Source organism: Bos indicus x Bos taurus, chromosome 4 (genome assembly GCF_003369695.1).
Source record: "Bos indicus x Bos taurus breed Angus x Brahman F1 hybrid chromosome 4, Bos_hybrid_MaternalHap_v2.0, whole genome shotgun sequence".
NCBI classification, from domain to species: domain Eukaryota; kingdom Metazoa; phylum Chordata; class Mammalia; order Artiodactyla; family Bovidae; genus Bos; species Bos indicus x Bos taurus.
The window spans coordinates 68,087,712-68,619,598 of NC_040079.1; the positions used below are offsets into that span (position 1 = coordinate 68,087,712).

The window sequence follows — 531,887 nt, forward strand, 5'->3', positions numbered from 1 at the left end:
TGAAGTTGCTCAGTCGTGTCCGACTTAGCAACCCCATGGACTGCAGCCTACCAGGCTCCTACTGAAGTGGGTTGCCATTGCCTTCTCCACAAGTTAATGCATCCTTACCTAAAAGAATTTGCATCCCTGAGTTTCAGGAAGTCTCTGCCTTTCTAAACCATGTTTCCCCTGACCTGCTGCATTTCCTAGCATTTCCCTAACAGTCTTTCAGCTGCCAGAGCACCTGGCCCCTACTTCAGCTCGATGCTCTTCTCCAGTAAGGTGCATCCTTGTACCAGAAGATAACGACAATGGAGCTGCAACCTGCAGTTGGCACAAAGATACCCAGTTGGGTGTTGGAGGAGAGACAACTTCTTACCACCTGAAAACCTCACTTTTCATGGAGAGTTCCCACTCTTCAGGTGTCCCCAGGGATTAGCGAAACTATCTTCAGGTTATATCTGTGAGTATTGTTGTAATGGTAAAGGAATTCAGAGGTGAAATTTCAGTCATCTAAGTCTTGGGGCAATCTGATTTTTTTTTTTTAAAAAAAAGGTCCAGGTTTAAACCAATGCCTACAAAGTGTGGTGGGGGCTGATTCTTTAGTGAGAGAATTTAATGCCCGTACCCAGTCAGACTCTTTCTCTGCCAAGAGATGCATTTCCATAGGACGTTGTCAGACCATATACCCCCGAAAGATAACTTGTCATCCTTACATCCCAAGTATCTGGCACGTAGCAGATCTTCAAACAATTGCTCAACTGAAACAGGATTTTCTTGTCTTCAGTCAGTCACTTTAAGCCATCATAGATAACAGAGTTGCGTATGCAAGTCCCATGATATTTAGTGAATCACCGACATGGCGGTTGGAAAGGAACCTTTCTAGGGAGAGAGGGATAAAAAGATGTCCCTTTGCAGATTTTTGCTGGGTACTCTGAATTTTTAATTATCACAAGATTTTTTTATTCCACAGTGTAGGCATCAATTATGTTTTTGCTCTCTGAACTACACAAGAGATTGCCTCCTTAGAGAAATATGTTGAAGAGATAGAAAACCTGTACAAGCACATTAAATGTTTAATTGCTGGCATCTTGCTTTGTTAATTTACCCAGTTTAATTAAGGAAAAAAAGTAACATGTAAAAGAAATTAATTTTTAATTCATTTAAATATTTAGTGAACATCTACATATGTCAGGCATTATACTAGGTAATGGGAATACAAATAAACACTTTCCCACCCCAAGAAATTTAATCGAAGAGACAATATTACACAGTTAGTGAATATTAGAATTGAATTTTCTTAGATCTGTAAACCATCTTGAAGAGGCTTCATAGTCTATAACTGGGAGTTTGTAGCTTTTGACCCCTTGGCCTGTTTTTCTCACTGTCTTATCCCCTCTGGCTATCACCAATCTGTTTTCTGTATCTATGAGCAATTTTTGTAGGGTTATCTTGTGATTTGGTTTTGGGTGTTTTGATGGTTTGTTCCTTTTAGATTCCACATATAAGAGAGTCTGACTTATTTTACTTAGCACAATGTCATCAAGGTCCATACAGGTTGTAGCAAATGCCAAGATTTCCTTCTTTTTATGGCTAAATTTTATATGGGCTTCCCTGGTAACTCAAATGGTAAAGAATCTGCCTGCAATGCAGGAGACCCAGGTTCAATCCCTGGGTCTTGAAGATTCCCTGGAGAAGGAAATGGCAACCCACTCCAGTATTCTTGCCTAGAGAATTCCATGGACAGAGGAGCCTGGCAGGCTACAGTTCATAAGTCACAAAGCATCTAACACGACTGAATGACTAACATGTAACACTATATATATATACTTTTCTTTGTCTGTTCATCCACCAATAGATATTTAGATTGTTTCCATGTCTTGGCTATTATAAATAATGCTGCAGTGAACATGAGAGTGCATGTATCTTTTTTGAGTTAGAATTTTCATTTTCTTCAGATAAATGTCCAAAAGTGGACTTGTTGGGTTGTATGCAAGTTTTCTCTTTAATTTTTTTTAGGAACTCCCATACTATTCTCCATAGTGGCTGCATTAATTTACATTCCCAGTAGGGCACAAGGGTTCCTTGTTCTCAACATCCTCATCAGCATTTGTTTTCTCTTGCCTTTTACCCCTCTTGTCTTTTTGATAAATAGCCATCCTAACAGGTGTGAGCTGACATGTCACTGGGATTTTGATTTGCATTTCCCTAATGTTTGGTGATGTTGAGCACAATTTCATGTACATGTTGACCATCTATATATCATCTTTGGAAAAATGTCTATTCAGATATTCTGCCTAATTTTTAATTGGATTGTTATTTTGCTGAGTTGTGTGAGTTCTTTAGGTATTTTGGATTTGTGGATATTTTCCCCCATTCAGTAGTTTGACTTTCCCTTTTGTTGATGGTATCCTTTGCTGTGCAGAAACTTTTAAATTTTATATAGTCCCACTTGTTTGTTTTTGCTTTTGTTGCCTTCCCTTTTGCTGTCAGACTCAAACAGTTATTGCCAAGATTTACGTCAAGGAGCTTACTACCTGTGTTTTCTTCTAGGGGTTTTATGTTTTCAGGTCTTACATTCAAGTCTTTAATCCATTTTGAGTTGATTTTTGTGAATGGTATAACATAGTGGTCCAGTTTCATTCTTTTGTATATGTCTGCCCAGTTTTCCCAACACCATTTATTGAGAGGATTGTCCCTTCTCCACGAATATTCTGGTGCCTTTGTTGAAAATTAACCAAACACCTATGTGTGGGTTTATTTCTGGGATTTCTTGTTCAGTTCCATTGGTCTATGTGTCTAGTTTTAATGCCAATACCATATTGCTTTGATTACTATAGCTTTGTAAAACAGTTTGAAATCAAGGAGGGCATCACAGATTAAACATACCAAGTGAAGCTTCTTCATAAAGCAAAAAGATCAAGCTCTGACTTATTTTGAAAAAATACTGAACCTCTGTCAATCTAAGCTTCATCTGTCACATAGGTCAATCCTACTTACTGTGCAAGTTGTATAAAGACTAAAAATAGTGTGTAAAGTTCACCTAGATACCATAGTTGCTCGGTAATTGTGATATTATTATTATTATCTTCAATAAAAGCCCATGTAAATGTAGCCTGTAGTTGATGAAAGAGAAATTAAGCCTGAAAGAACCTTATAGATGCTTAAATACAAATTCTTACCCCATCCATCACCTCGTACCAGTTTCATATAGTAGAAATAAAGCTGCTGTTTATTGGACGAGGCTCTCTGCCTCGTCCTTGAGTATTGATGCTGCAGTACAGGTGGGGGTTGAAAAGCATGACAAAACAGTGACAAGATGGTGGCATCTTTCCTCTTGTGCGGTTCACCCAAAGACTACCTCTGTTCCTTCTTGTTTCTCCAGATTCTCTACTATTTCTTTAATTACTTCTTCAATGACTAGTTTCCTTTTTTCTTGTTTAGCCTTCAGACCTAGAATTAACAACAGACATGGGAAAAAACAACCTGTCTAAATTACAGGAAGGTTGCAGGAAGGCACAAATTTCAGGAATCCCAATTCTCAGTATTCATGTCTAGGGTATGACTGTTCCTTACTTTGCTCAAATGGATGGTTAATGATTATTCAGACTCAGGAAAAGTAGACTACGTGCAGTATTGTTATATGGTGTTTTATGTTATGTGGGGTGTGTTTGGAAGATAAGGAATACTTCATTAATATTCCAGTCCATCTGGATGACTAGACATACATGGCTGACTACACAGACACAGTAGGTTACACTCCTGTGGTGCTTTAGACAGTTTCAGGAGATAGGTATGCAGACACTATGCCCCAAAGGAAGAAATGCTTATTGCTTTTAATTCCATAAAGTGTTTTTCCATTTCATACTTGACATTTTTCTTCAAGACTATCTCAATTCCCTATCTATCAAAAATTGGAAATAACTTCAGTCATAAACCAGTGAAATATTTCAGTTGGTGAATTGAAGGTAATAAAACAGAGGCTTGCCCAAACTGTCCTTTGTTGTAAATTACACCAGAGGTCTAGATTACGTCAGCCAAAGGTATTGATCACAATGCTGAGAGGTTTATAACTACTATTGACTTACCATGTGACCCTGGAACAGAAATCCAGGAAAATTGCAAAAGCATATCTATGATAATGAAAAGTCCATCATTAATAGAACTTACTATCCTGTCATCCAACTAGTACTGTGTTGGCTTCAAGGCAAATATTTAACTAATGCTAAAAACAGAAAGTACTTTTGTGTTCACACTTATTTCCATTGCTTGCTTCTGAGCTATTCTGATAAACATGTTTTCCTTCTTATCAATGAAATTATAGATTTATTTAAAAACTTACATGAATTAGTTTGTTCATTAGTTCCATATAAAATTAGCATCAGATATCCAAATAGCTTCTAATCCTTTTTAAATTTTTTTTTTTAAATGAAGAGCTAGTTCCCCATATAGATCAATTTAGAATAGGGCTCAAGTCCCACTCTTCTGGGCAGTTAAACCCTACCTGGTTAAGCATTCTGAAAGCTAGTTAGCATTAAAAAAAAATCAACTGAGATGAAAATGGCCATATTTAGGATATATAAATGGAAAATTTTAAGTACAGTGCTAATTTAACATTATTTTGAAGCACTGGTCCCAGATTACAGTGATAATTAATTTTTTTCCTTTTCTTGAAAAGAAGCCCTTTTGTCTTTATGTATTCACCCTTTCACTGTCACAGGCATACGTTCTTTTCACCACATGAGTTCCAGGCTGGCAGAAACATCCACTAATCCTTAGACCTCTGGACTGGAACGACAAAAATGCATAAAATCTTACCAGGCCAAAAGAGATCAACTTTAAAAATCTTTGGCATCCAAACATGTCAGAACTGTTTTTCACTGACTCCCCAAATCATTTGTGTTCCCCACTATGGTCCATGATATCTAATGTCTGTTCCTACTTTTATTGGGCAGCCTAGAATTTTTAAACACTCTATTTCATCTCATTTTCCTTTACCTTTCTTGGTTGTTTATACTTCCCCAGTTGTTTTATGAGTTGTCTTTCTGTCCCTAATTCTGGAAGTGCTGGAAAGTGGTAACGGACAGACTACTGTCTGCCAGCCCAAGCAGTCACTTTGACGTTTGCCACTGTGTTCCGGTGGCTGCTCTTTCCATTACAGTCAAGCTGCGCCACCCCCCCCACCCACTCCATGGAACTGTGGCTCAGTAACCACCATATGCATCAGTGGCAACAATTCTTGTGAACAAGAAATTCAAATTCAGAACCCTTGTGAAATCTTGCTTCGCACTTCTAATATCAGGCACATGATCACCTTTAGAGATTCTTTCAGAAGTTACCAATAAAGAAAAATTACAGAGGAACCAAAATATCTTGTTGGGATACTTTTGAAAAGCTGTTTCTGATTTTTTGTTAGACTATGAGAATTAAACATAAGAATTTTGAACTAGCTTCAATGGTAGCCAAAAGATCTATGGAAATACATGGGTAAAGCAAAAAATCACTATCAAAAAGATACTATAAAAACATGTTTCAGCATATATACAATGGAATATTACTCAGCTATTAAAAAGAATGCATTTGAATCAGTTCTAATGATGTAGATGAAACTGGATCCTATTATACAGAGTGAAGTAAGTCAGAAAGAAAAACACCAATACAGTATATTAACACATATATGTGGAATTTAGAAAGATGGTAACGATGACCCTATATGCAAGACAGCAAAAGAGACACAAATATAAAGAACAGACTTTTGGATTCTGTGGGAGAAGGCGAGGGTGGGATGATTTGAGAGAATAGCTTTGAAACATTCATATTACCACATGTGAAACAGATTGCCAGTCCAGGTTCGATGCATGAGACAGGGTCCTCAGAGTGGGTGCACTGGGATGACCCTGAGGGATGGGATGGGGAGGGAGGTGGCAGGGGGGTTCAGGATCAGGAACACATGTACACCCATGGCTGATTCATGTCGATGTATGGCAAAAACCACTACAATATTGTAATTAGCCTCCAATATTAATTTTAAAAAATAAAATATTTTTTTTTAAAAACATGTTTCAGAAGGAAAATACCCACTGTTGAAACTACATAGATACTTTTTTCTGCAAATGAACTTAATTGATAAAAACAATAATGATAATAATAATGATCTCATCCCAAGACATGTCAGAGGAATTAATGACTGTCTGGAAGCTAATGGGCTAAGGTAATGCTCTCAGGAATTAGTCTTGCTTAATGAAATGCTGTTAGTTTAGTAAACGGATGCTTATAATGACAGAAAGTAAAAAACCAGAGCTGCCACCATCGAGCCTGCCTGATACACAGGGGAAAAAAAAGTTAATGTGTCATGTGCTGCTCTTACTCATTTTTTCTATTCATTTGTAATGTATCCTTTGTTTTTTTTTTCTTTCATACATCTATCTCCTACTTTTACTCTGAGGATATGTTTACTTAAGGATTGTTATACTGACAGAGATTTAAGCTGTTAATAAAAATGTAACTCCCTCTAGTGCAGACATATCAAACTTTAAATTATGATTACTTTGAACCATTTTAAGTATTCTGATGTGAAGAAAATGGATGCTCCATGTGGGCTTTAGAATATTGCTTCCAAAGTATAGTTGGCTTAGGAGTTATTACTGAATATCTGATTCCAAGATTGTTCTAACAACTGACCTCCTGATTCTGCTGTCTCTATATTGGCTCGTATGAAAGTGAAAGAAAGTGAAGTCTCTCAGTCGTGTCTGACTCTTTGCAACCCTGTGGACTGTAGCCTACCAGGCTCCTCCATCCATGGGATTTTCCAAGCAAGAGTACTGGAGTGGATTGCCATTTCCTTCTCCAGGGGATCTTCCCAACCCAGGGATCGAACCCAGGTCTCTCACATTGTAGGCAGATGCTTTACTGTCTGAGCCACTAGTCTAAAACCATCTCCCAAAATTATATATCTGACTTGGTCATCTTCCTGCTTGAAAACCTCTGCCCATTCCTAGACGGTCTCTGCATTAATATTTTTTGTTGTTTTGTTTTGTTTTTAATTACAAAATATATTCTCGTGGAAAAATATTTTACTTAGACTAAAAAATACACAGTACAGGAAATATCCTCTGACCACCTTCCCAATTCTCCATTCTCACTCCCTAAGAGTAATCAATATTAACACTTTCTTGTATATTCTTCCAGAAATTTCCACCCTGCATTAGTTCTCAACTAAGCCAAACACTTCAGAACATCATTCAGAAGTCCCCATCTTATTGGGGCTTGCCTGCTGACTCAGATAGTGAAGAATCTGCCTGCAATGTAGGAGACCCGGGTTCAGTCTTGGGTCAGGAAGATCCCCTGAAGGAGGACACAGCAACCCACTCCAGTTTTCTTGCCTGGAGGATCCCCATGGACAGAGGAGCCTGGTGGGCTACAGTCTATGGGGTCGCAAAGAGTCAGACACGACTGATGACTGAGCAACTAACACTTATTGACCAAACTACTACTCAGCATAATCTCCTCAGTCAAGGTGGCTGTCTCTCAACCTCTGTGACTGAAGTTCTACTAACTGTATCCTCTTTCTGATGCAAAGAGGGCCTACACTGTGCTCTTGGGGACACCTTCCCCCTACTCCGTAGCTGGCTTCTAATTTGGTGTCCCTTCAAACTGATATTCTTTAAATGTTTTCTCAATTTTTATTTAAATAGAGAAGAGATTTAAATGATTTTCTCATAATAAAAAAAATCTAAAGAACAAATTTACTTATTTCCATTTAACAAAGCAGAATCAATGCACTAAAAAGATCAACAAAATACTGTATTTTTCTAAAATTCTAGTTCTCCCAGTATTCCAAACTAAATTGCTTGGAAATTAAAAGAGTTTTAAACTTAGGTAATAAAAACAAATATCCCCCAAAACTAAAAAAAAAACCAAACCACCCATTCCTGATAAGAAGCATTCTGCGGGGGATTATTTCAGAATTTCAGGGCACAACTTTTAACTGACTCGACCTCTGTTTACGTGTGGTAAACATACACCACAGAGATGGGTTGTTTACTGTAGCAAGTTACTTTACTTCACTGCAACTGTCCTTTTGGCATAAGCTTACCAAACCTAATTTTGTCCATTACATAAGGAGCCACATGTGGAAACCTGAATCAGCTGACATCATATTACTGACTTAATCCAGTCATAATTCAGGGTCCAGTGACCTGGCAGGCACAGCCTCCCCCATCTTATTCTGCATAGAAGTACTATGGTATAAAGCTTGGATGGACACACTTTGGAATCAGATACTCTAGGTTTTAATCATTTCTACCACTTAACAGTGGTGAGATTTTGGACTAGTTGTTTAACTCTCCTAAGCCTCATTTTACACATTTGTAAAATGAAAATATGAATAGTGGCTTTCTTATAAGACTGTGTGAGGATTAAATGAAATGATGCATATAAAACTCTCAATAATAAGTGGCAGTAATATTTCTGGGGACCTTGATTTTTACTATAATTAACTGTTAATTACCTACCTGTCCCACAAAAACATTCTATGTGGAAAATGCTAGGATAAAATTACTACCAAACAGGTAAAAAGTTTAGCACAATCTAGAAATATGTGCGGAGAAGGCAATGGCAACCCACTCCAGTACTCTTGCCTGGAAAATCCCATGGATGGAGAAGCATGGTGGGCTGCAGTCCATGGGGTCGCTAAGAGTTGGACACGACTGAGCGACTTCACTTTCACTTTTCACTTTCATGCATTGGAGAAGGAAATGGCAACCCACTCCAGTGTTCTTGCCTGGAGAATCCCAGGGACGGCGGGGCCTGGTGGGCTGCCGTCTATGGGGTCGCACAGAGTCAGACACGACTGAAGCGACTTAGCAGCAGCAGCAGCAGAAATATGTGAAGGAAAAATTCATGAAAACTGACACTGGTTTTCTTCATCTTTTTAGTAATACCAGAACAGGGTCCTAACCTAGTCCTGGCTGACTTTACTACCTGTGTGACTCTCAATGTCGCTTAATTTTTCAAGTTGTACTTTTCCTGTCTATAAAGAATGAGAATAATTATACCTCACAATGCTGGTTGTAAATATTAAATAATGTTTTTATATAAATATTAAATGACTTAATATGTTTTATAAGGTATTATTATGGTTGTTAGACACATCAAAATATATTTTTAATTTTAAATATATCTTGGAATTCATCTGATTCGTAAAATTCTCTCTAACCTACTCTAGTTCTTCATTTGCTCCAACGGAATGTCTGGGGTTGTTTGCAGACATCTATACTTAGAATCAAAGTGCTCAAGACTGGAAAAGTCTGCAAATCTGGCCCCAGCCTCCAGACAGAAGTTCTGGGTGCTAATTGCTTGCTGACCCTTAAACAACTCCGCGTCCTATTCAGTGTTTAAAGTTTAGGGGTGAAATCACTGCCCCTTCTCAAAGATAATACAAATGCAGATCTAAAGTGGTGTCCTGAGCTAACAGACACAGTGAGTTTGAATCTCATCACAGCAGTATTTTTCCAACATAATAAATTACTCTTTGTTCAAGTCAGAAACTGAATTCACTTTATTTTCCAAAATCGGCTCTGCCAGGTTTCCTTGATTTAATTGTATCTTTTTTGTCTGCTGACAATGGAAAGCAGAAGAAAATAGTCTTGCTAAGGAAATGAAATATGACCAAGAAAAACAGGCATTCTCACACTATATGAGGTGGATTTTTTTTTCACATTCAATTTTTTATAAGAAAAAAGTCTTTACCCTTTGAAACAACAGCATTATTGTGGTGACTGTTTGGTCATATCTACACAGCCCAAAAGAAAATGTTGGAAAGAAAATTAACCAGTTCACAAGGGTATGGACAACATTATTTTTAAAAGGAAATGGTTCTTCATACATAGAAAGAATAATAAATGATAGCCAAAAAAAGTGAGAGATGAGGCAATTATTTAAATAATTCAAATAAAATATGTGTGATTAAAGCACCAGTGGAATTTAGGTAGACTCATTTAGAGGGAACACAAGTCAACCAAACTATTACTGCATTTCTTCGGTATATTTAGTTAAAATAGTCCTTGCTTTAATAAAATTGTCTTGCTCAGAGAAGAACTCTTTAAGTCCTACTTAGGGAGATCTTATAATGAATGAATAAGTGTTTAAAGCAAGAAAGGGTCAGGTTTTTGTCCCATCTCTGCCATCTACTCACTATTTGCCTATAAATAAATATGATTGTCCATTTATTCCATGTTAAAATGTTACTAAGAGCCTTCTACATAACACACACTGTTATAAGAAGGGAAAATACAGCAACAAATATACTAGACAGGACTGTTGCCCCCACAGGGCATTAATCCCAAAGTAGAGAGAAAGATGATCAGTTCAGTTCAGTTGCTCAGTCATGTCTGACTCTTTGCAACCCCATGAATCACAGCACGCCAGGCCTCCCTGTCCATCACCAACTCCCGGAGTTCCCAAACTCATGTCCATCGAGTCAGTGATGCCATCCAGCCATCTCATCCTCTGTTGTCCCCTTCTCCTCCTGCCCCCAATCCCTCCCAGCATCAGAGTCTTTTCCAATGAGTCAACTCTTTGCATGAGGTGGCCAAAGTACTGGATGCTTTAGCATCAGTCCTTCCAATGAACACCCAGGACTGATGTCCTTTAGAATGGACTGGTTGGATCTCCTTGCACTCCAAGGGACTCTCAAGAGTCTTCTTCAACACCACAGTTCAAAAACATCAATTCTTCAGCGCTTAGCTTTCTTCACAGTCCAACTCTCACATCCATACATGACCACTAGAAAAGCCATAGCCTTGACTAGACGGACCTTTATTGGCAAAGTAATGTCTCTGCTTTTGAATATGCTATCTATGTTGGGCATAACTGTCCTTCCAAGGAGTAAGCATCTTTTAATTTCATGGCTGCAATCACCATCTGCAGTGATTTTGGAGCCCCAAAATATAAAGTCTGACACTGCTTCCACTGTTTACCCATCTACTTCCCATGAAGTGATGGGACCAGATGCCATGATCTTAGTTTTCTGAATGTTGAGCTTTAAGCCAACTTTTTCACTCTCCTCTTTCACTTTCATCAAGAGGCTCTTTAGCTCCTCTTCACTTTCTGCCGTAAGGGTGGTGTCATCTGCAGAAAAATGATAGATACAGATAAACAAATGATGGATGGGTGTGTAGCTGATAGATACACAGAAGAGCTAGCTATATAAAAGTTAATTTCAAATTGTTATAAATACTACAAAAGAAACAAATAGGATAATAACGATTAAGGTTAAATGACTGTTTGGACAGAGTGATCAGGAAAGGCTTCTGTAAGAAAGCAAAACATGAACTAAGACCTGAAGATGAGGAGGACCCCACAGTGTGAAGAGCTGGTATGGAGCAGTCAAGGCAGGGAGAACACAAAGTGCAAAGCCTGCTTCTGGAGGGAGAGATGGGCTTTGTCTTTTGAGACCCAGTAAAACAGCCTTCACAGTAGTAATATGTTAAAGGAGAAGCAAGGTGTGAGGCAAAGTTAGAAATGAAAGCAAGAGCCAGTTAGACTTCTATTCTGACAGCAGTGGGAAGTTACTGAAGGGAGTTAAGTAAGAGAGGACCTGATTTATTTTTAATAGTTTAGTCTGGCTGCAAAGTGAAAATATAGCAATGCAAGAGGAGAAGCAGGGAGGCTATTGAGTAACTCCAGGCATGAAATCAAGGCAGGTTTGAAGCTGCATAGAGGGACTGGAAGTAGAGCTAAGTGGATAGATTTGAGATGAGTTTTAAGGGAAAATTAATGCACCATGGTCCTGAGTTGTATGTGGGTAAGAAGGGGAAGGGAAGGATCAAAAAATGATTCCTGGGTTTTTGGCTTAGACGACTAGATGGATAGTGTCCCTACTTACTAAGAGAGAAAGCTGGGAAAGTCACAGGTCAGATCAGGAGTCCTACTTTGGACATGTCAATTTTAGGTGAGTTTTAGACAAAAAAAGTGGAAATGCCAAGTAGACATTTGAATATGTAAGTCTAAATCATGGAGAGGCAAAAGCATCAATCTTTGGTGGTATAAAGCTGTGGAACCAGATGAGATCATCTAGGCATGGAAGCTAGAGAGGGCCAGGGATGGAACCTCAGGGCACCACAGTGTTTAAAGGTGAGGAAGCTGAGATTGAGAAAGAGTTACTTACTTCATTATAAAATGCAAAGTTATCTAGAAAGATTAAGTAAAAATATGTATGTTTTGTAACTACCTGATAAAGACACTCAGTAGTTGTAATTTCTCCCGTTTTTTTAATCCTCTCCCCATTCAATGACTCCCACCATCCAGATATAATTAACAAATTATATCCAAGCTTCTCTTCTTTCATTTTGAAATGGGAAATTATACATCCTGCACCTACCTGTTCATCTTGAGCACCTCAACTCCTGCTCTTCCTTAGATGACAAGTTTATACGATCATTATCATACATAGAGAAAATCCCCAGAAACAAAAAGAAAAAAAAGTAATGGTCCACAATTAATCTAGATTCTGTACATCAGAATTAGGTTCAGAAAAGCACAAAACAATGTGGCTTAAATGAGAAAAGAATTTCCTTCTTTTACACAAAACAGGTTGAAAGACAGGTAGTGTGGGGCCTGGGATGGAGGCTGCAAGATGTTGTCAGGGACCCAGACTCCCATCTTTCTGCTCTGCCATCCCAATGCACAGCTTCTCTCCTCAAGGTCACCTTTGTGGTTCAGATGGCTTCCTGAGTTTCAGGAAGAAGGAGGAAAAGCTGAATCAGCATTTTTTAAATTGACATACAGTATTGTGTTAATTATTGCTATACAGCAAAGTAATCAGTTATAGATATATCTAATTTTTTATATTATTTTTCATTATGGTTTAGCATAGGATACTGAATATACTTCTTTGTGCTATGTAGTAGGACCTTGTTGCTTTTCCATTCTATATATAAAAGCTTACCTCTGCTAACCCCAACCTCCCACTCCCCCTTGGCAACTACCAGTCTGTTCTCTATGTCCCTGTGAATCAACATTCTTTAAGAACCTTCCTTAAAGGCCTGCAAACCTGTTCACCTGCTAAATTCAGTCATTATGTAGTCTTAGAGTCACAGCTAGATGCAAGGAGTGACTGGAAAATGTAGTCTTTAATTTTTTGTCCCCAGTATACCCAGCTAAAAGCCAGGGTTCTGTTAAGGAATAAGGAGAGAATGGATGTTGATAGGCCACTAATAGTCTCTACACAATGTGTTTATAAGACCAGTATCAACTAGTGTTTTTTATGGAATAAACCATTTCATCTTTCTCTTTTAATGATTAATCCAATAAAAAGATCTATCCCTGACACAGCCATACTTTGATATACACAGCCAACTTTGATCAAGTTTTATTCTACCAATTTCAGTAAATTCAACATTTATGCACCATCAGTGTTGTATGAGGCATTGCTTAAGGAAAGTAAGAGATACAAAGATTTACAAATCCTCACCTAATTTACAATTTTATTAGAAAAGAAAAATAAGGACAGAAATCCTAACTGCAATAGGTTGCTATAATAGGCATATAAATTAAGAAATCTGGGAGTTCAGCACATAATGAGATTCATTATTCTAGAAGGCTTTAAAGAAGGTTTAGTAAAAGAAGATACATATGAATTGGGCCCAGATGGATGGACAAGAAAAGGATATTTCAAACGGAGACAGTCATGTCAGTAAAGTACAAGAATGCTTAAGGAACAAGAGAGATTAATTTGAACATAATAGTATTTGTACAAGACATAGTACTATGTCTATTAATAATAAGCCTTGATGTGTGATCTACTGTGAGCCTCCTTGCCTTCAACATAATGAACTTTCTTATTCTCTCATGATTCTGGGAAGTGTTTGGAAATTGCAAGATGGGGTTGGGTGATGGGAGGATACAATCAGGATAAAAGAGGAGTGGGGCATCCTTTGTCCTTTTTGGCTTCCAGCCCCTCACCTCTGGCCATGCTCCCTTCCCCAACTCGTGTCCTGGGAATGAGCCCATCCAGAACCCTCCATGCCCATAGATGTGATGCAATACAGAAGCTGCAGACGCTGCACTCGGTGGTTCTCTCTCGGAAGAACACAGTACACAGTCAGGCACATAGGATTGCAAACACATTGTGAATAAAGACTCGCGTGACTCTCGTGAAGCTAAGGTGCCTCCTCCAGAGAGGACTCAAATCATCAAAGGCCTTTAATGACACCTTAAGTTAGGAAATGGGGAGTGACAAAAGGCTTTCAAAACAGAGGGGCAACAAAATCAGGACCATTACTTGTAATAATAATTCCAACAGCATTGACTCGAAAAGGAAATGTATTCACTCTGTTAAGAGACTCCATTTTGTCTAGTTAACTAAAGCAGAAGCTACAGCTGTACTGAAGGAGAGTGACAACAGGTCAGCAGCCCATGATCACATTGCACTGTTGCTTTATGACGGTGTTTGATGGCACAATTGTTTACAACCCGCTGCTTTCTTCCCTGCCTTATCATTAGTGTTACTTTAGAATAATGAAGCCTGTTCAATCCATTAACTCCACTAACATTTGATCTCCCCATGGACTGAGGTTAAAAATTAATTACTCTTCCAACATATTGATTACATGACTATAAATATAAAAACAGAACTACAGAGCAACTAGAGGGACCTTTGTTTAAATAGCATGTTTGCTCTATTTAAAGGAGAGAATTAATGTTGAAGCACCTTCCTGCTAGTGGAAGAGGAAAAGCGACCCTAGAGTGCCATCTAGTGTTCACAATATATTTAAATACAGTGAATCCAAGAAAGGTCTGGTTTCAGGTACTGTGTGCAGCTTCTTTCTGTTAGAAGCTAGGCAACATCTGACTTTTTTTTAATTGAAGGATAATTGCTTTACAATATTGTGTTGGTTTCTGCCAAACAGCAACAAATGTCTGACTATTAAAAGAGCAAATTCTTCCACTGCCTTTACTGCTTGTCGTCTGAATATAGTTCTCAATTTTAAACAAATACTCATTTTGGAACTTCATCGTGACAAAGGCCTCAGTTCAGCTTCCAGGGAGTGGTGTGTTAATAGAACTGGAGGGCACAGTTTGCAGTTTTGTATCATCCCTCATACAACTCTCTGTTTTTATCTTTCTAGGAAAAAGTTGGCCCTAAGATAGAGCTAGATTTTCACTCTTCATCTCTTTAGCCAGTTTCAAACTAGTTTAAGACCATTTATCTTTAACTAGTTTCAGACTATTTCACCTAATTAAAAGTGAACTCATAATATTTCATGAATTAGAGGATGAATAGTACGGAAGAGGTTAAGAACTGGTGTTAAAGTCTCCTGCTGTGGAAATTCATTGTTACTGAGGTGGCTCATATATCAGAGCACTGCCTTTTGCAGACATTAAAATTCACTTTGTTTCGTGTCCCTAATACTGCCCAGCCCTTGGGAAGCACGAATCTGACATTATATTAGGCAATTCACACTGACCTAGTAACTCAAAGCAATCATCACTGGTAACTTAAAGTGACTACACTCCAAGTGAAATAGAGCCCAAGGTCACAGTTGTAAATCTTGCCACAGAAAGGCCAAAGATTATAATCTTTATGCCAAGTGCTGCAGATTCCTTTCTGCTGAGCAGAGTCATATTTCAAAGCCTTTACTAATTTGAAACCTATAGGCGGTTGTGACAATAGCAGATATGGCTTAGATGACATCAAACACAAATTTTAAAGAATACCGGTAAATCAGTGGAAAAAGGGCAATTACATTTATTATAGCTGAGGTTGAGATTTTACAGTGCTAGCTTCACTTTATACTGAAATTGATTATCATAACATTTATGAATTGAGAGGCTAACAAATAATTGAATCGTGCTTAATTAAGAAGATGTGTGATCCTGTTTCAGTGTGTATTTATACAATTTGCAAGCAGACTCTGAGTTTGCTATGATTATTTGTAGACTGGGAGTTTTAATTCATTTGGAGCTTTTTGCTCTTGCAACCAAAGTCAGAAGTTTGATTTCTAAACAAAATAGACAGCTTCAATGATGGGTCCCTCTAGGCATCTTATCAATGTTTCCTCAGTGGGCTTTGGGACAGTGATTGTGTTAGTTGGCCACTGCTAAAGAAAAACTTTTTAATTTGTTGTTGTTCAACATTTATTACATAAGTAATGTATGCTTTCTGTGTGTAAAATAATCTCAAGATGTAATTTTTTAAAAGGTAGCATTCTTGCAGATTCTAGCAATCCTCTCCAGTGCTACCCTGTTAAAATAGATGCTCTCACTTCCATATTTTCATGCCTTTCATAGAAATATAAACATTTATGTTGATTTTAGAGCTTTTAAACAAAAATAGGATTATGCTATGTACATAATCTGCAGCATGACTTTTTTTTTCACTTAGCAGTATAACACAGGTATTCTTCTGGCATATAGCTCAGTCTTTTTCATTGCCTGATATTTTTTAGAATGGGTATTTCCAAATTCACTTAATCATACGCTTCTTCCTAAGCATTCAGGTGGTTTCCAGGTTTTTTGTTTTATTTAGCATTACAAACTAATGCAAAAAAATTCTCACACATATATACCAGCTTTTTATCCTTCTAGGATACAGCCCTAATTGGGCAGCCTCTAATATCATGTAAAATATTTGCAGTTGAAAGAGAAGTTTTCTCTTTTGACACACAATAAATCTGTGCATGTTTCATAACAAAAAGACATGACACATTTGCTCTAGATCTGAAGTTCTGGAGAAAACGTTTAAAATGGAAAAGAACAAATCTTTATGTTGATATTAGGATCCTCAATGTACTCTCTCCCAAAATTACATTCTATGAAGTGGTTTCAGAAGATACAACAACATTAAGTTCTTATCACTGCTCTGTAATCCCGTTATGAGTTAAGTAAAAATCTAAACAAAATGTTCTTGGCTCAGCTACTCCTGAAAAGAGCATTTCAAAAAAAAGTTATTTCAACTTGTTTTTCTGAGAAGAGGACTAACTTGAATGATAGGAAGACCGCTAGACTTGGAGTCAGAGAATTAGGTCAAAGGCCTGGCTGGGTCACTTTTTAATAGCCAGTGTTTATTGAGAACTTACTATGTGCCAGACATAACACATAACGCTTTACATGGATTAGCAGATGCACTCTTCACAGTAACTTGATGAGGTACATACTATCATTATCCTCACTTTACAGATGAGGAAACTGGAGCACAGAGAGTTAAAGAACTTGCCCAGGATTGCATAGCTAATAAATAGTTAAACTAGGAATCAAACACAGGCAGTGTTACTCCAAGAATCCATGCTTTTAATCAATGTTCTATAAGTGGGTAACCTTCAGCCCTTTCCTTCCTAGGATTTAGATAACTTATCTGAAGCATGAGGATAATAAACCTATTCTACCTATTTCCCTAGGTCATTTTGAGGAGTGAGATCATTATATGCAAAAGTCTCAGTAAGTTATAAATCATTACAGTTTTCAATTTCTTTTCTGGTTTTCAGAAATGAGAAAGATGCTGCTGCTGCTGCTTAGCAATGTCCACCTCTTTCGTAACCCCATCGACCGAAGCTCACCAGACTCCTCTATTCATGGAATTCTCCAGGCAAGAATACTGCAGTGGGTTAACATTTCCTTCTCCAGGGGATCTTCCCAACCCATGCATCAAACCCATGTCTCGTGCATTGACAGGTGGGTTCTTTACCACTGAGCCACCAGGGAAGCCTGAGTAAGATGCATCCTAGGTTAAATTCCAAAGTAGATGTATCTTTTCAACAGAAGTGTTTATAGTTAGATAAAATCACCTGGCATTGACCTTATAAGACAACTGTACTTTAAAAGTGGGGATGATGACCTTTAGATACAGAATATAAGTATAGCATGTGGAATGCATAGGAAATCTCGAATCAGAGATTCACACCCAACACTGGTTTGACCTCTTACCAACTTTGTGACATACGCTCTTATTCTTCAAACTTCCCATCTGTAAAACATAGTTCCTATCTCACAGGTAATGAAAGTAGCATACCTGCATGTGCTTTGTAGAAGTGAAAGTGAAAGTGAAGCCGCTCAGTCGTGTCCAGCTCTTTGTGACCCCTTGGACTGTAGCCTACCAGGCTCCTCCCTCCATAGGATTCTCCAGGCAAGAGTACTGGAGTGGGGTGCCATTTCCTTATCCAGGGGATCTTCCCGACCAGGGATCGTATCCGGGTCTCCCGCATTGGAGGCAGACGCTTTAACCTCTGAGCCACCAGGGAAGCCTTCCAAACAATAAGCTGTTGTTTGTATTACTGCCATGTCAAGGAAGACTAATATACATGTAGCTCACTCAGAACAAGAAGAAGGAAAGGGTGCCACTAGTGGGGAGTCAACCCCAATTGCCTCAGTGGCTCAAAAACACTGGAGACACAGCAGGGGAAGGAGAGGGTGGGGGGAATGGGGAAAATAGCGTGGAAACATGTACATTACCATATGTAAAATAGGTAGCCAGTGAGTATTTGTTGTGTGACACAGGGAGAGCCTGAGTTTGATGACTGTGGCTTTTGTTATATTTTATTTTGCCAGCCACAGTTGGCTGAGGCTATTGCCTTGATTCTCTGCCAATCACATGGAAATTATTTTTTCATTCCTTTTTTTCATTCAAGTACCAATATATTTGTTGAGCATCTGCCATATGCCCAGCATTGTGGCATTCATAATAAACAGTGGGAATACAATATAATCTAAATAAAGTCCCTGTTCTGATGGAATTTACATTCCAGTTGTTTAGTCCCTTAGTTGTATGCAACTCTTTGCAATGCCATGGACTGCAGCCCACCAGGCTCCTCTGTCCATGGGATTTCCCAGGCAAGAAGAATGGAGTGGGTTGCCATTCGCTCCTCCAGGGTTCTTCCCAACCCAGGTATCGAATCTGCATCTCCTGCAAGTCTCCTGCATTGCAGGTGGAGTCTTCACTGCTGAGCCACTGGGAAGCCCTTACATTCTAGAGGAGATATATGAACAAAAGATAAACAAATACACAAAAAATTAAACCAAGTGATAAGAGCATGGCCTACGTGCTAGAAGGAAATTAACACTATAGGTAAGAAGATGGATTGGAAGAGACCCACTTTGGATGGGGTAGTAGAAATAAGGATGGCATCATGAAGATGGACAAGGGAAGACAGATTTAAATTCTAAAGAAAGTGAAAGTGAAGTCGCTCAGTCATGTCCGACTCTTTGCAACCCCATGGACTGTAGCCTACCAGGCTCCTCTGTCTAAGGGATTTTCAAGGCAATAGTACTGGAGTGGATTGCCATTTCCTTCTCCAGGAGATCTTCCTGACCAAGGGGTCGAACCCGGGTCTCCTGCATTGTAGACAGACGCTTTACCGTCTGAGCCACCACCTGCAATTCAGGAGACCCAGGTTTGATTCCTGGGTTGGGAAGATCTCCTGGAGAAGGGAATGTCAACCCACTCCAATATTCTTGCCTGGAGAATTCCATGGATAGAGGAGCCTGGCAGGCTACAGTCCATGGGATTGCAGACTCGGACATGATTGAACAACTAACACTTTAAAGGCAGAACAGGTGTAACTTGATGGATCTGTTGACAGGTAAAAGGAAAGAGAATTAGAAGATGACTATGAGTCTTCTGCAATAGACAATTGAAAGAACTGTGTCACTATTTACTTGTTCATACGTAAGATATTGGAAGAGTGGTTGTGGAAATCAGGAGTACCATTTAGGATATGGTGATTTTTTTTTAAATTTTATTTTTAAACTTTACATAATTGTATTAGTTTTGTCAAATATCAAAATGAATCCACCACAGGTATGCATGTGTTCCCCATCCTGAACCCTCCTCCCTCCTCCCTCCCCATACCATCCCTCTGGGTCGTCCCAGTGCTCTAGCCCCAAGCATCCAGTATCGTGCATTGAACCTGGACTGGCGTTTCGTTTCATACATGATATTTTACATGTTTCAATGCCATTCTCCCAAATCTTCCCACCCTCTCCCTCTCCCACAGAGTCCAAAAGACTGTTCTATACATCAGTGTCTCTTTTGCTGTCTCGTACACAGGGTTATTGTTACCATCTTTCTAAATTCCATATATATGCGTTAGTATACTGTATTGGTGTTTTTCCTTCAGGCTTACTTCACTCTGTATAATAGGCTTCAGTTTCATCCACCTCATTAGAACTGATTCAAATGTATTCTTTTTAATGGCTGAGTAATACTCCATTGTGTATATGTACCACAGCTTTCTTATCCATTCATCTGCTGATGGACATCTAGGTTGCTTCCATGTCCTGGCTATTATAAACAGTGCTGCGATGAACATTGGGGTACACGTGTCTCTTTCCCTTCTGGTTTCCTCAGTGTGTATGCCCAGCAGTGGGATTGCTGGATCATAAGGCAGTTCTATTTCCAGTTTTTTAAGGAATCTCCACACTGGTCTCCATAGTGGCTGTACTAGTTTGCATTCCCACCAACAGTGTAAGAGGGTTCCCTTTTCTCCACACCTCTCCAGCATTTATTGCTTGTAGACTTTTGGATCGCAGCCATTCTGACTGGCGTGAAATGGTACCTCATAGTGGTTTTGATTTGCATTTCTCTGATAATGAGTGATGTTGAGCATCTTTTCAAGTGTTTGTTAACCATCTGTATGTCTTCTTTGGAGAAGAACACATAACAAAGCCACAGTTATCAAGACAGTATGGTACTGGCACAAAGACAGAAATATAGATCAATGGAACAAAATAGAAAGCCCAGAGATAAATCCACGCACATATGGACACGTTATCTTTGACAAAGGAGGCAAGAATATACAATGGATTAAAGACAATCTCTTTAACAAGTGGTGCTGGGAAATCTGGTCAACCACTTGTAAAAGAATGAAACTAGAGCACTTCTAACACCATACACAAAAATAAACTCAAAATGGATTAAAGATCTCAACATAAGACCAGAAACTATAAAACTCCTAGAGGAGAACATAGGCAAAACACTCTCCGACATACATCACAGCAGGATCCTCTATGACCCACCTCCCAGAATATTGGAAATAAAAGCAAAAATAAACAAATGGGACCTAATTAAACTTAAAAGCTTCTGCACAACAAAGGAAACTATTAGCAAGGTGAAAAGACAGCCTTCAGAATGGGAGAAAATAATAGCAAATGAAGCAACTGACAAACAACTAATCTCAAAAATATACAAGCAAGTCCTACAGCTCAACTCCAGAAAAATAAATGATCCAATCAAAAAATGGGCCAAAGAACTAAATAGACATTTCTCCAAAGAAGGATATGGTGATTTTTAAAAGTCTTTAAGCCAATCAAATGTCAAGTTGAAAGTGTTAACCCAGAGCACAAAGGCAAGTTCTAGACTGAAGGGGAAAATCTTGGATGTCTTTTTTCAGGGGAGGGATGTCTTGACAGTACTGAAAACCATAGGGATCTATATTAAGCTGTTGAATATTACTTTTGCCTTGGTTATTGATGTATTAATAACAGAAGTCTGGAAACTATCAAGAATGGAGTTTTTAAATCCCTATTAGTGAAATTTCAGGAACACTATAATCCTCAGGAAAAATATTTTGGCCAGAAATTGAAACAGATTTCTTAGACTCTGGAAAGTTATGCCTATGGAGTGATCTGCCATTCTGGTTGGGATGTGACGAACTGGAATGAGATTGAACTTGGACCAAGATGGACCTGGGTTTGAATTCCAGTTATCTCATCGTGAAGTTATGTGGCTTTAAGAAAGTTTCTTGTCCTTTTCATCTTCTGTTTAATTACCTAAACAACAAAAATTAAAATGCCTACATTGTAGTTCACTTCAGTTCAGTCGCTCAGTCGTGTCAGACTCTTTGCGACCCCATGAACTGCAGCACGCCAGGCCTCCCTGTCCATCACCAACTCCCAGAGTTCACCCAGACTCATGTCCATTGAGTCGGTGATGCCATCCAGCCATCTCATCCTCTGTTGTCCCCTTCTCCTCCTGCCCCCAATCCCTCCCAGCATCAGAGTCTTTTCCAATGAGTCAACTCTTCGCATGAGGTGGCCAAAGTACTGGAGTTTCAGCTTCAGTATCAGTCCTTCCAAAGAACACCCAGGACTGATCTCCTTTAGAATGGACTGGTTGGATCTCCTTGCACTCCAAGGGATTCTCAAGAGTCTTCTCCAACACCACAGTTCAAAAGCATCAATTCTTCGGTGCTCAGCTTTCTTTATAGTCCAACTTTCACATCCATACATGACCACTGGAAAAACCATAGCCTTGACTAGATGGACCTTTGTTGGCAAAGTAATATCTCTGCTTTTGAACATGCTATCTAGGTTGGTCATAACTTTCCTTCCAAGGAGTAAGCGTCTTTTAATTTCATGGCTGCAGTTACCATCTGCCGTGATTTTGGAGCCCAAAAAATAAAGTCTGAAAATTACAAATAATATATGCAAAAAATGCCTAGCTCAGGATGGTGTTCAGCAAATAGTGAAGTGAAGTAAAGTCACTCAGTCGTGTCCAGCGTTTTGTGACCCCATGGACTGTAGCCTACCAGGCTCCTCCATCCATGGAATTTCCCAGGAAAGAATACTGGAGTGGGTTGCCATTTCCTTCTCCAGGGGATCTTCCCGACCCAGGGATCAAACCTGGGTCTCAAACATTGCAGGCAGATGCTTTAACCTCTGAGCCACCAAATAGTAGCAACATTAAATTCCATTTCTTCCGTACATCATAAGATGTCTTGAAAGACACCACCTCTAATTTCATACCTCATTCTCCCCTTTACTCCAGTCAAGTTTCCCATGCCTCCAATTCCATAGGATCTCTTCTGGTCAGATCACCAGTGGTGTTTAATTTGTCCTCAGTTTTGCACCCCTTCTCCACAGCATTTTGACTCAGGTGATCACTTCTCCCTTGTTGATTACCTTTCTTCTCTTGGCTTCAATGACACTATACCATTCTCGTTTTCTGCCTGTAACACAGAAAACTCCTTCTCAGTCTCCTTTGCTGGTTCATTTCCCAACTCAGACTCAGTGTCTCAGGTTCAGTGCTAGGGATCCTTTTCTTTTGTGGCCTCACTCTCTCCAAAGTAATATTATCCAGTCCTGTCATTTTTAAATACTTCTATACACTCCCAAATTTCCTTCTTCCCCTGAACTCCAAATTCATACATTCAGCACCTCCTTAGCATCTTCGTGTAATAAGCCCATCAAGTTTAACAGATGAAAAACCAGAATTCTTGACCTACCCCACTCAAGTCTTCTGCCATCTTAATAAGATGGTGTCATAATCCACCTAGTGGTACTCTACCAAAATCCTACCCGTCAGCACACATTCTCAACTCTACTTCCAGAGTATATCCACAGACTGTTTCATCCATGCTGCCAACCCCCAAGACCCTGTCCTCAGAGTTTCTTACCTAAATTATTGCTCAAATGGTCTCCAAGATTCCACTACAACCCATTCTTCCATAAAAGCTAGAATGAACTTTTGAAGATATAAATCAGGTCATATCACTTTCACATCTTAAATCTTTAGTTGGATTTCTTAAAATGAAGTCCAAGTTGTTTATCCTGGTTTGTGAAAGCTTACATGATTGAGCCTCAGCTTCCTTTCCAATCCCTCTCATTCACCTTACCCTCCTACCTCACTGGCCTTCTTTCTTTCCTCTAAGCCTATTTTCCCATCAGGGTCTTGCCCTACTTGTTTTCTCTGGCTATAACTCTCTGCTCCAGATCTTGTCATGTTGGGTCCTTTCTCATCATTCTCAAAGAGGCCTTCCTGATTATCCAGTCTAAAATAGCACCCACTCCCCTCAGTCATGCTCTGCATAACCCTGCCTTATTTTCATTTTTTTATAGCTATTTGAAATTTTCTTGTTTATCTCTGTGTTTACTTCTGTATTATCTGTCTCCCCTCCACTAGATTATAGACTCCAAGAAAGCAGAGCCAGATCTCTCTTTTTCATCTCTGTACCCTTGAGAACCTCGATGGAAGCTGACACACAACAGACTCCCAAATATGGGTATCAAATGAATGAATGAATGAGTGAACATTAGTTGTTATTGCTCTACCCTTGTACACCCGAGACTCAAATGCTGTGGAATGTCATCCTCTACGCAGCCCAATTTTTGTCACTTGACCCATTTTTTCTGCTTTACCCAAATGCTTTTTCTTCTCTTCCCCAAGGCCCAACTAGTTTTTAAATTCTGTCAACCATCTGTTTCTGTCTTGTCCTCTCCCACCCATGTCTACTGGTTAACCTCAGGGTCTCGTCATCATTTACCTTAACATTACAGTCTCTTAATTGTTCTATCACCCTCCAGCTTCATTATTCTTAAATCTAATATTGAATTTTTCTAATATACTAATTTCAATTAGTAGCCTTTAGAATCCCCACTTTTTCTTAGATTCCTAGGTAGGTTCTCTGTAATTGGGCCCCTGCCTTCAGTGAACATCACAGTTCACAAATTCCCCTATGCTCCAGCCATTCCAAAATGACATTCAAATGGCTTCTAAATTTCACCTTTTTGCTATTCCTCCTTTTATTCCTCCTTCTGGAAATGCCCTTCTACCAGCCTATACCCTTCCCATCTGTATGTTAAACTCATAATCTGCCTTTACTAACCAATTTAAGGACCTCCCCTTTATGCAGAATCTTTCCAATCTACCAAATCCATGTTAGTCTTTTTTGCCTGTGTGGCCTCTTTAACATACTCTTGTTGTTTTACTTTTCTAGCTATATGGCAATTATTTACTAGCTTGGTATCATGTAGTGAGCTCTGTGATAACAGACACTATGTTTTAGCATCTCTAGCACTCATCCTGGGATATTATAAAATGTCATTGATAAATATTTGCTTATAGAGAAAAACAAAGAATCTAAAGACAAATGCATTCAGCAACCCAACAAACATGAATTATGAAAAATAAGTTGTGTTTCTAAATCACCATTTAGAAAGTATCAGTGAAAGATGTCATATATTATTACTCTTCAGTATTTACCAGTAAGGAATGATGGGAAAATAGAAATTATATTTTCTGAAAACCTGCTTAATGATCAAAGCTCAAAGACGGGAATCACACAGTTTTGAGAACCGTTTGTCATTGCAATGCCTCTCCTCTCCCTTTGCCGTTTTGCAAAAAACCAGGTAACAAAATCTTTATTTTGCATGCATCTTATAGTTGCTTTGATTAAAAAGAATAGCCAGTAGTCTGCTTATTATGAACCGTCTAGGTTGTTTTGGAATTCCTGAATTAAATACACTGATCAGTTCTTCTAATAGTCCTTGGAAATACAGAGCAGCCTAGCAACTGCTAAAAGGAAGGGAGATGCTTGATGTTCTTTTGGTGGAGCCTGAAAATACTAGGAACACTAAAAAATGCTGGAACCACTGCACTGCAGAGTCAGTGTTAACTGGAGAACTGCATTAAAAATATAAAGCTCTTTTTTTTTTTCCCACTGTTATTCCCTAAAAATATCTGAAAAATCTACAATAGGATGTACATCTCAACTATACCATGAGATCTCTCCTGCACAAAACAGAAAACAATCTTCCCCACTTCTCACAGTCTGTCCTTCTTACTACTAAAGTTACGATATTATATTTTTTAAAATCCCTGTTAAAAAGCACCTATTGAAGATGGCGGAGGAGTAGGTGGACATCTCTCCACTAATACATCAGGAATACACCCTCAGACACAGAAATGCATGCAGAATACCAGCTGAGAGTGGACAGGAGTACCTGACCAGTGGAAAAGAACATACTGACCCACATAAAACTCAGTAGGACGAAGGAACTAGGGGGAAAAGGGGGAGTGTTAGAAGGTCTCGACCTGCCCTCAGCAGGTGGGGGAACTGAAGCAGGGTTCTGAGGCCAACATCTGGGCAGTTGTCTGAGTCAGAGGAAAAACATTTAAGGCTGAGAGGGAAATAGCTGATCTGTGGCAGCCTAAATGGAATGAGAATCAGACAGTCCTTGCCTCAGCCATACATACCACACAGTGCAGTGGCTAGGAGCTGGAGTTTAGGGATTGTGGAGCAATCCCAGGGCAAGGGCTGCTGTTGACTACAGAAAGACGGATGGAGGGGATGTAAGGGAGGAGACTATGGTGGGAAAAGTCTGTGGAGGAAAGCCTGGCAGCCATGGAATCAAGGAGATAGTGCTGAGTCACGCGTAGGAGGTGGAGCCATCACCATAGCCTCTCCCCCGCACCACACGCAAGCCAGCATTGGCTGCTGAACAATAGAGAGGCTGGCCCATCAAATGCCTGAGGCACTGAACTACAGAGTAGGACCCCAGGCAGGGGGCCCCTCTATGTGCCTGATGCACAGAACAACAAAGAAGGATCCCAAGCTAGGAAGCCCTCTAAGTGCCTGAATGGGCAGAGCCATGGAGAAAGACTGGCCAAAGAGGCCTTCTGATTGCCTGCTACAAGAGCCTCGTAAAAAGACTCTGATAGGGTCATAACTCCTGCAGCAGAGGCAGTCCGTGTCCCTGAATACTTGGTGCTGCCAGGGTCCCCACAAGCGAAGCAGCAGCACTACCTTCATGCTCAACTCTTGCTGGGGCAGAGCTGCCACAGGCAAAAAAAAGTCTTGCACCTGTATGCAGGGTCTTGGGTAATGTCTGACTCTTTGTGGCCCTGTGGACTGTGTTCTGCCAGGCTTCTCTGTCAGGGAGGGGGTTCTCCAGGCAAGAGTACTGGAGCATATGGGCCAATACTGGTTGACATACTCTTCTAGAGCACTATATTTCCTGCTGCCTTAGCCACCAACTCCCCTGAGTACCTGGTGCTGCCAGAACCCCTGCAACTCAAACAGCTGCACTACCTCCACACAGGGGCAAACCCAAGTCCTCCAGGGCAGCCTCAGGAGCAAACCCCAGTAGACAACCCATATCCGGAGGTGGAAATAAACCCGCAATTGAAACCCAGGGGCAGTGTGACTAAGGAAGAAGACCCAAAACCCTCCACCAGGTGTACAAGCTGAAGATTAAATCCACGCGATCAACTAGGCAGACTCTGTTTCCGTGGAATATATAAAACGTCACTGAGAGCTCCCGCAAAAGAAAACCCACTAGTTCTGATAACTGTGGACGTTGGAGGCAAGAACACAGAGGAGTAGGAGCAGATTAGAATCTGAGCTGCCCCCACAGCAGGTCCAGAGATCAGCACATTGTTATAGAGGGCATCCTAGGGAGGTAAAGTGGACTGTGACTCCCAGCAAGGGAGAGGACTCTAACAGCCGTGACTCAAGAAAAACATTTACTATTCTTATGTTTTGACTCGTTCTGTAGATTCGTTTGGATTTTTTTTCTCTTTTTCTCTTATTTTCCCCCTCTATTGTAGTTGTCGATTTTATTGGCACTATGAAATCTAACTAAGCTTTTGAGCTTTTTTTTTCTTTCTTTTTTTTTCTCAGTCACATTTTTTATTGTTGTTATAAACCTCTGCCTCTCTGTTGAGATTTTGCAGTTCTGGAGAGTGGTTTTTTTTTCCTTTTTTTTTAATTTTAATTTTTTAAACCCATTATTATTATCTTTTCTATATTTATTCCTTTGTTTGCTTTTCCTACTGTTCTTTTCCCTTTGTAGTTAATCTTTAATATATATAAAATCTTCTTTATCTACCTCTATTTAACTTTGCGTATCTATCTTTCTTTTCTTTCTTTCCTTTAGTCTCAACATATTTGTTAGTTTTATTTTCATTACATTATACCCCAATTGGCACCTTGCTTTAGTTTTGTTTTCCAGTTTGTGCTTTAGTTAATTTTGCTCTGGTAGAGATAATTTTTGGTTCCCTTTGTTTGCCAGGTCAATCTATTGTATTTTATTTTTGTTGGACTGTTTTGATTTTGCTTATGGGTGTATACATATATGTGTATATTCAGTCACATTTTTTATTGTTGTTATAAACCTCTGCCTCTATGTTGGGCCTTCGCAGTTCTGTGGAGTTTTCCTTTTTTTCCTTTTCTCTTTCTTCTTCCATTTTTTTTTCTTTCCTCTTTTTTATAAGTTTAATTTAAAATTTTCTTAAACCTGTTATATTTTTCCTACATTTATTCCTTTGTTTGCCTTTCCTACTGTTCTTTTCCCCTTGCAGTTAATCTTTAATGTATATAAATCTTCTTCATCTACCTCTATTTAACTTTGCATAGCTATTCTTTCTCTCCTTTCCTCTCAACATATTTGTTAGTTTTATTTTCATTGCTTTATTCCCTAGTTGGCACTTTGCTTTAGTTTTGTTTTCAAGTTTGTGCTTTAGTTAGTTTCATTCTAGTACATATAATGTTGGGTTTCCTTTGTTCACCAGGTCAATCTATTGTACTTTATTTTCGCTGGACTGTTTTGATTTTGCTTATGAGTATATCTATACATGTGTATATTCAGTCACACTTTTTATTGTTGTTATAAACCAACATTCGAATTATAGGGTTCCCAGAAGAAGAAGAGAAAAAGAAAGGGCATAAGAAAATTTTTGAAGAGATTATAGTTGAAAATTTCCCCAACATGGAAAAGAAAATAGTCAATCAAGTACAAGAGGCACAGAGTCCCATACAGGATAAACTGAAGGAGAAACATGCCAAGACACATACTAATCAAACTAACAAAGAATATTAAAACCAGCAAGGGACAAGCAACAAGTAACAAACAAGGGTAACCGCATATGCTTAACAGCTGATCTTTCAGCAGAAATTCTGCAGACCAGAGGGAATGGCAGGATATATTTAACGTACTGAAAGGGAAAAATCTACAACCAAGATTACTGTACCTGGCAAGGACCTCATTCAAAATTGATGGAGAAATAAAAAGCTTTACAGACTACCAAAGTTAAGAGAATCAGTACCACCAAATCAGCTTTATAACAAATGTTAAATGGACTTATATAGTCAATAAATAAAGAGAAGAGGGAAAAAAAGGTATACAAAATCAACCCCAAACAATTAAGAAAATTGCACTGGAATATATATATCAATAATTACTTTAAATGTAAATGGATTAAATGCTCCAACCAAAAGACAAAGACTGGCTGAATGGATACAAAAACAAGACCCATATATATACTGTCTACAAGAAACCCACTTCAGACTTCAAGACACATATAGACTGAAAGTGAGAGGACAGAAAAATATATTCCATGCAAATGGGAAGCAAAAGAAAGCTGGAGTAGCAATCCTTATATCAGACAAAATAGACCTTAAAATAAAGAAGATTACAAGAGATAAAGAAGGACACTACATGATGATCAAGGGATCAATCCAAGAGGAAGACGTAACAGTTGTAAATACCTATGCACCCAACATAGGAGCACCTCAATACATAATACAAACACTAACAGACATAAAAGAAGAAACTGACAGTAACACAAAAATAGCAGGAGACTTTAACACCCCACTCACACCAATGCGCAGATCATCAAAACAGAAAATTAATAAGGAAATGCAAGTCTTAAATGATACATTAGATGAGCTGGATCTCAATATCTTCAGGACATTCCATCCAAATGCAGAAAAATATACCTTCTTCTTGAGTGCATATGGAACATTCTTTAGGATAGACCACATCTTGGGTCACAAATCAAACCTCAGTTAAACTTAAGAAAATTGACAAAGGAGGCAAGAAAATACAATGGATCAAAGACAATCTCTTTAACAAGTGGTGCTGGGAAAACTGGTCAACCACTTGTAAAAGAATGAAACTAGAGTACTTTCTAACACCATACACAAAAATAAACTCAAAATGGATTAAAGATCTCAACGTAAGACCAGAAACTATAAAACTCCTAGAGGAGAACATAGGCAAAACACTCTCCAACATACATCACAGCAGGATCCTCTATGACCCACCTCCCAGAATATTGGAAATAAAAGCAAAAATAAACAAATGGGACCTAATTAAATTTAAAAGCTTCTGCACAAGAAAGGAAACTATAAGCAAAGTGAAAAGACAGCCTTCAGAATAGGAGAAAATAATAGCAAATGAAGCAACTAACAAACAACTAATCCCAAAAATATACAAGCAAGTCCTACAGCTCAATTCCAGAAAAATAAATGACCCAATCAAAAAATGGGCAAAGAACTAAATAGACATTTCTCCAAAGAAGACATACAGATGGCTAACAAACACATGAAAAGATGCTCAACATCACTCATTATCAGAGAAATGCAAATCAAAACCACTATGAGGTACCATTTCACGCCAGTCAGAATGGCTGCGATCCAAAAGTCTACAAATAATAAATGCTGGAGAGGGTGTGGAGAAAAGGGAACCCTCTTACACTGTTGGTGGGAATGCAAACTAGTACAGCCACTATGGAGACCAGTGTGGAGATTCCTTAAAAAACTGGAAATAGAACTGCCTTATGATCCAGCAATCCCACTGCTGGGCATACACACCGAGGAAACCAGAAGGGAAAGAGACACGTGTACCCCAATGTTCATCGCAGCACTGTTTATAATAGCCAGGACATGGAAGCAACCTAGATGTCCATCAGCAGATGAATGGATAAGAAAGCTGTGGTACATATACACAATGGAGTATTACTCAGCCATTAAAAAGAATACATTTGAATCAGTTCTAATGAGGTGGATGAAACTGGAGCCTTTTATACAGAGTGAAGTAAGCCAGAAAGAAAAACACCAATACAGTATACTAACACATATATATGGAATTTAGAAAGATGGTAACAATAACCCTGTATATGAGACAGCAAAAGAGACACTAATGTACAGAACAGTCTTTTGGACTCTGTGGGAGAGGGAGAGGGTGGGATGATTTGGGAGAATGGCATTGAAATATGTATAATATCATATATGAAATGAGTCGCCAGTCCAGGTTTGATGCACAATACTGGATGCTTGGGGCTGGTGCACTGGGACGACCCAGAGGGATGGTATGGGGAGGGAGGAGGGAGGAGGGTTCAAGATGGGGAACCCATGTATACCTGTGGCAGATTCATTTCGATATATGGCAAAACCAATACAATATTGTAAAGTTAAAAAATAAAATTAAATTTTTAAAAAAAGGAAAAAAAAAAAAGAAAATTGAAATTTTCTTCTCTGAAAATTGAAAGCATCTTCTCTGACCACAACACTATGAGACTAGATATCAATTACAAGAAAAAAACTGTAAGAAACACAAACACATGGAGATTAAACAACATGTTTCTAAATAACCAACAGTTTACTGAAGAAATCAAATGGGAAATCAGAAAAATTCTAGAAACAAATGACAATGAAAACATGACAACTCAAAACCTATGGGATGCAGCAAAAGCAGTCCTAAGAGGGAAGTTTATAGCAATACAATCCTACATCGAGAAACAAGAAAAACATCAAATAGACAGCCTAACTTTGCACCTAAAACAACTGGAAAAAGAAGAACAAAAATCCCCCCAAAATTAGTAGAAGGAAAGAAATCATAAAGATCTGAGCAGAAATAAATGAAAAGGAAATGAAAAAATAGTAAAGATTAATAAAACTAAAAGCTGGTTCTTTGAGAAGATAAAATTGACAAGCCTTTAGCCAGACTCATCAAGAAAAAAAGAGAAGAATCAAATCAACAAAATTAGAAATGAAAAAGGAGAGTTTACAACAGACAACGCAGAAATACAAAGGATGGGGACTATTATGAACAACTATGTGGCAATAAAATTGTTAACTGGAAGAAATGGACAGACTCTTAGAAAAGTTCAATCTTCCAAGACTGAACCAGGAAGAAATAGAAATTATGAACAACCCAATTACAAGCACTGAAATTGAAGCTGTAATCAAAACTTTCCCATAAAACAAAAGCCCAGGACCAGATTGCTTCACAGGAGAATTCTATCAAACATTTAGAGAAGAGTAATGCCTATCCTTCTAAAACTCTTTCAAAAAAATTGCAGAGGAAGGAACACTTCCAAACTCATTCTACAAGGCTACCATCACCTTGATACCAAAAACAGACAAAGACAACACAAAAAAAGAAAACTACAGTCCAATATCACTGGTGAACATAGATGCAAAAATCCTCAACAAAATTTTAGCAAACAGAATTCAGCAACACATCAAAAAGCTCATACACCATGATTAAGTTTTGTTTATTCCAGGGATGCAAGGGTTCTTCAATATATGCAAATCAATCAATGTAATAGACCATATTAACAAATTGAAAGCTAAAAACCATATGATAATCTCAATACATGCAGAAAAAGCCTTTGACAAAATTCAGCAGCCATTTATGATTAAAACTCTTCAAAAAATGGGCATAGAAGGAACCTACCTCAACACAGCAAAGGCCATATATGATAAACCTACAGCAAACATTACTCTTAATGGCGAAACACTGAAATCATTCCCCCTGAGATCAGGAACAAGACAAGGGTATCCACTTTCACAACTATTATTCAACATAGTTCTGGAAGTCCTAGCTACAGCAATCAGAGAAGAAAAAGAAATAGAAGGAATCCGGATTGGAAAAGAAGAAGTAAAGCTCTCACTGTTTGTAGATGACATGATACTGTACATGGAAAACCCTAAGGACAGTGTCAGAAAATTACTAGAGCTCATCAGTGAATTTAGCAAAGTTGCAGGATATAAAATTAATACACAGAAATCACTTGCATTTCTATATACTAACAATGAAAAATCAGAAAGAAAAAATTAAAGAATCAATCACATTCACCATTGCAACAAAAAGAATTAAGTATCTAGGAATAAACATACCTAAGGAGACAAAAGAACTGTACACAGAAAATTATAAGACATTGATGAAAGAAATCAAAGATGACATAAACAGATAGATATTCTATGTTCCTGGGTAGAAGAATCAATATTGTGAAAATGGCTATACTACCAAATGCAATCTGCAGATTCATTGTGATCCCTATCAAATTACCAATGGCATTTTTCACAGAACTAGAACAAAAAATTTCACCATTCATATGGAAACACAAAAGACCCCGAATAGCCAAAGCAGTCTTGAGAAAGAAGAATGGAGCTGGAGGAATCAACCTTCCTGATTTCAGATTATACTACAAAGTTACAGTTATCAAGACAGTACGGTACTGGCACAAAAACAGAAATAAAAACCAATGGAACAAGATAAAAAGCCCAGAAATTATCAAAAAATGGGCATAGAAGGAACCTACCTCAACATGGTAAAGGCCATATATGATAAGCCTACAGCAAACATTACTGTATAATGAAATAACACCATGCACCTATGGGTACCTTATTTTTGACAAAGGAGGCAAGAATATACAATGGGGCAAAGACAGCCTCTTCAATAAATGGTGCTGGGAAAACTGGACAGCTACATGTAAAAGAATGAAATTAGAACACTTCCTAAGTGTTCTAATAAGATAAACTCAAAATGCATTAAAGACCTAAATGTAAGACCAGAAACTATAAAATTCTTAGAGGAAAACATAGACAGAACACTCAATGACATGAATCAAAGAAAGATCCTCTATGACCCAGCTCCTAGAGTAACGGAAATAAACACAAAAGTAAACAAGTGGGACCTGATTAAACTTAAAAGCTTTTGCACAACAAAGGAAATGATAAACAAGGTGAAAAGACAACCCTCCAAATGGGAGAAAATAATAGCAAATGAAACAATTGACAAAGGATTAATTTCCAAAATATACAAGCAGCTCATACAACTCAATGCCAGAAAAACAAACAAGCTAATCAAAAAGTGGGGAAAAAAACCTAAACAGACATTTCTCCAAAGAAGTCATACAGGTGGCTAACAAACACATGAAAGATGCTCAATATCACTCCTTATTAGAGAAATGCGTATCAAAACCACAATGAGATATCACCTCACACCAGTCAGAATGGCCATCATCAAAAAGTCTACAAAACAATAAATGCTAGAGAGGGTGTGGAGAAAAGGGGACGCTCTTGCACTGTTGGTGGGAATGTAAATTGAGACAGCCACTATGGAAGATGGTATGGCAATTCCTTTAAAAACTAGGAATAAAACCACTAGATGACCCAGCAATCCCACTCCTAGGGATATTCCCTTACGAAACCAAAATTGAAAAAGACACATGTATCCCATTGTTCACTGCAGCACTATTTACAACAGCTAGAACATGGAAGCAACTTAGATGCCCATCGAAAGATGAAGGATAAAGAAGTTGTGGTACATACACAAAATGGAATATTACTCAGCCATAAAAAGGAACACATTTTAGTCAGTTCTAATGAGGTGGATGAACCTAGAACTTATCATACAGAGTGAAGTGAGTCAGAAAGAGAATTATAAATATCATATTCTAATGCACATATATGCAATCTAGAAAAATGATTCTGAAGAATTTATTTACAGAGCAGCAGTGGAGAAACAGACATAGAGAATACTTATGGACCTGGGGAGAGGGGAGGAGAGGGTGAGTTGTACAGAAAGAGTAACATGAAGACTTATATTACCATATGTAAAATAGATAGCCAACGGGAATTTGCTGTTTGGCTCAGGAAACTCAAACAGGGGCTGTGTATCAACCTAGAGGGGTGGGATTGGGAGGGAGATGGGAGGGAGATTCAAAAGGGAGGGAATATATGTATACCTATGTCTGATTCATGTTGAGATTTGACAGAAAACAACAAGATTCTGTAAAGCAATTATCCTTCAATAAAAAAAAATTAAAAAATAAAAATTAAAAAAGTTTTAAAAGCACCTGTTAAGGTTTCTTCTGTGCAGAAATTCTCATTACTCTGTTGACTGTATTAGTCTGTCAGATTTTCAAAGAGAAAGCAGTTCCCAAGAGGTAAAAAGAGTAAGAAATAGGAAGCTATTGACAGAAAAGGAATTGTGAAAAGGGAGGAACAGAACTGGATGCAAAATTCAATCTACTTTTGACTAAAGCAGGCCTCAACTTTTACATAACAGATGTGGTGATGAAAACCTGCATATAAAGGAACCAGAGCAGTGGCTTTCCAATGTGATAAGAGTTAGGATCCATTGACCTGAAACAGACTGCCAGATATTTCTCAGCAAAGAGGAGTTTATTTGGCATCAGTTGTTTAGTTGCTCATCTCTGACTCCTCGCAACCCCATGGACTGCAGCAAGCCAGGCTTCCCTGTCCTTCACTATTTCCCAGAGTTTGCTCAAACTCATGTCTATTGAATTGGTGATGCCATCCAACCATCTCATCCTCTGTCACCCCCTTCTCCTCCTGCCTTCAATATTTCCCAGCATCAGGGTCTTTTCCAGGGAGTTGGCTCTTAGCATCAGGTGGCCAAAGTATTGGAGCTTCAGCTTCAGTATCAGTCCTTCCAATGGCATCAGTAGAGAATTACAATTCTGCAACCATGGAGAGCCACAGGGCAAGGGAAAAAGAAATCTTTTATAGAGGGAAAAGGCATTAGGGAGGTGTGTAGTAAACAAAGAGTCCATGGTTTTTCATTGACTGAGTCCTTGCCAGAAGAGAAGTCTTTCTTCTTGGGGCTTGCTGGGCCCTGCTGTTGTTGCAGGGCATGGAACTCCCCCTTCTGGTTGCCCAACTGTATTTAACTGAGGCTTCTCTTAATTCTTTTTTACAGATTAAGCCTCAAGAGTCTCTGGGGCTCAAGATGATTCTCAGTCTCCAAAGAAAATCATTCTTCGTGTTGTGCTAATCTTGCAGTGACAAAGACAGAACTCCTAAGTTGTAATGACTTGCATAAGCATCAGAGATTAAAAGCAAATATAGAGTTCCTAGCTTGGAGTGGGCTTCATTTATAATGCCTTACATGGGACCTGACTGAATAAGATCACTTTACATTTGCATTTTCATTAAAAGTGTGAGAAAACCTTAAAAAAACAAGAACTCCGCCTAAAATGTCAGAACCAGAAGGGAAACCCACAATAATGAAATGTTTTGCTTGTGGGAGTTTAAGAAACAATATGATATACAAAACTGCCTGTACTTAGTATACCAGGGTCAATAAACCCCACATGTAACAGATTACAGATTTAAAATGGTAGGTACATTAGAAGGGATACCAAAACTGAATATCAAACATCCCTGAGGTAGAAATGAGTGGCAGTGTAGAAGCTGGAAGTGGAGAGATTATAGGCGGACCGGTGAAAAATTACTGTAGTAAATAAAGTCTCTTTACAGACACAGAATAGAGCAACTATTAACTTGGTTATCAAAATCAGCTGTTAACTGAAAATGTATTTATAAGGGCACATTCAAGGTTTTAAAAATGACTTTCGAAAGCTATAGCTAGCCTCCTAAATAGAACAGTAATAGTAAATCTTTAATAGTGAATTAATGGTGACAATACTTATTGCCTGAGGATATTCATTTTCTAAGGCTGCCATAACAAAATACCACAAACTAGATGGCTTAAAACAACAGAAATTTATTCTCTCACAGTCAGGCAGCTAGAAGTCCAAAATCATGTGTAGCCAGGGCTATGCTCTAAGGCTGAGTAGAAGCCTTTCTCACCTCTCTCTGTCTTCCAGTGGTGGCCATAAATCCCTGGTGTTCCTTGGCTTACAGCTACATCACTATAATCTCTGCCTCTATCATCACACGGCATTCACCCTATGTGTCTCTTCACATGATGTTTTCCTTCTCTTCCAAACACAGCAATCATATTGGATTAGTACCTACCCTAATTGCTTTATCTTAACTTGATTACATCTACAAAGACCTTATTTCCAAACAGAGTCACAGTTACAGATGCTGGGGGTAGAACTTCCACATATCTTTTTGAGGGACACAATTCATCCCACAAGACCCAGGATCCTTTCCCTTGATCCAGCTTCCGGTGATAATCTAAAGTAGGCTAAGTCCTAAAACAAAATTGTCCCAACCTCTAAAATAAATATTCCAAGCTCACTAATTCCAAATGAGACCTGATATCTGTCTTTCACCATAACCAATATTCTTTTGGTAATCTTATGAAACTAATCTAAAATACCTTTACCTTTGATTTACATATCATGTAAATAGATTAGTACTTTATACATTCATGTGTCTTTTGCTCCGCCTATGGTTCCCTTACATGTGTCTATTCTTGTTTTTTAGCTCCCAGAAGGCAGTGACTAATCAATGCTTTCTTCTCTCTTTCCTGTTAAGCTCTTTAGAGGGAGTCCTACAGCAGAGTTCTTTAGACCCCTAAAGATAAAATTCATACTTAGCAGCCTGGTGGGATTGTTTCTACGTCAGGTAGGTTCATGTGCAGCCACACACTGTATTTGGAATCTTCTTTTACCTTCTAACTCAGACTTTGACCTAAGTGACCTAAGTATAAGAACCCTCTACTCCCTTGTAAAGATTTTTATTTCAAAAATCCCATTGCCCTCCTTTTAATCTGATTTCCCTAAGCCTGTTCTCCCATGAGTACATCAAGCATTTCTCTGTATGACTGAACACCAAATATGGCCAAGTTCTCTCCACTGATACTCCTGTGGCCCAGACAAATTAAGAGATACAGTTGAAAATCTGCTTAAGTGGTCCAGGAATATTTTCTTCATTGTCATCGTTATCATACTCATTCCTGTCGTCATTTACAAAGTGCTTAACAAGTATTTTCTCACCAAAAGCCCTGTAAGACAGGTACTTTATCATCCTAATTTAATTTACAGACAAGGAAAACTAAAGTTCAAGGATTTTAAGTAACTCACCCAAAATCACACAGCAGTAAGTGGCGGAACACCAGATGTCACGGCATCCAAGGAAGCTCATCTGCTTGAGGACACAGAGGACTCCAGGAGACTCTTACCTTACTTCACCCACAAGTGGCTGGTAGCTAGGACCCAGATAATATGTTGTGTTATAAAGAAACGTCGTATGTATAGGAAGAAAAAATAAGTAGTATTGTATTGGCTGTAGGTTATAGAGTAGTTGACAACCTCCTGGTTAAGCAGGAAAGCTGTGCTTGTGCAAAATTAAGTTGAGAGAGGAAGAAAAATGAGGGACCTCTGAGGTCATGCTTCTCTTCCAGACAACTCTAATTTGCTCTTTTCCCAATTAGATGAACTGTTTCCTATTTGGTTTTGTTGTTGTTCTTTAATTGCTCAGTCATATCTGACTCTTTGCAACCCCATGGACTGTAGCCTGCCAGGCTCTTCTGTCCATGGGATTTCCCAGGCAAGGATACTGGAGTGGGTGGCCATTCCCTTCTCCAGGGTATCTTCCCAACCTAGGGATCAAAACCCTGTCTCCTGCATTAGCAGTTCACTTTTATTTCTGAGGATTAATTTAGAAACTAATTTCCCTAAAAATGTCATGAGTGAGCCAATACATAATAATGAGGAGAGAGGTGGGGAAAGAATGAAAATAAAAATGCTAAGTTTAAAATAATGTTAGTGCTATAGAAAATGGAAAGGAGAGAGGAGGAGTGAAACTCACTCAGTCGTGTCTGACTCTTTGCAACCCCGTGGACTATACAGTTCATGGAATTCCCCAGGCCAAAATACTGGAGTGGGTAGCTGTTCCTTCTCCAGGGGATCTTCCCAACCCACAGATCAAACCCAGGTCTCCCACAGTGCAGGTGGATTCTTTACCAGATGAGCCACCAGGGAAGCCCAGAAAGGAGAGGGAATGAGGTAAAATGAAAATCTTTATAAAATCCCTATTAAAAGAACCTAGAAAGGTTTCTCCCATGTAAAAATTTACTGTCATCATTCTGCTGGCTGTGTTTGTCAGATTTCCAGAAAGTAAACAATGACATGTAAATTCCAAGCATGTAAACCAAACAGTTTTCTGTTTCAAGCATAAGGCTATAGATTGTATGTACTGCCCTGCATTCTCTTTGGAAGAGAAAAATATTTATTAGTGTTTGTTTTTTTGTTATCAAAAACACAGCAGATCCTGATGGTAATTTTTGTAAATCATTTAAAGTATATATCAGTCTGCCCTCATTCTGGTCAGTAAGACTACTTTTACTTTCTGTTTGAATACAAAAAATATATATATATGCCATTTACTGATATATGGCTTCCTTTTCAGAATCACTTTACATATAATAATGTTAAAAACACTATTAACATTTGCTGTATAAAGTCAAGAGGGATGGAATCAAATACCACTCTGTAAACCTTACTAAAAATTTCATTTCAGGTGTAATTTTTTGTTTTGCTTTCTGTTTGTCTGTTCTTCTTTTATTCCTTTCTTTTACAAGAAATTTATTTATACAATGAATTCAAAATATGTTAAGACAGAAGAGCTTCTGAGACTCTTTCTGCCAAGAGCTGGCTTGATGCAATCTTGACAAGTGAGAAGTTCACTTTGGTCTTTCACTCTTCTCATTTTTACCTCACTCTTTCTGTTTTTTTTAAATGAATTTCTCACCAAATCTCTTGTTGTGTATATATGTTAATGTAATTAAGATATTTGAATTGTTTAAGTGGACTCTGGTAGATGCAGTGCTAAGCCTAGAAGAATAAATGTTGAGGATATTTAAGTGGTTGAGATGATTAAGGAGATCTTTTTAGTGAGTGCAATTTTTGGTATTCCTCCAATCCTGCCATGAAGCATTGTGCTATTCTACCTCCATTCCAGGCCTTGACTTGATGATTGTTCTCTTGACTTTAGGCAGGACGAAGTCAAACTTATCATATATATGCCTAGCAAGAAGTGGGCCTACTATCCATGTGTCTAATCATGATAACAGTAGTATATGGTTTTTTTTTTAAAGGAAAGACATCTACTAATCTACTGATTCTGCTCTTTGGAATCTACTAATCAGTAGATTAGTAGAAGTCTCTTCAGTTTTCCTTTGCCCTTCTAGTCTGGGGATCTGGGGAACATGCAACCCAAATACTCTTTTCTAAATTGAATTCACAAAATCAGAATAGTGCCTCTAACAGTGGGGTTTTGATTGCTTGGAACTGTAATCCTTTCAGCTAGGCTTTTCTTTGCCTCAAATAAAAAGTGCTCTTATGAGTTTAAAAAAAAAAATAAATAAAGGAAAGACAGATCCTGATCTGAGTTTGTTTCTTGGTTTTTTTAAATTTTTAAAAAATTTATCTATTTTGGCTATGCTGGGTCTTCATTGCTGCACAGGCTTTTTGCTAGTGGCAGCAAGCAGGGAATGCGCTCTACGTGCAGTGCGGGGGCTTCTCTTTGCGTTGGCTTCTCTTGCTGCAGAGCATGAGCTCTAGGGCAGGTGGGCCTCAGTAGTTGTGGCACGTGGGCTCAGTAGTCACAGCTTCCAGGCTCTAGAGCACAGGCTGAGTAGCTGTGGCTCATGAGCTTAGTTGCCCTGCAGCAGGTGGGATCTTCCCTGACAGTGATCGATGCTATGTGTCCTGCATTGGCAGGTGAATTCTTTACCACTCAGCCAGGAGGAAAGCAATATTGTTTTTGAATTGTTATATTACATGTTCAAGACTTGAAGAGAATAAAATAGTATCTATTCATCATGGTTGGTTGGTATATATTGTTGGTGTATATTGAAACTTAAGTATCAAGAATGTTCCAAGCATTTGACTGTTATATCTCAGGTAATTCTCTCAAGAACCTTTTGAAGTAGGAATTAAGTTTACCATTGGAAATTGCTGATATTTGACTGCCTATAACCTATAAAAATGACAATTTCATTTTTTAGACTAATACTATTATCCCATTTTACAGATGAGTAGACTGAGGCTTGTGAAGATTAAGGAATTTGCCTGAAATAAGTGATGGAGCCAAATATCTGAATTGATGCAGTGTGAATTCAAAGCCCACAGTCTTAAAGATGTTTGAATGACATAGTATATAACAGAATGCATTTGGACAAATATACACATTTTTACTTGTGTAAAAACACTCTGAAAACTGTTACATGTTCTTCATGCTCTTCATCAAGGATAGTTTCTCTTTTTGAATTAGTAATGCTTTTCCTTTTGATACACAAATACTTAGAGCCAACATTTTGAAGAAAACATCACTATAATGAAATGTCCATTACTTTCCGAAAGATTCTACTCACCTAGTAATTAACCATTAGTCACTTTTCTGGTCTTTGTCATAGTAATTTTGAGGATTATCACAGGGCTCCACCAGCCTGGAAATGATTCATCCAGTCTGTGCAATTTGTTGGGTGATTTGATTTGTAGGGAGTAGGGGTGGCAACCCACTCCAGTACTGTTGCCTGGAGAATCCCATGGATGGAGGAGCCTGGTAGGCTGCAGTCCATGGGGTCGCAAAGAGTCAGACACGACTGAGCGACTTCACTTTCACTTTTCACTTTCATGCATTGGAGAAGGAAATGGCAACCCACTCCAGTATTCTTGCCTGGAGAATTCCAGGGACGGCAGAGCCTGGTGGGCTGCCGTCTATGGGGTCACACAGAGTTGGACACGACTGAAGTGACTTAACAGCAGCAACAACAGCAGCAGGGGTTAAGTAGATCAAACTTTAAGCCATAACCAAGATAGGGGAGACTTGCATTACTGGTTACCACCTATGCAGGCAGCCTAGGAAGATTTTTGGCTTTGGGGCTTTTGTTTTTCTTTTTAATATGTATTTATGTATTTGCCTGCAGCAGGTCTTAGTTGCAGCATGCAGGATCTTGAGTGTGGCATACAAACACTTAGTTGTGGCATGTGGGATCTAGTTCCCTTACCAGTAATAGAACCCAGGCCCTTGCTTTGGGAGCGCAGAGTCTTAGCCATTGGACCACTGGGGAAGTCCCTGGCTTTGTTTTTTTGTTTTTTTTCCTTTTTTTCAGGTGAATATGAGATGATCAGTGTCCCTGTTACCACTAAAATATACTCCTAATTCAGTGAAAAAACAAAAACCAAACAAGACGTTCTATGTGTGTTAGTTGCTCAGTCATGTCTGACTCTTAGCGACCCCATGAACCGTAGCCCGCCAGGCTCCTGTGTCCATGGGATTCTCCAGGTAAGAGTACTGGAGTGGGTTGCCATTCCCTTCTCCAGGGGACCTTCCCCACCCAGGGATTGAACCCGGGTCTCCTGCCTTGCAGGAAGATTCTCTACCATCTGAGCCATGAAGGAAGCCCCAAGACATCCTAAATATGAATAATTTGCTCTATCTTGAACATATTATTATTGAACATAGAATGTTAAAAAATAGAGCAAGCTATAGAATAAAAGAGATGAACTGAAAGACTATCAGTCTGAACAAAGGAAGAGCACATAGACCCACTGAGGAAATGACTGATTCATTTTCAGGATTTTTGGATGAGGCAACTTCTTAGTGAAGAAAAGCAACTGAGAAAAGACATGTCTTATTACATGCCTTATTATTTTCATTGCTGTTATGTATGCTTTCTTGATCTCAGTTTATCTTTATAAACATATAATAATCATTAAAAATAAAGCCACTTTATGCTAAATAAAATCATAATCATTTTGACATAAATAATTGGCACATGATGTACAACAGTGGTTTTCAGTTCGGTCTGCACACTGAACATTTAAAAATTACTTATTTCCCCTAAAATCAAATAATTCAGAATTTCTGAGAGTAGGGATAGGTATTTCTTCCCAAGTTATTGTATTGTGCAACCAACACTGAAGACCACTGGTCAACAAGAATATTTATTTCTATGGAAAGAAGAGAAACTGCAAAATTAAAAACTGTTTACAGTTTCACTTATTTTCTGTTCCATCCTACATTCCAATAGAAGCACAACCAATCAATATGATACCCCAATAGTTACATTGTTTCACAGGATTCATTTTCTTGTGATGAACAAGTTTAGCTTAACTGCTAGCTAGGAAAAGCCAGCACCGACTGTAGGATTCAGCCAACATAAAATAGAGAAAGCAGTAATCAAAAAAAAAAATCTATCTGCTCATCCAGCCCCCAGATCTTGTTTCCCAATACCATTCTTCAATTTTAAAAAAAGAACTAGATCTCTAAGAGAAATGGCTGAGTCTGGGACTGGGGCAGGAAATACACAAGATGAAGCTGGAGCATGTTCTAGTGATAGAAAGCAAGAAACACCAAAACATGCACACACGCACACCCCAGAACACAGTAAGGAGGAATAAGGGAGTGAACTGAAAGAGTTCCCAATGAACAAAGCGGAAACAATCTGAGCAATAAAATAAAGTGGTATTGATTATAATCCAGAGTATTTTCTAATCTATAGATTAGTACTAACATAAATAATTGATTTAATCAATAAAGAAACTGGAGGAGAAAAGACAAATCTCTCATGCAGAAGAATTCCAAATAGTTATATAACTACTCCTCCCTTGACGAGGTGGAAAATAACTCCCCACTCCCTGTGTGTGTTCAGAGCATCATGACTTCCTTCCAAAGGGTACAGTTTGGAAAGTGACACATGTACAATGCTTTATAAATGTGTATAAATCACTGCACATATGTCACAAATTGGGATCCCTGGGAAATAGCCTCTGAGATGGAGATTATCATGCCAGAGATTTATTTGGCAGTGTCCTTGGAAAAAACAACTGTGGAAGGGAATTGAAGGAAGCAGGGTGGACAGGGGAAGAAGTTGATCTGCAGTGCAGTCTTAGTGGAGGTCTCAGCCAACCATCAGAGAGTTTTGAAACAGAAATGTCCCTCCAGAGTTGTCCTGACTTGGGGGGAGGGTGCAGGTCTTTCTGTAACTACACTGAGTAGTCACTGGATGCTAGCCACCCTTGGGAGAAGGTCTTGACCTTGAGAACAAAGCAGCTGTCTTCTGCTGAGGCCATCCACGGGAGGTGGGGGAGTGGGGCAGCAAAATCTAAGGGCTTTTTACTGACCATGCTCCTAGCACCTGGGACTAGATCCTTTATTCCTGAAAGGGACCAGGCAGCACATAACAGTGTCTCCCACAACATGGTTTATGTGTGGTACTTTTCATAGTAAAAAAAAAATCTTAAGGAAAAGAAAATGGGCAAAGCAGGAAGGCCAGGCTGTAAAAGGGAATCATTTAGGAGTGTTGCAAAATCTTGGACAAGACAGGACAAAGTCAGGAACCTAATGTGATGAGGCAGGATGTGGAAGAAAACTGAACACTGAGTTAAGAATGTCCATCCCTAGAGTAATAAGTGAGTTTTCCACTGTTAGAGGCAAAACAAGTGAATCGGATATGACTGGGTAACATTGCCCAGACTACCATGATTAACAAACAGTGGAGTGAGCAGAGTGAGTTAGGTTGACAACTCCCAGGAAGCTAATGTTGCAAATTTGGCTTCTGCTTTGTCCCCATGAACTGTAAGGGACAAATGTGGATGAGAACTTTTATTCTGTGTCCAAGAATATCTGTATTCCTTTGATTATACAACAGAAAGGGATCCAATGTGGTAGTGATAGATATGTCAAGGATTATAGTTTTGAAAAATGCTCATATGATAACAAGAAATCACTTTGTCTTCTACTGCCAATCATCTTGTCACAATAGATGCTATTTATTAGTCCCGTCGCTATGAACCAGATACCATTTTAAAATGCTTTATGAACATTGCATCATTCATTCCACACAACAGCTAAGTGGGTAGGTGCTACAATTATTTTCATTTGACTGATAAGAAAACTAATCACTTACTCAGTGTCTCCAAGGGTGTAATAGGATGATTATTAAATTTAAGCAGCTTGGCCCCAGAGACTGTCCTCTGTCTGAACATGCAACTGCTTCCCAGAGATGGGAAGACATCAACATAGGTGGTGCTGTTTGTTGTTCAGTTGCTAAGTCATGTCTGACTGTTGGCAACCCCATGGACTACAGCATGCCAGGCTCCTGTGTCCTCCACTATCTCCTAGAGTTTACTCAAATTCATGTCCATTGAGTTGGTGCTGCTACCTAACTCATCTCTGCCACTCCCTTCTCCTTTTGCCTTCAGTCTTTCCCAGGATCAGGGTCTTTTCCAATGAGTCCACTCTTCGAATCACTGGCCAAAGTATTGGAGCTTCAACCTCATTATCAGTACTTCCAATGAATATTCAAGACTGATTTCCTTTAGGATTGACTGGTTTGATCTCCTTGCTGTCCAAGGGACTCTCAAGAGTCTTCTCTGAGAAGCACCACAATTCAAAAGCATCAATTCTTTGGTGCTCAGCCTTCTTTATGGTCCAAATCTCACATCTGTACATAACTACTGGAAAAACCATAGCTTTGACTATACAGACCTTTGCCAGCTAAGTGATGTCTCTGCTTTTTAATATGCTGTCTAGATTTGTCATACATTTCTGAGTGTCTTTTAATTTTATGGCTGCAGTCACCGTCCACAGTGATTTTGGAGCCCAAGAAAATAAAATCCATCACTTCTTCCACTATTTCTCCTATTTGCCGTGAAGTGATGGGACCAGATGCTATGATCTTTGTTTAATGTTGAGTTTTAAACCAGCTTTTCACTCTCTTCTTTCGCCCTCATCAAGAGGCTCTTTAGTTCCTCTTCAGTTTCTGCCAATAGAGTGGGAACATCTGCATATCTGATGTTGATATTTCTTCCATCAGTCTTGATTCCAGCTTGTGATTCATCCAGCTCAGCATTTTGCATGATATACTCTGCACATAAGAGGACTCAGTACTGATAAACCTTTTTGCAGGGCAGGAATAGAGACTCAAACATAGGGAACAGACTTAGGGACACAACAGGGGAAAGAGAGGGTGGGATGAATTGAGAGTAGCTTTGAAGTATATACATTACCATGTGTAAAACAGATAGCTAATGGGAAGTTGCTGTATAGTGTAGGGAGCTCAGCCTGGTTCTCTGTGATAACCTAGAGGGGTGGGATGGGGTAGGAGGTGGGCGAGAGGTTCAAGAGGGAGAGGACATGTGTATACTATGACTGATTTATGTTGATGTGTGGTAGAAACCAACACAACATTGTAAAACAATTATCCTCAAATTAAAAAAAAAAAAAAAAAGAGTACTCAGGATTCCCAGGTGATGCAATGGTAAAGAATCTACCTGCCAATGCAGGAGACAAAAGAGACATGGGTTTGACCCCTGGGTTGAGGAGATCCCTAGAGTAGGAAATGGCAACCCACTCCAGTATTCTTGCCTGGAAAATTACATGGACAGAGAAGCCTGGCAGGTTACAGTCCATAGAGTCACAGAGTCAGACACGACTATGGCAAGGACTCTGAGGACCAGAGACAGCCTAACCCTGGCTCTCACTGTGATGCCGCAGAAGTCTCCGGGAGCTCCACCCTAAGCCACAAACCCTGTTCTGTTCTGCTCCCATGAGCACAAAAATAAGAAATAATTAGGATCATGACCTGAAGTTCTTATTTGAAAATGGATTTTGAGAGACTAAGTCATATAGTATCAGTAGACAGGGAAGAATGTTTTGAAGATTTCTCAGTTTCTTGGAGAGGCAGCAGAAACTGAGTGAAAAAGAAAGGGGAAGAAAATCTGTTCTCTGAGTCAGAAAATGTCAATACTGGAATAGGAACTTTTTGAGCTATCCCCATAACAGAGGGTTTAAGAACCAGACTCTAGAGGCAGACTGGCTGGGTCCATGGCCTGACTCCACAACTGAGTAACCAGGAATCCTGAGCAAGATCCTGAAACTCTCTGTGCTTGAAGCATGGAAAAGATGGCACCCACCTCACAGCACCACCATGAAAAGCTTATAGAGTTAACCCGGGTCGAGTGTTTAGAACTAGGCCTGAGCCCAGTTGTTCTAAGTGCCTATGTGCTATTATTATCTCTTCCTGGGTAGCAGGGCATTGTTTGCCTTGACAATTCCATTCCGGTCTTTTTTTCTGCAGGAAATCAGGGTGTGGTTCTGGGATCAAAACCATTCAGAGTAACAAAGTGAGTAACCATTCTGTCTGAAAGGAAGGCAAGTATCCAAGGTAAAAGGCAGGCTATTTCTATTCTAATTCTAGAATAATCAGGCTAGTTCTAATGCCTGGAAACACATCAAAGTTTATAATTTAAAAAACAGAAGACACAATCGTATTCTTTGGCCCTCTGGTTCCTTATATGTGAAGTGCGGTGGGGCTTGTGGACTAAATTGGTGGCTCCCACACTGGCTTCTGCAGAGTCGTCATGGTATTCCTCAGAGGTGTCAGGGGCCTCTAGGGTGGTGTGAGCTGTGCAGATGAGACCCCAGTTCCTACATCAGCGAGAGCAACTCCACTTGCATCTGTTTTACAGATGATTGTAACTGTAAGAACAAAACACCTGTAGAACCACAGTCCCTTGACTAAAAATATAATCAAGTTCTTCCCAGAATAAGAGCTTCAAACCTGTTTTTTTTTTTTGTAATTAAGGGATCAGCCATTAAAATATACTCTTTTCTTTAATTCATAACAAATCCAAATGAGCATGATTTGGAAAGCAGCAGGGAGGGGAATGAAATTGAATTAATTCCTGTGCTGAATATTCACGTTGTTGTTGTTCAGTCACCCAGTCATGTACGACTCTTTGCGACCCCATGCACTGCAGCAGGCCAGGCATCCCTGTCCCTCACCATCTCCCAGAGTTTGCCCAAATTCATGTTCATTACATCAGTGATGTCCAGCCATCTCATCCTCTGATGTCCTCTTCTTCTGCCCTTGATCTTTCCCAGCATCAAGGACTTTTCCAATGAGTTGTCTCTTCTAATCAGATGACCAAAATACTGGAGTTTCAACTTCAGCATCAGTCCTTCCAGTGAAATATTCAGGGTTGATCTCCCTTTAGATTGTCTGGTTTGATCTCCTTGCTGTTCAAGGAAGAGTATTAATGTAGTGCTGCAGAAAGGGAGATGCTTTACAAATTTAAGGCAGTTGGAAAATATTTTTATCCTTCTTAGGAATTTTGACAGCTCCATGTCTGAGAAGTACTTTTCTCATGGCAGATGTGTGTGGTTGGTCAAACAGGCAGGCCCACAGGGATGACTTACACATTAGACACAGTAGGCATGATGCCTAGGGCCCATAGCACTTTTAGGGCCTCACCGAAATGTTTTCATTTTCATCTCTCTTTTTTTAAAAAAAATATTTATGTTTGGCTGTGATGGGTCTTCTTTGCTGTGTGAGGGCTTTCCCTAGTTGTGGCAAGCGGAGAATACTTTCTAGCTGCGGTGCTCAGGCTTCTCATGGCAGTGGCTTCTCTTGTCGTGGAGCATAGGCTCTAGAGGGGGCAGACTTCAGTAGTTGCAGCTTGCAGGCTCTGTAGTTGTAGCGCTCAGGCTTAGTTACCCTGTGGCATGTGGAATCTTCAAGTACCAGGGATTGAACTGGGTCCTCTGCATTGGCAGGCAGATTCTTAACCACTGGACCATCAGGAAAGTCCTCATTTTCATTTCTTTTAAAATCAATAGAAAAATGTATGTACAATATTATTGTTGATCTTACACAAGTAGACTGCCAGGCATTTCTCCAGTAAAGATGGGTTTATTCAGAATCAGCAGAGAATTGCAGTTTGGTGAGTCACATGCCGGTTTCCAAAAGGCAAGGGAAAGAAAGTGCTTTGTAGACAGGAAAAGGGAGCTGGGAAGGCTAGAGGAAACAAAGGGTTCCCAGCTTTTCATTGGCTGAGTCCTTCCCAGAAACAAAGAGGGGGTATTTCTTCTTCCTGTTGGACTCAGCTATGTCAAGGGTGTGAGAGCTCCCCCTTCTGGTTTCTCAACAGTATTTGAGGTTTCCGGCTTACTCATTTTACATTATGTATTGTAAATTTAGCCTAGACAATATTCATCTTTGCACCAATCATAAAATGTCGACATTTTTATGGAGGAAGGTGTCCACAAAGCAAACATGCGTGCAGCCCATTAATATCATAATGCAGCCCTGATGCCTATAGCTCAGAGTAACAGGTCACAAGGAGGACAAGATCTGCAGAGCCTCAGGCAGCCCAGAGTCCCCATGAAGGGCTAGATCCCCTTGTCAATGGAACTTGATCATGGTGGCAGTCTTCCCTGTTTGTTCTGATGAATCCCTTGCCTAGCATGTTATGAGAACCTTCCTATGCAAACAGGAGTGGGAAATCAACAGGAATACCATCACCTGGGGACTTGTGGGAAACGAAAGCTCTCCAGTCCATACCAAGACCGAGTGCATCAGAACCTGCATCTTCACAACATTCTGAGTGAGTTATAAACATTTAATTTTTGAAGAATAGGACAAGGCCAGATGATTCAATTATAGGGAACAGAGGAATTCAGAGAGAAAAGTCTCACCCTGGAGCGAGATGAGTGTCTGAGAATCACTGGAGATTTCCTTAGTAGGAAAGGCACGGCACAGGTAGAGGTAATTCTGAGGGCATGGGAGCCAGGAAGGAAGGGGAGTGGAATTCAAGGGCATCTTTCAGAGGGGTTTTGCCTTTATGGTGCTTTCCCCACTGGACTCCGGAAAAGGCTCTTTAACTCCTGTCTGTGTGGAAAGTCAGAACACCTGATCACCCAGCATGTCGGAGCTTCAGAGGTTGAAGGCAAAGCACGGTAGAATCAACAGTTAACTTCACCGCATTCTCCCTGTTGACCTGGGCCCAGGAGAGGGCACCACATCTCACCAGGGCCTGTGCCTAGAGCTCCCTAAAGGTGACTGGTAGCAAAGGGAGCTGTGATTCAGGTGGAGTCAGAATTGAGACAAAAGATCAAGAGGCACCAAAGAACAGCTTCCCGCTAACCATCTTAACAGGGATGGCTGTCTGGGGAGGCCTTACAAATAGCTGTGAAAAGAAGAGAAGTGAAAAGCAAAGGAGAAAAGGAAAGATATAAGCATCTGAATGCAGAGTTCCAAAGAATAGCAAGGAGAGAGATAAGAAGCCTTCCTCAGCAATCAATGCAAAGAAATAGAGGAAAACAACAGAATGGGAAAGACTAGAGATCTCTTCAAGAAAATTAGAGATACCAAGGGAACATGTTATGCAAAGATGGGCTTGATAAAAGACAGAAATGGTATGGACCTAACAGAAGCAAAAGATATTAAGAAGAGGTGGCAAGAATACACAGAAGAACTGTACAAAAAAGATCTTCACGACCCAAATAATCACGATGGTGTGATCACTCACCTAGAGCCAGACATCCTGGAATGTGAAGTCAAGTGGGCCTTAGAAAGCATCACTACAAACAAAGCTAGTGGAGGTGATGGAATTCCAGTTGAGCTATTTCAAATCCTAAAAGATGATGCTGTAAAAGTGCTGCCTTCAATATGCCAGCAAATTTGGAAAACTCAGCAGTGGCCACAGGACTGGAAAAGGTCAGTTTTCATTCCAATCCCAAAGAAAGGCAATGCCAAAGAATGCTCAAACTACCGCACAATTGCACTCATCTCACACGCTAGTAAAGTAATGCTCAAAATTCTCCAAGCCAGGCTTCGGCACTATGTGAACCGTGAACTTCCTGATGTTCAAGCTGGTTTTAGAAAAGGCAGAGGAACCAGAGATCAAATTGCCAACATCCGCTGGATCATCAAAAAAGCAAGAGAGTTCCAAAAAACATCTATTTCTGCTTTATTGACTATGCCAAAGTCTTTGACTGTGTGGATCACAATAAACTCTGGAAAATTCTGAAAGAGATGGGAATACCAGACCACCTGACCTGCCTCTTGAGAAACCTATATGCAGGTCAGGAAGCAACAGTTAGAACTGGACATGGAACGACAGACTGGTTCCAAATAGGAAAAGGAGTACATCAAGGCTGTATATTGTCACCCTGCTTATTTAACTTCTATGCAGAGTACATCATGAGAAACGCTGGGCTGGAAGAAGCACAAGCTGGAATCAAGATTGCCAGGAGAAATATCAATAACCTTAGACATGCAGATGACATCACCCTTACGGCAGAAAGTGAAGAGGAACTAAAAAGCCTCTTGATGAAAGTGAAAAAGGAGAGTGAAAAAGTTGGCTTCAAGTTCAACATTCAGAAAACTAAGATCATGGCATCTGGTCCCATCACTTCATGGGAAATAGATGGGGAAACAGTGGAAGCAGTGTCAGACTTTATTTTTTGGGGCTCCAAAATCACTGCAGATGGTGACTGCAGCCATGAAATTAAAAGACGCTTACTCCTTGGAAGGAAAGTTATGACCAACCTAGATAGCATATTCAAAAGCAGAGACATTACTTTGCCAACAAAGATCTTCTAGTCAAGGCTATGGTTTTTCCAGGGGTCATGTATGGAGTGAGAGTTGGACTGTGAAGAAAGCTAAGTGTCGAAGAATTGATGCTTTTGAACTGTGGTGTTGGAGAAGACTCTTGAGAGTCCCTTGGACTGCAAGGAGACCCAACCAGTCCATTCTAAAGAAGATAAGTCCTGGGATTTCTTTGGAAGGAATGATGCTAAAGCTGAAACTCCAGTACTTTGGCCACCTGATGTGAGGAGTTGACTCATTGGAAAAGACTCTGATGCTGGGAAGAATTGGGGGCGGAGGAGGAGAAGGAGATGACAGAGGATGAGATGGCTGGATGGCATCACTGACTCGATGGACGTGAGTCTGAGTGAACTCCGGGAGTTGGTGATGGACAGAGAGGCCTGATGTGCTGCAATTCATGGGGTCGCAAATAGTCAGACACGACTGAGTGACTGAACTGAACTGAAGACCAAAATGTCTGTTTTCCCACTGCAACCTAGACAAAGGGGAGGTAGACACTAGCCCATAGGTTATATTAGATTTCATCTAAGTTTTCTTCTTGAAGAAGTGGTTGCATTCTCTAGGCCAGAATACTAAGTGGGTAGCCTTTCCCTTCTCCAGGGGATCTTCCCAACCCTGATCTCCCGCATTGCAGGCAGATTCTTTGCCAGCTGACCAGTTGAAAAAATGTACATAGGGAGCCTGAAGATAATAAAAGGACAATACAGATTTTATCATTGGTAATGCTGAATAGGGAAATAAAAATAAATTTCCATACCCCTATAAGTGGCTTTCCAATGCTGCTTGAAACCTATTCAAGCCATCAACTCACCTCCATTAATAACTTTTAGAAACCAGCCAATCGGTTTTAATCCCTTTATCAAAAGTCAGCCAATCACAGACTCACCTCAGTAAATACACCATAGCAGTAGCCAATTAACAGCCACAACCAAGTAACCAGACTTCCACAGACAATGTCTTCACTCTAAACTTCTGCAAAGCCATCAGTCCCCGAACTCTGCACTTACTGTGTAAAACATCAGCAGTCTGCTTGGAAAGACTGTCCCTCCTTTACTATTAGCAATCAATTCACTTTTATTATTTTATTACAATTATTGAAGGAGAGTCACATCAGCCTTTGACACCTTGAACGTAAGAATTTGTAAGAATGCAACGTCCCCAACCAGTTGCAGATAGAGAAGTTTAGTCAGCTAACTATATAGGCAGAAAAGCTGTAGCAGAGCCTAACATTCTTACCAGTGTGTGTATCAGCTAGACGAAGAGAATGAAAACTTGGTTCTCACTGTCCAGCTGTCCACAGAGTGAGCTGTCCTCTGTACTGTTTCTATTTCACCCAAACTTAGTTACTTCTCAGGTGAATGAGCACAGAAAGAGGGAAAATGAGAGGATGAAGAGAGGAGGCAGAAATAGTACAGTAGGTCCCATAGATTGGAGCAAGTTCCATTCTGAGAGCCTTCTCATAAGTCCAGATTGTTCATAAGGCCAACAAAGTTAGTCTCGGTACCCAACTAACACAATCGGCTATATAGTACTGGACTATAATAGACTCATAATACTTTTCACACAAATAATACATAAAAGACAAACACAAAAATAAAAATGTTTTTAATCTTACTGTACAGTACCTTGAAAAGTACAGTAGTACAGTACAATGGTTGGCAAACAGGGGCTGGCACTGAGTGAACAGACAAGAAGAGTTACTGATTGGGAGAGGAGGTGGGAGATGGTACAGCTGAAGGATCATCCACAATGGGAGGTGGATGACGAGCTGCAATTTCACTCATGCTTTATGTTGATGGCACAGGCTCTGATTTCTTCCTGGATTCATTTCTATCTACCCTCTTGCTTCCGGACATCCTGGGCTTGAAATAAAGATACTGTACTACTGTAATCTAGAGCACTGTACAGTGAAGTATACAAAAGCCCAGCCTCGTGTAGAGGATTCACACATGTGACAATGTATGCCAGGCGCATCAACTAATGTGACGTGGGACATGTATCTATGGGACATGCAAATACACATTTGCATTTTTGAAAGTTCACAATTTGAAGATTCCTATTTAAAGGACTTACTGTACTCCAAAACTATTTCTTCCTGAGATTGGAGGCTAATCTCTTCACAGAAACAGGAAGAAGAATAAAACTTCCCCCTAAACATTCTCTGTATTAACAGCTTTGCAAACTGTTTATGGTCAGACGATATAAATAAAATGATTGAGAAACACTTATAGGACAAAATAGTCTGAGAAAGACAATGCTATTGGGAATAAGATGGTGAGAAAAGATTTCATAGAGAAAATAGAATTTGAAATGATCTGGGAAAGATGGATTAAATTCATCAAATGTGATCAGGTGTTTATCAAGCACAGCCTGTGTCGGGAAGTGGGTGCTGGGGTGTATAAACAAAGATAAGTAAGTCACTATCCCTTGAAAACTTACCATAAAAGAAAAAATAATTGGGCTTCATTAAAATTAAGATTTTCTAATCATTAAAAGATAATATCATGAGAATAAAAGGACAAGCCACAGACTGATGGAGATATTCGCAATGACTATATCTAACAACTACAAATGTACCTCCATAAAGAATGAGTAAATAAATCGTGGTATGTTGATAAAATGGAATTTGTTGTTGTTGCTAAGTTCTGTCTGACTCTTTTGTGACCCCATGGACTATAACCCGCCAGGCTCCTCTCTCCATGGGATTTTCCAGGCAAGAATACTGGAGTGGATTGCCATTTCTTCCTCCAGGGGAGATTCTGACCCTGGGATTGAACCTGAGTCTCCTACATCTCCTACATTGCAGGCAGATTATTTAGCACTGAGCCACCGGGGAAGCCAAAAAGCACAATCATTAACAGTAAAAATGGGAAGGAAGAAATGACACTGGGGGACTCAAGGATGATGGGCAACAGAATTTGAATTTCCAACAGAGTAAAGAAACAAAGGCTACTACTGTACATCGGTTTCAAGATTTACATCTTTAGGACAGTAGCAGTCACCGCCACCACTGGGAACTTTGAAACAAGAAACCTTACTGAGCAACTGGGAAGGAACTTTTTTTTTTTCTGTTTTGGAGCATGTGATTTCGTAATTTATAATTGTTGTTGTTTAGTCACTAAGTCGGATCTGACTCTTTGCAACCCCATGGACTACACCATGCCAGCCTTCCCTGTCCACTGTCTCCCAGAGTTTGCTTAAACTCATGTCCATTGAGTCAATGATACCATCCAGCCATCTCATCCTCTGTTGCTCCCTTCTCCTCTTGCCCTCAATCTTCCCCAGCATCAAGGTCTTTTCCAGTGATTCAGCTCTTTGCATCAGGTGGCCAAAGTATTGGAGCTTTAGCTTCAGCAACAGTCTTCCAATAAACATTCAGGGTTGATTTCCTTTAGGATTGATTGGTTTGACCTCCTTGCAGTCCAAGGGACTCTCAAGAGTCTTCTCCAGCACCACAATTTGAAAGTATCAGTTCTTCAGCTCTCAGCCTTCTTTGTGGTCCAACTCTCACATTCGTACATGACTACTGGAAAAACCATAGCTTTGGCTACACAGACCTTTGTCGGCAAAGTTGTGTCTCTGCTTTTAGTATGCTGTCTTGGGTTTGTCATAGCTTTTCTTCCAAGGAGCAAGCATCTTTTAATTTCATGGCTGCAGTCACCATCCTCAGTGATTTTGGAGCCCAAGAAAATATAGTCTGTCACCGTTTCCATTTTTTCCCCATTTTTCCATGAAGTGATGGGACCAGATACCATGATCTTAGTTTTTTGAATGTTGAGTTTTAAGTCAGTTTTTCACTCTCCTCTTTCACTTTCATCAAGAGGCTGTTTAGTTCTTTGCTTTCTGCCACTATGGTGTTATCATCGGCATATCTGAGGTTATTGATATTTCTCCCAGCAATCTTGATTCAAGCTTGAGCTTCATCCAGCCCAGCATTTTTCTTGATTAAAGTTAAATAAGCAGGGTGACAATACACAGCCTTGATGTACTCCTTTCCCAATTTTGAACCAGTCTGTTATTCCATGTCCAGTTCTAACTGTTGCTTCTTGACCTGCATGCAGGTTTCTCAGTGACTAAACCACAATTGGCTACCAGGGTAATGAACCTTGTGACTTGGGAGTTGGAACTTTCAACCCTACCTCTGGCAGGGCTGGAGATTGAGTTTGGTCACTGTTGACCAATGATTTAATGAGTTACACCTAAGTATTGAGGCCTCCATTAAAAATCCAAAATAATGTCCGGGTTTGGAGAGCTTGTCGTTCTAGTGCACCAGAATACAAGCACAGGCCTTGATGCCAGGCCCCAGACCCCACAGGGACAGAGCTCCTTTGTTGGGACCTCAGCCTGGCTGTTGATTTGTATTCTTTAATACCCTTTGTAATGAATCAGTAATCTAATGAGTACGCTGGTTTCCTGAGTTATTCTACAAATTAGTCGAACCCCAGGAGAGGGTCATGGGAACCTCTAATTTGTAGCCAGTGAGTTAGAACCACAAATAAAAACCTCAAGTTGTGATTGGCATCTGAGGTGCAGGGTAGACTGAGTCCTTAACCTGTGGAATCTGATGCAGTCTCTGAGTAGGTAGTGTCAGAACTGAGTTAAATGGTAGGACACCCAGCCATTGAAGAATTTACCGGTAGTGTGGAGAAATAACTCACTCTTTGGAATTGGTTGTCAGAATCATGGAGAGTAAGCCTAGGATATCCAGGAGGAAGTGCTTTACAAACAGGTGGAAATATAAATTTGAGAGACAGCATAGGAGTTTTAGACAGAGCCTGGAAAAAGGACTAGACCAGAGGTATGGGGAAGGCATTCAGGACTGGCTAAGGCGATTCATGGGGTCACAAAGAGTCGAACACGACTGAGCGACTGAACTGAACTGAACTGAAATGAAGGAAATGGTTTTACCTGCAACTGGGACTAGATGCCTTCCTTGGGACTGCTTTCCTAAATGAAGGAACATTTTCCCAGTTACACTTAATAAAATTCATAATATAACAAATACACATACATTTATTTGTGGAAATCAAGTAAGATTTTTTCTAGATCAATCGGTTTCACACTTTTGTTTACAAAGAACTATTCTGGGTGAAATTAAGAAAAAATATCTAATATGATTCTATTGTTTATTTGCTTGACACTTCGGTGTGTTCCAGAGCCTTTGTCCTAGGGTGGTTTGTAAGCGCTAAAAGAAGAATCTAAGTTTCTCAAGTTTATCTGATGAGAGAACTCTTGAGTCTTGGAGCACTGATAACATCTCCTGGAACCAAGGTTTTGCTGAATCACTTGGAAATCACTGATCGAGATTAGGGTACTAGACCTGCATCAGAGTCAGTGAGGTGCTTCTGAAGGCAGATGCCTGCACTCTACCCAGGACCTGAAGAATCTGTCTTTAGCAGGCTCCCTCAGGTAATTCTAAATTGAAGTCAGCTTTGGAAACAGCTGGTCTAGATCATTTCTAAGGCTTCTTATAAGACAAAATAAAATGTTTGGGAAAGGAGAATTTGGAAGAATAAAAAGTTGTCAGAAATATGTTTGGTACCAAACAAGCAAGATGAGGGATATCATTGAAAGTGGACTAAGACAAAGTCGAAATTACTTTATTGCATGTTCATGGATTGCAATTACTTTATTGCATGAACCATTACATGGTTCATGTAAACTGAATTCTACCCATTTCTCCAATAGTTTTGTTTCTCCAACACTCTTATATCTGTTCACCCTTCCTCTTATACAGAAAGCTATGAGAGAAAGTCGCTTAAAACTACTAAAGAATAAGCCAGAAGTGACCCATTTCTTCCCTTTGTATTTCTTTCTCTCTTCCTGCTCCCCATCCACTTGGCTGGCTCCTTTTCAACCGTCAGACCTCAGCTCAAATGCCATTCCCCAGAGAAGTTAAGGAGTGAGTCACCTGTGTGGACTCTTCTAGTTACATCTTGTTCCACCGTTTATTTTCCTTTATGGCACTCTTAGAGAAAATTATTTTTTTTAAATAGACTCCAAAATACAACTGGGTATTCTCTTAAATGCTTGACAAATCCTTCATTTTAGCCATCATCTTGCTGCCAATGCCCCACTACCACCCTTCACTCTGCATCTTGGATTTGTGTACAGACACCTTTTCCAAGACTTGGGCATGGATTTCTGGGTCTCTGGGGTTTGTGTCAAGCTAGGGTTAAAGACCTTTCAGGCTTCTGGTGCTTTGACTGCACTAGTTTCCTATATCTACAGAGATTATGGTTTGCCTTCAGTCTCCCTTTTCTGTGAGACACAGAGGGGGAAAAAACCTCTGCCTTTTCCTCTTTCTGTTCGATTTTCTTTCCCCTCTGTAGCCACAGTGTCTCATACCCCAGGCTCCAGCCTCCTCATACCCAGTCAAGGAAAGCCTCAGAAGGCCTTTCTTGTCTCCCAGGAGGCTCTGGACTCTAGTGAAAACAATTCTGAATTTGTAATTATATATATATATATATAGAGAGAGAGAGAGAGAGAGAGGGAAGATCTGAGAACACAGAATCCGAGCTTCCTCAACCTTCTCTGTTTACCTCACAATCAGATTTTATATATAAGGATAAGCACCTTATATAAAAAATATAATAAAATATATATTTTATATATATATACATAATATAATATATATATAATGCAGAATAATTCTTATGAAATATAACCTCATTTGTGATTTGTAAGGGTAGAAACACAATCTTTTGTTCCCATCTCAGATCCACTGAGTTTTCCTGCTTGATTTGCATACAAAATTGAGTTGCAGTAAGTTCTTCCAAGTCTGTCCAGGCAAACCATTGGCTTGGTCCCCGGATCAGTACCCACTACACATCCAAACTGCAAGATACTTCACCTCAGTGGAGCTATTGCCTTGATTTACAATGTTTAGTCTGGCATCAGTATGAGTTTCATAACTTTTTAATATGGTCTTACTTCACTCAGTTCAGTTCAGTCACTCAGTTGTGTCTGACTCTTTGCAACCCCTCGAACTGCAGCACGCCTGGTCTCCCTGTCGTTCATCACCAACTCCCAGAGTTTACTCAAACTCATGTCCATTGAGTCAGTGATGCCATTCAACCATCTCATCCTCTGTCATCCCCTTCTCCTCCCCCTTCAATCTTTCCCAGCATCAGGGTCTTTTCAAATGAGTCAGCTCTTCGCATCAGGTGGCCACAGTATTGGAGTTTCAGCTTCAACATCAGTCCTTCCAATGAACACCCAGGACTGATCTCCTTTAGGATAAACTGATTGGATCTCCTTGTAGTCCAAGGGACTCTCAAGAGTCTTCTCCAACACCACAGTTCAAAAGCATCAATTCTTCACCATTCAGCTTTCTTTGTAGTCCAACTCTCACATCCATGCATGACTACTGTAAAAACCATAGCCTTGATTAGACGGACCTTTGTTGGCAAAGTCTTACTTCACTAAAAATTAACTAATAAATTGAGTATTTTGCGTAAGTAAAAGATTGGAACATTCCAGGGTTTACACATCTGTAGTTATGTAAGTACTCACGTATGTTTTTCTTTCTTTTGCAGTCATCATCATCTCCTCAAGAGACGTAAATGTGAACCTCAAGGGCTCTCTTTAGTTCTAGGATAGGATGGCTAGGGGTAAGAGAAGATTAACTTGATTAAAATGTGCCTTGCAATTTTGTACATTCTTTGGGCAGTCTTTACCTCCCACGAGTACTAATTTAATCAGGAAACTCATCGTATGAATTACTTTAACAGAATGGTACTATGAAATAAAAGACATACTACTACATTTTGAAGAATAGGCCTTGTCTGTAACTTTAAAAAGCCACCACTAACCAGAAAGGGACTGTGTAGTTGATTATTATCCAAGATAAAAATCATTGTTATCATTTATCAGTGAAAGGAAATTTTTAGATGTGATCATAATAGGGTTCCTAGGTTCCTAAAATATATATTATATAATTAAATATAATATATATAATATATTTATTCCATTTATTTTATTTATCATACCAGTTGGTTTCTGTGGTTTTGGAGGCCGGGAAGTCTCACAATCTGCTGATCTGCTGGGTATAAGCCAGAGAACCATGAAAGCCGATGGTGTAGTTGTTTAGCCTGCATGCCTGAGAAGGGAAAGAGAGGCAATGATTAAGTCTCTTGAGTCTGAATGCCCAAAGATCAAGAGCACCAATGTCTAAGGGCAGAAAAAAATAGATGTCTTGGCTTAATCAGAGACAATGAATTTGCCCTTTTTCTACCTTTTTGTTCTGTTCAATTCCTCAGTGAATTAGGTGATGTCTGCTTGCATTGGAAAGGGGGATTCTTACTCATTCTACTGATTCAAATGCTAATGTCTTCCAAAGATACTTCACAGACACACCCAGAAATAATGTTTATCAGCTATCTGGCCAGAAAAAGCGTCCTGAGAGTAGACAGTGAGGCCACATGGAATGAGATCTTTTCCCCAGAAGAGATGACAGGTACTCCTTGCAAGCTTGAACTGGAGACACAAGAGAGTATTAACCAATGGAATTGTGTGAGGGAGCAAAATCTTTGTGTAACCAGAAACCCCTCAGGGAAGTGGAGAGCGGTAAGTGGCACTTACCTTCTAACCACATCCCCTCTGGCTTTTTTTTTTACTTTTTGCTTTTTCAGACACCTAGGGTGGGAAGGCATATGGCTAAATAATCTTTCCCATCTTAATGAATAGTACCTGTGTTCACCTAGTTGATCAGACCAGAAACCTCAGTGTCACTTTTGACAATTCTCTTTCTTCACTCCCCAACTTTAATCCATCATCAAATGTTGTGTCCTCTAAAATATCATTTGATGTATATCTCTCCATCTTTACTACCTTTTCCCCTTTTCCCCCTAAGACTTTAGGTCTTTCTTGGACTTGGACAATAACCTTTTAACTGGCTTCCCCTCATCCACTTTTGCCATTTCCAACCCATGCTCCACATAGTATCTGGAGTAGGTAACTCCCCTCCTAAAATTTTCATAGCCCTTAGAGAAAGTCCACAAGATTTTTTCATTGCTTAAAAGGCCCTCTGTGATCTGGCCCTTGTTCATCCCTCCAGCTTCATTCAGCACCATTTCCCCTAGTTTACATGGTTCTAGACACACAGCCCTTGTCTTTGAGCTCCTCAAACCCACCAAAGGTATCCAACATGTGTTTTCTTGGCCTGGATATTCTTTCCTCAGTTCTTATCATTCCTCTTTACTCCTAAGGTATCAGTTTTATTGAATCAATAGTTCAATAAATCAAATTATCTACTCTGACCCCTGTTCTGTGCTAGGCATTGTGAATGCAATAGAAGGCAAGACAGACCTGGATCCTATTCCACAATCTTATAATTTTGGTGAGAAAAGTGGGCACCAACGAATAGCATCCAGAGAAATGTAAAATAGCTCCATGGTGCTAGGAGATCCCATAATGGGGGATTTGACCTCGTCAGAAAAGTCAGAAGACAGAAAAAACAACTGAGTAGAAATCTGAAGAAGAATATCATTAAAGAAAAAAAGGGGGGTTACAAGAAGAGCAAGTTATACATGCAGAGAGGCCTAGTAGAAGAGTAATTGTGGGACTTACGAGGAACCAAAAGAGAGCCAGTGTGGTGAAGCTGAGAGGAGGGAACTGTGGTAAGACATGAGCTAGAGACGTCAAAGCATGCAAGGCAGAGGCAGATGACTCTGCCACTCAGGGACTGGGCAGATAATGTGAAATTGCAAGAGGGAGGAGCGGAACCTATGAGAAAATGAAGACTATGAACCTTGCTTCTAACAGATTTGTATTTTGCAAAATGCAGTGCTTTGCAAAACTAAGAAAGAAATCAAAAACAAAACTGGATAATATTCTCATGTGGTAAGATAATACACCCCTGCAACCAAAACAAGATGTTCTTTCCAGCTGCAGTGTAGTAAGTAGACTGGAAGTTCTAGGTATGTTGGTAAAGTTCACACATTTATCTAGTTCTTCCTCCCTGACAAAACCTCACTAAAAGAAGATTTTTAATTAATAAACATACAGCAATGTGGAGGAAAAAAAGGAAAGGATATAAAAGGCCAGGAATTTTGAGGCTGGAAAGCACCGGGACAATTGCAGCAGATTTAAGGACCTCAAAAAGCCAAATCCTAAACTAGTGATGGCAAAAACCAAGAACGAACCTCATTTGTACCCACAAAATCCTCAAGGGTCTGTGACTTTGATAGCTCCAAGCCCTTCTGAAAATCAGAAGGACTAGCTGAAGACTATATAAGAATCAGGTAGATCCTTGGGTCCCCTCTCCTACTCTACATTGCTCAGCCACTGCCCCTTCCCCACCCTGGCAGAAGTCTGAAAGTTTATTCTCTGGAGAGGGTAAATTAAAGGGATTCTGGACTGGTGAATACCAAACATAGTTAAAGGTTAAGATATTATGCCAAATTAGGAATTAAAGGAACTTTCCGATGGCAAAACACCCAGCCTTTTTCCTCTACTTGGCTTCTGGAATACTATAAGCCAGGCCTTTCCTCTCTGGCAGAAGATTAGAAGAGTCTGTTCTGGGGATTCTGACCAAAACAAGACGATCATTACAGAACAGCTCAATCAGATGTTCCTAAAATAAAACTAAACTAGTTAACATGAGCTGATAACAAATGAAAGAGAAACCTGGTAGTCAGGTTAGTCAGGGCTGTTACTTGAAAAAGTAGGCTGAAAAAGAAAAGATATGACTAAACAAAAACAGAACACCAATCCAGGAAGTAGACTATTCAAATAACTAGAGTTGCAGGAAAGTGGAAGAATGAAAATCATCAATGAAATGATTTTAATAGTTTCTCAGAACTGAAGGACATGACTTTCCAGATTGAAAGGACCCACAAAGCCAGAATAAAACAGATGAAAATAGATCCACAAAAGTCACTTTGTTGTGAAATTTCAGAACACTGAGCACAAAGAAAAGATCATAAACTGAAAAAGGAATCTAGAGACAACAGAGCAATGCTTCCAAAAATCTGAATGAAAATGAACTCCAATCTAGAATTCTGTATAGAATTAAACTGTCACTCAAACATGAGGGTCAGGATAATGATGTTTTCAGGTGTAAAATTTTACTTCACATGTGGTCTATACTTCTATATCCCTTTGCTTAGGAAGCTTCTGGACTATATGTTCTACAAATATGAAAATAAATCAAAAATTATTGTATAGAGAAAATAAGAAAGCTGACACAGATGTCTAACAGATTCAACACACAGTAATAAGGAGTCTCAGGAGAAGGAAAAAGGGAGACACCAAAATGTTACCTAAGCACTTGAAAAAGAGGGGCATATGTCCAGATTGGAGCACAGTGTGCCTCAAGAAATGGGACATGCTGAGAGAGCCATCAAGGTAAAAATGCCTACTGTAACCTGAGGGCTGAGTGTGGAGGTGATCCTCTCAATAAGTTCTATAAAAAGAAATTACTCTCCCAAGATGTAGACATCCCTTTCTTCAATACTACTCAAAGCAGTATTGAGTCATTTACTTATTCTAATATACTCTGCTATACATTAACCTCTTACTTTGGCTACTCTGTCAAATATTGTGAAATTAGGAAACTTTTCTAAGATAAGTCAACTCATCTAAGAAGTGGTTAGTATAAACTCATAGAAGCAATCACATGTATATATCTTTAGAGTATAGATTTTCTCTGGAAGCACTAAGATTTAGATTAAAAATAAATATTAATAGCTTAACATTGTAATATGCCTTATACTCACACTTTAGCCATGAGATAGGCAGTGTAGCAGATTAAGAAATACGAAGAGTAGAGTAGTATTCTCTATTTCCTCCTTTCATCCATTGCTTTAATGTTTTACATCCAATCTTATACATATAGGAAAACATTTCTCATTCATGCCAGTTATTTTGCACTCATCATATTGCATTGTAGGCTCATATTTTTATGTCTAGCTTTCAAAACCAGAATGTAAGTTACTTTAGGATATGGATTATGTTCTATAATATAAAATTCTCTCTTGACTCCACCCCTTTGTTTTGCACAGTGTCTGACCCAAGTCAGGTGAGTTCCTGCCTTTGCTCTATTTCTCTCCATATTTAAAGTCACCTGCAAAATTAGCTCTACTCTATTACCGGGGCTAATCTTACTGAGGCAAGAATCAATTAAAGTCTTTCCAAATCAATATTTGGGGTTCATATTCATTTCCAACCTTGGTGAGGTACTCTAAGTTTGATAACTGGCCTCCCACCCCTCAGTCTTGAGCTCTAAAGTGCCCTTGTATGCAAAACCTACCTTCTATTCTATTGCTGTTCTCCTATTCCTAATCAGAAAGCTTTCCATAATACCTCCGTCACTCCCAGGAAAGGCAGCAAAGGCAAGTTGAGATGGGTTTTCTCCCTCGGGAGGAATCTGGATTGTAAATTATATCTCAAAGAAGTTCTGACCTGAGGCTTGGGAGCTGGGTTTTCATACGCCATCATCTGACAGCCATTGGTTGAGGACTGCTTCACGGCAGCCATGGTAGCCCAAGAGCCGTCCTCCAGAGAATGTTAGGTTCCGTGAAGAGGTGAAAAAACACTGGAGCATAGAAATAGTCAAAGTGATCCAAGGGGTACTTCCAATGTCTGCCACAGCTCTAGCCATCAGAAGCAAATCACCAGAGAAAAGTGCAGAAAGCTGAGTGCCCCACAGCCTGTAGCAGTGGCTGGGGTGATCCCACACCCAGTGGCTGGGGATCATCTCACACCCACGTGCAATGGATGCAGCTAAAGTCACAGGAGAAGAAAGCCAGGTGGCATGAACACTGGCCATCTGTCCCATGAGGGAGCATCAGGAAAGATGCCAGAGCTGCAGCAATTGGAGAGTTCTGATGAGATAGAGAGCAGCAGAGGTGATAACAGCCAATGTCAAAAGACAGAGGAAGACCTCAGTGCAAATATTTCTGAGTAGACATGAACCACTGTGGCACTTCCAAAGAACCAGGAGTTTGGGCTAGTACTCCTGCAGTTCTTTGGAGGCTTCCCTGGTGGCTCAGTTCGTAAAGAATCTACTGCAATGCAGGAGACACGAGTTTGTCCCTGGGTTGGAAAGATCCCCTAGAGAAGGAAATGGCAACCTACTCTAGTAATCGTGCCTGGGAAATCCCATGGACAGAGGAGCTTGCTGGGCTACAGTCCTTGGGGTCACAAGAGTTGGACATGACTAAACCACCACTACCACAGAGTACAATGTTATTGTAGGTTGGTGTGGCTTAAGGAAACACAAATGATGAACTTTTTTCTCTGCTAAACTGTTACTCTGCTATTACTGAGTCCACATAAGGGTTTAAAATATTATCAGACATTAAGGGGAAAAAATCAAACATGTTGGACCTATCCTTTTACTTCCTACTGGCAAATGGCAATGGCACCCCACTCCAGTACTTTTGCCTGGAAAATCCCATGGATGGAGGAGCCTGGTAGGCTGCAGTCCATGGGGTCGCCAGAGTTGGACACGACCAAGCGACTTCCCTTTCACTTTCATGCACTGGAGAAGGAAATGGCAACCCACTCCAGTGTTCTTGCCTGGAGAATCCCAGGGACGGCAGAGCCTGGTGGGCTGCCGTCTATGGGGTTGCACAGAGTCGGACACGACTAAAGCGACTTAGCAGCAGTAGCAGCAGCAGCAAATCTATTCATTGTGTTGCTTCATTTTCCAGGTCAAGAGTCTGACTTAATTTTCACTTATGGCCCATAATTTACACTTGCCAAATCGGAGAAATTTTTAAAGTGAGAAATTAGTCTAATATTCTTTATTCATGTTGTTTTCAAAATCATGCAAGAAATCAGACTTATTAATTTGATCCATAAATACTGTTTGAATTAGCTACTATATTAAGTGGATTAAAAAGATAAAAAAGAAACAGTCCTGTGTTGGGAAAAAAAAAAGGCATGGGAATGATGAACACTAGATTCAGGTTAGTGGTTACCCATGGGAAGAAGAAATAGAATGGGATCTAGAAGGGGTAAAATATGTTTTTTTTTCCATATATCTGACATCTTAGTAATAATTAAGTAAATGTAAATAAATAAAAGCTTTAGTATTTTCTAAATACTAAAGTTGACTTCCCTGATGCCTCAGACTGGAAAGAATCTGCCTGCAAAGCAGGAGACCTGGGTTCAATACCTGGGTTGGGAAGATCCCTTGGAGTAGGAAATGCCAACCCACTTCAGTATTCTTGCCTGGGGAATCCCATGGACAGAGGAGCCTGGGGGGCTACAGTCCATGAGATCACAAACAGTCAGACACAACTGACACTTCCCCTTTCAAATATTAAAGTAACCAACAGTTTAGACAACTAAACTACAAGTAACCAATAGTTTAGACAACTATATGACTTAGAAAGTAATTACTTTGAAAATATACATGATTTCTAACATTTTTCTACTGCCACAAAGGATATTATTTAAGACCGCTTGTGTTGATCATGAGAGACTAACAACCAAATAACACTAACACTGGCAGTTTTTCTCAGAAGTGAGGTAAGCCATATTCTTAAACTATGGATATTAGTTTTTCAGTGCAGAGATCAACTAAGAATACTGGTGAGTAGCCATTCCCTTTTCCAGGGGAAATTCCTGATCCAGGGATCGAACTCAGGTCTTTTGCATTGCTGGCAGATTCTTTACCATCTGAGCCACGAGGGAAGCCCCAGTATGGTGTTGCATCAGTCTGTATCTGGTGCAAGTATTTAGCAGTTCGTAATTAATACTTACTGGATGTTTATCTTATTTTGATATCCTATCATATTTATGTGAGTATATATATATATATAAAATATATAATTGTATATATAATATAATGTATATATAATATAATATATATATAATATAATATATTATATATAATATTATCTCCTCTGTCCAAGGGATTTCTGGTCCCATCACTTCATGACAAATAGATGGGGAATCAATGGAAACAGAGGCAGAGTTTATTTTCTTCGGCTCCAAAATCACTGTGGACAGTGACTGCAGCCATGAAATTAAAAGACATTTGCTCCTTGGAAGAAAAGCTATGACCAACCTAGACAGCATATTAAATAGCAGAGACATTACTTTGCTAACAAAGATCTGTCTAGTCAAACCTATGGTTTTTCCAGTAGTCATGTATGGATGTCAGAGTTGGACGATAAAGAAAGCTGAGTGCTGAAGAATTGATGATTTTGAACTGTGGTGTTGGAGAAAACTCTTGTGAGTCTCTTGGACTGCAAGGAGATCCAATCAGTCCATCCTAAAGGAAATCAGTCCTGAATGTTCATTGGAAGGCCTGATGCTGAAGCTGAAGCTCCAATACTTTGGCCACCTGATTCAAAGAGTGGACTCATTGAAAAAGACCCTGATGCTGGGAAAGATTGAAGGCAGGAGGAGAAGGGGACAACCAGAAGATGAGATGGTTGGATGGTATCACCAACTCGATGGACATGAGTTTGAGCAAGGTCCGGAAGTTGGTGATGTACAGGAAAGCCTGGCATGCTGCAGTCCATGGGATCACAAAGAGTCAGACGTGACTGAGCAACTGAACTGACAATATTATGGGCTTCCTTGGTCACTCAGATGGTAAAGAATCTGCCTGCAATGCCAGAAACCAGGTTCGATCCCTGGGTTGGAAAGATTCCCTGGAGAAGAGGATGGCAAGTGACTCCATTATTCTTGCTTGGAGAATTCCATGGACAGAGGAGCCTGGTGAGCTATAGCACATGGAGTCACAAAGAGTCAGACACAACTGAGTAAGTCGCACACACACACACATCATATTAAGCTGAGAACAATAGCTTGACCATCAGGACACTTGGATTCTGAAATAATATCAGCTAGATTGCAATCCTCATCAATTCATTTAATTTATCTAAAGCTCAACTTAACGTAAAATGAAAGATTTGCATGAGATGTATCCTAAGGCTGATTCTATGAAATTAAGTAACTTCTGACCTTGACAAGCTTAAAATTAGTTGAGGATGTAGAGCACATCCACAGGAAAATAGATTAAGAAGCATACAAGTAATTTAAAAACAAACACTAAAAACAGAGGAAATTTTTTAAAAATCAGTTTCTGGTGCAGTTAATTGGGAAGGTGAAGATTACACCACTAACAAGTAGAAGAAATGTGAGTTTAGAAATTAAATGGGAGAAGCGTGTATGGGAAGAATATTTTTTTTCTTTTCTGTTCATCATAAAATAACTGATTATCAAGAATATCAGAGCATTTCTACTTGCAGCCATGTAATGGTCATTCCGTATATACACCTATTTTGTGTGATGCCTTGAAATCTTCTCAGAATTACTAGAGTGTATGAATTTTATAATTACTTTTAATTGTATCAAGTGGGTGATAAAGGGAGGTTTTTGAAAGGATTATCAGAAACTACATAATTGCTGGTTGTGTCACTCTAGGGAACCGCATTTAAAGTATCACTGAGGTTACGATTATCAACATGCGTGTGTGTGTGTATGTGCTGAGTCGCTTCAGTCATGTCTGACTCTTTGTGACCCTGTGGACTATAGCCCACCAGGCCCCTCTGTCCATAGTATTCTCCAGCCAAGAACACTGGAGTGGGTTGCCATGCCCTACTCCAGGGTGATTATAAACATAGTCTGACTCAAATTATTACAAAACATCACCAGATTTGGGAAAGGTTTCCAGAAGAAGAGAGCAGCCACTTAGTCAAACAACACACTTACTGAGTACCTGACAAATTATTGATGTTAGGTGTTGCTGAATGAACAGAAACCAAAAAAAGAAGAAGAAGAAAACAGAAATACTGTTGATGAAGCAGGTTGTGGTGAATACAGGGGTGGTAGAGTAATCAACCTTCAGTAAGTTTTATATGATGGAGAGTGCCTCAGCTTTAGAGAGGGAGAAGGATCTCAAGGTGGAAAGAACCGGGGAGACATACTATGGTGTTAGAATCTAATCTCAATTTAGTCACTTAGGTGCAACCTTGGGCGAGTATTTTTTCTGTTTTTTTTCTCCTGTAAAATGGGGTGTAATGCTGATACATGCCTTCCTTCAGGGGGCTGCAGTGAGAAATGGTGAAGAAATGATTTGTAAATTGTAAGAAGTAAACATATTATTTATTTCCATCCAGTAAGTCCTTGACCAAACTGTGTGGTATATTCTTTACCATGTCTTCTCTTCACCATTTACCCTCAACAGGGCACCTGCTTTTCCCTGCATGTGTCAGCAAGGTTTCCCTTCCTCTTCTCTCCCCAAATGAACTATGAGCTTTTTAGTAGCATACCTTCTGTTTGCTCTCCATCCACAAGAAACGATGATTGGCACACCATGACCATTCAGTAAATTGTGTGTGCATGCATGCTCAGTTGCTCCATGTCTGACTTTTTGCAACCCTATGGACTGTAGCCCACCAGGCTCCTCAGTCCATGGGATTCTCCAGGCAAGAATACTGGAGTGGGTTGTCATGCCCTCCTCCAAGGGATCTTCCCCACTCAGGGGTCGAACCTACGTCTTCTACGACTCCTGCATTGCAGGCAGATTCTTTACCTGCTGAGCCACCAGGGAAGCCCCCAGTAAATTACTTAATAATTAAGCTTTACATAGGAAAAATTATTTGAGCTCTTTAAGGTATTCTCACATGTCATTTACATGCAGCTGTCAGATTCATCTTGCTAGACATATTTCTGATGATGTCACGTCACTTCAAAAGTTGCCAAGTGTCTCATTTTCTACTCAGTAATGTCTTTTTTTAAAATATACTTTTAAAAATTGAAGTATAGTTGATTTACTACGTTGTGTTAGTTTCTGGTGTATTGTGAAGTGATTCAGTTACACACACATACACATACATATATGTGTGTATGTATATATTCTTTTCCATTATGGTTTATTATAGGATATTGAATATAGTTCCTGTGCTATTCAGTAAGACCTTGTTGCTTATTTATTTTGTATATAGTGGTTTGTATCTATCTACTAATCCCAAACTCCTAATTTATTCCTCCCCCACGACTTTCCCTTTGGTAACCGTAAATTTTTTTTTTTTTAATTGAAGCATAGTTGATTTACAATATTGCATAAGTTCCAGGTATACAGCAAGGTTAATCAATTATGTATATATCCAGTTTTTTTTTTTTTTTTTAGATTCTTTCTGATAGAGGCCATTACAGAGTACTAAGTAGAGTTCCCTGTGCTATACAGCAGCTATTATTAGTTATCTATTTTATATATGCTGCTGCTAAGTCACTTTAGTCGTGTCCGACTCTGTGCAACCCCATAGACAGCAGCCCACCAGGCTCTGCCGTCCCTGGGATTCTCCAGGCAAGAACACTGGAGTGGGTTGCCATTTCCTTCTCCAATGATGAAAGTGAAAAGTGAAATCGAAGCCGCTCAGTCGTGTCCAACTCGCAGCGACCCCAGGGACTGCAGCACCAGGCTCCTCCATCCGTGGGATTTTCCAGGCAAGAGTACTGGAGTGGGGTGCCATTGCCTTCTCCAATTTTATATATAGTAGTGTGTATATGTCAATCCCAATTGCCCAGTTTATCCCTTCCCTCCTTTTCCCCTGGTAACCATAAGTTTGTTCTCTATGTCTGTGAGTTTGTTTCTGTTTTGTTAATAAGTTCATTTGTGTCATAGTTTAGATTCCACATATTGTTGTTGTTCAGTCATTCAGTCATGTCTGACTCTTTGTGACCCCATGGACTGTGGCACACCAGACTTCCCAGTCCTTCACTATCTACCGGAGTTTGTTGAAACTCATATCCATTAAGTCAATGATGCCATCCAACCGTTACATCCTCTGTCACCCTCTTCTGCCCTCAGTCTTTCTCAGCATCAGGGTCTTTCCCAATGAGTCCAGACTTCACATCAGGTGGCCAAAATATTGGAGCTTCAACTTCAGTCAGTCCTTCCAATGAATATTCAAGGATGATTTCCTTTAGGATTGACTGGTTTGATCTCCTTGCTGTCCAAGGGACTCTCAAGAGTCTTTCCAGTACTACAGTTTGAAAGAATCAATTCCAGCCTTCTTTATGGTCCAACTCTTACATCCATGGGTGACAAATGGAAAAACCATAGCTTTGACTCTATGGATCTTTGTCGACAAAGTGATGTCTCTGCTTTTTAATATGTTGTCTTAGGTTTGCCATAGCTTTTCTTTCATGGAGCAGGTGTCTTTTAACTTCATGACTGCAGTCACCATCCACAGTGATTTTGGAGCCCGAGAAAATAAAGGCTGTCACTGTTTCCATTTTTTTCCCCATCTATTTGCCACGTAGTGATGGGACCAGATGCCATGATCTTAGTTTTTTGAATGTTGAGTTTTAAGCCAGCTTTTCAATTTCCTCTTTCACTTTTATCAAGAGGCTCTTTAGTTCCTCTTCGCTTTCTGCCATTAGGGTGTATCATCAGCATATCTGAGATTATTGATATTTCTCATAGAAATCTTGATTCCAGATTGTGCTTCATCCAGCCCAGCATTTCTCATGATATACTCTGCATATTAATTAAATAAGCAGGGTGACAATATACAGCTTTGACATACTCGTTTCCCAATTTTGAACCAGTGTGTTGTTCCATGTCCAGTTCTAACTGTTGCTACTTGATCTGCATACAGGTTTCTCAGGAGCAAGTTCAAGTGGTCTGGTATTCCCATCTCTTTGAGAATTTTCCACAGTTTGTTGTGATCCATACAGTCAAAGGCTTTAGCGTAGTAAACGAAGCAAAAGTAAATGGTTTTCTGGAATTCTCTTGCTTTTTCTGTGATCAAATGGATGTTGGCAATTTGATCTCTGTTCTTCCCCTTTTCTAAATCCAACTTGTACATCTGGAATTTCTCTGTTCACGTACTGTTGAAGCCTAGCTTGAAGGATTTTGAGCATTACCTTGCTAGCATATGAAATAAGCTCAATTGTGCGATAGTTTGATCATTCTTTGGCATTGTCTTTCTTTGGGATTGGAATGAAAACTGACCTTTTCCAGTCCTGTGGCCACTGCTGAGTTTCCCAAATTTGCTGGCATATTGAGTGCAGTACTTTAACAGCATCATCTTTTAGGATTTGAAATAACACAGCTAGAATTCCATTAGCTCTACTACCTTTGTTCGTAGTAATACTTCCTAAGGCCCACTTGACTTCACACTCCAGAACGTCTGGCTCTAGGTGAGTGACCACACCACTGGGGTTATCTGGGTTATTAAGACCTTTTTTGTACAGTTCTTCTGTGTATTCTTGCCGTCTCTTGTTAACATCTTTTGCTTATGTTAGGTCCATACCGTTTCTGTCCTTTATCGTGTCCATCTTTGCATGAAATGTTCCCTTGGCATCCTCTAATTTCTTGAAGAGATCTCTTGTCTTTTCCATTCTATTTTTTCCCTCTATTTCTTTGCATTGTTCACTTAGGAAAGCTTTCTTATCTCTCCTTGCTATTCTTAGGAATTCTGCATTTGGATGAATATATCTTTCCTTTCTCCTTTTTCTTTCTCTTCTCTTCTTTTCTCAGCTATTTGTAAGGCCTCCTCAGACAACTATTTTGCCTTGTTCCATTTCTTTTCCTTGGGAATGGATTTAGTCACCACCTCCTGTACAATGTTATGAACCTCCATCCAGAGTTCTTCAGGCACTCTATCCGATCTAATCTCTTGACTCTATTTGTCACTTCCACTGTATAATCATAAGGGATTTGATTAGGTCATACCTGAATGGCCTACTGGTCTTCTGTACTTTCTTCAATGTAAGTCTGAATTTTGCAATAAGGAGCTCATGATCTGAGCCACAGTTAGCTCCAGGTCTTGTTTTTTCTGACTTTATAGAGCTTCTCCATCTTCGGCTACAGAGAATATAATCCATCTGATTTCAGCATTGACTGTCTGGTGATGTCCATGTGTAGAGTTGTCTCTTGTGTTGTTGAAAGTGGATTTTTGCTATGACCAGTGAGTTCTTTTGACAAAACTCCATTAGTCTTTGCCCTGCTTCCTTTTGTACTCCAAGGCCAAACTTGCCTGTTACTCCAGGTATCTCTTGACTTCCTACTTTTGCATTCCAGATTCCACATATGATTGAAATTATATGTTATTTGTCTTTCTCTTTCTGACTTCCTTTACTTGGTATGATAATCTCTAGGTCCATCTATGTTGCTGCAGATGGCACTGTTTCATTCTCTTTTATGTTTGCATAATATTCCATTGTATACATGTACCACATCTGGTTTATCCATTTATATGTCAATGGACATATAGTTTTCTTCCATTTCTTGGCTATTGTAAATAATTCTGCTATGAACATTGGAGTACATGCATCTTTTTGAATTAAAGGTTTCTCTGGATATATGCCTGGGAGTGGTATTGCTGGGTCTTATGGCAACTCTGTTTTTAATTTTTTGAGGGACCTCCATACTGTTTTCCATAGTTGCTGCACCAATTTCCATTCCTTTTAACAGTGTAGGGATTTCCCTGTTATTTGTAGACTTTCAAGTGATCGCCATTCTGACCAGTGTGAGTTATACCTCATTGTAGTTTTGATTTGCATTTGTCTAATAATTACTTTGGCCACCTCATGCGAAGAGTTGACTCATTGGAAAAGACTCTGATGCTGGGAGGGATTGGGGGCAGGAGGAGAAGGGGACGACAGAGGATGAGATGGCTGGATGGCATCACTGACTCGATGGACGTGAGTCTGAGTGAACTCCGGGAGTTGGTAATGGACAGGGAGGCCTGGCGTGCTGCGATTCATGGGGCTGCAAAGAGTCGGACACGACTGAGCGACTGAACTGAACTGAACTGAATAATTACTTATGTTGAGCATCTTTTTATGTGCCTATTGGCCATGTGTATGTCTTCATTGCAGAAATGACATACATTTCATTTTTTGATTGTGTTGTTTGGTTTCTTGTTATTGAATTGTATGCCCTGTTTGTATATTTTGTAAATTAAGCCCTTGTCAGTTGCATAGTTTGCAAGTATTTTCTCCCAGTCTGTATTGAATAGACTTTTTTATTGAGATATAATGGACTTGTAACATTGTGTTAGTTTTAGGTGTACAACATAATGATTAAAGTATTAATTCTTATCTAAACTCTAAGGTCTTTCTACTCAATCTGTGGTCTCCAGATGGGTAGCATTGACATTACCGGGGAGCTTGTTAGGAGTACAGAGCCTGCAGCCCTATCCCAGACCTACTGAATCAGCAACTGCACTTTATAAAATTCCTAGCCAGTTTATATACACAGCTTTGACTACATCTTCATCTCTTTCCAAACTTGAAGATTCAGAAGTAGCTAATAAATTGACAGACATCCAATAAAATTTGAAAACATAAGTAATTTTTTTATGTTGCTCAAATGTTTCACTGGAGAATACTTAAATTATATGTAATACTATAAATTATATTCATCGTTTATCTGAAATTCAATTTTTTACTGGGCTTTTCCATATTTAACCAGGCATTCCCTATTCAGAAGGGTAGGATCTATGTTTAACATAACTGTGTATTACATTCGTTTAACGAAGAGACAACAAATTTCTTCAGAACCGAGGTTTCTTTGGGTTTTGCTTAACATTGTACATCTCCAGAGACCGCAGTACCCGCCATCCACCTCCGCCCCAATGCGCGCGCGTGCGCTCACACACACACACACACACACACACACACACACACACACAATAAAATACCAACAGTTATTTCTTTAATGAATATATCCGAACATCTTCCAATTATGTACTGGGTTGTAAGTGCATATTTTAACTAACGTCGAATATTTTTCCCGTCACTAAAAAAAAAGTGTTTAAAAGCTATTTGTGCACTTGTTCACATTTTAGCTGGCAGAGTTCAGGACTTGATGGGAACATAATCAAGGGCTCAAAATGTACTCGTCGCAGACTGGGTCCATATGGTCAACAGCGGGGAAATAATTCTAAACTCGGGATGCTGACAAGCGCGTAGCAGACGGCGGTAGGCAACGCCTCCCCATTCCCTGGCCGCGGAGATACCCGCGCACGCGCACAGCCATCTTTCGGGGGTGGGCCGGGTAGAGGGAGGCGGGGCTCCCAGGGCGCGTGCGCGGGCGGCCTGGGCTGTGAGCCCCTCCCTTGGCGGGGGCGCGCAGCGAGAAGGACCGCACGGAAAGGGGGAAGTCAGGTGCCCGCTACCGCCGCCGCCGCTACCGCGGTTTGTCGCCAGAAGAAAAATGGCGGATCTGGAGGAGCAGTTGTCTGATGAAGAGAAGGTAAGAGCCTCGGGGCCGGCGGAGCTAGTCGTTCGGGGGGCCAGTAGAGCCCCGCTGTATCGGCCCGCAGTCTGGTCGCCGGAGAAGAGGCATTGGTCGGTGCCCTCGGCTGCCCTTCCTTCCCTTCTCGCGGCGCCCTAGTGCCTGCCCCTGTCAGTCACCCGAGGCCGCGCGGGGGCAGGTCTCCGCCGGGCCTGCTCGCTCCGATCCTTGTAGGGTGTGTGCTCCGAAAATAGGAAGCGCGAGCTGGGCGGCGGCGCTTGGCGCGACGGGCGGGGGCGGGGGGCGCGGAGGGCGGCGGCCGCCGGGGCCCCTCTCCTGGCGCCTTGGCCGCGAGGCCCTGTGTCCGGGTCGGGAACTGCAGAAGGGTCTGGGTCCCGGCCTGGAAGCGGCCCAAGGACAGTACGCAGCCCGAAGGCCTGGCCGGGGTGAGCGCTAAGGGAGAAAAATCGCTTAGGAAGCAGACCTTCACTTCTCTCTTCTACTCCCTCCTCCCACCAGCAAAATGCTTCCTTTTCTAGGTTCTCTGATTCTTTTTTTTCCCTTTACCCGTGGAAGTCTTTTTTTTTTTTTCCTTTTCTTTTTCGGCTTTAGCTGTAGGCTCTGCAGTTCCCATGTTCCCCTGGAGGCAATGAAGTTGCTCACAAAAAGACACCCCCTCCCCCAGTTGTTTGCTACCCCTGTTGGCAGCAGCCCTCCTGGGGGCCGATTTGGTGGCGCCCCATTGTACTGCTAGACTTCTTCGGAAAACGGGAGATTGTGCAACTCCTTTTACTGTATCTTAGATGCTGTGACAGCATTGGAACCAGATGAACTACTTAAGTTCTCAGGCATTTGAGGAAATCTGATCATTGCACTGGTTCTCTCGCGGTTTCATTTGGCCCCTGTGAGGTCCCACTCCCCAGTCTGTGTATTGAGGGACAGAAGTACCCTACTAATTTTGAGTATTTCCTGGGAAGATCCTTAATGTTTCTCAAACTCAGAAGTAACTGACATAACTTTGAATAAGATAGTTACAGTTTTCGAAGTGTCCACTCTTAATTTAGTAGGGCTCATTTTCTTAAACTTCAAAGCAGTTCTGTCATATATGAAGCACACACACATACTGGTGTTTAAGAAATCTTGGTGTAAGCCTAAGGATATTTTCGGTTGGAACGTTCTGCTCCAAGTGTTTTTATATCCTGTGTTCTTGTACCGAAATGTCATGTTCTGTCTTCTTCCCATTGTAAACGTGCAGCAGTCAGCCTCATCTTTAGTTTCGGGGAAAAAGTTGTTTTTTTTTAATAACCTCTGTGCTCTTTGGTGAAAGTGATAATAAAACTACAAAGTGGGGAGAGCAACAAGGTTCTCCATAATTCACAGGCCTGTTAGGCAGATCCTTATGTACATAAAAGTTGCTGCACAGGATTCACATGTGTAATATTGGTAAATAACCATAAATTGATAACTGAAAATGTAAGCAGATATGCATACACATTTAATATTAAGTAGTGCTAAAAAGTTTTTTGCAAAGGGATTGTCATGTTTTTCGTTCTGCTGTTGGTAAGTGGTGATTAGTAGCTCAAGTGACTAGAAATCTAGCTGAGGAGAGAGTACTTAGTGTGGGAGTTAATATAGACCTGCCATGTGTTGTAAACGCCTAAAATAGCCAAGTTTTTTTCAAAATGAGATGACACGATTTCTTATTATCCGGCGCTAAACTCCATAAAGTTGCAGGAATGAGGTGGGGGAGTCTTCTTCTTTATGGATGCCCAATACCATGTTTTAAGAGTAAATGAATGAAAACTCATTTGAAGGAATTTCATGGGTTTGTTTTTACTTAGAGTTTTGTAAGACTATTCTGAAAATATTTTACCTATAAATTTCTGATTACTTTTTTTCGTGATTTAAGAAAAATATTAACTGGGATTAGATTCAAGTAACTGGTTAAGTGAAATTCTAACAGTCTTGTTACTTTATTTGTTTAAATGTTCTTTTTAATCTGTTGGAGAAGGACCTTTCACATAGAATCGGAAATAGATTTAAAGGTGATTTTTAAAAACTAATATTTGAATTTTACTTTTTTGCCACCTTGTTTGTAATTTTCAAGAATAAGTTTTTAGTACTTCAGTGCTCTTGGAATTTCCATTACTGATTGCAGATATAAGGAAGGGAAACTGTTAAGACGTGCAGTACCAGGCTTTGTATATGCCTAACTCAGAAGATACTTTTAATTTGTTGTAAGTTTGAACTAGATTTTATTATTACTATTTCACAAAATAATTAAAATAAGTTTTGAAAACCTTTAAGTTATTCACAGAAGGACACTTAAGTAGGCAGTACTAAGGCGCTATTTAAACCTTAGTTTGTCTGAATCAGAAGTTGATACACTTGCGACATTAGGCTTCCTTAACAATTGATGATAGAATCTGGACTTATAAGTTTGTTTTTAGTTTGACAGCTTAATTTGAAAGAGGAGAAACAGTAGTTCTGTTTGGTTTTAATAGAAATTGTAAATAACTAAATGTTAAATAGTGTTGGGTTTTAATTTGTGTTTTGATCATTTTAGAACAAAGTTTATTTTTCTTTGACACATTTAAAAGTTTTATGCCGCTGGTATAGTTTCATATAAACCTTGTGGTAGGAAGCATTTTAGGAATTAATCTAGAATAATATCTTGGCTTTTTCAATCATGTACAGTTGTTTCTTGATACTATGAAATTAACAACTTTTTCTCCTTTGGCCACTAGGTTAATAGGGAAGAAAATTATTTGAAGAAGCACAGTGAAGTTCTTTAAAGTTATTTGCTGTGGTGTGTCCTATAGACCTTTTTACATAGTTAGAGAAGCCCTAGGCCAGAACAATTCCATGTTTCCATTCCTTGGTCAGCCGCATTGTACAGAAAAAAGCATTCTTTGTGATTGAAATTATGTGAAATTGTGGGATAAGGCTGAAATGAAAAGAACTACTTCCAAACTGCTCTCTAAATGAGAAATCTTGAAAGTCACTCCAGGCTTTGGAAGACACCTTAGTTATTGACTCGAAAGGATCTGCGGCCCCTAACCTCTCCCACCCCAGTGAGTAGAGTGATCCACTCTCATAGCTTCAACTTTTGTAACTTTGTAGATGTGTCTCACTACATAGCTCAGCCCTGCTTCTCTCCTTAGCACTGGTCACACATTTTTATCTGCTGGTCCTACTCACAGTAGAAGTGCTCACAGTTAAGGAGATGCTCAGATGGAACCTGTCTAAAAATAAATTTATAAACTCCCCTCTCTCACCCCTTACCCAAAGCAGGGCAGATACCCATCTCTTCCTGCTCATTTTTCTCTTTATGACTGTTCTTGATTATTCAAGTCCCAGGTTTTTGACTTCAGGGTTTTTTTAACTTTTTTCCTCGTGCTCTCTGAACCTAATAATCAGTTTCCAAACCTTGTCTTTTCCATCAGAATATGTTTTATTCTAATTATTTCTTGCTTGAAAAAATTAATTGACTTATATTAATATTTTATTTATAACCTCAGTTGACCAGACCATTAACAATTTATGAACTACTGTTGTTTAGTAACAAATTTTTATGTATGAACAAAATGAAAATTGATTGTTCTGTGACTACACAGTTGAAGAAATAAATCTAAGGGAAGAAAAAGAGAAGACTGTCTCATGTCTGTTTTATTTGCCACTGCTGAACTTTTATTATAAACTTTCTAGACAGATCCCTCTATCTTCCTGCCATTTTTCTATTCCCTAACTTTTAGTTGCTAGATTCCTCCATTGCTTTTACAAGGAGGCCCAACTCTTGAAAATGGTGTTCGTGCTCTTGTATTCCATTCTAACCTAAATAGTTCTGACACTTTTAATATATACTGTTATTTAATCATGCTGTGACTTCAAAGAGACCTGCATGCTAATCCGCATGTAGCACCTTGAGTAAATTATTTCATCCCTTAGTAGCCTCTGTTTACTCTAAAATGTGGGAATATAATAGAAGGTATATTCTCCATTAACTTCCTGTAAGTGTGACTGTTGCCTTGCATGTAAACACAATACATTTCAGTTCTTTTTCTCTGCTCCTGACTTACCTGCCTTGAAAATTGGTACTGCTCCCCAATTTCTCCCCTTTTTTGAAAAAATGAAAATGTTACTCATCCTTCAAGATTTAGCTCAGCTCACTTGACTAGTTTTCTTTCTCCTGAAAGCTGTTTTCTCTTTCTTCTGAACCCTGTAACACGTCATTAGTCTTAAATATAGTTTTGCATAGTTATTTGTCTACTTGGTTTTTTCCCTTGTATTCTATTGGAATTCCTTAGTGCAGAAATGTCATCTTTAGCATCTGTACAGTATATGTGATGAGTACAGGGGTTCAGTGAGTGAATGAAGAAAGGAGTCACGAATTCACAGAATTAAGGAAAAAAACATTATGAAAAGTAGCAGCATATAAAGTCAGATTTTAGAGGGAAAATCTAGTACACCCGCATTTTTCACTTCTAAATAATGTTGGAGAAGACTCTTGAGAGTCCCTTGGACTGCAAGGAGATCCAACCAGTCCATTCTGAAGGAGATCAGCCCTGGGATTTCTTTGGAAGGAATGATGCTGAAGCTGAAACTCCAGTACTTGGCCACCTCATGTGAAGAGTTGACTCATTGGAAAAGACTGTGATGCTGGGAGGGATTGGGGGCAGGAGGAGAAGGGGATGACAGAGGATGAGATGGCTGGATGGCATCACTGACTCGATGGACGTGAGTCTGAGTGAACTCCAGGAGTTGGTGATGGACAGGGAGGCCTGGCGTGCTGCGATTCATGGGGTCGCAGAGTTGGACACGACTGAGCGACTGATCTGATCTGATAGATTTTAAAGATTCAGGTAGTTAAATGAAATTCCTGGTGCTCTTTGAGGTGCAGGTGGTGATATTGGCTACAGTTCAGATCACTTCTGCATGCTAAATATTAATATGCAGTTTGTATACTTCTCCCTCATACACAATCAATCATAATTTGGCTTCAGAAGTTTTGTTTGTATGTAAAAACAAGGTAAGCTGACAGTATATCTCATCATGCTGGACTCGGTCTCTCAGTCGTCTCTGACTCTTTGCGACCCCATGGGCTGTAGCCCACCAGGCTGCTCTGTCCATGGAATTCTCCAGGCAAGAATACTGGAGTGCGTTGCCATGCGCTTCTCCAGGGAATCTTCCCCACCCAGAGGTCCAACCTGCGTCTCCTGTGTTGCAAGTGAATTCTTTACTGCTGATCCACCGCGGAAGCCCCATATTTCGTCATAATTCATGTAAAGTCAGTATTGTTCTTATTAACTAAAAAAGTAAATCAACCAGTAAGCTATTAATGTAGAAATTATACATTCTTAATTCCATTCTGTAGGTGAATGAATCCTGTTATTGCACCAATAAAATGTAAAAATTCCTACAGCAAGCAGAAATTTGATAGTTGCTATAACATTCATGGAGTTTTTCAGACTTTGCACACTAACGAAATTTGTAGTACTTTTCCATATATTGGGGAATCATTCCTACATAAATGTAGAGGTAGGAGAGTCATATACATAGGGGGTAGTCATATAAGACTAGTCATATATAGACAGCGTTTTATAAGGATTTTTGAAAAAATTTTAGTGTTTCTTATTTACTTTTTGGCTGCACTGTGTGGCATACAGGATCTTGGTTCCTCAACCGAAGATCGAATCCAAGCCCCTTGCAGTGGACGCGTGGGGTTTTAACAACTGGACCACAGGGGAAGCCCTGTGCATTGAGTTTTAGTGTAAGAACACAGTACATAAAAACACTCGGAGACTACCGAGTAGATTTTAAGGTTGAAAAGTATGATGGGAAAACTTGAGTTGTGGTTCTGTGTTCTGACCTAAAAGCTTAATTGCCTGGAGCAGTAATTTATTGCAAGAGATTCATATATAAAAAAAGGGATTTCATAGAACCACTTATAGTTGTCAAAAAAATAATTTCATAAATTTTATTTTGAAGGATAGAGCTACAGTTTTCATATACTTTCCTTAAAGACACATGTTCTACTGTGAACCTATGGATGAGAACTTTTCTTGCTGGTTTTAGTTCACAGATGTTGTACAATGTTTCTACTGAGAGTGAATGGAAATAATTTTTGTAAACTATCTCCATGTTCATTCATTTATCAAATATAGTAATACCGTATTTTATTGGTTTCACAGCTCATCATTTTCCATATTTTAAAATCTCTGAAATCAGGCTGCATTGTACAATCATGGCTTGTGAGACTGGAGGCATTTTTCCTTTTTTAGTGATCCATGAAATTATGCATCTTAACATTGATTGTGAATCAGTGAAGCAAGGATATAATGCTATAAGAAACACACTGAAATCTAAACATGAAGGCGGTGGTGGTGGAGGCTTTGCTTGGCCTCACTCATTCTTTGTATGTGTAGTGTGGGTCAGCAGCAGAAGAGCCATGATCAGTGAAGTCATATAGTTTCAGGCTCTTGGAGAATTTCGATCTAAATGTAGGCTTTCTGATATGGTTCCTACACACAATGGAATATTGTTTAGCCATGAGAAAGGAGGATGACCTACCATCTGTGACAACAGGGATGGACCTTAAGCACCTTGTGCTAAGTGAAATAAGTGTAGATACAAACAAGTACTGTACATTATCACTTACATGTGGAATCTAAAAAAAGTCAAACCTGTTAAAACAGTAAAAGGTGGTTATCAGGGAATGTAGGGTTGGGGAGTAAGATAAGGGTACAAACTTATGAGTAGTAAATAAACCATAGTGACTTGATCCTCAATATAATGAATATAGACAGTATTGTACTAAAATGATGTGAATGAATATTGCCTCAGTGGAAATCAAGGTACAGTATATAAATATATCCAAGTAACAGGCTGTACACCTTAAATCTACAACAGCTTGTGAAATTTACCCCTCCCCTCAAAAAAAAGTCTTAGACTTTTTTTAACCACTGTCCCCATAGCAGTGGGAAAGAAATGCAGTGAATACCTTACTGGCTTTTAAAGGTCTCTTCCCCTACTCCTATCCCCGCTTCTTTTAAGAGACTCACTGCACTTCTGCTCAGATTTCCATTTTCTGAAGCAAGTTATATCTATAAACCTAATTTCAGAGGGAGCAGGGAAGAAGAGGAGAAATGCAGTATTTGTGAATAAATTAAACCATAGATTAAGTCTTATATTCACTGAAGGCTGGTGATGTGGTTACCTGTTTGGTAGACACAATGTAAGACTATAGATAGATTCAGAGGTGAATCAGACATATATAACATACATACTGCACAGAGTCAGAAACCAGTACGTTCTTGGAAATTCAGAAGATGGAAAAGTTATTTCTGCCTTGAAGGATGGTAGGCATCAGTTAGGGTACAAGCTCATGCCAGAGAGCACAACATAGGAAGGAAAATGGAAAAGTAGGGATGAGCAGGAAGTATGACTTATATCTTAAGTACATTTTTAAGTAAGAGATGAAAAGACGAACTAACTGTCCTGTTAAACAGCACGGATTTTCTCAACCTCAGCACTATTCACTTTTGGGCCAGGTGACTCTTTGTTATGGGACTGTCCTGTGCATTTTAGGATGTTTGGGCATCCTTGGCCCCTGTGGCCACAAATGTTTGCTGTAGTATGAAATCACCCCTGGTTGAGAACCATGGGTCTAGAGAGATTGGAGCTAGCTATTGAGACCAGTTGGGAAACTGACTTAAGTGTTAGGATGTGATTTAAAGTTGTTTTCACAAGGCACAGAGGGAAAAAAAGAAAATGATTGCTAACATTTCAGGATTGGGATCAACAAGACATGGTGAGTGTAGAGAAAGGGAAAAAGCAGTGGTAACTGTGAACATTAAAATCTGGTTGACTGAGAAGTGAAACCACCACTAACAGCTAAAGAAAACAGGAGAGAAGATGCACAGCTTGGGGGAATAATAGTGAATTTTGTTTGGGTTCTGCTGAGTTTGAGGTGCTAGCAGAATGTCTCTGTAAACATACCTAGCAGATATGGAAATGTACAAGTGGAGTTTGGACAGGAGATGAAGCCCAGAGATTCTATGTAGATTTGGAGATCCTCACTTTGTGGGTTCAAGAGAGATGAGTGTAAACCTTTTAGGAGAACAAGTTCAGACATAGCAGAAGAGAGGACAGAAAGCATGTACTTCTGAATACTTTGATGTTAAGTCATAAAGAGGAGAGAAACTAGAAGGTGAGGAGTGACCTTTGAAGTAGCACAGGATAGGTGCTCATCTCACAGAACCTGAGGGGAATTTCTAGAAGGCGCAGTGCAGTATTGCAAAGGGATTAAAAAGGAATACGGGATGGAGAAGAGCCTTTGGCTTTAAGAGAAAGGGATGAGACACAATATCTGTTATGTCCCAGTATCTACTGTATTAATTACTCGATTAATCGTCAAGAGCAGCCTTGTTATTATCCCTGTCTTGCATATGGTAAAGCTGCTGCAGATGAGGTGGACTGTTTTAAGTGGTAGGCGTGAGATCATTAGTGACCTTTAAGAAATCAGTTTAATAGCGTTCTTTTCTTGTCTACATTGTACTTCAATAATCGGACTCAAAGACATCCCTCCTCTTTGCATACCCTGGCCTATCTCTGTTCCTTTAGCACTTTGTACTTACCTTTGTTGTAACATTTACCAATTTAATAAGTGTCCTGATATTCTTATTTGCTGTTCTTCAGGTGCAGGCTTTGTGTCTTATGCATCTTGGTAGTGGCAGTAAGTGTATGGCATATAGTAGATCAGTGATGTCAACTCTGGCTGCACATTAGAATCATCTGGAGAATTTATAAACGAAGATGAATGCACAGACTTCACTCATAGGTGAGACCTGAGCATCTGTATTTTTTTCAAAAAGAGCTTCCCAGATGATTTGAAAATGTCACCAGGATTGAATTTCACTGTATTAGGTGCTCAGCAAATGTTGACTAAAGGATGAGAAGTGGAGACAGTAAGTATAAATTACTCTTTTTTTTCCTCCTGTGTTTGTCTTTGGATTAATTTTTAAGCTTTAAAAAATTGACATATAGTTTATAATATTTTATTAATTTGGGGTATACCATGTAGTGATGCAGTATTTTTGTCACCATGATAAGTCTTGTAACCACATACAGTTATTACAGTATTATTCACAATATTTCCTATGCTGCATATTCTATCCCTGTAACTCACTTACTTTACAACTGGAAGTTTATACATCTTTAATCTCCTTCTCCACTTAATTATATATCATTTTTGAAAAAAATTCAGTAGAGAAACCCAAAAGAAAGAAGAAAGAATAGATAGTACTTTATTTTTTCTATTTCATTTTAGGGATACTTTTTTTTTTTTTTTTAAGATAGAAAAGATTTAAGAGTGTTTGTGGGCTGAGAGGAATGATTTAGAAGAGAGAAAGAAATTGAAGGTATAAGATAAATAATAGTTTGTATAACTTTCTTAGTTCATGGTAATACCTAATTTGGATTCACAGGTTTCTTAATATTTTAAGTAAGTGGTAAAACATATGAAAAGAACTAGATGTTGAATTCAGTGGATGACCTAGTTGTAAATTAAGTGATATGGGCCCTTTTTTTAATTACCACTCAAAATGATTAATTATAAACGAAAAGGACTCAAAAGGAAAATTTATCAAAACAAATTACCTGTTATGTATACTCAGTAAATGAGTCTATAACATGGACGTGCAGTTGATGTTCACTTGATCATAAACTATTTAAATAAATAATGATAGAGTTTTTTAAAAGCTATGTTTTTTTACTTTTATTTTACTTTTAACTCTCAAAAAGGCATAGGAAGTTTTTAGAGAGTTATGGGATATAATGTCAAGTAATTCTTATAGTTGAAGAAGAAAAATTCATAATAGCTTTTTAAAACTTTACTGCTGGTCTCTAAGGCAGTGACCCTTTGGGGGATCACATTCCTTGAGAATCAGGTGAAACCTATGATTCTTTTCTTCAGAAGACTGAAGGCCTCAAATTTTGCATATACAGTCCCCTACAGGTCAGTGGGTACAACATCTGGCAGCCAGTCACAGTCACTTGGGGAGATTTTCAGAAATAAGATTTCTAGGTCTCAGTCCTCTTGGAGATTGATTCTCAGTAGGTCTGGAATGGAATGTTAGAGCTCTCTCGCTCGGTCATGTACAACTCTTTGCCATCCCATGGACTTTGGCCCACCAGGCTCCTCTGTCCTTGGAATTTTCCAGGCAAGAATACTGGAGCTCGTTGCCATTTCCTTCTCCAGGGGATCTTCCCAACCCAGGGATTCAACCCTCATCTCTTACCGTCTCCTGCATTGGCAGGCGGATTCTTTACCACTGTGCTACCTGGGAATGGAACATGGAAATCTGTATTTTTTCAAAAACTCTGCCAGCAGCTCTACTAGGCATCTAGATTTGGGAAATCTTTACCCTAGTGTCTCTTGCCTTGATTAAGGAGGAAATGAGTATATGGGAAATGTCCACCATACAGAACTTAGAGGGGTTGTAGGTAGGGTTCTCAGACAAAATACAGGATGCCTAGTTAAGTTGAATTTAAGGTAATTTTTTCGTATAAGTATTTCCTATGTGGTTTACTTTGGAGCTCCTGTAGAGTGCAGGGCTGTTTGCCTCTAAATTTAATGGTTCTAGATAGCTATATTGGTGTGCATATGCTTTCATGCACATGCACAGTCTGCTTTTTATACTTTTTATCTCCTTTTTCTCAATTGCTTAAATCTTTAAAAAATTTTTTCAGCTTAATATATTTATATTTGCTTTGGAAACAAATATAAATGGAAGAAGACCCCATTTCTTACTTAAGAATTAGTGTTTTCCTCAGACAGTCAAAAGTCTCCAGGATTTTACCTTAGTGTTTGTAAAAATTTTGCCAATTCACAGTGCCCAGCAGAAGCATCAGAAAAATCTGGAGAACTCATAGACACAAGTTAACATTAATTTTGCCAACAGCTTTTATAAATTGTAACAATAGTTGATTGAAAACCCCTGGTAAATTCCCCACTCTATTGTACTTTCCTGTTCTAGCTGGTAATCACAGAGTTGCAGTAGCACTGCCAGATGCTCACCTCTTCCAGTAACAGATGTATCTTAAAGAGGCAGTGTAGGCCTAGGGAGTCTAATCACTTCTGTCCATAGCTGCTGCTGCTGCTAAGTCGCTTCAGTAGTGTCCAGCTCTTCGAAACCCCATAGACTGCAGCCTACCAGGCTCCTCTGTCCATGGGCTTTTCCAGGCAAGAGAACTGGAGTGGGGTGCCATTGCCTTCTCTTCTATCTATGGCATTTCACCATGAAGCTTGGCTTCACTTGAGAAGGGTGCTTTCTGTACACTAATAGACTGACAGAGTCAAGGACTGCAAAGCAGAAAGCTATATATGGAATTTATCATCCCACTTACCCTTTCTTCTCCTTCCCTGAGAATTTTTTCAGGTTTATTCAGCAGTGTAGATAAGATGGTAGGTTTTAAGAGTATAGTCCTAAAACTAGTCCAGGTAACACTTAATGTGTTGTACTGTACTCATTGTACTATACTCAGTGTGTTCTTAGAGATCACCCAGGAGCAATTCAGTATTCTGTTGATATTTGTCTAGATCATTAATCTGTGCCCTACTGTTGCCAAGGGTTTTGATCACAGCTTCCTATACCAAATGTGCTTATCTTCCATTTGTATCTGTTGCAGCATTGAAAGTACCAAGGAATTAGGAATTCCTTTAGAAAAGTACGCCATCCTTGCTCCATGGGTTTAACCAGAAGTAGTCCTCTTTCTAGGTGTTGTGACTGATCTCTTTCCATCACTGTGGCAGTTGGGCTTCTACACATACTGGTCCAGCATAATGTGCAGGTGCCGCATAATTCATCAGTATTATTTGTTTTGCTCATAACATAGTCTCTCAGTCAAATTGAAAAATGTTCAGAAAAACTGATTTCTGTCTGTGGGCTCAAGCTGTGGAATGCACTGCACAATACGAGGGGCTTCAGCTTCTCTCTCTTGCCTGTAGCACATGAGGAACGATTTGTGCAGGCAGCTTCCCAGCATTAACATAGCACTTCTTTCACCGTGAGACCCTTCTGGTCCTAGGTGACTATCTACTAACATTCACAAAAAGAAAGTAATGGGTGGTGGAGAGTAGGAGACAATTTCCTGTAAGATTTATCAGAATGAATAGTATTTTTACTCAATGGAAAAGATAACATTCCCTCCTTTCTAGGAAGAGGCTTTGGTAAATTCTAAGAATAGTGGAATCAACTTGATTTGATATGATTTTGAAAGATGAATATCTTTACCTTCCCTTGTCTGAGTGATTTAATGCTTTACAACCAGACTCCGTCCATTTTCTTCAGATATTTGTGAGGATTATGGTCCGAAGAAGTTGGAGCAGATGGTACAGTGTTCATTTTTGAGGAAGTTCATTTTACTTTCAGGCCTTCTAATTTGCTCTGTCAAAGACAGTTTCTCACTCTTCGTTTATCTTGGACTGTGCTGTGTCTGCATTGCTGCCTGGGCTTTTCTCTAGTTGTGGCAAGTGGAGGCTACTCTCTAGTTGCAGTGTGCAGGGTCCTCATTGTGGTGGCTTCTCTTGCTGCGGAGCATGGACTCTAGGGTGCCCTGGCTTCAGTAGTTGTGGAACACAGGCTTAGTTGCCCCATGGCACGTGTGATCTTCCCAGACCAGGGATAGAACCCGTGTCACCTCCATTGGCAGGAGGATTCTTTACCACCAAGCTACCAGGGAAGCCCCATTTCTCATTATTTAATAAACTAACTTTATCTTCTTATTTCTGAACTAGCAAATAGTTTTTTGTAGGTCAAGGAGTAGAGAAGACTGAACAAGGTTGCCTAAAATTGTGAAAGAGCCTGTAATCATCTTGCACTCCATTGGCCACACACGCAAGACTTTCCCCAGTTACTCAGTCACCCAGTAGGGTTACAGTAATTCTGGAGATTTTGAAATGTTTAATCTATATCATCCAATAATGGAAAATTCTGATCTTTATTTTTATCTGAGAAGCCATGCAGCCATGAAATTGAAAGATGCTTGCTCCTTGGAAGAAAAGCTATGACCAACCTAGACAGCATATTAAAAAGCAGAGCCATTACTTTGCCAACAAAGGTCCATCTAGTCAAAGATATGCTTTTTCCAGTAATCATGTATGAATGTGAGAGTTGGACTGTAAAGAAAGCTGAGGGCCAAAGAATTGATGCTTTTGAACTGTGATGTTGGAGAAGACTCTTAAGAGTCCCTTGGACTGCAAGGAGATCCAACCAGTCCATCCTAAAGGAAATCAGTCCTGAATGTTCATTGGAAGGACTGATGCTTAAGCTGAAACTCCAGTACTTTTGCCACCTGATGCAAAGAACTGACTCATTGGAAAAGACCCTGATGCTGGGAAAGAATGAAGGCGGGAGGAGAAGGGGACAACAGAGGATGATGGTTGGATGGCATCACCGACTCAATGGACCTGAGTTTGAGCAAACTCCGGGAGTTGCTGATGGACAGGGAGACCTGGCGTCCTCCAGTCCATGGGGTCGCAAGAGTTGGACACGACTGAGCAACTGAACTAAACTGAGAAGTTTATTGATGTAAGCTTGTAGTTATTCTTAAATAAAAATTCATGTCCTAGGAATTTTAGAGCTCTTTTTTCAAGAGATTTGATTTGTATTTTTTTTTTATTTCTATAAAGAAATTTGTTTTCTGCAGCCATTGTCAGCCTGTTTTTAATGTTTTAAGTATAACTGTCAAACTTACCCTTCCTTCAGATCCATGGAGGATGGAAAACTAGATAAACATGCTTGTGAATTTATATCTCAAATAAAAATAGAGAAGCTATATGAAGAATCTCATGCGCTTCTAATGTTGGAACTATATGTCAGCTTGTTTGTTTAAAATATTGGGTTGACCAAAAAGTTCGTTTGGGTTTTTCCTTATGGCGTTACAGAAAAACCTGAATAAACTGTTGGGCTAGTCCAGTATATTTTAAATAACTGAATTCCTTGCTTCTCAGTCTCCAATTAACATCTGAAATTCAGGCTTCCTAGAGAAGTGAGATCCTGTTTATCAGCCTCGTCTTCACTGTGTTGATGAGGGAGGGGTTCCTGCTATAGGCCTATAGGGATGGCTGAACACACAACCCCTGATGTTGGAGAGATGAGATGGGTAGCAGTCTATTAATACATATACTCAACAGCCCAGGAGATGGGGACATAGTTGAGGGAATAGAGTGAATAAGCAGAGGCCATGGAGGCAAACTTTGAAGTATTAAGAGGCTAGAGTGATCCCTGGTTCCAGCAGAAGGGTGTGATTGACTAGTTTGAATAATTCCACAGGCTGGCAGGGAACTGAAGCCCACTACTCAGGGATAAGCAGGAACTGTGTCTGTTCCCTGTGATAGAGGGTCTTCTGGCTAGAAACTTTATCTGCAGGAGTAGATTGAGCATGGGAACTTGGGGTCAGGCTATTCAAGGTTCTCCCGTTTTTCCCCTAATGTCATGGTGCACATAAAACGGGGCTTTAATTTTAGCCTTTATATTGCAGTTCTCAGTAGTAGTACTAATGCTTTAGCAAAAGTATATGCTAATGAGTGCTGTGCTAAATACGTCAAGATGTTTTAAAAGCATAATTTGATCTTTGAGTTTTTCTTTCTACGTGACCTTTTCTTCTGATAATTTGCAAGGTTTAAGATATTCTGCTGCTGTGTACAATTTAATCATAGTAGATAAAAGGTGACCAAAACATATATGCAGTGATGTGGAGGCATGAGAGACGAGAGTTCTCATCTGAAAGAATGGAGTAGTGAGACTTCAGTACTGTGTATATGTGGGATGTTGTAGAAGCTAGAAGTAGCATAAAAAGGTAATAGCTGTTAATTGAGTGCATACTCTGTGCCAAGTGCTTTTCTAAATGCATTATCTCACTGTAAGTGAGGAAACTGAGTTTAATATGTTTTTGGTCATGTAAGTAAGAGTCAGTGGAGCTGTAGTCTGCGTACATACAGTCTTATTTAGGGTTTATGCTGTTAACAGTACATTTTACAGCCTTCAGATTTAGAAAGGCCTTATATGTCATGTTGAAGACTTTAGACTTTACCTTGTTGGTAATGGGCAGCCATTAGATGATTTAAACAGAAAAAAAAAAAAAAAAAATAGGACTTTTCATTGAAAAATACCAATCTGGTGGCAGAGTGGAAAATGACTTTTGGAGATAAGACTGGAGGCAGGGCAGTTGTAACAATCCAGAAAGTGACTGGGTCCGAATGAAATGGAATCAAAGAAAAGAAGATTAGATTTGAGAGAGAGAGACACTCAATCATGTGGCTGACTGTGGGAGAAAGGGAAAAGTATGGCATGGTATATGGGTGGTGCCAGTAATTTTTATGACGAACAGAGGGAGTAGCTTTGGGTGAGACAAGTCTGAGATATTTTTGAGGCACTTAGTGGAGATTTCTAATAACTGAGTTATATTTAGAAAAGTGGATCTTGATCTTGAAAGAGGTTGTAATAGGTATATAGGTTTTACAGCTGTTGTTATGTGTGATAATCGAAATGGTGGAAGTAGAAGATATTGTCCAGATATTTGGGGTGTTTCTTCTGAACCATCATAGGAAGATTATGCTGTTTTGGGAGGCAGCTCCTAAAAGCCTTAGACTTCCTCTGAAGAATTCATTTAGATCCCAGTTCTGAATCTCTCTCTCTTTTTTTTTTTTTTTTTCATGAATTAAAGGTAGTAGCAGTTTTCTCAGAAGGTAACTGTAGATAATATTTAATTTTATCTTACAGACACAAGGGTTTTAAAAGGTTAAGAAATAACAATGTATGTTATCTCCCTTAATTTGCCTATGAGAAATGGAGATTTACAGAAGTTAAAACCTGGGTGCAGACAAAAATCATTTGTCTTAGCTTTTAGATGAAAACCCACAGGTTAACTGTACATTGCTGTCACAGAACTAGGAACTAGCTTTTCTTCCTGTTGCACTGCTTTTTGAGGTGAGCAGAGTAGAAAGGGAAGGGATGAATGCCAGGGGAAGAGAAAGAATGTTGGTGTGCGGAAGTGAATGTACTGCAGAAAATACAGAAATGCATAAGCATAAGCCACCCACTTTGGGCACAGAGAAGCATTTCACATGTAATGTGAAAATGCCTGTATTCCAGAGCTAATTTTAAGACTACTGAACTATGCTAATGCAAATGTATTTACTCTCTACATTGCTAATACTAATATTATTATTTATTCACCCAAGTTTACGTAGCTAATGAGTAGTAGAAATGAAAATCCAACTCATTCAGTCTGACTCCATAGATGATGTACTCTACTACTTCTTGTATTAGTGTAAGTTTTTATGGTTTTGAATATATGTTATTTGAAAATTAACTGTCCACATTACAGAACTGCATTAGCAATAACTCATAGAATGCTCATGAGAGTTTATTCTTGCTTATAAATTTATTCATCATGTAGTAACTACCTACGAAGTTTAGAATATAGGGTTGCCTGCTGATATTTTTAAATATTGAGATGTTCTTGAGGAAGTTACATTTTTGCAGTTACTACCTGAATGCTGACTACTAAATTTATTAGACACTTTTCAGAAGGATCTTTGGAATTTATTAAAAATTATGATGTGTTTTTCGTATCCCAGATTGGAAAAAAAAAAAGTAACTCACATTGAAAAAAGTAGTACTGAAAAGAGTTACTTTTCTTCTTTCTTTTATTTATTTGGTCCAGTAGAGAAGTCCATTAAAAAAAATAGCAGTAGGATGGTTTATTTATCCTTATGACAGGATAATAAAAAATGAATCTCTATCCCACATCATACACAAAAGTCAATCTCAGGTGAATTAATGGCCTAAATGTAAAGAGCAAAACTTTAAAGCTACAAAAAATATCAGAGAAAATCCCTGCAATTTTAGAGAAGGAATTTCCTGCCCCGCCCCCCCCCCAACTCTCTAAATACTTCACTGTATTTAGGGCTGTGCAATGATCAAAATCAAGAAATTTCATATTGATACAGTATTAAACTGTCTCATCTGAAGACTGTATGCAGATTTCACCAATCCCTGGTCCAGGATCCCAGGATCATGTTGAATTTTGTTGTAGTGTCTCTCTGGTCTTTAATTTGTAACAGTTTCTCAGCATTTTTTGTCCTTCATGAACTTACCACTTTGGAAGAGTGCAAAATCGTTACTTTGGGGACTCTACCTCGATTTCAGTTTGACATTTCCTCCTGATTAGATCTGCCATGAATTTCTGGCAGGAACATAACAGAAGTGACCCTGTGTCCTCAGTACATCTTTCTGGGAGGCACATAGCATCAGTCTTTACTCTTAAGATAACTTAGGGCGTTTGGTAAAGGTGGTGTGTAGCGAGTTTATTCAGTGCAGAGTTACTGTTTATCCCTTCTTGGTTAAGTATTGTGTAGAAAGATTCCCTCACATTTTATAAATTATTCTTTTAGACTGTTACCAACTAATTTTAGCATCTGTGGATGGTAGTAAGGTAATTTTCTAATTCAGTCATTATTTCTGCATTTATTAATTGAAATTCTGCTATAATGAAGAGCTTCCGTCCATTTGTTTATCCATTTCTTAATGTCAGTATGGACACAAGAATTCTTATTTTATTCTGTGGGTTTCTGTCATTATTTAATTTGTTCCTTGAATTGTAGCCCATAAGAAAAGCAAAGTACAAAAAAGTTTAATAGTACTTTTGTGTTTAACAGTTGATGGGCAGAAATTATTTTTTTTCACAAGTAACGTGTACTAACATTTTGGGTGCTGTTTTGAATGTACTACTCTGTCTTCTGCTTACCCTGGTGGCTCACTGGTAAAAAATCTGCCTGCCAATGCAGGAGACACAGTTTTGATCCCTCTGTTAGGAAGATTCCCTGGAGAAGGAAATAGCAGCTCACTCCAGTATTCTTGCCTGGGAAATCTCATGGACAGAGGAGCCTGGGGTGCTACAGTCCCTGGTGTCTCAGAGTCGGACATGACTCAGCAACTAAACAACAATAAGTAGCATTATAGTATCTGCTTTTTTTCCAAGAAGCACAAGAGTGGAACATACCATTTATGTTACGTTTATCTTTTTGTATATTTTATACAAAATAATGTTTGGATCCTGCTGCTGCATCACTTCAGTCGTGTCCGACGCTGTGTGATCCTATGGACGGCAGCCCACCAGGCTCCGCCGTCCTTGGGATTCTCCAGGCAAGAACACTGGAGTGGGTTGCCATTTCCTTCTCCAATGCATGAAAGTGAAAAGTGAAAGTGAAGTTGCTCAGTCGTGTCCGACTCTTAGTGACCCCATGGACTGCAGCCTACCAGGCTCCTCCATCCATGGGATTTTCCAGAAAGCAAAGAAAAATATAGTTCTTCTAGCTTTTAACTCTGTATTAACTTTTTAAAACTGTTCTCGATGTGATTGTTAGGAGGTAGGCCTGTCAGCTGCCAGTCACTAACATAGATAAGAGTCTCCCATCCAGCCAAATCTTCCCAACAAAACCGAGGCATTCTCCCTTCCCCAACCTAGAATTACAGTTTAAAAATATAGTAAAAGTACTAACTCTTTCCTGAATCCTACACCAGTTTAGAAGAACTTGAACCAGAGATCAAATTGCCAACATCTGTTGGATCATCAAAAAAGCAAGAGAGTTCCAGAAAAACATCTACTTCTGCTTTATTGACTACACCAAAGCCTTTGACTGTGTTCATCACAACAAACTGAAAATTTTTAAAGAGATGGGAATACCAGACCACCTGACCTGCCTCCTGAGAAATCTGTATGCAGGGCAAGAAGCAACAGTTAGAACTGGACATGGAACAACAGTCTGGTTCCAAATCAGGAAAGAAGTACGTCAAGCCTGTATAACGTCACCCTGTTTAGTTAACTTACATGCAGAGTACATCATGCGAAATGCTGGGCTGGATGAAGCACAAGCTGGAATCAAGATTGCCAGGAGAAATATCAGTAACCTCAGATATGCAGATGACACCACCCTTATGGCAGAAAGCGAAGAACTAAAGAGCCTCTGGGTGAAAGTGAAAGAAGAGAGTGAAAAAGCTGACTTAAAACTCATCATTCAGAAAACTAAGATCATGGCATCCGGTCCCATCACTTTATGGCAAATAGATGGGGAAACAATGGAAACAGTGACAGACTTTATTTTGGGGGGGGCCTCCAAAATCACTGCAGGTGGTGACTGCAGCCATGAAATTAAAGACACTTGTTCCTTGGAAGAAAAACTGCGACCAACCTAGACAGCATATTAAAAAACAGAGACATTACTTTGCCAACACTAAGCAGTCATGTATGGTTGTGAGAGTTGGACCATAAATTATCCTAAGCGCCGAAGAACTGATGCTTTTGAATTGTGGTGTTGGAGAAGACTCTTGAGAGTCCCTTGGACTGCAAGGAGATCCAACCAGTCCATCCTAAAGGAGATCAGTCCTGTGTGTTCATTGGAAGGACTGATGCTGAAGCTGAAGCTCTTGAAGCTCCAATACTTTGGCCACCTGATGCAAAATACTGACTCATTGGAAAAGACTGATGCTGGGAAAGATTGAGGGCAGGAGAAGGGGACAACAGAGGATGAGATGGTTGGATGGCATATCACACTTGATGGACATGAATTTGAGCAAGGTCCGGGAGTTGATGATGGACAGGGAAGCCTCGTGCTGCAGTCCATGGGGTCGCAAAGAGTCGGACATGACTGAATGACTGAACTGAACTTACTTTGAATAATATCATGTGGAAGAAGATGATGGTTAATGTAGGAGGTTTTGCTGTGGGTCTAGGAGTGTACTAGGGCTTGTCCAGAAAAACTGTAATATTCTCAGGTGTAGATTGAGTATAGCTCCATGTGTGTTAGAGAGACTTTGAGGAAGTTTGTGTTTGATTATTTTCAGACTTTAATTCTACTCTTGAGACCTCTTCTTGTTAACTTGTATGACTTTTTTTTCTTTCTTGGATTTGGAAGTGGGCTAGAATAAATAATTTTTTTCTTTTTTAAGTTAGCTAGGAAGGATGGGTATAGGGGAATGTTTAGTCTGTAGCAGTGTTTAAAAAATACCCTGATGATAGAACAGTTTCTCAGGAAGATAAGTAATCCTTTACTGTGGTGGGCACACTTTATTTTCTTTAGCAGCTGAGAAATCCAAAAATCAGATTTGTCTTATCTTTTGAAATTCACAAAGACCAGATGGAGATACTTCAGTTATAGCTGGTAAAGTCCAAGTTGTGTTTTGGATTCTCAGTTAGCTCCCATGACTTCTAAATACTCAATGGCACTTCTTTTGACCCACCACTCACTTTGGTTATTGTGAGCCGTCTGTTAACTCTTTGGTTTACTGTATGCATTTTGTGCAATGACATGGGCAAGTAAGTCTAAGATGAGAAAGTATAGAGCAGTTTTGCTTTCTCGGTAAAAAAGCAAAATAGAACTGAATAAAAGTCTAAATGATATGTATTTTTTATTGAAACAACTAAAAAGATAAAACTCAACAGTTAATCATTTCCCTAAATACGCTTATTGTGTAATACATATATATATATATATATATATATATATATATAAAATATACTGCTTGCTATCAGTACTTTAATTTTGTCAGCTTATTGGTAGTGTGTAAGTCTTTAGGGCTAGTAAAAACAGTTTCTTCAAAATTCTAAAAGTCCAAAAGAAATATTTGATAAATTCATGAGCTGCTGCTGCTGCTGCTAAGTCACTTCAGTCGTGTTCGACTCTGTGCGACCCCATAGTCGGCAGCTCGCCAGGCTCCCCCGTCCCTGGGATTCTCCAGGCAAGAACACTGGAGTGGGTTGCCATTTCCTTCTCCAGTGCATGAAAGTGAAAAGTCAAAGTGAAGTCGCTCAGTCATGTCCGACTCTTCGCGACCCCATGGACTGCAGCCTACCAGGCTCCTCTGTCCATGGGATTTTCCAGGCAAGAGTACTGGAGTGGGGTGCCATTGCCTTCTCCGAAATTCATGAGCAGGTTACCACAATTTTTATTTGTTGCCTGTGGTAGTGATTAAGACTTTGTTTTTAATGCTTTCTTCCATTTACCCCAACAGAAGAAAGAGAGGAATAAGGGAACAAAGGAAGTTATGACATTTGTATAGACGTAGTAGATTCCAGTGTATGTTTAGCATATGCTATCTTCCATTCCCTGCACCACCCACCCTTGCCTATTTAAAATCACTTATTTTTTATATTTTGCCTTTTGATTGTAATAATACTTTTAAACAGTTTAGAAGAAAATAATTTGAAAACACATGAAATATGTATTTTTAATTAGCATATAGTCTCTTTTATGACTATCAATGTGTATAGATGCATGTACCTATTACCAAAATCAAGATATAAAGTGATTCCATCACCCTCCCAAAACTACCTTATTTTCTTCTTTGCCTTTGCTTCTCCCATTGTGTTCACACCCACTTCTCCCAGACCCTAACAGCCATTAATCTGTTCTCCCTTGCTATAAAATATTATTTATTTGAAAATATCATATAAATGGAAACTTATATCATTGCTATGTAGCCTTCTGAGACTGGTTTGTTTCATTTAGCACAAGGCTTTTGAGATTCATCCAAGTTGTTGCATGTATTGGTAACTCGTTCCTTTTCATTGCTGGGTAGTATTCCATTGCATAGATTCGTTATCACTTAGCCATTCACCCATATGTGGACATTTCCATTGTGGATTGTTCCTGGTTTTGAGCAATTTTGAATAGATTTTTGTGGAAACACAGAGTTAGATACCTGGAAGTGGGATTGTTGTGTCATATAATGTGTGTTTATAAGAAATTGCTAACCTGTTATCTCTACCAACTGTACCATTTTGCATTGCCAAAGCAGTGTTTTACAGCTCTAGTCGTTCTGTATCCTCACCAGCACTTGGTATTATCAGTCTTCTTTATTTTAGCCATTCTATTAGGTATATAATGGTGTTTCATGATTTTAATACTCATTTCCTTAATAATTAATGATATTGTACATCCTTTTTTGTGTTTATCTATCTTCTGTTTATCTTCTTTGATAAAGTGTGTTCACATCTTTTGTTTACTGTTTTCTTACTGTTGTATTTTGATAGTGTGTGTTCCAGATACAAATTGTTCATTGGATATGTGATTTGCTGATATTTTCTCCAGTTTATGGTGACTCAGATGGTAAAGAGTACTGTTGCCTGGAAAATCCCATGGATGAAGGAGCCTGGTAGGCTGCAGTCCATGGGGTCGCTAAGAGTCGGACACGACTGAGCAACTTCACTTTGACTTTTCACTTTCATGCATTGGAGAAGGAAATGGCAACCCACTCCAGTGTTCTTGCCTGGAGAATCCCAGGGACAGGGGAGCCTGGTGGGCTGCCGTCTCTGGGGTCGCACAGAGTCAGACACGACTGAAGCAACTTAGCAGCAGCAGTAGCAGCAGATGGTAAAGAATCTACTTGTAATGCAGGAGACCAGGGTTCGATCCCTAGGTCAGGAAGATCCCCTGGAGAAGGGAATGGCAACCCACTCCAGTATTCTTGCATGGAGCATTCCATGAACAGAGGAGCCTGGCAGGGTACAATCCATGGGGTGGCAAAGAGTCGGATATGACTGAGCTACTAACACACACTCCAATTTATAGCTTGTCTTTTCATTCTTTTGTTGTTATTGTTCAGTAGCTCAGTTGTGTCCGACTCTTTGCAACCCCATGTATTGCAGCACGCTAGGCTTCTCTGTCGTTCACCATCTCCCAGAGTTAGCTCAAACTCATGTCCATTGAGTCAGTCATGCCATCCAATCATCTTGTCCTCTCATTCCCTTCTCCTCCTGCCTTCAGTCTTTCCCACCATCAGGGTGTTTTCCAGTGAGTCTGCTCTTTGCACCAGGTGGCCAAAGTATTGGAACTTCAGCTTCAACATCAAGTTGCTTCAATTAATATCCAGGATTGTTTTCCTTTAGGATTGACTGCTTTGATCTCCTTGCAGTCCAAGGGACTCTCAAGTCTTCTCCAAAACCACAGTTTGAAAGCATCAATTCTTCTTCCGTTTTTTTAGCATTGATAACAGAGCATAAGTTGTTAATTTCAGTAAAGTCCAGCTTTTTTAATGTAAAGTCCAGCTTTTTTTTTTTTGTCAGCTTTTTTAATGGATAGTGGTTTTAGTGTCACGTCTAGTAACTTTTTGCCTAACCCCAGGTCATGAAGGTTTTTCTTCTGTTTCCTTTTAATTTTTGTTAATTTCTATATTTTTCATTTAGAGCTATGATCCATTTTGAGGTAATTTTTTTTGGTAAGGAGTCAGGTTTACATTGCAGTGTATTTTTTGCTCATGCATATCTAATTGTTTGGATATCATTTGTTGAACAGTTATTTTTCAACATTGAATTGCCTTTGTACCTTTGTCAAAAATCATTTGGCTATGTACATGTGAGATATATTTTTTGGCTGTCCAGCTCTATTCCATTCATTATCTATCCCTTTGCCAATACCATGCTATCTTAAAGACTGTAACTTTTTTTAATACTTTTTATTATTATATTTTTATTTTTCATTGTGGTTTATTACAGGATATTGTATATAGTTAGTTCCTTGTGTTCTGCAGTAGGACCTTGCTGTTTGTGCATCTTATATATAGTAGTTTGCAACTCCTAATCCCAAACTCCCAATCCGTCCTTGCCTGGTGCCCCCAAAACCACAAATCTGCTCTGTATTTGGAGTCTGTTTTTGTTTGTAGGTATGTTCACTGGTGTCATATTTTAGATTCTACATATAAGTGATATTCTATGGTATTTGTCTTTCTGACTTCCTTTCCTTAGTATGGTAGTCTCTGGGTCCGTCTGTGTTGCTACAAATGACATTATTTCAGTCTTTTTTTATGGCTGAATAGTACTTGTGGTACACACATCTTTATCCATTCAGCTGTTGATGGACGTTTAGGCTGCTTCCATGTATTGGCTATTGTGAGTAGTGCTGCTATGAACTCGGGGGTGTATGTATCATTTTCAGTTATAGTTTTGTTCAGATACATACCCAGGAGTAGGACTGAGGTTCTTTGACAGCTCTATTTTTAGTTTTTTTTAAGGAACTTCTGTGCTGTTTTCCATAGTGGCTGCATCAATTTACAGTCCCACCAGCAGTGTAGGAGGGTTCCCTTTTCTGCACACCCTCTCCTCAGCATCTATTATTTGTAGATTTTTTAACAGTGGCCATTCTGACGTGTGAGGTGGTTGTTACCTCACTGTAATTTTGATTTGCATTTCTCTAATAATTAGCGATGTTGAGAATCTTTTCATGTGTCTGTTGGTCATCTGTATGTCTTTCTTGGAGAAATGTCTGTTTAGGTTTTCTGCCCATTTTTTGATTCAGTTGTGTTGTTGTTGTATGAGATGTTTATATTATATTTTGGAAACGAAGCCCTTATTGGTCACATCATTTGCAAATATTTTCTCCCAAATAGGATGTTTTTTCGTTTTATTTATGGTTTCCTTTGCTGTGCAAAAGCATAAAAGTTTGATTGGGTCCCATTTTTTATTTTTGCTTTTATTTCTTTTGTCTTGGGAGACTGATCCAGGAAAACATTGGTAAGATTTAGGTTAGAGAATGTTTTGCCTATATTCTCTTCTAGGAGTTTTATGGTATCATGTCTTATACTTAAATCTGTAAGCCATTTTGAGTTTATATGTGTTTTAAGCCATTTTGTGTTTTGATGTGAGCCAGTGTTCTAACTTCATTGATTTATATGTGCCTTTCCTGATACCACTTGCTGAAGAGACTGTCTTTTCTCCATTGTATATTCTTGCCTCCTTTGTCAAAGATTAATTGACTGAGGTATATGGGTTTATTTTGGGGCTTTGTATTCTATTCCATTATGATCTGTATATGACTGTAGCTTAGGTGATGTGAACTTTTCAACTTTGTTCTTTTTCAAAATTGCTTTGGCTATTCTATTCCATTTGCCATTACTCCTTGGTGTTTACTACTGAGAGTGAAAGTTGCTCAGTGGTGTCCAATTCTTTGCAACCCCATGGACTATACAGTCCATGTACTAAACAATCCATGGAATTCTCCAGGCCAGAATACTGGAATGGGTAGCCTTTTCCTTCTGCAGGGGATCTTCCCAACCCAGGGATCAAACCCAGGTCTCTCACATTGCAGGCAGATTCTTTATCAGCTGAGCCACAAGGGAAGCCCATTTGCTACTGAGGGTGTGAATAATATTTATTCCTTCTAATTTTCTAGGCAAAAAAATTTTTTTTTAATACTTTGGTGGTGTTTATGGCTGTTCTGGGCATCAAAGTGATTTCTTGATCTTGTTTGCATTTAAGGGAGGGCGTATTAATACATAGCCAAAATAATCTGCATTCATTGGATTCTTCAAACATAGAAAAATAATAGTATAGGAAGCATTGGTGTTAGAATCAGCTTATTGATATGTATCAAAGAAATTCTTTTTGGATCTTGATTGGGCATTCATTGAATTTGTAGAATAGTTTGGGGAAAATTGTTATTTTTACAATAAGGAGACTTCCAATCCTTGAACCCAGCATATCTGTTTATTTAGAGCTTCTTTGATTTCTTTCATCAGTTTTGTGTAGAATATTAGTCTTGCACATATTTTGTTAGATTTTTACCTAAGTTATAGGTTCTTGCTTGCTCCTCTTGCTTAGTCTTGTCTAACTCTTTGCAACCCCATGGACTGTAGTCTGCCAGGCTCCTCTGTCCATGGAATTTTCAAGGCAAGAATACTGAAGTGGGTTGCCATTTCCTACTCCAAGAAAGTTTTTTAGGTTTTTGAGTAGTTTTCCTTTATTTGTTTAAGACTCCTGGGATTTTTCATTGGAAAGAATCATGTTTGCAAGTAGAAAGTTTTATTTATGAAATTGCCTTTCATTCCTTTTTCTTACCTTATTGAGCTCTCAGTGTGATGTTAAATAGGAGGGATGAGAACAGACATCCTTGTCTTGTTCCTAATTTTAGGTGGGAGCTTTCAGTCTTTGACCACTAAGGATGATGTTAGCTATAGGCTTTTTTGAAAATATCTTTTATCAGATTAAAGACACTGTCTTTTTAGTTTGCTAAGAATTTTTATCATTATTGGTTGTTGAATGTTATTAAATAATTTTCTGCTTCTGTTGAGGTAGTTGTGGCTTTTCATCTTAATCAGTTGATATCATGAATTACAACATTTATTTTCAAATATTGAAACAGCCCTACATTTCCGGGATAAACTCCACTTGGTTGTGATGTGTTATCCTTTCTATATATAATTGGATTAAATTTGCTAATATTTTATTGAGAGGATTTTTGCATCTACCTTCAGGAGGATTTTGGTCTTTGAGTTGTGTTTCTTATAGTATTTTAGTCTTTGGTATAAGATAATGCTGTTCTTTTTTAAAAAGTTGTAAGTTGTTTTCACTTCTGTTTTCTGAAATAATTAGTATAGAATTGGTATTTCTTCCTTAAATACCTGTTAGAAGAAAACCTGAAGTTTTTGTTTGTTGAAATGCTTTTAACAATAAATTTGATTTCTTTATAGATCTAGGACTATTTCCTTTTCCATTGTTTTTAGTTTCCACATCAGAACAGTGACAGTGGACAATATGAAATAAGGCTTTTGTTTTTGCCAAGTGTGGTCCCTTAATTCAGTGACTACTTAGAGTGTGTATTTTAAAAATCACCTGGAAAGCTTCTCTCAGTAGTATGTTCTGGGCCTCATTTCCAGAATCTAATTCAGTTGGTTGGGTAGGACTCATGAATGTACATCGGAGAAGGCGATGGCACCCCACTCACTCCAGTACTCTTGCCTGGAAAATCCCATGGATGGAGGAACCTGATAGGCTGCAGTCCATGGGGTTGCGAAGAGTCGGACACGACTGAGCGACTTCACTTTGACTTTTCACTTTCACGCACTGGAGAAGGAAATGGCAACCCACTCCAGTGTTCTTGCCTGGAGAATCCCAGGGACGGGGAGCCTGGTAGGCTGCCGTCTATGGGGTCTCACAGAGTTGGACACGACTGAAGCGACTTAGCAGCAGCAGCAGCAGCAGCAGCATGAATGTACATATCTGACAAGATCACTGATCAGCTTAGTTGAAGGTTATTGTATAGTGATTGGGAAATTATTATAATTACTCATAATTTCTTCACTAAATAATAATACTTTGCTTGTCATCTAACCTTTCAAAAATATATATATATATATGTATGTATTCATTAGTGTTAATCACTGTAATATAGCCCTTATTTTCTTGAAATATGTCTGTCAGTATACCTGTTGATGGTGCGTGCTTGGTGGCTGAGACAGAAAAGAATCTGCCTGCAATGCAGGAGACCTGGGTTCAGTCCCCTGGAGAAGGGAATGACAGCCCACTCCAGCATTCTTGCGTGGAGAAGGCCACAGACAGAGGAGCCTGGCAGGCTATAGTCCATGGGGTCACAAAGAGTCGGACACAACTGAGTGACTAACAGTTTCAGATTTCAGTTTCATACCTATTGATATTTGTCTCTCACTTATTTTTGAGCTAAAATTTCCCAAGATTCAGTCAGGTGTCATGTTCAGAGCATTTTGAATTTATGCTTTCTTCCTCTCTACATTCTTCTTTTTACTAATTTATAGATAGATAAATTTATAGACTGTCTTTATAGATAGTCTAAAAATAAATAGACTAGTCTATTTATAGATATAAAATCTATCTATAGTCTATCTTTATAGATAGACTTTATAGATAAACACATCTGTATATATACATGTATAGACACATGCATATATTTTTTTTTGTTGTACCTAAATGTTTCTTAATTCTTCATACATATAAATTTTCTTGGTGGGTCATTTTTTTCCATTTTAGTTTAAAAGAAAAATTTGCTTATAAGAAAATCTTTCTATGTAGGCAGCTTTGAATCCTTAAATGCGTTCGTTATATGTATAGTTTATCTGCATTCAGCTTATGCATTGTGATTATATTAAATAATTAAAAGAGTAATAACTTTAGGGTGTTTGAGTGAAAAAAAAGTCAGTCTTTAAAATCTTAAAGCCATTTTCAATAGAATTTTGAAGCAGTATAATTCCACATGGTTCTTTGGTTGTTTTAGCAGAGGCTTATGCTATAGAACATTTATATCTTCATTTCTGTTTCAGGTGCGCATAGCAGCCAAGTTCATCATTCATGCTCCTCCTGGAGAATTTAATGAAGTGTTTAATGGTGAGTGTTTAATTCATAACAGTAAGGCTTGATGTATCCAGTACTCATTCTTTAAAGAATAAATTACATAACCAGTATCTAAGCTAAAGAGAATGGGTAGAAAAATCTGTATTTTCTGAATTGCAATGAAAATGTTTGTCAGTCTGCATTATGTAAGGTCTACAATATAATATATTTATGACATACGATTATTGTACCTGATAAATTTTAATCCTCTAAAAGAATAACATTAAATCATTTAAAAAGACAAGAAGATTTTAATTTAACTATTCTTTGGAATTGTGAGATGCATTTTTTGTATTTCTTTTAAAGAAAAGCTTAGTAGATAAATAAGAACAGCCAAGAAAGGGAGAAACACTGTTTCACCATGCCTGTTTCACCTGCTTAGAAAATGACATCACATGTAAAAAAATTTGTTGTTTAAGTTATAGCTCATAAATCAGTTACCAGTATGCCTTTCTGTAAACCTCACACTATATGGCAAACAGTTTTATAATTGTTCACCCATAGATGAGAAATTTAAATATAACATAGTCTCCTGGTTGCTGTAAAAACTCTAAAATACTTCCTTTTTAACAGTAAGAACAATGTGGTTGAAACATTGAAACGGTCATGCAGAAAATGGCTTGTAGTGATCTTTATACAAAACTTTTTAAAAACAGTTTTGAGAATAAGCTGCCATAAGTACTTTAAAAAATGTGTTACTTCTACTTCAAATATTTGGCCTTTACTATGGTCTTAAATGGGTTATTCAGTTTCATTTTTTAGCCATTCTACTCCACAGTAAGCTATTTAAACCTGTTTTTTTTAAGAAGTTTAATCATTCATTTTCATTCATAGTATAAAATATAATGGAATCTCACCTCAGAAAAGATCAGTTTTGAAAGTCAAAAAATTAGGCAAAAATTGTTGCTGTTGTGCAGTCAATCAGTTGTGTTCAACTCTTTGCAACCCCATGGACTACAGCACAGCCAGGCTTCCATTTTCCTTCACCATCTCCCGGAGATTGCTCAAACTCATGTCCTTTGAGTTGGTGATGCCATCCAACCATCTCATCCTCTGTCATCCCCTTCTCTTGCCTTCAATCTTTCCTAGCATCAGGGTGTTTTCCAGTGAGTCAGGTCTTCACATCAGTGACCAAAGTATTGGAGCTTCAACTTCAGCATCAGTCCCTCCAGTGAATATTCAGGATTGATTTCCTTTAGGATTGACTGCTTTGATCTTGCAGTTCAAGGGACTCTCAAGAGTCTTATCAAACACCACAATTCGAAAGCATCAACACCACCTTCTTTATGTCTAACTCTCACATCCATACATGTCTGCTGGAAAAACCATAGCTTTGACTATATAGACCTTTGTCAGCAAAGTGATGTCTCTGCTTTTTAACATGCTCTCAGGTTTTTCATAGGTTTTCTTCCATGAAGCCAGGCGTCTTTTAATTTCATGGCTGCAGTCACCATGTGTGGTGATTTTGGAGCCCAAGAAAATAAAGTCTGTCACTGTTTCCATTGTTTGCCCATCTGTTTGCCATGAAGCGATGGGACCAGATGCCATGATCTTCATTTTTTGAATGTTCAGTTTTAAGTCAGCTTTTTCACTCTCCTCTTTCACCTTCATCAAGAGGCTCTTTAGTTCCTCTTTGCTTTCTGCCGTAAGGGTGGTGGTTTTTGCATGTCTGAGATTATTGATACTTCTCTTGGCAATCTTGATTCCAGCTTGTGCTTCATCCAACGCGGCCTTTCGCATGATGTACTCTGCAAACAGGGTGACAATATACAGCCATTATATACTCCTTTCCCAATTTTGAACCAGTGCATTATTCATGTCCGGTTCTAACTTTTGCCTCTTGTCCTGCATACAGGCTTCTCAGGAGACAGATATGATGATCTGGTACTCTCATGTCTTTAAGAATTTTTCACAGTTTGTTGTGATCCACACAGTCAAAGGCGTTAGCTTAGTCAGTGAAACAGAAGTAGATGGATGTTTCTCTGGAATTTCCTTGCTTTTTCTGTGAACCAGCAGGTGTTGACAATTTGTTCTCTGGTTCCTCTGCTTTTTCTAAATCCAGCTCGTATATCCGGAAGTTCTCAGTTCACGTACTGTTGAAGCCTTGCTTGGAGGATTTTGAGCATGACCTTGCTGGCATGTGAAATGAGTGCAATTGTGTGGTAGTTAGAGCATTTTTTGGCATTGTCCTTCTTTGAGATTGGAATGAAAACTGACCTTTTCGAGTCTTGTGGCCACTGCTAAGTTTTCAAATTTGCTGTCATATTGAATGCAGCCCTTTAACAACATCATCTTTTAGAATTTGAAATAGCTCAACCATTTCAAATCCTAAAATACCCTAGAAAAAGCCCCTAAATTATCCACAAACTGTATTAATGTATGATTTAGTACATAGAGTTACATATGGCAGTTGTTACGCATTTAAAAATTTAACCACTGAGCTACACTCAGGAAGAATGGTAGTCTATATTGTGAAAAATCTGAAAGTTAAAATATTCTCCCTTTCAAGATAACTATAAAATCTGAAGCAATAAGTTGGGAAGCTGGGGAGAATTCAAAAATACTTGTTTCCTGTAGGGCTTAAATTCTGTTTTAATATTCAGCCTTTTTAATCTAAATACCCATTAATATGTTTGATGGTTGGGACATTAAAGAAGACAGAGTCTCTTTTCCCTTGGGTCAAAATTGGCATTTAGCTTGATACGGGGGAAATTGCACTAAAGTCAGTGGCTCCCAAACTCCTGTACAATTTACAGAGCCAAGAAAAATTATAATTCTGAGAGAAGTTTTTCACGTACTGTTTTGAGTTAAATGCCTTACAAATGTATTCATCAGAAAGACCCTTGAAGAATATATGAGTCCTAGAAATTGCTTTTGTAAGTCTCATTGGAAATTAATGTTGAGTTAATACATTCTGTGTTGAGGTCCAGTAGATTTTGGCATTCAGGATAAGCCATTCAGTAGGCCTAGGCTGGGGCTGTGGAATGGAAGTGGGAGATACAAGATATGTAGGTTTTAACTGAAAGAGTATATTAGTGTTAAAAAGGAATTAAATGCATGATACTGGATGCTTGGGGCTGGTGCACTGGGACCCAGAGGGAGGGTATGGGGAGGGAGGAGGGTTCAGGTTGGGGAACACAGGTATACCTGTGGCGGATTCATTTCGATATTTGGCAAAACTAATACAATATTGTAAAGTTTAAAAAAAATAAAATTAATAAAAAATAAATAAAATTTATTACCCAAAAAAAAAAAGATTGTGTTAACAAATGGCCAATGATTTAATCAAGTGTACCTATTTAGTAGAAGGTTTGTAATAAACCCCTAACCAATGGAAAAAAAACCAAAAGGAATTAAATATTTGAAGGGAAAAAAAATCTCATATGCATTTGATTATTTTTATGCTATTTTTGTTGATAACATTAACATCAGAATAATTTCATGGACTCCACAAAGATTAGAAATGCAGAGTCATAATCTTGTCAAATTAGTGCTTCCCAAATGCTGTTTCCCCACATAGATTTTTGGTCTTAGTTTTCTGGAACTGATGTGTTATCTGGGCAGGAGCTCTGAAATGTATACTGTTCTTTGTTTTTTTAGACTCCCACCAAACCACATCCCTTAAGAGTAGTTTTTATTTTATTCAAATTCTTCTCTGTTTCTTTCATTGTATTCTACATATGATAAAAGTTTGAACTTTTTTTTTCCAGAGTAAAGATAACAGGGTCAATAGATTCTGCTTTTAAATTATTTTCCGATTTAAATGGGAGAAGAGACACTACTGTGCAAAACCACTGTTAATGCTTGTGCTTTAAATACTGAAGATACAGGAATCATATGTGTCAAGTAGAATTGCCAGTTTACTTTGTGAATATCTTTGTTTTAGTTTTTTAGGCAGAAGCTTCCATTGTTTAAAATCAGTTAATTTAGAAATTAAATTGGATTTATATTAGTGGTTAGTCAAAGAGATTTTTTTTTTTTAATTGTGACCTACTGCTGAAAAGAGGTATGTGAATAGGCAGTATTTTTTCCTTTGGAATAACTTTATATTTTTATTGATTTGTAGTCATTCTAAAATTTCTAAAGTGCAGAAGAGAATCTAGAATCACACAGAATTCTACCCTCTCTTCTTCACTGTTTGAATAAAATACTTAAAACGTTTCTCAGTTCATACTCATGTATATAACATTACATAAGGGTAGTACTATACATGATGAGTTTTCTCTTTCCTGTTTATTGTATATTTATTTCCATGTTGATGAATGCATATCTACATTATATCTACTAGAAGCCCAATTTTACACTATTTATAAGAACTATTGTCTGTGTTGTATTTAACACTTAATTTCTTAAGTTATTTGTGTTATTTTCATTTAATGAAAAAATTAGGATACTTTGTTATATGTATATTTTATGATAGCAATTATGTACAATAGCCAAGTGTGTAGGGAAAATAATGAAAGAAAATATACCAAGACTAGAATAGAATTTTGTTTGGTTTCTGGTGAAATTTTGTGATTTTTTTTTTTTTTTCCCAACTAAAAGTTTTAGTTTTAGTTTTGTTTTAACGATTAATAGATACATGTCTGCATAGTTGAGTCTAAAATTAGGACAAAGTTAAGAACCAACAAACAAAATGAGATTACTCAAGTAAAGTAGTTATCCGTATCCCACTAAACACATTCATCTGTTGTTGAATATGAGAATGTTTGAGAAACAGAAAGCCTACATCTGTACTGTGTTCACAAGCTGTTTCTTGTTTTAATCACTTTTTCCATAAAGCAGATTCCTTTGAGATTCATGATAGTATTGTCACACTAAGAGGCATAGTCCTCAATCTTTTGCAGATCTGTTCACATCATCTTTTTGGTGTAGCTTATCTTCACTTTATTCTTTGGAGACACAAAGAAGAAAGTTACAGGTATAGCTGGTTACAGTCTCAGTCTGCCTGCATTTGAAATAACACATTTTTATTCATTCCATCTCCTATTTCCTTTCCAAAATCTTTTCTTTTCTTATTAACACCATGATGTGTTTCCGTGGTTATTTTGGTCATCACAGTAATATTTTGATCTTCTGTACATATTTTGAGGGGTGTTTAGGAGGCTAATACATGACTAAAATAAATTCAGTCCATAGAAATTTCAAGTATAGGAAAATAGTAATACTGAAAACATAATGTTTGTTTTGCAGATGTTCGGTTACTACTTAATAATGATAATCTTCTCAGGGAAGGAGCAGCCCAGTAAGTATTATGTATTATATTAACATAATTAAAGTGACATGGGAAAAACTTTTAAAGGGATTTTTAGGTACTAATCCATGAAACAGATACATGTACATCAAGTTCATATATATGTACTAGATTAGAAGAGAAATATTTTGACCACAGAGGAATATAGAGACACGACTTATACATGAAACTCTGTATTCATTGTGTGTGACTTATATACTTAATACCAATACTTAATACTACATTTTGACATTTGCACAGTTGGATAAAATTATTTTAGAAACTTTGATTTTTGAAATCGTGATACTTTCAATTTTATGCAAGCTTAACTTTTTATTAAATGCTTGATCCTAATAGATATTTGAGAAGGACCGACTACCATATAACACAGGGATCTATAGTCAATATCTTATCATAACCTGTAGTGGGAAAGAATCTGAAAAAGAATGTATATGTTTGTATTACTGAATCACTTTGCTGTACACCTGAAATATTACAGATCAACTGTACTCCAATTTAAAAACTAGATTTTTGAGGGTTAGGAACTTATTTGTCCATAAATACCTAACACAGTATCTGACAAATGCTTACTTAATAAGTATTTACTAGATTTGTGAGTGATTCAAAGAATCACTGCTGCTGCTGCTGGTAAATCGCTTCAGTTGTATCCGACTCTGTGCGACCCCACTGACGGCAGCCCACCAGGCTGCCCCGACCCTAGGATTCTCCAGGCAAGAACAGTGGAGTGGGTTGCCATTTCCTTCTCCAGTGCATGAAAGTGAAAAGTCAAAGTGAAGACGCTCAGTCGTGTCTGACTCTTCGCAGCCCCGTGGACTGTAGCCCACCAGGCTCCTCCATCCATGGGATTTTCCAGGCAAGAGTACTGGAATGGGGTGCCATCGCCTTCTCCAAAGAATCACTAAGCAGTTCTAAATCTTAGTATGTCATCTTTGGACCAGTGACCACAATCATGACGTCACAACTATCTTAAGATTTCAGAGAGATAATTTGTTTTATTTTCTTCTCTCACTTTCTTGAATAAGGCCTGTGGACCCATATTTTAACTAACTTCTTTACTCATTGGAAAATGATGAAATTAAACTTTAAGATGCCTTACAAAGTGTTCAGTATCCATACAGCCACCTACTTTCATCTTAGAATACTACCAGAATGTGTAATCTTGACTAATGGGGAAATTTTGTTCTAATTTTTTTTTTTGTAATGTTTGAAGGCTTTATCAAATAAATTTGCTTTTTAGAGTTAATTCTAATGAAGGTGGAGGTTCAACAGACTTCTAGACATTTCTGATTTAAATTCCTATTATCTTTTCCCCACTTTTTAAATTGAAGTATAGTTGATATATAATATTACATATGTTATAGGTGTACAGCATAATAATTCACAGCTTTTTAAAACTATAGTCCATGAGTGATTACTACAAAATGCTGACTATATTCCCTGTTGTACAATACATCCTTGTAGCTTATTTATTTTATACATAATAGTTTGTGCTTCTTAATCCCCTGCCCTTTTCTTGGCCTACCCCCTTTCACTCTCCCCACTGATAACCACTAGTTTGTTCTCCATATCTGTGAGTCTGTTTCTTTTTTGTTATATTCACTAGTTTGTCCTATTTTTAGATTATACATATAAGTGATACCATACAATACTTGTTTCCCTCTGACTTATTTCACTTAGCATAAATGCTCTCCATGTCCACCGATGTTGGAAGTGGCAAAAATTCAGTATTTTTTATGGCTGTGTAGTATCCCATAGTACATATTTACCTACTTCTTCTTTATCCATTCATCTGTTGGTGGACACTTAGATTGCTTCCATATCTTGGCAATTGTAAATAATTCTGCTATGAACATTGAGGTGCAAGTATCCTTTTGAAGTAGTTTTTTCGTTTTCTTCCAATATAAACGAAGGACTGGAATTGCTGGGTCATAAAGCAGTTCTGTTTTTAGTTTTTTGAGAAAGCTCCATATTGTTCTTCACTGTGGTTACACCGATTTACACTCCCACCAACAGTGTAGGGGGGTTCCCTTTTCTCCACATCCTTTCTAGCATTTGTTATTTATGTTCTTTTGGATACTAGCGGTTCTGACAGGTGTGAAGTGATATCTCACTTTGGTTTTGATTTACATTTCCCTAATGATTAGTAATGTTGAACATTTTTTCATTTGCCTGTTGATCTTCTGTATGTCCTCTTTGGAAGAAGGTCTGTTCAGTTCTTCTGCCTATTTTTTAATCAGGTGGTTTGTTTTTTTTAATTGTGATTTGTATCAACTTTTTATATATTCTGGATATTAATTCCTTATCAGTTATATATCATTTGCAAATATTTTTTCCTGTTCATTATTTTGTCTTTTTGTTTTGTTGATGGTTTCCTGTGCTGTGCAAAATGTTTTAAGTTTAATTAGGTTCCTTTTATTTACTTTGCTTTAGGAGATGGATTGAAAACTAGTTGCGATGTATATCAAAGAGTGTTGTCTATGTTTTCCTCTAGGCGTTTTATGATTTCCAGTCTTACAGTTGGGGCTGGTAGAGTTTATTTTCATATATGGTATTAGAGAATGTTCAGATTTTATTGTTTTCCATGTCGCTGTCCAGTTTTCCCACACCACTTTCTGAAGAGACTGTCTTTTCTCCATTGAATTTCTTGCCTTTTTTTGTCATAGATTAATTGAACATAAGTATGTGGATTTATTTCTGGGTTCTCTCCTCTGTTCCATTGATCTGTATGTCTGTTTTGTGTCAGCACCATACTGTTTTGATTACTGTAGCTTTGAATTAGATTGGCCCAAAGGTTCATTTGTGTTTTTCCTTAACATCTTATGGAAAAACCCAAACAAACCTTTTGATCAACCCAGTTGTATAACTCTGGAATATGAAAGCATGATTCTTCCAGCTCTATTCCTCATTCTCAAGATTGTACTAGCTGTTAGGGGTCTTTTATGCCCTGTTATCTTTTAATAGCAATGTTTATATATTATTTTTTATTGTGGGAAAAATATACCTAATATAAAGTTTAACTTTTTAATGTTTTTTAAGCACACAGTTCTTTGACATTAAGTACATACACATTTTGTATAACCATCACCACCATCCATTTCCAGAACTTTTTTTAAATTTTCTCAAATTGAAACTACAATTTCCCATTCTCCCCTCCTCTTAGCTCCTGGGAATTATATTCTATTTTCTGTATGAATTTGACTTCCCCAGATACCTCTTATAACTGGAATCATACAGTATTTGTCCTTTTGTAACTGGTTTATTCTAGTTAACAGAATGTCTTCAAAGTTCTCCTGTGTTGGAGCATGTTAAAACATCCTTCCTTTTTAACACTTGCTGTGTGTGTGTTTTGTGGATAAAAAAATGGATAAACATTTTGTTTTTCCATTCACCTGTCAGTGGACATTTGGGTTGCTTCCACCCCTGTTAATGATTGACGTGCTTAATAGAAATCAGTTTACTTGATATCTTTGACTTCAGTTATTAGTTTCTGAGTGAATGGCCTCTCTTATTCCTAAGTTCTTTAAACCTTTTAAATTATATATCCAAGTAAAATTTATTTTCTTTCTTATAGCATATAGCATGTTGACAAAAGTCTTAAAAAAGTAAAGGAAATGTACATTGTTCATGACCTGTTAACAATAGTACTTCTCAGAGTAATTGTTTCCTCTTGAGTTTTCTGTGGTAAATAAATGTGGGTTGTTTAATGTAGGTGCAAAAATTAGTGAATTTTTTTTAAGTTAAGGAAATAAGAAACTTGATTTGTTGAAAGAAGTTTTTCCTGTGCAGAATAAAGTTTAATGAAGGTCACAAAAATATTCATAATTATATAAGTGGTATGAAATAGTCATACATTTGAATAAAGTATGATGAAAGCATTGAAATTTTATTTATCCAAAGGAGTATTTATGTGATGTTTGTTACTTTTAAATAAATTGAATTTCCTTGGAATGTGAGCTATATTTCTCTTCTGTTATAAACCAAATTTCAGGGACAGGATGTCCTGGTCCATGTTTTAAGAGGTATATACATTAAATGCCTGATATTCTAATTTTTTAAGATTAGTCTTTGAGGAAATCAGTACCTAGTGATAAAAACAAGATGTTTATGACTTCAAAAACATCAAAACTTTGAGTAGAAACGTCAGTTTTTCTTGTGTGTGGTTATAGTTGCAGTAAATGATTGCTAACTAGATGAATAAGGAGAGAAAGTATTGATTCTTTTTGTTGACTTCATTTGTAATCTTTGTACAGAATTTCTCAAAGGTGTTTATTCAAATTCATTTTGCAGATTTCTGAGGTTATCTGTAAAGTACAGAAATACACTTTAAATCATTGATTGACTTTAGAACTATATTACTCTGATTTATACTGTCCTATGAAAAAATTTTCAAACAAATATCATGTTACCCCCACCTCATTGTTCCCTTGATTCTGAATTACTTTTGAAGTATCTCCAAACCTGGTTTCATCCTCAAAAGTTAATGTATCACCTGTCCTTGAGACTGTCCAGAGCTATATAACATAAGTTTGGAAAGCATTATAAAAACATTTAGAATGTAGCCTAGCGGCAGTTTCATCAGAGTAAGTGCATAGCCATAGTCCTGTTGCTGCTTCAATTTCATTTTTTGATATTGAATTTCTTTAATATAAGCAATCTCTTTCTCTGTACTTCTTTCCCACCTTCTGCCTTTTTCCTATTGCTTTAACTCTTAATTTTTTTTAAATTTAGTTTTGAGAAATTTCTGTCTTTTTGTAAGGGGGAAGAAACATGGGTTTTCTTAAAAAGTGGTTTTAATTGGACATCTTTGCTAAAAGGCATAAATTCAGTATATTTCATAGTAAAATTAGGCATACTTAAGACTTGGTACTCCTAAATCTAGAAAACTTTGAAATATCCAGAAATAGCCTTTTAACTAACAGATGTGTGAATACCAGACTTTACTGTGATGATGAGACAAATAAACCTCTTAGGGATTTCTCAGTGGGGAGTCAGACATGTTCAGTTTCTAGCCAACTGAAGAAAGTATAGAGGCATATTGGAGCCCAATATCAAAGGCCTTTGGAGCCCAAAGGAAGAAATTTAAAATTTCTATTTAGAGAGATGGTTTTGAGCTGCATTTAAATAATGAACAGAATTTGAATAATAGATAAAAGAAATTAGTGAAAATACATGGTGAAAAGTAAAAGATATGAGTGACTCAGAGTAAAGGGCATAAAAATATCTTAACTACAGGAACAGGTGACTTAGAAATGGGTGATTGGGCTGTAGGGGCAGAGAAATTACTGGTTTCAGTGTGTCTAATAGAGTGCTTAACACCTAAATATTTGCATGGATGATGAGTGGGTAAATGGAGTGTTTTCTGAACTAGAAGGAACTTTGGAATTCATCTAGTTCAAACCCGTCTTTTTGTGGATGTGATAAGTGAGCCTATACTAGCTAAATATTGAAAGCTGGATGTCATTCATCAGTTTTTATAAAGCCGTATCTATATAATATATACCTAATATAAGATCAATAGTGGAGAATTACAGTTTTATTTAACTTGTCATGTGCAGTGCAGGAGACTTTTATTGACAAGTGAATTGCTTGTGATTTTTTTAAGAGCATTAAATACATAATTTTAAATAACCGACTTTTTTCTTTTTTAGTGCATTTGCACAATATAACTTGGACCAGTTTACCCCAGTAAAAATTGAAGGTTATGAAGATCAGGTATGTACGTTTCATATAAACACAGGATCCGCTATTCTTTATTTCACTTATAATGGTTAATGTATCCTGCAAGAATTGTAAGGTGGTATGTTTAAAAAAAATTTTTAAGTGTTTATTTTAACCATAGCCAATTAGGGGCAAAATAATTGAAAATGTAGTTTCTTTTGTTGAGACCAATAATGCTGTTAGCAAAAAGTCCCTTTTAAAAATACTCAAATGTAATTATTTTAAGCTTTTGTAAGATAATTGCTTTAAATCTACCTTATTGTTTTTTATAGGGAAAATATCAATCCTATGTTAATCCAAAATCTAGAATATATATTAGTAAGATTTATGTCATAATTTGGTTACTTTGGAATTCTGCAGTTGTTCATGTGAGTAACTTAGTATTTAGCAATTATTAAATCCTTTCTTTCCAAAGTGCAAGTTGGAATCGCTAAGCAAAGAAGAGCCACAAAAAGTCACTAGCATTCTTATTTTTCATTTTTTGGTTTAAAGTTACTAATAATTGAACAGTGAAAGTGAGGCTGCTCAGTCGTGTCCGACTCTTTGTGACCCCATGGACTGTAGCCTACCAGGCTCCTCTGTTCATGGGATTTCCAGGCAATAGTACTGGAGTGGATTGCCATTTCCTTCTCCAGGGGATCTTCCCGACCCAGGGATCAAACCCAGGTCTCCTGCATTGTAGACAAACGCTTTACTGTCTGAGCCACCAGGGAAGTCAATTGAACAGTAGTTGTATTCATATTATGCTTATATGAGGCACAATTTATATAAAAGATAAGAAGAAGGAGCTCATAGATAAAACACAACAGAAAGTAGTAACAGTCTCAGTGGCTAATTAAAGCTTGCATTTGGCATTATGTAATATGTGGTCCCCTGGTTATGTAGTTACAGGGAAAAAAGAGAGACTAAACAGAAGATGACTTATAACTGAAGGGAAAAAGTAAATCTGGATAGGTAGATAGGAAGACAAATAGATTTATGCATATGTGTAAATGCACACATGTGTATAAGAGGCTTATAGTGGGTTTCATTTTATAAAGCTGTTAATTTTTTTCCCCCTTGGGAGATTTTGGGTTCACTTTTTTTTTAACTGTTATAAACAGTACTGTGCTGAACCTCATTATACCTCTGAGCACACGGACCATCATTTTGTTAAGGTAAATCCCTAAAAGATTTGCTAGATCCAGGGAGTGCATATTTTTAAAATGTTGGGTAGCTCTCAAATTCATTTTATGAACCTATCATAATTTTAATACTTAAACCTAATAAATATAAAACAAAAAAGCACACTACACTAATCTCTCATATGACATATGACTGTAGATTTCAGAACTTTTTAAATATTGACAAATAGAATCCAGAAGTATATCAGAAGAATGATATGCCAAGACGAAATGGAATTTATTATGAAAAGTAGGAGTGGTTCCAAGACAATATATGGCTCTATCAATTAGCCAACAAGTCTTATGATATATCAAAGGACGGTGAAAAGGGGTTTGAAAAATCCAGCAGCTAATCCTCATTACAAAAACCCTATGTAAAACAGAGGTAGAAGAGAACCTCTTAAATATAATAGACTGTTTAACAAAAAACAGTAGTAAATTACAAACACTAATGTGATTTTAGTTAAAATAGAAAACTATCTAGATATGTCAACTTGTTACCATTATTATGTATCATAAATGGGAGGGTCGCAAATAAGACAAGAGAATGAGAACTCTTAAAGCTTTTGAAGCAGAGACAACTCCTAGGTGACATGATTTTTGTATTTAGAAGTAGTGAGAAACTCCCATAAATTAACCTCCCAACCAAAAGAACCTATTAGACTTAAAAGAATTTTGTGAGATGGCTGAATTTAAGGTAAGTATATAAAATGCATTAACTTTCCCCTATTGTGGCAAGTAGGGACTTTACACTAGAAATAATTGAAGGGGGAGAGGTTTCATTTTAAATAGTGGTAATACTGAACACGAGGCTTCACTGGTGGCTGAGCGGTAAAGAATCTGCCTACCAATTCAGGAGACATGGGTTTGATCCCTGAGTTGGGAAGATCCCCTGGAGGAGGAAATAACCCACTCCAGTATTCTTGACTGGGGAGTCCCATGGATAGAGAGGCATTGTGGGCTACAGTCCATGGGGTTGCAAAGAGTCAGACATGACTTAGTGACCAAACAACAAATACTGAACATAAACCTTAACAGGAAGTGCATGGGATTGTGAAGAAAGTGATGGATATCTTCTTGAAAAACATAAAATAGTTTCTGAGCAAATGGAAAAGCATAGTGAATTCTATTTTAAAGCAGAAAGTTAAATTATATAAAAACTAAAATATGAATTTAATGCAATTTGATTCGAATCCTGATAGTTTTTTTCATTGGTCAAAATTTTCACAAACTTTATATGAAAACCATGCTTGAAAAAACACTTAGAAAAATGGTTTTTAAAGTGGCGAGAGACAGTTGTATTGTTTGGTAGCAGAAAATGCTTTACAGCCAGTGTAAAGTCGTATCAGAGTGATATTGTGTAGACAAACAGTTCAGGAGAGCAGCATATCAAGTTCAGAATTATATGAATATTTTTACACATGACAAGGTTATAATTTGGACAGGTATATAATAAAGGGTATTCGGTACAACTGATTTCTATCAACTATGTATACCATGTAGTTAAGCCTGTCCTCTGTCACATACAGTGTATACAAATGAACATCAAGTAGATTAAAAATTTGTAAAATGATTAGAATTTTTGGAGGAAAGCATCTACATGTGTAGTTTAAGGGCAAGGGAAACCATCTTAAGACTGGAAACCCAGAAACTGTAAAAGAAAAGATGGGCATTTTGCTGCATATCAATTATTTTAACTGTAGAATAAAACAAATCACCGTAAATAAAGGAAACTTACAAGTTAATAAGAAAAAACCACTCAGATGAAAAATATTAAAAGGTATTCGACTGAAGAAAAATTGGTCCACAAACTTGGAGATATTTAGACTTAGTCAGAGAAATATAATTAAAGTAATGAGATATATTTTATGCTCATCAGACTGAAGATAAGAACTCTGTGCTTGTTGATGGTGATAATATGAAGGGAAACATCTCATTTATTGTTCTTAGAAATGTAGATTATCACAGCCATTTTCAGAAAGCAATCTAATTATGTGTTAAAAATTAAAAATATACAAACTTTACCTACTGTTCTCACTGCTGAGAATCTAAGAGAAACGGAAGCATCCAGTGGAAATAGAAACATTAGCATGTTAGAATATATATACTATAATACTTCAACATTTTTAATGTGCTTGATCCTCCCCCCAAAAAAGAAAACAACCTGGAAATAAAAAGATGGTCCAGCATAGTGGAATGGCAGAATAAATTATGTTGTATCCGTATCAAGGAATAGTATGCAACCATTTAAAAGAATGGTGAGCAGTTTACCAGTGGACTTTGAAGGATTTCTATAAGGCATTGATGTTGAAAAGAACCCCATGCAGAAAAGTATGTGTGCATTTTCATTCCATTTTCAAAGAACAGTGACCAAATAAAACCCCTCAATGTATGTGTGTGTATGTATTTATGTGTATCTGTAGAATAACATGACTAGAAAAAATTTAAAAGGGTACCTCCTATGTTTGCATAATTTACTTCAGAGGGATGGGGGAGTCCTGATAGAGGTATGGAGTCAAATATTGGGAGAGTTGCATGGGAAAGAAAGTGAAATTTTTAAAAACAAAGTATAAAATATCAAATTTATGCATATATGAAGAAATATATACATAAATGAAGAAATTACTTTTTTTTTTTAATTCAGAAGTCAATTGAAAAGAACTGTCATGATTAGCTTACTAAAAACAAGCAGCAGGCACTTAACAGTAGGTGAAATTGTGGCCCCACGAGTAATGTAAGACACACTGAAGAGAATTCTAACTGGATTAAAATCATTCCTTTGTAGCCTCATTAAAGATTATTACCGTTTCCTTAGTATTGAGGAACTGGAGACTGATAATAATAATAGTAACCTGTTTATAGGTCTCCAAAACCAAACCAAACCTGACTCCAGCAGGATGTTAGAAGATGAAGTTTTTCCCCCATCTGGGTAGCTGGGTGTTACACTGGGAGAAAATGAGATCCACTGATGTAAACTGAATAAGACCACCCTCACTATCTTTATAGTCTAATCATTTGAAGTAGTTATGCCATATGATTAGGTCAATTGCTTGGAGTAGAATTATTTTATAGTTGTAAAGAAAAAGCTTAAGGAATGTATATTAGTATGACAGTATTTAAGTACTATTAAAAAAAAATTTTTTTTCCCACAATTCTTTGCATCATCGAAGGTACTGATAACAGAACATGGTGACCTGGGAAATGGAAAGTTTTTGGATCCAAAAAACAGAATCTCTTTCAAATTTGATCACTTAAGAAAGGAAGCAACTGATCCAAGACCATATGAAGCAGAAAATGCAATTGAATCATGGAGAACTTCAGTAGAAACTGCTCTACGAGCTTATGTAAAAGAACATTATCCGAATGGAGTCTGCACTGTGAGTCACCCAGTGTGCACTTTTCTCTTTTGTCCTATGTAAATATGACAAGTGTTTTCGTAATATCTTGAAATTTATAGTAACTTACAGAATAGACATTTAGTAACTATTTTTTTGAAGTAAATACTTCTGAGAATGTTTACTAGTTTTCTAAAGAAACTTTAGATAGTAAATCTATTGTAATCATTAAAAATGGGAAAATGGTTGTACCTTGAATTAAATCCAAGTAGTAATTTCTCATACATTGGTTAGAGGAACATGATATGATGAGATTCTTTAATCTCATGTTCATGACTCATCTCCATCAGTTTACAGCAGACTTCTTTTCATTAAATTACAAGATCTTAAACAAATAAAATTACTGGAAGTGAAATCTTCTCCTTGTGTGCTTTATAACCAAATTTCTTAAATTTTTAATGTGGTTTTTTTTTCATAGATTTAACCTAGTTTTTATTTTCAGGATAAAATATGATAGAAAGTAGAAGTACTTTTTTTTCTTTCATAAAATTGTACCTAGTATTCTTTTTAGTCCCCTACATTTGTGCTTCCATGATCTTCTTCATAACCAGTGATCTTCTGAAATGCAAATCAAATTATAAAAATCTCCTGCTTAAAATTCTTCAAGGATTTTGCATTGCACTTCGAAAAGAGTCCAGACTTCTGGACATGTCTTTCAAGGCTCTGTGAACCTGGCCTCTGCCTACCAATCTAAGAAGACTGTACATCTTGGTTTATACCTTCTGTCCCAATTTTGTTATTATAACAATAGCCACCCCATTTCACTCTTAGAAGATGCTGGGTTAGGACAGAAATTCATATGGTTCTCTTAAGTATCTAAGTCTCAGTAATTATTTGAAAAGTATAGCACCATGACCTGAAATACCATACAGGTTCTTTCAGTTACAAGCGTGTTGACTAGGATTCTTTTGGAAGAATAACTCAAGGATAAGGTAGTATGGTTAAGAGTCCTCACTTGTCCCCAGGGGATTGAAAGACACAAATTATTCATTACTTTTAAAACAGTTGGCAAGAGATGAAATATTAAAATATCAACCCATTACAGGCATTCTCTTAGTGAACTTTCTCAGTTATAAGTAAAATAACTTTCTCACTTCTGTTTCAGTACTTTTTTATTTTAAATGTCTAGAGAAATGACAACCCCGAGATTGTGAAATGTTTTTGAACATATGAGAGTACAGTTAGTTTTTTCCCAATAAGTTGTACTTCATCAATTGTGAACTATTTTATGATTCACTAAGAATCTGTGATTCGATGTATAAGTACTTGTTTTCCTAGCTACTATATTGGAGTGATGACCTACTTTGTATTCTTTTATAGTTCTTGCCACAATTCTATACAGTTTTCAATATTTTGTAGATATTTAAAATTGGACATTCTGTGGCCCTAAATTCACTCTTGTGTTTATTTTCTTTACCAATAAGGTATATGGTAAAAAAATAGATGGACAGCAAACCATTATTGCATGCATAGAAAGCCATCAGTTTCAAGCAAAAAACTTTTGGTAAGTTAAATTTTGTTTTGGGGAATTATTACATTGCTTATATTCTTTGTAGTTCTTGCTTTAGTGATTGGGCCTATACCTTGTTTGTGTATGATTGACGAAGAACAGTACAGTATGAAACTTCAGCCTTTTGATATGAGAGAAATACCTGCTCTATAATCCACCCAACCATTTAAAGGTAGCAGTAAATCTGTTGACAGTGAAAAAAAGGTGGGAGAGGGAGGAGTATTTTTTAGACTAGCAAGCAGCATTCTAAGGGAACATGTGTGCCTATGAGCAGACCAGTTGGCAGACCTATATGTTCATTCTGAGAAGGGGTTGTTGCTGAATGAGACTTAACATTGGGGAAGAAGACAGATATACTTAATAAAATGAAGGATGATCATTTTTGTGTGTGAACTTGAATGACTCTGAAGTAGATGTTTTCATATGGATTGTTTTATGTCTGGTTGGCCAATATGAGGAAATAATGACATGTTTTGTACAGTGAGGCAAATTACAATCATGCCTTATAATTTTTGTACAAATCATTTGATTATGCCTTGTAAAAGTCCAGCTCTCCAAAATACTGGTTTTCCCTACTCATCTTGAAAGTGAAAGTGAAGTTAGTCAAGTCCGACTCTTTGCAACGCCATGGACTGTAGCCTACCAGGCACCTCCGTCCATAAGATTTCCCAGGCAAGAATACTGGAGTGTGTTGCCATTTCCTTCTTCAGAGGATCTTCCCGACCCAGGGATCAAACCTGGGTCTCCTGCATTATTGGCAGACGCTTTACCGTCTGAGCCACCAGGAAGTCCTATTCATATTAGACCTTTATTAATCAAGTTGTTGGGCCTTTTTATTCTTAGACGATCCTATTTCTGAGATCTCTCCTATTATAAAATTCTGTGGCTCTCCAAGACTTTGTAAGTTCAGAATTGAATGAAATCTTTACTTTTATCCCCATTTTTTGATACTACATGCTAAGCCCTTCAGATTAAGTATGGTTATAATATTTACCTGAAATATTTTAGTCTTTGACTTGTTAGCTGAGTTGGTTAGTGGTATGTTAAATAGCATGTATCAGTAACCCCTGTGGACTAGTTTTATCTATGGTCCAAGGTTGCTCTACTGCTTAACCATCACAGAAATAAATGTAAGGTTACAGGAACATTTGGAGGAAAGCAGATCCCTTATCACTAAAGGAAAATCCATTCAATTTGTAGATATATGCCTTCTTAACAAGCTGAAGTTTCCTAAAAGTTCTGTTGTATTAACTTACTTGTATGGCCTTAATATAAATGTATTTTGTCCATTTTAGGCCTAAAAACTTGTCACATTGATTTACCAGTATCTTAAGAAATAAATCTTCACAAAATTGCTATTAATTTATGCTGTTTGTGCCAGGATACTTACAATGAAATCAATCTTGTTGAGATTTGGACTCATTACTTAGTTTTAGTTTAAAATGAGAGATGTTATAGTAAAGTTACTAGTTTATAAATACAGTAAATTTACTGTTTTCAGAAATAGTTTGTGTCAGCGTATGTGTTTCACTTCACATATCTAAATTGTTTTCTAAACTGCTGTGAACATTATATTATTGAAGCTAAAATCACTTCCACTTTTTGGAAAAGATAATTTTATATGACATTCCAAAGTACTAGACATCACATATTGCAATATCCTCACTAAAATCTAAATATTTTGGTACAATGATATTACTTCAGTTCACATCAGATACAGATAGAATAAAAATCAAAAGATTCTAGTCATGGACATTTCTTGATTTCACTAGAGACATTGTTTTCTTGGTCTCTACTGTTTTGCTGATGTCCAGCAGTATTGGGGGCTTAATAAATGGTTGTTGAATAAATTCACATTTGTAATTAAAGCATTAATAGAAGAGAAGGGAAGACTATAATCAAAGGCTAAGAAATCTTGACTTCACTCCATTGATGAAAGGTACTGTCTACACATTGCAATATACTGTTACTATATAGTAATGCCTTTGGAAGGATCTTTTGAAACAGCTCTCAAAGTGGTACCATTGCTTGATTTGGAATTCCTTTTTTTTCCTTTTCACAATCAGTGGTGATATGTGCATATTGCTATTATAAATCAGAATTGTGTATGCTTAGACCTCACTAGTTGTTGATACTAATACCTAGATAAAAGGAATAACCTCTTTTGGAATTGTGAAATAAAAATGAATAGATCTAAGTTCTTTTTCCAAAATGACTGAATTGAGTCACTCAAAATCAGAACATGTTACAAAGTTTTCTTTTATTTTGTAGAACATATGCTTTGTTCTAATTATAGTACTTCTCAAGTAAGTGTTGATTTTAGGTTTGAGAGTACTATCATACTGTAGGTTTTTGTGATTGGTCAGATTGCAAGACTATTGAAGGGAACCCAGAAATAATTCTGTAGCAAAGCCAGTATAGTGAACCATTAGCTCTGTGACTATTTACATATTGTTTAAAAAAAAAAAACAAACTGATAAGTTTACATATCAGGATACATCTTTAGCATGCAAAGAGCAAATAGAAGTTGAAAGCAAAGAAGTTGCTATGAAAAAGCTGTCAGGAAAAAATAAAATCCGTTATCTGAGAGACAAAAATAAATAACATGCTTGTTGCTTATTTGTAATGTCACAGTTTCCTACCATTAATCTGTACCAATTTTTATACCAAAAATCATTTTGAAATCTAGGAGGACGATGTTGTACCTTTTATTTGGAAACTAAATCTAAAATTAGGAAAGAAAAAAAATCTGATGCTTATAACCCTTCTCTTTCCAAATATCAAAATCTCCCTAAGAATGTTGTACTGCCATCCATTCTTTTAAAACTATGGTACTTAGTATCATTCAGTGGATGGTAAACTTGTGAAAGCCCTTGATAATCTGAATATTTATTCAGTTTTTTCTTAATTAAGGCATAATTGAGAAAATTGATGTAGTTTTGAACTGTATTTTAAGCCTTAGAATTCTGAAATTGCATCCATTATGTAGATCCTTATCAGTAAGGTAAAGATTAAATTAAATGTAGTTCATAACTAAACTTAACTTCTTGATTCTTTTGAGTATTTCAGTGATTAAAAAAATGAATATACATCATCCATCCCCCACATTCTCATTATGTAGCGTAAATTTAAGTTTGGAATTTAAATAATTTAAATTTTATTCAAATTATTTTCCCTACCTTATTTACAGCTGCTGTTTTTATTTTTAAGGAATGGTCGTTGGAGGTCAGAGTGGAAGTTTACAATCACTCCTTCAACCACTCAGGTGGTTGGCATCTTGAAAATTCAGGTATGAAATAAATTAGTTTGCTGATGTCTAGATAATTCTGAGCAGAGAAGCAACTAATTCATATGTTTATATTTTCATAGTACTCAGTAGCTATTTCTTTCCCAGATCTTTGTTGAGAGGTAATGGGGGAAAAAAGTAGTGCTGATTTTATCTTTTAAATAACTTTGCAGTTCATTCCCTAGTCATCAAAAATCTGCAGGGGTAGTTGACAGATTCTAAAATCATAGCTAAAATTAGATGCTATCATTTGGTCTGCTCTTCATACAGTTTGTTCATCCAAGCATCTTCTGAGTTGAGTTGTGCTGTTCTTTTAAATTGGGGTGGTTGAATGAAATATAATATTAATATATGTGTGTGTGTAGATGTATAAGTATATATATTAATACATGTATGTTACATATATCTTAAGTATCTTCTGTACTCATATTTCGCTTATGTGAAACCCACTAGAACTGACTCAATGTAAGCTCAAATGTTTATGTAGAAGAAATCTGATAACTAAGAGGATTTGAATATAAATATTATTAAATAAGTTACAGAGAAATACTGACTGGTCTCTTCTTGGTTCACTTATTTATTCAGTAACATTTATTATATCACAAAACTATCATGAAAGGTATTGTGCTAAGAGCCATAAAGGAATAAAGTTGGATGAAACACACTGCTCTATCATTTGACTCCAGAATATATTATTTCTAGTCTTATGTCCTGTTACATTTATGTCTTGATGTGACTGTCCCTTAAGGGCTAGAGAATAGAAGTTATGAACATGGATTCTGAAACCAGATTGCCTGAGTTTGAATCCCAGCTCTATCAGTTGAGTAACATCAGGAAGTCATTTAAGCTTTTATTTCCTCATCAGCTAAGAAAAAAAAAGGAAGAAAAATAGCAATAATGAAATAGCTCATACAGTTGTTTGAAAATGAGTTAATATGGGCAAAGTGGTTAGAACAGAGCCAGACATAAAGTGTTAATGAATGTTACCTGTTATTGTTGACATTATTCTTTCCTTCAGTCAGACCTCAGTAGCTCTCACCTGCATAATTTCTGAGATGGTGCCCCTGTTGGGCTAAAGCTTGTTAAGAATAAGGATTGTCTGGTGCTATCTTCAGCACTTAACATGATGCCTAGCATATAATGTTTACATTATTTTGTTGATTTGCTGGAGCCTTTGTCATCTCCTAATCCATTTTAGAGCTTCTCTGGTGGCTTAGGTGGTAAAGAATCTGCCTGCAATGCAGGAGACCTGAGTTCAGTCCCTGGATTGGGAAGATCGCCTGGAGAAGGAAATGGCAACCCACTCCAGTAGTCCTGCCTGGAGAATGCCATGGACAGAGGAGCTTGGCGGGCTGCAGTCCATGGGGTCGCAGAGTCAGACACGACTGAGCAATTAATGCACACAATCTATTTTTTTACATTGCCATCAGAAAGATGATTTAAAAAAATTTTAAATCTGGATATGTTACTTGCCACTTGAAACCATTTTAGTGGTACATTCACCTATTAGATATTCCAGACAATACTGCATAGCATACAAGGCCTACTGTTGACTTGTCCCCTACCTGTGTATTCTATCAGCCACTCCTCTTCCTCCTCAAACTCACACATGCCAGTCCTAGGTACCTGTAGGCCTTTCTAAAGTCTACTCTTCTCTAAGCTTAGTTGCTTCATCTTCCCTAGTCTGTTATACTCATTTTACTAAACCCCAAAACAATGTCACCTCTTTTCTGAAGTCCTTTTTTAAGTTTCAGAGAGAGTTTGGAGTATTGCTAATGTATTTTGTACATACCTGTTACTGTGTTGTGTTGAAATATGAGGTCAGGGATTGTCTTTTAAAAAGCTTTATGTTTCTGTAACCTCCTGTAGTAGCAGTCATCTATATTTAATTACTGTTTATTGAATAAATTCATGTCTTTGGATTTGAGGAGTTAAATGCTGCTGTTGCTGCTAAGTCGCTTCAGTCGTGTCCAACTCTGTGCAACCCCATAGATGGCAGCCCACTAGGCTCCGCTGTCCCTGGGATTCTCCAGGCAAGAACACTGGAGTGGGTTGCCATTGCCTTCTCCAATGCACGAAAGTGAAAAGTGAAGTCGCTCAGTTGTGTCCGACTCTTAGCGACCCCATGGACTGCAGCCTACCAGGCTCCTCCGTCCATGGGATTTTCCAGGCAAGAGTACCGGAGTGGGATGCCATTGCCTTAGTGGAAATACAAAGAAGATGACTGGTGTTGGGAGAGAGCATTGTGAGTTCAATTTTGGAAATCTTGCATTTAGATACTGGTAGAGCATCTGTGAGGTAAAATGTCCTGCAATCCAGTCATTGGAAGGCTTGCCTGAGTAACTGCAGGAATTGCTGCCTAGTTCCTCACTAGCCTGAAGGCAGTAAGATGCTCACTGAAGTTTAAAGGGTCAAGAGCTCAGCAGAGAAGACTGGGTTAGAGCTGAAATCGGTAGTCATCTGCATTGGTGTGATTGTTGAAGCCATGCGGATCTTGATAACTCCTGAAATGTGGTCTCTGTAATTTCTTTTTCTAATAGGTTCATTATTATGAAGATGGTAATGTTCAACTAGTGAGTCATAAAGATATACAAGATTCCCTAACAGTGTCTGTAAGTAATTATTTCCAAAATAAAAGTTAAAACAACCTAATACTTCTATCAAACCATAACAGTTTTGGAATTAACATTTAAAGTAGTATTTCTGCTTCAAATTTAAGTGTTTTCAGATAGAGAAAAGATGGTAAGTACTTGGAAATTGGTACCTAACTTTTTTTTAAGCAGCTTTGTTTAAAGAGATATATTTCACCATTTAGTTCACCCATTTAAAGTATAAAATTTATTTATTTGTAGTATATTAACAGGGTTATACAACAGTCACCACAGTCTTTTTTACAACATTTTCATCCTCCAAAAACCCTCCCTCCTACCAGCCCTTCCCCCAAGCCCCTCTCAACCCTAAACCACTATGAATCTACTTTCTGATTCTATGGATTTTCCTATTCTGGACATTTTATATAAATGGAATCCTACAATATGTGTTTTTTTGTGATAGGCTTTTTTACCTAGCATGATATTTTCAAGGTTCACCCTGTGAGAGATGTGTCAGTATTTCTGTCCTTTTTATTGCCAAATAATAACCCATATACCATTATATATTTATCAGTTGATGGACATGGGTTTTGTTTTTCACTTTTTGTGCTATGAACTTTCATGTACCATTTTTTGTGTAGAAATTGTTTTAATTTCTCTTCAGTATATACTGGGTGGTGGCTTTAGGTTGGTCAAGCCATTTGAAGAACTGCCAGACTGCTTCCAAAGTGACTGAACTGTTTTACTTCCTATCAGTTGCAGTTTCTCCACATCTCACCAAAACTTGGCTGTTTTGATATAGCTATCCTAGTTAGTATTGATCGTACCTTATTGTGATTTTTATTTATTTTTTCCTGATGGATAATAATATTGGGCCTATTTTTGTGTATTTATTGGTCATTTGAATAGCTTCTTTGGAAAAATGTCTTTTCAGATCTTTTGTCTATTTTTTGATTAGTTATTTGTATTTTTTTTTTTGTAATTGTTGCTTACATATCCTGATACAAGTCATATGTCAGATATATGATTTACAGATAGAAATTCTGTCTGTCTTTTCACTTTCTTGGTAGTATCATTTGCAAAACAGAAGTAACTGGTTTTGATGTGGTTCAGTTTGTTTTTCTTTTGTTACTTGTGCTTTTGGAATATTAATAGAAACCATCACCTAACCCAGGATCATGAAGATTTCCTCCAGTGTTTTCTTCTAAGAATTTTATGGTTTTAGCTCTTAAACTAAGATCTGTGATCCTATACTTAACTTTTAAGCCCTGTTGTATTTTTTTCCCCTCTATTTGGATTATTATTTAATGAAGTTTTTCTGAAGTTCAGCTTTCAAATTCTAGAAATTTTGAACTTTTTTTTTTCTTGCAAAGTTCTTTCACACATTCTTTTCATTGCAGATACAACTATGTCTTTGTGGAATTTTTTTCTCCCAAGGGTATTAATAATACATTAATAATAACATTTCTGATAAACATTTGTGTTGTATACTTAAAACCATTAGTATATTATAAACATCAACTACTAATACTCAAAAATTTACAAATTTTTTTAAGTTTAATTTTAAGAAAGCATTTAGTATTAAGAAACATGTGAGACTGTATTAGGCCAGATTCTACCTGAAAAGAAATGAAAACTGTGGGATTTTCTTTGGGAGTTTTCTTTCTTTTTTCTTTGCTTTTGTTTTTGTTTCTTTCAGTTTTTCGTTAGCACTAAGGTGATTTCTGATTTCTTGCTAAGTAGTATTCTTGCAAGATTTGCCAAGAAAGATCATTACTGATGTCTGATTTTCTATAAGGCAGTCTCAATATAGTTCTGTGTCATGAGTATATATGTAAAGTTACTTTTGTAGTAGGGTACTTAGTACTGTCTTCTTTGAGTAATTTGACATTGAGTAAAAATTATTCCTAAGAGAGATTTGTCTGCAAAATTATAGACTGGAGTTGTGTAAGATCTGGTTGTAGTAATTAAACTTGACTAGTATGCCAGTTTATGCTGCTTGTTTTAGAAATTACCTTTTCACTTCATCTTAGAGGATTTTCATTTGTTTTATTGTTTTTGGATAGAAAAAAATGTGCCCGTTGTATAAATATATATAAAGATATTAGATGATTTTGTTAACATTTATTTATTTAAAAAGTCTCACTTTCCATTAGCATTTACTATTAGAAATAATGCAAGGACACATTATATTGAAATGTTTTAAAAAATTTCCAGAAAATACTTAAACACTAAAAATTCACCTTAAAATATGCTGTTTCTAATTGGTAATATTTTTTAAATGTATCATTATGGTGGTGAATATTGTTCAGTAAGTATTTGGCATACAGTCATTAATTAGAAATCTGTGACTAACTTATCTATAACGATTATCTATTGACATGTTTGTAAGTATTATAATTGAATTTTTCATCAGCACATATTACTAAGATTTCACTTTCTTTAACCAGGGAACGTTAAACACGCTCATTATATAGACTTAAAATGTTTTTGCCTAGTTCTCCTAGAATTTAGAATAGTTGATCTTATAGTATTTTCCCTTTGTCATAATTTCCACCTGTGTTTAAATTGTAACAAATCATTAACCGGACATCTATTGACATACCTATTTAAAAGTAATAGTGATGTAGTTTTAAGTTACTGTTTTATTTTCTTTCAATTTTGTTTTTCATTCAGAATGAGGTGCAAACAGCAAAAGAATTTATAAAGATTGTAGAGGCTGCAGAAAATGAATACCAGGTATGAGTTTCAAAAATATTATATAATCTATGTTTGCTTATAAATATTGGCACTGAAATTTTAATTTCAGTTATAAGCTTGAACTTTTTCATCATTTCACTATAATAAGATAGTTTTTTTTCATTTTAATTCAAGAGCAGACTTGTGAAAATGTAGTAAAAACTAAGTTTTAGCCAACTGTAATTTCTGAGTACTGGTCAAAGTAGACCAAGATTTTATATGGCTATTTTGTTTCTGACTAGGAAAATCCCATGGACGGAGCAGCCTGGTAGGCTACAGTCCATGGGGCCGCTAAGAGTTGGACACGACTGAGCGACTTCACTTTCACTTTTCACTTTCATGCATTGGAGAAGGCAATGGCAACCCACTCCAGTGTTCTTGCCTGGAGAATCCCAGGGATGGGGCAGCCTGCTCGGCTGCCGTCTATGGGGTCGCACATAGTCGGACACAACTGAGGTGACTTAGCAGTAGCAGCAGAAATTCTAATATAGGAGGTGTTTCCCAGAACAGTTAGATTATATGTGATCTGCTTAGATCATAGTTCATTTTATACTCTGCTTTTTATAATACATTCTTTATCAGCTTCTAAATTGCATTCTTGAATTTAAGCATTTATGTATTGGACATGTTTCCACTCCTCGCAAATAGTATTTGTGAAATTGTTCTGAGAGAAATAATAAAATAGATCCAAAACAAGAACACACAGAAAATAAATCTAATTTATAATTTCATTTTATTAAATTTAATTATTCAAAATGATTATAAGCTTTCTTTTAGCTGCTTTTAAATAGCTTTTAAAACCATTTTGGGATTTTTACTTGACTTTTTAAAAACAATGAAACAAGCTGCTTAAATTAAGGTGTTTCCTAAAATATCTATGTGTTTTATACATTGTTCTATTCCTTTTATTTCTTTAAACTTTTAACTGCTGTTTTTCCTAGACTGCCATCAGTGAGAATTACCAGACGATGTCAGACACTACTTTCAAAGCCTTACGTCGGCAGTTGCCAGTTACACGCACTAAGATTGATTGGAACAAGATCCTTAGTTACAAGATTGGAAAAGAGATGCAGAATGCATAAGATGAACATTGCATGACCAGATCATTTTAGTGTCTTTGCGTTTAAAAAAAAAAAAAAATCATTGCAAAAGTATTCAAAACTGTCAAGCTACCCAGTCAGAGGGCTGTTGCCATTTAAAATCACTGTAATTAATTAGTTTGGTTAGAGCACAAAGCTTAGCTAATCAACCATTTTTTTTTAAATTTCTTTTATTCAGAGAAGACTGAAAATCAGTTTAGTTTAAATGTCTTTTACTTTCTTTTGTGTCTTTCTTTCTTACAATGAAGACATGATTCCTCTAGTTTAATGTCAAAAGTTTTTGAAGTGTTTCAAAAATGTTTTACTTACCGTAACCCTAAAGTTGTTGTCTTTTGGTCTATGAAGTGGGTAACTGTTGCTCTTTGCCCAGTCCTTTTTAATGGGGTCAATAATGGACATTCTAGTATAAGGTGGTTGATGGATTTAGCCATATATGCTGCTAAAGAAATTGTCTACCTTTCCCCCCTCACCTCTTTCATTTATGTAAGATTGAGATTAGAGGGAAAGCATTTTCTATTATCAATTGTGTTTAAACCTTCAAGACGGTTATTTAGCTAGCTTAGTGTTTAACTGAACTTTTTTTAAACAAGGCCAAGGTCTAATGCTGTTTTGAGATTCTGAATTAAATGAAAATTCTTATTTCAGAAATGCATTTAATGCTTTTTTTTTCTTGTGACAGTTATGCAAATTTAGCTTGGATTCCATATGTCCCTGAGTTATTTTTATCATAAAGCCACAAATGTATTATAAGGCAAATTGTAATATATATAATCCTAAACTCATGACCATGTCTCAGTTTATTTTTTTCTTGGAGTGAAAAGTACTGAAATTCAGTGTGACATTAAAATGAAAATTTTCCTATTTATTTGAATATAAAAATCACTTACCAGTGAATCATATACTATTTTAAAATACTTCTTTGGATGTTTGTGATTCTTTACTGGTTGTGAATTAGAGAAGCTGGGAATACATATGGTGTGCAGTGAAGTCTGAATTTTCCCGTCCTCCTGTGCATCCTCCTAAGCATGTTTTTAATATTTTAAAAAATACATTTACTGATGCTACAGGAATTTTAAGCCTGTGGTGATTGTTAGTATTTACTATAGGGAGGGTGGATTTGTGGTTTCATTCAATTCAGTTATTGCTTATTATACGCCAGTGGAATCCTTTCCTCACATATTCCTGCGGATGTCTGGGCCTGGAAATGTTTTTTTTTAAAAACACCACTTTTATTATGTACAATAAAATATTTCATTAGCTTGACTTGTATAGATTTAAAAAATTCTCTCAATGAAAGCATGTTGTTTAATTTCTTTTTAAAAAAATCACAGTTGGGCTTTGAAAGCATTGAGAATATAAACATATATAAAATTATGACACTTTTGGTTAGATCGTTTTTTCTAGCTTTAAAATACAAGTTTTCTCATATTGAGGTTCCAGAAGAAAATGAATCATTAGTGTTAATTATCTATTCCCTTTTTTAAAACACATTTTCAGAAGTCTAATAATCATTCTGAACTAAGCATTAGGTGAATCTTTAATTGATTAGCTTAATTATGTTAACTGGGCTATCATGGGTTTGTCATGCACTGAAGGTTAATTATTTTGACTCTGTTTTATGGCCTAGAATGCTATGTTAAAAATATATGTAATTGTTTCTGAGGTGATGTGCATGTAAAAGGTAATATTTATCAAAATAGAGCACAGTCTGAAATAATAGTTGTGTAATAGACTTAGTCTTTCATAGTCTAAGATTGCATTTTATTAAAGTAGAAAAGACTAGAAACATATAGTGTCCTAAAACTCAGGGTTGTCTTTTTCGTAGGACTCATAACTGAGTGACTGAACTGAACTGAATGTCTGCTTTGTTGAATAGGCCGAAGTGTGGAGGTAAAGGCAAAACTAGAACAATTACGCAGTAATTTGGTGGATAGAGAAAGCTGGCTTGGCCTAAGGTGGTAGCTGTAGGCTGTAGAGGTAGTGATTTCTGGATATATGTTAAAGATAAAAGCATTTGGCTTTGCCAGCATTGGTTGTAGAATGTGAGATAAAGGGAGATGGCAAGGACATTCAGGATTTGAGAAAGTACAAAAGATTCAGGGCCGGGGAGGGCTGGGAGCTTGGTTTTCAAGGGGGAAGTACCTTGTAGCAGTTAGATACTGGAGATAGGAGGTAGACAAATGCTCTAGACCAGAAGAATAGGAGAGCTGACAGACCTGGGAAACGTAGCTGATAGCTAGGCAAAATGGAAGACTACTCAAGGTTAGTGATAGTGAATTTATAAGAAGACTACAAGTAAGGCAGTGTGTCATCTTCGGCCATGTAAAGCAGCATGAGTGCAGTCCTAGAGTAGGTGAATTGGATTTAACAGGTTGCCACAGGAGTCTTACTGACCCAGTGAAGAGGGTCGGTGTTGTAGTGATAGCCTGGGAACTTCAGCTAGGTAAACAGGGAAGTGTGGACATGAGAAGAGGAGAAAGAAAGTGAAAATGTGGCACCATCGATGCACTATAAGTCTGTTTAGAAAGGACAGTCTGGAAATGTCAGAAGTGGAAGTTAATATGATGTGCTTAAAGTTGAGAATTTGAGGAGTTACACTTAATCTGTTAGGACAAGTATGATCAATTATGATCAGTCAGTCACTGACTTAGGTGAGACAAGAGAGGAATTCAGGACCCGTGAAATCCATGCTTGCTGTGGATATTACAGCCAAGAATTACAGTAGATTAGGTGTTCTGACATGAGTGCTGTTTTCTCAGACTATTTGAATGTACATTTATAATACATTTGATAACTATGAGCTGTTTCCTCATTTGGGATTTTGGAAACTAAAATGGGGACATGAGCATTCAAAAGGTATCCTGGAAGTTCTGGTTCATTATAAATGTTCTTGGAAAGTGAAATTTTTAGGATAATAATTATGGACAATTATAGATATTTATGGGCTTCCCAGGTGGCTCAGCAGGTAAAGAAACTGCCTGTAATGCAGGAGTCAACAGGAGAGGTAGTTTGAATCCCAGAGTGGGGAAGATCCCCTGGAGAAGGGCATGGCAACCCAATCCTGAATTCTTGCATGAAGAATCCCATGGACAGAGGAGCCTGGTGGGCTACAGTACATAGCATTGCAAAGAGTTGGACACAACTGAAGCGACTGGGCACTCATGCACATATATAATTGTATAGCATTTGGGTGGCCCTTCCTGTTATTAAAATCATTTTTGACTTTTTAGTCACACCAGAAGGCTTGGGGATAATGCAAGATCCTTTGAAAAGAACTTCCATACTGATCATCAGTTTATATCTTTGTCAGGTATTGGTTATAAAATATAAAGACATACCTTGCCAAACACAGGAGTTTGGTAATGCATGCGTGCTCCTAAATTTCCTAAGAAGGTGTATTTCTGTTCACTTCTCTACAGATTTTTTAAAAGCAGAATCGCAATGTCCATGCTGTTCATCGATTGTGTTTTGGAACAGCTTAACTGAATTTAAAAAAAAAAAAAATTTAAGGCTAGGCTCTTTGTATAAGCATCTTTTTTTGACTTTCTGCATATTTTGCAAAAGCTTTTTTTTAGGATTGGCTAGTAGTGCTAGCTGTTAGAGAATATGCAAAATATTCACCAATTAAAATAACCAGTTAAACTTGTAAAAGGCTTTACTCGTGTTAGAAATTAATATCAGTTCACTCGTTACCCACTCCAGTATTCTTGGGCTTCCCTTGTGGCTCAGCTGGTAAAGAATCCACCTGCAATGCAGGAGACCTGAGTTCGATCCCTGGGTTGGGAAGATCCCCTGGAGAAAGGAACAGCTACCCACTCCAGTATTCTGGCCTGGAGAATTCCATGGCCAGAATAGAATAGTATAGTATAGTATAGTATAGTATAGTATAGTATAGTATAGTGTAGTATACAGACTGTATAGTCCATGGGGTTGCAAAGAGTTGGACATGACTGAGCAATTTTCACTTTCACTTTAAAGATTAATCATGCTGTATTCAGAGGACTGTTCTAGGCAGTGCAGAGTCAGGAGAATATGGAACTATTCTATTTCTTAAAGGAGTCTACAAGGTAGTCATGGGACTATAGCCACGTTTTCTAATTTTTTCACATCATAATGTGAATGGAAAATGGTAGTATTTTTAAGGCATTCTGGGAGAAATGGATGAGACTGCTTGCCAGCTGTCCTCAGGGTTGTGGGGATCAGAATCTTTGTACACCTTGAGCCTATTTAGGAATATGTGTAAAATACTTGAAGGTAGTTTACAAGATAAACTTCAAGCCTAACTAACCAAAGGTAGCTTTTAAAGGGATGTCAAGCCAAGGAAGCTGTCCAGGGAAGGATGAGTTGAAACTACTTTAGCACAGTATTTTGGTTAAGTGTGCATGTGACTGGTAGGCAGGAAATCCTCGTGTCTCATCGAAGTATCAAAATACAGATAACAGCATATCAGTCTCACTGGTATATCATGGGTCAAATAGCATTACCCAGTTGAAAACGAAATCTGACTTTTTATTAAAAATACATTTCACAATACAAAACGAAGACAGCACAAAGGGTAAAATTTTAAATGTGTTCCTATAAAATTGGAGTATGACGAGTAAGATACTAAAGCATTTTTATCTCTAGTTTTGGTATAAGAAAATTGTACTAGTTAGTTTAATGTTAATTGTAATATGTAGCGCTAAAAACTTACCAGTTTTCTTTTTTTTTTCTTTTTGTAGTGTGACTATTGGACAACTTTTTTTTTTTTTTTTTAATCACAAACTGACTAGAGAGCACACCAGCCATGTCAAACCAGCCATTCGTTCTACTAACAGATATTCACTACATGAACTTAAAACTACCTAATTAATAGAAGCCTGTTAATGAAACAAAGTTGGTTGGTATGTTTGAGGAGATGATTTCTTCAGGAAATTTATAAAATGCTCAGCTCTTAAACCAAAGGAGTTCTCTTACTAGAAGATACCCTAGAAGCCTTAACTGACTCAACAGTAAAAATCACTGCCTTCCTCAGTGGCTTCAAGTTTTGTGCTGCTAACTTAGCCACATCCGAACCCTGATGCAGGTCTCTTCCACATTTCTACCTGAAACTGAGGCCTTGCCCCTTGTTTTCCCAAAGAATGTTGAAGAGAAATATGAAGGAACTACAGATCTCTTAGAGATAGTTGACACTGATAACTTTAGTTCTTTTAGAATGCGCAAGAAAATAATAGATCAATTTTCAGGACACAAAGTATCTCAAATGAGGAAAATGCAAAATTAAGGGGGAAAAAAGGAAAAAATCGGGCTTTTGTGCACCAATTTCCCCTTTGAGGGGCCTTTATGAAAGAGAAAGAAAAGATAAAATGACAGAGACTTGCTTTGGCAAAATCTTGCTGCTGCTGCTGCTAAGTCACTTCAATCGTGTCCGACTCTGTGCGACCCCATAGATGGCAGCCCACCAGGCTCCTCCATCCATGGGGTTTTCCAGGCAAGAGTACTGGAGTGGGGTGCCATTGCCTTCTCCGGGCAAAATCTTATGCCAGTCTAAATATCCAGTAACAGAGAATGATTATAGATACTATGGATTGTTAACACTGAGATAGCATACAGCTTTTAAAAACTTACTAGCCAGAACTTTATATGCAACAAAATTATAAACACTGAGAGAAAAAAACAAGTTCCAAAAAGTACGGATTTGAGTGTAAATTGAAAACCTCTAAAACATATATGTGTGTATGTGTTGTTTTATGTTTACAGTAAAAAGCTAAATCAGGGTAGTATATGTGTGGAGAGGAACCTAGGAGAATGGAGTTGGGAAACAGTATAGAGAGGTTGAGTTGTTATCTGTAAGATTTGTTTCCCAAAATGGAGTGATAGGTATACAGGTCCTCATTACAGCATTACTTGGGTTTGTTGTTTTTTTGGCCTGATAAATTTTCTAATTTAAAATACTATACAACTTCCATTGACACATTTGAAACTTTAGGGAATGACTCAGTTTGAAGGTAATAAAATGGCAAAGGTCATAACCATAGGAATCAACTGTATAGGAAGTTTATTAATACCTCTTTTAAAAGTCATTGAATCCATATTGTTTTATAGTGAATTTTATCAAGCTTTCCACATTCAGATTATTTCTGCGTTTTTGAAGTAGATGGACCTCTATTTTATGCGCCTGGCATACCCTTAAACAAGCACCCAAAACATTGATGAAAATTCCTTGTTTCCCTGTAAAGTTAAAAGCAAAATTCTTTAACACAATAATCAAAGCATACTACATTATGACCAAGTAGGACTTATCACTGGAATGCAGTGTTTCTTGATAGCAAATTTAGTAATGTAGCTCACTACATTAGCATATTAAAGGAGATGACACACATAATTCTTTCAGTAAAACAAAAATTCTTAAACCCAGTCCTGATTTTAAAGACAGCATTTCAAATCATTGAGGTAAAGATGAATTGTATTGGAACAATGGGATGAAACGCTGGAAAAAACAAAGTTGAATTATATCCACACTCCAACAAGTTATACCGAGTTAAAACTGGGTCAAAGATTTTTTGGCATACATTGTCATTAAAGTTCTTGAATAAATCATGGTAACCAGTTTCTAACTAGGAATAATAGAGTATTAGAAGACAGATAAAACTTTCAGAATCAACATAATAAAATCAATGTATTTGATTTAAAAGATTTTTCTGTAAACTTGAAATGTTCTAAGCAAAGTCAAAAGACAAACTACCCACAGGAGAAACATTATTTGTAATTTATTTGACAGATGGTTACTTTCCCTAATGTCTAATGAGTATCTGCAACACAGTAATTGAGTCCAGTAGAATTGAAACCATTTACCTCAGATTGGGACTCTAACCCACATGGCTGGGACTTGAACCCAGCCAAAACCCAGTTTCGGATTTAAACCCATGTTGTGGGATTCAAACCCTGCCAAAACCCTGCTTGGGTCTTGAACCCATGTGGCTAGGACTCAAACCCTGCCAAAACCCTGCTTGGGACTTGAACCCAGCCAAAACCCACAGTGCCTGGTTTCAGGACCTAATGAAGTTCATGTTTTTGATGTCTCATCGCAGAAAGAATTCAGTGAGAGACAAAGTGATAGGTAAGAAGTGGATTTATTCAAATAGAAAGAGCCAATAGATGTCACGCGAGTGTATGTTCCTCAGTTCTTTGTCTCGTCACAACAAAGATCTGGAGCAACAGACATTAAAGCCCTCGGCGTGTCACAGCTCTTGGGTCTTGGACAAACCGTGTTACAGCTCTTAGGCAAATCTGTTACAGCTCCATTTGATTTAGAAGATAGCAGGAGAATCCAAGACTCGAAGAGAAGGGAGTGGAGGAGTACGTGGGGAGGTGTGGGGGGAGAGAGAGCGCGAGCGAGCGAGCACGTGCATGCACGCACGGGAGAGAGAGAGAGAGAGAAAGCGCTTTGGCTCCTCCTCTTGTATGTTTTTTCTTCCACCTGGGCCTGCCCTATGCAAATTGGGCTTAGCCAGGAGTGCTGTTTGTTCTGCCTGAAGTTTTCACTCTGGTCCTCGGACCTTCCTTTGACCTTCCTTGTCTTTTAGCCACTGCCATTTTGGACTCCTTTTCCCTATTCTACCTACCTAATAGGACTTGAACCCAGCCAAAACCCACAGTACCTGGTTTCAGGACCTAATGAGGCTCATGTTTTTGATGTCTCATCGCAGAAAGAATTCAGTGAGAGACAAAGTGATAGGTAAGAAGTGGATTTATTCAAATACAGGGAGACGCACACTCCACAGAGTGCGGGCCATTGCAGAGGGTGAATGTGGTGGTGATAAAATGGCATAGTTAGTTTTTATAGGCTGGGTAATTTCATATGCTTATGAGTTGGAGGACTATTCCAGCTATTTTGGGGAAGGGGCGGAGGTTCCCTGGATTTGGGCCACCGCCCACTCCTTGGGCTTAACAGTGCCTTGGAACTGTCATGGCCCCTCTGGGTATGTCATTTCACTTGCTAATTCAGGATCAAAGTCTAGCCTTGTCTGCCACCTGGTCCCATTTGATTCTAATCAGTTTATGTTGTGTCCTTGGGCTATATCATTCTTTCAAAAGTTGTGCCCTGTCCCTTTCCCTCCTGTTACAGAATGTTGAAAAGCAGATCCTCTGAAGTCTGAGTCCCTGACAGAGAGCCTTAACAGTCTTGGTCAGCTTAATTGGAATTTACTGAGAAAGATGGTAGCTTCTTTAAGCCATTGCTATTTGAGACATTTTTAAAAGTCACTTCTGCTTCTGATTGTACACAGAATTTGTTACCAGAAGTGGGATCCTAAGACATGGCATTGGTTAGAGGCAGTGTCCCTCAACAAGGTTCTACTGATGTTTGAATACAGTGCAGTGTGCACACTGTACCCTGTCCTGCATTTATCACCTCTGCCTGCAGGCACCAAGTGCCAGTGACAGCTTCTAATCTTAGTCAAAAACGGCTCCCTAGAAGGAGGAGTATTGTTCCACTGGCTGGGGGGACTCTGTAGGGCACAGATGTTGCAAACTAGAAAGCTGATGACCCTTATTACACCGTGGCAAAATATTGAAATTTTGCTTGTGAATACCTTTGAAGGTAGAATGACGTGGCTTTAATAATAGGCAAGGTGACAGAGAACATTGTGAATGATAACCTGTGCCCTCAGGCTGAAGATAGCTCCTCTATAAACTGGGTTGAAAGATAGAAGGAAGAGGTTAAGAGCTGTACTTTATCTCTCCTTCAACTTCTGAGATGCTTGTAGAGCCAAGCTCAGTTGAATTTCTTGCAACATCAAATCTTGTGAGAATATCCGTGTACTAATTACTGACCCAAAAATGTTGCCAAGTCCACTGAATCTGATTTTCAGGATCATTCATTCTCTCACTTGTAATTTACAGATTGCAGTCCAAAGTGATGACATCAACCAGATAAGGTTGAAGGCAGATAAAAAATAAGGTTATCTATTGCCTTCTGCCCAAGCTTGTTTGAGAAGGTGTTTGGTTTTCTATTGCTGTGTAACAGATAATCACAAAGTTAGCATCTAAAATAACAATGTAAGTTCATTATCTCAGTTTCCATGGGTCAGGAGTCCAGGTACCTGTTAGCTGAGTCCTCTCTTCAAGGGTCCCCCCTGGCTAAAATCAAGATGATGTCTGGGGCAGCACTCGCATCCGAAACCTAAGGTCCTCTTCCAAGCTCATGTGGTTGGCAGGATTCAGTTCCTTGTGAACTGAATTGAGGAATGAAGTAATTTATTATCCAAGCCAGAGTACTTAGAGCGGCTTTGAGGAGATAACCCACGTCCAAGGGCAAAGGAGAAGCCCCAGCAAGACAGTAGGAAGGGCGAAATCGCATTTAGTATCAAACCCCAAACCCACCAGAGATGCTTACAGGGCTCAAACAAACCTTGTGTGCACCAGGAAACAAGAGACCCAACAGAGACTGAGCCAGAACCGTGTTTGAGTGTCTCCTGTGGAGGTACAGGTCAGCAGTCGGCTGCCGCAGGGCAGGGGCTCTGGGCGCAGCAGACCTGTGTATGGCATAAGCCGCTGTGGAGGAGGTCGCAATTAACCCCACCATAGAGCCACCAGAACTTACACAGGACTGGGGAGACAGACTCTTGAAGGTCACAACAAAACCTTGTGCACACCAGGACCCATGAGAAAGGAGCAGTGACCCCACAAGAGACTGACCCAGACTTGCCCATGAGTGTCCAGAGTCTCCAGTGGAGGTGTGGGTTGGCGGTGGCCTGCTGCAGGGTTGGGGGCACTGAGTGTAGCAGTGCACGTATGGGACCTTTTGAAGGAGCTCACCATTAACTTCATTACCTCCACCATAGAGTGGCCCCCGGGTAAATAATAGGGAGGGAACACAGCCCCACCCATAAACAGAGAGCTGGATTAAAGATTTACTGAGCATGGCCCCGCCCATCAGAACAAGACCCAGTTTCTCCCTCAGTCTCTCCCATCAGGAATCTTCCATAACCCTCTTATCCCTATCCATCAGAGGGCAGACAGACTGAAAACCACGCAGAAAACTAACCAGTCTGATCACATGGACCACAGCCTTGTCTAACTCAATGAAACTATGAGCCATGACATGTAGGACCACCCAAGATGGATGTGTCATGGTGGAGAGTTGTGATAAAACATGGTCCACTGGAGAAGGGAATGGCAAACCACTTCAGTATTCTTGCCTTGAGAACCCCACGAACAGTGTGAAAGGCAAAAAGATAAGACCCTGAAAGATGAACTCCCCAGGTTGGTAGATGCCCAACATGCTATTGGAGATCAGAGGAGAAATAACTGCAGAAAGACTGAAGAGACAGAGCCAAAGCAAAAACACCCAGTTGTAGATGTGACTGGTGATGGAAGTAAATTCTGATGCTGTAAAGAGCAATACTGCATAGGAACCTGGAATGTTAGGTCCGTGAATCAAGGCAAATTAGAAGTGGTCAAACAGGAGATGGCAAGAGTGAACATTGACATTTTAGGAATCAGTGACCTAAAATGGACTGAATGGATGAATTTAACTCAGATGACCATTATACCTACTACTGTGGGCAAAAATCCCTTAGAAGAAATGGCGTAACCATCATAGTCAACAAAAGAGTCTGAAATACAGTACTTGGATTCAATCTCAAAAACGACAGAATGATCTCTCTTCGTTTCCAAGGCAAATGGTTCAATATCATAGTAATCCAACTCTGTGCTACAACCAGTAATGCTGAAGTTGAATGGTTCTATGAAGACCTACAAGACCTTTTAGAACTAACACCCCCAAAAGATGTCCTTTTCATTATAGGGGACTGGGATTCAAAAGTAAGAAGTCAAGAAATACCTGGAGTACAGGCAAATTAAGCCTTGGAGTATGGAATGAAGCAGGGCAAAGGCTAATAGAGTTTTACCAAGAAAATGCTACTGGCCATAGCAAACACCCTCTTCCAACAACACAAGAGAAGACTACACATGAACATCACCAGATGGTCAACACCAAAATCAAATTGATTATATTCTTTGCAGCCCAAGATGGAGAAATCCCAAAAACAAGACCAGGAGCTGACTGTGGCTCAGATCATGAACTCTGTATTGCCAAATTCAGACTTAAATTGAAGAAAATAGGGAAAACCACCAGACCATTCAGGTATGACCTAAAACAAATCCCTTAGGATTATGCAGTGGAAGTGAGAAATAGATTCAAGGGATTAGAAATAACAGACAGAGTGCCTGAAGAACTATTTACGGAGGTTTGTGACATTGTACAGGAGGCAGCGATCAAGACCATCCCCAAGAAAAAGAAATGCAAAAAGGCAAAATGTTGTCTGAGGAGGCCTTACAAATAGTTGTGAGAAGAGAAATGAAAGGCAAAGGGGAAAAGGAAAGATATACCCATTTGAATGCAGAGTTCCATAGAAAGCAAGGAGAGATAAGAAAGCCTTCCTCAGTGGTCAATGCAAAGAAATAGAGGAAAACAATAGAATGGGAAAGACTAGAGATCTCTTCAAGAAAATTAGAGATACCAAGGGAACATTTCATGTAAAGATGGGCCAATAAAGGACAGAAATGGTATGGACCTAACAGAAGCAGAAGATATTAAGAAGAGGTGGCAAGAATACATGGAAGAACTATACAAAACAGATGGTCATGACCCAGATAATCACCATGGTGTAATCATTCACCTAGAGCCAGACATCCTGGAATGTGAAGTCAAGTGGGCCTTAGGAAACATTACTATGAACAAAGCTAGTGGAGGTGATGGAATTCCAGTTGAGCTACTTCAAATCCTAAAAGATGATGCTGTGAAAATGTTGTCCTCAATATGCCAGCACATTTGGAAAACTCAGCAGTGGCCACAGGACTGGAAAAGGTCAATTTTCATTCCAATCCCCAAGAAAGGCAATGCCAAAGAATGCTCAAACTACCGCACAGTTGCACTCATCTCACACGCTAGCAAAGCAATGCTCAAAATTCTCCAAGTCAGGCTTCAGCAATATATGAACTGTGAACTTCCAGATGTTCAAGCTGGATTTAGAAAAGACAGAGGAACCAGAGATCAAATTGCCAACATCTGACGGATCATCGAAAAAGCAAGCAAGTTCTAGAAAAAACATCTACTTCTGCTTTATTGACTATGCGAAAGCCTTTGACTGTGTGGATCGCCACAAACTGTGGAAAATTCTTCAACAGATGGGAATACCAGACCACCTGACCTGCCTCCTGAGAAATCTGTATGCAGGTCAAAAAGCAACAGTTAGAACAGGACATGGAACAACAGACTGGTTCCAAATTGGGAAAAGAGTACTTCCAGGCTGTATATTGTCAACCCTGCTTATTTAACTTATATGCAGAGTACATCATGAGAAATGCTGAGCTGGATGAAGCACAAGCTGGGATCAAGATTGCTGGGAGAAATATGACACCACCCTTATGGCAGAAAGGGAAGAAGAACTAAAGAGCCTCTTGAAAGTGAAAGAGGAGAGTGGAAAAGTTGGCTTAAAGCTCAACATAAAGAAAACTAAGATCATGACATCTGGTCCCATCACTTCATGGCAAATAGATAGGGAAACAATGGAAACAGTGACAGACCTGAGTTTTTTGGGGCTCCAAAATCACAGCAGATGGTGAGTGCAGCCATGAAATTAAAAGATGCTTGCTCCTTGGAAGAAAAGCTATGACCAACCTAGACAGCATATTAAAAAGCAGGGGCATTCCTTTGCCAACAAAGGTCAGTCTAGTCAAACCTATGGTTTTTCCAGTAGTCATGTATGGATGTGAAAGTTGGACTATAAAGAAAGCTGAGCACGAAAGAATTGATGCTTTTGAACTGTGGTGTTGGAGAAGACTCTTGAGAATCCCTTGGACTGCAAGGAGATCCAACCAGTCCATCCTAAAGGAAATCAGTCCTGAATATTCATTGGAAGGACAGATGCTGAAGCTGAAACTCCAATACTTTGGCCACCTGATGCAGAGAACTGACTCATTGGAAAAGACCCTGACACTGGAAAAGATTGAAGGTGGAAGGAAAATGGGACGACAGAGGATGAGATGGTTGGATGGCATCACCAACTCACTAGATATGAGTTTTAGTGAACTCCGGGAGTTGGTGATGGACAGGGAGGCCTGGCGTGCTGCAGTCTATGGGATCACAAAGAATTGGACACGATTGAGCCACTGAACTGAACACAGTACTTTGAGAAAGGGAAGCTTCAATAATTATATTGATAACCAATCCATTCTAAAGGAGATCAGCCCTGGGTTTTCTTTGGAAGGAATGATGCTAAAGCTGGAACTCCAGTACTTTGGCCACCTCATGCGAAGAGTTGACTCATTGGAAAAGACTCTGATGCTGGGAGGGACTGGGGGCAGGAGGAGAAGGGGACGACAGAAGATGAGATGGCTGGATAGCATCACCGACTCGATGGACATGAGTTTGAGTGAACTCCGGGAGATGGTGATGGACAGGGAGGCCTGGAGTGCTGTGATTCCTGGGGTCGCAAAGAGTCGGACACGACTGAGTGACTGAACTGAACTGAACAGATGTAAACAGGTACTATTCTAGGCAAACTGCTGTATTTGAGCTTTGAAAGCAATGCAGCCCCAAGTTGTAGCCAGGAAGGAGGATGAAGAACATTCTTGGGAAGAATGGGCAAGGACATCTTCCCGAAGAGGAAAATCAGGGCCTTCACGTGGACTAACCTAGGAACAAATTCTACAGCCAGCATAGGGTTGAAATTGCCACAGAGTGGTATCTGATACACAGTGACAATAAGTGATTGCCATTTTGTTCCATATTCTAATTGTGATTATTCAGTTCTGGTACGTCTATTTTACAGTGGGAGTCTTTGGGCAGATAACATCTTTATGGTTTGCTGGACAGTGAGGAGATACATTTGTTTCTGATAAGGAGAACTGTAGACCCAGATGTCTTGGACTTTTACCTCACTGCAGTAATGGGATGGTTATTTGGGGAGTCTCCCTTGGGGAGTGATGAATATACTACTCTGTGGTAAAAAGTGTGTGTTTGCCTCGGTTGAAGGGATAATCTGTGGCAGAAAAAGCTAGTTGTTCCCTAATCATTTTAGTGGCTCACCTACTCTTGCAAGATAAAGACTAGTTTTCTCAGCTTTCCTAAGAGCTGTGTGCCTAAATGCTGGCTACCTGGAAAAACAAGTGTTACTTTTTGTAGGGTAACTTTGGGGAACTTCCCTAGGGGTCTGAACCTATGTGCTCCCTACTTGTTTCCCTCTTCCTGTTGCCTGAAACTTCACTGCCTCCATTTGGGCCCTCAGGTTCAAAATGGATCCAGGCACACGTGGACCCGATTTGCTTGAAAGGGCAAACACTTTGGGTTTTCTGAGCTTAAAGTTTGAGTGGGATGTTGCTGAAATTTTCACCAGGAGCAGTTATGCTCGCAGTTCCAGAGGGAAACCAGTAGGTGTCACTGTTCTCATTTCAGGCAAAGAAAAGCTATTGAAAGAGAAATTAGGCCAACATGTGCTTTGACCACGTGGAGCCAGGGACTTGTCATGACTTGGCTGTTACTCAGTGGAAGGACACTGCTTGTTCTAGGAAAGAAATATTTCAGTTAGCATCTGAAGCAAGGGCACTTATGGTGTGGAAATGTTTAGCAATAAGTTAGAGTTTGCCCACGAATACTTCAAGGCAGAGTACAGCCTTTCCTAACTGTTTTTAAAGTTAAGGACTGCTTTGAAAATGAAGGAAACTAAGATACTGTTCTCAGAAAAGTGCCTGTGTGTCTGCACGTGCATACGTCTTTCTCTCTCTCTCGGCTCGCTTCCGGCATACATATACACTTCATACTATACAATTTAAGGGAGTTCATAGTCCTATTATCTAGTCTTTCCTGGTCTGAGTACTATTCCAACATATTTTATAGGAAAAATATTTTGTAAAACTCCACTATTGGAGTTAAATTATTATTTGGGGGGGGTTAAATTATTTTTAATTTATTTAAATTAAAATTATTTTAAATCATAATTCATTCATTTAACAAAATTTTCTTCAACTCCTCCTAGTGCCCAACACTCTTTAGGTATTTGCCAGTGTGGCGTCAATTAAACAGCGAAGTCCTTACTAGCGGAGAGATGGGCCCTAAGCAAGTAAATAAGAAAATACCAGTTAGTGATAAGTATGTAAAGAAAACAAAACGTATCTTAGTAAGTTCACTTCTACTCCCAGTATCATCACCCTCACACAAACCATCTAGACTGTGGAAGCAGTCTATGGGTTTTTGCTTCTCTTATTTCTCATTGATTTTCTTCGCTATTGTGGCAAATACTTCTGGGTACTTACTCAGTTGCCTTTCTCTTTCCCCTTTATCCTTCTCCTGTCCCTCTGTACCCTCTTTTCTTTCTTCCTTCCTCCCTTCTTTCTTTATTTTTTCCCTTTTTCCCCCCACCCTTATTTTTTTAAATTAATAGACCTCAGAGTATGTTGAGGGTGGCAATATGTCTTGTTAACATATGTATTTGCCTAGCTTCCTTTACAGTCAGGGATGGACAAGTGATGAGAGGTGAACAGAAGTAGCTGGGTAGGGCTTCAGAAAACATTCTTTGAAGGAAACAGCTCTTCTGATTCCTTCTCTTTGGCCTTTTGCCCTCTGCCCTTCTCCCCGAAATGTGGACCTGTTTCCTGGAGATGCTGCCGCTGTCTTGCAGTGATGGGAATTAAAACTACACTCTGTACTGGAAACACAGCAGACCTGCAGAAGGAACAGGACTTTGATGACTTCTGGAGCAGCTTCATAAGCCCTAGACTCTGAACTCCGTGCTGTGTGAGAAAAAGAATCCCCCTGTTAGGTTAAACCACTTTGTTAGATTGTCTGTTATATCAGCTGAACAGTCTTAATGAGAACAAGCCTAAATCCCTAGCTCCTAGAATGGGACCACTATAGAGGGTTCTCAGTAGTCATTTGTAGAATGAATGAGTACATGCACATGCAGCACTAAAACCTCATGCAGCGGATAGCTGTAAGCAGTAACAGGATGACGCCAGCCCGCAGGCCCCTTCATATCCTTGTGAACAGCTCTCCTGAAGCTGCATCAGCACAGTGTGGACGCTGCCCCAGGAATTACGCAGTAGGGGGCACTGTCCAGATCAGCCACATGAACAAAATTCAGCTTTTCATGATTATCATATAAATGAACAGAATTCATTTAAAAGCTCTTGCAGAGTTCTTTAAAAACTCACAGATCTCCAAGAATATCCCAGTCTGAGAGCAAAAGTCCAGAAGAGCACTGTAGCCCTGAGATTCAGCCACAAAGAAAGGTCACATAACCCATGAAAGGTGGGTGCCCCCTTATAGCATATTTTATTGGTAGCCATGATCAGTGATCAATGCAAATAAATAGGGGAAACAATAGAATGAGAAAGACTAGAGATCTGTTCAAGAAAATTAGAGATATCAAGGGAACATTTCATGCAAAGATGGGCACAATAAACGACAGAAATGGTATGGACCTAACAGAAGCAGAAGATGTTAAGAAGAGGTGGCAAGAATACATGGAAGAACTATACAAAACAGATGGTCATGACCCAGATAATCACCATGGTGTAATCATTCACCTAGAGCCAGACATCCTGGAATGCGAAGTCAAGTGGGCCTTAGGAATCATCACTATGAACAAAGCTAGTGGAGGTGATGGAATTTCAGTTGAGCTACTTCAAATCCTAAAAGATGATGCTGTGAAAGTGTTGCACTCAATATGCCAGCACATTTGGAAAACTCAGCAGTGGCCACAGGACTGGAAAAGGTCAGTTTTCATTCCAATCCCCAAGAAAGGCAATGCCAAAGAATGCTCAAACTACCGCACAGTTGCACTCATCTCACACGCTAGCAAAGTAATGCTCAAAATTCTCCAAGGTAGGCTTCAACAGTACGTGAACCGTGAACTTCCAGATGTTCAAGCTGGATTTAGAAAAGACAGAGGAACCAGAGATCAAATTGCCAACATCTGATGGATCATCGAAAAAGCAAGAGAGTTCCAGAAAAAAACATTTACTTCTGCTTCATTGACTATGTGAAAGCCTTTGACTGTGTGGATCACCACAAACTGTGGAAAATTCTTCAAGAGATGGGGATACCAGACCACCTGACCTGCCTCCTGAGAAATCTGTATGCAGGTCAAAAAGCAACAGTTAGAACCAGACATGGAACAGACTGGTTCCAAATTGAGAAAGGAACTCGTCCAGGCTGTATATTGTCACCCTGCTTATTTAACTTCTATGCAGAGTACATCATGAGAAACGCTAAGCTGAATGAAGCACAAGCTGGGATCAAGATTGCTGGGAGAAATATCAATAACCTTAGATATGCAGATGTCACCATCCTTATGGCAGAAAGTGAAGAACTAAAGAATCTGTTGATGAAAGTGAAAGAGGAGAGTGAAAAAGTTGGCTTAAAGCTCAACATTCAGAAAAGTAAGATCATGGCATCTGATCCCTTCACTTCATGGCAAATAGATAGGGAACAATGGAAACAGTGACAGACTTGAGTTTTTTGGGCTCCAAAATCACAGCAGATGGTGAGTGCAGCCATGAAATTAAAAGATGCTTGCTCCTTGGAAGAAAAGCTGTAACCAACCTAGACAGCATATTAAAAAGCATTATTTTCCTGACAAAGGTCACTCTAGTCAAAGCTATGGTTTTTCCAGTGGTCATGTATGGATGTGAAAGTTGGATTACAAAGAAAGCTGAGCACTGAAGAATTGATGCTTTTGAACTGTGGTGTTGGAGAAGACTCTTGAGAATCCCTTGGACTGCAAGGAGATCCAGCCAGTCCATCCTAAAGGAAATCAGTCCTGAATATTCATTGGAAGGACAGATGCTGAAGCTGAAACTCCAATACTTTGGCCACCTGATGCAGAATACTGACTCATTGGAAAAGACCCTGACACTGGGGAAGATTGAAGGCGGGAGGAAAAGCGGACAATAGAGGATGAGATGGTTGGATTTCATCACCCACTCAATGGACATGAGTTTGAGCAAGTTCCTGGAGTTGGTGATGGACAGGGAAGGCTGGCATGCTGCAGTCCATGGAATTGCAAAGAGTTGGACACGACTGAGTGAACTGAACTGATTGGTAGCCATGAGTGTTATTTGCTGTCTTCTAGTTTTGTAATTTCAAGAGACAAAGGAAAGAAAAAAGCATGCCTATGTGCCTGCGCTTACTAAATGTCTTCAGTTCAGTTCAGTTCAGTCGCTCAGTCATGTCTGACTCTTTGCGACCCCATGAACCACAGCATGCCAGGCCTCCCTGTCCATCACCAACTCCCAGAGTTCACCCAGACCCATGTCCATTGAGTCGATGATGCCATCCAACCATCTCATCCTCTGTCGTCCCCTTCTCCTCCTGCCCTCAGTCTCTCCTAGCATCAAATGAGTCAGCTCTTTGTGTCAGTGGCCAAAGTATTGGAGTTTCAGCTTCAACATCAGTCCTTCCAATGAACACCTAGAACTGATCTCCTTTATGATGGACTGGTTGGATCTCCTTGCAGTCCAAGGGACTCTCAAGAGTCTTCTCCAACACCACAGTTCAAAAGCATCAATTCTTCAGCGCTCAGCTTTCTTTATAGTCCAACTCTCACATCCATATATGACCACTGGAAAAACCATAGACTTGACTAGACCGATCTTTGTTGGCAAAGTAATATCTCTGCTTTTTAATATGCTGTCTAGGTTGGTCATAACTTTCCTTCCAAGGAGTAAGCATCTAAATGTCTTAGCAACTTGGAATTTCGAAGTCAGCACAGTTTAGTGCACAGGATAGAACTATACTCTTCTTTCAGTCATAGATGCCTGACAATTAGCACAGTCTATTTATTCACTCATAAAGCCCTATTCATCTGCAGTAAAACATAAAGCTATTTTTGAATTCTAAATATAGACCTACAAGTGTACAGTTTATTTTTATTAGATACTCTTTAATAGTAATTCTTTCCACCTCCTCAGGGCACCTATGAATATTTGCAAGAAACAGTACTCAAGTCACTCAGCAAGGTAAATCATTACCTTATGGAATTAAGTGAAAGAAAATTATTAAGGTATATGGAAAGAGATTATTGTCTCTTTCCTCCCACTCCTACAGGATGTAAGTTCTAGGATGCAAGCTCCAGAAGGGCAGAGATCTTTGTTTTGTTCACCAGTGTAGCCCACACAGTGGGGTCCCTGCAAATACTCAGTCGAGTACTGTTCAATAAATGTGTGGGGAGCAGAGCACCCTAAACTAAGCATTAGAGACACCAGTACCCAGTGCTGACATGAGGCTACATGGATCAACACACAAGGATTTGGGGTTTTTGTCCTATTATTTAAATCTCTTTAAAAGATAGTTGACTAAGCAAAAATGATGTAGTGTGGTGGGTTTATCAAGACAAATTTATAACATACATGAAGTGAAATATGTCAGTAGCATGAATACAGAAGAAAAATATGTATTATTCTAAGATTCCTATATTTTATAAATGTCTTTGTACCAGTAGTATCTTTCCTGTTAGAGTATGATCCCTTTATCTTTGGATCCTAATTATTTGTCTTTCAAGATTATGTGGTATAAAATAAGCTACCATACAGTGAATTGTCCTTTGCAGACAAGATTCCTCAATTCCTGTTTGTTTTCTAGGTGAGTGAATGGCAGGGAGAAGCCCTGACTACATGAAAGATGGGGACTGTGCTCATCTGAGGAGAATTACTGGGAAGGCTATTTTCAATAAGCCCCTCTTCAAGCCAGTGAACACACTTGTTTGCTTATCTGGGTCTGCTACTTACCCTTAGGCTAAACTGCATTACCAGTGGTCCTGGCAAACCCAAAATCTAAAACCATGGAAACAGGAAAAATAGCAGAAAGAAGCAATTAAAGAAAAAAAATTAGATAACTCATAAGGACCCATATAACCAGCTCCTCAGGAAGGAAGAGGAAACTAACACTTACCCACATCCAGAAGCCACACAGAGGAACTCATTTACTCCTATGAGTGATGCATTGTTCTAACTTGATGTATGAAATAATGGGGATTCAGAAAAGTAAAGTACCTTGTCCAGGATTACATAAAGGATAGGGTTTTACCTCCTTAAATAATCCTTATACCTTTTAGATAAGATGAAAAGCCAAAGGCAATATTTTAAAGTGGGTTTTTCTAAATTTTATTTAAAAGTCTATTATGTATAATTACTTCAAATGGCTTATATATTCCTTTATAAAGTAAAAGTGAAACATAAGATATTTAGAAATGTTTAGAAATTCTCGAATTTTATACATACACACTTTTTTTTTAAAGCAACTTAATAATATCACGAAGAGAATTACCATATTCAAGAAAGGCAAAATATTTTTTGAAGGCAGAAGTTCTCTTAAAAGGAAAACTCAAAGGAAATATCAGGATTAATGGAATGAAAATGATTAAACAGTAAATAGTATTACATCATATTTCTCTGTTAATTGGCAATGCTCTATGATTGCTAATGACTTGAGCTTTTTAAAGGACCAGTGTGAAAAAAAATCTAAATTGGCAATTGGTTAGAATAACCTAATTTCTTTTGTAGCCATAAGGTGAAACCAAGGATACTAGCTCTTTTTATTCATCTTTTTTTAAACTGAAGTATAGTTGTTTTACAATATTGTATTAATTTCTGCTATATAGCAGAGTGATCAGTTTTATATACATTATTTTTAATATTATTTTCTATTATGGTTTATCATAAGATATTGAATATATTTTCCTGTGCTATACAGTAGCATCTTGTTGTTTAAATAGCTCTTTATTGTAAACAAATTTCACATCTTCAGACTGTTGTTCACCATTCAAAAAGGGAGGACAAGAGTCTGCAGGGTAAATGTAATGGAGGTTGGATGGTGGCTGCCCCCTCCCGCTGCCAAAAGATATGTCCACATTAAATTCCTAGAATCTGTGGGTATTAATTTATTTGGAAAAATAGTCTTTGCAGATATAATTAACATAAAGATCTCGAACTATGAAGATCCTCTTGGGTTATCTGAGGATATCCTAAACCCAGTAACACATAAGCTTATAGGACAAAGGCAAAGGGGATTTAGCACAGACAAAACAGAAGACGAGAAGATAATGAAAAGATGGAGACAGAGATGGAGTTATGCTGCCACAAACCAACGAGAGCTAATGGGAGCTGGAAAAGGCAAGAAAGGATTCTCCACTAGAGCTCTACTTCGGAAAGAGCAGAGCCCTACTGACGCCTGATTTCAGGCGTCTGGCCACGAGAACTGTGAGAGGGCAATTCTGTGTGGTTTAAACCCACAAAGTTTGTGGTCATTTGTTGCAGCAGCCTTAGAAAATTATACACATAGGGTGTAGTTTAACCAGTAAAACTTGTTTCTATGGAAGGTTGCTTCTCAGAGGGAGTTTTAATGACTCTTTCCTAGCCAGAGTAAAATGTGATTTCCAAGGGGTGAGGTGTCATTTTGATGATACAGAGTTAAGTACTGCCTGCAGTGTACAATGACTTAAGTTTGCAGATTTTGGAATTTATCTAATGGACTGATGGAAAGTGTTGTTCTCTGAGCATTAAATTATTTTCTATTACAGTTTATGAGAAATTTAGGATGGAAACGTGTTCCTCTTAACAAGTCCACAGACATATTTCCCCAGTTTTCCCCTACAATGTCTGTTACATAACTTTGAGTAAATAAATGGAAATGAAAATCTAGTTATGATGAAATTTAGGGAACTATCTGACCAGTAATACTCCTTACGCCACAGATAAAATTTTATTTGAATCACAGGGCAGAACTCATAATGTATGTTGTACAATCATTTTAAACCATGCTATAAAGTTAAAGCTATGGTCATTTAGGATTTCATATAGTCTGGATGAGTGGAGTTTTTATGAACTGCTTTTGAACAGAAGCTGGGCAGCACATATCAAGGAATATATTCTTAACCTTGACAACTGAATCCACCTCTGCATATCTATCCCAATAAAATAACCCTAAATTAAAAAATTAAAAGTTATAAATGCAGTGATATTCATTATGGAATTACTCAAAACAGCAAAATACGAGTAAGTTTAGTCATGGAATGGTTTAAAGATTCTTTGTCATGTGGAATATTATGCAATCATTAAAAACATGCTTTTGAAGAATAATAACATGGAGAAATCTTTTAATAATAATATGTAAGAGTAGTCTGCAGCAATAAACTTAGAAGCTCATTGGAATAATGTAAGCAGTGTGCATGGAAAAACTAACTGAAGGAAGTATGCTAAAAAGTTTACTAACAGAAGGTGTATAGGGTCATGATTCTTCATTATTTTTGTCTAATCTTCTTAATTTCTGAATGTTACTGTGACTGTTCTGGCTCAAGTTGACCAAAGCCGGTTTGAGCATGTGCACTGGGTTTTTTTGTTGTTGATATCGATTGCTATGAATAGTCATGTGTAAGCCATAGGTCTTCCCCACTCATTTCCTTATAGCTTCAACATCCTAGCTACCAGGTAGTATCTTAAGATGAAAGGAGGAAGTTACGTTTTCTTGTTTTAACTGTTGGCCCAAGTTTGGAAACCATTTCTCTAAACCTACATATTCATGTACTAAATTTCATGTTGCTTCTACTTTATCATGATTCAGATCCCACTATAGCTGCTGAATATCTGGATTTGGAGTTTCATTTACTTCAGGTTTATCCATCTATAATTTCTTGGAATTCAGGTGTCTTGTGAACTAGACTAAAATGACAATCTTAATTTGCAGAGGAGAGAATAGACAGTTTCTCAAATTTAAGTGTCTTTCCAGTGTATTTTTATTAAACCTTTGCCTATTGCTGTTATTTGTTTTCCAGTCCTAGTAAACAATAAAACAGATGAATAAAAAATTAGCCAAAAGAAACAGTAAGGTAAAGATTTTTTTTTGGTTGACTGCTTGTTTTTTTTAATGTATACATGCTCTTAGCTATGATTTTTTCATTGCAAATGTACAATATACAGATATATTTATTTATTCTTACTTTGTATGCTGGAATTAAACTTATCAGCATATAATAAGGCTCCTTAAGGTTCTAGACTCCTAAGAGATGCTGATGCCTGAAGACATTGAGAAGCATCATTTTATTTTACAGCTTTGATGTCTGGTATCTTTTAATAGCACTTGGAAGAGTAACTTTTTCAGTTGACATAAATTTTGTTTACATGTAAATGAATCAGTAGAAGAGCAGATTTTGAGAAAAGACAAGAGAAGAGAATGAAGGTACTAGGCAGCTGAGGAAGAGAGAAGGCCTGCTAAGAAGTGTGGAAAATAAACATCCTTCTACCTCCCAGTTTGCCTGGGGTAGGCCCTGCATCTTAGAATCTTATGACTTAAAGAAAAGGTCATTTTGCCCAGCTGTGATTGAGGGGGTTCCCTGGACATAGGACTTTCAGTTTTAAAACTGAGAAAGTCCCAGCAAACCTTGTGCAACCTCCCACTTTCTGCAAGGACCCCTTCCTACATGACAAACAAAAGCTATCATTGTTCCCGCTTTACAGATGAGGCTGCTGTCAGCCAAACATGTGGTGATCTCAGTGATGGGAAGCCAGCTAACTGGTCTGTTGGAGGCTTCCTCCTCAAACAGAAGTATATTCCCATCATTTACATGTCTTGGTGTTTTCTTATATGAAAGTCACACAGCACTTACATTTTTAAAGTCTAGAAAACCAACTTGAGAAATCAAAAATCAAATAACCCTAGCCCCTCACTCTTCAGCTCAATAACATAATCATTTCAATTCAATTTAGCATTCAAGGTCTGTGTTAGACTCTGGAGGGTATCTGATAAAAGAAGAAAGACTGATGAATAAGTCTATAAAGAATACTTGGTTAAATGTATCTAAACATGATAGCCCAAGATAAGAGCCTCTGTTGGGATAAAAGTGTAATATGTGTATATGAGAAATCCAAATGCAGATAATTAAATCTAGGTCATATCAAGTTATTTCCTAGAGTGTGTCCAATCAGTCACACTTGACAAGTTAATTCAGATTGGTTTAATTATTTGTACATCTTTACCTCAAAGGGTGAATGACAAACTTTGATCAAAGAGAAAAAATTATACTATAAAAATAATATTATAAAGATAATTTTGAAAGGGAGGAAAAACTCAAGGGAAGCCACAGTTTCAGTAATAACCCATATTCATTAACTGTCATTATTAATGAGGAGATAGATCCTGTTATAATTAAATGTGTATAAGGTGCTAAATTTAGCAACTGTGCAATAGCATTGCAACTCAGAATAAAAGGGAAGCCTGGAATAATTTTTTCAAGACAAAGAAGAGAGCTTAGAATTAATATTAGAAATACAATTAATTTCTCTGGAGCAGGCAAGTGTATTACTTAATACCAGCCTGAAATGTGCTTTTAGATAAAAATAGTCTGAATTTTCTTTCCCCTCTTTTTAGATTAGGTTTCTACACAGGCCAAATACACCAGATGATTGTGAAATTTTCACTTTAATTTGCATGCCTCAGTTTCACATTAGAAATGAGAACAAAATGCAATGTAACTGACAAAGTGTAAGGGAATACCTCTTGGTTAAAGAATGGAATTATCAAAATTTAAAGAATAAATGCTCTGTGTCAGTAAAAATAAATTTAAGCTAATTCCCTGACTACTACATTTTTCTTAATTCTACCAGTAATTCTATAACATTCAGTTCAGTTCAGTCGCTCAGTCGTGTCTGACTCTTTTCGACCTCATGAATCGCAGCATGCCAGGCCTCCCTGTCCATCACCAACTCCCGGAATTCACTGAGACTCACGTCCATCGAGTCAGTGATGCCATCCAGCCATCTCCCAATTTCAAGATTTTTCTGAATGCAACAGATTGTTTAACTGAAGAGTCAGTTGCTTTGGAGGTTTATTCATGAACTTGAAATTTGAAGTCAAAATCACAAAATAACATGCCATGCATTTAGCCAGTAAATAGCATATTATTTTTGTACTTCTCTAGAAATTATTTTATATGATGGCTGTCACTAGTTCTGGGTATTTTTGAAAACCTGTAACTTTTAGCAAAGAGATGTGTAGATGTGACTCTGGTTTCTGAAATGCTAGCTAGTCAGGGGCCAAAAATATGCAGTTTCAAAATAAAATAATAAAATTGGGATAACCAGTGATATTTTACATATAAAAAATTTCAGACAGTGGATTTTTATTTTGATTAAAAGTGTTATTTTAAAAAAAAACCCTCAAGCTTGAATGTCAACATTAAAAAGAAAATATACTGCTATCATTTCTGCACTATTTAAAGTGCAACTGAAAAACCAGCCCATCTTATAGTATCTTCCCAAGAGAAAAGATATTGAGTAGCATTGTAAAGAATAGAGTATTAAGATAAATAAGAACTAGGAGTGTAATGTACAACATGATGATTATAATTAACACTGCTGTATATTATATACAAAAGTTGTTAAGAAAATAAATCCTAAGAATTATCATCACACACAATTTTTTTTCTATTTAATTTTGTATCTATATGAATTGATGGGTGTTCAGTAAACTTTATGATAGCCATCTCAAGATGTATGTAACTCAAATCTTTATGCTATACACCTTAAATTTATATAGCACTTTTATGTCAGTTATATCTCAGTTAAAACTGGAATAAAACTAAAACAGTAAAAATGGTCACAGACTAAATAGAGTAGGTAATGTTACCTCTTATGATTGGTTAGTCTAGGAAACAAAGGATCAGACAACTTCAGAGGATTCCTTAATGTATGTTTCTATCTTATTTTTCTTGACTATATCTGATCTCTATTATCTCTCAGAATTTTTTTTTTTTTTTGCATCTCAGTTTTCTTTTTCTGGTCTCCTCTCCTGATTATATTTCAACAGTGTAAAGGAGTAAACTCCAAGAGATGGTGAGGGACAAGGAAGCCTGGCGTGCTGCAGTGCATGAGAATTGACAACTGAGCAACAACAAAGAAGACTGTATTGGTTGTCTACTTCTTTCCAAAGGAATTTTATTTTCTGTTTTTCTTTGAAAACAGGGAGCCATTCTCCACTGGCTAGAGCATGTTCTATTTTGTATTCTTGTTATCAGAATTATTCTGTGTATCAACAAAACTTATCTTATTAAAAGAGCTTCCCTGATAGCTCAGTTGGTAAAGAATCCACCTGCAGTGCAGGAGACCTGGTTCCATTCCTGGGTTGAGAAGATTCGCTGGAGAAAGGATAGGCTACCCACTCCAGTATTATTGGGCTTCCCTTGTGGCCCAGCTGGTAAAGAATCCACCTGCAATATGGGAGACCTGGGTTCGGTCCCTGGTTCAGGAAGATCACCTGGAGAAGGGAAAGGCTACCCATTCCAGTATTCTGGCCTGGAGAATTCCATGGACTACAGTCTATGGGTCACAAAGGGTCGGACATGATTGAGCGACTTTCACTTTCACTCTCTTATTAAAATAAGCTTGATTTTTAGAGTAAATTAGGAAGGTTAAGGAATGTCACTTAGTATTGACATGTCTGTAAAAGGTTTTACATCAGTCAGTTCAATTCAGTCACTCATTCATGTCCAACTCTTTGCGACTCCATGGACTGAAGCATGCCAGGCTTCCCTGTACATCACCACTGAAAGATGAACTCCCCAGGTCGATAGGTGCCCAATAAGCTACTGGAGATCAGTGGAGAAATAACTCCTGAAAGAATAAAGAGAAGAGCCAAAGCAAAAACAACACCCAGTTGTGGATGTGACTGGTGATGGAAGTAAAGTCCAATGCTGTAAACAGCAATGTTGCATAGGAACCTGGAATGTTAGATCTGTGAATCAAGGCAAATTGGGAGTGGTCAAACAGGAGGTTTTGCATATCTTTCTTAAGGAATTAGGGAGCAAAAGTAAATGTGATTGTAATTCAACACATAATATCTACGTCTAGTCATTGTGGACTTTTCACTGTAAGATAATCATGTGTGTGTGTATCAATTTTATGGAAGTGCTGCTGCTGGTGCTGCTAAGTCGCCTCAGTCGTGTCCGACTCTGTGCGACCCCATAGACGGCAGCCTACCAGGCTCCCCCATCCCTGGGATTCTCCAGGCAAGAACACTGGAGTGGGTTGCCATTGCCTTCTCCAATGCATGAAAGTGAAAAGTGAAAGTGAAGTCGCTTAGTCGTGTCCGACTCTTCTCGACCCCATGGATGCAGCCTACCAGGCTCCTCCGTCCATGGGATTTTCCAGGCAAGAGTATTGGAGTAGGGTGCCATTGCCTTCTCCGATTACAGGGCCTAACTCACAATAAATGCTCAATAAATATTTCTTGATTTGAATAAACAAATAAAGAATGAATGGCAGCTATGCTAAACAGCTGGGTTACCTATCAGATCAGAGACCAGATCAGTCGCTCAGTCGTGTCCGACTCTTTGCGACCCCATGAATCGCAGCATGCCAGGCCTCCCTGTCCATCACCAACTCCCAGAGTTCACTCAGACTCATGTCCATCGAGTCAGTGATGCCATCCAGCAATCTCATCCTCTGTCGTCCCCTTCTCCTCTTGCCTCCAATCCCTCCCAGCATCAGAGTCTTTTCCAATGAATCAACTCTGCATGAGGTGGCCAAAGTACTGGAGTTTCAGCTTTAGCATCATTCCTTCCAAAGAAATCCCAGGGCTGATCTCCTTCAGAATGGACTGGTTGGATCTCCTTGCAGTCCAAGGGACTCTCAGGAGTCTTCTCCAACACCACATTTCAAAAGCATCAATTCTTCAGCACTCAGCCTTCCTCACAGTCCAACTCTCACATCCATACATGACCACAGGAAAAACCATATTCGCATCCTTCCTTAAATATGCAGTATTACATCTTGGGGAGAACTGAAGAATTCTTTTTCAACCGTACAAGGATTATTGAAATTTTATCTCTTCAGTACTCTATGAGAAATTATGTTGTTTTAAAAGGTAGAAATCGGAGAAGGCAATGGCAACCCACTCCAGTACTCTTGCCTGGCAAATCCCATGGATGGAGGAGCCTGGTAGGCTGCAGTCCATGTGGTCGCTAGGAGTCGGACACGACTGAGCGACTTCACTTTCACTTTTCACTTTAATGCGTTGGAGCAGGAAATGGCAACCCACTCCAGTGTTCTTGCCTGGAGAATCCCAGGGACAGTGGAGCCTGGTGGGCTGCCCTCTCTGGGGTCGCACAGAGTCGGACACGACTAAAGCGACTTAGCAGCAGCAGCAGCAAAAGGTAGAAATGGCAAATTCCCTCTAAATCCATATGTCTGTTCGACTGTCTCTCAAAACTAAACTAAGTTAAATTTGCATTTACTCAGTTCTAGGTAAATAGCTGGGCTTCCCTGGTGGCTCAAGCATCTGCCTGCAATGCTGGAGACCCGGATTCAATCCCTGGGTTGGGAAGATCCTCTGGAGAAGGAAATGACACCCCACTCCAGTACTCTTGCCTGGAAAATTCCATGGACAGAGGAGCCTGGTAGGCCTGGTAGGCTACAGTCCATGGGGTCACAAAGAGTTGGACATGACTGAACGACTTCACTTTCAGTTAAATAGTTAAGTAAGGATAACCACTGAGGATGGTATTCATGAACATAGAATATTGACTAATTCATAAATTCAACCAATGAACATGGGTGAGATTTTTTGTTTAAACACTTGCCCCCGCCGAATCAGAAGTTATTTCTTGCATTTAAACCTCAGATAAACTCCGAAAATCATTTACAAAGATATATTAAACTTATAACAAAGCATAAAATTATGATAGCCAACATATGCATATATATTTCCAAACACCACTTACAAAACAATACAAGAAGCAACAGAGAAGTAATTTTTTTTAAAAAAACTTTTCATTTTTTATTGTTATAGCCAATTATCAAACAATCTTGTGATAGTTTCAGGTGAACTGGGAAGGGACACAGTCATACATACGTTTGTATCCATTCTCCTCCAAAACTCCCCTCCTGTCCGGCAGCCATAGATCATTGAGCAGAGTTCCATGTGTTATACAGTAGGAGCTTGTCAGCTATCCAGTTTACACATAGCGGTGTGTACATGTCCATCCCAAACTCCCCAACTATCCCTTCCCCCAAACCCCCCATCCAACCCTCCAAAACCATAAGTTGATTCTCCAAGTCTGTGAGTCGCTGTTTTGTAAGTTCATTTGTATCATTTCTTTTTAGATACCACATATAAGCAATATCATACAATATTTCCCCTTCTAATAGAGAAGTAATTTTAAGTTATTCCTTAACTTGGTTACTTGGTTTCCTTTCCTTGGTTTCTTACTCAATTCAGATAGTTTAACAAAACATATAAACCAATATAAAGGAATTTAGTAATATGTTGTTACAGCATAATTACCATAAACGGTCATTTAAGTCCTATTAGATAATCCACAGGTGGTTACACCTTCAGAAACAAACTTTCAAGGAAGCTCACCATATGGTGGAAGGCCAAATCTTAACTCTCATCCCTGAAGTAAATCCAAGTATAGTATTCTTTGTAAGATTTGGAATTTCTTTTGATGTAATTCATTTTTTATTCCTTCATACAATATTCTCTAAATAGTAATATTTATTGAGCAGGTACTGTGTGCCAGATACAGCACTATTGTACTAAGAGGTAAAGAGGTCTAAAATAAAACAACAAATTATTTAACTGTAAAGGCCTCAGTTTGCAAACAGAGAGGAAAGACATCAACTAGGCTTTGTGCTAAGCATTTCTGGTAGGCATCTCATCGGGACAAATGTCACAGGGGGGCTTCTCAGGTGGCTCAGGGGTAAAGAATCCTCTTGCCAAGCAGGAGGTGTGGGTTCGATCCCTGGGTGAGGAAGATCCCTTGGAGAAGGAAATGGCAACCCATTCCAGTACTCTTGCTTGGGAAATCCCATGGACAGAGGAGAGGAACCTGGTAGGCTACAGTCCATGGGGTTGCAAAGAGTTGGACACAACTTAGCAACTACAGGACAACAAATGTAACAGATACAAGTATAACCCTTCTGCAGGTGAACAAAGTGACTCAGGGAAAGTTACTAACTTGTAAAGTGCATCCTATTATTCGCAGGGCCAGGAGTAAAGCCTGTTATTGCAGGGCTTTAAGCCTGTGCTTTTAGAGCCCACCATATGCTTTGTGGTGCTGCAAACTCAGGGAAGAGAGAACTCTAGGATGGGGAGGGAGCTGGTGTCACACAGGAGATAATATTTTAAGTACATCTCTAAATAAGTTGTGGCAAAGAGAGAAGGTTAAGGTGGGAAGGATAGCACAAATAAGTATGCTCACAAATAAGTATGCTACAGGCAGGTCCTGTGGAGCAGCTCCAAAGAGAATAGCATGTTTTCCAAAATGCTGGTGGTAAGAAGTGTTTAGGGTGGGATATGAGGCTAAACAGGTTGATAGGAGTGCCCTACAAAAGGTCTTATGTACTATCTACAGTTTATCCTTTAGGACTGGAGCGGAAGGAGCCTCAGGTTTGTGCTTTCGAGGTAACTCTGTTAAGGAAATGTGGAAGAAGGTGGATTCAGGGGGTGGTGAGGGCAGGTGGTGGTGGTTGTTCTGCTGGTGGGGAAACGAGTCAAGGAGCCCAACTGACTTGTTCTCTGTGAGAGATGATCAGACTGGAGAAACTAAAAGCTATTGAAGGGGAAGAGAGAAAAGCGACGTATCTGACACATACCTTGACGTATTGATGCCCCCAGTTGAATGTGAAGAGGAAAGGAGGTGAGGGAGGGGGAGGAGTCTAGATGATGTGATCCTCAGAGTCCTGAATTAGCGAGCTGGGAGGGTGACACCCATCCCCTGATGGAATTTTAGAAGGGTAAGTTGATGGTGAGGAAGTAATTAGTTCACTTTTGGATATGATGAGCTTGGGGTGACTGTGTGCCAGCCCACTGAGAGATGATCAACCAATTAAGGGACATATCTGGGGTGTCACTATTTCATGAATGATCCCACTCAATAGCCACCCTTCACTCTTTATTCTTTCCCTGCCTATCCTATCAGTAACCAAGTTATGTCAACTCTACCTCTTTGGTGTGTAATTGCCACTTACATAAATCTTGGTCATTTGGATTAGTGTGTGCAATGTCAAATAACTGTGAACACCTGAGCATTTCTACAAGGCCCTTCACATTCAGACACTCTCCAGCTTTATCCATTTTGACACTGCTCTGTGTAGAGCCTGCATTCCAGCCATACTGAAGCAGCTGCAGTTCCCAAGAGGTCTTGTTCTCAGTCAATTCTGCATCCAACCATAAAGACACGTCTCCAACTCCAATCCCCATCTCTGGCTGCACACCAGGGAGAGGCAATGATGAGTAAGACAGACTGACCCTCCAGGAGTGCCTAGCAGACAGTCAGACAACTATTTCAACTGAGTCATATTTACGTATATTGCTGAGGTTCATTGACAGCAAAAAGCCAGACTCCAGGATATTCACTTAAATTAAATAATCCTATTGCAGGGAATATGGTGGGTTACTTAATCATCACATAAAATAGATGTTTCATGCTCTCATGTTTTATTCTACTGAGAATCCAGGCACCATTGTTAGATAAAAAATTGTTTTGTAAATGCTGCAATGCTGCTGCTGCTAAGTCGATTCAGTTGTGTCGGACTCTGTGTGACCCCACAGATGGCAGCCCACCAGGCTCCCCCGTCCCTGGGATTCTTCAGGCAAGAACACTGGAGTGGGCTGCCATTTCCTTCTCCAATGCATGAAAGTGAAAAGTGAAAGTGAAGTCGCTCAATCATGTCCGACTCCTAGCGACCCCATGGATTGTAGCCCACCAGGCTCCTCTGTCCAAGGGATTTTCCAGGCAAGAGTACTGGAGTGGGGTGCCATTGCCTTCTCCAAAATGCTGCAATAAATATCTATAAAACGGTACTGGTGTATCATTTTCTCTTATCCTTTCCAGTATCTCACTGCTTTAGTAGATCAAATGTATTGGAGATACCAGTAGCTGGAATTGAGGCTTGGAATTAGTGAAAATGTAAAAGTAGTTGTATTATGTAAGCCATAATATGTAAAATACATGCAAAAAGTTAAAGGAGCTTGTTTTATTATGGAGGAAATGACAAGTAAGCAAAACAAAATTTATAATAAAATATTCTGCTGAATGCTAATTCCAAAAATGTCTTGGCTGTGGATTACCTCAACTGCATCATTACCATCCAATACATAGAAAGTGAAATTATTTATGGACAGAAAGACAAGAAAATTTTATTTGGTGAAGACAACATTGTACTCAGTACAGATTAAAAAAAGTTTATAATTATTGTTTAAAGTAGCCAATTAACTGCTATCCAAAAGTCTACAAGCAATAAATGCTGGAGAGGGTGTGGAGAAAAGGGAACACTCTTACACTGTTGGTGGGAACACAAACTAGTACAGCCACTATGGAGAACAGTGTGGAGATTCCTTAAAAAACTGGAAATAGAACTGCCTTATGACCCAGCAATCCCACTGCTGGACAAACACACTGAGGAAACCAGAATTGAAAGAGACACGTGTACTCCAATGTTCATCGCAGCACTGTTTATAATAGCCAGGACATGGAAGCAACCTAGATGTCCATCAGCAGACGAATGGATAAGAAAGCTGTGGTACACATACACAATGGAGTATTACTCAGCCATTAAAAAGAATGCATTTGAATCAGTTCTAATGAGGTGGATGAAACTGGAGTCTATTATACAGAGTGAAGTAAGTCAGAAAGCAAAACACCAATACAGTATGCTGCTACTACTACTGCTAAGTCACTTCAGTCGTGTCTGACTCTGTGTGACCCCATAGACATCAGCCCACCAGGCTCTCCTGCCCCTGGGATTCTCCAGGCAAGAACACTGGAGTGGGTTGCCATTTCCTTCTCCAATGCATGAAAGTGAAAAAGTGAAAGTGAAGTCGCTCAGTCATGTCCGACTCTTAGCGACCCCATGGACTGTAGCCCACCAGGCTCCTCCATCCATGGGATTTTCCAGGCAAGAGTACTGGAGTGGGGTGCCATTGCCTTCTCCGACCAATACAGTATACTAACGCATATATATGGAATTTAGAAGAAAGCTAACGATAAGCCTGTATGCGAGACAGCAAAAGAGACACAGATGTATAGAACAGTCTTTTGGACTCTGTGGGAGCGGGTGAGGGAAGGATGATATGGGAAAATGGCACTGAAACATGTAAAATATCATATGTGAAATGAATCTCCAGTCCAGGTTTGATGCATGATACAGGATGCTTGGGGCTGGTGCACTGGGATGACCCAGAGGGATGGGATGGGGAGGGGTTTGGGAGGGGGGTTCAGGATGGGGAACACATGTACACTCATGACGGATTCAAGTCAACGTATGGCAAAACCAATACAATACTGTAAAGTAAAATAAATTAATTAAAAAAATAAAGTAGCCAATTCAGAGTAAGCCAAAATTATCCCAGAAAACTGTTATATATTAAAAACAGGTTGAGAGTTTTTTGAACTGTCATCGCCCCCGAAATTCGAAGATAAACACTCTTTTTGTGAAGATTTCTTTCAAAACCCCCGGTATGGCTTTAGGGAAGGCAAAACAAAGGTAAATAGCATGCAACCCAAATCTCGTTTAACAGAATGATTTATTTTCAGGCCTATTAATCGGTGACAGGATTACATCTATTTTTTTCTGAGTGCTCCGGATTTATTCATCCCTCTGAATCTAAATTCTGAGAGAAAGGAGTAGAGCATTGGTTTTAAGACCTCGGGCACTAGCATTCATCATGCTGCCAATGAATTTTGGCTCCAGCTGAAGGTAAATTGCTCAACCACTTTGTGCCTCAGTTTCCCTTATCTATATAATGGGGATTGTTGAAGATTAGGTGAGATTGTACAAACATAATAGGAAGCCCTCAGCATAAGTCAGTTACCGTGAACATGTCAAGGGTTTCCCTCAGTAGGCCACTTGGCTTTTCTTTCTAAATATTAGCATAATATAAATGGCATCAGAACGTGAAGGGCAGGAGCCACGTGATCCTTCCACGAAAGCCACTTGTAGGGGCCTTCAGAGAGTTAGTAATAAGGCTGGGAAAGAAAGGCCAGGCGCCCGAGGCCCGCGCGCGATTTCCCGCCGCGCCCGAGTCCCGGGCGGCCTCCGGGGGCGCCCGGGCCTCGGCGGCGGCGGCGGCGCGAGCGGCGCCTCCGGGCCGGTGAATCATCCCGGCAGACACCGAGAGCCGCGGCAGCAGAGAGCAGCGCCGAAAAATGGCTGAAGCGGGCACGGGCTTTCTGGAGCAGCTCAAGTCCTGCATAGTTTGGTCTTGGACTTATCTCTGGACCGTATGGTTCTTCATCGTCCTCTTCCTGGTCTACATCCTGCGGGTGCCCTTGAAAATCAACGACAACTTGAGCACAGGTAAGGCCCGGGCAGCCGGGCCCGCGGCGCTCGCCCTTCCCCCGCCCCGGAAAGTTAGTGCAACTCGCGCGGGGCCGCGACTGGCGGGGGTGGCGGGGCGCGCGCTCGGGGACGCGCCGGCGCCCGCGCACCGGACGCCCGCGGCCAGCAGGCGAGGGCTCGGCGCCTTAGCCTGGGGGCCCGGGCGGCGGGGTCGACTGGACGTGCGAGGGCGGCCGGCGGCCTTCCCGGCCCCGCGGCCCGGTGACCCTGTGGAGGAGGCGCCACGCCGTGAGGCGGCCCGAGCCAGGAGGTTACCGCTCCTCCGCCTGAGGTGCTTGTCGGCGGGCGACTGAGGGTACGGAGGTCGGGAGCGAGGGACTCCCCGCGGACGCCCCCTCGGCTGTCTGCGTGTGAACCCCGAGGGCTCCTCAGAGTTGGACCGTGTCCGTCTCACACGCTGTCTGCCGCCAGTGCCGAACATCCGAAGTGTAGTCGGACGAGGTGTCCCTCCCGACACCCGCGCGACTCCGCGGGTCGCGGGCGCCCCCGTGAGGGTGCTACCCATCAGCGAAGCCCCCCGAAGGAGTCGACCCCGCATTGCCGAGATTTGACACCCCCCCCCCCCCCACGCAGAGTTTCGAGTTGCGGGGATAGCGGCGTCACTCTCTTATAGACGGGAGAGAGATTCTCGAAGGTACCATCAGGGCTATAGATGACGTGTCAGGTTACCAGAGGGAATGTCACAGGGACAAAAGGAGAGACAGGAAATCTGGAATTTATGATGATTTTTAATGATCTCAGCCCTTGTCTCTCTCCTTGTCCCCGTTTGCATAAGGCTTTGGTAACTAGTCATGTTCAGGATCTTAGATAAAGCTCCACATGCTAAGAAGGGAGCCCCGCAGGTCTTGTATCCACGGTTGTAAGTGCCCAAGGTAATTAGAACAGGATCTTAAACTTGCAGCCAGCCAACTGAATCATTAAAAAACAACCACAAAGAAAACAGACACCAGCAGTAACACCCCAGAGACAAATCAAGAACCCAAAGTATATTTTGCAGGAAGGGCTATAGTTCTTGAAGTCTGGAAATACTTGTGGGAATCGTTAGAAAACTCTTTTTCTTTTTTTAAAGTTGACAGTAATTTGGGAAATTCTTTCAGTCTTAACTGAATATATATGCATTCTGCTTAGTGTGTGATTTACATAATCAGAGAGTCAGAGTCTGGAAATGCATTTTCCTGTGTGTTGTTAACTACACTAAAATAATTTTTAGAACACGAGGTAATGTACACATTTTGTTACGTACTTGTGCTTTTAAATGGAAATCTTGATTACTTTAACTTGAACTCATGTTCATATTTATATTTGTTTTGTAATATCCCTTGGGATGTTATTCCTGGGCTGCCCCGTGGAATCTGCGTTGTAGAATCATGTTGCCAAATGGATAGGAGCTGTTCAGCCCTTGGATTCAGTTTTCCTAGTGATAATGGCTTTCTGGCTTTTCATCTATTATGAGTGGCTGCTCATTACAATACTGGCTCCTTGCTTGTGGCAAATATATCTCTAAGATAAGTTCTAGTCCCAAAGTTTTGTTATTTTAAGAAGTTGCTTGAATATATATGGCAATGAAATCTTATATTTGTTGGTAAGTGGTTTGATTCTTTTTCTCCCAAAGAATTCATTTTGAGGCTTAAAAAATGTGAACCTTTCTCATTTAATGCACATTTAAATTTTTTATTTCAGAACACACATTTGTTCAGTTCAGTTATTCAGTCTGTCCAGCTCTTTGCGACCCCATGGACTGCAGCACACCAGGCTTCCCTGTCCATCTTCAACTGCTGGAACCTGATTAAACTCGTGTCTATCAAGTCAGTGATGCCATCCCACCATCTCATCCTCTGTCGTCCCCTTTTCCTCCTGCCTTCAGTCTTTCCGAGCATGAGGGTCTTTGTAATACTTGTAATACTCATTTGTAATACTACATTTTCTTTGTTGTTGTTCAGTCACTAAGTTGAGACCCCATAGACTTTAGCACGCCAGGCTCCTTTGTCCTCCACTATCTCCCAGAGTTGGCTCAATTCATGTCCATCGAGTTGGTGATGCTATCTAATCATCTCATCTCCTACTGCCCCTTCTTCCTTTGCCTTTTTCTTAAAGTAGTTTAAATAATCGTCTGTGAGCGTATTTGTGTGCATGTGCCCATAAGTGCCACAAACCAATGTTTTATACACAACAGGCAAGGAGCAAAATTGGGAAAATGCAAAAATTTTAAGGAATAAAATTGTTAGGTCCTCTCCCAACATTAAATCTTTTTCTCAAACTCCTTTGTTAATTTGTATTAGCATCGTTAACTCACTTAGGCTAATAGAGATAGAGAAAATATGAAGATGAAAAGGCCATCTGCACTGAATCTCATTAGACACATGATGGAACCTGAGACCATTTATCCCAGTGATGCTGGACTTCTGTTTTCATTTGTAGTTTTATGTAGTTTTAGTCATAAAGGAAGGTAAAAGAGAAGCGCACAGAGACTCATCTCTCTCTGCTACTTCTGTGAGAAGGTGAAGGGAGAAGTCCCCTCCTATGTGGAACTTGTCCTCCCAGCGAGATCTAAATGGGTTCTAGAGGGACTCATTTTGCTGTTCCTAGGCCCTGTGGTGTTTGCTTTTCTTGTGATGATGAAGGTATGTGTCCCCGAAGAGGCAGCAGAAGCTAGAGCCGCTTTTAGGAAGCTGTGGGTGGCCTAGGCCTCCTTCCTTAGGCAAGCTGACACCACTGGTTGATTTGTAGATATTGAAAAATCCTTGTATCCGTGGGATAAATTCCACTTGATCATGGTGTGTGATCCTTTTAATGCATTGTTGGATTCAGTTTGTTAGTATTTTGTTGAGGATTTTTGTGTCTATATTCATCTGTGATATTGGCCTGTAATTTCCTTTTTTTGTGATATTTTTGTATGGTTTTGGTGTCAGGGTGATGTTGGTCATAGAATGAGTTTGGAAGTGTTCCTTACTCTGCAGTTATTTTGGAAGAGTTTGAGGAGAACAGGTGTTAACTCTTCTCTAAATGTTTGATTGAATTCACCTGTGAAGTCATGTGGTTCTGACTTTTGTTTGGAGTTTTAAAATTTAAATCGTACAATGAAAAATGAATTTTAGGAAAGACAAAGGAGAAAACAAACATATTAGGAACACAGTGGTTAGCTTTGAAATTCATTTGTGACGTTCTGCCTTGAGTTGGATAGAAGAATGTTAAAGTAGTTCTATGATTTATTGAAAGTATAATGAACTTTTAATAAGATTTTTGAAAACCCTAAATTATATTGTTACCTGTCAGTTTTCAAGTGAATTAATTATCCTAAAGCAATGCTTTTCCGAAAGGGCAGAACATTAATTGTAGTTAGGAGCAGTCATGCAGTCCGTTATTCGAGAAAAAGCAATAGCATAGATTAATGTTTAAAAAATAGCCCTGTAACTTGCTATATATTGTGGTGGTGACAGCACATTCTCATCTTCCCTTGTTCTGAGGTTTTTAGATGCTGAATTTGAAACACTTTGCACCTTTCTTAAATGTATATCTTTCGACATTTTTGTACCAAGAAGCTTAAGTGATTTTCCAGTTCTTTTTCTGTTTCCTGGAAAACAAGTTTTCAAAGATCTTTTAAATTCTATTGTATTCCTTGACTCAGACGTTTAAGCGTCTGTCTACAGTATGGGAGACCCGGGTTCGATCCCTGGGTTGGGAAGTTCCCTGGAGAAGGAAATGGCAGTCCACTCCAGTACTCTTGCCTGGAAAATCCCATGGACAGAGGAGCCTGGTAGGCTACAGTCCATGGGGTCGCAAAGAGTTGGACATGACTGAGCGATCTTCACCGTATTCCCTTTGGAAAGCAAATATAATAGTCTAACCTAAGTTTGATTGTTTTTGTCATAGAACTCTTTTTTGGTGTTAAGATGATAAATACAGATGCAAAACTCTTACATTACTGAGTAGAAATATACATAGCTTTAGGCGCAGTTCAGATTTAAATATTTTCGTATTGGAAATAGTTGCTCTAAACTTAATTAACACTCTGGATTTCTTATCATGAGGGCCTTGTTGTAGTTAACTTAGGTTTTTTGCCCCTGATGTACCTGTTGTCTAAAATGTTTTTTCCCACCTGTAGATCCCATCCATGTTTCAAGGACTAGCTTGAATGCTGCCTTCTGATTCTCTCAACTGAATGTGATACTTCCTCCAGTTTTCACTGTACATTATCTGAGAGGCATTTGGAAAGTTTTTACCTTGTATTAATTATGGTTGTGTATGTTTCATATATTTTGTTGGCCAAATATTTCTTTCAGGTTTTTCCATAAGGTATTATAATAATACCCAAACAAACTTTTTGGCCAATCCAATATGTTTCAGTGTTTGTATAAATGTGTCTCTCTTTCCATATACATACTAGACTGCTAGACTCTGGTTCTTCATTTTCCACTGTACTTCTTGCACGTAGTGGTTCCTTACTATTCACCTCCTGAATCAGTCTCCAAGCTGTGGTGTACTCAGTGAGTTGGGATTAGAACAATGGAATTGATCAAACACATTACTGGCTATGTACCTTACTTAAGTTTTCAGCTTTAGATAGAAGTCAGAAACTGTCACAAAAATTTAAGAAATTCCATGGTGAGTCATACGTATCTAATCCATGGTGGTCCAATTTATGAACACATAAAAGGACAATTTTATGGTTGTCAGCTTTGAGTTGAGGATAGATCCCAGACATCTGAGTTGCCTTTACTTTTGGAGACATTTCTCTCAGTCGTAATGAAGCAATCTGAATGATGCTTTTCTGTTTTTTTTTTTTTTTAGACTCTTAGTTTCTGTATATGTTTAATGATAGCTTTGGAGAAGGAAATGGCAACCCACTCCAGTACTCTTGCCTGGAAAATTCCGTGGATGGAGGAGACTGGTAGTAGGCTTCAGTCCATGGGGTCGCAGAGCCAGACGCTACTGAGCGACTTTACTTTTATTCCTTAAGATCCTTTCTAGCTCCAGAACTCTGCTTCAGTGCCTTGGGATAATTTTCATCGAGTGCAGAGTCTATAACCAAGCAAATACACGGACTTGAAAGAAAGAGTTAGTCACTCAGTCGTGTCCAACTCTTTTTGATCCATGGATTGTAGCCTGCCAGGCTCCTCTGTCCATGGGATTCTCCAGGCAAGAATACTGGAGTGGGTAGCCATTCCCTTCTTCAGGGGATCTTCCCGACCCAGAGATTGAACCTGGGTCTCCTGTATTGCTGGAGAAGACAATGGCAACCCACCCCAGTACTCTTGCCCTGAAAATCCCATGGCAGAGGAGCCTGGTAGGCTGAAGTCCATGGGGTTGCTGAGGGTCAGACATGACTGAGCACTTCACTTTCTCTTTTCACTTTCATGCATTGGAGAAGGAAATGGCAACCCACTCCAGTGTTCTTGCCTGGAGAATCCCAGGGACGGGGGAGCCTGTTGGGCTGCTGTCTGTGGGGTCACACTGTGTTGGACACAACTGAAGCAGCTTAGCAGCCACAGCAGCTCCTGTGTTGCAGGCAGATTCTTTACCATTTGAGCCACCAGGGAATTCTAATTCTTAGTAAATACAAGTCCAGCTTATATGTGGCTTCCTTCAGTGGCTTTCCATTTCACTTAAAATCAAAATATGTTATCCTGGCTTACAAAATCTGATGACATGACCCCTTCCTACCCCTCCTGTCTGAACTTTGCCACTTTCTTCAGGTCACTGTCTTCATTCTTAAACTTGCTTTGCTTGTTCTTGCCTTGTGGCCTTTGCACTAGCTGTGTCCTCAATCTGTAATGTTTTCCCACTTGATTTTTATGCAGTCATGTTTATACTATTCACACCTTTGCTTAAATTCACTTCTTTTCAGAGGTTTTCCCTGATGATCCAATCCACAGTGACCAGTCACTATAAATGTCACCAGATTTGGGTTCTCTGTATATTACTTAGCCCTGTTTGCAGTAGTTCTTGTTTATTGCATTCTCATAGTTTTCCTCCATGTGATTGTAAACTCCGTGAGAATAGGGACCTCATTCGTTGTTATGATTTGTCTGCCTTCTCGTGGGTCCTCAGGATCTTGAACAGTGAGTGTTTGGACCTAACATATGCTTAGTATGTATTTGCTGAATGGATGAAAATCAATGTCAGTTGGTTGTGGTGACTCAGAAGTAACACTGTCCTTTAGGAAATGATTTTGGAATATATGTGGTAATTTCTTATAAGATTTAGAATTGTGTTTACTGACTCTAAATTATAAAGATTACCTTGAAATATTTATGAAGTTCCAAAATTTTAATTCATTTTGATCCATTTTCTTAGGGGAAGAGTTTAAAGAAGGTTATTCTGGTCCATATTGTAAAGTATGGCTGTGATGCGCAGCATACAGAACTTCCTTGACTAGGCATCAAACCTGTGCCCACTGCAGTGGGAGCACAGAGTCTTAACCACTGGACCACCAGTGAAGACCTATTGTAGAGTAAATCTATACAAAGAATGTTAGGAGTCCAAAAATTGACTGCTTTGGAAGCCAATTTGTGTAACATAACTTGAAACTTCAAACAAAGGAATTTGCTGAGCTAAATGCCTCATATTATCTCTAAGGATGGAACTTGGGGTTCTACCTACATGGAAAAAATACTTGTCTGTATGGAAGGATAGAGTAATGGAAGAAATATTTGATTGGGGCACTCTTAAGAACAATATTGTCAGGGATTATGAAACTTCATAGAAACATAATTTGAAGTGATTAGAAATAATTAAGCATAATTAATTTAGTTCATATATTTGCATATTTCCCTTCTCTAACCATAGAAAACATTTCTAAGTTTATATGAGAAGCCAGCGTGAACATAGTGTTAGCATTACAGAAATTTGCCTTATTGCCAATTTTACTGAAATACTTTTTTCTCCATGAAGTATTGTATATCTGAAAGAGAGATATCAGCTCTGATAAGATGAAAGGAACTTTGGATTTAGAAGATTTGAGTTCAAATTCTAGGTTGCCAATTGTTGGGAAACTTGGACAAATTACTTTGTAAGACTCTTTCCTCATTTGTAATATGAGAACAGAATAGTGAATAATCTCTATTTCATAGTTTTATTTTGAGCTCTAAATGAGGTCTTTAGCATTGAGCCTTGAGCATAGCACATAAGAATATTAGCAGCCATATATCATGTACCTGGTCCCAGTCCATTTCATTGACTGAACTGTGTTCATTCATTGTTAATTCATTCATCCACTGGTTTGTTTATTCATTCACTTTGAACAGCAGATGCCTGTAAAATTGAAGTTATATTATTCTTGTTATTATTTGGACACAGTCTTATGTCAGTTATACTTCTCCTAGCTTCTGCAATTATTTTGTGTGCTGAACAATGAAAATCCTCTAATATACTGCCTTATTCATTTGTGCTTCTAGATATATTTTGTTTCCTATGATTAAGAATGGTGCATGGTAGGAGTCACATCTTAAAAATAAGATTGAAAATCTGCTGAGTGAAACTAGGAAGGGGTGAGGAGCCAACCTTTATTGAGTCCTTACATGAGCCAGGTTCTGTGCTGCTTGCTTTGTTATGGGTTGTTACACTCCCTGGGCTAGACAACGAGTCTGGCTATATCCCATATAAATAGCTATATAGTTGATATTCTCTTTGTAACTGTGAAATGAAAAATGTTCAAACAGAACAAGTATTGCTATAATACTAGTTGTCCTGTTAAAGGAAGCAACACAGATGAACCCGTTAAAAAATGTATTTTGATGGGAAAGCAGCTTTATGAATGAGGATGAGAACTTGGTGGAAACTTTCGAAAGGGACTGTTTGTGGACTATACTCAGAAGAGCTTGAGAAAAGGGACCATGAGTTTTTCACCTTTATCTTTCCACCATGTGGTCATTGCTCATGGTGATACATGGAAAGATGAACGCATAAATGACTCTGGGTGTTCTAAGGCTTTCCAAGATCCATGGCACCAGTGGTCCTTTTCTTAGTTCATTTTACCACCTCAGGTTTTCTTTATCTTGGTTCACGGGCATATTGCTAATACTCAGCACTCAAGACTGATTTGTTATTTGGCTCACAGATGAAACTCAGAGATAGAAGGATTCTTATGAGGTAACTGGAGCAAGGGTTTGAAGACAAGGGAGGGAAAAGAGTGTTCTTGTGTATTCAGAAGAGGTGAATGCCTGAAGTGGAAGTAATGGAAAAATTCAGAGCAGGAGTACACTAAAGCAAAGAAGGGTTACTATGGTATAAGTCTGGTTAGGATAGCTTGGTGATTGTCTAGATGTGGGGCTGGAATGGGATTGACAAAAAGTGTGTACCTGGCCAAATGTCACAAGTTAAGTTGTGTTTATTCTTTTTAAATACACTGCAATTGGCACAACCCTGGGCATTCTATGAGTGTTTGTGTGGCTTAGATAGCTGCATTTGGCTTTCCATCTTGGTGCAGAATGGGAAGGCAACTTCATATGAGATGGTAAAATGCATGAGAAAGTGCTTTGTAGACTGTAAACTAATGTCCAAGGCATTAATAGTAGGTTGTTTCTTTAGAAGTTTCTATTCTCTAGGCTTTGTCTCTCACAGTGAAATAACAGGTTAAGATATATAGTTGGATCTCTCTTATCCTGGATATTCTTTCTGCTGCTGCTGCTAAGTCGCTTCAGTCATGTCCGACTCTATGCGACCCCACAGATGGCAGCCCACCAGGCTCCCCCGTCCCTGGGATTCTCTAGGCAAGAGTACCAGAGTGGGTTGCCATTTCCTCCTCCAGTGCATAAAAGTGAAAGTGAAGTCGCTCAGTCTAGAGAATAATAAATTAGACATTTTTCCAAAGAGGAAATGCAGGTGGCCAACAGGCACATGAAAAGATGCTCAACATCACTAATCATCAGGAAAACGCGAGTGAAAGCCACAATAAGGTATCATCTCACACCTGTCAGAATGGCTGTCATCAGAAAGAACATAAATAAAAAATGTTGGTGAGGAGATGGAGAAAAGGGAACCCTTCTGCATTGTTGGTAGGAATGTTAAGTTGGTGCAGCCCTTGTGGAAAACAGTATGGAGGCTTCTCAAAAAATTAAAAGTAGAACCACCATATGACCCAGCAGTTCCACTTCTGGGTCTGTCCATGTGCACCTGTGGCTGATTTGTGTCAGTGTAAGGCAAAAACTACCACAATATTGTAAAGTAATTAGCCTCCAATTTAAATAGATAAACAAAAATTTTAAAAGATAATGTACCCCAATATTCATAGCAGCATTATTTACAATTGCTAAGATATGGAAGCAACCTAAGTGTCTATCAACAGATGAATGGATAAAGAGAAGTGGTATATATATATATACAATATAATATTACTCAGCCATACAATGAATGAAATTTTGCCATTTGCAACAGCGTGGGTGGACTTGGAAGGTAATATGCTAAGTGAAATAAGTCAGAGAAGAAATACATTGTATTATATCACTTATATGTGGAACGTAAAAAATACAGCAAACTAGTGATTATAATAAAAAAGAAGCAGGCTCATACAGAGAACAAACTAGTGGTTACCAGAGGGAAGGGGGAAGGGGTAACATAAGGAGAGAGTGGGAGGCACAAGTCTTTGGGTGTCAGATAGGCTCAAGGATGTATCACTTAACAGTGGGGATGTAGCCAATATTTTGTAATAAATGTAAATGGAAAGAAACCTTTTAAAATTGAATTATAAATAATTTAAAATATAAAGTGGAAGCATGCCAAAGAATTGCACTAAGCAGAATAATGAATTATTATTGGATTGTTTATAGCCACACTATTGAATATCTGTTTGTTGATAACAGGAAATAATATCTACCAACCTCCTTATTGTATTTGAGATGTCATTGTAAAGTTATCTATAAAGGGTTTTGAGTTTCCTGGTAGAGAGGGAATATATAATAAAATTCAGTTTTTGTTGCAGTGGAGCAGGGCAGTTGCTCATGTGTTATAGTTAGTAGTCATTCAACTATGGTAAGCTTTCCTGAACTATCTGCTGTGCTAAAATAAGAAGCTGACAGGGTCATTTAGCTCTAGCAGTACATCATATTAGCTATGGCTGGGGCCAGAGAGTCATTGTTTAATTGTAGCTACCAGATCTCTCAGCAAAATAAGGCACAATTTATCTGTGGGAATATTTGTTTTCCCTCTAAATTTTGAGAAATTGAAGGTGTTCTAGTAACAAATATACTTCATGTAGAACTCTAAGTTGGTTCCATAAGCTGACTTCCAAATCTAATAAAGGATCTTGGTTAAGTGTTAGTCTTTCTGAAATTTTGAGGAAGCCTATAGATAACTTTAAAGGAATCTTTAGGTCAGTGAGTAAGGACTTTTTTTCTTTTCAATAAGAAAGCTTAATTTAAAATAGCAAAAACAGTTGACAGACTCTGAGGCAGAAAAGTCTTTAAAAAAAGAAGTGGCTTTTTTAAAAATAAGCAATTTGAATCTGAATCTACATATGATCTAGAATTGGGCTTTTGTTTTGTTTCGAAGTCTGCTGTAATACCATTCTAAAATGCTATTTTATTTTGTTGTTTAGTTGCTAAGTCGTGTACGTCTCTTTTGTGACCTCATGAACTATAGCACACCAAACTTCTGTCTATGGGATTTCCCAGGCAAGAATACTGTAGTGGGTTGCCATTTCCTTTTCCAGCTATTTTATTAGCAGTAGGTAATAGTAGAATGCTTACAGTTCTTCCCTCTGTTAAGCTTTTCCAATTTCTAGTCTCCTTCTCTTGGAAATGAGAATGAAATTTACTTCCTTACCAAATTGATCTTTTCATTTATTCAATAGATGCTGTTTAATGGGCATTATTAGTAGAACTTAAAAAATGATGCTCTTGGGGTGTTTTGCAATTTATTACACCCACTTGACTCAGTTGGTGACATACATTTAAATTTCCTGTAGTGTCACATAGTAAGGACTGGTGCGATCTAGTTTGTACTTTTCCCCTGAACATTGCTATAAGGGAAAGAGAAATACTGTCCTCTACCATTGACTTGTTTTATTTAAAATAAAGCAAATTATACTTTTCTCAGTTCAGACTCAGAGTACTTGACATTATGGTTTAGAGAAAAACCATAGCTCTTTAGCAAAACCATAGCTCTTTGGCTCTTTTAGCAATGAGAATGTTTTTTATTGCACCCTTACATTTGAGAGATGAAGTATGAGAAGTTAAATCACAGTTTTTAAATATTAGAAACTTGATTCTCAATTGTTTTTTCTCCAAACTGAAAGTTTTATATGCATTATCATTCAGTAAAAGCCTGAAATGCAAAGAAAAAAGAATCATATAGCAAATCTAATCAATTGAAGAGAGTCATTATCTTAAGAATAATTCATTTTCTTTCTTTCACATAATTTGAACAATCAGTTTTTTCAAGGGAAAGTACATTAATGAGGACAACATAACATCAATTAAGTCTGAACAAATATATGCAGATATAAATTAGTTTTAGCTATAAAAGTATTCCTAAAAATGGTTTTTACACCAACAGTTAAAAAATTTTTTTTATTGTTTGCTTACAGAAAATGCAGCAATTTTTGGTAGATTTTAAAAACAAAGAAACTATAATTCTTTAAAATAATTACTTTTAGTTTTAACCATGAGAATATATGTGATGGAAAAGAGGAATTCAAATATTTAAAAAATATAAGATAAGGAACATGTTACTCTTAGGGCTAGTGAGGATTGAAATTCAAAGCTTGTGTGAAAACTGACCAACTGCTAAGAAAAAATAAAGATTTGTTTCGTCTAAAGAGAAATTTTACATGATATTAATAATATTAGTAAGTACAGTGATTGCAGGCTGGGACTAGCTGGGGAATGGAGTTGTAGTAGTGGTCACAGCAAGGGCTTTTCTCTACCATGTCTTGAGCATTAATGACCATCTATTGTCTCATGTCTAGCTCACTTTATAGTGAACAAACATGAGCTAGAAGTAAAATATAAAATGCTTTTTAATGTATATAATTCTGTTTGTAACACCTGCAAAAACCAAAGAAGGTATAAAAATATTTTGACATTAAGACAGTATTTTATTAATACATTACCTGCTTTTGTTATAATCATTTATTATTTGGATAAAATGTTATATTTCATTAAAAATATGCTATTGATATGTGAATGCTCTTGATACTTGGCTTACAGAAATCTCTTTTTAGCACTTGCCTAGAAAATCCCATGGATGGAGGAGCCTGGTAGGCTGCAGTCCATGGGGTCACTACGAGTTGGACTCGACTGAGTGACTTCACTTTCACTTTTCACTTTCACACAATGGAGAAGGCAATGGCAACCCATTCCAGTGTTCTTGCCTGGAGAATCCCAGGGACGGCAGAGCCTGGTGGGCTGCTGTCTTTGGGGGTCACACAGAGTTGGACATGACTGAAGCGACTTAGCAGCAGCAGTAGCAGTAGCAGCTAGACTGTGTTAGTCCTTTTAAGTTGCTTTTGTTTTAAATAGTTTAGTTATAGTTCACATGTACTCCTAGGCAGGAAGTCCATTTGTCTTTGTGAAATGATATTATTTCCACTTTGGATTTTAGATGAAAACTGCTCTCTCCCAGTCTTGGCACATTGCTTTCACCTCTTTTCTTGGAGGCACTAGAGAAGTTAACTATTGTTTGCAACACAGCGTTGTATGCCCACATTTAACCTGTCCTAGTTTTCTTACCTTAGGATGTAGCAGATTATCCAAAATGAGATGATAAAATTCTCAAATTAATGAGAAATTAATGTAGCATATATTACTATTAGAAATAAGATGAGTGTTGGTAAATCAAACCACCTATGATGTGATAAACTGTTGCAAAATATCAAGGGATTCACTTTGCTACTTATAGGTTAGCTTGCTCCTGATTACAAAGTAACTTAAATCTAAATGTTTCAGGTTATACTTGCCTACAAATGTCAGACTGAGGATATGTTAGAATGAATAAGTAGTAACAATTCTGAGGCCGCAGGGTCCACCAGGGCCCCTGTGCCCCCTCATGACTGCTGTTAATGCCCACTCCTGCCCATGAGTGCTCCAGGCAGATGCTATGTTACCTGGTGTTCAGGACTACTGTCCCTTCTTCCCTTCTCACTGGTACCCATTGTTGAGGACATTAAAGAGTGGCCTTGATCAGGCAGCCTGTGTGTATGTATATATACAGTAGTTTGCATTTGCTAATTCCCAACTCCCAGCTCACCGCTTCCCCACTCCCCGATTCCTGATGGTTTGTTCTCTATGTCTGGGAGTCTGTTTCTTTTTCATAGATAAGTTCATTTGTGACATATCATTTTTAACCAAAGTCTATACTTCACATACTTACATTTCCTTAGTTTTTACCAAATGTTCCTGTACTGTGTTCCAGGATCCCATCCAGTATACCACACTGCAGTGTTGTCAGGTCTCCTTAGACTCTTTGGCTGTGACAATGTTTCATGCTTTTGTTTTGATAATCTTGATAGTTTTGAGAGGCATTGGTTAGGAATTTTGTAGGCTGTCCCCCAACTGGGATATGTCAGCTATGTGTCTCATGATTTTTCTGGGATCATGGGTTTGCGGAGGGAGAACCACAGAAGTAAAGTGCCACTTTCTTCACATATCAAGGATACATGATATTAATTTATCACCGTGAATGTTAACCTTTCTCACCTGGCTGAGGTGGTTCAGTGTTTCTTGAGTTCTACACTGTGAAGTGACTCCCTTCTCTCCTTCAAATACCGTACTCTTAAAACGGAAGTCACTTTGCCCAGCCCATACTTCTGCAGTGAAGAGTTTTGCCTTCCCTTGTGAAAACACACAGAGACCACCTAAAAGAGAACAAGTAAAGGCTGTTTATTCAGGGCTTTCCAGTTGGTGCTCATGGTAAAGAACCTGCCTGCCAATAGAGGAGATGTAAGAGACACAGGTTTGACCCCTGGGTCAGGAAGATCCCCTAGAGGAGGGCATGGCAACCCATTCCAGCATTCTTGCCTGGAGAATCCCACGGACAGAGGAGCCTTGGTGGGCGACAGTCCTTGGGGTGGCAGAGTTGGATATGACTGAAGCAAGTTAGCACATAGGCTGTGTATTGCAAATTACTCCTTTGAAAATGTGACTGGTATTACAAAATATGCTGATGTTGTGAGTTTCAATCAATGGATTTCTGGGGCATTTCTCTGGTAAGACGGCTTATTGTCACCGCTCCCTCTGAGACAGTGCTTACAGGTGGGCTCCACTCAGGTGAAATGGGTGGGGAGGAAGAAAGGTACGCACAGAATTTCTGCCTGGTACCTCTAATCCCATTTATGCCAGATCAGACAGATTAGTTCCAGAATGGTGGTGTTTTTAGAGAACACCACCAACAATAACAAAAATGAGTGGAAAAGAATTTCATTCTGTAGTGTCATTCTTAATGGAGATACAGTTCATAATCCCAGCACATTTCTGCTGTCCCCTTTGGCTGCTGTGCCTCATATTTCACCCCCTCCTTTGTTCTCTCTCCTGTTCCTAGTCAGTCAGGCCTTTTACCTTCCTTACTCTCTTCAGCCTCAGTATTTTATTGCAGAGATGAACTCTTCAGTAAGCCTTTTCTCTCCTTCTCCCCTCTCAGGTCCCATCTTGTCTCTTAGATCTAGTGCTTCTGTGCCCCTTTCTACTCTGCATCACAGAAAGCCTGGGGACTGTGGACTAGGAGAGGCTTTTGGATCGTGAGGCCGGTGGAGTGAGTAGCTGAGTAGAGTATCGGACTGGATTCTCTTTGGCAGGCTGTGGACAGGGGGAGGACACAGGCCGCCGTTAGTGCCTTTGTACTGTCACGCAGGAAGGGAAGGCCGGTTTGGGGCTCTAGGGTGTCCAGTTCTTCCTTTTGCCCTAGCATCCCCTAGCTAGGAGCTAGGGGTTTTAGAAAGAACATGGAAAGGAGGCGAGGCCTTCAAAGAGATAGCCATTGAGGCACTCCTGGTTTCTCTGCAACTGAAAAGTCTTAGTATTGCCAAACCAGGTCTGTTCTACAATAGTCTGTGGACTGTGTTTCTTCTTTGCTGCAGGAATAGCACATTCTTCTTCTTCTTTTTTTTTTTTTGACTGCACCATGCAGCATTGGGATCTTAATTCCCTGACCAGGAATTGAACTTGTGCTCCCAGTGGTAGAAGCACTGGACCGCTAGGGAAATCCTCAGCATAGCACATTCTTATGTGACTTGATGCTCAAATGTTCAGGTCTTTTCTGTGCAATTCTTTCACTTTTCAGTGTGACTTTTAGAAATCCCATGGCTTTGTTTTCGGGCATCCCTAACCCAGCCCCCCCTTCCTCCACCCATATCCCACTCTTTAAATACCTTTGGATAGTTGTCATCACTGCAGCAAAACCAGGGCCAATGTGCCTGCCTAGCTTGGTCCTAGAGGGCTGATTTTAATCTGGGTTGTAGCTGACTGGGGCACTAAATCCTGAATGGTAATGAGATCTTAATCTCGAGGCCACAATTTCAGCCCACAATGGGGTGGCAGTGCCAGAACTCTCTTTGACAGGCTAGTGGTTGGTGACTTGCTACATTCTTCAGCATCACTTACGTTAGGTAAGCAGGGAAAGGTTAATTTTTGGTGCCAAGAGCTTAGCTGAGTCATTCCTTGGTCCCTTCTGGCCATCTTCACATCCTTTGGTAAGATAGGTATGCTTACCGGCCACTGGCCATCTTGAAAGAGAGGAACAGTAGGTCAGGAAGGCTGGGCCACTGTACGTGGAACAACACATTTTTTGCCAGGGAGGGGAAAGGCTGCTCCCTGATCTGTAGGTGTGAGCTTTTCTGATGTCTTCACATCTGCTTTTTCTTGGAGGCTCAGCTTCCGCAGGGGCTAGTGAGGATGAATCCCAGTTCAGATGTCTTAGAATCCAACATCTTCAAAGGCATCAGAGGAGACCAGAGATAGAATGGACCAATTAGCTAGACTAGATCCTAGACTGGACTTCCCTGGTGGCTCAGATGGAAAAGCGACTGCCTACAATGCGGGAGACCCGGGTTCGATCCCTGGGTTGGGAAGATGTTGTGTAGGATTTTGAGTGGGGGAAGTTAAATACTTTGAAATATATTATGTGTATAATTATTGCTGGCAAAGATAAGGGCACTGTCTTTTTATGTATTTATTTGTGGCTGTGTCTTTGCTGTGCGGGCTTTGCTCTAGTTGCAGTGAGTGGGGCTACTCTGCAGTTGCAGTGCACAGCCTTTTTATTGTGGTGGCCTCTCTTGTTGTGGAGCATGGGCTCAAGGGTGTTTGGACTTCAGTAGTTGTGGTTCCTGGGCTCTAGAACATAGACTCAGGAGTTGTGGTGCATAGACTTAGTTTCTCCAAGGCATGTGGGATCTTCCTGAACCAGGGATCAAACTGGTGTCTCCTGCATTGACAGGTGGATTCATTGCCACTGAGCCCCAAGGGAAGGCCCAAGGGTACTATCTTCATGAAGGTCTCAGCAGGAAACATATCATATACTCATATTGTTAATCGAGAAGAATTTAATAAATTTGTGGGCAGGAAAATAATAAAGGAAAATTTATCAATAATGAGAGAGAGGGCATTGCTTTGGAGCTGGCAGCAGCGGGAAGCCATTGCTATCTGCAGGTCTACAGGAAGTAGCAGATCCTGGGACCTGGAGAGGTGGCTGTACAGAAGGCTGAGGTCTTTCTAGAGAGCAGGGGCCACTCTGTCACTCTGAGGTGAAGCTGTATATTGGGAAGCAGGAAGGAATGTCCTCCCCCTCTCCCCTGCCCACCCTCTTCGTCCCTTGTTGGGGTCTCCCATTAGATGAATCAACTATAAGGCAGGGGGTAGGGTACAGAAGGTGGGAAGTAGAAGATGGGCAGATGGCAAATGTCTGACATAAGGTACTTTGCTCTACCTCCTTGGACCATTTTTTAAAAAGGGTTTCTTTTTCCTAACGAGGCATTTCTCAAGATTCTCTTTTTAGTCATCTTCTCTTCTTATGCTGTGCCCTTCAGTAATCTCATGTACATGAAACTCAAATGTCTTATTTCTTTTTGGACCCTGTCTCAGCTTCTAGGTTTGCATTTTGAGTGGCCTGTTGGATATTTTCATTGACATATAGATCACTAGCTTTGTTCTCTTCCTCGCAGCAGAGCTCAGTTTCTCTTTCTCACTTTCAAGACTCATAATTATCTTTATCTATTAATATTCTTTCCTTTTCATGTGTTTAGTTGACAATTACTGTCAAGTTTTAGTGCCTCATGAATGCTCTTCAGTTCCTACTCCTTTCTTTATTTCAGCCTTTATAATCTTATTACGATAATCTCCCAACTGATCTTCCTGCATCTAATCTCTCCTAATCTATCCTGCATACTGGGATTTTGCTTTCAAATCCTTTAATGTCTTTCTGTTGTCTACTTGGACTGTGAAGAAAGCTGAGCACCGAAGAATTGATGCTTTTGAACTGTGGTGTTGGAGAAGACTCTTGAGAGTCCCTTGGACTGCAGGGAGATCCAACCAGTCCAATCTGAAGGAAATCAGCCCTGGGATTTCTTTGGAAGGAATGATGCTAAAGCTGAAACTCCAGTACTTTGGCCACCTCATGCAAAGAGTTGACTCATTGGAAAAGACTCTGATGTTGGGAGGGATTGGGGGCAGGAGGAGAAGGGGACAACAGAGGATGAGATGGCTGGATGGCATCACTGACTCGATGGACGTGAGTCTGAGTGAACTCCGGGAGTTGGTGATGGACAGGGAGGCCTGGCGTGCTGTGATTCATGGGGTTGCAAAGAGTCGGACACGACTGAGTGACTGAACTGAACTATGTAAATAAAATGGAGACACCTAAACCTAATATTCTAGGACTTCTTCTATTAACCCCAGTGAACCTTTCTGGTTTGATACTCACTTCTATCCTTCATATTACATGCTCCACTCAAAATATACTTCATGGATCATCATCATTTTCATTATGCTCATTTATTAATTACATAAAAAATTCCTCACTTTTTTTTTCATCATGAAGACCAGATGACACCTGTAAGTTTACCTGATTCTAAATAGTTCCCCAAATCACCAATTCTGAGTGCCTCCTGAAACCTATATATCCCATTGGCTGTTTAACCTCCTCTCCCTGTGTTTCCTGAGGACCGTGATTCTTCCTTTCAGAGTCTTACTCCTACTCATGGTACATCCAGGCCTGTCAGGCCCTAAACTCTGGGGGCCTTCAGTCCTCTCCCCAACAGTGCATATTCCTTTAGAAGCTGAGCCCTTCTATTTGATGTTCACAAGGCACAACTGACAGTCAATATGATTCACTAGCACTCCTGATTCACTTTTTTTTAATTAAAATTTTAATTTTAAAAAAGTCTCATTTACAGAGAAGTTGAAAGTCAGTACAATTTTTTTTTCTTCCACAATCACTAGAGAGGGCATTGATGATGTGATTCCCTACATTTTTCTTAGTATTCCCTACAAACAAGGGTGTTCTCTTTCATAGCAAAACCATCTAAATAGATCCTTCTAATTAATCAATTTAATCAGAAATTGGCACAGTACTGCTGTCTAGTTCTCAGGCCCTATTCGAGTCTCACCAGTGGTTCCAATAATGTGCTTTATAGCAGAATGATCATTTGCAATTGCATTTTATTGCTGTGTCTCTTTAGGCTTCTTTAGTCTTAAACAGTTCCTCAGTTTTTTCTTGACTATCGGGACCTGGATCCTTTCGATGAATACATGCTGGTTATTTGGTAGAATGCACTTCAATCTGGGTTTGCCCAAATTGATTAAGTAAATTCAGGTTGTGTGTGTACCTTGACCAGAATTTCACAGTAGCAACACTGTTTTTTTTTCACTTTGTTCTGTCTGGTAGCTCATGATTTTTATTTGCCCTCTTACCAATGATGCTCATTTTGGTAATTTGAATCCTTGTGTCTGCAAGGATTTGCTACTGTAAGGTTATTCTTACTTCTTTTGTAGTTAGTAAGTATTTTGTGGAGAAGAGGTTTAAAAGTATATAAATTCCTCCTCAGACTTTCAGTGTATTCATTTAGTTCCTCATGACAGTATAGACTCCTGGTTTCATGTGTTATTCAGTGGGTTATAGTTTGTAATTATCACTATTATTATTTTGATACTCAAACTGTGAGCCCCTTCAAGCTGTTCTGTATCCTTTTGACATGTCCTTGTCATTCCTTGAGAACTTGATTATTTTCTAAGATGTTCCAGTCTCAACTTGTACTTTACCTACTCTAGCCTTGGAATCAGCAGTTTCTCTAAGAATCCCCTTTTCCTTTTAGTGGAGAAAAATGTTTACAAGCCAAGATCTGGGCCCAAGGTGTGCTTATTGCTGCTGGGGTTTTACTGCTCCCAGTCCTCTCAGATGATAGAGCAGGGGAATATATGTATATATGCATATAGAGAGATAGGCACATTTACATGTGTATTTCTTTATATCTGTTTATTCCGTATCTCTCTCATGAGTTCACATCAGTACCTCTTTCTCATCCCTACAGGGTTCATTTAAGTTTTCTTTCTTTCTGTATTTTTTTCTTCACCGATAGTGAGGAACCGGAGTCCCAGTATCCTCAATATACTTACTGTTTGCTCAGTATATCTGTATGTACTTGCATCTCTCAACATTCCTTCTCACCTTCCTCTGGCTCTGACATACTTAGTTCTGAAACTGCATGCTGAACAGTCCTCCGAGGCCCAGCTCGTCTTGTTTGGATTTTAATCCCCAATCCCTCTACATTCCTCCCCACCCTTCCCAGGACAGTGTGTTCCTCTCACTATTCAGCTCTGAGCCCATATTTGGGGCCACTCCCTGTTCTGATGCCTGGGCTCTGACACCCTGAGTGGAGGTGCTCCCATGGATGGATGCTCTCCTCACCCTGCTCTGGGCCACCCGTCATTGTGTGTTGCCACCCCAGCAGAGAGGCCTCCTTGCTTTGCACCCCCTATGAGTTTTGCTGTTGTTTTTCAGTGGCTCAGTTGTGTCCAACTCTTTGCAACTCCATGGACTGCAGGACACCAGGCTTCCCTGTCCTTCACTATCTCCTGGAGTTTGTTCAAACTTATGTCTGTTGAGTCGATGATGCATCCAGCCATCTCATCCTCTGTCACTCCTTTCTCCTCCTGCCTTCTGTCTTTCTCAGCATCAGGTTCTTTTCCCATGAGTCGGCTCTTCCCATCAGGTAGCTGAAGTATTGCAGCTTGTTTCAGCATCAGTCCTTCCAATGAATATTCAGGGTTGATTTCCTTTAGTATTTGATTGACTGATTTGATCTCTTTGCTGTCCAAGGGACTCTCAAGAGTCTTATTCAGCACCAGAGTTCAAAAGCATCAGTTATTCGGTGCTCAGCCTTCTTTATGGTCCAACTCTCACATCTATACATAACTACTGGAAAAACCATAGCTTTGAGTATATGGATCTTTGTTGGCAAAAGTGATGTCTCTGCTTTTTAATATGATGTCTAGGTTTGTCATAGCTTTTCTTCCCAGGAGCAAATGTCTTTTAATTTTGTGGCTACAGTCACTATCTGCAGTGATTTTGCAGTGGCAGAAAATATAATCTGCCACTGTTCCCTGTGAGTTTAGGATGAAATTATTTAGGAAGAGAAAGAGAAGAGGTACAGTCACCTTTAAGATTATCTCCCCCCTTCTTCTTTCATTTTTATTTTTCAAACAATTCAAATAATCTGTTAATCAATTATGGCAGACCTGGCATTTCAGTAGACCTGGTTCCAAAGTTTTATCCTCTTCTGTCAAGCACCATCATCTATTTTTTATATCTTTTCAGTTTTTAAAATGGAATTGATCTAAATCTGTGAACATGTAAGGCCCTGGAAAACTGAACTTTTTTGCAAAGGATATGTCTGCTGGAAAGCAGAAATTTGAATTCAAACCCCAGTTTGTACATATTCATGTGTGTGAAAGAGAAAGGGGAAAGGAGAGACGAGAGAAGAGAGAAGAAAGAAGAACATTTGAAAGTTGTGATGAATAACATATGAAAGCCTCTCTTGTGAAGGATCCAGTTTATGCAAGAAAAAACAAAATTCTGAGAAACTCCTCCTTTTTGCCCCAAACTAGGTTATGGATTAAGTAGCCTCTCCAACTGTGCCAAAAGGACCCACTGGTCTGTCACTTTCTCTTCTAGACTATGAATTTTTCAAGGTCAGGACTGTAGGCTCTTTGAGAGCAGGTCATATCTGCCTAGAAACTTTTGTGTCCCCAGCGCTGTGCTCTGCTGCGTGGGAGGCATTCTGTTAATATTAGTTTGTAACACTTGTTTTCGTTAGGCCTGACACCAAAGTCCATGAGCTTTCCACTATACTTCACTGTGTTCAGGACTAAGATGGGCTTTGTCCTCTTTGAGATAGCAGTCTGATTAATCTCAAAGACTGAGGGATTATGTATCATCCTATAGCATGTCTCTCTTTTCTATGTTGGAGTCAGTTACATGTGGCCTAAACTAGTGCTCAGTGAGTTTGTATGAAGTGAAGTGAAGTCGCACAGTCGTGCCCAACTCTTTGCAACCCCATGGATAGTAGCCTGCATCAGGCTCCTCCATCCATGGGATTTTCAAGGCAAGAGTACTGGAGTGGGTTGCCATTTCCTTCTCCAGGGTCTTTCCAACCCAGGTCTATCACATTGTAAACAGACACTTTACTGTCTGAGCCACTAGGGAAGTCCAAGAGTTTGTATACACTTCATCTATTGTATTACTTTAATTTTCCTCCCAAGGATCCAGTTACAGTTAGAGGAGCAGTGGATGGGAAGGTGACTTCATCACTTCTGTCTGTAGGACTTAAGAAGTTCTGTAATATATGAGGTTCAGCTTCCTCATTTGCACAGGGGAGACTTTAATAACTTCCTTACTGGGCTGTTGTGGGGATTAAATGAGATGTAACATATGTAAATATGCCCAGCACATTGCAGAGTGGGGGCTCAACACAGGTGTTAGTTTCCTTCCTTCCACTTCAGATTGAAGAAGGTCATTCAAGAGTGTTAAAACAGCTGAACCTGGACTGTCTGACCATTTAGTTTTAATCTTTGTTCTTAAAACTGGTACTACTCTTGATTTAAGAGCCACATGGTTATTAAACATTTTAACAAAACTGGGTCCTAAGCAGCGAATGTCTAAGATTTAGATTTTGGGTAGTAATTTCATTTAGATCTGTGCATGCATGATCAGTTGTGTCCATCTTTTTGTGACCTCCTGGACTGTAGCCTGCTGGGCTCCTCTGTCCATGGAATTTTCCAAGCAAGAATACTGGTTGGGTTATCATTTCATCCTTTAGGGGATTTTCTCTACCCAGGGATCGAAGCTACATCTCCTGCATTGACAGGCAGATTCTTAACCACTGTGCCACCTGGGAAGCTACTCTTTAGATCTACTGTCAATGATCTCTTTATCTGGAGTAATTCTTTTTGCCACTAGATGGTGCTTGTCCATACATTTGTGAGGCTTTCCTATATAAAGTTATTTTATTTGGGGGAAAAGACATCTTGTTACTTTTGAGGCTTGTGTATGTGATATTGATACTCATGTTCAACCTGTTGATTAAATATTTTAAAGTTACACTAGAGGTTGGGGCAAAAATTACTGAGAACTTAAAAGTTCCTTTAGAGCATTCTATTTGTTTATATAATTCCCAAATTTAAACATATGACATTTATTAAACAAAGAGATGAGAGGAATTAGGTGAGTAAATATGTTATTCTTATTTTTGAGATGTACATAAACTTTGACCTAGGCTAATTCATGAATTAGTTATAAATATCAAAGTAATAAGCACTTTGTAGGCCTATGTATAATTCTCTTGATTTTTCATTATGATCAGAAAGACTGAGGAAACAGTTCATCCTCAGATGTATTAGTAGCAGATAATTAGCATCATATTCAGCTCAGAATACTTGTCATTTGAAGGATGGTGATTGTTTTACAAATGTGAAGCATTTTCTGTATTGCTTTGTGATAAAATTCAACAAACATTTATCAAGCCTGCCTCTCATGGGGATATAGAAATGAGGAGATCCATGGCTCTTTCCTCTCATGAAGTCATGAATAATTAATTATGTTTGGCTGAGGTTAGCTGCTTTAATAGAGATTATGTGGGATCAGAGGTAGGGATTATCAGAATTTGTGGTATAGGACTTTTTTAGATGAACTGCAGGTGGAATCCTGTTAGAGATTTCCTATTCATTGTGTTTTCCATGGATAACTGGATATAACCAGTTTGGGAATAAATATTTACATCAGTGAAAGATAATGTTAACTTTTAGAATTTCTCAGGTAATGTAGAGAACAGTTCTGGGCGTGTATGGTTAGAGTCTGTTATAATTGAAAGTGGGAGAACTTTGCTTTTTCATCGTACCTGTACACAGAGTGGAGTAGAGAGGACAGAGTTTGGCGACAGATTGGGAGTTGGTGGTGGTAGAGCCAAGTCAGTGAACTGAGAGCTGGTGATTATACCCAGTAAGGGGTTTTCGTTGCAGGCAGCAGAAGCACCCTGACCAATTTAAGGGAAAGTGAAAATGTTCATAATCTAATTGAAAGCTGAAGAATTAGATTTCAGAAAGGACAAAATATAGCACATCTCCAGGGATCTACGTATCAGGAACTAATGGATAGTTATCTTATATGCCACTGTTCAATGAATGCACATCAGCTACTTCAGTTTTTTGGTTTTGTTTTAAAAAAATACTGCTAAATATCAGATTGCTTGGAGAGATTATCCATGTAGCCATTGCACTTGGCACCAAATGAAATGGGGAAGGCTAGTTTGAGTGGAAGGAGGAGCAGGTTTGGGGGGAAGACTCATTTGGAATGTGTTAACTTGTATTCAGACATTCAAATGGGAGATATAAGGTAGGGAGTTGGATATTTGAGTCTGAAGATAGAGATTTCGGACACAGTTTATAGGTAGTATTTAAAGCCATGACGTTAGATTAGATTGTTGAAAGAATGAATACAGAGCAGAGAAAAAGCTCTATTCCTGGAGCTTTTCAGTTCTCCGAGATTGGAAAGAAAATGAGGAACCAGCAAAGGTGATCAAGAAGAATGTTTAAGGTCTTCTCTTGCAGCTGGGCCTTTTACTGAGAGTTCATGTGCATGTTTTCATCCACCGACCCCTTTTAAATAGTCCACATTCCCTCATCTCTAACCTCCTAGCCACCAGTGTTTAGTATTACTCCTTTCAAGTCCTTGATCATCCAGCAGGGCATTAGTCAGTGTCCAAAAATTTATGTAGATTCTGAGCCTCAGCCTTCTCTTCTTAGAGGTGTGTTATTTGAAGTTCTGTCTGACCAAAGCATCTCTCTTCTTCCTTATCCTCAAAGTCACTCCAAAGAAGGACTATAAATTGTGATTGAGTGCTAGTGGGTGATGTAGAGCCGTCTAAATGGGCTTAGTGTTTTTTGTCTGTATGCATCTTAGTGGTTCTGGGGAAGTCCCCCTGAAGCCAGGACATGGTTGAGGGAAGAAAACCATGGGCAGAAGTGCCTCACTGGGCCCATGCATTCTCCTCAGACCTTTGGGCTTGCTGTAGCATCACTGTCCTGGCTGCTCAAGACTGTAGCAAGAAAACTGCTCCAACTTGGATTTTCTATGCCTCGTCTCATATTCTTGTTCCTGAAAACTGGCCCCTGCTTTGGTTCTTGACTCTTCACCACCCCGTTAAATTTTGTATGCATTATTTCCCATAAGATTGCTCTTGGCACTCTATTCTGCAGATTCATTACTGACCTTACTCCTTATTCAGACAGACCTCACAGGAAGCCAGTCACCCAGGGGCTTCTCTTGTTCCCACATCTGGAGTCACTTTCTATCTAGTACTGGGACTCACCCATCATGACCACACTCCTCTTTTCTTATTTTCCAAAATTCCAGAGCTAGTCCTGTTACTAAACATTATCCCTTTGCTGCCTTAGGAGTATTGGCTATTTAGCCCTTGTTCTGACCTTAAAAATTCAAAGTTCTTGAGGCATTTTTACAATTCTTTAAAAGGATTCATAAGTACTTTCCTGAATCAGCTCATTTCTTAACTTCATTGCTTGCTTTGATAAATCTAATAGAGTGTTTATTTGGGTATATTTGGGGTGATGATGGTGGGAAGATTAGATTGCAAGTTTGCCCACTTGAATGAAATTGAGTATTTATTGATATTTTAAAAAATAATACTAGAGAATATTTTCTCTTCTACTTTCATTAAATTGGTTCATTTGAGGCCCATATTTTAGCTATTCACAGCAATTAATTTTTTACTATGTTTTTTCTCAGTCTTTCAGCATATTTCCATGTACAGATTTCATGGTTAAATTTATTTTAATTTTTTTTTGTAAAGCAACTTGATCCCTCTGGACAAATGTATTTATTCTAATACTATTATCAGTGCTAGAGGGCAGACTTTAAAAAATGAGAATTTTCAATTTTTGTCTTTTGTTGGTCATTTTAAAGTATTTTTGGTATACTTTATAGATCACAGTTTTTTCCTCTCATACACTGTTAGAATCCAATGATCATTTTACTCACTAGTCTCAATTATTTGAATAGCTATGATCACAGAGATTTTCAAAATCAAGAAATGAGGAAATTTGTTTTTATTGTCTTTGTTTCTTCCATTTGTCTTTTAAAAGAAGTGATTTTGTTGTTTTTGTCACTGTTTTTTTTCTGTTAGAAATTTTCTCTTCACATATCTGGTAATATGTGGCTGATAGAAAGCTTTGTGTGTGTGTGTGTGTGTGGTAATATGTGGCTGATAGAAAGCTGTGTGTGTGTGTGTATCTGGTAATATGTGGCTGATAGAAAGCTGTGTGGGTGTGTGTATGTATATCTGGTAATATGTGGCTGATAGAAAGCTGTGTGTGTATGTGTGTGTGTGTGTGTGTGTGATGTTTTCAGGAGTGGGGAAATTGGTGATTGTTTAACATTGACTTCACTGTAAAAGTCAGTCAGTAAGTGAAATGAGTAATTTCTCCTTTTATTTTCTTTCATCTCCAGTTTGGACAACTTTCTTTCTGGTCTGGGTTTTTAACTTTGACTTTTGTTTAGCATGCTAGCAGTGTTTGTGCTTAAGAATCCCTTATTTTCTAAGGAGTCAGACTTGTTTTGTCTTGTTGTGTTCACATATGAGGAAAAAAGTTTAAAAATAAAATAAAATTAAAAATAAAAAAATAAAAAAAAATTAAAAAATTACAATTATCTAGGTTGTTGTAATTGCACTAAAATAAGGAAGGAAGGTAGAAAATAGGTGGATAGTTTTCTCTATGTCCCATAAATTGCAGTTTATAAGCACAGGTTGAACTATGTGTTCTAAGTACAGTCCCTTAGCTGCATGGTTCACACCCTCACTTTTTGAGGTTTCTATTCAAATATCACCTTTTCAGTTCAGTCTTCCTTGACCCTTGAAAATGGTAAATCCCTTACTTTACCTGTCTACATACCCATTCTACTTTCTGCCTCTATGAATTGACTACTTGAAGAACCTAATATTAAGGGAATCATACAATATTTGTCCCTTTGTGACTGGTTTATTTCACTTAGCATAATATCTTCAAGGTTCTAAATTTTCTTTGAAGCAAACAGATATGAGGATGTTCAGCAATCCTACTCCTGGGCATATATCCAGAAAAGATGAAAACTCTAGCTTGAAAAAATACATGCACCCCAATGTTTATAACAGCACTTTTGCAATAGCCAAGATATAGAAGCAGCTCAAGTCCATCAACAGATGAATAGATAAAGAAGGTGTGGTGTGTGTATATATATATACATACACACATAATGAAGTATTACTCAGCCATAAAAAAGAATGAAGTATTGTCATTTGCAACAATACAGGTAGAACTCGAGAATATTATATTAAGTGAGATAATCACATAGGGAAAGACAGATACTATATGATATCACTTATACGTGGAATCTAAAAAACTAATACAGATGAACTTATTTATAAACAGAAACAGACTCACAGCCATAGAAAACAAGTTTATGATTACCAAAGGGGAAAGGGAGGGAGGGATAAATTAGGCGTGTGGGATTACAGATACATCCAACTATATATAAAATAGAAAAAGAACAAGGATTTACTATATAGCACAGGAAACTGTATTCAATCTGTAATAAACTATAATGGGAAAGAATGTGTAAAAGAATATATATAACTGAATCATTTTGCTATACACCTGAAACTAATAATATACTTTTTTGCTATTGCTAAGTCACTTCAGTCGTGTCCGACTCTGTGCGACCCCATAGATGGCAGCCCACCAGGCTTCCCCGTCCCTGGGATTCTCCAGGCAAGAACACTGGAGTGGGTTGCCATTTCCTTCTCCAATGCATGAAAGTGAAAAGTGAAAGTGAAGTCACTTAGTCGTGTCCGACCCTCAGCGACCCCATGGACTGCAGCCTTCCAGGCTCCTCCATCCATGGGATTTTCCAGGCAAGAGTACTGGAGTGGGGTGCCATTGCCTTCTCCGAATAATATACTTAGTTGAAACTAATACTTCAATTGAAAAAGGAGGATGTTTTGCACTTGATTAATAAATATACTTAACTTTCTAGAAGTTAATACTTCTTTCCAAAAGTATGAAAGAAGCTTAAAGATATAATTATTTGCCAAAAAATATAATGTCTAATTGATCAGTGATTTTTGTACATAACAAATAATAGAATCAATGACTAAAGGAAGTAACTATAATATTCTGATTTTTATAGTAGAATTTCCTAAACGAGAAGATATATTTACTTTCAAACAAGGAGAAACTGTTGGACACAGTGTTTTTAGATTAAGAGAAAATCCTTGGTGATATTTTTATACCAAAGACTATTAAACACAAATTCATTAAGGCACTAGAAGGAGCACTTTGACATGAAGGAGATCGGACTTAGTGACCACCATAAAAAAGAGAAATCAATATATAGTTCTTGAGCCTGAAGTGCTAACAATAGTTCTATAGAGAAAATGATGCTGGAAATATATGTGATATCTTTGCTCCTTTTAGATAAATAATTGGAGATAACATAACATGCTGGTCATCTTCTGTTTTCTCCTTCACATTCACTTTTTTACCCTTATCTTCTGTCCTAGGAGGTGACTAATGTAGACTTTTCTAGTCAGATGTCTGGTTTCTGGTTGGGTTTAGTCAATGGGAAAAAGCCTGGTAGGGAACTAGATGACCTAGGGAGAGTGAGTTATCTGGCTGTGCTCCTCTGTGAAAGCCACATTTACCTCTATATGAATTTCACTGTCTATATGGTTTTCGTTTTCCTGGTTTTGGTAATTTCTTCTTGGCTCTTTCCATCTTGGGAACGGTAATGGTTCTAGGGAACGGCACTATTCCTTATGATAATTCAATGCCCTTTCCACATCATTGTAAATAGTTCTTTATTAATCTCTGCCTAAAGTATTCTGATCTTGGTGTGGTATCTTCTTCCTGCCAGGGCCCTGCCTAATATACATAATGGAATTTAGTGGTAGTTGGAAGAGAGGAAAGAACCACCAGTCTAGGAGATCTGGATATTAGCCCTGGTCCTGCCTTGACTTGTGAGAAACTATAATCTCTTTTGGGCTTGCCTGGTGGCTAAGATGTTAAAGAACCGCCTGCAGTGTGGGAGACCCGTGTCCAATGCCTGGGTCAGGAAGATCCCCTGGAGAAGGGAATGGCAACCCATTCCAATATTCTTGCCTGGAGAATCCCATCGACAAAGGAGCATGGCAGGCTACAGTCCATGGGGTCGCAAAGAGTGGGGCACGACTGAGCGACTACACAACTACTACTATAATCTCTTTTACCTTTTGACAGGTTAAGAGTAGTAATGTGCTGTGTAGGTTTGTCATGACTTTCCTCCAAGGAGCAAGCATCTTTTAATTTCATGTCTGCAGTCACCACCTTCAGTGATTTTGGAGCCCAAGAAAATAAAATCTATCAGTGCTTCCACTTTTTCCCCTTCTATTTGCCATGGACTGATGGGACCAGATGCCATGCTCTTAGTTTTTTGAATGTTGAGTTTCAAGCCAGCTTTTTCATTCTCTTCTTTCACCCTCAGCAAGAGGCTCTTTTTCCTTTTCACTTTTACCTCAGTTTGCCAAGCAATCTGCTGCATAAAGTCTCAGAGCCTGTCAGTTTGTAGAGGATCAAGGATGGAAATCAGGCATGCCGTTGCTGCATTGCCTTCCAAATTACTTTGATATGTCCCCTCTTCTGCCTTTTAATGGTGGACGTATTAATAAACTTCAGTACACCAGAAGTTTTGGAAAACTTGTTTATACAGAATTACAACAGAATTACTGCCCTAATCTTAGAGTTTCCAATAGTGGAGAGGTAGAAAAATACACTTACAGTCTTACCACATGCTTTTTCAGGAATTTGCATACTAAACATTCTATATAGTTGTAGTGTAGCCTCCCAGGCTCCTCCTTGGACATAATTCCAAGTGTGGTAAGTGTGCGAACTACAAACCCTGTGAGCAAGAGCACCCAGGGACAGATAAAAGAGAAGATGAACCACCTTTAAATTTGGGAGGGAAAAATAGGAGCAAATCTATGCCTCTGTGGTTCCAAAGGGCTACACAGAGCCTTGTGGAGGGCATACTAGCCACCAGACAGTTGTGTTAATAAAACAAAATTGTGACCCTTAGTAGATGATAATTTGGAGAAGAAAGATTAGATGCCTTCCTACTATTATTCCACTGATTAGTGTCATCTCATAGAACAATTTGTTTGTCAATATTTTAAGAAAGCTGAACCATTCTGTAGCTACTAATCAACTTGGTCTAATATTGAAGTTTCTGTTTTTGATGTTGCCCATGTCTAGAAGTTTGTTCCAAAGGCTTAACTGTTAAAAAAGTTTGGATTTGAACTATGATTACATAAATGTTTTCTATCACTGCCACTGAAGAATTCTATGCCTTTGCTGTGAATTCCCTTCAGAATGGCAGTGAGATACCCTGTCATATGCTTAGGAAGCTTCAGAGCAGTGCTACCCAGTAGAACGTTCTGTGACAGTGGAGATGATCTAAAATAAAGCATCTGTTGAACATATGTGACTGGTGTTACTGAGGAACTGAATTTTTAATTTAAATATAAATAGCCATAGTTAGCTAGTGGCTACTATGTTGGATAGGAAGGCTTCAGAGGCAACTTTAATATTAGTATTTTTGTAAGTGACCAAGAAACAAAGTGACCTTTTGGACTTTTTCAAGCTGCATGTTAAACATTCCTTTAGGGTTTAGTTCTATATCTAATATCATTTTCATTTGTATCTCCATTTAGTTCTGTAGCCTATCAAAATAATAAAGTTATTAAGAAAAGCTTATTCTGAGCTTTGTGCAACTTCAAATTTAAGATGGTAGGGAAATATAGTATTAAGGTTGGGAGGACAGTGCTATCCCACTAGCGGCCATGTAGAAATGTGTGTGTGGGCTTTGTGTTGTCACAGTGACTGGTCATGGCTGGCCTTTAATGCTTGGGGGCCAGGAATGTTAACTGTAGTGTTATCCTGCTTAAAATACCCATAGTGCCCTCACTGAGAAGTACTGTTGGATTTTTTTGATGGTAAGAGTTATATTACAATGAGAAATCCTAGTGTCCAGAGGCTTATCTCTTCTCTGAAAAATTCAGATAATTTTTCCCTGAGAAATTTGGAAGACATTCTCTAAAGCTTCTGGCTATGAGATTTTTTTTCTGTTCTGTAGCCTATGGTGTTGTGAATCTAGGAGTTCTTTTCAGCACCAACCAATTAGTAGAACATTTAGATGTTGATGTTGGAAAACACTGAAGAGCCTTTTTGTCACTTGCTTAGCGCAGAAGCAGTGAAACTAGAACCTTATCCAGTGTGCATGAAAATCCACAGGGCGGATTGATAAAACTGTTCTGCAAATGAATGGAAGCAACAGAGGTCTAGTCATTGTCAAGTGAGTCTTCACCCAAACAGGGCGCACCTCACTCTGCTTTAAAAGACCTGTCAGTCAAACTACTCGGAGTAGTATGTGGAGACATGCATGTATTTATAGAATATATTTCCAGATTTAAAGGCCACTTTCTTCCTGTAAGAACAAAGTAGAAAACTTCCAATGCTAAGTGCTGTTGAATGATTTTACTGCTATTTTCTGTTACGGTCCCTGGAACTCAGGTGTCTGTTTTCCTGGGAAGGAGCCTTTCACTTGATAAATGAGCTGGAAAGAGAGGGTTTTATATCAGTGTGAGTTTTGGAAAGGACTAGTGGTTAGTAAAGGTGATAAAATTGCAGGGATCAGGAAATGATGCTTTCAGAAGCAATCCATGTGGGCTATTAACAGAGCCTACAAACCTTCAAGATTGTTTCTGGGCCAAGTTTGGGAAAAGGTGTGTCATATGTAACTGTCATAGTAGCCAGAGACCATTTCTGATACATTCTTGTTTCTTGTGTTGCAGTGCTTTTTCCCCCCCATTTCTTGTAACTATGGGTGGTAGATTCATAACTGTATTAATGTCAGTTTTGGGGGTATATTGACTTTTCCTTGTTTTTCCCCTCAGTGCCATAGAAATGGCAGAATCCTTATCTTATTCTAGCAGAATATAATCTGATTTAATCTTGCTTAAAGGCAAAATATAATTAAAAACATATGGAAACCTGAAAAGATGTCATGTTTTATAAATATACTTTCTTAAATATTGAACTTTCACTAAGTAATTTTTGCTGAAGATCCAATCAAGAAAGAATATTTTTGGGAGGAGATTTCAAATTTCTAATGCAATATTGTTGTTTTTATACAGTATTTGGTTATGCTTACAAGCTTCTTAATTGCCTTCAGCTGATAGCATTATTAATGCAGCCTATTTCAGATTGATTAGGTACGTAGAATTTCTGCTAGTTCCCTAAGGGCTGCAGTGTGTGTGTTAAAGGTAGAATCCCTTCAATGAAAAAATTATGCAAATCAATAATAACAAAATCTTACTTTTTTTTCTACAATGACAGATTAATTTACTGAATTAGTTTTTTTAGAATGTGCTTTTAAAAATGTTTCTTTGGAAGGAGTTCTAAATGGGTTGTCTATCACTCATAAATTGCTGCTATATTGATTCATGACACATGGAGAGTGTCTTTGCAGGGTAACTACAATCTTTAGAGACCTCACTTTCATTTTCAGTGGTTTCTGCAAATTTAAGGTGAGGGTCTCTCATCATTATATATTTGTCTATTTTTTAAATTGAGAAAACTGACTTTTATGGTATCCTATTTTAAATAATGTTTAGGTTCTTTGTTCTCAAAGTTTCTTAACATTCATGTGGGTGAATGTTGAATAGTATGCATCATATTTCTTTGACAGAATAACTTGATTCGGGTGGAAAATGGTTATATTGGATATATAGTAAGAAAATTATTAAATTAAGGAGGGAAAAACCTAGTGTCCTGAAAATAATCTCTTGGACAGTGATAATCAGAGATCTAGGGAGATAGTTAAAGGATTCTTTGACCTTGTTTTTGTATTATCCACTTGGCTCAGAATTTTACCATTTTGTTATGTTGCCCATGTCCCCTGAAGAGAAACAATGAAATATTCAACTTATTGAATCTCTTAATTCAGAAATATGTTGAAAAGAAATTAACAGTGTATAGAGATTTTTAAACTCTGGTAAGATTTAGAGCTTTTGATTGGCCCTTTTTTATGCCCTTTAAAAGAGTCCATTATGATTTTATAGCAAGATGGAGACAATGATTGTGATAATGTAGTATATGGCAGTTTCTATCATAGTGTTTCAATGTCTCTGATACACATAATAAAGAATTCAATAAATGTAAGTTGTTGTCTTGTCTTTTCTTTCTTTTGTTGAAATGTAAAACAGTCACTTTTTTGGACAATATTATATAATTTCTAAAGTTATATTTTTTGTCACAATTCAGACAAATACATTTGTATTCTGCCAAAAAAGGGAAAACCACCTCAGTCCTCAGACGTTAACTAGAATTCAAAAGTAGCATGCCTCCTACGTACTTCCCCCTAGTTCTTTGAGTGGATTTGGAGGACTGTGTAACCAGGTCCTGCTCTGTGCTCAGGGAGAAAAATGTGGAAGTTATAATTGCTGCTGCTGCTGCTGCTAAGTTACTTCAGTCGTGTCCGACTCTGTGCGACCCCATAAACGGCAGCCCACCAGGCTTCCCCGTCCCTGGGATTCTCCAGGCAAGAACACTGGAGTGGGTTGCCATTTCCTTCTCCAATGCATGAAAGTGAAAAGTGAAAGTGAACGCGCTCAGTTGTGTCCGACTCTTAGCGACCCCATGGATTTCAGCCTGCCAGGCTCCTCCGCCCATGGGATTTTCCAGGCAGGAGTACTGGAGTGGGGCGCCATTGCCTTCTCCGAGTTATAATTGCACTATCCCCCAAATGACCTAAATAATCTATTCACCTTTAAGAAATCTATCTTTGAATAGGCATTGATTCTAGTTGATGAGTATCTGAAAATAGACTTTTGATTATAGAAATAAAACATTTTTCTTTTTAATGCATTTTAGTGTGCTTATGTTTATGTCTGGTATTAAGAACTGTCTATGAGCCTTTATTTTTATCTTGTAATGCTTTAGCAATAAGTGCTTTACAGTAACTGAATGATGCTAAAGCTGAAACTCCAGTACTTTGGCCACCTCATGCAAAGAGTTGACTCATTGGAAAAGACTCTGATTCTGGGAGGGATTGTGGGCAGGAGGAGAAGGGGACGACAGAGGATGAGATGGCTGGATGGCATCACTGACTCGATGGACGTGAGTCTGAGTGAACTCCGGGAGTTGGTGATGGACAGAGAGGCCTGGCGTGCTGCGATTCATGGGGTTGCAAAGAGTCGGACACGACTGAGTGACTGAACTAACTGAACTGAATTTTTTAAAATGTGTAAGTTAGTATAAATAATTAAAAATACGACATTTTTCATGGACTTTTGAATAGAAGAAAACATTTATGATACTTTATATTTCTATGAAGACACAACTCAAGTATAATTAGGAATATTTTAGGTAAATAGTTGTGGGAACCTAATATATATTTAATTTCCTCAGATATTTTTGAAACATGGCTATGTTTAAATGTTTTGCTATGGTATAATGCCTGGAATTCACTGACACTTGTATTTTGTTCATTGTTATACCATCTATCCTCAGTGTATATATGTTTTAAAGAAACATACACACATTCCTAGAGTCTACATTCTCAATGAAATACCATGACATAGTTCTGTTGAATCTAATTTCACTGAAGCAGTAGGTGTTTTTTGATACACTATAATATTGACAAAATAGCTTAAAATTTCTCCCATTTTGTTTGATTACTATTATTCATTATGATGGCAGATTTTTTATGTTAGTAATTCACATTATATAAATATAAAATGTAATATTATTTTAACATTGTACAGAGTGGAAAATCTAAAATCTGTTGATTCTAAGTCTAGTCTCGGTTTTCAATCTACTTCAACTTCAGTTAACTCCTGTGGTGATGAGTCATAGTCCTTATTTTTCCTCTCTGTCTCTGCATTGATTGTTATCATTAATATCAAAACATTTCCAGTTTTCATGATTAGTTATGTATATCAAATTTTTGTAAAATGCTATAGAACATTACTGATAGATCCCATAAGATTCAGTTCCTTCTTTGCATATTATACTTCCTGCCTAAGTGCTGATGGGCTGTGGAAACAATGACTAACATGAAGCACTGTATGCTGAATTCCCAGACATAAATTTAAAAATAAATTATATTCATGAAAAGTATGTAAGGCATGTTTCTGCTAAAAAAAGGTCCTGGGAAAAAAATCTGAGTTGAATCAAGGAGATGGAGAACTAAGTAAAGAATGATTCAGAAGACAGATATATATATATGTTTTTAATCTTTGGGCATTTAACGTATTCAAAAAGCTGATGTATGAACAAATACGTAGATCATAAATAGAAGTGTTTCAGACGTGTTTCCCAGGTGGCACTAGTGGTAAAGAACTCACCTGCCAGTGTAGAAGATGTAAGAGATGCAGATTTGATCCCTGAGTCCAGAAGATCCCCTGGAGGAGAGGGACTCCAGTACTCTTGCCTGGAGAATCCCCACGGACAGAGGAGCCTGATGGACTACGTCCATAGGGTCACAAACAGTTGAACACGATGGAAGCAACTTAGCATGCAAGCATACATGATTAATTTAATTAATAATAATAAATAAAGAACTTCCTTGGTGGTCCAGTGGTTCGAAAACTCTGTTTTCCCAATTCAGGGGACACAGATTTGATCCCTAGTCAGGTAACTAAGATCCTGCATGCTGCACAGCCTGGCCATTAAAAAAAAAAGAAAAAATAATACTAATTCCTGACATTTTACCATTTACAGAATGGTCTCACATATGAAATATGGGTAATAGATTGCTGAGAGGCTCATACGTTTCATATCTGAGAAAACTTGAGGTACATTGTTGCCTAAAGTAGAATTCAAAATTGGATCTTGCTCTAATTTCAAGTAATTTTTCCAACTCATGTCTTTTTCATAGTTGATTTATAGCAGAGTTGATGCTATTTATAGCAGCATCCAATAAAATAAGGACAGTGCCTTTTTAAAGGACAGTGTCCATATTTGGGCTTCCCTAGTGGCTTAGCAGGAGCAGCAGCAGCAGTGGCTCAGAGGGTAAAGAATCTGTCTGTAATGCAAGAGACCTGGGTTCAATCCCTGGGTTGGGAAGATCCCCTGGAGGAGTGCTTAGCAACCCACTCCAGTATTCTTGCCTGTAGAAGCCCCATGGGCAGAGAAGCCTTGGATCGTAAAGAGTTGGACATGACTGAGCGGCTAAGCACAGCACAGTCCATATTTTATTGGAAATAGTAAAGTTTTCAAAGGAGAAAAGTTGTTACAAGTCTGTCACCCTTTTATTTACATCTTTTAAAGTTTCAGAGTGAACTTGTTCCTTTCCTATTTTTTTGTCCTTGTATTTTAGGGATGCTGCCACCAGTTGGTAGCAGTGTAATATAATTATTCTGAATGCTGTGTACATTTACTGAGATTCAAGGAGTTGCTGTCGATTCAAGTTTGTCCACTTATTCACTTAAGTGGACATTGAGCATTGCTAGGCATGGGAGTTAAGAATGAAATTTTTATTCTTTATATGTGGTTTCATTCAAATTTAAAATTTAAACAAATTTTGAATAAATGCCATTTAAAATATTTCCCCCCAAATTTAATAATACGAATATATTTATTTTCACCAATCCTTTATCATTCTTTTAGTCAGCCATTCTGACTTTAATTATATGTATAGTTCCTGGTGACTGCATTTAATCTTAATGTATTTTGACTAGATGAATATAGTTCCATGTGCTTATATATATTCTTTTTCAGATTATTTTCCCTTATAGGTTATTATAAAACATTGAATATAGCTCCCTGTGCTATACAGTAGATTCTTCTGTTTATTTTATATATGATAGTATATCTGTTACTCCCAAACTCCTTATTTATCCCTTTCACCCTTTCCCCTTTGGTAACCATAAGTTTGTTATCTATGTCTGTGAGTCTATGTCTGTTTTGTAAATAAATTCACTTGTATCTTTTTTTTTAGAATTCCACATATAAGTAATATCATATAATATTTCTCTTTTTCTGTCTGACTTCACTTAATCTGATAATCTCTAGGTCCATCCATGTTGCTGCAATGGCATTATTTCATCCCTTTTTATGGCTGAGTAATAGGCAGCTAGATAGATAGATCTCACATCTTTATTTATTCATCTGATGATGGGTATTTAGGTTGCTTCCACATCTTGGCTATCATGTATAGTGTGTTGTAAACATGGGGGTACATGTATCTTTTCAAATTATAGTTTTCTTCAGCTATTCGCCCAGAAGTGGGATTGCTGGATCATATGGTAACTCTCTTTTAAGTTTTTTAAGGAACCTCCGTGTTGTTCTCCGTAGTAGCTGCACCAGTTTACATTCCCACCAAGAGTGTAGGAGAGTTCCTTTTTCTCCACACCCTCTCCAGAATTTATTTTTTGTAGACTTTTAATGATGGCCATTATGATTGGTATAAGGTGATACCTCATTATAGTTTTGGTTTGCCTTTCTCTAATAATTGATATTGAGCATCTTTTCATGTGCCTGTTGGCCATCTGTATGTCTTCTTTGGAGAAATGTCTGTTAAGGTCTTCTGCTCATTTTTTCATTGGGTTATTTCTTTTTTTTTTTTTCATTGGGTTATTTCTTTTGATACAGAGCTATATAAGATGTTTGTAGATTTTAGAAATTAAACCCTTGTCAGTTGTATCATTTGCACATATTTTCTCCTATTCTGTAGATTTTCTTCATTTTCTTGATGATTTCCTGTGCTGTGCAAAAACTTTTAAGTTTAATTAAGTCCCATTCATATATTTTTGCTTTTGTTTCCATAATTCTAGGAGACAGATAAAAAAAAATCTTGCTGTGATTTATGTCAGAGTGTTCTGCTTATGTTTTCTTCTAGGAGTTTTAGAATAACCAGTCTTACATTTGGGTCTGTAATTAATTTTGAGTTTATTTTTGTATATGGTATTAAAGAGTGTTTTACTTTCTTTCTTTTACACATAGCTTTCCAGTTTTCCCAGCACCACTTATTGGAGAGAATTTCTTCTCCATTGTATATTCTTGCCTCCCTTGTCATTTACTAATTGGTCATAAGTGCATGGGTTTATATCTAAGCTTTCTATCTTGTTCCATTGATCTGTGTGTCTGTTTTGTGTGTGGGTATGTTCCAGTACCATACTGTTTTGATTGCTGTAGCTTTGAGTATAATCTGAAGTCAGAGAGTGTGGTTTCTCCTGCTCTGTTCTTTATCAAGATTATTTTGGCTATTTGGAGTCTTTTGTGTTTCTATACAAGTTGAAAATTTTTTTGTTCTACTTTGTGAGAAATGCCACTGGCAGTTTGATAAGGATTGCTTTGAATCTATAGATTGCCTTGGTCAATTTAACCAATTAGTCAATTTAGTATGGTCATTTTAACATATTGGTTCTCCCAGTACAAGAACATGGTATATCTTTCCATCTGTTTGTGTCATCTTAAGTTTCTTTCCTCAGCATCTTACAGTTTTCTGAGATCTCTTGCCTTCTTGGTTAGGCTTATTTCTAGGTATATTTTTCTTTTTGATGCCATGGTGAATGAGATTGTGCCCTTAAATTCTCTTTCTGATAGTCGTTAGCATATGGAAACAGCAGATTTCTATGTATTAGTTTTGTATCCTGCAACTTTGCCAAATTCATTGATAAGCTCTAGTAGTTTTCTGGTGGCATCTTTAGGATTTTCTATATGTAGTATCATGCTATATGCAAACAGTGAGTTTTACTTTTTCCTTTCCAATTGGGATTCCTTTTATTTCTTTTTCTGATTGTGGTAGTTAGGACTTCTAATACTATGTTGAATGAAAGTGCTGAGAATGGACATCCTTGTCTTGTTCCTGATCTTAGAGGAAATGCTTTCAGCTTTTCACCACTGAGTGTGTTAGCTGTGGGTTTGTCCTGTATGGCCTTTATTATTTGAGGTATGTTCCCTCTTTGCCCACTTTTTGGAGTTTTTTAAGTCAAAAATAGATGTTGAATTTTATTAAAAGCTTTTTCTGCCCCTATTCAGAAGATCATTTGTTTTGTATTCTTCAGTTTGTTAATATAGTGTATCACATTGTTACAGCATATCGAATCAATCACATTGATTGATTAGTGGATATTGAAAAATCCTTATATCTGTGGGATAAATGTGATAAACTTGATCATGATGTATGAGCCTTTTACTGTATTGTTGGATTCAGTTTGCTAGTATATTGTTGATGATTTTTACCTCTGTGTTCATCAGTGATATTGGCCTATAATTTTCTTTTATCTTGTAATAATTATAATGGACAAGAATCTGAAAAAGAATATATGTACATTAAAAACCAAATCACTTTGGTGTACACCTGAAGCTTCCACCACATTGTAACAACTATACTTCAATTAAAAAGAAAAAGACTAATTGGACCTTTAACTGGTAGATTTTTACAGTTTTCAGGCTTTTAGGCTTATTTTACATATAAAAATGAAAATGCTTTTTTTCCCCCTGGGTTGAATGTTTTCCATAGTGAACTCATGCTACTTTTGCAGCAGTGACAAATCATGTAAAGTAGAAAGTGAAAATCGTCAGTAGTTATACTGCCAAAGGAGTCCATTGCATGCTTTTTAAAAGCGTCTTAAATTTTATTTTATTTAAAACTTCACTGACAATTTTAAATTGTGGGAAATTTTACATAATGTTAAATTTACCATCTTGACTAGTTTTTAAGTGTATAGTTCAGTGGTGTTAAGTACATTCACATTGTTGTGTAACCAGTCTTCAGAACTTTTTTTATCTCACTGAAGTGCTATGTCCATTACAATTCCCCTCTCCCCTCCTACCAGCCTCTGCAATGACCCTTCTACTTTCTTTCTCTATGACTTTATCTACTATAGATATCCCATGTAAGTGGAATGATGCAATAGTATGTCTTTCCATGACTGACTTATTTCACTTGTTGTTAGATAATATCCTCAAGATTCATCCATATTGTAGCATGTGTCAGAATTTCTTTCCTTTTTCTCACTGTATGCTTTTCAAAAAAAAAAAAAAAAGCTAAAGTATTAGCATATTATTCCTATTTTTTAAGCCTAACAACATATTGCAGGTATCTTCTCGAGAACATCAGTATTTATATACCATTGTGTATGTATCATTTCCATTGCTACCAAGAATGGTGTTCTGTCCCACAGATGGGGAAAATAAGACTTGGAGGTGAGTGAGTACCTTTCAGTTTATAAGTAGCAATGGCAGGGACTAAATTCAGTTTTGCTTGATTCTAGAGGCAGCTGAAGCATGGTTTGTATAGATAAAGAATGTGATTATTGTAGAAAAATGCAGCAGTTTTAAAGACAAATTTCTGTGTAGCTAAAGGACCTGATGTGTGCTTTTGTTAATGGAACTTGGATTTTATAGTTGCAGCAGACACAAATATGTGTCTCTGGAAGCATCTCCCAAGTATTATATTGTATTACATTTTCTCTTAAATCACTTATATCTGTGTTAAGAATGGGTATTTCTAAGGAGGCAGCAACTATGCTAATCAGAAGTGTATTTTCAGTGGCCTTTCAAAAGGCCAGAAATAAAAGAGCAGAGAGAAAATTATGTGCTTCTTGTCTGAAGGATAATGAAAAGTGAAAATCACTTTTCAGTGAGTTACATCAGATATCATAATTAATTTACATCAGATATCATAATTATGTAATTACATAATTACATAATTAACATAAGTAATGTAGCTCTAAAAATTTTAGAGCTAGAAAAGTATCAAAATAATCTAAACCTACTTCTTAATTTCATAAAAATGAGGTGCTGTTGTGAAATAGCTACCCAAAGTAGTTGAATATGGACTTAGTCTTGAAATCTAAGTTTCTTATTTCTCAAGAATTCTCTCTCAGCTACTGTCGGTGAATGGGGTCAGCTTTTTCCATAGCAAACTAGCTGTTTTTTGCATTTTATTCTCTGAGTGTACTTTGTACAAAGTTTCCTGTCTTATAGTATACTTGAGGTGATTTGGAGGTCTTAATGATTTCCATGTTTATATAATTTTTGAGGGCTATAGATGAACATGGGTTGGAAATGTTTTTGTTACACTGTGAAAGTAGTTGACTTCTTACAAGTTAATTCAGCATTTATCACAAATTCTAACATGCTGGACAGTGAACATGTAGTGTGGGCTGTCAAGACTAGGTGTTGCTCATATCATTAAAATGAAGGGAATTGGAATAGAAGTTTTCTTGAATTTCCCACCCTGATCCATCAAGCTGTTGTTAATGGAATCCATTACCTTTGTGAATTTTGTTAATGGCAGAGACCTAACTGAAATCAGTTCTTTCAAAGAAAGGTCAAATTAACTATAGTAAAGATTATAGAACAGGGCTGGCAGACTATAGTCCACGGGCCACCTGTTCTTCAAGCTAACAATATTTTTAAAAAATATTTTAAGTGGTTTAAAAAAACCAAAAGAAAAATATTTCATGAAACATAAAAATTATAAAAAATTTAATTCCACAGTCTGTAAATAAAGTTTTATTGGAACACACTACATATACTCATTTATTTATGTGTTGTTTATGATTACTTCAGGTGTTTCTTGAATTCCTGTTTTTGCATTCCAGTCCCCTATAATGAAAAGGACATCTTTTTTGGGTGTTAGTTCTAAAAGGTCTTGTAGGTCTTCATAGAACTGTTCAACTTCAGCTTCTTCAGCATTACTGGTTGGGGCATAGGCTTGGATTACTGTGATATTGAATGGTTTGTCTTGGAAACGAACAGAGATCATTCTGTCGTTTTTGAGATTGCATCCAAGTACTGCATTTCAGACTCTCTTGTTGACCATGATAACTACTCCATTTCTTCTAAGGGATTCCTGCCCGCAGTAGTAGATATAATGATCATCTGAGTTAAATTCACCCATTCCAGTCCATTTTAGTTCACCGATTCCTAGAATGTTGACGTTCATTCTTGCCATCTCCTGTTTGACCACTTCCAATTTGCCTTGATTCATGGACCTAACATTCCAGGTTCCTATACAATATTGCTCTTTACAGCATCGGACCTTGCTTCTATCACCAGTCACATCCACAGCTGGGTATTCTTTTTGCTTTGGCTCCATCCCTTCATTCTTTCTGGAGTTATTTCTCCACTGATCTCCAGTAGCATATTGGGCACTTACTGACCTGGGGAGTTCCTCTTTCAGTATCCTATCATTTTGCCTTTTCATACTGTTCATGGGGTTCTCAAGGCAAGAATACTGAAGCCAGGCTTCAGCAATATGTGAACCGTGAACTTCCAGATGTTCAAGCTGGTTTTAGAAAAGGCAGAGGAACCAGAGATCAAATTGCCAACATCCGCTGGATCATGGAAAAAGCAAGAGAGTTCCAGAAAAACATCTATTTCTGCTTTATTGACTATGCCAAAGCCTTTGACTGTGTGGATCACAATAAACTGTGGAAAATTCTGAAAGAGATGGGAATACTAGACCACCTGACCTGCCCCTTGAGAAACCTATATGCAGGAAGCAAGAGTCAGAACTGGATATGGAACAACAGACTGGTTCCAAATAGGAAAAGGAGTACGTCAAGGCTGTATATTGTCGCCCTGCTTATTTAACTTCTATGCAGAGTACATCATGAGAAACGCTGGGCTGGAAGAAGCACAAGCTGGAATCAAGATTGCCAGGAGAAATATCAATAACCTCAGATATGCAGATGACACCACCCTTATGGAAGAAGGTGAAGAGGAACTAAAAAGCCTCTTGATGAAAGTGAAAGAGGAGAGTGAAAAAGTTGGCTTAACGCTCAACATTCAGAAAACGAAGATCATGGCATCTGGTCCCATCGCTTCATGGGAAGTAGATGGGGAAACAGTGTCAGACTTGCTTTTTTTGGGCTCCAAAATCACTGCAGATGGTGACTGCAGCCATGAAATTAAAAGATGCTTATTCCTTGGAAGGAAATGACCAACCTAGATAGCATATTGAAAAGCAGAGACATTACTTTGCCAACAAAGGTCCATCTACTCAAGGCTATGGCTTTTCCAGTGGTCATGTATGGATATCCAACCAGTCCATCCTAAAGGAGATCAGTCCTGGGTGTTCTTTGGAAGGACTGATGCTGAAGCTGAAACTCTAGTACTTTGGCCACCTCATGCAAAGAGTTGACTCATTGGAAAAGACTCTGATGCTGGGAGGGATTGGGGGCAGGAGGAGAAGGGGACAACAGAGGATGAGATGGCCTGGATGGCGTCACTGACTCGATGGACGTGAGTCTGAGTGAACTCCGGGAGTTGGTGATGGACAGGGAGACCTGGCATGCTGCGATTCATGGGGTTGCAAAGAGTCAACACAACTGAGTGACTGAACTGAACTGAACTGAACTTATGATTACTTCTGCACTAAAATGGCAGAATTGAGTAGCTGCGAGAGACTGGATGGTCCCATGGAATCTAAAATATTGACTGTTTCTTTGTAGAAAGAGTGCTGGCCTCTGTTAAAACATCAAGGTTAGTTTATGTTTTGGAGTACTATGGAAATTTGTGACTTTCTTTGCTTACCAAAAACTCTAGCTGAATACTGCTACATTTCTTGAAGGATTCTCTACTGTTTTTTCGTCATAATCCATTCATGACCATTTTTCATGACTTCCTTTGCTTATTTTCCAGTGGTTCCTTTTGCCAGCCAGGTGAACAGACTGAAACCACACAGGTCTGTGGTTTTTCTAAAGAAGCTTTCTACAGAAGGGTATGTTTGGCTTGCGCACCTCTCTGTTTGTTGTAGAAACCTGGATTTGCTTGTGGTCTTTCCACTAGAGCTTTGATTCCAGCATATATAAAATGACCCTCACTTTCAAAGTGTAAAATGAACAAATGCATTTATTGTTAGATCCATATTCATGGGAAGAAGATCTTAATCTTTCATGTTTTTACCAGCCATTTTTTTTTCCACCCTGTATGCCCCCCGTCCTTTACCAGGCATTTTAATAATATTAGTTACGTTTCTCATGAGTCTTAACTCTATGTCTGGGTTAGTTGATGTATTTTTCACTGGTTAACTTTAAACATTTAAACTGATGTCTCTTTTTACAATACTGTTCTGACAGAATCAAAACATCAGTGGTATTCCACCTCTTATAAAAGTTATTTTCCCCCTCTCTCCAGCTGTGGTTACTTGATATCACTTTTTTTGGAGCTCATGAAAGCAGGAAGTGACCCTCCTACTTCATAAGAGGTCTGAGTTTTGCAGCTACTGAGAGCTTTGGATCCTGCCACCATTGACCTGATTCTTTTCAAATATAGCAGAGAAGTTGTCTGTCTAGAAATAATCCCTATCTCAGGGTTTGGAGTTGGGTAAAGTAGATCTTCTGTCAGATTTCACCTTGCCTTTGGTCATAATTATGCTTTTGTGCTTGGTGAGGATGATTGTTAACTTTCTTGAAGAATATATAGCACTGGTCTTGGTCCATGGTATTGAGTTGAACAGTTCCTGTCCTGTTTTGTTATCTGGTTGGTGCTTTATGCTGCTGTATCTTGGTTTATTAAACATTTTGAAGTATGGTGAGCACACTCATGCAAGGAGATGGGCTAATGCTGTTAGCATTTTCTTCAGTCAGAGAACCCTTTTTGCAGTGGAGTCTTCTCGCATATGGGAGGGCCCATGTGATAATCATGTAGACCTGTAAGCAGTGAAGGATGACAGAACATGAAAAGGAAATACTGAGGCTGATGCAGGCTGGAGTGTGTTGGTAGGAAGCATGGATAAGCAGTGACTTCTTAGGTAACCTTTGTTCTCCCTTAGAGTAAATGGAAATTGGAATGAGGCATACTATTAAGGCATTTTCACTTAAGTGACTTGTTGGTGAGGAAGATGAGAAGAGAGGCAGGAGGGAAAACCCCATCTTTTCATTTCTGGAATAATAGAGTGAGCATTTATAATCCAACCCTGGGCATGGGGTTTTAAAATGTGCGATAAAGTAAGTTATTCTATCTGTTGGAAATATGATGTAAAATATATGGTACAATTATGGTAAATGGTATTCAGGTTTAAGAGGAAAGTATAAAGTTGGAGCTCTGTTCATTCTTTTTCTCTAAGGAGGCAAAGGGCTATGGGCTCACATAGCAGAAACTACTCCAGATAGGAAAGCCATGACGAGGAAACCGAGGAGATCTGTGTTTCAACGCTGAGCTGTCATCTGTAGAAAACTTGGCAATCCCTGTCCAGTCTGTCTCAGTCGTGTTTTGGAAGGAGGGGTCACGTTCAGAAGCTTTATTGCTGGTACACAGATCTTGTTCTCCTAAGAGGTATGATCCACCAGACCATGAACTCACCAGTAAGGAGGGCCTCCAACCAGTCGTTTCTATTGTGTTTTATGAATGTTTGTATTTGTCTGCTCACCCCTATGCTGAGTTACTAGGGCTTGTCTAGAGATGAATAGTGTCTGAACGTTTGGAGAAATTAGACATTCAACGTAAATGCACTAGGTTTCGACAATACCTGCTGGGTTGCTGGTTTCCCACCCTTGAGGTGGGGCTGTTCCAACACCCTAGCACGATGGAGGAGGGGTGATGTGGGCTGGAGGAAAAGGAAGAGCTCCCTGCTGGAAGTCACTTCAGTTTTCTCATCCAGCTATAATTGGCTTAAAGTAGAATCCTGTATTGTTAGAGTTGCGCAGGGTTTAGCGATCATTCAGTTCAACCTCCTCATTTTACCTATGAGGAAATAGGTAACCCACATCTATAAGTGTTCCAGAACTTTTCCCAGCCAGAGAGGTAATGAGTAGTAGTGTTGATTCAACAGGTCTGGTTCAGTAATTTTACTTCTTCCAGCTTGGACCATGAAGGGATAGATTATAGCCCAAATCTGGGACGGGGTTTGGGGATGCAGTGTGGGCAGCTCCTGAAGCAGGCAGTTGCACTGAGGACATTTGTCCCTCGACTGTAGACTGGGAACAGATGACTTGCAAAGAACCTGTGACTCCCGTGACTTGTAAGTGTGTTTTGGGGAGGACTGTGATGTAATTGTTTCTGTGTCTGAGGGGTGCATCTAGGCATACTAGTGAGTCTGCTTTGCTGAGGGTGAGATGAGGCTAGAGAAGACTCCTGGGGAGGAAGGCAGGGGATCTAGTTGAAGGTGCTGTCCTCCTGAGTAAGCTTTGAAGTTACAGTCAGAGGAAACTGCTCAGCCTCTTTGGAGGCCAGATAAGTCGTATCTTCTGTGACATTTGGAAACTGAAAAGTAGAGAGGGGAAGGAGAGACTTAGTGGTTGCTGGGAGAGTGGGGTAGTACACAGTACAAGTCCTTTTACGGTTATAACTTTCTGCACTTGAGTACTTATTTCTGCTTAACTGGCTAGTGCAACTCTCATTTTAAGCCATCACAATGACTTTAGACATTATCCCTTTCATTCTGCTTATCGGTTTAATTTTTCTGTGTACTGGGATTGAACACAGACTATAAAAAGAGTTTTTATAAACTCTGAACTAAAATATTTGACAAACTGCAGAAATGGTTTTATTGGAAAGAATGAACCTAGTTTTTGGAAATGATCTTTCTTATTCTGCTTCCATTTATTGATCATCTATCTGTGGAGGTGGTTAAGCACAAGAAATCTAAGTGAGGCTACTTGGGTTGAATCCTGGCTTTGTTATGTATGGTGTGTGGCCTCAGTCAAGTTACATACCCTCCACACCTCAGTTTCCGCACCTATAACATGAGGATAATACCTCACAGGGTTATCTTATTGGTTAAGTAAGTTATTAATGCATGATTTAGAACAATGCCTGGACCACATTAAGTGCTGTTTACGTACTAGCTGTTGTCACAAACCAGATGTTGATCTAGGCCCTTTGTCACTTAGTTGAGATCAGAGAGATTTAAAAACTTGCTTAAGGTCATCCAGTTAAGGAATGACTTAAACCTTGTCGTCTGACACAAAGCCTGGCTCCTAACCACTCTGCTGGCTTTCTGAGGTGTGGTGAATTCACTTAACTGTGGACTGTAGGTTTTAGAGCCATCTACCCATCTGTCTCGGAGAAGGCAATGGCACCCCACTCCAGTACTTTTGCCTGGAAAATCCATGTACAGAGGAGCCTGGTAGGCTGCAGTCCATGGGGTCGAGAAGAGTCGGACATGACTGAGCGACTTCACTTTCACTTTTCACTTGCATGCATTGGAGAAGGAAATGGCAACCCACTCCAGTGTTCTTGCCTGGAGAATCCCAGGGACAGGGGAGCCTGGTGGGCTGCCGTCTCTGGGGTCGCACAGAGTCGGACACGACTGAAGCGACTTAGCAGCAGCACCCATCTGTCTGTCTGTCTTCTACTTTCTCATTTGGATTTTTCATTATGTTCTTACTTGTGAATCAAATGCATTTCCTTAAAATATCTGTGATTTAAGAGTTATTAAATATAAAGGGTAAAAATAAAACAATTATTCTTAAAATAATGGTGCTCAAATCCATGCTGACAGCACTAAGTTGTGAAACACTCAAAACATCATTTCTTGTGACATCTGATAATGGCTATCAGTATTTCCACATACTTGTAAGTTGTGTGGAAATTAAGACAGCTATTATTGGGAATTTTTAGCTTACTGTTTTAAAACAATCATAATGTTTTAGCCATTTGCACATTTTAATTACCAGGGAAAAAGTATATCAAATTTTCATGGCTCATGGAAAGCTCCCCAGTCAGTACCCTAGATTGAGATAAAGAGAATTAAAGCCCCAGAAGTAAGACAGGGCTGCTTAGCAACAGTGACAGGTGAAGTTGATGGGAATTAACAGCTTTTGACTGTTAGCAGAATGGTGGTGTAATGGGATCTGCTTATGGTAATGAAGCATCGCCTAGATGGCTGAATGTAATGATGCTTTCTCATTCGTTTCATAGAATTATAGATGATGTTGGGCTCAAAATGTTTAAATTTCTGTACTCTTTATACTTCTGATGTTATATTGAAGATTAGAATCATATTGTTTAGTATTGTCAACTTTGTAATTATCTTATGGAGAAACCTATTCCATGGAAAGAAAAGTAGCAAAATATCCCACTACTCCAATAAATCCACTCAAAACATCAATACTTTTCTTTCTCAAAGTAGTTGCAATCTGGGAGAGTATTACTATATTTATAAACTGGAAATTATCCAACCATTTAGGTTGCTGAAAAGAAAAGACTGTTGATAAAAAATTTAAAAATTTGTATCTTGTGTCTGGGCAAGGTCTAAAGAATTGTTGTGTCAAGATGAAGTAACCATTCTTAAGGTTTCTTTAGCCAGGACATATTCAAGATGAAAACAATTGGTAATGAAGAAAAAGATGGCTCAGTGCATGTGGCAATGTGACATAAAAGATTACATCAGATACAGTCTGTTACAGGAATGATCATATGTCCTTTTCATCTGATGTCTGTTTCAGGACTCAGACAAATGAGTTAAAGGTTTTAGATATGCTTTAAAGGATTGTTCTTGCATTACCTGTATTAGGTTTGTTTACAAATCAAATGTGTTTCAAATGGATCACATGTGCACACTATCAAAGGAATGAACATAATGACAAAAGACTATTCTTCCTAAAAATTTGGTTGCTGACTCCTTTCAGGTTATGCTGCTTGGTAATGTTGAGTACTAGGATGAAGTATACATATTTTGAGTTCTTTTCACTCAGAGAAAGAAGAAAATTTATTTTTTCCCTAGTTTTAAACTAACAATACAGGAATGAATGGGAAGAAATAATACTTCTCTTCTAAAAGTCTTCTAGAAAGACTTTTCTAAGGATGACTTTAAAAAAACGGGCAAAGGAGAGCAGAGCCATGACCGTTGCAACTTGAACAGAGATAAGCAGAAGTGTGTGTGCTCAATGTCACATGGCAGGAGGCTGTCCCCAGAGCGGTTTGCTGTCCAGGGAGCTGTTTCATTTTGAGTCTGATAGAGTTTTACTTTGGAAAATACCCGGTTCCCTGCCTACTGCTTCTTTATGGATTATACAGGTAAAATTAAATTTAAAATATTTTCCAGCCATGTAGAATTACTTAAAATACACTATTCTGAATTATTTAAAAATTACATTGGTTATGTTTGTAAATGAAAGTATTTAAAAAATTATTATGCATGAGTTTACTCCTGCTGTATTACTTTGTTGTATATAAATCATGATTAATTTAGCATACATATATACTTAAGGGAAGTTGTCAGACATGTGCTTGTTGTTTCTTGTATTTATTTTGAGCCATACTCAGAGTTAAAATAAACAGCAACTCATATTTAATTCATATTTCGACCCTCTGGTCAAGAAGCTTTAGAGTACAAACATCCGTGTTCAGACTATGCCACAGAGAGAATAAAATATACACACAGTCTACGGAGACTGTAAAACATTTTTGACATTGTGGTGGTGGTTTTGTACATGTGTGGGCCCCATCTTTTAGATGGAGTTGACATGGTGAAGTGAATTGGAGAATTTCAGTTTTTATCCTAAATTTCTGAGTGTAACTAGCCTATTCTTTTTTTAAACTTGTTAACCTTGTTCTTAGCTTCTAGTTTCACTGAGTGGTAAGTTGGTACAAGAGTAAAGTTAAGTTAACCGTGGGTGGTGGTTCTTGATGAGTAAGTAGGGGATTCCCTTAGATTGGATGGGGTGGAAGTGGGGTTGAGAGGTGAGGTGGTAATAGGAGATAAGGGCATGGATCTTTGCTCAAAATTTGTGCAACTAGTTCAAAATTGTATTTCCCTAAGTTTGAACTTTTGGGTTATGGTGACACTTTTCTGACATATTCCTTATAAACTAAACAACAAAAACTTTAGAGGATTTTTCTACCAGGACAGAGACCTATTTTCCGTACCCCAAATAATGACAAAAAGTGCATTTAAATTAAGCACTTACATGTTCTTTATAAATGATCCATTTTACTCTATGGATAGATCTTTGGCAAGATAGCTAATTATGGTGAAAATAAAATTATTGTGAAATTGTTAATAAAATGCAAATTTTAGGCACTTGCTATCTAAAGGACTTTTGTGGTGAATATTTTTTGAAGCTGAAACATTTAGAAGTAATTAATTATTCCAAATACCCAAATACATTTTTTCTATAAATCCGTATTTCCTATTTTAGAGTTCTTTAAACCAAATACAATAATAGTATCTCTCTTTCTCTCTGGATTTTGGATTTCTTTTCCTTTTGACTTTAGTGTTCCAGAAGTTTGTGCTGGGACTCTAAAATAGAATATACTTATTTGTTAGAAGGCTTACATGTATGTTAGAAGGTTCTATGTCTGTTTCTATGTTGAAGCAGGAAGGAATATACTTTATAGACAAAGAAATGAAATTTCTGAAGTCTTACTAGGGAGCTTCACTATACATATATTTTTAATTATAAATTTGTACAATTTTTTCCCCCAAAGGACAGAATCACTAATTTTTAAAATTTTTATGTAGTTTATATATTGCCATTAAAACACTTCTCTGTTGTTTTTAAGTAATAACCCATACATGGTATTTTTTTTTCATGGATGGTATTTTAAAAGACACACACTTTTTTTTTTAAATTTTATTTTATTTAACTTTACAATATTGTATTGGTTTTGCCATATATCAAAATGAATCTGCCACAGGTATACATGTTTTCCCCATCCTGAACCCTCCTCCCTCCTCCCTCCCCATACCATCCCTCTGGGTCGTCCCAGTGCACCAGCCCTAAGCATCCAGTATCGTGCATCAAACCTGGACTGACGACTCGTTTCATATATGATATTATACATATTTCAATGCCATTCTCCCAAATCATCCCACCCTCTCCCTCTCCCACAGAGTCCAAAAGACTGTTCTATACATCAGTGTCTCTTTTGCTGTCTCGTATACAGGGTTATTGTTACCATCTTTCTAAATTCCATATATATGCGTTAGTATACTGTATTGGTGTTTTTCTTTCTGGCTTACTTCACTCTGTATAATAGGCTCCAGTTTCATCCACCTCATTAGAACGGATTCAAATGTATTCTTTTTAATGGCTGAGTAATACTCCATTGTGTATATGTACCACAGCTTTCTTATCCATTCATCTGCTGATGGACATCTATGTTGCTTCCATGTCCTGGCTGTTATAAACAGTGCTGCGATGAACATTGGGGTACACGTGTCTTTTTCAATTCTGGTTTCAAGACACACACTTTTAACATGCTAAATAAACATCAAGAGGAATACTAAGAAAATAAAACTTTAATGTGAACAAAGGATACAGCTCCAGAGGAACTCCAGATATGACACTTTTAAAATTGCTGTATGTACTCTTAAGAGAAAATGAGGTTTAAATTCTTACCAGATTAATAGAGATAATTAAATTAACTAAATTAGTTGTCTGATGTGGTGGGAAGCTATTTTGAGTGTTGTCTTCTATGGTGATTTTTAAAAAATATTTCCATGTTTGCAAAAATAGGTATATTTGGTATATTAAACTTTGATGAGAAGAACACATGTTTTCAGCTCATGGGAGAGTGAATTCTTTTGCATTCGAAAATAAAACTTATTTTGTGTCAGCACAGTTCAGCACAACCACTTTTGTATTGATACTAATGACAGCATCACAGCACTAGAGGGGTTATCTTCCAATAGTAAATTGAGTCTTGATTATTTAAGAATAGATTTATTTTGCTTTTCTGGAAAGTTCTTTTCCCCATGTAGTTTCCATGTTACCCATGTGGTTTCTTCTCAGTTTTTCAGGTCTCTGTTGAAGTCATCTTTTTAGGATGACATTACTTGACTGTTTTACCTAAAATAACCCTCCCATTCAATCACTCCTCATCCTCTAATTCCTCTTATCTTTCTTTATAACATATACCCCCACTGAATGTATTACATATTTGTCTGCCTCACCCTCTGGAATATGAGCTCTACGGAGGCGGGAGTTTGTTAATGGCTGTACCCTTAGAGTACAAAACAGTAGGCTTTCAGGAAATAGTTGTTGAGTCGATTTATGAATCGGGTTTCTTCTAAAAATTACTGTTCACTTACTTTAATATTTTACTATTGTTTTTCTCACAACATTCTAGTTTAACAATAATTATTTTGACCACTAAATTATTTTGAATGTTGATCTCTTCTTTCATTACTAATTTTATCCTGAAATTAACAGTACTCACTTTACTAATAGAAGGGCAGGGTGGCAGCAGGCAAGGTCACAGGCAGGCATAATTGTACATAATTGATAATCCAAAGATCACTTTGGTTTTAGACTATATTATGTGATTTTATGAAGGAGTGTGGAGGACATTAGTCAGTTTTATTCTTCCTTCATTTCCTTTCTTTACATTTTCCTTAGGTAGCATATTAAAATTTGTCTTCATTCTCTGAGCTCATGCTAGCTGCCCAGAGGAGAGAATGGGAGCAAACTAAAATTTCAAAATCTATATTTTCAAAGATGGGTCTTCAACCATATGGATCCCAACCTTCCAGAGGTGTTTAGAAATACCTCTGACATCTGAAGATTATAGAAACTTTAACAGGAATTAGAGGATGTCATATGTGTCCAGTTTTGCTGCAAGTGAGACCTAATTTTTTTAAACATACTGATCCTGCTATGCTGTGCTTAGTCGCTCAGTCGTGTCCAACTCTTTTCGACCCCATGGACTGTAGCCCGCCAGGCTCCTCTGCCCATGGGGATTCTCCGGGCAAGAATACCAGAGTGGATTGCCATGCCCACCTCCAGGGGATCTTCCCAACCCAGGGATTGAATCCAGGTCTCCCACATTGCAGGCAGATTCTTTACCAACTGAGCCCTAGGGAAGCCTGATCCTGCTATAGTTATCTAAAAAGTAGATGTCTTGAAAAATAATGCAGCCTTTAACTTACTGTTAGAAGTCTGTGCCAAGAAATAAATATAGGCACTCAGAAAATGTATTTACATATGCATATAGATATCATGTATGAACTGAAGAGAGGAGCTACATCAGTGAGTTGGCAAGAAGTTGTTGTATATAGACTATGGAAAGTACATTTGTTACTCAATTATCCGCAGGGAATAGTTTCAGACTACCCCCAACCCCAAATCTGCAGATGCTCAAATACCTTATATGAAAATTGTGTAGTGTTTTCATATAACCTACATACATCCCCTCTGCATATTTTGAATCACCTCAAGATTACTTATAGTACCTAATATGAGATAAATGCTATGTAAGTTGTAAGTACAATGTAAATGCAATGCAAATGCTATGTCAAAAATAGCATTTTTGACACAAAAAACTTGTGTCAAGTTCCAGTTTTGCTTCTGGAACTTTCTGTAATATTTTTTCCTGAATATTTTGATCCATTGTCGGTTGAATCCACAGATGTGGAACTGGTTGATATGGAGGAATAACTATATCTGTTATCCACGGATCCTTTGCTTATTCTACTTTTCCTTTTGCCTTTCTTGTGGCCACATCCACCCCCTTTTGTGTGACTATTCATGTGCAACATCTGGTATACAATTTAAAACAGATCTCATGTAAGATAGTATTCTGGTTTTAGCCCTTTTGAAGTGTATTGCCCTTTCCTACTTCCTACAGCTATATATATCAGCGCTATTATTGATACAGGCATACCTCATCTTCTTGAGCTTCCTTTTATTGCTCTTCGCATAAATTGCATCCTTTTACAAGTTGAAAGTTTTGGGGAACCCTGCATCAAGCAAGTCTGTCAGCACCATTTTTTCCAACAGATTTGCCCACTCTCTGTCTCTGTCTCAAACTTTCATCTCACAAATTTTTTAAACTTTTTCATTGTGACATTTGTTATGATGGTGACCTGTGATTAGTGATCTTTGATGTTATTACTGCAACTCACTGAAGGCTCAGGTGATGGTCAGCATTTTTTAGCAATTAAAGTATTTTAAAATTAACATTTTTTTAGACATAATGCTGTGGCACACTTAATAAACTATAGTACAGTGTAAAGATAACTTTTGTATACACTGGAACACCAGAAAGTTGTGTGACTTGCTTTACTGTGGTGGTCTGGAACAGAGCCTACAGTATCTTTGAGGTATACTTGTGTTTTCCACTGGTTGTTAACCTGGACTGCTTATTTTGGGAGGGATGCATTTTTCTTAATTTTTGAAATTTTCTCTCATTTTTAGTGTTTTTGGTGACCTTTTTCTTTTAAGAACTTTCTTCTCCATATTTTTTTATTGATTTCTATTTTCCTTTTATTTTAGTTGAATTCTTAAAATATAATTTTGGTATTTTTTTTTTTTCAAGAGACATTATAGATGAGTAGTTAAGAGCATATGTGTTGAAACCAGAGTGCCTGGGTTTGAATCCCAGCTTATCATTTAGTAACCTGCATGACCACCATCTATCAAATGTGGATAATAATGGTATCTGCCTTGTAGGATTGTTACGAAGATTAAGTAAGCTGATATATGTGAAATTTTCAAAATAATACCTAGTATGGAGTAAACATTCAGTAAAAATTGGTTATTATTATCTTGTGTGTGTGTTTGTTCCATCACTTCAGATGTGTCTGACTCTTTGTGACCCTATGGACTGTAACCCGCCAGGCTCCTCTGTCCATGGGATCCTCCAGGCAAGAATATTGGAGTGGATTGCCTTGCCCTTCTTCAGGGTATCTTCCTGACCCAGGGATTGAACCCAAGTGTCTGGCATTGCAGACAGATTCTTTACCATCTGAGCCACCAGGAAAGCCCCATTATTATCATACCTACAATAAAACATTTGTTCTTATGTAGCATCATTGCAATTTTTCCATAATGGTTTAGCATGTTCGATAAGATGAAGGTCAGATTACCTTTATGCACATCCATACGATGGACTATTATGTAACCATTTAAAGATGAGGAGGATGTACATATACTGACTAGAAGAACTATTAATGATATTTTTAGATGGTAATTTGCAGTTCCACACCATATAAGAATTTAGTGTTTAAAAGCTGTGTTATATAGAGACATGCTTATATACTTTAGAAAGTATTAGAAAAAGTATATACCTTAGATGAATGAATGGAAAAGAAACTTGAGCTTTTGAACTTTTTGTTTTATATAACTTTAACAATGGGATTATTGAAAAACACCCACACTTTTTTGTGCATTTCAATATTTTTAAAATATTGAAACAAACTTTCTGTGCTTGTGTTGGATAGATATTCTAATAAAAGTCCATGCACTTATAGCTTTTAGAAAAAAGTAGATTTCTAAGAGTAAAGGTAATGCAGGTAATGAATCAAGAGACAAAATAATAATATCTTCTTTGTCTTGGTGGGGTGAAAAAGAAATATGATTGTTGATCATATATGCCTACTTGCACAGGTGTACACAGGTGTGTGTACACAGCATTAACATTACTGAGTTACCCTGGAAAAATGATAGGAATTCTCATAAGGCAAAATAAAGAAAAGTAAAGCAAAAAAAATAGGATAGGAAAAATGTGTACATACACATATTCCTAGAGTAGTGGTTTTCATGTTTGCATAATAGTTGTAAAATAGCTAATCATGTATTCTTTAACATTTGAGTGCTCACTGGCTGTCAAACAGTGTTTTAAGCCCTTATAGTGTTGTTTTATTGTTATATTTGCTTGTGAATTTATATGCCAGGATATGTGTGGAATAGTGTACATATTTTCACATACTTGTGATTGAGTGTACAAACCCCTAATCTGTCAGTCTACCCAAGCCTACTGAAAAAGCAATGAACTCTGGAGTTATTTTAAAAGGTAGGTTATTTTTCTCATTTCTCATATTCTTAATTCCTTTGAAAAGTTCTACTTGCTGCCTAAAATCAAGAACCCTAATTTGCATATCTTTGTGGTTGGTTGCTATAAAGCCAATATTTAAATTTCTTTGAGGTCTCTTTTAGTGCTTGGTATCTCAGGATGAAGATCTTGTCAGGAGGGTGAATATATATGTGAATATGTATGTGGCTCTTGGTCTTGGGCATTTTGTGACAAAGGAATTCCCCTTTGAATTGCCTGCTCCCCTGAAGCCCCTGGAGCCTCTGGCTCAAGCAGCGCAGTCGGTCTGTGCAGTGTCTCTGACGTCACCGGTGTATGCATAAGCCCTGCTATTGTCTTACTGCTATAACTGGGCTGGGGATTGCAGTATCCGCTGTTGCTGCTGCTCCCAGTCTTGCCCCCGCTGCTACCTAGTTCTGCCTCCCTGCATCCCAGAAGAGCCAGGTCGGCCTGCCTTTCCCTATTGGATTTTCAAAAGCAGCTCTTCGGTTTTTGGTGCTGTAGGAGACCTTGCTTTTCAATCACACGGGAGAACACTGAAGCTTGTAAGAGGAGAATCTGGCAGCTGGACACAGCTTGGACTGCATTGTCTGTCTTCATGACCTCTGCTGTGTAGCAGCTCATCTCTCCACTCTCACACGTACACTGTCCTCGATTTTTTTCTTCCTTCCTTCTTTCTTCCATTCTTCTAATTTTTTAAAAGCAGCCTCTGGAGCCAGCCATGTTTGGCACTGAATCTTCATGTAAGTAAATGGATCTCACTTTGCTATTTAGAAATCTGCTTGCTGTCATGGTTTCATTGGCTTGGAGTTCATATCACTTTGCCATAGGTCATTACCAGCCTTTGTATTTTGACTCTAATTACAAATAAATTGGTCTCAGGAAAAGGACTTCCCCTTCACTGGGTTATTCATCCTTAAGGCCAGGGATGTCAGAGTGGTCAAAATCAGGCCTCCAAGAGGGAGGGAGGAAGACAGGAATCTAGGCAGCCTCCCCAGAATGTGTTAATTGGTGGGATCAAGTCTGTCACTGATCTATTGTTGTGGTTCTATAATGGTCCTTAAACCCTAAAATAGGTACTGTGAGGATCTGAGATGATAGTGTTTATTAAGAAAGAAAAAAAGGCTTACATTTTTTAATCTAAAAGGAGAAAGAGGTGTCATTATATCTTCTTCCCATATTTTTACAGAAACACAGGGACAGACATTATATGTAGATACAAAAAATAAAAGTTAAGCTTTTTTTTTTAAATAGATTTTTTTTTTTTTACACAATGGCTTCAATTTTGATATGCTGGCTAGCGCCACAGTCCAGCAGCAGCATATCTGTCATAAAACTTATACAATGAAATTGCTTTGGTGCAGAGCAGGCCCCGCACAAGGGGCTGGGCTGGATGGCACTTGTGGACAGCTAAAATGGGTATTTGAAAAATGATGACCAGCCTAAGTAACGTGGTTTATTTAATGTTGGATGTAGAATAGTATAACTTGTCAATGCAGTTATACAGGCTCTGCAGAATATTTTGTCATTATCCATAAGCAAAGGTGACAGTTCAGAATTTATAAAGAGACTCAACCTGCTGACCTAGGACTTTAAACATTGGCAAGACACTGGCTTTGTGGGGAGAGAGGGTTAGGGCAGCAATTTAAGAAACACATTTCTTATGAATATATAATTCAGTCTCTCCTTTCTGATTTTGGGTGATCAGTGTGATTATTTATGCATAGTTGATGATTATTCCAGAATAGCAGTATTTCAAGAGAGCTGATACTCCTCAGGTCTTCTGTTTCTTGATTGGCTATTTTAAAGGGTGGATTATTTTTGTTGTTTTACCTACAAGCGTCCCATTTCTGAAATTACCACAATGCCTTATCAAGGTCAAGATAGAATAACAATGAATGTGATTCCCATTCAGCATGTGATAGTTTTATTTTTTAAATAATTTAAAAATGGTTTTTGAATCGACTTAAAATGATACATTTGGAATTATTGTCACCCAGGATTAGAAACAGATTATTTAGTGGCGAAGACCTTCCAGTTTCGTTTCAGTTATTGAATTTTGTTTAAGTAGGAACCTAGGTAGAGTAGATAGAAATATTTACATCCTAAAGGAAAATTAGTCCTATTACTTTGTTCAGCTGAAAATGGAAGTTGAAACTCAGTGTGGGAACCTTTGGGTTCTTGACACAGGGACTCTAACATCGTCTGGCCAGGTTTACTCAGCAGATAGCCTTTCTTGATCGTTAAACCTCATCTTTTGATAATATCACCCATGTGCTATGATCTGTGTTTGAAAACTGCTGGTTGCTTTTGGTCTCCATAGCTACCAAATTGCTGTACAGATAGAATGCCATTCAGAAGACAGAACATCATCATGTAGGTTTTTTTTTTTTAACTTGACTGAGTATTAAGTTTTGTTTCCTGCTTGTCACTAGAAGACCATAGATAGATTTGTACTGTCAGTGGCTGCAAAATGTTGAGAATGGACTGCCTTCCTTAGATAAGGAGATTCCTTAAATGTGTACTCAGAGTTGAGACAAGTGTATTTTCTTTGTGTTTTGAGGCATAGGTTCTCTAGGCCTTTAATTTCCATCTTTTGGAGGCTGTTTTATAGACTGAGACTATATTTAGAATGTTTAGAAAAACAGTCACATTAGAAGTTCTAATTAGTTCAGAAGGGATCTTCCAAACCACCTGGTATATTTTTACTAAATTTTTACAGTAAATACTTGTTTAGCTATCTAGTCTGTGTACAGTGCTATGCTAGATCTTGGAAAGGTTCATTTTTTTTTTTCTAACATATTCTGATTTTATAATTCTTATCCCTAATTTCTGGTTGCAGTAACTTACTTGTATTGAATGCTTTTACTTTTAAATTGAGGTATGGTTCACATACAATAAAATGCATAAATCAAAGTGTGGAACACATTGAATTTTTGCCTGTTTACACCTTGGAACTGCTACCCAGTTTGAGATACAGAACATTGTTTTTACTCTAGAAAGTTCTTTTGTGATGACCCTTCTCTGTCAATATTGCTTGTCCCAATATTACTTCTGTTCCTTGCCAAAAGGTGATCACTATTCTGAATTCTGTTGATATTGTCACTTGTATGTGATTAAAATTTTCTTTCTCTGCTTTTAACTCTTTGCGTATAAGAAAAGGAAATGTCAATAACAATTTTCATGCCTTCATTTTCAAGTACTGGATTGATTAAGTTGACTTCATGTTTCAGGTCAGGAATTTGAGGTAACCTAGAAATCACATTATAACATGTTTAGTCTCACTGAGATCGTATTAAACGCCCACAAAGCACCCCCCACCCACCACCCACCACACATATTTGAAGAACCTTTAAAATGACAAAAAAACTTACCTGGAAGAGTAAAAAGTTTATCAGAGTTAAAACTTACATAGTTATGGCAACAGAATTTATAAATGCTCTTTCTGACCTCGCTTCAGTGAATATCTTCTTGATTCACTTTACAGAAGAACTCTGACAGTGTTGGAGTCTCATTTTTTCTAACTTAGTATATCTGAATCTCCCATAGTTGTATAAATTAGGACACAAACTATTTTCAGCCTTTGAAATGAAAGTGTTCTATGTTATGTGTAAATTAATCATTAGTACAAAGCAGGAAGTATAGCTTCTGTAATCTATTACCATCATGATGTATTTCACTGAGCTTTTCCTTTACCGAAATTTCCCATGTCTAAAAATGGGAGTAGTAGGTCTGCCCTTTATCTGCTTTGAGGAAATGCAATTTTAGTCTGGTCAAAGTAATGTAGGCTTAAGGATGTAAGTACTAAAAAGAAAGTTTAGTGAGGGGAATAGTCATTTAAATGCATATGTTGAGTGCTTGATTTAATGATAGTTCATATTTTAAAATATGGAATTCCACAAAAATTAAAAATTCTTTTCCTCTTTAAATTTTATAAATAGAGAAAAAGTTCATCTTTTCTTTTTGTGGAGTAAGGGACACTGACTTTGTACTGCTGCCATTTGGTTGCATCCTTTATCATAAAGCCAGTTATTCTCCAAAGAGTAAGTACTTCAAATACATGGACATTTATTCAATTAGTGTTTTTCTAGCTCAGTCCTCCTCCTGTCCCCCCTCCCATGTTTAACTTTTTTAGTCCTCAAGGGTACCGTTTAAGATGTGCTGTGGTGGGAATTGTGCTCTTTTCTAATAAGTGAAAGTGTCTTTAAAAGCACCTACCTTATTAGTCCAGTGAAGAGAGCAACACCCTACCTTTTCAGAAACAGTGTACCCTTGGGGCAAATAGTGTCATTTAATCCCTCCTCTGAACATTTTGTTGTAGTTGTAACATATTAGAAAGAACATCTTCTGTATCTTGAAAGGGAAAGAGAAATTACCCAAATCCCAGCAGAGCAGTAGTATTTTGTGAGTTTAGTGGTGATGGCTATATGGTGGACCTGTGTGTCAGATTGTCAGTTCTCTTTAGCTGTGGTATGACTGTCTTGCAAATCTCCTTGCCATTTTCTGCATGCCCACCTCACCTTCAGTAGGCAGCTAGATGCTGGAAAGGATTTGGGGTATATGTGCTGCCCCATATGATTTTCTTTGATGAATACCGAAAGGGCAGCTGTTGCTTTTTATTTTCATTACTGATAAATGCATTAATTTGGAACTGACACCTTCTCAATTTTAATAGTGAGTATGGTATCATGCTTCTAAGAACAATGTAATTATCTCAAATTTTGAGCCATTATGTGAGAGATGGTAAAATGAATATACTCTAGCAATATTAGATCACCAAGAAACTGTACAATTAAACAGACAACTCTTTTATAGAAGAATAAATGAGTCACATTCCCTTTTTATGTATTTCAGGGCCATTCTTGACAACCAGTCATACGTGAGATTAAACTTGGTTCTATTGTTTTGGTGTAATTTCTGTGAATCAGTTGCGACGTTAACAGCAACTATAGTCTTTCAAAAATGGCTATTCACAACTGGACTGTTCTGCAGTATAAGCCCTAGTTCTTGTTAAATAATTGTATGACACTGCTGTTTTTGCTGTTAGTATGGTTGACATTTTAGTACTATATCCCTCCCTTTATTAGTTTTTGTCATATGACAACTAGGTAGTTCAGAGTCATTTTCCTTTCCAAATCTTTAATCCAGCTGTTAGTATTTAGCTGTATTGAATTTTAGATGCTTTCATCTTACTTAAAATGCACATACTTAAATATACACACAAAAACTTACTGCTAATTCTATACTTAGAACATTAAATAAAAAAAAAAATTACATGACTTTGGATAAATAGAAACCACAGATGGCTAAAGTCACAATAAAGAAAAATAATTATGAATCACTGGAATTTACACTGGGACATGGTCATACAGGACCCTGGGAAGTAAAGCTCATTTAATACTTTTGACTTGTCTCACTATATTATTGTCTTTTCTTATCTTCTGACAATGTTAAGTCTGATGTGAAATTTCCTTTTGGGTTTCTTGCCTGTTAGTAGTTGGCATCGTAATTTTTAGAATCAAGGGAATATTTTAAACGAAATAAAGATAGGAATTTGTTTTTTTTCCCCCTGGATATTTATATACTGATTCTGCTAGTATAGGAATGGAATGAAAATACCCAGTGGTTATTTTTAAATGTTCAGAGTACTTATTTTCACTTGAGTACTGGTTTCCTTAATTGTTAGTCTGGTTTGTTCAGCAGAAATTACACATGAGTTTTCAGTGATCTGTTGTTTTCATTGTCACAATGGACCAGATTCATATCCTGTATAAACTGTGGGGAGTCTATGGGGAAAAATTACCATATATGGAAACTTTCCTCATAGAATCCCCATGGAGTTACACAGGATGTGAATAGAATTGTTATGGATTCTGGGTTGAATCCATATCAGTTACACTGATAATGTGTATTTTTAACGTTAACAGTAGTTACCATGTTAAATTATGTTCAAATACTATTACATGTTCAATACAAGACCATATGGAACATAAAAAAATATATGGTCATTTTAACATTTTTTTGAAGTGTATTTATATCCTACTATTTTTTCCCTAATAAGTGTAAAACATTCATTAACATGCTTATTATTGTATCTTTAGTTAGAAAATGCCAGTTTTGAATTATTTAAAAGTCCTGTAATGTCACATTTGCTGTGCGAGTAGTAAATTGTAATATTTTCTCTGTAGAGATTTTGCTTTTATTAGTAATGGATTCAGTTTATTTTGAACTGAGGGACCAAGATGTATATTTAATGCTGCTAAGTCGCTTCAGTCGTGTCCGACTCTGTACGACCCCATAGATGGCAGCCCACCAGGCTCCCCAGTCCCTGGGATTCTCCAGGCAAGAACACTGGAGTGAGTTGCCATTTCCCTCTCCAGTGCGTGAAAATGAAAAGTGAAAGTGAAGTTGTTCAGTCGTTTCCGACTGTTAACAACCCCACGGTCTGCAGCCTACCAGGCTCCTCCGTCCATGGGATTTTCCAGGCAAGAGTACTGGAGTGGGGTGCCATTGCCTTCTCTGGTATTTAATGCGTGTTGTAGAAATGGCAGCAACCACGTGCCTGTTGCAGTGACTTAAGTGCAGAGACTCTGGTGCTCAATTGCTTGGATGCAAATCATGGATGTACCACGTTCTACCAGGGTTTGGCCATCTACCATCTAAGGTCTCCGGGCCTAAAGTGTGACTTATCTGACAAACTCTTGAATGTTAGGGGAATCTGCCTTTTTGGGTCAGGACATCTGCACTGGGGTAGAGCTTATTAAGGGTCACTGTGGAGATTAGACTGGCAGTGGGAAAACTGGCTGAAGAAATGTCACTTTGTAAGAATGGGTGGAAGTTCCATCATGAGGATCTTTGAAGGGACTCAGTAGGAGATCTGAAGGGAAGAGACTACATGAAACTGATGAACTAGGTCAGGGTTGACAAATGCCCAGTGTTTTTTACTACTAGTCACTGCTGCGGCAGCTATCACTGATTGGTTACAGCATTTTTGTAGGATGACTTTAAGCCACTAAGAGTTGAAATGGTTTCTTCTTAAAACATTTGTCTGTGCAAGTATTTTCCACATTAGGGTGAAAAATAATCACAAGAATAAATGTTTAAATAAACTTGAAAACAGTTATAGAGTTAAGAAGAAAGATTAAGAATCTTAAGTGTTCTAGTAGTATCCCTTTTGGTTTAAAATAAACATACCATTCTGTGTCACATTATGACTCTCTGGAATAATTCAGAGCCACTTCTCTCTTTTAAATGAAATTTACACCAGTTGAAGACATATCTCCAGAGTGTAGCAGCATACCTAACATATAGTAAGCACTCATTCTTTGAAATTTGAATCCACTGTAGCTTAAGGGAATATTGAAAATATGATGTATTGGCTTCATAGGGGATTGATATTGTTTAGTTAAAATTTTCAGGTTAAGGAGTTTATCACACATAACTGGCACATATTGGAAATATTGTCAGTGAACAACTCTTACCTGTCACCCCTCAGGCAGGAGTAGGCGACAATATGGACTTCTATTACTAAGCCCAGATGTGTTAGCAGTAAATTGCCATTTACTGATACTTGACTATATACTGACCTAATGACTACATTTCACCTAAGTTCATGTATCAATTTAATATTATCAAGTAAAAATAAAGAGGAATTATAATCATCAATTCATTTACAGCATGAAAACCGAGAAGTGTTTCTTTGCCAATCCTGATGTAATTTTAGAAATTAGAAAAATTATTTTCTTCTTCTTTGTGAGAATTTCAGAATAAGATTCAGGCATATTGGCATATTCGGGGGGACAGTGAGTCTGAATGGAATGCATACAGATTGGGAAACCACAGTGGCTCCATTAGAGTGTTATTTACCACTTCTTCCTCCATGGCTACTTCTAGAACACCTAGGCTTAGTGGAGGCTTTAGTAGGGTTTGGCCTGGTGATATGCATGGATAGTCCAAGCATGGGCTTGACTCAGAAGTCTAGAATTTCTTACCTGAAACTTTTCTAGATTTGTTTTAATATAATACTTTTTCAGTTCTCTATTACCATACAACAAACCACCCCAAAACATTGTAACTTAAAATAAGCATTTATTATTCTATTCAGTTCTATTCAAGTCTATTTAGGTTGACTGATCGGAGCTACTGGTGGTTCTCATGTAGAGTCTCTGATGTGGTTGCAGTCAGATGTCTCTTGGCTGCAGTTATCTAAAGGCTCATCTGAGCTGGAGGTCCAGAATAGCTCTCTCACATGGATATCAGTTGAGACTGGCTGTTGATTTGGGGCTCAGCTAAGGTTGTAGGCAGTAATACCTATATTTGGCTTCTTGATGAGGTTCAAGCTTCTCATATCATGATGCTAGGTTCTCAGAGAAAGCATCCTTTAGCAGAGTATCCAAGAGACCTAGAAGGAAGCTAAAAGGTTTCTTATGACCTGATCTTGGAAGTCTTAGAAGTCACTTCCACTATATTATATTGGCTGAGCAAGTCACTAAAATGAGCCCAGATTCAAAAGGAAGAGAATTAGACTCTTCTTGGTGAGGAAGTGGCAAGAGTGCATTGTAGAAGAGCAAGTAGAATGAAAAATATTTTAGTGGTAATCTTTCAAAATATACTGTGTCATAAGTAGTTTCCAAACTCTGCTCCATGAAATTGGTACTGTGAGGATTTGTGTTAAACATGGAGTCTGCAGACTTTTCCGGTAGAGCCAGATAGTGAATATTTAAAGTTTGTGGACCGTTCAGTCTCTTTTGCAACTACTGAACTCTACCACTATAGCATAAAAGCAGCCATAGACAAATAAGTGTGGCTGTGTTCCAATATAACTTTATTATGGATGTGGAAATTTGAATTTTTATATAATTTTCACATACCAAAAATATTCTTTTTTTCCAACTCTTGAAAAATGTAAAAAAGAAAACATTCTTAAGAACTATACAAAACCAGGTGGTGGGCAAGCTCTGGCCCACGGGTCTTAATATTTGCTGACCCCTACTTTTAATATTTGATTTGAATTTCATTTTTAATTGCTAAAAAACCTCAAAGAACAACAGATACATTCACATATTAAAAATAAATAATTTTGATATATTGGGTACTGTTGATAAATGAACTCAGGTTGTTATTGGTTGACTTTATTATTAAATATTATAATTCAAACCTATAAATGTACATCTGTTTAACATACTGTGCTCTGGCATAATACTTTGAAAGAAGATTGTGTTAAAGTGAGTGAAAGAAAAAAATAAAATCATAAGACATTTGAAGGCTTAATTTCTATTCTGTTCTCAAGAGTAACACTAGGAAAGAAAGACTGTGGAGAACTGTTTGATTTAATTTCACAAATATTTATGGAATGTAGAGGAATTGCCCATGATAAGTGATAAGAAGGAAAAAGCTTTCAAGAAATTTAAAGTTCAACTGGAGATGGTGGAGTGAGACAGTGAGAAGAGAACCAAGAGGGTTATAATATTAAAACTATATGTTTTTCTTTCAGTTAAGTCAGTATAAATTAGATTATTTTTGACACAGGTACCCATAAATCAAACTAAAAATTGGATGTCATTGGAATTGGCATTGTATAATATGCAGAATTTGACAAGAGAAACCAGCTTTTTCTTGAAATAATTTTATTGGAGAACAATATGCATATGATAAAATGTATCCATTAAAAAAATGGATCCATTTAAAATGTACAGTTTGATGAATTTTGACAAATGTATACCTATGTGTAACCATTGCAATCAAGATACAGAACATATCCAGCACCTCCCAAAGTTACCTTGTGCCACTTTAGTTAATCTCCGTGTTTCTAGACTTTCACATAAATGAGATCATACAATGTATTTTGTTCTTTTGTATAACTTCTTTCATTTAGCATAATGTTTTCAGTCATGTTGTTATGGCTGTTTGTACTTCATCTCTTTTTATTACCAAGTAGTAGAAAAAAATGTATAATTGGCTTAGCCATTTGCCTAACGATACTGAATTGTTTCCTGTTTTTGGTTCTTATGAACAAAGCTGATGTAATTACTTATGTATAATTCTCTGTGTTGACATATGTTTTCACTTTTCTTGGTTAGGAATGTAGAAACGCAATTGTTGACAAATTGCCAAGCTGTTTTTCAAAATGGTTATACTTTTTTGCATTCCCAGCAGCAATGTGTGGGAGTTCAATTGCTTTATATCTTGGCGATACTTAATATTGTCAGTCTTTTAAATTTTAGCTAATTTAGTGAGTGTGTAGTGATATATTATGAATTTAACTTGCATTTCCCTCATCGGTAAAAATGTTGAGCATTTTTTCATGTGCTTGTTGACCATTGATGTATCTTCATTGATGAAATGTCCGTTCAAATATTGATACTTTGCCTTATAATTGTTTTTTTTTTTTTTAAATCACAGCATTCAAGAAAGCTGTGCAATCCATTTTTTAAAATTTAGTTAAATAATTAATTGATCTATTTATTTTTGGCTGTGCTGGGTCTTCGTTGCTGCGCAGGCTTTTCTCTAGTTGTGGCATGTGGGAGCTGTTCTGGTTATGGTACCTGGGCTTCTCACTGCGGTGTCTTCTCTTGTTGCAGAGCACAGGCTCTAGGGCATGAGGGCTTCAGTAGTTGTGCATGTGGTCTCAGGAATTGTGGCTCCCAGTCTCTAGAACAGAGGCTCAGCAGTTGTGGCACACGGGCTTGGTTGCTCTGCAGCATGTGGATCTTCCTGGATTAGGGACATGGGCTGCTGTCTATGGGGTCGCACAGAGTAGGACATGACTGATGTGACTTAGCAGTAGCAGCTGTGTCTACTGCACTGGCAAGCAGATTCTTATCCACTGAGTACCAGGGAAACTCTATAATTGAGTTTTGAGAGTTCTTCGTATATTTTGATATGATCTTTTTAAAGATATATGTCTTGACAGTATTTTCTTATAGTCTGTAGCTTTTTGTTTTCTTACTGCTGTTGTTTTTAATTTTGATAACATACAATTTCTTAATTTCTTGTGTCCTATATAAAATTTTTTGCCTAACCTAAGGTCATAAAAATTTTTTCCCTGTATTTTCTCCCAAATGTTTTCTATGTTGTGCTTCTGTGTGTTCTATGATCCATTTTCAGTAAATTTCTGTGTATAGTATGAGGTAATACTGGCTATTTACTTTTTATTTTTCCCACCAAAATTCACTTGTTCCAGCACCATTTCTTGAACAGACAGTCCTTTTCCCAGTGAATTCGCAACTTTATAAAAAATCAACTGACCCTGTATTTCTATCCTATTTTATTCCAGAGATCTCTGTGTTTATCCTTAGGCCATGGTATTATAGTTTTGATTGCTACACCTTTATGATTCTTTTGAAATCAAGTAATGTAAGCCCTCCAGGTCTGTTATTTTCCAAAATTTTTTGGCTATATTTGATTCTTTCATCCCACAGAAATTTTAAAGTTTGCTTGTCAATTTCTACAGAAAGACCTCCTGGTATTTTGATTGAGAGTGTATAATCGAAAAGCAGTTTGAGGGGAGTGGATAGTTTAACAATTTTTAGTTCTCCAATTCATAAACATGGTATATCTTCCCTTTCATTTAAGTCTTTTTTAACTTTTCCCAGCAACGATAAAATGAGTTATGAAATTCCAAGAGTTAGGTTTGTCTTTTTTTCCCCACTGATAAAAGAATACTTATCTGGAGTAGAGTAACAATCTCAAATATATGTTTCTAGGGAAAGCATGTAAAATCTAAGTTGATGGTATTAGTAAAATCTCATTAATTCAAATTTGAAGGACATGCTTGGATTTGTGAAAAGTCTTAAGTAGCCTGAAAAATGAGACTTTATTAAACAACTGTTGCCATGTAGAAGTATTATGGGAGATATGTGTTAACAAATAGATAAGCAGAGTTGTACGTTTATGTAAAATGCTATTTTTATAGCCCTTAAAGCATTTGCTCTCTCACCAAGATGAACTACTTTCTTCCTTTTGTTTGTTATCTTAGGAAATCACTTTCTTATATTTTAGAAGTGGCTTTCCTCCCATTTTTACCTAAATATTCACGTTTGTTTAATTAGAAGGATCTGAACTTATGAATTTTTATATTTAGAAATAGAATCCCTGTTCTTATGAAACTCCTCCTATAGTCCTATTAAGGTACCAAAGAGGCTCAAGAGGGAGGACGTATCACCAGGTGGTCAATACAGAAACCAGATTGATTATATTCTTTGCAGCCAAAGATGGATAAACTCTATATAGTCAGCAAAAACAAGACCCAGAGCTGACTGTGGCTCAGATCATGAGCTCCTTATTGCAAAATTCAGGCTTAAATTGAAGAAAGTAAGCAAAATCACTAGACCATTCAGGTATGACCTAAATCAAATCACTTGTTTATACAGTAGAGGTGACAAATAAATTCAAGGGATTAGATCTGGTAGACATACTGCCTGAAGAACTATGGACAGAGGTTCATAACACTGTACAGGAGGAGGTGACCAAAGTCATCCCAAAGGGAAAAAACACGCAAGAGGGCAAAATGGTTGCCTGAGCGGTCTTACACATAGCTGAGAAAAGAAGTGAAAGGCAAGAGAGAAAGGAAAAGATCTACGCAACTGAATGCCGCATTCCAGAGGATAGCAAGGAGAGATAAGAAAGCCTTAAAGTGAACAATGCAGAGAAATAGAGGAAAACAATAGGATGGGAAAGACTACAAGAAAACTGAAGATACCAGTGGAACGTTTTGTGCAAAGATGGGCGCAATAAAGGACAGAAATGGCAAGGACCTAACAGAAGCCAAAGAGATTAAGAATAGGTGGTAAAAATACACGGAATTATGCAAAAATGGTCTTAATGACCTGGATAACAGTGATGGTATGATCACTTACCTAGAGCCTGACATCCTTGAGTGTGAAGTCAAATGGCCTTAGGAAGCATTACTACAAACCAAGCCAGTGGAAGTTTTCCAGTTGAGCTATTTCAAATCCTAAAAGATGATGTTGTTAAAGTGTTGCACTCAATATGTCAGAATATTTTGGAAAACTCAGCAGTGGCCACAGGACTGGAAATTGTTTTTATTCCAATCCCAAGAAGGGCAATGCCAAAGAATGTTCAGAGTACCACATAATTGCACTCATTTCACATGCTAGCAAGTAATGCTCAAAATTCCTCAAGCTAGTCTTCAACAGTATGTGAACCGAGAACTTCCAGGTATACAAGCTGGATTTAGAAAAGACAGAGGAACCAGAGATCAAATTGCCAACATCCATTGGATCATAGAAAAAGTAAAGAAATTCCAGAAAAACCTCTGCTTCATTGACTATGCTAAAACCATTGACTGTGAAGATCACAACTGTGGAAAATTCTTAAAGAGATGGGAATACTAGACCACCTTACCTGCCTCCTGAGAAACCTGTATTTGGGTAAAGAAGCAACAGTTAGAACCATGGAGCAATAGACTGGTTCAAAGTTGGGAAAGGAATACGTCAGGCTGTATATTGTCACCCTAATGATTTAGCTTATATGCAGAGTACATCATGCGAAATGCCGGGCTGGATGACTCATAAGCTAGAATTAAGATTGCCAGGAGAAATAACAACCTCAGATATGCAGATGATACCATTTTTATAGCAGAAAGCAAAGAGGAACTAAAGAGCCTCTTGATAAGGGTGATAGAGGAGAGTGAAAAAGGTGGCTCTAAATTCAGCATTCGGAAAACTAAGATCATGGCATCTGGTCTCATTACTTCATGGCAAATAGGTGGGGATAAAGGGAAACAGTGGCAGATTTCATTTTCTTGAGCTCCAAAATCATTGCGGATGGTGACTTCAACCACAAAATTTAAACACAATTGCTCCTTTGGAGAAAAGCTATGACAAACCTAGATAGCATGTTAAAAAGCAGAGATGTCTTTTGCAAACAAAAGTCCATCTAGTCAAAGCTGTGGTTTTTCCAGTAGTCTTGTATGGATGTGAGAATTGGACCAAAAAGAAGGCTGAATGTCAAAGAACTGATGCTTTCAAATTATGGTGCTGGAGAACTCTTATGGTGCATAGGACAGCAAGGAGATCAAACCAGTTGATCCTAAAGGAAATCACCTGAATATTCATTGGAAATACTGATGCTGAAGCTAAAGCTCCAATATTTTGGCCACCTGATGCCAAGAGCCGACTCATTTTAAAAGACCTTGATGCTGGGAAGAGTTGAGGGCAGGAGGAGAAGGGGATGACAGAGGATGAGGTGGTTGGATGGCATCACCAACTCGATGGAAATGCGTTTGAGCTAACTGTGAGAGATAGTGAAGGACAGGGAAGCCTGGCATGCTGCAGTCCATTGTAAAGAGTCGGAGGACTTAGCAATTCAACAATAATAGCTGATTCACATTGTTGTACATTGGAAACTAACAGAACATTGTGAAGCAATTACACTCCAATTCAAAAATAAATAACCCAACAGTCATGTAATAACCCCTTGTTAACTAGTGTAGTCTTTTGAAAACTATGGGGGTAAATACATTTAATGGATTATTCATCTGTACTGACTTTCTCACCCTTTCTCTGAGTTCCAGATAACCCTAGTTTGTTAATTATTTTTGGTGTAAGTGTACAGCACAGTGCTTCAGAACCTGGGATTTGAGATATATAGACAAGGGTGCCTATTTGACTCTGTTGCTATAGGTATTATCTCAGCCTTAGTTTGTTCATCTGTAAAATGGGTATAATAGGAAACCTCATGAGATTGTTATAATGTGTAATGAAATAGGTCAGTATGGGAGACAAGCCCTTAATAAGCACATAAGCAATCAGTAGTTTAATTATTTTTAAAGTTTTTCATACCAGAATTATGAAATTCTGAAATTATCAGAATTATGAAATTATAGGTATTTTTCATACCAGAATACGTATATATTTGTATATTGGTTATGAGATAGAGTATAATTGAGGATAAAATGGCAGCATCAGATGCATAAAAGTTGACAAAAATGAGAAAAAATAACTTGAAAAAGTTATTATTTGGTCCATGTCATCTGGCAGCCTGCATTCTCAGGGAACAAGATAAATTATATGTGTCCCCCATTCTCATAGACTGGCTCCAAATCGAGAAAGAAGTACGTCCAGACTGTGTATTGTCACCCTGCTTATTTAACTTTTATGCAGAGTACATCATGAGAAATGCTGGACTGGTTGAAGCGCAAGCTGGAATCAAGATTGCCAGGAGAAATAGCAATAACCTCAGATACGCAGATGAAACCATGCTTATGGCACAAAGCGAAGAAGAACTAAAGAGCCTCTAGATGAAAGTGAAAGAGGAGAGTGAAAAAGTTGGCTTAAAGCTCAACATTCAGAAAACTGAGATCATGGCATCTGGTCCCATCACTTCATGGCAAATAGATGGGGAAACAATCCCGTCCCCACTCTTCCCAGTGGGGAGGGGAAACAGTGTCAGACTTTATTTTTTGGGGCTCCAGAATCACTACAGATGGTGACTGCAGCCATGAAATTAAAAGATGCTTGTTCCTTGGAAGAAAAGTTATGACCAACTTAGATAGTATATTCAAAAGCAGAGACATTACTTTGCCAACAAAGGTCTGTCTAGTCAAAGCTATGCTTTTTCCAGTATTCATGTATGGATGTGAGAGTTGGACTATAAAAAAAGATAAGCACCAAAGAATTGGTGCTTTTGAACTGTGGTGTTGGAGAAGACTCTTGAGAGTCCCTTGGACTGCAAGGAGATCCAACCAGTCCATCCTAAAGGAAATCAGTCCTGAATATTCTTTGGAAGGACTGATGCTGAAGCTGAAACTCCAATACTTTGGCCACCTGATGTGAAGAACTGACTCATTGGGAAAGACCCTGATGCTGGGAAAGATTGAACTCAGGAGAATGGGATGACAGAGATTGAGATGGTTGGATTTCATCACCGACTCAATGGACATGAGTTTGAGTAAGCTCCAGGATTTGGTGATGGACAGGGAGGCCTGGTGTGCTGCAGTCTGTGGGGTCGCAGAGTCGGACATGACTGATCGACTGAACTGAACTGAACCGATAAGCACCACCCAAGTAAGATATAGAACATTTCTCATTTCTTCAGAAAGTTTTCTTGTGCCCTTCCAAAATGGTTTCCCTCTTCACTAGGCAGTCATTTTCTGATTTTTGTAATTTAAGATTAATTTTGCCTTGGACTTAGTATATGTGGAATTACACAATTTGTATTCCCTTGTGTCAGCTAGCTTGATCATTTTTTCCAGGGCCCAACACCTGTTCAAAACACTCTCAATGATTCTTCTTTGCTTTTTGAGCTAAATATAAACTTTTTGCCTGGGTGTCCAAGCTAGCCACCATATGGTTGCTACCTTCCTCTCCTGGCTTAACTCCCACTACTACTCTGCATTTATTATTTGCTTTTTCCTGAGTGCCTTTTCTCATGCAAGACCTTCTATTTGGCTCTTACCTCTATTTCCAGCTATTCAAATCTTAATCATTTGAATGGATTCTTTGAAGTTCATATCAGGTACCAGTTACTCCATGAATTTTCCTGGTTCTCCTAATGTGATGGTTCTCAAGTTCTTTTTTCTCTCTTAAATCCTCATCCCAAGATCATCATAGAAACCTCTTTTGCACACAGAACAATTATTGTCAACTTTTCAAACATCTTTCTTCCCCTGTCCCCTGCCCCTCTAATCACTGCTCCCTACAAAATGCATCCCACATTTTTTGAATACCCTGTTGCACTTTTTAATGGAGCATTCATGGTTCCTGGTTTCCATGCTCTGGAATCTTACTGTGGGGGTTGAAATTCTCATTCTGCCAACTATATGGCCCTGGGTGGATTAACTAATTTCTCTGCATCTAGTTTCTTCCTCTATAAAATGGACATATGTATTGTATACTATGTCATGGGCTCTTGTGAGTTTTAAAATGTCATTAAATGCTTATTACTTAGTAAAGACTCAATAAGTGATACCTATTATTGCTAGGTATTATCATATTGGAGTCTTTGATGTTATTGCTTCACACTGCCAGTTGCATTGCATTTTCCCTGTGACCTGGGTGTATTCATCTTAGTGGCTACCAAACTAAATAATAATAGTAGCTTGTCCATTTAATAGTTTTTTGTACAAAAGTCTATGATGTGTTGGGAGATTTATTTTTTTTTTTGCCTATAAGGACTTAAGGATCTATTCTCCACTCCTCTTTTATCTCTCTCTCTTTTTCAATAATCTAATTTTATTTCGTTTTTTTTTTAAATTTTTTGGCCGTGTCATGTAGCATGTGGGATCTTAGTTCTTGGACCAGGGATTGAACCCAAGCCCCCCTGCATTGGAAGCATGGAATCTTAACCACTGCACTCCCAGGGAAGTCCCTGGGAGATTTATTTAAAGACAGAACAGTAGTGGTTCTGGGTTTTATGCTTACTTTGCCAAATATCTGTACATAGTTCATCTCATTTTTCAGCACCTTGCTTATTAAACACAAAAATATCAGTGTCCTTCTCTTTGTTAAGGAAAATATGAATGAAATTCATGCCTTTGTAGTGGTACCATATGTTATCTTATCTCAACCTTGATATTTAAGGACAATTTTTAAATACAAATGATTATTCCCTAATATTTCTAGTTTATATGTTTGTGGGTTTTTTTAGATTTTCTTAAAGTCATGCATGTCTGTAATTCTTTTTTTTTTTTTAAGTTTCATGATACTTTGATATGAATGCTGCACATGCTTTGCATTGCTTCAGTTCAGTTCAGTTCAGTCGCTTAGTCATGTCCGACTCTTTGTGACCCCATGAATTGCAGCACACCAGGCCTCCCTGTCCATCACCAACTCCTGGAGTTTACACAAGCTCATGTCCATTGAGTCGGTGATGCCATCCAGCCGTCTCTCATCCTCTGTCGTCCCCTTCTCCTCCTGCCCCAAATCCCTCCCAGCATCAGGCTCTTTTCCAATGAGTCAACTCTTCGCATGAGGTGGCCAAAGTGTTGGAGTTTCAGCTTCAGCATCAGTCCTTCCAATGAACACCCAGGATGATCTCATTTAGGATGGACTGGTTGGATCTCCTTGCAGTCCAAGAGACTCTCAAGAGTCTTATCCAACACCACAGTTCAAAAGCATCAGTTCTTCGGTGCTCAGCTTTCTTCACAGTCCAACTCTCACATCCATACATGACCACTGGAAAAGCCATAGCCTTGACTAGATGGACCTTTATTGGCAAAGCAATGTCTCTGCTTTTGAATGTGCTATCTAGGTTGGTCATAACTTTCCTTCCCAGGAGTAAGCGTCTTTTAATTTCATGGCTGCAGTCACCGTCTGCAGTGATTTTGGAGCCCCCAAAAAGAAAGTCTGACACTGTTTCCACTGTTTCCCCATCTATTTGCCATGAAGTGATGGGACCAGATGCCATGATCTTCGTTTTCTGAATGTTGGGCTTTAAGCCAACTTTTTCACTCTCCTCTTTCACCTTCATCAAGAGGCTTTTTAGTTCCTCTTCACTTTCTGCCATAAAGGTGTCATCTGCATATCTGAGGTTATTGATATTTCTCCCAGCAATCTTGATTCCAGCTTGTGCTTCTTCCAGTCCAGCATTTCTCATGATGTACTCTGCGTATATGTTAAATAAGCAGGGTGACAATATACAGCCTTGACGTACTCCTTTTCCTATTTGGAACCAGTCTGTTGTTCCATGTCCAGTTCTGACTCTTGCTTCCTAACCTGCATATAGGTTTCTCAAGAGGCAGATCAGGTGGTCTGGTATTCCCATCTCTTTCAGAATTTTCCACAGTTTATTGTGATCCACACAGTCAAAAGCTTTGGCATAGCAGTAAAGCAGAAATAGATGTTTCTCTGGAAGTCTCTTGCTTTTTCGATGATCCAGCGGATGTTGGCAATTTGATCTCTGGTCCCTCTGCCTTTTCTAAACCAGCTTGAACATCTGGAAGTTCACAGTTCATGTATTGCTGAAGCCTGGCTTAGAGAATTTTGAGCATTACTTTACTAGCATGTGAGATGAGTGCAATTGTGCGGGTAGTTTGAGCATTCTTTGGCATTGCCTTTTTTTGGGATTGGAATGAAAACTGACCTTTTCCAGTCCTGTGGCTACTGCTGAGTTTTCCAAATTTGCTGGCATATTGAGTGCAGCACTTTAACAGCATTGCTTACCTCTATTTAAATGAATTAATGGCATTCAGTAAACTCTTCTTGATTCTTAATTAGAATGGACAGAATTATCACTGTTTAAGGAGGACCAGTAGGAAAATTAAAACCTGTAAGTTTACTTTGCGGTTTATTTTATTGAGTTTTATATTAGCATATATCAGAGATGTTCTTGTTTGTTTGTGTCAAGGGGAGCAGACAGCAGCATTACTCCTCTCTGCAGAGTTTGTGCATATTATGAAAGACTTTTACTGTGGTGGTGCAGTATGCCTTGCTTCCCTTCAAGCTTTCATAAAGCAGATACTGTCTGTGCTTACATTTGATTTCATGCAGAGTTGGTTTTTTATATATAAATACCCAGGTCCCTGAGTTCTTGGGTCTTCAGATGCTGGGTATTCACCAGCTGCCACGTGATTATCATTCATTTGTTTTTAATATTAAATTGACCTTTTCCAGGCTCTCTTGTTGAGGAAGTTGGAGTCTGCATAACACCAGCTGTGTGTGGTGTCAGAATGGAACAATAACTCAGGGATACAGAGTATGCCTCGCCTTTGTTTCCTGAAATTGTGCCTTGATTCCTTTTGTCAGTAGAATATTTCAAATGAATGAAAGCAACATTTTCTATTTTTAGTTTTTGGGAGGAGGGTTACACTTCTTTACAAAGCAAGTACTTGGCCTGAAAATTCAAATTTTATTTAGTATGTCTAATTTGCTTAAAGTAAAACACACACATACAGGAGAGATTTTAGCTGTCTTCACTGTCATGGTTGTCAGACCCTTTCTCTTCACATTAACTTGATTATTTAAAGTTATTTTTTAGACTTTATTTTTAATAAAGAAAATATCTCCTTTCTAACTTTTGCTGCCAGCATGAGAGCAGGTTTTTTTTTTTTTTTTTTCACGAATATTTTCAGAATTTTTTTCTGACATTTTTAAGTAGTTAAAAGTGGATTGTGTTTATGGAGTTAATATTTCCTTTCCTTTGGCGTTAAAGGTACTATTATTTGTAACTTCCAAAAATTAGGATTAGTCTATTTTTTTTTTCTTTGCCTGAGTAAGTTCTTTGTAGAACAGTCCTCAAAGAATTTGTTAGTTCAGAATCTAATATGAATCAATAAATATTTTCTGATTGCTAATTTGAACAACCAGATGATTGGGAATTCTTGAGAAGCATACAAAGAACTATATAGCTTCATGTGTGTTTTAGAAATCATTCTGGTGATTTCTTAGGACATTGACATTAAAAGCCAGAGGTACTAATTTTTCTTTTTCTGACCTCAACTGCATTTGTGGAGGTCCCAGGCTGACAAGTAAAATGGTTCCTTGCTGTTTAGTAAATCTCTCTGGGAATTGTTTATGGTGGTTTGGGAGGCTCATTCCATGCATTAAAACTTGACTTTCCTGCGTTTTATGTGAACTCCTTACTCCTGAAGTGTTAAAATTTCTGCTTTCCCTTTCGTGCTACTGAGCCACCTCCTTACTAGAGGCCTACTAGAGACATTATCAATGATTGGATGTCAGGCGATGTGATGTAGCATATTTTGTTTTATCATTTCACTTGTGTAGGGCTCTCCAAAACATCATGTCTGGAATAAGGGACAACATGGCACGTATCATGAATCAGTAGAACCTGGAGAGGAAATTCCTCGTTGAACTGACTTGACTTCTATTTAATTTTTTGCTTTCGAAAATTAGTAGCAGAAACAAAGGTAAATACCAGCTGTGTGAGGCTTTATACTCTTAGTTTCCTTACCAGTCACTATGAAAATGATCATTTTCATTCTCATATCATTTAAGCTGCGTTTTCAAAGAACCCTGTTGAAAAGAAAAAGGAAGTGGGGACAGAACATTTAGGTAGCAATTATATCTTTTCCTGGGGCAACCATATATCATATTCATACACTGCTGTGTTTGGCTGCCTGTTTTGTATTCTGAAAAAGTATTTGCATAATAATAAAATGTTCTACATGTAGTGGAAAGACCACAATTGCTTGAATCTCCCAATCCAATCTTCATTTTAAAATCCTGTTCTAGGGTTGGGGAATAGACTTGGTAGCACTGTCAGACTTTTTTATTTTTTCATGCCATTTTTCTAGCACTTCAGAATAAAGGTCCATTATATTCTTACAGAGTTCAGCAGGTGACTTCATATAACCAGATTTAAAAGCTGTTGGTTGGACCCAGCATTCTGGCTCTAGGAATGCTGGCAATACAAGTAGAGAGAGCAGCTCTGCCCTCAACAGCTGCCATGGAAGCCACAGGGGCAACCAGTGCAATTGCCTGCACCATGTTCTGTGAGGCAGCCTTCCCCTTAAACACTGGTATTTTATGCTGGTAATTAGAAGAATTTGGCATTTGGGAGCAAGGTCCTGTGACCTTCTGTTTTGTATGAATATGCACAGCATTGCATTTTTATGTTACACCCTTAATATACAGTCCAAACACAAAAGCTTCCTGAGGAGAGCCAATTTAAAGCTGAAGAGAAAAAGATTTTTTGATGCTATTTAAACTGAACAAGGCTCTCAAATGTAATGGATTAGAATGAAGTGAAAAACAAACAAGCCTGTGGAAAGACAGATCCAAAAAGGTTGAACCTAGCCTCTGACCATCACCTCTTGCATTGATTAGGCTGGATTTATCAATAGACAGTTTCTTTCAGTCAAAATAATTGAAGTGCTTTGATCTTTTCAAATTCTTCTGTTGAAGATGGAGGGAATATTTTATTCAGTTTTCATGAAACTATTAAAATTATCTGTTACCATGTTCATCATACTGTGGTACGCTTAATTAAAGATTTTTTTTTTTAATTGTTCATGTTCTCTAAGGGCTTTTAGTGCTAGCTCATACTTCTGAAATGTATGAGGGTGGGATCAAATGAGATTTGTTTTAATTACACAACAAATAGCATAACCTTGAATTTCATTTTTAGATAGAGATGAAATCTACTATATGACATTATAGTTTAGCTCATTGCTTCCCAACATTTAAACTAGTGGTAAATGGATGTTTTGAGAAATAGTTTACTGTAGCAGTCTTCTGGAGAACATTAGTGTTAGCCTATAGAGGGGCTTCCCTAGTGGCTCAGATGGTAAAGAATCCACCTGCAATGCAGGAGACCTGGGTTCAATCCCTGGGTCAGGAAGATCCCCTGAAGAAGGGAATGGCTACCCACTCCAGTGTTCTTGCTTGGAAAATTCCATGGACAGAAGAGCCTGGAGGGCTATAGTTCATGGGGTTGCAAAGAGTTGGACATGACTAAGCTGAGACTAACACAACACTATGATTAGGAATAGGGCTTCCCTGGTGGCCCAGATGGTAAAGATTGGCATACAGTGCAGGAGATCTGGGTTCAATCCCTGGGTTGGGAAGATCGTCTGGAGGAGGGCATGGCAAACCACTCTAGTATTTTTGCCTGGATAATCCCATGGACAGAGGTGCCTGGGAGGCTACAGTCCATGGGGTCGCAAAGAGTTGGACATGACTGAGTGACAAAGGAGAGTGACCCCAGGCTGCATTCAAATAGTTGTTTCAGATGTTTGTGCTCAGCATGTGGAGATGTTGAAGGGAGTTTTTGAAATAAAAACTCTTAAATGCCTATTGTTTTTTAAGCGGGACAATTGGGGAAGGAGGAGGCTAGACTTTCTATTACTACAACTTAAATGAAAAGTACATGATAGATGTTAAGTGCTAAAAGGGTAGTCTAATATGACAACTTTTGAAAGAGATACTTCTAGGTAGATCTAATGTGATAACTTTTGTAATTTGCCTGGAGTCCTCTTCGTTGCCAATCATCAGTCCTAAGCTGATTGGGAAGGAGTCCCAGTTTACTAAGGAGACCACAGTGAGTTGGGCAGTTCCTACTGCTAAAAAAGGCTTGTTCACTTTGGTTCCTGCATTGACCAATGATTAGTCTTTCTTATAAATAAGATTTTCCCCAGTGAGTATTGATTGATACCTAATGTCGGAGAAGGCGGTAGTACCCCACTCCAGTGCTTTTGCCTGGAAAATCCCATGGATGGAGGACCCTGGTAGGCTGCAGTCCATGGGGTCGCTAGGAGTTGGACACAACTGAGCAACTTCGCTTTCACTTTTCACTTTCATGCATTGGAGAAGGAAATGGCACCCTACTCCAGTGTTCTTGCCTGGAGAATCCCAGGGACGGGGGAGCCTGGTGGCTGCCGTCTATGGGGTCACACAGAGTCGGACACGACTGAAGCGACTTAGCATAGCATAATGACGTTTTTATTTCTCAAGGCTAGGGTGAGAGCTATTTTGAAAACATAAAACCATTTAAATCTTTTTAGTATACATCTGCTGATGCTGTTGCTAAGTTGCGTCAAGTCATGTCCAACTCTGTGCAACCCCATAGACGGCAGCCCACCAGGCTCCTCTGTCCCTGGGATTCTCCAGGCAAGAACACTGGAGTGGGTTGCCATTTCCCTCTACAGTTCATGAAAGTGAAAAGTAAAAGTCTAAAATAACATATTATTTCCTTAGCACAGCAAAGTTCATTTTCATTGTGGATATCTTAACTAATACAAATAATGAGAAAAGGGAGAAAGATGAAGAAGAAGGCCTGAGCTCTGCAGCAAGGAGGACTTGGGACTGAGTCTTGGTTCTACCCTTTACTGGGCAAGTGATCTTTGGTAATCTTATAATAGAGAACAATACCCAGCCCATACTGAAAGGTTAATGTGATAGTAAATGCAGATAGCTTAAAAGAGTGCTCCACATGTAGTAAGTGTTGAATGTGTACTTATACAAGTATAAATGCAAATAAATATGTATTGAATACTTATAGATTGGTGTACTGAGAGTTTTATACTATAGATAAATCTATATAAAATGTATATATGTGTAAATTCTAGTGAACATCTTCAGCTCTGTCTTTAAAGCAGAGTGTCCTGTTCAATAAATGGAAGGTTTTATGATTATCAATAAAATCCCCCCAATCCTCTCCCTTGGTGATAATTTCTCTTAATTTCTTTTAACATAAAATAGTCAATGAGTGATATATCTATAAACGGGTATCACTTTCTAGATACTTCTTCACACCTACTTCTTAAAATTTAACACTAGTTTATAAATATGTTGTAACAATGCCAAATTTAACAGCCATTCATTTTTTACATTTATTAAATTTTTATTGGAGTATAGTTAATTTACATGTTGTGTTAGTTTCGGGTGTACAGCAAAGTGAATCAGTAGTTGTATGTAAACATATATCCACTCTTTTTTAGATTCTAGCCATAGATTATTGTGTTGAAGGTTGAAACATTTTAAAATTATCCTTCCTTTACTATTGTTACTGTGTTTTGTTTTTTTTTTTTAATTTTATCTCCTATAAATATGTGGTAAGCATTCTTATGCTTAAATCTTGGCACATAGTGATTTCTTTTTCCCTTTAGGATAAATTCCTAGAAGTAGAATTGGAGGACAAAAGGCACGCAGGAGTTTAAAACACAGGTTACTCTGGGAATTTGTTTTCATTTGGTATATATTTTAAAATATTTTCGTGTAAAATCAAAAGTTATAAGGTTATGGAATATTTACTTCCTTTTGTATAAGAAAAAGCTTTTAATCTTATTTTTAAAAATTTATGATTTTTGTGTAAAAGAAAAGTGGCTGCAATGAATCGCTTCTCCCTGTGCAGGTCCCTGGGGGGTTGTTGGGGTCCTTGGTTAAGTGGTGATAGACCATGTAGTCTATCCTGGCTTGTCATCCTGTAAATGTCCTGTAAATTCCCTGTAAAGTCCCAAGGGAAATAATCTACCTTGGGAGATAGAGAGCCCAAGAAGCTTCATTAGTTATGTGCTTGTTCAGGAGAACAGTTCATTTTAAGAAACTCAGACACTATCAGTTGGTAAGAATGTATTAGTATTTACACTATGCACAGTAAACTCCCTCTCTGGGCAACACACTTAGAGCAAGTTGCTTCATAATAAGTCTCTAGGAAGTGGTCGTAGGTAAACTTTATTTTAAAGGTTGGAATCTTAATCTGCTAATCTGGTTCATTTCTTTACCAGTGGGTGTTTGAATGCATCTGTTTGTCACTACAGACGGTTGACAGGTGCCAGTTTCCTTTGGGAAGCCATCACTGGTATGAAAATTTTCCTGATATATTAGACTTCCATATTTGCATTTAATATAGCCTATGGAGAAGGCAATGGCACCCCACTCCAGTACTCTTGCCTGGAAAATCCCATGGACGGAGGAGCCTGGTGGGCTGCAGTCCATGGCGTCTCTAAGAGTTGGACACGACTGAGTGACTTTACTTTCACTTTTCACTTTCCTGCTTTGGAGAAGGAAATGGCAACCCACTCCAGTGTTCTTGCCTGGAGAATCCCGGGAATGGGGGAGCCTGGTGGGCTGCCGTCTATGGGGTTGCACAGTGTCGAACACGACTGAAGTGACTTAGCAGCAGCAGCAACAGCAGCATGCAATAATATCATTGCCAAAATGTCTGCAATTAACTCTGAATTAATCTAGTGTCTTGAGCAGTATTTTCTTATTTTTTATTCTGTAAAACTTAATTCATGGAATTATATACACACAGATGCACACACAGCATCAAATCTTACTATTCACATTTTTTTTTCCTCTTCTCCCTTCTCTACTATGTACTCCACCCTTTTATTCTGCATTGAATTAGGGTACTTTCAGTAAAAGATACCTTCTGAAAATTCAAGGCTTTCTTTAGGAAAATCTGTAGGGACCGCATCTACTTTGTGATATGAAGGCTCTGAATATGAGCAAGAAAGCCTGATTGATGTCTGTGCATGTGTACTGCTGCTGCTGCTGCTAAGTCGCTTCAGTCGTGTCCGACTCTGTGCAACCCCAGAGACGGCAGCCCACCAGGCTTCCCCATCCCTGGGATTCTCCAGGCAAGAACACTGGAGTGGGTTGCCACCTCCTTCTCCAATGCATGAAAGTGAAAAGTGAAAGTGAAGTCACTCAGTCGTGTCCGACTCTTAGTGACCCCATGGACTGTAGCCCACCAGGCTCCTCCGTCCATGGGATTTTCCAGGCAAGATTACTGGAGTGGGGTGCCATTGCTTTCTCCGGTGCATGTGTACTAGCTAATCTGTATTTAAAGGGCTTAGAGATGTTTGATTCTGAAATGCAGGATTGAATTTTTACTGCATATTCATTTTTTTCTTCATGAGGATGAATGTAATTTTGGTAGGTTAGTAAGCAGATTGGTTATTCATTGCAAATTCTGCTGTTGCTGGAGCGTTCTGCTTTTCTCCTCCAGTGAAACCTAGAGAGAGACGTTTATGTGCTGAGGAATCATGGTGCGGTAACCAGCCAGAGCTATGAGACAGTTGTGCGGATACTTTTAAAGAATTGATGTTAGCAAAGGGTGAAGGTCTGAAAAAGGAGTTGCTACTGGGAGAATTAATGCTTGGTGCTAACTGGAATGTTTCTCTGTTTTCCATATATTTTCCTTTCTGTTATTTCTCTTGCATTATTACTACATATCCATATATGTATTCTTTTAATAAAATCACTTTTCTTACACATATATTCCCCTTCTGTCTGCACACCTATGTTCCTATTTTCTTAAAAGAGCTGTATAGGCTATTTAGGCAAAGCATATTTTGTTTTAAAGAAAGATAGGACTCTAAAGTCCCTTTCCAAAAAAAAAAAAATAAAGTCCCTTTCCCTAAACTGCTCGTACTTGTGGTGAGCAGAATGGCCTCCAAAGAAGTCTACATCCTAATCCCTGGAATCTGTGGCTCTATTATATTAAATGGTGATGGAAAATTAGTGTGTCAGTTGGAATTAAGGTTTTTAATGAGCTGATTATAAAATACAGATATTACCCTGAATTATCTAACTATTCCCAGTATGTTCACAAAAGTCCTTTAATGTAGAAGAGGAGGTAGAAGAATAGGCCAGAGTAAAGTGATGTGAAAACTCAACCTGCTGTTGCTGGCTTTGAAGTTGGAGAAAGAGGGCCATGAGTCCAGGAACGTGGGTGGCCATATGTAAATTTCCAAAAATACTCTTGTGTAACAAATGCATGCATATTTTTCCTTCCTTTTATTTTGCACAAACTGGAATTTTTTTTAATCTATACTTTTATATGCTTTTATATACTTTAAAATGAGTTATTGCATTTTAAATCAGGTGTTGAAAAGATATGTGGGCTTCCCTGGTGGCTCAGTCAGTAAAGAATCTGCCTGAAATGCAGGAGACCTGGGTTCAGTCCCTGGGTTGGGAAGATCTCCTGGAGAAGAGCATGGCAACCCACTCTGGTATTCTTGCTGGAGAATCTCCATGGACAGAGGTGCCTGGCTAGAGACTATTGTTTAGATCAGTTACATTAAAAAAAAAAACAGCTTCATAGTTTTCCTTTATATGACCGAATAATAGTTTATTTAAATAGTCCTCTATTGATGGACTATTAGGATATTTTCAGTTTTGGTTGTTACATGTTGTCTTAAACCTTTGAGGTTTCTATAACAGAATACTATAGTGTAGGAGGCTTAGGGACAACAGAAATTTATTTCTCACCATTCTGAAGGTTGGGAAGTCCAGGCACTAAGATCAAGGTGCTAGCATGATTGGATTCTGGTCAGGGCCTGCTTCCTGGTTCATGGATGCCATCTTCTTATGTCCTCATAGTGCAGAAGGGCAGAGGAGCTCTTTGGGGTCTCCTTGGGGTTAAGATTCATCCTGTGAATTTGGGGGTCATAGACATTCAGTCAATGGCGTGAGTCTTTGTAAACATGAACAAGTATATTTTCAACATAAATTCCTAAAGTGGAACGGATGAATACGTTTATGAATTTAAAATTTTGATGGTTATTGCCAATATAACTCTCCGAGGAGGCCATGCACAGTCTACTCTGTTTTACAGCCTCTCTCTGGGCTATAGTGTACTTTACCTTTTTAGTCGTGGTGAAGTGGAAAGTGCAAAACACCAAGGGGCAGAGAGCAGACTCTCACTCTCTTTATTCCCTATTAAACACAATGTCAAACACTGTCTTCTGATTTCCGGCTTCAGTTTGCAGATGATCTGGGTCTTGAAGCCAGTGTGGTTCCATTGGTAGTGATGAGAGTGGGACGGCAGTTGGAGTGCCCATGTCCTGCAGCCTAGTTCCTGTGGGATGACTGTGCAACTCTAGCAGGGGAAGGAATGGGGACACATGTCCAGCCTTATCTTTTCTCTTATTTGGGATACTGATGGACATAGGAATACAGTATTTAGCTAGTGTGCGTGATTCCTGAGTTACTTCTGTTTTGGAAATATGCAACTTGTCTCTAGAAGGGGCACAAGGCTTTGGCATATTAATTTTTTAAGACAAGATGTTTGCCTCATGAGCTGAAAAAATCATGTAGCACTTGAAGGGGCCATGACAGTGCGATATAGGGCATTTTCCTCCAGGAGTCTTCCATAAAACTTCATCAAAAATGATGTATAAACATACCTGCTCATCCCACTTTAATCAACTTAAAGTTTGTCTGAACAGACTTTTAAAAAATGACAATTCTACCACTTCCTAGCTCTGTGATGTTAGGATGATCACAGTTTTCTCACTTATAAAATGAGGATAATAGTACATTGGAAGCATGATCATTTTGCAGCTATTACTGCTACTCTTTGTCAACCTGATGAGTGAAAATAATATCTCATTTAACTGTTTCTTTAATTGAGAATAAGTTTGAACATTGTTAAATGACGCCACCCTTACGGCAGAAAGTGAAGAAGAACTAAAGAGGCTCTTGATGAAAGGGAAAGAGGAGAGTGTAAAAGTTGGCTTAAAGATCAACATTCAGAAAACTAAGATCATGGCATCTGGTCCCATCACGTCATGGCAAATAGATGGGGAAACAGTGGAAACAGTCGCTGACTTTATTTTTCTGGGCTCCAGAATCACTGCAGATGGTGGATTGCAGCAATGAAATTAAAAGACGCTTACTCCTTGGAAGGAAAGTTATGACCAACCTGGACAGCATATTAAAAAGCAGAGACATTACTTTGCCAACAAAGGTCTGTCTAGTCAAGGCTATGGTTTTTCCAGTGGTCATGTATGGATATGAGAATTGGACTACAAAGAAAGCTGAGCGCTGAAGAATTGATGCTTTTGAACTGTGGTGTTGGAGAAGACTCTTGAGAGTCCCTTGGACTGCAAGGAGATCCAACCAGTCCATCCTAAATGAGATCAGTCCTGGGTGTTCACTGAAAGGACTGATGTTGAAGCTGAAACTCCAATACTTGTCCACCTGATGCGAAGAGCAGACTCATTTGAAAAGACCCTGATGCTGGGAAAGATTGAAGGTGGGAGGAGAAGGGGATGACAGAGGATGAGATGGTTGGATGGCATCACCAACTCGATAGACATGGGTTTGGGTGAACTCCGGGAGTTGGTGATGGATAGGGAGGCCTGGCGTGCTGTGGTTCATGGGGTCGCAAAGAGTTGGACACAACTGAGCGACTAAACTGAACTGAATTGCTTATTTTATGTTAAATAGGTTGACTGCTTTTCTGCCATCTATTTTTCAAGTGATTTTTTTCAGTTTGTCATTTGTCTTTTATCTTTATTCATGGTGCTCTTCTCTCATGCAGATACTTCAAATATTTGTGAAGTCAGTTTATATATGTGTGTGTGTGTGTGTGTGTGTGTGTGTATGTATATATATACATATATCTCTTTCTTTGTGTCTTGCCTACAAAGACCTTCCTTTCTATAAGATTTTTTAAAAATTATTAAAACCTCCCATATTTCCTTCTAGAACTTTTACACTTTTCTTTTTACTTTAGAATCTTTGATCCACCGAGAGTTTTTTTTTCTCTTTTCAAGAAAACTTATGAAATTAAATATTAGAATGAGATTTGGCATAATCTTTGTATTAAATATATAGTATGTTTTAACAAAGTGGTACTGCTCAGTATATATTTTTCCATTAATGATGATAATTAATAATTCTTTTTTACTTTTGAAGGTTTCAGTATAATTATATAGGGGTTGGATAAGTAGTGTTTTAGACCATAATTATAACACAAAGCAAATCACCTTTTAAGTTATTATAGTAATCAATAAAGAATGAGACATTCAACAATGAGTTGTCGAAGCATCACAAATCATGCTGCTAGAATCAGTCTTCAGAACACCTTCTGTTATCCAAGTCTACTTTGTCATGTCTAATTATAGTAGTTTGGAAGTGAGAGTGTTAGTCGCTCTGTAGTGCCCAACTCTTTGCCACCCCATGGACTGTAGCCAGCCATGCTCCTCTGTCCATGGGATTCTTCAGGCAAGAATACAGCAGTGAGTTGCCATTCCCTTCTCCCCTTTCACCTTCATCAAGAGTCTCCTTAGTTCCTCTTTCTTTTTGCTATTAAAGTGGTATCATCTGCATATCTGGGGAGGTCATGAGTTTGAGACAAATTAACTTTTTACATCAAGAAATATTTTTACTCCTATATTACTTCTGTTGTAACTGCCTCATGTTCCCAGGTCAACACGACTCAGAGGAGGTCAGGGAGTTTCTCGTGTTTAATTGCCTTTTGTCTACAAAGATTTTTTATGAGTGGGATCTAAAAGGGAGCCTTACCTCATCTCCCAAGATGAGGAAGTGATTGTCTACACCATCATAATACATAAACATTGTTATTTATTGAAGTCCCTCAGAATATTCCATAAATGTTATTTCAGTTTTCAGATTTTAATATTAGTGCTATTATTTTTAAGTCCAAACTTGAAAATAACACCACCACATCCCTGTGAGATAGCCAATATTATTCCCATTCACAGTTGCAAGAGATTCCAATTGAGTATTAGCATCTGCTTTGCCTGAGGATGAAAGTACCAGTCTGTGTTTCTTAACTATCTAGCCTGTTTTTCTTAATTACATTTATATTTCTCATGGTCTGCATTTCTCGGGGTCAAAAAAGTTTTGAGAGTATAATAGAAAAGAATACATTCGTAGCAGCTCTGAGGAAAGCAGTTTAAAATGTTAGACCTCTGGACCACCCTGCTTGTTGTCATTATTTAGTTTTCACCCTGTGTTGTTCTTTGATATTGCAGGACCCTGGGATGGGTACTTAATGCCTGCCTTTTCCTTTTCCTTCTCTCTCAGATGTCTTTTCACCTTGGCTTCATAAAGAAAAGAAAAGGGATTGTTACATTTTTGATTAAGGTATCTCATTGTTGTTGTTTAGTCACTAAATTGTGTCTGAACTTTTTGCAACCCTACGGACCGTAGCCCACCAGGCTCCTCTGTCCATGAGATTTCCCAAGTAAGAATACTGAAGTGGGTTGCTATTCCCCTGCCCAGGGGATCTTCCTGATCAGGGATCGAACCCACATCTTCTGCATTACAGTCAGATTTTTTACTGCTGATCTACCAGGGAAGCCCACATATCTGATAGAATATTTCCTTTTAGGGGGAGAGGGAGAAGGAAATGGCAACCTGCTCCAGTATTCTTGCCTGGAGAATCCCATGGACAGAGGAGCCTGGTGGGCTACAGACCATGGGGTCACAAAGAGTCGGACACTTAGCACATAAGGCATGAGGGAGGTGGAAGGAGAAAAAGGGAAAGATGAATCTTATCTTTCTAACAAAACAAATTGGATAACATCATTCATTTGCTTAAAAATCTGATAACCCAGTACCATTTGACAGCTTGACATATACCAGGCACTATTCAGGAGCTTTGTGTTCTTAATCCATTTAATTCCTAGGATACCTTTTATCATCCCATTTCACACAGGAGGGAATGAATTCAGAGAAGTTTTAAAGGAAGTTTCCATGGTCACACAGTGTGAGAACCAAGAATGAAGAAAGAACTCTGTGACTCTAAAGTTAGTGTTTGTTTATTCATCTATTTCTTATATCTCTAAATACCATTCATGTTCAGACATCTCTCATATTTTTTATTTCTACATCTCTTGACCTAGTCTAAACTGCTCTAGTCTAGACCTTTAGTCTAGTCTTGAGCTTTTCTCTGAACTCTAGACCTGTTCATCCGGTGGCCTAACTCAGCATCTCTGCTTGAGCAGCCCATAAATATTTCAAACTCCGGATTTCTAGCGCCTCATCCACCTACTACTCATCCATTTATTTCTTTCTCAGATCCTGACTGCTCCATCCTTCTACTTGCTGAGGGCAGAAATTCCTGACAGTTATCCATAACCCCTTTATTTTTTATACTCCACATGTACTCTGTTAAGAAGTCTGGTTGACTTTATCTTCAAAATTGCAGACACCATTTCTGCCTGGATTACTCAAAGGTCTCCTGGCTGGTGACCCTGCTTTCGCTCTTGATTCCCAAATATATTCTAGACACATTAGTAAAGAGAGACTTTTCAGTCAATTTCTTTTCTGCTCAAACCCTCCTGAAGCTTTCCTTCACCCTCAGAGTTAAAGCCCTAAAGGATTTGGCCCTGGCAGCACTCTGATCTGATCTCCTCTTAGGTTCCCTTTGCTGACCAGCCCTAGCCACACAGGCCTTCTTGCTGTCCCCTGAATCACCAGGCTTCTGGAGGGTTTCTGCACTTCATGTTCCTTCTTCCTGGAATGACCTCTGCTCAGATATCTGCAGGGCTTACACCCATTTCCTCCAGTCTTCTCAGTGAGGCTGATGAAACAAAATTTATATTTTAAAGCAAGACAAGAAAAACTGAACATAAACTTCTCTCTCTGTGTTTGTTCAGGCCTCCGTAGATACAGTGTGTAGCTGTGTTACACATTAACCAGCAATCCTCAAAGATGGGAATGCTGGCTTGAATGTTAAGAGCTATTTTTTCTCTTTCTTCTGACCCTACAGTGGCAGAACTTCTGTGACAGTAACTTTAAAAAAAATAACTTTCTTTGCCAACTCTGTTGGGAGTCATGGTGACTTGCTGCTTGCTTTGCATGTTTACCTGGACTTATGTATCCTTGGTGAACATTATATAAAATATCTGTGTGTCATGTTGATGTATGGACTTATATCTGAAAAATGTATATGACTGCCTTTGACTTCTAACAGGTGAAATAATTCTCAGAGCTCTCTGAGAATCTGCTTCCTGTGTTATAATCCTCAGTTTGGTTCAAATAAAATTCCTTTTTCTTCCACTGCACTTATAACCTCCTGAAAAGATTATAAAATTTACTTGTTAATGTGTATTATCTATATCCCCTACCTACACTTTCACTCCCAATTGAAAGATCCATAAATGACAGGTTTTTGCTTTTTTATTTTTTTGGTTTGCTTGGTTCATTTTGTATGCCTAGCAATTATCTCAAGGTCTGGTACATTGTTAGTTATCAATAAAATGTGTGGAATAAATTTATTTACAAATGTGTCCAGCTCAGTGCTAACAGTGAGAAATACGGAGGTCTTCCCTGGCTCTCAAACTTTTAATTAATCCATTCTTTTAGGATTTCTGTGTGTGTGCTAAGTCGCTTCAGTTATGTCTGACTCTTTGCAACCCTATGGACTGTAGCCCACCAGGCAGGCTCCTCTGTCCTTGGGACCCTCCAGGCAAGAATACTGGAGTGGGTTGTCATGCCCTCTTCCACGGAATCTTCCTGACCCAGGGATTGAACCCATGTCTCTTACATCTCCTGCATTGGCAGGCGGGTTCTTTACCACTAGTGACACCTGGGAAGCCCAGAAAGAATCAAACTCATGTCTCTTTGTGTCCTCTTTTCCTATGCTGCTCACAGCCTCTCAGACAGCTTCCCATCACCTGTGAGGTGAGCCCCGTTTCCCAAGCATGGCATATAGGACCCTTTCAGTCTGCATTAGCCTGTGTGGCCAGCCTTAGTTTTTCTTTCTCTTCTGGGTTACTGCCAACTCCAGCTTCTGTTGAAATACTTGCTCTTTACCTAATAGGCCATATGCTGTAGTTTCACACCTCTGCAAAATGTTTTTCACTAACTCAAATGCTTCTTCCCATTTCTGCTTGGAGAGTCTATGCTTGTCCTTGGAATCTCAGCTCTTGTGTTACTTCCTCTGTGAAGCCTTTTTTTTTTTTTTTTAAAAGCTTCACTTGGGGAGGCAGTTGGTCACTGCACCCTGCTTCCCAGAATGCCACCTATCATGTGGCTTACTTACTTACACTTTCACCATGTTCTGTTTAGTCTCCAGGAATGGGGCTTTCTTCTCTTCTTCTTTGCTTTGCCAATACCTAGTCCAGGGCCTGTTCACAGAATATACAGTACCCTAAGAAAACATTTCTTCCATCACTTAATGATGATATGAGTTATAATGGATAATGCAGACATCTAAGGATTTTGAATTTAAAAACAGAAAATTGTCAGTTGTAATCTGAGAAAGTCTAGAAGACTTCTCATAAATGCTTTGTGGATGAAGCATTCATTCGTCTATTCACTGCCATAGAGTAGTTATTAAGTACAAGGAATTAATGGGTTCAGCACCTAGCCCTGCCACTTGTGTCAAGCTTAACCTCACTGAATTCCTCATCTCTCTAAACCTCCACCTAGTCTATGAAGTGGAGAATAATATTGGTGCCTACCTATAGTATTGGTGGGAAGATTTAATTGCAGTGAATATAAAGGGACTGCCATATATTCAGTACTAAATACATAAATAAAATGGCAGTAAACCCTTCTGGAGGAGTTAATATTTGTACAGCATGGTTTTAGATTTAAATTGCATTAAATAGATTGAGCAAAATGCTAAACCAAAGACATTGGTCATTTACCCAAAAAAGGCACTTTTTTTGTTACTTTGTGTGTTCATCCTTCAGAATTATTTCTGACACTCATCTTTTTTTTTTTCTGTATAGAGACCTCATTTGAGGTGACAAATTGAATATTTTAAACGTTTAAATGAAGAGAATTTAGAAATGGCTATTATAAACAGTTGTAACCTGAGAGTTATTACAGCGTGTGACAGTCTTAGTGTTGTTTATAAAATGGGTTAGGGAGAGGTTTTACCAAGTGGAGCATTTGATTGCAAGAATGGAATCTCTCCCAGACTGTATGGTGGTCCCAGTGATATGGTGTCCAGATGACAGAACTTTGTTTAGAGAGTATTCTATTAGAAATTTAAAACCATGCAAATGTGCATGTCCAGCTGCAAAATGATTTTACATTGACTAATGTCTGGCACGTTATACTCTTTGTGCATTGTCAGAAAACTTCCTAGGCTGCCAGTAATTAAAGGATTTGGATTAAATAGATGTAATGCGAAGTCTGACATCTGAGGATATGTTAGCCAGCTCAATACTGTGTGTTTGGAGGCTATGGATGTTTTTTATGGTTATACATCTCCATGGCAAATATTTTATTCTAGAAATTGGTGTGAGAGAATATGCTGAGAAAATAAATGAAGACACAAAAAATGATTTAAAAAATCAGCTTGGAAGTCAGGGATTTATTTTCCCTGTCCCACTCTAATGTACTTGCAGAAATACCACCAGTACAGATGAAACAAAGTATTCTTTAATTCATTAAACATGTTGTGTTTAGCTGCTAGAGATCGAACAGATTACAAGACAGAAATAGCCCTTCCCTTGTGAAGCTTATCAGTCCAGTTCGGCTCAGTCGCTCAGTCCTGTCCGACTCTGCGACACCATGGACTGCAGCACGCCAGGCTTCGCTGTCCATCACCAACTTCTGGAGCTTGCTTAAACTCATGTCCATTGAATCAGTGATGCCATCCAATCATGTCATCCTCTGTCGTCCCCTTCTCCTCCTGCTTTCAATATTTCCCAGCATCAGGATCTTTTCAAATGAGTCAGTTCTTTGCATCAGGTGGCCAAAGTATTGGAGTTTCAGCTTCAGCACCAGTCTTTCCAATGAATATTCAGGACTGATTTCCTTTAGGATGGACTGGTTAGAGCTCCTTGCAGTCCAAGGGACTCTAAGAGTCTTCTCCAACACCACAGTTCAAAAGCATCAATTCTTCAGTGCTCAGCTTTCTTTATGGTTCAATTCTCATATCCACACATGACTATTGGAAAAAGCATAGCTTTGACTAGATGGACCTTTGTCAGCAAAGTAATGTCTCTGCTTTTTAATATGCTGTCTAGGTTTGTCATAGCTTTTCTTCCAAGGAGCAAGAGTCTTTTAATTGCATGGCTGCAGTCACCATCCCCATTGATCTTGGAACCCAAGAAAATAAAGTTTCTCACTGTTTCCACTGTTTCCCCATCTATTTGCCATGAAGTGATGGGACCAGGTACTGTGATCTTAGTTTTCTGAATGTTGAGTTTTAAGCCAACTTTTTGACTCTCCTCTTTTCAATTTCATCAAGAGGTTCTTTAGTTTTTCTCTTTCTGCCATAAGGGTGGTGTCATCTGCATATCTGAAGTAATTGATATTTCTCCTGGCAATCTTGATTCCAGCTTGTGCTTTGTCCAGCCCGGCATTTTGCTTGATGTACTCTGCATATAAGTTAAATAAGCAGGATGACAATGTACAGCCTTGACATAATCCTTTCCTGATTTGGAACCAGTCTGTTGTTCCATGTCTAGTTCTAACTGTTGCTTCTTGACCTGCATGAAGCTTTTAATTTGATGAATAAAGCAGACAATAAATATTTGCCAAAGTGCCAAGATAATCACGCTATTGCTACAGATAAGGCGATCAGAGAAAGCTTTTCTGTTGACTTGAGAGGTGTGGTGCAGGATTCCAGGAAGTTGGCCTTGTGAAGAGTTGTCTTTCAGGCACAGGGCTCAGTGTGTACAAAGGTTGTGACAGGGCAGAGAACGCGAGTCTTGTTGGTGCCAGTGGAGCAGGAGTGAAAGTGGGAGGCCGATTAGGAGGCTGTTACGTAAAATAAGAAGCTGTGGTGGCCGGGATCAGGGTGGTCATGGTGGTGACAGAGAGAGAAGATGGTGTGTACAGGATGTCTCTGAAGGGTAGAACTAATGGGGTTTGTTGAATTGGGTGTGGGAGTGAGGTTAGATGGAGAAATCAAGGATGACTCCCAAGTTACTCACAGAGGAACTGAATGGATGGGCGTGCCATTAACCAAAACCGAAAATTATCTGAAAGAAATAGAGAAGGACACACAACAAAGGCAAAAGGAAATATGAAGGTTGGCAGCTCTTAGTAGAGTCTAGCCACCCACATGTTTTTATTCCCATTCTCTTGCTCTTTACCAAAATAAAAGCTTTTCATCTGCTGTAGACTCTGTGAACACAGTGTAACCTGTGTGTCATCAATAATTTATGCAGTGTTCTCAAGTAAACGCGCTAGTGTCCAGGGCCTTGTGATTCTGATCTGGTTTCTCAGAATATTTCACAGGGCAGATATGAAAGGGAAGGTTTAAAAACAAAAAACATGCCATCATTTATTAGTGTGGCACAATCTAAAGGGCTATGATTAAATTTTACCTCTGGTAACTCATCTTTTCATAGGTGTGTCTAAAGGTTATTGTTCTTCCAGGACCTGTTGTACTAATATCTGCACCTTGTTTAAAGGGATCCAAACAGCTTGATTGGTATGTTATGCTTTCAGTTGATTTTTTTTCCCATGTAAATCACCAGAAAGACTTTTGGAGGTAACCTTTGTAACCTTCCACCTGACATTGGATGTAATATAGTTACATTTCCAGGGAAAGTAATTATTCTTATCTGTTCTTATTCTTTTAATAATAAATAACTTTTCTTGTTATAAACAAAGTATCTTCAGTGAAGGTGATTTAGGAAGTACAGTAAATTATACAGTCATTTATACTTTCGATACCAAGAGGCAATAGATTTTCCAGTTTTTAAAAACATTTAATTGGTATGATGCTTCATATTCTGTGCGGTTTTGTATCATCTGCCTTTTTTTTCCACCTAACATTCTATTGTGACTTTCTATATCTTATTAACTATTACTGAGAGACAACATCTTAAATGGCGTGTACCATTCCACAGCATGGAGCTATCATTTTCCTGTTGTTGAGTATTTAGATTATTTGCTGTTCTTTGTAGAGAATTTTAAAATGAAGAGAAAAAGTCAGACAATTTTTACAGAACACAAAGTTTTAACGACAATTTTTACAGAACATAGAGTTTTAACGAAAGAAGTAATCTTCTATTCAAAGAAAAAGTAATTTGTAAAACTGTAAACTTCTCCAGGCAGCTTTAGAAGAATGCTTGAGGCATCTGAACAGTGGCAGTAAAAAGCCCTAATCTCCTGGGCTCTCTGCTCTTGCAGAGCTTTCCTGTGTCCTGGAGGTGCCAGAGAGAAACAGGGACTCTCTTTGCCAAGCTCCTCAGCATCGTTTCTCACGGAAATCTTTGCCCTGGTCCTTTGGAATCTCTATTTCCATTCAGAGCTGGCACCTCTGAATCTTGCTTGGTAGCACTGCGGGAACTAAGGAGGTAGAGGCCCAGCCCTCTTACTACAGTTTTGGGCTACCAGATTTGCATGGCTCCATCCTCAGCCCTGTCCTCCCCTGGGGCAGTCCCTGAAGTCTCAGCAGGGTGCGTCCTTCTAATTATCCACAAGGGAAGCCCAGAGCTAGGATAGATTATAGCTAGTATAGATTATAGCTAGTATAGATTACTATATATTGTATTTTAAAACCTATGCACATACCCATTTAGGTATGAATTGCATCTGTTAAAACTATAAAATGAGACAAAAGAAGCCAGTCAGTGAAAAAGAGGCACTGCTTGGTAATGTTGTTTCTCTCTGCTGACCTTTTCCATTATTGGAATTGTCAGGCTAGATTCTCAAGTGCCATAGTGCAAAGCTATCAGTCCTTCAGGGATCAGAAACTGCTCTACCCCACTGTCAACAACTGGTGTCACATGTAACGTGCACATGCCTCGTGTTAAAGGTGGTGATGGGTAGAGCTGGACTTGAAGTCTGCCTAGAAGGTGACAATTATTTTTGCATTTCCCTCCTCTTCTTAAGGGCTTCCCTGGTGGCTCAGAGCTAAAGAACCTACCTGCCAATGCAGGACACTCAGGTTCGATCCCTGGGTCAGAAAGATCCCCTGGAGAAGGAAATAGCAACCCACTCCAGTATTCTTGCCTGGAGAATCCCATGGACAGAGGAGCCTGGTGGGCTACAGTCTACGGGGTTGCAAAGAGTCAGACACGATTTAGCTACTAAACAACAGCAAACCTTTTCTTAAAAGGATATAGTGCTTCCTCGGAGGCTCAGTGGTAAAGAATTTGCCTGACAGTTCAGGAGAGGCAGGAGATGAGAGTTCAGTCCCTGAGGCAGGAAGATCCCTTGGAGGAGGAAATTGCAACCCACTCCAGTATTCTTGCCTGGAGAATTCCATGGACAGAGGAGCCTGTTGGGCTACAGTCCATGGGGTTGTAAAACAGTTGGACATGACTTAACAACTAAACAACAGCAATGAACTAGAATATAAAAGAGTTTTGCCTTTGTCTGGTCATTCCTTTGTCACACTTGGTCTGTACTATAAATGTGCTGTGCTTGCGGGCAGGGTAACATGTTGTGCTTTCTTTTTGTTTGATAATTTGGGAGATAAATCTTCATGGGTGAGGCACAAGATGGTTTAGCTTGCTAAGCTCTGTGTGAGCATTTTCCCAACACTCTAATTGTTTTTAAAAAAACAAAACAGTATTTCTGATGGACATAGTTGCTATGGAATTCTCTACTGGGTGTATCAGGAAAGGACAGCAGAGAAACAAATACAGATTTTAGCAGTACATCTATCTCATATTCCTTTGCAGAAATGAAGAAATACGGGCTAGTTAAAAGGAAAAGCAGTTGGATTAGGAAGGTCTTATATTTAGTGATGATGTGGTATAAGGAACCCTAGACATGATTCACATTGGTCATGTGTAAACACCTCTTATTAGTCGTATGAATCGGGGATTTATAATCAGGTCTTTATAACATGCACCAACCACTACACTGTACTTTACCTACCTACCTCCCATTTTGCTTAGTGGGGTAGTGGGGTTTTATTTATCTGATAAAATATTTATATATCTGATAATTGATGTTCATATTTTAGTAAATTCCAAGTACCTTCCTGGTGTTCTTCTTTCTTTTTGTCCAAATTGTTAGTAGGACTTTTTGTTCCAGCGTAACAATCTAGGTGAGATGGGAATATTGATTTGTGCCAGGTGCAAAAGAGTTTCAGTGCATTTCTGAAGAGTGTATTGCTTGCTCAGACTTATGCGAGTTACGTAAGATTAAATAGGATAAAAATAGAAGAATGTGTAAATTGGAAATAGCTTTGAGCATAAAAGGGAGTCTTTTACAGCAGTGTCACTTGGGTGGATTTTGGTGGTGTGCTGCAGGGTTCTAACTGATCCCACCCATTTCAACACTGTATCAGTATCTAGAGTGAAGAAAATGGATACTTCTTATCAGCAACTTGTGGATGATCTAAAGCTGTAGATTTAGTTTTCATCGATTCCTTATGTTTTATTTTTTCCTAATGATTTGAAAGGTAAACTTAAAATCTAGTGATTTTAAATTGTGGCCAGTTTAAACCTTTTTATAAATATGCTTAGAGCTGTATTTCACTATTTATCTCATTATACTTATATATTCATTATTTTTTCAATTGAGATATAACATTGTATTAGTTCTAGATGTATAGCATAATGATTTGGTTTATGTCCAAATTCATTCATTTTTAGTATATCTGAAAGTGCCTTTCTTTTGCCATAGGAGTGATGAAAAACTGGTCTAGGACAAAACTAAAACAAGAATTTTAAATTCATTAGACCAGGGACTGTTTTTTCTACTTCTTTGTTTTTCCTATAGTTCTCAACATTATATTTTGGATATAATTGATATTCTTTCCATAATGTTGATTTGATGTGATTTAAAAAAAAAATAAGTACTAAGCCTTAGGGAGTTGTAAGATATTGTTTACATGCTTTAAGTTAGGGCTCCTCCTAATAGATTGTTTGAGTTATGTACTAAAACATCTGTGCTTGATTATTTGGCATCAGATGCCTAAACATAGAAAATAATAGCCCAGTTGAAGACCTCTGACATCCACTAGTTATTATGTTATTTCAGACCCATAGCAAACCATCAATTTGAATATAGTATATGGAACTTATTTTTTGGAACTTATTTTTCCTTTTAATAGAATGCTTTTGAAAAGAAGTGTGTAGTAGAAGAGTCGAGAGATCTGACCTTTGTCACTATGTCATATGTGATGTCACTATGTCATATGCGAACGTGACCTGTCACTTCTTGGGATCAAGTGTTTGTGCTTGAGAGTAAAGTAAGAGGGTTAAAAATTAAGATCCCTTTGGACTCTTTTTCAAGTCCTGTTACCATCTGTGGAGTCTGGCAGCTCCAGTAATCCTATCAAAGTAGGATGTTTTGCAGAACCCCAGTTGGTTTGAGGCAGTGCCTCTGACTCCTCTGACTTAGGGTAACAGCTGTTTCTTGTGTGTGGGCCACAGATTCTAGGATTTATGTAAGCTGTCATTGGAAAGCATGCTCATTTTTCATGAGTTTTTATTTTGAAATTCTTTATAAATTGTATTTGTGAGTGTCAGGAGTATCAGGAATGTTGCCTAACTTGTGAGTGAGTGACTGGAAACACATCTGCTTTTGCTTTTTGAGAATAGACTATTCTTTAACTCAGGTTATCTATCTAAATAAGACAGGCAAATCCATAACACATTTTCTTTTTGCAGAAGAGCAATTATTTCCCATATAACTTGCATGATAGAAATTTTTTTGTTTTTATTTCCCACTAAAACATAAACTTTCTTTAGCTTTATCTGTTTATAAATTAATGATCATTTGCATAAAAAAGTTAATGTGGAATATGTAAAATGTGTTCTACTCAATACCCTTTGCTGTACATCTTTTCTTTTGGTTGTTAATGCAGAACTCTTTTTCATGAAGGAACATTGTACTTCTTTACTCAAAGGCTAAATTTCCGTTGATTTCATGGTTCAATGTGGTGAAATTGAGTATCAGAACCAAGTGTAGAAAAAGAGAAATGCTCTTGAATTATAAATCCTATATTCATAGCTATCCTGTGTCTTATGAGAAATTACAATCTAGAAAAGTTTTAACTCAGCATTTATAATTCTTGGCCATACTTATACAAATACTATATGATGGTATCAAAGAAGTAGGAAATACTATTTCTTCTCTTGAGTAGAAATTATTTTAAAGGGAAATGACAAGAAATGTTTTAAGTTAAGAAATGTTTCTTATATGTCTAACACATGCTGCTGCTGCTGCTAAGTTGCTTCAGTCTTGTCTGACTCTGTGCAGCCTCATAGATGGCAACCCACCAGGCTAGAATAACACAAATCATGGCAACGCTGTATATGCATGTGTGTGTGATATTTCTGGCACATATAAGTATATATATGAAATTCCTGCTAATTTGAAATGTATACATCTAGATTTATTCCAGAATTGAGAATAATGTTATTCTTCAGATACTTCATTTCATAAATGTAGTGCTTTGGTCAAATGTACTGTGAAGTATAGGACTACTTTTTTTTTTTTAAGTTGGGCATATAGTTGCTTTACTGGAGAGGGCAATGGCACCCCACTCCAGTACTCTTGCCTGGAAAATCCCATGGATGGAGGAGCCTGGTGGGCTGCAGTCCATGGGGTCACAAAGAGTTGGCACGACTGAGCGACTTCACTTTCACTTTTCACTTTCATGCATTGGAGAAGGAAATGGCAACCCACTCCAGTGTTCTTGCCTGGAGAATCCCAGGGACGGGGGAGCCTGGTAGGCTGCTGTCTCTGGGGTCGCACAGAGTCGGATACGACTGAAGCGACTTAGCAGTAGCAGCAGCAGCAGCATAGTTGCTTTACAATTCTGTACTGGTTTCTGCTGTATAAAGAAGTGAAACAGTTATATGTATACATATGTCCCCGCTATCCCACTTATCTGTGTCACCACAGAGCACCAATATTAGATCAAATTCTAAGATACCAAATAATTATTAGTTATATTTTAATTTATTTCTGACCTTGAGCCTTAGGCTTCTACCAGTTTATAGGATTTGATGCTTAAATATTAAAATTAAATATTACCGGCTTCCCTGATGGCTCAGATGGTAAAGCGTCTGCCTACAATGCGGGAGACCCAGGTTCAATCCTTGGGTCAGGAAGATCCCCTGGAGAAGGAAATGGCAACCCACTCCAGTACTCTTGCCTGGAAAGTCCCATGAATGGAGGATCCTGGTAGGCTACAGTCGATGGGGTTGCAAAGAGTCGGACACGACTGAGCGACTTCACTATGCTCTATAAAATTAAGTTTTGAAATTTCTTAATCATTTGATCAGTGTAACTAGTCAAGGCATATGCATTAGCATCTTTTGCTGTGAGGGCCTGGGGTGTAGCCAAGCCCCATGGATAGGAAAGGAAGGGTCTGCTAAACATGAATGGTGGGTGGATTTAGACACTGGCTGGTCAGCGAAGAAGAGTTTGTGTATCACAAAGGTCAAAATGGTCTAAAAACTATGGAATCAGTTGAAGCAGAATATGTAGACAAGGCAATCAGAGTATCAGGTTATTCATGACTGTAACACCATGTATAAGGGGACAGGTTTCTAATCACAGTGCTGAATTAATTTTCCTTTGCCTCTTTCACAATTCCAGCTGAGTGGAAAACCTTGTCTCTTTCTAGGTGTTTTGTAGCTAGAACAGATGGTGGGCCTTCAAATATGTTTTGAACTAAGTAAAGGCTGAGGCATAGAAATAGAATCACAGAGACCTTGATATACACAACAGTCTCAAGAAATAGGCATGAAGCTTCTTCACTGTGAGAGCAACAGAAAGCAAATATTAGAAAGCCAAAGCATTCTTTCTGTGTGCATGCAGCATTTTAATTTATAAATCCAGTCCATGACCTTTTAAAACTAATTTATGCATATAATATAATTTGAGTCAAAATCAGTCTGAGATTTTGGGGAGAACTTGAAAGAATGATCTTATGGAAAAATAAATAAGGCAGCTTTCCAGGGAACTTTCCAAATAGAGGAGCAATGAGTAATAATGGTGAAAAAGTATAAACACAGATCTATGGAACAATACTTGAGTCTAGAAATAGATTCAGCAATATATAAACAATATAATGAAATATGTTCCAAAAAAAGAAAGATTAAAGTACCTGTGTTGGGGAGCTGAGTAGCAGTTTTTAAAAATTATTTGCATCAACTTATTTAACTATATACCAATGTAAAATTGAAATAAATTAGTGAACTTATGAAAAAATTGATGAAATTAATGAAAAAATGTTATAGAAAACCTAAAGTAATGTAAAGCAGAATATATATAATGGAACTGTGAAAGGATATATATTTGGGGGCTTAAAAAAATAGAGAAACAAAGAAAAATATAGATTTGAAAACTATTTTAAATGTATATTTGATAACAGCTTTTAGAATGAGGGGGAAAATAGACATGCACCTGTATGACTGATAAGGAATATGTATAAAGCACAGTCATCCCTTGAAATCTATAGGTTATTGGTTCTAGGACTCCTACAGATACCAAAATCTGTGGATGTTCAAGTTCCCCTTGTATAAAATGGTATAGTATTTACATTTAACTTATGTACATCTTCCCATATACTGTAAATAACCTGTAGGCTCCCATATACTGTAAACAATCTGCCAGGCTCCTCTGTCCATGGAATTCTCCAGGCATGAATACTAGAGTGAATAGCCATTCCCTTCTCCAGGGGATCTGTCTGACCCAGGGACTGAACCCAGGCCTCCCGCATCTCAGGCAGATTCTTTACCATCTGAGCCACCAGAGAAGTTCCTAGTTTACTTAATACAATGTGATAAATACAGTGCCAATACTCAGCTAATTCAAGTTTTGCTTTTTGGAACTTTCTGAAATCTTTCTTCTAAGTGTGTTTAATTGTGGTTGGTTGAATCCACAGATGGGGAACCTGAGGATATGGAGGGTTGTGTGTATAAAGCACTGGTTTGTTTTTATCCCTCAAACATCAAGACTTTTATAGATGAATGGGCAAAACAGATAATTCACAGAAAGGGAAATAGAAGTAGTAAAGTGAACAAGAAAAAGTGTTCTTCATAATTCTGTATCAAAGACTTTGTGCAAATTTATAACACATAGATGACACTTTTAAATTATTGAGGTAATTCCCCCCTTCCATCACAAAAAGAGAACATCTCATATTGGTGAATTTGCAGCAAAATTTGTATGTTTTTATTTTAAAAAGAAACCATGAACTGTTCATTGCTGATGAAGTCATTGGCACAGTTCCTCCTGGGAATTAAAAAAAAAAAAGGTAAACCACAGAAAAGTAGAAAAATTGCTAAAACCCTTTCGGCTAGTAATCCATTCCCTAGCAATCCATCCTAAGTAATACGTGTTCACATCATGATCAAACTGTATTGTTTCACACAGTAGCAAATAATTGGAAGTAACCTCAATGTTCATCAGAAGAGAAATGGTATGTTAGTGATGTTATGTCACTAACATATTATATCATCATGACATAACCTCATCAAATCATTACAATGAAAACTATGAAGTACACTTAAGGTGTCATGTTAAATGGAATAGAACCTATAATATGATTTCAACAATAATAAATGTGTGTGAAAGCTAATAGGTAGTAATGAAAGTAATTCCAATAAAATGATAGCTTACAGGATATTTAAAAATAATTAACATAGTGTTTAGTGTAATATTGCTTTTCCTATAAATAAATAGAAAAAGAAAATCTTAATTCCTCGCTTGTGAAGCCAATTATAAGCATCATGGAATCGAAACTCCCAGACATGGAGTTTCAGATCTCTGAGGTGAGTGGGTGTTAGGAAATGAGATAGATCAAATATTTGGCCTTTTTCTTGTAGTCCCTGTCATGCAAGTCAGCTCTAAAGACTCCTTCACTAACAGGAGAAGCCGTAAGGGCAGGTTTCACAAGTTTCAAGTCCATTAGCCCAGCCTTTTTACTGTCCAGCTTGCTGAAATTTATTTGAACGTTTTACAACTTTTATGTCTGTGTGGTGGGGGTGAGAGGAGGGGAGGTAGAAATAACCTATGATGATTTTTACAGGTAATTTGAAGCAGATAATTTATGATGTAAAATAATTAGATAACCAAAGAACAGCTTATATAAATGATCTAAATCCCAGATTAAGTGATAAGAAAAAATTAGATGTAAACGCTCTACTCTTCAGAGAACATTAGTCAGGAAGTTTGAATTTTACTTCTTTACATCAGAGAGGAAGAATATAAGCTGAAATAGTACTGTAAATGGCAGGTCTGAATCCATAGGTGTAGCAAAGATGGAGGCTTGCCTATGAGTGGGTACTGGAGAGTGACGCTGACGGGAAAAGGAAGTGTGTAGCCATCACGATGACAGGAAAAGAGAATAAACAATAGTTACACTAGTTGTCACTTGGAGAATTAATATATAGGACAAAGCTTAAGAGTCCAAGCCCATTTTTCAGATTGTATTTGTAGTTTGTCCTCTATCGTAAAGGATACCTTGTTTATCACTGGTTTGATGGAGTATGTCATTTGGGGCTGCCATAACAAAATACCATAGACTGCGTGGTTTAAACAACAGAAATTTTTCAGAGTCTGGAGGGTGAGAATTCCAAGATCAAAGTGCTAGTGTTTCCCATCTCTGGTGCTCTCTCTCTTCCTGGCTTGCAGACAACCACTTTTTTGGCATATCCTTGCATGGCGCGTACACACACACACACAAAGAGAAAGCGCTCTGTTGTCTCTTCTTATTAGGATATTGATCGCATCACGAAGGTTCTACTCTCATGACCTCATCTAAACCTAATTGTCTCCAAAGCCCCAACTCCAAATACTATCACATTGGAGGTTAGAGTTTCAATATACAAATTTAGGGGGACACAGATCTGTCCATAGCGAATGGTAATCTTGCCAACAGGACCTTATCTTATATTTTTTTAACCTTAAAGCAGACAGCTCATTGCACATGTACTGCCATGGAGATCAGAGTCATTATTGATTAATTATTGATTAATTAAAAGCTTTTAATTTTGTACTCATTGTGATATGAAATTCAATCACACTTTCATAGTAGTCCTTGGGATATATTTAAAAGAGTTAGTCTCCTGTTAGAATGCTAAGCAGCAATAGATCAGTTCACTTGTTTATTTTTTTTTTCCTTTTCTAACATGTTTTAAATGTGCTAAATTTTCTAAGATGCAATAAATCTGTGAAATTGCCTCAAAAGATGTAATTCCACTAGTTTATGATTAAATCTAGTTTATGAACTTGCATACTTTGAAGGAAAAAAGTAAATGTTTATATACTCTATACATCAAACATTGGATAGACTTCAGCTTGAGAGATAAAGGAAGAAATCATACATCCTGACCTTGGCCAACACACCTTGTGACCAACCTAGTGTATCTATTTTGTGCCAAAATAATGGGTTAGTCCTGTCACTTCAGGTAGTATTATTGGTGCCTCAATCCTCCACTTAAATAAGCAGATAGAGTGGAGCAAAAACTCCGAACTTTCAGTTTTTTCATCTCTCAAGAGGCAGAAAAGTTAAGAAATCCCTTGTTTTTGACTTTTGCTGATTCTCTCAGCAAGACCGGGAACTGACTGTGGCTCGGATCATGAACTCCTTATTGGCAGATTCAGACTTAAATTGAAGAAAGTAGGGAAAACCACTAGACCATTCAGGTATGACCTAAATCAAATCCTTTACAATTATATAGTAGAAATAGATATAATTATTTCTACAATAAATTATATAGTAGAAATAGATTTAAGGGACTAGATCTAATAGAGTACCTGATGAACTATAGAGGGAGGTTCATGACATTATACAGGAGACAGGGATCAAGACCATCCCCAAGAAAAAGAAATTCAAAGCCAAAGTGGCTGTCTGAGGAGGGCTTCCAAATAGCTGTGAAAAGCAAAGGAGAAAATGAAAAATATACCCATTGGAATGCAGAGTTCAAAGAATAGCAAGGAGAGATAAGAAAGCCTTCCTCAGTGATCAATGCAAAGAAATAGAGGAAAACAATAGAATGGGAAAGACTGGAGATCTCTTCAAGAAAATTAGAGATACCAAGGGAACATTTCATGCAAAGATGGGCTCAATAAAGGACAGAAAAGGTATGGACCTAACAGAAGCAGAAGATATTAAGAAGAGGTGGCAGGAATACAGAGACAAGCTATATAAAAAAGATCTTCATGACCCAGATAATCACGATAGTATGATCACTCATCTAGAGTCAGATATCCTGGAATTCAAAGTCAATGGGCCTTAGGAAGCATCACTACAAACAAAGCTAGTGTAGATGATGGAATTCCCGTTGAGCTAGTTCAAATCCTAAAAGATGATGCTTTGAATGTGCTGCACTCAATATGCCAGCAAATTTGGAAAACTCAGCGGTGGCCACAGGACTGGAAAAGGTCAGTTTTCATTCCAGTCCCCAAAAAAGTCAATGCCAAAGAATGCTCAAGCTACCGCACAATTGCAGTCATTTCACATGCTAGTAAAGTAATGCTCAAAATTCTCCAAGCCAGGCTTCAACAGTACGTGAACCATGAGCTTCCAGATGTTCAAGCTGGTTTTAGAAAAGACAGAGGAACCAGAGATCAAATTGCTATCATCCACTTGATCATCGAAAAAGCGAGAGTTCCAGAGAAACATCTATTTCTGCTTTATTGACTATGCCAAAGCCTTTGACTGTGGATAACCACAAACTGTGGAAAATTCTTCAAGAGATGGGAGTACCAGACCACCTGACCTGCCACCTGAGAAATCTGTATGCAGGTCAGGAAGCAACAGTTAGAACTGGATATGGAACAATGGACTGATTCCAAATAGGTAAAGGAGTACATCAAGGCTATATATTGTCACCCTGCTTTTTTAACTTATATGCAGAGTACATCATGCAAAATGCTGGGCTGGATGAAGCACAAGCTGGAATCAAGATTGCTGGGAGAAATACCAATAACCTTAGATATGCAGATGACACCACCCTTATGGCAGAAAGTGAAGAAGAACTAAAGAGCCTCTTGATGAAAGTGAAAGAGGAGAGTGAAAAAGTTGGCTTAAAGCTCAACATTCAGTAAACTTAAGATCATGGCATCCGGTCCCATCACTTCATGGGAAATAGATGGGTAAACAGTGGAAACAGTGTCAGACTTTATTTTGGGAGGCTCCAAAATCACTGCTGATGGTTATTGCAGCCATGAAATTAAAAGATGGTTACTCCTTGGAAGAAAAGTTATGACCAACCCAGACAGCATAATTAAAAAGCAGAGACATTACTTTGCCAGCAAAGGTCCTTCTAGTCAAATCTATGCTTTTTCCAGTAGTCATGTATGGAGAGTTGGAGTATAAGGAAAGCTTAGCACTGAAGAATTGATGCTTTTGAACTGTGGTGTTGGAGAAGACTCTTGAGAGTCCCTTGGACTTCAAGGAGATCCACCTAGTCTATCCAAAAGGAGATCAGTCCTGAATATCATTGGAAGGACTGATATTAAAGCTGAAACTCCAATACTTTAGCCACCTGTTGTGAAGAACTGACTCATTAGCAAAGACCCTGATGCTGGGGAAGATTGAGGGTGGGAGGAGAAGGGGACGACAGAGGATGAGATGGTTGGATGGCATCACCGACTCGATGGACATGAGTTTGAGTAAGCTCCGGAGTTGGTGATGAACAGGGAGGCCTGGCGTGCTGCAGTCCATGGGGTCACAAAGAGTTGGATACAACTGAGTGACTGAACTGAACTGAACTGTTTTTGACTTGCTGATTTTCTCATTTATCTATATTTAACGGTAGTTTGAAGCAGATTTTTTTTTTTTTTTTAGCATACTCTGATAGGGGCATTGTGCTGTACATGGAAAAATATCTCAATCAGAATTAAAAATAACTGAAAATAGAATCTTGTGTTTGCTTTTTAGTTTGTTTGCTTTTGTTTTTTATTTCACTCAGTTCTCTTTTGAGGCTATAGGCAGAATTAAATTTGAAAGAAAATCTGAGCGGTAAGGTTTTTTTAATAATATGACTGATGATTTTATGTAAATGGTGAAATATAGTTCTAATTCTTTTCTCTTTTTATTTTTTTCCTTAAATCAGAACAAAGATCAAATGGTTTTCAGAATGATAAAACTTTCATTTCTATTCATTTTGTTTCCTTCAGTTGAGGGGTAGTGGAGAAAGATTTTTATGCTTACATTTGTGTAATTTCATCTACTGCTTTCTTGGTTTCTTCTCTTTTTCTATAGGAGCATAGTTTATTTGCTTCTAGGAAGGAGGCTGGATTTTAAAGAACATAGAAACTCAGAAAATACTTGTATACACTGTTATCCTTCCAGTGTCCCCTTCACCCAGCTGACATAATTGTATGCAAATGTGTGCAATTTATAGCAATTTCCAACAGCCATTGTTTATATTAATCTGTATCAGTGTCTGTGTAGAGGATTTGAAGTTCAATAATTTTGCAAATGTTAAATCTCTATTCTTGGAAATCGTTAGATTTCCTACTGTACATTCAATAATTATACAGCTATGACAACATAATATGGCATTTACTTAAAGATGCTTTTTGTTTTGCTACTTTTGGCTTTTTAATATGGTATTTTATTAAGACATAAAAATCTTTTTTCCTCTTTAAGATAGAAGTTTATGGGACAATATATATGAGAAAGTTTTTCTTTTTTTCTCTTTTTCATTATCTGATTAAACATATTGGTAAATAAACGCATAACTCTTTGCTTTTGCTTTAATTAATGCTTTCTTGGAAGACTTTTAGGAAGGAATATGATATAATTATAAGTGAGCAAAAACATTAATGAACGATCAAGGTAATTAAAAAACTACTTCCCTATATGCTTCTATCAGGGGCTTCCAGAAAAGTCTCAGAAGAATTTACTTTCTTTTTTTTTTTTTTAATTGTTTAATTAACTTGAGAAAAATCCCAGGTGTACCCTTACTACAAGTATACTTCAGAGAAAGTGTTGACTCTAATGTGTACAGAGGTGTCTTCACCAGCAGGAAGACCAAAGTGTTTTGTTTTTCAGGTAAAATTTGGGTATAATTTATTTCGGCAGAAGTTTAAGCATGTAAACAGGATAATTGTGTCATTTACTTTGCCGCATATCTCTTAAAATCAATCATTATATTAGTTGCTTCATAAACCTGTTTTATAGAAAATGTTCACTGCTTTTCTCTATGTTCATACATTCCTTTGCTGGACTTCTTTAGGGAAGAGTTTTCTTTATAGAACTTTCACTCCCCAGGCTGTGTCTTTGGGAAAGGACTTTTATCTGCAACAACTGTATGGTTTTCCCAGCAAGTAAGTGCTGTGGAACAAATAGATGGCTTCCTGCTGTCTTCTCAACAAGCCCAAGTATTTTGGAGAAGCTTAGCAGGTACTCGCTGAAACAAAACAAAACAAAAAACAACTTGACCTGAAAGAGAAACAAACAATTAATCACAATCTGTACTTTGTTTTTGTTTTGGGTGTATCTCTTAAACTGACTAACACTATCATTGCCTGATACTCTGCAGCACTTTCACATGTAAGTCAATTAAGTCATAGAGTACCTTAAGTCTACCTGTGAGGTAGAACTGTTATTCTGATTATTCTGATAAGCCACAAAATTAAAAGACACTTGCTCCTTGGAAGAAAAGCTATGACAAACCTAGACAGCATATTAAAAAGCAGAGATATTACTTTGCCAACAAAGGTCCATCTAGTCAAGGCTATGGTTTTTCCAGTAATCATGTATGGATGTGAGAGTTGGAACATAAAGAAAGCTGAGTGCAGAATTGATGCTTTTGAACTGTGGTGTTGGAGAAGACTCTTGAAAGTCCCTTGGATAACAAGGAGATCAAACCAGTCAATCCTAAAGGAAATCAATGCTGAATATTCATTGGAAGGACTTATGCTGAAGCTGAAACTCCAATACTTTGGCCACCTGATTCGAAGAACTGACTTTATTAGAAAAAACTCTGATGCTGGGAAGATTGAAGGCCAGAGAAGAAGGGGATAACAGAAGATGAGATAGATGGATGGCATCAGTGACTTGATGGACATGGGTTTGAATAAGCTCTGGGAGTTCATGATGGACAGGGAAGCCTGGCATGCTGCAGTCCATGGGATTGCAAAGAGTCAGACACAACTAAATGACTGAACTGAACTGAAGGAATTGAGGATGAAGTCTGCCAAGATTGTATTGCTGTTTGGAAGTGGAACTAGGAATTTGAGGGCTTTTGGTTCAAGTAGGTATGGTGTGCTTTCTTCTACATCATGTTCACTTTTCCTTTGGTGTTCTGTTCAATGCAGACTGCATGGGTAGCAATGAATGGAAGGGATTCTGGTGCAGATCCTTGTTTCATTTCTGTATGTCTCAGCCCTGCCAGGGCTATTAGGATCTCTACCACAGTGGAATCTGGGTCACCTTATCTCTTCCCTGGAGCACACCAGTAGCCTTCTTCCCCTCATAGCAGCCAGGGATCTTTGGAAATGTAATTTGGATCATGTCATACTTCTGCTTAAAAGCCTTCAGTGATTTTCTGTTGTACATAGAATAAAATCCATTATTATTATTTTTGTCTACAAGACCTGGCGCATTCTGGCTTCTGCTTATCTCTCCCTCACTTAAGTATCAGCTGATCACACATAGTTCTTGGAAGGCCTCAAGCTTTTCCTTGCCTCAGGACCTTTGTACTTGTATTTTCCTTTGTCTGTTTTTCTTTAAATCTTTCTGCCTTTAGCTGGTCCTTCACATTTTAGCCCAAATGTCATTTTCTGAAGTGATACTTTCTACAGCTTCCCAACCTAAGCCTTCTTGTTTTATTTGTATTCCTTCTCTCTACAGTATTTATGCTGTGCTTTTATAGTTACTTAATAATTACTAACACTCAGGAAGTCCTTCCAATTCGCCAGCCACTGGGCACTTGTCTTTTACCCTATTTATAGATGAGGAAGTAAGATACTTTCCCAGATTACAGTAAATTGTGAACCAGGGTTTAAACCCAGCCTTCCTCCACAAGACTGTAAGCTGTGGGAGGGCAGGAACCATGTCTGTGTTTTATTATTTTCTCAGTGCCTGGCATATAATAGGCCCTCAGCAAACACCTATTGAACAGACAAAGCTGTGGAAATGACTTATTTATTTACTTTTTAAATAATGCTTTGTGCTGTGCTTAGTCGCTAAGTTGTATCCAACTCTTTGCGACCCTATTAACTGTAGCCAGCCAGGCTCCTGTGTCCATAGGGATTCTCCAGGCAAGAATACTGGAGTGGGTTGCCATGCCCTCCTCCAGGGGATCTTCCCAACCCAGGGATTGAACCCAAGTCTCCTGCATTGTAGGAGGATTCTTTACCATCTGAGCCACCAGGGAAGTCTCTTAGTGTAGTTACAGTAAAATGTATCCTTTTAAAGTATGCAATTCAGTGATTTTTAGAATATCTAGAGTTGTCCAACCATCGTCACCATCTGATTTTAGAATGTTTGCATCAGCTCCGATAGAAACTCTGTGTTTCCGTGTCCCCTCACTCCCTGGGAACCACTAATCTGCCTTATGTCTCTGGGGTTTCTTATTTTGGAAACTTCATATAAGTGGACTCATGCAACGTAACGGTCTTTTGTGACTGGCTTCTTTTATTTTGCATGTTTCAAGATCCGTCCATGTGGTGGCATGTTTCAGTGCTCTGTTCCTCTCTGTTGCTGAGTATTGATCTTTTGTATGGAGATACCACAGTTTCTTTATCCATTCACCATTTGATGGGGATGTGGGATGCTTCTAGTTTCTGGCTTTAAAAATAATACTGCCGTGGACATTTATGTACAAATTTTTACAAGGACATATCTTTTCAGTTCCTATGGGTATATGCCTAGGAGTGGAACTGCTAGGTCTTGTGCTAAGTCTGTGTTTAACATTTTGAAGAATTGCCAAACTGTTTTCCAGAGTGGAACAAGGACTAAGGCCTCTCAAAGAAAACCAGAGCTGGACGGACGATAGTTAAAGCAGTAAAAGCAGGGCTGTTGCAGTAGGGAGAAAGAGATCTCAGTATGGAACTGGGATCGATTCTGATCACAACAGGGAAAAGTGGGGGTTCATTGTCAAGGAACAGGGTGAGGGTGGGGATTGGTGGGTAGAAAATTACTAAGAGGGTAGGGAAGTTCTTTGCTAAACTGCTGTAAAAGGATTCTAAAAGAATTCTTGCTGAAGACTGACCAGAGTGACCAGTTATTGTTTTGGGGGACGGGGGAGGTGAGAAATTTGGTTAAATATTAAGGGTGATAAGATATCAAGGGTGGGAGATTCTGGCTAAACCTTTTTAATAAGATTCTCGCTAAAGTTGGGCGATGCAAAGACAGACATGCCAGTCTGAGTCAAGGCCTAGTTGGGAGAAATATTCAGAGGAGTCTGTTTAAAGGTTAGGTTGATCAAAGAGAGACTGTCAGACCCATAACAGATGATTCAGTGTTACCCTTCCGGAGCTTTTCTTCAACTGTATTAGCAAGGAGGCTTCTGATCAATTCTCTTAAATTTCCTTCAACTCTATCCAGTGACATTTCATTTAGCATCCAACAGATATTTATTGACATGATGTTGGCTGAGCTGGGATACAGTTTTTGGAGCATTTTCTTGAATCTGGTAAAGCTGCTTTATTTTCTGTTTCATTCTTACAAATTAATGTTTTTGTTTTGTTTTTGGAAACATTTAGCAGGTCTGATAGCTTAGTTCTCTTTGGAAGTCTCATTTATGCTGTAAAGAGGGAAAGACAACTTCATATATTATCATGAGTTTCACAGTTTAAGACACTGGTCCGGTTTAAGTAAGTTGCTATTCATTCCCCAAATACACTTTTTAAGTGTGAATATCTTTTTTTCCCTTCTTTATTATCTTTTCCTTTTATAGAAAACATTTTCTTTCTCTGCCTCTGAGTGGGTGATGTCTCCAGTCCAGTACTAAATTGTTTTTATTACTACTATTTGCTGGAGTCCAGCTCGAGCAGCCAGGGATTCAACCTGAAGAGATAGTGTCGGCGATGAGGGAGCCTCTCAGTTTTCTTTTGGACTGCCTGTTTATTTCAAGTTTAAGATTCTCTTTTATACTTTTACAAAAACATTAGGCCAGAGGTTTGACATTTTCAGTTCCCCCTCTCCCAGATTTATTATCTCCATAAATCATTGTTGCTCTTCAAAAAGAGTTCCTGCTTTAGGGATTCTCTCGGAATCAGCCTTATCATCTATTATCTATCTCCTCTAATGTGTCCTATAGTTAACTTATGATTACATTGTAACTCATGCTACATTCCTCAGTTTACTACTTATCGTCCTAAATCCTGTTTGCCCCTAACATCCTGAGCTCACTATCTCTTAAAAAGACTTCTAGCTATAGTGTCTCTAAAAATTCCTAACTTCTATAAGCTATAGTAAAATATGCTAACTTTACAACATTCCTTAAATCTTTAACTTCTAACTGTTTTAATTATTTCTAAGCCTTAAATTCAGTAAACTCCTTTGCCATAAACATTCTCCTCACAAATAGGCTTCAGATAGCAATCCCTCCCATGGCCTCAAACTATGGCCTATGTGCTCATCCTGGAACACTCTTTTGTAAAAGTCCTTGAACAAATGTCAATGATTAACTTTATGAATTATTTTCTGAGCACAGCTCCAGAAGGCTTTGTGCCTTCTCATGCTCCTCTCAAGAACAATAAGCACCTTAATATTCTTTTTCAGTCAACTCAGCCAAGGAGAGGAAAAGACAAGTCAGAATTACAAGGCCTAACTCCTTCATCCCGGGGCCATGCCTGTAGAATGAGGAGAGGGGTCTGGGGCCATGCCTCCATTTTGTCAGTAATGCCTAACACGGCTCCCGACAACTATTATTTTATCCCACTTATTGAAATATTGTTAGAGTATCAGATCAGATCAAATCAGTCGCTCAGTCGTGTCCGACTCTTTGCGACCCCATGAATCACAGCACGCCAGGCCTCCCTGTCCATCACCAACTCCCGGAGTTCACTGAGACTCACGTCCATCGAGTCAGCAAAGCCATCCAGCCATCTCATCCTCTGTCGTCCCCTTCTCCTCCTGCCCCCCAATCCCTCCCAGCATCAGAGTCTTTTCCAATGAGTCAACTCTTTGCATGAGGTGGCCAAAATACTGGAGTTTCAGCTTTAGCATTATTCCTTCCAAAGAAATTCCAGGGCTTATCTCCTTCAGAGTAGGTTGTTTATAAATCAACCAGCAACTGCAAATGGAGAAGGCAATGGCAACCCCCTCCAGTACTCTTGCCTGGAGAATCCCATGGACAGAGGAGCCTGGTAGGCTGCAGTCCATGGGGTCGCTAAGAGTCGGATATGACTGAGCGTCTTTCACTTTTCATTTTCATGCTTTGGAGAAGGAAGTGGCAACCCACTCCAGTGTTCTTGCCTGGAGAATCCCAGGGACGGGGGAGCCTGGTGGGCTGCCGTCTGTGGGGTCGCACAGAGTTGGACACAACTGAAGCGACTTAGCAGCAGCAGCAGCAACTGTAAGAATGATTTTAACTATCACACGAACTGTTTCATCCTATGTTTTTTCTACTTTACCACCGCCCATCTGTAGTATGTCATGTATCATCAATTAATGCAAATTCAAATTTATTTTGAGAATTTAGCAGTGCTCCTGAAAATAATTGGCTGTCTTAGGGAGCTGAGAATCTAGCATTGTTACTCAGTTGGAAAAATGAAGGCTTCCTCAGAGTGACTCAAGCAGAGCTTCCTAACCTTCACCGAGGTTAACTGCTGCCTCTTCTGTGCAGTTAGTAACTAATGTGTGCCAGCTCCCATTGTAGTGATTATAATTGCTTAGGTTATATTAATATTCATGGCACATGCCTCTCACCTTACGTGGTACTCATTCCCTGTGTCTTTGACTAATGTACCCTTTTGCATTTCATCTTGGCATGGGGAACCATGATTTTAGAGGATGTGAAGCAGAGAGCAGCTGGGGGAAGAATGAATATCCAGCACCCAGTGCCAGGATGAACATACTGATGCAGATATTCTGAGAAGGGATCTTTTGAGACAGGTTATAAGTAAAGGCCAAGTGGAACCAAAGCTGACCTTGCCCTGGCACATGATGCTAGTCAAGGAGGTGCTTAGCTTCGTTCAGTTTTATTTCGCTCTTGGGTTGCCAGCTGCTTCAAGCCAGCTGTTTAGGCACAGTTAAAATAAAGGCCAGAAATCATCATTATGGTGTATGAAAATATGCCAGTAATTTCTAAAGCTTAGAAAGTTAGCAGTAGCATATGGATGAATGCTAAAAACTTAGAGATCTAAAAGGAAAATAGTTTATCCTTCCTATCTCTGCAGAATTATTTTTGCAGGGCTGGAGGAGAGGGGGAAATGGAGAGTTGTGGTTTAATGGGTATAGAGTTGCAGTTTGCAAGATGAAAAGTTCTGGAGATTGCACAACAATGTACATATACTTAACATTATTGAACATATCCTTAAAAATGATTAAGATGGTAAGTTTTTGTTATGCATATCTTACCACAATTGGAAAAAAAAGATATTTTTAGGACTCCACTCTTTAATAAAGATAAATTGTGTATTATACTCCTCTTCTGGAGTATTACAGGTATTCAGCATATGGAAGCTTTTGAGACATCCTGCACAAAAAAATTCTGCTTTAACCCAGTGTTTCTCAAATTGCCCCTCCCCCAAGTAAACTAACATCTCTTAATAGTCTATGGAACTTATATTTGAAAAAGTTCCATTTAGGAAGAGGTAATTTGAGGTCTTTTCCAGCTCAAAAATGTTATCATTCTTTAAAGACACCATATGATAAAATGGACTATGTGAAAATAAGCCCTGGAAAACAAAGATTAACTTAGGGCTTCTCATTGTTTTCCATATCATGACAAGCACAGAATGTAATGATATTTGAATGGTACATGTGGGTAAACAGACAAGGTGGCTCTGGGCTAGGAGCTCTGTAATCCAGTCAGCACACCAGTTGGGTGAAAATCTGTCAATAAGATCTTTAAAAAGTTATCATTGAACAAGCTACATGAAATATCATGCTCTTCAGATGTCAAGTTAGCCTGTGAAAGAGGCATTAGAGGCAGAACATACTATATGTTCCATTTACTTTTCACTGGCAGCAATTTTCCTCTTTAGGTAAATCAGAAACTCCTGATGATCTGCATGGCTGTGGTTATTACTGGTCATTAGACCTAACTGGAAATCTCCAGTGGATATGTGAGAGTGAGGGGTGAGGGTTTTCCAGCAGGTTAATACCTTTCCACAGTTGTTCAGTATACCTAAGTGACTAATTTAGCAACCTCTTAGTTTTAAAGTGAGAGCATATGTACTAATGGCATTAGCAGAGTAGTTCCCACTTAATGGGAAACATTTTGTTTTTGACTTCGCATTTCCTAGAGAAATAATTATTTGGGACAGTGATGTGAATTGGATGTGCTGGAGAAGAGTATATTCATATTAATGCATTTTTGTAAGAAATATGGTATAGACCAGTGAGGCCTTTTCCTCTTAAAGCCTTTAAAGTCGTCCTTGTCTCTCACGCTTCACCCTATTCCCCTCAATGGTGTCATTCTGCAATATTATATCTTTTAAATAGCTTGCTTAAAGATCCTAGACTGAAGGAAAACCCAAGAGAATAGATTATATTTGAAAGTGACCTATATTACTGTTTAGTGTTTCTGTTTAGCTTACCTAGTAATGAAGATTAGTCACCATCTACCTAGTGATAGGTATTTTGATTGTGGAAATGCCAAATCCTCTCTTATTGCCTTTTTTTGCCATAAAACAATTCTTACTGTTGCTTTTATTCACTCTTAATTGTTTTCTCTAGGAATCCTATTGGAGAAAGCTCAAGTTTTAAAACTAAATATAAAATTACATCCTTGCTTAGCAGCAGGGATCCATTGAGAAATCCCATTGACAACCTCTGCTGGGCTTTTAAAGCAGAAGTTTAATTACCATCTATTGATTGAGCTTGATTTGTCACTTCTTGGCATCTGGCTAGGCAGAGCTGTTCTTTCTAGCTGAGCAAGGCAGGTGGACAGGTGCCAAAATGGGAAAAGAGATGCAGCCACTGCAACTGGCCAGCTTCAGGTGTGGATGAGGGAAGTGAAGTGTGTCAAATCAAGAGACCAAAGAGGTGCTCAGGCAGTGAGGGCACAGGATAGGCCCCTGTGAAAGGGAATTTGAGACAAAGCAAACGGGAGCACAGTAACTCAAAATTTCAGGCTTACAGTTCTCAGGAGTGCAGGCAGACTATGCTGGAACCCCCCCACGGAGCATTGAGACTGAGCCTCAGTCTTTGAAGAATAGGACTGAAAAGGGTTGGGATTTTAAGGAAGTTCCTGGAATAAGACCCAGAAAAAGAGCAAAAGAAAGTCAGTAAATAATAATCAGAGAAATCAGTAGGATATTTAATCACACCCTGAGGCCTTCATACAAGGTAATGCTGTTGCAGCATTTAATTTTGCTTATTTGTTTTAAAATTGAAATACAGCTGATTTACTATCAATATTACTGTGTTAATTTCAGGTATATAGCTGTGTGATTCAGTTATACATATATATGTATACAGTTTCTTTTCCATTAGAGGTTATTACAAGATATTGAATATAGTTACCTGTGCTATGGGGCCTCCCTGGTGGCTCAAACAGCAAAGAATCTGCCTGCAGTGCTGGAGACCTAGGTTTGATCCCTGGGTCAGAAAGATCCCCTGGAGAACGGAAAGGTTACCCACTCTAGTATTCTTGCCTGGAGAATTCCATGGACAGAAGAGCCTGGTGGGCTACAGTTCATGGGGTCACAAAAAGTTGGACCAGACTGAATGATTAACACACACACACACCTGTGCTGTACACCACATCCTTATTGCTTATCTCTTTTATACATAGCAGTGTGTATCTGTTAATCCCATACTCCTAATTAATCCCTCCCTGCCTTTCCCCTTTCTCCTTTATTACAGAAAATAACTGTAAATTTATTTTCTGTGTTTCTATTTCTGTGAGCCTACTTCTGTTCTGTAAATAGATTCACTTGTATTATTTTTTAGATGCCATATATAAGTGATATCATATAATATTTGTGTTTATCTGACTTCACTTAGTATGATATTTTCTAGGTCTGTCTGTATTGCTGCAAATGGCAATATTTCCGTCTTTTTTATGGCTGAGTATACACACACACACACACACACACACACACACACAGAGCACAGCACATCTTTATCCATTCATCTTTTGATGGACATTTAAGTTCCTTCCATATCTCTGATGTTGTAAATAGTGCTGCTGTGAACACTGGATGCACGTATCTTTTCAAGCTAGTTTCATCTCTTCTGGATCTATGCCCAAGAGTGGGATTGCTGACTCATATGTTCTCTATCTCTATTTTCATGTTTTCATAAATCATATCTCTATTTTCAGTTTTTGAAGGAACCTCCATACTGTTTTCTGTAGTGGCTAGACAAATTTACATTTCCATCAACAGTATAGGAGAGTTTCCTTTCCTCCACATCTTCTTCAGCATTTATTATTTATAGACTTTTAAATGATGGTCATTCTGACCAGTGTGAGGTGATAAGTCATTGTGATTTTGATTTGCCTTTCTCTTACAATTACTGATGTTAGGCATCTTTTCATGTGCCTGTTGGCCATTTGTGTGTCTCCTTTGGAGAAATGTCTGTTTAGGTCTTCTACTCATTTTTTATTGGAGTTTTTTCTAAATATTAAGCTATATGAGCTGTTGTTGTATTTTGGATATTAACCCTTTGTCAGTCACATCATTTACAAATATTTTCTCCCATACCATAGGTTGTCTTTTTGTTTTGTTCATGGTTTCCTTTGTGTGCAGAAGTTTTTAAGTTTGATTAGATCCCATTTTTAAATTTTTTCTGTTATTTCTATTGTCTTGGGACACAGACCTAAGAAAACATGGGTACAATTTTGTCCAAATGTTTTGCTAATGTTCTTTTTTAGGAGTTTTATGATGTCATGTCTTATCTTATTAAGGTTGTTAAGTCATTTTGAGTTTTTTTTTTTTTTTGGCTTTGGTGTGAGGGAGTGTTCTAACTTCATTGGTTTACATTTACTGTCTGGCTTTCCCAATGCCACTTGCTAAAGAGATAAGTCTTTTCTCCATTGTATATTCTTGTCTCCTTTGTCAAAGATTAATTAACCATGGATGTGTGGGTTTATTTCTTTGCTCTCTATTCTGTTCTATTGATGTATCTGTTTTTGTGTCAGTGCCATGCTACTTTGGAGAAGGAAATGGCAACCCACTCCAGTGTTCTTGCCTGGAGAATCCCAGGGACAGGGGAGCCTGGTGGACTGCCGTCTATAGGGTCGCACAGAGTCGGACACGACTGAAGCGACTTAGCAGCAGCAGCAACAGCCGTGCTACTTTGATTACTATACCTTTGTAGTATTATCTGGAGTCTGGGAGGGTTATATCTCCATCTTTGTTCTCTTTCCTCAGGATTGCTTTGGCAATTCTGAATCTTCTATGGTTTGGTTCCATATATGTTTTAGGATTATTTATTCTAGTTTTGTGAAAAATGTCAAGGGTAATTTAACTCAACATTCAAAAACTAAGATCATGGCATCTGGTCCCATCACTTCATGGCAATTAAATGGGGAAACAATGGAAACAGTGAAAGACTTTATTTTCTTGGGTTCCAAGATCAATGGGGATGGTGACTGCAGCCATGAAATTAAAAGACTCTTGCTCCTTGGAAGAAAAGCTATGACAAATGTAGACAGCATATTATAAAACTTTGCTGACATTACTTAGCCAACAAAGGTCTGTATAATCAAACCTATGGTTTTCCCAGTAGTCATGTATGGATGTGAGAGTTGGACCATAAAGAAGGCTGAGCGCCGAAGAATTGATGCTTTTGAACTGTGTTGTTGGAGAAGATTCCCTTGGACTACAAGGAGATCAAATCAGTCAATCCTAAAGGAAATCAACCCTGAATATTCGTTAGAATGACTGATGCTGAAGCTGAAGCTCCAATACTTTGGCAACCTGATTTGAAGAGCCAATTTGCTAGAAAAGACCCTGTGCTGGTAAAGATTGAAGGAGTGATGAGAAGGGGACAACAGAGGGTAAGATGGTTGGATGGCATCACTGATTCAATGGACATGAGATTGAGCAAGCTCTGGGAGATGTTGAAGGACAGGGAAGTCTGGCATGCTGCAGTCCATGGTGTTGCAAAGAGTCAGACACAACTGAATGACTGAACAACAAATTTAACAAGGATGGTTTTAAATTTGTAGATTGCTTTGGATAGTTTGGCCATTTTAAGAATATTGATTCTCCCATCCAAGTACTATGCAGGTTCAGTCCTGCTTAGCTTCTTACATCACACAAAATCAGACTCCTTCAGGGTGGTATGACCATAGATTAGAATATTGCTTCTTCCAATTCAAGAGCATGGGATATCTTTCCATTTCTTTGAATCACCTTCAGTTTCCTTTATCACTGTTAGATAGTTTTCAGCATATAGGTCTTTCATCTCTTTGGTTAGGTTTATTCCTAGGTTTTTTTTTTTTTGATGCAGTTTTAAATGAGATTTTTTAAACTTTCTCTTTCTGATATTTCACTTAGTATAAAGAAATACAACAAATATATGTTCATTTAATTTTGTATCCTGTTACCTTGCTGAATTTATTTATTCTAATAGTTTTTGTGTGGAGTCTTTAGGGTTTTCCATATAGAGTAGCAACCTGTCTGCATCCTGTTCTCTTCCAGTTTGGGTACTTCTTATTTCTTTTTCTTATCTGATTGCTGTGGCTAGGATTTTTCAGTACTGTGTTGAATAAAAGTGTTGATGGTAGATATCCTTGTCTTGTTCCAGAATTTAGTGGGAAGGCTTTCAGCTTTTCACAGTTGAGTATTATGTTAGCTGTGGATTTGTCATAAATGGCTTGTATTATGTTGAATATTTCAGTATTTTAAATGAATGAGGTAGTGCTGGATGTTCTGAAATGGAAAACTAAGTGAAAATACAAATTATATTATATAACATGTATTTTGAGGGCAAAATATACAACCTAGCAAAAAGAACCTTGAGACATAAAACTACCTAAAGCAGCGAAACGTCACTGGTCCTCATGAAGACAGGGAATATATTATGGAGGGAGTGTGTAGTGTGTTAGTGTTTAGGGCACAAAATCCAAATCTAGACTACCTGGGCTTAAATTTTGATTCTACCACTGATTACTTGTATGACTTTGAGTGAGTCATTTAACTTCTCTGTGCCCATTTCCTCATCTGTAATGTGGAAATGGTGGTAGTACTTTATAGGGTAACTATGAGGATTAAATGAGCTAATATTTGTAAAATATATAGAACAGTGTCTGGCACATAATAAGCTCTATACAAATGTCTGTTAAGCAAATTAAAAAAAAAAAAACTTTCTCAGCTTCCAGAAATTAGTCAGAAGCTAACTTCAGACTTAATTTTCCATCTCATGTAGGTATCTTTCCTTTAGGATATTAAATTTTTGAAAAAGCATTGTTTCAAAGCACTGTGGGAAAAATATAGTTAAAATTCTTGTCAGCAGATTACTGGATTGGAATTTTTACCTTAATCCTTCTGAAATTAAGAAAAAAAATCACACTAGTTACTTTAAACTAGTTTTTCTATTCATTTACACGCTAATGGTTTTATAAGTAGATATTGTTACGTGTTTCTTATATACAGTTAATGTAATATCTAGTTCAGATGGCTGATTTTGTTCCCTCATGAGTAGTGCTTTGACAGTTAGGAAAGGTACCACACCCAAACTGTTTATGGACTCCTTCCATATATACACAATGAGCTAGTCTGACAGAAGGTAATGCGGTTGGTATATTGTGGATAGGCAAGCCTGGCAACATATGAAAGAAAAGCCATTAGGTACACTGAGACTTCAAATAATGAGTTAGAGTAATGGGCTTTTGGTGATGGACAGGGAGGCCTGGCGTGCTGCGATTTATGGGGTCGAAAAGAGTTGGACATGACTGAGTGACTGAACTAAACGGAACTGAGAGACTAACCCCCTTAAACCTTTGTAATGCTATCCAGTAACGTTAAGGAAATCATCACTAGGTAATAAATAAATAATGGTGTTCTAGATACAACCTTTCAGAATTTGGAAATCTGGCTCTTCCTAAGACAATGAGCTGTACTTAACTCACATGCTTGTTTCCAGTGAGTAGTGAGGCTATGATGAATAATGCTCTGTTTGCATTTGTACTCTTTTTGGTACAGTTGTACAGCTTGATAGATTATTTGAAATTAATCAATATTACAGCTTAACTATGAAGCTAATATTGGAGAAGGAAATGGCAACCCACTCCAGTATTCTTGCCTGGAGAATCCCAGGAACGGAGGAGCCTGGTGGGCTGCCATCTATGGGGTCACACAGAGTCGGACACGACTGAAGCGACTTAGCAGCAGCAGCAGCAGCAGCAGCATGAAGCTGATATAACAATTTGGGTTATTAATGATTTTAACTATAGTTCATTCTTCTGAGCTTAATTCCAAGAAAATGAACATTTGAAAAGTATCCTTTGGTGAAGGTGACGCCAATGGTATGCCGATATAGGTTAGAATAATTCTTATCCCTTCCTGAGGATTTTTATGAAGAATAATGATGGCAATAATTACTGTAAAATGTATTACAAATTTATTCAAATATTCTCTATCCTTTAATATTTATAATGACTAGTATTCTTTATGCTGCTTAGGTATGTAAACATCTATAGTTTAAAAGTTTGTGATTTATAATTTTGATTATATATCATAAGCCCATTGAACTCATCATGGTGACAATTTTTACTTTACTCCATTGCATAAATCCTAGTCACAGAAATAATGGAGTCGAGGTGAGTGGAGATAGATTGAAATGGAAGTTAGATAATGTAGAGGCTGTGTTTCTTTGCTCCCAAATTAAGACATCTGTACTATGGGGAGACTGAGAAGTTGAGCCTCTCCATGCAGCCAATTGTTGTCCCTGTCCTCTCCGCTGGACATCAGGAAGAAGTCGGGGAAGGAAAGATATAGTTCTGTGCTTCCCTCTGCTGTGTGCTGTTGTGTGCTGTCTGCTGCACCCAGGCCTATCTGGTGGGGTGAGACCTGAGCCAGTTGTGAAAAGAGATCTGGAGGACATTCATCCTCTCATCTCCCAGGCCTTTTTTAGAGTTTTCTGGAACAGTTGCTCTATGAATTGCAGGGGATTCCTATAACTGATTCATCCTTATCATCTTTAGAAACACTGAGGGAATTTCAGAAGATCCCATTTAAAAAATGAATTGTTATACAAAGATGCAGAAACTATCTGGCTAAATTTGTGGTAAAACTGAAAGTAGATTTTTCACTTCCAGATTATCAATTCAGGATTTAGCTAATCCAGTATGTGTGTATGTCTGTGCATACATAGCATATACATCAAACTCTGTTTGTTGTTGTTATTCAGTCACTCAGTCGTGTCCAGCTATTTGCGACCCCATGGACTGCAGCATGCCAGGTTTCCCTGTCCTTCACCATCTCCCGGAGCTTGCTCAAACTCAGGTCCATTGACTCGGTGATTCCATCCAACCATCTCATCCTCTGTCATCCCCTTCTCCTGCCTTCAATCTTTCCCAGCATCAGGGTCTTTCCCAATGAGTCAGTTCTTTGCATCAGGTGGCCAAAGTATTGGAGTTTCAGCTTCAGAATCAGTCCTTCCAATGAATATTCAGGACTGATTTCCTATAGGATTGACTGGTTGGATCACCTTGCAGTCCAAGGGACTCTCAAGAATCTTCTCCAACACCACACTTCAAAAGCATCTATTCTTCAGTGCTTAGCTTTCTTTATAGTCCAACTCTCACATCCATACATGACTACTGCGAAAACCATAGCTTTAACTAGATGGACATTTGTTGGCAAAGTAATGTCTCTGCTTTTTAATATGCTGTCTAGGTTTGTCATAGCTTTTCTTCTAAAGAACAAGTGTCTTTTAATTTCATGGCTGCAGTCATCATCTGCAGTGATTTTGGAGCCCAAGAAAATAAAGTCTGTCGCTGTTTCCATTGTTTCCCCATCTATTTGCCATGAAGTGATGGGACCCAAAAAGAAGTATTTCTTTTTGGATATTCTGAGTCATTTATAAATATTGTCTTATTATTTTCTATAGCATCCTTGGAGAAGAGTAGAAGTATAAAATATACATGTATGACTAGGTATGGCTAGCACACCAATTTATTTAAGATCCTAAAGGACTTCTTTAGGGCCAGAGTCACATTTCAGGATATAACAACTCTGCTTTTGTACTGTTGCAGATGTGTATTAAATGGGTATCATAAGGTAAGCCATAATGGCTCCAGATTAGATTTTCATGGAAGTTAACAATTTAGAGAATATATAGTAATAATAATAATAATTGTTATTATTACAGATAGCATTTAGCATTGCTGCATTTTAAATAAATTTGACAGAAATACATGTTACAGAACTTGGATTTTTGTCAGATTCTAGTCAGTGAAAGGATTTAGGTATTGGTTCCTTGGAACTCTTGATTATTGAATTAGCCTTTTGTGATATGACTTGCAAAGTTTGTGGTTTGTAACTTAAATCTTGTGGTAGGTTTGCTAGTAGAGAATTGTCATTTGTCCTTGAGTTGAAAAGGACTTTATAGTCGAAATCCCTCAATTTGTAGATGAGAAAAATTCCCTCAGAGACAGTAAGCTGTTTTGGCTCAAAAGAGAACAAACCTGATCCCATATTTTCTAGGAAGAGGTGTTCCATTTTGCAAGGAAGGCTTGAAGGACAGAAGGAAAAACTCTTAGTTGCAGCCATGGTTATGTAACAGTTTTATACAATGTTGACACAGACTCCAAAGCATAGTTTGTAGTTCGTTAGTGTTGAGAAGGCAATGGCACCCAACTCCAGCACTCTTGCCTGGAAAATCCCACAGACGGAGGAGCCTGGTGGGCTGCAGTCCATGGGGTCGCTAAGAGTTGGACACTTCACTTTCACTTTTCACTTTCATGCATTGGAGAAGGAGGTGGCAACCCACTCCAGTGTTCTTGCCTGGAGAATCCCAGGGATGGGGGAGCCTGGTGGGCTGCCGTCTATGGGGTCGCACAGAGTTGGACACAACTGAAGCGACTTAGCAGCAGCAGCAGTGTTGAGAAGGTGCAACTAGTGTGCAGTTCTTTGTCACTCAGTCATGTCACGCTCCTTGTGGCCCCATGGGTTGTGGCCTGCCAGGTTCCTCTGTCCATGGGATTCTCCAGGCAAGAATAATGGAGAGGGTAGCCTTTCCTTTCTCCAGCAGATCTTCTGACCCAGGAATTGAATCTGGTCTCCTCCATTGCAGGGGAATTCTTTACCTGCTGAACTACCAAGGGAGCCTGCAACTGAGCATTTCAACAATTTAATAGTAGGATAGAAAAGACAAGGATTTCAAAAAACAAAATCTTTTTTTTTATAATCTTAGTTTTAGAAACATTGCTGATTAGATGTTTTATTTTTCTTATTACAAGTATTTTATTAAATTTTTAAAATGTGTATAATTTTTAAAGGTTACCTTCCATTTCAGTCATTACAAAGTTTTGGCTATATTCTCTGTGTTGTACAATATATCCTTGAGCCTATCTTAGATCCACTGTTATTGTTGTTTCAGTACTAAGTCATCTCTGACTCTCTTGAGTTTGTATCTATTTGTCTCCCACCCCTATTCTTCCCCCTGTCTCCACCACTGGTAACCACTGGTTTGTTTCCTATATCTCTGAGTCTGCTTCTTTTTTGTTATATTCACTAGTTTGTTGTATTTTTTTTTTTGATTCCACATATAAGTGATATCATACAGTATTTGTCTTTCTCTGTCTGATTCATTTTACTTAGCATAGTGCCTTCCAAGTCCATCCTCCAATTTTGCAAATTTTGGCAAATTTTTTTCGTTTTATGGCTGAGTAGTATTCCTGTGAAGAAGGCTGAGCGCCGAAGAATTGATGCTTTTGAACTGTGGTGTTGGAGAAGACTCTTGAGAGTCCCTTGAACTGCAAGGAGATCCAACCAGTCCATTCTGAAGGAGATCAGCCCTGGGATTTCTTTGGAAGGAATGATGCTAAAGCTGAAACTCCAGTACTTTGGCCACCTCATTCGAAGAGTTGACTCATTGGAAAAGACTCTGATGCTGGGAGGGATTGGGGGCAGGAGGAGAAGGGGACGACAGAGGATGAGACAGCTGGATGGCATCATTGACTCGATGGACGTGAGTCTGAGTGAACTCCGGGAGTTGGTGATGGACAGGGAGGCCTGGTATGCTGCAATTCATGGGGGTCGCAAAGAGTCGGACACGACTGAGCGACTGATCTGATCTGATTTGAGTATTCCTGTGTGTGTGTGTGTGTACACCACTTCTTTATCCATTCATTCTCTGTTGACGGGCACTTAGGTTGCTTCCATATCATGACTATTATAAATAGTGCTGCTATGAACATAGGTGTGTGTATCTTTTCAAGTTAGAATTTTCATCTTTTCCAGATCTATGCCCAGGAGTAGGATTGCTGAATCATATGGTAGCTCTAGTTTTAGATTTTAGAGAACCGCCCCACCTCCCCGCCCCCCATACTGTTTTCCACAGCGGCTGCACCAATTTACATTCCCACCAATAGTGTAGAGAGGGTTCCTTTTTCTCCACATCCTCGCCAACATATTATTTATGTACTTTTTGATGCTAGTCATTCTGACAGGTGTGAGGTGGTATCTCACTGTGGTTTTAATTTGCATTTCCCCCAAGATTAGTGATTTTGAGGAGCTTTTCATGTGCCTATCGGCCATCTGCATTTCCTCCTTGGAAAAAATGTCTATTCAGTTCTTCTGCCCATTTTTCCTGATTAGATGTATTAATTAATCCAGCCATCTGGGGACACAAATTAATTGTACTTACTGGGTTATAAGTATTGTGAATCCAGGTTATCTTGTTACTTTTATTTTTTCTTAATGGTGTTATTATGCAATTATCAGCTTATTACCATACAGTAACTCACATCATTTAAACAACACTGCTTAAACCCTGGGATGAAACATAGAAATTCACAGCCAGCTGGAGAAATGAATGCCAGCTATATGGTAGCCAGATAGATGCTCTGCATCAGGGTCTTTCCTACTATTGTAAAGCTTGATAAAGAATAAACAAAAAATGTCGTGACTGTATGGATGTCTTTATGGGTGATAAAGTTTAAATTAGCATATGCAGGACATTCTGAGACAGTTAATGTCTACTCTTAGTTAATTGGTTGGGGTGAATTCTCTCTTATTGTTTCATTTGCTGTATAATTAGCTTTAGCTCAGCGATTAAGTCATGTCAACAGCCCACTGTGACACTGAAGGATGGCAGCAGGCTTGGGTGGGTGGCGTGCTCGGTGCAGACTGTGCAGGGTAAATGATTGCTGGCTTCCTACGTGGCTCTCCTTCTCTGGCTTAGGGACAGTCTTTCATGTTCTTGAATAAATCTGTGTGCTGTTCATATGCAATTATAAATATATTGAAATAATTCCATATAAGATTTTGTGACTGTAGCATTGTAATCATTAAAAGTTGCTCAATGTTCATTTTTATAAAACTGGAATTCAGATACATATAAACTTTTCCTATGTTGTTCTCTTTGAAAACTTAATAAAAGTAGGAGCATTATGTTGTTGCTGCTCTTAATCTATCAACTTATCTTGAAATATCTTCTTTTAAACTAAAATAAATAGACATGTACTTTAAAAAATCCCCTTAAATAAGAACATATCTTATTTCTCAAAATTAAAAAGTAGCATGTTTTGATTGTGTTAAAAGCACACATTTGAGTGATTATTGGAATAATACATGCATATGTAAAAAATGTAAAACTATAGATAATGTAAAAAGTATAAAATGAAGGTTCCCATAATCTCATGCTCCAAAGATAACTACTGCACCATATGATTTTTAGTTTTATGTCATGCTCTGCAAATCTCTTTTTCCCCTGATTAAAAGAAAGAACACATATAGTAGAAAATTTCAAGTCTATAGTGAAGGAAAAAAAAAATCACACATAATTGCATCACTCAGAGTTGAGCAATACTGGAATGTTTGCATTCTATCCTTCAACTTTTCTTCGTGTGCTCAGAAACTGTACTTATGTACCTATAAGATAGTAGATATATAATCTATGAATTTTTTTTACAAAAAGTGTCAAACTATACAAGCTTATATAATATGATTTTTAAACTAAAACATGGTGATCTTTTTTCCTAATGTGATTTTGTAGCATGGTTTGTCATGGCTGCATGCTATTCTGTCACAGTAATATGTAATATCTAGCCATTTCTTTTGTTGGATATTCAGTGGTTTTGATTTTGCTTTTATAATTAATATTACAAATTTATTTTCCTGAATATCCTTGAAGATAAATATGTGCAGAAACCCATGATTATTTCCTTAGGATAAACCCATAGGTGTATAGTGAGTTTAAAAAACAACCAAAATGTGCTTAATTCACAGTACAAGCTCTTGGGATTGACAAGTGGGGACCAAGATCTCTTCATATTTTTAGAATGATTTTAGCAACTAAATTTGCAAATTCCACATTTTAGGCTTTTGATTTATGTAGATAATCTTTTAGGTTCAAACATTCTGGATTTAGGTATTCACGTCCTGTATTTTTATAACCACTCCATTTGTGCAAGGGAAGCCTATTGTGTGTGTTTTAATATATGTATTTGTGTTTATGTAACTGAATTTTACATCTGTTGAATGTTTGTAATTATGACTATCACATCAAATTCCAAATCCAAAGTAAAAACAGTCAAACATAGGTTTTATGGATCAGTGACAATTATAACAAGATTTCTTGGAGGGAAAGGATGTGGTGATTTTCCAGGATGGTCTAAACTTCTTTTCTTGTTTTCGCAGCTTTTACTCTAGGAGCAGAAAATAAATTATGTGGTTTTTTTTTTTTTTTGGTTTGTTTCAAGATAAAAATAATTATCATAACTTTAAAAATGTAAAAGAGTACTTCCTCAAGTGTTGGCTCAATCAATATATGTTTCTATGGATATATGATTAGAATAACACTATAATTTTATTCATGTAATAACTGTAATAATTACTATGTAGAGATTAGGTGCCCAACTCAGCCCTCAGAGCTTCTTGCCACTCTTATTAATTTTCACTAACCTAACAGAAACAGAAATATTAAGAAGAGGTGGCAAGAATACACAGAAGAACTGTACAAAAAAGAGCTTCACGACCCGGATAGTCATGATGGTGTGATCACTCACCTAGAGCCAGACATCCTGGAATGTGAAGTCAAGTGGGCCTTAGGAAGCATCACTATGAACAAAGCTAGTGGAGGTGATGGAATTCCAGTTGAGCTATTTCAAATCCTGAAAGATGATGCTGTGAAAGTGCTGTACTCAATATGCCAGCACATTTGGAAAACTCAGCAGTGGCCACAGGACTGGAAAAGGTCAGTTTTCATTCCAATCCCAAAGAAAGGCAATGCCAAAGAATGCTCAAACTACCACACAATTGCACTCATCTCACATGCTAGTAAAGTAATGCTCAAAATTCTCCAAACCAGGCTTCAGCAATATGTGAACCGTGAACTTCTAGATGTTCAAGCTGGTTTTAGAAAAGGCAGAGGGACGAGAGATCAAATTGCCAACATCTGCTGGATCATGGGAAAAGCAAGAGAGTTCCAGAAAAACTTCTATTTCTGCTTTATTGACTATGCCAAAGCCTTTGACTGTGTGGATCACAATAAACTGGGAAATTCTTCAAGAGATGGGAATACCAGACCACCTGACCTGCCTCCTGAGAAATCTGTATGCAGGTCAGAAAGCAACAGTTCGAATTGGACATGGAACAACAGACTGGTTCCAAATAGGAAAAGGAGTATGTCAAGGCTGTATATTGTCACTCTGCTTATTTAACTAATATGCAGAGTACATCATGAGAAACGCTGGGCTGGAGAAAGTACAAGCTGGAATCAAGATTGCCAGGAGAAAAATCAGTAACCTCAGATATGCAGATGACACCACCTTTATGGCAGAAAGTGAAGAGGAACTAAAAAGCCTCTTGATGAAAGTGAAAGAGGAGAGTGAAAAAGTTGGCTTAAAGCTCAACATTCAGAAAACGAAGATCATGGCATCTGGTCCCATCACTTCATGGGAAATAGATGGGGAAACAGTGGAAACGGTGTCAGACTTTATCTCTTTGGGCTCCAAAATCACTGCAGATGGTGACTGCAGCCATGAAATTAAAAGACGGTTACTCCTTGGAAGGAAAGTTATGACCAACCTAGATAGCATATTCAAAAGCAGAAACATTACTTTGCCAACAAAGGTCCATCTAGTCAAGGCTATGGTTTTTCCAGTAGTCATGTATGGATGTGAGAGTTGGGCTATAAAGAGAGCTGAGCGCCAAAGAGTTGATACTTTTGAACTGTGGTATTGGAGAAGACTCTTGAGAGTCTCTTGGACTGCAAGGAGATCCAACCAGTCCATCCTAAAGGAAATCAATCCTGGGTGTTCACTGAAAGGACTGATGCTGAAGCTGAAACTCCAATACTTTGGCCACCTCACGTGAAGAGTTAACTCATTGGAAAAGAACCTGATGCTGGGAGCGTTGGAGGCAGGAGGAGAAGGGGACGACAGAGGATGAGATGGCTGAATGGCATCACCAACTAGATGAACATGAGTTTGAGTAGACTCCAGGAGTTGGTGATGGACAGGGAGGCCTGGTGTGCTGTGGTTCATGGGGTCGCAGAGTCGGACACGACTGAGCAACTGAATTGAACTGAACTGCAGGCCAGAATAATAATGTATACATGGCAGCCTTGAGTGCTTTTTTTGGAATGTTTCTCAAATTATTCCTCTTTTGATGTTTTGGATGCAGGAAATGTTTGGGTGTCTGTCTACAGTTTGTTGGACTTTTAGTGAATTAAAATTTCTTTTAGACTGGCATTTTCATAGAAACTATTTCAAGTGTGATTGTGCATAACCTGTATCAGAAGTTTTAATAATTTTATCTATCTTCTTACTGCTATAGTTTAAGACTTTTATACTTTCCATGAAAATTCAGTACTTTATACTCTCAGGTAGGTTTTATTTAGCTTAATTTTACTCTTTTAGAATTTGTGGTTTGCCAGAGGGAAGAGAGGAATTCAGATGTAATAGGAGTGATAATATAATAATGTGACTATAAAGTAATGAGTTTCATTTCTAGGTGGCTATATTTATCCAAGGGATTGGTGTTGTCTAAACTGCTAAGTATGAAACGAGAACTAAAATTATTTTTGAAATATTTTCAGACTTGATATATCAGGGTTCTACTAGTAAAACAGAACCAGTGGGAGATTCCTCTGTGTGTGTGTGTGTGTGTGTGTGTGTGTGTGTACACAATAATGCAGGGGTGGGAGTGAGGAGAGAGAAAGGGAGAAGTAGGAAGCTGGCTTACATGATTATACGCTGCCTAAGTGAGTCTAAACTCCTCAGGACAGGCTGGAACTGCTATCCACTGGCAGAATTTCTTCTTTGTCAAGGGAGACTTCAGTTCTACCTGCTGATTGAATCAAGTCCATCTAGATTATCTAGGACAATCTTCTTAAAGTTAACTGATTGTGTACTTTAATCACATCTACAAAATACCTTTATAGCAATACTTAGATTGGTGTTTGATTAAATGACTGGAGATTGTAGTCTAGACAAGTTAACACAAGCAAAATAATATTTGATATCTGAATCAGTGCACAGGTCATATAAAAGAACCAGCTTCATAGTTTATCAATGAACTGGTAATCATAATTTATCTGTGATTAAAAACCAAAAATACCAGTTTAACTAGCTAACTCAGGCACTAGTTTGGGCCATAGAAAGTTTTACATGTTACCAAAGATAAAATCTACCTTTAAAATACTAACATCTACCAGAGTTGAGATTGTTGAAAAGAAAGTACATCAGGCTACTATTACAATTTTTAAAAAGTTTGGAGGAATGGCAGCATTGTTGAAACACTGATGACTCCCCAACAGGATGTAAAGGGGCAAATGGTTGTTTAAATTTATGCTTCTCAAACTGGGGTTCATGACTCCACTTCATTTTCTTTTGCCATTAAGGGATACATCAATAGAAAATACCAGAGAAACACTTTTTATTTAATGTAGGCCAGGGGTCAGCAAACTGTTTCTGCCAAGGGCCAGATAGTGCGAATTTTCAGCTTTGCAGGTCGTAGAGTCTGTCACAAATGTTCAGCTCTGCTTTTGTAGCATGAAAGAAGCCAGAGGCCATACGTAAACTAATGAGCACAGATGGAAAATGATCCGACTAGAGACTTTGGGTGAGGGCTGTTGTGCAGTAGAAGATGCCCATAGAACGGTGATGAAGTAAGTACTCAGCCTTCAGAGCCAGTTGCGCCTGACTTTATGTCCTGAGTATGTCACGTTCTAGCCGTGTGACTGGATGAGCAAGTCGAGTAATTGTTATATGTAAAAATGGGCAGAATAATAAGACCCTACGAAGTTGTGAAAATCAACAACTGGGAGTCTTGTGAAGATCCTATAAATATTTTCTGCTAGTCAAATGTCAAGTCTTAGAGCCAATGAAAATTTTTAGCCATTTAAAAATTATGATTATAAAAGTCTTTATAAATTTTCCACAGCTAGGACATGCTCTATTTTTTAAAAAATCTGTTGAGAATAAAGATAAATTTTATGTTTTTACTTTGATCGAATGTATTAGGAGTGAATCAGTTTTAGACTTTCATTTTTTTCTGTTTCCTGGTTTTATTATAGAACATAAATACCTGTTCTCTATCATTTGGGTATGTCCATCTTTGTAATGTTTGAGTCGGCAATAGTCGTTATTCCTAAGAAAGAGGAAATAAGAGACAAGTATGTAGAAATTATGTACAAGAAAAAGAAGAAGGGGAAAAGCACCAAAAAGGAAAAACAAAGGAGTACTTCAAGTCACTAATGCTCTGTGGCAAAAAGAGACAGCATTTCTCTCTCATACTAAAATGAGGTAGACAGTTTAAGGTATTTTTAACCCCAGTACTCTGCAAGTGGGATTTTTTTTTCACCTAAGTGTTTCCTTTCAGCAGTTAGGTCCCTGGCTTCCCTGTTTTGAGAAATTATTTGATTTTTTTCTGCAGCTTTTGACTTGTTTCATGTTGTACTCCCATCATTTTTAGATCTGGTTTTGTCTGTGATGCTCCCCAAAGAATTAAAAACTAGAGAAAATAAACATGAAAAAATTTTTGCTTAGCTAGTAATCAAAGAAATAACTCCCTCCCTCTCCCTTTCTTCCTTTCTGCCTTCCTTCCTTTCTTCCTTTCTTCCTTCCTCTCTTACTCTCTTTATCTTTTTCTTTCTCTGTGTCTTCCCTCCATCTCTCCCTCCCTCCTTTCCTCTCTACTAATTTGGGAACACATAATGCTTAATTTGATGAGACAGATGCTCTCAAACACTGCTGGAGTGGAAAGCACCACAACCATTTTGGAAAGTAATTTGACAACTTGAATTGAGACTTTAAAATGCTTGTCACCTTTAGGTCATTAATATTACTTCTAGGAATCCATTCTAAGGAAATCATTAGACATGCCTATCAAAGCAATAGTCACTTTCATTTTAATAGCACTGGTAACATCAAAAACTTTAGAAACAACCTAAATTTCCATTGACAAAGCAGTTTATATAAATTATTAAAAAAAAAAAACTTTGGGAGGAAGTACTCTTACACAGCCATTAAAATCATGTTTTCAAAAAATTTTAATGAGATTGGAAAAAGTTCACACTGTAATTTTAAATGAAGGAGAATGAATGGTGCCTAATAAAGAATCAGAGAAAGGAGCCAGATCTACCAATATTCATATTTACGTCCTGACCGTGAGATGGTGCTGCCTATTTCTCTGTGAAATATCTGATTCTGGATTTTTACCTTGACCTATAGTAATTTAGGCTTCCCTCATAGCTGAGTTGGTAAAGAATCTGTCTGCAGTGCAGGAGATCCTGGTTCAGTTCCTAGATTGGGAAGATCCTCTGGAGAAGGAAATGGCAACCCACTCCAGTATTGTTGCCTTGGAGAATCCCATGGACAGAGGAGCCTGGCAGGCTACAGTCTATGGGGTTGCAAGAGTCCAACATGACTGAGCAACTAAGCATAGAACATAGTAATTTATTAATTTATTTTTAAATTAATTCATTTAATTGGAGGCTATTTACTTTACAATATTGTAGAGGAATCAGCCATGGGTGTACATGTGTCCCCCATCCTGAAACCCCCTCCCAAGAACATAATAATTTAAATGGGCAATATACAGAATAAAACAGAATGCAGAGCAGAATGCATCAGAACTTGCAGATGTCATGTTTCATTGTCTTGTCTTGAGGGAGAGTCAAAGTCATTTAACATGAGGTTTGTGTGGTAATGAATGTCTCAGTAATCAGCCACCTTCACTCTCACCCTCAACTCAGGAATCTCTGTGCCCCTGAGGCTAAGGTTTGGGGCAGTCCTTTGCTTTCAAGTCCTAGAGGGCTCCCTGAGCCCAGTCTCAGGGTCTGGCTCTGGAACAAGTGGCACAGTGCCATTTCAAAAGAGAATAACTTTGGAAACCTCAAACAGCAAATGTGAAACTTGGGCATTTCTGTTTTACCTTCCCAAATATGGTATCAGCTACCCCAAAGAAAGGTATGTGCCCAAGAGGAAAGAGCACAGGCTTTCGGGTCTGGCAGAGTAATGTTCAAATCGCTCATAGCTGCATGTCCTTGGATGAGAATGGGAGTAATGATGTACTTTGTGGATTTGCTGTGGGGATCAAGTGATTAAAGATCTAAAATGTTTAACCTAAAACAGTGCCTGACATATAGTAGCCCTAGTACATCTCCTGAGTAAATATTAGTCAGTCTTTCTCTCTACACTGAACTAAGTATTTTAAAGTATGGTCTGATAAGACACTTTTTTGTCCTCATAATGATGATGTTAGACATCTTGCAGATAGTGATCTGATTTATACTAAAAGTGGCATTTTTGCAAATCACTTACTGTACTTGCTTACTGAGTAATTATGTTAAATGTTGCTTTGTCCTTTAGTCTCTACATCTGTCAGTTTGCATGATTTTATCTTAGCAGTATCTCCTAAGAAAAACTTGGCCTGTGCGGGTAATCATTAGCAGTGCTATGTATGCTGGTTTTTCTTTTCTTTTTTTCTCTCTTTCTCTCTTTTTTTTTGCAGGGGGAAGATTAATTTTTTTGTTTGTTTGTTTTTCAAAATGGTTTGGAAAAATAACCTTGAAAATTAATCATTTTCTTTGGTAATTTTTTAAAATTTATTTTATTTTGGCTGTTCTGGGTATTTATTGGGCTTCCCAGGTGGCTCAAGGGAGAGAATTCATTTACAATGCAGGAGATGTGGGTTCAGTCCCTGGGTCAGAAAGATCCCCTGGAGGAAGAAATGGCAACCCACTCTAGTATTCTTGCCTGGAGAATCCCATGGACAGAGGAGGCTGGTGGACTATGGTCCATGGGGTCGCAAAGAGTCAGACTCAACTGAGCAACTGAGCACACGTGCTGGGTGTTCGTTGCTGTGTGGACTTTTCTCTAGTTATGGAGAGTGGAGGCTATTCCCTAGATGTGGTGCACAGGTTTCTCATTGGGGAGGCTTCTCTTGTGATGGAACACAGGCTCTAAGACATGGAGTTTCAGTATTGTGACTCCTGGTCTCTAGAGCACAGGTTCAGTTGCTGTGGCCCATGGCCTTAGTTGCTCCTTGGCATGTAGGATCTTCGTCAATCAGGGATTTAACCTGTGTCTTCTGCATTGGCAGGTGGATTCTTTACCACTGAGCCATCAGGGAAGCCCCTTTTTTTTTTCTTTTTAAATGTGGTTATTTTATACTAATGTGTTGCTTGGCTTCCAAGCGGTAATACCTATTTATAGTACAGCTAGCCTGGGGTGCTCTCTAGTTTGTGGCACAGGATTTCTTGGTATGAGATTCACTGACTCATTCAGACTTAGGACAGTGACCTCATTAATCCTGGGTTTTAACCACTACTGATCCACCTGTAGGTAAAATGCTGAATCCTAAGGAGTGAGGCATTAGACAATTCTAATTAAAACATGCAAATTTTTTTCTTTTTCCTTTTATATTATAGATGAATGGGTCACTCACAGTGAGGGATGACAATGTCTGAAAACTATTTGAGATGTTAAGAGTAGATTTGGAAGGGAAAAAAGCCCATGCAACAGGCACTAGGAGCGTTTGTATTAGGGATGGCATAGGGCGTCTGGAATTTAGATACATCTTTAAAAATATATTAAAAAAAAAACTGGCTTACTAGCATTTGCAAATACCAATTTTCAGTTTCTATTGACTGTCACCTGTAGACGTTGCTTTAAGCTGAATTCGTTTGAGCCTTAGTGCTTAGAATTTGCTACCAGCCCTGGACCTGGGGAGATAATTTTAAGTGTCCTCTGGAGTAATAGCTAGTCATCTGATGCAAATACAAAGCTGAAACTAGTTACTGGAATCGAAAATAATGAATCCAAAGGTTTATTGTGGAGCTTTGGAGCTGCTGAATACCAGAATATTGGTCTGTCTAGTGGTTTCCCCTGTGGCTGCTTTACTCTGTGGGTTATGTGTCCTCACCGAAAAGGAAATAGCCTAACTTTGCTTCCAGCAGACCTTCTGTTGTGCGGCAGCTGTTCACTCAAAAGAGAAGTAGATTAGTCATTGATTTGTGGAGAATATAATAAAAAGAAACACCTAACTTAATTTTAATTTTACTACTCTGTGGCCTGTAGTTGCTTCTCTGGCTCAAACTGTGATCTTCATGTGAGCAAACTCTTGCAGTTAGCAGAGGGTTTCAAAACGGAGCATGGAAATTATTAGACAGTACAAAAATCAGAATAAATTCAGTAGAAAACAATTTAGTTTTGTATTGTCATTTAATCCCAGCTGATAAAACAGGAATGCACATAAATGTAATTGTTAGGTTCAGAATCATGTCAATTAAAGTACTTCACACTTTTAATTATTCTTTCAGATGTATGTAAAAAAAATCTGAGATAAAAGCTTGGTATAAGAATGAACCAGTATTAGATTTCTTAGGGGGGCTAATATCACTGCAGTAGAATAAAGGTTTGAGTTTTATTCCTTCCTAGTTTACTTATTAACTCCTAAGGTGCCATTTCTGTTTTCTGTACTTAAGTCACACTTAATGATAAATGCTCTTCTTTCCTTTCCTGCCAGACTTCCTATTGAAGTAGCCTGTGCCCGCTGCTGTAATTTCCTTACCACTCACTCGCTATCTTTAATCACTTGCCATTTGACTTTGGCTCCATTTTGCCAACCGTCTCTAAACTCTTACTCTTTGTGTCACATTGTTAGCAGCCAAATCCCATTGAATTTATCTCTGCAGCATCTGATATGCCCAACTGCCCACCCTCATGGTATTACAGGAGCTCTCTTCTGAAATAATTCCTAAAGCTCTACATTTTACACTCTGCTTCATTACTACCAGACACACCTGTCTTGCTCACATCTTTGTTCATGAATGGTGAGTATGTTCTTGCTGTCTTCTGTGTAAAGTCTGATTTTCTCAGCTTGGCATTTGAGTTAACATTCACCCACTGCTTCTCCTCATCTACCTCGTACTCCAACCCAGTTCCTTTGGGTATGTTGTCCTGTCTGTCTGGAGTCCTACACTATCTTTTTTCATCTCCAACCTCATGCTCTAAGCTTATCCTTCTTTCAAAGCCCAGAAAGAAGGCCATCTGATTCATTAAGTTTCTCTCATCCTTCTAGAGGAAAGTGATATTTTATTCCTCTAAGTTTTGTCTGTACCTCTTTTCTGATGTGTTTCATATTCTGTCCTGTGTTATTTGTGTAGGCATCTTATTTTCCTTTCTCTAGGTCAGTCTCATTATTTTTTAATTTCTCGACCCCAGTGTCTAGTTCAGTGTCTTGTACTTTTTATAAGCCAAGTACATTTTGGATAAAAGAGTGCACTGATGAATAAGTATAGAGAATTTGCTGAAAGATGTTTTAGACTGTGTTTCCCTTACTCTTGTTAATGTTCTTCTTACCTTTCTTAGTTACTTCCATGCATCTTAAATTTATCAATTATGTATTCAGACTACTGGGTTGCCACAAATATTTTGAACACTTTTAGGTAGTATCTCTATTCTAGTCCTTTAGGTAATGAATTTTGCAGCATGTAATCTAATCATTAGGTTAGATTAAATCAAACCATTAGGGCTTCTTTTTTAAAAAATAACTTCTAGTAAAGTAAGGGTGAGAAGCTGATGACCAAATTCTTATCAAGATGAGGGAAAAGTCCAAACACATTTTGCATGACTGATTCTCTAAGGAGCCTTTTGGAGTCCTCCATTGTGAACACAGGAATTTTTCTGGTAGCTCAGACAGTAAAGCGTCTGCCTACAATGTGGGAAACCTGGGTTCAATCCCTGGGTCAGGAAGATCCTCTGGAGAAGGAAGTGGCAACCCACTCCAGTGCTCTCGCCTGGAAAAATCCCGTGGACGGAGGAACCTGGTAGGCTATAGTCCATGGGGTCGCAAAGAGTCTGACATGACTGAGTGACCACTTTTATTGTGAACACAAGAACCACCAAGAGTGTTCTTATATTTACAATACTGATTTCAGCCATCCTATAGATGTGTGTATTATAGCTCACTGCGGTGATACTGGACCTTTCTAGAACTCAGCCATCCAGTCATTTCAACTCCCCAACCACCAAGCTCTCTCTCTCTCTCTCTCTCTCTCTCTCTCTCTATATATATATATATTTAAAGCCAGTGTATATAGCACATACAGATGAGCATCAAAGAATTACCAATGGGAGATCACAGGTCTTATTTTACCTAGTTCCGGTGCACATTCTTTGGCTTTGCTTAGCAATCTTACCAAAGGAACATTTATGAATGCATATTCTATTTCCTACCCTACAGGCCATAGGGTCGCAAAGAATCGGACATGACTGACGCGACTTAGCATGTACACGTGCACCCTAGCCCAAGGCTGATGTAGGAGTACCAACTTTCTATTTCCAGAGTAATACTCAGATTAAGAATTGCCTGTTAATTTGTTTCCATGTCTGTTTCTTCCACAAAATGCAGAGCTCCTTGAGGATAAGAACTATGTATTATATATCTGTGTATCCTCAGCATTGTACAGTTTTGACATATATTGTGTGCTCAGTTGTGTCCAATTCTTTGTGACCCCATGGACTGTAGCCTGCCAAGCTCCTCTGTCCATGGGATTCTCCAGGCAAGAATACTGGAGTGGGTTGCCATATCCTCCTCCAGAGGATCTTCCTGACCCAGGGATCGAGCCATGTCTTCTGTGTCTTCTGCATTGACAGGCGTATTCTTTACCACTACAACACTTGGGAAGCCCCCTTGACATACATTAAATATCAGTATTTATTGAATGACCAAAGTTGATTACCTGCCTTTGAAGGAACCGTAGATTTTTAAGTAGTTTATTAAAAAGGAGAGAAAGCAGTTTGAAGCAGGCACACAATGACAACAAATAATAGTATGCCGGGTGACAAAAATATGAGAAAGACTGAAAAAACACATTAGTCTGGGATCACTTCATTTTGGAGGGAAAGAACATAGGGTACTGAAAGGGCTTCTAGAAATATTGCTGAATGCTAGCACAGTACTATAGTTTATGTTCATTTTGATGACTTACAGCCATCAAGTAAAGATTGAAATATTTTCTGAATATTTTGTTTAAAGATGCAGTCAAGTATGTGATGCATTTTGGAAAGATTTCCTTATAAAATTGCTTTGAAAAAGAAAACTTCTGATTTTTAATAGGGCTTTAACTAGGGCTTTCATGGTGACTCAGATGGCAAAGAATCTGTATGCGATACAAGAGACCCAGGTTCGCTTCTTGAGTCTGGAAAATCCAGGGAAGATCCCCTGGAGAAGGGAATGGCTACCCACTCCAGTACTTTTGCCTGGAGAAACCCATGAACAGAGGAGCCTGGCAGGCTACAGGCTATGGGGTTGCAAAGAGTCAGACCCACGAATGAGCAACTAATACATTCATTTTCATTTTATCCCAAATAATTCATTACTGAGGGTTCTATATAGCCAAGGCCTTACTGTGTGAGGATAGCATAAGTATGTCTGGACTTGCTTGATTTAGCAGTGAGTAGCGGTCATTCAGTCTACCTAATAAGCATCTCACAGTGTACAGGTACTCTAGGACAGAAACACACACACACACACACACACACACACACACACACACACACACACACACTCCCAGAAGAACAGGTCACAGCCATTAAAGAATTTCAATTTTTCTAGACTTAGGAATTTGTTTCTTTAATAAGAAGTCCTGAGGAATGGTTGTTAATGACTTTGTCACCTACCACTCTCCCTTATGCTGTCCTGCAGGTTATCAAACGTTGAGTATCCCTGTGGCCCAGGTTCTGTGCTGGGTGCTGGATGATGGAGACTCAGTGACTGGTTGGAGGTGAGAGGAGGCCTGGGCCTGGAGGACCATGTCTCCATAAGGCTTCTGTCTCGTTGCAGAAGTTTCTCCCGTTAGAGGCAATTATGTCTTTTTTTCTTCCTGATGTCAAGCAGTTTATGAGAAATAAGAAGAGTCATAAATCTTCAACTCTAAATTAAAGCATGTTTTAAATAGCTAAAAATGTAAAAGACTTATACAAGTTGCTCTCCTGTTCTTGACTATAGTCTCTCATCATGAGCCTACTTGCAAATAAAAGGGAACAGGTAATCTGAGATCTCGCTTCTCTAGGTCCTTTGGGTTACCAAGGTTTATATGTGACTGGGCTTTGGACAGTCCTACGTTGTTGACAGATGGACTCCCTCCAGCAAGGGACAAGGAGCCGTGAAGATTGAGCATTGCTTCAGTGTAGTTTCTCCGTCACAACTGAGGAAAGAAAGAATGTGCTCAGCTCCACTCCTCAGTCGAGCCAGACGCCTGATAAAGCAGAAACAGTATACCTGTAAAGTTGCCAATGCAACGTCAGGGGTAGAGGGAAGAGTTGACAGAATGATTTATGAGGGTTTCTTGCAATAAGAACATGTCTAAAAATATACTTCCATGTCTTTCTCCTCTCAAGGATAAATGCTACAGAATTTATCCAGGGAATTGTGATACATAAAAGCCTGAGACCTTGTCACAGCCTAGGGAGACCAGGGTGAAGGGCAAGGAGAGGGGAAGCAGAAACAACAAACGAGAAAGCATGCTCTTGGTGTGCTTTTAATCTTCTGTTGAACTGACGTGGTTTTACAGATGTAAAACTGATTTTTTTTTTGAAACATTTAAATATTGTAAATTTAATGTGTGGCCTATTTAAAACAACAACAACAACAAAAATTTACTGGGGTAAAATGAAGATACTTGGTTTCCAGATTAAAAAAAAAATTTCCTCAAGCTTCTACTTTAACATCAGTAGATCTGCAAAGACAGCCACAGATTAGCATGTGGAATAGCTTGCTCTCATGGAAGCAGAGTTTGAAGCTGCATTTTATTTATGAACAGTTGAGAAAGAAGCTCTTGGAGCAGATAGAGTGGCTTATCTTAACACCCTTTCTGGGCTCACCGCAGTTAGCCAGAGCTATTGGATATCCACATGGATTTCTTTGCCTTCTATAATGGCTGCCTTCAGACTCACCCTCAAGTTTACTTCCATCTCAAGCAGCGAGACTCCAGTTCAAAGGACCCTTCTGTTAACTGACTGTTTTGTAGGACATCCGTGTTTAACATAAAGACAAATCACAGTGCAGGTGATCTATTTCTTGGGCTGTGATGTATACCGCAGTGCTTGGCATACAGGAGGTGCTCAGTAAATGCTAGATGACTACTATTCCTACTGTTATGTATACATTCAGCTCAGTCTCCTCTGCTTTCTATGCCATAGTAATAGAAGATGCCCAATCACAAAAGGAAGAGTAATACAAAAAACAACAGTAATATTATTTGATGACATCTACTGTGTTAGGCAGTTTATCTAAACTGTCACATTTAGTTCTCACAACAACCCTGTAAGACACATTATCTTATGTTGTAGATAATGAAACAGCCCCAGAATCATAGATTTTCAACTTGTATTGAAATAAATTTTACTTATATTTATTTTCTAAGAAAAGTAAGAATTCAGAGTTCCCTATTTCTTCAGTATTGTTTTATCTACTCCCTGCATAAAGTCACTAGAGAGAAGTCCTTGGTAAATGATTTTGGAGAATGCCAAAGAGCAGTAAACACCTTTAATTTTGAGACGTGCAGTCTGAACTCATTTTCATTTGTCTCGTCTGAGACTAGCCCATGCAGCCACAAGTAATCTCACCTGGGTAGCTCTTGATTCATCCTACAAGTCTCGGACGGATGCTTACATTTGGCAGACATTTCTCTTGATCTCCTAATCCCTTTGAGTGCTGTGTGTCCTCCTGACTCCCTCATGTGTTCTCTTAGTGGTTTACTTACCTCTCTCACGCCTTGGATTGTAAGCCCCTTGGAGGGACTCTGCTCCTTGCTGTATCCCCAGCACCCTTCCCAGGGTGACACTCGGCAAGTATGAACTGGTTGTGAGGGGGTGAGGAAAAGGCCTGTTTCCATCTGAGCCTCAGAGGAGCTCTGGGAGGGTGTCAGAATTTCCCAGGGCCACCACTGCTGCTGGTTTCGGTGCAGAGACCAAGTCTCCTAACCCCTCTCTCTTTCCCAGGCATAAAGCTTTCACACAAAAATCTCTCTCTTTTTTTCTTTTTTCCAACACAGCTTAAATAGATTTAGTTTCTTTAACCTTTCTTTCTAAGGACTTTAGTCCTAATCTTTTCAGTGATTGCTGATTGTCATAACTTTCTAATTCTTTTTACTTCACATGCCCTATTTTAGCAAGGCATTAAATGGAACATGAGACAAAGCAGACCCATGTTTTTGGGTGTTGTAGACTTTATCACACTGCATATTCAGTTCTGTCTGGTCAGTACCTCCTAGTCTTTGATGCTGCCTTAACCTGTTCGTTCAAGGGCTTGTATAAAGTAGAATATATCTTGAGGGGTCAAACACTCTTTAAGCGTTACATGTTCAGTGTGTTCTCCAGGAGTGTAATTTGGGAATTGTTTGTGCCCTGAAGAATATTCGGGAAGACTCTTGGTGTCACAAGGGCCAGAAACAGGGCTGGCTCCTCACAGACAGGACCTCACAGGGCCATCCCATGTGACTCCTGAGTAAGCCCTCTGGTATTCTAGTTCCCAGCTCACAGGGGTGATTCTTGACTTTCCACAGTTGACATGTTGTATTATCTTCTTACCTCCTCTCTTCTTTGATCCAGAGAGGTCACTGAGTTTTCAATTCATTTACCCACCCCTCCTACCTAGTTTCTTCTCAGACCTGTACTTAATTCCAGACTGTGCCAAGTTTTGACTTTCGTGGTGGCTCAGATGGTAGAGTCTGCCTGCAATGCGGGAGACCTGGGTTTGATCCCTGGGTTGGGAATATCCCCTGGAGAAGGGCAAAGCAACCCACGCTGGTATTCTTGCATGGAGAATCCCATGGACAGAGGAGCCTGGTGGGCTACATCCATGGGGTCACTAAGAGTCAGACACGACGTAAGTTCAGCATCTTCAGAATGCCTAAGAAACATTCCCTGAGGCCTGCCATCCTTGAATAATTGATGCAATATTCTTTGCGCAATGACCTGTTAGTGTGTCCAGCAAGGTCAGATGAAAAGCCTTCTGACTTACTAAGTTTTTAATTTTATGAATTGATTCTTAGCACAGCTAGATTAGTCTTTACCATTTGTTTTGCCTGAGTCCCAGCAGCTATGGAGATAGTATTCCTATGTCTATGCTAAGTTACTTCAGTCGTGTCCGACTCTGTGTGACCCCACAGATGGCAGCCCACCAGACTCCTCCATCCCTGGGAATCTCCAGGCAAGAACACTGGAGTGTCTATAGGTGTCAGGAAATATCCAGTTTATGTTTCAAACTATACTCCCCAAAGTTTTCTGTCTAATTTTTAGGTATTTCAGCAGGCTCCCCCTCATATTTTCAAAAATAATTTCCAGTGACTCTGATGAAAGTAGGCAAGGTATTCCTAGGTTTAAGACAGTCTGGTTTGCAATGTGCGGCTCTCATTTAAGGGAGGAATATTTAACTAGATGCTTCCCTTCAGGGTGGCATCCTGCCTCCTCCCGCCCGCCCCTCCCCCCCCCCCCCCTCCCCCAGGGAATAGCAGTACAATCATCCATCTTTTAGTATCTCTGCTTTAGAGCTTCCTCTCCCTTTCAAATGCAAGACTACTGTTTTTCTTTTGCTGTTTTGTTCCTTCATGCTTTTCAGCTTTATCCTCATATGCACCCTTGATAGCATGAGCCTGAGCTCTGGGGGCTAGATAACTGTGTTAGGGCTTTGCCCAACCACCAGCTATGAAATAAGATGAATAATAATATTGCCCTCACCGAGTTGAAGTGAGCAGTGAGTTCTCCAGTCTGTGAAATTGCTATTGTGAACTTTAAATATATAGATAGATTCAAATGGCAAGTACTAATTGTTGATATTTGTGCCCAGAATTGCCAAATGCCATGTCTTAATGATGTTACTCAGAATGTCTAGTAAGACTATAAAATTAGTAGGTTATTAAATGAACACCTTCCACTCTCTATAAATGCTTCTATCTCTGCTTCTCTCATTCTCTATTTGTCTGTTTTAGTGCCCACCATTCTCTCTCCCAACTCTGGTATATATAACTGGATGTAGTAGAGAAGCATGTTTTAATTGTTTCTGATGGTTGCTATATAATTTTAAGTAAAACTGAATGTATAGAATGTTTATTTTTCTCTCTTTTAAAAACTCACATAATTTTTTCACTTGTCAATTGGTTCTTCAAATTTTATCTCTAGTGCATCAGTAATTTTTCAGTAGCCAATCTTTTTCTCTCCATTGCTTTATGCTTTTAGCTGGACTACCAAAGCACTTCACAATTCAGGCAGTGGTTTCCCTCTTTCTTTTAGAAATAGATTTCGTTGAATTCTATGTCCCCAGAAACTTACTGAAAAGTGTATGGTACAGATATGAATGTTCATAATTAGAGAATAACAAAGTGAATGGTCTATTTTGGTGACTTAAAAAAAAAAAAAAAAGGCAATGTTGAATCATTCATAGTGTGAGGAGGGGAATTTTGAGAATTTTAGGCACCTCAGAATCAACTGTCAGTTACAAGCTTTAGGTTTGAAACTAGAATTGTTTGCTTGATTTTTTTTAATCTTTTTAGAAATCTGCCTCCTGCTATAGAGACTGTTAAGTGGAAGTGACAAACCACAGTCTTGTTTTTTTTAATGGCCAAGTGCAGGACCACATTTCAGCTGTGCCTCTTCTTGCCTTACAGCCCTAGGCCGATCCCTCCTTCTGTGCCTCCTCTACCTCCGAAAGGGTCCACTTAGTCATGTTGTGACTTTTGACTGAGCACTTTGTTAGTCCAGATTTGTGATGGCAAATGATAGACCACGAGTCCCTCAAACCAGTTTGATTAAAGTGGGTGTTGGGGGAGGAGGGTTTGTTGAGACCAGGCCCATGGTCAGGAAAGACAGAATCAGTGCATCCTTCTACATCTCTGCCTTTGGGAAGGTCCACAGACATTTGGGAAGGCTGTGCTCTTTCCTCAGGACCTCAAAGCAGGCCCTGTCCTTCGCTCACATGGCCCTCCTGTCTTCCTCCTGCCCACTTTGGTGTGGTTAACTCCTGCTTACTCCTGGACATCTTCCTGACCCCCCAGACCAAGATGCATACCTTTTAGGTGTTTTCATAAAATTCTGTGCACAGGACCCTTCTATGCACTTATCAAAACCATCTGTTGATTGTTTGTTTACTTGTCTGTTTCCAGCTAGACTTTAGCCTTCTAGAGGGTGGGAGCTATGTCTGATTCATGCTTCCATTCTTTGTCCACAGTCTCATTCATAAGCAGAGAGAGCGTTTGTTCAATGAGTGAGCATGGGATCTCTGTTCATGTTGGTGACTTTGCTTTCTGAGCTGAGCTCGGGACAAATGCCAAAGGCTTTTCCCCTAATGGCATAAAAGTCCTACTTATAATGTTCTTCATTGAAACAGGACTGGATATGATCCCCTTCCACAAACACTTCAGTTAAGAAATGTGAATATGCAAGCAAAAAACCATTTAGGTCAATTGTTGTTTGGTTTGCAAAGTTTTGTGCAATTTCTAGATATAAATAATGACTTAAAATATACTTATAAAATGTGTAAGTGACCTTACTTAATGGGCAAGCAGATCTACTGTAGTGTTGATTTGAACAGAGTGGCAGGAGCTAGTCTTACCACTGTACTTTCATTTTTATTGGTTTAGTTTTCATCTTTTCTCCATTGAATCCAATTACTTTGATGAGAAGTCTAACAACCTTATAAGTTAGTTGAAAAAACTGTATTAATATATGCTAACATTTCTTTTTCAGGGGAGATCATAGTATTAGAATCTTTAATAAATCTTTAATATAGTTAATTTTTGTTTGTTTTAAGGTTGAACTACCACTTGTTGGCTCATCAAAAACTCTGATGTGTGGAACCCACACATCAGATATGTTTTATATTAGAGCACCTTCCAGTCCTCTTAACAGTTTAGTAACCAGCTTTGATTTGACTCTTCAGTGGCTATAAATTCATGAAAATTGTTCACAACTTTCTTCTTGTATGTAGTTGTTTTCTTTTAGGATGTATAATTTGAACCTAGTATTCTGAGCCTGTGTGATGCTGACGCATTTTAATGGCACTTGGCTATGATTCTGATAACTCTTGTCATCAGCAACAAATGATTTCACCAGAAAGAAAAATGAGAGTTGGTTTTACTGATGATATACTCATGCATTCCCTGTTCTTCTCCCTCTTTCTTGTTTTTCAGTGAGCATGTTTTTGAACACATTAACACCGAAGTTCTATGTGGCCCTAACAGGAACTTCCTCACTAATATCAGGGCTTATTTTGGTAAGTGGTGGAATTCTTCCTATTTAAAAATGTGCTGATTATTAATATATGTGTTATATATGTGCAGGAAAAAACTCTGCAAGAGTACACAGCAGCAGCTTACAATGATCGCATGTATGTGTGTGTTGGGTGCGAGACCTGCTAGAAGCCTTGCACTGTCCAGATTATGTTTTTAAAATATATTTGAAAAGAAAATTTTAAAAATTGTATGCTACTTTTGTTGAAGGGAAAAACAAAATGTAGGCAAAATGGAAAATAAAGGAGGATGTAATTCTGTGTCAAATTCTAACGTCTGAGATACTCTATAGCAAGTGTGACTCAGTTAAACTAAAATGTTTTTCCTTCATTCAGTTCAGTTCAGTTCAGTTGCTCAGTTGTGTCCGACTCTTTGCAACCCCATGAATCGCAGCACGCCAGGCCTCCCTGTCCATCACCAACTCCCGGCGTTCACTCAGACTCACGTCCATCGAGTCAGTGATGCCATCCAGCCATCTCATCCTCTGTCGTTCCCTTTTCCTCCTGCCCCGAATCCCTCCCAGCATCAGAGTCTTTTCCAATGAGTCAACTCTTCACATGAGGTGGCCAAAGTACTGGAGTTTCAGCTTTAGCATCAGTCCTTCCAAAGAACACCCAGGGCTGATCTCCTTTAGAATGGACTGGTTGGATCTCCTTGCAGTCCAAGGGACTCTCAAGAGTCTTCTCCAACACCACAGTTCAAAAGCATCAATTCTTCAGCGCTCAGCTTTCTTCACAGTCCAACTCTCACATCCATACATGACCACTGGAAAAACCATAGCCTTGACTAGAGGGACCTTTGTTGGCAAAGTAATGTCTCTGCTTTTCAATATGCTATCTAGGTTGGTCATAACTTTCCTTCCAAGGAGTAAGCGTCTTTTAATTTCATGGCTGCAGTCACCATCTGCAGTGATTTTGGAGCCCAAAAAAAGAAAGTCTGACACTGTTTCCACTGTTTCCCCATCTATTTCCCATGAAGTGATGGGACCAGATGCCATGATCTTTGTTTTCTGAATGTTGAACTTTAAGCCAACTTTTTCACTTTCCTCTTTCACTTTCATCAAGAGGCTTTTTAGTTCCTCTTCACTTTCTGTCATAAGGGTGGTGTCATCTGCATATCTGAGGTTATTGATATTTTTCCCGGCAATCTTGATTCCAGCTTGTGCTTCTTCTAGCCCAGCATTTCTCATGATGTACTCTGCATATAAGTTAAATAAGCAGGATCACAATGTACAGCCTTGACATACTCCTTTTCCTATTTGGAACTAGTCTATTGTTCCATGTCCGGTTCTAACTGTTGCTTCCTAACCTGCATATAGGTTTCTCAAGAGGCAGGATGGATTATTGGACATAATCAAGATCAGGAGAAATATAGCTCAGTTTCTTTAAATGTATTGACACAAATGTGGCAGTTCTAACCTTTCCCCCTTCATCTCCTTTTCTTCTAAAATTTACATATATTTCGCTATTGCTTCCTTGAAAAAAATCCCAAATAGGCAAAAAGCAATATGATAATCATTTTCATTATCACATTGGCTCCATTGCCTTATGCTGTAAAACAAATTGTAAAGTGTAGTAAGTTATAATACTTACAGTAGTTTTCTTTAAGTGACCATAAAGGAAGCCATCTAAACTAGTGGAATCACTCTAATATAGTTAAATTTATGTTAAGAATCTTTGAGGAGAAAGAGGTTTTAGAAAGTTTTTTTTTCCCCTTCTGTACATAATGCTGTGATTACTATTTCTTTGGAAGGAATTATGCTAAAGCTGAAACTCCAGTATTTTGGCCACCTCATGTGAAGAGTTGACTCATTGGAAAAGACTCTGATACTGGGAGGGATTGGGGGCAGGAGGAGAAGGGGATGACAGAGGATGAGATGGCTGGATGGCATCACTGACTCGATGGACGTGAGTCTCAGTGAACTCCAGGAGTTGGTGATGGACAGGGAGGCCTGGCGTGCTGTGATTCATGGGGTCGCAAAGAGTCGGACCTGACTGAGCGACTGATCTGATCTGATAGAGACGTGGGCAATAAAAAATACAATGAGGTAGCTACTAGTGTTATTTTCATTTTACTAATACATAAGCTAGATAGGAAGTAACCTGCCTTAGGTCACATAGCTGGCAAATGGTGGAGCAGGATTTCAACCCAGTCTGGCTTGCACCAGAGCCTGTGCTTTTATCACTCATTTCACCACCTCTCTGGTTAAGTGGGTGTCTCAGAAGTTAAAGAATCTGCCTGAAATGCAAGAGACCTGGGTTTGTTCGATCTGTGGGTCGGGAAGATCCTCCGGAGAAGGGAACAGCTACCCACTCCAGTATTCTTGCCTGGAGAATCCCCATGGACAGAGGAGCTTGGCAGACAACAGTCTATGGGGTTGCAAAGAGTCAGACATGACTGAGTGACTTTCATTTTCTCTGGTTAAGTTCTCAGCTGTTTTTCTAGCTTCTGAACAAATGGCAGGTCTGCATTTTATTTTAGTAGTATCTCAGTGTGGGTTCACTAGCCTATAAACTACCAGAATGCAGGTTGTTTCCTTTGACTCTGGTGTGTGTGTGTGTGCTTAGTCAGTTGTGTCTGACTCTTTGCGACCCCCTGGACTGTAGTCCACCAGGCTCCTCTGTGCATGGGATTCTCCAGGCAAGAATACTGGAGTGAATTGCCATTTCCTTCTCCAGAGGTTCACTCTGGTGAGCTAAGCCCAACAGTCGTTTTCCCTTCTCACTTAGGGATGGTGATGTTCCATCTGCCTGCTTCTCTCCTCTGAATAAAGGGATTTCCCTGGACCATGACCATCTTTGCAGACCTAGGCTTGGCGACACTTTCTCCCTGTGTGTGAATTGCAGTTGCTGATGCCTGATGATCACTGCTATGTTGTTTTATGATATATTTGCTTTGTTGCTTTCTTAGGAAGTAGAGGGTTCTCCTGACTGACATAAAACTTTGTGCAAAGGAAATCCTCTGATGTGGGAAGATTTTGAAAGGCCTTCTCAGAAATGCTTGGTTTATACTGAGATCAGGAGAAGGCAATGGCAACCCACTCCAGTACTCTTGCCTGGAAAATCCCATGGGCAGAGGAGCCTGGTAGGCTGCAGTCCATGGGGTCGCTACAAGTCGGATGAGAATGAGCGACTTCACTTTCACTTTTCACTTTCATGCATTGGAGAAGGAAATGGCAACCCACTCCAGTGTTCTTGCTTGGAGAATCCCAGAGATGGGGGAGCCTGGTGGGCTGCTGTCTCTGGGGTCGCACAGAGTTGGACACGACTGAAGTGACTTAGCAGCATACTGAGGTCAAAGTCACTACCATGTGTGGGAATAACTCTCGTTTGCTTTAGGCTCCTGCTTTAAAGATTGTTGACACTGGGGCTATCGGCTCTTGGGGACGCACCTTTGCTAGCCCTTGAAATGCACCCTGGGCTGAGGTTTCTGTTTAGCTACTGTTCCTTTCTGTCAAGTGCGTTTCATGGAGAGGCAGCATTGGGATAAAGGATCAGGTGCTTTGCGAAATAGCTGTGTGCATAGAATTGCATAGCGGTTTCCTGGCACCAGAGAGACAATTACCTAACTACTCTTTGCTGAGCAATGTCAAGGGAGCCAGGTGGTGAACACAGAAGCTGCAGGGCTGCCCCTGAGGAAATTTCTTGTTTGGGGACCTCAGGATTCCTATGCTGGAGGCTGAAGTTATCATGCAGTGTGATGTCTTAGGCAAAGAGAGCTAAACACAAACAAACAAAACCCCTGCTATTTTTACCCTATGAAGGAAAAATCAGTTAACTGAACAACATATATAGAAATAAAATGTGTTTGGCAAATGTTGCTTTTACACTAATGTGTTTAAAAATAAATGAGGACTTAGCAGCGTGTATTTTACTAGATGTCACTGCTATCTCTTGATTTTACAGGTTGAAAGCCAGCAATGAGTTTGTTACACCACCTACTTCTCACTCTTCCCTTACAGTTCCCGGCCCAGTCCCCATCCAGGCACCTCTGTCCTTGCTGAACTTCATGCTGCCTGCCCCTCGACCCACTTGTCACAGTAGTTCTCATCTCAGCCCAGTTCCAGCCACAGGAACTGCACCTGTTATCACAGTCCAAACCCACCAATTTAGTCTTTTATCTGCTCTAGGAAGGACAGGCCCAGTCTGCTTGATGTGGCCTCTGTGGGTGATGTTTATATCTATGGAAAACATTTATGGGTTTTATTTTTGCTTTTGAGAATGGTAAGGTAGATATGTGGAGAAAATGCTCCCTTAATTTCTAAAAATGTTGGTAGAATAGAGAAAATGCTGCCATACTGACATTTATAATAGACCTCTGTATCCCCATTAATGTGTTAGACATGCTCCTATGCCTACGGGTTGTGCATATATGTTCAATAGAGGGATATGGGAAAAGGCAGCCAAAGCATAATTTTTAAAAATGAGAATCAAGAATAAAAAAAGAAAATTAAAATAGTAAATAAAAGAGTTAATTCAGGGATCCAGTGTAAAACAATAGTTTTCAGGAAACTGAAAGAAGAGATAATAATTAGATAGGAATCAGTTGTAAATAAAGGACCTTTTGTTGTGTTTTCCAGTCTATGCCAGGTACTGTTTTAAGCACTTTGAATATATTATTTCATTTAATTCTAAGTGAATTCTAATATTAACTTCATTGAAATTCTAAGTGGTTGATATATCCAGTGCCTCTGTGCTGTTGAGTATTTTTGTTGTTGTTCAGTCACTCAGTCATGTCTGACTCTTTGCAACACCATGGACTGCAGCATGCCAGGCTTCCCTATCCTTCACCATCTCCTGAAGTTTGCTCAGGCTCATGTCCATTGAGTTGGTGATGCCGTCCAGCCATCTCATCCTCTGTCATCCCCTTCTCCTCCTGCCTTCAGTCTTTCCCAGCATCATGGTCTTTTCCAGTACATCAGCTCTTTGCATCAGATGGCCCAAGTATTGGAGCTTCAGCTTCAGCATCAGTCCTTTCAATAAATATTCAGGGTTGATTTCCTGTAGGATTGACTGGTTTGATCTTCTTGTAGTCCAAGGGGCTCTCAAGAGTCTTCTCCAGCACCACAGTTCAAAAGCATCAATTTTTTGGCACTCAGCCATTTCTATTGTCCAGCTCTCACATCCATACATGACTATTGGAAAAACCATAGCTTTGACTGTACAAACCTTTGTAGGCAAAGTGATGTCTCTGCTTTTTAATATGCTGTCTACATTTGTCATAGCTTTTCTTCCAAGGAGCAAGTGTCTTTTAATTTCATGACCACAGTCACCATCCACAAGTGATTTTGGAGCCCAAGAAAATTAAGTCTGTCATTGTTTCCATTGTTTCCCCAACAGTTTGCCATGAAGTGATGGGACTGGATGCCATGATCTTTGTTTTTTGAATGTTAAGCCAGCCTGCTGAGTATAAACCGATGCAAAATTTACATAATTTTGCCAAGGATGCATATAACAGACAGATGGTGGGATTTAAATTTGGATCTGTCTGACCATGCCCTCTGTCTCCTCCTGTTTAAAAGTAAGGGAGTGGGACTAGAAGATTGTTATGGCTCCTTTCAACTCTTTTTCATTCATCTAAAATCTTGACCTCCACTTGACTTGAAAATTATGCAGTTGCAGGGCTAGAGGAAGGAACCCTCAGAAGTCATCCAGTGTAAGTCAGTAAAAACCTAAGGAATAGGCAGCCAGAAAACCTATGACTTGTCAGGTCACCTTGCTAGGTAAGAGTATAAGGAAGATTAAAGTTTAAATTTTCACTGCTTTGTCCCAGCATCATTGTTCATCTCATTAATGTGTTGACTAGGAAGATGGATTGCAGCAGTGTCTAGTGGGTGATGTATTCCTTTTAACAGGCCCACAGAAGTGGACCACGTAGATAAGAAAGCAAAAAGAAGAAAAGAGAAAAGAAGAGAAAAGAAAGAGGGAGGCAGGGAGACTATAAACGTCTCTGGAGGAAACTTTTTCCAATCAGCTGTGGCTTAGGTCAGATTTGGTTAGTCTAGAACATAAAACATCACTTACCATAATTTATAATTTCACTTATGACATTTATGGTCTTATCCTCTCTGTGTTGGAAGCATCATATAGGCTGAAAATATATCTGTGTAATGCCTTGCTAATTCTTAAATATTTGTTGAATTCACATAGATTCAGTGAACAGATGAATTAATTGACTGTGTCTGGGAATTATCTGGGAGCTTGTTTAAAGTGATGGATTCTGAATACCACTCCAGACTAATCAAGTCAGAATCCCTGGAAGAAAGCTGACCCCCAGGATTAGCTGACAGAGCTTTGGGCATCATGGCAAAGGCTCACATCTCCCAGTTGTCAGTGGTCGCTAGGTGACTTTACCCCAAGACAGTGATCCTCCTGTCCAGGTCATAGTCATTAATGCTGCAATGCAGACACTGAGGTGGGGATGGATCACTGGCTGTTGACCTTGAAGAGAACCTCAGTTCCCTGTCTTTTTTCTTTTCCTGAAGCCTTGACAGTAGGAGGCCAGGAATGGAGGTAGAAGGACATGAAGACAAGTTCTTTACATATCCCCCCTCAACTGGTTAGGGGAACAGATGGCTGGTGGGGCGATTGGCTGAGGTCAAGGAAGCAGGAGACCAAGTCCTGTACCATGCTGCTGCTAAGTCACTTCAGTCGTGTCCTACTCTTAGTGACCCCATGGACTATAGCCCACCAGGCTCCTCCATCCATGGGATTTTCCAGGCAAGATGCTGGAGTGGAGTACCATTGCCTTCTCCAGTCCTGTACCATAGTTCTTCAGTATTTCTAAACAAAATAGGAAGGAGCCAGGAGTGTTTAAAAGAAAGAAAGAAAATCGTCATGAGGAATTGGGAGGGACTTTGAAAGAGTCAGTGGTACAGAGAAAAGGATCTACTTGAGAATTCTAACAGGAAACTTCTAAAAAGGTTTCAGATATTACTATAACCCATGCCAACTGCCTTGGTTTATCTTCTTTAAGCCTAGAAGATCGCCTCTTGCCAAAAATCTGTTTACCACCAGATGTATTTCTGAAGACTTAGAGCAGGTGTCAATTTTGCAGTCTATTTGAGAGTAGACTGCCAGAGTTTCATATTTCCTCTTCATTCTCTACCATAGCTGTATCTGTCCTGTGATATCATCATCTACTTTAATCCTTGGGAAACACATAGCCAATTTCAGGCTGTGACATCTTTGTGTTTCCCATGGGTTTAATGGAATTGGTGTGGAATCATTATGGTGCTTCTCTGTGGAAATCTTGAAGCATTTTTGAGTAAGATAGGAAAGTCCCAATAAGTGAAGAGAAAGAAGTGTTATATATGCAAAACATGCAATTCAAGAAGGGGAGTTCTTAATGGATAGGAAGAATCTAGGCATCTTTAGGAAAGATTCAGCTTTTAGGTATGCAAGACAGATGAAAGGGCCTTATTTGTTTACTCTTTGCCAGACTTTTGTTCCTTCCCTGCAGGTGAAAATGAGGTGTTTGCATCTTAGGTCAGCTGCAAACCTGAATCTCCACTCCCAGCCTGCAGCTGCAGGGCTCCTTGATCCAACAGTAATGGAGAAGGTTACAAGGCCTAGGAAATTGGGTTCCTGACAAATGAGTCTTTGTTTTAAGTGTGATCTGGGTCCGGAGTATAGCAATGGCCCTTCGGTCCTGCAAGGTATAGATCCAAACCATTGCTTTGATCCTCACATTCCCAATTCCACCCCTGCTTCCCTTATTCTCAGATGATAACCCTTACCTGCATCTCCACTAAGATAACTGTCACCTACTTTACATCCGTTTGTTGCCTTCTTACCTGTGAAACAGCTCATCTCACTCCCTATTTCCCAAATAAAATTTATTTGTCTGTGCACTCATGCTTCCCATTCATCCTGTCGTAGAGGAAGAAATGCTAAGTTACCTTTCTGAGGCAGGGTAAGTGTTCTTCCTGGGCTCTTGGTGTCCTGCCTCTTGGTCATTTGTACTCTTTTGCACTTCAGTTTCTCTCATTCCACTTGATTCTTTCCTTTCCAACAAATATGTATAGGTCTCTCTTTTTTATAACTAACAAAATGAACACAAAACCTCTCATTGGTCCTGCTCTTTATTTAGACAGTATCCCATAAGTCACCAGACCAACCCTTATCATCCATCCATTCAACCTTTCAGCCGTCTCTCCATTCAGTTTTCAACAATCCATCCATCCAACATTAACTGAGTGACTTTATTTTACACATTATATTACTGAGAATCAAGAGTTCCAACTAAGACACACAACCTTGCTGTCTTTCAATATATTAGGGCCTTTACCTTTCAGCAGGATTGTAGGGTCTTATTGACTTCCCAAATGACAAATCTAATTGGTGCTTTTTAGTTCTCATCTTACTTGATCTGTATAATTCTTGGTGTAGGCAGATTGCATTTTAAAAGACTATGAAATGTGTAAATGTATATTTTAATTTTATGGTTACTTGTCAGATTTAAAAACTGTTTTGTTCCACAATGGCAATTCCATTAAGCTACTAGCATGTCTAAGGGCTAATTTTAAAATCTAAATTTGTTTATGAGAGCTTTGCTGTTTACATTGTAGGTTATGCACCAGGGAGAATAATTCAAAGTGACACCAAATATGTGTGTGTTAAATAACACCATCTGCCCATTTGTATCTGTGCAGCTTTTTAAAAATACTGTGAGGTTCTGGCCCAAGCTTGCTGTTTTTCAGGATATGGGACAGATCATTGGTGCTAAGACCCCAGATTAGAGGTTTTGGTTTGAAGTTTAAGAAGGCTTTAAGTCCTGTCCCACTTCCTTTTAGTAGCTGTTTGTTTAATTCATATTGGAGTGCCTGTCCCATGGTATTGTAGATACCAGTATAAAGGTCTGTATTGGGTAAGAAGCCACATCTACAGCTCTAATAGGACAGGCTTGAGAAGATCCTCCTTTGCCATCCAAACAGTTGCATGAATAACCCAGTCTTCATTAAGTCTGTTATTTTTGCATTAGAAATACTGGGTGGAAGGTCTGTCTCCTATTATAATGCAAATACTCCATTAATATGAAGCATTTTTACCTTGGGATGTATTATCCAGTCCCATTTGATAGACTTCTGGATTATGTTTGATAGCTAAGAAGGCAAAGAAACAGTAGAAGAGGAGGGCATTTGGAAGTGAAGATTTGAAAACGAAAATGACAGGTAAATCTGTTAAAATGAGCAAGAGATTTATAAAAAGATGTCTTGTTTTAGGGCCCTAGTAAGATTAGTGGCACAAGAACTGAGACTTCAGGTTAAATAGCTACTGAGTTAGCTTTGTGACTTTGGACTACCTTAACATGTTGCCCTCATGCATTCTAAATGAAACTGTTCATGGGCCTTGAGGGTTCCTTTTAGTGCTGGGGTTCTCTGATTTGGCTGGATAAACTGAGAGATCCTAAAGAGTCGCAAAGTGGGGTTTTGTGTGTGTGTGTGATGGGAGCAGAGTGTGAGAGGCATTGTGGGCCTGTGGCATGGATTGGTAGTGTCAGGGGCCCTATCTGTGCTCTGTGACCCTGGAGCACAGCCTATGCTTGTTATGGAGCGTTTAGTGCTGTGCTACTGAATAAATGAAGGCCTGGCAGGTGCCCAAGCAGCATAATATAAAAGGCAGAGTCTTGGGGCAAAGAAAGCTCTTTCCCACAAGTGATTGAAAGCCATTGCTAGTTCTGTGACCATTGTTCTGGGTCCTTTGGAGCCTTCCTTCTCTTCAATAAAGGCAAAGCCAAAATCTTTTTTTTTTTTTTTTTTTTTTTGGGTGGGGGGGTGGTCAGGACCAAATGGTAAGCAGCCTCCTTTTTCACAATGATTACAAGGGCTTTCAGCCAACCATTTAGTAACAGACAATATGCTGTATTAGCCTAAACTATAGAGTAACAAGAGGAGTGCATCATAGCAGTATGTGAGCTGTGCTGCCTGTAGGAGGTATGCACAGCATCAGTGTGATAAATAATAGCTTTGCTGTTACTTTTGAGAACCAACTATACAGCAAGCACTGAACTGAGTCTTTTACATGGGGTTTGGATCTGGGTGATTTACATGAGCGTGAAATTAAGGACACTCAAGGATAAATAACAAATGTGATTTACACTTGATAGTTGAAGAAACTGGTATTAAAATAGATAAAATAACTCACTTAAGGTTACAAACTCCCTTCTGAATCTATGGTTCGTAAATTTACCATTCTTGAATGCTGTTCTTTCTTCAAACAACTCTCTTATTCCTCCTGTTCCTACATTATAGACTAGACCTATCCCTTCCTAGCTTTTATATCATATTCTTCCTGTCTGCCCAGTCAGATTACTTAAATGACTTAACATGTGAAAACTCATAGAGTTAGAAGGGGTAACTCCTTGGCATTAAATCAAGTTCTCCTGTTATAGCATTGCAAACATTTGGTTTGATTGATAGTTCCTTCTGGTCATTTGTAGGTGTTCTTTCTGTCTTTTAAAGGAATTTTTGGTAGAACAAAATAGAGAAATACCAATTTTTAAATGATAGCCCAAAGTCTATTACAGAGAACTTAACTTTTCCCTTCTTTCATGCGTTAAAAACATTAAGTCCTCTGTTTTGGGAGGCCAGTCTAGCTAAAGGTTTGTCACTTTTGTTAACTTTTCAAAAAACAAACTTTTGGCTTCATTGATTATATAGGACTTGTTTTTTGCATTCGTTCATGAAGTATTTATCAAATCCTGGATATACAATCATGAACAAAACATGTTTTTTACTCTCTCAAAACTCTTACTCTAGTGGGACATGTAGATATTAAACAAATGTCATAAATGCTGCCAAGAAGAAAAGCAGGGTGCTTTTGAGAGAGGCAAGAGAAGCTGACTGTAGATCTGGTGACTAGGAAAGAGCTCTGAGGAGGTGACATTTAGACTGAAATGAAAGGATGAGAGGCATCATCTTGTTTTTATGAAATAAGTAAGGATAAAGGTAGTTAATTTTATGTAGTTCCACATTCTATATTATAAAAGTATAGTTCTTAGGAGACTCTGGGATATAGTTGATTTTTAAATTTCTTCTCTGTAGTGATTTGTGACTGCTTATGGAACAGATTCAAAATCAGACAGGGAGGCCAGGAAAGGATGTGGGGAGAGCAGCTTCAGACAGTGGTGTAGGGGAGGTGGGGCAGGTGGGAGAAATTGCGGGAGGTCACTTGCTTCCCCCTTGCTTAGGAGTCCTGATTTCAGTCTAGTCATGTGAGCATCATTACTTCTCTCCTCTTTTAATGAAAGTTATTTCTTTTCTTCTTTGCAAACAGCACATTACTGGTAGGCTTGTGAGCTAGGAAATGTTAATGGTGTACAACAGATACTAGTGTTTATAAAGCACATCTCAGCTGGCAGACATTACTGAATCTCTCAGCATTTGGGTGCCAGAGTACCATGAAATGGGATAACTATTACTCTTCTTGTAAAGCTGGATTTCTCTAAGGAGATGCTGGTTTTTTTTTTTAATGGAATTTTGCTGTCTTAAAAATCTTATGCAGGTATGGCTTTATCAGAATATAAAATGCCAAATATTGGAATATTTCATAAGCCACACTTTTAATACTAGCTTCTTTGTATTTATTTCTGGAGTTGCTTTTCAGCTGTGGTGATTTTATTATCAATATTATATAAATTTGGAGGAAAGTAATAATGAGCAGCTCTTAACAATGTTATTTTACCATGACTGGGTATAAAAATTTTCCTTAAAAGCCAGTATTAAGTGGATAAAACAACACTGAGAAGTTAAAATGTAAATGGTATTTGCTGCTGCCAAGAATTTCTTAATTTTTAGAATTAAACAATTTTTTTGGAATAAATATGTTTAAACCAGTATTTAATTTAAGGTGGGTATAATTAGTAGATACAACGTATTTTATGAGTATGTACAAAATTATAGCTGGTAACAGGACCGTAATCATGCTTACTATTTTTCTGTTCTAGATATTTGAATGGTGGTATTTTCGCAAGTATGGAACATCATTCATTGAACAAGTCTCAGTAAGCCACTTGCGCCCCCTTCTGGGAGGGGTTGACAACAATTCCTCCAACAATTCTAATTCCAGTAACGGGGACTCAGATTCCAACAGGCAAAGTGTCTCAGGTATGGAAAGTCCTTCAGTTTGCAATATTTACTTACTTTTACTACATTATTATCACTATAAAACAGTAAGAATGTTGTTATTTAAATATTAGACTTCAAAGAAAAATGCAGTTTATTTTCCCAAGGAGTTGACAACTTCTGCCAGAGAAGTTGAGTGTAAGCATCCCAGGTAAAGGAAATAGGTATCTTGTTTAATTTGACTTTTTCTTCCCTGGTGGCTCAGTTGGTAAAGAAGCTGCCTGCAATGCAGGGGACCTGGGTTCAGTCCCTGCGTTGGGCAGTTTTCCCTAGAGAAGGAAATGGCAACACACTGCTGTATTCTTGCCTGGAGAATCCCATGAACAGAGGAGTCTGGTGGGCTACAGTCCATGGGGTTGCAGAGTCAGACACAACTGAAGCAACTGAGCCCTCACGCAAGCTGCTTCTCTATTGCCAGTCTTGAATTCTGTCACAGTCTTTTCCCTGTCCTTTTCATTTTTTGAACATGCCTTTTTTTCTCACAACCCTCTGCCCAGAAGCCTGTTTGCCCTCTTTCTGTGCTTGCTTATCTTTCACATGTGCTGTGCTCAGTCGCTTCCGACTCTTTGCTGGACTGTAGCCTGCCAGGCTCCTCTGTCCATGGGATTCTCTAGGCAAGAATACTGGAGTGGGCTGCCATTTCCTCCTCCAGGGGATCTTTCCAATCCAGGGATTGAACCCACGTCTCCTGCATTGGTAGGTGGATTCTTTACCACTGAGCCACACAACCCAACTCAAATGCTACCTCCAGGGAAACCCTCTCTGAGAGGCTGTGCACTATCTCTACACCTTTGTTGACTCATAATATGTTTACTTTTAGCAACATTTACTAAATTATAATGAATTTTTTAACCTTCCTGCTTAATCATAGTATCTCTAGCATTTTGAATAGTCTCTACTTTATCATTGAAACTCGGTAGATGAAAGAATGAGGACATACAAGGCCTGTAATTTCTCCCCTCATAAAAGAAGAGGGATGAATATAATTTCCTAGATTGGTCTCTTTATCAATTCAATAAACATTTCCCAAATCTCTAATGTGAACCTGGCCTGGTTTAAAAATAATGCCAGAGTCCTTGCCCCCATCGAACTCTTGTGTCTGTTGAAGGAAACAGTGTTCAGTGCTATGATCATATGAGGGAAACATGCAACACTATGGAGTACAAAGGAGGGGTTCCCAATCCAAACTAGGGGAAGAAGTTTGCTTCTTGAAGGAGATGGTACCAGTTCTGAGACTTGAAGGTTGAAGAAGAGATAAAAGAACTAAGTTAGATCTTTTTTTCTTTCCTCCCTAAAATAACTCATTCAATATTTCATAACTGTCTAGCCAGGTGATAGGCATCAATGAGCATTGTGTGTGTGTGTGTGTGTATGGAGAAGGAGATGGCAACCACTCCAATATTCTTGCCTGGAAAATCCCATGAACAGAGGAACCTGGTGGGCTACAGTTCAGGGGGTTGCAAAAGAGTCAGACACGACTCAGGAGTAAACAACAACTATATGTATATATGTATGTGGGCTTCCCAGGTGGCTGTGTGGTAAAGAACCTGCCTGCCAGTGCTGGAGATGCAAGAGGCTCGAGTTCGATCCTTGGCTTGGGAAGATCCCCTGGAGGAGGGCATGGCAACCCACTCCACTATTCTTGCCAGGGAAATCTCATGGACAGAGGAGCCCAGTGGCCTGTAGTTCATGAGATCACAAAGAGTCAGACATGAATGAGCAACTGAGCACACAGCACATACACACGCACACACACACATGTACATATATATACATATATATATATATAATATCTGATGTTGATTCAATGATCTTTTATTAATAATATACCCTTTGCCAGCCCACCATGGTAACGGGCACCTCTGGGTACATATTTATTTCATTCTAAAGGGTACATGTGTGAGAGATGGTACCACTGAGGTAACAAAATTGTCTGGGACTTTATAAACTCATCCATTTTGTGAAAGAAACAGAAAGAGATCTGAGCAAAGTAAAATACCACGTTGACCGACTATTCTTACATGGGTGGCATATTATTCTAGTGAGGAATCTTGATCCTGCAGTCATTGTCACATAAGCAGTGTGGGTAATCACCATCACTTTGCATCTGTTGGAAGACCCTGCAGGTTAAATGTACCCTGCCTGACCCAAGTTACTGTAGTCTTCGGATGACACAGAACATTGTAGAAAATTAATAGATTTACAGAAAGCAGCCTCATTTAAGGACATTTTTATTGTGAATGTGTTTTTATTTTCATTAAAATTCTTTCTACCTAATTTAAATCTCTTGACATCATTCCTTAATGTGACAAAGAGTTTATACTCTCCTTATTGTCACTGTTACTTTGCTCTCTCTCTCTCTCTCTCTCTCTCCCCCTCTCTGTGGGTGCCTGGAACAAATCTTATGCATTATATAAATCTTGATGCTACTCTTAGTGCTTGTAAAGGGAAGCTTAGTAGCAGCTTTTAAAGGGAAAATTACAGTCCTTTATAAAAATATATTCTACAATAATGATCATGGAAATTCCCAGTTTTAATTGTACTGAGTTTTTACCTCACTAATATTGAGCTTTTAAGTATTATTATTAATTCTCTTCCTCTAGTATTGGCTGAATGTCTACTACTATGCATTCAATATTTCTATTCATCTCCTATAACAGATACAGCATCTATGATTTGATTTCATAACAGTATTCAAATAATTACATTTAGGAAAACAGAAATTACTTTCTCCTAGTATGTTTAGGGCTCCCTCAGACCGCTTCTTCTTGACATTTGGGTTTCTACTATTTCACTAACTCAGCTCAACACACATAAATGTTGTTATGGAAATGCCAGATAACATGGGACTAATACCATTTCTCACGTCTCTTTTCTTGTTGTGATTTTTATTTTTGAACAAGAAAAATGCTATTGTATAAAAGTATGTTGTCTCTCTATATCTTTACCCTTAATCATTGTCTACTTCATTGTCTGGTTTCAGTTAAGTATAAAGGAAAAAGAAGATCCAAAGCTGAGAGTAATTAATATATTTTATTAAAATGGAGGAATTTGTTTCAAAATTTATACTGCCTTAATAACAAAATTACTGTTGCTTTAATAAAAGAATCATCACAAGATGTTTCTTGGCTGAATATTACATGAAATAAACATGGCTAACCAAGTCCCATGAACATTGGCAAAGGCAGTTAAATAGTATTCCTTATTTGAAAAAATCATTGAAAAAGCTAAAACAGAGAATAGGACTTATATAAGCATTGGACTATATGAAAACTCATAGTATACTCTTTCCTTAAAGAATCATTTGTTTTATTAAAAGCTGAAAGACCTGGTCTACTAAGAATAATTTGCAGTGGAGAAATGGGAAGTGATTGTTATAGGACAGACTGTTCATATGCTGTTTAACATTTGGATCTGTGTAAATTGGCCCAAGTGCAAATCCTCTCAAAATTTGTAGTGATCTTTGTTTATGGACTAGAGCAGAAATGTGTAATTAATAATACAGCTTCTTAATCTAGCCAAATTTCTGATTGTTTGGCTTAGGTTAGCATTTGTGAACATTTCACTTGTCTCAATTTATTTGGGAGCTAAATGGCTTTTTTTGTCACAGATACACAATTTCTGATAAACCCTGCTGATGTATTTTCCACATCACCATGTTTCCTGTTGCCATTTTTAAAAATTCATTACATCTAATAACACAATTAATAACCTGTGATCAGAATTATACAAAGGAAAGCTGAATATATTTATTCCTGTCTCCTCTTTCATGATTTGGCATGTTCTTTTGAATAATTCAGATGGTTTACTTTCATCCTTTTTCCAAATGACCTAGCTGCACAAAACTACATACCCAACTAAATCTCTAAGTGAGCACTGTCTCATGGAAATATAATGCTAACTACAAGTGTAATTTTAGCATTTTAATAATCAGAATAATAAAAATGTACAAGTGAAATGTGTATTTTCTTTAAACAAATATGTCTAAATATTTTCATTTTAACATGCAATCAATATAAAAATTATTAATGGCATCCAGTGTGTATTTACACTTACTCTTGCTGCCATTGCTTAATTCGGCTTAACTTATGAATTGATGATGCATAGGGATTTAAAATGTGTCCACCTTCTCCTATCTTAAGGCAAGGGATTCTCAGGGTCTAAGAACATTCTGAATTTGGGTTTATGGGAATATCTGTTTGATAATTTGCCCTGTTCTCAAATAAGATGCCTCAAAGACAAAGGTTTGCAGTGTTCATCTTCTTCAAGATATTTACAAAAGTGCAGGGTGCTCCATCACATAAGAATTATCCTTGCCAAAGTCAAGTGTAAATTCTCTGCTGCTGCTAAGTCGTTTCAGTTGTGTCCGACTCTGTGCGAACCCATGGACTGCAGCCTACCAGGCTTCTCCATCCATGGGATTCTCCAGGCAAGAACACTGGAGTGGGATGCCATTTCCTTCTCCAAAAATTAAATTCTCTGAGATATGTTAATAGCCTCTTGCATAGAACTGGATCTTTAGACAAACTCTGGTTATAGTCATTTGGCATAATGTTGTAAGTCATCTCATTTTACTCTCACTTTAAGATAAATGTATATCATATCTTTTTTGACTCTATGGACTGTAACCTGCCAGGCTCCTTTGTCCATGGGATTCTCCAGACAAGAACACTGGATTGGATTGCCATTTCCTTTTCCAGGGGGTTTTCCCGACGCAGGGATTGAACCTGTATCTCTTGCATTGGCAGGTGGATTCTTTACTACTGAGCCACTAGGGAAGTCCATATCATATCCATTTTTATATAAAACTTTTACTAAGAATTTCACCTGGAATTCTTAATTAAGGTTCATTACATCACTATAGGCAGTTCAAGCACTGGTTTAATACAGGTAATAAATTAAAGAAAAGCAATGGAGATGAAGAAACTCATAGATTGTAAATATATATCCTAAGACCAGGCCTTTCAGAGCTTGCATTTCAAATATATCCATTAGCAAAATTTCAAGTTGCTATATGTCCAGAGCCTTTAGAATTGCTCTTTAATAACCTCAATCAGGGGAAACTCAGTTTATACTTGCCAAAATCTATTAAGTGTTGAAAGTGATTCTCTTAGGCAATGCTTATTACATCTTTTGAAGTCTTTAGCCATTAAAAATGTGTGTTCTAGGATAGATTAGCTCTCCAGTTGACTGGTGAAAATTCCTCAAAAACACGTTTGGCCCCTGGTGAATATTTACTTATTAAATATTTTATGGTCTTCATATTATTTGATAGAATTGATTGACTTAGATCAGAAATGACCAATGATAAATGTATGAGAGACACAGAGGTTAGCCATTTTAGCAATATTCTTGAAGAAAGTTATACACTGTCTTGAATAAAGCAGGTCAATAAAAATGATCTTAAAACTCATAATTATTTGCACCTTTCTCATTCCATAAAAGAATTTGAAAGGGTAATATATTTGTTGAATTGAATGCTACCTATATATTATTAGTACTTTGTGCCTTTACTTCTAGTATTCTTTTCAAAATAATTATTTCAAAAAGTTATGAAAACAATTAAAGCTTAATTATTTAAGAAAATGGATATTTTGTTACTCTTAATGATTGCTTAAGATGGGCTTGTATTCACTGAGTATTCATTTCTGATATAGCAGAGCTAATAAATAAATGCAGAATCACATGTTAGAAATTGACTAACTTGAGGTTAATCTTGATTGTCATAATATATCTGATGGAACATTATTTAGAGCCCTTCTCCATTGTACTTTGGAACTAAAATATTTTAAAGTATTATTTTCAAGTGCCTAATATTTCCCTAGAGGACTTCCAAAACTGTTTCTCTAGTAGAAAAAGTAATTGATAAAGTCACAGGATTTTTAAAATATGATGTTGCAGGGTAACAGGTCTGTTGTATATTGTAGGTAATTGTTAGGCAGGCTGGATACCAGGTCATAATCTCACTTACTTTTCCTTGGGGAAATTATGTAGCTTTTACCCTTTATGCTTTACCCTTTACTTGTATAAAAAGGGCCTACTCTGTGACCCTCACTAGCTTATGTAAGGAATATAGATGACTTGAGTTTTAAGCTTTTTTATAGAAAGGCTCAATGAAAATCAAGCTTATAGCTATGACAAAGTTGCTATTGCTGCCATTTGTACTATAATAGTATTACTGTCATCATTACATTTTGGATCCAGGGACGAGGTGGTAAATTTTAGTATAGTACATCTTCCTAGACTATAAATTAGTTGTATATTTGAAAGTCCTAGGAGTGGGGATTCTTTCTATGTCTATATTTTAATTTTAGGAGAAAAAAGTTTCCAGAGTTAAAAAAATTGGATATAGAAAAATATTTTCTTCCATATGATGATAAAAAGCCCTATGACTTTAGAGTCTTTTGGTTTTTCCCAAGAATTAAGTTCTCTTTTTACTTGAGGACTGTGATCATGTTCTCTCAGTATATTTACTCCTTTTATAAGAACTTCTTCATATGGATACCAGATAGTAGTTAGGTATCTTTTTCTTTTTCTACCAATGTATAAGTGTGTCTAGGTCATAAAATGGAGAAGGCAATGGCACCCCACTCCAGTACTCTTGCCTGGAAAATCCTATGGGCTGAGGAGCCTGGTAGGCTGCAGTCCATGGGGTTGTGAAGAGTCAGACAGGACTGAGCAACTTCACTTTCACTTTTCACTTTCATGCACTGGAGAAGGAAATGGCAACCCACTCCAGTGTTCTTGCCTGGAGAATCCCAGGGACGGGGAAGTCTAGTGGGCTGCGGTCTCTGGGGTCACACAGAGTCAGACAGGACTGAAGGGACTTAGCAGATCATAAAATGTATCTTTTTTGGGGGGGCGGGGCAGGGACCTAGGACTTCCTGCAAGGACTAAGGCGTAATAGCCATTCTATTAGCGCTTAAACCCTTAGTCCAGTGAGTAACTGGGGTGGGGTGTGGGGGGGCATGTTTGGGGGTGGATATGAAAAGACAGGAAATAAGTATCCGCTGAGATGGAAAGTTGTGGTAGGGAATGGTGAGCGGGAAGACTGAAAAAAAGATTTGAGCATTTTATAAGTCCTTGAAAGTAGTAGGCATTATTTTTTATGTTCTTTATCTCTCACACAGAAATTTATTATCATCCTATGGATGAATGGAATCTTTTCTCCAGACTTCTGGAACTAAACAAGTGCTTTCCCAATATTTAGTGATTTTCTTTCTCTTGAATTGCATTCTAGCTTGCTTGGTGAGGTCTGAACATTTCAGTCAGCAGTTGTAGGTGGAGACTTCTCTGTGAGTTGGTACAGATGGAACCAGAGAGGGCATGGTTAAGTATATCAGGGACATATTTTCAACTATTAATGATGTTAGCAAGCCCTTGATGAGTCCCAGTCAAGCTTTAGTGCTTCTAAAGAGCACTAAAATTGTTGATATTGATGGATAATGCAAATACCTTTTGGAGGTAAAGTTTTAATTCAGATGTAAATAAGAAATTTATTTCCCAAAGATACAAGATAAGAAAGTAGGCCTCATAAAGAAAAACTTTTATCCGCTGAAGACCTGAGTTTAATTTCTTGACTTAAATCTTCATATTATGATAATTTTGGCATTTACAACCTTTGTCTATATCATGAAAACATCAGAAATTTATGGGGTATGTTCCCTAGAATGATTCCAGAAAAGAGAGTTTTTGTAGTAAAGATAAAATCATGATACATAGCAGCAAAGAAGAAATGAATGTAGCTCTAAGCTAATTTGAAGAGAAATTTTACACGTGTTCATATTAAACCTATAGATTGTTTATTTCTTAAAAGAAAATTGTACCTTCTCCACACCCTCAACTTGAAGGATGCAGCTCATGAAGACATTTCTTATATATTTCCTCATCACGTTTGTTCTCATTCAGAACATTTAACATCTGTTACAGTTGCTCATATACTCATTTCTAAGTTTTAGAAGTAGCTGAAGAAACTGCATACAGACCATATGTATGACACTAATAGTAACAATGATTTTTTTTTAAGATCAGTACTCTTGAAGTCATAAAAACAATATTTCAAAATGTTTGCAGCACCCCCTGCTGGCTATATCTTGGCACTTCCTAAATAAAGATGGCATCTTTAAATACTGCTAAGTAAAGCTTTAATTATACACACCCTTTCTCTTTGGGGTTATTTTTATTTAGAAATAATTTCATTTGCATCAAATGCATAATAGAGTTAAAATTTTAATGAAAGATAATTTTCTTTATAATTTGTCAACTGATATTTGAATAGCACTTATCCTTCCAGGCAATATCATGTCTTCGATGGAGGCAAAATTTTTGCCATAACTTTTTTACTGATATTTCAGATGAAATTTGTTAGGGGAGAGGCTTGTACAAATGTCCCTATTTATTGTAAATAATGTTAGAAATGACCATCATTGAATACAGATTTGTATGCCTGTTTATTATATGTTAAATACAAACCTTGTAATATTCATGAAGCTTTCAGAAGATTTAAGAAGAGATTTGGAATCTTAAAAGACATCATCTTAGGAGGGATTGGGAGCTGTGGGGACCTCAGAGCTGTAGAAGCTATAAGTACTGAGATCATGGTTGTTTGGCTCACCAGTTGTTTCAAGCCATAATTTGAAGTACGTTAGTGACCCCACTAAGGAGCTTCATGTCTGGAAAAAAAGCATTTACTTAAGGGAACTGTAACTTTCTAATTAGTTTCCTATGAAATGACAGCCATTGAATTTCAGTTTCTCAAGAACAAAATTCAGTAATGCTAAACTAACTTAGCAAAGATCATTTCTTAAATGGCAAGTTAAGCTAAGTGACAAAAAATTTAGGACCATTGTTTCCAAACGTAAAGTAAATTTCAGGTGGGATCTTGCCCTAATTTAAAGATAAATTTATTTTTTTAAAATAAGGACACGACTTCCTGTTATGTATACACCTTTCATTCGCTGTTTTTAAAAAATGTATTGAGATTGCACACGGTGTTCCCGTAGTGCTTTATGTTTTCCCCCATTTTCACGCTGTATTGTAACCCATGGCTTATGCATTTGTTTGACCCACTGGGTGCTCAGTTAATGTATTCATATATTGGATGGATGGATAGGTGAATGAATGGATGGATGATATTGAATGTAACAGGACTGAGGGTAGAGTCTTAATGAATCATTCATGGCCTTTAATGTTCTTTCAGTTTCTGCAATAATTGCTCACTTTTGTGTCTCTTTGTCTTTGGGTGTGTTTTTTTGGCTGACAGCACACATGGGTTTTTAAATACTGTTAACTGATTTTATTTTCTAATAAAAAATTATTCATCCAAAGAAATATTAATAGCATTCTGAATCAGTAGAAAGTCTTAATCATAGACTATTTTAAAAGAATTGCAGCTTATTAGTCACACATTTACTATAACTGTCTTAAAAAGCTAATGGTTTACTTTTCTAAATTAAAGTCCTATGGTTCTGCCTGTGGTTCTTGTATAACAAAATGTATAATCTATTAGTACATGTTATCATTATGATATTAGTATGATGATTAATTACCTGTTTCTGCATAAGTAAACCATGGTAAAGTATTTGAAAACAATTTTTTTCATAACATGTCTCCCTATAGTGATGGTAGCTTTAGTATTAATTTTCTTGCCACTCCTTTCCAGCAGTATAAAAGCAACCTGGTGAATTATCACAAAATCAATATTAGAATAGGCCCTAATTAAGAGCCTGAGGTTCTTTGCACATTGTACTCTGGAGCTTAAATTTAGCTTGTTACATAGATAGACACTGTAAGATATATTTTAGAGTTATAGAAAGTAGTTTTGCCTCTACCTATCATTTAGAAATAAATTTATAGAGTGTATTTGGATCTCTTGAAGTGACTATGGAAGTAATGAACTAGCTGATTTTGGCATGTGCCTTGATTTAACAAATGAGGAAACTTCAGTCCAGAGAGATTAAGTGAAACTTTCCGAAGTCCTGGTGCCTAAGCTACATTTCCTGATTAACTACCCAGAGTTTTTCCACATTGCTTCCCATGTAGAAGATAGAGAATAAAATTATCTTATCAAATGGCCAGGAAGGGTGTTTTGCTGAATTAATTAGCTTGTAGTGTCTCTGAACTTATGTGTAACATTTTCACATTCTCTTTGTTGCAGAATGCAAAGTATGGCGAAATCCACTTAATTTATTTAGGGGTGCTGAATATAATCGGTAAGCATTTTGCCAGCTTGGAAAATTAATGGGTCTAGTTCAGAGGGCAAAGACAGCAGTAGATGTTTTTGTAGGTTCATTTAGGGGTCATTTAAAACAGTCTGTTTAGTGCTTCCATTTTTTGATGCTCAAATATTTTGATTTTTCTGTTTTATAAATATTTTAGCTTTGAACTTAGAATAACATACAAACCTGTTGTTTTTAGAGATTTTTCTATTACAGTTATTTTTTCATTATATATTATAAAGTCAAAATATTTTGTAGCTTACCTGGAACATGGTTATAAAGATGCCCCAGAAGTAATGTTAGAATTTAATTTTGTAGAGTAAGTAGGCAAATCAGAATTTTCATAGCTTTGGGGAAATCTCTATGCATAATACTAATTAGGGAAGGTTTTCATTAGCTAGTGCTACTAAAATTTTAAGACAAAAATATAGCAGAATTTTTAAACTGTTTTTCTGCTGATATACTTCCTAAAAGGAGACTAGCATGATTATTTTGTTTTTAATTTATTGGCAGTAGTACTTAGTTAATGGGTTATAGTTCAACACCTATGCAGCTTAATATTTTGTAGGTCTTGCTTTCCTCTCTCAGAAGTGTCTGATCATTTTACTTCTCTTTTACAGGTACACTTGGGTGACTGGACGAGAGCCTCTGACTTACTATGACATGAATCTCTCTGCCCAGGACCATCAGACCTTCTTTACCTGTGACTCGGACCATCTGCGTCCTGCAGATGCAAGTATGGAAAATCCTTTAGATAGTTACTGAGTGGGAGGGCTTTTTGTTTGTTTTAGAGATCAAAGTGACTACTTTTAGAATGTCTGCTCTACAAAAACCCTGATGAATAAAATATTAAATTGGAGATTGACCAGTAAGACACAGAAAGTTGCTACTTAAATAAAGCTTTATTGCCATGAAGTGTTATTGCAGACATGAGTCCCCTCATTATAATTGAAAATGTTATTTTTAAAACGTATACCAAAGTTGGATTTACTTACTTTAAATTTACTTTCTATATTAAGAAATATAGATCTTATATGAAGCTAACTAAATCTTTGGTTGAGACAGAATGAAAGGTCATGTCTCCCAGATTAAGAAATCTTAATTAAGTCTCTATGATTATAGACTATGGGTTAGTATATAAGATATTAGGTCTCTAGTTTTATGAGCCTAAGAAAGATTTTAAATCAGCTGTTGAAGGACAATGGAATAGCAAATTCGAATGTATTTGTTTGACTTTAGAGTTTTGGGCTAACCCACTTGGTAAGTGAACTCTTCTTTTGTAATTCAAAAAAAGCTATTAATTTAGCTCTTGTACTGAATCTTCCTGAGCATATATATTGACTTATATATATTGACTTCATCTCTCTTTTTCTAAAATAGTAATGCAGAAAGCCTGGAGAGAGAGAAACCCCCAAGCTAGGATTTCTGCTGCCCACGAAGCCTTAGAGATAAATGAGTAAGTGGGGGGAAATCTTGCTTTGCTGAATGTTTTCAGTTGCCATTCATGGGATACTTACACTAAACTATGTATTTGAATTTGAGGATTATTTTGGGGGCATTAATTTATTTAAAAAAAATTTAAAGGACATCCATGTGAAGGTAGTTTTAGTCATTTTAGAGAAAAATTTAGTGGCTTTGCTATGGTCCTAAATTAAATCATTTAAGGGCTAGCTGTGGAATACTGTGTGGACATAAAATAAATACAGTGCTTTCATACCTAACACATTATGACAGGGACATTTTTCCAGACATACAGTGCTCATTTGTGCCATCAGATTTTCTAGGTAGAACTTCTACTGGGGAGGAAACATAGTAAAAACATAAAGTGAAGAAATTACACTTTAAAAATATTACAAGGTCAAGACAAGGAGGAAATGATGTCCTTAGTGTTGTTAAACATTCTGTGGGTCACCAAGGAAGGCTGGAAACTCTTGTCTGGAGATCTCAGAAAATGAGAGATTCTTAAAACTGGAGTCATAAAAGCTCAGGGTTGGCAGAGGCCTTAAAGGTCATGTAACTCAAACACCCATCTGGTGCTTGAATCACCTCAGCACTCTCCCTGCCAAGTGGTCATTGTTAAACTATTTTATGATTTTTCTGAAGAAGGTTACAGAATCTTCAGAGGTCTTAGTGAAAAGATTCACTTGAGAGTTGGAAATCCTGCCAGTGTAACCTGTTGATCTATTTGGTTTCTGATTCTGTCATGCAACATATTTATTTTCCAGTTTCTTGTCATCTGTAAATTTGATATGCCTACGTTCTATGTGTCATCCATGTTTCTGATAAAAGTGGCAGGACCAGGGAAAGAACCCTGTGACGCTACATATAGAAACCACGCTCTAGAGTCATGTTTTCACAAACCATCGTTCTTTGGGTTTTATTGTACAACCAATTACTAAGCCACCTAGTTACACCATGATTCAGCCTGTATTTCTGCGTTTTGAGATACTACTTGTAGCTATGGATCTTTAATGTGCAGTAAATCCATTAAGAGTACATTAGGTTAACACAGCCTGATTTATTTATTCTTAGTGAATTTAAGCTAGCTTCCAGCATTCACTACTTTCTTTTCAAAATGCCTAGAAACTATCCCTTTAATAATCCATTAGAATATCTTTCCAAATCAGAACCAAATTGTTCTGTAGTTTGGGAAGTCTGCCTTCTTCCCCTTTTTGAACATTTTTACTACATTTGTCATTTCATCTTCTAGTACCTTTCCATTGTTTGTGATTTCTTAACAATCCGCAGAGAGCAATTCCATGGGCTGCCTACAAGATCTGTTGGCTTTCTGGGATTTGCCCATCCCAGTATAGTAATTCATTTAGCATAGATCAGTTATGTGCTATCTTACATCTTTTTAATTCATTTTAGAGTTTAATTTCTTCTCCCTTTGTCAGTCTGACAGTCATTCTTCCTGATGGAGAAACCAGGAAGAAAATAGGAGTTAGAGAGTTTTGTTTTCTCTTTACTATCTGTTGCTACGAACTATAAACTTTCCTCGTTTTGACGTTGTTGTGTTGTTTGTCTTTTTTCCTTATTTATATTGTCATGGTTTTGGAGAAGTTGGGGTGGTTACAGGGCCTTAAACATAATATGAATACAGGGAATAGATGGTTGTCTTTAGCATTTTCCGTTTTGCCTTTATTTTGTTTTGCGAGCTTCAGCTAATGTGAAGTTGCAGCTCTCCTGACATTCTTATAAGCTCATTTCACTCTCTTATAGCCCTTCATCACATACCTTCTTTCCATCTTTTTTTACATGTCCTTTAAAAATATGATCTTGTGAGCGACCTCTGTGCAGCCATAGTGGTTACTTGTCACCCCTCTTTTCTTCCCGAGAGGATCATTTGTGATTGCAGTTGTGATTAGACATTTGGAAGCTGCCAACCCTCTTAAACCATTTGCCTTCTGCATCTCATGCCATTGAATCATGCCTCTTTTCTTTGAATTTTTTGAAGTCCACCTTACCTTCTTTTACTATCCTAAACTCTGAAATGACATAGTAACTCTCTGAATGTTCCTATCAATTTTCATTTCACCAACTATTTTTTTCTTCTTGGTCAGAATTAGGTCCAGAGTTGAAGTTCCCCTAATTGCTTCCTCTACCATCTGGGAGATAAAATTGTTACCAAAGTAAGTCAAGAACCTGTTAAGTGCCCTCCTTCTAACCAAATGAGACATATTCTAGCAGATATCTGGATGGTTGACACCCCCATCACCATACTTTCTTGCTTCTGTATGTGTATTGTGTTGTGACAAGGACACATCATCTCTATCTCCCATTGAGCTGAGCAGTCTGTTCTGTCCCCACCAACCATTAGCACTTCTACTGCTCTTTCCTTTCTCCTTCACTCATAAACTCTTAGCATGTTTCTACCCCAGATTCATGAGTCTCCACATAGATGTATGCTTTCTTGGCCAGTAGTGCTACTCTGCCTCTCCTCCTAAGAGTGCTATTTGCAATATAAATAAACAAAGCAAGCAAGCTAGCCCCAACCTGTCTTGAGTTCCCAGCCCACCAACTGTAATCTTATAGCTAATTCCTCTGATATTGTGTCTACCACTCAGTATTATAATCTCAATTTTCACTTTATAACCCTGGACCCATATTCATGTGTCAGCACCTAAAGCATGAAGTATTGCTTCCTGATTGCCCAACCCACTTATTTTCTCCAGTGAGTTACTGGGCAGTTTCAGCATCATGATTATTCTCTCCAAGTCATATGTGCTGCCTTCCACAGTAATTGGTTTTACAACTTTTTTTTCCCTGGGCATTTTTCCTCCCTACCTCACCACATTCAGTTTAAAGCCCTATTGATCAGTCCTGCCTGAAATTAGAGGGATTGGCTAAAGAATTAAAAGACCCCTCCTCAAGGCTGAGGTTAATGAGTAACCCCAAATCTCATATTACTCATGAATTCAGCCTCTGTTTCCTAGCTGGCTATTTTAGTTTATGAATAGTAGAAGTAACATTTGGTTTCCCTTTCTGTTTTTCTCTCTTGTGGTCTGATGGAGGCTCTGATAAATAGGGAAATGACCACGAGAGAGGCAGTGGAGAAAGCCAAGGGATGTTATAGATCAGGACCTGTGTGGTCTGCTCTGGCCTCACCATTTCCTTATCACATTCCCTTTCTTTGGCAGTTGAGTTGTTCTTCTACCATTTGGAAGGTTTAAATTTTCAAGAGTTCCCCTTGTTCATTAGTTGACTATTTATCCTTTCTGACTTTCTACGTTAGAGGTTGTTGAAAGGATTAAATGAGATGATATATGTTAAGTGCCTGGTACAGTCCTTAATATATAGTAAGCATCAGGTGGTAGCTATTATTGTTAAAGGTATGAAATTTAACTCTTGCTTGCTACTGAGGCTGAATCAAATTTTGAGCTCTTCTGAAATAACCTCTACCTGTAGGTTCTTCTAGGCTTCTTCTCTGACATAGGAAACCAGTGCTAACTGTAATGAGATGCTGAAGCACTGCTTGTGAAACAACTTACTTGGTTTAATGAATTTCTCATTCTGAATAAATCCTAAGACTAAAGAGAATCTGTGTGTAGTAAATAGAAGTAAACTTTCTGGTATTTCTAACTGAGTGTCAGAAGGAGATGTTTAACAACAGCTATTACCATTGCCATCATTAATGACATTGTTGAGCATGTACCACATGCTGGCTACTACTGTACTGAGCACTTTTCATGCATCACCTTACTTAACCTTCACAACAATGCTGTGAACAAGTAGATTCCATGTTCTCCATCAGGGAGGCAGAGTAATAACTCGCCCAAAGGGACACACTAATAAGGGGCAGAGTCCATATGTAAGCCCCATGCTCCTAACACTACTCATCGTCCCTTTCAAGCTAAAACACAGACATTTCTTTCGTACCATTATTTTATGTCAACAACTGCAAACAGGGGTGCATGAACCAGTTGGCCACTCTGCATGTTCTGGTGTAACTCCTGCCCTTCTGCATGCACTCCTACAGCTACTACAATGTCCCTGGATTTGTAATTGATGGTGGCTATTATCTGCATGGACAGGTGTGCAACTGCTTATATTCTCTTGGCTGAAGAAGAAGCAACAACCATTGCTGAAGCAGAGAAGCTGTTTAAGCAGGCCCTGAAAGCTGGAGATGGCTGTTACCGGCGTTCTCAGCAGCTGCAGCATCATGGATCCCAGTATGAAGCCCAACACAGTAAGGTTTCCTCCAGGTTGATGTGCTGGGGGATCAGAATTGTAACATGATTAGTCAGAGCAAGTTTTCAGGCCAGTTCAAAATACGATTCTCCGAGTTTAGAATAAATGAAGTTTTTGGCCTTTTTTTGTTTTTATTAATTTTTCTTGTCCATAAGAGCACAGTACATAATTAAATTATAGCTTCATTATTGTTCATATTTTCTTTCCACCCCATAGATTTTTAACTCTAGAAATAAATGATAATAACCTTTAATGGTGAACCTTTTTTCTCCTCATAATTCTAACACAGTTCTATATACCAGTTGCTTCTCTGCCCCATAATTTTAAGTCTTAGTTGGCAAACAGGACTTAAATTAGTGTTAATGCTATAAGAGGTTTATCTCATGGGTCTTATACAGCATGAATTGAAATAGGACAGCTAAAGAATTTAACAGCGATTGGTGATTGTCTCAGTATTTAGCTATTGTTTAGGAAGCACCGTTGCTGGCTTCTAGGGAGGAAGAGCCCTAAATTCCTAATTATTTATATTTTTTATATTTAAAGTGATGACTTCCCATATTTAACACAACTCTTTAACATGAGACCTTTCATTTTAGTACACTAAACTGAGAGTCAGTGATGTTTGGGGGAATGGTATAAAAACAAGATAACAAAGCCATTTCTGGAATTCCTTGAGCTCCTTGACTTGTCAGTTTGTTGGTTGTTTAAGAAGAAATTTAGTGATCCTTGTGAGAGAGAATGTTTTCATTGTCTAACCAAACTTGGAAGTGTTTCTTTAAAATGATATTTCTCTCAACTCATTTCTCTCTCCTGCATCTTGGAGAGTAGAAGTGTATCTCCTTCATATTTGAGATTATAAAATTAAGTTTGATTGTTAAGCCTGAATTTGGTGCAGAAACTGAGTGCATGAGTCCCTATGACTAAGGTACAGTGAGATCTTTGCATTGTGGCCCGTGTACATGTAAGTGTGTCCACATAACCCCTCAAATGCACAGGTTTTTATTTTTATTCTGTAGTAGTGTATATGTTGTGGCTTAGACGGTAAAGAATCCGCCTGCGATGGGGGAGACCTGGGTTCAGTCCCTGGGTTGAGAAGATCCCCTGGAGGAGGGCATGGCAACTCACTTCAGTATTCTTGCCTGGAGAATCCCCATGGACAGAGGATCCTGGTGGGCAACAGTCTGTGGGGTCGCAAAGAGTTGGACACGACTGAGCAACTAAGCACAGTGTATATGTTAATCAATTCTCTAATCATCATGTCTCTCTTGCTTTTTTAAAAAAATATGTATAACACCATGAATTTTGTAGACATATATAGTAAATGTCTGTTTTGTGAACTAAATGAGGATTAATACATAAAATTACAAAATCTGTAATACAACTTGAGAAATTTTCTTTATGTCTTTTCTTCTGTAAATTAATCCTTTCAACCTGTTGCCCAAATCTATCCAAAAATATAATCACATCTTTAAAATAATTGGCAGGTATCTGGCAAATTTTCAACACACATCTTGTTCTCATTGTTTGAAACTTGAAATGTTAGGACTTTGGTCTTAACATCTTTTAATAGCTGCATATTATACATATACTTAATCTATAACAGGTGTGTCATATTTTTCTAAAACATGGTAATTTTATTGAGGATTAAGTACATGCATGTTCTCACTGGTCTGGAAACATATCCACAAAGACACATAATTAAATAAAGAGATTAAGATGAGAAGTTGTTAATGTGCTTTTTAAGAGCCATTTTGGTGACTATTATTACAACTATTTAGCTTGTCAATACTTTCTCTCACACTAGGGTAGTTTTTCATTTTGTTGCATAGTCTGTTGTCATATCTGGAATGTGTTATGTTGCCATCTGAAATTGACTGCTTTGGGGACCTGGAGATGATTATGATGTCACTAGTGTTAGGGAAAGAATAATATAAAACAGAAGTTCAAGATGAGGCTTCTCTAGACTTATTGTCAAGAAGGAAAGAAATAATAGTTCATCAGGATGCAACCTGAGATTCACCTCTTTGCATCTTTGCCAAAGGCATGCACACTAGAAGAATGTGGAATTTTTGCTTATAAACCGCATGCAATGTGGATATGTCCATTTTCCCAGCACTTTGTGGCAGATGATTTTATTTATCGAATATTCAATATCCTAACTCAAAAGCATGGATTAATAATCAGTCACATGCTTTGACCTTGGAAGGCTAAGTACTTCGACTTCACTCTGTATACCTTCTGCTATTAGCAAAGTTGTCAGTGCTCCTCCAGTAAGAAAAAGTCAAAGAAGCAGACTGTTCTTTCTGAGGTTTTCCTTCAAGGGCGTGGAAAATACGCCTCTGTATTTCTGTATTTTTTTTTTTTTGCTGCTCAGCTGAAAGCTCTTTTTTTTTTTTTTTTTTTTTAAGTTTTCATGTTTTATGTCTCCCTCTTCAGGACGAGACACCAATGTCTTGGTCTACATCAAAAGAAGACTAGCCATGTGTGCCAGAAGACTCGGGAGGACCAGAGAAGCAGTGAAAATGATGAGAGATGTGAGTGTGAAGCGGTGTTTGGGAGTAGTGGCAATGCACCTGACCTAGAGAAGGAGGAGCTCGCCGAGTGAGACCACAGCAGATAGTACCGCTGATGGTGTGGTGCTGCCATGGGGGCTGGGCTTCTCTTCTACCTCACAACTTAGTCAGTGAGTGATCTCGGACAAGTGACTCAGCTTATTTGTGCCCTATTTCCTCATCCATAAAATGGGAATAACAATAACTTTAGCAATAGCAACACACTAATAATAATAATTACTACTTAGGATCGTGGTGAAGATTAAATGAGATAATACATGCAAAACTTTTAATAGAATGACTAGCCTGTTAAAGAAATATCCTTGTTATTAGACCTTTGGGGCTGTAGCCGGAAGCCAAGAATGAGATCAGCCATTTTAGCTAACTGACATTTTTTGTATTTAGTTGTTAGGACGATTTGAATAAACTATGGCTCAAATTGCTACTCTCAAATTTAATAACATTATGATCTAATCTTATTAGAGTCATTTCAAGCATTTTCCTAGGTTCTTGAATCAAGACATTTTATTAATAGTAGTCAACATACTAAGAGAAGAAATAGGTGAAAGTTTTAAAACAAGAGAACCAAAGGAGGTTATTATTATGTAACTTTAAATAAAAACAGTGGTTTTAAGGGAAACCAGTGGAGGAACTTTTACTTCCACTTTTTATTTTTTTATAGTAAGAAATGCTTTTCATAAAGAAACAGACACCAGTGGGGATTGTATTTATAAACCATTTTCTTTTGAAAAACAGTCTCAGAAAGCCTTTGTCAACGTTTCATTCCTTTACTGTCTTACTTAATTAGGAGGCATAGGTAAATTGCCCATTATAAAAGTAAAAGAAACATGGGGTAAAATAAAAGTGGTGTCTTGCACAGGTCTCAGCTTTGGGGTTGAGAACAGGATTGTGTAAACCCAGTGAGCCCTTTCTCAGTTTGTCTCTGGACCAGTATTATTCATGTAAATTCTCAGTTACTCTTTGGCAGTGGGAGTCTGCACTTCAGGATCACCCCTGGTTGTTTCTGCAAGTTACAGCGTAATGGGATGACACAAGTGAGACCCATGCTTCTGGCTTGGGTTCTGGCTACTCCACTAAACAGCAGTATAGCCCCCAGACCTGCAGAGAGGAACACAGGAGGGAGATTCCAAAATAACTCTAACTTGACTGAAGGTGATAGATGTTTCTTAGGCAAAGCCACTGCAAAGGGAACCTCCCAGGATTAAATTCTTTTTGTTGAAGGAAGAACTGAAAGAATGTTTGTTATATAGTATAAGTGCTAAATTTTAGAAAAGGTGATTTCTGTAGAGACATGACTTGCTCTCAAAGCTTTTTCACTTGCAGGCATTCCAGCCTTTAATAGAGTGAAGAAACGCTGCCAGTCACTGAAAGAGCTGAGAATTTTATGAAGGATAGGGTATTTCCCTATGTGAAAGTGGCCCAGCTACATTAAAATGGCCCTGGCACATTCAGGCTTTAACAAGGTGTTTTATATTTATTGCCTTTTCTTAACCTTAATTAGCCTGGGACAAGCATGCATTGAAGAATAGATTCTGGTGATTTTCTTTATTATATGCTTAAGCAACTTCATAGGAAAAACAAACTCAGATGATTTTAATTCCAGTTTTTTTTCAATCAGCCTCATTCTGATTGTCATAATTTTTAGTATATACATATAAAGTTTCATATGATTAAAACCAATACATCTATACTGTGGTTTAATTTTTGTTTAACATTATTTTATATTTGCAATTCCATTTATTGACATAGTCTACAAATAGATCTTGGGCAGGGGGCGGGGGTGGGGGGGTGTAAATCTGGGATCCAATAAAATAAATGCTGGGCAGAGAGTAAGAAAACCTGCAAGTGAATCTCAGATTCGCTCTTCATTAACCTTGTGACTCAGGGCAGCTTTCTTCCCTTTCATGGGCTTTTCATTTGTCTTCTGTAAATCAGGGATAATGATTCTTATCTAAAAGCTTAATTGAGGGAGTGATGAAGTGACATAATGTGAAAACACCTGACCTACAATAGATATGCTTCCCTTTTTTGCCCGACTTTTTTTCCATTATATGTCTTAAATTTGCTGAACTGTTCCTCTGATGAGCATTTTGAGATATTTCTGATTTCCTTTCCTTAAATGAATCAGTCTTTCTCTTTTCATATGTGTATGCTGCTCTGCTGCTGCTGCTGCTGCTGCTAAGTCGCTTCAGTCGTGTCCAACTCTGTGCAACCCCATAGATAGCAGCCCACCAGGCTCCCCCATCCCTGGGATTCTCCAGGCAAGAACACTGGAATGGGTTGCCATTTCCTTCTCCAAAGCATGAAAGTGAAAAGTGAAAGTGAAGTCACTCAGTCGTGTCCGACTCTTAGTGACCCCATGGACTGCAGCCTACCAGGCTCCTCCATCCATGGGATTTTCCAGGCAAGAGTACTGGAGTGGGGTGCCATTGCCTTCTCCGTCATATGTGTATAAATATATATATATATACACACACACATACATGTGTATATCTATATTTATATATATATGTTTCTTGGTTACTTTTATTAAAAAATCATCTGTCATATTATTAGAATACCAATACATGTTGTCTTTTGACTGGGTTTCTGGAACATCCAGTAGATAGGGGACCCAGTGTTGTAACAGTCCTGTGAAGGACACTGTCAGACGTGGTAGAAATGTGTTTTGAAGAGAAATATCCAAAATACTCTCTCCTTCAGAAGCTCCTGGAACCCTAAGCGGAGGAGGGAAGATTGAAACATCTCTCTGTTGAAGCTGCAGCTGGCCCCAGCCCTGCAGGAGACAGTTGGTCGGTCCTGACTCTTCTCGGGTCACGGGTCATGCATAGACAGGAACTTCACCGAGGGGGTACTCCTTTAACAGTGTGCACATGAGCCATCTTGCTGGAAAGCTTCCTTTGATAAAACAGCACACTGGATTCCAGGCACCCTCCTGATAAAGCCTTAGGGCAGAAGGACCTAATTTTTCATTAAGACACAGCCATCCTACCCCATATGTATTAGTTGAAACTTTCCTAGAGCAGATTTTAAAGTGGAAACAGAAATGGTAGAGTCAAAATGCCTTCCATGTAGAAAGTAGACTCTTTAAAACATTTCTCTGGAAATCTCTTAAGAAAGGGAAAACTGTTAAAAACTGTTCATTAGTGGTTTATCCTGAAAGAGAGTGAATGGATTTCTGGGAAGGCTGTCGATGGTAGTGGATCCAAATATTGATCCTCTAAGTGAACTATTGATGAGAAAAGAAAACATAGGCTCCTTAATGTCAAGATTCATGGTTTCTTTTTTAAAAGCAAGACATTAATTATTTTTAACTCTCAGGATATTTTCTCAAAAAAACCCACTTTAATTAGCTTCCTTTTGCAGTCAAGAATACAAGAGTACCTTCCTTATTGAAGAGTGTTTGGCAGCAAGCAGAGCTAAGAGAGCATGGTGGCTTTTGAGCTTCACTATAAGGTGTTATTTAATATTCAAAGTGAAAAGAGTTGTATTTTCTGCTTTCTTAACTTAAAGCAAAGTCTGTTTGCTTGTTTTCATTTAGAAGAATTTTGTCTTTCATGTTAACATTTGATATATAACACCATTTATTTTCTCTTTTTAACTTTTACCAATGAGCTAACCTCAGGTTTTTCCTCTATACTTCCCTGGTCCTGTTTGAGTTGATTGGAAATGGAATTCATGAGACTGACTGGTCTGGCCCCTAAGCTGTGCTCCATCTGGCCCCTGGTATGGATGGGAGTGTGTGCCCAGATAAGAGAACCTTCTTAAAGCTCATCTTGCCGCAGGTCACTGAGTCTAGGGTGGGGTTTCCCAGCCTTGGCAGCATTGACATTCGGGGCCACCTGTCTTCGTTGTGTGCATCCTGTGCATTGTAGGATGATCAGCAGCATCCCTGGCCTCTACCCACTAGGTGCAGTAGTTGCCCCCTCGCTTGTTGCTTCCCCCATCTTTAGACATTTGTCCCCCACTAAGAACCGCTGATGTGGAGAATCCTGAAGTGAGTAGATGTGTTTTGGGGCAGACATCAGATTTTTATTTACTCTGCTTATCCGTAGTCTGAGTTTCCCCTGTGGTAGGTACAAGCCTCTAAAGCATCCCTGGGATTAATCAGTTCCTACTAGAACCCTTGACTGACCTGGGACTGTGCTAGTTTGGGGAAATGAGTCTTAGATGGGACTCACTGAATAGGGATCTGGGAAGTCAAGAGTAAGTGAACTTAAAGATTTTGGTGGGGACCTAGTTGGAGGGGTAAGAGAGAGGCAAAATAAAGGCTAATGTGGGGTAGTGTCTTCCTTGGTCCTGCCTTGGTCTAGATCATCATCTTCCCCTCTTCCCTAAAATGTATAGCTCCTTTGAAAGTTGACCACAGGCTCTTGGACTTAGCACCTGTTTCTCTTCCTTTCGGTAGTTTTCTACAGACCTCTGCATTGTTATCCCTGACTCTTGTTTCATCCTGTCTCTGCAGCTCTACCTCTTTCGCTATCCTGGCCTCTCATTTGACACAGGTCATCACAAGCTTATTAAAACATTTTATTTCTTTTAGGAAACCATGCTTCTTAGTCCTCATGAAGTCTCAGTCTCCCTGGCTAGTTTCTCCTCATCTTCCTAACTTCCCAAATTTGAAGTGTTTCCTGGACTGTTCTAAGCCTTCTTTTAGATTTCCATCTACAACTATGGAAAATGACATTTAGACTCAGAGGTTTGAATGCTGATGAACATATCTGCAGTGTTTATTATGTTCTAGGTATTATTTTAAGTGCTTTACAAATATGAATCACTTAATGCTCATAACAGCCCTTGACGTAGGTGCTTGTTCAAGGTTGCATAGCTAATGCATAGTTCTGAGAAGGTGATCTTCCAATCACCTGCATTAGTGATAGCCAGGGTGCTAGTGGAGTACCTACTTCATAGGATTGGTATAAGAATTAAATGGAATAATTCCTGCAAGGCACTTGGCACAGGACTTTACAAAGAATAAGTACTCAGTTAGTGTTGCTATTCTTACCATTACTGTCTAAGATATATTGTTAAGTGATAAGGAAAGGTGTAATAATAGATATAGTTTGATTCCATTTTTTTTCAATTAAAAATAGGTGCTAATATCAACCCTTAGTTCTCAAGCTTTTTGGTCTCAGAATCCTTTTAAAATTACTAAGGACCTCGACTTTTATTTGTGTGGGTTTATCTATTGATGTTAATCATTTCTGAAGCTAAAACTTATTTATGTTCTCAAAGAGCCTGTTTCCAAGTAAGGTCACTTTCATAGGAACCGAGGGTTAGGACTTCAGTATAGTTTTTTGGAGTACGCAATTCAATCCATAGCACCAGGTTACATACAAAAGCAAAACTCTCTGTCAGTACTTTCATTCTTTCAGAATTTCACCGCCTATATCACATTTAGCTAAAGACATGTTTTTTTTTTTTTTTTTTTTTAATGCTTTTGACCATGTTAAACCTTTTCTTAGTCTAGACGATAGGGTTATAACTGCTAAACATTATTCTTGTGTTCTTAGTCAGGGTTCTTTATAAAAATTAGTGAGAGGAAACTGCAGTTACCTCATCCCTGGGTTGTATCCTTCCTATATTTTCAGCCTCATTTCTACAATTCCCAGCTGAGAACTGGAAGGTTTTCAGTTTTTTTCATGTAAGACACATACTGAGTATTACTATGCACCAGACACTTTGCTAAGAAGTTTACATGTACCATCTCATTTAATTCACATACCATGGGTGTCCTATTAAATTGGAAGAATAATTTTTACTCACTGTAACAAGTCAAGAAATAAGGATGTTATTTTCTCTCCTCCACTCCTGCTATGCCATCTCACTGAGGTAACACACTCATGAGTCAGTGTACATCTTTTCACCCCCTTTTCTTTGTGCCTATAAATTCGTATCTGATCATGTAAGGATTTTGAACAGAGTTGATTTGTATCTTAACCAAGTTTCCACATGAGAATTAAGCCTTCTTGGGGGTGTTCAATTTCCGAGCTTCTTCCCTAAGGGTTCTCCTCCACAAGTTTTGAGGTAATACAGTACCATTTTCCCTGACCTTTTTTTTCACAAGTATTTTATCCCTGTACTTTACTGTTCTCAATTTTTATCTCACATCACTTATTGAGATGATCCCTTCATTAAGGAGAAATTAGGGCCAATGAACAGAGAGAGACAGGTGTTTTGAGCCAAATTTTAATAACATACAAAAGGGATAAGTGAAGTTCATTAGATTTTGAGCTTCTTGAGTGCTGGTGTGGTATTTAGTTTTCTCATGTGTCCCTCCCAGCACACTGCACAGTGTCTTGTAGACAGACAATCAAGAAAATATTTGAGTCTGTGAATTGGAGCTGTAGCATACAAATTCCCAGTTAGCACTTTGCACCTGTGACTTTTCTTTGCCATCCTTTGTTAAGACACCTTTTTGGTAATGGTTTAATTCTACCTTCCTTGGAAGTGGTAATGTTTATTTTTAAACTAATGTAAATTAAAGTGAGTTCTATTCAGAAAATTATTGTAGATGTTCATTTTATATAATCCCTTCTAGGTCATTAGAGGTATCCTAGGGTGTAAGCAATTGACCTTTGGGGATTAATTTAATAGTATTAATAGCAAGAGGGTTCCCTTTAAATGATTTATGAAGAGAAGCACTTCTGGTGAAAGCACCCTTTAGAAAATATAAACCTCTGGGACTAATCAGACTCTTTGGAACATTAAGGACTATTGATTTGTGTTTTTGTTTACTTATGGTCATGAAGAAAAATCTTCATGAAATTAAAGATTAAAAAAAAAAACTGGTATGCCCTTCTCAAATTGTTTTAAAAAATTAGAGAATATTCTGTAACAGAAATTCTGTTTTATTGCATAGGTAAAAAGATCTTCTCAGGAGAAAAATTTTTAATGAATGTTTTACTGGTTAATTTCTGTTCCTTTTTCATCTCTTTTTCCTTATATCTTAAATGCTCTAATTTTATAAGGAATAAAACTAGAGCATTTAAGGTCACATGATTTCCATCTTATCAGTATATCCTTTTTTTCTTGAAATTTATCTTGGATTATTATGAATAACTTGATTGATGAATTTATTTAGATGTTGATTGTTGAGAGAAGTCAAGTACCATTATGTGGACAGGAGGCATAGGAGTAGCATTTTAATAAGTTTAGGCAACCAAGTATCACTCGAACACAGTTCCATTCAAGCTTTTACAACAACCACATATATCATTGAACTAAAGACAGTGGGACCCAGGGATTGAACCGGGGTCTTCTGCATTGCAGGCAGACGCTTTACCCTCTGAGCCACCAGGAAGCCAGGTGAACTAAAGACAAAGTATGCAGCAAAATATGTTAGTTCATAGTAAGTGTTCCTGAAGTGTTTGTTGTCATGTTTTCTAGATTCTATCCTTGCAATACTTACAAATAAAGAAAAAGTGAATTTTGAAAGCAAATGCTATAAATATTAATGCACTGATCTTCAGAGTTTATATGACTTTGAAAACTTTATATGACCTTTGCTTTTTTATCATGATTTGCTTCTCTGGATTTGCCTGATTTATTGAGTTAACTTATTTAATAAGTTATTAGAATTAGTGATTATATAGGAAGGAAAGTTATTTAACTACTAAGAGCAAATAATAGATTTATTGGTTATTACCTTGTTGCATCAGTAGTGATGAAGCACAGTTTCATCAGCATTATACTCTATATTCACAGTGAAGAGCTGTGGCAGATAATCCCTGAGGCAGATGAGAGTGTTATATTTATTTACACATGTCATATACATGAAAGTTTTACTTGTGGCGTAATAAATATATGGCTGATAAGCTAATTCTCAGTATCAGGGTTTTTCATATATGTGGCCCACATTTTTCCACGTGGAGAGTAGAATCCATTGTTGAGCTGAGCCTTCAATATATATGCAGTGTGAAAAAAAGAGAGAAGTCAAGGATGTTTCCAAGTATTTTCCCATGGAAGAGGAGTTCCTATTAGCTAAGATGTGGAAACCTGCAGGTTTGCGGGGGGAAAGGTTAGGAGTTCAGTTTTGAACATACTGTATTTGAGAGAGCACATTACTCATTTTTATCATAATGGCATCTTGATCTTTTTGTGAATTATAACAGATCTTCGCTTTGCTGAGGTGAGGAAACCATTATATAGAGGAAAAATAATGGAACCTCTGGGTTTGATGGAAGAATCTGTCTGCAGTGCGGCAGACCTGGGTTCGATCCCTGGGTTGAGAAAATCCTTGGGTTGGGAAGATCCCCTGGAGAAGGGAAAGGCTACCCACTCCAGTATTCTGGCCTAGAGAATTCCATGGACTCTATAGTCCATGGGGTCACAAAGAGTCAGACATGACTGAGCAACTTTCACTTCACTTCTAAGATATAGTTGATGAGGAACTCCCATTGTCATACCTTTCATTTAAGAAATCCCAGGAGAGTAAAACCTAATTGATTTTAGAGATACCAGGACCATCACAGTCTTGCAAAATATGTAATGCAGTATGTGTTTAACTTATATCTCTATAGATTTTCTTACCATTTTTACTCAACATTATTTTTCAGGCCTATCTATTTTTACTTCTCATACCTCTGGTATATGTTTGCAAGTTCTAATTCTTGCGTTGTATTCTCTCTTATACTCTTACTCTATTTTACTTATCCTTTCCCCAGTGAAGGCCCCCACATGGCCTCCGGTTTCCCATTATCACAGCAGTGCTGCAGTGAACATCCTTATAGACATGTGAGAAGCCTTCACTGGGTGTGTAGCCAGGAGTGGATTGTTGGATGTTAGGCATATGAATATTGATTTTAGCATGTCCTGCCAGTACACTTCCCAGAATGGTTGCCTGTGATTGTTTAAATTCTCATCAGCAATACATGACTACGCCCATTTATCTCAGTACTAGGCTGTTTTAAGCACTATATATATGTTATATATATTTCAAATTTATTGCCAATAGCTTTTATAATGTTATTTCATAATTAAAAAAATATTTTGTTTGTAGTTTTCCCCCCCTTTTCATTTTGTGTTCTCTTTGTCTTTTTTAACTTTTATTTTTGCTGATTAGTCTTGACAGAGGTGTGTCTTTTTTATAAAACTTTTCAAAAGAACTAGGATTTGGTTCTATTTATTTTCTCAACTTTTTGTCTTTATTCCAGTTTTTCTGGTCATACTTGTACTTCTCTTCTCATACCTGCTTCTCTTCCTCCCCTCCCCCATTCCCTGTTTGTTGTCTCTTTACCAGTTTCTTATGTTAAACACTTAGCTCCCTTTGATTCTAAGTAAGTATCTCTTTATTTCTTTATAATTTTATCTTATTTCTGATTTATGATTTCATCTTAGTATCTTTTTAGCCCCTTGTCATTGATTCATAATCTTCTTTATATTATCTTTAGAGAATTTAAATCATATGATTTTGAACATAAATCATATGATATTGATTTGGGGAAAATTTAATGGAAGCCTCCTCTGAGGTCTAGTATATGGTCAGTTCATAAATGTTATATCTGTTTGAAAGGAGTATGTTTCTGTTGGTTACAAAAGTCTATATGTATTTACTAGTTTAATTGCATTGTTAATCATGTTATTCAAATCTGTATCTGAGCATATTTTGTTTGCTTGCTGTATCAGTTTCTGAGAGGTGTGTGATTGATTATTCATTTCTCATTGTTTATGAACCTCCTTTTTTCCATGTTCAGTTACTTGTTGCTTTATATACATTGAAGCTATATTGTTAAATACATTTATGTTGATAATTATTTTGTCTTATTGATTATTGAGTATATAATGTCCCTCTTTGTCCCTTTTACTTTTCTGCCTTGATTTTGTTTTTAACTTGGGTTAAGATGGACTGCTTTAGCTATTTGGATTTGGATTTGCCTAATATATGTATTTACATATTTTATAATCAAGTTTTCTGTAACTTTTTGATAGACCATTTGGATCTGTAAAATGTTTTGCTGAATATCATCTTTATTCAAATCTGACAGTTCTTTAATTTTGGTTCATATGTTTTTCCCATTTGTGTTTATCATCATTATTATTCTGTTTAGAGTTATTTTTGCTGACATATTCTGTATGTCATGCTTTACCTCTTTATTCTCTTCCACTGAGTAGGTCTAGTGGTTCAATATTTTAAAAATCTGTTTTATTCTTGTTTTGTTGTTGTTCAGTTGCCAAGTCGTGTCTGACTTTGCAGTTCTATGGACTGCAGCATGCCAGGCTTCTTTCTCTGTCCTTCACTATCTCCCAAAGTTTGCTCAAACTCATGTCTATTGAATCAGTGAGGCCATCCGACCGTTTCATCCTCTGTCAGCCCCTTCTCCTCCTGACTTCATCCTTTCCCAAAATCAGGGTCTTTGCCAATACGTCAGCTCTTTGCATCAGGTGGCCAAAGTATTGGAGCTTCAGTTTCAGCATCAGTCTTTCCAATGAATATTCAAGATTGATTTTCTTTAGGATTGACTGGTTTGCTCTCCTTGCAGTCCAGGGGACCTTCAAGAGTCTTCTCCAGCACCACAGTTTGAAAGCATTGATTCTGCATCACTCAGCCTTGTTTATGGTCCATTTCTCACATCCATATATGACTACAGGGAAAACCATAGCTTTGACTATATTATTCTTGTGGTTCCTACTAACTAAGGATCTGTGATTACATTTATGTTTCTTGATCAGCTGTTAAGTTTATCAGTGCCTATATCATTTTCCCAAATGATAATTATCTTAACCTGTACTTGTACCTTCTCTGATTCACACCTCAACCAGGGACTTTTATAAACAGTTTTTCCTTCTGTGAGATGTACAGGGAGAACTGATGTCTGAGTCTCTGCTTTCTTGGCCAGGCTGCTTCTGTCACCAGGAATCAGTGAAGCTGTTGACTTCTAGGGTGAACAGAGACATGATTACTGAAAAAAAAAAACATTTTGGCTGACCTGGGCCGGGAGGAACAGAAACCATAAAGCAGGCAAAGCCAGCACAGTGCATGTGATGACCACGGAGGCCAATGATCTGGGTCTTTTGCATTCCCTTTTTAAATAATCATTACATAAGCATTGAATATATCTCCTTCCTGGTCAGTTGTCTGTCCTGCTTGCTAAGAACAGATACCCCCATAGCCTTCTGCCTCTCCATGGGCTTAGAGACATTGCCTTTGTGACTCAGGAGTTCACTGGTACACAAGGCTGCTTTCTGAGGTATGAGTCTCTCCACATAGCAGCTAGGATGAGCCATTTAAAACACAGTCATTCTTTGGCTTAAAACCTTCTAGTGGTCTCTCATCTCATCCTTAACTTAGACTCTGTGAGTGGCTTAGAAGGCTCTACATTCTCCAGCCCTCCTTTCTGCTCTGTGTTCACTGTGCTCCAGGCACACTGGCCTTCTTCCTGTTTGCTGAATGCGCCAGACTCACTGCCTCTTCAGGATCATCGCTTTCTGGAAGCCTTCCCTGGAATTCTCCTCTTCCAGTCTCATGACTGGCTCCCTCACCGCTTCAGTTTCTGCTTAAACAGCTTCGCAATCCCACCTTCTCTGTCCTCCCTCTCTGACTGCTGTATTTAAACCTGCCTCTGCCTGCTTTGCCAGCATTCCCTAAAACCTTTCTTGGCTTCATTCATTCTCTTTAGAATGTGTACCACCTGATAGTCTCTCCATATATTTATCTGCGTATTTATTATTCCCCCTTCACTAAAATGTCTCTTTCAGGAAGGGAGTTTTTTTTTTTTTTAACGTTTACTACTGTACCCCAGGAAAGCAATGCCTAGCACGTAGAGCCTCTCAGTAACCAGTTGAAAAATTAGCCACTGAATGGAACGGATGTGGAATGAAAGAAATTGTATAATCAGGAAAACTTAGAAGTCCACAGGTTTTTAGCCTGAGCGGCTTCTTGATGGTCATAGCATTTATAGAAAGGAAGACAAATAGGAGAGGAACAGAGTTTCAGGGGAAAGCAGGGATTCTGTTTTGGCCACATTAAATTTGAAATGGCCTTTTTACCTCCAGGTAGGGATATCAGGAGGGCAACTGGGTATGTGTCTAGAACTCGGGGGTGAGGAATTTGGGAGTTATCAACATATCTGTAAGAGTTAAAACCCTGGTATTGCGTGAAATCATGTGTGCAGAGGTGAACAAAGGTTCATCTCTATATGAAATCATGTAGACAGAAAGAAAGAAAGTTAAGAACTGAGCTCTGTGGTCTCCAGCATTGATGGGTTGGGTTGAGGAGAAGCATCCAGTGGCTTCTGAGAAAGAGCACCTGGAAATAAATGAGATCAGTAGATTCTGGTCAAAGAGTTGCATAGATGGGACTCATCTGGATGTCACAGTCTGGAGTTTGGCTATAACCTTGGGTTATTTAACTACAGGAGAGGGACAGTCTTTTCCTTAGAGATGGTAAAATAGTTGAGGATCTTGAATACTAGGTGGGATGTTTACATGGACTGTAATCATCTATATGGAGGGTAGGACTTGAGGTTAAGAATAAGAGTCGGAGACAGGTGTCAGAATCTTCAGTGTATGAGGGTCTGTCACCTGGTAGAAAACCCAGTCTGATGGTGGCAGATGTTGGTGCTTTATGGCGTGTGCTTCAGAGGAGTAGGAAGTGGGCCCCAGGGCTGAGCAGTAACAATCTAGATGTGCTTTGGGGACCTAGGATGCAGCCCTGTATCCTGCTGGTAGACACAAGCTTTGTCTGGGAAATTGACAGAAGCCATGAACTCAGGCTCATGTTCTGTAAATAGCTAATAGATGTGTTGGAAAATTTGTATGTCATGGACTTGGGTTTCAGGAGGGTAGAGTGGAAAGACTTTGGGAGGAAGAAGAACACTGGAAGGCCAAGGGATTACAGAGTGGTGTGTGGATGACTGTCAAGGTTGGAGTACTGACCTTCTGCCTGTTGCTATAAAAACGTCTCTCATAACTGTAAACTTTCAGCATGACCCTGTTGTGAAATGCCTGTCAGGATGAGTATTTGTTCACTGTGCCTGAGATAACCAGATGACTTAATCTTCTGACTAGAGTTATTTACCATTACCTGTGTGGATGTGGAAGGGTGTCTGCCAAACACAGTTATTGTGGTTTTGACATAAAAAGTCCTTTCTGGCAGTAACTGTTGGCCAGTATGTTTAGCTGCTCCTTGAGGCCACTCCTGGAACAGGAGAGCCACGTCATATCATCACAGATGGAAGGATGTTTATCATCTTATTTCCTGTTACCAGGCTTGTGTCCTACCCATTTGAAATAGGCATCAAATTGTTCAGATTTGTTCATGATTTCAGGGCTAGGACACAGCCCTATTTGAAGCAATTTAAGATGATAAAGAAACTGTTTTACTCAATGTGTTCCTTCTCAGTTTTTTTTTTTTTTTCTCCTCTCAGTTTTAAAGATCGGTGTAAATTATTATTTCCCCAAGACAGGATGAGGCTGACTTCTCTGCTCTCTTCTCCAGCTTCACATTCAGGGTTCCTGAAACTGAAGTTTACCCTAGAGTTTAAAGTAAGGAGAAATTTTAGATATGTATTGACAAAGTATTATAACATAGATGAAACAGTGGTACTATCAAGATCCTTGCTTTTGGAAAGGAATGTTAGATGTCTTGCATGCGTGTGCATGCATGTGTGTGCTCAGTCATGTGTGACTCTTTGCAATTCCATGGACTGTAGCCCACCAGGCTCCTCTGTCCATGGAATTTTCCAGTCAAGAATACAGGCATGGATTGCCATCTCCTCCTCGAGGGGATCTTCCCAACCCAGGGATCAAACCCGTCTCTCTTGCATCTCCTCCATTGGCAGGCAGATTCTTTACCAACTGGGCTACCAGAGCAAGGTGAAAAACAAGAATGTCACTAAGGAAGGTAGAAGTTGAGGAAGAGAATCTTTGAAGATTCCCAAATTATGACCAGGGCTGCCTTTGTTTTATCTTTAACTGATTGAGTAACAAATGGAAGAGGAAGTTTTATACTGAAAATATTTTTATTAGGATCTGTATAAATCCAAAGCTTGTCTCGTTCACTAGAAATTTTTAAGGAAAATTTCTTTCTCTGTGATGAACTGAGCATAATTCTGACAAGAAAAGTAGGTAATTAGATAACCTTCCATCCCTCTGAATTTTTTGCGAGGGACAGGGCGGGGGGTGGTCATACCAAGCTGTCATTGGATGATTCACCATCATCCCCACAACTGCCACTTCCCTTTCCAGTTCTTGGTGATGAATGTTTTTACATCATGTACTCAGTTCAGTGAAGAACTAGTTAACTAGTGGTTTAACTAACTGTGAATATCATGCACTGGTCATATAACTGCAATAGATACAAAGTTGGAATCATAGGAAAGTTAATGTTTTCATTGTACATGAACTGTAATATTTGGGCAAAACAGGGCATATAAATTTCTTACTGCCAGGAGAAAGCAATTACTAATTCAGGGAAGATAGCTGACAATAAATAAACAAAACTATACTAGTATTTTCTTTTACATTCACTCTGAAAATGACATTTTCTTATTAATGTATGTTTATACCTCTCAGGACTGCATTTTGTGGAGGTCTGTGTAACTGGAACTCGCAGAGGCCTCTGAGGACACTAGTAAACAATTGTTTTGCTTTCATGGCCCTCAGTGTCAGTGGAAATCAATGACAAAATAATAGGCATGCAATACAGAGTGTATTTTCTATTTCCTGTTTATGTCCTTGTTTGAAACTGTAATTAAGCAATGTCAAACTTGCAACTGTAAGAAAATAATATCTGCTCTTTGAATATAATACAGGCCAAGTTCTATAAACTTTAATTAGGCCAAGCTTGCGTTGACCTCAGTAGGAATCTGGCTAAGAATCTCTTTTAATTACCTCTGCCTTAAAATATGTAAGAATTTTCACATTGCTTTTCTCACTCAAAGAACAATGCATGGATAGCTAAACTAATAAAATGTTTAAATAGATACAAATCAAACTTGAAAAGTTTAAACTGTTGTTTTCATCCTGTAAGTCAGCTGAGAAAAAGCATACAGATTGTAGTTCTAAATTATGTCCATAGAGTATTTCAAATCCAGTAAATTAACTCTCCTTTTTTTCTTTTTTTCCTACTTGAGCTCATAAATGTTAACCTTAGAAGTGTCTCAAATTCTTTCATTGAAATAAAGTTGAACTGACAATAGCCAGATGATGTAAAATTGAAACTGAAATTCTATCCTTGGCCCATCCCATGTTCTTCCCCCTAGGTATTAGAGGAATCATAGGAAAGTTAATGTTTTCATTGTACATGAACTGTAGTATTTGGGCAAAACAGGGCATATAAATTTCTTACTGCCAGAAGAAAGCAATTACCAATGCAGGGAAGATAGCTGACAATAAATAAACAAACCTATACTAGATAGGAGTTTAAACATTTATTTAGAATGACTTAGATTATAGAAAACAGGCCTTTGTAGTTATCATATGCCTTCATTTGAGTTTCTTAGTAGGAAGGCTAATTATGTCACCAAGCTATTTGTTGCACATTATTTTAAAATAAATAAATAAATCAAGATATGTTATATTGTGCAGTTAAACTCTAAAAGGAAACTGTCACACACAGCAAAACAAATAGCTCGCTTTTCAAGCCCCAGATTGTGTCTGGGTGTACTGTGAGCTAGTACACATATTATCCTTATCTTGCAGATGAGAAAAATCAGCTCACATGATGCTAAGAAGCTCCACTGTTCCTGTATGGGAACCAGGTCTATCTGATTCCAAAGACTGTGGTGATCTTGGCTTTTGTAATGTACCACCTCCCCTACATGGAGTCCTTTTCAGCAGCCCCACTGCCATGTCCAGTGCCTTCTCCTTTACTTTGAAAACAATGTGTCATATGAATCTTTGTGGTTCTGGAGAAGAAGCAGGAAGGAATTTTGTGACAGAAGAGTTTTCTTGTTAGGTGGTCTCATCTAAGTCTAACCCCAACCCCAACTCCAACCCCAGTCCCAGGACTAAGGGGATAGAGAGGGAAGGAATTTACAGTCATCTTAACTCTGAGGCATCCTTCAAGGTAAAACAATAATTTATATAGTTCTTCACACCACGTCTGTCCAAGGCCATACTCTCTGGAACTCAGATGGAGGAGAATTGGGTTTCTAATATGTGGTTCCTCTGAGATTAGCTATCATTATCTTGTCATTATTATCAGATTCAAGTGCAGTACATTAAAATCTATTAGCTCAAATTTTTTTTTTGTTTGTTTTTTGAGGAAAATCTCTAAATGCTGTTTAATCAGACATTGACCTTTTCTTAGATGCTAGCCATGAAATTAAAAGATGCTTACTCCTTGGAAGGAAAGTTATGACCAACCTAGATAGCATATTAAAAGGCAGAGACATTACTTTGCCAACAAAGGTCCGTCTAGTCAAGGCTATGGTTTTTCCAGTGGTCATGTATGGATGTGAGAGTTGGACTGTGAAGAAAGCTGAGCACCAAAGAATTGATGCTTTTGAACTGTGGTGTTGGAGAAGACTCTTGAGAGTCCCTTGGACTGCAAGGAGATCCAACCAGTCCATTCTGAAGGAGATCAGTCCTGGGTGTTCATTGGAAGGACTGATGTTGAAGCTGAAACTCCAATACTTTGGCCACCTCATGCGAAGAGTTGACTCATTGGAAAAGACTCTGACTCTGGGAGGGATTAGAGGCAGGAGGAGAAGGGGACGACAGAGGATGAGATGGCTGGATGGCATCACTGACTCGATGGACATGAGTCTGAGTAAACTCCGGGAGTTGGTGATGGACAGGGAGGCCTCGTGTGCTGTGATTCATGGGGTCGCAAAGAGTCGGACATGACTGAGCGACTGAACTGAACTGAGCAATATTTTAAGGAGCTATAGTCAAGCCCCCAACAGGAGGAAGTAATTTTGCTTCAAAAGGCAATTAGAAAATAGGAAAACAAATTAAAAATCTAAATGAGGAGTATGAAACTCTTGAGGAATTACAAATGAAAAGTACATCTAATGAGCTTCCTATGTTTAAAGAAGCGACTTTATATATAAAAGTTTAATATATTGAAAAATAACCTCACCACTCAGAATTAATTATAGTTAATAATAAATAGCAGTAAGCTAATAATTAAAACTTTTATAATAAAACAATACAAAGCTATAGACCCCCATGTGACTACCATTCACAACCATCCATTAGGTACCAGGAACTTTGTTTTTTCAGTTAGTTTTCATATGTTTATATATAATATACCCATAAACAATATGTAGGATCATTTTGTGTGCATTAAAAGTCTTAATTGTTATACTCTACAGGCTGTTTCCTAGAGTATTTCTAGAGAACTCAAAACTGCTTGATTTGTCTACATTAAGATGTATTAAACATAACTTATTCCTTTTTCCTGCTGAATAGCATTTTGTCATGAGTATGCCTCATTTAATCTATCCATCCAGCATGTTTATACAGTGCTCCTCCTCCTCTGTGAATATCGCAGTATGTAAATCCTCAGAAATGTGTGTGAATGGTCTCTAGGAAACAGAGCTGGGAGAAGAAGTGTTGGGTTGTAGAGTAGGCCTTTTTCCATTTTACTATGGCCTGTCAAACCAGCTGTGTGTAAGAGATGTCCTATTTTTCAAGTGTAATATCACTATGATACTCATTTTATGAAGGCTTTTTGATTTTTGAAACTTATTCCTGTTAACCAGGGCTTGACAATTTAAGGCCTGTGGCCAAATCTGATCTGCCTGTTTCTGTAAGTTGTTTTATTGAAACCTAGCCTCACTCATTCATTTATGTACTGTCCATGGCAGCTTTCATGCTATAATGTCAGAGTTGAGTAGTCACAACAGAGACCATATGGCTCACAAAGCCCAAAGTATTTACTGTCTAACTCTTTACAGAAAAAAATTTGCTGACTCCTGAAATTATAGTATTACCTACTGTCACTCTGTTTATTGTTTTGTTTTTTAAATTATCTAGTATTCAGCTACATAAATAAATATCATAATTTCAGAATATGATAGAAGCAATGGAAAATGGTTGAGTGAGCTGGTGACAATAGCTAGATGGTAGAGAGAGTCTGGGAAGATGCCCTTTGAACTGAGACCCAGGAGATAAGAAAACGGAGGTGGTCACACAGGTAGTAAGTGGTATAAGTGGGATTTAAGCTCAGGAATAACTCCAAATATAGAGGGCTCTTTCCTCTGTAATATAGCCATCTTCATATATTCATGCAAACACAATACCAAGAAAATAGGTAAGTGTTATAACAAAGAAGCATCAGCAAAATTGTTTAGTTCTCCTAGACTTGGCAAGCCAGAGACAGGGTTTTGATGTATTGAAATTTGGAATCGGTACTGATGACTGGGTTTGAATCACAGTCCCAGCACTGACTTGGCTGCGTCACTTAAATTTGTAGCCGTCATTGTTGTTTGGAGGGGTGAGGGCGGGCGAGAGCTGTCTGTAAACTGAGGAGGGTGTTTGGATGATCTCCGTGGGCTCTTCTGGCTCTCACTTTCTATGATGCTGTGACGTTAGGAGGTGGCATTTGATCTAGGCTTTGGAGGGTGGGGTGGTTTTGACAGGCTGCCTTGTAAATGAAGAGAAAAGGTATTCCAGGTGGTATGAAGAGTCTGAATAAAAACACAGTGGCTAGTAACTGTAGAAAGAATTCTAGGGATGGTTATAATGGTCTGATCTGACAAGGCTAGAGTTTTAATCCTGAGAAGACAGGGGAGGCAAAAGTCTGGCACTAAGCTGAGGGAGAGCCTGAAAGTTATGCTTTGGAGCTGGGGCATTTTCCCTTGCAATTAGAGGATTTAAAATGTCCTCCATCTTGATCATCCCTGCCCAGTGAGCAGCCTCTCTCTCGCTACGAAATTTCAGTGATGGAGACTTCTATAGACCATCTGTTCATTTTCTGACAACTCTAAGAAAATTCTTCCTTATCTTGAGTCAAAGCATATGAGTTCTAGCTATACATTTTACAAGATGCAGTTTATGCACAGTCACTGGAAGGTTTTAAATGGTAGAGGAACATATATACATATATATGTGAAAATATGCTTATACATATTCTTTTCTAGATTCTTTTTCATTATAGGTTATTATAAGATATTAAATATAGTTCCCTAGGCTGTACAGTAGGTCCTTGTTGTATATCTATTTTATAGTAGGTCCTTGTTATATATCTTTTATATATATAGTAGTGTATATCTGTTAGTCCCAAACTCTTAATTTATCCCTCCTCCCTCTTTTCCCCTTTGGTTAACCACATGAGTCTGTTTTGTAAATAAGTTCATTTGGACCATTTTTTATGTTCCACATGATATCATGTGAAATTTGTCTTTCTTTGTTTGACTTGCTTTTCTTAGTATGTTAATCTCTAGGTCTGTCCATGTTTCTGCAAAGGACATTATTTCATTCTTTTTATTTTATGGCTGAGTAAAGTTCCATTGTATATATGGACCACATCTTCTTTATCCACTCAACTGATGATGGACACTTAAGTTGTTTCCATGTCTTGGCCTTGTAAATAGTGCTGCTATGAACATGGAAACTGACGTGAAAGTGTTGATTGCTCAATTGTGTCCGAGTCTTTGCAACGCCCTGGACTGTAGCCACCAGGCTCCTTGGTCCATGGAATTCTCCATGCAAGAATACTGGTTGCCATTCCCTTCTCCAGGAGATCTTCCTGACCCAGGGATCAAACCCAGGTCTCCTACATCATAGGCAGATGTTTTACCATCTGAGTCACCAGGATGCGAACATGGGGGTGCATGTATTTTTTTGAATTAGTGTTTTCATCTCTTCCAGATCAGTGCCCAAGAATGAGATTGCTGGATCTTATTGGCAACCCTGTTTTTAGTTTTTGAAGGAACCTCCATACTGGTCTCCATAGTGGCTGTACCAATTTACATTATCACCAATGATGTAGGAGGGTTTCCTTTTCTCTACACCTTCTCCAGCATTTATTATTTGTCGACATTTTGATGATGGCCATTCTGACTGGTATGAGGTGATATCTCATTGTAGTTTTGATTAGTTTCCATTGCCTGGAAAATCCCATGGATGGAGGAGCCTGGTGGGCTGCAGTCCATGTGGTGGCTAAGAGTCAGACAGGACTGAGCGACTTCCCTTTCACTTTTCACTTTCCTGCATTGGAGAAGGAAATGGCAACCCACTCCAGTGTTCTTGCCTGGAGAATCCCAGGGACGGGGGAGCATGGTGGGCTGCTGTCTTACGGGGTCGCACAGAGTCGGACACGACTGAAGCGACTTAGCAGCAGCAGCAGCATAATAACAATGTTGAGCATTTTTTCATGTGCTTAGCCATCTGTATGTCTTCTTTGGAGAAATGTCTATTTAGGTCTTCTGCTCATATTTTGATTGGGTTGTTTATTTTTTTGATAATGAGCTGTATGAGCTCATTGTGTAACTTAGAAATTAAGACCTTGTCAGTTGCGCTGTTTGCAAATATTTTTTCTCCCATTCCATATGTTGTCTTTTTGTTCTGTTGATGATTTTTGCTGTGCAGAAACTTCTAAGTTCAAGATCCCATTTAAAAATTATTGCTTTTATTTTTGTTGCCTTGGGAGACTGACCTAAGAAGACATTGCTACAATTTATGTCAGAGAAGATTCTGCCTATATTTTCTTTTAGGAGTTTTTTGTGTCATGTCCTATATTTAAGTCTTTAAGCCATTTTGAGTTTATTTTTGTATATGATGTGAAGGAGTGTTCTTACTTCATTAATTTACATGTGGCTTTCCAACTTTCCCAACACCTCTTGCTGAAGAGATTGTCTTTTCCCCATTGTATATTTTTGCCTCCTTTGTCAAAGATTAATTGATCACAGGTGGGTAGATTTATTTCTGGGCTCTCTTTTCTGTTCTGCTTGTGTGCCAGTACCATGCTATTTTGATTATTGTAGCCTTGTAGTATTGTCTGAGGTCTGGGAGGGTTAGACCTTCATCTTTGTTCTTCCTCAGATTGCCTTAGCAATTCTGAGTCTTTTGTGGTTCCATATAAATATTAGGATTTTTGTTCTTGTTCTCTGAAGAATTTCATGGGTAATGATAAGGATTGCATTAAAACTGTAGATTGCTTTGGTAATATGCCCATTTTAATAATATAAATTCTTTTAATCCAAGAGCATAGGATTTTTTCTATTTCTTTGAGTCATCTTTAATTTCCTTTTTCAATGTTTTATAGTTTTCAGAGAAGTCAATATTCTCAAAAAGAGTTTTTCCACCCCCATATAAAGAATGTACATATATTCCTTTTAAAAATATTACAACTTATGGTAAATATGAAAGAAGCAATAAAAATCACTTTAATCTCATTAACCAGAAAATAACTACTAGTAAAACATTTTGGTGTCTTTCTAACCAAGTATGTCTCTATGCGTAGATACAAAAGAAAAGCTTGATATTATTGTCAAATTTTGTTTGTATCTTGCTTTTTCTAATGTAATGTCACATGTCTACATTTCCCAGGCCATACCATTAATAGTTATTTGATAATTTAGCTACTAATGACTATATATTATAGTCCCAAAGATGACTATATCTTATTTTATGTAAATATCTCATAATACATAAATTTTTAAGTTGCTTGCATTTTTCATCACTGTAAATAATGTTGTAAAAAACAGTCTTTGTAAATTTGTATTCACATCTGCCTGTTTCCACATGAGTGGTTGCCTTTTAAGCAGGGTTGTGATGAACTCAAGTGTGTTTATTTGAAAAACTGTTATGAAAGTAATGTGAAGAGTGGGTTGGAAAAAGGTGATTCCAGAAGCAGGCAGAGGAAAGATGCCATTTGAGCAATTTAGGTCAAGTATAAGAGCATAAACTAAATTATTGGTAGCAAGGTCAGAGAAAAGAGGAAGTAGTAATGTTTCTTAAAGTGTGTGTTTGTTTTATGTTTGTTCTTTTGCATGACAGAATTTTCTTTGTACTTGATGAAAGCTGCCAGCATTTTTTTTTTTTTTTACATATTAATTCAGGGGTTTAAAGATCTCTAAGGAGGTGGCTATAGTGGGCATGCCATAGAGATTCTTAACGCAGGGCTTAATGGTTCTTTTCCAAAATAGGAAATACCAAGGGGACGAACAGGTTTGAAGGGTTGGCTTTGGAATTTATGAGCCTGGTATTAGATGGATCGGGTAAAACTGTCAGGGAGAGAGCTTATAAATTGATGTAATGGCTTAGGAGAGAGGTCAGAGCAGAATATGAGGATGTGGGAGCCATCCCCACAAAAGTGGTGGTATTGAGACCCCGGACATGAAAGTGTCCTAGAGATCAGTGTGTTTATGCAAAGAATACTTGGGACATACCCAGGCAGACAGCTTACTCCTAAGTAGCAGAAAAGGGGGAAACTAGAGAAGGAGCTATAAGATGAGTATGAAGAAAACCAGAAGAAAATGGTATGGAGGAAGCCAAGAGAGACAAGAGTTTCAAGAAGTCATCAAACTGTCAAATGTTGCAGAGGTCAAGCAAGAAAAGGACTGGAGGGCGTCCACAGGAGCAATTTAAGTCACCTGGAAATGTGGAATGAGTAGATTCAGAGAAATTGTGGGGCTGGAAGCCAGATTGTAGCTTACAGTGAGGAGTGAAGGGAGCGGAAGGAGTGGAATACTCATGGCTCTTCTCTAAGAAAGCCTGTTGTGAAAGGCTGGAGAAAGTCAGGTGATAACTGGAGTGAGTGGGGCAGTGGAAGGTTCACTATTTCTTCTTGTTTATATTCAGGAAGCAAAGCTAGATTTCCAAATTGTAATATGACTTCAATTGCCTTTCCAACATTTGCTATTTGCTATGTTTAGAATTATTTTATTGGTGATTGTTTTTTGGACATGGTATGTTCTGTCCAAGCATCCAGTGAAAGCATTGCTGCCCAAACTCCTAGCATCTTTGAGTTCTATTTAAACAAGCCCAGACCTCCATGTTTGCTCAGAGTTTCATTGGATCTTTTAAATGTATTTATTTATATTAATCGAAGAATAATTACTTTACAATATTGTGATGGCCTCTGCCATACATCAGCATGAATCGGCCATAGGCATACATGTGTTAGATTTTAATTAGATTCCCCTTTCAGTTTTTAAGCTTCAACATACTAGTATTTGGAATTGCAGTTGTTAAATTACAGAATATGACTTGAGTCCTTGAAGTTTGACCTCTACCTAAAGAATTGATCAAAAATGGTTAATGTTTAAATGTTGCAGTTTAGAGAATATCTTTATTGTATTGCCAAATGCTGAATGATAGAGATTTAATTCTAACAAGCACTAATTAGAAAGAGAAAAAAAATTAAAAAGTGATGTGAACCAGAATCAGAATAAACCAGACAAGTAATACTTTTATTGGTTGCAGAACATCAACAATGTGTGATACAGTCTTATTCACTTCCTTTACTAGCAGTGGAAATACTGCAGGCTGTCTCTAGGGGGTTTAGACAGGCTTATTGAAGACATAATCATTTTGATAGGTATTATTTGTTGGTAATATGATGCCTTGAAGCTGCAGAAAATTATTTGTTTTTAGAGATGTGCTAAATAGTTCTTGGATTTTTTAAAAACAAAACAATATTGCAAAGGTTTCTAACTTGGAATAAGTGAATAGTCAATGCAGTGTCTCCACTGGTTTCTTGTTTAATAATAAATTTGTCTACTTTGAGGGGTATTATTTCTCTCAGCACAATTGCTTTAAATATGATGACATTGAAAAAAGAAGTATTACTTCTTTAAAGGTCACTGTGTTATAATAGAGAACACTTATCCATTTAGTAAATTAAATAGAGGGTATATATGTATACGGGCTTCCCTGGTGGCTCAGGCAGTAAAGAAAGTGCCTGCAATGCGGGAGACCTGGGTTCGATCCCTGGGATGGGAAGATCCCCTGGAGGAAGGCATGGCAATCCACTCCAGTATTCTTGCCTGGAAAATCCCCATGAACAGAGAAGCCTGGCGGGCTATAGTCCATGGGATTGCAAAGAGTAGGACATGACTGAGCGACTAAGCACAGTTCAGTTCAGTCACTCAGTTGTGTCCGATTCTTCGCGACCTCATGAATCCCAGCACGCCAGGCCTCCCTGTCCATCACCAACTCCCAGAGTTTACCCAAACTCATGTCCATCGGGTTGGTGATGCCATCCAGCTGTCTCATCCTCTGTCGTCCCCTTCTGCTCCTGCCCCCAACCCCTCCCAGCATCAGGGTCTTTTCCAATGAGTCAACTCTTTGCATGAGGTGGCCAAAGTATTGGAGTTTCAGCTTCAGCATCAGTCCTTCCAATGAACACCCAGGACTGATCTCCTTTAGGATGGACTGGTTGGATCTCCTTGCAGTCCAAGGGAATCTCAAGAGTCTTCTCCAACACCACAGTTCAAAAGCATCAATTCTTTGCCACTCAGCTTTCTTCATAGTCCAACTCTCACATCCATACATGACCACTGGAAAAACCATAGCCTTGACTAGATGTACCTTTGTTGGCAAAGTAATGTCTCTGCCTTTTAATATGCTATCTAGTTTGGTCATAACTTTTCTTCCAAGGAGTAAGCGTCTTTTAATTTCATGGCTGCAGTCACCATCTGCAGTGATTTTGGAGCCCCCCAAAATAAAGTCTGACACTGTTTCCACTGTTTCCCCATCTATTTTGCCATGAAGTGATGGGACCAGATGCCATGATCTTCGTTTTCTGAATGTTGAGCTTTAAGCCAACTTTTTCACTCTCCTCTTTCCCTTTCATCAAGAGGCTTTTCAGTTCTTCTTCACTTTCTGCCATAAGGGTGGTGTCATCTGCATATCTGAGGTTATTGCTATTTCTCCTGGCAATCTTGATTCCTTCCAGCCCAGCATTTCTCCTGATGTACTCTGCATATAAGTTAAATAAGCAGGGTGACAATATACATCCTTGACGTACTCCTTTTCCTATTTGGAACCAGTCTGTTGTTCCTTGTCCAGTTCTAACTGTTGCTTCCTGACCAGCATATAGGTTTCTCAAGAGGAAGGTCAGGTGGTCTGGTATTCCCATATCTTGAAGAATTTTCCAGAGTTTATTGTGATCCACACAGTCAAAGGCTTTGGCATAGTCAATAAAGCAGAAATAGATGTTGTTCTGGAACTCTCTTGCTTTTTCGATGATCCAGTGGATGTTGGCAATTTGATCTGTAGTTCCTCTGCCTTTTCTAAATCCAGCTTGAACATCTGGAAGTTACGGTTCATGTATTGCTGAAGCCTGGCTTGGAGAATTTTGAGCATTACTTTGCTAGCGTGTGAGATGAGTGCAACTGTGTGGTAGTTTGAGCATTCTTTGGCATTGCCTTTCTTTTGGATTGGAATGAAAACTGACCTCTTCTAGTCCTGTGGCCACTGCTATGTTTTCCAAATTTGTTTGCATATTGAGTGCAGCACTTTCACAGCATCATCTTTCAGGATTTGAAATAGCTCAACTGGAATTCCATCACCTCCACTAGCTTTGTTCTTTGTGATGCTTTCTAAGGCCCACTTGACCTCACATTCCAGGATGTCTGGCTGTAGGTGAGTTGATCACACCACCATGATTATCTGGGTCATGATACATACACATATATGAATACATCATTACTTACTTACACACGTATATATGTGCGTGTGTGACTTTGCTTTGTAAAGAACCTGGTTGTCTTCTCCTTAAGGTGAGATTTACCTTTCTTGAGGATAAGATTTTACTCTGAAATTCTTGGTCACGTCCTTTCTTCTTTCTCTTTGTTTCCCAATGACATTCATTATCATATTTTTTAACTCCCTTTGGACCTCTCTCCCTCTTTATGCTGTCTAGAACCTGAGCCTTTCCTTTAATCATTCCTTCACCATTCTAGCCTGTTCTCTTGCTCCTTGACTTTTCATTGAATCTAATTCAGTTTTCCCAGGCTCAACCTTATCATTTGACATCTTTGCCACTGTCCCTGGGCTGCTGAGCCCTGTCAGCTGAAACTTGACAACGGTGCCAATTGTGCTCTCTAAATCCGTGGTCTCCAGTCTGTTGGGGTCCCAAGACAGCCTCTGGAATCCTTGATTGTTCCACACTTTGACCACCATCTTCCTACTTCCTCCCTGTCACCTGTTCCCTCAGTCTCGAAAAATAATCTTGACTCCTGTTTTATTAAGACCAACAGGCAGAAACTCCTTAACATCTTCTTTTACTACCATTCTCTGTCTACCTGCAAATTTTCTCAACACATATCACCTTCTAGTTATTTTCCTACTTTTTGTCTTTAACTTGGCTATCAGGCTGCTCAAAAGAGCAATGCCTTTTGCTTCTCCTTCTACCCTCTGGCTTCCATCCAGAACTGCTAACTGTTAACAACTAGGAGATAGTTTTCCACCTTCACCTTATTTGGCCTTAAAGGCATTTTAACATTCATACTGCCTGTAAGCATCTTCCTCAGTGTTCATAAAACTCCTCACTTTTGGATTTTTCTCCCACCTTAGATTCTCACAAATTCAAAGTTGCTGTTCCCAAAAATAGCATGAAAAAATTTAAGCGTTTAATGCTTTACAACATAATAATTGATGTGAATGCTTGTAATTTAGTATTACTTGTACTTCTAAAAAATATACTATACTTTTATATATAGTATATAAATAACTCAGTTATACCTTAAAAAATAAGAAACATATTAATTTTCCCTTGATTTCTTCTTTCCTAGTTAATGAAGGAGTTCCCTCTCCTGAGCATGTTCAACATCCATGAAAACCTTTTAGAGGCTCTCCTGGAACTACAAGCATATGCTGATGTTCAGGCAGTCTTAGCAAAGTATGACGGTAAGTCCTTGGGTACTTTTATCTACTTGAGTATTCCTCTCTTCTTGATGTGTTTCAATGATTAGATGAGAAGGATCATTTCAAATAGCACAGCACTGTGCTAACTATTGTCTTATGAATTTCCACCTGATTTCCGTGGTCAGGAATCACTCAGAACCTCTGCGGGCAGCACGTGCCCTGTAGGAACAGCGCTGACCCCTCACTGGTTGGCTGTGACCACTACCTGTTGGTCATGTAGATCTTTGAAGCAATAGAACAGCTGGGTTTTCTTGTTGTTTAGCTGCTAAGTCGTGTTTGAATCTTTGCAACCTTATGGACTGTAGCCCGCCAGACTCCTCTATCCATGGTATTTCTCAGGCAGGAATACTGAAATGAGTTGCCATTTCCTTCACCAAAAACAGCTGGTAGTTTCTGCTACAAAACTTGTGACAGTTCAGTAATGTTTGAAGATGAAATCATGGCCCCTTCACCCCAGGTCTTCTCTTTTTTAGCAGAAAAACTCCCATTTCTTCACATGAAAGCCTTTGCAGTCCCTTTGCCATTCTAACCTACTCACCCATGAGCTTATTTTATTTTGCTTTTCTTAATAAACCAGAAAAATAAGCTGATACCACCCAGATATTTGAAAAATCTTCTCAATTGCCATTGTCTTTGAATTTACTATTTGATTAATTATACACAATTTTCTACATAATTAGCTGCTAGAATCTCTGCAGAATTTCATACCATTCTGCCATTAACTCATACCATGTCCCATTAACTCTCTCCCCAAAATAAATATATTTGCTTATAAAATGGATGTTAGGAAGTGATTGTTTATGTTACATGATTTTTTTTTACTTTATAAAATATTCTTTATTAAGTAAGCATTTTTAGTACATTTAAAGAATTATTGACATGTTCACACTGCTATATTTAAAATAAAATGCCTTTCCATGAAAAAAGAATTATTGAGGTCAAAATTTCTAGCAATTCATCAAACATATAGAGCCAGCTATACTATTTGAGTCTTATTTTTGACACACAGTTCCTCAAAAGGTATATCTGAAATAGGTTAGAGTTGTTACCCTCTGCAGCTGGAGGAACTGAGGCATCGTGAGACTGTTTTCATTTTGTTTTACTGTTAATTCTTGCTCAGACTGATGCAAACTAAAAGCCCTTAGTCAGTGATGGCACCGCTTGGCCTGTGCAAACATGAGCACCCTGTGTAAGAAAATACATGCTACCTAGTATGGAACTGATTTTAGAAAGAGAGAAAAATGTGGCACACTTTACAGTAAACGAAATAAAGACTGTTTGACCTTCATGTCAGCTCACTTTTGTTCTCTGTTTATATGCTGGAATCTCACTGTTGGGCTGACCTTGGGAGTCTAAGCCAGGAGACTACCTTAGAGGCAGAATGCTCGTGGTACATTGAGGGCCTTTTGGTACCTAAGAAACCCAGCACATGGATTCAGGTGGTCATGCGCCTTCCACAAAGTACCTCAAAGCCAGCAGTGTCATGGCAAGGCTTCAGTGTTCTCATCCCCAGAGTCAGCCTGCACTCAGCCTGCTACATCAAGGCGTGAGAAAAGGTTTAGCCGATAGAGCCTTTGGGATCTCAGGTCTCTCCTAAGGCTCCTTTCATGAAGATCTCAGTTCATTACAGAAATCATCAGCTTTGTGTTACAAGACTGATTGTAAAATAAAGCAGTGAACTCATTTGGAGCTTTCTGTCGTCTGTCTCTATCCCATTGCACAGTCTCCATGCCACAACAACTGAAAGCTGATTTATTAGATTCTGATAACATATGTTCACATTATTTGTTACAAGAGCCTGTCCCACCCTCCACTAAAACTTGGCTCTCACTTTGCTAAATTCCTTTGTTGCAAATGGACAAACTCACTATACCAAAGCCCTGTGTTGAGCTTTGTTTATGTTTGTACCTGGCAACAGAGATGATGTTCTTTCTCATTATTCATGGAAAAAGAGCCTCATTAGTGGCAGGACACATACTGTTGCTGAGATGCCTCGTTAGGGGTTTAGAGTTCAGCAGTGGTCAATCCGCTGCAGATGACCTAACCCCAGCTGAATCCTGGAGGGTGTTTTGGCTCAGACTTGGCTCAGGCCTGTGTCATTTACAGTAGAAATATAATGAAGTGGCTGCTGAAGTTACTGTTCTCGAGGAGTGAGCTGCAGCCACACCAGACTATTAAAAACATGCCTTGTCTTCTTCTCCCCGGACCAGAAAATGGGCTCTTTCCGGCTCATCCCTGCAGCTTTTCCTTGAGACCCAAAGGCCCTCGACCCAGTTCTTATCCAATTTTCTTGCTCTGTGTGAGGAAGTGGAAGCTTCAGAGGGCTTGGAGTACAGACAGCAATTGGGGCGCCCTGCTCTTCACCCTGGTTCTGATGTCATCAATGTAATCTGTGAGATGCTGGAGACAGCGCTTTGAACCCCAGCCTCCCCATCCCTCACCATCGAGCCACACCCAGAGCAGCAGGATTAGATGTTATCTTTGCAAATCGGAATGCTCTGGTTGGGTAGCTGTTTCTTGGATGTTTTATGGGTACAGCAATCCTTCTTTATTACATTTGCTAGGTGGCTGAATTTTTTTAAGTAGTATGAGGGGAAGTGACACAATGGGATTGTTGCTGCTTCTCTGACCTTTGCAAAAAGGATTTAGAAATATGGCAAAGCACAGGGGAAAAAAACACAGCATGTTCTGAGGAAAGGAGGAAGGCGGCATATATTCCCTTTGCCTCATTCTTATTCTTCTTCACTTCTATTTTTTTTTTTTTGCTTTGACTTTTTAAAATGACATTTACAAAGTTCTTTTATAGGGAAGCCCTTTGGCAAGCCTGGATTCCAAGTAGGGATTACCAGTTAACTAGTCACCCCTCCTTGTAAACTGCAATCTAATTTTTACTTTTCCCTTCAGATGGCTTTTGATCTTATGTTATTCCAGCCATTAGTCTGAAATGCTGTCTTGCCATCCTCAGGAATTTTCATGGTCTTCTAGTTTCAATCTGTTAACCAACATTATGGGTGAGCAATTTTTATCCAGGTGGTTGGTGTTGGTTTTGGAGGGTCTTTCATACAATGACTGAAAAAACAGCAGCAGCTAACATTGAGTTCTTATGATGTGTCACAGTCAGACATGATCCTAAGCTTGGCGTGGATGGACTGGACTCATTTATTCTTGCCACAGCATATGAGGTAGATACTATTATTAGCCCATTTTACAGCTGTGGTAACTGGTACAGAAAGGAGTTAAGTAACTTATTCAAGTGAAGAGCCTAAGATGTCACAGTAAAACCATGGAGATATTATGTTGTGAGGGCAAAGAGAGAAACTTAGAACAGCCTTTGTTCGATATGATGTGAATTCTACGAGGAAAGGAAAGCAAGAATAAACTGAGGTCATCTGACCCCAGGCCCATGCCCTTAACCATCATCCCACTTCCACTGTCTCTGCTGTTGGCAGTATATTTAATTATTTCTATTAACACTCTTCTTGTTGTTATCATTGGTTCCAATTATACACATTACCTATAACCCTTACAATGTCCTTGCAAGAAGGTAGGTATACCTTGCAAGAAGGTATTCTGTTTTATCAGATGCAAAGCTGAGGCTTGTAAATTTAAGTAACTTTCAAAACTACATTCCTTGAAAACTGCAAAACTGCAGAACTGAGATGCAAATTCAGGTCTAGCTGGCTTTAAGAGTCCATGTGTTTTTCATAAACGTAAGCCTCGTTGAAGTGACTTTCTTTTTCTCCCTCCTCTTATAAAGAATGAATTAGGCAGGCTGGAGCCATGGTGCAGAATTTCAGTGATGCCAAATTGTCTTTTAAGATTTTTAAAAAATTATTCCTTGAGAATTGGGCATATCTGTATTTGTCTATCTTTCTGAAACCATCTCCAATCACCTTGTTCCTGATTTCATTAGTCACAAAAGGGATTTGATGTATGGTGTTCATTTAATTTTAATTTATCTTTTTTTTTTTCAGTCATACATTAGCTATAAAGACAATGTTTTTAAGATCATAAGGTCATCAGAACCTTCTATATGAAGCCATTGAGAAAGTTGTTACAAGCTTTGGATTGCCTTTCAAAGATGTTTATAGGCCACCTAGCTTGAAAGCTTAAGTCTGAAGATTAGGGTGGGAATGAGGAAAAGAATTCATGCGTTTCTTATTCATTATCATTTGCGCATTTGAATTTTAGAAGAATCTCACAAAGCAAGTGAATATGAATTTGAGTGCTCCCTTTGTGAGCATTTCCTTTGGGAGTACCTAGCTCTGTCTTTAGTTAGTAACTCCTGAGGATACCCAAGGCAGTCCTGGTGGTGGGGCAGAGGACTAGCCCTGGTGCCAGCCTGCTGAGAGCAAGCCCAGCTCTGCCTTTCACTGGCTGAGTGAACTTAGTTCAGTTCAGTCTCTCAGTTTTGTCTGACTCTTTGTGACCCCATGGACTGCAGGGACCCCATGGACACCAGGCTTCCCTGTCCATTACCAACTCCCGGAGCTTGCTCAAACTCATGTCCATTGAGTCGGTGATGCCATCCAACCATCTTGTCTTCTGCTATCCCCTTCTGCTCCTGCCTTCAGTCTTTCCCAGCATCAGGATCTTTTCCAATGAGTCCGCCCTTTGCATCAGGTGGCCAAAGTATTGGAACTTCAGCTTCAGCATCAGTCCTTCCAATGAATGGTCAGGGTTGATCTCCTTTAGTATTGACTGGTTTGATCTCCCTGTAGTCCCAGGGACTCTCAAGAGTCTTCTCCAACTTCACAGTTCAAAAGCATTAATTTTTAGGCACTCAGCTTTCTTTATGGTCCAACTCTCACATCTCATGGATGTGAGAATGAACTTAAGCAAATCACTTAACCTTCTAAACTTCCATTTCTTTCTCTGGAAATGGAATCAAGACTTAGAAAGCCTAAGCAACTTGCCCAAGATCACACAGCTGGTAATTTGTTGTGAGGATTAAAGCATTTAATCAATGGTGGCTCAGTAATAAAGAATCTATCTGCCAATGCAGGAGATGCTGGTTTGATCCTTGGGTTGGGAAGAACCCCTGGAGACGGAAATGACAATCCACTCCAGTGTTCTTACTTGGGAAATCCCATGAACAGAGGAGCCAGGTGGGCTACATTCCGTAGAGTCACAAAAGAGTCAGACATGACTTAGCGACTAAACAACAGTGTTTAGAAAAGTATGGGGCACACAATAAGAATTCAGTAACTATTAACCATTATAAAGAGACAAGAGGACCACTCCTGAACTTCACCACTCTTCTCAACCCATTTTGTTCAAATGGAAAACCGTATATAAAATGTCAATTAAAATGAGAGCAGAAGAGCCCTGTCTTGTTTCCCCTAAAAACTGTTATAGCCTCTTGTTAAAATTCATTATACATCTAACAGGACATGTGAACTGACTCATTGGAAAAGACCCCATTGCTGGGAAAGATTGAAAGCAGGAGGAAAAGGGGACTACAGAAGATGAGATGGCTGGGTGGCATCACTGACTCAATGGACAAGAGTTTGAGCAAACTCCGGGAGATGGTGATGGACAGGGAGGCCTGGTGTGCTGCAGTCCATGGGGTCACAAAAAGTAGGACATGACTGAGTGACTGAACAATAAAATAGGACATGTGTGTAGATATTTAATAAGAATGGAAACACTTAGTTTTATCTCTAAAACAATTCTTAAACATTTGGAAAACTGAAAAATAAAAATTGCCCGAGATTTTCACTCAAGATAAAGACAGATCGTTTCCGCCTCGGAGCAATTTGTACCAATGGAGATACAAGTTCAAGCTCTTCTGGATACTTACTGCATTAGGGCATCTAGTGATTGCCCTAAATTTGGGGTCAGAAGCTTCCCTGTGAAGGACAGCTGGTCTTTTTATATAGTCACGAATGTTATATAAATGCAACAGCTATATCAAGACCATTTTTACTGGTACCATCAAGCCCATCCTAAATCTGTATTCTTATTTACTATCTGGTAATGTGCAGAAGAGTTTCCCTGGTGGCTCAGATGGTAAAGCGTCTGCCTACAATGCAGGAGACCTGGGTTCAATCCCTGGGTCGGGAAGATCTCCTGGAGAAGGAAATGGCAACCCACTCCAGCATTCTTGCCTGGAAAATCCCATGGATGGAGGATCCTGGTAGGCTACAGTCCATGGGGTCACAAAGAGTCAGCCACAACTGAGCGACTTCACTTCACAGTGTGCAGAAGGAATACTTTTTAAGTACAGGACATGTTTGTAGCATTGGGGGAATACTTTCATCTCAGTAGATTGAAAGCAGAAATTCTAAAGAAAACATGAGGGAATCACTCTATGTTGAGACCCTTCAGAGAGTAAACTTTCTGCTGATCATTGTTTTACAGAGTCAGCATGTAGTTATAAGTAAAAATTTTGTGCACTGTTCATTGCCCAGGGCCTTACAGCTAGAACAAGTTACTCAGTGATCATCTCTGTTCCTCTAAAGTGGTCACCAGATACCCTGTCTTTTGTCTAGGCTGTTTTTCACTTACATTTATGGAACAAGTGGGATTTGAGATTTCAGAAGGACCATTGAATAGAATTTGTATTGAGGCTGTCAGCATCAGACTATCAGATTAGGCTGTCCAGACCTCCAAAATGGTGCATTTCAGTCAAGTGTATCTATAGATGTGAGTTTTGATACCACAGGCACAAGCAGCTTTGGAGACATATCCACTGCAAAATTAGGTGGCATTTGAGAAAGAGGATTTGAAGTGCGGTCAGTCCCAAGTGACAGACTTTAAGCCTAGTCCAGCTCCCTTCCTTGGCCTGGTTCTTATGGAAAAGATCAAGGATACCAGGCGAATGTTGAAGAGATTTTTTGTGTAAAAGATGGGCAAATAATCACATTGCTGCTTCAAAAAAGAAAATAATTATCCGCCCTGACACCATGGACTATGGCTTCAGGCTGGTGAGCATAAGTCACTGAGAAGTAATGGCCCTGTATAGCTTTGCACTGAGTGCCCTGCTGACTGGGAAACCAAGAAGGAGGTCTGTCATGAGAACTGGGCCTTTGAGGTTACAAAGTGTTTGGCTGTCATGCTGTATGTGCAATGAGCAGGACTACTCACAGATGCTATTTCAGAGTAAAGACTGTATGTGTGAAAAGTTTCTACAATTTCTGATGATGGAAGACATTTTATGAGTGCATACATCTATAATTCACAGAATTGGCATAGGAACAACCCTCTAAATTTATGCTTGCTTTAGTAATCCTTCTGGTCCAGTTATCATAATTTACCAAGGTAACATTTCTCTTTAGTTGGCCATCACCATCACATAAACTTTGGTATTTGGTTCTAGGGCACCAGCCATAGAAGTGCTTTCTGACACAGACCCTCTGGGATAATCCAGTCCAGAAGCTGCAAATAACATCTGGTGTTTGCTTTGTAGCATAAGATAAATATTTCTTCATGTAGTTGAATCCGTGTTGCCTGCCACTCCCTTTGCTCTAAATTACTAAGATCAGTGGTGTTTCCTGATTGAATCATTGACTTCCCAGGTGACACACCTTTTTGAGGTTCTTTTTATTTTATATCAGTCCGTATTATTTCTTCAGTGAAGCTTTCTCCTTTGGTTGAAAGGGGACAACCTTAGATTGACTTTTTGAAGGTGGGACCAAACAACTTCATACTGTCTAGAATCCCCTGAAAAATTTAAGAACACAATTATGCATATATATTGTTGTTTTCTTTGCATCATATCATGAACAGGAGTAAACAGAGAAATCTTACTGAAGACAGTCACATGGAAGATAGAATCACATCATGGTACAGTAATAAGACATTATGGTCCACTGACAGGAAGGAGAAATGGGCTGTATTTTCCTTAGTTTGTTTTTCACTTTTGTTTGTTCAGTTGGTCTGTTCCTGGCTCCAGAAGAATCTGTCAAGGCTACATAAACTTCGTATATCAACTTGTTGTCTGACTAAGAAAAGTGATACTTGATACTCTGTAATCTTAGGTGGTTACAGGGAGCCTAAAATTAAAACCTAAAAACCTAAAAATTAATTAGGTTAATTTTTTCAAATTAATTCAGCAAACCTTTACGCTGAAGATACTTTTAGGTACTTCCAGATTTGAAGATGAATATTATTTACTCTGTGTTGCCAAGAGGCTTTCAGTCTGTTGGAGAAAGAGGTTAAAAACAAAAAAGCAACCCATAATGAATCAAGGTGGGGTGAATCTGTGCTCAGTGAATCAGTTTGAAACATGCTGCTAGCAGTAGTGAGAAAGAAACTCTGAGAGCAAGCCCTGTGTCCTCTTCTTGGACACGGATGTACTACGGTAGATGTTCAGAGTGTCTGTGGGGAATGATCGACTTGTCAGATGGAGCTGCACTGTGAAATAGTGCTCTTACTTGTGACGTGCTTTGGGACTTACTTATCTACTGACTGCTGCCCTTGAAAACATTGTTTTAGAGGTTTCAGTGTGAAATTGACCCTCAACTGACCGATCTCATACATAGGAAGAGTAATGATATTTTTAAGATTACATCTTAATTGTTATTATTATTATAGATGAACAAAGGGAAATTAGGCAAAAAGATCATCACTGGAAAAAAATTCTATCCTATCTGAGGTTTTGCCCTATGGGTTTTCTGAGACATTAAAATGACAGCTGTACTCATAATCATAACTTTGTCCCAAGATTATTTCATTGAATTTCAAGTTTGTTAGTATGAGCCATTCATGACTTTTGAAAACTTAAGAGTCATCCTCCCCGAGATGACCTTTCTTTTTTTTTTTTCAGTAGCACCATTCTCATAAAGGGTGCTTGGGTGCCAGAAGAGGTGTGGTTTGCTTTCTTTGTTTCTGAACAGAAAGTTCACTTTTGTTTAACCTTGCTTCAGCTTTTACTCTTGCTTCTTCCTGCCCCACTTTCCCACTATACTGCTTTGTCAAATAGACATCTAGATTTAGAACACAATCCAAAGTCATGCATTCTGCTGGAATGCTGTGCGTGCGTCCGTGCTCAGTTGTGTCTGACTCTTCCAGCCCCAAGGACTGTAGCCAGCCAGGCTCCTCTGTTCATGGAATTGTAAGCAAAGATAAATGAAGTATACATGCTGAGAAATAACACGTTTCTGACTCCCTCTTAAAGTACACATCAATATAGATCACTCTTGGCTCCTAGAAGCTAAATTAGAAGTAAATGTTTGCATGTCCAAGGAAAGTGATATAAAGTGATTTAATATGTTACTATGTTAATTTAGGATTTTATTCAGCAAGCACTGACCACCAACTATGTTTCAAACATTGTTTTGTATTGTGGGTAGGAAGTGATGAAGAAACACAGCTTTAACCCTTAAAGCACACCATGTGAATAGGACAGGGAAATGAGAATGGACAGTTGATGTGAAGTGTAAAGACTGACAGAGTTTAACCTAAGATGGAAGGGACACCTCACCCAAGGTGATGAGAGAAACCACCCCCATGGAGGTGGGATCTGTGCGGAACCAAACAGTGAAGGTGCTGGAGGCAAAGAAAACACATCCAAACACATTTGGGCAGGACTGACACAGCTTGTATGGAGAACGTTGTTTTCCACAGAGCAGAGGGGTGGAGGAGGGCTGCAGCAGAAGATGCGCTGATGAGTTAAGCAGGAGCCAGAGCTCAAAGAGCTTTGATTCTGAAGACTATTGAGAGACCCTGAAGGCAAGTTCAGCAGAGTAAGGGCTTCATTCTGCCTGCAGAATGAAGAGAATGGCACAGTGAATTCACACTCGGCCAGTTTTGACTTGAGGTGGGTCAGGAGGTGAACACGGTGTGAAAGCCCTGAGACCTAGAGGGTAGGATGCCAAACTCCTGTGGCAGAGCTTTCAGACTCTGCAAAGAAGCAGGATTCTATCCTTCAGGGAGACATATTCTAGGTTCTCCAACCAAGAAGTGTAAAAGAGTTATTAATAGAGTTTGGTTTTTCTTCCTTTAACAACAAATGCAAATCCCAACGCAGAAACTTTTTATTTCATGGATAATCAAAACTTTTATTTTAAATTATAAGCACTTAATTTCATTTGGTCTCTGGTGATCTCTTTCTTAACTCCAGGAAGTCAAGACCTGTATAGACCAGAAAAACCCTTAGATAATCTGTTTTTCGAGGGGAATGTAACTAAGATGTTACATTAAGCGTCTGCCAGGATTCATGTATGCTACCTACTTTCATCAATACCTGGATACTTCTGCTGAGTGATAGCAGTGACACAAGGAGGAAAAAAGTGAAATGTGAGGAAGAGGTGGAAGGTCTTTAGGGACCTTGCTTCTCGACACTTTAATTACAACTAACATAGACAAAGTCTGAGAGTAATTAATACCTTGGATTTAATTCTTATAAAAAAAAAAAGAACTTTGAGTTCAGTTCAGTCGTTCAGTCAAATCCGACTCTTTGTGACCCCATGGACTGCAGCATGCCAGGCTTCCCTGTCCATCACCAACTCCCGGAGCCTACTAAAACTCATGTCCACTGAGTCAATGATGCCATCCAACCATCTCATCCTCTGTCATCCCCTTATTATCCTGCCTTCAATCTTTCCCAGCATCAGGGTCTTTTCAAATGAGTCAGGTCTTCACATCAGGTGGCCAAAGTATTCGAGTTTCAACTTCAGCATCAGTCCTTCCAATGAATATTCAGGACTGATTTCCTTTAGGATGGACTGGTTGGATCTCCTTGCTGTCCAAGGGACTCTTAAGAGTCTTCTCCAATACACAGAGTTCAAAAGCAACAATTTTTTGGTGCTCAGCTTTCTTTATACTCCAACTCTCACATCCATACATGACCACTGGAAAAACCATAGTTTTGACTAGACGGACCTTTGTTGGCAAAGTAATGTCTTTGCTTTTTAATATACTGTCTAGGTTGGTCATAGCTTTTCTTCCAAGGAGGAAGCGTCTTTTAATTTCATGGCTGCATTCACCATTTGCAGTGATTTTGCTGCTGCTGCTGCTAAGTCGTTTCAGTCGTGTCTGACTCTGCGACCCCATAGACGGCAGCCCACCAGGCCCCACCGTCCCTGGGATTCTCCCGGCAAGAACACTGGAGTGGGTTGCCATTTCCTCCTCCAATGCATGAAAGTGAAAAGTGAAAGTGAAGTCGCCCAGTTGTGTCCGACTCTCAGCGACCCCATGGAGCCCCCCAAAATAAAGTCTCTCACCGTTTCCATGGTTCCCCCATCAATTTGCCATGAAGTGATGGGACCAGGTGCCATGATCTTAGTTTTCTGAATGTTGAGTTTTAAGCCAAAAACTTCTGGCTCTCCTCTTTCACTTTCATCAAGAGGCTCTTTAGTTCTTCACTTTCTTCTGTAAGGGTGGTGTCATCTGCATATCTGAGGTTATTGATATTTCTCCCAGGAATCTTGATTCCAGCTTGTGCTTCCTCCAGCCCAGCATTTCTTATGATGTACTCTGCATATAAGTTAAATAAGCAGGGTGACAATATACAGCCTTGACCTGTTGTTCCATGTCCAGTTCTAACTGTTGCTTCCTGAACTGCATACAGGTTTCTCAAGAGGTAGGTCAGGTGGTCTGGTATTCTCATCTCTTTCAGAATTTTACAGAGTTTGTCGTGATCTATACAGTCAAAGGCATTGGCATAGTTAATAAAGTAGAAGTAGTTGTTTTTCTGGAACTCTCATGCTTTTTCTGTGATCCAACAGATGTTGGCAATTTGATCTCTGGTTTCTCTGCCTTTTCTTAATCCAGCTTGAACATCTGGAAGTTCACGGTTCAGGTACTATTGAAGCCTGGCTTGGAGAATTTTGAGCATTACTTTACTAGCATGTGAAATGAGTGCAATTGTACAGTAGTTTGAGCATTCTTTGGCATTGCCTTTCTTTGGGATTGGAATGAAAACTGACCTTTTCCAGTCCTGTGGCCACTGCTGAGTTTTCCAAATTTGGTGGCATATTGAGTGAAGCGCATTCACAGCATCATCTTTTAGGATTTGAACTAGCTAGACGGGAATTCCATCACCTCCACTAGCTTTGTTTGTAGTGATGCTTCCTAAAGCCCACTTGACTTTGCATTCCAGGATGTCTGGCTCTAGTTGAGTGATCATGCCATCATGATTATCTGGGTTGTGAAGATCTTTTTTGTATAGCTCTTCTGGGTATTCCTACCACCTCTTCTTAATATCTTCTGCTTCTGTTAAGTCCATACCTTTTCTATCCTTTATTAAGCCCATCTTTGCATGAAATGTTCCCTTGGTACCTCTAATTTTCTTGAGAGATCTCTAGTCTTTCCCATTCTATTGTTTTCCTCTATTTCTTTGCATTGATCACTGAGGAAGACTTTCTTATCTCTCCTTGCTATTCTTTGGAAACCTGCATTCAGATGGGTATATCTTTCCTTTTCTTCTTTGCCTTTCACTTCTCTTCTCAGATCAGTTCAGTTGAGTTGCTCAGTCGTGTCTAACTCTTTGTGACCCCATGAATTGCAGCACGCCAGGCTTCCCTGTCCATCACCAACTCCCGGAGTTTATCCAAAGTCATGTCCATTGTGTCAGTGATGCCATCTAACCATCTCATCCTCTGTCTTCCCCTTTCCCTCCTGCCCTCAATCTTTCCCAGCATCAGGGTCTTTCAAATGAATCACCTCTTTGCATTAGATGGCCAAAGTATTGGAGTTTCAGCTTCAATATCAGTTCTTCCAATGAACACCCAGGACTGATCTTTAGGATGGACTGGTTGGATCTCCTTGCAGTCCAAGGGACTCTCAAGAGTCTTCTCCAACACCACAGTTCAAAAGCATCAATTCTTCAGTGCTCAGCTTTCTTTATAGTCTAACTCTCACATCCATACATGACTACTGGAAAAACCATAGCTTTGACTAGACAGACCTTTGTTGGCAAAGTGATGTCTCTGCTTTTGAATATGCTGTCTAGGTTGGTCATAACTTTCCTTCCAAGGAGGAAGCGTCTTTTAATTTCATGGCTGCAGTCACCATCTGCAGTGATTTTGGAGCCCAAAAAAATAAAGTCTGACACTGTTTCCACTGTTTCCCCATCTATTTCCCATGAAGTGATGGGACTGGATGCGAAGAGTTCACTCATTGGAAAAGACTCTGATGCTGGGAGGGATTGGGGGCAGGAGAAGAAGGGGACAACAGAGGATGAGATGGCTGGATGGCATCACCGACTCAATGAATGTGAGTTTTAGTGAACTCCGGGAGTTGGTGATGGATAGGGAGGGCTGGCATGCTGCAATTCATGGGGTCACAAAGAGTCAGACACGACTGAGCGACTGAACTGAACTGATGGGACCAGATGCCATGATCTTAGTTTTCTGAATGTTGAGCTTTAAGCCAACTTTTTCACTCTCCTCTTTCCCTTTCATCAAGAGGCTTTTCTATTCACAGCTCTTTGTAAGGCCTCTTCAGACAACCATTTTGCCTTTTTACATTTCTTTTTCTTGGGGATGGTCTTGATCCCTGCCTCCTGTACAATATCACGAACCTCCATCCATAGTTCTTCAGGCACTCTATTAGATCTAATCCCTTGTCACTTCCACTGTATAATCATAAGGGATTTGATTTAGGTCATACCTGAATTGTCCAGTGGTTTTCCCTACTTTCTTCAATTTAAGTCTGAATTTGGCAATAAGGAGTTCATGATCTGAGCCACAGTCAGTTCCTGGTCTTGTTTTAGCTGACTGTATAGAACTTCTCCATCTTTGGCTGTAAATTATATAATCAATCTGATTTTGGTGTTGACCATCTAGTGATATCCATGTGTAGAGTCTTCTCTTGTGTTGTTGGAAGAGGGTGTTTGCTATGTCCACTGCGTTCTCTTGGCAAAATTCCGTTAGCTTTTGCCCTGCTGCTTTCTGTACTCCAAGGCCAAATTTGCCTGTTACTCCAGGTATCTCTTGACTTCCAACTTTTACATTCCAGTCCCCTATAATGAAAAGGACATCTTTTGGGGGTGTTAGTTCTAGAAGGTCTTGTAGGTCTAGAAGGTTCTTGTAGAACCATTCAACTTCAGCTTCTTCAGTATTACTGGTCGGGGCATAGACTTGGATTACTGTGATTTGAACAGTTTGCCTTGGAAACAGAGAGAGATCATTCTGTTGTTTTTGAGATTGCATCCAAGTACTGCATTTCAGACTCTTTTGTTGACTATGATGGTTACTCCATTTCTTCTAAGGGATTCTTGCCTGCAGTAGTAGATATAATGGTCATCTGAGTTAAATTCACCCATTCCAGTCCATTTTGGTTCGCTGATTCCTAAAATGTCAATGTTCACTCTTGCCATCTCCTGTTTGACCACTTTTAATTTGCCTTTATTCATGGACCTGATATTCCAGGTTCCTATGCAGTATTGCTGTTTACAGCATCGGATCTTGTTTCCATCACCAGTCACATCCACAACTGGGTGTTCTTTTTGCTTTGTCTCTGTCCCTTCATTCTTTCTGGAGTTATTTCTCCACTGATCTCCAGTAACATATTGGGCACCTACCGACCTGGGGAGTTCATCTTTCAGTGTCTTATCTTTTTGCCTTTTCATATTGTTCATGGGCTTCTCAAGGCAAGAATATGGAAATGGTTTACCATTTCCTTCTCTAGTGTACCACGTTTTGTAAGAACTTTCCACCATGACCTGTCCATCTTGGGTGGCCCTACACGGCATGGCTCATAATTTCACTGAGTTAGACAAGGCTGTGGTCCATGTGATCAGATTGGTTAGTTTCCTGTGATTGTGGTTTTCAGTCTATGTACTCTGATGGAGAAGGATAAGGGGCTTATAGAAGCTTCCTGAATGGAGAGACTGACTGAGGGGGAGACTGGGTCTTGTTCTGATGGGCGGGGCCATTCTTTAATCCAGTTTTCTGTTGATGGGTAGGCCTGTGTTCCCTCCCTGTTATTCACCTGGGGCTAAACTATGGTGGAGGTAATGAAGATAATGGTGACCTCCTTGAAAAGGTCCCATGCTCGCACTGCTGCACTTAGTGCCCCCAACCTGCAGTTGGCCACTGCCGACCCACACCTCCGCTAGTGACTCCTGGACACTCATGGGCAAGTCTGGGTCAGTCTCTTGTGGCATCACTGCTCCTTTCTCCTGGGTCCTGGTGCACACAGGATTCTGTTTGTGCCCTCTAAGAATCTATTTCCCCATTCCTGTGTAAGTTCTGACAGCTATATGATGGGGTTGATAGCAACCTCCTCCAAGAGGGCTTATGCCATACCCACGCCTGCTGCACCCTGAGCCCCTGCTCCTGCAGCAGTCCACTGCTGACCCGTACCTCCACAAGAGACACTCAAACACAGTTCTGTCCCAGTCTCTGTGGGTCTTTGGGTCCTGGTGCACACAAGGTTTGTTTGAGCCCTCTGAATGTCTCTGGCAGGTATGTTTGATTCTAAACGCGATTTTGCCCCTCCTACCATCTTGCTGGGGCTCTCCTTTGCCCTTGGACATGGGGTATCTCCTTAAAGTCTCTCCAGTGCTGCACAGTTTTACCTGTTGTAATTATTAATAAATGGTTGCACACAGATTATTGCAGACCACTGCAAATACAGGGCGATCTCTAGAATACCATTTCTGGACTCTCTCCTTGGTATTGCTGTGGTCACTATGTTTTTAAGTCAGACCTTGCTGACAGCATAGCACAGTTAACAAGCATGTGCTCTGGGGGAAGCTCATATTTCTTCTAGGTGTGTCGTGTTGTCATATTTCTTAACTGTTTTATGCCTCACTTTCCCCATCTGTAAAACAGGGCTAGCAGTAGGTCCTATCTAATAGGACCTACTGGTTTGAGGATTAATGTGTATACGCGATTAACACCAGTGTCTGGGACTTAATAAGCCTTCAATAAATGTTAGCTAGTGGTAATTTTGATGATGATAATGATCATATAGAAAGGAAGGTATACTTATGACGTGTATGGAGCAAAGCTATAGGTGATAGGTTGAGTTACAACTATGACTGATAGGCTGGAATGATATGCTGAAACCATTACTATTTAATAGTTTAGATTTTATCTTAAGATTTAAAATTTAATGGAGGCATATGTGGAAATCCTGCTCATAGATTCCAAAATTCTCCTGGCTGAAGTAATAGAGAGAAGACCTGCCTTTGAGTGAAATTGGTTTGGATAGAATGTGGAGTGAAGGTTTGTTGACCACATAGTCTTAGGAACAAAGTGCTGCAGCTGCTCAACTTCAGGGCCATCCTTGCTGGTACTCAGAGCTGGGGCAGTGGCCACGGGCTCCCCAGGCTGCATGTTTCCCTGGCTCTGTACTGGTCAGGTTTCAGGGATCCAGAGGATTATTTACAGTTGTAAATCTCATATTTTTAAATCACCCATGGCTCTGTAATAAAAATAAGTGAGAAGTTCTGCATACTGTGTCTTCAGTTAAAGGGCTGATGCTGCTAAGTCACTTCAGTTGTGTCCGACTCTGTGCAACCCCATAGACAGCAGCCCACCAGGCTCTGCCATCCCTGGGATTCTCCAAGCAAGAACACTGGAGTGGGTTGCCATTTCCTTCTCCAGTGCATGAAAGTGAAAAGTGAAAGTGAATCACTCAGTTGTGTCCGACTCTGTGACCCCATGGACTGCAGCCTACCAGGCTCCTCCGCCCATGGGATTTTCCAGGCAAGAGTACTGGAGTGGATAAGATTAGGTTTAGAGGAGATAATTTAACCATCTTAATAGCTGAAAGGTCAACTTGAGAAATAATCAAATTCTGTTCATTAAACTAAGAAGGAATTTTTAGATAAGGATCCATAGAGGGAATGGAGGGGCCAAAGTGATGAAAGGCAAGGGAGAGAAGACAGCTTCAGGATCATAGGTTTGGCTTTTTTTTTTTTTTTCACCTTTTTTTAATTGAGATATAAATTACGTGCTGTAACATACACAAGTCTTAAACATAGAGCTGGATGACTTTTCAGTTATGTATGAGTGAGTGAGTGAAGTTGCTCAGTCGTGTCCGACTCTGTGACCACATGGACTATAACCTGCCTGGCTCCTCACTCCATGGGATTCTCCAGGCAAAAATACTGGAATGGGTAGCCATTTTCTTCTCCAGGGGATATTCCTGACTCAGGGATCAAACCTTGGTCTCCCACTCTGCAGGCAGACTCTTTACCATCTGAGCCACCAGTTATATATACACACCTCTGTGATCACCGCCCAGGATCATAGAATTTTCCATCATCTCAGAAAGTTACCCCTCAACCCAGCTGTAACCATTTTTCTGACTTCTCTCACCATATATTAGTTTTGCAAACTTCACACAACCTCTTTGGAGTACTATCCACCAGTCATTTATCTGTCTTCTGACTAAATTCCATTTCCAGTTATATATCTAAGAACAATGAGTTTTTGGTTTTTTTTTAAGAAAAAACATACACAAGAATGATAACAACAGCTTTCTATATAATAGTGAAGAACTGGAAAACAATCCAAATAGCCATGAGCAAGAGAATAAACATATTGTGGTATATTCACACAATGAAATACTACTCAGCAATAAAAAGGGATGAGATACTGCTGTACGCTACAACATGGATGAACCTCAAAATATCATTTAGAATGAAAGAAGCCTGACACGAAAGTGCATACGCTATGACTCTAATTCTGTGGAGTTCAGGATTGTAGCTTTTAATTAAAGTTTTTTATGTCTATTTGATTTTACACACCTAAGATGCTTAGAGAAAGTTCTTCCCTTTTCATAAAAGGATCCATATGAAGCACAGGATGGCAAAGAAGTGGAAGGAGAATTAACGCCAGCAGTTCAGCTTTGCTTAAGTGAGAAACATCAGCATTCCTTCTTTCTATAATGAGTAATGGAAATATGTGATGTCTCATTATTTCCCTTCATTTCCTCCTTGGATTCTAATCCTTAAAGAGACTTTCTGGCAATAGTGGTAGCTACACACCACTTAAAAAGACAGAAAAGCACTGCATAGTTAGAGTCTCTTCATAAAATTGACTTAGAATAATTTCAAGTCTCTTCCTCAAAATAAAATTTCTGAATAAATTATAAGAAGTCTAGGAAAGCATCTTATTTGGTGTTATTTCCTGCTTTAAACTTCTGATACTACCATTTTCATCACTACTGTTAGTCACTCTGTTCCCCTTACCATTATATTCATTTCCCTGATTGCAAAAGCATAAAATGATAGTAGGCAGACAAATTTATGGAGATAGAGAACAGATTAGTGGTCACTGGGGGACAGGTATGGGTGACAAGGGAAAGAGCCAGCATAAGAGGATTCCTTTGGGAAAGTTGTATGTTTTGATAGTAGTGGTGGTTACATGAATCTAGCCTTGGGATGAAATTGCATAGAACCACAAACTCATAGGAATGCATGTAAAAAATGGTGAAAACTGAATAAGGTCTATAATTGACTTAATAGTACCATACCAGTGTCAGTCTCTTGGTTTTTATATCATTATACAGTTTTGTGAGTTGTTACCATTTGAGGGAAGCTTCACAGAACTCTGTGTACTATGTTCACAACTCTGTGACACTATAATTATTTCAAAATAATAATTTTAAAAATTATAATAGGCAGCAACCAGCAAGTCTCAGTCTTTTATTTTCCCTACAAAATGAAAAAGGCAGTGCTTATGGGGCAAGCGGCCTATAGTAATTAGCTTTCTCCTAAAGGTAGTGTATATAGTTTTTCTTAAAAACTGTGCCAAAACATGCAGTTCCTGCCTCCGATTTAGATGTTAGGCAGTTATTAGATTAAAATATGGTTAACAGTTGCACACTGCAAAAGAATACACTAACTTTTTTAAAGGCATGTAAATACATTTTCTAGATCTGCAGGGCTGACAGCACTTTGTGTAAGTTCTGCCTCTGTTTATGCTGTCTGTGTCTGGCTCTACCAATGTATTTGCCCATGATCTTGCTTCAGGCAGTTAGTAAAAAGAATCCTTCTATTTAGCATCATCATTATCTTTTAAAAATTCACTTATTACATGCACATCACAGGAAGCTTTGAAAATTCAGATAAACAGTAGAAAATTGTCTATAATCCCAGCACCCAGAAATAAAACTTAATATTTCATATGTATAATTCCAGCCTTTTTATCTCTCTGTGTATAAATGCTTTTCTTAAAATATGTGAAATCATAATTTTTGTAAACTTGTTTTACTTATTGATGTGTACACAATAATGCAGAACTTTCCCAGCTCATTAAATACTTACCTACCGTACAACTTAATGACTGCCCAGAATTGGACCTTGTGGATGGTGTAGCACCTTAGCCTTTCTTCTGTGATTGGACATTTAGGCTGTTTGCAGTTTTCTACCATTAGAAACAATGTTGTGATCTACATCCTTAAGGTTAAATCTTCATGCACAATCATGATGACTTCCCTTAAGATAAAGCCTTAGATGTAGAATTGCTGGGTAGGCAAAATGTTAAAGTATTTGATTTATATTGTCATAAATAAGTGTCATTTACAAAAATATGTTGTAAAAGAAAGCCTTATTTGAACAAGATGCTTTACCTGAAGGGATATTTAGGATCAGTTTCTTTATAATGATTCATCCCTCCTTAGAGACAGATTGCCATTACCAAATAGATGTCTTGCTTTGACACAATTAAAATAAAAATATTGAAACTATATAAGTAGGTTATGCAAGAATTGTTTGCTAGTTTTTCATTTTTGTTTAACAATGAAAGCAAAATAGTATACTAAAGAGATAACAAATGAAATAAACTTGCTACTAGTGGAGAATTGTGGTATTTATATTTTTCCTTCCCCCATTTGATACTGACTAAAATATATATTTTTATTAAGTATTATGATCATGTGCATATACTACCAACATCTTCACATACAATAAAGGAATAAGGGTAAACATTTTTTAAATGGGGAAAATATACCATAGTAGTTGTAATGTTGCAGAGTTGTGAATGTCTTGTCTATAGGAGTGAAAGAGTTAAAGATTGCCTTTGATTAGGCATCTCTGATATTCTGCTGAAACACCTCAGTCATATATATGTTTTTGCATTTCCAACTAGGTGAATGTGTTCCTTTGCTTCAAAACAACCTGAGCCTTCTCCTTGAGAAGCTAAATCCTTAGCAACAGGTTTTCTTTAGTTTTTCAAGTGAGGCTTCCTCTTGTGCTGCCACCTTCAAATAATTTTGACCATTATTTTCAGTTTCAGCTCCTTTCTAGAACTAATCCTTTGTTCCCATTTCATAGAAAGGTGCTAGATTGACACAGAAGGAACACAGATCACTCTAGGAAGGGTGAAAACAGGGCTTGCATGAGTGCTAAGTCGCTTCAGTTGTGTCCAGCTCTTTGTGACCCTATGAAATGTAGCCTGCCAGGTTCCTCTGTCCATGGGATTCTCCAGGCAAGAATACTGGAGTGGGTTTCCATGCCCTCCTCTAGGGGATCTTCCCAACTGACCCAGGGATTGAACCCACTTCTCTTATGTCTTGTGCATTAACAGGAGGGTTTTTCATGAGGGAAGCTAAGGGGCTTCCCTCAGAGCTCAGTTGGTAAAGAATCTACCTTCAATGCAGGAGATGCCGGTTCGATTCCTGGGTGTGGAGGATCTGCTGGAGAAGGGATAGGCTACCCACTCCAGTATTCTTGGGCTTCCCTTGTGGCTCAGCTGGTAAAGAATCCACCCGCAATGCAGGAGACCTGGGTTCGATCCCTGGATTGGGAAGAATCTGCCTGCAATGAGGGAGACCTGGGTTCGATCCTTGGGTTAGGAAGATTCCCTGGAGAAGGGAAAGGCTACCCACTCCAGTATTCTGGCCTGGAGAATTCCATGGACTATACAGTCCATGGGGTCACAAAGAGTCAGACACAACTGAGCAAATTTCACTTCACTCTTTACCACTACGGGCTTAGATAATGTTTAAATGAAAGGTCTGAACTTAAAAACGGAGAAGGCAATGGCACCCCACTTCAGTACTCTTGCCTGGAAAATCCCATGGACGGAGGAGACTGGCAGGCTACAGTCCATGGGGTCGAGAAGAGTCGGACAGGACTGAGCGACTTCACTTTCACTTTTCACTTTCATGCATTGGAGAAGGAAATGGCAACCCACTCCAGTGTTCTTGCCTGGAGAATCCCAGGGACGGAGGAGCCTGGTGGGCTGCCATCTATGGGGTCACACAGAGTCGGACATGACTGAAGTGACTTAGCAGCAGAACTTAAAAAAAGGAAAAAAGGTGTAAACTTTTAAGTAGAATGTGTGTTATCTGCAATTTTTTTCATTATCTTCTAATAACAATCAATAAGTGGACCCTAGCAAACAAGACAGTTGATTCCTGGACTGTTTTTCAGTTGCTAAGTCCTGTCTGACTTTTTGCGACCCCAGGGACTGTAGCACGCCAGGATCCTCTGTCCCTCACTACTGGGAAGTAGTTAAATGTTTAGATATTGGAAAAACAACAAGACAAATCCATGAGTGTCTGACCTTTTCCTTCTTTCTTAGTCACAAGCACATTTTATACTGTGCTTACAGTGCTTAAGTTTTGTTTGAATATAACTTATGAGATCAGGATTGCAGAGACATCTGGCCCTTTTAATTCTGTATTGGTATTTTCTCTGATTATTTGTATTTTATCAACGTCATGAAATTTCCTTCAAAGAGAAATTCCTCATGCTGGAGTTGGTGGTTAATTGGTTATTGAATGAGAGATTGTTTTTCTTTTATGAAATTATTTTCTCCTGCTGTTGTCTGTTGTCTAGTTATGGACTTTCCTTTTCATTCCTACTATAATGTCATTCTTCTAAAGTTGAAAACAGCCCTACAAGAAACTTGAAGAGAATTCCAAGTGTTAAGAGTTCTTCTAACCTAGAGTGAATTTTGTAGCACCTTAGAATGGCATATTTTTACCTGGTCTGAATTAAGAAAGTATTTCTATGTCATAGTAGTATAAATTACTATGAGTGTTAAAGAAATACAGTTCTGGTACGAAATAAGATCATAATTTACATACAAGTCTGCCCCCCATCAAGGGACTACCCTCTTTGAGTTGATCTACTCTTAGTTGCACTCTGCGCTTTATTCCCTGTAAATGGAATCTGGTTCTCATCCTCACCCCTCCATCTGAAATTATCTATACAAACCAAAAGGACCTGTTTTTCTGGGCAACAGATTAGGCTTCATAATTTGAAAGAGGCTTTGTCATGGGTTTTTAATGAACAAAAATTGTATAGTTTTATAAAGTTTTCTTATGTATATATAAATGTATATAGCTTTATAAAGATTTTTCTTCTCACGGTTAACAAAAAAACTGAATATAAATTTCTTGAAGCTTAATGCAAAGGAAATCTGGTTTAAATTTAAACCAGGTTTAAATTTTTAAAGATTAGTTTTTAAAATAAATTGATTTATCACTAAAATACTTATATTTTTTAAAAATCCAGGTAGTATTTTTTTCTTCACTTTAGTATTTCATATACCTCTTGAGAAATTTTATAAGTAACAAAGAGGTCCTATTTGCCTTTCTTGATATCAAGGCTCTTCATGTAATATTTATTTTATGTATTTATAGCTATTCTCTGCTTAAACTCAACATATGAAAATATACATTTTAAAACAGAAGATGATTGCCAGTGTGGTGGGCTTTAAACCTGAATTACTTACAGAAAACTGAATTACCTTGTTTGTCACATACCACCCAGATACATAAGAAACAGCTGTGTACTGCATACATTGATTGACATAGTCTTATGCTTTAGTAGGCTTATATGATTAAAATGCTAGTGTATTTAAAATTATTGCTCTTTGTTTGTACAAACGTATAACAGCTCCTACTTTTCTTTTCTCTCTGACAGATATAAGCTTACCAAAGTCGGCAACAATATGCTACACAGCTGCCTTGCTCAAAGCAAGAGCTGTCTCTGACAAGTAAGTGGAGAGTGACCTGGTGGTACTAGGTGTCGGTCTGGACTGAAGGAGATGCGTTGTGTCTGAGGGTTTCTCTGGAAGTTTTCCTTAGTCTATGAGACCCCTGCTTATGAGCATGCATTTTCCAAAACCTGCTGATCTTTCCTTTCACTACTAGAAGGAGGGAATGCATATCCCTAGGAATTGTAATGGTGAATGGGTCCCTAAAGAGGGATTTGTATGAAATTCCATGCCTCTGAGGTGACTTTTTTCCTTTTTTTTTTTTTTTTTTTCTTTTTTTGCCAGACCACAGATACCAAAAGGCCTGCTTGAGACTTACACAAAAATGCCTTCTTTGATTCTTTTTTTTTTTTTTTTTTTTTGGCGTATTCCTCTTCCTCCAGCAGTCCAGGATGGGGTAGTGGTCATAACAGAGATGTAATACAGTAAAAAGGGATGGTCATCCCCCATTCTTTATCTCAGCAATTCCAAACTGACTCCCCACCCAGGGTTCGTGAGTCACCATCTCAGTGGGACCTTGGCCCTTTTTATTCAGGCAGGTGACAATGGCATAGAGAATTTCCATAAACCAGGTGACTGGCAGGTGAAAGAGAACAGATGGCTTAACTGGTTTTGAGTTCATAAACGCTTACATGTCCCACTCCACTCCCTCTGGAGCATTGAAAAGCAGATACCAGGAAAAGAACACAGCCTCTGCTGTGTCAGACAGGTTTGCTGTTCAGTGTGTGTGCACTTCAAGACCGAAGTAATTTTCTTTCATTCTTTTTTATCCTGTAGATCGCCAGTACCTACTGCAACATCTTTTCTCCCTACACAGCGACTCCAGCTTGGGAGGGCAGGGCCAGGGTTGTCACAGCTTCCCCTGTGGTGTCTGCCTGCCAAGCACAGCTCTGGAGTTAGCCCTGGGTGTGAGGTGAGAAAGAGATTGCATGGTCTGGTTTTTTTCATTCACTCGGGCAGGTGTCTTGCCCGCAGTTTGGGCATGCACACGCCCCCTGCCGGAATGGCCCCCAGCAGGCTCGCCTGCTGCTGAAGCTGCAAGACTTAACCCTCCATCGCAGCACTGACATGGGGTTGGGAGCCTCCTTTAAAATTCTCCCCAGTTCTGTTTTTAACCAAGTGCGCTCTTCTGTAACCTAGTTTTCTCTTTTTCCTACACTGTCTGCCCTTGTCAGTCCTCCCCCCTCCCCTGACCTAAGCAGGTACCTCCTAGAAAACTTAGATTAGCTATTTAGACAGAGAGACTTGACAGCTGAATTGAATTCCTTCCACGATTAGACACAAGCACGCTTTCTGCTTCTGCTGGGGTTTTTGTTGGCCTCTGTCTGAAGGGTCTCTCAGAGGTCTGATGCAGTGGAGGTTTGGAGAGCTCATGGCTTTGGCTCGCTGTGGTTTTTCTGGGCCCTTGATGTGTGGATGCCTTTCCGGGTTAATGCCCAAGCAGTGGTCCCAACTGGATGGTGTTTGTCTTTCTGCTTTTCAGATTCTCTCCTGAGGCTGCATCTCGGCGGGGGCTGAGCACAGCAGAGATGAATGCGGTAGAGGCCATTCATAGAGCTGTGGAATTCAATCCTCACGTGCCAAAAGTGAGTCTGGAATCCCCGAAGGAGCTCGTTATGAGAGCAGAGAGTATGTGGTGACCACAATGTCATGTCTCGAATACACCCAGTTCTAAAAAGACTGAATTGCAACCAGTGAATTTTGGTTGAGGCCCTGCATAAGCTATGCTTATTAGCCTCATTTTTAAGCAAAAGCTACATTCAAGAGGCTTTGGGGCCCATTCTCGGGCTTCTTATAGTAAAGGTAAATTGATAGATCTAGCTTAGGCAGGCCAGGTCAGGAAGCCTGAAATTGGCAAAATATGGAGATCCCCAAGGATGTTGATGCATTTGATAGGAACTGCACATCAGTTATGGTCTTACTTAGCACCAACTCGAGAAATGAACCTTGCTGTGAAAAGCAATGGTAAAAAAAATTACTAATATGGAATTCTGTGTCTCCATAAGTGAAGTGAAGTAAAAGTCTTGCAGTTGTGTCAGACTCTTTGCGACCCCATGGACTATGCAGTCCATGGAATTCTCCAGGCCAGAATACTGGAGTGATAGCTTTTCCCTTCTCCAGGGGATCTTCCCAACCCAGGAATCAAACCCAGGTCTCCCACATTGCAGGCAGATTCTCTACCAGCTGAGCCACAAGGGAAGCCCAAGAATACTGGAGTGGGTAGCCTAACCCTTCTCAAAGCAGATCTTCCTGACCCAGGAATTGAACCAGGGTCTCTTGCATTGCAGGCTGAGTCTTTACCAACTGAGCTATCAGGAAAGCCCATAAGTAAATGATAATTAATCAGTATTGGCCAGCGAATAATGAGGAAAACCTCACAGTATGGAGGAGTATTCTTTTGACTTGTGAGTGCTATTTTAATAGGAAATATTTGTCTTGTTAACTACAAGACTGATCAATTTATAAATATTCAATATTTCCCGTGTGTTTTTTATCAATTTGATTTTAAGGGAGTCAAATCATGGCAGAGGATATTTCTGTAATCTTTTATTCAGAAGGAGAGTGTGTGTTCATGAATTACCTGTCTTTGAGTACCTGCTCCATGATAAGTTTATTGCTGAGGGCCATTTCTGTTTCTGGATATTATAAAGCATGACCTCTAGGAAACCTCCTATAGTTCATATCAGGTACAAGACAGTTTTCTTGGTAGAATGTCTGATGAAAATTTCTGTTGGTGAAAAGTGATAAAATCAGGCTGTTTTCTTGTTTTGTTGCAGTACTGTAGCAAAAGGGTGGATTTGGGGTGTGTGTGTGTGTGCCTGTGTGATGACTTATGGAGTTACCTACTTTAATTTACTTTGTTGATCTCCAGAGTGACAGAAATAGGTGATCTCTATCATTCCTAAGGTTTTACTCAGATCATGGTCATCTTCTCACAAAACAGGAAATTGAAGAGGGGTGCACAGTGCCACATTTGCAGAAGGATATATTTATCCACTGTAGTTTCAGTGGATAATGAGCAGCGTAGTATTTGTAGACTTAGGTATTGTATATAGGGTGGTATAAAATATATATCTATTTAATATCTTTTCAGATAAGTTAAAAACATATTATCAAATTTAATTAAAATGTAAAATGAATCATGAAAATATTATCCTGAATTACAGTAAACTTAGGTCATCAATTAATATTTATTGAATGCCATTCTCTAACTACATAGCTATTTTATGAGCACACATAGGTCTCTTTTACAAACAGTATTGGGCAATTGAGTCCTAGATTCCGAAACAAAAACTTGGGTTCCAGTTCTGGCTCTGTCATTTACTAATCATGGGATCTTGAGTTTAGCATCTCTGAACTCAAAGTTTTCCCTTGTCTTCCAAGTGAAGATAAAAATATAAGCCTCTCCTATGTTCTGTGATAAAGATCAAGTGAGATAATATATTTGAAGTTCTTTGAAAGTACTTGAGCGCACCATGTTTGTAAATCATTAAAATTATTGATATTTGGCTTGTTGGCAGCTCTTCAAGTATGGGACCTGAGTCTTAACTTTTTCGGTTATACCAGCCTAAGCCTGTCATCCTGAGACACAAGCTAGAAAACTGCAGCAATCCTTGGAACAATGCTTGTTGATTAGACATTTTAACTGAAGCTGTCATTTAATTCTAGATAATGGTCTTAAATGGTTGAGCCTTCAGAAGAGTAGTAAGAGCCCTAAGAAATAGTTTAAAGCTGCCATGGAAGAATTTGACTCAGTCAATTAGTATTCTAGTTGTAAAATAGAAGTCTTATAAAAGTGGAAATAACTAGAACAAGTTGAGAATATTTGATTTCACTCTAGCTTCCAGTGATTAAACCAATAGGTCATAGGAATAAAATGATTCTCCACCACTTTGCTTTATTGATGATTGTGCTGAGGAGAAAACTTGTTTCCAGATCCTCCTCATTATTGACATTTCTATGGGGGAAAAGCCCCATGAATCACTGACCTCATATGTGCAGAGTTAATCACATACCTCTGGTTCAGTTCAGTTTAGTCGCTCAGTCATGTCCGACTCTTTGCGACCCCATGAATCGCAGCACGCCAGGCCTCCCTGTCCATCACCAACTCCCAGAGTTCACCCAAACTCATGTGCATCTAGTTGGTCATACCATCCAGCCATCTCATCCTCTGTTGTCCCCTTCTCCTCCTGCCCCCAATCCCTCCCAGCATCAGGGTCTTTTCCAATGAGTCAACTCTTCGCATGAGGTGGCCAAAGTACTGGAGTTTCAGCCTCAGCATCAGTCCTTCCAATGAACCTCTGGTACATGTGTACATATGCAGACTGCTAGTAATATCTTTTATACATGTTCTGTTTGTTGGGACTGCTTCCTAACGTGTGCACACATGCACGTGTGTGTGTGTGTATGTATATGGGTGCCTTTTCGGGCAGAGAATAGCCTTAATTCTAAGAGACATCAATGGAGGATATAAACACTTAAGATTCTTTCAGTAAGAAGGGACTTTAAATGTCATGTGGGACACCTCCAAGATTTTAAGCTTAAATCTCTCATAATGATACTATTAAAGTTATGTTTATTATTGGTGTCTGTTAATGTTTACTATGTGGCAAGCACAGTGCTAACTGAACCACATATGCCATCTTATTTATTTTTCATAACAACACTGTGATACTGTTATCCCTGCTACATAGAAAAGGGCACTACAGGTTTGGAGAGGTTAAGTAATCTGCTGTTGGTTACACCATTAAGTAAATGACAGAGCCTGAACTGAGTCTGGGTTATCCAGCTCTTAAACATCTCCCTCCACTGTCCCCCAGATCCCGCCAGGTGGCAGACCAGCCTAGGCAGGAACCTAGAAATGATGGCAGCCACATCCCCTCCCAAGGCACTTGATTCCTGTGGACAATCCAGATTTCTTCAGGGTGTTATCGTGTCTTACTTACTTCCATAGTTTCTTTTCCTCTTTCACAAGAAGTTTTCAGTGGCCTACCCCCGGAATTTTCAGTATATACATGCTGTTTTACCCAATTATAGCCTGCTTGGAAGGAGAAAAAATACCAACTATGGTAACTGTGAATTGCCTTCCATAAATTTATAGTTTAGTTCCAACCCCAGTAAGAATAGTTAATATTTCAATGTCCAATGATAAATATTAGTTATTTACTCCAGGAGGGTTATTCCTGGGAACTCTCTTCACCTGCAAACATAAAGAATAGAGAGTATTCCTCCTAACCACACCACAGGACTGAGAAATAAATAACAATAGTACAAAGTTGTGGATTTTTGTTCTGAAGGAGAGCCTCAAAGTTGTTTGATTCCAAACATGATTTCTAAAGCTCTAGATTGCAGCAAAGTATAAGGAGGAAGCACCCCATAGACTCATGCTGCTGCTGCTGAGTCACTTCAGTCGTGTCCAACTCTATGCGACCCCATAGACGGCAGCCCACCAGGATGCCCCGTCCCTGGGATTCTCCAGGCAAGAACACTGGAGTGGGTTGCCATTTCCTTCTCCAATGCATGAAAGTGAAAAGTGAAAGTCAAGTCCCTCAGTCGTGTCCGACCCTCAGCGACCCATGGACTGCAGCCCACCAGGCTCCTCCGTCCATGGGATTCTCCAGGCAAGAGTCCTGGAGTTGGGTGCCACCGCCTTCTCCGCCATAGACTCATACTGCCATCAAATTGTGTTACTCCCTTCCCGAGGAAGTGCAGCTGTGTCTCCAGCCCTACAGAAGGTGTCAACTCCTTGGATAGTTCTTCAGGACTGCTTATGATCTAATCCAACTTGTCTTTTTATTTTTTCCTAGTTTCTTCCAACAGGCCATCCTCCTCACCCTTCACCCCCACAGTTGCAAGTCACTGCTGGGAATCGTGTACCTCCCCATCCCAGAATCATTCTTCCCCTCTGGTCTCTCACTACACCGCACTGATTATGTACCTACTGGTCACCTCTTTTGAGTTTGATGAGGGGTCTTAGGATCTTAATCATGCTGGTGATTTTCAAGACCTGGGTACACAGTTCAAAAAGACAAAGCTTTTAACCATTGGAGGAGTTTCCCATTCAATGTGCTTAAAATAGGAGTTTTGAATTTAAGGAGAGTTTCTCCATTTTTTAAAGAAAATTTCACTCACGTTGTTCTGTCGCTCAGTCGTGTCTGACTCTGCAACCCCATGGACTACAGCATGCCAGGTTTCACTGGCCTTCACCATGTAATGCTGGACCAATGAAGGGCCAGCTCGGTTCTATATTTTGTATTGTTACATTGTATTGCTATCTATTGTTTAATGGATTTTTAGCTTCAGTTTTTTTCTTCTGCTTTCCCTACAGATGTGCTTTTGCACCTGCTCTGCTCTTGCTCAGCCTGACAAGGAGGGGTACATTTCTATCAGAGATCTTTACACAGATCTAAGTTAATGAGTTTATGTGCTCTTAGTATGCCACACCTCCATCTCAAGGCTCTCCCTGTGAAGAGACACATTTTTGGTTTGGAGGATGTTGCATTCACTCCTTCAGGGTGCTAAAGATAAATTTCACTTTGACAAATGTCCAAAAAATGACTAAATTATTGGTTTGTTACAAGCTGCTTTAGGTATGGTTTTTCCCTCCATACTACTGCTGCTGCTAAGTCGCTTCAGTTGTGTCCGACTCTGTGCGACCCCATAGACGGCAGCCCACCAGGCTCCCCCGTCCCTGGGATTCTCCAGGCAAGAACAGTGGAGTGGGTTGCCATTTCCTTCTCCAATGCATGAAAGTGAAAAGTGAAAGTGAAGTCGCTCATTCTCATCCGACTTGTAGCAACCCCATGGACTGCAGCCTACCAGGCTCCTCTGCCCATGGAATTTTCCAGGCAAGAGTACTGGAGTGGGGTGCCATTGCCTTCTCTGTTTCCCTCCATAGTGGTATTATAATTATATATATATATATATATATATATTTGAGAAAAGAGTAAAGAAATCATTCATAATCCCTTCATATCTAGTCACGGTGGTGGTGGTTTAGTCACTAAGTCGTGTCTGACTCTTGCGACCCCATGGCCTATAGCCTACTAGGCTCTTCTCTGCTCATGGGATTCTCCAGGCAAGAATACTAAAGTGGGTTGACATTTCTTTCTCCAGGGGATCTTCCCAACCCAAGGATCGAACCCACGTCTCCTGCATTGTAGGTACATTCTTTACGAACTGAGCCACCAGGGAAGCCCCCATATCTAGAAGGAGTAAGTGAAGTGAAGTCGCTCAGTCATGTCCAACTCTTTGCGACCCCATGGACTACAGCTTTCCAGGCTCCTCCGTCCATGGGATTTTCCAGGCAAGAGTACTGGAGTGGGTTGCCATTTCCTTCTCCAGGGGATCTTCCCAACTCAGGGATTGAACCCGGGTCTCCCACATGGCAGGCGGACGCTTTACCCTCTAAGCCACCAGGGAAGCCAAAAATATTTCTTTGAGCCGCTTTTTGGCGGGGGGGGTCGGCAAGAATACTGGAGTGGGTTGCCATTCCCTTCTCCAGGAGATCTTTCCAACCCAGGGATTGAACCTGGGTCTCCCGCATTGTAGGCAGATGCTTTACCATCTGAGCCACCAGGAAAGTCACTGAAGGAGTAAATATATCCCTAATTCCCAACCATATACTCCAACTGAACAGTCCATGTTAATTTTCAAAAATATGAATATGCTGTGTGATTGTGATTCCTAAGTATTAAAAAAAATGCATAGAAAAAAGGCAGGAAGAAAATAGTCTTTAATATAATCTTATGGTTGGGAATTGGGGTATGTTTACTCCTTCTTGGGGAGGATCATCAGATTTTCAGAGTTCTTTGACCTTAAAATTGTTATCCTCTAGCTTCACAGTAAAGTCCAAGTCTTTAGCCATGTGCTTTCAAAAATTTAAAAATATTTTCTGGATGATTTACTTCCTTTTTCATTATAAAAAGTATATAACATAAAATTTACCCTCTTAACACATTTTAAAGTGTAAGCATAGTGTTGTTAACTATAAGCCCATTGTAGTACTGCAGATCTCTAGAATCTTCTTCTTCCTGACTGAAACTATATGCCAACTGAACAGCAACTCAGCATTTCTCTTTCCCCCCAGGTCCTGGTAACAATCATTCTACTTTCTGCTTCTATGCATTTTACTACTTTAGCTACCTCATACAGGTGGAATCATGTATTATTTGTCCTTCTGTGACTAGTTTATCTCACTTTGCATGACGTCCTCCAAGTTCATCCATTTTGTTGCACAAAGCAGAATTTCCTGCCTTTTTAAGACTGAACAATATTCCAATATGGTGTTTATATGTATACACCACATTTTCTTTCTTTATGCATTCATTGATGGAAAATTAGATTGTTTCCACTTCATTACTGTTGTGAATAATGCTGCAGTGAACATGGGAGTGCAAATATCTCTTCAATTCTGTTTTCAGTTCTTTCAGATGAATCCCCAGAAGTGTGATTTTTGGATCATATTTTTTATTTTTTGAGGGGTCTTCATATTGCCTGTCCCGTTTTACATCCCGCCCCCGAACTGTGCACAGGAATTCTAGTTTCTTCACTTCCGTGCTAACACTTGTCATATTCAATTTTTTGATAGTGGCCAATCTAATACGTGTGAGGTAGTATCTAATTGCGGTTTTGATTTGCATTTTCCTGATGGTCTGTGATGTTACCTTTTCATGTACCCGTTGATCATTGTATGTCTTCTTTGAAGAAATGGCTATTCAAGTCCTTTGCTGACTCTTAAATCAGGTCATTTTCACTGAGTTGGGGTTCCATTATTTATTTGGATATTAACTTCTTTTCAGATATGGTTTACAAATATTTTCTCCCTTTTCATAGGCTGCCTCTTCTGTTGTTTCCTTGACTATGCAAGAGCTTTTCATTTTAATGCAGTCCCACTTGTCTACTTTGCTTTTGTTGCCAGTGCTTTTGGTATCATTCCAAGCCATCATTGCCAAGACCCAGTGTTAGGAAGTGTTTCCTGTGTGTTTAAGTCTTAATGCATTTTGAGTTGATTTTTGCCTATGGTGTAAAATACAGGTGCAATTTTATTCTTTAGCATGTGGATATCCAGGTTTTCCAGCACCATTTGTTGAAGAGAATGATTTGTTTTTTTGTGTTCTCTAATTGTAGGCATCAGTTTGAGGTCATCTCAACTAGTGAATGTCTTTGGGCATAAAGATTTTTTTGGTCTTTAAAGATTATTAAATTTATCTTAGGATAAATTTACATAATAAGAATGACTGAATAACATATAGAAGCATTTAGGGTTCTTAATATTTATTGCTGAATTGCTTACCAAAAAAATTATAGCAGTTTACACTCGCATCAGCTGGTGACTCTTACTTTTCCCTTTTATCACACTCTCACCAACATGGAGCAGTTTGTCTAAAACCAAAAAAAAAAAAAAAAAAAGAAGGAAAATAGAAATGATGATTTTTATTAAGTACAGACAGATGTAATTCTGTTCTTTTACTTTGTATTTCTTTGCCACTGCTAGTAATGTGGAACATCATCAGCTATTTGTGTTTATTCTTGTCTGAATTGTCAGGCCCAGTATGTAGAGTTCCTGTTATTACTGGGAAAATGTTAATTACAATGATGATGCAAGGGGTATGAACATAAGTAGGCAGACTCATCAAGTATTATTGGAGAAGTTCAAAAGTATTTGAAACAAGAACTCCCACTTCCTGTCCACAAGACCAGAGGGAAGTATGGGAAGAAAGAGTTAATTAGCTCCCTGCCAGGTTTCTTGTTTTGATAAAATGGGGATAAGAATAAAGGCTTCATAAGGTTGATGAAAAGTAAGTGGAATTACACTGCATAGCTTGTTCGGAAGATAGTAGGTGTGCGGTACGTGCTGGCCCTTTCGTCGCCTCTTCCCTCGTACCCTCAGCTGTTTCTGCACTTGCGCGCTGGCCAAGTACAGGCTGTTTAGAAACGTACTTTAATGATACTTCTTAGACTGCCATAGTCTGAAGAAGTATAGCCAGAGAGAGTAACAGTGGCTCTACAGTGCCCTGACCTGGAGTGCCCACAGATTCTCCTCAGCCTCCAGACTTGGAAGAGGCTCTAGCATGTTCCGGCTGCAGCTGTTGTCTTCATGAATTTCTAGTTTGTAACTGCTGGCTAAGTCCTTCACTTGTGACTGATTAAGAGTTACCCATTTCCGACCTCTGCCTCGTACCCCTATTCTAGCACAGTCATTCCTACTTGCCACCACCAAAAAAAAACCCAAACCAAACACCAACAAACTAATTAATAATGATGTATTATTTTTAAAGCAATAAACAGTTTTTTCCCTCCTATTGCAGTCTTACATGAAACCTCAGTGAACAAAGTAATTAAAAGTAGAATCACTCTGATTGAAACTGGGATGAGAAGGCTGGTAGCCCTGCAACCCCAAGGCACCTCTTCATACAGTTTAAAAAATAACAGAAGCCTGGGAGTCATCCCCATCACCACAGGATAGTCCCAAACTCATGAGGTCCCACCCATAGAACAGAAGGCCCCACACCCATTCTGAGCCCTGGGTGGTTGGAGTACTTGGGTGCTGTGGGTGGAGCTGTTGAGGGAGAAAAATCAAGAAAAATCACCAGGACCGAAGGGGGAAAACTTTCCTCTTCATCTTGCCCCAAATCCCAGTGCTGCTAAATCTCAGGCTTGTCTTCCTGGGCCCCTCCAGGGGCCTGCAGGGGGTGCATAGGCATCCTGAGGGTGCTGGCAGAAAGGGGCTCGCCACACTCCTGACCCTCAGTCAGCAACAGGGCAGCCTGGGCGCCTGCCACAGAACTTTGAGGTGAGGATCTAGTTTTTAAATGATAAAAGGAGCATGGAAGGAAAGGCATAAGAAAATGTAGAGGGAAGAATGAAGAATGTTATGACAGAAATGCATTCCCATTAAAAATTTTGCATTTTTTTTAAAAGGAAAGTTCGTCTCGTGTTAATCTAAAATTTCATGGGGATTTCTAGAGGTTTGTGGGGAAAAGCATCCTGGTAAATGTATATGCTAATGGTGTATCCACGGGACTTTGTTATAGTGATGGAAATTCTGTTTCTTGCAAACACTAATGTAATCCTCCCTTTATATCTTAGTAAAGCTGATTGACAGAGTATAAAATTGCTTTTTAATCAAATTTAGGAAACAAAATGTGTCGTGGGTTTTAGCATTTAAAAGTGCTTGAAGCATGGAAGCAGAAACTTAGAATGCCCTGGCAGATTGTCTATGATATTGTATGTCGATGGTGCATTTCAGAAATATTATTATTTCAATATAAGTTTCTTTGACTTGAGTCATATTTTGTTCCAAAGCTTTTTTGGATTAGAGAAAGGAGAATGTATTGTGGAAATAGGACCCAGGGAAAAATGAACACAAACCAGTTTTTAGCCACATTTCTCAAAAACAGAAAGTTTCTAAGAGGTCTCTCTAACAAAAAGCAGTGTAGCTGCTTCCACAGAGGATACTCCCACTCAGAACCCCCTCTTCCCCCAGCTCATCCTATGTGATGTTTCCTCAGCCTCTGGTCCCACTGACCACGTTCTATATCGAGGGCCTCTTGGCTCTGTGCCACCTTCTCCCTGTGCCACTGCTGTCTCTCCGGGCTCTCCTCCTGCACCACTTCCTCCCTGCCCTCCCTCAGGTTGGTCCTCAGTTCTCTCCTTTCCTTCTGGAAGCCCTCCTGGGAGACCTCGTGTACTCCTGCTTCTTCTGCCTCTCTGCTCCTCACACATCCAGACCAGCATGCCTTCACTCCTCCCTTCAGGCCACCACTCCAGAGGTGTTTTGTAGGCACTTCAGCTGTTTTTGTTATTTCCCACCACTAAGCCTCTTCCTCCTCTGGTGTCTTGATCTTAGCTGATGATCTCCCATTATGGTAGTTTCCTAAACTAGAAATATCTCAATCACCTTGAGTCCTTCTCTCATCCTCAGACTCAGCCAGGTGGCAAGTCCAGGGGAAGTCCCCCTCTTCAGTCTCATCGGCCCTCACTTGGACAGGAGCTTTTTAAGACTTTCTAACCTTAGTCTTTCCCTATCTGGTGCTGCTACACATGATTTGCCCATTTCTTTATGGAGAAACTTTGGTACAAACTGTACCAACTCTCTTCCCAGTGCCTACTGCAGGGGTTTTCAGACTCTGCCTAGGAGCTATTAGACTCTTCAGTCCTTCTTGGGTGCTTCCGTTAAGATCCCCCACAGCTTTGTTTTACATCAACTTCACATTCTGTGTTACGTTTCTTTTTCTCTTCAAAACAGAATTTTCAGGGTCTCACAGTTTGAAACCACAGAATAACTCAGGGGAAAGGTTGTACTCTGGAGCAAATCATGCAAGGCCTTTTACATGCACGTTTCCTGCTTCACCCCCTGGAGAGCAGCATGAAACCTGAGTTCCAGGGTAGGTTCCATCACACACAAATCGTGCAACCCTGGGCAAGCTATTTAACTTCCCAAAGTGTCCAGTTTTTTTTCATCTGTAAAATAGGAATAATAATATCAGCTCCCTCAGACAGTTGTAAGGAGTACCTGAGATAAGTATGCTTGACATGTGTTAGTGCTTCATCAGAGTTGGCCATTCCCGTCAGGTTAGTACTCAAGCCCTTCAAGACTGCAAACCCATTATGCCCTGTGATGCTTTGGCCCAGCCTTACAGTGGCTTCCACCTCCCCTCATCTTTACAGTTAAACTCTTGTGTATTTAGTAAGACTGACTCATATTTTCCTCTTTCTGTGAAGCTGTCCCAGAGACAATGTTCCTCATTTGCTTCCTTAGTACTAAGTATATGCCTCTTACTAAGATAGTCATCATGTTGAATTTTATTGTTTCTTTGTCTGTACACGTGTGCACACATGCATGTTCTCACACACACACACACACATACTCTCTCTCACACTCACACTCCTACAAAGATTAAAGGTCACCAAGGTAGGGACCTGAGCTGATCATGTCCATGCACTTGAGGTGACTTGTGGATGTGCCCATATCTGTGCCCCTGGGGTAAGCTATGGGTCCTCCCACATGTGTCATTGGAGAACACTGTGGCCACTTCTATGGGCTTCCAGGGTGGCACAGAGCCTGCTTGCCAGTGCAAGAGCTGCAGGAGATCCAGGTTCCCTCCCTGGGTCAGGAAGATCCCCTGGAGGAGGAAATGGCAACCCACTCCAGTATTCCTGGTCTGGAGAATCCCATGGACAGAGGAGCCTGGTGGGCTACAGTCCATAGGGTTGCAAAGAGTGAGATATGACTGGGCATGTATGCGTAACATGTGGCCACTGCTATATCTGTGCCCTTGGGGGACAGCACTCCCATAATTTTTCTTGGGATATATGGTGGACATGCTGTATTTTAGGAACGAAGCAAAGTAGCTGATGAATCGGAGAAGGCAGTGGCACCCTACTCCAGTACTCTTGCCTGGAAAATCCCATGGATGGAGGAGGCTGGTAGGCTGCAATCCATGGGGTTGCTAAGAGTTGGACACAACTGAGCGACTTCACTTTCACTTTTCCCTTTCATGCTTTGGAGAAGGAAATGGCAACCCACTCCAGTGTTCTTGCCTGGAGAATCCCAGGGACGGGGAAGCCTGGTGGGCTGCCGTCTATGGGGTCACACAGAGTCGGGCACGACTGAAGTGACTTAGCAGCAGCAGCAGCAGCTGATGAATAGGTAAGTGAACCAGCAAGAAGCAGTGAGCTTGAGAAGAGGACCCGTGGGTGGTACTACAGCTCACCAGGCTGAATTTGGCATTTCAGCTTTGCTTTGTGCTTGTGTTCATACTGGTCAGTTGATGACCCCTGGCAGCCAGTTCTCTTTAGCTGAACTGCTACTACTATAAAATTGCTGAAGTGTTTTACCGAGAAACAGATTCAATCATCTGTGGGACATATATCCACAGGAAACACAACTTCCCTCCACAGTAATTTAAATACTTCATTTGTTTGTTGGTTAGCAAGAAATAGCTTCTATTTAGTGAATACTCATGTGCCAGGAACTGTGTGAATGCTTTACAACTATTATCCTATGTAGTATACAGAAGTTAAAGCAGCAAGAGGGTGTTTTTATTATTCTGTTTTAACATATAAGCAAACTGAGTTTGAAAGAATTGCATAACTTGTCCGAGGCCTCTTAGCAGAATAGTGGAGACAGGATTCAAGCAGCAGTTTAAGGGAGCAGGGAGCAGATGAGCAGTGGGACTGGGGCAAAGGACTGTGCACCTGAGGCCCCACTGCAGCATGGTCAGAGCAAGCTGTGGTCCCCTCAGGCATCTCTGTTCTATCCCAGAATGTGTCTTACTGACTCCAGGGAGTGAACATCACTGAAACTCAGAATATGCAGCATGGCTTCCCAGTAGCCCTTTACTGATGTTTTTAACACATCATTTCTAAGCTTAAAGCCTCTTTCAGAGCCAGTTGCACCAAAGCACTGAAGACATGAAAAATTGCTCTCCCTGGTTATCTTGTTTGTGTGATTTGCTTTTTATGTTTCTGATGCAAGTCTAGAAAATAGTTTTGTTTTTACATACGCACACACACGCATGCACATACATATATATGCAGAGAGAGATAAAATATTAAAATGCTTATTACAGAAAACTTGGAAAGCATAGAAAAAGTGGAAAAATCTTCATAAGATCAGTATTTTCCACCATTAACATTCAATCTGTGACCTTCCAATGCTTTTAATTACTACACGTACATTTGTATTACCAAAATCACAATCTGTGTGATACATTTGTTTTGTTCTTTCTTCATTTAGTGATATATCATGAACATTTCCTCATGCTAATAAATATTCTTCCACTACCTGATTTTGGATGAGGAACATGTACTTCATGTTCCTCATCTAAATGTACTGGAGTCTAATTAATTTGTTCTTTCTCATTTTCTTTATCCCATGTTTTTGCCAGTTATTTTCATAGGACTTCTGCTGTTACTGGTGTTGGAAATCCAAAAAGGGAGTATGGACTATTTGGCATTAATATCTGTGTGAAGGATAACTTTGGAATCATGTTCACTCTAATTATTAAAGAATTTTAAGACCTTAACAGAAGAGATCTGAGCAGCCACCTGGGGTAGCCTATGACAGGGCACCTCCCTCCTACACCTTTCCTGACAGGTGAACCAGCCTCTGCTCACAGACCTCCATAAGCAGACACCACTCAGCTCCTCTTCATCTGTGCTAATGTGTTATGTTCCTATCTTGAGCTTAGGAACCAGATTCTGACACAAACAGATTTTGAAAAGTTGCTTCCGAAACCTTTAGAAGCATGTGCTTCAAGAGCAATGTGATTTGAGAATTTGGGAAGGAAGTCAGAGGCAGGATGGCAGGCAAGATAGGGCAGAATGCTGGCTTAGCTAATCGAAGCCAACGAACTGCTGCAGACAGGCAGGGAGTGTTCTCTGATTTGCAAGCTACAGTTATTCTAATTGATTTCTGCATAGTTGTGGATAGGGATCTGCCCTCTTCCATTTATTTTTCTCTCGACAAGTAAGATGTGAAATGTTGTTCCATGCCTTTCTAATTTAAATGTTGCACATGTTGAGAACTAATCTTGCCAACCATTTTAAACCAGGCCAGAAACATAACACACTGTTGTTATTAGCTTTCATTATTTGGTTAGAGCCAACATTTTGTTTGAAACCATGCTGCAGTATAAATCTCCTTTATAGACAAAACCTGTTTATGCCATAAAGTAGATGCAATGGGAAGGCAGCTGAGTTTTCTTGGTGAGCTGCACTGCTTCGTCTCATGAGGCTGATAAGGCCAGGGATGCTCATTTTGAGAGACTTCTTGGGAAATGAGATTCATGTTCTTTGGGAAATTATGCCTGAGCTGAGACATATAACTAATCTAAGGTGGTGTGTGAAAAGTACACATACACAGAGATCAGAGGGAGCTAAGAGGAGAAACAGAGCATTACCTCACAGCCCATCCTGGGGCTGTGGACAGTGTCCTTGAAGCCATATGCACCACATTCAGTCAACAGGCTGAGTAAACCAGCTGTCTCATACACATGTGCACTGCTGCTTTCCAGATATTATGTAGACACCCTGGTGGCCAGTAATATTTTTAAATGAATTCTTGTATTATTACTATTTATTGTAACTTTTTGCCTTATTGTGTATTTTTGATCAGTAGATTCGACACACATCTGTGAAATTTTTTCATGTTATAAATGGTTTCGATTATTTGAAGATTAGAAACTTCCATTGTTTGAATCAATGCTGTCCACTAGAACTTTCTGTGATCACGGAAATGTCTCTGCCTTGTTCTATTAACTCCTTACAGCACTTGAGGACTTGAAATATGGCTAGTGGGAACTGAGGAACTGAATTTTTAATTTAATTTAATTTTAATTGATAAATAGATACACATTAAATAGAGGATACCACGTTGGACAACACAGATCTAATGTATCCCTTTGTAGATAATTTTCTAAAAGTCCTCCTTCCTTTCCCAAGTTCCTTCTGCCACACCCCTTCCTGGTTTGTTTAGGCTTCTACCCACTTGTGGGTATCTACCAGGCCCACTTCTTCTCAGGTGCTCCTATTCCTGAAGGTTTTTTAGCCCAAGAGAAGGGTTCTCTCACAGATGCTTAATGATATGATTTTGAAAGCCTTTCCTAATCATAGAAATTAAACAGAATAAGTTACACTTTTCTTTCAACTACCATCCAATCCTTAGGAACTTGAGGTTTCTATTTTCTTGGGGTACATGAGGTAGTGGTTTTCATATTTAGTTTTTTTCAAAGGTCATATAACATGATCCTTCTTAAGAGTTGACTGTTTGGTAGGCTGTAAATAATTATTCAGTTCAGTTCAGTTACTCAGTCGTGTCCGACTCTTTGTGCCCCATGAATCGCAGCATGCCAGGCCTCCCTGTCCACCACCAACTCCTTGAGTTCACCCAAATTCATGTGCATCGAGTCGGTGATGCCATCCAGCCATCTCATCCTCTGTTGTCCCCTTCTCCTCCTGTCCCCAATCCCTCCCAGCATCAGGGTTATTAGGAACTCAGAAATCAAAATATTATTCTAGGGCACTCATTAAGCAAGAAATTTTCCCTTTCTTTTGCTCTCTTGATGATTATCGAGAGTGACCAAAAGGTCTTCCTTCTCTAACTTTGAAAAAATCAACACAGCTCAGAGCATTTTATAAGTTATGACTCTTGGGGCCTTCTAAGATCATCATGGGCAGTGGCAGCATATGATATAACTTCTGTTAAGGTAAAATCACAAGATGATAGCCAAATATCTCTGAATGTAAAATTCACCTTTATATTTATATTATGATTGATATTCATTATAGATACAGTGCTATTACGATTAGTAGGTAATTCAAAATCATTATCTTTCCCAAAGGATTTGTGTTGTGCAGTGTTTTAAAGCAAGATGAAGGAAGAAAGCAACATGTAGAATTGAAAAAAGCATATGAACTCATGCCCTAGGAGCTCTCCTCAAACTAATGACCACCTTTCATGGACCAGCCTGGGAAGAGGTCTCTCTCTGGAGGAGGGCCTTCAAACCCATTCGCTCCACAAGGGTGAAGGTGCAGGCTGCTCTCTGCTGCCCTCGGGGTGAGCCTTCTCACTTCCTGCTCTTCCTGCTTTGAGGCTCAGAGTTCTCTTCAGATATCAGACCCAGAGCAAGGGAAGTTTCATTTGCTGAACCCAGAGGCCAGAATGTGTCCACCCGGCTCCTGCTGGGCAGTGTGCCCTGACACCGAACACACCTAGAGGCAAGGGAGCTTAAGGCCACTGCACCCCCGTGCCAGTGTGCACAGTGAGATGAGAAGGAAACGCTGATGGGTGTCTCGTAACCTCCATTCTGTGTCTTTGGATTCTTCCACTCTTCACCCTCTCTTATAAATTTCCTCCAACACATGAATCCAGATGGTTGTTTCTGACATTAAAGTTGTGTTGGACGTCTCTTCTCATAGCACCCGTTCGCTGTGGTGGTGCTGTTTTCATGAAACGCATCCCTCCGTGGTCTGCTAATCTCCTTTTGATAGGAGATGCCTGGGTTGTTGCGACTGTGGTTGGCAGTTGGGTGGGTGTCTGTGTGCTGGGGACAGATCCAAAGGGGAGGTGGTGAGGAGTGGAGCATGGGGAAGGCCAGCCAGCAAAGACCAGTGAGCTTTTGCAAATATAAAATACCAGCCTGAATTTGCTTCCCTTTCTATTCTGTAGTAAACACAGGAATACAGACAGAAACTTAGTCTTCTGTGAGCCCCAGGAAGAATATCCATCCTCTCCCTGTGCTCTTGAGGCCCCTGAAGTGTTTGAAAGGAGCCAAAGGAAGAGCATGCTTTGGGGTCTGTTCTGCTCCCTCCTTCTGGGCCTTCCTGTGCCCCAGCTGCCACCTGTCCTTCTCCAGCATCAGAGAAGCTACAGGTGACCCTTTCCACAGGACCCTGTCCTTCTCCTTGATAGATCTGTATAGAAAAACTAATGGGCAGTGCTCATCGTCCTCGTCTCTACTCTACTGCAGCTGGTTTAGGCATATGACTTCTTAGCTTTCATGTGTGTGTTTCTTGTATTTTCCTTCTGGTTACAAAATTATACCAAATGATTGTGTCTTCTAAATTTTCCTTTTTCTGCTTGAGTCTCTATGTATATATTTCTTTGATTAGAATGTCTTAGCCTGAAAGCCTCTGATCTTCACTGTCGGAAACTAGTACAAGGCTAATTATCTGTCAGCAAACTTTGGATTGCTGGATGTTTCCGTAATTGCCCTCAAATGTGGTAATGAGGTTGCAGGTTTGAGGAAGCACTTATGAACAGCGGCTTTGGGGAAATTAACCTCTCCATTTTCAATATTGAATTCCAAATTGCTGTGTATTAATGCATCTGTCTCCTGCCTTTTGTTAAATTTCAGTACCTACTAGAAATGAAAAGCTTAATCCTGCCCCCAGAACACATCCTGAAGCGAGGGGACAGTGAAGCAATAGCATATGCATTCTTCCATCTGGCGCACTGGAAGAGGGTAGAAGGAGCTTTGAATCTTCTCCATTGTACATGGGAAGGCAGTAAGTAATTTTCTTTCTTGGAAACATTTTTTTTTTAAGCACGAAAACATGCTAAAGCTGTTTTTGCCCTGAGCATTTGTGATGAATGATAAAGATTTACATATCTATAGGCAATGGCAACCCACTCCAAGTGTTCTTGCCTGGAGAATCCCAGGTACAGGGGAGCCTGGCGGGCTGCCGTCTATGGGGTCGCACAGAGTTGGACACGACTGAAGTGACTTAGCAGCAGCAGCAGCTCTGCTCTCTAACCACATCACAGAGATGTGGTTAATTACTCAGGCTCTCTGGTTTCCCAGTGGTAGTGGGTGTTATTGTGGTGATGCTGCCTCTGCACCTCAAAAAGACAAGTTTATACAGCGGAGGGGGTGAATCTGGACTGTTCCAGCAGTTGTGCTATGCTTAGTTGCTCAGTCATGTCACTTTTTGCAACCTGCCAGGCTCTTCTGTCCATGGGAATTCTCCAGGCAAGAATACTGGCGTGAGTTTCCATGCCCTCCTCCAGGGGATCTTCCCAACCCAGAGATCAGAGGAGCACTCTACTTCTGGAAACCCTCCTTGGAGACCCAGACAGCCCCTCGGCATCATGCAAGTCTTTGGCATGAAGCCAGGCTCCTTGCTGGGCTTTGATGACCACTTCCAGATGGCCTTTCTGGGAGGGTTGGCTGAAGAGCCACAGTTATCCTCTAGGAGACCTCTGTTGGCCAAACAAAAAGGAGCAGCAGTTATACTTCAGGACAACTGGACCCTAGTATGGTGGCAGGGGTAGCCTTGTGTGTTGAAGAATAAATGCCTGTTAGATGGATGTGGGGATACATTGATCTGAGCAGCTCTGTAATGGTGGGTGAGACATGCTCCCAGCCCCAGAGAAGCATCTCATCCAATTGGAAGGAGTAACTAGCAGCATTAGCAGCTGCTCAATGATTTTTCAGATGGGAGAGACCTATGGGGTGGAGCAGTCATGGGTAACCTTATAGGTCATATGAGATTTGAACCAAGCCTTGAAGAACTACGACAGTTTTATATGCAAGGACACTGTGAACAGTGCTAAGTGTGTGGGGGGAGCTGTTGGGGAGAATGAAAAGGGCTCAAGATTCTGGATTATTGAACAACATGTATATTGACACTGCTATCATAAATTTAAACAAAACAAGCATAGCATGTAGCACAGGTTTTCCCTGCCTCATGGGGAAAAGACATTTTAGAGTCTTCTGATAATTTTTCCTTAATTCACCCCTACTCTGATCAGCCTCACAAGCAAATGTCTTTTTAATCCCTTTCACTGTTTATTTTTGCTCCTTCCATTTTCATTTTGCCAATCGTCTACTCTTCCCTTTTCCTGCCCTTCCCTAACCCAGCAGGAATCTAAACTGGTACAGGAAAGGGGTGGGGAGCAGTCAAATGAGATGGAGTAAAAGCAACTTGACAGAGACAGGACTCTAGTTGATTGAAAGTTTTTTTGTTTAGTTGTTTGGAAAATACTTCTTCAGAGAATTGTAGCGGGTCTAGTTAAATCATTTACTGTTTATACCTTGAGGGGTGGTGACTTGGTGGATATTTCTACACTCACTCTGTAAGTGTAGTAATCTACTCCAAGTGTCCTGGTCCTGCTATTTGGATGTGTTGAGACAGCAGACTCAGGGTGTGTGTGGACACGTGTGCACTTCTCTCTGGCTTGGGCTTATTGTTGCATTTATGGTGTTCTATACAGATGAGACAAAAGGAATTTTTATTTAAACATAAGAAAGGAAGAGATAAAGCCCAGCAAGACTGAACATGAGAGGCCTTTCCTAGTATTAGTCATGGTAAAATTAAATGGACAAATTGGCTTACCAAGTAAGAACATACATGTATAGATTCAGTTCAGTTCAGTTCAATCACTCAGTTGTGTCTGACTCTTTGCGACCCCATGGACTACAGCACGCCAGGCCTCCCTGTCCATCACCAACTCATATCTTTTGAGTTGGTAATACCATCCAGCCATCTCATCCTCTGTTGTCCCCTTCTCCTCCCGGCCTCAATCTTTCCCAGCATCAGGGTCTTTTCAAATGAGTCAGTTCTTCACATCAGGTGGCCAAAGCATTGGAGTTTCAGCTTCAACATCAGTCCTTCCAATGAACACTCAGGACTGATCTCCTTTAGGATGGACTGGTTGGATCTCCTTGCAGTCCAAGGGACTCTATCCCCTCCAACACCACAGTTCAAAAGCATCAATTCTTTGGTGCTCAGCTTTTTTTATAGTCCAACTCTCACATCCATACATGACTACTGGAAAAACCAAAGCTTTGACTAGACAGACCTTTGTTGACAAAGTAATGTCTCTGCTCTTTAATATGCTGTCTAGGTTGGTCATAACTTTTCTTCCAAGGAGCAAGTGTCTTTTAATTTCATGGCTGCAGCCACCATCTGCAGTGATTTTGGAGCCCCCCAAAATAAAGTCTGTCACTGTTTCCATTCTTTCCCCATCAATTTTCCATGAAGTGATGGGACCAGATGCCATGATCTTAGTTTTCTGAATGTTGAGTTTTAAGCCAACTTTTTCATTCTCCTCTTTCACTTTCATCAAGAGGCTTAGTTCTTCTTTGCTTTCTGCCATAAGGGTAGTATCATCTGCATATCTGAGGTTATTGATATTTCTCCCCACAATCTTGATTCCAGCTTGTGCTTCATCCAGCCTGGCATTTCTGATGATGTACTCTGCATATAAGTTAAATAAGCAGGGTCACAACATACAGCCTTGACGTACTCCTTTTTCAATTTGGAACCAGTCTGTTGTTCCATGTCGAGTTCTCACTATTGCTTCTTGACCTTCAATTTATAGATTGGTATCTTGGAAATATAGTAATAGAAGCTTATTGATTGGATCTGATTGATAAAATAGTCCTATAGAAAAGGTCAGAAGAGGGGTGGGGCAATAAGTGATAAAGACACAGTGTTAGGAATGGCATAACTGTAAAAATAAAAAATAATGAAAAAATTCTGTTTGGAAGTTAGTTACCCATATTACCAGACAACAATAGGGAGATGCTTTGGAAACACTGGGAAGGACAGTGACATTTTGAGAAATGGGAAGTGACACAGTGATCCCCACATCAAGCAGTGAAGTACCATTGGGGAGGATGTAATTACCTCAAATTAGATGGGTGGAACACTTTATTAGAATAAAAAGAAATGGTGAGTTTTTAGACATTAAACATTATGGCAGAGCAGTCAGGGACCTATATGAAAGGCAAACTCTGCATTTAATCCTTATAGATAATTAAGAACCAAGCCAGGAAATTACACAGCTTTTCAGTTTTCAAAAAGAGAATTGTACCATTCAGTTTAGAAAAGAGAACCATGAGAGTGCTTACCAGGTGGCTACCTTAGTTAGTAGTCAATTGAGGACTTTAGTAGAGGATCCCAAGAACCTTGAAGAATGTTTGTGTAACTGTAATTCACAGAGGATTTGCATTTCCATCATTTCATGGACTCCTGATAAAGTTCTAAGTCAGGCAGGACAAAGGTGGTCATGTTAGATGTTCAAGAGAGAAGCAGGTTCGTTGAGGTGAGCAACCTATTGAACGTCCTGCAGGCACTGATGTTAGAATCAGGCCTACTGTGTCTTCACTGCTCTTTTCTGTAATACCAGCTATTTAGGCCTTACCTGGATAGATTAAGGAGAAGAGGAGCAGCCATCTCTGAAACATTTGTTTAGAAGCCCTCAATTTATACCACTACTTACTTAACGCTGGGGTATTCCTATGCCCTTTCTAATGTTTTGAAAGCTAATTATTCTACATAAAATTATATTTTTTTATTAAATATTGACTTAAACATTTAAAATATAGAATGAGCCCAATTTAATATAAAAATACATTCTATGTATGAAAAAAGGTAAAAGAGGTTAGAAATAGATATACCTTTAAGTAGATTTTTAAGTGATTTTTTTTCTTCATATTTGTATTTTTCAAACTTGCTACAATAACATATATATTTTCTTTAAGCATAAACACTTATGTGTATATTTGTACATGTATATATATGTATATGAATGTATTTAGAAAATAATCTTTCATTACAAACAGTTTTGTCTTTGTTTAAAAAATACAAAGCTATAAATCTGTCTTGAAATTTAGGAGAAGGAATTACCACTCCAACTTCAGGCAGTTGTGTGCGATTGTTTGACAAGACTTCTAGATCTCTGTCCATTCTAAGATAAGCGGAGGCATCAAAGCTCTGGATTTTAAATCAAAAGACTTGGATTAGAATTCTGGCTCAGCTACCCATTTACTGATATTAACATACCCGTTTTTTGAAAACTGTGAAGTGTTGATGATATTGAATACCACCGCCCTATTCCAAGTTGGTGAGCTTCAGGGCAGTTGCTCTGAGGGCTGCTACAGTACAGGAACCACTCCTTTTCCCTCTCCGGAGGTCAGTGGGGCTCCCCTAGACTGCCCGTGCCTAAGCGCAGAGGCTGCACTTTCTCCAGTTCACCACTGGGTGGCGCCTTTTGACATCTCCAGTCTCATAGTCTAGGTTTTCGCCTTTAAATCATTTTTTTCTTCATTCTGAAATTTAAGACCATTCCCCAACTCCCTTCCAGTTCCTCTTTTTCACTAGAAAGAGAATTCAGAAAGGAAGGTAACTACCTAATTTCACTAGGTTCCGTGTTAAAAGTGAGTATTCTTTCAAAAATTCACTTTATCTTTTAGAAAAAGAATTAAAAGCCTTACTTACGTCAAAAGTGTTGGTTAGGGGTAGGGATGAGGTATAGTTTTATTTGCTTTTTAATGAGTTTATTATGTTGGAGCACTAGTCATCTTGTGGAATTAAGTGAGTCTCCCACCAATCAGGGTGAAATAACTCACATTTTTGATAAAACCCCAAAGTCCAGCTGATGCATGGCAGAGATTGTTTGGGTTTGAAACATATGGTGGTTTGAAGAAAAAAAAACCTGAATCCTCAACCACAAATACATCAGCATTTCAAAGGTTTGTAAAATGTTTGATTCATCACTATCCCAACCACTGAAATTACACAATGTGTTTCTAAAAGTCAAGATAATCAAGAAAGGGGAAATGTTTTAATTTATTTAAGATTTAAAAACATGTTCCTAAGTTCATTACACAACTGCCACATTATCTGAATTATATTTATTTTAAGCACTGTAGGTTCTGGTTATCTTCACAAACATGTACACACATGACTGCAAGTATATGTTGAATATAAAAAACATACATGAATGAGGAAACTCATTTGAACTGTGTCTTTAGTTACAATGGTATTGTGCCTTATGGTGCCCTGTTTTAAATGGCACATCTTCTAATTTACCTGTATTAAATTCTGATGTGGCCTTATCTCCCTCCTGCCTTCATATTTTCAAGGCTCTGATTTGGCTGTATTTATTTTATAAAGTGAGGTAGTCTGCTGACCGCAACTGGAGATTTAATTTTCAGGTTCCATATATCAGAAAACTAGAATACCATGGGGTAAATCACTTAGCTTTTCTTTGTTTCCATTTTCCTCCTCACTTGATCTTTATTTTCTTTTTGAAGATTTTTTTTTCCCCAAAAAATTCACTAAATAATGTATAAGATTTGAAGGTGGTGTTTCTTAGGGGGATTAAGGCAAATCTTTCCTTTGAGAGGAGAAAATGGCCCATTGTTGAAGCAAAGGATGAGATTCTGATTCTAATTTATTCTCTTTGAACCCGATGGTAAATGCTACTGGCTGTAAGATGTGATCCTTGGGGCATTTCCTCTAATCAAACCTTTCCTCCAAAAGCCTGGCACCTTTGAGACTGCTAAATAGAAATTCTCCCACCCTTCAGCCCATGGATCCAAGGCTAAATTTTATAATTTGGGAGAAAACAATGGCAGCTGAAGTCCCTGGCCATAGCCAATTTATACTAGTAGCCGGAATCCAGATACTGTACGATGCTTCCTCATCTACTACCCAGTAGAACCAGCTTGCTCCTTTCACTAATTCAGTTTTGAGCAACTGACCATAATTTGGATCCACTGGGGCTTTTAAAGGGAAAATTCTGTCTCTTCCCTACTGTGCATTAATTTATTCATTCCTTTATTCAGTGAACATTTATAGGCATTCTTTTGGGGATATCAAGATAAGTAAGACTCTGAAATGCTTTGGGAGAAACAATGTGTGTGTGTGTGTGTGTGCACATATACTCACATACATGTGCACATGTATGTGTACATATAGTGTGGGTAGGAGCAGAGCTATCAAGGAAGCAGGAACAGAGTATTAGAGTGTTACAGGTCACTAACAAGCTAGTGACTCTGCTCCAAAACTCTAGAATTTTTCTTTGAAATTGGAATAGAACATCTTGTAATCTAAAAGGAAAGTAGTTTTCCAAGGCCATATAACTAGATAGTGAAAAAATGTGGATCAGAATCCAGAGTTTTAACTTTTGAATTTTCTTTGTTGTTGTCCCCAAAGCTTCACAAAAGACAGAAAGCCTTTATGGCCATTGCCTATGTTACAGTCAATAGAACGTAAAATGTGTGTTGTGATGATAATTTTCTATTCTATCATTTGTACTTCTCACTGTTCACAAATAAGCAGCATTTGTACTTATAAGCTAGAGTATGACTTATAGAGCGAGTAGGAGCTTGGGGTTGGTGGAAAGGGAAAGTAAAGAGAAAACTAACTTTCACTGAGCAGTCAGGCCCTATTTGTGGACACTTTGAGCTCTGCTGTACGCATAGTCCTTTAACAGCCTCTCGAGGTCCTTGGAGTCCTCATTTTTATGGACACATAAAATGACCCGCTGGACACAGAATAATGACCCTCCTGAGGTCATACGGTTGTCAGCCTGGTCCAGTTTGGCTCGTCGTGAGCTGTCACCTCCACCGCTACTCCATTAGGTATACGCTATCACAGAGGAACTTTCTCACTTGTTTTCATGATTATTGTCTCATCTGTTTCCCACCCTGGGCAGTCAGCTCCATCAGTCCAGAAACAGTGCATGCTTGGCTCACAGTCCCTGCTGTACAAGGAAGACACTCACATTTTGACCATGTAGAGCTGGGATTCAAACTCAGTCCTTAGTATTGCAAACAATCTGTATAAAGTTCTCTGAGATACTCTGAGAATTCAACATAGGCAAAGTACCAAACATTGCCTTCTATCCTTGCCTGTATTGTGGATAGGATGAAAGGTCATTAGAATTCAGTGGGAAAATCAAGAGTTAGCTTGTCCATGTGTCCATGCTTGTGTCCATTCTTTGGTTCTCCTGATTCTTTATCCAGAATTGGTTAAGTCTCTGATGGGTACAACACTGATACAGGCTTGAAACCTGTCTGGAAAATGTGTCTGGGTGAGGCCAGAAGGCAGTAGTGTAATGTCTCACACGGTATCGTGGAGGGCCTGCTGTGTTCACTAAGTAGTTCCCGGCTCATTTTGCCTCTCCCACAAAGGCACAGTAGAAACCAAGTTAGGGGAGGAGATGGCACAAAAGGGAAATGCAAAAATGCCACTGGGTTCTATGTACTAACACTGAAGAGTCCAGATTTTTTTGTTTTTTTTTTTTTCTAACCAAATGCATGTACATTTTCATGTATTTCTTCTGAAATGTATGTGTTTTTTTTGTTTTTTTTGGATAGAAATATTTTAGGAGGTTTTTAGTCACTCGTGAAGTAGATCAAATTCATAAAACAGTTCAAATGACCTTTCTTTTGATTCTTACTTGCCCCGCTGAATCAGTGTGTTACTACTTGCACTTGCAAAAGTTGTGGCCATTCACCTAAAGCCACAAGGTCTTTGTGGAGCAGTTATACGTGTTTGCAGTGAAAGGACCAGGAGGTGGGGGGAGCGCCTGGCGCGGCTCACGTGGTGCCCCTGCCCACTCTTTCTAGACCTCCAGTGCTTATCTCACACTTGGCTGGACCCCGCCAGCAGGGTGGATAAAGGATAGAATTGCAAACAGAAATTGTGTTTGCTTTTGTTTAGTGAAGCCAAAAGTCTTAACATTATTTTATGAACTCGATGTAAATGACAACTGACATGAGAAAGAGAAATTTTAAGGGCACATAAGCACCCTTACTATCACGGGCCTTGGGGGCAGAGGATGGTACAGGAAGAGTGTGTGTAATATTCTTTGTTGAATCATATATAATCAGTGTCTTCACCCTCTCCAGAAAGACCAGAACTGATTAGAAGGAAAAGAGTAACTTGATGCACAAAATTTGTATGCATGCCAAATACTGGAGTAAAAAGCATTTGGTATTTGATTGAAAAGACACCAACCAACCATTTGATTTCTATGGTTGAACACTCTCAAGATCTCGCACTCCTATATTTCATTTAAAAAAATTACTCCCTGAAGTGCAAACTGACTTCAGTTTTGAATCAAGTTTAGCATTCAAATTTATATCCACTTTGAAAACTGAGGGTTTATTTATATCATATGAACCTAGACAGATTCTTAATTACAGGAGCCCTAGTGCACATGAAAATCTGCATTTAAAAAAAAAAAACCTTCCACATAGGTTTTTCTACATTTTGGGGATGCTTTCATAGCAGCCATCATTTATGGGAAATGGTATTAAAATCCTGCCATATTGCAGTTTAAATGTCCTGCTTCCCAGAAGAGAGTTTAGTGTATCCTATAAAGCACTAAGTGAGTTTTTGGTTTTTTTGGTTTTGTAATTTTTTTCCTTCTCTTGAAAGCCTAGTTCTACTGAGAGAAATGCTGGTTCCTTCAAGTAATCTTTGTGTGTTAACAGCTTGTGCAGGGAACCCCTCTCTTGCTTGCTGTAACGGGCAAAAGTCATCTTGTTTTGCATGAAAGAGAAGGTCTGATTGAACTAGGGTGAGCCTTTCATTTTAAGAAGAGTTAAAGTCTGGGGTGTTTTTAATGTTTTAATCTCTGTTTAAGAGGTTTCTGTTACAAGAGGAAAATTGATAACATTTTTACCTCAGCCAACTGCCAGCAAACTGGCTCTGCTCTAATCCCACGTTTGTAGTGATTTATATTCTCCGTGGCAACGCGCTGTAACCTCAGAGTGATAGCACTGTGGTGCAGATTGACTGCATTCCAAATGCTGGGATCACATACATAATGTTTTTACTTTTAAATAATATTCAGACACCAGAATAAATACCATATGTGCACTGATGCTGGTTACAATGGAACCTTGTCATGTCTCGTGAGGGAGAACATTCTTTGTTTCTGATTTCTGTTTGAAATAAGAATGCAAAAGACAAATATGTACATTGACAGCATTTTGAGAAGACTTCGGTAATTACACAGCTGAGGACATAGCTAGGAGTCCTTGAAATGCAGCATTTAAGGCTGAAAAGTTTGCTGTGTTGCCACCGTCTCTCTTTGACACACACGAAGGCAAGGATTGTAATTCGACATTCCCAGTGTAGGGTCTAGTTTTTTTATATTTTATATCTACAGCATGCTGTAGTTGCCGGACATCTGTGGAAGAAAAATTACCTCCTCGAGTACTGTTCATAGGAACAGTGAGACTAACATGCTGTTGACATTGTAACAGGGAGAGTAACGCATGTGAAAATGGGAAGAGATGGACTGACTGGAAAGTCATAATTCAGTGTGAGACCTAATGTTATCTGATGCCCCAAAAGCAAAGCTTATGTGGCCTGACATCCTCAAAATACAGATACTCAATCTCTCCAGGTCCATTTTTTCCCCCACATGATGCTGAAGATTTAAAAGTTTCATAAAGTTTAGAAATACCTCCCAAGTCATGCACTTTAGATTCTTGTTTTTATCCATCTTGGTTGGAATTCTAATCCACCTAGACATATTTTTAAAATAGACATGCTAGAATGCCTTTCATATTTGTGCATCTGTGACATGCTCCTACAAGTCAGTCCACGTTGCTTCTTGGGGAAGCATTTCAATCCAGGTTTGTGTTATTACTATCAGTTGAGCTATATTGAATTAGTGCTCATGACATTTTCATAGTATTTTGTAGCTGAGGAAACCCTGGGCATTGGAATTGATGGCTTTGCCTTCTCCTCTGCACCCCCATCCCCACCTAGTGTTGTGAGGTTTGTCCAGATATATAGTGTGAGGTTAATGTGTGAGTCATTTGTCATAATGCATCTCTGACAATTTCTCTCGCGCATGCCTCAGCATTTGGGTAAGTGTCGCATCCTTTCTGAAAGTTACTTGTAGACATGTTCACTGTTATAAAAATGCTCAAAATGCTCTTCGTGAAGTTGAGATGTTATGAGACAAATATTGTGCCTCTAACATATTGCCTCTCCTTTTCAGCTTTTCGGATGATCCCTTATCCCTTGGAAAAGGGGCATCTGTTTTATCCCTACCCCATCTGTACAGAGACAGCAGATCGTGAGCTGCTTCCATGTAAGTCTCCCCTCCGTATTCCTCTCCTGGGCTGGTGAGGGTGGTGTGCCGACAACAGGGATAGAAAGAGGTGGGAATGATAAATGTTTATGATGTTCCTTGTCTTCTATTACTCTTCTCCCAAACCCTGTCCTCATTTGATAGCATAAGCATTAAAGTGAGTTATGTGTGTAGGCTTGGCTTCCTGCTCCTCCACATCTTTCCAGATTCATCAAAGGGAAAGACCCCTGGTGACTGAAGTTTAGATGAAGAGGCATCATGTCCTGGCTGGTCTGAGCACAGAGACCCTAGTTTGAGGCAGATGCCCCTTGCTGGGCCGATCCACTGTGCAGGGCTCGGCCTGGGCTCTCCCGCTGGTCAGAGGCAGTCTGCACACACTGGAGTCTAAAGGAGAAGCAGAGGAGCTGCAAAAGAGTCTGGCGGGGAGGGCAGGGCAGCATGAGGATGCTGGCATTGCCACCAGAGGCGGACCCATGGGCCAGGTGGGCGTGCTGTCTGCAGTGGTGCAGTGCTGTTGACCGGCACGATTTCCTGCGAGCATCTCTTGGATGGCATGCAGTGAGCCAGTGGGATGTGTGCAGGGCACACGTGCAGCCTCAGCTCTGTCCACAGCAGGCAGAGGGCAAATCCTACCCTCGAGGGCCTTACCAGCTGGCAGTCGGAGGACCCGTACCACACGTGGAAAGTATGATTTGGTTTACTGTAATCCAACATTGTTTTGACAATTCCAGCTAAATAGTTATTATCAAATTATACTGTGTATAAGGAATCGTGTCCAGGCCCTTCATGTGGCCCTGCCTTAGGACATACTTTTCTCCCTCAGATAATAAGCTCCAAATTTTGACTATTCTCTCTTTCCTGTCCTCTCTCCTGCCACTCCCACCCTGCACTAGCCCCAGTTCTATCACATCTCATAGCTCTAACATAGTTAGATGCTTTGCCCAGAAGACCAGCTGAACTTGGAGCCCTGGGTGCTTATAAACTGTCCAATGGCCATGTTTTTTGAGACAGTTGTAAATCTCCAAAATGGTGGGGTCCGGGTGCAAAATGAGCTGCCATCTCAGGATGAAGGAGCAGAAGGCAGCTCTCTGCTTTCTTTGCTGCATGATGAGTTACCTCGGGAGGTGGAGGCCTCAGTGGTGTGGTGTTCCTCACCATCTGCATTTATTGTGTAAAGGGGGTGAGGCCTCACTCTGCAGTAGATTTGGTTTCAGAAAGAGGGTCTGTGATGGGCCCACGCTTTTTCATTTCAGCTCTCCCTTCAGGGAGATCCTTATTAGTATTTCTGATTTCTGATAAGAAAGGCAGTTTTCTAAAAAGTACATTGTTTTAAAATGTTTTAATTGAGTTCAAACACATTTCCATAGGGGATAGATTCACTATTAGAACGAAATTATAATTCTTAAAAGACAATGTCTAGGAATAATCTTTACAGTCCTAGAATAGAAAATTATGACTCACGTTGATTTAATTGAATGCAGTGGTTCAAGTCTGATTTCCCTTCACACTCATTGAGTGTTGAGGGTGAGGATGAGAGGCAGATGGGCGGTTTCACATGTTACCTGTGTTCGGCACATTAGTGGTGCGGCGTCCACAGTGGCCCTGAGCACACATCCGCCCAAGGAGAACCCTAGCAGGTTGACGTCCCTGGGTTCAGATTCAGGTGCTGTTTTTCTTTGTCCCTCCCTGACCCTCTACCCTGTCATGTTTTGGGCTTGGAGTTGAAAGGTCGAGGAGAGGCTTGAGACCTTGGGTTTCCTGAGGAAGATGGAGACCCTTGGTCCTTTGGTTGGAATGGCAGTGCTGTTCACACACAGCCACACGGCTTCAGTCCACGGGGCCAGCCTTTGGTGCTTTTCTCTCTGTGCAGGTCACTTGAAATTTAAAAGTTATGAAAAGCTCTAAAATCTCCCCTCGTTGATGGATGGATGGTCCTTGCTAAATGTGTCTCCCTCAGGGTAGTATCCTCCACTGATACAGTTAGATTGTACCCGGAAAAAATACAAGCTACACTAGTATTTGGGCTTCCCAGGTGGTGCTAGAGGTAAAGAACTCGCCTGCTAATACAAGAGATGCAGGTTCGATCCCTGGGTTGGGAAGATCCCCTGGAGGAGGGAACGGCTACCCACTCCAGTATTCTTGCCTGGAGACTCTCATGGACAGAGGAGCCTGGCGGGCTACAGTCCATGGTCACAAAGAGTCAGACATGACCGAGCGACTTAACATACACGCTAGTATCTCCCTATGACAATGATTTAAAAATTACAGGATGATGACAACCTAGAGAGAAGCATTTTTATTTCAGGATACTTGACTTAGGATTTTATAGGTTTTGTTCAGTGAACATGTGTTTTATAATTTGAATAAAGTTTTGTTTATGTTTCCTTTTGAGAAAGGAACACTGTGTGTTAGGCGTAGATAGAGTCACTGTCCCTGCCCATGAATGTGTGACATCCCCGTGTTAGCCTCATCATGCCCCGGATAGAGTCCTGAGGGGTAAATATGGACTTGGGAGAAGCACTAGGCTCCAGAGGCTGGCGGAGACGTTGGCGCTCATTCATGCGAGGGCCCTACGGTTTTCCTTTCCGAAAGGCTTCAGCCAAAGCTCTGAAGAGTCTGTCCCACCTAGAGAAGTTCCCTGAGAGTGCATCTCACTGCAGCCCTAACACTTCCTTTTTGCTCCTCTCCACAGCTTTCCATGAAGTCTCAGTTTACCCCAAAAAGGAGCTTCCCTTCTTCATTCTCTTTACTGCTGGATTGTGTTCCTTCACAGCCATGCTGGCCCTCCTGACACATCAGTTCCCAGAACTCATGGGGGTCTTTGCAAAAGCTGTGAGTATTTGCCAAGAGAGAGGCCTCGGGCAGGGGGCAGGAAAAGTCATGAAAAGCAGCGTAAGAGACACGGGGGAGGGTCATGTAAAAGTGGACGTGCTTGTACTGATCCTTTGCTCACTGACACTGAATTTTCAGTATCATCAGTCAAATCAAAATGCGAAAGTGTAGCTTGTTTATTACTGCATGCCTTGCCTCATTTCACATACAAAAAAATTCTCAGCAGTTCCCCAAAAAATGCGTGAGTTCTAAAAGAATTACATGAAGAATTAAGGAAATCCTAGAAAATGAAAAATATTTGGGAGGTTATTCAGTTTTATATACATTGAATGACATTATTTCTAATCTTTAGATACTGTAGGTCTTTCCTTCAAGAAGGATAGAATTTACATTTTCAAAGATGATTTAAATTTTAAAAGTTGTAATGTTGACAAATTAAATTGTTTGGGGAATGAACTGAGAGGGTGTGAAGGGTGTATAGCATTAATAAGTATAGAAATATAATGTTTAGAACTATCAGAATCTGTTAAGACTCTTTAAAGAAGGTTATGGTATACGTATAGCTGATTCACTTTGCTGAATAATAGAAACTAACACAACATTATAAAGCAACTATATGCCAATAAAAATTTTTAAAAAGAGATGCACTGAGACTATAATATATCCACCAAATTTCAAACTTAGTCTTGGAAAAGAATATACAATATCTCCTTAGTTATTGTACTGAATTCATGTTAAAATGATTATTTTTAGATATATTGAGTTAAATAAAATGACTATTAAATTTTTTTTCTAAAAAAAAAAAAAATGGTTATGGAGAAGAGCTTTAATAAGAAAAGTCGTCTGCATTGAGAACCAAGAACCATTGTTTCCTTGATGAAAACTGACTATTTCCACCTGCACACACAGTGAGGATAAGTTTACTAATTTTGCCACAGAGGAGTTTCAAACAGAAGGAGTCAGAAAAAGAATACCAATTGTTTCCCTGGAACTCCATTCTGATTTCAAGGCAAGTGGAGTCAGAAAGGATGATTTCTAACTTGGCTGGGTTGATTTAATCCCTTTCCAGATGATTGACATTTTCTGCTCGGCAGAGCTAAGGGACTGGAATTGCGAGAGTATTTTCATGCGTGTTGAAGATGAACTGGAAATCCCACCGGCACCTCAGTCTCAACATTTCCAAAACTGAACTCATCACCCTCCTCCCCCCACCACCAAAACTGCTCCTCCTCCCGTATCCCTGACCTCCGCCAGTGGCTCTGACATCCACCCAGTCACTCAAGCCAGAAACTCGGCAGCCCTCCCAGACTCTTCCTTCTCTCACCCTTTACACCCCATCTGTCTCTGTTTCCACAGTCTGTCGGATCTAACCTCCTGAGCCGCTCGGTGGTCAGTAGATGGAATTCACCTCTTCTTATCTTCCTTCTTCTCCCATGACTCTCTCTGAGTTTAGATCTCTGTGATTTCTTGCAAGAGTCTTAACTGGTCTCCTTTTTTCCAGGCTTCTCCTCTGCCAGTATTTCCTTTGTACTGACCCAAAAATGATCTTTTTTTTAGAAAATCTGAGCATGTCACTTCTGTGCTTGAATTTCCCCAACGGTTTCCCACCAACATCGGGATAAAGTCACAGATCTTTAGCATGGCACACGAGGTCCTCTGTGATTGGGCCCCTGCTTGCCTCTTCAGCCTAGTCTCTCTCAACTCTTGCCCGGGCACTGCTCTTGGGCCCCAGTGAATTGCTCACCATTCCCAGATGCCACAGGCTCTTGTGCACCCCAGTGCTTTTGCACGTGCTGTTTGCACTGTGTGGAATGCCCTTCCCCATTACCACCAGCACTTGTCCAGTCTACTAATGCCTCTTTATTCTTTCATACTCGGCTTGCTTTCTAAATTCCTCCTAAGCTGAGTTAGAAACCTTTCCTCTCTGATCCCACCCATGAATACCTATATTATTACATTTATTGTACTGTACTATAATTGTTAAAATCTTGTCTGACCCCCTTTTAGAATGTGAGCTCCTTGCGAGCAGGACTGTGTCTTCCTCATCTCTGTATCCCCATAGCTTTGCCTTGCACATAGTAGGTTTTCAATAAATGATTATTAAATGAATAAATGGTAGTGGTTTCTGCAGAAAGAATCAGTGTAAAGACTCAGATACAGCTTAGCATTTCTTCTTTTATAATTATAATCATAGATACTAAGAGTTGAAAGGGACCTTAAACAAATTGCCTGCAACAGTAGCTTGATGGAGATCACCTAGATGCATCTTGAGTACTTTTAGCCATGGGGCACTCAGCTGTTCGACGTGGAAGCCTGTTCCATTATTGGATCACTCTGAACTCTCCTTTTATTGGTCAAGTCTGCCCTCCTTTAATTTCTACTTATGTTCCTATTCTACTCTCCAAAACTATAGTGAACAACTCTACTTCCTCTTTGAAATTCTTGAGGCAGTTACTACATTCATGGCAACTTCTTACTTCTAAGTTAATACCTTCTCTTTTCTTCAGGCAGAATATCTTAAAGTTCCTTAACATGATATGATTCCTGAACCCAGTATCATCCAAGCTTCTACTGTGGATGCTCCCTAGTTTATGAGCCTATGCTATTCATTATTTGCTTCTATCCCAAGCCAACCTCTGAATTAAAGTAGCTGCCAAAAGTCTGGGTAGATTAGAGTATAATGTAAAATTTAAAATAGTATATTTACAACATTAGACAATGTCATTGGCCCAGTATTCTTCCTTGAACTAATGTACGACTCTTGGTGGGAGTTTGGGATCAGGACAGTGATTCTTAGCCTCTGGTGCACGCAGAATTCACCTGGCCCCAGCATTAGGAGTTCAGAGTGTTGAGTGTTAGCACCCAGGAATCTGTGTTTTTAAATAGCTCCCTCCCTGCCCACCACTCATTATGAAGATGGATGGGTGGGTTGAGGACTATTCCTTCAGAGAACGCTGGCCTCACGAAAGCCCGCCTTCTAGCAGCCATCTATGGATGCCTGGTGCAGTGTCAAAGCCATTGAGGTGACCGCTTTCTGGAAACCAGTGGTTTTACCCTAGCTGCACCTTCAAATTGTCTGGGAAGCTTAAAATTTACTGATGCCTGATCTTCCAACCCAGGGGACTCTGACTTAATTGGCCTGGGGTGCAGTCTGGGTATCTGAGTTTTCAGGTGCTCCCCCTTGGTGATTTGGGTGTGCAGCCCCAGCTGAGAACCACCATATTATATGGAATGACTGCCTGAAGCTGCGTTAACCAGGGAGAGGGCTAGAGGGAATGGCGGATAGTACATAGACTACGACTGGGCATTCCCTAGGTTAGGCTGTGTCACTGCCACAATATCACAAAGGTGTATTCATTACAGATTAGACCAAGGGCCACTCTCCTCATTTAATATTTCCATAGCTTTATTTTGAGTCAGAGACCAAATGATTAAATAAAATATAAATTTGCCTTTATGGTCCTCTTATTTTATATACTACCAAGGTGTGATAGTTTGGTCAGCTACTCACAGTTTTCAAATGTAGTTCAGATAAATTTGCTTTTAAGCCTCTGCCTGGAGGATCACATTCATCTCCCTCTTCGTTAAGGCTTAGCAGCTTCCAAAATGTCTGGAGAGCTTTTGTGGGGAAGGAAGATGGATAGCCCGGAGGAGACGAGCCCCGTCTCCCTCCTCCCCCGCCCCCGAGTCCTCGCCACATCTTCACTCTTGTCACTTCATCAGGCCCCTCGTGAAGACCCCCACAGGTTATCACAGCTGCCCTATAGGCTGCCTGCAACCATTTGCAGCTTGTGAAAATGATTTTCTCAGCCCTCGCCTGAGATAATGTCCCTGGGATAATGACTCTTAGTAGATGGAGAGAGATTGCACCGCCACCCGCCAGGCTGCGTGCAGCTTGGGAACTCTCCAGTGTGTTTACATGTTGATATGCAGCCAGTAAGGAAGCCCGCAGCCAAGTGTGAGCCACTGGAAAATAGTAAAATGAGAGGTTTCAACTGGCTCTCCCCGCCTAATCTAATCTACCTCAATGACTTAGAACTAACTCTTCCTAGAATGTTTGGTTACCAAGATAAGGTTGCTCATATAAATAAGTGATCGTTCCAAACCCAGCCCCTCACAGAATGTGGGAAGGTCAGTGTGCTGACCTCTTCTGTTTGAAGGGCCCTGTCTTTACTCCTCTGGTCTCTCTCCTTCCCTGAGATCCAGCCCCCTGACTTCTGACTCTCGTCTTCAACTTATAGACCCTGACCTCTTTGAAGTCTGATATTGATTACAGTGAAATGTCAATTGTCTGATTGCAATAGGGCACCTGGAACTTATTCAGATAAGCAGAGGCGTTTCAAATGTTAATGAAGCATGTTGCAAGCCATGACCTTCTTCTAAATGATGGTGTTTTGGGAAAAGGAGGATCAGGCGATTGAAGTGTCGCTTTCTCTTTTATTATTCAGTTCAGTTGCTTTTTCTCACCAGAAGACACTGATTAAATTATGGTGGGTTTTGGACCATGTATCTCTGCCCTCGGGACAGGAGTTTTGGACACTGAGATAGATGAGCTGTTTCAGGGTTGCCTGGTGTTGCTCATTCAGACTTAACTTTTCAGGCACTAACATTTCCCAAGTCCCTCAGTGAAACTGTTGTTTCTCCATGTGCATTGGTTGAGTTTTGGGTCAGAAAGTGTTGACTGATTTTCAAACTTGCAAAGAAATATAAATGAGCATCCCAAGGAAGTAAGGCATGTTCCCCCAAACCTTTTTTTTTTTTTTTTTTTTGGTAATACCTCCTGATGAAAGCCACTGACCTTTGTCTAGCTACTAAGTGAAAAGAGCTTATTGGTTTCAGGCACCTTATTTCATTGCTGCTTCTTCCTTGTGGGTGAGGGATGGGGAAGAGGACACGAGGAGGGCTACTAAGGAGGAAGGTAACCTAGTAACAAAGTGTGTACATCCCAACTGGGTGAATGCGAGAGAACTAGGATCTCTAGGAAACAATTTGAAGGATTCTTTTCTCAATTCTCCCAAGGATAGAACATCCTAGATACAAGGGAGAACAGTAAATGATCACATACACGGGAGGTATCAGGACTTACTTCTCTTGGGGAACCTGGTTGTGAAGCACAGGTGTGGTCCAGGCAGGCAGGGTGCATTGCATCTGGTGGCGCAGTGTGGAAAGAGGGGTGTTTGCAGACCTCAAGCTGAGCAAGGCTTGCCACTGAATTTCCAGAGGCCTCCCTTTTACCCAAGTCAGGTCAATGCCCAAAACAAAGCAAATAAACAGGCAGGCCTTTATTTTGAACCAGGCTTGTAACAGCATCTTCATTTGTCCTGCTACCCATGCCATGGCTCCCTGTGTCCCCGCCCCAACCCCCAGTTAGTATAGAAAGTCACCCAGAACTCAGACTTTGAGTGGTGCCTTTCATCTAACCACTCTGGCTCATGTTAATGCATCAGTCATTCCTTCCCGCCTCAGTCACAAATTTGGTGGTTATAAATCTGTTTTTGGTCAGGTTTTCGGGATATGACAACTTCACCAGCAAAATCACCTTGTTCATCGGGCCCCATCTTCCGTCTCTTGCCAGGATGCCTGGGTCATCCAGACCAGTTTAGCACCTAGCTCCTCTTCATGGAACTATTACATACAGGCAAATATATGTTATGGAGCCTTGACAATCTCTGATTACAAACAAATGTTATGTATGCATATTTTAAATTCTGCCGTGTTACTATGTTGGACTGATACAATCAGGAGACTCGCTCCGTATTACACTCTCAGAACTAGGATTTAACAGTCTCTTTCAGAGGCAGTGTGCACAGTAATTGCTTGTTCCTGGGTCTAGGATCTCCCACAACTGCATTCAGCTCTGAACTGAGAAGTGCAAGCCATCCAGTTAGTAGGGGGAGCAACCCCCGTGGTACTGTGTGCCCAGCCAAGGATGGTTTCAGAAAGTCAGGCATTGCCGTGCGTTAGCACCTACTGGAGTATAAAGCCATCCTTCCTTCACTTGAGAACTATTGAGGCTGCCTTATTCTTGTTTGTTTTTTTTGAAGATGTATACTAATTTATTTTTACATAAGTATAGGCGGAAATTAGTTATTTTTGAAGGAGAAAATTTCAGAAATAGATAATCATATATTTTTTTTTTCAGTTTATTTTCCCTTATAGGTTATTATGAAATATTGAGTATAGTTCCCTGTGCTCTATAGTAGTCCTTATTGGTTATCTCTTTCATACAGAGTGATGTGTAGTGTTAATCTGAAACTCCTAATTTATCCTCCCCCTTTCCCTTTGGTAAGCATAAGTTTGTTTTCTATATCTGTGGAGCTATTTCTGCTTTGAATATAAGTTCATTTGTATCATTTTTTTTAGATTCTACATATAAGCGATATCAGGTGATCTTTGTCTTCCTCTGTCTGGCTTACTTCACTTAGTATGACAATTGCTAGGTCTATCCATGTTGTTGCAGATGACATTATTTCATTCTTTTTATGGCTCAGTAATATTCCATTGTGTAACTATTCCACTTCTTCTTTATCCATTCATCTGTCAGTGGAAATTTAGGTTGCTTCCAGGTCTTGGTTTTTGAAAGCAGTGTTACAATGAACATTGAGATGCACATAGCTTTTCAAATCACAGTTTTCTCTGAACACATACCTAGGAGTGGGATTGCAGGATCATATGGTACCTCTATTTTTAGATTTTCAAGAAATTTCTATACTGCTCTTCTGGAGAAGGTAATAATAATTCCTGCTGGCTTAGACAGTAAAGATTCTGCCTGCAGTGCCTGAGACCCAGGTTCAATCCCTGGGTCAGGAAGATCCCCTGGAAAAGGGAATGGCTACCCACTCCAGTATTCTTGCCTAGAGAATCCCATGGACAGAGGAGCCTGGCAGGGTGCAGTCCAACGATCACGCAGAGTCAGACACAACTGAAGCAACTTAGCACGCACACACACATATTCCTGTCCATAGTTGCTGTGCCAATTGGCTTTCCCACCAACAGTGTAAAAGGGGACCTGTCTCTCCATACCCTCTCTGGTGACTTTTTGATGATAGCCATTCTGACTAGTATAAAGTGATACCTCGTTGAAGCTGTGACTTGCATTTCTCTAATAATTAGTGATGTTGAGCATCTTTTCATGTGCCTTTTGGCCATTTGTATGCCTTCTGTGGAGAAACATCTATTTAGATGTTTTGCCCTTTTTTTTTTTTTTTTTTTTTGAGCTCTATGCACTGTTTGTATATTTTGGTGATTAATTCTTTTTGGTTACATCATTTGCCAATATTTTCTCCCATTCTGTAGGTTGTATTTTTGTTCTGTTTATGGTTTCCTTTGCTGTGCAAAAGCTTTTAGTTTGATCAGGCCCCATTTGATTATTTTTATTTTCATTAATTACTGTAGGAGACAGATCCAAAAGGATATTGCTGAGATGTATGTCAAAGAGTATTCCACGTTTGTTTTCCTCAAGGATTTTTATAGCATCTGTTTTTACATTTAGGTCTTTAATACATTCTGAGTTTGTTTTTTTGTGTATGATGTTAGAGTGTTCTAATTTCATTCATTTACATGTAATTATTCAGTTTTCCCAGCACCATTTATTGAAGACACTGTCTTTTCTCCATTGTATGTTCTTTGTTTTAAAATTTATTTATTTTAATTGGAGGCTAATTACTTTACAATATTGTAGTGATTTTGCCATACATTGACATGAATCAGCCATGGGTGTACACGTGTCCCCCATCCTGAACCCCCCTCCCACCTCCCTCCCCATCCCATCCCTCAGAGTTGTCCCAGTGCACCAGCCCTGAGCGCCCTGTCTCATGCATTGAACCTGGACCAGCAATCTGTTTCACATGTGGCAATACACATGTTTCAATGTTATTCTCTCAAATCATCCCACCCTTGCCTTCTCCCACAGAGTCCAAAAGTCTGTTCTTTATATCTTTGTCTCTTCTGCTATCTCACATATAGGGTCATTGTTACCATATTTCTAAATTTCATATATATGTGTTAATACACTGTATTGATGTTTTTCTTTCTGACTTACTTCACTCTGTGTAATAGGCTCCAGTTTCATCTACCTCACTAGAACTGATTCAAATGTATTCTTTTTAATGGCTGAGTAATACTCCATTGTGTATATGTACCACAGCTTTCTTATCCATTTGTCTGCCGACAGACATCTAGGTTGCTTCCATGTCCTAGCTATTGTTAACAGTGCCGTGATGAACATTGGGGTACACGTGTCTCTTTCAGTTCTGGTTTCCTCAGTGTGTATGCCCAGCAGTGGGATTGCTGGGTCATATGGCAGTTCTGTTTCCAGTTTTTGAAGGAATCTCCACACTGTTCTCCATAGTGGCTGTACTAGTTTGCATTCCCATCAGCAGTGTAAGAGGGTTGCCTTTTCTCTGCACCCTCTCCAGAGGCTGCCTTATTCTTAAGTGCAAGTTCAAACTGACACTGAAGGCCCTCCCCAAAGCTCTTCCATTTGCTTCTGAGCATTCTTCCTCCATCCCTTCCAGCAAAACTGAACTGTTTATTATCTTCTGGTCTTCTTAGCTGCTTTGCTTTCCCATTTCTGTTCCAGCTGTTTCTTGAGCCTGGACCCCCCCACCCCATCCACTGCTCCCCCTCTGCCTTGCTCACATTTCTTTCCTTACTATTCTTACCCCCTCTCTGTTTTTTCATACCCCAGCCATCCACTGGGGACTATTTCAGTCACCTCGTTTTCAGCTTCTCCTGTTCCTTTCAACAGAATGGATTCTCTCCCTTTCTTGACCTTCCTGGTGCTTTGCTTGTGCATCTGTCTGCTGCATTATGGTCTACCTGGTACTGTTACTTTGCTGGGTACAGTTCTTAGTAGCTCCCTTCCCCCTCCCGCAGGCGTTGACCTTCCCGACAGTGGGACTTTTGTCCTAGACACTTCTATATCTCACCCAGTACTTAAGTGCCTTACTGAGTAAATATATTCAGTTGTTGTGAAAGAGGCAACATAGAGAAGGATTTTGAATCTTATACTCTCGAGTTTTCATTACACAAATCTCACCCTTGATAACCCTGCCATAATGTGGTACAAGCCTTCCCAGTTTGTATTCTACTGGTTCTTTTTTGAAAAAAAGAAGGAAAGATTCTGAGGTCAAGTAAACTTGGGAAACTTGCCTGCCATACTTCTTTCTGAGGACCTGCAATCCATAGAGCATGTGACCAGTAGAGGAGCCTGTTTTAACTGGATTAAATGCATATCTACCAGTTTGACCTCAGAACCGTGCTCTCTACTCTGTGTATGTACTCATGTCCTACACTGCAGTTCTGTGGGGAATTCTTGGTGGTGTAGACTCTGCTGTACTCTCTACGGGGGACTGGGACAAAGGACTCCACAGTATGAGGACCAGATATTGAACTTTTGTGAGATGATACCTTGGTTCTGAACAGAGAGCAAGCAATCCATCCAGATACCCGTCTTGTGCCTGGCTGGGTTTAGGCACTTCCTCTGCCAGCTGCTGATGGCTTGTGGAAAGAGGCTGATTCTTCATGAGAACATAATAAGAACAGACTTGAGATCGTGTTAAATGAGTCTTAGGTGAGGCACCTGGCTTTTTTAAAAGGTGCTTTTGAAGAACATTATTCTCTACGTGAAAGGCAGAAAGGAATTCAGTAACCGAATGAGAGAGATTCTGAAGGTCTCTTCAGAGGAGCACCTTTTCCACAAGGATGTGTGGTCCATGGACTGGCCGGCCTGCTACCTTCACCCAGGCTCCCATGGTGCTCACTGCTGAGCAGCTGTTTCAGAAAGGAGCATGGGCTGCAGGTGTTCGGGAGATCATAGGATCCCAAAGCAGCTCACAACCATCCCGCAGACTGGACTTTTTGTTGTTGTTGCCTTTTCCACTTAAAGCTCTATAACTAGACAAGCAGGCGGAGAAGTTGTCGCCATGTTTTAGCTCTTCTACTCACTCACCACCCGTCCTCCGTCCCTTTGATGGCACTGGTCATCTCCATGGGCAGCCTCATATCCTGAAGACTAGTTGGAAGGCCTCAGCACTGGGGGCAGCTGTCCAAGGAGTGGAGGGCCTGTCAGCCAACATTTCTTCCCTTGTCCATCAGAACTCAGGCTAGGGGTGGCGGGGTTAGGGTTGGGGACAGAAACTGGAATGCAGGTTTGTTGATCAACCAGTATTTCCTACAAACATAAATGTGTAATCATAGTGTTTGGGCACTTTTTATGATGCAGAGACTTAATACGCAAGCATGGGTTGGAGAGATTCATTTTATAGTCTTGAACAAGATCTCTCCTGAGGGACTTCCCTGGTGGTTCAGGGGTTAAGAATCTGTCTTACAATACAGGGGATGTGGGTTCAGTCCCTAGTCAGGGAACTAAAATCCCATATGCCATGGAGCAACCAAGCCCACGTGCCACAACTAAGACCCGATGTAGTCAAAGGGAAAAAAAAGATCTCTCCTGACTTGTGTGCTCTTCTGGTTTGTTCACAGTTCCTCAGCACTTTGTTTGCCCCCTTAAACTTTGTCATGGAAAAAGTGGAGAGCATCCTGCCATCCAGTCTGTGGCACCAGCTGACTCGGATCTAGGGGAGCCCACCTGTCCTTCCGCTCACCTCGCCCAGCAGGCTGCCACCGTCTCTTTGTGCCAACTCCTCGTGGACCGCAAGAAAGCATGACTTTGAAAAAGGGAAGCCATTCCAGGATTTTAAAACCTTCATGAACTGTCTGTTCCATATTAAAAGCTGTTTTTGTTGTACAAAATTCACCGATGTTCAGTTCTATTATATTTTGCCTTCAGAAAAGAAAAAAAGTCAAAAATAAACTTTTGTGTATTGCAGCAACCAGTTGTGTCTCCCAACCCTAAAATCATTGGTATACAAATAAATCTATAGGTTACATTTAATTTACTAAGGCCCCCAAATCTGCTGAACACCACGCGATGGTGTTCTGAGCTGAGAGGACTCATTTCACCAGGCCGTTGGCACCCCTTGGCTTGGAAAATAGACTTTCTTTGGCTAAAAAGCACCGTCTTTTCAGCTGCAAACTGTGTGCCCTCATAGGCCAAATACACAAAAGAAACTTCCAGCATGAATGACAGGAAGCATGAATGAAAGTTATGAGCCATCACAGGTTGTTCTGGTTCAGACTACTCACAGAATAGAGCTCAGCACTGTGGTTCCAGGAATCATTTTGGTTTGGCTTTCTGAAATTTGTTGTGAGAAGAAAACTTCTGATAAGAAGATGCTAACCCAATAGTCTATTGTAGAACCTGCCCACTTTTCAACATTGCCATTTTTTAAATGTTTTCTCATAAGGGTAATTTCTTTTTTTATCATCTTTGCATTCTTGATGCATGCATGTGAGCGTTCTTTGAGTGTTTTCGTGATCTGAACCAAAGTGGTCGTTTGTCTTCACCATCTTTGAAAGCCTTTTCCATGAGTCACACCTGCCGAGCATGCATCTGGCTTTACTTAAGCAAAAAAGAAAAATTAATAACCTTGACTCCTCTTCTGAAGTGATAAGTACCTCTATTCAGAATCTCAATCTAGTGCTTTATAAAAAGGACCATCCTTTACATGGTTTGTTTTCCCTTTGTTTAGAATCCTGAATCTGTCCCCATGAGCGTTACAGTAGGCAGAGTTGGGGAAAGCACCACACCACAGCCCCCTTGGCATTTGGACTTCCTGCAACCTCCTGGTCTTCATCCAAGAGCAGAGTCAAGAGGCAGGTAATGTTTAGGTGCACAGGCCTTTTCATGCTTCGGGCAGACTTTTTTCTCTACCTTCTTTGTGCAAAGCCACGGCAGGCACATGCAGTTGGCTCTTGCCCTTCCTCGGAAGAAACTTAAACCCTATATTCACATCAGTAGTGCTGCTCTTGGGGGCAGGGTTGTGCCTGCTTTGTTCGCCTCTTTGCCTCTTCTTCCCCCAGTACAACTCTTGACCTGGAGTGATGCTCAAATGATCTGTTGGACAAATCAATATAATATATGATAGGTACAGATAAACTTTTATTCATTTTCAGAGTAATGAGACTGGTTCCAGCAGAGAAGGACCAGGGAAGCCTTAGAATTATAACTTGGCGCTGAAAGAAAAGTAGTAATTATTTCATGCAGTTATTTAACAGATGAGGAAACCAAGGTTGAAACAGATTTCAACCTGTTCAAGTTGAGACTAGACTGCGATAAGCCTTAAGTGAAAGGTTCAAGAGCCTGTAGGTGATGGTAAGTGGAAATGGCCCAACACGAGTTGTTGTTAGAAACCCCAGTTGCAGGAAATACAGCAAAGAAATGTAACACACAAGGATTTAAAAGCACCTTGTAAATTTAATAATTAGGACTTGAGAGCAGTTCCATAGAGAGGGGAGGCCAAAGTTAGACTTTGACAGCTAAGGGGAGTGAATGGGAGAGGCGAAGGTGGAGAAAAGATGGTGACAGAATGAAGACTGCAGAGGGAGTAAGAGGGACTGTTGGAGGAATGAGTCCACGGTACAGGAGAGGAGCTAATCGTGTGGGCTAATCCCTGTCTTCTGCCTCTCTCTTCAGTACTCTGCTCAACTCTCAGGGCAACCATGACTCACTCTCACCATTCTGACCTCCCTGGGCCTGGACACCAGGAAGGTTGCTATATTCCCAGCACCTGCCTTACATTGCTGCCGCTGAGGACAAGCATTCAGGCCTTTTTAAGGGCTGTATGCAAATCTGTGGAGAGACAAAACGAGAGCGCCCGGTACGTCAGAGCAATTTTTAATATGATTGATTTTACACAGTTCTTACATTTCTTGCCTAAGCTCCTTTTCCTGACTTCATAAGATGGCAAATGGAATTCAAGTTGCATTTCTGCCTTCTGCTTTTGTTTCTGTATAAGGGGACATCAAAATCCATCCTGATGGGCTTTCCTCTGTAAAGACACTTCCTCCCAGCAGGACAGTAAGTGTCCCATGGTTTTTGGAATACAAATGCACACATTCTAAATATTAGCAAATTGGATCTAGCAATATGTACAAGATACAATGTGACCAAATGGAAAGGTTGAATTGTTTTAACTTCTTTTATCAGTATTTAAGTATCAAAAAAGATGTTCACAACTAAGATAATCACGATGGTCTAATCACTCACCTAGAGCCAGACATCCTGGAATGTGAAGTCAAATGGGCCTTAGAAAGCATCACTACAAACAAAGCTGTGGAGGTGACAGAATTCCAGTTGAGCTATTTGAAATCCTGAAAGATGATGCTGTGAAAGTGCTGCACTCAATATGCCAGCACATTTGGAAAACTCAGCAGTGGCCACAGGACTGGAAAAGGTCAGTTTTCATTCCAATCCCAAAGAAAGGCAATGCCAAAGAATGCTCAAACTACCGCACAATTGCACTCATCTCACATGCTAGTAAAGTAATGCTCAAAATTCTCCAAGCCAGGCTTCAGCAATACGTGAACTGTGAACTTCCAGAGATTCAAGCTGGTTTTAGAAAAGGCAGAAGAACCAGAGATCAAAATTCCCAACATCTGCTGTATCATCGAAAAAGCAAGAGAAACATCTAATTCTGCTTTATTGACTATGCCAAAGCCTTTGACTGTGTGGATCAAAATAAACTGTGGAAAATTCTGAAAGAGATGGGAATACCAGACCACCTGACCTACCTCTTGAGAAACATATATGCAGGTCAGGAAGCAACAGTTAGAACTGTACATGGAACAACAGACTGGTTCCAAATAGGAAAAGGAGTACATCAAGGCTGTATACTGTCACCCTGCTTATTTAACTTCTATGCAGAATACATCATGAGAAACACTGGACTGGAAGAAGCACAAGCTGGAATCAAGATTTCTGGGATAAATATCAATAACCTCAGATATGCAGATGACACCACCCTTATGGCAGAAAGTGAAGAGGAACAAAAAGCCTCTTGATGAAAGTGAAAGAGGAGAGTGAAAAAGTTGGCTTAAAGCTCAACATTCAGAAAATGAAGATCATGGCATCTGGTCCCATCACTTCATGGGAAATAGATGGGGGAACAGTGGAAACAGTGTCAGACTTCATTTTTTGGGGCTCCAAAATCACTGCAGATGGTGATTGCAGCCATGAAATTAAAAGATGCTCCTTGAAAGGAAAGTTATGACCAACCTAGATAGCATATTCAAAAGCAGAGACATTACTTTGCCAGCAAAGGTCCATCTAGTCAAGGCTATGGTTTTCCCAGTACTCATGTATGGATGTGAGAGTTGAACTGTGAAGAAGGCTGAGCGCCGAAGAGTTGATGCTTTTGAACTGGAGAAGAGTTGGAGAAGACTCTTGAGAGTCCCTTGGACTGCAAGGAGATCCAACCAGTCCATCCTAAAGATAAGTTCTGGGTGTTCTTTGGAAGGAATGATGCTAAAGCTGAAACTCCAGTACTTTGGCCACCTCATGCGAAGAGTTGACTCGTTGGAAGAGACCCTGATTCTGGGAGGGATTGGGGGCAGGAGGAGAAGGGGACGACAGAGGATGAGATGGCTGGATGGCATCACTGACTCAAGGGATGTGAGTTTGAGTGAACTCCAGGAGTTGGTGATGGACAAGGAGGCCTGGCGTGCTACAATTTATGGGGTCGCAAAGAGTCGGACAGGACTGAATGACTGAACTGAACTGAAGTATCAATATCATTCTGTGTTTATGAAAGAATTGGGGAGCTTTCCATATTTTTATATAGCCCAGAATAATTAAACACCAACATTGCCTGTTCTTTACCGATTAGATAAAACTCAGACATGAAACATCTAATTTTAGTTCTTTGTTAATGGTAGGTCTTTGATCACCTTTTTACTATCTGTAGTGGCGATTGGTCTATGCAAATATTCTACTTTTTATGTTTGCCTAATTTCATGTTTGCCAGGAAATTAATGCTTTCTCTAGGCATCAGATGTATTATCATGAAGTTACCCAGGTATGTCTTTTATTGTATATTTAATCTCTCCTGTATTTGTGGTAATTTCATTTTTCTCATTCCTAACTTTGTATATTTTTTCTCTTTCTCTCTTTTTCCACTCTTTAATCATCTTCTCAAAGTTTATCTTAAAGTTTTGGATCTGTTGATGCATTCTTACTTTTTATCTTGTACTTTATTATTTCTTCCTGATTTTCCTAATTCCCTTAGGTGAGTACTTGGTACATTTTTATATTATTTTAGGAAGGAGATATTTAAGGCTATGACTTTTCCTCTAAATGTAGGTTTCTTGTTCCATAGATTTTGCTATTAAGCATTCTTCACTCTTTGCTAGAATTTTGTGTTTTGGTTTCTTTTTATCCAAGAGGGATCACTTTGGGGGCGTTTTTTTGTTTTTGTTTTTTGTTTTTTTTAGTAATTAGTTCTCTATTACTGCCTTGAAGGGATTTATTTTTAATATTGCTCTGAAATATCTAATGAAAATGTCAAAGATGTTCAACTACTACCCCCAAATACAGTATACACTGACACCTCATATCCATGAACTACTTCTAAGTAAACCTTTGATCCTTGTTTCCAACATTTTTTAAAAAATTACATCTTGCTTCAGTGTCAACCTTCAGGGTAGCATTAAAATATCTAAACCATGCTTATGGCTCTTCCACTGTTTCTGTTATTCTTATTCTCCCTGCCTCATGGCCATGCTCTTCACCAAGCAAAACCAGGTTCCCATCACATATTTGTCTTCTGCTTTGCTGTCAATTTGTATGCAGGTCAGGAAGCAACAGTTAGAACTGGACATGGAACAACAGACTAGTTCCAAATAGGAAAAGCAGTTCATCAAGGCTGTATATCGTCACCCTGTTTATTTAACTTATATACAGAGTACATCATGAGAAAGGCTGGACTGGAAGAAACACAAACTGGAATCAAGATTGCTGGGAGAAGTATCAATAACCTCAGATATGCAGATGACACCACCCTTATGGCAGAAAGTGAAGAGGAACTCAAAAGCCTCTTGATGAAAGTGAAAGTGGAGAGTGAAAAAGTGGGCTTAAAGCTCAACATTCAGAAAACAAAGATATGGCATCCAGTCCCACCACTTCATGGGAAATAGATGGGGAAACAGTGGAAACAGTGTCAGACTTTATTTTTCCTGGGCTCCAAAATCACTGCAGATGGTGACTGCAGCCATGAAATTAAAAGACGCTTACTCCTTGGAAGGAAAGTTATGAACAACCTAGATAGCATGTTCAAAAGCAGAGACATTACTTTGCCAACAATGGTTTGTCTAGTCAAGGCTATGATTTTTCCTGTGGTCATGTATGGATGTGAGAGTTGGACTGTGAAGAAGGCTGAGCGCCGAAGAATTGATGCTTTTGAACTGTGGTATTGGAGAAGACTCTTGAGAGTCCCTTGACTGCAAGGAGATCCAACCAGTCCATTCTGAAGGAGATCAGCCCTGGGATTTCTTTGGAAGGAATGATGCTAAAGCTGAAACTCCAGTACTTTGGCCACATCATGCGAAGAGTTGACTCATTGGAAAAGACTCTGATTCTGGAAGGGATTGGGGGCAGAAGGAGAAGGGGACAACAGAGGATGAGATGGCTGGATGGCATCACTGACTCGATGGACGTGAGTCTGAGTGAACTCCGGGAGTTGGTGATGGACAGGGAGGCCTGGCGTGCTGCGATTCATGGGGTCGCAAAGAGTCGGACACGACTGAGCGACTTATCTGATCTGATCTTGCTGTCATGATAGCTCAGGCTGTATCAGGAACTGAAATGTAAAAGAAGGTGGTGGGGGCTAGACAGGGGTTGAAGGAACTCGTCTTGAAGTCCTGGTTTTTGAGGGTCAAGAATGAGATCAAGAGATCAAACAGGCATTGGCTGGAATGAGAACATCCAGGCAGAGGTGAATTAGCTCTCTATCAGGAAAGCCTGGAGTGCTCAGGGGACGAAGACCTGCAGGTCTTCATCTTCATAATGCCGTCTCCTTCAGAGTAACAACTGTGAGTCTCCAGCAGGAGGAAAGGGCAGAACGGAAACGGGTTTTCTTCCCCTCTTTCTCCAGCTTGTCTCTTGTTTTGACCAGTTCAAGTCCATTTCATAGTACCTTGGATCCTCAGCCTTGAATCACGTGTGTGACCAATCTTAGGAAGAAAATCTCTGGAATCGAACTCCTCAACTGACCGTCATCATTAGGCAAGCAGACTTCAAGTGGGTCTCTTTTTGTCCAGGGGAGGGGCAGTAGGTTTTGATTTTAGAGAATATGTAATATGTTCCTGAAGTCTGGTGGCTCTTGGCTTCTGTGCATACGGCTGTCAGACCTGATGCGCCTCCCCGCAACAGGCTTCCCACGCGAGCTTTGCTGCCTCCTTTCTGGGTATGGCTCGCAGGCCCATAGGCCACTCCTTGGTGCCTTTCAGTATCTCCACTCTCCCTCAGGTTACCCAGACAGGCTCTTCAGTGGAAGCATGTCCTTCCAAAGTCAGGGCATTCTCAGCTGCTTTTCTGATGGTTTTCTGGGGCACAGTACTATGACTTCTGCTTGAAATAACAGAAGGGAGGATGCTGGGAGAAAATATGAATTAACATCTGAATGATAATCTGCCCCATAAATCAAAGATAATTCACATCCAATATAAATTAGTTCCATTCGCTCTCTCATTCCTGTAAGTATAGTGAAATGTGAAGTAAAAGTGAAAATGTTAGTCACTCAGTCGTGTCCAACCCTTTGCAAGTCCATGGACTATAATGGAATTCTCCAGGCAAGAATGCTAGAGTGGGTTGCCATTCCCTTCTCCAGGGGATCTTCCCAACCCAGGGACTGAACCTAGGTCTCCTGCATTGCAGGCAGATTCTCTACCATCTGAACTACCAGGAAAGCCAATATTGAAATGTATTGAAGACCTACTGTGTGCCAGGGGTAGAATCATGCTCTCCCCACTGCACCTTGAACTGCAGCTTTGATCACCCTGCATTATTTGTACATTTACTTGCCTGTCTCATGCAAAGGAAACTTAAGCTTTACATTATACACAGCCTTGGGATCTGGAACTGGTGATTCTGTATTCTAGAATATAAAAGCTCAATAAATGTTGGCAGGAAGGTAGGACAGACAAGGTAGAGGAGAGAATGATGCTAAATCAGAAGTGAGTACCCTTTTATAGAAGTCCAGGGAAAAGATTATTAAAATGAAATAAAATGTATTTATCCTCTTCTTGGGATAGCAGCTTAATGAGGTGCTTTTGTGAAAACTTTGCCCACTCATCATTATCTTTGGGACACATTACTTCTTCTTACTGTGTTCCCCAAATAATCATTGTTCATTTTTATGGTGCCTAGATACCACGCCAGGGCAGGGCCTCTTTGGGTCCTCCAAACCATATGTGGAGTATGTGCAGGTGTCCCGCCACTGAGCAGCTGCTGAGTCAAGGAGCTGGGCTTGAGCCACAGCACTAGGGGCCACTGGTCTTGACGCTATGTGGCCACAGGGTACTTGCTTGCCTGCCTCTAATTGCCCACCCATCTGGTCTTTCCAGCCAGAGGCAGAGTACTCATTCACTGCCTTTAGGTCAGGGAGACACTGCCTGTCAGATACCCCAGAAAGAGGCAGAGCCTGAACAGGTCTCTAAAGACAAAGTGGACTTCATGTTTTTCTTCACTTTTCAGCCATGTGTGTTGTCCTGGGAGTCAGGGAACAGAAGTTTCTAGAGTAGATGATATGAGTACAGACCCACAGTGGATTTTGAGAAGCTTTAGTTGGGTGAAATGCTCTCAATGATAACAGGACAGTTAACCATTCTCTTGGAAGTTCAGTGTCATAAGCCCTGAGAATTCTCGTGATGAAGAAATCCATTTAACCCAGCACTTCTTCTCCTGCTAATCAAATCATAGATCACCTTCCTCTTTCATGAAGAAGACTTATAAACATCTCACAATATTCATTTTGGAAAACACTGGACAAGACCAGTGCTGAATCAGAAGGAGGATCCCACCAACAAGGCGTGTGCCCCTCAGGTGGGACGTGGTCATACATCCTGACCAGGTGGGACCTGTCTGACAGAATTGAGGGGAACTCAGGGTGCGTGCAGCCTCGAACCCCTGCCATGCTTCCTAACTGGCATCAGGTGCTCCGTGTCCCCTCCTGAGTCTGCTTGGTGCTGGCCATGGACCCCCAGGAGGGTCCTGGGGCCTTTTAACTGTCTCTAGATAACAACACAGCTGAAAAAAGGGGAGAGATTAAGGACTGGGTTAGATGTCGTAATTCAAGGGTTCTGTTTTCTCTCCAGTTATCTGAGAAAAACCCAGTGAGAGAGCCTGTTAAGAATTGGTTTTTTGGCCATGGTGACCAGTCAGTAACTGTCACTCTCTTGCGATTCCCACCAAGTGCGATTTTTCAGCAACCCCATGGCCTATAAGTCTTATATCTAACAAATTATATTTTACGTTATTTGTTTTAAAAGCTGGTTAGTGACAACTAGCATTGTCCCTCTGCAATTAGAATCTGATGTCAGAGTGAGAAAAATCCCTTGTTCACTGGGAACTCCCATGTCACTCATTCTGAATTAATGGTATTTATTCTCCCTCGTTGTTTTATTCCTAAAAAATGGCTCCCCTGGTTACAGTGTTATGTTAAGCATATTACATGTGACTCCAAAATCAGTTCATATATTACAGCTCGGTACTCCCCTTGGGTATACATTTCTGAATAGCTCTCACTCCACAGTTACAGGTCTGGATTAAATATGGTCTGCAGTAGTGGAGCCTGAGAGCATTGTCTGTTCATTCCTGGCTCCTTGTCTTTCCTGGAAGTTTTCTTCTCTTGTTATTTTATACTCCTCAGGGAAGATGTGCCTTCCAGTGGGAAAAGTATACCTGGGAAAGGTGGAAAGTATTGTTATCTAGAGTTTTCTGGGGAAGAGATTAGAAAGTGGTGGCTGTTTGGGACAGAGAGCTTGTGGCCTTCAGGATAGTTTGGAGCATGAGTGGCTGCACTGATTAAGGGAGGCAGGAGATGGTTGTGGCAGAATCCATCAAGACCATTGACAAAAATCCACAATATCTTTCCTTCTGCAACATGACATCAAAATGAGTTTTTGTTCTCTACAGTCATCAAGGCTTTGTCTTCTGTGGCAACCAGGCTCTTAAGTGTCTGTATTGTAGTGTCATTTATAGACATTTACACTTTGGGGGATTTCATAGGATGTAATCTTTAATCACATCAATAAATCCACAATGACAACATATTTTTATTCAAGCACAAAGTTCTAGTGAGCCACCAGCTAGCTTCTTTCTTTGCTCCATTCACTCCTTTCTTCAGCATATGTGATGCATTGAGTTCCATCAATGAACAGCAACAGAAAAATCCATTGTGCTCATGTTGGTGAGCTTGTGACCACAACGAGGGCCACAGTCCTCTGGGGAAAAAAGTCCTCGTGGGCCATCCATCTCTCTCACGTGGCACCTGATGCCAGGCGACACCTGTAAGCCTTCTTGGGGGTGTAGCTTTTCTGAGTAATAAACAAACACAGTGGAACAGCCAGCATGTCGTATCCAAAGGGGCTTAGGAGACTACTCTCACTGGGCCCCAAAGGCTCTCAAAAGGTGAACAAGTCAAGAGCCACTTTTCTCCTGTGAACTTTGCCAGCTCTGATTTCCCCACATGCTTTCTTTCAAACTATCTTAGCCACTGCCTAGCACAGTGTGATGAGCGCCAGGCACCTCTCTTCTTCAAGATAAGAGGAAGAGTGACTGCCTCGGGTCCAGGGCACGAGAGCCTCTGGAGGCCACTGCCATCTCCGTCAGCTGCAAAGGTGAAGGCCTGAGACGCTTGAGAAATGAGAATCAGATAGTGTCCAAAATACATCTCAACCTCTTGGGGCTGTCTGTACCCATATAAGGAGCTGGTCAAGAACTGTTTATCAGAAAGGTTCTCGAGGGCAAAGAGAACCTATGGACACTTCAATTAGCTGAGCAGGCCCTGGCTCAGCTCTGATGTGCCTGCAGCTGTCACCAGGAGGGGATCAGTGGCATTGCTACTGAAGTCTCATATGCAAGGCCTACAAAAAGCCCCATTCCCTCTCCTCAACTCCTCTGAACATCTTTGCCCATATTAGCCCAGGGTCTTGGACTCCAGAAAAATGTTAGAGTGTAAAAATAGCCAAGCTATAGGTAAGTAGGTGTTTTAATCACCTACTTTAATCAAAATGTCAGATGAGATTGTCCAGTGATCACTGGTCATCACAGCCACAGACATGCCTTAAAGGATCATTTAGTTAATCCACCTGCTTTCCCAACATGATCCAAGTAAAAACAGAGAATATGAGTCATGACAGCTGCCCCAGGGCCTCATTTCTCTGTCTTGCTCCACTGTGATTATATCCACTGACAGCCTCCCACCCAAGCATCTACAGCAACACAAACAAGCTCCATTTGGCTCTCAGAAACATCTTTATATATGTTGACTTTCAGGACTTCTGTATATTTGCCTTCAAAAATATCTTTAGATGTGTTTTAGTTCAGAAGGTCTCACTAGACACTTGAAAAGCACATTGGATTTTCAAAAATTAGGAGCTCTCATATCCCACAGTCAGTTTTTCACCACAGTAAGGACTGATCTACCCTTTGAGATATTAGTTTCAATTTTAACTCCCCAGGATGCTTTCTTCATCTCTCTTATGAAATATCTGAATCCTGATTTGATTTTCCCTGTCGTGTATAGGAGGCTTTTTTAAAAAAAATTCCATTTATGACTGCACTCAGAACTTCATATTTAATGTCTCTGTCTGTCCTCCTGTCAGATTATTAACTTATTCATCTTTGTATTCTCAGTGTTAAGCACAGTATGTGCATTGCTGCTGATCAGTAAATGCCGAGCAGAGAAAAGAGGCAGAAGTGGGGCAGGGATTAGAATCTTAGAAATGTTCTCTTCCCAAACTGTATCATGTGAGAACTTAAGATCCCAGGGTTCAGGGCTAGGGCACTGGCACCCCCTTGTACAATTTAACTTGATAGTTGGAATTGAAATATTTTGTCAAGTGTGTTCAGAACCAATTTACAGGAGTCACTTGTAGAGTATCACTCTCTCCACGTGTTAGTAGTAAAGGGCAAGACCAGCCTAAAGAAAGGTGTGAGGCTGGGACTCCTGAGAAATCCCAGATCCTTTTCTTGATCCCCGCATCTCATCCACAGTCCACAGTTTACTGTAAACCATAGACTTCTGGAACTGGAAGACACATAAGAAGTTGGAAGGCTGAACTGAACTATTCAAAACAGAAATTAAGAAAGCAATCTCATTTACTGTAATAAAATATTTAGGAATAAACTTAATGAGGGAGATTATAAAGATGTGACTGCCAACTATAAAACATTAATGAAAAAAAGCTAAAGAAGATACAAATAAAGAGAAAGACACCCATATTCATGAATTGAAAGATTTAATATTGTTAAACTGTGCATACTACCCAAAGTGATCTGCAGTTTCAGTGCATCCCTAACAAAATCCCAATCACATTTTTACAAAAAGAGAAAAAACAATAAAATTCATATGGAATTACAAAGGACCCCAAGTAGCCAAAATATTCTTGAGAGAATAGAGCTAGAGATATCACACATCCTAATATCAAAGCATATGACAAAGATACAGTAATTAGTGTGATGTGAAGAGTTGACTCATTGGAAAAGACTCTGATGCTGGGAGGGATTGGGGGCAGGAGGACAAGGGGATGACAGAGGATGAGATGGCTGGATGGCATCACCGACTCGATGGACATGAGTTTGGGTGAACTCCGGGAGTTGGTGATGGACAGGGAGGCCTGGCGTGCTACAGTTCATGGGGTTGCAAAGAGTCGGACATGACTGTGTGACTGAACTGAACTGAACTGTCATAAAGACAGACATATAGACCAACTGAACTGAATAAAGAGCCTAGAAATCAACCCATACATATACACTCCACTGACCATCTACAAGTGTGCCAAGAAAAGACACTGGGGAAAGGAGAGTCTCTTCAACAAATGATGCTGGGAAAACTGGACAGCTGATGCAAAATAATTAGATTGAACCCTTATCTTACACCATACACAACCATCAACTCAAGGTGGATTAAAAACTTAAAAGTAAAACTTGAAATCGCAAAATTCCTAGAAGAAAACACAGGGTAAAATTTCATGATGTTGGTCTTGGCAATGATTTCTTGGATATGATACCAAAAGCATAAGCAAATAAACAAAAGTAGACTAGTAGGACTGTACAAATGGAAAAGCGACTGCTCTGCAAAGGGGACAGTCAGCAAATGAAAAGGCGGCCTATGAGATAGGAGAAAAGATCTGGAAACCACATAACCAATAATGGAGTTAATATCCAAAACACGTACAAAACTTATGCAAGTCAATAGCAAAACATCTTAATAACTTGACTTAGAAATGGACCAAGGACTCAGATAGATGTTTCTTTAAAGAAGATATACAAATGGGCAACAAGTATATGGAAGGATGTTCAGCATCACTAATCATCAGGTAAATGTAATTTAAAACCAATGAAATAAAAATAAAAATCCCACCACATTATATCAACCTGTTAGGATGGCTATTACCAAAAACAAACAAACAAAAGTTGCCAAATGTGGGAACGGATACAGAGAAACTGACACCCATGTCCAGTGTTGGTGGGGATGTAGAATGGTACATCTGCTAAAGAAGACAATACAGAAGTTCCTCAGAATAATTTTTTTAAAGTACTACTATATGATCCAGTGATCCCACTTCTGAATGTTTATCCAAAAGAACTGAAATCAGGAGCTTGAAGAGATAGCCACACTCCCATGTTCATCGTAGCATTATACCCAAGAGGTGGAAATAACCTAAATTGTCCATCAATGAATAAATGAATAAAGAAAATGTGGTAAGATATACAGTGGCATCAGCCATGAACAAGAAAGAAATTTTGTCCTTTGTGACAATGTGAATGAACCTTGAGGCCATCATTCTAAGTAAAATAAGCTGATCATAGCCTGATTCTCTTGCATTAATATGAAATAGCTAAAGTACTCAAACTCATAGAAGCAGAAAGTAGAATGGTGAGTGTCGGGGGATGGTGGAGGGAGGAATGGGGAGTTGCTGTTCAGTGGGTGTAGAGTTTAGTTATGCAAGATAGATAAGTTCTAGAGATCTGTTGAACAGCATTGTGCTTGTAATTAATGATACTATTGTTGTTCAATCGCTAAGTCGTATCTAACTCTGCAGCCCCATGGACTGCAGCAAGCCAGGCCTCCCTGTCCTCCACTATCTGCCGGAGTCTGCTCAAGTTCATGTTCATTAAGTCTGTGATGCTGTCTAACCATCTCATAACAATACTGTACTGTATACCAGAAACTTTTTCAAGAGGGGAGAGTTCATGTTATCTGTTCTTCCTACAGTGAAAAAAAACCAGTCCAGAAGGGTGTGTAGAATACTTCCTTGTCCTTCTCAAAAATGTATCCTCTCACGGTTCTAGAGGTCAGAAGTTTGAAATTCAGGTGTTGGCAGAGCCGTGCTCCCTCCAGAGCTTCAGGGGAGAATCCTTCCTTGTCTTTTCCTGTTCCCAGTGCCTCCAGGCTTTCCTTGACTTGTGGCTACTTCACTCCACCCCATGCCTCTGACTTCTCATGGTAGTCCCCTCTGTGTATCTCTCCCCTGTGTGTCTTTTGTAAGGACACTTGATGTTGGATTTAGGGCCCACCAGGCTAATCCAGAATGCTCCTATCCCATGTCACTTACCTTAATCATATCTAAATAAGGTCACATTTACAGGTTCTCTGGGACATGAGTATCCTTTATTGCGGGGCCCTACCAGCCCATTACATACTCAAACAAAGGTGAGTTTTTTAAACATAGAGACTGATATTTTTTATACTTTATTTTTAAAAAATATTTGAAGCCAATAAAAATTTACAGAAAAGTTGGCAGTGTCATCCAAAGGCCTCCCTTTGAGATTTAGTTGCTGATATGCTACACCATCACCCGCAAAGACTTCAGTGTGCATTTCCCATAAACAAGGATGTTCCTCTATGTAACCACAGTGTGACTGTCAAAACTAGGAAAGCAACGCTGACACAGAACAACTTCACTTCTCCGCGTCAACCATCCCATCTAAGGTCCTCCAATTGTCCTAAATCTGGCTTCATAGCCAAAGGACCTGCTTCAGAACCAAACATGGCATTTAGCTATCCCATCACTTCACTTTTCTTCACCTGAAACAGATCCTCAGTCTTTTTTTGCACTTCAAATCCTTAACAGTTCTGAAGATTGAAGGTCAGTTACTTTGTAGAATGTTCTTCAATTTGGGCTGATAGGTCGTCATGATTAGATTCAGAGATATGTCTTTCTCAGGACCACCCCCAAAGTAATGCTGTGTTCTTCTCATTGCATCCTTCTGCATAACCTATGTTTTCAATGTGTATGATCACTGGCAATGAAGATTTTGATCATTTGATTAAGGTGTATCTCCCAGGCCTCTCCCCTTATAATTAGTATTTTGTGAAAAGGATTTTTTGACTTTATGTAAATGTCTTATTCCCAACTTTCAATTTATTAGTGTGTTTGTATCTGAAAGGTTTTAATCTGTTAGAATTATTGTTTATTTTGATCCTCAAATTGTGCTGTGTTTAGCTAGAAGGAGCCATTTAGTCTGGTTCTGTGTCTTTGTGACATGTCTCCATCATTCTGTGATCACTTCCTTGCTTTCTGGCACAAGATAAGATATTCTAAGCTTATTTTGTAATTTCTTTGCCCCTAAAAGGAGCTCTGGTTCCTTTCAGTGGAAAAAAAGCGTTTCGAGAAACGTGTTTGCTCTGTGCGTTTTCCAGACTGTTGTTGTGACAGTTTCTCTCTGTTGCTTTCCTCTTCATTCCTTCCACATGCCGTGTTTTTACCACCATGCCTTCCCCTCCCTTCCTCCCCAGCTCTGCCCCCACATAGGCCATTCTGTTTCTCTGTTGATCCTTGGGAGCTCTAACTCTGTGAAACCAGCAGCCATACGATAACAACCCTGTACCCTGGGAAAGGCTGATGTGTTGTTGGCAGGGATGCTGGGCAACCAACTGGCCCTGGTTGGAGAAACTTGGCTTGAGGACTTCACAGCAGGTAGGTCAATGAGCTTCAACATCTGATATGTGTGAGGCATTCCTAGGCACAAGTGAGGATCAGGCCCAGGGGCTGAGCTGCCATTTTACACTGTGAGAACAACTGGTTTCTTATTTTATCTTAGTTCAGCTTTTCCTGGGATTGCTTCCCCTGACTCTTTGAAGTTTGAATATTGTTGCCTGTTCTTCCCTAGCTAGCATCCTTGGAGAAGAAAAAACTAAAAGGTCTAACTAACCCAACCAGCCTTGCTTCTGCTTAGCTAGAGAATTTTCACCCAGACTATGCCATGGGGTGGGGCCAGTTGGTTTCCTCAAGACTGTGAATGGAGCCTGGGGGCTACCATGGGCTAGCAGTCCATACGGTGCTCACACACAGCTGACCCGGTCCTCCCAGCTTATGTCCCAGCTCCTACCTCCTGGATTGGCCAAGACAGCCCAAGATGTAGCCCCCATCGTCTGGATGTTTTATCCTTCTTCTCAGCCTCTCTGTCCTCTCTGACCTGCCCTTAGGTCTTTTTCACTGAAGCCCTCTCTAGCATGTCTTCCCATACCCTCTCCATCCCCAGAGTCAATAAAGTCTTGGCTTTACCCTGGAGCTGTTCACACCCAAATTTACCATCCATCACTCCAGCTTCTCTTGAAAGTGAAAGTCACTCAGTTGTGTCTGACTCTGTGATCCCATGGACTGTAGCCTGCCAGGTTCATCTGTCCATGGAATTCTCCAGGCAAGAATACTGGAATGGGTTGCCTTTCCCTTCTCCAGGGGATCTTCCCAACCCAGGAATCAAATCCAAGTCTCCTCCATTGCAAGAGGATTCTATACCATCTGAGCCACCAGGGAAGCCCAAGAATACTGGAGTGCGTAGCTTATCCCCTCTCCACCAGATCTTCCTGACCCAGGAATCAAACTGGGGTCTTCTGCATTGCTGGCAGATTCAAACCCTGTGAAGCTGCACAGGAGGGGAGACACTGACCTCTGGGCAACCAACCCAGAGGTGAGCAAGAGAACCTTGACATACTTGCTGAGAGGGCTCAGCAAGTTTCTTTCCTTCACTGAACTAGGGAAGAGGAGAGACAGGTGTGGGAAGCATGATGTGGGATGAAGAGTTGGAGTCAATTGTCATGCTGACTGTGAAATTTAAACAAGTGAAGGAAGAGGCTAAGAGAGAGGAAAAGAAAGCTGAGTTGCAGAGAGGCTATTAGCATGAATGATAAGGGGAGAGTAGCTACCTTGGTTCCCAACATCTTTCTAGAAACAAACATTATTTCATTCAAAGCCCAACTGCACTTTGCTTCATGTTCAGGAATTCTCCTAGATCTGTATAATATTACAATAAGTGTCCCCTTTTTTGTCTGCCATTTTGAGTGAATTTTTATTTGGTGCCACCAAAAGAGCCTTTCTTGAATATTCTTGGTGACGGTTTTGCCTTCAAGATCTATCCAGTGGAGACAGAGGGGTCAAGTCGAGACGTATCTATAATATCAACCCTGGGAGAAGGATTCTACTCCTCTTACCTCACAGTGCCGTTTCCCAGATATTTCTGCAACACTTCTGTTAAACAAACAAGGTCATCCTTCCTTTTAGGTCCATGTCCAGACAAGGATGTACTGTCTTCTTTCCTGTCATCCATTGGTATCTGGACACTTTGGTGGTTTAGTCACTAAGTCATGTCTGACTCCCGTGGATTCTCCAGGTAAGAATGTTGGAGTGGGTTGCCATTTTCTTCTCTGGGGGATCTTCCCGACCCAGGGATGAAATGTGGGTCTCCAGTATTACAGGCAGATTCTCTACCAACTGAGCCACCAGGGAAGCCCCTGGACGCTGTTCCATGTTCCCTAATAAATGTAGATAGAAATTTCCCCTCCCCTTCCTTTCCTTGCCATCATCTTGGGCAACTTCCATGTCTACATGGACGATTCATGCAACAGGTCAGCTCTGCAGTTCCTCGCCCTATCCACTCCAAAAATAATGAAAACAATACATAAAAAGTGATTCGTATTTTATAGGCTGAGAAATATTTTCCCAGTCATAATCTTACTTTGTTTTGGTTTTTGAAGTGCACTCCCAAAGCCAAATCATAGACTCATCCTTTTATAACTGGCTTATTTCCAAAACCTGGATGTCTTGATTTTCCTTCCATGAAGACAATTTCTTAGGCTCTTTTTTTTCCCTTTAGTTTCTCCCAGTAAGCCTGCCCTTAGGGTTCATCAAGACCCTTTGTCTTTTTCCTTACCTAATCTCATAGGCGCCCAGCTCCCTTCAGGTTTCCTTCCCAGTTCAGCCAGCCCCATGCTTGGCAACCTGCGTGGATGTAGCACCACAGCTTCCCTCGTTCTCTCATCTCCACCGTGCTCACCTTGTGCATCTTGGCTTATCACAACACTTGCTCCTGTGGCTCAAGCTCTCTTCATGCAAATATATACTCTCTCCCTCTCCCCTTTTCCCTCCCTCTCTCCTACCCTCTCTCCTTCCCAGTCTCTTTCATTTTCTCTCTCATTCCAGTTGGGTCCCCAATGCCATTTAATAATATTGTATTAATTCTTCGTGAACTCCTGACCTCTATTTTCTTCTCCCCAGTCTAGATTCGCCTTTTCACCCAGCCTCTGACTCTCCCCCAGGACAGCCCACATCAGTTTTTCTCTCTTCCTCTACTGTCTCTGTTTCAGGTCACCTTTTCATTGATCTGAACAAATAGTCGAGAATTTTTATAGAAACCAACCATTCTTCAATCTTGCTTCTCCTGAAACTGTCATTCAGTATCTTCCCACTCCTTCTTTAGATTCATACTCAGTGCTCTGTCCCTGGTTTCCCTTCGCATCTTCTTTCTTCAACCCTCCAAACTTTGCTCTGTCAGAATCTGCTCTTTCAAAAGGGAAACAGTGACAGCCCAATTCCCAATTCCAATGTGATCACAGAGCCCCAGGAACTCTCCTCCTTTGACCTTTAAGACACTTCTCTGGATTCTCCTTGAGGCTCTCTGATCTGTTTTCCTTTCCACTACATAAATACATGCCTCTCCCCAAAGTCTCATCTTGTCCTAGAGGGCCTTCTGCTTCACTTCTGGGCCATCTTATTCTTTCACATAGCTTCACCCATGTGCTGCCCACTCTCTCCACCCACCACTACTCCATCCCGTCTCTTCTGAGCTCCTGACCTACATTTCCAACTACCAGTAGGACCTCTCACTTCAAACCTGACATGTCTCAAACAGTACTTACCATCTTTACCCTAAAAATCCAAGCGAAGTCAAGAGCCTCTTGATGAAAGTGAAAGAGCAGAGTGAAAAAGTTGGCTTAAAGCTCAACATTCAGAAAACTAAGATCGTGGCATCTGGTCCCATCATTTCATGGCAAACAGATGGAGAAACAGTGGCAGTCTTTATTTTGGAGGATTCCAAAATCACTGCAGATGGTTACTGTAGCCATGAAATAAAAAGACACTTACTCCTTGGAAGAAAAGGTATGACCAACCTAGACAGCATATTAAAAAGCAGAGACATTACTTTGCCCACAAAAGTCCATCTAGTCAAGGCTATGGTTTTTCCAGTGGTCATATATGGATGTGAGAGTTGGACTATAAAGACAGCTGAGCACCTAAGAGTTGATGCTTTTGAACTGTGGTGTTGGAGAAGACTCTTGAGAGTCCCTTGGACTGCAAGGATATCCAACCAGTCCATTCTAAAGGAGATCAGTCTTGAATGTTCATTGGAAGGTTGATGCTGAAGCTGAAACTCCAATACTTTGGCCACCTGATGCGAAGAGCGGACTCGTTTGAAAAGACCATGATGCTGGGAAGATTGAAGGCAGAAGGAGAAGGGGATTACAGAGGATGAGATGGTTGGATGGCATCACCAACTCAATGGACATGAGTTTGAGTGAACTCCGGGAGTTGGTGATGGACAGGGAGACCTGGCATGCTGCAGTCCATGGGGTTGCAAAGAGTTGGACACAACTGAGTGACTGAACTGGACTGAACCTCTCTGAGCCTCAGTTTTCCTTCTTGGCAAAGAGAGATTCCCACATCACTTTGAAGAGCTGTGGTGAATATCAAATGAGGTGATAAGAACAAAGTGCATATGTTACTCAGTAAAGGATTATTAGTAAAGAACTTGTAGCAAAAATAAAAATAACCAGTCATTATTCAAGACAGAGTCAACTAAGTACTAGCAGTAATGCACGAAGGAAGACAAGAGGAGCAACTGCCAATTCTGCCCAGAAGCTTCACAGAAAAGATGGCCATTGAGTTGAATAGAGTTCCCTGTGCTATACAGTAGGTCCTTGTCAGGTATCAATTTTAAACACCATAGTGTGTACATGTCCATCCCAAAGTCCCTAACTATCCCTCTGTCCATCCTTCACCTTGGCAACCACGATTTTTCTCCAAGTCTGTGGGTCTCTTTCCGTTTTGTAAGTTCATTTGTATCATTTCTCTTTAGATTCCACATATAAAAGGTGTCATACATTATTTCCCCTTCTCTGTCTGATTACTTCACTCAGTGTGACAATCTCTAGGTCCATCCATGTTGCTGCAAATGGCATTGTTCCATTCTTTTTAATGGCTGAGTAATATTCCATTACATACATGTACCACATCTTCTTTATCCACTTGTCTGTCAATGGACATTTAGGCTGCTGCAGTATCTTGGCTATTGTAAACAACGCAAAGTAAACATTGGGGTGCATGTGTCCTTTAGGATTATGTTTTTCTCCGGATATATGCCCACGAGTGGTATTGCAGGGTCAGATGGTAACTCTATTTTTAGTGTTTTTGAGGAACCTCCATCCTGTTCTCCATAGTGGCTGTACCGGTTTACAATCCCACCAACAGTACAGGAGGGTGGTGGTGGTTTAGTCGCTCAATCATGTCCGATTCTTGCGACCCCATGGACTGTAGCCAGCCAGGCTCCTCTGTCCATGATTCTCCAGGCAAAAATACTAGAATGGGTTGCCATTTCCTTCTCCAGGGGATCTTCCCAACCCAGGAATCAAACCCGGGTCTCCTGCATTGCAGGCAGATTCTATACTGACTTTAGGAGGGTACTTGAAGTTATTTTAGTATAGCCAAATTTATGGAAGAAAATTTGAAAACTAGACTACCTCTTTAAAATGTTTGTCCCATTTAAGACTATTTATAACTTTTAGTATTAAGTTCCATCAGTTAGGAACCATCACATGATAAAACTGTGCTGTGAATTTACATTAATTTTCTAATGAGTAGGATCTGCATTCTTATAAAATTATATTAAAGCCTCTGTTTTGCTGCATCTAAGGAGCAGACAACTCAGAAGACCTTTCAGCATATGTAAAGGCCATAAAACTACTCTTCTCAGATGGTATTAGGTTCAGATGTTGGTCACTGCTGGCTATTATCTAGAAAATACGAGAGGTATGGACATCCTTTCTATATGCTCAAAATTCTGGCTTAATCATATAATTTATTCACTGAACTTTATTTGGAGTCCTCCTAAGATGTCCACACACACAGAGCCAAGTAGCATTTGTTGTTCAGTGACTCACACAGGAGTGTTGTTTTATAAGGATGCCTAAAGCTAAGTTAAATGGTCTCTGTTAAATGACGTACTTAAGAAGTAATGAGGGAGATGCTGCAGGACCTCCAGTGACTGAGTGCGAAGTGAACGGTCCAGGCAGGCGGCTCCTTGTGGAAGGCCAGGAGAGAGTCAGGCAGAGGCTGTGCCTTCCATTTTGAACCCCGGCTTCTTTGACTGCAAGACAGGAAGGTCATACCAGAAATTTATTTCTAAGGTCATCCCAGTTCTCATCTGTGGTTAGTCTGGGGGTCTGCAAGAGTTCATGGGATGGGCTGGCCATGCAGCTTCTGGCAGTGAGGTGTGTATATTCAACTGGGAAGAGGGGAAGTGTCGGGAAGGCTATCAGCCACACCAGTCAGGAAACACACACCACCCCAGTTGTATTAACAGGCAATTTAATAGAGAGAATTCCTAAGTGGGTTCTGGAGAACATAAGGGAAATTCTGAGGTATTACAGAGACAGGAAGTGCAGGAAGCAGCTAGGGGTAGAGGAACAAAGGGAAAAGGTTGGGATCACTAGAAACTTGGAGAAGAGGCCCTGGAGCTGAAACAGGGCTCCTGCCCAGATGGGACTGGTGTCGCTCAGGGTCACAACAAGGCTGGTTCTGGAGTGTGGGAAAACCTGCAAACTGGAAATAGCTGCTGCTTCAGGAAGAACTGCTGGAATAACACCCACGGGAACATCCCATGGAAAAGAGCAGTCTCCCACTGGGCGCCTCCTTCTGGAAGAGCCTAGCAAGGAGCAGCTGGTAAAGCAGAAATGTAGTTTGCAGCCTCAGCCTTGTGCCCCAGCCAGGAGGGTTGGCTTGGAGCTGAGAAATAACTGTCTGGTAACCAGTCCTAGAGGGGCAGCTCAAGCAAGGGATGTAGTTGACACAAAGTAGTAATCATGTCTACCGTGTCCAAGCATCCACCTTCTATCGTTTTACCCCGCTCGGTCATAAATCCTCTCAGGCATCTTATGACATGGTCAGCATTGTTATTCACCTGTGACCAAGGAAGAATTGAAGTCAGAGAGGTTAAATAACGCCCCCTGTGCATGAGGGGCATAATGGGGGTCTGGACACGACTGATTGCAAAGCTTTTCCCTTCACAGGATCCAATGTTTGCTGAAAAGGTGCTTGGTGGATACGTTTGGAAAGGTGAGTTCTGGCTCATTTGTGGAGGGGTAGGGGATTTGGGCCTTTTAGGCGATGGAACCAATGAAAAATTTGGAAAATGGCAGTTAAACAGTGGACGCATGTTTTAGAGAGTTTTTTTTGGACAGAGTGTGCAAGATGGGTTGACGAGAGAGGAGTCTGGTGCCAGCAAGCCTCATCATGAATTAATTGTGCTAATTTTGATTGGGGTGGCAGCAATGAGAAAGGAAGGAGAGAAGAGAGATTTTTTTGGAAGAAAGTGAACAAGAATGGCTGGACACAGATACTGTATGAAAAGTAGGACTCAAAATTCTGAAGCTGGGGGATCTAGAAAACTAATGGAAGAGCGACACTGCTTTCAGAAATAGAAATTCTGTTAATTCTGGAGTTTTTTCTTTTAGAATATGACCTTTGCCTGCCTCACTCCTCTAGTCCTCCAACACCTCTGACAGTATGGCGAGCAGAAGAGTCTGGTGTTCTGCTGTCTCACCGTGGGTATCGTCGATAAAGTTGCTAATTTAGATTAGCAGTAACTACGTACTGTGTAGTCAGGGAAAATGTGAGATTGGAGATGAAGAACTGGATTCTACTCTCAATCTGTTGTTATTTGCTATGTATTTTACTTTATCAGAGTTATTTCACAGTGTGACTAGAAGCATTTATTGGGATAATGGATAGCCCTGGTTCTCTGACTTCAGTATTCATCATAATCATCTGAGGCGCTTTTAAGAAATACCAACACCTTGACTCATTTTCAGAGTGTCTGATTTTATTCATCTTGGACCTGATATTATTTTTTTGCTGAGGCTAAGACCTGTTTGGGGTGGGATCCCAAGAGGTGGAGGTTTAGGAGGTGAGGTGGAGGGCGTGGCCAGGACCTGGTACAGTGGGTTTTTTTTTTGTTTGTTTTGTATCATCATCTCTGGTTATCTACTATCTGAGTGCTCCCTCATGTGCATTTTTTGTTGACCCCAGAGTGTTTACTAATGCAAACCTCAGGCTCAAGTGTTGTCCCCACCAGAAAACTCACCTGGAACTGGTAAGGAGGGTGGTGAGCATCTTGCAAGAAGAGTCCAGAGAGGAAAAGATCTCTGCTTGCCAGTAGAGACACAGCTCAGTAGGCATTTTGGATTTTCATCGCCTCAACCAATGAAAACTTATTTAAATTTCCCACTGGACTTAGATGAGAGCAAGAACCTGTCACTCTTCCTAACGTTATGTGGGTACAGCGGGGCTCTCTGAGAGGACAGGTATCATGCACTACTGCCATTCTTAGAAGGGCAGCATAGTCCATTTAAGTGATCCAAACTGAGTGGAGCTCCAGTTCACCCAGAGGGTGGGTGCTGCAGTGTAATCTAAACTGCCCTCGAAACTCCCTTCTAAGTGTATGAAGACGGTAGACCTCTCTCACCAGCTCAACACAGCTTCTCTAGTGTGGAAGCAGACTGCCTCCTCTTTCCTGAGCCCTTAAAGGGTGGTTGCTGTGTGTTTCAAAAGGGCCATTTGTACCTGAAAGCTGTGAGTCGTCACAGTAGGAGGCTGGCCCGCTCTGGCTTTCTGCGCCTTACCTGAAAGCAGAGAGCACAGATTAACTTTTTGTTGCTACTGTGGTTTCACTGTTATTTATATTTTTTATTTTACATTGGAGTATAGTTGATTTACAATGTTGTGTTAGTTTCAGGAGTACAACAAAGTGATTTAGTTATATACATACGTGTATCTATTCTTCTTCAGATTCTTTCCCCATGTGTGTTATTACAGACTATTGAGTAGTGTTCCCTGTGCTATACAGTAGGTCCTTGTTGATTATGTATTTTATATACATTAATAGTAGTTTGAGATGGGCAGATTGGCTTTTTAAGCTCATGTATCTGAGTACTCTAACTACTATGTATAGAACTGTAGACACGAATCAGTCTGGAGCAGAATTTCATTATAAGAGGAAGTCTTTTTGTACCCAGTCTCAGTTAAGCTAATGCGAAGGCACTGGACTCTGCTAGAGGGAGGATGTAATAGAATCTTTAAAAAATTCCTGTGGCTTATCAGTTTGCAATAAGAACCCTAGAGGCTTCTGGTAGGTAAGGAATGCCAGACCCCATGCTCTTCTTTTGGAGAGTTGAAATTAGAGAAATCTGTTTCTAAGAGTGTGGCATCTGCTGGCATGAGAAAACTTTAAGAGCCCAAAGGGGAATTCCTTATGAGGTGATGCGGGCTCAAAGAAGGGTTCCAGCAAAACACGTAGACGAGGCTGAAGAACCTCGGGACCGACGCAGCATTGTCTTTGAGGGCAATGACTGACCATGCGGGTGAAATGAAGAGAGTGATATCCTTGAAACCCAAGTGTGAACTTTGGGTTGAACCAGGATCTGGTCCAGCAAGAGTGTTACCTGATCCTTGAGCTAGAGTCCTTTCAACTTGACAGGAGTAGTGAAGAGAGAGCACCTTACCTGAAAAAGTCACAGAAACAATGACGCCAAGGCCAAAGAGACCTACCGGTTATGCTGCTTTAAAAGTACTGACCCATATGGGCTTAGTGAGTCTGTGGGATTCTTGGACAACTTGAAATGGGAACTCCAAGAGAAAGATCCTGAATTTCTGCTAATTAGGATACATAGATGAATAAATGATAAATTGGGGGAAATATGTAAAGCTAGGTAGGAGGGTTATAAGAGTAATACTAGCTTTCAAGCTCCAGTTATTCATCTGTGATGAGAAGAGGTATGGGGGAATATGATTCTCAGTTACATGCTAATATTAACGTGTCTCAAGACAACCAGCTCTCAGGGACCATTAGGCATTTGGGATCTTTTTGATCATCTACAGGAAATTAATGTGAGTGTGAATTTCTGCTGCTTTCATGAGTAGATCATTGTATTTATAAACCTAAAGATTTACTTGAAGACACCTCCTGAGCCACACAATGAATAGAAAGCTATAGAAATTACTGTATAAAAATCAGAGCTTTGTTGAATTTAAGAAGCATTTAGAAAGTATTTAATGGGTATTTAATGATTTTCTGTCTTATACTTCAGTTCAGTCACTCAGCTGTGTCTGACTCTTGTGACCCCATGCGCTGCAGCACGCCAGTCCATCACAAGCTCCTGGAGCATGCTCAAACTCATGTCCAATAAGTCAGTGATGCCATCCAACCATCTCATCCTCTGTTGTCCCCTTCTCCTCCTGCCTTCAATCTTTCCCAGCATCAGGGTCTTTTCCAGTGAGTCAGTTCTTCGGATCAGGTGGCCAAAGTATTGGAGCTTCAGCTTCAGCATCAGTCCTTGCAATGAATATTCAGGGTTGATTTCCTCTAGGATTGACTGATTGGATCTCCTTGCAGTCCAAGGGACTCTCGAGAGTCTTCTCCACCACAGTTCAAAAGCATCAATTCTTTGGCACTCAGCTTTCTTTATGGTCCAACTCTTTCACTTTCACTTCACTTTCGCTTTGTCGGTAAAGTAATGTCTCTACTTTTTAGTATGCTGTCTAGGTTGATCATAGCTTTTCTTCCAAGGAAGAAACGTCTTTTAAAATTTTCATGACTGCAGTTACCATCTGCAGTGATTTTGGAACCCAAGAAAATAAAGTCTGTCACTGTTTCCACTGTTCCCCATCTATTTGCCATGAAGTGATGGGACTGGATGCCATGATCTTCATTTTCTGAATGTTGAGTTTTAAGCTACCTTTTTCACTCTCCTCTTTCACTTTTATCAGGAGGCTCTTTAGTTCCTCTTCACTTTCTGCCATAAGGGTGGTGTCATCTGCATATCTGAGAATATTGATGTATCTCCCTGCAATCTTGATTTCAGCTTGTTCTTCATCCAGTCTGGCATTTTCCATGATGTACTTTGCATATAAATTCAGTAAGCAAGGTAACAGTATACAGCCTTGATGTACTCCTTTCCCAATTTGGAACCAGTCCATTGTTCCATGTCTGGTCCTAACAGTTAGGGCCTGCCTCTGTGATTGAGTATACAAACCTATTGTAAACTGTAACTTCTCTGTCATGTCTATAGCTGTCCTTTTCTGCTAAGTTTTTTTTTTCCTTGACAATAATAAAAATCTCCTCTTATGATAACCAACTGTTGCTGGAACTCCCACAACCATCTTAGTTTTGTGGCTTGGCTAAATATTGGCCTCTACTATTATAAGAACCAGAGCTTCTACCTCCCAGGTTTCCTTCCTTTGTGATTCTAGAATTTGAAGGTTTATTGTATAACTGTCAAAGTCATTGTAGCTTTCATCACCACCAAAACCACTTCCATTATTAACAAATCCACTGTTGCCATCAAGTCCACCACCAACATGGCTGTGGCAAAGCCAACAACACTGAAGTTTCCTCCATGACCAAAATTGCCATTCCCTTGAAAACAACCTCTTCAACCGCTGCTAAAATCTTCCGAACCATTTTGCACTGGATGAGGAACTGTCCATCTCTTGCTTGCCCAGGGCTGTTCTTATTTCACAGTTACAGCTGTTCAAAAGGTTGCATTTCTGAATGACAGCCTTATCCATGGAGTTGTGGTCACTGAAGGTTACAAACACAAAGGCTGTCTTTTTGTCATTTCCCTAGTAATGATTTCAGTCATTTCATTCTTCCTATACTGCTCAGATTAATCTCTTACATGATGTTCTTCAGTCTTGTCTTCATTGCTACTGACAAAGGTCTTTTTTACAGGTAACTGGGCACCTAATCTTTGAAAACCTTCTCTGAAAAACCTTCTTTGGCTCACAGCTCTTCCATCCACCGGTGTGGCCTAGAATTCATGATGTGTCTGCTTGCACCACTGTGCCATGTGTCAGAACTCAAAGCTTGTGGAGTGCTTGGTGTCCGGATCTTCCATTACCGCCCAATCTGTGGGTGTTCCCCATGGCTCCTCAGTCTCTCACTGCTTTTTTTTTTTTTTCTTTTTTGAAGTTCATACCTTTAACCAAGAGTTTATGTGGCTCTTTGGGAGACTCAGTTAGACATTATGGCAGTAGAAAGAAGACTATAACAATGCCCTCTCAGCTGTGGCCACAGGTAGAAACTCACTTCGTTTTTAATATCAGTGGTGATATTTTAGTTTCTAGATGTTTTTAAAATTCTTTTCAATTACCTTTTAGCTTTATCTTTTTCCTTTAAGTACTATGAACCTTATTAACGTTTATTATTCATTTTGAATTTTCTTTTATCATCTCTACACAGATTTGTTTTATAGTCTGTGTATGATAATTTTATTATCTGACATTCTTGAGTATCTGAGTCCATGGTTTATTTTTTCTGTGACTCTCAACCTTGGAGGCTTATTCTGTGGCATGTTTTGTAATTTAGATTATAAACTCAAGTTTGGGGAAGTTTTACCTGGAAGAATCCTCTGCAAGCCTGGTGGAAAATGTGACCTGCTGAGAGGTTTTGTTCTTGCATCTCTAGGCACCTCAATCTAGAATTTTTTTTAAGGTTAATTTCTTGGGTAGGCAATTCCTAGAATAAGCTGTATAAATTCTAACTTCAAAATAAAATGAGGAGAGGCTGGTAATCGTAATTAATTGAGTAATTTATCTTTCCCTACACAAATCTTAATACTTAGCAAACAGGTCCCCAGTTGATTCCCGGTGCTAGTGGTCAGATTTGTCCTTTATTGACCCTATAGCCCTTTGAAGGTTCTGACTTTATGTGGGGAAGGATTGGATACTGCGTCCTAATTCTCATTCCTCGCTTCAAGAAGGCCCCAAACCTTGTTTCCCGCACTGACATGACCAATCTTATAAAGAGGGCGATCAGTGAACTTCCACTGAGGCACCAAAACTTGAGTTTTCAGCTTCCTCTTTACTTTTGGCCTTTGGAACTTTCTTGTATTTGAGGATGGGTGTGGGGAGAATTCACTCACACTTTTCAGAGGATGTTTATTTTACCTTACATTGAATTTCTAGACATTTTGTAGCAAAAGGCTTCTTTGGGGGCTATTTCATCTGCCATATTATTAATATCTGAAAGATAAATCTGATTTATTTCACCTACCTTTTCAATACTGTTTCTCTAACACTGAGGAAAATACCATTTGATAGATGGTAAATTGTGCCAGATATTTGTTGAATAAATAATTGTTGAATTAAGGAATAAAGCTCAATAGTATTCATGCATTTTAAAGGAAAAGTCCCTAAGATAGTTTCTTCATCCCCAGGCAGCATTGGTAAGGGTGAGAATTTAGGCCCCATTCTAGGACAGTGAGAGGAAATGACATTTAGGGGTGAGTTGTTACCCTCACGATTGTCTATATAATCTACCTAGGGATCTTATTCTGCAATAGTTGTATGAGGAAAAATGCTTACATGTTCAAGAAATATGAAAATTGCTTTTGGACATCATCTCACTCTATTTATTGCTCCAAAAGAATGAATCACATTCTAAGCAGGATTACTTTCCCTAGATTTTATTTACTTATTTATTTTAAGGACCACCTTCTCCATGATCTCACATTTCTTAGCAGTTTTCTCACAAATTAAAATTCATATCTAGGGACAAGTTCTTTTCATCATGAATAAACATGAATGTAAATCTATTCCATACACTTTTAAAGTAATAAAAATTCTCCACCCTCTCCTCTCCCCTAATCCATTGTTTAAGATTCCATTTAGACAAAGATTCTCTCTTACTCCCCTACACTCCTCAGATATTCATGTAAAGACTTATTCTTGGTTCCCTTACATTCTGAAGAGAATTTTTTTTTGCTAATTTAGCCACCATCGGAAGTAATCCCAACCACAAGGCTGGACTGAGTAAGTTGTAGATTAGAAACGAATTGGATGTCAGTTCCAATAATGTGCACTACCCCAGCTCTGCTGGACTGTTTCTAGACCAGAAGGTAGAGAAGAGATCATCTGTTGTTTCTAGAACATTATCTAATGCTCTGCTGCTGCTGCTAAGTCGCTTCAGTCGTGTTCGACTCTGTGCGACCCCATAGACGGCAGCCCACCAGGCTTCCCGTCCCTTGGATTCTCCAGGCAAGAACACTGGAGTGGGTTGCCATTTCCTTCTCCAATGCAGGAAAGTGAAAAGTGAAAGTGAAGTCGCTCAGTCGTGTCCAACTCTAGCGACCCCACGGACTGCAGCCTACTAGGCTCCTCTGTCCATGGGATTTTCTAGGCAAAAGTACTGGAGTGGGGTGCCATTGAGGGTTATACAGATCTTCCCAGTTTGCTTTATGGAGAGAAAGACCACCCATAGTTCTTGTTAAACAAGGTAAAAATGTCACTATTGCCTCTATATGCTAATATCATATTTATAAGCACTTTATACCTTTAAAATATTTTAAAATACAGTCTTACATTTGAATACAGTTCTGAAAGTTTTTTCTTGAGTACTGTTGCTAAGAAAATTTTAACCATCTCCCTATTTTAGGGTAATAAGGCAAGACTATTATGAAAAATATTTAAAAAATTGTTGACATGTTAATTCAACCTGAGTAATCAGCATTAGAGAGGAATTTGATGAAAACTCTTGAATAAATCATAATCCATGTCATGTTTGAATTGATACAGAATATTTTTGAACCCTCTTCAGTTGTGGAGTCAATATCCCCCTGAGAGAGTAAATAGACTTCTTATGGCCAGAAACCTTATATTTTCTAGAAGACTTTAAGACCATTGTATTTTATTTTTTTGTTTAAAAAAATTTTTTTATTATTATTATGTATATGTATTTTAAATATAAATACTTGTTAGATGTGTAACTAATAGTCACTTTCTAGAAGAGCTTTTTTACATGTGACTCTACAGATGATTTGCATCTGGCTTGCACATAAATGAAATCAGAAATCCTCTGGCAGTCCACATGTCCACTGAAAAATATGTCATGGAACCAACTAAGTAGTTTTCAGTAACCCACTGGATAGAATACTTCTTGAGGTTCTTTTTAATTTTATTTTTAATTGGAGGATAATTGCTATACAATATTACGTTGGTTTCTGCCATACAACAACGGTTTACAGGGAAGGAATGGAGGTGCAGACATAGCGAACAGACTTGTGGACACAGCAGGGGAAGGAGAGGGTGGGACAAATTGGGAAAGTAGCACTGACATATATATACTAGCTCCTTGAGTTTTAATCAAGGAGCTGGCACTAGCGAGACCACTGGAGTGAGACTTGCAAATGAATTTTGAGTCCAGGTTCTCTCTCTTATAAGCCTTTTTATGATCTTGAGCAAATTACTAAATCTCTTTGAAACTTACCTAAAAAAAAAAGAGGATAATCATATCTATATCTAAGGGTGGTTCAAAGGACTAAATCCAGCCACACATTTGAAAGTGCTTGTAAAGTAAGAAGTGAAATCTACGTGTCCCGTGTAGCCCCCCGGAAGCCTCTGGGCAAGGGCATGTCTGTCTTAGTCACTGCTGTGTTTCCAGTATGTAGCATAGAGGTTGACTCACTGGAGATGCTCAGCACAGACTGATGGAATGAATAATAATTGTTCTTCCCTGAAGATGATTCAGTGTCTTGCTTACATCACAGTTCAAAACTGTGACATTTCTTTTGTTTTCCCATGAATAAAATGAGAAGTTGGGAATAAATTATGTGTATGGTTCCTTCCAACTGTGGCATTCTGTGATTCCGTGAATTTTAGGAGAATTTGTGCTGCTCTGCTGAAATCCTATATCCATATGACAGAGCAACATAATTTTCAGAAACTGTTTAATTCTATGTCTACAGTATTCAAACCAGAGGGATCATCTTGACCCAATCAGTCAGCTCAGAAAAACATTGATAAATAAAAATCACCAGTAAATGATGGGTTAATAGCCAGAAGACATATTCAGATTCATTTGTCTGTATAGACAGTCTACTGAGTAATTCTTACTCCAGTTACTAAACACTGTAGAGGAGGAAAATTTCTCATCTGTGAATCATGAGTCTAATAAAATCTCTAAGGGCTGGTGTAAATACTTTAAAAAACACAAGCGCTTGTTATTTCATGAGAGTTATTGAGAAGATAAGGCATTGTTTATAGTTACGGCAATATATAAGAAAATTAAATCTCTACTCCTTTCTTCTTCTAGCTGTCCTCTTAGGCTGGGAATATTTGCCTTGATTAAGCACAATTCAACAGGGACGACTTAGAGTTCAAGGCCTTTCATGAAGTCTTCATTACTGTTGGAGAAAAATGGTCAAGGGGCAGATGCCAAAGTTTATGTGGGTGGGTAGACTTTTGGAGACTACAATTCAAATTTCTTTTTCTGTATTTCCTGATATTGGCTTGGCTGGTGTGCAACCTCCACCTGTAACATGAAGCCCCTAAACATTTACAGATGGGTTTGCCAAACTCCCCAGCCTCTGCCCAAGTAACCGGTACGAGCAAGCCAGCCAGTGGATACTGGATGCATCTTCATCACTGAAGCATTTGAATTGACTTTACAGGCAGTAATGTGATTCCTCTCATGCATGGAACTTAGGAAAGCCTATGATGCTATTAAGATAGGATTGTGTGGACTGCCTGGGGAAATCCAGAGCCTGTGATTGAATTACAGGGGCTTTCACAGGGTTAGTCAGTACTCGGAAATTACAAAATCAAGTTGAGTCCAAAAATAGTCTAAATGGTAGATTGATCGTGTTGATCAGATTTTACCCATGCTGTATTATCTAAAACTGGATCATAGCATGGAGGAACAGATGAAGAGTTCTTTTGTTCACCCAAGTGGTTCTCATCTGCTCTCTACTTCTTTGTGTAGCCTATATGTAAATCCAGTTTGACCCATGAAAAATTATCAAGTAAAAGAAAACAGGCTTTCCATATTCTTCCTTTAGCCAGTTGTCATCCTACCCAAGTTCTCCAGTCAGCTGGGATCATGCTTCATATTGTCTATAATCAGTGTCTTTCTTCTTCCACTCTGCCCCACCTCACGTCCAGCACACGTTGGCCCTTTCCCACCTTCGTTGGCAAATGTTGGACAGCTTTCTGAATGCATTCACTTCACTAAAATATCACCCCACAAGGCTAGGGTACTTGTAATAAGGACAACTGTGTGTTTTATAATAGGCTCTTGTGTTTGTGTTCGTACAACAAACAACCTGCAGCTGATGCCCACCCTGGTCTTCCACTGAAAGTTTTCACTATCTCTTGGCTTGAAACTCAGACTTCCTTCATCTTGCCAGGCCCCCATTGGACATTACCCCTCTCTGTCCTGAGAAGCTCGAAATTACTCAGCTATGTTAGGATGAGCTAGAACATTCTCACTCCTCCACCTTCCGGGTCATATTTTGGGGCTTTTTATTCCTGTGTTGTGAAACTGAGGAATCCCTAAGAAAAATTCTGCTTCCAGCTTCTAAAACCACATTATTGTTTCCCCTTGCTGACCTTTTATCCTGCCTTTGATTCCTGTCAGCAGAAACCCAGGAGCCCCGTGCTTTCCCACCCTCCCAGGACACAACAGCATAGGTCTGAGTGACCCGCAAGTCCCAGCCTGGTCATCCTGTCTCTGTGTTGGGAAGTTCTGTGACTATACCCTGTCCCAAATCTCCCTTCCCAGCTGGTCTGTTGTATTAATGCTGAGCATTAATCCCATTAAGATAAGACTCCCAAGGAGATGTTCTGTCTGACAATGGCATGAATATGTGTGACTTCATTTTAATAAGATGCCTTAAAATGCTAGATCCCCCGTTCTCAACTGGAAATTGTTTCACTGTCACCTCCCTCTCCCCGCCCCCCACCCTCCGAGGGCATCCGACAATGTTTAGAGACCCTGCCGGTTGTCGCAGGTGGGAGCAGGGAAGTTGCTCCTGGTATCCAGAGATTAGAAACCGGGGTTGCTTCTAAAGATCCTACAATGTACAGGACAGTCCTCTTGTACAAAGGCTTAGATAAAAGGGGAATTTTGTTGACAGTGTCTGGGCAAAAAATATTTGGGGGAAATGCCCTTTGAAAAACACACACAGACACATGTTTTGTGTTGCTACCTCTTCTTTAGATCATTCAAGTGTGAGAGTTTCTAGAAGGAATGATGGAACTCTAGAGGGACCAGGCGAAGCCCAACTAGGGGGCTGATCACCTTGGAGTGCTTGAAGTACTCTCAGTACTTTGCTTAGGTCACCCCAAAACATAGTTCATCAGGGAAGAGAAAATGCAGGGAGGGGCAGATTTCCCTTGCTGTGGGAGAGTTTATTTCCATTTTCTGAGCTTTTGCTGCTTATATGTTAAGTGGCACACACAGTCTGGATGCACAGATTTCAGTGAAGTCGTTAGAGATCTTATATGTTTTTAATTAAGCTGAGGGGAAAAAAACAACATGTTAGCCAAGAGCAAGCACTGATACAGACAACAATAACAGAGAGAAGTTGATGGGGCGGGGTCTAGCTGCTGTGCTACCAAAGCATGCTGGTACTGAGAGGTGGTGAGCACTTAGATGACAACCCCAGGAGAACACAGGTGAACATCTGGAATAATTTCTTAATCTAGAATATATCTTACCTGTGAACTCACAAGCTAGTTATCATAGTAAGGTATGCCTTCCCTGAAAATCTTTACAGATTGAAAGACACCTGTTAATCAAGGTGTTAAGTGTGATCCCAAGAAAAGACAAGGGAATAATTTCCGTAACTTCTTTTCACCAGAGGGTTTGGCAAGACTATCACGAGTTTAGAATAACAATGTCAACACCGAAAATTCGCTTTAATATGTTTTGATTTCACAGAAAATGTAGACTTGTAAATAACAATAGTTCTTTGTAACAGTCTGCCTGACACTTTTATTAGCTTTTGGACGTGGGAGGTTTGGCTAAACAAGAATCTATGTGAATATCAGGGGGAAAAAAAAACTAGATCTTGAACAATGATGATTTAGAAAAATAATGATCATGTTGGGCTTTGCAAGCCACCTGTCACTTTGCTGATCCCCAGAAAAATGTAAAGAACATTCTCATGGATGAGTGAAAGTTTTCTCTGCCTAGGTAAGGAGGAGGTTAGAATCAGCACACCTTAGTTGTCAGCTTACACCAGCAGACCGCTTTGCAGAAGGTCAGTGCAGACCTGACAAGAGCAGTTTACAGGCTTTGGAACTGGGAGGTCTATTTGTTGACAGTGCAACTCTTGCTCTTAAGATAAGGAAACTCAGGTTGAAGTACAGTAAATAGACAAAAGAACGGTTCTGGTCCATTGGATACCTCTCTGAGCCTTTATTTTGAGAGTGGGCAAGAGGGGAGATGAATGTTCTTTAGCTGAGCAAGACATCAGCCCTGGGCCAGCCTTTAATAAATGAGAAGTAATAACAATATCCTGGCCTGAAAATACCATCAAACCCAAGCACATGTACAGTCACGTTGGCTGTCCCAGAGAGAGAGAGGCCTGCTGTAGGTCTTGTAGAGTCAATGTAAGATTCTTTAATAAGTTAATAAGGCCGAGAAATGCCGATGTGACGTTAGATTTTTCTGACTTTAAAGCTACCTTCTTTGAAAAAGAAATATGATACCTGATGTTTTCAAGCTTTGTAATGACTCCTATAAAAAGGCAAGTGGTTGTGACAATTGAAAACATCTCTTGAAATTAACATTGGCAGCTGGGAGCAGAGCTGGACACCAGGTATGGACAGCTGAGCAATGGCCTGAGGCTCAGGGCCTCCAGATGCCTAGAAGTCAGTGCTGGGAGGGGACGGGCGCAGCAGCAGCAGGAGGCTGGGGGCTACCCACCAGAGCTGAAAAAGCCACACTCCACCGTTGCCAGACTCAGCTGGTCTCTTGGCAATAGTTACCTGGCTCTTTCCTTCTCACTTCTCCTCCCATGATCAGGCCACGTGCAGATTAAATTGCCATTTTTGGTGGATCTTCTGGGATGCTGTGTCCGATCTAGTGACACCCATTGTAAGGCAGAGCAGATGGGCAGTGTTCTACACCTCGGGGTGCTTGTACCTCTCCTCCCATCCTGAAGCAACTGTGGTCCAGTAACAGGTCAGGGTCCCCATCCCCAAGGGGCACAGAGCCAGAGCCAAGTGTGATCATGGCTCCAGGGGTGCTCGTGCTTGAGTTTAAGCCATTTAAGGAGATAAATTTGTCTCTCCTTTTCTTTTCTTTTTAATATTTATTTATTTAGCCACTCTGGGTTGTAGGTTGTGGCACGTGGGATCTTTGTTTTGGCACGCGGGATCTTTGTTTCAGCACATGGGATCTTTGTTTCGGCACGAGGGATCTTTAGTTGTGGCCTGTGAACTCTTCAGTTATGACATGTAGGATCCAGGTCCCTGACCAGAGTTCAAACCTGGGGCCCCTGCACTGGGAGCACAGAGTCTTAGCCCCTGGGCCACAGGGAAGTCCCTAACTGGCCTCTTAAGGTAAGGTGTTAATGCTCTCAGAGTGACCGTCCAGGACGCTGTAACTAGAATGCACCTTGACAAAGGGTGTTCACAGAATACAAAGATCAGTTGGCACCACAAGCAAACGAAAAGACATGATCTTGGGCTTAGAAAACTTCCATTTCTAATACGATTTTTTTATTGAGGGGAAATTCATAAGGGGATTTGACCTGAATGGAGTCTCTCATTGTTTTATTTTGGGTAAATCCATGCCATATTCCCTTAAAAGCCTGGATAATCAAGAGTTTAGTATCTTTTAGAGTCATGAAACATTGATACTTTACCAAGTGTTAGAAAAAATGAGTTTGAAATTAACTTCACCTTTTAAAAAATTTGGAGAATTTCCCCCAAAGAATGGAGATTTTCTCTTTCATAAGTAAAAGCCGGTAAAAATATTTCACTCTCTTATTTTGCCCTCCACAGTGGCTTAATCTACTGCTGCTTGAGAAGGTTGCCATAGTCTCTCTTACAAATTAGGACAATTTATGTAGCAAGAGGCAATTTATGAGCAAGGGACATGCCTTGTCCCCTTGTTCCTTATCATGAAGGATACATTTCAGCATAAAAAGAAAGTCAGATCTAAACATGCCATGGATAAACAAACAATGAACATCCCCTCAAGATGTTAAAATTGCTTAGAATCTACCAGGTTAATTCGGAGACAAACTAGTTTCATTTAAGAGATAAAGTGCCTAACTTTCTTGAAGACTTTGAGTGTGTTTCTGTTTGTAGGAGCATCAGGGTAATGACTGGTATTTCTGTAGATCCCTTTACATCTTTTGATCTCAGTTTTTCCAGGTACAAGCTGAGGGGAACTAAAATGTCCTCCCAGATCCTTTCTATGTCTAACTATATCCATAGATTTATGACTTCACAATTTATCCAGCAGGAAAAGAGGTGCTGATGGTTCAAGCATCAGTGTAACCAAGACTGAGTCCCACTGCTTGGCCTCCCACGAGACCCCCAGGCCCACATTGGACCCAGAGCAGCCACCATAACACTTCACTCCTTCCCTCTAAATCCACAGAATAAAAAGAAGGAATAGCCACTTTGGAAAAATTAGATGGTAAAGCATCTGCCTACAATGCGGGAGACCCAGGTTCAGTCCCTGGGTTGGGAAGATCCTCTGCAGAAGGAAATGGCAACCCACTCCAGTACTCTTGCCTGGAAAATCCCATGGACAGAGGAGCGTGGTAGGCTACAGTCCATGGGGGCACAAAGAGTCAGACATGACTGAGCGACTTCACTCTTTTTTAGGATTTGGCAGTGAGGGCAAAGAGATGAATCCTGTCATTTTTGAGAAGGGTGATTGCAACCATGAAATTAAAAGAAGCTTACTCATTGGAAGGAAAGTTATGACCACTAGACAGCATATTAAAAAGCAGAGACATTACTTTGTCAACAAAGGTCCATCTAGTCAAGGCTATGGTTTTTCTAGTAGTCATGTATGGATGTGAAAATTGGACTATAAAGACAGCTGAGTGCCAAAGAATTGATGCTTTTGAACTGTGGTGTTGGAGAAGACTCTTGAGAGTCCCTTGGACTGCAAGGAGATCCAACCAGTCCATCCTAAAGGAGATCAGTCCTGGGTGTTCATTGGAAGGACTGATGTTAGAGCTGAAACTCCAATACTTTGGCCACCTGATGCGAAGAGCTGACTCATTTGAAAAGACCCTGATGCTGGGAAAGATTGAGGGCAGGAGAAGGGGACGACAGAGGATGAGATGGTTGGATGGCATCACCAACTCAATGGACATGAGTTTGAGTGAACTCCGGGAGTTGGTGATGGACAGGGAGGCCTGGTATGCTGCAGTTCATGGGGTTGCAAAGAGTCAGACACGACTGAGGGACTGAACTGAAACTGAAGGGGCAAATATCATTATGACAAAACACTCCATAAGGTTGCTATCTATAAGCCTTGGTCTAAATGTCCTGTCTAAAGCAAGGACAGAGAACGTGAAAGCCAAAATATCCAAGGATGAGCAGCATCAGTGATTTGACACAAGATGCCTGAAGGGAACCATCCTGTTAGTTAGCGTCGCTGTGTGAAGAGATCACATTTAGATCTAGACGCTAACTGGACAGGGCAGAAGGAGTACCTTCATGTATTTCACCTTTCTTTCATCTGATACATTAAGTAGGGCAGGCAGCCTCTCCATTTCCCCTGGATGTCAATTTTTGGTTTAGGGCAGAAGCCCACCACAATTTGCTTATTGATGTTTCCATAATTACAGCTGGGTCCCTTAACTATAGTCTCCAAGTTATAATTTGTTTGCAATATAATACACTAGAGTTACCAACTTCATAAGCAAAGTTACGTGTCATTTGCTTTAGGTTAGGGTATCTTGTCGTCATATAAACATCAAATAACACAGTTAAACATGACAGGTCTTTAACGGTGTGCTTGAAGGGAGATGAGTACTGGCTGATGCTCCCTTGTGTATGTGGACAACTTTTAGGCATTTGCTTATGGTAGAGGTTGTCTGGGCATGACTGCTTTGGAAACCTCTCTGTCAGCAATTTGGTTCCCTGGTCTTGTCATTTCAAAAGTGTTCATTTTCAAAGTCATTTCAGTTACAAAATTCCATGGGCCACAGGCATCACACCAAGTAGGAATTTTATTCCCCACTTTCCCCCTTATCATGTTGTACAGACACATTTTCTAACCTTCCACTCTCTACGCTACTTCCCTCCATCTTCACCCAGTACTTACAGAATACTGCCAGATCATAAGTCTCCTTTTTAATTATCTTCAAATCTCATTCCCTAAAAGGTTCTTTATATTGAGTGGACAGTAATGCAAAGCAGTCACTTTCTGAGGCTTTTGCTATTGCACAGATTCCAAACTGTACCAATGGACAACAGACCCACCTTGTCACATCAGATTTTAATATGGCAACAAATGCCTTGAAATACATGCATTTGAAACCTGAAGTTTATTGAAAGCCATTTTTCTCCAGCCAATTACCGATTGATTACCCCAGAGGTAGCAGGCTGTGAAAATCACTTTATCAGGCAAAAGCCTTGCTTGGTCTTTTCAAGAATTAAAGTTAAATCAGTGGGGACTGATTCTGCTTTCTTTACTTTACCCTCCAGAGAGAAGTATAGAATTTCTTAACTGTGAACATTTGTTGAAAAACACAGAGGAAGCTCATTTGAGACACTTTTTCTCTCTAGTCATCTGCTCTAGAAAGAGGAAATGTTGAGGGGGGTGGAAACAGTGACCTGGCCCCTCCGCTCCTCTAACAACCTGTTGTGACCAGGAAGAGACATGTCCCAGGATGCCAGAAGTCAGAGAAAATAGGGAAGACTTAGTGTGCAGCGTGTGGCCCCTGTCCTGGCCCCCCAGGGAGGGGGAAGGGGCTTCTGTGCCTCAGGAAGTATCTCCCAGAGAGAACCCAAAGGCCCAGCATCCTTGCAGATCCAATGGAGTCCTTGCGGGAGGGAAGCTGGATGATAGCCTCCACTGGGGTCATGTCGGAGCAGCCCAGTCGGGGCTCTTCGGGGCCTTGCACGTGTGCACGTCCAGGGCCTCCACGCAGTCCTGGCAGCGCACGGCACAGCACCAGTGGAACTTACACTCACACTTGGTCTTCCGGGTAATGTGGGAGGTGTCGTAGCCTCTGCCACAGCACATGACTTCGCAGCTGTCCATGCCCCGGGAAGTCAGGTTGCACACACGGCCCGCTGTACCCAGGGAGCCTGGAAGACAGGTCAGGGCATGTTACTGAATTAGCATGGGTGGAATACAGCATTCTTCTGAAGGAAGGGTTCCGAGATCATCCTCCAGGACTGGGCCCCGATGCCACCTCACCACAGCCCAGGGCTGGACCACACAGCGCATGTCAGCCTCGGAGGCAATGGCAGCAAGGGCCACATCCAGGAAGGATGGACATGAAGCCCTGGGGCTGTCCTGGGCATCTTGACTCCAGCACTGCCACTGTAAGTTGGATGGACTTTTCTGCTTACCCTTACCCAGCCTTGGACTGATGGGTCACTGGATGGCCAAGGCCAGATCAGAATGAAAGAAGGACCTGTCCTGATCCTCCCTCTCCTGACCTTAAACTGCACTAAGGAAGCAGTGGCCAAAGTTAGCTCTCTTGGAATCTGTCAGGGTATGGACCTCTTGCAAGGGAGGAGATTCTGCCTCCCTGGACCTGATTACACTGGCTTCTAGGAAAGGTTAGAGAGCTCTGCTTGCTGAAGGGGATGTGTGGGCACCATTTGTGTAAGGCCTTGAGGAGGGAGCCATGCTCAGCCTGGTTTATCTTTTGTGTGTTGGTCTAGTGAGCCATTGAGATGTGTGTGAGATACCTGGTTGAAGACAGGATTCTAGGTCTTTGATAAACAAAACTGGTATAAAAAGCCTGTTAGAAATGACTAGTGGACATTGTCTTCGTTATTTAGGATGATGCTTGCTACATGGCAATTCATATTTATGTATTTGTTTCTCCAAGAATCTCAAAGATAGGAAGCCTCTTAATTGTTCTTTTCGTGGGGAAGCACTCAGAACTCTTTTACAGGAGTGCTATCAGACAGCAGAACCAAGGGTAGCGGACATTTGTAGAGCCTGCTCAGCTCATAGTGATCCTTTGTGCTCAGAGCAGGGCGCCTGGCAGCAATGTAAGCAACGTGAGTCTTCTCTGTCAGCAGTAGGTGACTGGGCCAGGGGTGGGCACTGACTTGAACTGGGCCACTCGGGTAGATTTCCCTGAGGATTTGTGCTTCCGATGGAGACAGTACAAACTCCAAGTGTAAACTCGGTAGCTGTTGGCAGCTGTGTACCATGATGTGGTCTGTGGGTGAGAAGACATCACACAGACAAGACGAGACAGACGTCCAGAGACAGTGAGGACAAGACATGGAATGAGAACGCTGCCCAGATGCTGGACTGTTTTCTGGACATTTCTCTCGGAGGTCTGGCTGCATCCCAGCCTTTGGATTCCTAGACACCCTGTATCCTTGTAATAAATTTCCCCTTTTAGCGTAAACCACTCAAGTTTCTATTACTTGTGATTGACAGTCCTATATAATCTACAAACCTAGAGAAGCTAAACTCTTACTGAAAAACTAAACAAAACAAAAACTTTTATCAGGATGAAAAAGACAGTGACTTCATTTTCCATTGCTCCGTTATTTAACTAGGAATTTCTCCCTCTTTATAACTCCTCCGGTGCCTCGTGACTCTGTTTATCACATTCCACCCTGTGTTCCAATTATCTATATAAATGTCATGTTGCCCTGCCTGTCAAGAATGACCAGAGAAGCAGCCAGGTTCAAGCAGGGCATGAGGTCAAGAAGAAGAGTAGGAGGGGCAGGACTTGCTCTGCGTGATCAGGCCACTGACCGCAGGAAGACAGGCAGGGGAATTTCATAAGGACAGGAAGGATGGCAAAGGGCTGGGGTCAGGGTGGTGGGTGGGTCAGCCAGGGATGGCTCGGAGCCTACATCATGCTGAAGAAGCAAAGGGTTAGAAGAGACAGCAGCCAGATTCGGGGCGACCATCAGGACAGTACTCAGAATTACTGTGCAGAAAGGACTCACTGCCAAATGCTGCCTCTTAACAGCACACCCATTTATTTACTTCAGTAAATATTTAGTGAATGCAAATGTGTAAGACATTGTGTGGCTACTTGGGGTTTTGGTGGTGATGATGAGGAAATAAAATAATTAGGATTTTAGTTCAGTTCTGATTCACAGGAAACTCATAATACAAGGAAGAGATAAATATGTAAAGAGGTATTTCCATTACTTCAAGATAACTGCTCCATTTGCTGAAGACTTTCTATAGCCAATGGTAGGGTTTTGTGAAAATAGCACCATAAAGCTCAAGACAATAGAGTGAGGTTATTTAGGGCTTGGACAGATCAGGGTTCAAATCCTAGCTTTACCATGTATGACTGTGTGACCTTGGGTAAATTAAGTAAGATAAATTACTTAATCTCATTAAGCTTCAGTTTCCTCCCATGCAAAATTGGGATAAAAACAGTTCCTTCCTCAGGGGTTGTGGTGAGGATGGAATGAGATTATGCTTGGAGGCGCCTGGCATAATAAGTGCTCAATAAATGTTAACCGTTCATTCACTTGGGCCCAGATGGTAAAGAAATTCCCTGCAATGCAAGAGACTTGGGTTCAATCCCTGGATGGGGAAGATCCCCTGGAGAAGGGAATGCCTACCCACTCCAGTATTCTTGCCTGGAGAATCCCATGGACAGAGGAGCCTGGCAGGCTACAGTTGATGGGGGTCACAAAGAGTAAGACACAGCTGAGTGACTAACACTTCACTTCATTCATTCACTTAACGAGTGTTTAACAAAAGTGCCTACTATGTGCTAGGCCTAGTTCTGGGAGCTTGAGCTGTGTCAATGAACAAAACAAAAATCCTGCCTGCTTTGAGGAGTTTATGTTCTAGGGAGAGTGCATGAAGCATATTATCATAATGATATTTATTAATATTAATAGTAGCGAACAGGATCAGAAAAGGAGCTGTTAATGGTTTTGTAGAGGAGGTGGCATTAGATATAAGACATGAAGGATGAATAGAAGATTGAAGGGAGAATGGGGTGACAGGCCTTTCTGGCAAGAGAGAACCTCCCAGTAGAAACTTGGAGGTCAAGTACACAAGAGACTGTGTAGATTCAACGTGACCGAGGCAGAGGTTGCATGTTAGGCAACAAACACGGAAAGGGAGGTTGGAGCCAAAGAGTCTTCCTGCTTTGCTACAATTAGGACTTTATTGCATGGTGGGCGGTGAGCCAGTCCAGATTTTTATTCAGAGAAAAATATGTCAAAATGATAAATCTGAAAGAGTGGCTTGGGGCAGGGTGGTGTCTTGAGTCCTTTGGATCAGTCCAGGCAAGAGATAATGAGTGGGGGCAGAAGACAAATGCATGAGGTGTTAAAGGGGAAGGATCACTGGGTCTTGGTGACTCACTGGATTAAAGGACGAGTTGTAGGGGGTGATAATGTGTCAAGTAGGAAAAGACTGAAAACTGTTCATTCGGTTCAACAATAAGGGAGGCAACTAGTGTGCTTTAATGAGAGCTGCCTCTGGGGCAATATGCGAGGGCACAGTGGGGAGGAAAGGCCGGGTGGGGACCGAGAAGCTTGATGATGAAGTGAAAGGAGCGGTGTGCCTGGAGTTCCCTGGTGGACCAGCGGCTAAGACTCTGTGCTCCCAGTGCAGGGGGCCTGGGAACCAGATCTCACATGCTGCAGCCAAGAGCTTGTGTGCCACAATAGAGATCCCACATGGCACAACTAGACCCAGTGCAGCCAAAGAGTACATTCAGAAAGAGAAAATACTAATAAAAAAAGAAGTGATGAGGCTGAAGACGGGACTTCAGGGCGACTTCAGGCCGGCAGGTTGATTGGCAGTTTGTTGTGCAGCAGCACGCATCTGATGCACCGTGCGTGGGTGCTCGTTATATAAAGTGCAAATGGGGAAACTATGCTATTAGAGGTCAGGGTAGTCACGTCTTTTGGTGGGTTGTGGTGAAAAGAGGCGCAAAGGAGACTTCCAGAATACTATTCTCTTCAAGTTCCTGATCTGGGCACATATTATTAATACCCAGAGGTGCTTCTTTGAGAATTCACTGAGCTGTACATGTGGGATACATGCACTTTGCGGTATGAGAAAAGAGAAAGGGGAAGAGGAAGAGGAGGCAGAGGAAGCAGCAGCTGAGCCACATGTGCAAAGACGTGGAAATGTGTGAGGAGCAGAAGGGTGTTCACTTCGGTGAGAAGGTAGCGCTCAAACGGCAGTGGCCGGAGATGAGCCAGTCAGGTGGGCAGAAGCTGCCTGGGAAAGGCCTTGTGTCTCAGGCTCAGGGGTTTGCATGTTAGCCAAGGGCAGTGGGTGCTCCCTAAAAGGGTGACGTGATCTGATTTGCATTTCAGAAGAATCACCAGGGGTGACTGGATTGCAGGGGGCCAGGGTGAAGGCCAGGAGACAAGTTAGAAACCAATGAAACTCTGGGCAGGACATGATGTGGCTTGGACGGAGACAATGGTGTGTGAATGGGAGAGGCTAACAGACTCGAGAGATGCTGAGGAGGAGCATCTCAGGATGTGCGGGCTGACTGGACCAACAGGTGAGAGGGTTTCTCAGAGGTGGGGAACACCTGGGATGGGCAGGCTTTGAGGAGAGATAACGGGCTTAGTTTGCAGCATGTCGAGTTGGCTGTGAATGTGGCCCATCCAGGTAGGAATGGTCACTAAAAATCCTCTGGGACTCAGGAGAGAGGTCAGGATGGAGACACGGATTAGGACATCTTTTGCTGAATGGCAACTGAAGCCCGGGGTGTGAACGAGACCCCTAGTAGGTGTGAAAAGTGTTCTCACCTGCCGTCCACAGGAGACTCAGAATTTTTACCTTTTTTGTGTTTTGTTCATAAGCCCTGCACACTGATAAACATTCCTCACTTCTGCTGATATGCTGTTATCAGAATATAAATCCATTAAAATGCAGTTCGAATTCTTTACCCACTTTGGGGTTGTGGGGCACAGAGGCCAGGACAGAGAGACAAAATGTCTCCTTCCTGAATCAGACTGTGGCCTTTTACTGACATCACACGCGGTGGTCGTCCCCTGGTGGCTTGCGAGCATAAGGGGGTCTACGCTGGTGGTCTAGCTCAGCCTTGAGTAATGGCCCTGGTGGGCTTTGTTCCCCAAATGCAGCAACTGGACTAGACTCCATCTGGACAGACGGCTACTCAGTGAAGGAATCTCCACATCGTCCAAACTCTGAGAGGAGCAGACAGAGCGATGGCCACCGGCAAGAGCTAAACTCAGAAGTGGTTTCAGAAAAAGACACAGAGACTCTGGCACTGAGTTGTCTCAGCAGTTCAGTGTTTAGCTACAGAATGCTGGAAAACACTGAGACTCTGAACAGAAGGTTGAGAGTTGCTGATGTGAGAGTGCTGTGAGGTTGCAGCCCGGAGCGGCCACAGACCTTCTGGGGGATGAGCAGCACCAGGACAGGCCGGCTGAGGGGAAGGCGGAGCCGCCTAGCAACAGACTGCCAACCGCTCTGCTTTGGGCTTTGGATCTCATTAGATCTGAAGACTGTAGGGAGGAAGGGAAGTTCTGACACTTGCTGTAATTTGGGCAGAAGATATGATTGGAGGACATCACTGACTCAATGGACAAGCTGCTGCTGCTGCTGCTAAGTCGCTTCAGTTGTGTCCGACTCTGTGCGACCCCGTAGACGGCAGCCCACCAGGCTCCCCGTCCCTGGGATTCTCCAGGCAAGAACACTGGAGTGGGTTGCCATTTCCTTCTCCAATGCATGAGAGTGAAAAGTGAAAGTGAAGTCGCTCAGTCGTGACTCTTAGCGACCCCATGGACTGCAGCCTACCAGGCTCCTCCAGCCATGGGATTTTCCTGGCAAGAGTACTGGAGTGGGGTGCCATCGCCTTCTCCGCTCAATGGACGTAAGTTTGAGCAAACTTCAGGCAATAGTGGAGGACAGGGAAACCTGGAGTGCTGCAGTCCATGGGGTTGCAAAGTCACACGTGACTTAGTGACTGAATAACAACAGAGCTATGTCATCAAAACCCTGAAGAGAGCATTTGCCAGAGTGCAGAGCTATATAAAACTTGTTGGTATTGTTTTCCTGTATCAAAATTAGAATAAGGACTTAGTATGATTGACAGCAGTAGGCCTCTATTGTCTTCGGGACCTCCCATTACTCTTTCAAGACAGAAAACATCACCATCACCATCATCCTTAGAAAGAATCAAGACTATGCATTTGTGCATGTGTGTGTGGGAGAGTGAGCTCATGTGTATGAAAAGGAGTCACTGAGTTATATGATCTGACTCCTTGTTTAGTTCTGAATATTTGGGACATATATTTTAGACTTTTATTCTAAATTATATACCAACTTATTAAATAATGAGTCACTCATTACATGATCTGATGACCCCTGCCTGGGCCACAAATAAAACCAGCTACGCTACCAGATTTAAGCCCAAAAGGGCCGGTTTTTACATTTTCAAAGCCAGATAGAGCTGAAGTTCATCCATCCTTTCTTTTCTCCTCTCTTTTACCCCTTTTCTTCTTTCTTTTTTTTCCCCCTCTACATTTTTTCTTATCCTCTTTCTCTTCTTTTTGTTCATAACTGGGGCCAATATTTAACTTTTACAGGCCAGGCCCTGTGATAAGCCTTTGCCTGCATTATCTCACTTAATACTCATAAGTACTTACAAAGTAGGTACAATTATCATCACTGTTTTGGAAATGAGGAAAGAGAAGGTCAGGGAGGTTAAGTGATCACATGGCAAGCAGGTGGTGGGGTCAGAATTTGGAGAAGGTGTATCCAAGCCCAGAGATGGAGGTCTGGACCTTGTGATTGGGCCTCATGTCCCACCAGAAAATAGGAAATAGGCCCCAGAAAGCTGGCTCATGTGTAACAGTATGTAATCAGTGCTTCTACCTATTTCCTGCTCTCTCCCTTCATTATTTTATCAACTGATGAACTTGCAAAGGTCCTGACATATAGCTCTTTTGGAGGGGAACTCTTTCTCCAGCACATTATATGTCATTGACAATTAAGACATATAGTTATGTAAGAAAGTAAAGAAGGCTGGTTAGCATGGTACTTATAGCTTATGCTGCATTCTTCCTTTATAATATTCCTGTTGAATTCCTGTCACCTTTTTGAGGAACTAGACAGACTGATTACTTTGTAATAGCAGGGTATACATCTCTAAAACATGTGTGCCCTCAAGGGGGTTCTAATGTACATCACTGATGTGACTGAGACTCTGGGAGGAGCGTCTCTACGCTGAATTCTCTGGTTTAGAAAAGCCTGTATCATCAACTGGGCTTCCCTGGTGGGTCAATGGTAAAGAATCCACCTGCGATACAGGAGACGCAGGAGACACGGGTTCGATCTCTGGGTCCAGAAGATCCCCTGGAGGAGGGCATGACAACCCACTCCAGTATTCTTGCCTGGAGAGTCCCACAAAGGAGCCTGGAGGGCTTCGCTCCAAGAGTCAGAAGGGACTGAAGTGGCTGAGCACGGGACGGCACACACAGCACCAGCTTGCCTCTCACTAAAATGAAATGGCATCACTTGATCACTTACCTAACTCTTCTCAGACTTCATTCTGAGATTCTCTGTGCCATTTCCAAATGCCAAATTGGTCACATATTTGCATCATACCAAGTCTACAACAGCCTGTGTGGCTGGCTCTAAAAATCCTTCAAAGGAGAAATTTTAAAAATGTTTTTGAGTAATGGCCCTAATATCAGCCTCCCAAATTGATATGCTAAAAGGATAAACATATATTTAGATGCTTCAGATTTGATATGCTTATTTAAAATATTATTTACATTGCTTTATAGTGTTATTTCTTACTACACTTTGATTTACTCAGTTCACTGAACAGAAGTGCCAAGTTGGAAACTCTTTTCCCTGACTTCCCTTTGCTTTAGGTTTGTGAAATATGCCCAGATGTGTGGCCTGCTGGGTACAGATCCCAGTGCCCAGAGTGGTGCAGACGCAGGCCCAGCAGACCCATTGTCTTCACACTACGCCGTAGTCAGACCATCTGCCTGGAGTCAGTGTCCGGGAGATCCAGGCTGTCTACAACCATGGGAGGGTGCAGGTTCCAGCCAGATCCACCTCTCTCCTCCCACAGGTGTTGTCCTCATCCTGACCCACACAAGAGCTCACAAACCCATGAGGGAAAAAGGATAAAGAATTGGAGCTTCTATATTGTGTAAGTTTGGGACCACATAACACACCTTCGGTGGAGCAAGGCTGAGGGAACATTACGGAATCAAGCATGCCATCCCCAGAGCTATAAAATTAATAATGGAGTCAGGGTTCCCAGCGCAGAAACACTTCTGTCTCCACTGACATGCATCTTCCTGACAGCAGAGGAGGATGGGGGGCTTGTGCTAATAGTTCCCAGACCCACACCTCAGGGACCTGGAGGAAGGGCGCTTTCTCTATCTCTCTCTGGATGGGTCTGTATCTCTGGAAATTCCTGCCCTCCAGGCTGACAGAAGCCCATATGTTGACCATTAGGGCATAAAGCAAGATTCACTTAAGCCCGTCATCCAATAGGCTGTTTCTCCTCTGGCTGACTTACATGTTGTCATTCACAACACAGATTTATCGAGGGAAGAAAAGAATGTTAAAGAGCACATGTTAGAGGCCGCACATTCATCTGCTTGGAAGGCTTCCCCCTTCCTTGCATCAAGGATCGTAAAGCTACAGCCGGGACAATGTCTCTCCACTTATCTCAAGGCATTTTATTCAGCATTCTCATAATCACTAGGAAAGGTTTGACTGGCACAGGAAAGAGCGTCCCATTAAATTAGCGAATCCTATCCTAGAATTAAAGTTGTTGAGTCAGACTCTTCAAGGTTTTATCTGGCGCTAACTAGCCTAAGCCAAGTTTATTTCCCAACACCCTCCACCCACACCCTCATCAAGCTGACTCCTCACTGTCCTACTGAAGTGACTTTCTGATGTCACAGCCATGTAGACTGTTAGAGAGTTACCCTCACCTGCCGCGCGGGACTTTCCCCTCACTCCTTTAGACTGAAAGTCTTCCCACCCCTCAAGACTCAGGGCCTACTTCAGCACCTTACATCAAGCACTCTCTGTCCGCTCCAAGCTCACCTGGACCATCTCCCCAAGTCCTGTAATGTTAGCACATCAGGCTGTAGGGCTCATACACTGTTTTGAAATGTTTGGTGATTTCTCATACATCTTGTTCCCTAAGGACTGCAGTAGGTCTCATATTACTCAGATGGTAAACACATACTTCCTGATTTATTAAGTACTAAAATCAATTTCTTACAAATTAATATCAACCTTCCCTTGCCAAACAGGGGCATACTTCTCCAGGAAGGGCTCACCCAGGGGCACTGTGGTGAGGACAGAGGAGCTGAGAGCCTGGTTTTTATTTGAAATATCTCACTTGATATATAAAGAGAACATATACAAAAAATGTAGCACATTTTTAAATGATAGAAATTAAAAATGACAGGAGAGTCTGTGGCATCAGATTCAGGCTCTGCTATTGCAAACTTAGAGTAAGATTAATTAATAAACTATTCATTCGTAGATTGAGTCATAGGAACCTTAGGAATTTCTAAGTGAGATACATATCTTAAGAGATCCAGAGAAGTGAATTTGTCCAATACTACCCAATTAGTAATCAGTAGAAATAATCATAGGCAGCATCCATCTCCTAATCTATAATGCAGGGCTCTTTATTATATGAAATTTGCAAATTCATAGGCATATGAAATTTGCAAATTTTAAGAAGAGATTTACCACAGCAGCACAAAATAAGTTTCATGGGGAAAGCTTAAAAGAAGTATGCAGATACATTATTTTAAAGTACTTTAACATTCTTTTATTTGTAACACATTAATATAGTAATTAGAAATAATCACACATTAATACAGTAATTAGAAACATTTTTTTTCCTATTTCCAAAAAAGTAAAGAATATCTATTTGATAAATTCTTTGTTGTTAGTAGTTATGTCAAAGACTTAGAAATAAGAAAATTATATTTTCTTTTTTTTTTTTGAAATAAAAAAATCTTTTTAAAAAATCTTCACAAATTCAATCTAATTGTCAGTGTCAAATCAGGGTACTTTTTAGTGTATCCTAAAATGTAATTCTAGCAAGCTTGTATTCTAAAAGGAAATGCAGATTTACAGGTCATGTCTATACTATAAAATAGCATTGGCTGTAAAAGGTATTTTGGTATGTTAACAATGAAATCTGATGAACTAGCCTGTAATCCCACTGATAACAGTAAATGAAAAAGGCCCCCCAAAGAGTAAAAGAACTGAGTATTTGGTGGCAGCTAAAAGTAACATACAGAGTCTGCTGTTGCCTTTATTTAAGACCTTTTATCTCATCTAAGGAAATGGGTAGCCAGAAGCATCTTAGGCTCTGTAAATGCCCCACTAATGCACTTGAATATGAGGAAAAATTCCATTTAACACTTATGATTAAATGGGAATTTTCATAGGCTGTGTGTTATAAAATAATCAGTGATGAATGAAGACATGCTGAAAAAAAACCAAATTATCTTTAAGCTAGACACTGCACCAACATAAGTATCCAGCTAATATGATGAACATATTTTATGTTGTTTATAACTTGCCATTCAGTTTAGTTCAACACATGTTTATGTACTAGGTGCCAGGGATTCAGTGGTGAATAGACAGATATATTAATAGTTCCTGCCATCATGGAGTCAGAATCCAGTGGGACAGACAGGTAGTGAACAAATATTTAAACAAACAAAAACTTCTGGCACATTCTAGGAATGAAAAAAGAAGGCTTTCTGTGATAGATCCTCTGAACATTTTAAGAGGACATGGTGATGGACCGGATGTGGAAGTGAGAAAGCAGTGTGACAAAGGATGTGTGGGTTTATGGCTTGACCGATGGCGTGGACAGTCATGCCATTTTCTGAGAAGGGGAAACCTGGGGAAAACATGTTTGGGGAATGGGACAAATCTAGAGCTCAATTTCTAACAGAAGTAGGTTGATAAAAACATGAGCATGCTGGAGCTGTTAAGCAGGGGGTTGAATACAGAACGAAGAGAGAGGAGAGGACACAGACGAGGCCTGAGATAGCAGTTAGAACCGTATCAGTGGAGGAGCGCACCCAGAGAGAAAATGCAGAGGAACCAGTGAGAAGAGACTAGATCGGGCCCTGAAGATCTTCAAGGTTTAGAAGTAGACAAGGAGACACTAACAACTGAAATTGAGAAAGACCAATTTCAGGTCAGGAGGAAAATCAGGAGACTGTGGTGTTACAGAGGTCAAGGAAATAGTGTTATAAGAAGGAGGGATAGGCTATCTGCATTATATGCCACCAGGAATTTGAGGGTCCAGCAAATAATATTGATATACATTATATAAGATAATCAATCAACAATTACTGTGAAAATGGTGACTTAAAAACCTCACCAATATATTTTCATATCATTCTCGCCTATTCTAGCTGTCTTAGCACTTTTTAGATATCATGAAATTTCTACAATAAAGCTTAACATAGAAAGGGATAAAAAACTTATTAATTTCCAAAGTGACAAATGTAAGGTAGAACCTCATAATAGAGCAGTGGAATGAGAACTGAAACCTAAGAAAATCACATTTTGGCCCAGGTAGGGTTTCCTAGCACCTAGCCTGTGTCCCCTGCCTGCCACCCACCTGGGTCATCCACAAGGATGGGGAGGCCTATGAAGCCATGAGGGCAAAGACCAATTCTGACTACCTCATTTTTGCATTCCTGGGGCTTATCGTAGTTTCTGGCATATAGAAGGGGCTTAATAAATATTTGTTCCATGAAGAGATGAGGAACCTCAGATATCCTGGTGGGAATTGTACATTTCGGATCAAAATAAGGTCCACCCACTGCTATTGGCTGACATGGTATTCTCTTTTTTTTTTTTATCAGGTCATAACCACAGAGTTCAGAGGTTCTGCAAGCTAGTCACACCACGGTGTAGGTCTAGAACACCAGACTGGGTAAGCCTTGGTTGGGGTTGTGTTCCCATAGGTATTGAGCTGTTTGCTAATATGATTTATGTGGGAAGAACCATGATACCCAAGAACTCACATCGTTCACAGCCTGCAGCTGTCAGGCAGGTAAAGCTGTTCTCTGATTTCTGAGGAAGTTCACTTTATGCATTTCACTTTGCAGAAAGTCCTACATCAGTACCGGTTTTTGCTAACCAGAAGAAATCCCAAGAGAATTTTTGCTTTACCGAAAAAGGCGAACAGTGAAAGTAGCACCGAGCCTTTGTTTTTGGAGCAAGCGGGTACAGAGGCAGCACCCACCCGGAGCAGCAAGAGTGGTTTTTGCTGCTCCGGGTGCCCTGCTCAGCTCCTTCCCTGGGACCTGCACTCAGCATCTCCGTATCAAGGCGCCATCACGCGGAACTGAGTTTGGGAGTGTCCATGCTTTATCTCCATGGGCTTCGTGCATCTGTTAGCAAGATGTGTTCTAAGGCAATCACTTCTTCGCTTTTGGCCGTTTCGGCTTATGAAAGTCTTTATAGGAAGGTTCTACTTCTAGACAGCAAGGCAAACCTGTCTCAGGCTTTCAGTAACAAGTTAAACAACTGGTGAACTCCACTTGCTTTCTGAACTTGACAGGAGGATTGCTTGTTTTCTACAGTGGGGGAGGAGACCTCGTGGTGACCTCTGGCCCAGGTCAGGGTTTTTACAGAATAAGCAGTGCAAGTGGTCTGTGATTAGGTGCAGGCCTTCTCTGGAGAGACAGCGGCATTCTTTAGCCAGAGATGCACCTATCTCTAACTTAAGGGCTTCTTTGATTTACAGATGCCAGGGGCAATACCAGAGGAGATAACCACACAACCACCCATCCCCGAAAGCCCAGTTCCTAGATCTGGTCTCCAGTTCAGTCTGCAAAATGTCACATGCACAGCATCACACAGCTGAACCTGCTCTCCGAATCTCTAGGAAGTATTTATAGTTGAGCATCAGAGCACTCAGCTTCTTCAGTGGAAGACTGGGGGGTAAAAAATGTCTTTTGTCATTATTGTTGCCATAAGAAAATCCTCCTTTACAGGTTTTCGAGCTTATCATTTCTTAGGAGCAATTGAAGACATTAACACCCTCCAAATCTGAAAGGGCTTGTAATTGAATGGGGCTTCTAGGCAGTCTAAGCTGAATGCGGTTGAAGTTTCCCCACCTCCCAGCTCCCTGCTCTGCGGGCACCTCATTCTGTTATGTTCTATGTCCTCATGCTGCCTTTTTATTACACAGCCCCCCAGTCGCTACTCTCAAGTTTCAGGAAGTAAGGTAAGAAAAGTATAGAATTTTGTTTTGATTTTATTTATTTTGTTTTGTTTACCACTTACAGGCCACAAAATCTTGGACAAGTTAACTTTTCAGAGGCTCAGTTTCCTTCTCTATAAATAGAGGTAAGTGCTGTGAAGATTTAGAGAAAATGCACACAAGGCTTGCAGTCCAAGGCCTGACTCTCAGTAGGAGTTCACCCAAAGTTCCCATTACCTTTCCAACCTGAGGTTTGGGTCTGTCTTCAGACAGAATACCCTAGGGTCTTGACTCACCCTTCTGTAATTCTCACCAAAATCCACTAGTCCTGATATCATTGTTTCAGGCCTTCACTAAAGAGCTGACTCGATGATCTCCGTCAAGCTAATTCCAAGCGAAGCTTTGATGGATGAAATCATTTCAGAGTGTTCTTCCCAGTAAAAGAGGGTCCCAAAAACTGCCTTAATGTGAAAGAACATCCTCTTATACTGTGTAAGTCAGGGCAGGGATATTTTTGAGTGACATTTTTTTAGAGCTTTTCAAATAGAAAAACTTCTTTTTCCTTTGTAAGAGATCAGATATTTAACAACAACAAAAAATCTCTCAGTAAGATTTCTTTGTACCTGATACTTATAGAAAATCAGGGAATTGTGGATTCCCTGAAAAGTGAAGTGACAGTGTTAGTTGCTCGGTTGTGTCTAATTCTTTGCAACTTTATGGACTGTAGCCAGCCAGGCTTCTCTGTCCATGGAATCCAGGCCAGAATACTAGAGCGGGTAACCATACCCTTCTCCAAGGGATCTTCCCGACTCATTTATCAAACCTGGGTCTCCCTCATTGCAGGCAGATTCTTTGCCATCTTAGCTACCAGGGAAACCCTATGGATTTTTCAGACTTTGATGTGCTTGAGTGTGAAAAGCATACAGAATCTCATGAAAAAAACCCCGAGATTCTGATCCAACAGGTCTCTGAAGAAGTCCTCACTTTGGAAAATAGTGGACTAGACCTACAGACTTTATCCACTTCACAAATTGAAATGACAAAACAAGCCAGCTCACATCAGTCAGATTATGAGTGGATTTGAACAGGAAGAAGCCGCTAACTAGCAAGAGTAAAGTCTGCCAATTCCAAATACCTATGACTTGACAATATTCAGTCTTCTCACCACCATTGCTTTTCTAAGTGCTGACGAAGGGAAGTTGTCCAATCAGTTGAATATTAAATGTACATGATATTTTTTTTAAAAAAGCAAGATAAAATGACCACAGTACAGCAGAGTGGGTAGTTTGTGATGAAATCAAGGGAAAAGTTAGTGTCAATTTTAAGAGTGAATATATATATATATATATATATACACACACACACACACACAAATGCATATATATATATATATACACACACACACAAATATTTTTGATTTAAATTTTACTGAAAACTTCTGACTTACTTTGGAGCCTGGATAACTCTGATGGTAACCCATTTCTAAGGACAGGGAAGCTGGTTTGTGCAGTCCATGGTGTCTCAGAGTCAGACATGACTTAGCAACTGAACAACATCAACTCATTTCGAACATGTTCCATTTACCATAAAGCAGGTCTGATGTCGTGCAATCATGTGGAGAGACTCTCTCAGTGGTGTCCTGACTCGTTAACTGTGAGTGCTTCTTAAAATGTACAGCAGAGAATGTTAGTACTGACCCAGATGAAGGCGGGGAGCCCAGAGAAGGAATGCCACTGAGTTAGATTCAGGAATCTCCCCTTCTCACAGTTCTCAGACTCTGTCATATCTCACTGCCTGCACAATCAAAAGTTGGGAGCCACTCCAGGAAGATTCAGAACTACACACTTTGACCGACTTTTCAGAGTACATACCACAGAAGTCTCTAGAAGAAAGTAGCCTGGAGAAAGTCTCATCTCTATACAGACCAGGGCAAGGCCCTCAGCAGCTGTTTGGGTTAAAGGAGGCTGTCTCAGAGAAAATCTGCATCTCATATATGTGTTATTTGTAAGTGTTATTTGTCCAGATATGAACAATGAAAAAATACTGTCAGCAATCCAAAATTTCTCCACATAATATCAAACACCCTAAATCATATTTTCACTAAAACAGTCATCTGACGGTCAACAGAACTAAAAAGAAATATTGCAAGTTTTCATAGATGACTTTGGCATTTTTCTAGGCTTAGCTAAAATGAAAAGGCCTTAAGTATAGTTCAATTTATGAATAATCTAGGAATCTTAGTGGAAATCTGATCTAAAACAATGGAACTGGCTACTTAAAAAAAATAACAAGGTGGCTCCTGGTAAATCAAGACCAACCCAGAACCAAATTCAAATCTTTTTAAGTCAGAGAAGCTAAAATAAGCCTAAAATAGAAGGGAAATAAAGTCAGAGAGTGAATAAATTATATAACCTCCCTCAGAAAGTCTGGACCCGCAGCAGTAGACCTTGTGGCTGGTGCATTTGGAGGCAGAGTGAAATAGTTACAAAGATGGAAGGACTTGGATTCAAGTCCCTGCTCTGCCTCTTACCCATTAGCGTCCTTGGGAAAAATCCATAACCTGTCTGAGCCTCAGTTTCCCCTCCCATGAAGTGGGATAATAACATCCCACCTTACTCAATGAGAGAATATGGATCAAGCCCTAATATGTGGTGGGTACTGCAAATGTGTTTGCTATTTTAGGGTCAAGAAACAGAATCATGTTCTAATATATGGGAGTATAAAAAGCAAAGTATGCAAGAATAACTTAGTATCCTGAAGAGGCAGCAGGGATTCAATTCAGAATCTCCCCATTGTGAAGAGAAAGTAAGGTCTTTCTATCTATCTGTAGCAGTTAAATGGTCATCATGCATAACTGCTTCACTGTGCAAACTGCTTCAATTCAAAAAACCAGAAAAGATGTCCAGGGGAAGCAGGTCCTCTTATGTTTGACATGAGGTTCATGCTTCACCCGTCCTTTCACATACATGCCCTGGGAGAAAGACAGGGGCAAGCTGTAATGTCTGGGCTAGGAGCACAGGCCATGGGGTCAGACAACTGGACATTGATCCCCTCCAAGACCAGCCAGATCTTGAGCTGGTTACTCACTTTCTCATCTGTACAATAGGGACAGTGATATCCAGGGTGCTTAACTGATCTCAAAAATATAAGAGGTGAATTTGGTTCCTGGTTGATGTTGATCAACTAGGAGCCACCCTATTCTTAATCATTTTTGTCTTTTTTCTTCAATAATCAGTTCCAGTGCACTGATGTCATAGGGTGGTTCTAAGGATTAAATAAGACCATGTGTGCAATGGTCTTAGAGCAGTACCTGGCACACAGGAGTCAGTACATTGTTCCTAAAGTGATCCTGATGTCATCAGCCCCATGCTTGTCTGAGCAGTCTGAAGTTAAGCAGCTAGTTAACAGCACAAAGGAACCCACACCTCTGGGACCCTCCTGTACCAAAACACAAGTTTCTTGGGGATTGGGTGGAAACTTTGGCTTGACAGGTAGGATGACTTGTTAGAGGTCGCAAAGCACGTGAGGAATGCAGCAGGGCACAGCATCTGGCCCTTTCGCTCAGCAGTTATTAATCCAGGGGCTGCATGTCCAAACGTGCTCCAGGGCTGCAAAGAACCAGCTCATCAAACCATGAAGGCAATTCAACCACTCGGGGACAAAGAAGAGGCTCTGGACTTTTTGTGACATCCCCTGACAATCCTGCTCAGACCTGTGATAGGAGCTGCTGACGTCTGCTCTGTTTTACTGTTTCCTTTGCAATTACTTTGGAATGAAAAACAAATTCAGAATTTGAATTTGAGGATGTTTTTCCTGGTAATGAATTCCCTTGCTTTCTACTAAGCCTGAGAAGTTGGCTTGAGATAAGTTGGCTGTGGGCTCCCCATCACCTCCTCTCCACTGAGACATAGTGCTCATTCTTACTCTGTATCAAAGTCTTTGCATGGATTTTGTGCTAAGCCCGGAGTTCACGGCTGACCAGGAGGGGCAAGAGGTGGAGAAAAGCACATGTGTAAAGCCCACAGGTGGCAACTGCTGTACTGAGGCTGATGGACCTGCCCTCTGAGTGAGTTCAGGACAGGGAAGGTGCCGTCAGCAAGGGAAGGGTGTGGCTTTAATAAACGAAGTGCCTCTTAGGCAGCCCTCATCCACTGCTCTCCGACAGCTGAGCCAGTGGGGATGAATTCCTGCTTTCAAGTAGTTGGCAACTTCAGAGCATTTTGGAAAGAGCAAGGGAGTGTGAAGTATGGAGGATTTCAGAACAGGCTAACTCTAAAGCCGTGGGACCCTCTTCCATAATCACAAAGGTGGGACTTAAAGGGGCAGATATACTGCAAAGCTGTCCTCCCCTGAGCGTCAAATCACAGGGAAGATGCTGGGCTTCTATACGTAGTGGACGTGAACCCACCAGTTAGAGTTCTGCCCAGGCTGAGGACTTTTGCTAATCTGCACATTTTGACTTTTTGCCACGTACATTCTTGTTGGGTTCCATTTCTCCAGAATCTGCACATTATCAGTGAATTTCTCCAGTTGCTTAGGAAAGCTTTCTGTGCACTTAAAATATGAATGCTGAAGAACCTGAGCTTTGAACCTGAAGACAGCAGGCTGCACTTAGAGGACTGGCAGGTGGAAAATACAGTACTGCACTTAAATTGAGGAGTGCTGATTCTCAGAAGAATTAGGTACTTTGAATAAAGTGTTTTGAACTTACCTGCATCTCGGTCCCTGATACAGTAGTCTGGAGAATTCTCAAAATACACGAGGTCATTTTTCGTTGGCTTTTTAAACCTCTTGTTAGCCACAGTGAAACCAGTGCCATCCTGGTTCATGACAACCTGGATGGCCCCATTGTACTTCCTCCAGAGATAATTGCCCGTTTTCCTGAAGTCAGCCATGGCCAGCCAGCAGGTCCTCAGGGTACAGGAACCGCTCACGCCATGACACTTGCACTCCTGTTTCAAGAACCTCTTTACAGCCTGTGGGAAAGGACAGGTGAGTTCAGTGGAGGCAGATTCAAATGTACACACACGCTGCCACTTTTCTTACCTCCAAGCAATCAGGAAGTGACCATAAACCATTATGGTAGAAAATATGAAAAAGAAAGCATATATATGTATAACTGCATCACTTTGCTGTGCAGTAGAAATTAACACATTGTAAATTAACTATGCTGCAATAAAATAATTTTTTTTTTTAAAGGCAGGGGTGGGGGAAGGAAAAGAGAAGTAACTGAAGACCCAGGATCCTGGGACTCAGGACTGGGAGATGTTGCAGTCATTTGCTAGTCACTCTGGGCACACTACCCTGACTGTAGCAGGTGGTGAGGGCCAGCACCTGACTGTGAACCTGCTTCCCTATGGGCATAAAAAAAAGCCTCACTAATTTGAATTTACTGGGATGTGGAGCCAATTTGAAGAATGAGGGAATGAATTAGAGTATTTTCTAAATAAGTTTTACTATGTTGAAAATGTATCCTCTTACTCAAATGAATAATTGCTAAGCCCATTTTCTTTCAATAAGCCGATAATACTGATTATTCCTATTTATGACGTGTTTCCCATGGTCCAGGCATTGTGCTGATGCTTCTGCACCCTGTCTCGATGACCTTGATCTTCACAAGCCTGTGTTACAGGATTCATTTGCAGATGATTGAGGAGCAAGACTTACAGAGTTGTAAAAGCACTTGTCCAAGTTTACACAGCTGGTAAGGACAGAGTCAGGGTACACTGGAAAGTCAGTCGGTGACCCTGAAGTTGACATTAAATTTGGGGGATTATCACTCAGCTCTGGCTGAGTTATTCTGAATAACTCAGCGAGAGCTGAGCGTGCTGTGTTCTTTTGGAGAGAGGAGATAGAGGCAAGTGGGATGAGTAGGGTCTCCCTCATCAGCTCCCCAGAGCACTGTGACACTCATTTCTGAGTGAGAGAGGCTATGGGAGAGACCAACCCTGGAGACCTCACCAAGTCTGAGCCTTTGACCTCAGCTCAGGCTCAGGGCAGAGGATGAGAAACCTGCCTTCTGAGGGCCTCCGCCCTCTCTATTTGCATGTCTAAGCCAAGGGGTGGTGCGGATGGGAGGCAGAGGCAGCAGGGGAGTGAAACCCCTTGGTGACATTATCTGAGACAGTGCTAGGAACAAAATTCTTAGGGTAACACATTGATAGCCCTGTTTCTAGGAACTTGGAGCTGATGGTTGGAACTCTGCCCACTCTCTGAGGTTCTTCGTTGGGGTTGGTGGGGATATGGGGGTTGGCTCCAGCACAAAATGGGTAGAGCTCCCCACAGCACCCCAGCTCACCCTACACCCCACCTCACAGAAACCAGTGTTCCAGGCTGCCTGTCCCTCCCCAGGGCCTCACCCCAGGTAACTCTACCCAGGTTTTGCCTCTTGCACAGACTCAGTTTCCATCCAATGCTATGGTAGAACCAAGCATACAGAATGTTCATCATTCCAGAAGATCAGTCCCACAAAAGCAATCTAGCAGGAGCCGAGACAGCATGAGGGCTTCACGGTTATGCACCCCCTTCTTGGCTCAGGCCATAGCACCACACCTTCCCCGCTTTGTCCCACATGATGACTGGGTCCTGTTACATTTGAAGTCTGCCCTGTTCAGCATAAGCCAGCTTTGGAGGGAAGGACATAGAAGGAAGGAGAAATGTCCTGAGTTTGGTCCTCCGGGTCACGGGGCTCTGGGCATTTTTAAAGGATGTTTCAGAATGGACTCCTTTTCTGGAACTACACTTCCCTTGTGCCCCCCACCTCTGCCCCCTATCTTTATATGGCGGGTGTTTGGTATGAGACTTATTAGGTGACCCGGACAGCAGGCCTCTGCCAGAGAAACACCGCTAGGAGGGCCATCTTGACTCCACCCCCTCTGCCCCACTTGGGTCACCTGTCCAGGAGCTTTCTGTCCAAAGATCTTGATGGAGTCACACAGAGCTCACTCCATGCCAAGCGTTTGGGAACTGACTATGAACGCTTATTCGTCAAAGCTTATTCCTTTAAAAGCTGACTTATTTACTCACAAGTAATACTTGTCTTTGAAAATAATGGGATATATTACTCTCCTTTGTAATATTAATACTAAGTTTCCAGGTTACAAAGTTAGAACTTGGTATTTGTATATGATTAACTGAAGGGTTTGCATATTAATTTAAAATACACTTTATGAGTTCTTATAAGCACATGCAGGAGTGGGACACCCTGTTGATGATCACCGTGGTTCACTGTTGAGTGGCTGCGCCCACTTCTGTCTTCCTTCTAACTTCTGTTCAGGTGTGGGTAGCCACATGCTTCAGAACTGGCCTGGACTCTTTCTGACCCACAACAACCGAAATCTTTAATACTAATTGCACTGTTATGCCACTGATTTTTTTTTTTTTTTTTGCATAGAGTATGTAGTGATATAGTTTGGGCCAATATGATGTTACAGATAATCTGTTGGGAGGCTTGTAGGAAAGGTTCCTTCACTCTTTAAAAGAGATAAATGTCTTTTTCTCTGTCTCTGGATGCAGTTTTTTGCAGCTGCCTCCTTGGGACATGAAGCAGCCAATGCAGGACAAGCAACAGGCTGTAGACAGCAGCCTGGAAAGACAGGAAGAACTAGCTTCCAGAGGGTGTTGCTGAACTGCTTGAGTGAACCCACCGTGGCCCTGCCCTCCTTCCAGACTTCTCGTGATCCAAAATACTGAGTTTTCCTCATCTTTTAGGTTCCCTGGGGTCTGTTACTTATAAGTGAAAGTATTCCCACTGGAACCATGATCAGTTCTTGATTGGAGTTTAATCACAGACTCTGACAATTAACCCAGGGGGAGAGTGAGCCGCCTTCTCTGGTACTGGGTTTGCTGGCATCTCCAGGTCCCATCCCCAACAGGCAGTCCAAGCAGTGCTCAGTCACACTTGGGGGCTACCTCTGCCTCTTCTGTATACTGAGTTTGCAGACTTGACATTCAAATCTTTAACCTTGAAGAGGACCCACTCCATCAGAGAGGCAGAGGGCAGGGGATCTAAGCCTAGGTGGCCTCATTTAGAAAGTAGCTGATGTAAGAGTAAGAAGCTCACAACAATGCTTCCTAGTTTAGAAGAATTCCAATGTTCAAATGGTATAACAACATTATAGTAATAAGCACGGCACTATGTGCCAGGCTCCACACATTGTCTTATGTAATTACCATGATTAGGCAAAGTAGATTATTATTCCCATTCTACAGTTATGGAAACCAGGGCTCAGCACGGAAAGTCAAATCCCCAGAGTCATCCCTGTGAGACAGAGGCAGACTTTAGAAAAATGTGAATCAGATATGTTTCGCCCACAGATCCATGCTCTTTCTACAAACGCATTTTAAATAGTCCTGTAAATTGTGTTTTTCTCAAATTTTGAATTGTGCATATTCTGCTTCCCTCTATTTTGACTAAATCAAGAATTAAATGGATAATGTTATAGACCTATTAGAGCAAAAAAGAGGTAAGGAGGGAAATAGGAATCACATTGCATCTTCCAAACTAATTGTCATAAAAAATCTAAGAAACAGTTCATTCATAGGAGAAGTACAAAGTAGTAATAACAAGATAAAAAGATGTTCAACTTCACTAGGAGTCAGACAAAGCAAACTCGAATAGTGTAACACTTTTTTTGCTTTTGCCTAGCAGGTTAGCAAATAATAATAAAAAAAAAAAATCAATGATTTGATATTTGGTGTTGATAAGAGCATGGAAAGGAGATGCTTTAACAAACTGTTGGTGAGAGATTAAATCAATATGTCATGTAAAATAGCATTTTTGCAATACTTATCAAAATTTTAAATGTATAGTATCCTTTGACTTTGGTGATACTCTGAAAATATTTGCACAAGCTTTGAAGGATACAGACCCATATGGATGTTCACTGCAGCATAATTAGCAAAATATCAGGAAAAACTCAGATGATGTCAGCAAGACAATGGTATGTGCTTAATAAAGGAATATGATGTGGCTTTTGATTAATTAATAATATCATTCTTACAGGCATAAAAGGAAATCAAGTGAAAAGCAAACTGCAGAACAATGTAAGTTGTATGATGCACTTCTAAAAGGCTTGCATATGTGTGCATACACAGAGAAGGAAGGGAAAGAATGTTCATTTACAATCTGGATGCTGTCTGAGGGGCTGCATAATCCGAAAGAGGGAAAAACAATCAAACTACTCCTCAAGTTAAAAAGAAAAACGAACCAAGAATCTTGGAATTATTCTCTGGCAACTAGAGAGAGCAGAGTAGAGCAGTGGTTCTCTTCCTGATTACACATTAGAATCCATCTGGAGACTGCCTCCATCACAGAGACCCTGACCTCTCCTGGAGCGGAATACACCATAACCTGGGCAGGGGGTGGGGCCCACCTTGAGGGCACTTCCGGTCCAGGTGCTTCTAATACACAGCCAGGCTGAGTCACGTCCAAACCAGGGAAGGTGGCGGAGTAGAAAAGGAGTCCGCACCACGGCCAGAGCAGGTAAGACATTCACGTGCAGAGCCAGTCTTACATTTCTAGAAACTGGGATATCTGAGGACTGAATTAGAAGCTATGTCATATCCTATGTCTCCAAAATGTCCTGACCTCCAGGGAAAATTTCCCACAAACAGCCCTTTGCGTTAGCGTTGCTTTGGGACAGGCTTCCGCGCAGGACCCTGCCACAAGGATTCTCCTCCGGGGTCTCCGGAGGCGCGGGAAGAGGGACTGGGGGCTTCCCACGCAGGCAGCTGTGGAGCCGCAACAGACTTTTTATTTGCACTGTGAAGAAATGAGTGAACGAAGCAGGGGACCTGGGGACGTCCAGGCACTGCCAGACAGTCTGGGCCTTTTTGTGTTTGTTTTTATGTATTACTCTTGAATTTTAAAGTTAAGTATGTGCACATGGGGTTTCCCAGGTGGCTCAGTGGTAAAGAATCCACCTGCTAAGCAGGAGAGGCCCTGATTGGGGAAGATGCCCTGGAGAAGAAAATGGCAACCCATTCCAGTGGGTTGTCCTGGGAAATCCCATGCACAGAGGAGCCTGGCAGGCTGCAGTCAATGGGCTCACAAAGAGTTGGACATAACTGAGCGACTAAACAGCAGGAGCAGCAGCAGCATGTACACATGATTTTAAAAAATTAGAGTCCAGCAAAGAGAATAAAAAGCAGTAACTCTCTGCTGTGCCCACTCCACCTCGCCCCTCCCGGTCTGCTTGGCACAACCCCAGAGCGGTCATTTTTAACGCATTGTGCCCTTGTGGTGGTTCATTACGTGTCTGTAGAACAAGGTCTGTACTAGTTTTCCTCCAGCTTTGTGAGAAACACAATCCCATCCTCAAGGTATTTTATGGACATCCACCAGAAAATTCTCTTAATAACTAAACAAACCTGAATGCCAGTGAATGGAGCCCTCTGGAGAGGGGCACCACGCACAGCTGGCACAACTGAGTGTGACAGTTCTGCCAGTCACTTTATTTACCTTCCAAGCAATGCTGTATAGTCCCTGATAGACTTCTTCTTATGGGTGAGGGTGAAAACTTGATTCACACCTCACTAATTTTACCCTCCCCCGGACTCCCGACATGGTTCTATCATGGTTGGTTCTGATGATGTCTCCAGCTTCAAGGAGAATCCTTACACCTCTTCTAGTTCCTGAAGTCAGCAGTGCTCTCTCTCATGAGATGAGGATACTTGCAGCCCCCTCCGTTCTCCTCCCCTTCCACTTCCCAGTCTCCATCAGCATGGTCTGTCCTTTTGTGGTGACGAAGATTAGAGCATTAATGTTCTATAACCATAATTAAGTGTCTCATGGTATGTCTAAACATCAAATCTAAAAACTGAAAACAATAAATATTTGTTGTTGTTCAGTGGCTAAGTCGTGTCTGACTCTTTGCAAACCCATGGTTTCCCTGTCCTTCACTATCTCCCACAGTTTGCTCAAACTCATGTCCATTGAGTGGATGATGCCATCCATCTCGTCCTTTGTCACTCCCTTCCCCTCCTGCCTTCAGTCTTTCCCCCCATCAGGGTCTTTTCCAATGAGTCATCTCTTCACCAAAGTTTTGGAGCTTCAGCATCAGTCCTTCCAATGAATATTCAGGGTTGATTTCCTTTAGGAATGATTGGTTTGATCTCCTTAGTTAACCGCACAACCAAGGACTGTGCCAGGACTGCATTTTATAATCTCTGATCCAATTGGACAACGTCTGGGACGAAGAATGTTGCTAGATTGAAGCTTGGTGTTTTCTTACTTTACTTGTTACTAAGTGCACTTACTGTAACCCAATGTCTTCCACTCTCAATGCTCATTCCACCTGTGCCACCACGTCCCCTCCTTTCCTGGGGGGGTTCTGTGGCCCTGAATCTTCTTAGTCTTGCCTGGACACAGCTGGGATCACGCCCTCCTAGAGGAGCACACGGCACTGCCAGATGCCATGTTTTCTCTCTTTCTTTTGGTTCATTCCTTCTCTTTACTGCAGCCCCTTTTTGAGTAACTCCTTCAAGGTGCATGGAGGATGCATTTTCTGAACCTTGTGTATTATGAAGTCTTTATTCAGTCTTCACACTCAACTAATAGCTTGGCTGGTGATAAAATTCTGGGTTGAAAATAAATTCCCCTCAAAATTGAAGGTATTGCTCCAAGGTTTTTGGCTTCTAGTGTTACAGATGGGAAATCTGATATGCAGCTGATTCTCTGCCTACTGATTTCTGTTTTCATTTCACTTCCCCTACCCCACCGCACCCCCTACATGAAAGGCACTAGAAACTTGCTCTTATCCTTGGTGTTCTGAAATATCACAAGGATATATTTAGAAGTTTTAAAAAAATTAGTCCTGTTCAGCCCTCAGTGGGCCCTTTCAATCTGAAAACTTCAGCGCTGAGATGTTCTCTTAATATTCCACCCCCTCAACACGCCACAATTTTTTAGTCTCTTTATGGCTTTCTAATTAGTCAAGTTGCTGAACCTTCTGAATCAATCCTCCATGTCTCTTATATTTTCTCTTTTATAGTTTTAATACTTTCTTCCTGGCTTCTTGAGGAAGAAATTCCATTAGAGTAATACTCCTGGCTCTCTCTATCCCCTTACTAATTTCTCCCCAGGGGAGGACTACAGACTTTTCCAACTGGTGAGTTTAGAGGAAGGAGCAGGGCTTGTGTGTCTGGGTTCCTTCTCTTTGGGCATCTGCCAGCATGTGGAGAGGATGAGTTATGATCAGCTCCTGCCCTCCAGCAAGGGGTTCCTTGCAGAGCCCGGGTACACAGCCTGGGACAGGGTGAGTAAGTCTACCCAGCTCTGGAGTGGAATGGAAGCTTCAAAGCTGCATCCTCCAGGGCTGCCGTTTTTTTTTTCTCCCCCCGCCCCCAGTCCTGCAGCAGCTGCTGTTACTCCTTATATCTACCTCCCTTGTCCACTTTTCAGCTGGTTTCAAACTCAAGTGGGAAAGAGAGGTGATGTTATGACTCTCTATTTGTCCTTTGGGCTTTTTGTTTTACTTTCTGGGGGATTTCTTTGACTTTCTCTTCCAAGTTCTCTCTTGTTTTCTAATTGTCACTTTTTGAAAGCATCCATTCTTGTTGTTCATGGATATAAATACCTTCTTGGATCTTCTTGGTTTTTAAAAATTTCTCTTCTCATCCCTGACGTACTGCTTTTTTGTTTTTTCTTTTATGCTTCTGAATTTAATCAAGTATATGGTAATTCTTGGACATTTTCTTCGTATTTAAGAGTGAAGTCATAAAAAGATATTTAGGAATCTGGTTATATGGTAGGGCTTGTGGACCAGAGGTTTGGTTTCTAGTGACTAGGTAGGACACTGTTTGTTTGGGGGACTATAACTCCAAAAAGCCTAGAAGATTTGATGCTAGACTTCTAGGAGTTCTGTTCAGCGGTAAAGGGGAGGAGATGGGGTTCTTTATGCCACCAGCGGGTTTTTCAGTTAATCCCAATTTTTGAACCTCTGCTTCTCTCTAGTGCTCATTAGTATCTGAAATTTTCTCAGGGCATCTTGATTTCCATGTTCCTCATCTGCTTTCTTTCCCCCTCCTCATCTACTTTCTTTCCCCCTCCTCATCTACTTTTATTCTGCTAGACTGAAGGCTTCTCCACCCTGCTTTATCAGTTACAGTTTCTTCATTCCCTTTCCATAAATTTCCAGAAATTTGTTGAGTTCTCTCATTTCTTTGACCATTCTCTTTATTGTTGGTTTAAGCCATGTTTATTCCATTACTATGATTTTAATGAGATCTGAGGGAGAAAGAAGTGAAAAAGTATATGTTCTATCCACAGGCTTGCATCTGATTGTACTTTGAAATATTCTGGAAGGAGACAAGGATTGTGAGGGGAGGAAATGTTCTCACTTTATGATACACACTTCTGCACTTCTCAGTTTGTTACTTTGGTTTGTATGAGTATTGTTTGTATAACAGAAAGAACATGATAAATAATCGATTACAGTGACTTGCTGTCTTCAATGTGTGATACTGAAAACTTCTTTCAGAAAGGTAGGCCACACCTCATGACACATTCGTCCTGTTTCCTATTTTGTCTTGAATCTTTTCTAAAGGATTTCTTCTACCACTTCCTTCTTTGATTCTTGACTGCTGTCAAAGTTCCGCCTTCTGCCTCCGTAGGCTCCTGTGTTGACGGTCTCACGGCCCTTATAGCTTTGTATACCCCCGGCAGCAGCACAGTTCCTCACCAGCGCCCCCCGTCACCTCTTGTTTAGTGCCATCAGTGTTGGCTCTGCGGCATCTCATCATGAAACCTCATTTGACATGACAACTTTTAAAAAGATGAATAACTATGACTGCTGAGGACAGCATTACTCTTGGCATTAAGCCCTGTAGAAGCCATTTTAGCTTAATATGTAACTTTTCCTGATAAAAAATCTTCAATAAGCTCATCGTTCCATTATTGCTAAAATTTTACTTAGTAGATTGTGGATGGCCCTTAAACCTTTGACTTTCAGCATTTTAAGCCTTCAGGTCTACAGAAGTTATGTTCTACTCTTAGAATTTAAGAAATTTATAAATATTAGTATTCTCTACCGCAGAAACAGAAGTCTGAACGTTTTTTTTAAAAAAAGGTATAGAAGAAGGAAATACATGCATTGTGCAACAGAATAATTCTGTTTTATATGTATCTGTCCCAACTAAAGGTCAGAGCATAATAACGAGGCATAACATTCATTAGGCTCTTGGCATATGTTAAACTATGCTAAGCACTTGATTTAAGCACTTTTATTTAATCCACACAAGCATATGAGGCATATACTGTTTTCACCCCCATTTTACAGATGAGGCTATTGAGACACCTCGATGCTAAGGACCTTGCCCCAGGTCTTACAGGCAACATGGTTGAGGCAGGATGCACCCTAAGCCTGTCTGACTCTGCCAGCCTTTCTTATGAAGTCCTGAGGGGTTCCTTTACTCTGGTTTCAGTGGTGGGTTCTGTAAAAGTTTTTGCATTTAGTATTTTCACATTAAATTAGTCCACAAAGAATTATTTTGACAGTTTTAAAGACAAACTTCTCCCAAGGAGAGTGAAATTTTAGTTTCTTAACTCAGCCTTTCTGAAGACAGAACTCAAGCAACGCCAGGGTGTCTTTATAAGACTTCTTTGTACATCATGAGAGTTGTCTTTTTTCTAAGTACCTGCATTTTGCTAAGTTTATGACCCTTGTGTCATGCCCTACTGATTCTCTCCCTATCAGAAAAAGGGCTGTCTACCTCATACCATGTGAAATCTGTAGAAACTTAACTACTGACCTTGCCTTAGAAAGCCTACTTAGGATTTATTTTAGTTTGATATATGCTGTATATTTCAACTAAATTATTTAGTTTAACTTGAGTATTTGAAGAAGTGTTAGCACGTCACTTTTTAGTTGGGTGTTTGCCACAAAACCACCGTATTTCTGGTCCTATATCAATTTTCCTGAGGGAAACACACATTAAAATCATATTATTTAATTTTCAGATACTGGCTGAAAGCCAAGTACATTTATTAACAATTAAATCCTTTTGACAGGTCCACATCTCTGAGAGTGAAAACCAGACCAACATATCTTTCAAACATACATGCTCTGGAACTAGGAAAACAAGGAATATTTATTAGCAAACTGTGCAGTTGATTTGCTTATGCAATCATTTATTAACTTAAATAAGACATTGTGATTTCTTGAGCACTGTCATTCTTTAAAAACAGTGCCTGTGGGTGGGCTTAGCTAGGAAATATAAGGTGTAGAATTTATATTTGTGGAATTTAAGAACATTACTGTTGACTAACCATATATATAATAGTTCTTACTGACTAATGAAGCTAGTCTAAAAAAATATTTTATATGAATAATAGAACTTTACCTGGAACTGTAACAATTTTCTTAAGAGTTACTCTTTGCTTCAGGGCTTTAATTTTGGTTAGTTTTTGATTCATACACAATAAAAGATCAACAGTATCAAGAACATACTATTTTGGGGTCCAATAAGACAGAGATGAGGCAGGGAGGACTGATCTAATTTTTCAAAATGCATTTAATTTTATGAATGGAGGAAACCAATCAGAAAATAAATCTGTGCTAAGTGAAAGTTGGGCTTCATGAAAATGTTCAACATGAGGGGAAGATGAGGATATATAGGAGGTTAAAGCGGTTTGGCTCTAATTCAGTTCAGTTTTATCACTTTTCTTTCTACTGACATTCCTTACTTTTAGAGAGTGATTTCTTTTTCATCACGCCCAGTTCTCTTGGTTCAGAACCATTATGTATTATTTATCTTAGGTGGCATCATAGGATCTATTCTTGGAAGCCTTTATTAGGCCCACGATTTACTTGCCTGTAAAGCTGTGCTTACATCTTGTACAGTATCCATTTGTGTTGACTTTGGAGGCATTTCCTGTAGTCAGAACTGGGAAGTATCTGTTTTGTGCCGCGCCCCAGTGGGCTAAGCTCAGGGGCAGGCCCAGTGCTCCGCTCCGCAGCACTGACCTTGCTTGGTGCTGGCCTGGCAGGGCAGAGAACTAAAACTTTGGATCTTCACCCTCCAAACTTCTCACATATAAAATACAGGCTATCAAAATATATAAATAAAAATTACAGGAAGCTAGGTTAAGTTTGAATTTCAGCTAGGGAATAAATTCAATTCTAGTGGGAATTGGGAAACAAGTTGAACTTATTCCCTAACTGAAATTAGTCTCTTTATATGCAAAATATGGATAATAATGATACCTATCTTCTAGGCTTGCTTAAAACCTGGTGCATATGTATATACATTTTATGTAGCGATCCTTGTTAGGTAACCTGTCGAAGATTGTGCTCAAGTTTTAGAACCAGTGTTCTAATTCAGGGTCCCAGCCTGCATGTTGCTTAGTCAACATGATGTCAATCGCTGAGAACCCCCAATGAGCTAATGACAGCCTAAGTCCGTCCATGCTCGGGCTCAGTTGTGTCCCACTTGTTGTGACACCAGGGACTGCAGCCTGCCAGGCTCCTCTGGCAGAATCCATGGGATTCTTCAGGCAAGACTACTCTAGTGGGTTGCCATTTCCTTCTCCAGGGGATCTTCCCAACCCAAGGACTGAACCCGTGTCTCCTGTGTCCCCTGCATTGCAGGCACACTGCAGGTAGATTCTTTACTCCCTGAGCTATAAGAGAAATGCCAATAAAAATGTAAACATTATGTTAAAAATATAAATAGCAATAGCAACATCAGTTGCCATGTGCTAATTTTTAATTACTACTCATCAGGAAGCTTGTATCAGTCTTTATATGTATAGGTAAGGCTGAAAATAAAATTCAGGGAGGTAAAAATGTCTCATAAATTTCCTGGTGAGTCCATTTTTTTAAGTTGTTCATTCAAACTAGGAGATTTGAATTTTGAAATCTATCATTCTTTTAAAGTGGACTCTAGAGAAATTAACAATCCATAGAGATAGAACTTAAGTATTTAACATCTCCCCCGGTGCCTTGTTCAGCACCTTCCTGTTCAGTACCTTCCTGTTGCTTCACAGCGGCATCTGAATATCTCAGCATGGCATTTGAGGCTCTCCACAGCTGGCCATGACTCCGATTTGAAGCCTCAGGCCGTATTAATTCTCAGTCATGAGCTCCCCTGGGACCCTTGTCATTCCTCACTTCTGATGTTTTTTTCTGCTTTCACATCTTTCTGTGACTTGGAGGCCCTTCATCCTGGAAAGCGTTTGCCCTATCTCAGTCATGGGAAACCTTTATCTCCAACATCCAGCTCTTTTATGACATAGCCTTTCTCTCCTCAACTGACTGGCTCTGTTGGGTGATTTTTCTGCTCTACCATATAGTATAGCGCTTCCTCGCAATTGTATTTCACTTGTCTCCCTGACTCAGGTTTAGTTTCTTATGGTCAGAACTTTGTTTTATTCTTTTCTCCATGTGCCATAGTACCAGAAACAGTGCTTTCCCCAAATTTAACCCAACAGCACATACTTGCTGTGCCTTGAGTTGAAATTTTGGGAATCCCACCAAATAAGGCCGAGTTGCATTAGGCATGCTCATGATGACTAGAAGTTATGTTTTTGGCATTTAAAACAAAGTTTTCCCTTTTATTAAAAATAATAATACATATTCACTTTAGAAGACTTGTGAAATTAAGGACACACACAAAGGGGGGAAAATCATGAGTAAACTACCTTCCAAGGGCAGCAACTGCTACTGTTTTTTGTTTTTAATTTTTTTTTAATACAGAAATACTGTGTGTTTATCTTTCTCAACACAGACAATACGGAAAGGTAGTAAAGACAAAAGGGTGAAAGCAGAGGCTTTGAACCCCCAAGCCCAGTACTTCACGATTGTGTGCCCCTGTGTGTTAGCCACTTGATCCCTCTGAGACCCAGTTTCCTTATTTGAAAAACAAAAATACTAATACTATTTTTTTTATTCCTGTGGGGGTTTTTAGAAATCAAATTACAAAGGGTTTTGATGGTCTTTTGTACACTAGGGAAGACTATGTCAGACTGTATTTGAGGATGAGTCTCTGGGTACTTGCAGAGATCAGATTGAATCCTAAATACCAGCTCAAATTGGATTTGTGCCTGATTCTGTACCTCAAATTACAGATAACCTTCACATCACTAAGGGAGGAAGAGGGGGACTAACTTTTACTAAACACCTACTATGTGCCAGGTTCTCTTCTGTTCCCTTCCTTGTCTTTCCATAGCCTTCTGAAATTCCTTTTACATCTGAGAGAGCTGAATTCAGTGATCTAAGCCATTGGTCATCGGAGAAGGCAATGGCACCCCACTCCCGTACTCTTGCCTGGAAAATCCCATGGACAGAGGAGGCTGGTGGGCTGCAGTCCATGGGGTTGTGAAGAGTCAGACACAGCTGAACGACTTCACTTTCACTTTTCACTTTCCTGCATTGGAGAAGGAAATGGCAACCCACTCCAGTGTTCTTGCCTGGAGAATCCCAGGGATGGGGGAGCCTGGTGGGCTGCCGTCTATGGGGTCGCACAGAGTCAGACACGACTGAAGTGACTTAGCGGCAGCACCAAGCCATTGGTATTGCAGGATTAAAATGAAGGTAGGTCTTGCTTCACATCCTATGTTCCATCTTCACTATGGTAAGAAATACTTTTGTGGGAAAATATCTTTATGGAATTCCTCTCTTATTATGGAAATGTCCAGTGATTGAAGGGCAGTATTTGATTGGGTACATAGACTATTTTGAGACACATTCTCTCAGGAAACGTAAAAGAAGTTGGGATTACTTCATGTAGAAAGAGTGGATTAATTTAAAAGCCATTTTCTGGATCGTGAGAGGAAACAAGTGGTGGATATCAACCAAGTACCTTTTACTTGTCATTTACCTTAACCTACCTTACAATGCAATTTACAAGCTTTCATAGCATGGCTTCTTTAGATCTAAAAAGAACTGCTGAGAGAAGCTACGGAATGTATCTCATAAAATGTTTGTTTTGAACAAGGTAGATTTATCTTTTCAAGACTTATTAATAGCCCTATTTGGAGGTAGAAAACTAGACTCAAGATGAGTTTCAGGAAAACATCATTACAAATTCTGTTGAAGCTGTGATGAAAATAAAATGATATAATAGCACAGAAGATCTAAAATGATATTACAGCACAGAGACACATGAGGGTGCTCTAACCAGCTGCTATAATAAAGGAATTAAACTGCTCAAATATTAGGGGAAAGTTAAGGCCTGTTGTGATGGCAGTGTTGAATTCTCATGCGTAGCATTGGTTAAACAGAACAATCTTGGAATAGATGGCTTTTCTTTTAAAATGTATTGGCCCTACTCCTCCCCTCCAGCCCCACTTAAAAAAGTAGAAAATGTTCATATTGGACAATTTGGGAAATACTGAAAAGCAAAGAATAAAAAAACAAATGAATCAATGTTGCTGTCAGCTTTGGAGGCTGGGGTTTACTAGAGCCAGGTCAGTTGGAGGCTTAGCTCAGGAGGTTTGCCTTCAAACACAGCCCAGCCTGTTCTCATTTTGATTCCACAGACCTTCTGCTGGTAAGAAGGGGGAGCCGAGGCTGGGGGTCTAATGACCGCAAGAAGAGAATTAGAGACGCATGTTTATCTCAATACATTTACTCTCATTAAAGTTCATATTCACTGACATCATGCATCTCCTTGAAAAAGTCTGCCCACCCACCATTAATTAAAGCCACATTTTAAAAAGTCAGTGTGTGCACTTTTATTCCGATCAAAAGTAGCCTCCTAAGTTTTGCAGAGTAGGCAGGAGAATATCTGAGGTCTGACAGCTGTTCACCTCTACCCAGTGAGGAATCATGTGATTTACATTAAAAGTCATATTGATTCAGAGCCTGCAGTATAATAGCTGAGATCTATTGTCTTGAAGAATGGAAACATTCAATATCTAATGACCTACTAAGCAAAATTAACATTTATTTTGATGAGTCAATGTTATTTTGGATGCAGTGTATAACCATATGCTCTTATCTGTACAGATAGTCTGAGAGATCCGTATATTGTGCTTGAATAATTGAGCAGCATTCTCCTATCAAAGACACCACACTTTATAACCTATACATGTGGTATCAATGTCAAAACAAAGGTCAATGTAAATTTTTCCTTATCTGAGCCATTGCATAAACAGTAATTACCAATAGTTGTAGGATTGCACAACCGTAGTCTATATTCTTGGCAGCAGTCACTGTAAGTTCATAAATTCATGAAAATAAAGGATGTTGATTTTCAAAGTTCAAGAAGGTACTGTTTGTAAACAGCTCAGGTCACACTCATCTTATTCCATGTGCTAAGCAAGACTTCTTTCCTTCCAACTTCCTTTAAATGCGATCTGTTCCCTCTGTGAGCCCAGTAAAAGGGTTTTCAACCAAACAGATCTGCATTCTTTTCTATTCTTTTTCCTATTAAAGCCCCCCTGGGGACTTTTCAATTTTATGCTGATCTTTCTTTACATATTAATATCAAGCACATTTTTATTTTGTGTTGATAAAAGACAAATTATGGTTATCTCTTCTCATTGGCAATTAGGTTATTTTAGAGTGGTTCTGACTGAGTGTTTGATTAGCCCAACTGGTTTATGCTTTTTTTACACAAAGCCCTAACATGCAGCATTCAGATTCTCTCGTTATTCCGGTCATGCCACCATATCCCCAAACATGATTCATCAGTGGACTGATCTTTGGCATTAAAATGGTTTAATCCTAGGCCAAACCACCCCGCGGCTGGGAGGTGAAACCGGAATTGTAGTCCTGACATTTCTTGTGATTCTGCAGGTGACCTTGAGCTCTGGAGGGTCTGTTTCCTCATCTAACAAATAGGGGTTAGGGAATGAATACTGACCAGATACCCAGGAAGTTAGGCAGGACTAGCAGTTAAGGGGCCAAAGCGCCTCTGGGGCACGTCTTCCCCTGGTGCATTTACTCATCCAGTACCAGAAAACCCAAGGTGGGGCTTTCAAGAGTGAAACTGGGTTCTGGTTTTAAAAAGAGCCTCCCTGAATCTAGAAGAAGCCAACAAGCCATGCCTGGTGAGCTGCTTTCATGATAAGTTTGAGAGAAGATGTTCTTGGTCTTGACACCCCTTAGATACAAGCATTCGCTGTCCCATCCATATGTGGGAAGCAGCCCTAGCCTCAGCCACAGATGCTGTCTTGTACTACATGGTACAGTATGCAGAGAGACCACAGACATTTGACTGTACACACTGCCAAAAGCGGTGGGTGGACTCTTTCACCTCCGCTGTGGTAGGGAAGGTGGAGTGCAGGTGGGATATTTCAGCCCAGTCGGTGGTATTCTTTAGAGCAGACAGCTCTGGGCTGGGGGACAGTGGGAAACTGTGATGATAAGCATTTTTGTAACTCTCGGAAAGTTTAAGATAAGCTTGGCTTAAGTGATTATAAGGCCATGCAGTCTACACAGTGAGCACTGTCGCAGCCCATACCTTCCTGCCGGCTCGGTTGTTGTGAAGATTCATCAGGGCTCTGGCATCCTTGCCTTTCCTTTCCTTGGCATCCACAAACGCTCTGGCAAACTTGATCCCATAGTCAATGTTATCACTGCAGCCACCCCAGTCAAAAGTGCCCTTGTTATCCTTGGCGGTTCCCTTCTTCTTTGGGTCACAGGAACAGGATTTTAATTCTCCTTGGCTACAGGCCCTGGTGATGGCAAATACAACTCCAGCTGAAGAGATGGCGTAAACAAACGCAGATTCCCGGCTACCTGTAACAAAGATGTGTTCTTAAAAGTAGTCTGGAATGGCTCGTTGTGAATAACTTTCACATGATGGCTGTTTAATACTTGTTCTGCCTCTGACAAAGTATTCTTGAAGAATTCTTTCCTAGAGCCAAAGCTCGCTCTTGAGTATTTATCATTGCACTTATTACAAGCCTTTGTCAATTTGGATAACTGTGTAACAACTATCCTTAAAGTAAATAGAATATAAAAGAAAATGCAGCAGGAGCCCGCCCTGCACACGTTAGTCTCATACATGTGCTTTCTTTAACCTAGAATCTCATGTGTCCCAGAAGAGAAGAGACAAATGTGTCTAGGCCTTCGTTTCCTCCTCTACACCATACCGTCTGAATTTTACAATTCTGTCGTTTCATAACATATTTTGGTATTCTAAAATACCACTACAGCTCTCCTGGAAAAAACCTTCCAGGCATTATTGAGGACACTCAGATGCATGTAAATGATTATTACTGAAATGCTGAATTCAAAGTAATCTAGGGGCTGAGGTGGGAAGACAGTTAGGGGATGCCATCCCCTCTTGGCATCAACTTGCAAGTAAGGGAGAGATTTTTGGAGGCAATATGCAATATCCTTGAGTTACATGCTGCATCTAACTATTAAGGTGAATTTACTTTCTTCTGGAACACCTGCGCTAATCACTGGTATTGGGTGAAAGACAGTGAAAAGCTTTTCTTTGGTTTTTCTGGAAGGAAACAAATTTACCGCTTATAATTAGACCTGGGCAAGAACCCTTTGGGGTGCTTTCTTAGAATTGTTCTTTATTAGAGCACAGGCTACTTTCACTTACAGACTGAAAGGTACATATTTCAGTGCAATAACTACATTAAATTATTTTAATAATCTGTAGTAACTCATAACACGGTGTTGTGCTATAGTGACAGATATAAGGCTCTTTAGGGTCTGTGTGCACCTCATTTTTCAAGTGGAGCTGTATTTCATTGTTATTAGCATGCCTTTTTATTAATGGTTGCTGCAGCAAATATATTAACAATCAAAATAGAAGCTGAACAAGCTAATGCCAATGCAAGGAAGCAAATGGAGAGCCATTTGGTGATTCAATATGTCAAAACGAGTGTGACTTTTTGAACCACGCAGCTGGGAGAACAAACCACCTTTTCGCATCGAAGCCCTACTTGTTTCCGTTTGTCATTCAGTGCTAAAATTTATTATACATCCCTTACAATATCTGCTCTGCTAGTCTCATTATTAAAAATCAGGAAAACGTATCTACACCATATTAAATGGCACTTACCTCAGCCTTCAAAAAAAAATCTCCCCTGAAACCTCTAATCATCAAACAAACCAAGAAAAGGAATCAATCATGCCTTGAAGTTAAGTAGAATCAATTATATGAATATTTGCCATAGGTAGCAGGTAGTGCTCTCCGGAGAGAAATGTGATGGTCGTGGGAGCTGTTTTAGGATTCCAGATTATATTATAAGGATCACAGATGATTTTCTAAGTGAAATTGAGATGTTCTGTAAAAACTGATGACTAATAGATGGAGATGTGGCTTAATCTCTGGTAGTAGCTTTCAGATAAATAAAATTTTTATCTTACCCATTTTTACTGTTTAAGAAAATACCTTGTCCACAGTCATCCCATTGGTCTGCTAAAACCTGGTTTTGAATTTGGAGTTCAGTGCCCACATTTAGAGATATCACATGGGGGGAAATTCTCAAATGCATAATCTATTATGCACTAATCTTACTTTTTAAGGAGAAAGAAGAGAAACTTCAGGAGGTGGTCTTTTAGGGGAAAGCTAGGGAAGATCCAGAAGATAGAATGTCAGTGACCAGACAGTATTTTGCAAGTTGGTAGAGGAATGAATTGCTTACTCATAGACTGCATCCTGGCTTAACTTGCAAACAAGTACATTGACTATTGGCTGAAAGAAAAAAAAATCCTTCAAAATCTGCTACATTTCAGAAATAATTTCCAAAGCAAAACCATCACCTTTCTGAATATGTGTCATTTATTATTCAAACTCATTACTAAATAGTTAGATATTTGTTTATTTAAATAAAAAAAATAGCACATGGAATGACTTTTCATTTTACCTCCAGATGTTTTGGTATCATGTAGATACAGCCTTAAGATGTTTTCAGTTAAGTGTCTTAGATGAATCACTTAAATGCTATGTGCAAAATAGTAGCACATTTCAAGAGTTGGCTTTGTAACAAAATAAATTTTGATCTTAGGCCTTTTAGAAAAACTGATTCTGCTTAAAGCCATTGCAATATTAAACAAAATCCAAATCTGAATGGTGATATTTAGACTTCCTATTATGTTACTATTGAAGTTTCTCTAATTTTTGGTTTGAGATAAGTCAAGCAGTATTTACTCAGTGTATAGGCTAGTATAGGTGACTGGGAAGGCAAAACATTAGAAGCTAGGCTTTCTGGAAGGCTATGGATTATGCAGCTCTTTTTTAAAATGCTTGCTTTAAAAAAAAAAAAACACAAAAAACGCAAGGATGCTACCTAATGACCTTTTTTTTTTGTGTAAGGCTTACTCTAGAATTCTGGAGGTATATGCAAATTCTTGTAGGATTATTTTTAAGTTTACTAGTTTTGTTTACATTTCTCTGCCCATGTCTGGGGACAGCCAGTTCAATGAGCAAATTACAAAAGTTCCTAAAAATCGTTCTGGTCTTACTCTTGTTCTCTGAAGAAAAAGAAGCAAATGTTCTCCATTTCTCTGTGACCACGGGGTATGTTAGTAACTTTTAGGTTCTCCTCGTATATGGTACTGCCCTTTGCCTTTCCTATTCATCTATGAGAACACTTAGGTTTCCGAAGGAGGCTTCTTTATAACTCTAAGATGTGAGTTTCCCTCCAAGCAATTAATTGAAAACTCTTTGGATAACTTCATTGGAATTTTGTGATTATTTCCAGGATAAGCTACCTTAGGCCAAATTCAGCCTTCCCATAACCAACACAAAATCATCACTGACAGTCACAGGAGTTTACATAAATGTCCAGGAAGAAATCTGGCCTTCTATGAAGATTGGAAAGAAATTGTGTAGCATGAGTGTTCTAAGTTTTGAGTGCTTTGGCAGAGCATTCGGCTTCATATGAAAGAAATCTGAAGGAAATACAGTTATAATCTCTAATTTACCTGAAGCCTTAGATTGAGTCAAACTTGTTATGCTTTCTCTATTTATTACCTTTCCCCTCTCAGCCACAGTACAGCTCTGAAGAAACCAATATTGCCAATATTAAGTTAAAGTATTTTATGAATGAATCTCCAGCTTTGGGAGATATACTGTCTTTAGGATCAGTGGTCAAACTTGCTTCCTTTGATTTGTGATCTAAAGGGTTTTTTTTTGATTATGAAGACATCTTAATGGATTTTCATAGACAGACTCTATAGGTGATCATTTTATAAATGAGAGCTACTCTTAATTTGTAGTCATTATAATTTGTAATCAGTTGTGAGAACTTTGAAAAGGAACACTCCTAATACATCTTAAATACCGAGAGCCTGTACATAATATATGCAAAGATTTCTTGTGCCAGATATTTGCAAACTCTCTTTGACAAGGTCCAGCACTTTGATTGATTCACTGGTGAACTAATCTAGGTGAAGTCTTAAAATTCCATGTAGCTGAAATTTATTATTATCATCCTTTCAAAAATTTTGCGATGTCATATCGAAACTCCAAAAGGAATGCAGAAGAATATAGTTCTTAAACTAGAGAATAAAAGTGCAGAATATCGCAGTAAATTAACTTTAGGGATACACTAAGAGTGAGAGCACTACGCCCTTGGGGGATTTTTAGAGACATTCAGTTATGCATTTGGCCTCATAAAACCCTAGGGCTATGATGATTACATGATAGAAACACCCTCTGTTAAGCATTACCAAGTGCACAGCCTGAACGATTTTCTTAGGAAGGGGGTAGGGGAGGGCGGTGGGCAAAAACAAGAGGAAAGCTTCCTGTTTCTGCGATTCACACATAGACTGTTGTGTTTTCAGTCAGATTTCCCAGTAGCAAATGGGATGTGCTGCTTCTTGAAGAAACTGCTAAGGCCAGGTTAAGGGATGGGTTTTTTTTTTTTTTTTTAATAGGATTTGATTTTCAGTTAATTTTCTCTGCTTGTATATAAGCTAGTGAGCTACTTTCCACATTCAGAACATTTATTATGTAATTATATAATTTTCAATGTGCTTTCTAAAAAAAGTAAAGAAACCACAGGCGTACCCCATTTTATTGCACTTTATTGCGCTTCACAGATACTGTGATTTTTTTTTTTTTTTTTTACAAACTGAAGCTTTATGGCAACCCTGCATTGTCAGATGACAGCATTTTTTGAATAAAGTATTTTAAAGTTAAGGTATGTACATTGTTTTTACAGTAGTTAATAGACATGTATACATAATGTAATACACATATATATAATTTAAACATAACTTTTATATGCATTGGGAAACCAAACAAATTCATGTGACTTGCTTTACTGTAGTGACTAGTGATCCGGAACCAAACCTTCAATATCTCGAAGGTCTACCTTGATGTATTCACGGGTCTCACCCTACCTTCCATAAATATCTTTCTGCCTAAAACGTACCTGGAGAATAGGTACTCACTGCAAGTTTATCCATTCATTCATTCAACCATTCAATGAATGAGTGCTGCCTACAACATATGAGATACAAGCAAGATGCAGAGAAGGCAGAATGAGTCCCTGCCTTACAGAATTTACAGTTTACTGGGTGGGGGTGGGGGGGTGGAGTTCAGAAACAGAGTGACCCAAGACTGAGTAGCTGAATGGGAAGTCAAAGGTGACAAGCAGAGGTTTCTCTCTGCTTTTCAATCACACTGATTTGTTATTGTAACAATGACCATTTATGGCCAATAAAAGATGTGGGCATTCTTTCCCAATCTTCTGCTAAATCCTTCTGGTAGGGTCAGGTCCCAGAAAGAAGAGTTTAAAAGTCAAGAGTGCTCTGTGGCTGCTGCTTCCTTTTCTCCTAGAGACAAAATCTGAACCTGGAGGGACAGGCAGGGTTATGAAGGGACATGGATGGACAGAGCCAAGGAACACTGCATCCTGACCCATGATCAGCCTCCTCCAAAACTTTAGACAAGCTTCTTGATTTCTCGAGCCCACATCTGTAAAATAGGGCCAATGGCACCCAACAGAACAAGCTTCTCGACTGAACAGAATGCAAGACAAGATGGGCAGGGGCTGTGAAGACCAAATAAGGGTGTGTGTATGTGAGGGCAGAGCCCATGAGCTGTGTGAAGGCGAGACTTACTTCGGAGCAGGACCCTGCCGAAGAGGCTGTGATCCCTGTCCAGGGTGTTGCAGTTCCAGCGGTGCTGGCGGAACTGGTGCTGGCACTCCATCGTCCACTCAGTAACGCCCAGGCCGATGGCACGCATCACATCCGGGTGTCGGTGGCACAGCTGCCGTTGGTGGCTCACCAGGCCTGGCACGTTGTCACACATCACCCTGGAGGAGCCACTCGTAGCTCTCATGTACCTAGGAAGGACCAACGTTGGGGAGAGTACTGAACAGCAAGGCCTGGCAGGGTGTTTCCCCGGAGTGGGAACAGTTCAAAACAGCATTTCAAATATGAATTCTTTATCCTTTAGGGGATACTAGAAAGCAAAATTTGTTTTGTTTTGTTTTTTTAAACTTAAGTTCACGGGAGAAGTGGCACGGCAGGTGTGGTAAGTGATCTGGTAGAAGCCACCCCAAAACTAAGTGCTGACTGTTTCTTGGCCACGAAGCTAAGACCACCAGATGAGGCTCTGGGCAGAGTGGGAGAGGTGAGGTCTGCAGTCCAGGAATGGGGTGAGAGGGGAAGGGCCAACAGGTTTTTGGAAAACATTTTTCTCAAGAAGGCTCTGATCTCAATATACAGTGTGTCCAGACTTGGTTTTGGAGGAAGTAGACCTTTAGAAGCTCCTCACTGCCATTTTGTTGATCTGATGTTTAAGTGTCTTAAAGAAACTGTCTGTCTAATCAGCACCTACTGGGATCTGATGCTACACTCTCTGCACAGACATGCCATTCTTTTCCTACTAAAGAATCCTTTAAATATTTCCATTTTCCAGCTCTTTTTTGACTTTTATAGAGAACCCTTGGAAAAAAAATCTTTCTATTGTTATTAAGGATACTAAATGTTTGGAAGAATCAAACAGTGTTATAGCTTCATAAAGTACTTTTGAAAAGAAACTTTAACAAAAAATTACATCATCATCTCTACCCAGATGTTCTCTATTAGTTGTGAAATGTTTAGAAAGGTACCTTTTATATAACCCAAGCTGCCATAGGTGTCTTTTGAAGCGATCAAACAAGGAGAATGTCTTTTTCTTGTATTTTCATTATTTTATATGATCATAAAATCGTTACAGCTGTGACTCCCCAAAAATATATTTAAGTGACAGCTGAGAGACAATGTGACAAAAAGCCTAGGCAGTAAATAATGTTTATATACCCATGGAAACAGAAATAGTCATTTTATTGAAAAATGGTCACTCTGATAAATCAATCTTTGATCCTGTGTCAGCAATGTCAAGGCTAAACGCCTTTCTGTTCAAAGCAGCTTAGGAAGGAACTGAACTCCTCTTCCTATCAACCCTTTGCCTTGCTTCTTTGGAGAGCTCGTGTCTTCCTAAAGCTTCCTGCTCTAGTCTTTCATTTGGCCAAGATTCCTTTTGCCAGATTCTTTAAAAAAAAAAAAAAAAAAAAAGCACTTCATAACAGATAACCGATCTTTCTAAATCGAGTTTTAAGTGTCTGGTCTGAAGTTTTTAGGTGCAAAAACGTTAGAGAGTTCTCAACTCTCTCTTCTCAAGATCAGAAGGAGATGGAGAAGAGTTTGTGGGTGGGGAGAGCCTCTCCCCTTGTAACATTTAAGGATGATAACCTGTTAGGTTTCAAAGTTCCTTTACTCTGCAAAATAGAAGATTACCGTATAAAGGGACAGCAGCAAAGTTACCCTTTGAGGTGACTGGTTTCGAACAGGGTAACGTCTTAGAGTCCCCGACCTCTGGAGCTTTCTATTAAGGTGGTAGTCTCTACCTGGGGGCAGCAAAATGTTCTTCCGCCCCACTGGGGTGAAGCACTAGGAATGTGGAAGGACGGGAGAGAATGCAAAATCACACGCTTTGGGTTCCACGGCTCGCGCCTGCCTGAATTGACCCGTCGGTTTACCTTGAGGGTTTTGCGGGGTGGGAGCAGAGGGAGACGATTGTAGTTTTGGAGGTGAGTTTACACGCGCGCGCGTGCGCACGCATACACAGACGTCTCTGCTAGTGGAGCTAGAGACCCGGTTAGCGCTTGTCTAAAAGATCCCGATTTTGCTGTCACTCAGCTGGATCCAAATAAACCAAACATCCGAGCTCTCGTTTGAGGGGCAGTGTGTGTGTAGTGGGTGGCGGTAGTGGTGGAAGGATTGGAGTTGTCAAAGCCGGAATGGCCTTCCGAGGAAAAGCGAAGGGGTGATAGGAGAGGGCAGCAGCTGGGATCGGGTCGGAATCCGTGACTGCCACGGCTGCGAGGAAGCGCCGCCGGGAAGGATCTATGTGACCAGTGCGGTCTCGATTCCCATCTCCAAAATCCCTCGGCGCCCGTGCGCGTGGACTTACCACCATGAAGAGCTGACCTCAGGGCTGAGCCAGGTAAAGAGTAGAGGGAGCCAGAGCCAGATTCCAACGAGACAGGCGTTCATATTAACCCCCTTGCGTCCGCATCAGGTCAGACTCCGTGTGCGGGCGCCATGCGTGCCCGGAGCAGAAGCGCTCGGCGCTGGGAGCGCCTCGTCACGGCCGCCGGCGCCTCGCCGCGCCCCCGCCCCCCGTTCGCGTCTGCGGCGAGTGGCGAGACTCGCTGATAAAGTTTCAAGCGACCAGCGGGGCGAGCGATAAAGGCCAGCTCGGGCCGCCTCGCCCACAGCCAATTCCCCAGGCGCGGCGAGCGCGGGCTGCTGGAGAGCTCTGCGCGCCTCAGGCGCGTCCCGGTCCCTTCAGCTCCCTGCCCGCCCAGGCGCAGCCGAGGGAGGGGGCGCTGCGCCGGCTAGGGTGGCGGAGGCGGTGGGGGTGGGGGGAGCGGTGTTTTATATAAGGGTGGATGAAATGATGGCAAGAGAGGTCTGTGGGTGAAGTGCGGTGGGGAGGAAGAAACACCTCCGTGTGGCCTCGAGCACCCGCGGAGGCAGGCACCTTTCGGGAAGCTCCGGGTCAAAGAGCATCAGTGGGTGCCCAGCTGCGGGACCAAGCGCTCGGGGTAGACGAGGCTACAGAAGTCCCGCAGCGTGCAATGTGGGGAAACGAGGGAGAGGGTAAAGAGATAGCTGTGTACAGGAGGCAGAACCCCAGAGCTGATTTTCAACTCGTTCCTCCGCTTCTCTCCCTAACACCCAAAGGAAGAGCAAACACTTGTAAATTTGGAGCTAAGGAGGGCAAGGTTGGGGAGGGAGGGGCCAGGCCTCAAGGAAATGAGGACCTGTGGCCTTGATTCTTCCGTGCTGGGCTTATATACAGAGCTCGCAGGGACGGGAGCCAGGAAGGTCCCTGACCCTCCGGACCTCACCCAGGCGTACTCAGCCATAGCGTCTGGGGAAGATGCGGCTTTTACGCACACCCAGCTCCTCCCTGGCGCAAAAGAGCATGCAGGGAGGAAGCGAGGCAGCAGGAGCCGGCCGAGGGTCCGCGCCCCAGCCCTGGTCGCGCCTCTTGTCGCCCGGGCGCTCAGCTTTTGCGCCTTGCGGAGGTAAAGAGGCCATCGGTCCTGATCTGGGCCCCCGGCGGGCCCAGAGAAAGAGGCTTGAGCCCGCGGGTGGAGCATCTTGAGCAGCAACTGGCTTGTAGCCCCGCCGTTTATCACCGGAAAGGAAGGAAGACCAGGAACTCGCGGCGGCCGTGAACTGTTCCATTGCTCTTTTCCTGGGGCGGGGGGGACCCACCGCCCGCCTGCCCGCGGAGCATGCCTTGGGGAGTGTGTGTGCGTGTTGGGGGTTGGGTGGGCGCTGTATTGTTCGCAGAGAATGGAGGGGTGGCGGTCCAGATAGGAGGGACACGCTCTCCCCACACCCTATTCCAAGAGCCGAGACTGGCCGGAGCATCAGCTCTCGCTCGGCGCGAACGAGGTGAGAAGCTGGACGGGGCGAATCTCAGAAAAGCCAAAAACCTGAAAGATGCTGTCATCGCCACCCCTTCCCCACCACCGCCCCTCAACCGCTGGTCCCTGGCAGGTCCAGCCCCTCCCAGGCTGACCCAGATACATCCCTGTTTGGGTCCGGAAAGGGAGGGGAGGGAAACAAGCACCGCGCCACCCACGACTCGGGAAGAGCAGGGCTCCGCGCCAGGGCCGCTCCATATCGCTGGGCCGCGACCCAGGGGAAGTTCTGATCGGTCTGTGCCGGGAGGGAGGGAGGGGCAGGGGAGGAGCGGGTTGTGTTTCTGCTCACAGTGTGTGCACAAGCTGGTTGTGTGTGTGTCTGTGCGCGGGTGGCAGTTAAGGGGAGAAGAGAGTGATGAGGTAGGCACCAAACAGCAAGAAATATCTCATTTACGTCTATGCTTATACTCATAAACCTTTTTCCTGGGTGAAGCAGAAGAGTAAGCTAAAATTTACTTCCATTCTCTTTTGTCCACAGTCCCTGCACTTCTACCAGCGACTAGTGAATACTGCAGAGGTGTGGGTGTGTATGTTGGGAAAGGTAGGCTGTCTGTGCTTTTCTCCTGGACAGTGAGACCTGAAACTATCTAAAACACTCAAGTTCCACCCACCTCAGCGCATCTCCCAGTAGAGGGGAGTTAGAAATACAAGGAGTGTGACTATCAGCTTAGAGGCCTTTCCTCCCCACCCAGGGAGTTATGGAGTGGCCAGAAGATCTGCCCTTCAGTTGTAGATGAGGCCAATGAAATGACCTAAACCTGAAACAGACCTCCTGGAATGAGATCAGGACCATCCCCAAAACTAATGAAATCCACTCCAAAGGACTTTATCCTGGGGCAGGAGCAGTACCTCATGACTTGCAGAGAAGAAATCAGCCTTGGTGAATGGTGAAGGCTAAAAAAGTTCAAGAAAAGCTAAATCCAGATGTGAGAAAGGTTCACACAGACACCTCTTCCTGTCCTATCTAGAAGCAGTCTTGACCAGGTGACTTCCAGGTCTGTGAGTCTGTCTTTAACATTCTCCACCCCTATTCACTTATAATCAACTAGCCCTGTACAAATTCTCTACCTGCCCAGCAGGTCTGACTTTCCTCCTACCTCATCTGTACTGAGATGGAGTGCTCACTGCTAGCAGCTGGGAAATGCTCAAGAAAATTAGGAGGAAAGAAAGTTATTACAAACTTCACCTCTCTTCCAATAAAAACTACCATTCTAAGGAAGAATTAAGTAAATTGCACATGATTTCCATCTTGCTATAACAGATGATGAGTTAGGAGAGAGGTCAACGTGCCTTTAGATCTGTGCGTTTAATATCTCATTTTTTATTTCTCATTGAATTGATTGTAAAATTCATTTACTGTATACAGAACCCAATTCTCTTTCTGGATATTAATGTTACTTTACTTGTAACTTTAGTATAGCATTGTAGCCAAATGAGTCAGTCTATTTTCTTAGTTAGATCCATTGTTTGTCTAATCTCCCAGGGCAGAGGGAAAACTAATTTACTAGCAAGCCATCTCCACCCTTTAAAAATGGACAGTTACTTCTTTAACCAAATAGTCATTTGTGTTTCAGTCTGAACTGGCTTCTTCCTAAGGCAGTGACCCCGATTTAGCTACTCACTAACCAGTGATTCAAAAGTCTAGTATTTCCAACTTAGAATCAATGATCTTAAAAGAACATTGTGTATTAACAGAACAGATCAAGGAGGGGAAAGAAAAACTGTATTTTTTTGCTTTCTAAATCTAGTATTATTATATATATATAATGATACAGATAATATATCAAATAAAAACAATATATGTCATTAAACCTTTTTTGCTTGCTAAATCTCCATCTAAGAGAATCATATGCATAAAAAATTTATTAATAAATTTTATTAATAAAGAATTTAGGAGTGACTAAAGGGGAAAGGGAGCAAGACCTTAAGGGCAATGAAAACACTTCAAATTTCAAACTTAACCTTTATTTTTATGTATATGATTCTCTTAGATGGATATACTTAGCAGGAAAAAAAAGTTTTAATGATATATATCCCATGTTTTTATTTGATATACTATCTGGATTCATAGGACTTCCCTGGTGGCTCAGATGATAAAGAATCCACCTGCGGTACAGGAGACCTGGGTTGGACCCGTGGGTCAGGAAGATCCCCTGGAGAAAGAAATGGCTGCCCACTCCAGTATTCTTGCCTGGAGAAATCAATGGACAGAGGAGCCTGGTGAGCTCCAGACCATGGGGTCGCAAAGAGTTGGACACGACAGAGCGACTAACTCTTTCACTTTTACTTATTCTTTGTCAGAAATTGCTTTTATGACAAGTTCTAATATCAATCATTTAAATCTCAATGTGCATTTAAATTAACAGGCACCAAAGACTTGCCTATTACTTACCTATTACCTTAGAAAGTAATAGGTACCTGACTTGTTCTCCTACTGAAAAAAACTATAAGACCTGGACAAAATGATAAGGCAGGTCTTTTCAAGCACTGGGTAATAGGCAGCACACAGCCATGGTCTTTGACAGAAGGAAAAGACACGGAGTGTGCTCCGTAACTGTCCCATACCTGTCCTGATTTTTCTGCTGAAGGAGACTTTTGGGGGAGGAGGGGTGGTGCAAGCAGAGTGGTAGTCTTAGTTAAGCAGGGAGGGTTTAGAGGTCTGGGCTGTTGAAGTACCTGAGATGGGCAGGGTAGACTATCTGAAATATCTGAATATAGGTATCTATAGATGTGTGAATATCTGAAAATATGTAGCTGTGAAAAAGAGGGCCCAAGAAGTCTACACGGAAATTAACCCCGAGTGATTGGCCAAGAGCTGAGCGGAATATAGCTATGACAAGATGCTGCAAGGCTTGGGCAAGTGGAGTTACAAAAAGAAAGGAGAGGAAAAAAAATGTGACAAAAATATTTGAAGATATGTTATACCAGATTTATCTAGTATCATAAAACACATCATTTACATACCCCAAAACACCAAGCAACATAAGTATACAAAGCATATCACGCCTTTCTACATCATGATCAAACAATTTAAACTCAAAAAAGGAGGACAAAAATCTCTAAAGCAGCCAGAGGGGAAAGATGCTTTAAATATAGAGGAACAAGAATACATGTCATAAACTGACTTTTTACTAGCAATAATGGAAGCCAGAAGACAGTTCAGCAACATCTTTAAAATGCTGAAAACAAAAAGTGGTCCACACTGAGTTCTATAATCAGTGAAAATATCCTTCAAAATTGAAAGAGGAGGTCTTCTTTTGTTCTTTCCCTTACCTTGGGAGAGACTACAGTTCATGAGCAAGGGCAAAACTGAAACAGAGCAGTCCCAGTGAAGTTAAACCCACTTTGACAGGATCAAACTGAGTCATGGGTTCTCTATTTGCAAGCCAAAAGAAAATGCAGCCCTCCTTGGAGGAACATAATTTCATTCTGGGTCTCTACAAATTTTTATCTATTATATCTAGCATCAAATCTAAAAGTTACAAAAAGCAAAATAAAAACCCCATAAGCAAACCAACAGAAAATAGACCCACAAATAATTTAGTTTTGATTTATCTGGGGACAGCAAAATAACTAAAATTTAAAAGTTCAAAAAATAACAGATAATTTTAACAGAGAGCTGGAACCCATGTTAGAAGACTTATGAAAATCCTAGAACTGAGGGCAGGGGGGAAGTTAAGACTGAAATTGAGAATGGATGGGTTGAACTATCTAGAACCAGCAGAACAGTGGACTGGTAAACAAGAAGAGAAATGAATAAAAAGTATTCAGGTTAATGCACACACACACACACACAGAGTTAAAAGGGTATAAAAATACAGAACATAAGATATAGCATAAGAATGTCTAACCTAGTTGTAATTAGATATCTAGAAGAAGAGGAGAAAGAGAATGGGACTAAGAAAATATTTCCAAATAAGAATTTTCCAAATTGCTGAAACAAATCAGACCACATATTCAAGAAATCTATAAACTTCAAGAATAAAGACAGGGAAAACCATATTTAAGCAAATCACACAAATGACTGACAAAGACGGGGAAATTATTAAAGCTGCATCAAAAGACAGACACAATAGCTTCAAGAGAGAAATCCTGATACATGACTGGCTTTTCAACAGAACCTACTGAAATCAACAGAAATCAGAAGACAGTAGAATGATATAACGGCTAAACCGGAATTCTATAATCATTGTAAAGATCCTTCAAAAATGAAGACAAAGATAGTTTCAAACAAAAGCTAAGAAAATAAGTATTAAGTCTGTTTTTTAGGCTGAAGGAAAATTATACCAGATGATATTATGAAATTGCAGAAAAGAATGGACACTGGGAAGGGTAAGTCTGTGGGAAAATATAAAATAATATTGACTGTTGAAACAACTATAATATCTTACAAGGTTTAAAGCATGTAGAAGGAAAATATATAACATTAGCACAAAACTCAGGAAGGGACTCTGATTCCAGGTAAGATGGAATAAGTACAATCTGCTGTTTCTCCCACTGAGTACTGCTAGACAATGTGGAAGGATTGCAGAGAGAAGCTATTTGAGGACTCTGAAAAGTGAATGGTAGCAGTGAAGCATTCACTTTGAAAAGTGAATGGGTTAAGAATCACTGACATTTTAAGTTGACTAAGTGATAAGTTTCTTTTTTGTATCTCCTCTGGTATCATGCAGCCTGGACCCAAAGCATGCAAATACTAGAGTAGGGCAGAGAGATCTCCAGGGACAGTCTCTAGAATTTTGATTCAAGGAGCCTAAAAGGAACTCCTAACATACTCAGAGAGAGTGGGGAAAATCCCACTTTCCCCCAGCCCCCAATGTCTCTCATAACTCATGCCCTAGAAAGTTGGTATTGGCAGTAATGGCATTAGCAGCAGCAAGGACCCACATGTGCCTAAAACTCTTAAGAGATGGGAAAAATCCTCTCCACACTGAAGAACTTGGTACCAAGAAGGTGGGACAAAATTTCATGGCTTTTCTCCCCTTTCTCTTTCTCTCCTGTTGTGTGGCTCCAGAAGGGTATAGTCACAGGAAATATATGACAGAGTGAAATAACTAAAACCACAGTTTCTGAACAGAAGACCCAAAAGTATCTAGAAAATCACATACAGAATGAAGAGCTTGGGAAAGTAATCCCACAAAGGTATATGTGAACTCCTATGCTGACCTCCCAGGGTATGCACATGTGGATCTGACTCTAAAAATCATACTTTGAGAAAAGAACAGTGGGATATACCTCTGTCAGGTCCCAGATAAACCACTGGGCTTTACACATGGAGGCAGGCATGGAAATAGCATTACAAAACTTGAAAACTGAAATGTTAATAACACCAGAGCAAGAACCCACAGAAAGGTAAGGTGGTCAGAATTTTTGGCCTGAACCCAACTGGCTTGATTATGTGCTACAACAGGAATATCAACATTCTTCATAGGATTTAAACAAGACTTAGAGTCTCAACATTCTATTCAAAATGTCCAGGATGCCAAAAAATGACTTGACATACAAAGAACCTGTAACATTCCAAAGTGACTAGAAAAGACAGTGGACAGACACCGTTTCATACAGACATTTGAAGCAGCTATGATGAAAATGCTCCAAGAAGTAAAGATGAATACTTTGGAAACAAATGGACAATAGGAAACATCAGGAAAGAAACAGAAAATGGAAAAAGGACCCGCACAGAAGTTTTAGAACTGAAAGAATATGTACTGTCTTCCACAGTGAGACAGTGAAATATCTCACTGAATAAGGGCAGTAGCAATATTGGAATGGCAGAAAAATGTGAGTGAATTTGAAGCCATATCAGTAGAAATTATCTAGTCATAACAGAAGGAAAAAAAAAGAGTGAAAAGAAATGAACAAAGCTTCAGGAATCTCTGAAACAATATAAACAGTCCATTGCAACAAAAAATATTTGCAGAACTAATGGCTAAAAATTTCATAAATTTGGTCAAAGGCAAAAACCTTGAGATTCAAAAACCCCAAACAGGACAAACCCAAAGAAATCCATGCCATGACACATAATAACAAAGCTACCAAAACCTAAAGAGGAAGACCAAATCTTGTATGACAATAGAGACAAGTGATACATTACTTATGAGGAACAAAGGAAAATGATGATTTGAATGACTGTAGATTTCTCATGAAAAATTGTGAAAGCAGAAAGGAATGAAACAGTCTTTTTCAAAGCTCTGAGAGAAAAGAGCTCAGTCCAGAATTCTATATCCAGTGAAAATACATTCATGAATGAAAATGAAATAAAGATACCCTCAGATGAAGGAAAAACATAAAATTAATTATCAGTAGACTTGTTTTTAAAAGAAATGGCTAAAGGAAAATTTTAAGTTAAAAGGAAAATGACCCAAGAAAGAAATTTGGAAAATCTGGTATGAAAAATAAAAGGCAAAGAAATGGTAAATAGATGGATATATATTATAAACTTCTGCTTCTCTCCAGTTCTTAAAAATATGTTTGATAGTTGAAGGCAAAAATAATAACATTGTGTGATAGTGGTTTCACTGAAATTATGATAGGCATTGCATTGAATCTATTGATTGCTTTGGGTTTGTGTTGTGTTCAGTTGCTCAGCCATATCAGGCTCTTTGTGACTCTATGGACTGTAGCCCTCCAGGCTCCTCTGTCCATGAATTTCTTCAGGCAAGAAAACTGGAGTGGGTTGCCATTTCCTTCTCCAGAGGATCTTCCTGACCCAGGGACTGAAGCCACATCTCCCGTGTTTCCTGCATTGCAGGTGTATTCCTTACCACTGATCCACCAGGGAAGCCTGTTTTGGGTAGTTGTTATAAAGCCCATTTATTTATGTCTTCTAATTCATTCATCAGTGTCTTATAGCTTTCATTGTATGTGTATCTCATCTCCTTGGCTAAATTTATTCCTAGGTATTTTATTCTCTTATGCAATTTAAAATGTAACTTTTTATTTTCCCTTTTTGATAGTTCATTATTAGTATATAGAAATGTAACTAACTTTTGTATATTGATTTTATATCCTTCAAGTGCATGGAATGCATTTATTATAATAGTTCTTTTGGTGGAGTTTTTAGCTTTCTTATATATAATATCATGTCATCTGCAAATAGATGCAAATTTCATCTTCCTTTTCAATTTGGATGGCTTTTTTCTCTTTCTTTCTTGACTATTACTCTGGCTAGCACTTCCAATGTTGAATAAAAGTGGTGAGAGTGGGAATCTTTGTCTTTTTCCTGATCTTAGAAGGTTTCTTTTTTTAAAAAAGCCATAGAGTAAAGTGTTTGCTGAAGGCTTATAATATATGGCCTTTCTTGTGTTAAGGTATTATACATTGCTTCTAAACCCACGTGGTTGAGTATTTTTATGAGCGATGGATGTCAAATTTTGTCAAGTGCTTTTCCTGTGTCTGTTGAGATGATCATATGAGTTTATCCTTCCTTTTGTTAATGTGGTATATCACACACTGGTTTGTAGGCATTGACTGGACCATCACTGCATGCCTGGAATAAATCCTACTTGATTATGGTAGACGTTTATGGTAACAATATGGTTAATCATGTGTTGTTGAATTTGGTTAGCTAGTATTTTGTTGAGGATTTTTGCCTCTGTGTTTATCAAGAATATTGGACTATAATTTCTTTTCTTGTCATGTTCTCGTCTAGTTTTAGACATTAGGTATCAGAGTAATACTGGCCTTATAAAATGAGTTTGGAAGTGTCCTCTCTTCTATCTTTTGGGAAAAGTTTGAGAGGGATTGTTATTAATTCTATTTAAAATGTTTCATAGAATTGACCAGTGAAGCCATCTGTTCCTGACTTTTGTTTTTTGGGAATTTTTTTTTTTTATTACTAATTCCATCTCCTTCCTAGTAATAGATCTGCTCAGATTTTCTGTTTCTTCATGTTTTAGCCTTGATATGTTGTATGCTTCTAGGAACTTAAATGTTTCTTCTAAGTTGTTCAATGTTTTGGTATATGTGTGCTAAGTTGCTTCAGTCATCTCTGACTCTTTATGACTGCATGGACGGTAGCCTGCTGCATTCCTCTGTTCATGGGGATTCTCCAGGCAAGAATACTGGATTGGGTAGCCATTCCCTTCTCCAGGGGATCCTCTTGACCCAGGGATCGAACCTGTGTCTCCTGCAGCTCCTGCATTACAGATGGATTCTTTACCACTGAGCCATTGGGTAAGCCCATTTTAGTGTATAATTCTTCATAGTAGTCTTTATGATTTTTTGTATTTCTGTGGCATAAATTATGTTGTCTTCTCTTTCATTTCTGATTTTGAGTTCTCTCTTTTATTTTTGGTGAGTCCAGCTGAAGATTTGTCAATTTTGCTTATCTTTTCAAAAAACCATTTCTTAGATTCATTGATCTTTTCTTGTTGTTCGGTCGCTCAGTCATGTCCACCTCTTTGTGACCCCATGGACTGCAGCACACCAGGCGTCTCACCATCTCCCAAAGTTTGCCCAAGTTTATGTCCATTGCATTGGTGATCTTTTCTATTATCTTTTAAAACTTTAATTCATTTCTTTCCACTTTGATCTTTGTTATTTCCTTCTACTAATTCTGGGTTTAATTTGTTCTATTTCTAGTTTCTTGAGGTATAAAGTTATATTGTTTATTTGAGACCTTTCTTGTTTCTTAATGTAGTCATTTATCACCATGAATTTCTCTCTCAGAACTGCTTTTGTTGTATCCCATTAGTTTTGATATATTTCCATTTTCATGTCTCAAAATGTAGACAGCTAGGTTGCTTCCACATCTTGGCTATTGTAACTAATGCTGCTATGAACATTGAATGTTTTACAATTGAATGAATTACATGAATCTTTTCAAATTAGTGTTTTTGTTTTCTTCAGATGTATATGCAGGACTAGAATTCCTGAATCATATGGTAGTTCTTTTTTTAGTTTTTTGAGAAACACCCATACTTCCTTTCCACAGTGGCTGTACCAATTTACATTTCTACCAACAGGGACCTAGGGCTCCTTTTTCTCCCCATACTCACCAACATTTATTACTTGTTGTATTTTGATTATAGTCATTCTGACAGGTGTCAGAGGATACTTCATTGTGGTTTTTATTTGTACTTTCCTGCTGTAGCGATGTGAAGCATCTTTTCATGTGTCTGTTGGCCATCTGGCTGTAGGGTCCTGGGTCTCAGGTCTAATGCCTGTCCACTGGTGAGTGGGGCCAGTCCTGGGCCGCTGATGGCCAGGGCCATATCCAGGGTCGGCTGTGAGCTCAGGTGGTGTTCAGGCAGCCTATCTGCTGACAGATGAGCCTGTGTCCTCACCCAGTTAATTGTTTGGCCTGAGATGCCCTAGTCCTGGTGCCTACAGGCTGGGATCTGGGGCAGGGGTCCTAGGATTAATAAGGTAGAGGAAGGATTCCAAACTTGCCAGCACCAGTGTCCAGGTAGCTGAATGAGCCCCTAGGATGGCTGCTGCCACTGGCTGTGTCCCCAAGGCGAGCTTCAGTTGCCTCCTGCCTCTTTGGAAAACTCTCTCAGTCATCAGGTTTCATCAAGCTCCTTTTAAATTAGTACTTCTGCCCTGGGTCCCAGAGCATGTTAGATACTGAGTGCACTGTTTAAGGTGGAGTCTCTATTTCCCATAGCCTCCTGGGTTTCCTGGAAGTAAGTTCCACTGGCCTTCAAAGCCAGGCATTCTGGGGCTGTCTTCCCAGCATGGGCTCTCCAATCTGAGGATCCCAGTATGGGTTGGTCCCCTTCACTCCCTGGGGAGAACCGATGCGACTGTAGTGATTCTCTCGGTAGTGTCACCCACCTGGGACTATTGGTCTTAACTACACTGTGGTTCTGAGACTCCTACCCATTTCTTTGCAGTTCCTTCTTTTTCTCTTTAGTTGCATAACATCTTTTCTGGACGTTCTGGTCTTTTTCACTGATAGTATTTACATAAATACTTGTAATTTTGGTGTGCCCATGAGAGGAGGTGAGCCTCATGGTCTTTCTACTCTGTTGTCTTGGCAGTGTCCCTCTTTTGCTGCTTTTAAGAATCTCTCCTTATCTTTTACCTTTTGACAGTTTAGTTATAATGTGTCTTGATGTGAGTCTTTTTGGATTCCTTTTATTTGAAACATTCTTAGGCTTCCTTGATCTTGATGTCTGTTTCCTTCCCCAGGTTAGGCAAATTTTCAGTAAATATTTCGTCCTCTTTAGGGGGGCCTAAATATTCTTTCTCATTTCTCATTTCTCCTTCTCTGTTTCCTATAATGTGAACATTGGTCCTCTTGATGTTGTCCCGCAAGTCCTTTAAGCTGTCTCCACTCTCTTGCATTCTTTTCTTCCTTTATGTTCCTCTCACTGGATGAATAAGAAGCCTGCCCTCAGGCTGAAGGGTTTAAAAGAAGCAAATAAGCCTCTTTTCATGAAGGAGCCTCCAGTGTTTCAGCCTACTGCCTCTGCTCTATGCTCTGAGAAGCAGCCAGTGAGTCTGTGTGAGCCTGTTAAGAACTGTCTCTCCATTCACTATAGTCTTGTAGATCTCATGGATGCAAGCTTCTTGGCTTTCAAAGCTAGATTTTTTGAGGGCCCATCTTGAGTGTAGTAAGGTAAAGCAGAAGGACATGTAACATAGGAGATATTGTTGTAGCTATGGAAAAATACAACCTTCCACACTCTTCTCTCTGGCAGAAGTAGTTCACATTACTTTGCATGCACAAAACCTTCACTCTCTCCCACTCTTGTCGTATTGAATTATAGTATTGGTTTGAAGTCTAGGACCTTGTTATCTAAATTAGTTGTAGTACAGATAAGTCTCTTCAGGCAGTGATTCTAAAATGTATATGAAAATGCAACAAGCTTAGAATAGTCTAATAATTTTGAAGAAGAGCCAAGTTGGGCTGTGGGCTCTCAAACTTACTTAATAAAAACTATAATCAGATCAGATCAGATCAGTCGCTCAGTCGTGTCCGACTCTTTGCGACCCCATGAATCGCAGCACGCCAGGCCTCCCTGTCCATCACCAACTCCCGGAGTTCACTCAGACTCACGTCCATCGAGTCAGTGATGCCATCCTGCCGTCTCATCCTCTGTTGTCCCCTTCTCCTCTTGCCCCCAATCCCTCCCAGAAGCAGAGTCTTTTCCAATGAGTCAACTCTTTGCATGAGGTGGCCAATGTACTGGAGTTTCAGCTTTAGCATCATTCCTTCCAAAGAAATCCCAGGGCTGATCTCCTTCAGAATGGACTGGTTGGATCTCCTTGCAGTCCAAGGGACTCTCAAGAGTCTTCTCCAACACCACAGTTCAAAAGCATCATTTCTTTGGCGCTCAGCCTTCTTCACAGTCCAACTCTCACATCCATACATGACCACAGGAAAAACCATAGCCTTGACTAGACGAACTTTTGTTGGCAAAGTAACGTCTCTGCTTTTGAATATGCTATTTAGGTTGGTCATAACTTTCCTTCCAAGGAGTAAGTGTCTTTTAATTTCATGGCTGCAGTCACTATCTGCAGTGATTTTGGAGCCCAGAAAAATAAAGTCTGACACTGTTTCCTCTGTTTCCCCATCTATTTCCCATGAAGTGATGGGACCGGATGCCATGATCTTCGTTTTCTGAATGTTGGGCTTCAAGCCCACTTTTTCACTCTCCACTTTCACTTTCATTAAGAGGCTTTTTAGTTCCTCTTCACTTTCTGCCATAAGATGCTGTAAAGAGCAATACTGCATAGGAACCTGGAATGTCAGGTCCATGAATCAAGGCAAATTTGAAGTGGTCAAACAAGAGATGGCAAGAGTGAATGTCGACATTCTAGGACATCAGCGAACTGAAATGGACTGGAATGGGTGAATTTAACTCAGATGACCATTATATCTACTACTGCGGGCAGGAATCCCTCAGAAGAAATGGAGTAGCCATCATGGTCAACAAAAGAGTCCGAAATGCAGTACTTGGATGCAGTCTCAAAAACGACAGAATGATCTCTGTTCGTTTCCAAGGCAAACCATTCAATATCACAGTAATCCAAGTCTATGCCCCAACGAGTAATGCTGAAGAAGCTGAACGGTTCTATGAAGACCTACAAGACCTTTTAGAACTAACATCCAAAAAAGATGTCCTTTTCATTATAGGGGACTGGAATGCAAAAGTAGGAAGTCAAGAAACACCTGGAGTAACAGGCAAATTTGGCCTTGGAATACAGAATGAAGCAGGGCAAAGACTAATAGAGTTTTGCCAAGAAAATGCACTGGTCATAACAAACACCCTCTTCCAACAACACAAGAGAAGACTCTATACATGGACATCACCAGATGGTCAACACCGAAATCAGATTGATTATATTCTTTGCAGCCAAAGATGGAGAAGCTCTATACAGTCAACAAAAACAAGACCAGGAGCTGACTGTGGCTCAGACCATGAACTCCTTACTGCCAAATTCAGACTTAAATTGAAGAAAGTAGGGAAAACCACTAGACCATTCAGGTATGACCTAAATCAAAAACTATAATAATTAGGGTCAAGTGATAATTGCAAGAATAGTCAAGTAGAAACAAGTTTAAAATAATAGAGTCCCTAAATGGGGCTCTACATACAGAATCAACTTGTTTTTCAGAAAAATGCAAAGCAATTTATTGGGGAAAGAAAGCTTCTTTCAAAATTTGGCACTAGAGCAAATGGATAGCTGAATGAGCAAAATTAATCTTTAACCCTACCTCGTATAATACCAAAAATAAGTATTTTTTTACATGGATCATATTTATGACATTGATCATAAATCTTGATATGAAAACTAAACAACACAATCAAGCTTCAAGAATAAAACACAGGACAACACCTTAAAGACCTTTGTATGAGCAGATATTTCTTAAACAGAACATTAAAAGCGGTGTGAGGGAAAAGAGAAACGTGTTGAACTTAATTAAGAATTTCTGTTCATCAAAATACACCATTAAGAAAGTTTGAAAAGCAAACCTCAGACTAAGAGAAGATATTTTCAATACGTATATAAAGGACTTTTGTCTTGAATATTGTAAGAATTCCTGCCAGTTAAAAAAGAAAAAGGTAGACGATCCAATTATAAAATGGGCAAAAACCTTGGATAGTCATTTCACAAAGAACATATTCAAATATCTAACAAATATAAGAACAAGAGCGAATAAAACAAAAGGAGAATGATCAGAGTTAAAGTTTTCCAGGTTATAATTTTAAGAGGAAGGCAGAGTTACTCGTTCTCCTTAGACTTTGCATCTGTTGTTATGTTAAAATTTTAAGGATAATCACTAAAAAGAATATGTAATTTACAATATGGTTGAAAAAAGAGGAGGACTTAAAAAACTCCATAGGGAATTCTCTGGTAGTCCAGTGGTTAGGATTCTGTGCTTTCACTGCCAAGGGCTCGAGTTCAATCCCTGGTCAAGGAACTACGATCCCACAAGCCCTGCAGTACAGCCAAAATAAACAAAAAACAAACAACAACAACAAAAAACAACAACTTCATAAATCAGTGAGACGAAGGAAAGGAGAAAAGCTTAATAAAAGCCAAAGGGATGCTGCTGCTGCTGCTGCTGCTAAGTCACTTCAGTCGTGTCCGACTCTGTGCGACCCCATAGACGGCAGTCCACCAGGCACCGCCGTCCCTGGGATTCTCCAGGCAAGAACACTGGAGTGGGCTGCCATTTTGGTGGGAATAAATATAAATACACCAATAATCACAAGAAATGTAAATTAAACTTTCCAGTTCTTTTTAAGGACAGGATTGGCAAATTTATTTCCTTTTAGGACACAGGTTAAAAAATGAAAATATGAGAATAGTAAAGGACATATCAGGAAAATAATAGCTTCTTAAAAAGTATACCTTTACTAGTATCAGAAAAAAAAATAGATTTTAATTAGAAACATTAGTTAGGGATAAAAAAAAGTTGGATCATATAATGATAAAAAATAAAATCCACCTGTAAGACAATAATCTTAATTCACCTAACATTACAGTCTCAAATCTTCATAGCAAAGATGAGCAGAAATACTAGGTTAAATTTAAAATCTTAGTGATATTTAACCCACTGCTGTCATTAACTGACTATATCATTTTTTTTTTTCTGCCTTGTAACACATAATTTAAAACAACCAAAATTTTGATGCTTAAAATAATAGCCATGTGTTAGCTATTTTGTGAAGCAGAAATGTAAACAGGTTTGAGCTGGGCACGCATTTGATGGCCTCACTGTCATGTCAGTGAGTTTGCTAGAGTGAAGGATAATGGGGGCATGGTTATTTCATTATATTAAGCTATCTTGAACTTGTTGATGTGAGGGAGGATCAGAAAAGCAACAAGAGTGGAAAGCCTAAGGCACACCTAAAGCAAACCCTGAAGCCTTTGTTTCCATCCTTTTTGCTAATGTCCCATTGGCCAAAAAAAAAAATCAAATGGCCAATGTGGATACTGAGGGTTATGAAAGAGACTCCACATGCTTTCCCATTGCAAGGGCATAAATACAGGGAAGAAATACTAGGAAGTATTAGAAATAGTCCCCAAATTAACAAGAACATCCATTTTGACCGCTATTATTAACACTGGGACTGAGGTTCTAAAATGTTCTAAGGTAAAGAAATAAGTATAAGAAATAGGAAGAGGTCAAAATTTCATTATTTGCAAATCTATATATAGAAAACCTGAAGCAATCAGTGGGCAAAATTATTAAGATGAATAAGACAGTTCAGAATCTTGATTTGTATTTAAGATCAAGCACAGAAGTAATTATGTTTCTCAGCCAGCAATAAACAAATTCAAATGGAGTAGTAAATTACTGTTGTGCTACTAGATATTAAGGTATGTTATAAAGTCTTGGTACTTAAAACAGTGTGATATTGACAGCAAATAGATGCATGGAATAAAACATAAAACTCAGGTCCATAAGTCATTAGAAATTAGGCATAGAAATAAGTACCATTTCAAATCAAGGAGGAAAAGATTATTTTAAAATGGTGATGTGAAAATTGGCTCACTATAAGGGAAGAAATGTTACTGGATTTCTGTTTCACACTGTGCATAAAAATAATTTTCAGCTCTGTTAAGGTCTAAAACATAAAAATTAAAACTTTAAAAACAAAAAATATAGGTAAGATTTTTTAAATGTTTGGGCAACAAAGAACATCATAAACAAAAGATAAGCAGTAGACAGAAATCCAGTACATGTTACAGGTAAATGACTGATATTTCAAATATTTAAAGGAGTAAAACCCAGTAAGAAACAGTTCAGTAGAAAGATAAGCAAATGATAGTAGAAAACAATTTATAGGGAGAAAATGGCCTATAAATCTAAGAAATGCTCAGTTACACTAGTAATCAGAGCACAAAATAAAAAACAATCAATTTTATTGAATCCATCAGGTAGGAGGAAACTTAAGGACATTAATTTTAAGCATTGGTATGGCTGTGTGGTAAAGGACATTAATTTTAAGCATTGGCATGGCTGGTAGGTCTGTAAATTAATATAGATTCCTTCAAGAGTGTAGAATAGCAGTGATGCAGTCAGGCTCTCACCTGGAAACAGATGGCAAGATAACTCAAGGAGATTTGATTTGCAAAGAGACTGTTTTTGAAAGTGTGGGCAGAGAAGCTGCTACCACCCCCAGACCAGAACGGATGTGCAAGGAAGTAAAGTTTCCAGGAACACACGAATGAATTTTGAGATTGTCTTGAGACAAAGCCTTCAGTTGAGGGGCACAGGTAGTAGTCTCACAGGAAGTACTGCCAGGTGAATAAATATCTACACCTTACTCTCCTTCAGATATTCTGTCACTGGATAAATTCCATCAGTTGAAGGGTCCTTTGATGCATTTCATAGATTCAGCTTCCCAGGGTGGAGTGGGGTGGAGAGAGGATCTCAAGGGGGCAAACAGAAATACCTGGCAACATCAATAGTTAACGAAATAGAAATTGAAGATTTTTGTGCCTGACAACTAGCTATTCCACTGTTAAATGTAGTTAAAGAAACTTTGTCATATTTACACAAGGACACATGTACAAGTATATATAATATAATACTGTGGAGAAGAGTAAGTCCAAAATAACTCAAAATTTTATCAGTGGGGGAACAAGTAGGTAAACTGTGGGATGGAATAATATATAATGAAATATTGTAGAGCAGTTAAAAGGAATTCATTACATCTTCATGTTTTAACATGGATGTATCTGAAAACAGTGTTTATGGAAAAAGCAAATTGGGGAATGAGGTACCATAGGTACAACCCTCTATCAGTTGGGATACCTTTGACACCATTAACAGAAAACCCCAAAGGATGAGTTAATGTTTCTCATAATGTAGAGGTCAACAATTCAGAGCTGGTGCAGCTGCCCCAGGATCTATACTAGGAGGATTCTTGCACTGTTCTTAGTGTGGGGCTCCATCTGTGGCTTTCAGGGATTTGGGAACAGCCTCATATCTGTGCTTAAAATGAAATAATTTCACAATGTTTATCAATTCAGTTGGCCCAGATTTTTACCATGTCTTTAGTATTCATTTTCAAGTATACATAAAGTAGGTAAATATTTTGAACATCAGTGAAGTTAATAAATGGCTGAAAAAATGTGTCCCTCTCAGGTCGATAAACTGGTGGCCCTCATGCTCTGTAAACCATTTCTGGGAGAAGAGGTCCTCTTTGTTGCTTGAGCTGAACATGTATTAGGGTGTCATTATCAAGCTGACAGTCTGACCAGGACTGAATTACATATCTCCTCAGTTTTCATCTATGGATGATAAGAATGCAAACTCTAGCTCTCACCATCATCACAAGAGGGTTTAATAAACTTGGCTTTATAGACAAATGGTTTCCGCTTTTGAGCATAGTACCACCTGTTAAAAGGGAAGATGGGAAATGGAATCTTAAATAATTTATCTGCTTGGTTTATTAAATGTTGTCTTGTGGATTGTGAATGTACCTGTGTTAGCTTAGACAATTTAAGTATTTTTAATTATATGTCACAAAAATCTGGTCCTGGCAATATAAAGATTTGATTTTTGGTACAAGTCACTTGTAGTGAATGCTTTATGATAAATTTTAACAGAAATTATACTGGCTACCATTTATTTGATGTATGCTATATATCATGCATTGTAGAAAACCCTTTATATTGCCTTACTTCGTTAGTCCTTATAACAACCTTACAGGTTTAAATAAGTCTATTAAAATATAGGTTTTTAAAAATTAGCCAAATGACTGGCATATAGTAAACACCCAATTAAAGCAATTATTTTTAATCTGATTATTATTCTTATGTTATGGATGAAGAACCAGAGAGTTGGAGATTTTTGGTAGTGTTCTAAAAGTTGTACGGGTAGTTAAGAGGCAGAGCTGAAACTGGAACTGTCTGTTTAGTCACAAGTCTGCATTAACTATAAAACTCTACAGTCCCTTGTATGTTACTCCATTTAACATTTCAACAACTCTAGTTCAGAATGAGCTTTATTTTTCAGATTAGGAAACTAAGTTCTGGAGAAGAAGTTATTAACAATGATAATACATTTCATGATTTATGCAAGGCTGCTGGTCAGTTGACAGAATTGGGATCCCTGGAAAGCAAACATGAAGTGAATGAAGATTAGCATACAGGACATTTATTAGGGAGAGCTCTGGGGAGGAAAACCTGTGCAAGGGAAGGGAAGGAAGCAGGACTGGGTAGAGGGAGAAGATGGACTGTGACAGTCTTTAAAAATATTCATTTAGCTGTGCTGTGTCTTGGTTGTTGCATGTGGGATCTAGTTCCCTGACTAGGAACTGAACCCAGGCCCCCTGCGTTAGGAGCACAGAGTCTTAGCCACTGGACCACCAGGCAAGTCCCTGTGATGTAGTGTTGATGAAGGCCTCAGCCAACCCCACAAGGAGCCCTGAAAGTGGGATGGTCCTTCGGAGTTAATCTTGATTTGGGATACTGCTGCTCCTAAGTCGCTTCAGTCGTCGACTCTGTGCGACCCCATAGACCGCAGCCCACCAGGCCCCGCAGTCCCTGGGATTCTCCAGGCAAGAACACTGGAGTGAGTTGCCATTTCCTCCTCCAATGCATGAAAGTGAAAAGTGAAAGGGAAGTCGCTCAGTCGTGTCCAACTCTTAGCGACCCCATGGACTGCAGCCTTCCAGGCTCCTCCGTCCATGGGATTTTCTAGATAAGAGTACTGGAGTGGGGTACCATTGCCTTCAAGCGTCCTTGAAATTGGGGCTTTTAAAGCCCTATG

The 531,887-nt window shown here is 39.5% G+C and overlaps 3 protein-coding genes and 1 long non-coding RNA gene across 12 annotated transcripts; 3 read left to right on the forward strand and 1 right to left on the reverse strand.

Moving 5' to 3' along the window:
- The first annotated feature begins 73,853 nt into the window (after nt 1–73,853).
- Nucleotides 73,854–130,368, forward strand: CAPZA2 (capping actin protein of muscle Z-line subunit alpha 2). Its single transcript, XM_027539599.1, has 10 exons — nt 73,854–74,059; nt 102,169–102,232; nt 107,432–107,483; nt 113,141–113,204; nt 117,544–117,750; nt 119,193–119,272; nt 122,489–122,567; nt 125,105–125,176; nt 127,832–127,894; nt 128,836–130,368. The coding sequence occupies exons 1-10, from the start codon at nt 74,021–74,023 to the stop codon at nt 128,974–128,976; spliced, it is 861 nt and encodes a 286-aa protein (XP_027395400.1). The 5' UTR covers nt 73,854–74,020; the 3' UTR covers nt 128,977–130,368.
- Nucleotides 130,369–163,073: 32,705 nt separating this feature from the next.
- On the forward strand, nt 163,074–430,845 carry ST7 (suppression of tumorigenicity 7). 9 transcript variants are annotated; one of them, XM_027539600.1, is made up of 16 exons: nt 163,082–163,326; nt 307,494–307,576; nt 319,539–319,698; nt 329,873–329,927; nt 330,554–330,669; nt 331,314–331,389; nt 333,497–333,565; nt 335,468–335,622; nt 338,061–338,158; nt 364,831–364,945; nt 387,744–387,816; nt 389,300–389,402; nt 406,680–406,830; nt 417,083–417,175; nt 419,868–420,007; nt 421,077–422,120. In XM_027539600.1, the coding sequence occupies exons 1-16, from the start codon at nt 163,176–163,178 to the stop codon at nt 421,194–421,196; spliced, it is 1,758 nt and encodes a 585-aa protein (XP_027395401.1). In that variant the 5' UTR covers nt 163,082–163,175; the 3' UTR covers nt 421,197–422,120. The 9 variants fall into 9 exon arrangements, with proteins under 9 accessions (XP_027395404.1, XP_027395409.1, XP_027395410.1 ...); XM_027539601.1 differs by lacking the exon at nt 421,077–422,120 and adding an exon at nt 430,493–430,845 and having other exon boundaries at nt 163,084–163,326; XM_027539607.1 differs by lacking the exon at nt 163,082–163,326 and adding an exon at nt 206,587–206,607.
- Nucleotides 430,846–468,648: 37,803 nt separating this feature from the next.
- Nucleotides 468,649–512,547, reverse strand: WNT2 (Wnt family member 2). The gene is made up of 5 exons (XM_027539610.1): nt 512,170–512,547; nt 509,829–510,055; nt 504,253–504,530; nt 487,556–487,820; nt 468,649–469,750 (listed from the first exon to the last, which is right to left on the reverse strand). Exons 1-5 carry the CDS (start codon nt 512,250–512,252, stop codon nt 469,521–469,523), a joined length of 1,083 nt encoding a protein of 360 aa, XP_027395411.1. The 5' UTR covers nt 512,253–512,547; the 3' UTR covers nt 468,649–469,520.
- On the forward strand, nt 488,024–491,827 carry LOC113891501. Its single transcript, XR_003510775.1, has 2 exons — nt 488,024–488,548; nt 490,360–491,827. It is a non-coding gene; the product is annotated as an uncharacterized LOC113891501 (long non-coding RNA).
- Nucleotides 512,548–531,887: the final 19,340 nt, after the last annotated feature.

Coding starts and splice junctions, on each gene's coding strand:
- WNT2 (XM_027539610.1), bottom strand. CDS start 512,252: ATGAACGCCTGTCTCGTTGGAATCTGGCTCTGGCTCCCTCTACTCTTT. Junction 504,531..509,828: donor CGGCAGGGTCCTGCTCCGAA/GTAAGTCTCGCC, acceptor TCTTTGTTACAG/GTAGCCGGGAATCTGCGTTT. Junction 469,751..487,555: donor TATCAGGGACCGAGATGCAG/GTAAGTTCAAAA, acceptor CCTGTCTTCCAG/GCTCCCTGGGTACAGCGGGC.
- CAPZA2 (XM_027539599.1), top strand. CDS start 74,021: ATGGCGGATCTGGAGGAGCAGTTGTCTGATGAAGAGAAG. Junction 119,273..122,488: donor TTTCAAGCAAAAAACTTTTG/GTAAGTTAAATT, acceptor TTTATTTTTAAG/GAATGGTCGTTGGAGGTCAG. Junction 122,568..125,104: donor TTGGCATCTTGAAAATTCAG/GTATGAAATAAA, acceptor TTTTTCTAATAG/GTTCATTATTATGAAGATGG.
- ST7 (XM_027539600.1), top strand. CDS start 163,176: ATGGCTGAAGCGGGCACGGGCTTTCTGGAGCAGCTCAAGTCCTGCATA. Junction 330,670..331,313: donor TCTGCGTCCTGCAGATGCAA/GTATGGAAAATC, acceptor TTTCTAAAATAG/TAATGCAGAAAGCCTGGAGA. Junction 335,623..338,060: donor CCAGTATGAAGCCCAACACA/GTAAGGTTTCCT, acceptor CTCCCTCTTCAG/GACGAGACACCAATGTCTTG.